Raw genomic sequence first — 412,530 nt, forward strand, 5'->3', positions numbered from 1 at the left:
AAAGGAATTATAAATGAGAATCAGGTTGTGTGCAATCGCTTCTACGGCTTCAAGTGAATCAGGTTTGCAAATCTCTTTCGCATGAACGACAGCATGGATGTTCTCCCCCGACGACGACCTTCCCCGCCGATTACTCGAAAACTTTTCATTTCGCTTTGCATAATTTACAATTTATTATTTTGCGTAATTTATTGTACGTGCCGCAATTTATGCATAAAATGTTGAACACAACGCTTCATTAATCAGAGTCCGAGCTTTCCCACAGTCCCAAGTCGCTGCGAGCTACACCGGAAAAAATGTTAAAAACCAATACCTGCCACTAAAATGCGTTAAATTGTAAAATTAAAAAGTTATCCACAGATTAACCACTCCATTTAATCAAAGTGGCTAGCAGAATAAATTACTAGATTCCACTTGTAGTAAATTATAATAATAAAAAACGTCCATATTTTAAAGTTATTTCAAAAATTTGTATATGAATTACAATCATCGGAAGATAAATCTTTATGGTTTTATCTGTTAATGAACAATTTTTTAAGTCTTTATTATAACTTAGATTTTTAGTTAAAACATGATTATGTTCTTACTTTTATATAAAAATATATATATACTCTCATTGAAGTAATTTCAAATATTTTTAAATATATTTTTATAATTACTACGTAAGGAAGTAAGGTAAGTTTAAAATTGGCAGATATAGCAGCTTCCGGGAAACCGAAAAGCCGTTTCATCTGCTATATCTTTGCAAATAACATTGTGTTCTATTTTTAAGCCTCCCTGCCCCAAAATATTCTTGCTCCATTCTTCCCCATTACACATTTTACGAGTATATCCTCTGTGTACACGCTGCCATTTCCTCCGCCGAGCAGCTCTCTGAAATACTAATTAAGCTTAATGTAATGCACATATGCGATAAGTCGGCGGGGTTAGCCTATCCGAGATTATAACGACTGCGGACTCCGACTGGCCTCCCTGGCAGCACAATATATTTATATTGTATTTAGGTGGCTTGTCAGCCGGTGATTGATGTGGCAGCGGCTGCTGGCTTTGGCTTTTCTGCCATATTCGGCGCACAAAGCCGGGTTCCAATCCAATCCGAGACTCTGGCGGTGATAAATTGTTGCCCAAACAATGCGTATGACTTTTCAAAATAAATTCATAAACTTGTAGTTGGAGAACGGAGCCTGTTTTCTATGTGAGCTCATTGTCTGGGTTGGGCATAATATCGCATCGTATCGGATGTTGAAGATTACTTACAGACGAGAACGACCAAGTGAATCAATGTGGACATTGCGTCAGTTGATCTGTTAACCGCTTAAATTTGTGTGTGTGATTAAAAAATGTTTATTACTTTTATGGCCTACCATTACTCATTACCAAAATAATTTTTTCGGGGAAGTGAGTTAGATTGTGAATAATAACTATCGAGAATTTCCTTGTGAATCATTTCATGTTTCGCTTTTGAGTTACCAACTGGATTATTCATCAAAATCAAATTTTTTACGTTGGACCCATAGAAAACTTGAGGTCATGTAAGGCAACTTTTAAAAAGATTTTATTCGAATAACCCCAAAACAAGATTGTAAATATTCCGGGGTGTTGCAAAAATATAATCCAACCAAGTTTCAAGCAAATGATTATACACGTTTGATCGGAGATTGTTTGGAAGAGATTTCTTGACGTTTTGGACTAACGCAATATTACTCATTAGAATGCACCAAACGTCTGAAGTTTTCAAGATAACAAATATTATTATGTTTTTTTTTATTTTGTAAAACTTACTGATTTCAATACATGTGCGCGTCATAAATATTTTATTATAATTCTGGCCAAGAATATTAATAACTGCCCGCAGAATTTTCTCATCGAAACCCAGCTCAGAAAATATCTTGACATTTGCTTTTATAAATATTCATTAGACTAATTTATGAAGACTTGTTAATACTTCTTACAGATTTTGAATGTGACCCGGAGAGATTATGGATTTTAAATGAGCGCACAATGGGTCATCTTTCAATTCCACTCGTAAGTATTTCATAAATGGGCAAATGCTATCTGGCTGCCGCCTGTATCTTATGCTGATTCGATTCCATTTACCCGCGGACCCAGGCATTTCCACCACGACCCTCATCATAACTTTCGAGCCCTGGCTTATTGTGCTCGCTCGTTTGTTTGTTTTCACAAAATTAAATGCAAACAGGCGAGCTCGCAGACAACTTTGTGTGGCAGGCGCCCCATATGTGCGCTGCGATGCGATCGAATGTCAAGAAGTTGTATTGCTCTGCGTTGGTTCCCGAACTAAAAGCCAAATAAACAAATGGGCGGCATTGAAAAATGAATAGAGCTCGAAGAGATTTCGGAACGGCTGTTGTGGCGCAGCGAAGGCGAATTGAGCAGAAGAACAAAGGCCGGGAGACCAGAAAGAACCCGCGCGTAATTCAATTAGGTGCAAAGCATTTTAAGAGCTTTCGGCCAGAACCGAGATCCCAAATGATTTCCGTTGGTCGCCTGCCAGAGTGCCCCAAAGAACTGCTTCTTTCGGCGGTCTACCGCCCTCAAAGGCGAGCTGACTTTCATCTATTAAAATATACAAATTGCTTTAGGTGGATGTGGGTGGGTGTGGGTTGGCAGGCGGTGGGCGGTGGGCGTGCGGAGTGGAGCGTGGGGCTGAAGGGCGTTGCCTCTTGTCGCCCTTGTCACTTCACACGGTCTGATGCACAGGACGAGGGGTGGCAGTGGGAGGGAGTGGGAGGCAGTGGGGTGACACTGGGGTGGCAATGGGGTGGCTGTCCCATGCGCGTTCGTCTTTGACATTTTTAAATTGATTTTTTCGCCGCTGGCTCCATCGACAAAAGCCACATCAGCTCAGGTGTATCCGTTCACACGCCACCTAATTAGTTTTGCTGTCGGGTAGGATAGTGGTTGGTGGGGGGAGGGTTGGGGAGGGTCTTAGGAAGGCGGTCGGGGATGGTTAAATTGGCTTAATCATCGGGCATTTTTCATTTACAAAATAATTGCATCTAATTCGAGGCGCGTGTAATTAAAAGTTTCTTCAACAGCAAATGACTTTTTCATTGATCAATTCGACACACTGCACAGAAAAAAAAAATAATTATTGCTAGATATTTACAGACTCCGCTTGTACATTAAACTAATCTTATGAAAACTTGCTGGACTATTAAAAACGATAAATACAAAATGTGAAAAAAAAATTCTCCTTAATTTTTACTTATTTTAATCTTTTAATTCTCATAAATTTGTTTCATTTACAAACCATATTAGAATCATGGTTTTCCCAAAAAAAATTTTTATAATCTCAATAACTAATTCATCGCTAGGTCATAAAAATATTTTACCGTGTGCAATTCGGTTCGAGTTGGAGTCATTGGGGACTGGGTGTGACCATCGGCAGGGCGCTGTCTACAAATTGCAAATTGATTTTTATCGATTTCCCATAATCAGAATTATTATGGAGAACGCAAAATATCACTCGGCTCGTTATTGCTCACGTCTCGAGTTGCGGCAAGTCTCTTGTCTCGAATTGAAAGTTGATTTTACAATTTGATAAGCGTGCGCAAATTACACGAGAGACCTGCCCCGGGCCTCGGATCCCCCAGGCCCCTAGCCCCTTCCCCTCGGACATTGATGTGTTGGCATACGCCTATAAATTTGTTGATTATCAGTCTTTTTTTAATGAATTTGGAGGGGCCGCGCCCCGTTCGAGTTGTGGAATACCGAATGCCTCTTGCCGCATGTACACATGTACTTGCACTCCCATATGCAACAATGTATAGTGATATATCTTTCCTGATGGGCCCAGACACGCACGCGACCAGTTAAGGCCGCATTCGTAGGAGATAGACAAGTCGGGCTGGGCGGAGCTTTATGTGCAGTTTGCATGTGAAGACCCCATGGGGATGGTTAGAGAGTGGTGGAGCGGGGAGGAGGTGCTGTCCCTGCCCCGAATAAAGATATAGCCATAAAGCACCCGGCCTAGAATCGTTGGAGTTGCTAAAGGATCTTGGCATTTGGCTAAAAGCAACTACAAGGTGGTAGATAATTGGAAAGGTCCCTAGACCTTTCGGACATAAAATATCTAATGTTCAAATATTTATGACGAACATTTGTGAAAATAGCATATCTTAACAATGAAACATTTTTCATTTTAATTTATACTGTTTTGTTAATCTTTATTTCCCTTATAAAATATAATTATTTGAATATCTATAAAAAATATAATTAAAACTAACATAAGATTACAAACATGTTTATTTATATTATGAAATATAATTATTGGGATGATTGGTTAGCATAGGTAACATTTAAAAACACTTATCCTTAAAATCTTATTTTCTGTTAATAAGATAGCCATTTGTCTTAAAAATCTCTTATCTGTATTTATATTAAAAATTAACCAAAGATTACAAAAAAATTTGTATATCGCAAGTTGCTGCCACGGACTCCACCTATTCTGGTGAAAACTAAGTGGAAATCCGTGGATGCCTTTCACTTGGCATAGTAATCATTAGCAAACTCAAGTTTTAGAGCCTGTGAGCTTAATTTCCTACATCTTTTGAGACGGGTCACGTTTCCCCACAGGTCGTTAGCCCCCTTTGAGGCCTTTGCCCCTCCTGCCCACCAACTGCCAGGGGCCTTGTCCTTTGTTCAGTCGATCGCATTGATAGCATCGGGTTCGGGTTCCCCTCCACAGTAGTCCGGCTTACTTCCTCTTCGGTGCACTGAGCCCGGCTCGTAGGACCACATTAGTTGGCCTTTTTTCGCTTCCACTTCCACTTCCATGAGTGAAGTGACAACCCCTTGCCGCGAGTTCGAGTTTAAGTCCCTTCTAATTGCTTGCGTAACCTGAGGCGAAGCGAGGGTCTCTCGGGTAAAAAACGTTCATATTTCAAAATCGTGCTCAATAAATATTTTCGTTGGTCCCGAGCAAATATTCGCATAAGTACAAAGAAATAAAACACAAACGTGCCGGGGCCTCAGACATTTGGCAAAAAGATTTCCACAGAAACGAGCGATTCCTGTGCGAATCGAATGGGACTTTGGTCGTGTTTCGTGCCCAGAAATGAATGCATGCCACTTACGAGCAGAGTTTGTCGCCATTCATTTCATTTCATTTCATTTGAGCTGAGCTGAGTGGCGTGGTGGTGGGGCATGTGGAGGTGGAAAGGGTTGAGGCTGAGTTCAGCGCGACAGGAAACGCAACTTCAACTTCAACTTGGCCCGAAAGAGGCGCCACGATGCATGATTGAGCATGATTGAGGGGCCTCGCTTTTAGTCTGCGAATTGCACAACTGTCGGGGCATATCTAAGTACATGCATGTGCTATATCTGCAAAAGCAGGCGAACCCCTGTAACTCAAACCCTCACACGACTGGAGTAAAATTGAGCAGGTAGCAGTCATGGGGATCGAAAAAAAGTTCAGCTCTTACTTTTAAGATGTACTATATTTTATTAAACTTTGAAAACATAAATAAAATATTTATTTCAACCAACATGCATTTTAAATTATTCGTGGTCAATCTTCTTGAATCTTAAATCATTTTGATTCCTTGTGTACAAAACAGAAATTAAAATAGTTTCGTTATAATACAGGACTTGCATTATTTATTTAAATTGTGCCTTTCAAAAGATTTAAGTGATCAAATAAAATATATTTTTAGAGTTTTGATTACTTAAATCAGTTGATTTCATTTGTACATATAGGGTGCTAAAAAAAATACCTCACAGCTCGATAACATAATGTCTTAATATACTCTTCAATTGGTTACTCACAAGAAACACCAATTATTTATTTATTTTGGCATTTTAGGTGTGAGTTAGAGAGCTGAATTCGTCGAATTAATTTTCCATTCCTTTAAGTTATTTAAAATTCGATTAAGGTTAGTTCTCTTTAGGGAAGTCCGACTGTGCAGTGTGTGCGCTTCTGTTTGCAACTCTCAGTGGTGCCCATGAATGACTTCGTTTATTTTCAACACGTTACTCAAACAATGTTTTTGGTTTATTTAAATTTCTTTCTTATGGCGAGCAACAAGGAAAGCCATGCAAATGCCGCCCGCTTGTATAAGTTTGGCCCACCCCCTGCCCATCCCCTGCGATCGCCTCCTCCATTGAGGAAGCCCGCGCGTTGGGTAAACATTTGAATTTTACATTAAAGGCGGCGCAAAACATTCGCATTTTTTCCCGTTTTTCCCTCTCTCATTATTTAAACAAAACGGCGGCACTGTGCAGAGCAAACAATTGGCATTCGCCCGTTGCCGTTGCCCCACACAAGCCCGTGTTTACTTTTTAAAGCGCCAATGCCGAGGGGGTGGGTGGCCCAAAAGCGGATGCACATCCAGCAGATAAAGATACAAAAACGCAATGAAGTTGGCGGTTTTCGGATGCGGACTCCGGTTCGAATTCGCATTGGGGTCTGCATCGGGTTCAAACTGTGTGCTGTGTGCCAAATGCAAACAGAAATTCAAATTTTAAAACTTTTTGCGTGTGTGCGGCTTGGCAAACAGGAACCTTAACTTTAACTTTGCCGTTATGCCAGACGGACAGAATGGAATTTTATTTGCCCACGGTATCGGGGCAAACAAGCCGGAGTCGAAAGGTTCAGCCCTTTTCTTGTCTTTTGTCAGAGGGACATTTGCAAACAGAAGGCGAATGGGATTGAGTTTCTAAACCAAGTTCGATTTGGTTGACTTCGGGGCGGTGAATGGGCGTCGCCTCAGCGCGGCAGCTGATTCTGATTTGTATCTAATTGTATGCAAACAGAATCACATATGCGGGCGTTTTGTTCGATTTTCCCCATTCAATTTTATGCATGAAGTTGATGGATTACTTATAACTGCCTCTTGGGACTTCTGGCGGGGTTGATTGCCAACCGAGGCGGAAGAATAGCAGATTGTATGGGACAAGCGTAATGACCGCAGGGAGTCTTTTTTACGGTATCGATAAATCGAAACTCGAAAACATATAATTACAGATGCCTGAACTTACTTGAGCTCAGAATTATCGGAAATCAGATAAGTTTATAAAAGGCATATCTTGCAGATGAACAATACAAAAACAAGAAAAGAAAGCTAACTTCGGGCGGAGCCGAAGTTGATATACCCTTGCAGAATACTCTATAAATTATATTCTCCAAAATTATTCATATGATGCATTCTTAATACTCATAAAAAATCCGAACTTCCTAACTTTAACAACAACAAAGTTATGGCATTTCCAATCGTTCAGTTATATGGCAGCTATAGGATATGTGCCGATCTTTGAAATTTGGTAGGTCGGATTGATTGCCAAATATAAAACCCATAGAAAATCCCAACTTTCTAACTTTACAAACACCAAAGTTTGGCATTTCCGATCAATCAGTTATATGGCAGTATAGGATATAGTCGGCCGATCCTTATGAAATTTGGTAGGTCGGATTGATTGGCTAAATATAAAACCCGTAGAAAATCCCAACTTCCTAACTTTACAAACACGAAAGTTATGGCATTTCGATCAATCAGTTATATGGCAGCTATAGATATAGTCGGCCGATCCCGGCCGTTCCGACTTATATACTGCGTGCAAAGGAAAGAAGGGTTGCAAGTTTCAATCCGATAGCTTTAAAACTGAGAGACTAGTTTGTAAACAGACAGACGGACAGACGGACAGACAGACGGACAGACGGACAGACGGACAGACGGACATGGCTATATCAACTCGAGGTGATCCTGATCAAGAATATATATACTTTATAGGGTCGGAGATGTCTCCTTCACTGCGTTGCACACTTTTGACCAAAATTATAATACCCTCTGCAAGGGTATAAAAATTACACTATGTTAATGTTCACTTGATTCATAATCAGAATAATGCCTAAAATTTTTCAAATGTGGTTTCAAATATAAATTTTCAATTAACTACAATTATTATTACCATTAATTATTAAAAATGATTAATAAATGATTATAAATCAACATTAAAGTAAATTAAGGAAAAAACAAAATTCTATTGCGTTTTAAAAGAATCCAAGTTTATTTATGATAAATAGTAATCAAAGTTTTAATTAAAAAACTATATTGTGTTTTAATTTACTTTAATTTAGATATAAAATTTATTTATCATTGTTTCGATTTTTACTAAGACTTTTTTATTTTGAGAAATAATTGAAGAGCCCTGCTGATTTATTCTTTTTTAAGAGTCTTAACTATGTCGGTACGATCCGACTTATATATAATCTGCAATAGAAAGACAACCTTTCGGAAATGTCTACTTGCAAACTTTTGACTGAAATTATAATACCCTCTGCCAGGGTATACAAATATGAATTGGTTAAGTACACAGCCTAGTTAAAAAATAACGTATAACGTTTACACGAATAAATTGGGTTCACTTACTGACTATACCTAAAGTGACAACCTAATGATATCTAACTTAACAACAATTCATTATTTATTGCATTATTATTCTAAGGAGCTGAACACAACTTATCGGCATAAAATACGTGGCCTTAAATAAACAACAGCCACTTTCATAACGAACTTAATGGCATTGTAATAGAGAATTCTGACCTCAGTAGCCTCCCGTAATTGGCCATTTTAAAACCGATAATACATACCACTCCCTGACCACTGACCCCCCACCGCACCACAGGGCACAATAGACTTTTTGTTTATAACTATAAGGCTGAATATTCTGTGGCTTAGTCACAGGTAATCAGGCCATTTATTATCCAAGCCCCTTCATGTATATAATTACAGCCGCGATGCCTCTCAATTATAAGCCCACTATGCCTCCGTTGCGCCAGCACCCCCACTCGGCTATTTTTGCATTATTTATCAGATCGACCCGGCTGACTTTTATATTTGCTATAATTTGCACCATCATTTCGAGTAACTTTCGTCGATTCCCCGCTCGCCCGCGTATACAACTTAAATGAGTTTCTATTTTAACGGGCGCATGAAAATTACAGGGGCCGCCAGGAGCTTGTAATTAAGCGCCGTTCTGTCCAGGACACGTCAATCAGCCAGTCATTCCATCGAGGGTGAGCTGGCAGGAGAGTCCGCAGCCGTCCCGATTCCCAGGCTCTGGGGTTGCCACTGGGGTTGGCGTTGGATTAGCGCTTACGTGGCCATTCGGCAGGGGCACCAATTCCCAAACGAGGTCATTAAGCAATTTAATATTTTAAGAAACTGATAATAATCGAACCGCACCACGGCGAAGTGGACCCGACTCAGGTAGGCCGATGTCAGCTTTTGGCCTTACTTTTCTGTATCATTCGAGCACTCTGCCGCTTGCTTTTGGAAGCTTTGCGGTTAGGCCCTGCACTTAGACAAAAAATGTATATCCGCGGTGCTGCATAAATCTCTTTTAAGCTAATTTCAGACGATAGTACATACGAAAAGCTTGGAATTTATTGATAACCTTTTCTGATGACAAAACACAATTTGCTTTTAGTGAATTCCTTCGTTCCATTTCGAAATTTATGATACAATAAATGGGTTTTATTGGATGGGTGTATATTTTTGTTTTTATAAAAAATATCACTTTTGCTGAATTTGAAAAGTTTTTAAAATACTAACCAAACGCGTGTCGTTTATATATTAAGTTTATTTCCGGAAATGTTTTTCGATACATTCAATAATCATTATTTAATTGCTTGTTTTTGTGCGAAACAAATCGCGAAAATCATTTAACACCTAAACAGACTTTTACCGGACCTTTGTAAATGATTATGTTAGCGCAATATAAACAAAAATATGTATACATGAGTAATGTGATGAGTAACGTAGATCAGAATTCGATACTCACTTTCGAAAAGCCGGAACTCTCTCTGTCTATATAATAAATAATTTGCGTTATTCAAGTTTAATTTCCCTTATTAATTAAACCATCTATACATTTACAATTTTATTTATAGGGTATTGTTTAAAGTTTGGGGTTTTCTCAGAGTGTACTTACCCACTTTGGGATTGGGTTACGCGCTCGGTAGCACGAAGCGCTCAGAGTTAAAGTGAATTTTTGTATGACATTTGCACGAAATATTAAGGTGTAATGGGTATTAAGCTGCAAACACGGAGTGGAAAGCTGACAACGCTCCGACCGCAACTAGACGGCAGAAATACAAGCGGACAAACGTACAAGTGCGGCTTAGTGACACGTCTCTGTCTTTGCCAGGGGCGTGGAAGGGGGCAGTTCGGGGGAAAGTGGTGTCAGCTCATCGCAGGTGGGAGGGGGGACGTGTAATCTTACACGCACCAAATAGCAAAGTCATATCCATCTGCCAGCAAGCCCCAGCCTCAGATGTGTCTCCATTTCCAGCCCCAGACCTCGACGATAAGATGAGTTTTGGAATGGGTTTCTGTCCGGCTTTAGGGCATGTGTAGCGCTCGTTGGGGTTGGATGAAAATAAATGAAATATATAATACATTGTAAAATTAAAAAAAAATTCTTAGATCCAAAACCTATAGGAAAGTTTGTGAAATAAAACCTAAGTAATTTTGGTGTTATTGAAAACAACTATCCTTTCCTGAAATGGTATATAGAAGGTAGATATTTCCGTTGATCTACAAACAATTTTGAAAGTCAAAGAATTGGATTTTTGTCCAATTAAACTGAAACTGATCACATGATATAATTCTTGAACTATCGTTTCAAAACGGAAACCATTTCATCTTATCTGTCTTATCTTATTTGATGAAGTTGATTTGAAAAGTTGTAATATAAGTCCCAAAGTTATCCTTAATGTAGCTGATATGGCAGGTGAACATAACGAAAGTCCTTGTTTTTAATCTTTCTAATCTACTACTTAACGTAATCCTGCGATGTTACACAATTTGAAATAAGACTCTTTATCATGGGTATTTATAAGACACCTAGAGTTCACAGTTCGCAGAATGATGAAATGCAGATCTATCAGTTTTCAGTACTCTTCTGCATTATGTCTCCAGTCCGGATCTTCTGCGAGGGATTTCTCAGAGGTGTTCTCTAGTTATCTCGGGATATCTCACCTTTTGCAGCCCGCACTTTGGGAACAATAAGATCGAACCCTAATCAGCTCATTAGACACAGAGCTCGAGTCGCACTTTCCGCTGCGCAATCTACGGATTTCGATCTCGGCGAAGGAAGGCCTTCAAAGGGCCGCTGGTACCTGGATTTCCACGGGCTTAATTCGTTTTATTTGTTTTCCTGCTCGGACGTTTCCCATTTCCATTTCTTATTTCCATGACAATGCCACTCTGTGACCTCAAAGTGTTTGTCACTCGCAAGACACAGAAAACCCGGGCGGGCCGTCCAAATGGACAAAAACGGACGGACAGTAAACAACAAATAGTAATGGCAACACAACATGTGTGTGCTGTGGCATATGCAAGTGGCAGTACCTGTGGGCATGTGTGCCCGTGGTGGTAATTAAAGACAACAACAGTCAACCTGTAATTTTATTTTTATGCGCCAAGACTAAAGCCGGGGCGGGACTCACACAGGCGACCAACACATGCCCAATTGTTCTGTTCTCCCTTGATACTTTTCTCCTTGGACTTAATTACACGGATTAAATATTATACGGCTTTAATGCCCCCTGGCAGTAGGCAACCATAGCCAAGCCCAAGGCATTAAAACCAACAACTGTCTCTATCAGCCTCTCTGACTATACACATTGAAAAAAAAAGAGTAAAGGCCCCGAATGTAGTTTACTATTTAAAATTGGGACGAAAAACAAGAGTACCAATTACATTTCTTTGGTGGTATAAATTATTGGGAGATAGAACAATAATCTTGAGCCCTCCTTGATAATAATTTGTATATTATTTTTAACTCACGGATAAATGGTTGCTTACATTTTTAATTGCATGGTTTTGTTAAAATACTTTTTTTAAATTTTCATTTAAACTCAGTAACGGTAAAAAAATCAATATTCTGAGCGTGCTCTAAAAAAACTTACAAGTGTTGTTTTCAGAACAACCTATTTTCATTTGGCTAGAGTTTTTTAATGAGCAATTCTTAAAAAAAACCATTGGCCATTACAAAAATATTTCATAGGGCGAAAGATTATATTTATTTTCAACCTTTAAAATACAATTATATACTTTTTAAAATCAGTATGTGAAGACAGTCTACAACTTTTTTCAGTGTGTATCTCAGAGTCAGCTGGTTGCCTGCGTCAGCGTTATCTGCCGCCAATAGGCGCAAATTGCAGTTTTATAATGATCCGCCCCCGTCCAAAAACTGGCTAAGTAAACCTCATATTTGGCTCTGAGACATGCTGTCTTAATTGCTCGTTGGTTACAATTTTATTTCGTTTTATGTAGTTTTCATTGTACGGCGTTTTAAATTCGCCATTTTGTATGTTGGCAACTAGTACTGTAAGGAAGCTGCCGCTTCAAACTGTGTTTTGGCCATGCCAAAAACGTCTTTCGGGTAATTGTCTCTCGATTTGGTCGTGAAGTTGAGGTGAAAATTGTCTGGTTGGCGGAGAGCATTCGTGGCCGCCTATATGGCATGTTGTTCATGGTACAATCGCGTCGCATTGCCGCCCATTTGTCGTGTTTGCTTTCAGATAAGGCGCCAAATTCGTATAATTAGAGGCGTCATATGTTGTCGCGAATTGCATTAGCAATGGTTGAAGAAATGTTTTGTGGTCGAGTGTGAACGACTAGGCTAGTACTCTTCATCTTTTGGAATCGGCTTTAATTAAGGAGGGAGAAACCATTTAATTGTGAATATAATAACAACTATTTTAACGACATACAAGTTATAATCTTAACTTAAATATCATACAACCAGTTTAAAGTCACGCAAATATCAATTGGTATTGTAAATTACACACAATGAAATTGCTTTATCAAAGCTGAAATAAATGGCTAGCATTAAATATCTCTTGGTTGTAACATTATATGCAATTAAGTAAATTCCAGACCTTATTAATTCGTAATCTTATAAGTGTTTTCGAACAACTAGTTCAGTTTGACTTTTTAAAGCAATGTTGGAGAGTTAGGCACTCCCCAAAAACTTGAGCGACACCCATTTCCCTGTATGGTATCATACTTAAGAAATGAATCCGACGATTTCCAACCAATTTTAATGACTTGCACTCCGCAGACACGAAAAAATCGGATTATTATGAGTGTACACACACTGAGGGGTATAAACGAGGGGCGGACAGGGACGGAGACAGTCCCAATCAATGCCCGTGAACATACTCAGGCGTGATTATTTATGGGCATAATTAAACAAACATTTAGAGAGCGGGCTCCAGTCGTATCTGAGCGAGGAACCCACTCGACCAGCCGCCCACTCATGAATATGGAGAATGAAGGGCCTCCATCAGCGTATTTTTGGCATTTAATTGAAGTTCATTAATCAAAAATACGAAGCTAACGATTGGACTGAAGAATCGTTGGCCATTTCTAATGATTCGAGGGGGAGGCATGACATTTCGCTACTCTACTCCCACCCACAGGCAATCAAAGTTTTTCCATGCCATTTTCGTTGCCCCTGGTTTTTGGTTTTCTCTCTGCCTCGCTCCTTGGCTTTTCCACGTTTCGGCCTTATCGCTTTATAACAATCATTAGCTGTGAGCCTTATTTATGCCATTATTATGGCAACTTCTCTGTCCGCCTCAGTGTTTCTGTTTGAGTTTGTGCTGCTTTTTTTTCGGCCTCAAATATCAAGTCATTCGGCGCAAGTCGAGCCTCATTTAGTTCTGGCTTGCCATTTGTATCTCAACTTTTCCCAACACAATACATAATTTTGTTTGTTTATGGCAGGCCGTTTCGCCGAAGTTATTTTTCTGTTTCTGAAATTGAGGAAACACGTATATGTTGTGTTTGTTAATTGCTCAGCTTGTAATTTCAAGATTTTCCGCATTTCAAATGCCACAATGAGTACAAAGAAATAAACACAATAAAATTTGATATTAACGTGGTTATATAGTATTTCTGGTTTTCTTTGTTTGAACTATTGCCTATTCTATTTTTAGATGAGTTTTGAAAGTGGTTTGGTTTAGCATTTAATATCATGCTGTTTACGTTTCTATTTTATGATGATATGTTTCGGCATCAGAATGGACTTTTATTGGTTTTCAAAACGAAATTGTTTACGATCGGATGGCAAGGTTGTTTTGTTTCCATTTCAAATTTCTTAGAGGCGACTTTAATATTACCTAATACCAGGTTTCTGACTGTGAGACGGTGTAGGATTCAAGTTTGATACATATCAATCAGATCGTATGGCTGGTATGATATGAGAAATTACCTGAACAAATTTCCAACTTATCAAAATAATAAGACAAGTTACAACAGTAGTATCACAGTGAAGCCAGGCATATATTTTTGGAATTTGGTTAAAAAAGTAACAGGTATTTGTTAGACATTCCTATTTTTTATTCCTAGTTGCCTTACGTAATTAGTATTTACGTATTTTAACACATTTTAGGTAATTATTCCTACATATTAGGTCATTTTATCATTATAATTTTGACTAGGAACTTACTTCTCAGCCAGTAAGGACACAGAATCTACTTTCCATAAAATAAATCCCAAAAGGGCACTGCCCAAGATTCTTTTTCATTACTGATAAGGCAGTTTAAGTCCAACCTGTTTCCCAGTTTTATCTAAATTTCTTTAATGTTTTCTTTAACGTCAATCCTCCGCACCGTCCACAGGGCCCCTCTTCCCTCGGCTTCCCCACCCCAGCCGAGTTTTATCAATTCAAAAACTCACTTTGTCGACTCCGCCCTTCTCGACTACATGTCAATCCCGCTCCAGTCCCCCATCTTCAGTCCCCGTTGGGCCTTTACCCGCCTGCTGTCCATTAATGTTCGAGCGGGAAAAGTTGGGCAGGGGAAGCACTTTTGGGGTAGAACGACCTCCAACTGCGAGACCATTCAATGCACTCGCTTGATTATCAGCCTGGTATAATCAGAGCCGCAGAACGACATCATCGCCACCACACTGTAATGGTTGCCCCCGACTCGACTCAGTTTGAAGTTCTTGGAAACATGTTTTTGCACTTACATACAAGACCATCGCCCCGCAACGAAACTGAGCGATTGTCAAATGAAATTAGCTGCATCCACGTTGCATAGACAAGGCCATCAGCCCATTGCCTCCACGTCTGATTGTTCGAGGCTGAGATGGGATGTCGGATTTCATTGGTTTTATGGCCCTGCTCGAACTATCTGAAACATTTTCCCATCATCCTCGGCCGGCGTATTGGCATCCGCAGCACGTGTCATCAATGTGGAGGCGTTCTGGTCTGGGGATACTTCTTGTCGCCGTTCAGATAAAATTAATTGCAAATAAATGCGAAAACTCCTCCACGGCCGCAAACTGCTGACCGAATCCCACTCGCCAGCTTCGGATACTCTTTCGCATCCGCAAGATGCCCGCGGCCAGATAAAATTGCCGCTCAACATGGGAAGCAGAAGCATCAGGCGTCGCACCATAAATAGAGATGGATCCGAACATGAGCACACATAAAAAGGTTTCTGTGCCGTGGATGGGGGAAGGGGTGGGGGAAAGGGTACCGAAGAACTGGCAAACATTTATTTGAAGCGTCAAACTCGTTTGTCTTATCAGATTATATACCCACATTTAGAATTTAACTTCTTTTAGATACTCTTTCGACTGAGGAGGTGCAGCATGAACAGTATTTTTAGCTTTAAGTAAACAAAATAAAACGATAAAGATTTTACACGTAGCGGCATTGCACAAATAATAAAAAAGAAAAAACTTTTTCATTATAGGGAAATAAAAACATTTTGTTAATACAATTCCGGCTGCTTTTGATCATTAGTTCCCTTAACTGTTATGTTGTTTGCCATTTGACCTCAATTTATTAAAATTGTTATTTTTATTATTATTTGTTTTTTCTTTTTTAATTACTTTTTCATAGGCACATTAGATAAATATATACACAAATTATATTAAAAAACCCTCAAGAAAAACAAATTTTATTTTCAATATTTTAATATTTAAATCTGTTCGTAATTCGAAGAGCTTATTTAAAGTTAAAAGAGAAAAGTTTTTACTTGTATTCCTTAGCCTTAGGAGATAAATTTTAGTACACTTTTCCACTCTATAAAGTTTTGTTAATCTGTTGTTCTTTTGTTAATACTCATAATTAAAGTAGACTTGTTTTATAAGATATTTTATGAAGTATCTGCCAGAGTATTCTAACTTCGCCCTCGTGACTTAGCCGTTTTTTGCCTTGTATCTTTTTATACCCTTGCAGAGGGTATTATAATTTTGGTCAAAAGTGTGCAACGCAGTGAAGGAGACATCTCCGACCCTATAAAGTATATATATTCTTGATCAGGATCACCTCCTGAGTTGATATAGCCATGTCCGTCTGTCCGTCTGTCCGTCTGTCCGTCTGTCTGTCCGTCTGTCTGTCCGTCTGTCTGTCCGTCTGTCTGTTTCTACGCGAACTAGTCTCTCAGTTTTAAAGATATCGAATTGAAACTTTGCACACACCCTTCTTTCCTTTGCACGCAGTATATAGTCGGAACGGCCGGGATCGGCCGACTATATCCTATCGCTGCCATATAACTGAACGATCGGAAATGCCATAACTTTGGTGTTTGTAAAGTTAGGAAGTTGGGATTTTCTATGGGTTTTGTATTTGGCTAATCAATCCGACATGCCGAATTTCATAAGGATCGGCCGACTATATCCTATAGCTTCCATATAACTGATTGATCGGAAATGCCATAACTTTGGTGTTTGTAAAGTTAGAATGTTGGGATTTTCTATGGGTTTTATATTTGGCTAATCAATCCGACATGCCGAATTTCATAAGGATCGGCCGACTATATCCTATAGCTGCCATATAACTGATTTATCGGAAATGCCATAACTTTGGTGTTTGTAAAGTTAGGAAGTTGGCATTTTCTATGGGTGTTATATTTGGCCAGCCAATCCGACCTACCAAATTTCATAAGGATCGGCCGACTATATCCTATAGCTGCCATATAACTGAACGATTGGAAATGTCATAACTTTGGTGTTTTTAAAGTTAGGAAGTTGGGTTTTTATGAGTATTAAGAATGCATCATATGAATAATTTTGAGAATATAATTTACAGAGTATTTGGCAGTTATCACTTGCTCCGCCCGGTTAGTTTCCTTTCTTGTTTTGCTTACAGTTGCACGACAACAACGTCGACGATGACACGACAAGCTGCGCTGACGATGTCGTAGTTTTGGTTGTTTTTATAGTTGTTGCCAAGCTGGTCGGCTGTTGTTGTAGCGAGCCAGCGGTGTTAGTCATGCGCCTAACTTGGCCCAGAGGAGCGGAGATGGGGGGAGAGGGGGGTACCCGACCGGCCATTCATTGCAGCCAGTCCACACTATAAATATATATGTGAGGCCCCGGCGATTCCCCTCGGATGGCCCACAAATCGAGCGGCCCATTCATACAGGTAGCCAGCAACGTCTCCGTCATCGTTGCTTTTGTTGGAGTCATTATCATTTTGTCGTCATCGGCGACGTCGGCGCAAATGAAACATAAAGCGAAACGCCCCTTAATAGCCAGCCGGCCGGCCTTATGCGTATCTCTCGGATACAGATACAGATACAGATACGGGTGGGGGAACGGGAACGGGAACGGGAACGGACGCACAGATACTTTTACATGGGCTCGACAGCGCACCGCAACCGTAACCGTATCTGTGTTTGTTTTTTAGCACAAGATATTTATTTTTTATTTGCCTTTCCTTCTCGTGTCGGATTTTATTTCTGTTTGCACTGCGGCAAAAGCCAGAGCAAAACCGCAACTGCGAACTGGCAACTGCGCTAACGTAATCTTCTCTAGCTACAGATATGGCCCAGAAGTCGGCCCATAAGTTGCGTTATTTGTATTTGCCTCTGGTATCCGTAGCTGTTTCGGTATCGGTATCTGAATCTTTAGCTGTTTCTGTATCTGTATCTGTATCTGTGTCTGTTTCTGTGGCTGCGTATCCGTATCTGGCTGCGTGACATTTGTGCCAGTTTTTTTTCGGTGCTTGCACAACAGCGAGTGCGAGTATCTGCATCCGTCAGATGCAGCTGACTGCGACTAATCCAAGACACAATTCGGTGGCGTTTCTGCCTCTCTGTCTATTCCCCCATTCCATTCGGAACCCTGGCGATTTAATTAAAACGAATTGCATATTGTTTACGCCTGGCGTTATAATTTAATTAATAAGCCTTAATTAAAACCTAATTAGGTTTTAATTGTGCTGTGTTGCATGTGGCAAAGACATTCCGCCCACTCCTCCTTTGCTCCGTACGAAACATGTTTCGTAACAGCGATCCTGGCCGGGCTTTTTGTGGCGTTATTTATGATGCCTCAGCCCCCGGTTTCCTTGATACTCTGGGGGTTGTTCCGAGGTCTGGCATTGATAATAAATTGTATTATTGGATTTGCTTGTTGCCTTTTGTGCCGGCACGACGAGGCCAAGAGATGGAGGGCGACATTTGGTCAGGACTCATCGGGCCAGACCCTTCGGTCTTCAGTGGGCGTTGAAGCCCGTCATTGGGTTTTGGGGGTGACCTTCCCTTTCGCCGTTTCCCTTTCCCCAATGCTCGACGCACTGCCAATCAGACGACCATAAGTGCTGTTTGCTGTCCACACACTAATTGATTAATATTGGCGGCATAAATTAAATATTGATGTCGTCTGGTGGGGGATAGAACGCATTTAAGCGCGGCTTCCATTGTTCCAATGTCGCAAATTTGTGGTTCTGTAAATTAATGGAAAGCATACATTTTCTTGATCTGTTTGTAGAATTTCAAATTAAGGACTATATTTTATTGTGGTGATCTGGATAATTAATTAGCCAAAGCACTTCCATTTGCGTATAATATGATTTAACTTTTATTTTAATATAATAATAACCAAAAACTTTATTAGTTGATAAATTTAAAAATCATCCTACATTGATGTGATTTTATCCAATGGATCTATTCAAAATGTAAAAATCATTCTAATGAATACACCCATTGGATAAAATCAAATCAATGTAGAATGATTTTTAAATGTATCTACTTATAAAGTTTTTGTTTTTTAAAAATGAAACGCTAATTAGTAATTCCACATTCCTAAGAAGCATTCATCGATCTGCACAAAATGTTTTACGTCGAAACCCGTTTCGCACTGAATAAAAATGTATTTAATTGCTGTCATACATTGCTGTCTGACAAAATTAATTAGCAGAACCACATAATAACTTCCTTTCTAGTTTTAGCTTATCTAACATTTTGATATATTATAAAATTATACAAGTTTCCAAAAGTTTAAAAGTGAGTTCAAATCTTAGTAGCCACACTGCAAATATTTTAGATTTTCACCAATGAATACACATTTGAACAATGCAACTTAAATTACTAATTGGACATTCCTGAAAAGCGTTAATTGACAGAGCCATTAACAACTGATCTTTTGTTGTCTGCGGTCTAAACAATTTGTTACTTCGACAATGCAGCAGCAGTTTAACTACAAAACTCAGTTTAGAATTGCTTGAACCTAAATCAATCCATTGTTCGCTTCATTAATTTCCGCTCCTCTTAAGAGAGCCCATATATTTTTAAGGGATTACTCCGACGTAACGGCCAGAACTCAACTTAGCGGAAGCTTGGGATTGTCTCCGATTTTCATCGTTGGCTCTAGTTTCTACCACTCTTTTTCCAGCACCTCGCCGCAAAGAAGTGGAGCAAATAACTGAAGAGAATCGGTTGAAAAAGCCGGCAGATTGAGCTGCTTATAGAGCAGTTATGAGCTAAGCGATTCAACTGGGTTACATTAATTAGCCAGTGCCCGGCTCTGAAACCAATTTTCGGGCGAGAATTCAACTGCATGCGGCTTTTATTGCTTTCGTTCTGATGTGGCGACCCCAAACAATGTAATTCCATCATTTATACCAATTTCGCCCATTTATCCGCAAACAGTTTGCAAAAAAGAAGCGGCGGCGGCAACAATGGACAGAGTCTGATCTGGGCTTGGTTCGGAAATCGCCTCTGTCTGCCTCTGGTTGTGGATGCGGCTCGCAGTGCTAACAGCTTGGCTACTTTCTAGCCAAATATAGAGTTTTGCAAATTAAAAAAAATCAATTAAATACCAACCGAAGCGAAAAAAGCTTAGGAAAATAAATATATCAAAGAGGATAATAAGCAGGTATAATAAATCATGGTCTGATTATGGACAATGTCTGTTGTTGCGATTTACTTTCAAATAAGCGAATGTAAATATAGTATAAAAGAGGGGGAGGTTTGTTTCAAACTGGTGCCCCTAAAAAAGATACGATTTTAAAAATTTGAATTTTTTAGCTATTCTATCTGTAAATTTAGCTAATTTAAAAAAAATTTCTTATCTGTCAATTGGCAATCTCAATATGGCTGTGGATTGCCAATTTATTCTATCTGGGAATGGATATGGGTTTGGGTATGGGTATGGGTATGGGTATGGTTTGAGTTCGGGTATGGATGCATTGTGTGCAGCTCGTTTCCTCTGCCTGTCCCGCAATTGCTGTTGCTTTTTTGTTGCTGTTGCATTTTATGCGAACGTGCGTTACGTTCTGCTTACAAAACGGATTAAAAGGTTACACAAGAGCGTGCAGCAGCCGTCAATTCAACCAGCCGAGGAGTCTGAGTCTGAGTCTGCGTCCGAGTCGGAGTTGGAGTCTGACTCTGAGTTCGAATCGGGCACGAATGCCATATCCATACCATAGATGCAGCCATAGTCATATGGCCATAGCCAGCACTTGGGCCAAACACTTGGGGGAAATATACACTTTAGATTCGAATTGGTTATATTAAGAAAACTTATTTTTACAGAGGTCTTATTAACAAATAGTTTCCCCAAAGCGCACGCATCCGGTGAACATCACAATTTATAAAAGATTTATTTATTATTATTTATTTATTTAACATAAAATCGAACAACAATATTTCTTTGTTTAGTTTATTTCATCTTCATATGAACAGGATGAGTATCGCAAATTATAGTGAGGACCATAAATTGATCTTAAAGACAATCTTAGTCTTAACTGCAAAATGAATATATTTTAGAAACACTTTTTGTCTGTTTTCGGTGTAGATTTCCCTAACTTTTCTTTGGGTGTGCAAACAACATAGACTACTTTTTAATCTCTCTTTTTCGATTTAGGCTCTTTTTCCCCAGTGTATTCATAGCCGTGGCCTGCCACATACACGGATAGACACAAATGCAGTCTCTTTATTTGCAGGCAGTCTGCGACCGGAGCTGCCTCGTCTCTTCTTTGGCACGCACATGTTGGTCACGTTATCCACTTGGTTGGCAAGAAGGGGGTTAAGGGGGTCTTTTCGGTGGGAAACTGGCAGGGGGAGGTGGAGGGGGAGGGGGGAAGCAGACTGCCGGGAACGACACTTCAGTTGTGGCTTGCGGTTTCTTATCTGTCACGACATTGCTCTAGTTGCCGCAGCCGACGTTAGCAATTTCTTTATGACACACTCCTAGCCGAACTTCAGTTCCCCAGCGCCAGCAAGCCCTGAATAAAAAATAATCATAATAAAAACAGCGCATTAAAAACACGCAATGACCAAGTGAAATCCATTAAGACCGACTGCAGTCTGTGCATCTCCGGCTGCATAATTAATTTATTTTACAGCCAGCTTCCAGCTGCATCCCCATCCTCCGAGCCAAAGGTCAATTAAGTGTTTTGTACAGCAATTAGTCCGCACCCAGCTCTCAGAATTCCTCGAGTGCTTTCCTCATCTTCATCTTCAGGGCTTTTCCTTTTCCTCGTCGCTTTTTATTTACTTTTATTTCCGAGCGATTACGCGTATTGACATTGCTCTCGGCGCTTGGCTTTGGTTGCCACATTTAATTGATAATTCCTGTACGTTTCTGTGCCGGTGCAGATAAAGAAAATGGGCTCGCCGCCCAGAGCCACCCCTTCCACTTGGCGTTATTTATTTATAGTTTATGGTCGCTGCCCTAGGCGTTCTCTGATAGATTTAGCAACAAAACACTCGAAATTGTTTCGTTCTTATCGCTCACGTCATATATTTCCACGTGAAGAGGATTATGGGTTTGGAACATGCAATCTGCGGACTCTGCCATTAACCGATGACTCCGGGCGAAGGAGAGCCCGCTTTCAGGTCCCACTGACCAGGTCATCTTCAGTTGCTCCTTTCATTTCTGTACCCATCGTATCTCTAAGGCTTTTAAACTGCATCTGCTGTCATACTTTTTACTGCGGAGTCCAAAAGTGTCATATGAAATGGTGTACAAGAATTCTAATGTAATATTGCATTTATGTCACCTTTCTAAATGGATTATTGATTATGAATTAAGTCATTCATTTTTTTTGGGTCACCTTGAGGTCTTAAGCACATTGTGTTTTATTCTATTTAAACAGATACCTAAGAGAGACCCAACATATACGTTCCGAAACCCAAGAGACTGTTTTAAAAACATATTTAGTTTGGCTTCTTTTTAGGACTTAAGGCTACTATTTATGAAATTGTCGGCCATTTGTGGTTCCATCGCCATTATATTAATTCCATATATTGTGTGAAACTTCAACTGGTTTCTCTTCGGCTTATACGTGAAGATATTTTTCCATCTGCTTGTCGTCTGCATATCTCACAAATACCCAGCGATTGGAATCTGTTCGTGTTCTGTCCGCAGACTCAAGGTGTAAACTTCCTTAGCATTTTTGGTCATTTCTCAGTGGACTGACACTAAGCTCTGGAGCATCTTGGGGCCATCAATTACGTTGGTGGGGGCAGCACGAACACGCGACTCGGATTCCTCCGGCCTGGCGGTTTAATTTTCACTCGCTGGAGGGCTTAAGAGGAGACGCGAAGATGACCTCCGACCCCAGATTTCCTCAGGCCAATTGTTGCCACACTTTGGCCTTGGCAGCCCACACACACCGAGATACTCGCTTAGGCAGCGCCATGCACAAATAATTTATGTGCTACTTAATTTTGATGAAATAATTCCTATAGATATAACAACACTTAATTTCGCACATTAAATGTGCCATAATATCGGGCCAGGGGTCGCGGGGGGACCCCTCAATGGCTTGTCATTCATCAGCAGTGCGCAGGCAAATGAAAATGAGAGGAAAAAATACAAAAAAATAAGGGAAAAAACGAAACCAAAGGAAGAACAGAAAACACCCAGAATTTAATGGTTCATGCAAAAAGCTCATCGCACACTGGGGCGATGGCAAGCATTTCCATATATATGTACCGACAGCAACGACCAGATAAATACAGCTTCTTTTATTTTAAATTTAAGAGGATTTGTTTCAATTGTTTTCAATTATGGGTAAGATTTTTTCATCTGAACGTGGACTGTAAAATAGATTATCATATAAAGAAGGTATCTTAAACGATTGGCAATGGAATTCGTTCATACATTTTTTGAAATTTTTTACAGCTTATTGAACAGTATTATGAATTAGAAGAAAAATAAATAGTATTTGACCTATTTTCAATACTGTATATACCGTTTAAATAAAGATTAAAAATAAAATATTGCCCTTCTTCTGGAAAATCATTATCCCGTTTGGTAAATTCGTACACACATGATGTGAAATTTTTTCGATTAACAATGTTTGGTTTCACACATTGGCGTAAATAGTGATCTAACTGAGGCATAAACCAAGCATAAATACAATATAGCTTGCTATAATTTATTTCATTGAAGCAGACTGTTCTTTAAGCAATATAAGACAACTCGTCGGATGTGCGGCTTTTATAATAAATGTGAATTTTACAAAATTATGCGTGTAACTAAAATGTGGCATGCAGGCAGCCACAGATGCAGATACAGATACAAAATCGTGTATATCAGCTGCTTTATGTTTTAAATATCTTCATTGTGTGTGCATAACGAATGTGCTGGGCCTGATTTCGAGCCCGGAGCTTATGGACCCTGGGAATGGCTATGGCTATGGGTATGGCTATGACTGAGTGTGAGACTGAGGCTGAGTGGACTGGAGTGGAACCGAGTGGAGGGTTCGGGTATGCCAAGTGGAAATAAAGTAATTTAAATATGATGGCAGCACAAAGGGGCCGCAGCTTTGAATAACTGCAATCGCTGACAAGGACTCTTGCACAATGGGCGCAATTGTTGAGGAATCGCCGAGGAAGTCTGCGGACGGGTCACGGCTGATTGAATGCGAGTGCCGGGTGCCCGGGAGCTCAAGTGAGCCGGAAAATCAGGTAGTTTTCACACGAAGCGTTTCCAGGTAGCGAAAATCGCAAAAGGAGACTATGTCGCGCGTATCTGTCGGACACACAGATATAAATATATAGAGAGAGATACGCAGATGCGATAGCGGCTTTGTCTCGAGCTTAGGCTGCATTATCAATCACCTGTGTCTCCGCCAGGTAGTTGCAGCTGGAAATAAAAACGAAACCCAAACGAGGCCTGGCATTTTATACATCTCTTTCTGTCTCGTCTCGGAAACCTTTGTGGTAAATCTGCCGCGACTACTGCCTTGTTTTCGTTTCGGCCGTCTCTTTAAATGACTTTGTCTGCGGCATTTTTATGGCTTTTGAAAATTACGGATGAAAAACTTTTGACCAAAACACACACACACACGGCCACAGCCAGCAGAAGGAATAAAACAACTGTCGAAAATGTTTGAAATTGTTTTTCATGGCGAGCCATCAGCGGCGAGCGATTAAAGTATCTTGCAGATACTCGTTCGTACGGGCATGCAGACGTGTGATAAATACATCCGCATTACCCGTAAGTATCTGCCAGATACACACTGGGAATTGAGCAACGTTCACAGGAGGAGGGTGGAAATAAGTTCGGATGCCAGGAGCTGCGGACCCCAAATGGATAACTTCGCCAGGGCCAATCATTTACTTGGCGTGACTAATTGCCCTGCTAAAATCGAACAATGCCGGGATACTGAAAGGAATAGCTGCAAAAACGCTGCTGGATAAAGTGCCTGCCAGATACAATAGAACAGTCCGCAGAGCAGCGGAAACATAAATGACAAAAGATGAATGACTCCAGCGCTCTGGCGCTGCTTTCCCCCACATTTTCGCCCTTCGGAGTCCGAGGCCAAAGTCAAAGGCTAATGACAAATTAAGCGCAGTGCAATTAAGACAGTCGGAGCCCAAGAAAGCATCCACTAACCCTGCTGACTGTTTTCTGGACATGTATCTGTTTCTGCATCGTACAGACAAGAAAACCAAAGGGTTAGAGCATAAACATTTTATAATTTTATAACTGTTTGATAAAACAGGAATCTACTATTTCTAATTTAAAGTAATATATAATTAAAGTAATAAATATTGTATAATATATTTTATGTAGCGAAAAACCTTTGATCATTGCAGTTTCCAATTTATATAAAAATTTTAAATTGTGGTAGTAGTAGTAAAACAATTGGTAAGAAACTTAAATATATTACAAAATAGAGTGTGTAAAGATCACAAAGATGGTTATAATTTTGTGATTTTTAATTAACCAAGAAATAAATAGTTATAAATTATAGTAAATAATAAAAAGAATATTTTGAACGTTTCGATTTTATGTTGCTCACAACTTCTAATCAGTGGAGAAAAATATGAAATAGTTTTGAAATTCGTGGCAGTAGCTTATATTAAAAATCACATTAGAACTGCCGAAACCTTGTATATTTAACAATAAACTAAAAAACAAAAGCCAAATCAAGAATATCCCCATGATTAAATCTCGGGTATTCACAGGTGTAACGGATTGTGAGATTATTTTTCGGCCAGTGTGTTCCTGTATTTGCGACTATGAATGGGTGTGTCCGCGTCGTCTACAAGGCGATTCTGTAGGGGAATTTATTTTCGCACGCATTTGTCGCAGATGGGGCTCCCAAAGACAGACGGACATACGGACAGACGGACAGACATGCCGCTGCCCACGTTCCTGTCTCGTCGGAGACGCGGCTGCTTGGCTATCAGCAGCGAAGATGAAATGAAATTGTGCTAAACTACAAACGAGATCTGCCCGTGTGGGCCGTCGTTTTCAGTTCAGCCAGATAGCACGGATAGCCGTACCACAGTCCGTACCGTACTGTACCGCCCACACACTGCCCGCTTTCTTTGTCCGGCTTTTGGCTCTTTGGCCCGCGGCAGTCGCAACATTTCGGACAGGCATTACCATTCGCCAGTCGCCGGTCGCCGCCGCCACAAATCATTTTCAAGTGCCAAAAGCCAGAAACAGAGACAAAAACAAAGCACGACCAGGCGAAAACAGAAAGCCGGGCCGAAACCCCCCAGTGAGCATTAGAACGCAAAAGCTGCAAGGCGCACGCAATGTTCTGCCGGATAAAGAATATCCGCAGATACTTTTGGCCCCCCGAAAAGAATCGGAGAACATGTGAAAAGGTTAAGCATGTAAAAAATGTTGGAATGAAAGATCGGTTTTTTTGGGGGAGTGGGTTGAGCTCCCTAGACTCGCACTCATGGGAAAAACAACTATTTTTTCCTTTTGAAAACTTTGTAGATATCAAACATCTATTTAATTTGATGAAAAAACCATTCAGTTTCATTCATTTATACAAAAAATTACCTTATTTATTATGATTCAGCAATTTCACGGTTCAGCTAATGCGGATTAATTGAAACTGTTAATACTGCAGTAAAAACAGCCAACTAGAAGAAGAACTCTATTAAATCAACGATAAATAAATGAAAATAAACTGAAAAGGCCATCATTTGATTGCTACAAATAAAACTAAATTTATCTTTAAAAGGTTTTAAATGTCTCTGATCAATTAAAATCTCAATGACATGTGCAATCCGTTTTGCGATAAATAAAAATTGCTCAAATTGCCTGTCCATTGGAATCAAATGAAACGCTTTTAGTGCGCACTATTCAAAATCAATAAGTGCTGAAAAGCCAAAGCAATCCTCCCTCAGCCCCCCTTCACCCATGAATTAGGCTTTGGTCAGGTGGTTTTACAAAATACTTTCAAAATATTTGCATTTATGCATACATATCGTAAAACAAAAATTGTATAATTTTACATTTAAATGCGCTTAAGCCAGCTTTTAATGAAATGTAAGCTTTTGATTTGGGGCTGAATTGGGGTTTGGGATCGGATTCCGATTTCGATTCGGGTTCGGAATTGGATTTCACCTTCGGCATGCGTGCGAGACCTTCCAAAACTGCGGCAAGGCAAAAATCGAACGCAAATGATTTATAATTAAATATTTTATGATTATTAAGAAAGAAACCAAGGGAAAAAACAAAAGAGCCGAGCAATTAGCAGAAAATAAACGAAACGTTGCAGAAAATTTATGCTCAGCATAAAATTAATGAATTTGCCTTTTCAGCGGTTTTGCGCCTTGATTTTCGGATTCGTTTTTGTTTTTATTTTTGAGGCTCAATTATAAAACATTTTCAGTTTATAATTAAGAAGGTCTTTGCGCCGCGTGGCCAATAAAAATGATCAACAAAATGCAACAAAGTTGTTAATTTCATTTAGTGCGCATTAAAAGTAAATATAAATGTATTTAATACAATCGTGGTACAAATGCATGCACAACGAGTAATGGCCGTTGAGAGGGATTCCACTTCCTTTCTTCCTTTCCTTTCCCCCTTCAAAATGTCGCACAAGTCTGAAAATTAATGAAACACAGCAGGCAAGAAAATAATGATCTCAGTTCAGTCGAGTTCGTTTCATTAGTTTTCCACAGCAATTACCTTCGTCATGCTCAAACAATTTACAAAATACAAATCAGAAAAAACCGCTTTAAAACTAGAGAAATAAGTTAAATTTGGGCTGCAAACTTAACTAAGTATACCCTTGCAAAACAAACTGATTAATAGTTTAATAAAAACACATCGTGTAGGGTTGGTTAGTTATTTAATTATACGATGCTAGTCTTTTAACCAATTACAAACAAAAACTGGCTTTTAATTATATAGTGACAACAAGCCGAAAATTTAAATTCGTTGAATTGTGACAAAATCTAACTAATATATTTATTATATCTAAATATTACTTTCTTTCTATTGTGATCAAGAATTTCCCATAAGTCATATATGCACTGAATTAAACTTATTATTTGGGGTCTTACTAACATGAAACTCCCTCCCAATGAGTAGGACAATCGTTATAAAATAAATAAAGATCCAAATTAAATTATTATTTGGTGTCTTGCAAATATGAAATATAGGGTATTTCAAAAAACCTATCAAAAAGTATGACAATCATAATTCAGATCAACGTAAGCGACACACATGTTTGCGGACAGATACGAATAAAGAAAACTCTGACTCCGAGTTGAAAATGGTTGGGGCCATTGGAAGTGGACCTCTGCGATATGTGTATTTGTCTGGCAAAAGTTTTTTTCCCGCTTTGGTATTTGTGTTTGTGTGTTGATTTTGAAATTTGTATTCAAGCGTTAATTGGCTTTGCTCATTAGCGGGTTTTCTTTAATGCTATTAACTTTATTTGCTGTTTATTTTATTAGTAATGCGGCATTGTATTTCCTGCGGCCTAAGGTCGGCCAGCGACTAATGCGATTGTTATGCCCGCAGTGTATATCGCATGATTGATAAGTACGGCTGTCCAAATCCGAGCTGACTGCCCAAAGACTCTGGCCCAAGTGTCCAGAATTTCAAGTGGAGAGCGAACCAAGGTGCCCGCATTAGTCACAGGCCAAAAAAATCGAATTGTGTCAACACCACTGAAATCATCACTCGAAAAAGGCGAAATCAGAGTGGGCTACTTTCCATTTCGTGGATTTTGTGCGCCATAAAAAGGCCTTTCGATAGCACAAATTGACAAGAGCCGCCGAGCAGTCGGTCAACCTTCGGTCGGCTTCAATTGCCGCTTTCAATTAGAATCAATCAACTGTCAAATGCATATTGAGCAACATTTTGGGTGAATGCTAGCTAGACCTTTCTATTTCAATCATCTGCGGGGTGATTTCGGTCAGGGAATCGCAATCGACTTCAACCTTGGGCACTGAGTTGAAAAATGAAAAGCAGCAGAGGCACAAGTGTATTTCGCATTGATTGATTTATGCGTCCACTTCTAGATTACAATTTAGTAGTAAAAACTCACTAGAATAAGAAATATTTTACCAAAATTAAATTTATGGCTGACGAATATGATATTCATTCCTCATCCATTTATTATGATCTACATTTTGTTACTTAAGTGTTCAGTATTTAAATCTCTTCCCGAAATTCTTAAAATTCTTAAAACTTAATTAAAGATAAGTAAATAAATATTTTTAGAGCACGTATTTATTTATATTGCATTGAGATTTTATTGAAAAATATGAAGTTATGGAAATTAAGATAGTAAAATATATACTACTATTATACTATCATCATTTCAAAAACTCCATAGCAAAGAAGTGGAGTTATTTATTTAAATTTTTCAATAAAATGTTATGAATCGATCAGAATTCTATGACAAATAACATGCAACAATTTTTCTGTGTGCAAACTATTTAATTACGGGGGCCACCTTCCCTGAAAACTATCTGAAGATTTGTCATTCAACCAGGCGGCATTCATCGGATGCAAAGCTGCTCTTCCTGCCCAGAAATGCGAGATGTGAGATGTGAGTTGGAAAATCGGGGCCCAAGACGTTGTTTTTGTTGCAGTTGCATGTCGAAAGTAATAATTTTATATATGGCACGACAAACACACTTATCGGCGACATGCGTGTTTCCCTCCCCCCAACTCACTTCACCCCCCTCTCCATGGTGAGCGGATGTTCAAGTGTGTGTGTGTTCCTTTTGAAGTGCACAGCATGTTAAATTCGTAAAATTCATTAAGATTCCGTTGCCGATGCCAACCAACGACTGGCAACAACAGCAACACCAACAACAAAAACGACAACGACAACAGCAACGGCAACGCTGCTGATGTCGAAAAGTGCCAAGAGCAGAGCCAACAAGCGGCAACCAAACGACCCACAAGACAGAGATGCCAGCAGCAACATCAGCAGCGGCAAAAAGTACACTGAGAAAAATTGGGAAAATTTCAGGGAAGTATTGAAGTATTGTTGATTACTTGTAGATCTAGTTGCCAAACATCTATGAAGTATTAATACGTTATTGTAACAAAACTCCACAAAACTATAAAAATTAAATTTTATTTTTATTAACAAAAATAATTCAACAGAAATTCAACAGAAATAAATAAATGTTTAATATAATAAAAACGGACTTGTTATCAAGGCAATTTCCGATAGATAATATTGACTTGTACTTATTGTCTTTTTCATTGTTAACAAAACATAATATATCAATCTATTAAAAGGCTCATAATAATTTGAAAACTTTCTAACTTAGTTGCTGCATTTTGGTGTTATATTTGTTCAGTGTTTGTTTGCTTTTGTTGCTGCTTGATGGTCGTGCTTCGTAAAAAGCATTTGAAACAAACTCAATTATGCCCGGTGCAGTGCACACAACCAACAACCATCAGCCGACATCCAGCATCCAACTACGGAGGAGTCTTCCCCATGACACCCCGGTCCACTTCGGTCTCGTCTTGCACTTCACGTGGAAGCACGCGGCTGGAAATCTCTGAATTAAATGTAACGTCTGTCTGCCCGAGTGTGACTGTGACTAAAATGCGGTCACATTGTTTGCCATCTGCCCTGCACCACACCCCCACCCTTCCCGGCCCCCCGGCCCCAGGGAACTGGAAACTTTGCCGGCCCGCATGTGTCACACTATTTTGCATTTAACGAAACCTTAAACCGACTCACTTTGAGACCGAGGCTTCCCTTCCCGCAACCCTTGAGCAAACGAAGAGTTTGCTCATCTCATCTCAACTCCCCAATGAGCAGCGGTCCACTCCACTGAGAGCTCATTATACACTGACAAACCAGTTGTTGAGATTGAGAAATTAAAAGGTTTTTAAATTTAGTCGATGATATCAATATATTATGGCTCTGATCCTGTTTTACTCTGTTGATTAGTGGCTATTAATTATGAAAACTTAAAATTTAAAAGAACTAAGATGTTCTCAGAAATATCTTAGGAAAAAGTCTTAATGACTTCTGTTTATTACCAAATTTATTAATTTGACCACGGAACTTATCATGGGTAATTAACCTATTATTTTACGAACTACAATTACCAGAACGGCGGGGTATTTACACCGCCAACGGGGTATTTACACCTGCCTTTTTATGTGCGTTCCAGACATCATCAAGTCTCTTGATTTAATTTACAGAAATACATATTTTTATTTTTATTTTTATTTTAACAAAATTAAATTAAGTATACAATACTAAATCTAATGAATTTATATGAGTACTAGCTAACGGGGCCTTCTGATACACGAAAGGATTTAACAAACAATTACATACCTTCTTTAGATTTCCCAATATCCTGCCTTTCACAGCTGCCTTTGCAGGGAATTATCAATATTATCTTACATTATTCGATGGGCATTCAGCTCATATCAACCAGACGCTACATGAACGGAATTTACAATCGCTGTATTTAAGATCCGATTCCCCAGCAATTCCTTGGCCCAGACTTCAACTGCCTGCTCTGTAATTCCATTTGACATTCAATTTTACCTGCTAACAACCATTTCCTGGCTAAATCGGATTGGAAAGGAGTGAGAAGGCTGAGGAGGATGGCGATTCCCCAGTGATTTCTAGAGCATCTCATAAATTCGAATTTCTTTGATTTATAAAAATGAACAACGCCCCGAAAAAATACGAGAGGAAGCCTAATAAATATTCATGTTCGCAGCGACCGACAAGCTATTGATTAAAAAATAAAATTAAAGTTGCCGGCAGCAAAGAAGTCGGACTTCCAGGAGACTCGAAGCCCATTTCCAGCCGGGTGCTTTAATGGCTTTCAGGCCGGGAAACAAAGGAAAAGTATAGGGTTGAGTCGAGAAAACCCGGGCCAAGGTGAGAGGTGTGCCCATTGAGTCACTCGAACGGCGAGGGGTATGTTCTGCCATAAATTAAAAGTAATTAAAATATTAAAAGTCTTGCAGTCGGGCTTTCGCTTTATGACTTTAAATAAACATTGCCAAATATCCAACTCCCCCCGGTGGGCAACTATAGGCCCCTTATCAGCCCCTTGGGAAAATGTGTCATAAAAACAAAAAGTATAAAACTGGCGACTTAACTCGCTGCCTGATAAGCGCCGCCAGTGGGGCGCAGTTCAAATGAAATTTTAATGCAAATAGCTCAAGTGGTCAGTGATGCGGGGAGGGGGCGGGGGCGTGGTCGGGTGGTGGTCTGCTGGGAGCTGTGCTCCTGCATAAATCATTGGGCCTCCATTTCGTGACCCGAACCGAAGCTGCCGCCGGCCAGAAACTTTTGCTCGTGGAGCGGCGACCTTCGGCGGGAAGACTAGGTGTGCGCGGGGCGTTAGGGGGTTAAGCACGGAGTGCAGGGGCCTGAAACTAAGCCGCATTAATTTTCATTAAAAGGGCTTAAATGTCGCGCCAAAGTTACTTGCTTGTTTTATTTTTTAATTAGCGGCCAGCGACGGGAATCATGATTTATGGAAGGCACCAAAACGCGCAACAACAACTGCAGCCCAGAGCCATAGCTATAGTGAGTTAAGCACTTTAATTAATAAAACACTCAACAGAAAACAAATTGACTACTTGACTGGCAGCAACACAGAAATAAGCCAAACAAAAAACGGGCCTTAAAATGAAAAAAACAAAAACAAAAACGAAAACCTCAAGATGAGGGCACAATGGCTCTCCACAGTCTGAAGTGGACTTTTGCAATCTTTACGATGCCCACTAAATGATATTGACAAAAGTGTTCAAGTGGTAAGAAAAAACAAAACACCAACAATTATAACCGCTCAAGTGTCTGGTACAATCATCAGTCATGGCGCAAAATATGACAGGGGAACGGCTTTTATAGATTTCCCCAAATGCGATGCGTAATCGTCGGGATAGGGCTCCATTTCGGGCGGTTCTTTCGGCTCCATGTGCCTGTTTCTGTATAAATTATGGCAGCTGGCAAATTATCAGGTCCACCGGCATCTGTTGGGCAGTAAACAATTACGATTATTGCCATGAGACTGCGGAGTGTCAAAACTTCTCCCGAATCACTTTATTGGGGCCCCAAACTTGCACATATAGGGACCTTCGGAATTCAGAATTCCGAATCAGGCGGTTGTTGGGCTGTTCCCCGCGGAAGTGCTAAAAGTAGAGCTCTCCAAGTCGAGTAGCACTCTAGATTAAGTGTTCTCGCCAGAAAATACCCAACGCAATTTTATTTGGCATTGTGAAACTTTGATTGCGGTCCATTAGCCAAAATAACTTTATCGGTCTGTTAACTTTGGATGTTTATTTTTAATTTATCATAGGATTGTCAGGTCAATTCCTTATTAAAAATAAATATATTACCAAGTGTCTGCCAGAAGGCAGATCAGCATCATTATCGTTAAAAGCGCAAACTTAATCTATATCAAACAATTACGATTTTAAATTACAGTAAATCGCTACTGTTTTACTGGAACGATAAACATGGAACATAAACACTCAAAAGAATGCATATTCTATCATAAAGCCGTTTAGAATTTACCACTGAATATTCTTAAACACTCAGTTATCATAAAATTTTATAATGGAGAGCCCTAAATGCGATTTACATTTCTGTTGCAGCGAGCAATTCGTAGATTTTACCCTATCCATTATAAAACGGCGCTCATCCTAAGACAATTTTTGAGATATAGTAATTCCTTGAAAAAGTTTATTGTGTGATTTCCAAATAGTGTGGGAATTCAGTTACCACAGATGAAACCATAAGGCGTTACATTGTGCCATGGATTGCCCCACCTCAAGTGGCCAACAGTTTTTCGGCCCACGTCTTCCAATCAATCCCAAGCTGTGACGTGCCGAATAATCGAATAAAAGTTAGGTTTAAAGTTAAGGCTCCAGTTGCCAGACAACCAAGGGAATGGGAAAGGGATCGGGAGGGGAACACTTGACCAGTTATCAGCGTCATAAATCCCTAAACAATCCACTTGAAATTGAAATGCCGCAAACGAATGCGACCAAATCGAAACCGAAATGATGTCGCTCGTAAGTAAAATAAATGAGTTAAAAAGCCCACAAAACGAAAAACAGCGATAAGCGGCTCGAAATACTTCGCTTTTACTAGGCACAATAATAAATGAGGTGGGGCGGGAACGGGGGGCGGAACAAGTTCCTCTGCTTAATCACACTTAAGCGCAATTGCGGCTTTTGACCGATATTACGAACCACTCAACTAAGTCGCCATTCACCTAGACGGCTGCGTCAGCAGGTCGAGATAGTAACGATTACATACCCTGTCTGTAAAAAATTTTAGGGTGCTTTGGCACTTTACTAAAGACAAATCAAACTACAGATTTATTCTTTGTGTTTCCTTCTCGTCCCCAAATGCACATCTAACAATTAAATAAAAGTGTGCACAAGTTCTAAAGAATACATATGTCCAATCCAGACTCTTAAGATGCCCACGATCTCCAAGCTTCTTATATTTTAAGGTAACTTCATCATTCTTTTTACAAATTTAAAACGATTATTAATATTTTTGTAACTTTCATTCTGGATAATATAAGATTTAAAGTATGCTGCATTTACTACTAGATTAATCCATTTCATGTGAGGTTTATTTGTAGGGTATTTTATTAGCATTTAAAATCTTTAAGATAGGAACAAATTTTCTGGGGAAGTATTGATGTAGGTCATAAACCTTTCTATTGAATCAATGTCGATTTTGCACCAAATTTTCTTATGTATGTATAACCAGATATCCCTTTTCTTAGTTCTTAGTGATTATTTAGTAATTCAAATGAAACGTAGAACCAAAAAATGTCTGTGATTCCGAGTTCCTTGAATATCGATGAAAATATCCCCAGTATGGTTCTTAGGGGTATTAAACTTGTCGAAACCATAAAACTGCCTTTCAATCATGATTCTCATAGCTTTGTATTTATATTTCCCCCCTGAAATCAGCAATTAATTAAGATACTTTTCATTTGATAATTTCGACAGGCGGGCGAGGCGATTTTGAGAATGACGTTAGAGGAGGGGGGTTGGGCGGGAGGCTGATCAGGGTGGCGAATGCAGGGGCGTGGTCGGTTGGGGGTGTACCAGATTTTCGAGCTGACGGGGCTGACTTAATTGTATTTGCTTGTCCCACGTCAGATGGATTTGGGTTTTTTACTGTTTCACTTTGCCATTCGGCCTGGTCTGGTAATGCCTAGATTTATGGGGCTGCTCATGATCAGATTGTGCCCAGACTCGCCCCGTGTGGGCAGGGCTACGGCTAAATGCGTCTTATCGGAAAGAGCCCGGTGCTCGGGCACCCAAGAATGCCCCGCCTAATTTATGGACTCCGCATTTCTCCATTGCCTTTAATTAGTCAGAAATAAATATAATCGCTAGTCGAGCGAGATCTCAATCTGTCCGGCTGCAACAAAGTCGCCTGCAGCCGAGTTGCTGATCACGGCGATGATATCGCTATCGGTTCCAGTGCCCACAGTCCGTACCCAAGTTGGAAAATCGGACGGGGAATGGACAAGGGGACGGGGGGCCAGCCTTTGTGCTTAATCACCCGGCGGACGGTGGACCTTTGAAGTGGCCTTTGGGGCCGCCGTGGGTTAATTGCGGGCCGCTCATTGGGTGGCAAATCAATTAAGCAGCAACAACAAGCGGTCGCAATAACTGCGCCTCGTGGATATGACCATGCTGGTCGACAAGTGGAACCCCTCCCCAGTCCATCCAGTCCATCCAATCCATTCCAGGAATATCTTAAGTCCCCGGCTGAGGTGGTTATGCCAGCTCTTTCAACCTCCCGAATGGGAGCCAGAACCCATTTAGCACCATGGGAACTCGTTTTAATGCAAAATACCCGAGAAGCAGCTGATAATAAAATGGGGATCATAAAGCATTAAAATTAATATACTCTTTTTTTCACTGCCAAGTTGTTATGTTTTGGGCCACAAATTTATTACTTTCATGTGCTTCTAACAAAATGATTTTAACTGGAATGCTCTTATGACTTTATTAATAACACGTTGTATAGTTACGTTTTCTTAATTGTTATATAACAAATAAGTAGATTTATAAAGACATCCAAACGATATATTTTATTATATTCCCGCACTTTTGGCCTGTTTCGATATGATGTAAAAATAGTTGGATTATTAAAAAAAGGGAACCCCAAAGGTAGTAGAAAATGCCACCCTTAAAGTAAGTATCGAATCCAGCTCCATTACGCAGTCATCATTGGCAACTCAAAGTGAGCAAGCCAAAAAGTCCCGACTTCAGCGAAGACCACATTAAACGGCATTTATTAATGATTATTATTTTGCATACACTTAACCCTCTGGCTGCAAGTCTCTTTGGGTTTGCTCCGGACCCAGGCCCATTGGCCCACAATGTGAAACTGGCGCGCGCATAATGATTAGTTGAAAAGGTAGTAAAGCCAGAGACGAAAACAATGCCGGAATAAATGACGAAAACTTATTTTTGAAATTCAAATCGAAGCGCAGTCGAGGGACTTGGAGTCCGCCTCTGAGTCTGGGTCTGAGTGGATTTCTTTGTATGCCTGGGCACGCCGGCGACAACTGGGAAACTTAATTAAAACAAACGTTTGCGGGCCAAATTAGCATATCAAAAGACCCAAGTCAGCCAAGTCAGTCAAGTCATCCACTCAGTCAGCCCAGTCAAGGAAGGTGGCTCGGACTCTTGATATTTTTACGCCGTTTTGGTTCTGGCCGATTTGCATTATATATAGATTTATTTACGCTCGGCATGCGTAATTTGATTGCACTGGCTCCGTTTTGAGGCTGGGGCGGAAATTGCAATTAGTCGTTAGAAAAATGCCATAAATTAGATTACCAAGCGAAATGCGACGCAAACTTTGAGCCGATTATCGCCTGCGCATACAAAAATATAAGCTACAGCATATATAAATGTAATCGGGGGTTTGTATAACTCGAGGCGAACAATGAGGCCATAATTTAAGGCATAATGGCCAAAATCCGACTGGGCCTGGACCGCACCGGGTAATTCAGAAAACGTTTTTGTAATTTAATAAATTATTTATGTACTCGTTCATTTTCTGGCCAGGTCTCAGTTCAACGTATCATTTTTATGATTATATTATATTGTTTTTTTTTTTTTCTTCGCCGAGATAATGCAATGCCTAAAAATATTTTTATTTTCTTGTTTATTGGCATTCATTAGAGCTTGATTGTTGTGTGTGCGTACGAGTATGGATCGGATTCATTCATTTCGGAATTAAGTCTAAAATTTGTGTGTTTTCGCAGTTGCTCAAACCAGTTTGAATGGTACTGTGGGTGGGGAGAGGGGTTTCGGATCCGTTCAAGAACACAACAAAACAAAGCCCCTTTTTTATGCGAGGCGTGCTATAAAGGCAAACAATAAACTTGCCACATAAAGCATTCATAATTTAATTATATAGACCCCACAGACCCAGGCGCAGGCACAAAGGGGCTAATTCTTTAGAAAATATCAGTTTTAATTTGATGTAATAAGTTTCGAATGGAATATATATCCGAGCCAAAGAAACTTGCGTCTATGGCGGGTTAAACAATGACTCTGTAGAGACAGAATTCTTTTGTAGGATCGAGCAGCTTTTTAAGGTATGGTTAGTCGGAACAATGGGATAGTTGTGAGGCTAAAATTGCTATTTCGGGAAGCAGTATCAAGTAGTAGTATCAAAAGCGCGACTGCATGTACCGTGTCGACTCAGTACTACTATTAAATTCAATTAGCTGTAATAAAAATCTGCTATCGATTAAAAACACCTACATATGCCTAGATTAATAGCCGTGATTAAACGAGGTTCACCAACAACAACTTAATCACTTTTTCGGACTATAGACATTTTTACTGGCCCTGCCGGAAAATCGAATCGGAATTTTGTTGTTAAAGGCAGATCATTTAATTTTATTCGATTTGTAAATGACTATTTAAATTTCTGAGCCTGTTTCAATCTTTTTTTTTATACCATTAAAATATTGTAGCGATAAGAGGTCGATTTGTTTGTTATTAATGCTGTATTAACATATCAGGTTTTGTTCTTATTGTTTTTATTCATTGAACAATAGTCTTATGAAGTACTATTTTCCAATTCTAAACTAAACTTAAGTAACTAAATAATAAAAGTCTAGACTTGGGCTATTTTTGATAGGTGTTTACTTGCCTTTGACTCATTTAAAAGAAATGGATACTCTACAGTATCTGAAAAGCGAGATTCAGCTAACTTTGTTCAGCAAAAATTCTTAATCAGTTCTTCTTGAAGAATAAGCCATTAATGAAGTTCCCCAAATATCTAAACTTTAGAATTCTGTAAACTATGAAAACAATTCGAGATAGGGAACATCCGACAACAAACCCCGTGTCAGATGATCACCCCCAACTCAGCACGCGAATTTGAACTGTGATACGTGACTGGGGCCCGAGTTCGCCAGATAGTGTATCTGTATCTGGTGTTTCGGAGAACAAATCGCCTGCAATCGTGTCACAAGGTGCCGCTATCGCGGAATTCTTTAGCGGCCATCTTCGCATGTGGTCAGCAGCTCAGTCGCAGTCCCACCCATCGAGTCACGTCAATGACCACAGTAATTTCGATAGTGGTTCACGTGCCCTCTGGCTATCGGCCAGATAAGCTAAATCCAGCTGCGAAGAGCTTTCTTGCAGTGCAGGTAAATATTTGCTGATCAATTCATTCACTCCGCACATTTTTCGTGCGCGGAGCCGTGTGACGTGTGTGCTAATGCCGAGTTATTTATTAGTTTTCGGGGTGCCAAGTGCTGGTCAAACTCATTAGACGGGGCTCCAATATCTCGGGGAGTGCTGATTGAACGTCACGCGATTTTATTAACGCACTTAAGCGATCCCAACTGATCCAGAGACGTGAGCAATTTCGCTGATTTCGTGAAAGTCGGCAACAAGCGATACAATTTTACTGGGCAACGTTGTAAATAATTAAGCAAGCGTATTAATTGGCCCAAAATGAAATGAGAAATATTTGCATATTTACACAGAAATTCCATCAAAGCTGGGCAAAAACCGAACTAAGGCGCTGTGAAAAACACAAACATCAATATCAATGGTCTGGGGAATGGCGTAATATTTGTTCATTGCAAAACCAATTAACGATTTCAGGCAAATTGATATTAACGAGTTCTCGAAATAACAACTCAAATAAAAAATCCAAACGAAGGCAGCTATATGGATATGCCAAACTGGAAAATCACGAGACGAGACGGGATATCGAAGTCAGAGCCTGGAGGAGGCCAAGTCACGCAGGTCCACTATGTATAGCCATAAGCAAATACGAATCCGAATTCCAGCGACGCGGAGAAATAATGGAAACAAACGCCGTTAATAATAGCTAAAATGTTTTTAATTAAGTGCAAATGCCAGATTAACGATTACAAGAAAAACACGTTCCATTAAAGCCATCGCAGACACACACGAATAATGAATAATGACACATGGCCAGATTTGACACGAAATTGGCTTTAGCTATGTGTATATGGAACTGGAACTGGGGTCCCACTTGGAAGTGTGAGTTTTGCATTCGAGCGAAACGAACCGCAGTCCGGGAATCGTGACAAGATGATGCTAATCCGATAGCAATCGGAATCGCTCCCCGGATCGTGTTGTAATTGTTGACGCCAAACGAACTTGATTTGATTAACATTTCTTATTTTTCCAACGCTCCGCTTGCATCGAAAGAAATCGATCTGATCTTTTAACTGGAATATCGAGTTATAGAACAGCGCGGATAGATAGGTGATGATTAGCTGGAATTATATGCGGCTGATTTTTGTGTACCCATTCAATCAGCTAGAAATTAAGGCAAAAAGTCTAGCAATTTGTTCTTTTGTTACTAATTGTGTGGTGCTTATTGAGTAAAAAGCAAACCTACCAAACAAGTGTCAAAATGGCCTATGTTGTACAAATAAACTAACATTGGGCTTGGACAATTTTGATTGTAATATAAGGGCCAGTTAATTTTATATTTTTAAAAATAAAATTTTTCATATCATATTAATCATAAAAAAGATAAACTTGATCATTCTGATATTTAAGATTTCATATTGATCTTAAATTTGGAAAAATATGTAAAATCGATATTATTCAACAAATCATATTGATATTTTTAAATATTTGTTTATAGTTGTAATATTTCTTATTTTTCTTAATTTATCACTCAATTTTATATCTTTTTCTTTTTGGGTGAACATTGCGTATCTCTTGTTTTAAATTTGATGACAACTGCCAGCAGCATGTGCACTTTAAGTTTGCAAAGAATCAAGACCATATCAGTAATTAAAGTGTACAAATACACAAATTGTGAAACAACTCATCTTTTCTGTGAATACGAAGACATAAACTGCTATACGATATTTCCCACTTATAAAGAATACTTACTGGAAATTCTCGCATAGACACCTCGTTTCGAAGGAGGCTATAAAAAGCAGCAGTCAATGACTGAGAATTGCCATAAAAATTGTTGACATAAAATTTCTTGGATCTGAATTTATGCGCGAGCATCGAATATACGTATAAATCATGTTATAATAGCTGTCTTCAATAAATTAATTTCATTAAAAGCGGATTATCGAAGTGGGATGGGAAAGTTTGTGGAAACGGAGCGGAGAATTGGGGTCTCAAAATATCTGAGATGAGTCAGAAAAATATGGTTCACTTATTTGGGTTAGAGAAAGACCATACGGGGTTACCTGGCCACCATCTGTGGGCCTTTGTCCGGTCAATCAGCGATCGATTCAGCAGTGCTCCCTCTTTCCTTAATTACCAAAATCCGGCGCTGCGAAGCGTTACGCATTCGTCAGTCCCATCCGCATGAAAGAAATCTTAATTAACGCATAAACAATTAACGCGTATCTCATTATGTTCTGTTTGCCGGCAATCTATCTAACTTCTGTCTGTCTCTCCTCACCTTTCTTAGTCATTAAGGTGGCTTATTTCTTCAGACGCCGTCGTTATTACTATTTTTGATGGCCGGGAAACCATTCATAAATGATTAACGTTGCCAAAGTGCAATTAACACTGCAAACAAGGGCAGAGTCACGAGGAGGAAGAAGGTCTGCACACGGACCCCACAGATACTCTTGCCATACTCCATATTCCCTCGGCCGCTTTATCGAAATGATAATCAAAAACAACAAAAACTGAGACTTGATGTGGCCATAAAAGCCATATAATAATAATAATAACACTTGTGCCCACATGGTCCGCTGTCTGTGCGAGTGCGCTTAATTTTATTTCGTTTTCCCATTTTTTTACTATTCGAATTTGGCCATATAAACATTTTTGTGACGCGCGGTAATTACGCTGAAAAACTCATTTGACGGGTCGCCCATTCAGTCGCCGTGTAATAAATCTTTCGATGTGTATAATTTGGTGTGAGTGAGCCTGGCCAACGCACGGAAAATCGTATCTCGTAGATACAACCGATCAGGGTGCTCTTTTTGTATTTTTACACAGAGAGAATTCGTCGGAAGTTCGTTTACTTTCAAGCTATGTTATCAACATTGTTATAAACACTCTTTAACTTTTTTTAAATTGTAAATAATGTTAGCGTATACAATGTACTGTTACCGTAATAAGATTATAGAACCAAAAAAATGAATGCAGAAAAAATAAATTGTAAAATATACCAAACTCAATGTTAATTCTAGTTTTCAAAATAGTGCATTACTTTTGATTTCATTTGCTAAAGTTCTGAATGCAAAAATGATAAATTGGAAATATACCAAATTCAATGTTCATTCTAATTTTTAAATTATGACTTGAAAAATAATATTTTTTTTCAGCGTATTCTTCGCACAACAGGCGGATTGTGCGGAGTTTTTGGGATGCGGATTGGATCGGTTCGTCTCAGTTGGGATCTGCTGCTTTCCAGGTCTCTAAGCTGCCCGCAGGCAGTCGGAAAAAGGGAGCGGGGCCGCCCATTAAGTGGAATGCCTGGCCTGCAATCATTACTCATCCGAGGCTCTAGGGTTTCCTCGCATTCGACTATTGTCAATGGCAAAACAATGAACCGGCGGGCGGCAAACAAATGCAGCGCAGCTAGCGGGGGGCATAGAGCAGATAGCAGATAGCAGATACAGCTAGAGATACAGATACGGACACGGCACAGCCAGCAGATACAGATGCAAACTACAGACTACAAACTACACACATGTGAGAAAGTATCTCTAAGTATATGCCACAATTTATGGCTTCCTACACAGACACAACGTGGCCCCAAAAAAAGCAAATGTGTATATGACAAGTCATAAATGCCTCAACCTCATGGACGCAGTTACAGCAACATCAACAGAAACAGATACAGATACTTTTGTTGTTGCGGCGGCCATAAAAAGACACAAAAATCGACTGACACATCGCTCAATAAACATAAATTATAATTTATTTAACTTTTGCACTTTGTTTCATTTAATTCTCAATGCTCGTTTCCAATTCGAATGGGATTCATTTGTTTATTATTTTGTTTGCTTTGGTTTCGTCGGACTCATTTTGTTCGTCGAAAATTCAATGAAAAATTCAAGGAAAAAGATTTTCAGCTGGCTGGCTCATTAAAAGACGCGCCACGCACAAATATCTAAAATATTTTAATTATTTTCCACTCACACATATACTTTGGCTATATGCGATTTCGTGGGCTTAGCAGGTTATTCCGAATTATTTTTTAAAGCGATTTTAATTGCCTCGCCAGAGACCAATTGACGTCTGTTTCCGAGGGGGCATATTTTCGGGGGGCACAACTTGCCTCATCATCTGGGCCCGGATTATTGTGAAAAGCACTTCACTTTAGTGCTGAGTTCAGTCCGCTTCGCTTGAATTATGAGCCCGGGAAGTCCATATTTGAAACATGAGCCCCGTGAGTGCTGATAGTGTGGCACAAATACCTAGGGGTGGGGAAAAGTCAGCCGAAGGCTGCGGAACAATGACAAATACGTGAGCTGATATTTCATGCCTCTGGCAGGGACAATCTCTATGGAGGGGAATACCTACCTGATCACAATTACAAACCCCCTTTGCCAGCAAAACTCAGTTGACTTTATTCAAGTTGCTCAAATTAATATTCAATTAATTTGCATTTTTATTGTGTTCGGTTCAGTTGTTCTTTGGGGTTTTTTCTTACGCATGCAGCCCAGTAGTATTTATAATTCCTTTATATCCATAATATGCTACAAATTTATTCCGTTTCTACCGCTTTACATCGTTATATATACCAAATAATTATATTTATATGCTGTTGGTTTTTTTTACGATTCACAATTTGTTAGGGGTTCTAAATAATTTACATGAAAGTTGGTTGGCTTCAATCGGAACTGAAATGTTAAAGTCCATTAGAGACTATGTGAGTTGGTGGTGGTGTGCCTATAAAAAATACCATAATTAATGCAAATGTTCAGCTAGCGTAGTGTGCAAAAAAAACTTGTTAGTCATCTATGTATGTAGTTTTATTTTCATACATTATTCAAAGTACGATGCACAATAATTATGAATAAAACTACTATCACATTGAAATACACATATGTATGTATGATACATGCCTGGGAAACAATAATAATTGCTCATTAAATATCTACACACGCAAAGCAAAAATTGAAACAATTTAAGTCCGATCATAATGCCATAAAATTGTTCTCTAATTTAACAAATTCCTGACAGCATTCAGTGGGTCTGATTTGCCTGACTTTTGAGGGGTCGTTTGAACGAAGAAATATCGTTGTCTTGGCAGTTTGGGCAGATATATCCTATACTAACCATACTTAGAGGCGGTTCAAAATAGCAACGGAAATGCTGAGCGGAAAAAGAGGATTTTCAGTAAATTAATTGCTTAATTTGTTCACAGCAGAATCAACGATAATTCTTAGTTTCGCTCATAAATAGATTTATATCTGGTTAGCATTTTTCACGCTCGATAAGTTGTGCTAAATCAGCGCTTAAATCGCTGAAAACTGTTTTCGTTTCACATTCATAAGTAGTCCGATTTTTGTGTAATCACCAAATATCGGATGGATTACGTACATATTTCGGTACATTTAATTTAATTTGCTGATGGCCTAGATAGTGGTTACGCTGCGGCACAGGCGTAGTCGGTATGTATGCTATATAGATCGTCTATATCAATTTGTTTAGCTGGCTAATTTTCGCTTTATTTCGCTGGCTGATTTTGTTTGTTGTAAGTCACAATACGGTTGGCTAATGCAAGTTTATGTACTTAATGTAATTAAATATATATTTGTATTCGTATGTGTATGATGGCCGTACGAGTTTACCATCTATTTAGGTATGTTCGTGTCTTATGCTGAGACCCAGTTTCGAGTGGAGTTTAATTACCCAGCCCGACGCAGACACGTCTGAATTGCTTCTTCCTCTGAACCACATCCCCTTCCATATGTACACATCTTTATCTCCGCCCATTAAGACATTTGGCTTGCCATCTTGTGTATAATTTAAACTTGTTACATTGTTTTTCCAGTTGGTTTTACCTAATAGTTTTCCTAATGTTTCGCTTTTCATGCCTCGTATATGGCGCAAGGAAATGAGATGATTACAGTGCGTTTCAAAATGGTTAAAGGTTTTACATGATTACTAAATTTTAAATAAAGTTCTTTCTTATTACTGTGAAGGTATTTTAAGTTTTCTAATTCCAGTTTTAATATTAAATAGTTTTTACTTTCATAGTACTGAAAAACAATTATAATTTTGTAAGAAAATGAGGGAAGATGTTGTATTCTCAAATTTTAAATATGCATGTAATTAATTAATAAAAAACAAATACTGTTGAAAGTGCTCTTAGTGTTGTAGTAAATGTTTAATTTGAACAACTTGCGGGACTGTAAAGCTTCCATATAGCCTTGAAACGCACTGTATCCCAGCAGCGCTGCACTTAGGCAGCTGTAAGCGTTAATGCTTTTTAATTTTTTTTTGTGTAAGTGTTTTTTGTTGTTTATTTTTAGATATTTTTGCGCTAGCTAACTAGTTTTACACGTTGTCATGTTTGTTGTTTGCTTGGCCAAGTCTAAAGTTTGTAGTTCAAGTTGATTTTTGATGTGTTTCGTAGGCCTTTTGAAAGCTTTTTGACCTTCCCTCTCTATTGCTAGCTGTCTACTCTCTTGCCCAATTGAAAGGCGGCTAAGTGATTTGACTTTGGCTCAGCAATGACTTTGTTAACTACTTCTGGGCCAGCCAAAAGTTTTCACAATTACGCAAAGGCTGCCAGGTTTTAAGCGGGATTACTTGAATTCAAAACGCCCAAGCCGATTCCCACTATAATTAGGAATTAGAAATTAGAAATCAATGACAAATCGCTTTTGACATCATCTCGGCCGCTGACTCAGCGCAATTCAGCTAAAATCTACTAAGCTTGGGCGACAACAAAAAATACGAAATTCCCATTTGGTAAGCTTAATTATTTTTTAGTTTAGTAAGCTGTTTTTGGGCTTGGCATTTGCATATTTCCGCGCACATTAATACGTATAATTTTATTTTTTGACTCATAATATTCCGCAGACAGAGAGAAGTGGAGAGAGCGAGGTCAATTAAGTGCCATTAGTTTGCCTTTTTAATTAATAATTTAATTTTTAATTTATTTAAAGCCGCTGCTTAAATCCCGCTGTCTATCTGATTCCGCACCGCGCATTCATGCATATAAATTATGCTAATTAGTTACAGCTACCGCCTGACAATTTAATACATATATTTGCATTCGTTTTTATCTGATCTGTTATATTTTTTAATTAAAGCTTATTAAAACTGTCGCTCACGGTCCTCTCTCCTCGCGACTTATCATTTGGCATAAATATATATTTACTTTTATGCTTAATTTATGACTTTAGCAATCACCGCGTAAAATGGGCTGGGAAACGTGCATAATAATTACCGAAAGCCTAGAAAATATTTAAATGAATTTTCTGTATTTTTTCTCTCCTCTTTCCGTTGTGTTTTTTTTTTTTTGCACGCTAAAAATGTTTTAATTATGTCAGAAATGATGTAGCGCGCTTGGCAGCAGATTGAAGTTGACCCAAAAAAAAAAACGAGCAAAGCTAAGAGGCAGAAAAAAACGCGATGACGACAAAACCGGTTGCCCATGTCCGAAGTATCTGATGTCTGAAGTCTGGGAGTGGAGTCTCCTCCGACTCGTAAATATCGGCTTTATGACCAGCCTCAATGCGAGTGTCCTCCGCTTTTTTTCTTTTGTGGCTGCCACTTAGCCCCCTGCCACGCCCACCAGCCGCCCTCGCAGACAATGTTTGGTTAGACAGCTTCCGACGCTGTGTTTTTCTTGCCCCGTATTTTTATTTTTATATTTGACAACTGCCGACGCCGTTTCCACTTGGTTTTGTGTTACTCTTTTTATCCCCAGCGTGGACTATGTTTAATGCGCTTTGCGTCATTTCGTTTTGAACAGTTTTCGTTACTTTTGTGTGAGCACTCCCGACTTGAATTTAAAAATAACCAACTCTTGCATCTGGGTGTTTCTGTTTTTATCTGCCTTTTATTTGCATGTTTTCCTCCGCCGTTTTGGTTTTTGTTTTACTTGTTTTACTTTATTTTTTGTTTGCTTTGCCCGGCCATTATTGGGTTTATTTATCTGTTGATGACTTTTAAATGGCAGCTGTTCTCCACTCGACGGCAAAAAACAACGTCTAAATAAAGTCAATTAGAGGAGAAAACCTTTTAGTTGACCTATCCCGCCCTATAAGGCCTGCATTCAAGTCGAACTAAGCGATTAATCCAATATGGACGTTGAACTCGCATTCGACAGCAACGAATCATTTGAGTCACAAGACCTTTTTAGTCGAATTCAAAGTCAACTGTTTTTAAATTTCTAAATAACCATCGAATCAAACAAATTTTAAATAGTTGCTGTATAATTATTTTTTTTTCCAATCGGAATAGGGTCTTTCCAAATATTCTGACGAGGAGGAAATACCCTAACTAAATTTGTTTCACTTTAATTTCATAACCAATTAAAAACAAAAATATTTTTTTTATTAGCCAGTGATTAGTTTTGACTTTCGACTTGAATGAAATCGTAATGGTGAGACTTAGCGATAGGCGGTTTTTGATAACTACTACAGCCCATCCCTCCAAAGCTAATCCAAAAAGCTAACAACAACAGTCCTCGAACTAACCACTTGATCACTGAGCTCATTTCAGACCGGGCGAAAAATGCCGAATAAGCGAAAGCACTCAAGTACGCCACTCGAGCGACTGGACACTATCTGCGATGCCCACACATGGAACAGTAATCAAATCAGATGTGAATGCGAATATGAGAATATGCGAGTGGGGATTCAAAGTGCAGCCCCAGTCCGGCTTAGTAATGCCAGACGAGACGAGACGAGACGAGATGGGACGAGCTGAGACGAGCTGAGACGGGACGAGTGGCACCTGCCCATTGGGGGCAACGGGGCGGATGAGTGACGACAATGGCGATGACCTCGCACTCGAAATGGGGGCGGGCGGCTCAGAGGGGCAATCACTCACCCAGCCGCATGCAAATGGCCAGCAGCTGATAGTTGACTGCTCAAACGAAATGAAAACAAACAACCGACGCTGTCAGCTGGAGAAGCGATCTGAAGTATATTTTAATTACACTCGTGTGAATGCCGCCGGCGGCAATTGAAATATTTTTCCGTTCTAATCTACGACCAATTTAATATGAATTGAATAAATGAATAGATGGCCACCGTATCTGGGGAGACTTTGCCACCATTCAGGAAACGAGCGGTGCCTTGTTTAGATTTGGCGTCCAAACGAGATTGCTTTCTACGGCAAGTGGTGATAGATTGGCCTTATCCCAGCTAAACTACATTTTTGAGGTTTCTTTCAACAGAAATACAGGTTTTGATATTGTTCTGTTAAAAACGATAATGGATTCTAGGACGGAACTGTACATTTCCGGTTCTTATTTCAGTGATAAACTTTCAATTTTTTCTACTTTGGTTTAAAAAATTAAATAAATTCAAGATATCACAAAAATAATCTCCCAAAGAAACTGGATCGATTTTTTTGCTTGGCTATTTACCAGATATTTCTCAGACGTCACCACTGCCATCGGCCTATTCCTGCTATGGTTTCGTTGTGCTCCAGTTGGGTCTGTCGTCTTTCCTTGTTGAAACATAAGTGGATTCAAGTCCACTTGGGCGAAGAATCGGACTTGTTTGGATTTAGGGCAGTCCAAAGCGGTTGGGTTCGTGTCGGATGAGTCAGTTTTAGGTCCCCAACTGCGGATGTCGTTCGTTCCGGTTTTTGGTTGGAAACTCTTTTTGGGTTTAATTAATACGCTGATTGCCGCACTGAATCCTCAGCGGACTTGCCTTGCCTATGCATAAATTAATCAGTTATTTACTTCCTGGAACCAAGCAACTCCCATGGAGCCGTCTCCAATCGCTTCGGCGTGCAATCAATAATGGAAAGTACACATTTTCCCCAGGGACCTTGGGGCCGAGCTAAAACAATTTCAACCGATAACATCTCGCGTTTCCTGCCAGCTCAAACTTCCAGCTTTAAACCATTAGATTTTTCTTTGTATTCGTCTGCCAACAAAGGCATAATGTGGAGTCGTAAACACTGGTTTGTGGGGGGAAACCGGGGATAGATAAAGGCAAATGAATTATACCGTTTGAATGAATGAACTTGGGGTCTGGTGGTCGCTGGGAAATGAGTACAGTAAAGCCTAGAAAGTCTTCTGGAAATTAACTAGCCGAGAAACCCGCTTAAATTTATTGAAAACGTATTTAATCCACAATTAAAACAGGAACTTTAATAGCCTTTTAAAAAGCCGATATACATTGTTAATTAGAAGGTTCTTAATTGCGGAAAAAACTGTTAAAAGTTGGTGCTGGATAAATATAGTTTAGTTTATATTTCCCCTTAATTTCTTTGGGCTATAAAGTAGTTTCAAATTGCGTTTCCCCGTCATGAAAAGCAATAAAACGGACCTAAGCAGTTTTCGAAATTCGTCTCAGTTCAAAGGTTTTCAATTAGCGAGGGACCTCTGTGCGGCGACGTTGCCTCAACCCTAAGTCAGGTCTTCCATCAATGACAATAATCAATCACAGCTCACCGCAGATGAAAAAAAACCAAAAGCCGGAGCCAAATGACGGCCAAAGCAAAGCTGAAAATCAAATTAAGGCGAACAATAGGGGAGCCGCAGATGGGAAGTGTGAAAAGTTGCCACAAAAGCCGACGGCAAAAGGAACTTTTCTTCGCCGCAGCCAAATCACTTGAACTATGCTTTTCTCTCGCTCTCTAGCTTGAATTGAAAACACAATTTACTTAATTTTTTGCATATCTCGCTTCAAATTACGTTGCATAATTTTGAATAATTTTTATTCGTATTTTTTGTGTTGCTTTTTTCTGCTTTACTCTCCTTCTCTTCTTCATTCGGTAATAATTTTTGCTTTCATATTTTCATATTCTTTCAGTAAATGGTTTGTTATAACATTTTGTTGATTTTTTTTAATTAAATATGCGTATGTGTAATTTTTAGCAATTGTTGTTTTGGTTGGATGTTGTTGCCGTTGTTTTTGTTGTTGTTCTTGTAATTGTTATTATTGATGTTGTTGGTTTACACAGAGCGGTTGTTGTTGTTGTTTGTTGTTTCTTGTTGGTTGTTTAATTTAAATTAAATTAATTACTAAAATTATTTTATAACAAATATCACTACAATAGTTTGCATTTTTTTGTTGTTTGTTTTTGTATCGTTTATCAATTACTACCATTACTAAAAAAGAAAAAAAGATCGCTCGATTCCTCTTTTCTCACCTTCGGACAACAATTTTTCGTAGCAGCTAAACAGAATTTAATTTCATTTCTTAATATTTTGTAGAGTTAATTACTTTTGATTCTAAAAGCTTTGAGGGGGTGTGTATATATAGTACTATTTAAGGGGGGAGGATCTATTGGTTATTCCTTGAGGCGGCTATTTCATCGACGCGTACTTGGTAGGCGCCTGTCTCATGTGTTGCAAGTTGCATGTTGCTTCTGTTGCTGTTGCTTTTGCTACTGCTGCTGCTGCTGCTGTTGCCGTTGTCCTTGCTGCTGCATCACACGTTGTAGCAGGAGATCTGCGGCAGGTGCTGGAATGTGGGCGTGGCCGCCGAGCTGAACGGCACGAACGACGTCTGTCCAGCGGCAGCGGCGGCGGCTGCCAGGTTGAGCGAGGCGGCCGCCGCGTACGGATGCATCCGCTGGGACCGCAAGTACTGCCGGTACTTGCCGCTCAGTTTGTCCGTGGCCGTGGTTACCGCTCCCGTCGCCCCCGTGCCGCACACCGCCCCGCCCCCTCCTCCGCCCACCGACGCCGATCCACCCGTGGCCGCTCCGGAGGTGGGCGTGGCCGAGTAGAGGCGCATGGGATTGGTGTCAGGGCCGGCCTGATAATTGCTAGGAACTGTGGCCATCGGCGCGCGGTCCATCAGCATGGACGTCGCGTCCCAGGGCGGCGGAGGCAGGCAGTGTTGCTGTTGCTGGTGCTGTTGCACCTGCGACTGTTGCTGTTGCTGTTGCTGCTGTTGCAGCTTCCCCGAGGCGACCGCCGTCTGACCGTAGTTGCTGCCGGAGATCATGGCGTCCCGCTTGCCACTTCCGCCCCCAGCGCCACTGCCCTTGGCCGCGTAGTGGCCGTGGGGGTGCAGGATGTGGTGGGGCGTGAGGGCGGTGCGGGCGGCCAGCGCCGCGGCCAGCTGATCCCACTGACCGGCGGCCGCGGCGGCTATCGAGGCTTGGGCCTGGGCCTGTACCGCTGCCGCTGCCGCCGCCGAGTTGGCTGCGTGGCTCTGACTTTGGCTTTGACGTTGGCTTTGGTTGGTGCTGGCACGTTGCTGCTGTTGCTGCTGATGTTGTCGGCGTACATGCTCCAGACTAGACTGTTGCTGGGGACACATTCCTGCAAGAAAGATAATTTCAATTGATTAGGAGACATAAAAATATTGTGCAAATAAGGTTAGCTTAATCCCAGATAAACATGGTTTGAAATTGATAAACCTTTTATCAAATACTAGCAAGCCATCCCCCGCAGCTTAGCTTTCTAAGATCTGTCTTATGATCTGTCCAAAATTACTACCAGCATTTTGCAGCAAAATAGCATGTCAGAGCTGACGTCCTTTCTTATTTTATTAGTGTACGTAGTGTAGGTCTTATATCTGCAAAGTCAACTTTCTTTCTCGGTTTTATTTAATTTTATACTTCTAAATGACAAATTTTTCCTTCTTTGATTCCCGGTGTGGAAACTGAATTGAGTATTTTGATATAATAATGTTCAAAAAATAATCTTTTTTAAACCATTTTGTTTTGTTTCAAAACAAATTCGATGGATTTATTGTAAATTTTTAAATAAAATTCTGAACAGTTGAATGTTGTAATACTAGGGATGATTTAAAACCCTTTTTTTGGGTCACGTTTGAGCGAACCAATAAACCCATTAAAAGAAAACTATTGTCGAAACTAGCATTGTAAAACACTTTTGCTATGGGAGGCCACATTTTTATAGCAAAGGTTCTTTTTATTATATTTGCCAACTAACCTCAGGTAGCATTAAAGCAATAAAAACATTTTTTTTTAAAGAGGGTTAAACATTAAAATACGCAAATGTGTTTAAACAAAAAAAAATGGTATTTTCCCATGGGTAACCTGATATACTTCAGCCAATGTAAACGTATGACATACAAGGTTTTAATACTAGCTTTAAAACTAGCGAGTAAATCGTTCTGAAATAGACAGGCAAAACCGACGGAAATTGACTTTTTTTCAGAAATTCAGTTCAGATTTAAGGTAAACTAATTCAAAATTCCCCTACCAAAATTAGCTATTACCATGTTTACTATAATTTTTGTTTAGAATAATCAAATTGAAGAGTTTTGGGATGAAGTTAGAATAAATCCTGATTTAACGAATTCAAGCAGACTGACCATTTACTCTTGACTCTATAAGTTTAAAAACAGCTGTTCTTTATTATGATTTATAAATGAAAAATAAACAAAATCAGAAAAACTAACAGTAAGGCTAACAAAAATCAGAAAAACTAACAGTAAGGCTAACAAAAATTACCTAGAATTATTATGAGTCGCCAGGACAATTAAGTATATGTCTTAAAGAGTTCGTATATTTTAAGGGGGTAATGCTTTGACTTTTACTCTTATTTCAGCCATTACGATGTATCCAACAAGGCAAATGTCAATTTTAACAAGAGATTTCGATTGCAAATGACAAAATAAAAATCCCTAATCAGATGCTGCGAACAACCAACAATTTTAAGATATCAAATCATATCAAATTTGGTCAACCAATTTTTTCTGGACAATTTTCTACGAATATTTTGGTTCCGTGGGTGGTTTGATTTGTTTTTTGGAAACATTTTATTACTTATTAGGTCTCAAAAACTGGCATTGTAATATCCACACTCGTGGCACTATTTTTTATGTGCGTCCAAAAATGTTAACGTTTTTGAAAAAGCGCTTTCTTTTTTGACGGACAAAAATAAGTTTAGCCTTTAAGTTGTGACACATATTTGACATAACACATTTGAAAATCGGTCTGCTTTGAACGCATAATATCCGAAATTATGTTTTAAGGCCATAAATTGGACTATTCGAAGTATAGTGAACGAATTAGGGCCATTGAATTGGATTTGCGCAGTGGAAGAAATGGAAAGATGAAATTGAACGGGGACCACTTTTCAAAATCAAGCACTGTTACAACAGATACTAGTTAGACACATCCGCCTTATAGTTAGGATATATTTGTTAATTTCTAACTTGTCTTAAGATTCCTTTCATTTATACATTTTGGAATTTAAAATTCACTTCATTCTGTTGCAGAGGGAGGAACAAATACCGCGAGACACAATGAATGTTTCAACTTACCGATTTGCTGTTCCAGACTAGACCGTTGCTGGGGATAGTGGGCTTGCTGCGACATCTGCGACATTTGCTGGTGCTGCTGCCGCAGTTGTTGCTGCTGTTGCTGGTAACGTTGTTGCTGCTGCTGTTGCTGCTGCTGCTGTTGCTGGGCGTTGGTGGCCACCCGAGCTCCCCGCCGAGCGGCACTGCTGCTAGGCGCCGTGGCCACAGCCGTACCGCTTCCGCCCCCGCCCAGGGCCGCTCCACTGCTTAGTGAACTGCTGCTGACCGCCCTCGCCGTCGCGTGCATGTTGTTCACGAACGGACTGCGTCGCTGCGACTCCATCTTGCGGAAGTAGCACGGGTGGATCATCAGCAGCGGCTCCACTCTTTGGCCCGCCGGAGGCTTTGGCTGGTTGGGCAGCTCGTACTCCACGCTGCAGTCGACGTGGAGCGGGATGCTGTAGTCCTTTTGGGGCGAGGGAGCGGGCGCTGTGTTGCTGTTGTTGCTGCTGCTGGGCGTCTGTTGCTGCTGCTGCTGTTGCTGCTGCTGCTGTTGTTGCTGCTGCTGCTGTTGTTGTTGTCTGTTGTTGACAACATGGTACATGTGTTGCTGCTGCTGCTGGTGATGATGCTGCTGCTGCTGCTGCTGCGTCTGGCTGTGTTGCTGCTGCGCCTGGCTGTGCTGCTGTTGCTGCTGCAGGGCAGACAGAGCCGACATGCCGTGCGACAGGGACGACATGTCGTAGTTGGCATAACAGGCGGCCATCGTCATCGCTGTTTTATTTTTTATTGGCTCCTTTTAGCTTTTGCTCTCGTTTCGATAACACAGAATTCGCTTTTGGTTGCTTGTTTACTTTTGTTTTAGATTTTTAGCATTTTGCGGGCGTTATTTTCGCTTTCTTCACTTTCGAAAAAATTCACTTTTGTGGTTTTTATTGGCACTGGTAATCCAAAAAGAGCGGCTAACGGTAAATTGTCGCTGCAGGTAATCCGTGAGTGTGTGAGTGTGTGTTGGTTATTTCTTTTTCGATTTGTTTTTTTGTTTAATTTGAGATAGGAGGAACCTTAATCCATATGTGTTTGCTTTGCTTTGGAATTCGCTTTAACCCGTATAATATTTAGCTGCTGTTCGCGTGTTTAACTTTGTTTCGTTACGTTTATTGTATATATTTATTTAGCGTTTTAATCAGTCTTTGTTTGGTTTTACATAAATGCAGCGAACAGTTGGAGCTGCTGTGGGTGAGTGGTTTGGGGGAGGTGTGAGTGAACAATCCACGTGTGTTTTTCAGTCTTTTTGCCCGTTTTCGCTGGCCTAACTTAACCGTTGCTTTCCTCCTCTTGTCTCTCTTTTCTTTTCATTCGGTTCTGTTCTCGCGGGAGTGAGTTCGCGGAGTAGGAAACTTGTTAGTTCTATGCGCGATGCAATAGAACTGCCGAACGAACGTCACGTCTCGTCCACTCCGAAGAAAAACGCGATCTGACTCGGAAACGAGAAACTATTTGGCTAACGCTGCTGCCTATTTTTTCTCTGCCCAGCCTCTGCCGACGTTTGTGAGCGCAGCTGAGAGAGAGCGCGTTTGCTGAATACGGAGAGCGGGAGAGCGCGTAGGGGGTGAGAGAGCACACGAAAAACAGCTGTTTGCCAGACGCCTGTGTTTAGGCTTTGTTTTTGTTGTTTGTCTGGGCCGATTCGCTCACTTTTGATATCACAATTTGCCACAGTTGTTTCTGTTTTTGGTTTTTCAACAGCCTGTTCACTTTTCACGCGACAATAACTCTTAGTATCTCCCTATTACTGGAGTAATGTCTTTTGTAGCGCACTATATATCTTTGTTGTGTCCGCTCGATTCGGGCTCTTTGAAGCGACTGAACTGGCTGAAGAGGAAAAAGACGAGTTGGCCTCCAAGCCCGCAGTCGCCGCGCAGTGGCTGCGCTGCCGCCCTTCTGCCGACGCCTACCTGCTGTTCGGCACAGCTGATGTTCCGTGACGTATTCAGCACGCACACACTTTCAAAACGCGAGCGTAAGAGCCAATTGCATTCAATGGCAGCATATGGCCGCTCTCTCTGTTTGGCTGTGTGTTCGTGTGTGTGGTACACATTCAGCCATGTTACTACACGGCGGCCATCTTTACAACTGTTTGGGCGAGACAGAGAGCAAGAGAGAGTGAGAGAGCGAGAGACACTGAGCGCGCATTATTTTGTAATACTTTTTTGCCCTGCTTTAATTTTTTACGGCAAACGCTTTTTTGGGAGCAGCTTTATGGGCTCGTAAAAGCAGATGGGGCCTAAAGGGGTTAACAGCGAGTTGAGAGCTAATTGAGTCGCTCTTAAACTGGAAATAAAATAATTCCATCAACGGAACGTTAAATAGGTGGGGTTCTTTCAAGAAATACCCGGAAAAGGTTTAGTTTAAGTGTGTGAAGTAGATACCCAAATAGCTAATGCTTTTTAAATGCTTAAACTCAAACTATGTACATACAATCTCTGTAATGCATCCCAAAACACACCTAGTTCTAAATATAACAAAAATCCCCAAAAACCCCTAAGAACCTCCCCAATTTTTGAATACAAAAACCTAAACTGCGCACTGAGAGACTTTTCTGCAGCTAAAAAAAAGAATAACAAAAACTCAAACAGACAGCGATATTAAACATTTCTGCACTAAAAAGTGGGCAATTTAAGTCGGGAAAGGGCACTATCTCTCGCGCCCTCTCTCTCTCACACACACATTCCGAGAGCGAGAGCAAGCGAGAGAGAGAGCGGCAGAGGCAGACGGAATTACACACATTGTAATAAATAAGGAAGGTCGTTGCCATAGCAGCAGCCGCCGTTGGCGTCGTTTTTTTCCCCACTTATTGTTGTTGCTGCGGAAGAGCTCTCTCTCTCTATCTCTCTCTTTTGGGGCTCATTCAGCGGCTGCTGATAACGAATCAGCTGTTTAGTTATTTGGGGAGGTGTGTCCGTTTTTGTGTGTGTGCGTGAGTGACGACTGTCTGGCTGCTTCTCTTTTTTACTATTTTTTTTCCAAGCATATGTTTGTTGCCTAAGTTGTTGTTGCGGGGCTTGAAGTGCTGGTGTTATATTGCTATTGCTTTTGGTTCTGCTATTAAATGGTTTTCCACATCATGTTAGATGAAATACTAGTATTTTTATTGAATATATAAAGCTTTAAATCGACGATTTAAAAGATTTAAATTTATATAAATTATGATAAGTTTTAGTTTGAAAGTTTATAAAAATGATTAAACAGAAAAGAATTTCTTTGCTAACACGATGTAAGTTGTTTTTTTAATGATATTTCGAATCACTTTATTTTAACTGTTACGTAAAAAGTGACACAAGGTTTGATATGGTGCTGATTTTTTTTACTGTGCAGGTCTTATGATGTTGTCTCCTAATTTTGTTCCTGCGATATTGTTAATGAACCGCCGTTATTGCTATTGGTATTGCTGCTGATTTCGTTAGTGTTGTTGCCGTTAATTTAATACTGCTGCATTCATTTTAGCCCTTTTTTTGGGTCGTGCTTTCTGAAGATTTTTGATGTTAATGTTATGTTGGGTATTGCTCTTGGATTTCAAGTTGCTGCTGTTGCTGTTTTACTGATGTTGCTGCTAAGTTGTTGCACCTTTTAGGTTTATTATTGCTCTTGTGTGTGCTTATTTTGCTTTTTTGCTGCTGCCGTGATGTTGCTTGTGAACTTGATGTTGCTGCCGTGATGTTGCTGCTTGCGTGCCTAATGACGAGTCGGCCGCATTACAGTTTGATTACGGGGCCGCCAATTTGGAAATTACCAAACTGCTCGAATTAGATGAACTGAGCCCATGGCTCAACCGAACGGCAAAAGCAGAAGAACAAAAACAGGCAACAGGAAATTGGCCAAGAGTGGCACCAGCAACAACAACCACATCGACACAACTAGTAATTGTCTAGAAAATTTTGCGAAATTAGAAATTCTAGACAGAAAATGGTTTACCCAAGTGGGGTTGTTTAAGCTAAAACATAAAATAGACATATAAATACCTTAAAATACAGTCGTTTCGTAATTTTGTTCACATAATGGTACAAATTTCCGTTACTTTGAAACGCCCTCGGAGTTCTAAAGCCTTTTTTAAACCCTTGCAGAGGGTCTTATAGTTTGAGTCAAAAGTTTGCTATGCAGTATATATTCTGGATAAGCAACGCTAGACGAGTTGATATAGCCATGCCTGCCTGCTGGATTTGAAGCTACCTTTATGAAACGTTCCCAACAGTCTTCTTTACGTTGGAGGAAGTAGTTTCTCTTTTGTATTGTATATCCAACTCGTAATCGAAAAAGGACGCTTCCGATGTTGTAAATGAAAATCTAATTACATATCCTTACACGATAGAAACTACAGACCGCTTCTAAAAAATTAAAACATATTTAGCTATCAAAAGTTTTGAGAAAAATAGTATTATTATTAAAGTTAACAAAACAGTCTTAATTTTCCTTGACAACATTTGATATCAGAAAATATTATATCTCAAAAAAAAAAAAAAAATGCCTGAATGAGATATCGCAGATTCACGAAAACAGTTTGCTGGGCCTAAAATAGTATTCATAGTAGAGCTGGGGTTAAGATTAGGTGTCGTATTTCGGATGGAGTGAAATATATAATTTTGTACCATTTCCATTTAAATGTAGTTCTATGACAACATTCAGCTCTATATCGTTTGCCCCCTGGGTCATTCTTTTGATCTGTAGTTTTCGGATTTCTGGCATTCACTCATTAAATCGGTCCAGCCCACATTTCCTGTTCCTCTAATCTCTGTCATCGTCTCTTTTTTATTTTTCCTTTGTGTTATCGCTCTGCTCCTCGGCTTCCTTCGCTCCTTTTCTTCCCTTCTGGCATATCGAATTCATAACTCAACTGCAACTGCCTTTCTCTTGTTTAAGTCACAGTCCGCCCGATCTGTTGGCCTGTCCGCCTGGTACAGTGAAGCCCGGCGGAAACCTGTTTGCATTATTAAGTAACCGCTATGCCCGAGGAGGGTGTCCGAGTTCGACCGGTTGCGCTGCATGGCTTCTTCTCCAGAAGATTTTTATTCTGCCGTCGCTTCTATTCCCCGATGTCTGCACGAAACTTTCGTTTTTTATACCCGGTACCCGGTGGGGGTTAGAGGTATATTGTGTGCATCTTTAAAAACATATTTTTGCCGAGAAATTCATTTGTTTGAAATGGACTAAGTATCCATGCACAACCCATCCACACGAATACTATAAAACCTGTTCCTTTTTCTTTTACAATAACGCATAACATTTAATTTTAATTAGTTTTGCAACTATTGAATAAATGTAATGACTTTTGGATTAAAAATATTGAACATATTTTTACAAAAACTTTTAGAATACAGTTGCAGGGTATTAGGCACATATGTTAATTTAAAATCGGGAAGGTTATCTGCTGGGTTAAATAAAATATTATAATAATGCTGGCACAGTGTAGTTAAACTTATAAAGTCAATTAAAAACCTGTAAAAAAATACTCACAGTGAGTCAAGTCTTAAAAAAATTACTATTTCCACTTGGTTGGCATCAATCCAAGCTGCATTGCTATAAAAATATATAGTACTAAAAATTTATTTGACTGAATCTTGCAAGTAGACTACAAAAGACATATATGTATGTATTATAATTTAAAATCATCTTGTATGTAGGGTATCTCATGATCGAGCGGAGCAAACTTGCTAGTCTTTTTGTGTGTCCCCTCTTGTGCTGTTGCAGTTGGCCTGTCTGTTTGTCTGGCCCGCTTGTTAATTCGAAATAAAAACAGGAAAATTTACTTTACAATCTGTGCTAAAATCGTAAATTTTTAGCCCGGCTCAGGGGAGCGGCTGTTCCACGTCCAGTTTCGCAGGTAAGACGGGGCAGGCAGGCCGCGAGGAACGAGGAATGAGGTACGAGGTACGGCAAGGTAAAGGTAAGCTAATCCGCTTGGGCATGACAACGATGACTATTTGTTCTGGGCCCGGATCTCCTGCCTCCCGCCCCTCCCTCTGCCCGTTCTGTTTGCGGTTCCACGTATTCTCGTACTCTCGAATTCTCTGGCCGTGCCTAGTTGTTATCTTTTCTTATTTAATTTTTGGCTGCCATTGCCGGAGTGGCTTGCTGTCGCCGTCTAATCTCCCCGGCAATATCATCACGAACGCTGGATACCGGCTCACCGGCTCCTCAGCTCCTCAGCTTCTCGGTGCGAGAGCCTGGCCGTTGATTGATGCGTTTCCCATTCGGAATTTATGCCATGGACCATTTTGGGCAAGCGCTAAGCAATTCATTTTTTTCCAGTCGAGCGGTCCTTTCTCCCCGTCCCTCCACCACACTGCGCCGGACCACTCCAGGCCGTTTGAAGTTGCTAACTCAGCCACTTTCCCGTCAAAACTGGCTTTTTTTAAGCAGCTATCACATATAAAATCACCCAAAATCCGTACATCCTACATTTTATCTGGGGTGTCACGAAATTCATGATTTAAAATTAATCCGAACAACCCTTTAGAGTTTTCATGTGGTCATGTGTTTAAATTTTAGAAACAAGTTGTTGAAAACCTTTTATTTGGCTTAAATCGATTATTCAAATTGGAAAGACTTTCTGTGACACTGAGATTTGATTCTGGGTTGAAATTTTGTTGAAATTTATAATTTGTATTAACAAACCTTTATCTAAATTGACATTTACCTAAGAAAATTTGTTTTTAAAATAAATTATTGCCGCTTATTGACAAAAATAAAGTATTTTAATTTTTTGTTTTATCATTAAAAATTTGTATGGTTTTAAATCAACAAGAATGTTTTTTGGTTAGTTTTCTAAGGCTACGAAAATATGTATTTAAATATTACTTTGGAAATTAAACATTTGTTAATTGTATATAAAATTTAATAAATTCTTTTTCATGCTAACATTTTAAACATAGTTTAAAGGCCTTTATTATACGCGATAAGGTTTTAATCTATTTAAAACAGTATTAGAAGGATTACAACTGACTATTTAGTGACGATAAATTGACTATCAATATAATATTTTTGAGCACACATTTTTATACCCTTGCAGAGGGTATTATAATTTTGGTCAGAAGTTTGTAACGCAGTGAAGGAGACGTTTCCGACCCTATAAAGTATATATATTCTTGATCAGGATCAATAGGGGAGTCGATATAGCCATGTCCGTCTGTCCGTCTGTCCGTCCGTCCGTCTGTCCGTCTGTCCGTCTGTCCGTCTGTTTCAATACCGTTTGCGAGCTCAGTTTAAAAAGCGATCTGAAACTTTCCAGTCGTCCTAAAACAAGTGTACGCGGATCAAGTTTGAAAACCCCCCCGAACGAATTTTTAAAAACTAAACCCCCAAAAAAAAAAAAAAAAAAAAAAAAAAAAAAAAAAAAAAATTTTTAAATATAAAAAAAAAAAAAAAAAAAAAAATTTAAATAAAAAAAAAAATATTCTGTTTCATGCAAACATTTTAAACATAGTTTAAAGGCATTTATTTTAACCTATTTCAAACATTATAAGTAGGATTAAAACTGACTCATTAGTGACAATAAATTGACTATCAATATTATATTTTTGAGCACACAGTCTTTGGGATATGCTTGTTAGATGGTAGAAGTAAAAAAATATTTTTATAAAACATCCTTATAACTCACAATATTGAATTATAAGCCCACTATAGCTAGATTTCAGAAAGCTGCAAACTCTGTTCTGTTACCTGATTTATTGCACGTTTTCATAGATCACAAGGGGCATCACTGATCGCATCCCCTCCAGCTGCAATCAGCGGCTTGATCGAAGCGTGCGATACTCTGCCAGGAACAACAGGAACCACAGCAGCAGCAACATCTACCGCAGCAACATCTACCGCAGCCACAGATACAACAGCAACATCAGGAGCGTCTTGAGTCGCGGGCACGTTGCCCATGGACTTCGGATGGCGACGGCGTGCACGTCGAGTGAATCTAAATTGCTAAATACCTTTTTATGGTTACTGGCAGTCTCCACTGTACCGCTGCCCCTGCTGCGGAGCTTCAATTTAACATTTTAAAAATGTATCTTCGTATCGCCGGCTTTCGCAGAAGCGATCCATAGTTGCTTCATAATGTATTGTATACATTTTGATTTTCCCTGAAACCGAACTGGCCTCCTCATTCCTGTGATTCATCATGGAGCTGTTGCCGCTTTTGGTAGTTGCCTCTCTGGCATGTTTTTAATAGCCCTTCGGGAATTATTCATTTCCATTGTCTCGCTGCCGTCCAATTTCGATTGCCCATCCAGTTATCAACAATTTCAATTATTTTTCTCGTCTCCTTTTCCGTCGCTCGAAATTATGCAACTAATTGCCAGGAATTCGGAGCATTTGACTCCCAAAAAGATGCGTTCTCCTTCCTCATCTTCAGTTGTCCGTCAGCTGGCAAATGCATAATTAACTTGACCTTCGTTCGTCAGAAGGGATGGCCAAGAAATCAACCAGGAAGGGGGTTGGACCAAGGGTCGAGAAATTGCAGTTATACGACTCGGAATTTTATTATATTTTTTGTGTGTTACTGGGGAGCGACGATGGGTTTCTCTACTTCTCTGGTTCTACCGTTTATTTCTCATATTATGTTTTTTATTGGAAATGCTATTAAACGGATTCCGCTGAAAATACTTTTGACGAACTGGATCCCGGAATGTCGTTCAAGTTTGAGTTCAGAAAAACAAAACAAAATACTGCGAAACAAAAACCCATAGCAGGCCAACCACTTTGGCAAGCAATTATAGTTATGTCTCTGGGCATTTCAGGAATTCCACATATAAATACCATATATTCGATCCAGTTGCCTTTTTTGTGCAAGCGCAAAATGATCCTCAAATTTGTCGGCGGAGCTATAATTGTAGATCGTAATCACAGCCCTGTGCGAAAATAAGTGCCCTATAACGGTTTCGCTGATGGGTTTCAGTTGGAAAGTTTTTAACGATTTCAGGGAGTGGTTGGTAAGGTATATGCTTTGAATCACGATCAATATGAATCCGAGGAGAATGCATACATACAACTACATTTCTTACTTTTAAGACATATCGGTTTTGAGTTCCACTAGCCTTGATTTATGTGTGGACGGGATAAACAAAGCTAGAGTTCACCAATAGCATAACCTTTTAATATTTAAAGGACAAATTTTTTAATTAAAACTCAAAGGATATTTCACTAGTTATATAATTTTTCTAATACTTGATTGCTTGGCCTTATTTTTAAGACTTCGACTATTGATAATTTCATTTCCACATTAACTTTTTGATGATTTAAATCGACCGGGCGATGTCGATTTATAAGTTAGTGCAAACATAAGCAATAAGTCAATAGAAAATTCGAAACCTAGAATAAAAAATTTGCATTTAGGAATAGGGACAATAATAAATCGTGCTTTAAAATATATTACTAATCTCATTGTAGTAATTTAAATAGGTTAATGTTTGCGATATATTAAGAACACCAATTATTATTCAACCGGCCTACATCCGTTTCAATATTTCCATGTGACTACATTATGTGATAAGAATAATGAAGAAAGAATATTCCTGTTTTCTTAATCTTCGAAGTCCCCCTTCTGATATAGACTCCAAATAAATTCACGACAATAATTTTTTATGCCAGTCGTGATAAGACTGCAAAGCTCCTTTATCCTAGCCACTCCCCAAAAATAACAAAAAACCAAAAAGTGCACTCAAATCGCAAGTTGGCAAATTCAGAGCCCAGAGCGCCGCTCCCCTGTGAGTTAGGGCCACTTGCAGCGCATATATTTAAAATAATTTCCAAATAATAACAGATCCTCTCGAGAGGCTCCCCAGTCGGTTGGCGGTACTCACATAGTCTGGCAAGCATTTTACAAAAATTACGATATTCTATACGTCAAGGCGATAAAAAATGTCTAAAAGAAGAGAGAAAACTTCGACTTGGAAATGCCGCCGGCGGTAAATGAAGAAAAAACCATCAAAAGTGTATATCAAGACTTGCCTTATAAAGGAAATTCATCGATCCAATTAGTAAACAATTTATATGCAATTTGTTTGAGGCGAGGCTACGACGATGTTTTTTGCTCAGGATGGAAAAAGACTGAGGGACACCCTATCGGGATAAACTATCTATTGCATATAACAATAAGTCCATTACGAGAATGGTTTACTAAGTTTATGTTTACATTTATACACAATTTAATAATGAAATAAAATTGAATTAACATTGAAAGCATTGAATTAATGTAGGAAATATAAGAAATCTAAAATTGCAGTTTCCTTTTTAAAAATCATTTTTTTAATAATAAATTTCTTAAGAGGATTCACTGTTTCTCCTTTGCTTTGGTCCCTTTTCTTCCACTAGTGCGACAAATTTTTGAGACATTTAATACGCCCCAGCTCAAAGTTTTCCGGGTGAGCTGCATTTAACCAATTTGATTGCAGTTTCAAATTCCAGTTATTAACAACTGGAAAACGGAAGCGGGGAGGGGTTAGGGAGAGGGTGGTGGAGGCAGGTAGCTCCGTCACTCCGGTTGACATACATATGTATAGGGTTGTTTGGGTGCCCTTTCCCCTTGTTACTCTTCCATATTTAGTTGCGGCTGATGCGGGCGCAATATATTTAAGCAAATTGTTTTCGTTCTTATTTCGCTGCGATCTATTTATAAGGGTAGCACCTGCCGAATAAAGGCACACTCAGAAAAATATGTAGACTGATTTGGAAATCAGCTTGCCACTTTTCAAAAAGTAATTTTATATTTGGGCATTTGGATACTTTTTTGTATTGATAAGGTCATAAAATAAAATAATTAATATTTGATAAAAGTGTGATATTAATGATTATTGCGTATATAAATAGTCAACCACTGCTAAAAATTTGTATAGATTAACTAAACTTTAAATAAATTTAGTAAAAAGAAAAAGTGCTAGTCTAAAATTTATAATTTGTAAGCAAGTAACATGCAATTATAAAAAAAAAATTGCATTTAATGAATTAATGAATGAATTATTAAATTGTGTTCTCTGCTTAAAATATCTATTTTTTATACGAATAATGGTTTTGAAAATGGTGTACATGAAACCTACAATTTCTCTGCGTGCACACTCCAAAACAAACGTACAGAATTCTCTTTGCAGATGGTGCGCTCGTTTGGCCAAAGTATCCAAGGGATTAAGGCTGTGGATGAAATGTATCTGGCAGCGCTTGCGTTTTGCCTGGCACGCTATAATTTAGCATAAATTGTCCATGCTGTCGAGATTAATGTATCTAATGACCTGATTTGCTGATTTACAGTAATTTCCAGCTTATGCCTCGCCAGGAGAATTGCCGGCACACACTCACATGTTAGGACTCAACTTAGCCGCTACCTGCAGATACATTTTGTTTGCCGGCCGTTTTCCAGGAAGTGTTTGCCAGATACACGAAAGATACGACTGCGAATCGCTCGTCCCGCATCCGCATTTGAACCCGAGATGCCGAATCCACGAATCTCTGGGCTACAAGTATCTTCGATACCCACCGCTCTGCCCTCCTGCGGAAATGAATTTCCAGCCATTAATCATGCGGCCAATAGGATTTAGTCTAGCAAGCTCCACGGATGGCCAAGCACTTCTCCAGGGTTTTCTGGCCTAATGATGGGTAGCTAAAGGGATTGAGCACCAGGTCTCTGGGTCTTTGTGATGGAAAAATGGGAATTTCAGATTGGATTGTTGCTTACCCAGATTTAGTGCGGGTTTGCCACTAGCCTTTAGTGGGAAAGCTGTTGGAATTACGAAAGCAGAGGATGATTAAGAGATTCCCTGAATACTTACACAGTCACCTTAAGATGTATGAGTCATTAAAAATTGCGTTTAAAATTGGAAAATCGTAAAATACTATAATATGACACATATCTCTGTCTCATAAATGAGGTGTGCTTCATTTTTAAATTTGTATTTTAAATAACTTGACCCAAAGCTAACAGAACAGAGTCAAATATTGCAATCAGTATTAGGATATTGAAGTCGATAAATTTAAATAAAACAATAATAATAATAATTAATAACAAGTATTTCATCTTATACGTAATAGTGATAAATAAAAACATGGAAATAAATTTTTGTTTTCTCTTTTATAATTGGATTAAGACCTGCTTAACTTAAGCCTCTTAGAAAGTAAGTTGGTCATCTGAATAAGCATGAATCCATTTGATAAATTGTCAAAGGCAGGTTTATACCACCTTGAATGTGACGAAGTCTTCAAATTGGTTTTCTTTTATCATCTTTTAAGCACAGCCAAGGTATCAGCCATAATTTGGCGCTCAATCCGCGCGCTGCATTCGCATTCCCGCTGCACATTCAAGCGGCAAAGGGGTAAAAAAGGGGGCAGGGTCGAGGGGCTGAGATCTTTGCTAACAGAGACCCCAATCCCAAGTGAACCAAATCGAATCGAATCGCATCGAGTGGAAACGAAACGAATGGAAATCGAATGAAAATGGGAATAAAACTCATTGCATGGCCACTTGAGACGCCTTGAAATGCCTTTGACGGCTGTCGGTCGAGGCTGCTCTGATTCCATGCACTAAACAAAAATATATGCAAAAGAGCTGATAAATTTTTTATTTGTTTTTTCGTTTTTTAAGTATTCCTAATATAATCTACCAAATTGTTTCGGCTTCTATGCAAATTTCAGTATGATTCATTAATCAAATAATCATTAGCAAACATATGGTTGGCTTTAAAAGTAAAATAAAAATGACTATTAAAAATAAGTAGTTTTAGGCAGGTTAACCCTTCACCAGTTTCTTTAATCCATTCGCTAGTTATATCCAAAAAATTCATTTATAAGTCTTCGACTTGTAAATAAAAAAGGTTAAGTGTAAGACTAAAGTGTATTTGTCACTTTAAAGTCCTGCGGGCATGTTATTCCGTCCTTAAATAAATTCCGTTCGAACCCTTAGCTATTAAGAGGAATTGTTTGAGTACGATTGGGAAACTTTCAGTGTATCAGACACAATTTAATTCTATTTTTTATGTGCACCCCCGACTCTCTCCGTTACTTCCTGTTCTGATCCAATAACAAATCGATGGCAGCGATAATTTCCACACGCAGCTGCTGCCGCTGAGCTGCATCTATTTATCTTGCTACCCTTTCCCAGGTCCGATTCCCCCTGCCCATGAACATATATCTCTCTTTTTTCTTGCCATTTTTGTATTAAGCCCTTGAGTGCGATATTGCGGCTCAAGTGCGAATGCGGGGAAGCCTTGAGCTTTTCATTTTGCAAGCGGAAATAAAACATAAAAGTAACTCTTGGATGTTTAATGATAAAGTTTGCCCCTCCCCAACCCTCCCCAACCCTGCCAAAACCCCCTGCCCGTTTTCGAGTGTGTGTTTGGCATTGTTCATTAGTGCCACGCCCCTTGCCCTGTCGCCCTCGGGGCGATGGTTTTTGCGTTTTTGCACGCTCAGCGAAAAACAGGAATGAACAACAAAGAAAATAAGGAGCGAAAAACAAAACGGGAATTGTTGAAAGGGAAAAACGCATTAATTACGCTTTTTCAGCATAAAAAGCAGAAATCGAATCGAACGGATATGCCCGGGGTGGCTTGGGTATTATTTTTATTGCTGGGTTCCCAAAGGATTCTCTCAGGACATCCAGACCCGCATTTATCCATTCGGGCTGGTTTACCGCTTGATTATGCGCACTCCATGGATAATTTCTGGGCGGTTCCCAAAACTATCTCAGAAGTCCTCTGGCCAGCTGACACGCTCCATTAAAAAGGGATGGGGAAGGACGGACCGGAAGTGAATAAATGAAAGTCGACAGTTTCCAAATTAACCGATGCAATGACAAACGCCACGGCAACAAAAATCGACAAACAATCAAACACAAAATTGTCTAAAAAGAAATTGAAAGGGAACAAGTTGTAGATGGACGGGCCAACGCAGCCAAGCGATGGCTGAAAAAACAACCGCAAAGATACGAAAAGGACGACGTAGAAAAGATACAAAAAGAAAGGTAACACCTGCTGCTGAAATAATAGATAATCTTGCCCTTATCAAATATATATAGAGTATTATATTTAAGGATGTCTGTTGTACATTGCTGGCCGATATTGATGTACTTATTTTAATATGACAGTCCTATATACTACCATGAAAAGTCAGGACTAACTTTAAATAAAACGAATTTAGTTCATGCTTAAGTTAATGTATATATTTAAAAAAAAAACCTACAAATTAAAATAACTGATCTGGTAAGGCTAATACTTTTTTTTTTGAATAAGTGGATTTTTTTGAAAAAAACCATTAGATATTTTATCTTAAAAGCTCTTCAAAAACGATAGATATTTTTTAAAATATATTTTATAATCGTAATATGTATCGCTATAAATACTCTTGAGAATACTAGTATATAAGTTCCGCGAAGTCTTATTATATATTAAATATGATATGATTCATGTTTTCGTAAAGGCATCCTAAAAATATGTATACAAGAAACCAGAACTTACTAATCAGACTTACGTTTAATTAAAAATGGCTATAATTTGTTACAAAATGTAATGACATTTCAACAATAATCAATTTAGAAAACCATTAATGTTTACTTCCATACTTTCTTTGAAGCTTAGGAAATGAGGGAAACTTCGATTAAAGTGCTATTATTTTGGCCGCAGCTGTCTTACCGCAGAACTGCCGCTGCAACTGTCGCTAATTGCTCGACTGAGGACTGTGGACCCATGTCTGCGGGGTAAGAAGACGGCGGAGGGGGCGGGGGTAGGTTAAATATTGTTGCCAGGAAGTTGTTGAAAATCAAGCGAAACGAAATGACTTGGCCGGGACTGTCGTCCCACCCCGCAGCCGATTTCTATATCTCCGACTGCAGACCGCAGACCATCAGCAAAGGGCAGATTTAGGGGGAAACAGCGGGCGCGAGGGGTGATCAAACAGTTGCCCTGGGCGGTGAGGGGAGTTGCGAGACTCATTAGCATTTTTTGCTGGCGGTTGGCTTTTATTATATGCATGTTTTTTCCCTCGTTTCTCCTTTTTTATTGATAATTTATGCAGTCGCACTTGCGGGCTGTAAATCGTTTGATAACACGCAAAACTTGCCAACGAGAAGTGCCAAAAAATGTGCCTAGAAGGTTAGCATACACATGTTTGGGTTGACTATGTAAATGAAATGTGTTTCATTCAATATTTCTGTTTTAGTTTTACGATAGATTTTGTGCGATCATGTGTGGTTGGATGGCTTAGGCGTTGAGCCGAACACAACTTCCAAGCGAGCGAAGCAGGGAATATCGTTTTCTTATTTATTTGAGTGGTTGATCATAAAATATTTATTTATTCTGGGGTGGAAGATAAAAATCTCGCTTTTTATTTCAATTTTAATAACATTAATAGCCCCTAATTAAAAAAACTCAGATGTTTTGAGATTTTTATATTTCATCACTTTTATCTCATTATACTACGATATAATACAAAAATGTATCTTATCATTCCCACCACCGTCAGCGCAAATTCCTTAAATTTTAATTAAAAGCAACTAACTGAGATAACTGAGGGGTCACGCGGATGATCTCTATCTGATTTATTGACCATCTTTGTTTTTGCTTCTTGTCCTAAGCATTTTTTTTAAAGCCGGTCGAAATGGTCGTGGTGCAAAGCGAATATCTGTGAGATGCCATAAGAAGCTATCTATGCAACTATCCATCCATCCCATTATGCCCCGTTTATCACCTTGTTTTCCCCGTACCACCATGTATTGTTGTCCTTTCCCACCATTTCGCAAACTGCGTTTGCCTATTGTCTGTGCTGTTGCTTTTATTGTTATTGCCATCGTGTATTGTATTACCATATCTATTCGATCCCGTCACTACTTAAGTTCTATTGTGCGCCGCCTGGGTCACATGTGGGCCTCCCCTCTTTCCCTACACATAGAAAAATATGAAATATTTATAATTCATTTATAGCCTTGGCAGCATTACTATCTACAAAAATTCGAACATTAAAATAATTTAATAAAAATAAAAACAAATCTCCAACTACAAATTGAAGATACTTAAATGGTGTGTAATTGTAATTTATGAGTAATGTATAAAATATTTTATATAAAAACTAGGAATACTGCAAAAACTAAATAACAATAGATTTCAGAATAAACATTTGAATAAAATTTAAAAAACATAGGTAAACAACATAATTAAATATATTTTCATTACACAGTGTCTTAGTCTTAATAAAATATTTTTGGTTTGTGTGATTGTAATGATTATAGCATACCTATGAAGATCAAATGTATATTAATTTTTGTCTGAGTGCATCCTTGATATCCCTGTCCCACTTTCTTGGCCCCTTTGTGTTTGTTGTTTGTGTGAATGTGACAGAATGGACAGTGCCAGGGGCAAAAAGCAGGGGCAGTTGTAATATGTAGAGAATAAAGAACCAGCAGCGGAGCCGCAGCAACGGAAGCCTAAGAAATTGCGAAACATGTCACAGGCAAGCGGCGACGTCTGCTGGAAAGGGACCACAAAGAGATGCATCTCAGATAAATGAAGGCTGAAAGAGAAAGGAGTGGGGTATGGATGCACAAGCAAAAGTAAAAGGTTGCCGCGTGCAACTAAATTAAATACATCAAACAGTACCCCCATTTCCACTTTCTTCAGAAATACTTGATATTGTATATATAACCTTCTTAGGAAATAACATTTTATAGCAAAACATTTAAATTAAAAGTTATTTTAAAATCAAAGTTTAGTGTAGATTTAAAAACTTTTAAATATAAATTAATTTTTTTTCCGACTTGTTATCAACTTTTCCCTGGAAATATGCCTTGGTTTCAGATAATGATTAGCAGTAATTCGGCCCAACCTATATTCTTGCGATTAACTGAAACTAAAGCGGTTGGAAATAAAATTCGAGCCTGGTTGTGAAACATATAAATGAACCGATAGAAAACTTGCGGTAGAAGTTGGGAAAATAATTCCCCGCCTCCCCATTATTTCGACCCAGTGCTAGTTGTTCATTAAGTACTGGCCAACGCCCCTTTGGGCTTTTTGGGTGGCAACTGGCACGTGCCATAAATTCGGGTGTAAATGGAGCATGCCCAGAACTGTATCCTGTATCCAGGCCGGCTTTGGCGTTATCTTACAATAAATTGCTGTCTTAGTTTTGTGGGTGGAATGGAAACCAACCCTTGGCGCCTCCACTGCGAGCTTTGCCGCCCCCGCAGACCGCTCACCGCTCCCCGAAAAATTAATATTAATTTGGAGTGTGTATTATTATATTACACGGCAGCAGCGGCAAACGAAACTTTGACATGCCGTCCTGACGTCTTATTAAATATGCACGAAGCCAAATCAAAAGTTTTTAGTGAACGGAGGAGGGAAGCAAACCTGAATGGCCTGACAGTCTGCCTTCGTCTTCATCCCCTTGGGCTGGTTTTGTCGGCTTGGTGGGTTTGTTGGCTCTGCCTCCGCCTCTTGGTAATAAAAAGTAATTAAATTTCTGGCTTTGCCTTTCCGTTGCCATTGGCAATATGCATTTGCATTGCTGCAATTTCGGGACTTACATAAAACGGAAGCCAAACCTTGCGGGGAGAAGGGTACTCGTGGAAGCAATAATGGCACTAAGTTCAAAGCTGTTTTTTGGCAACGGACATTTATAATTACGGGATAAAATTTCCACAAGCCAAATCTTTTTGAGTGGGTGCCATTTAATGAACGCTTTTACTCGTAGGTGGAAAAATTCAAACCGCTTTTATTACATAAGCAGATGTTCAGTGCTTTTAATGAACAGGGATATTTTCCCAATTGAAAAAAAATATTTTTGCTATGCCATTGGGCCCTTCAACAAAATCAAAGATCAGATTTCAATAAGCTGCAAAACGGAATAGCATGCCAAACAAGATCAACATTAATAACTCATTAACCCACATATTACACTGCTGATAAGTCGATAACTTTGATAGCTAACCAAATTTTAAAGTACATAATTGGATTTTACCATTTCATTCAAAAACCCCCAAGGTATCGCGTTTTAATTAAAAACTGCCTACGAAAACTCATTTCTACATTAATGCCGAAAGTTGGGAATCTTGCCATGCCTTCCCCGATCAAAGTAAATTAGGCTTGGGCATCGCCTTTCTGCCGGCACGGACAGGAAATTGAAAATATTTGATTTTCGAAAATTCCCTACAAGAATTTCAATCGATAGGTCTTTGATCTGGGCTGCACCCGCGGCGCCTTCTCGTCCCTTCGCCCCTCCGCCCTTCCCTAATTCACCCCGTCGCCCATTCATCGCGATTTGTTTGAATCATTCATTAGACGCACCTAAGAAATTTCAGCCCGAGTCTCGCCCCGAATCGTGTTGCCTTTCATCTCCTGGCTGTTTGGCAAGAACAGCAGCGCGACTTGGCCATGCCCAAATGCTATCGTGCTAGCGTGCACTGAGAGAAACCAGAACCACTTTAGTTGCGCACAGCAATATTTACAAATATGTAATAGGAATTCTTATTTAATAAATATTTCTGATTACCAGACAGCAGCATGCAAACACAGAGATCTCGCAAACCATAAAAGAATATTGCAAAAAGCTGTTTGACTATGCAACAGATTTTGTTACAAGGCTGTTGAAACCGCTCCTCAATAGTCAGATTTAGTCATAATTATCTCTTATTTATTAAAATGTTCAAATAACTTACATAAATTTAAATATTCGTTTAAGGGAAATACACCATTTTACTTTATTGTATTTATTTTGGAATAATTATATATTATTTAAACTTTATTTTGTAATGTAAGTATATGTTAAGTACATAATATAGCAGATATAAAAAGAATTGATTAGTTACGTATTTTCAATTGCAAGAAATTCATTGACTCGGCGACAAATTTGATACTTTATATAAATGGAGGAAGCCCCATTTAATGATGACCAAAGCCACAGCAGTAATGCTATTTTTATACCCTTGCAGAGGGTATTATAATTTTGGTCAAAAGTGTGCAACGCAGTGAAGGAGACATCTCCGACCCTATAAAGTATATATATTCTTGATCAGGATCACCTCCTGAGTTGATATAGCCATGTCCGTCTGTCCGTCTGTCCGTCTGTCTGTCCGTCTGTCTGTCCGTCTGTCTGTTTCTACGCGAACTAGTCTCTCAGTTTTAAAGATATCGAATTGAAACTTTGCACACACCCTTCTTTCCTTTGCACGCAGTATATAAGTCGGAACGGCCGGGATCGGCCGACTATATCCTATAGCTGCCATATAACTGATTGATCGGAAATGCCATAACTCTGCTGTTTGTTAAGTTAGGAAGTTGGGACTCTCTATGGGTATTATATTTGGCCAATCAATCCGACGTACCAAATTTCATAAGGATCGGCCGACTATATCCTATAGCTGCTATATAACTGATTGATCGGAAATGCCATAACTTTGGTGTTTGTAAAGTTAGGAAGTTGGGATTTTCTATGGGTTTTTATATTTGGCCAATTAATCCGACCTACCAAATTTCATAAGGATCGGACAACTATATCTTATACCTGCCATATAACTGATTGATCGGAAATGCCATAACTTTAGTGTTTGTTAAGTTAGGAAGTTGGGATTTTCTATGGGTTTTATTTTTGCCCAATCAATCCGACATATCAAATTTCATTAGGATCGGCCGACTATATTCTATAGCTGCCATATACATAACTGAACGATTAGAAATGCCATAACTTTGGTGTTTTTAAAGTTAGGAAGTTGGGATTTTTTATGAGTATTAAAAATGCATCATATGAATAATTTTGGAGAATATAATTTGCAGAATATTCTGCAAGGGTATTTAAACTTCGGCTCCGCCCGAAGTTAGCTTTCCTTTCTTGTTTCCGTGTACTATCGTGCTATCATGCTGCCGTGCTCAGTGCTCTGGTGCCTAATTGCCATGGCATTCTGGGCGCAGCCTGAGCATCGGGATCTATACTTTTCGGGCACGGCAACGGGAGCCGAGAAGAGCCGAATTACGAAACGTTTGCCTCAAGGCAAGGCTCAGACAAGGTGTTTACACCGCATGAATCCATTCCGACTCCCCCTGGACATCTAGAAGCCGACCAGAACTACACTCGCAACTGAAACCGAATGAGAATGGCAATTACGTGAACGAAAGTTGGCCAAAGTCCCAGCACTATCCCCCTCCAAGCCCCCAGCCATTGGCAGGCGTTTAAAATATTTGAACAGACGGCAGACAATTGAACATGGCCCGGACAACATACAACATACGGACAAACGAACACGCGGACACTCACGGCCAGGACTTCCGGACGGACGGACAGGACAGGAAGCGGCGGGGGGCAGGTGCAACACACTCGGCAACAACTAGCGCTATGAAAACTGCAGTCAGACAGGCAGCACATAAAAATTTATAGAATATTTACGTGTGGCAGCAGCCTTTTACCTTTTCCTTTTAGCCATACCTTCGGCTCCTAGTTGGCCACGTTTGAGAGTTCGAGAGTGTGAGAGGGGCAGTTGCCAAAAAAGCGATCCACGTAAACTGCGAAATAAACGAACGGTGGCTTATTTAGGGAACTTTCGGGAGTCAGTGGATGTGACCTCTTAGGAAGTTGATTTTATCCTTGAGTTTCGTATAAAAGCATCTTTAATGCAAATGCTATGTTGGTATTAAACATAATAAGTCACTAATGACCGATTTTGCAGCGCCGTGTTAGCTTCTAGTTTGTTATCTGTAAGAGAAAAATAATATAAAGTATAATTGTTCGGATACACAAATTCATTTTCCATATATTAACTCAATGTCAAAACTTAAGATTACATTGAGAAATCGGCCGTATGTTCATCAATACTAGGACACTTAACTAAAATTCTTTGAATTGTATTGTTCAAACAAGTAAACATTTAAAATCATAGCAGGTATTTTTTTTTGAATAATATCAAATTAAAAAAACTAATTTAAATCATTTATAATAATTGATTTGAATCTTAGGCTTGTCCGGACTTCAACCATATTAAAAATCTGTGTAAAGATTGTTTTCGATTTCCGCCTTCCGTTCCAAAATTTAATTAAATGCAATTTTGCAGCATTCGCCTTAGATCTTTCATGCATGTGCGAAATTCCGCCCGGAAACTCTGCCTCTAATTAAGTGAATTCACTTCGGGAAGTTGTAATTTTATGCAGAATTGCCAAGAAATGCTGCTCTCCAGAACCCTCAAAAGATCGTGCAGAACTAAAACCAACCCCAGGCAGGCAAATAAATGGGAAAACCATCCGAGCTCACAGCAGGTGGCTGGCTGACGAGCTGACGAGCTGACTGACTGGAGAGTTCTCCCTCGGGCAGAACTTATCCGGAATTGAAGTTAAAAGTTATCTGTCTGGCAGAGCACCACCCTCCGTTCGCCTGAGTGGCTAAATTCATTTGGCAGCCAAATGCAAATTATTACAACTTACTTTTCTTTTTTATATATTTATCCGAGGGAGAAAGGGCTTGCCGGCTGGCTCTGAAAATTATTTACTCGAATGGAGGCGGAAATTCCGGCAGCCAAGCAGAAGTTCCGTTGCCGTCCGTTCGAAGGGTTGCTTTCGCCTCCAAGTTTTTGGGCCAACTTTTCACGTGCGAAGGGAAAGTTGTGGAAAAGGGCTCAACAACTTCGCCTTCCGTATGTAGTCGCTTATGATTTGCTTTTAGCAGCGTTCAAGATAGAGATATCGGGCCTGTTTCCTGTGCTCCGTGGAGACCCGTCTTATAAATCATGCAAAGGGGTTGGCAGTGGCGATAAGGAATCTCCCCGGTACCCCGATTTCTGTGAGTCTCGTGTGCATTTTCTCAGGCCCTCGCCCTCGCAATTGTCATGTAAATCAATGCAACTGGCGCGCATCGCTAACCAAAATCATTTCCATAGCCGCTCCGATCCGCCCCTCCACGTCACCTCACCCCGCCCATTTCTTTGCACTCTAAAGGAGATGGTTTTTCCTAGTTCCTTCGGAGGCCTGCATTTTGCGCTTAAATAAAACCAATTGAAGCGTAAATCTTTCACGTCGTTCCTGCAGCCGCCGATAACGAATCGAATAATGAGTGGGAGCGATTGATTGGGGTGGGTGGATTGAAGACCGGGGAGAAAATCGGGTGGACTGGGGCAAAGGTTGAGCTAAAAGGCGATAAAAGGGGAATGAGGGTAATGAGCTGGGGGAAAACGTGCCTGCGACACCAACACTGAGTAACACGTTTTCGGGCAAATGAGATTATTATTAGATTACTCTGTCGATATTGGCTTATCCTTAAGTGAATATTTCGCTTTGATATTCTGGGAAAAAATCATGCATATTTTATGTTAAATGTTTTTCACAGTTAATTGTTTTATTATATTTGGATAATATATGTTTTCAATTTCGAAATGTCTTTGATTTGTACATTCCCACTGAAATAAAGTAACAAAATATGTTAAATATTTATGGTACTGAGTAAGTCTTAAAAACAAAAAGCTAAGTTAAGCTAAAGTTTATCGCTTTATTTATTTGGGGTGTAAACAACAAGCTTTTAATTACGATATACAACTTAAAGTAATATAAAACACGTTTAATAAAGTTTTTTAACCGGCATGACTCCGGACTTAAAGTCAGCGTATTTATTATATGTATTATTTATTGCTGTAATTTAGCTAACAGTCTGTAGACAATTTTTTTGTTTTATTTCTTTTGATGCAAGAATTGTGTTCGAATTAAAGACTAAAATCTGAACTTTTAGTACTAGCTGCCAGGACAATCTTCTATCTAAATATTGGGATTGTCTTTAAAACAGGCCTTAATAACTGCCATGAACTGGGAATCCAGTTGTGTGGTGTAAATCGAAACCCGCACAAAAGTGACGGCAACAAAGCGTTCCTTTCCCCATCCAAGTTCGGCTCCAATTCCACTTATTACTGGGGGATCGGGAATTGAAAACGAGGCGACCTAAGTCCCCTGCGAAAGAGCATCGGAGTCGTCGTATTAATTTCCATGTGGTCGCCGTCTAGTTTTACGGCTTAGGCTTAATACGAATGCGTCGGCCTGTCCCTTCGATTTACCACTTCTCCGCCTACTCAGCCTGTCCGCTGGCGATGGCTTGTATTTCAATTAAATCGCTTCGAGAAAAAACGAAAAATAAACGAAACCTGAAACGCGGCACATTTTATTGATAGGCCTGCCGGGGCAACGTGCCAGACGTGTAATTGATGTGCGCGATTTAAGCGCAATTGATAAGCGGCCAGAGTGCGGACCTGAATCGGAGATCGGGCATGCATAAAACGAGCCAAGAGTTGGCCCGTTCCGGCCCTCCTGTTCGCACCATCCCTCTTCGCCGGGCTGTCCATTAAAAAGTCAGCAACTGTAGCTAATTAAAGCGACGTCTGAGCGGGCCGAGAGCAAAACTGGAATCAAATTCGGCGCATATCAAATTATGAACACAGCTGGCAGCAATTGCCGGCAGAGCGACAACCTGACGCTTATGGATTGGCCATCATCCAAGCACACACACCCGGACAGTGAACCCTCAAAAGGGCAGCCTAATTAGGTCCAAGGGTTCTAGCCGCCCGAGAAAGGTTGAAAAATAAAATCAAGAAAAAACAGTACAAATTTAGGGTCATAACGTCGGGTGGGTTTTACATTTAATGCCTGGATCATTTGAATGGGCTGTAAAAACCAGGGGCCGTAATCTACTTAAGTTTTATTTTAAGATCAAAAATGATTAAATTACAATTTTGTTGGGCTCAAAAATACTATAAGAATTAGGAATTGAAAAATCTTTATGGATTTTGTAAGTCGATTCTAAGGTATTGATTTTTTGGTTACACAATAATGCCACTGGCTCAATCTGGATCTTAACTTGGACTGCCTATAGTACAGAAATAATTTAAAGCAGTTTTGAAATAAATAAAGAATTACATACAGTTTGACTAGCAGTATCCATATATTTTGCTTAAGTTTAATCTGACTGGCATTAAAATAATTTCGTACTTATTTTCAATTACCACTAAGCTTGCACTGATGGGTGTTTACTGTACTTTGATAAATAAAAGTAGTTAATATTAACGGGACGCACCATATGCGTTGTTGGTAAAATAAATAATAACCTCCAGGGAATCATCATCAGCGGGGCGCTTCTCACTCGACCCTGCATTCTCCATCTTTTCGAATTGTGTCATTTCCGCTTTTTGCCTAATTTCGAAGCATTTCCGTTTAATTACAAAATTCGCTTAGAATCATAATAAATGTGGAAAGGGTCAGTGAGCGAGTGGTCTGTCTGCCATTCTACCTACCCGAGTTCATCTAATACATTTCCATACGCACGTATTTGTTTAGTAAATTCTGTTTTCCTAGGAACATAGCTACGAAGACCCTCTGTTTTCCAACCCACTTGAATGGACTTCGTGTGCTCTTATCGATGTTTGTCTAGTTTATGTGCCGCGTTCATGTTGTTTTTGGTCTTCTTTCCCGAGTTTTGTTTGCCTGCAACACGTAGGGCCAAGATAGGAAGAAGAGCGGAGGAGGAAGACGTCAAGCTGAGCTCAAAAAAAGAAAATGCGACATGACCACGACTCGAATTTCGTTAGACAACCGACAACCACCGTGGTGCAAGATTCATGGATCTGAGGAGCTTTAAAGGGAACGAAGTATCGAAAACGATATGGTAATAGTAATCCGAGTGAGGGATGATATATGACCTGGGAGTTTGATTGTACATTGTAGCGAGGGCGAAAATGGAAAGTGAGTAGGTCGATGGGACAGCTGCGGGCGGATAAGCAGGTTGGGAAATGCTGAACACGAAATTGCAGGATTGTGTGACAGGGACCTTAAGTGAAATGCAAACAAAGTGCCACTAATAGGAAAAAGGTGTCCAAATTTCATTGCAACTTGACAGCCGAACTGATGTACTGAATTTTATTAAGCTAACAAAGTTTTAATTGCAACTTTTTTGGTATATATTTATTAATTTAATTATAACCAGCAACAACTTATAATACAAATTGAGATGAATTTTGCAAAAGTGACTTGCTGCGATTGGAAATGTTTGAGAAAATCATTTATTATTTATATTGTCCCTAATTCATTACAACTTGATAGGCGAGTTTGACGTAAAGACTGCATTGGTTTGAGTTGGAACTAATGAACAGCTAATGAACAATGGAAAACAAATTTAAACCTAGTAATATTCAGATGAATTTTGCAGACATAAGAATAGATTTGCAAATGTGGTTGATTCTTCCCAAATTCATTCGCAAATATGCGACTAAATCATTTAAATTAAAATAGCATATGTATATTAAAAACATATCTGAATAGGCCTGCATTTTAATTTAAGTTCCAAACACATTATCCAAGAAATTATAATAGCTAGAAATTTAAAACGAAATTTTAAATATTTTCCTCATAGTTGGTTTATCAATTACTTTTAATACGAGAAATTCTTCAAAGATAAAATCGATTTAAGGTCAAAAGAACCCGTGTTGGTCAGAAACATTCCTAAAGCACTCCTTTAATGGTCACTAAACTAAGCCAAAACTGTGCAGCCAACTAAATGTGGCGAGCACCATTACGGATCTTATCTGCAGGCCCTTGGCAAAAACATGAAACATTCCCGAGTGCTCTTATCGCGCTCCTTGGCTCCACAACTTTGGCCATTCCACTGTGCAGCAAATGAAAAGTTTTCGGGGGATGAAAGGGGCGGAAAACCCAGGGGAAGGGGTCGGAAAACTTCCAGCAAGGCAAATGCCTAATAGACATTAGTCCAAAAACCAGCTGATTGCTGACTTGTTCGGGTCTGGCTTCTTACAATGCTGTTATACTCTTCCTTATATTTTCACTTATAAACAGTTAATCTTTGTACAAATAATTTAAATTCAAAATGTGTTTTGAAATAACAGCATGTAGGCGTGCCCTTCATCTATTTCTGTGGGATACACACGCTTAGTTAAAGAGCTATCGACATGAAACTTATTTTTTGCACCGACGGAAAAGTTTCCAAGGGCTTAGTACGTGCGCAGATCCACGGGGGAGATTAGGGGGTTCAACCCACCCACTCGGATGAAGAGTTATATGCTAAAGAGTATTCTATAAATTATTAGTTTCAAAACTAATAAAGATGAAAACTTTTTTAAAATCATGGGAACACTGGAACAGAATTTTTGTATTCTTAATACAAAAAGCTATTGCATGAAAGATTTTAACTTTTGAAACAAAAAATTAACCAATTGGCGGACCTTTAACCTTTTTTTAATAAGGAAGGTTGTTACTGGTTATAGTTGATGCAATATCTTCTATTTTGAATAAAAAATTAAATTAAATTTTAATCGTCTTTAAATATTAAATAGCTTCTAGCTTCGCTTGAGGCTTTCACCGAAATCATTTTCAACATTTTTTCAGAGTATTTCTAAGTTAAAAAAATATTTTTTATGAAACTAGTTTTAATTGTCTACTAAAATTTGCGAAAAAAATGCAGATAATAATCAGCTAAAAAAATATATATTTCCAAGCTACTTGATTTATTCAAGAAAACCAACCTGAGTAAAATATGGGTTATTAAAAAACATTTAAGCAATGGAGTTTAATCAAGTTTCACTTGGAACTTGAAGGGTATTTAAGTGCTCGACAGACAGATAATACTTTCTATTGAGGCGGAGCCGTGGTGTTCCTAGTGTTGCATTACAAGTGGAAATTTTCAGAGTTGCAGCAATTTAGTTTAATTTCTTTTCGGCTGCCGCACGCCTGAAACATAACGAGCGTGGTTAATTGTAGGCATATACATAGGGCCGATGTCGCTATCCTGACAAGAGGGAGGCACGTAAGGTCTGTCCCTTGGGCGACCTCCCAACCCCTCCCCAGGATTCCCTCCCATCCACATCCCCCACCCCGCCCTTGTTGTTGCTGTGGTGGCGGCCCGCGTTTTGTTCCAGACTGTGGCAAATGTGTCATTAGGCATGTTTCATGACCCTTTGTCATGCACAAATAATTATAATTTAATACACTTGCCGGCCGGTTGTCGAACCAAGAGGGGCAAGCCACCAAGGGAGGGATGAAAGCAAGTAGAGTGAGTTGAGATATTAGGGAAAATTCTTAAATACTCCTAGTCTGACAACTGTAATCTCAGTAATTTGCTAGTTAAATAATAGAGAATGGATTGATTTCCTAATAATAGCTACAAGCAAAAACAAAAAGCAATCTTTGCGTACACTAAATAATGGTTTTTCTTTTGATTGTTTTACATTTTATATTTAATTTTTCATTTGAATAACTTTAAAGGTATTAATTTAATATGCAAGTTTTTCATACTCGATTTTACAGCATTTATGTAAATATTATTTAGTTTCTTTCATTTTTTTAATTCAGTGTATGTGATTTAACTAAGATACTGTTAAAAATCAAAACTTAAAATTCTATGATATGATGATTAAATGGGTTTTTATGTAGGACAACGTTGAATTAGAAAGTTGAAAAAAATCATTCGATGCTCGGTATAAAAAGCGGAAGGCGAATGAAAACTTATCAGATTTGATTCCATAATTCTCTGCCGAGTAGCCCAGCTTCGGCGAACAGATTCCGTGATAATCCGGCCAGCACAGAGATTGTCCCCTTTGAATGCTGCCTCTTCCCGGACTTTCCCCGCCGCATTTCGATGCTGTCGCAGTGTGTTTTACTTTACTTTGTGCCACATAATTGCCAACAATTTGCTGGAGTTGCCAGCCACGAGTGCTCCGCCAGGCAATTACGAAGGCGCAGGATGTGTTTTAGTGTCGCCCTGCCCCCTGAAATGCGAGGTGCCCCACTTCAGGCCCCTCGACAAGCCGCCCATCTTGTCGCATCTAATTTGCACAGCTCGCGGCTTAATATGAAAAGTTTGTCTTGGCTAATTTGCTTTATGGCATTTTAATTGTATTTGCCCAGTCTGGGAAACTGCTGACTGCTGACTGCCGACTGACTACTGATTGCCGAGCTGGTTGCTGAAAATTTAATGAGCTTATGAATTTCAAATGGATGTTTGCCCCTCAGTGCACCTGAATGGAGCGGGGGACACGGATGGCTTTCCTTGGGAGATAGTTCCGCGCCTTTGTTGCCGATAACCGCATTAGGCAATTACCGATAATGTAGGAAAGTAATTGAACGCCTCATCGCATGTGTGCGGATGTCTGGCCCCCATCGAAGTTTGCGTCTGCTCGTGTGTTCGCCGGCTGAGAACACAAATGAGCACAGCAGGGCTCGCAGAGTGCAGATATAATTCTTATAAACAGACAACAACAGCGGCCCTTGTCGACAGTTGGCAATCATCATCGTCAACCAACTATGCAAACATAAACAAGAGCCAGGGTGAAAGGCCCGAGTTGTCGAAGCTTACAATACCCTGGGGTTTCTTCCCCAGAAATCCTTGATGAGACCTAATAGATATGAAGAAAGAACAGTCAGAGTATATATAATTGAATATTTCTGCTTGTATTTTTCCTAAATAAGCTATTGCTCTAAATAACTAGAGATTTTTGCTTGCAGAATGTACAACACAATAAAGCATCGTTCTATTTAGTCGCCTAAAGTATTTATTTTTGAAAATCTAAACGTTAGTATTTGGGCTTTGTGTTTAGGCCATTTTGTAATATGTTTTGCAGTTCCCTTTATGGGAAAACCAGTTTAAATTTTTATAGTCTCCCATAAAAAGAGAAAATAATATTGATTTACCCTAAAGTAAAATAGAAGGCTGGCATTCAATTATACCCTAATCACAATTAATTATTATATTAACATATAATCGAATTTCTATGGAAATAAATAAATATTTAACGTTAAATAAATCTAATATACTCATATAACAAAATACAATAAATAGGTATTTAATCGAGATCGCTCGAATTCCGGTCTACTACAGTATTCGATGCCATTGACTTAGTTTGCCATGCTTCGACCTCCTCACATACTCCCATTGGGAAAGAGGAAGATAGAGAACATGTCAATATTGGCAACAAAGCATTGTCATTAATGAAACCAAATAAAAACATTAAATGTTAGCTGGCATGACAGAAAAGTACACACGAAATATACAAAACTGTGTTCGGAATTTTGTGTATTTGTAGACACACGCAGTCGTACTATTTATTATGTGGGTCTGTATTTGCCTGGAAAAGTTGTTTCACAAATAAATAAGCTCTTCGAAATGGAAACATTCGCTCCATTGCCCATAAATATTTGTTACCGCTTATGTTTATTCAAATGGTTCGGATTGCAGCCTGATAGATTATTCTGAGAGGTGGAGGAGATGGGTCGGGGTTACTGGATTGGTTTCATGGGTGCACTAACTAGTCAGTCATTCGTTATAATTTAAAACTTATATAATTGTGTATGGTATTTTAAGGGACAGTTGCATATAAGACCTTTTTTTAATAATAAAAGTAGAATCGTTTATTTGGAAAGATTTCAAATCTGTAAGAACAATTATTAGGAGAAATACTTTCCTTAGGTCACTCTATGTAAAATGTAATACAAAATGCATGTCATCTTAAAAAAAATAGATTTCGATAGAAGAGACAATATATTTATTCTCTTTGTTTTATTTTAATAGTTGACCGGATTTTTGAAAGACAGATTATGTATTTATTAATTAAAAACGATTGTAAAACCGAATATAAATGCAGAACTTTAATCGTGACATCATCAAATTATCCATCTCCAAATTATGTACACATATTGACATTAAAAAGTCGAACTGTAAACCCCATACTCATTCCCAATACCCACAATTTATCAGAATGTTTACGTTATTCGCTAATTATAACTTTTACTCATTGACATCACTTAACAAATGTATGTTTTCAACCTGCTGTTGACTTCAGAGCATTTACTCCGATTCTTTTTATTGGAAATGTTCCATTTTTAGCGAGCATCGGCGTTGAAGATTTCGTAAAGGAAAATTGTACCCTGTATCCCACGGATCCGGTTTTATAGAAAACAGCTAAGGATCCTCCATGCGGTTCAGAAAAAACTTGTCGTATTTCACCTTCGACCTGCGAATTTCCATCAGCATCCTCGATCACCGATTCCTGTCGAAAAGCCGATCCATCTGGATGACTAATCTGCAGCTGGTATCCTCCACCGATGGCTGGTGTTAAGTCAAATAGATTAAGACACAGGACGAAAACCCACTGGGAATTGTCACTTTTTAAATTAAACATTAATGATGCCCTCGAGACTCACCACTGATATTATTCTGGAAGACATGATGTTGTACTAACTGCCACCAAATTGCAACTAGCCAAGAGAAGTGCAAAAACTCGGAATATTCGACAATAAGAAGCTGGCCAAACTTGTTTTGGATGCAAAATAATAATTATTTCAGACAAAAAGTGGCAAAACCACATTAGAACAAACAATCCAGGTGGGTGACTTGAAGCTTTAATAACTCTTGCGATTGTGAACTACGTATGTCTATAGATTTTTAAATTTAACAACAGTGATTACTCTTCACAATGAAACACAGGGTGTTTTTATATCCAAATGGTTAACTATAACGGTTGAAAACAAAAATGAGTAATTAATTACACATATATCGTTTACAGAGAAGGAAAGAACCCTGTTATAATTACAGAATTTATGTTTTAAAATTAGTTTTAAATGATCGCTTAATACTATTTTTCGGGGAGTAATTCTTAAGTAGAGTTTAAATTAAGTCAAGCTAAAAAGCATTATATATTTTATAAGATCTTTGCTTTATATAATTAAATGCCTACTTCAAGTTCAAATATATTTATTTCGTCAAAATGTATTTATTTCTCCCAGCATCACATTAAAATCTTGTGTGACAAGCTCAAGTGATCAAGTTATCTTTATTATCAGAAGTAATAAACTAATAACGCGGAGAAAGACGGGTTTTGTGCGAATGGGTTTGGGTGTGTCTGCTGCGCATCATATGGTAAAGACACTTGTGACTTAATTTAATATATATATCACAGCATTAATTAAACAAGTTGATTGCACTAGTCGGCAGAAGTCTCCTCTTGGCCCTAAAAATATATATCTTATTAATTGTTTTGACAGCCTGAAAGTGTTGAGTGGAAAAGAGGGCTTTTGTGTTTGCTGGAGACCGATTGAAGTGAATTCTGTGAACGGCCCCTTTGATTTCTCGACTTGGCTTGGAGCCCCCAGCCTGTCTTCCCTTCTATCTTATCGAAGTCTGGCACAGGCACACACAGTCACCTGTTCGACGTCTGTTTTTCCCCTTTTAGCGGCATGTGTCTGCCTATCACTTACCACCTCAATTTTCCCGAAAAACCAAATGCATCTAATAAATAGGCGCACAATTAACAAGTTCCTCGTGATTTATGCCTGGGATGGTTCTGGGTTGTTGGTTGGGTTGGGTTTGGTGTTCGTCGTTCGCCGTTCGGGACTGGGATTTTATGGGCACCCCGACCGTGCTGTGGAACAATGCAGGAGATAATTTTTTACGAGCCACTCGCCGGGCTGCTATATGTCCGACCGCCATATGTTCGGGATGGGAATGGGAATAGGAATGGGAATTCGACAGGGAAAGGCAGGTAGTCCGTGGACATAAGACCCTTTCCACGGGCCGCGTGTGCAATTAAACGATTTCGGGAAGGGCGTTGGGCATGCGCTCAGCCTTGACAGGGAATCTCATTAAAGCAGGAAAGTCAATAGCTCTGAGATCCACGGACTCCGAGAAAGGGGTTGTCTTCAGGGAAATTCAATTTTATTTCGCCTACCATAAAGTTGTGTCTTTGCGTCCGAGCGCCTTATTGATTATTTAATTTCCTGGCAGGCGAAAGGAAAATTTCATGTTGAATTCGTGATATTACTTTGAAATGTACAAAGAAAGCAAATAAAATAAAATATAATATAAAAATATCTTAATTATAAAATGTATAAAAATGCTCGAAGTGTATTAATTTTTTGAGAAATATAAAGAAATTTCCCAAGCAAAGTTGAATATAATTGAACATTATTAAAAATGTGATAGGAATTTATTGATTGCTTTATTTTAGAATTTCCTTTTTACAGGACGAATATTTTCTTTGTGCAGTGGGGAAGTTTCCTCGTGCCATCTGAGACAGTTGTCCAGGCAAAAGTTTTCTAATTGCTCCGCCTGCAAGTTTTCCCTCATAATTTCCAAGCTGCGGCGGCGATTGAACAAAGCAATATTTGCCCAAGTAATTTTCGGTTCAGAAAACTTTTCACGTTCCTGCTCGAAAGTCGAGCTGAGATGGCAGAAAATGTTGCGCCAGAAAATGATTTCCCAGCCACGTACTACGGCACGTTGCCAACTTTAATCTCTCGGGCTGATTCCGTTCCACTCGGCTCCACTTCCACTTCCACCTGCCCCTCACTAATTTTCGCTTAAAAGCGGAATTTATGTGAGCTCAGCAGTTTCGCTCCTAATACGAAATCAAATAGAACTTTTCTCGCAAAGGCTGGCCTAGCTGAAATAAATGTATTTTCGCGAGGAGGAGCGAAAAGGAGGCATGAAAATCGTTTTGTTTGCCGGGCTCATCTTGATTTATGGTCAGGGGAAGTTCGCACATTGGAGATGCCATTATTTTGCGTATTTATACAAATGCTTCCCACACACACTCACATATGTACGTGCCTCACCATAAATCAATAACTGAAATTTACACGCATATTTTGTGTTACGTGCTGGTTGGAAATTTATTAGATAAAGCTTTTCCAGCAAGGGGGGCGAAAAAACTTTCCCCAATGGAAACTTGAATCTGTCGAATCATCGGTGCAATTCATTTTTCTTCATTAGACGTAATCCGGGGTTTCTACGGGTCATCTTTGGGGAGCAGAAAAAGTCACTTAATTGCTGCGTAGCTTCCCCACTCCTCCTTTGACATTTGTTCGATCTGAAACATTTGATCATCTCGCAGGAATGGAATCCTTAGAAGTCCCACGTCAAGGCAAATAATTTATGCGGTTGCTTCTCGGAATGTATAAAATGAGGCTGTGGATGCGATGACATGCCAAGAGATCTCGAAGGGAGAAGATATATCTACGTATATACTGCATTCAGAAAAGTCGAGACAATTGCACTTGAGCGGCACTCAGTCGAAAGAGAAACCCTAGAGCAACAGAAACAACATCTACATCAGCGGGCCATTTGACACCCAACGAATTTTTAATTAAGGCCTTGCAAAGGGAAAACTGCTTTAGTGGAAGCCTATGTTAATTTGGTGGAACTGGCAATAAGACTTCCACTATAACACATAAAATGAGATAGAGAGGATTGCGGAGTATACGCTTTTTGGATCTTAGGTCGCCTGAAATGGATTAAACTAACTCATCGTTAGCGATTAAGCCAAAAGATTAAATTATTTTTGTCACTTCGGTCTAAGGTTAATTGAAAAATTTGGTTATTAAGCAATAAACATTTTGTAGTTTAATGTAGCATTGAAAAAATAATTTGAAAAAATTGTTATAAATGTGTGGTCGCCCTTGAGTGGTTTCATTATAACTGGCCAATTTTGTTTAATGACATTAATTCGGATCGGAGATCGGAATCGGAAAAAACATTTACTTACTAACAAAAAGCAAAGTGAAAGCATTCTGAAAAGGCACGATTTAGCAGTATTGATAAGTATAAGTATATTACACTGACATAATTCAATAAATGTGAAATTAATGTTAAAGTAAATAAAGTCATTTTAAAGTTTAGGCAAAATGGTAGTAGATATATTTCTCCTTTCATTACCCACATGAATACTTTTAAATTATTACAAAATAAAGTATGTACATTTTGTTGAATTGCGTTCAATTGTTTATCTGTTAGAGTAAATATCTGTTCCGAAGGACTGACTGTTACCTAAACTTCCATATATCTTACACACCCGTCCCATGAAACATGGCCGGGTGCAGGAAATTTAGCTATGGCATAGACAGATACATATGCCAGATCCGCCAAAGTGAGAGCGGGAGATATATGGGCCTCAACTTATGCCGCAGCTCTAGAATGCCCATAAAAATTGTCCGCATTGTTGTTGCCGCTGCAGTTGAAGGAAGCAAAAACAACAACATCAGCAGCAGCAGCAGCGAAAAAAGAGGCATATAAACAACAATGTCATCAACATAATTGTATGTCAAGTGAGCAGGCAGCAAGAAACACGTTGAAATGGGTCCAGGGGCGGATATGAGGAATATTTTATAGGGGCTATAAAAATGTTCTCGAATTTGTAAGATTTTCTGTAATTATTATAATTAGAAATGGTATAAAACACGAAATTTCAGATTGTTTTTTTTAATCTATGATCAAACATATAAAACTGATAGAGTGCTTTTTGGCTTTACAGACTACTTATATAGATATATTAGATCCCCAAAAAAACACAAAGATCCGCCACTGAACCAAGGGCAGGGGCTTTAGATAGGGAATTGAAGGGGCCGAGAAGTAAAAAAGAAAGGGTCGGGTAAAAAAGCGATGCCAGGAACCACTCGAACTCGAGACCATGACGAGACAATGCAATCAAAGGAGCCAGCAGCAGTCGCGGAATTATCAGGAGTGGCGGTCGGGGAGCAGTGGTATCCCCAGCGATAGACAGTCGGAAGGGCATTGAATGAATGAATGACGCGTCGTGCATATGCAATATTAAGCTATCGCAAGACAATAGGGGCGTGGCTGGAAGAAGGGGTAGATGCTTGCTTGCCCTTGCTGATAAACACACTCCTTGATAAATTAAAGCGCTTTTACTTACAGTAAGTAAAAACGGAAACTATAAGCTTATGTGTAAAATGCAATGAACTTAAAAACATTTAACCTCAAATACTTAATTCTAATGCTTATTTCTTTTTCTGCGTAAATTATACAATTTTATTAGTTATATATATTAGATTAGTAGATATATTTAATATATTTTGTAAACCTTTTTCCCATATACTGAACATAGGACATGTAGTATTCGTGGTGTATTATTGTCCTTTCCCTTTGTAGGGTTATCTTCTCCGAGTGCGGCTCATATCGGATCATATGTACAATGTGCGGCTTAGACGATGCGGGTCGTCCGATGACAAAAACACGGATTTAGCTGCTGCTGCACCTAGCATTTAGTACTTTGCCATTCACGTCAGCGGCATCATCAGGCGGCAGCCTCATCATTGTCGTCTCCAGCCCCTCCCCGCCCCTCCAGTCCCCTGCTATCCTCCTCCTCAACCGCCCATTCCACCACCTCCCCCTCGACGTCATCGTCATCAGCAGCAGCAGTCGCCGTTGTTGGTTTGTGTGTCATTGAAATGAAACGCCGGGCGACGCCTCTTGAGCGGAATTATTATTACCACTTATGTAGTCGCCATCGCCAGCAGAAGCAGCACAAACTGGCATTGTTTTCCCACTGCGAGGCTTGGTTTGTTTGCTTTTTCTTTTTTTCTCGCTCTCCTTCCATCTGTGCACTGAAAAAATGGCAAAGTTGGTCTGCATTTCCTTTATTTCCTTTTTTAAAATTGTTCCTGCCTTGCAGACATTTTTCTTTTTAAAATGTTATGATTTTAAATACAAAAGTTTATCTGCATTTTATTGTACTTTCTTTTCAAATCTGCTGCTGCTTATTAAAATGTTATGAATTAAACACTTGTTTCACATTTATAACATTTTTTTCCCCTGTATATGCAACATTGTGTGCCGACTACACTCATTTCCACATGAATGCATCGGCGGCAGCAGAGGTCGGAGGGGTTTCATGTGTGGCATACCACACGAAACTGTAGACCCATCTCCATGCCCATTCCCGATCCAAGCCCAACAAAAGCGAGTCGCCATAAACCGCAAGTCGTTAAAAAAAATTGTTTGAAAATTGTAGCAGCAGCAAATACTTGTAAATAGATGATGATGATGATTCTGCTGCGGATGCGGATGAGGATGCAGATGAAGGTGGAGACCCGTGCTCCAGATGCAACACCGAATAGAACATATGGACACTGCGAAGTCTCCCAAGAGTGTAATTTGGATATTGCCTTTGGGAGTAGCTCTCTCTCGAAGGGAAACATTTCCCAGTAATACTTAATTTCAAATTAAAATAGCAGAAGTCAAGCCATTAATATTAAATCAATAAAAAAAAGAGTGTTTGGAAAAAGCAACCTATGTTCTCTACTCACCAATGAATTATTAATTTCATTAATGTAAAGCAAGCTAAAATCAATCTCAAGTTCAAAAAATTTACAGTGTTGCGATTCTAATTTTAGGATTCAAATTGGGAAGCCATGAATATTTTTGACTGTGATTTGGTTAAAAAAAAGTCTGAGCTGTCACGTACATAGCCCATCAATCAAAGCGCTGTAGATTTTGGATCTTGCTCGCTTTCTACCTAGAATCAGTCCATTTTTTACATTTTCAGAGATACCAAACACACATCCGCCAGTAGCTATTTTCAGCATTGAATTCTCGGTGATTTCTCTTCGATTGCCACTCGAGGAGAATGGCAAGTGGCTGTCAATCGCTGCTCTATATAAGGTCTCACATATGCCTACATAGCATCCGCAGAATGCCCCTAATGTCCACTTACCAGCAGCCTACTTAAATACATGCCGTGCATACGAAAATGGCAAAGAATCAGACGCGGACACAGACACCGGCTTAGACAGAAGCCGCACATAGATAGGCCTAGAATAAGCGAAAAAAGGAAATACACGTAAAGAAATGGTCAGATAACAAGTGAAAGAAAATCGAAATCGAAAGAAAAATCACTTAAAGAGACAATTTTAAATAGAACAAAAAGATGGCGATTTCAACAAAAAAAAAAAACGATTCATCTTTTTATACATTTATTTTATTTCTTATCCTATATTATATTTTTTCATAGTGACTAATGCTGAGCACAATATTTTCCTTAAGCTCGTTAAACAATGCGTTAGATTAAGCAATCCCCATTTTAAAACCACATATCTTAAAATCAGGTAGAAATTTACATTTTGTTCAGATCTTTGTTAAAAAACACTAAAAAGTGTCAAGACAAGATAAGGATTATTCTTTCTTTTTTTAAATCATCACTTACTTTAAATTTTAATGAAACCTATTTCCACTTACTCCATTTAATGCATACATATTTTCTACTGTCAATGGGAACATGTTACACATGATGTTCCGATTATTTGTTACTTGGCTGCCTTTTCAAATGAATTATATCGTCTGAACAGACCTCCAATTAAAATCCAATAAATAGCATATAATTAGGGAATTTAATAAATTGACCGAAAATAATTAAAAATCAATACGAGGCTTTATATTTTTCCGTGTGCGAGCACTCATTAAATGCCAAGAACATGCGACACAGACAGCGGAACTGGGACGGGAACTTTGACGGGAGAACAATAAGCCTGCAGATTGTGAGTAAATACGGGTGGAGGAGGGGGGTCGATGGGTCGATGTCTTAGAGTGGGCCCCACGTAAATGTTCAGAATTGTTCAGGACTGAGGGGCTGCGTCGCGCGTCCATCGACCCATTTCAAATTCAAAATGCAATTGCCGGTCATGCGAACTTTAATTACACAACTGCGCAATGGCCAACTAACGACAACCAGGCCCACTATGCGTGGTCATCTGTCTCCAATCCGATCTACTTAGAGATGGCAGTCATTGGAGGATATATCGTCATTACGATATCGCTCCAAATTGGATATTTTTGTATCATATAATGTTTAGACGCTTGTAATATATTTAAGGCTCTTGATAGTCATATAAAAAATCATCAAAACTGAATAGAGATGGAATTAGTCTTAAAAATCCTTTCAAATGTTCACATATATTTTATTTTTAGACGCATACACAGAGCTAAAAATAATAATTGTAAAAAGGTTTGGAATTATTAGATTTTTATTATTTCTATTATTATTGTGATATATTCATAAACAATTATCTTTTGTTACTATAAAGTAAATCTTATATTATTGTATTATCGATATTTGTTCCATCTCTTGATCCAATCATAGTACAATATGTTCCGCCCCCTCCGCCGATCCTTCTACGCCCCTGACCATCTGGACTCGTGGGCTGGCTAAATGTTGCTCATTAAAGTAAATTACAATTGCTGTTTCGGCGTTTTTCCTGTCTTCGTTTGCATGTCGCATGTGGGCGTGGCACGTATTTTTCCAGGGGGAGGGGTCGACTGGAGCGGGGTTGTGTGTAATTAATTTTGATTAACGGTTTCTGCTCCGGCGAAAACTTTTAACTTAACTGGAAAGCAAATTACACGAGCATTTCGGTGCGTTACATTTTCCTTTTGGCCCGTCTGAAGTTTCGTGGGCGGGGAGAAATGAATAGTTGGCTGCTGGGATTTGGTGGTTAATGTTAAATGAAAGGTTACCTGTAAGGGTTGTCAGCCATGATGACGGGCAGGGGGTGATAAGTTGCCAGGGGCTGTAACCCAAGCTTAAGATTCCGGAGTTTAAATGGGGGAGGAAGTCAAGTTGGAAACTTTGCAACTCGATGAGTGTGGATGTTGTTTCGAGGGAAATAATCAAAGGTTCCTTAGTGGATTTCCAGATTGGAGCAGATGTACATATATGAATAACTCTTTCGCTTTATATTATAAAACAGGTTATCACCTACCCGGTTTATTTACTCAAATTAAAATCTGTACCTATGATTTTAAAATACCCCTTTAATAATAAAAAAGCACTTGATATGATATACAACATTTTTCTAATACTTTTAAAAGTTATTATCAACTTAATTGTATTTAAATCATTTGAAGAGTATTCTTAATTATAGTTATTTTAATAAGAAAAAATTAAGTGGGTCACAAATCAGTTATTAAATTTGGTACAGTGAAAAGATTTTTATAATGGAACCGAAAACTTAAACTGTTAATTTTGTGAATTATTTTATTAATTACAAGGTGTAAGCTCTTTCAAAAAAGTTTCTGTTAAACTATAAGTATGTATATTAGTATTAAGCTGCATGAAGTAAGAAGTTATTAATACTTTAGATGTTTTATTAATCTGAATGAAAACGGAGTATAATTTTTTGCCAACATACATATTTTTTAATTCACCCCAAACAAACCATAACTGATTAGCTGGTGTATGGCCCTGGCAACAATGCATTGGTTAATCAATACACCCATGCAGATTGCACTGCCATCATATCTCTAAAATATAGCACAGCTGGACCCACAGTAAGCCCCCAGCTACCGCTCCCTCAATCCCTCTTTTTTAAGCTTGCACAGTCGGCGGAAGAAGGAAAAATATACAGAAAATAATGATTGCCTACTTCGGTGTCATAAATTAAAATCTAACAAAATAAATCAATAAAGATTAAATCTTACGTGAGGCACACACTTTGAAGTGCTCGTAGTTTGGAGGCATAATCCAGCTTGCCTTGTCTGCCCCGTATCTGTGTGCCTCTATCTGTATCTGTCTGCCGGCATCTGTATCCGAGCCCGTATCTGCATCTGTATCTGTATCTGGGGCCTCCTCCGCCGAGGAAAACGTGTGTCTGCATATGAAAGCGCCGCCATGTGTCGCCCTCCTCTGTGTGTCTTTGTCAGCCCTCGGAAACTACTTAAGAATTTAGGTCTCTGCGCTGTCGCCTCGCATTTCGAATGCTGAATAGGTATTTAAATTTCATACAAATTCTATGGGCAATGTCTGAGGGGTTCTGCGTCTTTTGTAGGCCTGCAGAAAAAGCAGTTCAGCAATGCAAAAAGGCCGCTCAATTCAGTCAGCCGGAAAGAAGCTTAAACCCCCGTCCCCTCTTTTCGACATCCGCCGACTGTTTTTTAGGCTCCAGCAGGAAGAACAACAAAAATCGCTCGGATACATTCACATATATTGATAAAGAATGCATGCGCTTTAATAATACGCAAAATAATAATGCGAGTAATAAAAAAGCTGCCGTGCAGCAACAACAATGCAAATGAAACAATCAACTTTGGGCCACACAATGGAGGTTTTAGAAAAAACAGGGAATCTCTTTTTTAGTGTTATGTGAGTAGACCCATTGTGTGTTCTGGCTGAGCATGACATAACTCAGCTTTCGACGCGGATCATCCGCAGCGGTGTGTAAGCTTAAACTCGTCCATGATTTTGAGGCGATATCAATGGGTGGTCGTGTTCCCGGGATGAATGCCTGAGTAGACGGATGGGATGGTTGCAACGTGCGGATAAAACATTGCCCAGAGGTTGTTCGGCTCTTAGATCGGGTCCCCTTGGATAAGAATTAATCGATAAAGATGTTTTGTTACTCAGAATGGCAGCAATAACGTGTCTGTTGGTATGCACTTAATACCTTAAGCATTTGTTTACCTAAAAAAGGCAGACGGGTAGAAAGGGGTCATACTGCGTTGCAAACTTTTGACTAAAATTGTAATAACCTCTGCAAGTGAATAAAAATATTATATATATTTATGAAAAAATTCTGAATTGTGAAAGAAGCACATCATTTCTTGGAAAGACATTTTATAAATAATAGCGTTCAATTTTAAAAAGCTTCTGTTGTATTTAGTTCCCTGCAAGCAAACTATACTACTGCATTTTATTATTGCGTTCATATATCAAAATGATTAAGCAGGTGCTGGTATATTTTTATTAGTAACTTATCAAAAAGACTGGACTTCTTAAAGATTAATTTCTGTTGACTCATTCCTTTGGGTTTGGGTTTATGATACTGCGATTGTGGCCCAGCCGTATTTCTGTTTCATCATAAAAACTGAATAGAAACCATTCAGATTCATTCCTAAGCGCGCACACCCACAAATTCTAGACTATGGTCTTCGCTTTGTATTTATTTTTTTTAATTTACAACCACCAATCGATCCTTTGCACAGTCATTATCATCGTGACCAACAGTCCGGGAATTCAACAATCCACGGGCTTCATTCAGCCACGACTGAACAGATAAACGATAAACGAAAACGGTGCCCGAACACTTATTATTAATAAGTGCACATTAATGTTTGCTTGATTAAGCGCTCAATCAAATGAAATTCTATACGCATGACGGTCCGACCGAAAAAGTGGAGGAATATGCAGGAAAAGGAGCGTAGTGAACAATGCACAATGGGCGAGAAAGAGGTTTTCGAAATCCAGTCGCTGTCCTTGCACACGGAACAATCCCCACTAATTCCGATGCCTCATTTCGAGTAAACATAATTTATAACATGTGATGCCAGTCCGTTCTATGGGTTTCTTCTGCCCCGCTTTTTGTGCGCCTGCTGTTCTGGTTTCGTTTTCCTTTCGCGCCCATCAATCATAATAATACTCCAGTGCACACACATCAAAGGAGGAATCTCTGTCTGCGATTCATTTTCGGCACTTGAACGTCCGCGTCTGTATCTTTTGCTGCTGTAGACGTGCACTACAAAAAATTATATTTTAAGTCTTGTCAAAGGATACACAGTCAGCAACGTAATTCATTACAAGTGATCATCACAAAATCATTTAGCTTAGAAAAATATGAAAAATAAGAAATGCAAAAGACGTAGTGTATTTTAATATTGTTTCCTTAAAATACAGATTTTCTATAAATAAAAACATTCATTTTCGTTTGAAAAAGTTTAATTGCCATCAATAGTTAAATGCCACAAAAAACATATTTTTGGTCTTCTTAAATAATTATCTTTGACCAATGTATTTCATTTAAAATGATTACAACAGTATTATGTCATTATGGCATTCCATCTTTTTTTTTTAATATTAAAAATAGTATTTAATTGTATAATATTTTATAAAATGCTTGGGATACATTTTTCAATTAATTAAGAAAGTGCAGTTAAAGGTAACCCTTCCTTCAACTTAGCCATACCCATGATCAAATTAACTAGATCTGTTAATCAAAACTCCACTCATCCAGAAATATAAGAAATCTAACTGTAGAAAATCACTTGAGATACTTTTTCCCGTGTAGTCGATTCTGTATCTCCCTCGATTTTCAGCGGAAGTGCCCCGGCGACGAAGAGCTGCAGGCTGCACCTTGCAATAATGTCCGCCCCTCCGTCGTCGTCGTCACTTTAATTGTTTGCACAGCAGCCGAGTTTCGTAGGGATCTGGTTTTTATCTGGCCCGACACACATTTACCGTTTTGTTGCCCCGGCCATTGTTCGTCCACAAGGACTCCGGCATCGTGTGAATTTCTTAGGATCCCGAGAAGAGGGTTCCACGTTTATTTGCAATTTTTTGCATTCAGCCGAGAGTTCAGGATGTTTGCACCTTTTCACAGTTAGGATAAACGGATGGATGGATGGATGGATGGCTGGATGGATGTATCTTTGTGAGTGTGTGTCTGCTATAAGGTATCTGGTTGCTTAATGACAGGTTGACAGACGCGACCTTCCCCTGGAATCATTAATGCGCCATACGAAAGCAATTTAATATATGCACTTCGCCCCGGAGGAACAACCCCTAATGGAAGGGCAGTGGAACGGAGGGAAACCCTTTAGAAAATTGCTCACAGTCGAGTGTCTCCAAAATGTAAATGCAAATACAACGAGTACAAAAGTATCTCAAGTATTAAGCATTTCACGACTTGAGTACGAGTTGAATTTTAATGCGGCCTTCTCAAGAGGCGCACACAAAAAATAAAAAAGAAGAAAAGAAGCTCAAGTGCCCAAGGAATCGGAATCGGAATCTGAATTGAAAAATGCTGAACAACAAGCAATATAAAAAGCAATTGCTATAAATCAAATAAATCATGGGAAGCTTACCAGAAGAGTGGAGCGTATTTGCACATGCTGGGAATGACTTCGAGACTTCTCGAGAGCCAAGATCACAGAGAACTCCACTTAGCCAGGTCTGATATCAGCTGGCATTTGAACCCGCTCGAAAGCCGAATTAAGACAGACTTCCAATCGAATGCAGCGCACAACGGATCGCATAAATTTCGAGATCACATCAATATAATTAAATGGAATATTGCGCCACTCAAATGGGGGTATTAACAAACATGTTTCGTTCTTATTTATCTGCCAGCCTCGACCACTCAGATTTATGGTCGGCATTTGCGAGACCTGCATACTAATTAGTTCGATTACAAATTGTCGTAAAACGATTCAAAGCATCTCGCAAATGCTAATTTCCACATGCCTCTGCTGCTGCTGCTAAATGTTTTCTGTAATGAACAAAGATTTAATTGCTAACAAAAATACAACGATGATTACTAAGCGATTGGCCATCTATTTTAACTAACTAATTAAACTGCCAACATAATTCTAGATTTAATGTTTGAAATATTCAGACCACTTAAATTTTATTATAATCTTATTATTTCACTACAAGATTGCAAATTCCAACTTCCCATGTAGTGAAACTGTAGTGAAATCTAATGTAATGGTTTGTTATTTTAGTATTCATTTTTGTGTTGAAGATTTTCAAAATAAAATACTATTGTTAAGATACAATTTGAATTCTGTTCCCTGAAGTTGTTTTTTATATTTTTGAGCAACTGAATTTTGGTTTTAAATAGTGATAGTATTATTATTATTAAGTATTACTATTATTATTTATTATTGCTTAAAATAGCTTTTACAATTTATATATTCATGTTTTAATAAAATGGGCCGTAAGTAATTAAATTACTGATTGAAAGGCTTAAAAAAGAAAGGGATAAATTAAAAATACCTTCCCCTTCCTACCAAAATTACATTGAATACAGATTTATCGGAGTTCCTATTCAAAAAAGTTGAATGAAGAGAATTACATTTAATGTGCAGAATTTCAATTAGACCTAATTCTATTAAAGATTTTTCTCATGCTCAAAACCATTTTTGACTTTCCATCGTAGATGAAAATCGATAAACATAATTTGAATATTCAAATACAAGCACATATGTATGTACATAGGTGCCCGTGAACAACTGCCTTTTATAACCATGAATGAAAGCAATTGTTGGAATTCCCCAGAAGTATTCACAATACTAGGAAGCCTCGGTTCCATTTGATTCAAAAGAAATGCAAATTTCGCTTTGTGTGTTATTCAATTTGAAGAGTAAAAAAGCAGGCAGCCAAGAAGCAGCTCTGCATTTAATGAATTATCCAGAAAATGCAAATGCCAAATGGACCGCCGCCGTCTGAAGCTGAATTGGAAGATGACTGCGAGGATTTAGCAGGCTGGATCTGGATGCCTGCCAGGCGGATTTGGAAACCGAGGCTATATGTTGAATGCTGAATACTGGTGCTGATGCTGCCTGCAATTGTTTGTGTTTACTTAAGCGCTCGCTCAGCTCCTTTGTGCCCTTTTCAATGTTGCACGTTCAGGTCTGACGGGGCCTTGGCCCGAGTTTTATGCCTCCGACTGGGCCAGCTCTGGGTTTTTGAATTTTTTCTGGTTCTGGCTCTGGCTCTGGATCTGGTCCCTGCCTAGACGAGTTCGAGGCCTGCGACTCCAGTCGAGGGTGGGTAGAGGGACGAGGGGCGGCAGGCAGCGCAGCGCACTTAATCATATTCGATACAGATAAGCTTCAGTGCCGGTACGTGCATAGAATTTAAGCATACATAATAATCATCGACATGCTCAAGGAGAGGACGTCGAGTTGCGTGGCCAGGGGTAAGGAACTTACCCATCCGAATTACACTGAAAGAAAATATTGGGGAAAGGGAGTCTCTTCGTGCAAAAATTAGGAAATATTAGTTCTCACTTAAACTGTAATATTTGTTCAGAACTATTTTCAATTACTTTGCACTCTTTTTTAAATTACAAAAAAATAGATATTCAAATTATTCTCCCGCGGATTAAAACAAAACGATTAACACATTAAAAGGTTTGTCGGCAGAGTTTTGTTTTTAAGCTTTAGTTTAAAACGAACGAAAATAACTGGCAATGGAATTCTATTTATTCGGTCGATTGAAAATATTGTAATTAACAATTTTGCGGCTTTCGTGGTTGGCATCCTAAAAAAGGGCGTTCAAATAATTTATTTATTAGTAAGTATATAATAGCGTAGTGCAATTTAGTGTCAGCCACTCAGCTAAAATCTATTAATATTTAAATATTCAAAAAATATGATTTCGTTGTGTTGATATCTGCTTTGAAATTTGTTATAAAAAGTATTGCTCGCTAATCGGCATACAAAATGTTAATAGTTATGCAGTCCTTAAACCACATTCACTTACAACATTACTTGCAGGCCTAATTTTCATAAAATTGTTATTTTTTTTTAATTTAACATTTTCCTCAGTGCAAACTTAGTGAAAACACAAACGTGTAGCTAGAAAAGCCGTATCGTAAAGCAAACAAAGACGAGAAAGAAGCCAGGGAGACAGATAGCAGGCGAGTAACCAGGGACAGTTTCGAGAACATGCCCAAAAGACTGGGGATCAGAAACCCCGACCCAGAGCAAACCATTTATAATTTCGTACTATTATTATTCTTTACGAAAGGCAACCCTGTCTGTCCCCCCTCCCCTCCCCTCCCTGACCATGCCCCTAACCAGTTGTTAGGCAGCTTTTAAGTTCAAATTATGTGCCGTATACCGTTTCCATAGTGCGGTTAAAAATTTGAACTTGGCTGCCTGAAACGCTGGTCCGACCCCTTGCTGCGGTTAGTTACCCGGCACAGCCATTGGAGCATCCCATCCAGCTGAAGCCAGAGCCCAGCCTAATCCGCAAAACCGCAGTCGAAAAGTATCTTTGTATCTGCAAGATTTGCGCCATTTGATCTTTGGCTGGCGGCATGGCATCTCTTGTTTTTGCCTCGTTTTTTGCTTTGTACAATTTTTATTTTTCATATTTTTTCATGCCCCTGCCGACTTGTTTGGGCTTTTGTCTCGGGTTTCGAGCATATGCCGTCCAGTTGCTGCAGATGGCACGGGAGTTTAATCAGTCAATGGATGTAGTTGGGAGAAGCGAGGTTGAGGAGGGGAACTAAGTAGCAGTGGCTCCAGACTGCGATTAACTCTGGGCCCAGATCAATTAACAGCACGTTAAAGTAACTAACGATCCCGGTTTTAAGGTAGCCAGAAGTTTCTTTAGGTTTGATTGGAAACGAGGTTTTCCAGCAGACTGTTAAAGTAAAGGTAAATCAAAAAAAAAATTAAATAAAAAGATACGATGTGATTAGGGAAAAGACTAAGGACTAGTTTCTTAAAATGTAGTGAGTTCTTATATTTTCTGGAAATTCTTTATGTGCAAGTGGTACTGAGGTTAAGAGATCCACATTTTATGGTAAAAATACAATATTGAAATGAAGTTGTTTTCTACTCTTGAGTTTTCATTGCATAATATCTACAAAATGAGTATTTTCTTGTTAAAAAAAAAATAATTAAAATACAATTTTTCATACCACTTATTCTTGTGTGTTTCAACAAAGCAAAAAAAACATGATTTAATAAGGGTAATACTGCGATGTCATGGCAAAAGTTTCCCATGAGTTCTTACCTCATTATCGAATTTCAATTACTTGCATATTTTGACAAAATAAATTGGATACCTAGAAAACGATCGTCAAGGCAACTAAGTCGCCCATTAAACAAAACAAGTAATAATGATGTAGCTGGGTGTCTCGACCATAAAATACTTGGGCCTCCGTAGAAATAATGTTTGGGGATGGATGAGACGAATATTTAAAAAGCCCGTGAGCAAAAGTGTTTTCATACATTTGTAGATACCGTTCAGAACTTGCGAAGGTTAAATCTATGACTAAGCATCAAAATACCCTTCGCCCTTTACCAGTACGAGGTATACAAATCCCTTTGACCCAGGCATCTGCTGAAATCCAATTAACTAGAACTATTTATATGGGCAACGGAAGTGCGAGGCGCTGGGAGATAAACAAGGGCGCAGATTAAGGAACATCCGCACCAAAATCGGAGAAGTTGGGCTTACAGTAAGCCTGCCAGAATCAAAAATATTAAAAGTAAAATCAATGAAATGCGAAATATCAAAAGCGGAATGTAAATAGCAGAGGGTGACATTGACAAAGGGGTGGTGGAGGGGTGTTTGGCAAGCGCTTAATTGGCATTAAGCACGTTAAGACGAGCGGGGAATCCCCGGTCCTGTGGGGTGGTAAGTGCTGTCAGATTCAGCCAAGCGTTGGCCATTGTAATTAGGATGACGCCGAACGGGGAATTTAAATCCTTGTGACTGAGTCTGACTCAGGCTGCCCTTCTTTCGGGCGGCCCAGCCATGTCCTGGCTATTTATTTAGGCACGTTGTGTGAGCCTGAGTCCTGAGTCCTGAGCCCCGAGCCTCGAGCCTTTAGCCTTGAGCCGTGTGGCAGGAAAGCCTTTAATGCCCTCGGTAAACAACTGAGCGATTTACGCACACAAATGCTGGCCGGAACTCGCCCATTCCATCCCACATCACTGAGAGAAAAAATATGTAGCAAATAAGGAAATTTTTTTACACTAAATTGCTATCAATATGCAATACTATATATGATGTGTTACTATTATTAGGCTCAAAAAAAGGTATCCATAATAGGTAAAACATAAATCTATCCAGATTAGGTTATAATTTATATGGATAATCGTTAGATTCAAACCAATTTTGGTTGGTGAATAATGTTGTTTAAAGACCATCATCGCATATTAAAGTTTCTTTTTATCCCAATTTTATGAGTTGACTGAATATAATTCATAACAAGAGAGAACGCTATAGTCGGGTGCCCCGACTATCAGATACCCGTTACTCAGCTAAAGGGAGTGCGAGGGAGATGGAGATAGAAACTTTGATCACGCATAACTTTTTAACGAATGGTCCGATTTGAAAATTTTCTTCTACATTTCGATAGGTATTGATAAACACAATAAAACTGCATTTTTACTTTTCCGAAATATTTAAATTTTTAAAATCGTATATAAGCGATTGTGGGCGTTAAAGGGGGCGTGGCACCATTTTGAAACAAACTTGCGCTGCGTAGGAACTTCTGAAATCTACATGCAAAATGCCAATCTTCTAGCTTTTATAGTTTCCGAGATCTCAGCGTTCATACGGACAGACAGACAGACGGACAGACGGACAGACGGAGAGACGGACAGACGGACAGACGGACATGGCTAAATCGACTCGGCTAGTGATCCTGATCAAGAATATATATACTTTATAGGGTCGGAAACGCTTCCTTCTAGCTGTTACATACTTTTGCACGAATACAATATACCCTTTTACTCTACGAGTAACGGGTATAATAATAAAATTCGTAATAGATTTCAAATGTCCAATTGTCATCTGCAGATGGTAAGGGAATATGTCACCCTCTTATTGAGATTTCAAACCCTAACTTTAATTTTATTACTCTGCTGCCATTTGGAAGGAATATTCCTCGGTGTAAGGGGTCCTTTTTCAAGGCACTTCCCCGGCTGCTCCTGTCACGTTGCATGCCAACAGAGTTGCTTAGATGCTGTTGTTATTATTATTGCAATTATTATAATTGCGCACACACAGGAATCGACAGTTGGACGGGATCCTGCCAGAGTCCTGCCCACACACACTCGCAGTGTCACACATAAATTGCACGCAGAACGGGCCGAAGAAAAGGGAGCCAGAAAATAAAAACTAATTCACTTCTTGTGCTTCACAGTGCGCTCGTTTCCTGTCCTGTCGTCAGCAGATTTGCATAACTTTTTCCAATTTCAAAGCTCAAGCTGTGGCCAGGGCATACGTATGCTATATATATGTGCATATCTATATGTAAAGCCGCACCACGGCGCTCATCCTTCGGCCATCTCCGGTTACAGGCGTCGTCATCGTGGCGCTGACGTTACCCAGGCTGCTTCTTATTTACGTCAATTGCTTGCGCATTCGCTTAGCCATTATTCAGATACACTCAGCGGCTGTAGGACACAGTAGTTCTATTTTGATAACACTCAAGTGCTTGGTCAATTGTTAAGACTTCGAATTATTGGCGAACTATCAAAATCAGACGCCTACACCTCATTGCGATCTGACAAAGTTTGACTATTTGTGTTGCCTCTAAAAATTAAATCGAACCCTTTCATTTGATTATTAGATGTTATTGCAGTTTATAAAAAAAGTTATTAAAAAAATTTGATTGAACATGAAAATCGATTTTCGATAAGATATTTGCGGTTAGGGGAGGAAATATGTAAAAAGATATGTAATCATTATGCAAAATTTTATGAAAATCTTATTTTAAAGGAATACATTATTCAAATTTAAGAAGCACAACAAAATGAGCTTAACTCATTCTAATATTGTAATTTTGAGTTTTTATATTTGGCTGTCAGGTTTTTCTTTCTGTACGAATCTACGTGGATAAAAGTTTGAGGGGATAGAGAGTAGGAGTGGAAGCCCACCAGGAGGATGGGCCACTGGATGCGAGAGTTTTCCTACTGCGTGGGCATTAGGTGTCAATTTTCAGTGGGAGCGAAATGCTCGGAAAATCGCTGAAATTTGCCTGGCAGCCGACTCAATGGAATGAATGAAAATGAAGGGGGATGGGATGAAAGGTTGGCCAAGGGGAAACCTCTGAATTTCACTGGGGTCTACTTGTATTACCAATTTGATAGCAACACTTGAAGTTTGGCCCCACGTGCAAATGAAAGTGCACAAGTTAATAGCTTTCCTTGCAGTGCAAATTAATTAGAGGAAAGGCTTTCTATTCTCTTATTAGTGACTAAATGAGCAATTACAGAGTTATTGATTAACCCAACCATTCTTTCATAGATATAATGAGACTTTAATTAAGATTGGTTAGGTGATTATATAACAAAAGTATTCATTTCTTTACCTTTTTTGGATCGTTTGTGAAGGCCTTATTGAAAGTTACACCAGAATTTTAATGAAATTCAAATAATATATTTCCACTTAATATAAAGCTTGGAATAATTCTATACAAATAATTGTTATTTTGTCTTGCAAATTATATGCAAAATATGAAAAACAATTTTTTTAAAACGAAGTTTTTTTTATATTTTGTTTAATTTTTAAGATATAATTTTTAATAATACATGTTTTTATTCATTTCTTTTATTTTATTCGTTTGAACTTTACTTTGGTGATTTAGTTATAAGGAAACATTTTTGCCTTCACTTAAAACTTGACTTTTGCCTAATTTAAAACATGTACACACACACGGGTATTGCCCGAAAGGCACAGGGAATTGATTCGATATGTACCCAGACATATATTTAATTTCAACATCAAAGCCTTTTAAATCTTCGGCTCAGATTTTAATGCCCATTGATAAAGTATAATTTAAAGTGCAGCCGTCATGAGGTAACCCTCCTTCCAATCTCCTCCAAAGGATCATCCCCTGCAAGAAGCCTTATCCAGTCGCCACGGGCAATCTCCCATTCGTGACCAATCAATAGTTCAATCCCAATCACGAAGAGCCAGCAGAAACTTCATCAGGCAAGTCATAAAATTTAATTAGAAAAGCATTTCTCCAGCGAGAGTGACTCGAAGTTGGAATACAAATACAAAAATCTCTTTTATTGTTTTATGGCTGTGCAAAGAGGAACCAATAAAATGAACGACGGCTGGACCTGAGGAGGGATCTCCTATAAATGGACAGGGCTCTCGAGTTCGAGGGTAGACAAGAGCCGGCCAACTCGTCGGGAAACAATTTAGGCGGCAGCAGGTGCGAATGAAAAGGACTCTGTTAAGGCGACGCCAATGTCTTGGAGCGGGAAAATCAATCGTGCAGCAAAATCAAAGAAAATGTATATGGCCGATGTGCACTGTGCAAAAGTTATGGGCTTAATTCAATAACGGTATAAATAGTATTTTAAAAATCCCAATTGGCTCAAAATATCTCACATAAGATTTGTTTCTTTATTTCATATTTTTTGCAATACTAGATTTACATTCCAATTAAGAAGTTGTGCATATTAATGCAAATCAAAAATCATAAACCTTCGACTAAAACTAATTCATTGCATCTTTAAATTTAAATTAATTTGAATGTGCTCTCTCAACTTACAAGCGTTATTCATTTTTAGTTCAGTACATTCAGTATGCTTTTTTTTCAAGAGATTTATTTTAGATTTTTAAAACACATTTTCACCGTGCACGTACACAAAAATTCGTTTTTATTTTCCTTTCTTCTCAGAGTTTTTTATTTAACAGCAAATTTGCGCAACGCGTTGAAACGTGGGCGTGTCACCGCCCCCCGCCGAAAACGCGTTTATCAAAGTCAGTTCCCGAGGGTGGATTCACCGCTAAGGATAGGGGAGGGGGCGGAGGTGGAGGCGGGGCGTGGCAGGTCCTGGCATCGTTACCGTTAGACTGCGGCTCCTGCTGTCGCTCCTAATGTGATACGCATCAATTTATGAAATTTGAAATATTATGACTGATTTTGCGCGTCTCAAATGCGGCTTTTATGTGGGTTCGGATTCAGGTTCGGGCTCGGCTTGGGTCCTAATCTGGCCAACAGGTCAGGATGTGTGACACAGAGGGGTTGTCTGCAGGACGACCAGCTTAGATGGAAATACTCACAGCCCGAACATCACTATCCCATCTCCCTGGGTAAATTGAAGTAGCTGCGACAATAACAAAGGGCCGGCAATGAAGCGACGTTTCTATTTTTATGACAACGCCAAACAAAAGCGGCGATTAAAAGGACGAGGGACGGAGATCTGATCGGGCAGGGTTGATTGACTGGACGGCAAAACCAGATCAGATGGAATTAATATATTTTTTATTCATATATATATTTACTTACAAACATGTATTTTTATTAAATAATTCGCAGGAATCTGCTTGGTGAAGAAGATAGTTTGTTTGTTTGTCTAAATAAACGTCGAGCTGCAATTGACTTGAACAATTTAGTAATACGCAGTTACAAAAATAAAAGGGGTTTTGCAGGACACTAACATAAATTATTAGATTGCTACAACTTTTTAAACACTTGCAGAGGGTATCATCATTTTGTTCAGTTTTACCAGGAGACTCGAAATCCTTCTGCCCGTTTGATTGTTTCAAAGCAATTTACTTGCCCAAATTTAAAGCTTGGGATTTCAAACTTTTGCAATCGTCCTATTTTATTGGAAATAATTAGTAATAATTAATTTAAATAAATTATAGCTTCGTTCTTTATAGAACACGCCAAACAGTGTCTTTTTAAAGTCATTAATCCAAATGCGAAAATTCTATATTATTTTCATGTGAAAATTCGATCCATCGGCTGGAATTTACGACCACTTACCCGAAATCGTGTTTAAAACAAAATGGCAAACCCTTATTTGTATAATAAAGTTATGTTCTGTGCCATAACTTTAAAGCCTATTTTATTTATTCTTGAAGCCCACATGCCAAAAAACCCAACTAACTGCAACAGAAACAAGAAAGGAAAGTTAACTTCGGGCGGAGCCGAAGTTGAAATACCCTTGCAGAATATTCTGTGAATTATATTCTCCAAAATTATTCATATGATGCATTCTTAACACTCATAAAAATCCCAACTTCCTAACTTTAAAAACACCAAAGTTATGGCATTTCCAATCGTTCAGTTATATGGCAGCTATAGGATATAGTCGGCCGATCCTTATGAAATTTGATAGGTCGGATTGATTGGCCAAAAATAAAACCCATAGAAAATCCTTCCTAACTTAACAAACACCAAAGTTATGGCATTTCCGATAAATCAGTTATTTGGCAGCTATTGGATATAGTCGGCCGATCCTTATGAAATTTGGTAGGTCGGATTGATTGGCCAAATATAAAACCCATAGGAAATCCCAGTTTCCTAACTTTACAAACACCAAAGTTATGGCATTTCCGATCGTTCAGTTATATGGCAGCTATAGGATATAGTCGGCCGATCCCAGCCGTTCCGATTTATATACTGCGTGCAAAGGAAAGAAGGGTGTGTGCAAAGTTTCAATTCGATATCTTTAAAACTGAGAGACTAGTTCGCGTAGAAACAGACAGACGGACAGACGGACATGCTTATATCAACTCAGGAGGTGATCCTGATCAAGAATATATATACTTTATAGGGTCGGAGATGTCTCCTTCACTGCGTTGCACACTTTTGACCAAAATGATAATACCCTCTGTTATAAAAAGACTTTTGGGAATGTTTAGCAAATTAGCAAAATTTAACGTTTTTTTTTTGGGATAGCGTGTAATTTCCATTTAATAATTACAAATTTGAAGAACCGAAAAAACAATTTTCTCTCAAAATAACCGTTTTATATTTCCTTCTAATAAAGTTAGAAACTCTGCAAATCAGGTAAAAAACGAATTATTTTTTCAAAATCGTGTTTCTGGAACACCGTAAGATTAACTTCGGCCAGCCGAAATTGTAATACCCTTGCAAACATTTAAAAATAGAAAAAAACGGATAGTTTCACAGCCTTTAACAATTATTCATATAGAAGCTATAAGATATAGACGTCCGATCGGCAAGCACTTTTACCCTTATCAATGTATGCGTAAATAAGTAAGACTAGGAAAAATTGATGTCAATAGCTGTCAATGTCAAATTTGAACCGATTACACCCTATTATTCCTATGAAAGCTACTGGATATAGACGTCTGATCGGTACGATCATTTACTCTGATCAAGGTATGCATAAAAAAATAAGATTTGGAAAGATATATGTCAATAGCTTATATACTGCTCGATATATCCTGAAAAGTATTAAATTGTTTCTATGGGACCTATAGGATATAGACGTCTGATCGGCACGCGCTTTTACTCTGATTAAGGTATGCATAAAAAATTCGATTTGGAAAGATTCGTGTCAATAGCTTATGTATATACTGAGTGAAATATCTTCCATTCTGGCAAGTTTTATTGTTCCTATGGGAGCTATAGGATATAGACAGCAGATCGGGGCGGTTTTCAAACTTAATCTTTGAAGCTGAGTTCGCAAACGGTATTGAAACAGACGGACAGACGGACGGACAGACGCACAGACGGACATGGCTATATCGACTCTCCTATTGATCCTGATCAAGAATATATATACTTTATGGGGTCGGAAATGTCTTCTTCACTGCTTTACAAACTTCTGAAATACCTGCCGTGATCTCTTAACCGTTTTAGGCCGTCTAGGTGTTTAAAGATCCCGCTTGGCCGGCACGTTAAACCCAAAGGTGGTCACACTGCCTGGACCTGAAAGTTGCGCCCCGCTCCCCCACGTCCACCACAGAAATGAGCAGGAAACGCTCCTCACGACCGAAATCATATCCTCAAGACTGCCAGCGTTGCCCCCTCAAGATCCACCCCATCCCGGCGTTGCCAGCCTCCCCATCCCGGCGCTGCCATTTCACTGCTATGTAAGTATAATTGTGCGACACCTAGCGGATTTTCCAAGTATTAGCGACTCTTACATGAATTATCTACAGTGTTGTATTTACCAGCTTTTGTCATTCAACATTTTATCTCAGTCGTTATTTATTTTGAATAAATTACAATCGCAGATGATAAACAAAAATACTAATTGATACTAAGGCATACCAGTTTCAAACATGTTATGGTCTGCCAAAAATAAAGAAAATAAACCTATATAAAATCAAAACATACCAAACGACCGCGTACCTGGGTTAGAGAGGAGCAACAGATGCCGATACTAGGGATGGCCTGGGAATGGAGAACTGGTTCCGGAGTCGTGCTGGTTCGTGGCGGAACTAGTAGAATAGTGGGCTCAAGATAGTTTTAAATTTCGGAAAACTCTCTCTCGAGAAGCAATTGAGCCGACTTACAAGAAGGGCAACTAAAGGGCAAATCAGAACCATCTAGAAGCTGAGAAAAAGTAGTCGTGTCTCTGGGAACAAAATTCCAAAGTGAGAGTGCAAGTTTTAGATAAAAAAAATATAAATTAAAGTGCTTTTGTGTTCGCAGCTTCCGGCGCCAAATTCGAAATCTGGGAGTCTGCGAGGAAAGGAATTAAACTGGGAGAAAACTATTGGAAATTCGATTATCACCGCCCACATCTGGGTGGTGCCAGGTTTTTTTATTTTAAGTTTAGTTTTAAAGTTAATAAAACCACAAAATAATCCACAATAACCACCCACTACAAACTACAAATCTACTTCTACATAAATTAAAATACTCATGTAACCCTATATATATATTATTTATTCATTTATTTATACTTATAACTATTTATTCATGTGTGATGTAATCGTCCCTGTGGTACCCAGGTTAGGAAATTGTGAAGTTAAATGAATGTTATTTATAAGCATTTTGTGAATTAAAGTGGAAAAGAAAATGAGCGAGTAGAGTGTTAACAATGGGGTGAGGTGACGCATAACAGACCCAGTAGCCAGTATCAGGGAGTTGCTTAAAAGATGCAGCGGCTCAAGGAAGGGGGGGTATATTCCGCGGCCATCAACAGCAGGTCCGCAGTCCTTGTTTCCTTTCGTTTTTGAAGTTGTCATCAAGTCTGAAGAAAATAAATTATTACTGTGTGCCGACAAATCCAACTATCGCGGTCATACTCACGCTTGAGAAATCCGATTGCTAGCCGGAATCCGATGGTTGGATCACCGAAAATAAGTCGAGACATAACAAACAAAATAAAAAAATGTTATTAACTATTTTGAAGCAGTGAAATAAGGAATATTTTTTTGCATTTAAAGGTAAACATCAGCAAAAAATATTGTTCTGAGCTCAAATGAAACCGCCAATGTACTGTCATAACCTGTTTAGCTATTCAACTGCATTGGGAATCAAAATTATGATTCTTGGTATATTCTCCGCGTAAAGCTGGATTTTTGCTGAGCTGCGGTCACACTATTTCCAAACAGCTGTTGCCGCTGACTAATAACTTCGTTAAACAAAACTTCTAAACAATATTTAACTATATTTAAAGGCAATGCACGGCCGCGTGAAAGTAAGGACTACCGAGGAGGAGCGTGAGCGGAAGAAGAAGGAGCAGGCCCTGAAAGTCCGGGCCTATCGGGCCGCCATGGGAAGGATCCAAAAGAAACGCGAAGCGGGGGAGTTGGACAACGAAATGCTCACCCTGACGGTTCAGATTCTGCAGCGAAATCCGGATGTGAGTACGCTGTGGAACATTCGTAGGGAGTGCGTTCTGGAGAAGCTGTCCAAACTGAAGGATGAGGAGGAACGATCCCAGCAGGAAGTGGAGGAGAAACCCACTGAAGAAGGGCCACTGGAGGATGAACCCCAAGAAAAGGAGCCCCTCGCCGATGACAAGGCCCATTCCATATTCACCTGCGAACTAGACCTCACGGAGCAGTGCCTGATGGTCAATCCCAAGTCCTACAACGCCTGGCACCATCGCTGCTGGACCCTAGAGCAGAATCCCCGGGCGGATTGGCAGCGGGAGCTGCAGCTGTGTAACAAATACCTCAAGTTCGACGAGCGCAACTTCCACACCTGGGACTACAGGCGCTATGTGACCGAAAAGGCCTCGGTGCCCGCGGCCCAGGAACTGGACTTTTGCACCGAGAAGATCAAGGTCAACTTCTCCAACTACTCCAGTTGGCACCATCGGAGTCTGCTGCTCCCAGAACTCTATCCAAACGAGCAGAAAACCCGGCCCATGAGTGAGGAGAAACTGCAGCAGGAACTGGAGATGGTTCTGACGGCTGCCTTCACGGATCCCAACGACAGCAGTGCTTGGTTCTATCAGCGATGGTTACTGGGCAGTGGCGCCCAGCTGGACCGGGCTCCCAGGATAGCTGCCTTTCGACTGGAGTCCCACGGAGCAGTCCTCGCTCTAGATAAACCCTACCCAGATCTTAAGCAACTCAAAACTGAACTGGTCGGTGGAGAGCAAAAGGTTCTATTACAATCCTGGCTGCCAGTGGACTGCTCTGGAACCAGTTGGAAATGCCAGCAAACATTCGATTACCAAAGAAACACTACCTACACCCTTAAACTTTCCGAACAGGAGGTGAATCTCTTACCACTTCCTGGTAACGAAGATGGAGCATTTTACTTTGCGCCACCACATGCTGTTGCCAGTTGCAGCAAGGAACTCCTGGCAGAACTGCAAACGCAGCTGCAATCCTGCCTAGAACTGCTGGAATTCGAGCCCGATAGCAAGTGGACTTTACTAACCAGTGCCCTCCTAATGCGTGCCATCGATGCTTCAGCCAATCACCAAAAAAGTTTAGAACACTTGGCCAAACTGGAGAAGGTGGATGCTTTAAGGGAGGGATACTACAAAGATCTTGCAGCCAGATGGACTTTGGAGTTGGAGCTCGCCAAGTGGCCTCAAGCTGATGGATTTCCCAGGGACTTTGCGTTGCCGCAGGATGTTATCCTGGCATCGCTGCCTTATAAACAATACTTTATCATTGCCGATGAGTTGAAATTGTCCTCAAAACTCAAGGAGACACTGGGCGATTTAGTGCCGAAAACCTTTAAAAACTTAAAGGTGCAGAATGATTTGTAGACTACACTAAGCGGGCTTTGAGGTTTCATTTGAATGGGTTTCCATTTGCTAAACTTTATTTCCCGGTCGATCCTTGGTGAGCCTTTTACAGGATTGGGTATCCTGAGAAAAATTTTGAATTATACAACAAATTAATAAATTAGCAAATATTCCTATTTATACATACATTGATTTGTATGGACAGACAAGTTTTGTATATACATAAAATAACCATTATTACGCTTTATGAAATATATCAAAATATACAAATGAAAAATATTCCCAAAAAAAATATTATTTCCAAGTTTTCATACATATAAAATCAAAACTAGTGTGCATACGCTTTTAAGACACACATACAATTTAATTGCATCTGTCGCTGTCAGCCCATGTTATAAATGGGAAAACCATCAATACGTCGACATGCAACCACTGGCTACTTTAAGCGGTCCCTGAATCTGCCACATAGCCGAGGCATTCTTTGACATGGCTGCTGTGCAGCGGTGTTGCTGTTGCCACCGATGTCGCCTTCTGTGTGCAACGAGGCGCTGCGAGATTTGCGGTTTTTTGGTGGCTCTCGTGGTTATATAAATTATGCAAGACCCTGGAGATGGAGATGCTCAGCGACGGTATGACGTCGGCGACGCGAGGAGCTCAGCGCGCGTCCACAACATTGGCAGCCGCATGTCATTACGTGCTGCATCTGCACAAAAGCAACTCACTAAGAAAAAAGTTTTCGGGCAGTTTGAAATCGTGAATAATCATTTACTTTATAAAATCTCCCAGATCATGACTTTCCAAAACCCTATAACTATTATTCGATGCACAAAGAAAGACAGTACCGAAAAATTTTATCAGTGGCAGCATAAATATATTAGTAAATTCAAGTAGATATTTGGGCAGTAGGTTCTTAAGAGGTTTGTCGGAGAAAAAGCTGAAATAGGTACTAAAATATGTATTTTTTTATGTATTAAAAGATTGAAGAATTCCAGTGTGACTTTGAGATAAGTGTCAGTAAAAATTGGTTTAATTAGCTTTAAAACATGAACATAAAATTAACCTTACCTAGGTATTATTTATTATTTTACGAAATTACCTGCGACTTTGAAATCAGGACTATCAGCCGAAGCAAAAAAAAAATTGCACACTAGCTTTTGGTTGCTATAATACTATAATACTTTATCAGTGGCAGTGTCATCAGATATGGCAGTGTTAAAACTTTCGTTATTGTGATGTGCGTTTATATAAATATAGTTTACCTGCTTTATGTTAGATAAAATTTTTTCGCCTAAAAAAAGTTCATAATAGTTTTGTTAGGTGCACCGAGCAGAAGCAGGAGGTGGAGTGGCCGGTGGAAGGACATCCAAGACGGAGTAGCGTTTGACAGGCGTGTGAAAGGCCGCCAGACGTGCCTGGGGCGGTGCTCCTACGAAATGTCATTCCCACTTGGGTGTTAATACACGGCTGCAGCCCCTGGAGCGGTGAGGGGGGGGAAACGTTGGTGCAGCTGTCACCTGGCAGGCCACACTGGCACACATGTCGTATGCGCAATGTTTGTGCATGGGAATTTAATGGAGCCGGGATGATACATCCTGCTGCATATCATATTAACATTAGCAAACGCCTTGGCATTCAAATTTCCGCCTCACTCAGCTGGCACCACCTCCGATGCTATTCCCCCTCTGCTGCACCCGAATGGCAGCATAATCTTAATTATGCCAATGCCATTTCTTGCAAATATTTTGCGTCGACTCTCGGGCTCCGTTCCGGAAAACGTGACTCTGACAAGAAGCCGCTCATTAAAATGTTTGGGCCAATTATTAAGTCAATTGCACAGCCCAAAGGGACGAGGACGTAGAGGGGGTTGTAGCTGCTACTGCAACTGCATCTTATCTGAACGCACAGAGTCGCAAACTTAATTAATGCGACAAGTCAATGAGAAAGGTCAGGAAACAAGGAGGCGGAAAAGCGGGGAGCGATAGATGAACGTCAAGATGCAATCGCAGGGGTGTCCTAATTTATGGTTTGCTGTTAAATACCGGATTCTTGTGTGGCACAAGTTCCTTATTTAGTTTCTTAAATTTATAATTGTATATAAGTTTCACTTTGTCGCGGTTACCTAACAAAAATGAGGAGAGGGAGTTAATTCCTTCACATTTTGTCAAATGTTGAGTAATGTAATTAATTAAAATGATAAACGATTTGATTATGATAAGCTTAGGTTACGGTGAAGTGCTAAATAAACAACAGATATATTGACAGCAAATAAAGTTTCAAATTTAGTTTCATTAGTTTTTTTTACCCAACTCAATTTCATGTTTTGTTCATTTTTGTAGGCAATTGTGCTGTAAATGGTTTATAAAGAAATTTTCCTAAATCTATTTATGACTGTTTTGCCTTTGTGTTTGCTAAATTGCTTCTACACACACTTTTATATACAGTCAAAGGGAAATTATTACACTATTAATTTACCCCTAAAAACAGAAGATGATTCCGATCTAAAAGTAGACTTTTTGCCATTAAATAAATAATATATTGTTGAGAGCACAGGATCCCTTTATGTTACTGCAGTTAATTTTCAGCAGAAATTGCATTTTGCAGCCAAAGATTGGAAATCAAAGTCCGGCACTTGTTACACATATTATTTGTGCTACCACCAGGGTATTTCAGGCCTCGAAGCCCCTTAATAGCAAGCTTTCACTCAACTGAAATTGACTTGAAATTTGTATTTGTTTACCGAATTTCGGTCTTTGCCCTACGTAACCAAATTTGGCAAACTTTGCCACATATCTTCGAGGAAGTCATGTGAGTCGCTCCTCCTTCCCCCTGCACTCATAATTTATATGCTTTTCCATGGCACTTTCCTCTCCCAGTTTTGCTGCTAAATTATGTTTATATATTGCCTGAATTTCCTATACTTTGCTGCGTCCCTCCCTTGACTAGACAAACCGAAAATGCCCTTTAGTCCAGACAATGCAAACAATACACATGTTTTAATGGTAGACAGTTTTTAGACGTGATAATGCAAGTGGAAAATCAGAAAAATATATAGTTGTTGCCATGCCAGTCACCAGCAGCAGACATTGCAGTAGGGAAAACAAAGGATTCCAATGCGAAGAAAGGCTACTATAAATACACTTGAAAAAACTCGATTTATGTAACCATTAACATTAGTCAGCGATCAATTTAAAATATAAAATATTTAAGAAATATTTCACGATAAAAAGTCATTTAATTCGCTAGGCACAATACTTCTGAAGAGTTAAAAATATGTATAAATACATTTGAGCAGTGCAGTTGTAAGGTCCCTGACCAACCCATAACCATATGCAACATAATAACTTTCGACTGCCTGCTCTCCTCATTGGAACGAATAGGATAGGATATGATGCTATATAGAAGAGGGGCACGGAATGATATATGTCTGCAGCTGTCACATAATGTTAACTTGAGGGATCTGTCTCGGCAGTCCTGCATGCATGAAAAACTCATTACGAGCAGCTGCAGCTGCGGTCACCCGAGTTTCCCGTCCAATTTTCCCACCAACACTTCCCGGCCGAGCACTTGATCCTTAAATAAGTTGCGGCAAATTGGCTTGCCGTCGGCCAATTGAATATCCGCATCGATTGGGTTTGGGGCGCCTCCGCCTGCACTTTTAATTGCATAACACATAGTTTCACGCTTCTTGCTTACACTTCACTTCACTGCCGAACAACTTGGCAGGGCGAAAGTTCACTTTAACAAGTGAACAACTTTCAATGGGCAATTAAAAGGGCATACAAACCGGGGACAACAACAGGCGTCGTGGTGAGGGTGATGGGTAATGGGAGAGGAGTATGGCGTGAGGGTAGGGTCTAGAACGTCACCAGCGAGAAGTCACCGGAAATGTTAACAAAATGCATAGCAGCACAGATTCTGCTAAAGTTTTCGGCCCGAAAGGCAATTAAAGTTTTGGCAGAGACACAACAGAAAAACAAGTTGTGCACATAAAAAAATATTTTTGTTTTTAAGGATCAATCTTATAAACTCTAATTTAAAGAAATCAAAAATCGGTCGCAAAAATAGCACAGTAAAAAATGTACTTACATGTAAACATCATAAGGAACTTTCTATTATAGCAACCTTTGCACAAAGAACTTTTTTTGATTCCATAGTTTCATTATAATCGAAAATGATTAAAAACGAAAAGCACAATGTTTAAAAAAGAATAAGAAACAGGAAAAAATGAGCACGATGATTTACATTATTGTATGTTATGTTTAATTAAAATAGTTGCTTATTAAAACGTATTATTATTAGTTCTATGTAAGCAACTTATTTAAAACAAGAGAGAACGCTATAGTCGAGTGCCCCGACTATCAGATACCCGTTACTCAGGTAAAGGGAGTGCGAGGGAGATGGAGATAGAAACTTTGATCACGCATAACTTTTTAACGAATGGTCCGATTTGAAAAATTTCTTCTACATTTCGATAGGTATTGATAAACACAATAAAACTGCATTTTTACTTTTCCGAAATATTTAAATTTTTAAAATCGTATATAAGCGATTGTGGGCGTTAAAGGGGGCGTGGCACCTTTTTGAAACAAACTTGCGCTGCGTAGGAACTCCTAGAATCTGCATGCAAAATGCCAATCTTCTAGCTTTTATAGTTTCCGAGATCTCAGCGTTCATACGGACAGACAGACAGACAGACAGACAGACAGACAGACAGACAGACAGACAGACAGACGGACAGACGGACATGGCTATATCGACTCGGCTAGTGACCCTGATCAAGAATATATATACTTTATAGGGTCGGAAACGCTTCCTTCTAGCTGTTACATACTTTTGCACGAATACAATATACCCTTTTACTCTACGAGTAACGGGTATAATAACGAGGTTCAGATTAGTACACAGTAATATACACATTTACTGTATTGGTATTCTCTTACTTAAGAACTATACTAGTTTTCTTTTCAGCCTTTCCAAATTAAACTTTTTAATATTTTACTAATGAAGAAAAGTAAGTTTTGTTCCTGTGTTAAGGAGAATGGTGACTTCAGTATCCTTGACTTCTGTTCTGCCAGTTGACGCAGCTCCGGCCATAAATGTTAGCCCCAAAATATAGCAAAATCTGGCGGTTGCGGATCTGCAATTAAATTTTATTACATGCCACAAGGCGATTCCAAAAACGGCAGCCTCCGTTATATATTAACCATCACAAAGCATTATGGTTCGAGCTCTTACCAAAAATAAGTTATTAAAATTCGAGCCTTAATTCAACCGGAATATGGCGCCGTCAAAGTCTGCCGCCAATGACGACACCACACACGCATGCACAGAAGGGCGGGGGTGGGGCATATAAATTGCATATTTATGCACTATAAACATTAATTTACTTGCCATTTAGCTAGGCGCGCAGTTAATTGAAAACAACAATATCCGAGGCATTGCAGCAGAAGCAGCAGCAACACCAAATGCCCACTTTCAGCCCCCTGCAGCCCCTCTCTCGCACAATTTAGCCATAATGCAACAGCAGCAGCCAAAGCAAACAACTTTAAATTATGCAAAGAATAGGAAAACGCAGCGTACAAAAATTGCAGCCATTATTAAATTTGCGTGAGCGTCGGGGAGATGGGAAAAAAGCGAAAAAAAAATACGAAATGCAAAGGGGTTTTAAGCAGGGAAGTAATGCCAAATTTAATTGCAATTAATGTGCAGTAAAGCGGAAGTGCCATAGAAGCGGGTCGGCCATTGCTGAACGGGCTGGCACTTCCGGTTGGCGCCATGTTGGAGCACGCTCCTGGCGAATGAAGGGAGGGGGTTAGAGGAAAACCGAGTGGGTTAGCCCGATATTCGTGGTAACCCTTAAAAGCAAGCTAGAATACTTTCCTCGATGTAACCCCAGAGATTACACTAATTGGGTTAACACTCAAAAGTTTGTCATGAGTTTTACAGCAGGTGCACATTTAATCCTTAAACTTAGGTGGATATTTAGAGTTCTGAGTTGACAAGACACATTTGGTGAGCTAGACACATTTAATAATATATTTTTTATAAGAAAACGATTAAAGGAAATAATATGATACAGTGAATTATCTCGCGATCGTTTAGAAACTATAGTTATCATATATGATAACCAATAAGACATAAAATAATATTTAACAAGAAAGGAAAGCTAACTTCGGGCGGAGCCGAAGTTGATATACCCTTGCAGAATACTCTGTAAATTATATTCTCCAAAATTATTCATATGATGCATTCTTAATACTCATAAAAAATCCCAACTTCCAAACTTTAAAAACACCAAAGTACACCGATCCTTATGAAATTTTATAGGTCGGATTGATTGGCCAAAAATAAAACCCATAGAAAATCCCAACTTCCTAACTTAACAAACACCAAAGTTATGGCATTTCCGATCAATCAGTTATATGGCAGCTATAGGATATAGCCGTTCCGACATATATACTGCGTGCAAAGGAAAGAAGGGTGTGTGCAAAGTTTGAATTCGATATCTTTAAAACTGAGAGACTAGTTTGCGTAGAAACAGACAGACGGACAGACGGACAGACAGACGGACAGACGGACAGACGGACATGGCTATATCAACTCAGGAGGTGATCCTGATCAAGAATATATATACTTTATAGGGTCGGAGATGTCTCCTTCACTGCGTTGCACACTTTTGACCAAAATTATAATACCCCCTGCAAGGGTATAAAAACATATTTTTAACGGCTTGTCGTATTCAAATTTTATTCATAAAAAAATAATATGAATAAGCCCATAAGTTAAGTCTTAATTTAAGAAAATGGTGTTACAAAAATAAGAGCGCAATATGAATTTTGGTCTTAGTATCTATGTATCTAGCATGTAGATGCATCCATTATCAAGGATGTATAACATATCCTTCAACCTGGTGCAAGAATATAATATAATTTTTACTCTTCTACACCAGCAGTTTTTTGTTTTATTTTTCGGTTATTCTATAATTGGTGGGCATGCTAAAATATAAAAACTGTTAATTGATTATTTAAAAATAAGTCCTAGCTATTCGCGCCAGGGTAATAAAATAAATAAATTAAATATTAAAAAAATATAATGTAAAACTGTTTAGGTTTTACTGAAATAAAAACAAAATGATACCTTAACAAGAGCTGTGCTGCAGCTTCACAAGGACGAAAATTAGATATTTTTGATCAACGTAGGAGAAGCCAATATACCCGAAATCCTGGATTATCCCAATGGGCCTGGCGGAAACGGATGCTCGGAGTAAGAAATCAAGTTTAAATTGTCCCTCTGCCGTTTTGCAACATCGTTCTGACCGCGTGACACCCAAATGCAGAGGAAAAATGGGAGTGCATGTTACATGGTTGCTTTTACCTGGCGCCGTCGCGAAATTCAATTACTCGTGCACCATAAACCGATTAACTTATATAAATATTTATATCGCTGAAATGCAGTCGGTCGCCAATGGCTTTATGGGTCGCAGCACCCCCGTTCGATGGACGGTGGCGGTGGGCGGGGGGCGTGGCCTATCTGTGGGTGTGTCCCTGCATATGCAAACAGTTTTCCAGCGACTCGATGGGGTCGTCGGTCATTCAGAGAAATGGAGCTGCGGCGGCAATAATTTCATTTGCATTTGCATTTGTTGCCGTTTATGGTCCACTCAAGTGATGTCAGTTTCCACTTTCCCACTTTCACCCGCCCTGCGGTTCACTTTCCAAGTGTTTAATGATAACACGCTAGGTGTCATTTACAGGCAAGTGCACTTGGGGCCAGGACATAACTGAACAGAGCAGAAACAGAATCAGAAACAGAAACAGCAGCAGACAGAGTCCGGAAGGCATATCATTACAATGTGTGGGCCGTTCCAGTTGCAGTTCGGTTCAGACGTACATCAGGAGAAAATGCCTTGCAAAGTCGCAATACATTTCAAAATATTTCACAATTTATAGACATTTCCAGTTCTAAATTTCCTGAGGAATCCTTTGTCACAAAGCACCTGGTATATAGTTCAGCGATTTAAAACAGTGGAGGATTCAGGTAGAGGCTGTGGAGGTCACAACGAAAATCGTGAAGTAGGATAACTTTCCAAAGATTCAAGTTTTTCGCTGTGCAGTTGAAAGGTTGTAGGTTGTAGGTGGCAAGTGGCAACTACTTGTCTCCATAAATAGTTGCTAAACAGCAATGGGCCCGTGTAAGTGGCTGATGAGAGTGGGCCCCCGATGGCTGCACTCACAGCCTCAGGCGATTTGAGGGGCCAGGACGAGGGACAGTGTCAGTCAAGGGTTAATCTCGAGTTAAGTGATGCACTCGAGCTGCACTGGTGTCTGATTAATTGAGTCACGCAGGCCGACGCAGCTCAAGGCAAACTTTGATTGCCCCGGGCTTGGGTTTATTTGGGGTCGAGTTATGAGTTCCACGGCATGTGGTGTGTTATGTGGTGTAAATTAATCGCATGACTTAAGCAGACACTCAAGCATTCCCTGCATGTCTAATGGGTATTTGGTTAACATCAATGATGCATAAGCCTGTTTAACAGTTATGACGGCATAGACCACTAATCTGTCCATTGCTGTTTGACTGAGACCAGTATTCAGATGGTTAGATTAATTGACTTGTATATGGTTTAACTGTGGTAAGAGATACTTACTTATGCACAGTTTCAATGTATATATATGAAACTGCTTACTTAAAATAATATTCAACGCACAGGCAAATGCAGCTACACAACACGATTCAAATTTGTGTTCATATTTAACAAAATAATACAAAAGCTTATAACAGGTTTCAGCATTTTGTGAGTGATACAATCTTCGAGTCTCAGTAGCTTTAAAAGTTATGGTTGCAATGCTTATGAATCTTAACAAATAAATCACAAACATGAAGTGTGGAAAGGGAACTCCTACATTTCAACACGCTTAAATATCCTAATGCAACATTTTCGAATTTCAATTACTCTCTCGTCATACAAACATTCACCGATAAATTATTCAGCACAATTCAGGATGTGTTGGTTAACCCAACCGAATTTGAGAACCTCATGAAAAATTCAATTCATCAGCTTTGTATATTTAAATTTCCTCAACATGCTCAAATTGTGAAGGCAGTTCAGTCATCACCCGACACATTTGGTGAATTTTGAACCGTTCGTCACCTTGAATGCTGTGGCCCGAACTCCACACTCTAAATTTTCCCTACAGACCCCAACTGCGTCCGTGCTTCACCTGCAGATTTCGCAGCAGTCGCTGCAGCTGCTCCCTTGCCTCGTAGAGTCGTCTTTGTCTGACCAGCTGCTGAGTCACCAGGCGGCGCTGCAGGTGCACCAGTTGCTGCCGGATCCACACATGATCCGCCTGCAGACGCCGCATCTTCGCCCGCAAATCCTCATCCTGACCCACCTTCTTCGATACGACGCCTTCGTCCCCGGGCTCATCCACACCAAAATCCAGTTCCATATCTATGATGGCAACGGCTTTTGAGTGCGCATCCATTGTGCAACGGCTCCGACTTATGGTCCTACATTGAAAAAAATACAAAGTAAACTAGGTCATTTTTGGTTTCCATATAAAGGCGTATAAAGTTTAACAATATGATCTGGTGGTTTTTAAAAAAGAGGTTCATATACAGCAGTCAGTTGAAAAATGGGGCCCACATGGAGCTAATTCAATTTTTAGAGTATGAAACAATATCGAAATAAAAGGAAAAATGTCAAGTTAGGACAGACCAAGGCAAACAATAAGCAAACAAAATAAAAAGTTACATTTGAGATAGGAAAATACGATTATCCTCTCCAACATGTTCTAAATTATTAAGACCAAATATAACCAATTATTCTTAACAAAAATATTCTTTACAATTTATAAGAAATTAGGAACTCGTTGCACTTCCTGAAAATAAACATTTCTGGTACTCATTAAATTTGCCTGCCATGGATGCTATCATTGTACCCATTTTTTACAATGTGCAAGTCTGGTGGGGACAGAATCGGAAACTTGAAATAATTTATGCGTGCCAACTGGGTGGCAAACTTCCATCTAATCGCTTAATTCCGTGTTGCAAAAACTTTGGGCCCAGTTCTCGGCATTACACTCTGGAAACGTATATGCAGAAGATTTGCCCAGCGAGTGAGTGCAACTTTTTCTAGTTGATTGACTAAAAATTGAACATTCTCTCCGTATTTGGTTAAGACGTTTTATATTTTTTTCCAGCTAATGCCCTCGATTGGTTGTGAGCAATACTCAGTGATGCGTTGGTAAAATTTGCAAATCGTTTGGGCTAGTGGAAATGCGGCGAACGGGGTGTTCCAGCTACTTGAGGTGGCACAGACCGAAATTGCTTTTCCGCTCTGGGTCAGCCGAGCGGAAAAATGTCTGCCCTGCTGACGCTGCCAGCGAAGTTCGATTTCGCACTATCGATTGATTTGGTATTCATTGGGTTGCGCTCGCTTGCCACAACTTTAAACGCTACATGTCGCCGCAACTTAGTGCCTCTGTTTCCTTTGTTCAAATTGCTCTGCACCCAGTCGACCCAGTTGCATTTCTGGTTCTTTTTCGGAACAAACGCAGCTCTGTTCGAAATGCGAATTGGAAGCTCACTGCTCACCGGAAAAATTTACGGTTTTCTAGAGTCCAGATTAAAAGAAAGCGAAGGCTACTGATAGTCCGAAAATTTAGTATTCATGCAGAATTTTATGGTTGGTTTAATTCTTTACTCGAATGTATTAAGCAAAAAATTATTTAAAATTCAATGAAATTAAATTATAACCTCTGTTTTAAGTTTCAAAACTTTCCGATTATTTTAACGTATTTAATACCTAAAATTAAAGGGCTATTAATATCAATCAATTCGCGCAGTGTGTCCCGCATGGCAAAGCAATTTGCTACAACTCCGCCATGACTGTGATGCTAATGATCGAGCCAACTCATCTGGAGACAAGGCCAAAGGCGTTTGTCAAAAGAATGTCAACTGGGCGGGCTGGCTGGTGAAAATTGGAGCAGTTTTCACTTTCAGTTTTATTCGGCTCACCAGACTGCAAAGCAGGCCAACAGAGTCGACATATAATGCTCGGAAAACGCCTCAGTAGCGGTGTTGTGGCTGCCAGCCGTGCGTATGCGTAATATTCGAGAAATGTCTCGCATTTCCTTCCAACCGAAATGTTCGACAAGCTGTCTATTTGCTAGGGTGTTTGCGTGCGGATTTGAATGCTTGTTTTCTATTTGTGGTACAGCACTTGGGGCTACTTGAGGATATTACGCAAACGACATGTTGCCAAGACGAAAGATAAAACAGAATTTTTTTATGTCCGCCTGGCTTAGTGGGGATTGCCCTGATGATGATTGCAGAAAACAAAGTTTTTCGCAGTGCTTACCTCTAGACTTTGAGTTTTGAGCTGGAAAAATGTGGAGTCTCCGATCAAAATAAAACGAAAAATAAAGGGAGACTGTAGAAGCAATGCCTACTGCGCAGGCTGACAGGCTAATTAAAAATCTAAGTGTAAGCCACTATCCCTCTCCATTTCCATTTCCATATCCATCTCTATCTCTGGCTGTCTCTGAGCCGCTGTTGATATTCTGTTTGCCGGCATTGGCAACTTAATTATTTCAGCGGCACGTCGGCAGCGACTGGCGCTTAAGCCAAGTCTCCCGACAGCTGCAAAAGCGTAAAAGAGGCGAAGAAAAAGTAGAAATAGAAAACGAATATAAACAACGCTTGCAGCATGCAACGTCAGTGAAGAAAAAAACAACAGCTGCTGTTGAGAATCTGTGCTGAAAGATAAAGTTGCCTGGCAAAAGGATTTAACTGCACAACTGGCGAAAGACACAGTTCGAGAAAAAATAAGCGACGACTCTATATCTGTGTGTGTGTGACCCCATTAGCACCAGCCGACTTCTGCCACGCCCAGTTACCCTCCACCGCCTCACATAGTATTACACCCCACCGAAAGTCGAAAAAAATCCACTTGCGGCTTTATTCATGGACTTGATTCATTAGTAGACATTCACATGCGAGCATTCCCAATTACTTGCAGCGAAGATTGAAATATCTCCTTTTTCGAGTTTTAAATATAAATATTTGTTCAATTATGGTTTGGTTAATTATTTAGTTAAGAAAAATTTGTTTTTTTCGCAGTAATCACTTTTTATTTATAATAATTTTGGATGAACATAAAACATAGAACTCTATAAGTACCATCTGACAACAACATTTAATTTTGATTTTTATTAATTTGTATTATTTATTATTGTTATTCTTGCATAATTCAGAGTAACGATTCTTTAAAACTCGTATATACAATTGTAAACTTAATTAAATATTTTTGATTTTGTTAGGACTAAAATAATATGCTAAAAGATTTATAATAATCATGGCAGACAAAGATCGTGGGTCGTCACAGAGTCGTTAAAACTTCAGACCAAATTATAAATGATAATCAATCGAAATGTTAATAATAGCTTAAAAAATTCAACTAAGGCAAAAGGTAAATCTTAAGCTAAGATACCCTGTCAATTACCAACTACCTGTTCTCAGAAACTGCGGTAAATTTTATTTCCGGAACACATCTGTTTGTATTTCTCGAGTATTTCATTTTCCTGAAGTTATATCTGCGCTGACTCTTTTTCAATGACTTTGGCAGCTTTGACAGGGCAAAACTAATTAATTTTCGGCAGCTAACTCAAAACGGCAAGAGGCGCAATAAAAAAACGGCAAAAAAGGCAACAGAATCGGCACAATTAACGCCTTCAACTTTAATTGCGTTTTAATGTGCATCAGGCCACAGAGCGCAGCCTGTTTGGATGGTTTCTCGGTGGGTGGTTGGGTGGTTTGGTGGGTGGCTAAGTGCACGGCTCGAATCCGAACGGGTGGGGTGGTTCAACGTGCTCTGTCAACCGCAGGCGGTGGCTCAAAAGCGTAACAAGCATTTTGCCGCGCCTCAGCAACATGGCAGTCGTCCTGCACTCACACGCCCAGGCTCACAAAGGAGCGGAGACAAACGCACACGTGAATTCGTCCTGTGACTATGGACTATGTACTATGGGACTATGGTACTATGGCACTGTGCCACTATAGACCATGGGATGCTCTTGTGAGTGTGGTCGTGCCTGTGCCTGAGTGCCTGCCTCAAAAGCGGCTTAACAGACACACACGGACCCACATGTACCTACAACGCAGCATGCACTCGAAGAAATGAATGGCCTTTAAGATAAATAAATATTTAATCGTATGTGATTGCTCTTATTATCTTTGTACTATACGCCAGCGTGTTATGATATCTTTGAGGTTTTTTGTTGAAATCAGCTTAAATTTAATCCTTGCATAGAACCTACAGTAGTCTATTCTATATGTATTCGACACCAATAACCAAAGGGTTTATGGAGTGTATAAGCATATTTTGACTTGCAAATTGGCAATCAAAGGGTAATAAATTAGCAAATAAATCTTGAAGCTACTATTTGCAAGTAAACTCTATTTAATGTTGAGTACATTATATCTTTTGTTTGCATCAATATGTAGTACTTTATTTGTGTATTTAATGCGGCATATCTTGTTTTTTTTAAGGCCTTGCCAAAAGCGATGGAAGAATTTATATTTTTCTTAAGTGCAGTGGTGGAATACAAGTCCGGACATGGGAGCGGTCGCGGATCCAAAACCATGCGCCTCCGTCTGGGCCAACTATTTACATGGCACCCATTATGTCCGGACTTGTAGCTGCGTCTTTTGTGTTGTCGCCGGCTCCATTTCCCTTTTCCTATCGCTCGTCCTAAGTGACGTGATTTAAATTTTTATGCCCTTTGAAATTTTCGTCGCCGCTTATCGCTGCGTGGATGTGGCCATCTCAGGCCCCGCCTGGTCCTCCTTTGCCTTCTCCTCTGCGGATCTGCTTCCGGCGCACACGGGACAAATCACGTAATCTGGCCTTAGTGGGTCAAGCAGCAGAAGCGGCAGTAAACTGTGAACCGTAGCCGTACTGTAGCAGCCCGCACGCAGAGATACAAAGGTACTTGGACACGGGGGACAAGTACAAGTAAATAGACATAAAGATACACGACATGAAAGCCACTGTCAACGTGGAGTCAGTTCCTGGTAATGTCAAGTGTGGTACGACTTGCGGACTAGCACAATTCCCGAGCACATCAAATAACGGAAGGGTGCTCTCATGTCGAGAGCCCCGACCTAAAAATACACTCTAATATAAATCGGCTTTGAAAAGCGTAAAACAGCATCAAGCTTTTCTGTGCACAAAAAACTGGGACATTTGTATTTGAAAGCAATATCAAGTAATGTAATACAAAATTTCTTTTGAAATTTATTTTCGTGCAACGTTTTCCAAAACAGTTAAAAGGCGGAAAAGAATGTTGTTACTTCAAAAGCTAACCTTATGTTTTTGCGGAGCTTAAATTTGAACATTCGTTTTGATTAAAATCTTTTGTTTAGGACCTATTGAATGAAGATCATGGGACCAAATTCTCTTCAAAGTGAACTCCCGTTTTTCATATACTAAATTAAATAGCTTACTTCCATGACAACAAATAGTGCAATACATTCCTTTATTTCCCATTATACAGATTGTCTCAATAATAGAAATGCGTCCTTCATAGGTACGGTTTGCTGAATAGGAACTGATTTTTCAGTTGATATAATTCCCCGTGCTTGTCATTCTTTCACCTTGTTATGTTTCTGCAAAAAGCTGGTTACAAAAGCCAGTTAGTGACTCTACTGTGCGGTTGTGACAGGTGATGTTATTAGTTTTGGCTTTTCATAGACTTTGAAGTGCATAGTTGTGGTTTCCTTTGACAAAGCAAAAAAACGCCAATTACCCGCATAAATAACATGTAATTTATTGTCAATTAGGATCAAAATAGCTTTTAATGAAAATGAAAAATTGTAAGAAAGCTTAGCGTAAAGTGTTTTTCTGGTGTGCCATTATTGGCTGAATAATCGCAGGGGTAAATATTGTACCACAAATACTATACAACCAGGGGTATCATTAAAATATATTTACACCAAATTTCAACCCAAAATCACATTTCGATTTTAAATCAACCAACCATTAGGCTTTTCTATAACTAAGCATATTACTTCCGAAACGAATAAAATATTTTAGGATGTTTTCATCAACAAACGTGTTATATTTTAATTTAAATGCTATTTATCATTATTTTCCATGCGGGTATAATTTTTGGTTCAATTTTCAGTGCCAGCAAGATTTAATAAAATTGATGCATACCTACCTGCATAAGGACATATAGCTCATATGCCTCGTTACTACTTGCCACGGTCAAGGGCTGGCCCTCACGGCATACATTAAATGTAAATCGAGTTCCCGTTAAATGATTAATCCCTTCGGTTTCCGGAAGACAAACATCATTATCGTCGTTAAGTAACGGCTGTCACGTCCGCTTGGGGCCTCGAACAGACCAACAAACCAGGTAAGAGCAAACAGCGACGAGCCGCTTGTTCTCGAGGGCCACTGAGTGGGGCCAGACAGGTGCAAAGTGCAAAGGACGACTGATTGAACTCCGAGGACAACGCCTCTTCACTCGCCAATCGCCCATCGCCAAGGACGGCGAGCGCCTTCAATTTGAAGTGTTTAAAATGGTTCGCCATCATCAGCGGCTGTCAATAAGCGCATTAAAACATTTTGCAGTTCGCATGCTCGTTGACGGCTGATGGCGACGACACGCGGCATTCAGGGAGCTGTGGAAAGCGGAAAACTGGGAGACTGCAGGCGCAGAGCTGCTGCACTAACGAGTCCCATTGATTTTCCCCCGCCGGAAAAGCGGTGGCACGCAAAAGAAAGCGAGGAGCAGAGATGGGGAGATGTGCGCACGATGCGTATGAGTAATGGGAAAATTCTTAATGGGCGAAGAAAATTGGTTGGGCATAAACAATGAGATTCCTGCGACCGGAGAGAATGATAATGAGTTCGCTGAGTACGGACTACCGGAAAGGGGAAGGAATGATACCAACGTGGCAGTAGGTGAGCCATGCACACTAAATATTCTATTACAAAATTTCAAATTTTTATATTTTATCCAATACGCAACGCATACGAAATTATTTGAACATTTTTTAAGAACCTTATTAAATATTTCAGCATGTTAAAGTCGAGGAAAGAATATTTATTTAAATATCAATTTTAAAAATAATAAAATACTTTAAATTCGTGTTCATTTAAATGTCATTCTTTTATATAAATTGTCTTTTAATACTTATACCTTAGAACACTAACCTAATATTATAAACTATTTCTTCCCGACATTGTATTATTATAATTGTAATGTTTGCAACCTTGAATATCGAGGATGAATAACATTTAATATATTTAATAACACTTTCAATACGATTTTAATTAACCACCAAGCCGCCCCGCAGATTTTTATATCCTCTTTTGTCAGTTGCTTGCTGGCGTCTCGCCGGAGTCTCATTAATGCAATACTTTCATTACGCAATCAATAAATTATGATTCATATTAATGCCATTTCAGAGCACTTATTGCAGCTCCTTGCATTCTTTGTGCCGCTTACTCGTAGTTTTAATCTTTTTTATGCAGTATTTAATCAGTAATTTCCAGCGAACTCATCCATTCGGTACGCAATTATAGTGATTTCTCTGCCTTCTTTATTTAATTGTTTAATTTTCCTTTAATTTCCGTACATTTCTCTCGTTTTAATCGGGTCCTCTGTTGACCCAAAATCTCGGATACTGTGCAGAAGAAAAATTGTGCGTTATTCGAATGGGCTTATATCGGGATGGGTTGGGCCCCGAGTCATTTTCATAAAAATAAAAGATAATGGGACGATTCGCGGAAGGTCTTTTCAGGTGAAGTATACGCCCCCGATTAACCCAGGGGCATTTTTCGTAATTAAGTGAACTGCTAATTGTACACGAAGTTGAGAGGTTCGACTCTCGGTCGCCTTCTGGATTAAAAAGCAGGTCAACTGTTTGTTGCCAAATGTTAAGCACTTAATAATATAAAATTATACGTATAATATACAGAGATTTTCAATTACTTTTACTTGCCACTTTCTTTTTTTTATACCCTTGCAGAGGGTAATTTCGGTTAAAAGTTGGCAAAGCATTGACGGAGACATTTCCGACCCTATAAAGTATATATATTCTTGATCAGATTCACCAGAAGCGTCGATCTAGCCATGTCCGTCTGTCCGTCCGTCCGTTTCTACGCAAACTAGTCCCTCAGTTTTAAAGCTATCTGCTTGAAACTTTTCCAAAAGTTGTCTTTCTCTTGCAGGTAGTATATAAGTCGGAACGAGTCAGATCGGGCGACTATATCATATAGCTCCGATAGGAACAATCGGAAACAAATTCCAAAAATTATAACTTTGTTGTTTTTAATTATTTTTTTGTTGTTCGTACGGATATTTAAATATTATGGAATTACTGTTTTAATTAAATTAAAATCGGAAAACAATATCATATAGCTGCCATAGAAACGATGGAAAAATGCAGCGCAAAATCGACAAAACAATGAAGATTGTTTTTAGTAATATAGGCATTGAAATCGAAATGTAGTAGATATGTAACAACTGCAATGGTATATAAACTTCGGTTCAAATATTTTAGTTTGCAATAAAATAAATATTTATAATGTTTATTTCGAAATTTAAGATAATCATAAAAGTCATTTCATAAAAATAGAAAAATAGTCAAAACATATGCATAAATAAATTTACCTCACCAATTAAAATTTATAGAAAAGGATATCCCTTTTTGTTGCGACTATTAAAATTGTTCTGCCAAACTGTTCGCTATCCACAATATGCAGTCAGTGAAAGCTTTAAAAAAAAAACACACAAAAACCGAACACACCAACACCTGAAAACAAGGCTCGGTAAGAAAACCGATTTGCATTCAAATGAGTTTTAAAACTCTTTGGCAACTTTAGTACGCCTCGCGAATAAATAATTGCAAATATAAAGAGCTGATTAGGATATTATTAAATAGGTATCTATACACTTTCAGCTTAAACTTAAAGACTTTATTTATGCGAATAAAGGCCCCAGCAAATTACAATCGAAACATATAGTAGGTACTTCATTTTAATAGTTTTCTTTTCCTACATCACAAGTATGTCAGCTACTATCACCCAGCATTTTTGCTGAACAGTGTAATATTTTATTTGAAATGCGCTTCTGCTGTTTGTGCCGGCTATTTGTCCTCCCCGCCAATATATCATTTGGAGAGCTGCCGAAAAAAAGACACTGACATAACGACAAATTTGCTTGCTATTTATGCGGCGGGCAAACAGCGGAGGCCATCGGACATCGGGTGCCACGAACCCATTGGATCCAAAGTAGGTAAACATATTTAACATACACATGTAGCCCGTGTGTTTATAAAAACATATATGCAAATTGTCATGGCTCGCCTTTGGCCCTGTGCGCACTCGCTTGAACAATTCGCGTTATTTATAATGGACAATTCTCATGTTGTTGTTTATAATTTATTTATGCAAATTTTCAGCTGGACAAGCCACCGCAGTGCGGCTGAAAAACTATTGGGGAGGTGACTGGAGGTGGCGCTGTGTAAATAGTTATTGCCAGCAAAATCAAAACTAAAGCAATTTTCAAATATAATTAATTGCAATTGACCCGATTTGTAATTTATTTATTTAATCCACGCATATTCGAGGGGGAGCAGATAAAAAAATGTATTAATATTCATTTACACGTGCGCAAACTTCGGCATTAAAATGCCATTTTTGGGGCTTCACTTGCTCTCTAATGGCAGCTCTGAGCCCCCAAGCTGGGCTAATTAAACATTTTACTTGACAAAGGACCGATTTCTCGACAGCCTCCAATGGCGTGGATATAATTAGTACGAACTATTCGAGAGGGAATGCAAACGGGCGCATTGAAAGCCCTTTGAATGGCCAATTCCCTGTGGAGCATTCGAAGAGATTTCCTCGAATTCGGGGATTTCACAAGCATGCCAATGTTGGAGCCGGCACTCGAAGCGGGTTGCCATAGATAATCAGCTCATTAGTATTAAAGCCCATGTAAACGGAGTGTGAGCCAATGCTTTAAACAAAACCCCAACCGAGAACAACACAACTTAATGCATATTATATATGTTATGGTTTCACCTACTCCACACACATGTTACATGTAACTGACTGTTCGCTCATCTGCGGTATGTATGATTTAGCAGCTCGACGCTCGCCACTTGGCCACAACTCACTTAGTGCCTGGCCCTGCCACAAATGGCCATAATATTCAAGCATCACCAGGCAGGAGCAGGTGGGGAGGGGCTGCCAGTGGTGGTTAAGGCGAATTTATTGCAGGCCCATCCTCATTCCTATTCCCACATCCACACCCATACCCATACCCATCCGAAGCCAACTGGGTGACTGGGATAGAAGGGCCTTTGTGTTGAAACAAACCTGACACAGACCAACCCAATCAGCAGACTTTAAGAGTTGGCCACAATTTCCGCAACATTTGATTGGCATGAGCACTCACAGAAAAGAGGCGAAATCGTGATACTAACTTCTTCCTCTTACAAATAAAAAATTATTAAATTCAGATCTGGAAAACTTTTACGGAGTAAGTTCTCACCCGCAAATTAAAAGCAAAGAAACGAAAAGCAACATAAAATATTGTGCTTTTACTTTATTTAAAAATTACAAAAAATGAAGCTTTGTCGGTTCTCGCTCACCAAAACGGTAACGTTACAAATCACAATCATATTTTTAATATTTTATTACAAAAAAGAGAATGTAAATAAAAGAATTATGATTTAAATGATTATAAGATAGACCTCCAACTTTACAATAAAACATATATTTTCATTCAAGGTTTTAAGGTTTCCAAACATTGTAAACATTTTTTTGTTTAGTGCGGTAAGTAAGAAAGGAAAGAGTAGGGTACACTATTTTAAATTCGCCATAAAGCATTCGCACCTTTAATCAATTTTCGGGCCCTTTCTGAGAAGTACACTCGAAATCAGATACAGTCGGCAGCAGAAACCGGCGACTGGGCAAAAAAGGGAACGGGGAAGGGGCACGGGTGCGGAAATCTGGCCACCCGCAATACTCTGGAGTGTGTCATAAAATGCCAAAACAAATATAAATTTTCACACAATTCAATTTATATGCCCGCAGCACCAGCTCGAGCACCGAGAAAGGATGCTGGATTCAGGATACGGTTTCAAGAGCCGGCTGTATCGACAGCTCCAAAGTAGTCCCGAGCCGTTTGGGGGATCCTTTTGCCCGTGCTCCTGGCAGCTCCTTCTGCCATCTTCTGCCAGCCATTGTCTACTCATTTTACCACTTGATTGTGTTTGCACAACATTTCGGAAAGCGTCGCGGCATCGGCATCGGCATCGACATTGGCATTTTGCGCTGCAACCCGCCAACAAACCCAAAATAAAACAAAATGCCAAGCCGTGAAAATTTGAAATGCAAAGGCGTTCTTTGGAGCAAACATTTAACGGCGTCTGCTTGACATAAGAAGCGTTATAAAACTGGATTTAAGATAATGTAAACATAATAAAAATTGTTATTTGAAAATATTTGTAGTTTCTATAGGTATAAAATAAGAATTATTACAGAGATGCATTTTTTAATAACATTTTATCAATATATTTTTAAGTTTTCAAACTTATATTTTAAATCTTTAAATTATAATAGTATATTAATTTATATAATTGAGAATTATTAATTAACTTAATTTTATATCAATTCCACTTAAACCATTTTTTGTGTAAAACCACGGTTGTTGTTTTTGTTTTGGTTTTTGATGATCTTATTTCAAAACTTCTTCAGCATAATGGTGTTTTAACTTTGCCAATTGTTTATTTAATTATAAAAATAAATTGTTAACCTTTTTAGGTTTGGATTTGAATAATATTTTGACAAGCACTGTCAGCCGCATCCAGAAACGTACATAAATACCGAAGCATGTGGTGTCTGGCGAAAAATGAACACAAGTTCAATCAAAGCTTTTGCTTTGCCAGTAAATCAAATAAAGAAAAATGCACATAAGAACAAAGTTAGCAACAAGAGCAGCAAAACACAGCAGACCAGAAACTCTTTATGAACTGCTTGGCCTGGAGTCGAATCAAAATAGAACCAAGAAAAATACTTGCCGACACCCGAGAGTTGTTTGCGAGCTGAATGCCATTCAGAAAATCAGAATAAAAGCAACAGCCAGAATATCCTTTATTTTAAATTCGCATTGATCAATGTATAAGCAATTCTGAATTAACCCAAATTGCAGGCTTGCCCTAGGTGTTGCCTTTATTAAGGGGTACTTTTCACAGAAATTTATTTCGTATAATTGCTTGGCCAACAATCCTTTGGGATCAAGAACAGCAATTGGATCCTCATCCTTTGTTGTGTCAAGTAATCATTGATACGCATTTTCAAGTAAATATAAAATATACGAAATTTTCTGTGAGCTTTTCTCTTGCTGCTGATGATAAACTACGAGCAAAGTCAAGAGTTTTAATTAAATTTGCATACAAAATTTCTGCAGCAGTCGCATCAAAAGTTATGGCAACTGCACGGCTCCAGTTGTTTAAATTAAATCAGAATGCACTGCCATTTGGCCAGCTTAACTGTCCAGGTGCGACAGACGGGCGGAAGGATCGCTCATATGACGGCCATAAAAGGCAACGGCTCAGAACATTGCGTATACGCAGCGTGCCGTGCGCCCTATTTAAACTGTTTTTAATGACGGCGCAGGTCGTTGAGAAGTGAGTCACTGACTGAGTAAATAAGCAACCGACAATCAAACAGAGCACGATCCAGACATACAAGTATAGTGCATATATCCTCCGCGGGTGGCGAAAAGGTTTGTCCTTTCAATTTCCAGCCTCGTCGGAGCTTTATTTTTTAATGGCTTCTGCTAGTGCCTTGGTTAAGCATCCATTGAGTCATTGTATCTACCTTGTAATATGAAAATCGCTTTGGCAAAACTTCTTGATTGTTGCATGCACTTGATGCCCTTTCCGTTTTCGAGTATTTATTCTTGTGCAAAACACTTTGTAGATTAAATAAAACAAATGGAAAGATGTATAATAATATTTTATTACAATACATTTTACATTCGTAGCCACTTTTGAAATAAGTTAAAGTTTCATACTTTCATAAAAACAATACCGAGCGACCGTTTTTTTTTTACAAAAATAAATCTCTTATTTTTAAAACTTAAAATAAAACACTTCCCATACTTAGCTTAAATATTATTAATTTAGCATTCGCTTTGTTTTCATCTAATCACAACGTGTTTTTTATAAAATATTTTGTTGGAGAAAATATAGAGAGAAGGATTTTTAGACGATCATGGCATCTGGGGCATTTATTTAATTATTAATTATAAGCTTTAATTTTTAATTAGGTGGTAACTACAAGACAGGATTACTGATATTTTATGCATATAACTTTTGCATTGTGAGATAATTGGTTTTTAAAATGTTCTAATAAATTGCTGCTTATGTTGCAAGACATAGCACAATAAAAGGTATCTTTGTTATGTAAATAAATTAAGTTCTTAATATTGCTTCACCTTGAGTCAAAGGCAAGTGAAATATGCACTGACAGTTTACGCTCACTTGATTGACGAGGGTATGCAAAATCCTTTTGTTGGCTTAAGTTTCTCCGTCTGCCATTTCTCCTTTTGTTTTGTGATGCCAATAAAACATGCATTTCACTTTCAGCTCAACCGTTGGCAAACAATGACAGAAGGTGGTACCCTGAGAAAGGGGAGACGTATCACAAAAACATCCTTCCCATCGCAACGCGAGGATCCTTTGTGCAGTGTGCACTCAATTATTTGGTCGTTACTTGTTTCTTATTACCTTTTGCCTACCGACACTACGAAACATAATAACTGCTGCACGGAGAATTGAGAGGAGAAGGCTTTGTTTGTCCGGCAATACAATTGAGTTGCGGAATGCTGGAAATAAATGCGAATTTAATATGCAAAGGAATCGAATGGAACCAGGTCCAAGATTGCTCAAAGGATATCAGTTGAAGATTACTCGGCAAGCGATTGGACTGAACCATAAATAAAACGATTATGAATGAGGTAAGAAGTTATAGGCGAACAAATTCTTCCAAATAAAATTATCTAAATTGGAATAAAATTCTTTTCGATTTATGACCAATTTGCTGTATAATAATTTGTCTTGAAAACGAATATATTGGCACATAGATTTTAGTACACGTCAATCTCACCTTTAAACTTGAATTTTGTAAATTTGCTTTGCCCTGATGTACAAATTCAATACAATTTTCTCATTTCCGTGATAACCTTAAGGAAGCTGGTAAGCTGATAAATAGAATTTAAATTAAAATTTTGTTCGTCCTTTGGAGCTTTTTGAGAACTTGAGACACTTCTTACAATATACAATTTCAATTTAAGAACATGTTTTCTAGATTTATATGCTTTTAAAATCATTAGATGGAGTCTATTTATTTTATTAAATCAAATTAAAAAAACTTTTATTTATCATTTATTTTGAAAAAAAGGCAAACCTTAAATTGATATTGATATCGAATCGTTAACGAGTCAGTTGGAACTCGGCTCCACTCTTTGGTGCTCCACATCAATTTCAGCGTTTGGCTGCCCGCAAGCCACGTTATAATTTTGGTATGAATTTTCAACAAGAAGAAATTCTAATACAAAAAACAGACCAAACAACATTAAATTAATTGCAAATAAAGATTTTTCTTGAATTTAGACACACATTTTAGTTCACCATGAAGGCGAATATGCGGACCAAAAGGTATTAAACGCAGTTTTAAACAAGAGAGAACGCTATAGTCGAGTGCCTCGACTATTAGATACCCGTTACTCAGCTAAACAACTTAATATAAATATGCCTTCTTGTATGTTTTTCGCCGCTCGAATTAGCACCTTGGCCAGCGGTTCCAAAGTCATCCGTTAGATGGCGCTACGGGCCATGAAAGGCGGAAATGTAGGCGCTAGCCAGGCTTAAACGTTTAATGGGGTTTTGGGCGTTAGAGTGGGCGTGGCAAACTTTTATTAGGCCAATCGATAGGTATTGACGAAACAAATACATATCAATTAAAATTTTCATAATAGCGTCTATACTGTGGCCACAGCTTGCGGCTTGTGGGCGTCAGAGGGGGCGTGGCACCATTTTGAAACAAACTTGCGCTGCGTAGGAACTCCTAAAATCTACATGCTTTTATAGTTTCCGAGATCTCAGCGTTCATACGGACAGACAGACAGACAGACGGACAGACAGACGGACAGACGGACATGGCTAGATCGACTCGGCTAGTGATCCTGAACAAGAATATATATACTTTATAGGGTCGGAAACGCTTCCTTCTAGCTGTTACATACTTTTGCACGAATACAATATACCCTTTTACTCTATGAGTAACGGGTATAAGAAGTTGTTATAAAGATTTTCGCCAAGGAAAACATAACATTCTTTTGATGAAAAAACTCAACTACAAAACCATATATAGTTTCCTACTGTTTGTTGTTGTTCAATGATCAAAAAGAACAATGCCATCATTGTGTTAGTTATCAATAAACTTTCTACTATTATTTGTTTGAGGTTTGCAGATATCATGTCTTTAGTGTTATATTGCTTAAATAAAATAAGTCCTTCGAATTACGTAAGTAGATATTTATGTCTTGTGAAGCCTTAAAAATCATAGCTTCTAAGTGTGAAATTAGCAAATACTGGTTTTAACTGCCTGTTGATTTCAAACGGTTAACAGAGGTCCTTTACAGAAAGCTGAGAACAGCCATCCGACATCCCTGTTCCAATTTCACATTATGCTTCGTGTCCTTCCCCTATTGAAAATGGGGAAACGGAACAAAATGAATAAATCTGGCACTCGAAGGGGATGTTTTGGCGAACTGAAACGAAGCAGATGTAAAACTACATGAGACGATTTGGAATGGATTCGTTGGGGAAGGCTGGAGTTCAGGAATTCGGAATTCGTAGGGATGAAACGGACAAAACGCGAAGGACGAAACATCGTGAAACAGAAGGGGTGGAACCATCTGAATTAAAATGGTCCATTTGGCATAGGCACACTGCGAATCGCGAAATGCTCCGGTTTCAGTTTGAAATTTGCATGGCACAGCGGCGGTCATCGAGCGGGAAAAGAAGCGGGCGAATTCGAAATCCTTAAATACATTTTTGTCATTTCGCGGGCGGGTGTTTGAATGCACTCCAGTGAATCTCCAGACTCAGTTTATGATTCTGAATCTGATTCATCGACGGCAGCCGGTCTTTATTTGCGCGAATGTGTGCCAAGCGGGATGTGGGCGTGACCGCCCCCATCGATAAAGTGAAGTGTTGCGGAGTGGAGTGCAAGTATGGCTCCCATTTGTGAAATCCTGTGAGCTACGACTGTGAGTGCAATGTGTCTTTTATAAATCAAGGAAAATCACATTTTAAATTGCTGCGCATTAGAACGGATACAGATACAAAGGCAGGGCCACAAGGAGGCAGCCAGGCAAGATCGAAAGTCAAACGGCGTCAAACGCTGATTGCGTCGTCCTCTATCCACGAAACGTGAAAAATGAAAAAAGAACGAAGGGGAACGTGAAGGATTTGACTGATGTGAATGGAGTGAAAGATGTGACCTGGCCCAAACCTCCTCAATCCCCACTCCCCCTGCCCTATCCACCCCTAGAAGGTGGCACGTGCTATTGTTTGGCCCCCATCTATTTCAATTTGATTATATTGATGAGCATATGATGTAATATATGGAAACGTAATCTGATTAGAGGCAGACTTAGACGCACACCTTCGTTCGGCTCAGAAATCGTGCTATCCCGTAGACTTTAAAACTCATTAATGTGCAAAGACGCCAATCCACCAGGACTTTGGTATCATTAGAATGGCATAAGGCGAAATACAGAGCAGTGGGAAGCAGAGCCTAGCATTAATGCCTTTAAATCAATAAGATGTTGAGACAGGTGACAGACTTGGGCAAGATATTGGATAGCTGTTCTAAAAAAAACTCAAGAATCAACGAAAAACGAAAAAGGATTTTACGCTTGGCAACGCAAAACAATTCAACAAAAATATCACATATCTCGACAGTAGAATAACGTTTATTAATTGAGGGGAGCAAAGCTGAGATATCATCAACTGTATTTCTCCAGGATTTATGATAGAAGATAAAAACAGATTTAGTTCAGATTAAATGACAGCGAACCATTTTGTTTATAAGTGGATTATAATTTAAGAATTTAAGAAGGGCAAACAATGTTTAAATACAAAAAAAAAATCTTTATTATAACTAGAACAATGCAAACAATGTTTAATTACAATGTATGTCCGTCATTCTGTTTGAAAATCGATATTATAACAATAACTATAACTAAAACTAGAACTAGAACTAGAACTAGAACCATAAATATTGTAAATATAACTATACCTATGGGATGGCCATAAAAAACATGTATACTTCATTTTTGGCCACTTCATCTTCGGCTCCAAAGCTTGTTATACAAAATGTTGTGGGTAGGAATAAGATGAAGATAACAGATCTATTCAAAAATAAAGTCCCTATGGATTTTTTCTGATAAAGCCTCCCAAAAGACTTTATACTTTTAAGTAAATAACAGATATGCACTCTTTCAGTTATAATAACAGCTGTATAAATCATATCAATCTGGACACATTTTTGAAATAGGTTTACAATGATTAAGGTGGCATTCATCTTATATAAACCGAAAATACACTTGGGCATCCCAAGCACAAAAATAAGTTCAAGAGGAGAAAATAATCTGTGTTTTGGTACTCTTAGTAGAAGAGTAATCTTTCACAGTAAACTCCTACTGTCCATGAGTGAATTAGGAAAATCTCGGCAGCTAATGGACCGTATTTCACGCTCGAAAAATAAATATCAATTTGTTGCTTAGCGCCCCTAATTACACTTTTGTCCACATCGGTAGACATCCTTCTAATCGCCCCATATTATGAAGTGCAGTAATGCATTAGGATATCCCATTTTTTTTGCTATTGGGGCTCTTCGATTTGCCAGCTCCGAGCCGAATAAATGGGGATCTGGCATTCGTTTGGAGGAGTCGACACAGTTTTGTGGGCAAAACGACTTTTTGGCCAACAAAAAATAACGAACAAGCCATTAAAAATTTGCCAAACTCAGCAGAAGTGGAGGAAGCAGAACTAATGGAGAGTGGAATGGAAAAAGGAGGAGCAACGGGACCATGCAATTCATTAATTTATTGACTTATAATCAAGCCAGCCCAAAACTTATGCCCAGAGGCAGAGTCGGATAAATATCCATTTATCACATAAATAGAACGCTAACAGCAGTGAATCCTTGGTGTTTTCTGCATTTCCTCTGGCCGAGCTTATATTTTTGCCTTTCTAGTCTGGCTGCTGCGGTTGGCTTTGCCAAATAAAGCAAGAAACAAGTTAAAACATACGTTCTCTGCGGTCTGACTCTGTGAAATAAAAACAAAAAAGAAAGACAGTCACGTCCGTACCACTACAACCCCTTCCCCTGGAGGAAATGCGGTATGCAAATTCAACCGAGAAGACTTCATAAAAGCAATGCAAATAATTAAATAACAGAGCCAGAGCAAACAGTACGAAGCAGGAGCAGAATGACATGCTACTTGAGCTGGCGAAACTTGGATTAACTAGCTGCGAGAGAAATAAATACGAAATCCGAAAGCAAATCCCCAACCAATCCAAGTTCCAGCCCAGGTGCGACAACGACTGATGCCCTCGCCCAACAAAATGTCCTGGCGGGAAAAGGAGCGCTGCGCAGGAGCCGAAGGAGGTGGACGCGGGGCAGGCATCCTGGCCGGGAGAAGTCCGGGAACTGCCAGCATACTGTTGGCATTTCTGGCAGCTGTCAGCTTTCGTGGCATGCGAGCGCGTAAGTGTAAACTTCTTTTACTTAGGGTGATGCGAGAATCCGGCGTGCACTTCTGCACACCGATTCCACCGCAAATTCGCCAAGGTGATGGCAAAAAGCATTGTAACAGAATTAATAAATAATATATTTTATTCTAAGTAATGATTTTAGTTGAGTCAAGTATATATATGCTTTTTTATATATAACTTAATATTTTATGTGCCTTTATTAGAGTAAATGTCTCTAATATTTTATATTGTTAAAATATTTAAATATCATTTTAAAATTTCAAACACCTACTATTTTTTTCACATTTTTAAGGATGAGAAACAGACAGAAATTAATCGATCAAAATTTGGTTAAAATTTGTTTAGACATTATATGTTCATTATAGCCGAATTTGTTTGCACATAATCCATTCCTATCGAGTTTCAAACTAAAAGATTTCTGTTTCACCTCTCATGTTTGGATTGTCATTAGTGTCTTAGGATTTTTCGGTCATAAATTGCATTTGTTTTGCATATTATTTAAGATTACAAATATTTTTGCTGCATTAATTTCCTCGCATTTTTTCTGAAGTCTCAACTCCAAAAAAATTTAATTAAAATGTTAATTGTTTTAATATTGTGCTGGTTACAATTGAGCTACAATTGGCATCAAGGTATTATTATATATCTCAGGATACAGAGTATATTACCATATGACCGCATAAGATCTTAAATGATTTCGATTATAGCCTAGCTAAGTTTTTAAAGACAAGGACAACGTATTTAAGTGGAGTCCCAAATATTTTAAGAGATACAACTTTTTTTATACCCTTGCAGAGGGTATTATAATTTTGGTCAAAAGTGTGCAACGCAGTGAAGGAGACATCTCCGACCCTATAAAGTATATATATTCTTGATCAGGATCACCTCCTGAGTTGATATAGTCATGTCCGTCTGTCCGTCTGTCCGTCTGTCTGTTTCTACGCGAACTAGTCTCTCAGTTTTAAAGATATCGAATTCAAACTTTGCACACACCCTTCTTTCCTTTGCACGCAGTATATAAGTCGGAACGGCCGGGATCGGCCGACTATATACTATAGCTGCCATATAACTGATTAATCGGAAATGCCATAACTCTGCTGTTTGTTAAGTTAGGAAGTTGGGACTTTCTATGGGTTTTATATTTGGCCAATCAGTACGACGTACCAAATTTCATAAGGATCGGCCGACTATATCCTATAGCTGCTATATAACTGATTGATCGGAAATGCCATAACTTTGGTGTTTGTTAAGTTAGAAAGTTGGGATTTTCTATGGGTCTTATTTTTGGCCAATTAATCCGACCTACCAAATTTCATAAGGACTGGCCGACTATATCTTATAGCTGCCATATAACTGATTGATCGGGAATGCCATAACTTTGGTGTTTGTTAAGTTAGGAAGTTGGGACTTTATATGGGTTTTATTTTTGCCCAACCAAGCAGACATATCAAATTTCAAAGGGATCGGCCGACTATATTCTATAGCTGCCATATAACTGAACGATTGGAAATGCCATAACTTTGGTGTTTTTAAAGTTAGGAAGTTGGGATTTTTTATGAGTATTAAGAATGCATCATATGAATAATAACATAATGAATAATTTTGGAGAATATAATTTGCAGAATATTCTGCAAGGGTATTTCAACTTCGGCTCCGCCCGAAGTTAGCTTTCCTTTCTTGTTTAAATATGAATTTACCTTTTAGTATTCGATATAATACAAATTTTATTAATGCCAGATTTTACAGATGAGTTTTTGGTACTTATCTACCTAAATGTTGCGATAAAAAAATGGCTATAAGGGAAATCAGATTGTTCAAATTTTCGTATCAAACACAACTTCATAAGCCCCGTTTACACTGTAACATTTCCAATCCCACCTCCGTACCACCCACCGTAAGCCACCCAATCCCGTAACCAACTACCCAGCAATCTCTTGATCCCTTTGGCATACGAGTCCGCGGGAAAATCGCTTCCAGGAACGCCCCAGAGACCTTGTGTTTACCATGCGAGTCTGCCCCAGAACCCGAATCCCTGCGCCCTAACCAAGTTTTTGGCTACGTGCTCCGGTCTTTTCCGTACTGTTTTGTCCTGTTGAGTTGAGTTCCATGTTTCATGTGCCCTACTGTTCTGTTTGGCGCTAAGCTTTTGTTTTGCATGCATAGTTAATTCAATTTCGCACATTTTTGTGCAAGTGTCGAGTGAAGCGTTTGCCAAATTTAATTTACATGATGAGATTTGCTTGGCTGCATTGTCGTTGGCAACTCGTTGGCACGATTTTTATAAGCTTGTCGAGTTAATTTAATCGTGCAGTGCAAATTTTCATTTAGTCGAGCGCACACACGCGCTTCTATGATTGTCAGACACCTGTCACCCGAAAGGAAATCTCCCTTTTCGGTGCCAGAAACTCATTACGCATACGCAACGTGTGAAGATTTCGACTTTGCCCTGGCTTGATATTTGCTTTCGTTTTTCGAGTAGTTTATGAAAATGCCTGGCATATTTTCTAGCCCAGCCTAATTGGAGCGGGCCTGCTAACAGTCTCTGTTTCTGAATCTCGAGTTGATTAAATTCTGTGCGTGCGGAGGGTGTGTGAAAGTGGTTGGTGGGCGGGATGTCTGTTCAACAGGTCGGATGCGTGATGTGATTGTTCGCCCCTGCGAAATTAGAATCGGTTCGAGCTGCCCGTGCATATTGCCTTCATCAAATGGCCTAATTGATAGTTGGGTATAAGTACAGGTTTTCCCGTAATTTCAGAGCCATTTTCTCAGAGTAAGATTGAATAAATTATGTGATCTTTCCACTTCAACATGAGTGAACTTTTGGCTTAAATTGATTTCACTTCTCTGGTAAGCCTTTAATATTCAAGGCATACTTATTTATTTATGCACTGTTCTAGACATTAATTCGCCAAATATTTGCTGACAAAACTTTGTCTGGGGGGCTTTTTCAAGGCGCTTTAAGCTGTTGTGGCCGAATAATCGCCAAATAATATTTATCATCTTGTTTTTGTGCTTATCTCCCTGCTGCTGCTGCCAGATCTAATCAATCTCAGTGGAACCGCTGGCAGTGCCAAGGCAATATCATTAACAACACATGACCCCATCTCCATGTCCGCACCCATATGTGATGTAATTAAATTGGTCACCAGCAAAAACGCGCAGAGCCACAGACAAACTGGAAGTGGGCGAAATTTGGGGAAAAACAATGGGTCAAAGCGAGAACAGAAATAAGTAGACACTCAAATAACACTTAAGCCATCAATCAGCGCACTAGCCAAGGTCAAAGGCAGTGCCACGCCCAAGTCCAACTCTGTTAATTATGCCACGACCATGGACCGCATACAAAACAGCAGCGGGGCGAATTCAACTATGTTTTATATAAGAGATACAAGTATTTACCATAGAACGGCTCCCAAGACAAATGGCGGTCAAATGTCACGTTTAATTTATTTATGGCCAAAACACATAACCGGTGGAGGGGGTCAGGAGAAAAAATAGGAATCCCGGCGATGGGCGTGGCCGAAGGCACAAGGACCGAGCCTTAATTAAATAACTGCGCTAAGTGGAGCCAAAGAGTTGGCGTCGCTAATACAGCCATTAGCCGAATTCGTTGAGAGGTCATAAATTTCACGGTCCAACATAGGAATCACAAAATAATTCCCGAACTCTGTAGTCCCTTAAATAAATTCCAACTTACTCAATTTGGAGGCAAGACGATACTCCAGACTAATAAATAGCTTCTGGCGGTAATTAATTAACTCTGGATTGTCGCAATGGCCAAGTTCTATGTTTTCATATGCGAGCAATATGTTTTTCATAAAAGTTTCCTTTATTAACATTTATGGCTTGGGAATGGCTTTAAAATAATTAGAAGCATATGAATTATTGTCCCTCTTTATTTATTCTATTTCAAATCAGCAATTAGATTTTATCAAAAAAACATTTTATTAAAATTTTATAACACTTTGCTGATTTTCTTATTAAGACATTTGTATTTATTTGATGTAGGAATTTCATAAGAAATAATTAATAATTATTTCTAATTAATTTTGTTAATTAAAAGTTTCAATACAATTATAACATAAAACGCTGCTGTTGCCCATTTTGATAGTTATATAGCACCCACTTATTTCGTATATTTACTCGGAAAATAAATTGGGCTTTGGACAAGTGGTTTTACCAGCTACGATATATATTTGTCCTTAATGGACACACACGAGGATGTTTGGGCCACGTTTTCGCATGAAGTCCGTAATGAGCCCTCGACAGCAACATTAAGCCTAACATAACCGCCCCGCGGTGAACATTGTTATGTATTTGTTTATTCATGTGTGTAAATTATGAGCAATAACAACGGCAGTCACATCAATGCGAAAGACAACAATCGTCAATCAGGCGACACGAAAGCAAAAGGCTGTGAAAAACCAGGGGAGAGGAAACGCTTTAAAGCAATCGAAGGCAGTCGAGTGCTAAATGGGCGTGTCCTCCTGCCACGCCCACCGCCTATCAGCCACTCCCCCTCGCGCCTTCGCTTAAGCCGAGTAATTGCTGTGTGCGAGACCAGAATGCCTCAAAAAGTCGAACTCGACCCCCTGTCGTCAAAGTGAGCGATACGTCGCGTTGCCATTTGGCTTTAACAAAAAACAAGAAATAGGGCTTGGAGTGAACTAAACATATTGATTGGTATGCGACAATTAAATGCCCTGAAGAAGCACATTATTAGCCAAGTGTGTCATGTTAATGTATATAAAATATTTAAATTACCAGAAATTCAAATATTGTAGTACAAAATAAATAAATCAAATCTGAATTGGAATCATATTAAACATAAATAATTAAATAACCTAGGGCTATGATAACACTTAAAACGAAAACCAAATAATAATTTCACATGGAAAAGATTTAATTATTATCAAATTAATATTTTTATAAAAGGAAATTAGGGTGGTAAAAACAAATTTTACCCTCACCGTTTAATGTGCTAGATACAAAAATATTTTATTGTTTTGGCGCTCTGCAATGTTCTCCAAGTTTCCATAAAAATTGGTTATACGACACGCAATATCAGTTGGAATAAAGTATTTTATCATAGGAACCAGTTAGTATGAGTGGTGAGCTTTAAAGTCAAATCACGGTGCAAAAACGCATTTTGTGAGAGTGGCCCTCAAAGTCTTCTTACAAATGTGTTGAAATACCCAAGCAGCTCTTTCTTGCGTCCTCTGAAAATGTTTGTAGAGGATAAGTTTTAGAAGCGCAATGCAAGCATACAACTAAATATAATATCTTAAGGCCTACATTAAGGGGATAGGAAAATAAAACTTAAAGAATATCAAGAAATAAAGCAAACTTAACAAAAGTAATCAATAAGAAAAATCCTTTTAATAATTGACTTTTTCCAAAAATATCTACAATTAGATTTTTCTCTTTAATAAAATCTATTTAAATTCAAAGAATTTAACCACTAGGTTTTGCTGACTATTTAGTTAGGATAGTATGCCGTCATCAATCCATCACAGGACCAAACCCTCGTCAGACATCAGCTGTTATCGGGACACCTTGGGCCAAGCTCATGGCCGAGTCTATGGGACCTCTCGAAGTGAAAGGGTAACCACAACAAAACGTGCAACCATTGATAAAATGTGCGACGGCTGCTGATGTAGGTCGGATCCGTGCGAGGGGCTAGGAGATGGGTACGGGGAATGCAGGAGCAGGAATTTATGATTCCATTTTTACTTCTCTGCTCGTTCTTGCAAACTGCCTCCGGCCATGTGAAGAGTTTCTTTGGGGAATGCGGGCGGGGAAACCTGTGCGGGGCAATGCAAATGGTTGCGGCTTGTGAATTTCTCTCGCAACAATGAGAAATGCCTCAACACGGCCGGAACCCCTGGCCGGGCGTCATTGGCCTAAGCCCCCCGCTGCTCCACCACGCCACTGCCAACGCCCATGTTAACAGTCTATACACGGACGAAAATCAGATGGTCCACTTTGCAAATGCGAGTTTTAGTTTTCAACTAAATAAGACTGCGGAAGTCTATTTAATTCGTTAAATAAGAAAGTATAACAATAATAAGGTATTGAAAAGGTTCGTAATACTTCTTTGTAAAACAAATATTTTGTTTACAATATTCTGGCAAAGAATGGTTAGTAATGAATGTGATCTCGAGAGGTTTTTGTAAAATTGTCAGAACATGGTAATTATCTCAAGTTTACCTTATAAAATCCACTTAGTTAAACACAATTTCAAGTAATTTCAATAAATATTTCCTTTGTTTCTGGATGGATCTCGATGGTATTTTCTCGCTGTGTATCTTTTGAGTGTGTGTGACAACCATTTGATAAGTTCGATTATGAATGTTTTCAGCATGGAGCTACAAAGGCGGGGTAGTTGCTAATACTTGCTGAATGCTGCGAACCAATAAATGACAAGTTATGCCCTCTAATTAATGCGCTTCAACATGCGACAAGCGTGTGCGGCTTCTGGCCGAATGATTCTGGCCGGGTCTAATGAGCGTCTCTTCTGGGCCTTGACCAGCACGGCATTCGGCTTAATTTCGCACATAAATACCAATGGCCCACAGCACCCCGGGCGCCAAGGAAACCGGGGGAGAAAGCTCATACGGAGCCAGTTTTTGTGGCCACATCATGGCCGGTCCGGCGTTTCATTTTTCAACTGTCAGACTACCACAAAGCCAGTGACACTTTTGACTCCCCCGCTGGAGATGTTGCAGAAGGGGTTATCTGGGGACGCCTCGGGCGTGAATACATACATGGAAATTAAAATGACATTAGGTCAGGCGAGCGTAAAAAGCCAGAGGTTCCATTATTTTTTTGAGATTTAATTTTATGAAAGAAATCGTTTCATTTTATCTTTAACGGACACTGGCTCCGGGGCACCAATGAGAAACCTTTAAATGGTATCATAAATCAAGGGCGATTATAATCTTAACAAATGACTGACGACGTCAGCTCAGTGACACCTAACTAAACACTAACTAAAATTAACTGACAATATTTTTAAGACTGATCGGTAAAAAGAAAAAAAAACACACATTAACTAAGGGCCGTTTTCTCGTCTAAATGTCCACCTATAATAAGGTTTTAAACTTATTTTAAGCTTTAAACTTTACTGTTAGCCAGAAAACATTTGAAAGCCCTTGCTAATGTTAGTTTTAAATAAAAGTAACAAAATTACTTTTTAAAAAGCTTCCGCAGATTATTTAAAAATAACACTTTCTAAAAGTTTGCAAAATGTAATGATTTTGTAAGATGCATGGATTATATCGTTTGGAAACTGAAAAACCATTGCGACACTGCTAGAATTAAAACCAAATTTCGCCGGGCTTAACATTTCACGAATTACGCTTGGACATTCAACACGATTTGCAAAAAATTGTGTTATAATATGAATGCCTCAAGCAGTTCAAGCAGAACGCATCCCCTTAATATTTTGTTGAACAAAATGTCAAAGTTGTGACTTAAAGTTCACTTATTGGTTCCCACCATGATCTAGTTCCTAATTCTGCATAACCATATCTTTGTAAAAAAATTTAAGATGAATATGATTTATTAATAATATAAATATAAATTACCAAGAAACCCAACTGGATTTTATGAAAATTTCACTCTTAACAATATTAAACTTATGTTAATGCGAATCGAATAACACTTGTTTTAAACTGGTTCATTTAGAGTTCGGCAACCCTGGAAAATAATTGTAAGGAGCTTGTCAAGCTGTCACATTTTTAGTAAGTTCATGGATATTATACTGAGGATTTTCGCGATCTTTCATTCTGCCTGAGATATATCCACTACGTTGATTTGAGAGGAATGAGGCAAAGGATGGAGGTTTCCCAATTGGTAAAGAACCAGTGCCCCCTACTCCTCTCGCTTGAGAAGAGCAGGTTGAAGAGCGCAGGGCAGGCGGAATGCAGCCCGCTAGTCCCCTTCTCCTTCCTCCCCGTCCACTTCCCTGTCCTGCGGGAACTGCGCACCCTGTCCATCGGCAACATCTCCCAAGCAGCTCTGGAGGAGCTCTTCATAAACTGTCGACGACTGGAGACCTTGGTTCTGACCGACAAGATGGCGCCCAGCAACATCTACGACATTCGGAACATAGGTCTCTGCAAGATGCTGAAGGCGCTGCTGCTGCCATTGGAAATCGGTACTCCGCTGGCCATCTGTCACCTGGGGAACCTCACCCACCTCACTCTTCAGCGCCAGAAGCTCTGGCCGGGAATGGACTGGCTGCCCACCGTGCAGGCCATCATACAGGCCAAGCGGTTCGACCTCCAAGGACTTAGCTTCGATGGCTCCTGGCTGGTGGCCCCTTTGAATCTGTCCCAGCTCCAGCTGGCCCAGTGCACTGCTCTCACGGAGCTGAGACTGAGCAACTGCAAGCTGGACGAAGTGGGCGGTCCGCCGTTGCCCTTCTGCTGCCAGACAGTCAGCTTCCGGAGATGCACCCTGATCAAGCTTCACAGCTACATAAAGACCCATCCGCTGTTGAAGGAGCTGGAGCTGTTCGACTGTCGCGTGATGTGGGAGGCCGACCTGCTGCGGCGCATCGTGAGCCTAAGGAGGCGCCAGCCAGTTCTCGGACCACTCCTGCTCACCTTCAGCCAGTCGACGCAGCTGAGATCGGAGTACACGAAGTGGACCAAGCAGCATCTGGAGGCATTCAGCCAGTGGCTGCTGATGAAGGAACTGGAGCCACAGGAAGCGAATACCTGGAACCAGCCAATCGGTACGGTTTCCATGAGGTTCTCCTCAACCATCAACTATCTGCCCAATCTCAGGCTTCCGGAGGAGACCATTCCTAATGCTGCTTTTATAGTCACGAAGTTGGGTCTTTTGTAATTGGATTTGAAGTTTGAAGAACTTTGCACGTATAGGAAAACTAATTCGTTTGTATTTTCTTCATATTATTACATCAGTTCCAAACGAATTAATTTTAACGGAATTTAAAAGAAAGTATTGATATGAAACGGTTACCTTTTAAAAATTGATTTTAAGTCAGGCATGAATTAAACTCAAAACGAGTAGTTCCACTTATTCATTTAGAGAATATTTTAAAATGATATCCTAATTTTAATGTGTCCGCTTCGACATCTTTTAAAAAACACACAGAGTAAGACTTGCTAATCAACTAGTCAAGAGTACGAGGATTTAAGTAAAAGAATGTATCTCTCGAACAAGAATTTGGTTTTTATCAAATTTTAAGATGAAGTATTATAGACAAGTGTGAAATTAGAACTGAGATACAATTTAACATACAAATTTTAAACTACAAATATCTGTATTTAATAAACTCTCTTGCAAATCTGTGACCTCAAGTCTATCAAATTTATAAAAATTTTAGTCAGAAAAATAAGTTAATAAAATTGTGCTTTTATAATGAATTTGTAGAATTTAATTTTGAAATTCTTGCGGAAAACACTTAAGGCCCATCCCAGCACCGAAAAGCCATTGTACGCACCCACGATTTAATTAATACAAATCCCACGTAAATTCCTTCAGCCGACAGATGCCCCCATTCACTTCAAGTGGCACCCACCATATAGAACATATCAAATCTAACCTTCCATATTTGCTTTAGGATCGCCATTTTTCCGGTTGGACGAGTTTTTGTTTATCAGAGAACTCATAAATAACGAAAAAGTTGCCAAAAACAAGGAGTAAAGTGAAATTTATGTGTACCGCATGTAATTAATAATAAAAGAAATCGGGCAAACGAATTAAATGGTTCTGTGTGTGTTTAACTTGCTTGTTAGCCTGTCCAGAACGGCGCTTAATTAGACCAGCTTCCCCTGTGCACACATGCCATGAACCACCGGCCTGGCCATTTTCCCGAACTTTATGTTTGAGCCAACTTAATGGGGTCCGAGCAGCAGTGCACCAGCTAATCAGGTTAACCAATCCCAAAAGCAATGTTAACCAGTTGTAATTGGGTGTTACCCGTACGGGGGTCATTGGACAGGTTGGCAGGAGGACAGGTGATGGCACAAAGCAAAGATATCGTAAATGGAATTAACTGAGCTGGGGACCGTTCGAGAATGCCTTGGTCTTGTAGAGGGTATATCTGCCAATAATACTATACACTTTGCCTAGTGGCAGAGAATCGTTTCTGAAATAGTTTTGGCCTAAGTACATAATTAATAAACTAAATTAGTTTATTACTCAATTATGCGTTAAATTTAATAGACTATTTTAAAAACATTTTTTGTTTCCTAACATGTTATTTAAATATATTTCACATTGTGTTCACAGGGACCAGGGAACGAAAATATCTCTTATTTTCGTTCTTTCATTAAAACTATAATACTTTTCGTATATCACTAAAATTTTGAGAACAAATTAGCAATGTTCTTATTTCCAATGGGTATTTAAATATTGTAAAAGTTATTCAAACACTTTTTATAAAGTTTAAAAATAGCTGTTATTGTCTGGTCAAAAATATTAAATTCAAATAAATGTAACTCAAAAATTTTTATTATCAAAGCACAAATTCAACACCTTTCAGTATTAAATTAGAAACTTACATCCATGGGCTTGCACACAATTGGTATTTTTTATCTTTTGTTGCTCGATAAATGTTAAAGAAAATTTAAAAAAGTTCGTTGAATATGTACATTTTTTCACAAATTTATTTTTGAAAATAGTAATAAATTGAACTGCTTGACTCGTTCATATTATAATACAATTTTTGGCAAATCGTGTTGAATGTCCAAACCTAATCCGTGAAATGTTAAGCCCGGCAACATTTGGTTTTAATTCCTGCAGTGTCGCAATGGTTGTTCAGTTTCCAAACGATATAATCCATGCATCATCTCATGGCGGCAGTCCGATTAGACACGAGCCCCCTCCGACTGGTTTTGGCCTTTTTCAACTTTGCACTCGAATGAATACGAAATTCACGCGAAATTCCCTGACAGAACCGAACCCACGACAAAGATAAAGTTTCCACCAGCGAGCAGGCCCCATGCCGCAATTCCCCCACTTGAATTATTATGTTATAGCTGCCGTTCTGGGTCGGGGGCGTTTCATGTTCCGTGTTCGGCGTTCTGTGCCCCAAACCCGAAAAGTTTGCACCAATCATTGCTCAACCATTTGAGTAGAAATTTTAAATTTATTGCCCTAACAATGCGACAGCAAACAATAACATTAACAAAGTAATAATTCAAGACCCTTTAAATGATTTCAATTATTTGCCCAAAATGTGTGACAAGCGCCGGGAAGGATGGGCAGTCAGAGTGGTAATGCAAAACTCAAAAACCGAAATCAGTTTATGTGGTTTACTGAACAGTTACACTAATTACCGCACAACAAAACCATTGTAGCTCTCATTTATCGGTGTTGTTTTTGCACTTGTTGTACTTCAATTTGTAGTCGGTTTCTGTTTTTATAAACTTTTGTGTGCAAATAGTTTTTAATTACATAGATATGCTGGCAGCAAGAATCACAATTGAAAATCTAACGAGGGAATAAAGTTTAAAGCAGATGGATTTTCATTTCAGTCAGTTCTGGAACTTTTACACAATTACTACACAGGAATGAAAAGAAAAAAATAAACATTTTCCTGCTCTTCAATAAAATTCAAATAAGAAATAACTGCAATTGGCAATAAATATATTTAATATCTAAGCTTGATAGAGGTCTCAAAAGTATTATAATAAAATTAGTCAAGTAAGTTTTTATTGAGATATAAATTCTTAATTACTTGTTGATTCATTGCTAGCATGGACTTCAAATATTTTATTTCCAAGGAACACATAAATACGTTTTTTTTAATCACTTGGAATCGACTAAATGTATCCATTATTTTTAAATTAATTAATTAATTTGTATAATATTTAAACAACTCACAAGGTACCACGCCAGCAAAAAAAATCTAAAGTAATAATAATATTGTTATTTTTTAAAGAAAACTAGCTTGAATGGAAAATGGTATTAAAAAAAGAATTCCTCCTTAATTATAAAGAGTAAATATGTTTGAATAATTAGCTTTTTGTTATTAAATCTTGCTACAAATAAATTACTGAGAGGCTATGTTATTTATATCTGCTGGCAAAAAGCAGGAGCCGAACTTAACCGGCATTAGAGTCAGAAGTTTATACCAAAATGTTCTATTGGTTAACCTTCCCTTGCATTTCAAAATACTTACGGTAGGTAATTATTTACATATAATTCTAAATAATTCTAGTCTGTCGTATGACATGTAAACATGTAAAAATGGTTATAGTATCTATTCACGTATTATAACTATGCAACAAATATTAAAAAATAAGAAACATTTCGAATGAAATTTTATAACAAAATTTTATAATAATCAAGTTTAAAACTGCGTCAAATCCTGTTTGTGCAGTAGTAGACGGCATCAGAACTTTTGCAGAAAAATTAAGTTGTTTAAAGCCAACAACATCAGCTACTTAGGCATTGCAACTGCCTGCAGCTGGGCAACGCAACTTGAGAGTGGAAAGTGGAAAACTATTTCAGCAAATTGTTCTCGAGCGAAGCATTTAATAAAAATGTAGAATTGAGAAACTCTACTGTAGTCCCCGGCCCCACAGATTGCTGACTTTATGTCCGCTCTGTGTGGGCATTTGCCATAATATTATTTACATAATAAATACTTAGTTGTTATTTGTTGTGCTGCGCGTAAATTTGCCGCCCGAGGCGAGACGGCGGAACGGGGAGGCGATGCCCGAAAGTGGGCACTGCCACCGCCGGTGGGCGGATGTGGGTGGGGTACTTGGGTGAATGTCCTTAGCCCACACTGAATGTATAATGTGGGCGGCATGACTCTGTAATTTCAGGCCCATCTGCGGGATTTCATGCTCTAATAAAATTGCAATGTGGCCGCGAGCTTAGAGCTTGATTGGATCAGAATAAGGACGAGGAACAGTGACCAGTCTGCCAGGACTGTCATTGTGCTGTAAGAATTCCAAGGGAAAGTCAAGTCGTTACATTGAACAGTCAAAAGATCTTAATAAATATTGCTAAAAGATATCATATTTTTATTTGTAACAAAATAAAGATATAAATCGGTATCGATATAATCTTTCAATTTATAGAATTTTGTATGTGTATAAATTATTATATTAAGTTTAGTTCCGATTTAAAATATACATATATCAAGTAAAAACTATATCCCAGCCTCTGCAAATTTATCAAGTTATTGAAAATCTGCAATTCTGCGTTTCATATTTTATATTCGATTTATTTTTTATAGGTATTTATTTCTTCTGTATTTATCTAATATATCTAACATTCAATTATTTTAACCAAACTAAAGGAAAATGAAATGAAAACTTTTGGATATTGTCAGTAATTACATTATTACAAGCAAAACTATTTTTATACCCTTGCAGAGGGTATTATAATTTTGGTCAAAAGTGTGCAACGCAGTGAAGGAGACATCTCCGACCCTATAAAGTATATATATTCTTGATCAGGATCACCTCCTGAGTTGATATAGCCATGTCCGTCTGTCCGTCTGTCCGTCTGTCTGTTTCTACGCAAGCTAGTCTCTCAGTTTTAAAGCTATCAAGTTAAAACTTTGCACACAGCCTTCTTTCCTTTGCACGCAGTATATATGTCGGAACGGCCGGGATCGGCCGACTATATCCTATAGCTGCCATATAACTGATTGATCGGAAATGCCATAACTTTGGTGTTTGTAAAGTTAGGAAGTTGGAATTTTCTATGGGTTTTATATTTGGCCAATCAATCCGACCTACCAAATTTCATAAGGATCGGCCGACTATATCTTATCGCTGCCATATAACTGATTGATCGGAAATGCCATAACTTTGGTGTTTGTAAAGTTAGGAAGTTGGGATTTTCTATGGGTTTTATTTTTGGCCAATCAATCCGACCTACCAAAGTTCATAAGGATCGGCCGACTATATCTTATAGCTGCCATATAACTGAACGATTGGAAATGCTATAACTTTGGTGTTTTTAAAGTTAGGAAGTTGGGATTTTTTATGAGTATTAAGAATGCATCATATGAATAATTTTGGAGAATATAATTTACAGAGTATTCTGCAAGGGTATATCAACTTCGGCTCCGCCCGAAGTTAGCTTTCCTTTCTTGTTAAACATATTTTTTTCCATAACACAAGCTTTAAACTGAGCTAATAGACTTCTAATTTTTAAATTGGTCCTATGATTTTCAAATACTTATTGCTAATCAGCATCATAACTCTTTGTTTCGCACGAGGAAAAATGTGATATATTATGTTCTTGGTTCGATCACTGTACATTACAACGACTAAAACTACCATTGTTTTTTATACTGCTCGAGAGATACTTCTCCAGGACCTAGGACCACAACCATCAATAGACCTCCTACCACCGATAGAGTGTGGAAGCAGTTGTACTTGAGCAGGTCCCTCGTGTCTCCATCGGTCAACCACCAGGCATTCGTGGTCACATTCCACATGGTCAGAATAAGCGATAGACACAGGGCAGCCAGTCGAGTGCGATATCCCATTACGATGGACGACATCAGGATTAGTCCAAAACCGTTCAAGGCCATGGCAGCAACTGTGAAATACTGCTGGAACAGGGTCAGATACATGAGGGCCAGCAGGATCCTTCCGGTGAGCTGCATCAATTGCTGGGATCGCTGGCCCACAAGGAAAGGCAATCCAGCTCCTGCCCCGTAGATCCGGCTGGCAACAGCCTCCTTGTTTTCCACATGGAGGAGTAGTAGGCCTCCAAGGAGCGAGCAATTGCGTAGCATCAGGTGCAGTCGAAGTGGCACTTCATATATGTGAGCCTGAGGCAAAGAATTGGAAAAGGGAGTTTAAAAAATCATATATTTTTTCGGTTAGTACAGGGTGCGATATATTTTATGTTGGTATAACTAAAAAAGGAAAAAAGGAATTTTCAAATTTTAGGAATTTGAGCCCTTTACAATTTATGTAGACAACTTAAAATTACAAAACCGACATATTTTAATAATTCTGTGTTATAATATATAAAGCGTTATTTTGTGTAAAATGATTAATAATGTTTTGAAGAATATTTTGCATATTTATACAACCATAAAAAGTAATAGAAAATATGTAACATATAATAGAAAATTATCTTCAGAAGCAAGAAAAAACAATTTTTAAAAATTTAAATTTTAAGAAGTTTCATTTTAAGGAGTTATTCCTTGGTGGAGGTAACGACTAGAACTTACCTGAAGCAGCACCAGGCCGGCCAGCAGGGTGACCGCGAAATTAGTAAACAGGTGCAGCAGGACCAAACCACAGCCGACCAACTGACCCACCAGGTTCAGAAGGACTATCGCCACCGCAATTTCGGCGGAGCAGTTGTGGTGGTCCTGGAGGATGGCCTGCTGTTCCACCCACTGGAACCACATGCGCAGGGCGTCCTCGAAGAAGGTGGCCACCAGGCAGGAGCGGGCTACCGAGGGCAGGAAGGGGCGGCAGCGGTGTGCGACCTCCTCTCCCAGATCCTCCGCCTTTTGTAGCCAGCGGATACCCGCCTGGGTCACAGCCATGCCCTGAGATTTCTGCACCGCAAACTCCACTTACAAGCAAAGTGATTTCTCTCGGCGTCCCAGGCTGACAGTCGTGGCAGTGGTAACAAACGGCCAGTGCCAGTCTGAATAATCGTTCCGGTCTGTCTCGAGTCGGTGGCACATCCTGAAAAGATTGCTCTGTTGCGAGGAGTGCAAAGTGGCCCTCTTCTGGGCACAGCTGTCGTTTTGGAAATTGTATTTTGTAATGTATTCCTGTCATATTACTTTATTTTTGTGTTATTAGAAAGCCCCAAAGGTCTTTTAGTCAAGGGATTTTGTTTGTACATTTTTCATAAAAACTAAGGTGAGATTATCGTATTTAAAGTGCCGCCAAACTATTCATCCGAGAAGGTGTTGCGCACATTTTATCCATTTTAATTTCGATTGCCAAACAATTTTTTATGTTTTTATTATTTGCACTTGCGATAACAAAACAAGCCAAAGAATTATCTTTATACTGAATTAAAGTTACTAAAAGGCAATGATATTTTTGAGTTTTTATAGGAAAATTATAAATTTAGTTGCTTAGTCTTATTTAAGATTACGTATTTACCAAATTGCGTATGATGACTATATTTTTATAATTGTGAATTATGTTCGACATGATTAATGACTACAAAAAATGTAGATGGCACTATTGCCCATTATTATTATTATTAGTAGAACAAATTATAAAATCCCCATTAACTTTAATTAAAAAAAAGTCCAACTTTTAATTTCGGCGACTGGTTTTATCTTACAATTTGATTAGATTGTTTCGACCATTAAAGTTTTACACATCTAGCTATAAAATATCAAATATTCAAATCATTCATTCCCTTTTAATGCGAATACCATTTTTAATTTATTTTATAAACCCATTTCAGTTTTTCATAATTTACTTTTTGATTATTACCGCCTGAGCACCATTCCCCAGTGCCCAGACAATAGCATCTGGTGTGACAAAATACAAATTCACACAAAATTATTCCACATCAATTGCGAGATGGTTTTCCGCCACGAAAAAAATAAATCCACCGTCCGTACAACCCCCCAAACACTTGACCTGAAATGCAACCGAACCAAATGCCCTAAGCAAATAAATTGGAATTTTCCATGATAAATGCAATATGCTACTGCAAAATTTATAAAATTTCTAAAATACATATTTCGCAATTTGTCAATTAATACACAAAAAGCTTTAGCTAATGCGCTCAATTCTATGGTGGGAGGAAAACAAACAGTTTTTCGCTAGTTTAAATGCAACATAATTTACCCTGTGCTATGGCTTGGGATGCACCATAATTCAATAAAATTACTTACTTTGCGGTAAATTAAGAAAACGATTTGAAAAAAATAAAGTCAAAATATTATAAAAATGTTGATTAAAATTAGATAAGCAATGCTTAAATCCCACATTTAGCTTGCCATTTGACAATTAACTCTTAAGATGCATATCCCGATCGGAAAGGGTAGTCCATGCATCGCATTTCCTCGTAAACTTTTTGCAACCCTCAACTGGCAGCTGCGTTTCGTTTGTTTGTCAGTTTGACAGAAGCCCGAAATAATTATTTGTGCAGTGAAAACTTCGATAAGGTTCTCAACTGATGTGCTGCCCATCATTCTTGACCTATTTTGCAGCGCTGGCAGCCACGGCCACCCCGATGGAGAACGCATCGCTAATTACTCCGCCGGCGACGGGGACAAGCACTATGGCGGTGGGGTCGGGCTCAACAGGATCTCCTCTCCTGATGCTAGGCGACGGCCTGCAGGAGCAGGAGGACACCACGGTGCTGGATTCTTGGAGCGACAGGCCCGACACGGCGACGCTAACAAAGGGCTTCTCGATTCCCACGTATTTGCCGCCGTTTCCCGAGTTCATCCCCGCCGACTTGCCGCACCTGCAGCAGAATGCCTCCTTCGGAGTCGTGCATTCTGCAGACATCACCCCATCCGGCAGTGCCACGCCATCCAACGAGCAATCCCGTCTGCACGCCTACGACAGCGAACAAAAGGCCCAGCAGTTGCGACGCGAAAAGGAGCTGGCCAAGGAGCGGGAGCTTCTGCCCCGTCGCCAGCTCAGCCTGCCCCCGCTGAATGCCACCGTCCAAGCTGGCCAGCACGCCTATCTGCCCTGCAAGGTGAGTGATGGCGATGAGTGAAGGGGGACAATGGGGAGCCATCCAGTTGAGTGGCGTAATTGAAAGCGCCGAGTGAGCAGGCCACGGTGCGGAGAATACGCTTTCCGTTGCGAAACTGAAATGATTTCAAAAGTTTGCAAGCAATTTAATCATTCGATTTAGTGGACAGGTATAGATAGAAGCCGTGTTAAACAAGCATTGGTGGGAAATGGGATCATTGCAAAGCCCTTTATTCGGCTTTAACTATGCCAAATTATCTTTGATGTAGATTGCATTTAGTTCGAGAAATCAACAAATTATAATAAGTTGGCTAAATTTCCATTATATTATAAGTTCAATCAAAAAGTTGAAAAACATTGAGGGGTAACCTTAAAATAGCTATGTCCGTCTATGTCTGCCCATTTCTGGCTTAGCTGGACAATTGAAAAAATAGTTGACACAAAAAACATTTTATTTTAAAAAAAATATACGAATATACTCCGAGATAAAGTCTTTTTTCTACTGTTCCAGAAACACCATTTAATTTTTGTTAAAAGCGGCCAACCATATCATATAAATATAAATATCTGCCACGCAAACTTAAAATTCATCATGAAAGATTGCTTATGATTTCCCATTTCCCCCTGCAGCTCAACCAGCACTCCGGAAAACCGCTCTCCTGGGTGCGTTTGCGAGATGAACATATCATTGCGGTGGATCATACAACCTTCATCAACGATGCCCGCTTTGCATCGCTGCTCCAGTCGTCCACAACGACGACAGTGGTATCAGGGGCTGCCCTTCCAACTTCAAAGACCACCTCGGTTGCCCCGGGAAACGGCTCCACCCATGGTGGTCCGGAAGTTCCGGAGAGGGGCAACGGCAGCAGCCTCAGCTGGACGCTGCAAATAAAGTACGTGAAGCTGGAGGACGCCGGCTGGTACGAGTGCCAGCTGGCAACGGAGCCCAAAATGAGCGCCAAGGTGCAGCTGTTTGTGATAAGTAAGTGAAAGCACTGCTAACCGACAAATTGTCCTACACAGAAACCAAAAAAAGATATTAAAAATAATTTAAATAATATCATATCATATTGATATTTATTTAATATATACATTTTCAAACAGGCTACTCCTCGCCTTTTCCCTCTGGAAACAAAAGAACGTGGTTAATTCCCTGCTGTCTATGCAATTTGTTTATCCTAATAACTATTATTTATATATGTTAATTTAAAATTTAAATATTTGTAATGATTGATTTGCCTTTACTTACGAATGACTTTAATTTGGTCTTATCTGATCCAAAGCTCTTCAAATTAATCATCAGATCATAAAAACAAATTAAATTGTACTCTCTGTGTAGACAGGAACCTTAAATAATTAACATTTCGTGGAGTAGTTACGCTTCCTTCGTTGGCATCAGAACCATGCTAGATAAGTTACGAATCTCTTGTCAAGAACGGAAATTAGTTTTAAAATATTGTTTAAAGATGTTTAATACATTTTAAGATATTTTTATTTTTCGGTCAAGAATAGTCAAAAATACTGTCTAATATTAGACTATTAGACAATGAGAAATTTAAGATGTTAGGCTTAGTCTGCGTTAAGTCAAAGTTTCTTAAACCACTCTTTTACGGACTTTCCGTTGTCAGTAATGTTTAAATAAAATATGGACTTTTTAAAGTAACCTGTTTTCGGTGCCGTTGTGTACTAACTGTTTATCCCACCCACAGCACCCCGAACCGAGCTAATTGGCGATCGACAGCGCTTTGTGAAGGCCGGCAGCAAGGTGGAGCTCCACTGCATCGTACGAGGCACCTTGGAGGCCCCCAAATACATTTTCTGGTACCGTGGCGACCAACAAGTCACTGCCGAAAATGAGGCCAGCGGTGCCCAGAGCGGGTGGTACACGCAAATCGACCGGAATATCTTCGGCAGCACCGAGCATAATCGGAACACGGTGAGCGGATTTGGGCAGAACTAGAATTCTTAAGATGATTTCTCACGGATATCGATTTACAGATTGGTTCACTGGTCATTCCCCTTGTGCGCAAGATTCACTCCGGCAACTATACGTGTGAGCCGGAAAACAGTGCGGCAGTTTCCATGCAATTGCACGTCCTGAGCGGTAGGTGACGCAAATTTGATACAGCTTAACACTCAAAAACTGAGAACGAGTTCTGTCTCGAAAGCAGGGTTCGTAAATATTTTTTATTTTAAATATAAAGATTTAAAAATATCTCCCAACATTAATCAGTCAATGATGATCCCAAGAAGAAAATATTTTAGATAGTCATTTCAGAGCTTGCGGTTTATTTAGATTCTTGTCCATAAGAATAGCTAAATAAAATGCTAGGTCATCCTTTCTGAAAAATTCTCGGTTGCCCCTTGACCCACCATATTTCCTATGATTAATAACGAAAAATTTATAATTTTATATTATATATAAAAATTAAGCAGTTACGATATCAAAACATAGTCATTACTACGTCTTGCTTATTGAGTATGTTTTACTTCAAAGCCTTAAATAATGAATATTTTACGAACCCTTTAAAGAGGCATATGTATATAAAGTCAACAAGTAGTTTAATATTTCTCATTTCAGGGGAATACTCCGCCTCTGCCATAAAGTCGACAGCTGCTGGCCTCCATAGATTGGGTCACGGCTACAGCAGTCTTCACCAGTGGTTAATCTTCCTCCTGGTGGCCCTGAACAAAACATGAGTGTTCTAAACAAAATACCTTCACGGAGAGCGCTGGAATTATCATCCAATCGGGGTGTATCGTCTAAGACATTAGTTTAATTTCTAGGTAAATTGCACTCACACTCAAAAGATTGCCATTGCTAATTCCGCTGACACTTCTTAAAGTCTAAGCCCAACTTTCCGAATATAAACAGCATTTTTATACAAATTCTAGACTTAACGTTGTTTTCCTTTTCTCTAGCAATTAGGTCTAGTTCATTAAGAATTACACTAAGCATCTAATTCCGAGTAACAAACATTTATTTGTTATTTGCGTAAATAAAGCCTGAGGCGTCTTATGTAAAGTGTGACTATTCCTATTTATTGTGTGATATGTTATTTTGATTAATTAAGAGGTTGCGAACAATTTAATAAGTTAAAAGTCGTTTACATAGTTACAATACAACACAATACTAACACTATGTAATAAACAAGAAAGGAAGCAAACTTCGGCAAGCCGAAGTTTATTTACCTTTGCAGCTTTTCCAAATCAACTATGTCTATATGTCTACATATATTACTAAAAACTATGAAGCTATGTCGATTTTGCGCTTCATTTGGCCATCGTTTCTATGGCAGCTATATGATATTGTTGTCCGATTTTAATTTAATTCAAACCGTAATTCCATAATATTTAAATATTACCAAATCCCAAAGAACAAACAAAAAAATTAAAAACAACAAAGTTATTTTTTTTTTAAATTTATTTTCCCGATTGTTTGTATGGGAGCTATATAATATAGTCGCCTGATCTGGCTCGTTCCGACTTATGTATAAACTACCTGCAATAGAAGGACAACTTTTGGGAAAGTTTCAAGCAGATAGCTTTAAAACTGAGGGACTAGTTTGCGTAGAAACGGACGGACTTACAAACGGAAGGACGGACAGACGGACAGATGGACGGACGGGCGGGCAGTCGGACATGGCTAGATCGACACTCCTGGCGATGCTGATCAAGAATATATATACTTCATAGGGTCGTTAATGTCATCAATGCATTGCAAACTTTTGAAATTATAATATCCTCTGCAAGGGTATAAAAAGAAAGTAAGCAATCTTGGGCAAGTCGATGTTCATATACCCTTGTCAAAATAAATTACTCTGTAAATCAATTATATTAATAAGTATATGTTTAAAAACAATGATGCAGCTGTATGATATTGCTTAAAACTACTATACCTTGGTGTATGTTTTGAAATATTAATATTTTTTTTTTCGTTTATATTGGTTTTATGGGAGCTGCATTAAAAAGTCGTCCGATCTGGACCGTTCTAACCTGCAATAGAAGAAGGAAGTTTCATCCATAAAGCTTTAATACTGACAGGTCGAGTTTCCGCAGAAACGTACAGATGAACGGACGGAAAGACGGATATGGCTAGATCGGCCGATCAAGAAGATTTATTTTTCATAAAGTCGTAAATGTCTCCTTTATTGCATTGCAAACTGAAATGGAGCATTCTCCTTAAAATTTATATTTGTTTACAGCATGCATCAATTTCATTTATTACGTCGCTATGAATTTTTATTTACATTTATTACGGCCCTGCTACTGCTTTGAAAAGAGGGCCTCTAAGTTCCCGCCTAATGCTCTTACGCCTACCATCGTCCAAGCTTAGGATCTTAACCCTAGCCTTCACTTATTTAAATTGAATTCACCTCCTGACAATCCTACCCCTCTGTTAATTTTTGTAGGTTTAAAAATGCAAATACAAAAACCTTTCATAACTCAAGAAAAGGTGGAGGCGGAGGAAAGCATCCACTAAGCCGGCACGCAAATAAAAAAGCAAAGAAAAAGAGGAACGAAGAAAAACTACCATTGTCTTGGCCATTGTTTTGCCTTGGCCATTGTTTTATGTCCTGGCCAACTATAATTTTGTGCGATTTTTCTGATTGCCCGCGCACTTTACGCTGCTCATTTATCAAACCACCACTGACCAGAGAAGAGAGCCCTGGCAACCGTGGCCAAGATGTGGCGAAAGTTTTATGGCCAAGTTTGAATTTCCCCGCTAAAAGTTGGCCCACATTTTCAGCTTCGCACACCTAGGTCCTATGCTTCATGCCTTGCTCCTTCGGCCACTCAACAGACAATTTACAACTGGACAGATGGCGCGAGAAGGGGGAACTTGAGGGCCTTCGGAATGGAGAAGGGCCACGGAGACTGGGCTAATCACTTTTTGATTTATTCGCCTTAGTCGCCGCAACCTGAAACTTTTGCCACAGTTCATATTTTTCTTTTCGCTCTGCGGCTGTCCCGCAGATTTCCTGCAGTTTTCCCTGTTGCTTTTGCGGTGTGGCCACCGCCAGCTGGAGGATATTGACAGCAGCAGATCGAAAAGCGCGGGGGATTAGCTCTGGCGAATATTGAAAAATTCCGCGGCTGGCAATCCGAGTGCCTTGCAGGCAACTGTCAACAATTTCTTAAAGTTCATTCCGCTCAGCCAACTGATTATGGCCCAATCCCCCTGGCGGTTGGAGCTGTATCAAAGAGATTGGCGCATTTTAATAATTCACATGGCAAACTGTTGAAAAATAAATTTCGTCCGCGCACTCCACGCCGAAACACATTTCCCTCGGAGGCGCTTTAAGGACACCCACGCCTTTATATCGGCAATTCACCTTGCCGGCAGGCAAAGGCTCTTGATTTTGGGTCCTTGCCTCGCTGATTTCTGTTTGCAGCAAGTGGTTAAAGTTTGCCGGTTGACTTTTAAATTACCTTGTGGGCGGCCGCCATTCAGAAGGTATTGAAACTTGGCCTGCAACTCTCCGGCCTCGTCTACATGAAAGGAAATGCGTGGGACATCACTAAAAAATAATTATAACCATTGACACTGGCATATAAATATTGGCCCAACAGCCATATAATACTAAGCCTATTAACTTTTTGGCATATCCCATTAAACCAAAGGTGTAGTTGTGTTTTTAAAAAAAAAAAAGTTACCATAATTTCTCATAAGAACTATTTTAATACATATATTTTAAAAGCCAAAAATAATCATGTTTTTAAAAAAAATTTTGTTTTTGCTCAGAAATAATGATGGTTTTAATTTTTATTTATTACCCTGAAAATAACTAATATTTGTAAGCGAAAACTAATAAAAATAATCTTTTTTTTTGTGAGCAATACAAAATATTATTATTACACAATAGTGCTCAATGTCCTGATGCAGACATTGCGGAATTATGACAATATTCAAACCCTTTTACAAAATTAAATATTTTGGTCAGAAAATAGTCGTAATTCTTTTTTTCGCTGACACTGACAATTATTTGTAATTTTTTGTATTAATAATATAAAATAATAACAAATTTATCATTACTGATCTATTTATGTAGACATAATAAAATCAAAAGTAAAATATTTTTATTTATATCCATATATATTGCTTATGGTCTCAGATTCGAATTTATTAATTTTACCGACGGTATTAGAAGTAGAAAGCCTAATCAGCACCTCCTTTAAGTTTTTAATATTTAATATTTTAAATACATTTGCTTACCTCAGGGCAAACTTTTTAAAGTGCAGGGACAAAAATTCACTTTTTTAGGCATCTGGCTTATCTGGCAATTCTGGCGTTATTCTTGTCAAAGCAGAAATTGAAGTAATTTAGTAAGATTCCCCAGAATGCCAGCTAAATTGGAAAATAATAAGCACAAATATTTGCGAAATAAAAACGAACACAACCCAAGCCAAATCTTTTTGTTTTAGTGTGAGCAGAATTCACCAAAGGCATTCTTCAACTTTTTCCGCAATTATTAGTACTGCGCAAACTTTGATTTAAATTTCTAAGCCGGCCGCCTTGCCAGTGGCAGCGGCCAATAACACGTCAGCCGCTTGACTTGCCCTTTGCCAGCCTCATGAAAAATGTATTTAGGTAGGTCAATTTTCGACCTGTTGATGTCTGGGAACAGATTATGCTTAGGTGAGTTGTGCGCACGACCGTTTTCTGAAACTTAAAATTTCCCTCGGCGGGAAGTTTGAAACTGTTCCCAACAAACAGCTGATTTCCGTAAATTGCAAGCCAAAATGTAGTCATACCTTTTTTTTATTTCTCAAAAAGTTATTTATTGCTTGGATTTTTCGATTTTGCAAATTTCAAAGGAAACTAAGTAAACTTGTGCATTTTTGAAGCACTGCAAATCTTATTTAAAATAGTTTGTTTCTATTTTATTTCTTTATGACGACTCAGTAAGTCAGATAAATGTATATCCCCCTACAAGTTCAGATAAGTACTTTCATTTTTGTTTTTCTAATAATTAACTTTTATTTTTCATAAATATGCACAATTGTGTTGCTGAATTTGTTTGCATTTTGATATAATATATATAATTGTAATATTTAAACCTAATCGCGCTTAAAGTGAAACTAAACGACAATTTTTGCATTTCTTTTTACAGAAGTTATTCATACATCGATTGCATATTTTTGTTTTATTATTTTTCAATATTTATTTAAAAAATACTTTTGCTTATTAAAAATAAATCGCGTCTTACAAATTAGAATTTAGTGTCGATTTGAAATACTTGGAATGCACAAAAATAATTTGACACCTTGGTCGGTTGGTTTTCCAAATAACTTTTTTTATCATAAAGAGTTCATACAAATAACATCCAGTAAATGGGTGTGCATGTTTTTGTTATTTTAAAGCCATTCGGTTTTCGTTTAGTAAAATCTTATTTGATTTAAATTGGTACTTTCTCTAAGCATATTTAATTAACAACTTTTACTTGCTTTTTGTTATGCTTTTGTTGCAATCAAAATGTTTTTAAAAAGGTTGCATTAATTCAAAATATATTTGTGAACTTTTAAATATTTTATTACTCTTTCGTTCGTGGTTTGTAAATATATAGCTTTAATAATTGAATAATTGGACCATTTGTTTTAACGTTGTTGTGGCTTAGAGTTCTCTAAAGAATACAGTACATATATATTAACGTTTTTTGTTCCGCACGATTCCCAGGTAAATATATGTATATCTAAACTAACTCTGCTCATTTACACTGTTTTTAACCATTAATTGTATGCTGTAATCTGATGTAACTAATTGTTAATCATAGGGTTTAATGTTAAATGTTTAAAACGCTTTACAAATGTGGCTCGCCTCGCTTTCGTTGCCCTGTCTAGGCTCGTTATAGTTTTGTATATATAAACATAGGTATATATAGACTATAATGATATACACTGACAATTCTCACTAATTGAATTTAGTTAACATTTTCTGTGTGGCAATTAACTCGGAAACGCGATAACTATGGAGTGTTATTGCCTTGCTTAGCAAATTCGTTAGGTATGTTTGTTTCTATCGTAATCTGGTATATATAACTTGATCTATATATCTATGTGTGTATTTTGTAGAGCTAACGTAACAACTTGGCCCCAATATATTGAAGTATAAGCTTTGTGGGTTCTGTATGTAGTGGGTCTGTATGTACATAGCATTTAGCAACGATCTCTCCTCCTTCTTAGTGCACCGCATCTATATCTCGCTGGGCCCGCGATATCTTCAGCTTGTCCTTGGGCGTGTTATCCTCTCCCGACTCCAAAGCAAACATCTTCATCTTCTCCTTGAACGAAAGCTTTTCGGGCACCGCATCTCCAGCGCGTTGTTGCTGTTGCTGCTGTTGCTTCTCCGCCAGGCGACGCGTGCGAGGATCTCTGTAAGAGTGGGTTAAATTATTTAGTAAAAAGTTTATTGGTCTACGCTTGGTAGTTTTCATACCTATACACCTCTTGCGCTCCAATGACGCCGGGAGTCGACTGCACTGAGGTATTCCAGAGGGCAGTATCGGGAGTAGCTGGCATCGATGGCAGCATGGAGGCATCCAGATTATGCTGCAGATACTGAACAATAAAAAGTATATATTTATAAAATGTGATAAAGAACATGGAAATTAAAATGTTTTGCGGTAAAACCGGAATCAAGTTGTGTAATCCAGAGACGGCCAGAAAAAAAAAATTGAATCATATTGACAACAAAGATAACAACACTTTTCATGTAGTAAAGAAAATAAGAAATTATATACCAATAAATAAAATATTAAACAGATTCCACTTACACTGGTATCTTCTCTGATAGTGTCCAAATCCTGATGCTCCATACCGAAGTTGTCCATGATGTATTGCTGCTGCAGCTGGCTATTTCCGCCTACAAAGTTATTTTCTTCGTCGTGGAAGCTCACCCGCTTGTTGTCCCTTTGCATTAACGGCGGCGGCGGAGGTGGTGTGCCCAATCCTCCAACCATTCCTGTTCCCGTAGCCGAAACATAGGCGGCATTGAGTTCCATGGCGCTAAGCGGTGATCCCTGCATGGTGTTGTTGTTCAAGCTGCCACTCAGATTGTTGTTATTATTGGTTTGGGTGTTCAGTAGCGAAGCCTTTTTAATCTCCACGGCAGCTGCTGCCTGATTGCTAGTGGCTGTTTTGAGTAGACCCATTGATGAGGTCGCGTTTCCAGTGCTTCCCCGCAGTTTTTGCTGTGACATTATCAAGTAAGAACTATTTCTCTCCGGTGGCGGCGGTGGAGGAACTACAGCATCCAAGGTCTCGTTGTTATTATCCTTATCGAGCATCGTTAGCTGGTTGAGCTCTTTCGCCAGGTTCGATATGGGATGTTCCGTATGCAGATGTCTCTCATCCGCGAAACTGGCGGATTTCTGCGATTTCGATGGCGACGAGGGGGCTCCACTGGGCCCAACTCCTCCCTCGGAATATCGATTATGCTTAAGTATGCTCTTCGGCTGCTGGGTGTTGCTGCTCATCGGTTGTGTAGTGGGTGCTGCTGGCTGTGGAGCCGGCACCGAGTCCACCGGACTGCTGCTCTCCGTAATCTCCGCCAGCTTGATCTCCGTCTGGCGGTAACTGGTGATTGGTGTTTGTATGGCACTGACCTGGCCGCTACCAGCTAACCGGAACAGCTCCTGCACGTTCTCCTTGTCATACTGCTGCTCCTGGTCCTGCTCCTCCTGCTCTTGCAACTCCTGTGCTCTTCGCTCGAAATCTCGCTCTAAGATCAGGGTTTTCAGTTGCTCTTCTTGCATGGGAGAACGCGAGATGATCTGGGAGAGCTCCGAGATCTGCTGCTCTCGCCATTGCCGAATGTGTTCCCGTCGCATTTCCAGATCCTTTTCGCGCTCCTCTCTTTCCCAAGGATTGGTCCCGCTGTGAAGAGGACGGTTGCTTGCTTGGTTTGCGGGCACGTAGCTGCCCTTTGGGGGGTCCAAAGTACTGGCTACATAATTCATACCCGGAGCAATCTGTTGCGTGGCCTTAAATAGAGGATGGGTGGCGGTGGGCGGCAATGGAGGCTTGTCCTCCGCCAGAATTGGTTGTCCGAGATATCGCTGCTGTTGCTGCTGCGGTTTGGGCGCTGTACTTGGTGGAGCGTTTGGTTTATTGGGAGACTGTAGGCTGCCCAGGGGTTTCGGGGGCAGGGCTATAAAATTAGGTGACTGTTGCTGCTGCTGTTGCAATTGTTGCTGCTGAAGCTCGTAAAGCGTGGTTGGGTCATGGAGCTGACTGCGTCTATACTCCAGGCTGCCATTCTGATAGCCACCTGTAAAATCGTTGACATTTTGCATGCTCTGGCTGCTGCTCATAACGGGTTGCTGCTGTGGTTGCTGCTGCTGCAGAGGCAGCTGTTGCTGTTGTTGCTGCTGGTGGTGGTACATGTTGCTGATATTGGGCATCGATGGAGCCATCATCTGCTGCATTCGCAGGGTGTGCTGGAAGTTCTGCTGGCTCTTGGTGCGATTGTTCAAGGTGAGCTGGTGCTGGGACTGCTGGCCATTGAGATTGCTGCTGCTGAGTGCGAACTGTTGCTGCTGTTGTTGCTGCTGCTGTTGCTGGAGTTGCTGCTGCGCGGACTGCTGGCTGTGGTAATAGGCAGAGACTGGTCGAGTGGGAGGCAGATTAGCATTGGCCTGCAGATGTTGCTGCTGCTGGTAGGGCGATGGCTGTTGCTGTTGCTGCTGTGATTGTTGCTGCGGTGCAAGCGGGGAATTGCCATTGTAAGCGTTCATGGCGGCATGTGTGGCGATCGGCGGTCTAAAATAAAAGCAATTAATGTTAATAAGAGCATTCAATTCAGGGGTGTCGAGTTGCTGTTGGTGTGAAACAAAAACTTCGTCGCTTACACTAATTAACCAAAACGTGTCGAGTGCTTCGAAAACATTTGTTTTCTCCCCCTTTATTCTCCTGAACAAGTGACTTGTGACTTTATTGCAAAGGTGCGTGCCTCTGTACAGCAGCAACATTAAAAAGGAACGACAGTAGCTAATTACTCACGTACCTGGCAGATTTCTACAAGTTCATATTCTTTTTTAATGGGTATGAAGCCATAAAGTAATTTCTTTAAACGCAATGTCACCCTAGAAGTACACACAGGAGAGATAGGAAAAATGTAAGCTTACTATCCACATTTTTGTGGCCATTCTCAAACACTTCACCTGGCACCAACAACACGACCTCGAGCAACACCCCTAAGAACAACCTCGAAATCGTTGTAAATAATTAATAGGGTGTGCTTGTTTGGTTTCCTTTGTGAAGTGTGAGTTTTTGATAGCCTTTGAACTTAAACCTAAATTCGACTGTGTTTAATTGTAAGCTGATATATTATTTATCTTAATAAACATTACCCTATCATTTTGGTTATCACGGTCGACGATTAAAAATTCGCGCGTTAAATAGATAAAATAAAATATTCGTGCAAGTGAATTATTTTTTTCTTTTATCTGAATGTCATTACATCTGAATCATTTCTCATTTCTCTACGAATTTTAAACGAATTGTGTTACAGGAGATTTATGTGACACTCCCGAAAACATTCAACTGTGTTCTCTGTAGTCACATGTAATGATTTCCTGCTGTAGAAAACAAAACCCATCAAAAACACAACAATAACCGTAGCAAACCAAACAATTCCAGCGAGAACGGTTTTAGTGGTCAGCTGAACACAACTGAATTTCAAATGACATTTTAAAGTGGATATATATGCATTACCAAAATAAACACACAGCAGCGGTCAAAACACTAGCCAAAAAAAATTAAAATGGTTTTACAGAAAATATTATGTTAATAAAGTAGACAAATTTCAATTTTTTTATGCAGTCATGTAGTTTTTGGGATGAAATGTTTTTTTTTAATAATCCTTCCATAGGCCCACATATGTGTAATCAATAAATTACCTCTCGTTCAGAATCGGTTGGCTTTGATTTTGTGCCCGATACACACTGAGATTCTGATAGAATCCCTGCTCGTTGCCGTTGCCATTTCCATTTGCATTGTTGTGGCTGCCATTTGGCTGACCCAGCAATCCGGCCCCTCCGACTCCTCCTGCTCCGCCGATTCCCCCCATTCCTGATGTATTGTTATGCAAACTGTGCGTGCTGCGTGACTTGGAATTGGCCAGGGCTGAATGGAAAACGAGATGCATACGAGGAAGAGAAAAATGAATTAGTCTCTGGCTTACAAGTCGATTGGATTGTGCTCCGATTACGGGGATAAGAGGGAAGGATGGGGGTGTGCAGTTCACTTACATATGGTACCCGATCCCGTGTGGTGATGCAGAGCTGGCACCGATTTGCTGTTGGGCAGGTGTGCAGCTAAGGGATTGATGATGCTACTATTGTTGCTATTGCCTATGGTGTTGTTGTGGCTGTTGTTCAGATGTTGGCTGAGACTGAGGCTATGATTCGGATGACTATTGGCTATCAGTGGACCCAGGGATTTAGTCGACTCGGCGCCGCCCATCCGCGTCAGATCGCGTTCGGACATACGTCGATTACCTGTGGTTATCAGGTTTTTAGGTTGCCAGGAACATCATCATCATCATCATCGACGTCAGCGATTTGAGTGCATATTTTGGGAATTAAGAGTTGGTGGTGGAATTAAGGTTGATTGGTGCGCATAGAGGGGGAGAAAAATAGATGGACAGTTTGACATTTTAGTATGTTTCCTTTCAGTGTGGAAATGCAAAATGTGTTTAGTTTATTATTAATATATGCATTCAAAATCTAATTACACAACTACAATAGAGGCAACGAAGGAATTAAGCCGAGTGATGAAACTATAAAATTATATTTAAAAACATAAATATTCACAAAAAGCGCAATTGAAAATCTTTTGTCGACGCTCGTGTTTATTACATATTAATATTTAATTCAAAAGTCAAGGAGAAAAGTTCAACCATTGTAACGAAAACGCAGCAGGAAAATATAAAATTAAATATGAAGCACATACGTAAGTGGATGCAGAGAGAGCACAAAATTAATATACAAAAACGGTACCAAATTCCGTTAAAGTTGAAAAAAGGAGTTAGCAATTCAATTAAATAGATTTGATTTCTTTAGTCTCGATTGGGGTAATTGTTTAACCGTTTTTAGATCTAAGGCTTCAAAAGAAAAATCAATTTATATGGATTTTTTTTTTAAATTATTGTATTGAAATCCATATTAATTGATTTCCCTTCGCTTCTTTGAAGCGCCCGATTTAAAAATGGTTAAACGATTATCCTTCGATCCAAGAAAAAAAGGTATTGGAGCTAGGAGTTCTCACAAACATTGAGGACCGGTTTCTCGTGCTAATAGTAAGCCAAAAGTTGGTCCTAAATCGGCATACTATACGTTTTCTCCGTTTAAAACATACTACTAGCTCATCATTAAGACGAGAAAACGGGCTTATAAAACGATTGAAAAAGGTTTGTCGATTTAGGTAACTCAATCAGCTATGATAACAAACAAACAATCATACAGTTGAACAAAAATCTAAACGAATAAGCTAGACAAATTATATTTGTAATAGAAGGCAAAATCAAAAGCTAATAATTATAACAACGAGGGGAACAACATGAACCTCGGTGCATCTGGGTTGGGTTGTCATCTGTGTGTCGGACACACCGTTGCTGATGTTGGTCTTGTTGAGCTGGGCAATGGCATTTTGACACAGTGCCCCCCGCCGCCCACAACATTTGCATCTCCCTCATCATCATTATTGCCACCCTGAGTGGAATGGCCACGACTATCGAGCACATCGCAATGAGCAGCACAACAGCTGGATGAGGATTCACCAGCCGAGGAACAGGACTCGACTTCGCTGCAGCTGCAGGAGTAGCAATCATCAGTGGCATCCCCACAATTTGGACAGCTCTTTGAATTCCGCATGCTGCTGCTGCTGCTTCGCCTAGTGTTGCTGGTGTGGCTCTGCTTGTTGGTGGTGTTGCTACTACTGGCCAGGGACAACAGCAATTTGGCCGTGGAGGGCGGTGAAGCAGGCGCCCGAGGGCGTGGCTGCTTGTGACAGTGGTGATGATGATGATGGCGAGGATGTGAGCTTGACTTAGCCTTGAGTTGCACATGCTTTTGCTGTTTGTTGCGCTTCAGTTGCCGCACACTGTGAGCCTGGCGATTGCTGCACATGACACTCCGGCGGCAGTGTGCATATCGGGATAATTCCGGCTTATGTTTGGTCTGCTCCGCCTCATCGTCCTGGCAACTGTCGTAGCATTTAAAGGTGGCAACTACCTGCGGTTGCTGCTGTTTCCCTGGATGTTGCTCTTGTTCGGGGGCCTTGCCACGACAATGACCGCAGCAGGGACAATCGCAGCTGGTTCTATCGCCGGACTTTTCCGCTTCATCGTAGTCCTTGCCAGCGCTGCCGTACATACTCCACTCCTTCAGCTGCTTAAGGATTTGGCCCTGCTCCGCCTGCGAAAGTTTTGCACATTGCTTGCTGCCAGGATCATTCAAGGCCGACGTGGATCGGGACTTATTAATGCTAGGCGGGAAGTTTTTGTTGGCATTGAAGTAGTCCGCCATTTCACGAACCTTGCCCTGACCCAGGGGCAACAAAAAGCGGGGACTGAGGTTGACCTGGCTACTGGCCCTTCGGCTGTTTGCTTGTATAGTGGTGCTGGGGATGAGTTTGGTTTTTGAGGTGGTGCTGGCACAATATCGATTGCTTGTATTTACAGTAGGAGAACGGGGTGAGGAACTTTCGATTTCACACAGACTAGGAACTTGGATGCTGACAATTGGGGCAGTTGTAGCGACTCCTGACCTTTTGTGCGAGCGCTGGGTATTGAGTTGCCGCTGACAGGGCGGCTGGTTCTGCCGGAGCAGCGGCATGCGCTCGATGGATTCGCTTGATGAACGCTGGCTATTGGACCCAGAGCCTCCTGAACTAAAACCATCCGCGGAGCAATTTGTTGCGCGTTTGCTATTTAACTCTCTGCGTATCTTCTGTATTAGGGGAATCCGTTCGGATTGCTCTGCCATCAGGGATTCCGTGGAGGAGGCACTGGCTGCAAAGTGACTGATGGCGTCGTGCGTATGGTATTTCCTGTCGATTCCAGTGGCTCCAGGCTCAGCTTCTTCTGTTTGCTCCAGATCAAAACTGACTGTTTTTCGATATCCCGCTGCAGGATTTCTTTTCACAGTTGACGAACAACTGGTGGAGGACATGCATGGTCGCTGTTGCTGCTGCTTCTCCTCCTCTTCGTCATCTATAAAAGGAATCTGGTCTGAGTGAGCCATGGAAGCTATACCCTCTTCATTTAGTGGCTGATGGGCATCACTGTAGGCTGCAAAGTTCCCAAACGATTCCTGCGAGTCCTTGGCCGGCTCATCCTGGTACTCCTCGATGTAGATAGAAGGTGGTGGAGTTTTTCTCAGCGGTCTCATAGAACTAAAGTGGGTGACAGATGGAGCCAACGGTGGAGGGTGATAGTAGCCCACCTGATCGTTCCCTAAATACAAACTGCTGGCGGATCTTGCAATGGGTCGCGTGTCCCTGTACCTCGGATCGATATGCAACTGGTGACCCAGGGCACACAGTTCCTCCTGCAAACATGAGGCACTTAGACGTCTTACAGGAGGCGAGGAAGCCCGCATGCAGGCAAAAGATTCACGACGACTCCTGTTGAGGCTATCGTCTGAGATCGAGTTGTTGTAGTATCGAGCCTGCTGTTGAAACGAGGAGTGACGACGCTGCTGGCCAGGATTCAGGTGCTGGAGAAAGTTGCTTGGGGAAGCTTCTAGCGATTCGAGTGGAGCAGCATGGGGGATGGGTTGGTTACTTGGTTAGCTTACACAACGTGAGTACGGTATAGTAGAGTAGTGGGTGAGTATCTTGGATGATTGAGTGAGTTGAGTGTTCTTAGCGTCCTACCCAGCACCTGGAGTCGCTCTAATGTGTGTGTGTTGTATTGATATGTATGTGTCTAATAGTGGACTCCGTTGGGAGCTACTCACCACGCTGGATGACTGGGCTAGGCTGCTGCAGCAGCGTCGCCAGCCCGTGGTATATGGCTCCCTGTTTGGCCACCTCCAAACTGACCACTGGACCCGTCCGCACAAGGTAGTCCGCAGCCCTAGAGCAGAAATTCGAGAATAAGCCCAGATCTTAAATAAATTCAATCAATATTTATACCTCTCTTGGGTGATCCCAATCAGACTCTGGCCATCTACGCGCAGCAGCTGATCGCCAGCTTGCAGGCGTCCGTCCGCGTCTGCCGCTCCGCCAGGAACCACACTCTTGATATAGATGCCCAGTTTCTCCTGGCCAGCTCCCTTGGCTGCCACGATGGATAAGCCCATGCCGTTGCTGTTCTTGTGCAGCTTGATTAGCTGCAACTCCGGCTGGGGAAGCTTGTTCGACATGGCACTGGAACTGCGGGCCTGCAATGGATTACGTTGATCATTAACAAAGATCCTAAGATACAAATAGTGCCCCGACTGACTCACATTAAACTGATGCATATAGACCGTCCAGAGACCAATCGAGGTGGGCTGGGCCGCCAGTCGGCACATGCCCTGCTGCTGGAGGGGATTGAGGAAGTCGACGAGACCCGTGGGGATGCCTCTCACAACATCGCAGCTAAAACCATCGTCGGGTAGCAACAGCGCCAAGTGCAGCTCGGGCGACTCCTCCAACCGGACCTCCCGTCCATCGGCGCGGGTCAGCTCGTCGGCCACGGACTCCGCCATTCTTATAGCCGTATCCACTAAGTTGCGGGGCAGCTTCTCCTGCTGCAGCAACGCAGCCATCTGCAAGGAGTTCAAACGGAAGCAGGAGCAGGCCAATTGTTGAATTTCCTCTACAGAGGATTTGGGTGCCTGCAAGAACTGAGCGCACTGATTGATCTTGGCCAGGTGGCAGTCCGCCGCCAATTCTAGTCCTTGGCGTTCTGCCCACAGCTCTAGCAACTGGAGTCGCTCCGTCATCACTTTGCCCCAATCAGCTGTACACATGTGAGAGTTTGCCACAATCTGGTAAAAGGGAAACATCGAATTTAGTGTATTAGAAATGGAGTAGATTGGAAAACAGTGATGCTAACATAATAACCATTTTTTTAGTTAAAAAAACTAACTTTATATTCATTATACACTTTTTTTCTAATTCCTTTAATACTTTATTAAAGAAAAACATATAAAATTAAATGAACTTCCTTTTATAACAAATTAACCAAAGCACCTGCATTGGGATATATCAGTTTTTCTGTGGAAATCTTGTTAGCACCACTGATTAATAACTCTTGGCCATTTGTAGGCCGCTCACCGTATTGAAACATATGACATTGATGTAATGAAACAGCTGGGAGAACAACTGGATAGTTAGGGCTGCATTTACGCGACAGCGTCGAAGAAGAGCCATCGCCGATCCCAACACTGTCAGAACGAGACCCGCCGCGGAATCGTGATCAATGTTCTCGGAAAGAAACTGGTTGAGGGTTTGCGAGAGTTCCAGCCGGAAGCAGTTGACAAGGTTGCGAAACGCAGTCTGCACGGCCTCGGCCAAAACCTCTTGAGCCTGAACGCTAAAAGCGCTGATGTGGCGATCTGATTTAAGGAAGTGCAGGAACTCCGAGCTGTTGGCCATCCAAAAGGCTAGGATTCGAGGATCCGTGTACTGCTCTTGGACCACGCTGTAAACCAGATTGGCCACGTGGTGCAGGAACATGGTGAGCTTGTGGGCACGCTCCGTGGGTTGCAGCTCCGGGCGATAGTGGGTTGAGGCTCGATATCTGTGGATGAATTAAATGTTGTTTAATCCGCCTGCATTAAATAACCCTGTAACCCCATTTGTATCTATTGATTTTCACGCCCGTCAAATGTCAAAGTTCCCTTTTTCCCAAATGGTTGGTGTGTTTCCGTTTCCCGTTCCTACTGTTTCAGCTTGGCCACTTCCCTTTTCCCCATATCCTGCTGTCAGAACACATTAATATTAATAGCTCACAAATTGGGTCAGCAGCCAAGATAAATCATCATAATTGATAATGAATTGATGATACTGGCTCCTGCTTCGAAAGCTGCCGTTGAAGGAGCATGAGGACGAGAAACTACTGCCCTCTGAACATGTCGATCCACTTTATGTCTGGACATTTGTCAGCTGGTGTAAGCTGGTCTCCGTCCGTCTGCAATTTGTTCGTGTCCATGGGGTCTTGCTTAATGAAGTTCTGATTTGGAATTGAAATATAAATGGATTCATCGAAGGACAGATTGCTTTTGAAATCTGACACAGTAAACCAATGGCATTGAGGGACGAGTGAAGACAAGTTTTCTTCCTCATCTATCTCTACATAAGTAAAAGTTATGATACTTGTACATAAATAAAAGTAGTCTGATGACTTATAAAACCACTAAGTTATTTAGTCGTACTGAAGGGATTTATAAACGGATTACAAATTGTATTAAAGGTTTATCTTGTTTTTCCTAATTGCTTTGACAACATTTATATTTAATCTGGGACGAAATATAATAACGTAAAACATGTTAAAGATCAAAAGTAATTTAAATTTCAATTTAATCTAATTATCTGATCAGCATATATTTAATTCTGAAAACAAACAAATACATTCATCATTAAATAGTAGATAATTCTTACTTTGCAGAATCTGTATCAAACGACTTATTATATTCAAAAAGCTTTTCATGATTAAGTTTATGGCACACTAAAACATTCAAACAACAATTAAAGCCAAACAAGCGCACGCACAGAGTTTCACCATGCTCTTCCCCATATTCAAATGTCCCCCCATAATGAATTACCCACCTGGCACACAGGTAAAGTGAGTAGACGGGTGCCAGCTTAAAGTGCGGAACGTTCACATCCAGCTCACTGATAATGTGACGCAGAAAGAGTTCCTGGTGAGTTTCGGGGAACTCTAGGACAGCCGGCAGAATGGGTTCCTGACCCTGGGCATCGCCGGAACCGCTGCCACCTCCGCCCAAAAGACCAGAGCCGGCCATTTTGGGAGACCTATTATCGAAGAGGGTTAATTTATTAGTAAATCACAGTACAACAAAAAGATACAACAATTTTAGAATATGAAAAGCAGATATTGAAAAGGCCAAATTATAAATTTGCACAAGTCAAAAGCGCACACAAAATATCAAACAAAATTAAACGTTAATCAGACAGTGAATGTATACAATTATGCATATTTTGATTGCTTTGTGGTTATGTGTATGAAAATTGTGTTGGTTTTCCTGTTTATTTTGAAGATAGATTAATGATTTTAAGGTATGCAGATGGATCGAAATCGAATCTTACCGATCTTGGCTGTTGGAACCACCCGATTTCATGCTGGAAATTGACTTGGTCTCGTTCTCCAGATTACCCTCCAGGCTTTGACCATCGTAGTTGTTAGAATTGACCACCTGTTCCTGTCCAGCCTTACTATCCACCACGTCTCTCAGAGTGCTGCTCAGAGGATGATCACTAGAGTTATTATTGTTATTGTGATATGCACTGGATTGATTTGATTGCTGGTGTTGGTCGTAGTCGCTTTTGTGGGTCTACAAAATTAAAACAATTTGAAAAATAGTAGATAAAATAATAATAATGTATTTTAATTAAATTCTCACCGAACTCAAGGCTCCATCCTCATCGTTCCATGATCCTGGGGATGTGGGCGAGCGGCTGCCATTGTCCATGTGGTGTTTGCATCGTTGTGTCGACGGATGGTGGTGTTCAGGTGAGGGTGTGGGTTTGTGGAAATTGTTTTGCATATTTGTTGGGTAATTTTTTCGGTTTGGTGAGTGCATGAGATTAATGTTTTACACAAACAATAAAAACAAACAACACGTAACGAAACATAAACGAACAGCACAATAAGGCGTGTAAATAAAACAAAAAATACATAAATATGAATAAATGCGCAGAATACAAAAGAAAACACCCTCGAATTAATTTCAAACATTTTTAAATGTCTCGCCTAAGGTAAATTACTTTTTTTTAAATTTACACCTGCTGGTAACTAGGTATGCAAATTCAAGTCGTATATTGGCTTGGCTATTCATAAAGAGAATACGTAAGTCTGGCCTTCAGTCAGGTAAGTGGGGTTGGCCATTCAGAATGGCAAATGGGGGAAATATTCTGTTTGCTGAATTTCGCAGAAAGATAACTTCTTAACTTGTTGTAATTGCTTTTTATTTATGCAGCTTTAATAAGATTAAAATTCGTGATTTAAAATAATTGCTTTGTTTTAAATGCGGGATTCTAAGTGTTCGGCCTTTTAATAGGTTTGTGTTAAAAAATATATAAACTCAAATTAAATGTATACACTACGCTAGATCGGATTCAATAGGGATTTAATTTTTAAAAAAATACAAACTAAAACAATCGCATAACAGCAGCTGACAAAGCATTTGGCAGAAAAAGCGCTAGCGTAGCACAAATAAATTCACTAAAACCCGGATAATAAATTTCTGCCGGCTTACTCACCTTTCGTAGAGGCATGCTGAGTCCAGTTGGGATTGCGACAGAGCCAGATTATAGCGTCCATCCGTGGGTGAATCGAGGAATCGGTACGAGGCCACGCGTCCAAACATTACAACCGAGCCGTTCTGTGGATGGCAAAAAAGAAGCACATATGAATTAATTATATTAGCAGTCCGATGTGGCGAGGGTTAGGGTTAATGTGTTAAAAACCGTTTAAGTGGTTTTATAATTGAAATTAAGTGTGGCTACTATTTCAATATTTACACCGCGAAGGAAGAGTGAAGCACACTGACTGACAGATTCTGGACCACTGCGTCAGTGGTTGAACAATTTTTGGGGCGTTTTGAAATCTAAACTAGCAAACATAGACGCCCCTCTCTGGGGGGAGATTCAAAGGGAGATTTTTGTTAATTTTGTTGTTTTTTCTATTTATCTCTTTTTACGCTTGTTTGTGCTTCCCTCTAATGCTGATTAGCTTGATGAACAAATCTTTGACAAACACAGCCCCAAGAGAGCATTCGATTTACATTACTTTTTGTTCAGGTTCATCGAACCGCAGCCAACCCCAATTTGCCAATGGAAAAATAAAAAAAACCAATGACAGAAAATGAAAAATTTTTAATTTTGTTTGTTAAGCTTCGAAAATAAAATTCTTTTTTCCATGAAAATACCCCAAAGACAGTTTGAGGTTATTGCCGAGCTGGGAGCTTATCTCTGCTTCAGTATGATACAGAAGATACATGGAAAATCAAGTGTTTTTTTGTTTATTTGCTTTAAATTTATCAAGCGGAAAGTCAACAACAGAGAAAAAAGGCACAAACGACTCTGCCAATTTCCTTTCTTTTTCATGGCATTCCCTCTGACTTTTCCGCTAATGCGTGAGAACGCCGAAAGCCAATTTGATTCATTTCCCCAGTTGTTGTAGTTGCCGCTGCGTTTTCCGTTGTGTGTCGAAAAGTTGTCAAAACAAATGATAAATCAAAGCTTGCGGGATGTATACACCCTAGCACAATGGTATCTGTGTTTTTATTGTCTTTCCAACTCAAACTGAAAGCTGATATTGAACTTGAAGTGCAATTGAAAATTCGAGCTCTTACGGCTCGAGTTCGGTATCGTGTGTTTTTAAATTCAATTAAATTTATCACATGGATCTTTTTACACGCAGAACAAGTAAATTTAGAATATATTTGGAATATACTTGGAATTACTACTAAATTCAATACAAATTTCACTAAGTTATGCTCCCAGTCTACCCTTTAAATGCTTGTGACTGCTTAAAGTTTGAGCCAATCTCAATGCTCATTTATCTTCGAAAGTTGTCCCTATAAACGCTTGATTAATACAGGACGATTATAGGCTTGGACATTCTCAGACAGTTGGAAACAAAAAGTCCCACAAGTGTAAGGAAAGAGACAAATAACAGACGAATGGAACTTGGCAGCTTTTAAAACCCTTTAAACTTCAACCGGGTCAAGGTCGATGGTAAAACTTTTCTTCGCAACATTGCCTGCTGCCGTCAAATTAGGCATACGCCTCGGGTGACGAACACGAAAATTCAACTAATTAGACCGAATTATTCGCAATTAGTTAATGAAAGACATAGATAGAAGGTCACCCTTAAAACATGACATATGTATACTGGGGAGGAATCTGATCTGATAAAAGCACAAACATGTAAGTTTAAAATTTCGTAATAAAATAATGTTTATATAAAACGAACGCATTTTAATGCACATAAATAACAATCGAACCCGAAAATTTCAATACACATTTTCGACCCTAAAAAGTATATATATTATTATTATATAATCTGACCATCTATCGCCCCAACCGACGTTTCTACCCAAACTAGTTCCTCAGTTTTAAAGCTATTTTGATAATACTAGCAAAAAGTCTTTTTCTTGTCGCAGGTAAAATAATAGTCGGAACCGGCTCGATAGGCTTACTATATCATATAGCTCCCATAAGAACACTCGGGATATAAAATTATAACTTCGTTGTTTGTTAACATAAATCCTTATACTTCGATATATACTCATAACTAAGGATTTTAGAATAGCGGTTTTACTTTATATCATATATATCTATATCATAAAGCTTCTATACGTATGATCGAAAAATTTATCGGATAATCGACATAGCTTAATATGTGTTTTAAGCATTAAATATAATATATGAAATATTTATTTTTGTAACAGCTTAAAGGGTATATAAAATTTTGACTTTTTAAAATCATATATTAAATTTTTAATACAATTTTAGGTAATTAATTATAGTTTGTATACCCTAGAAGATAGTATTGTAACGTAGTCGGAAGTTTGCAAAACAATATAGGAGACATTTTCGACCATACACCATTCAGGTGGCGCCATCCGCTGAACAAATGACTTCTATGACATAGCTGCCATAGAAAAATCAGAAAATAAATCGTAATCCGAGATAAAATAGTTTCTCGCAACAAAATATCTTTTGTGATAAATACACTAGTTTAGTTTTAATTCTCTACTTCGAATTATTTCTGGGAGAAAAACTTTACTGGATCTGTATATTTTTCTTTGAGTCTATATTTATATATCGATGCTTTATACCACCCGTCGGCAGATTTCAACTTACATGCAGAATGGTCGGCTGACTGATGTGGTGGCCGTTGACAAAGGTCAGGGCATCGGTGTGCAGAGGGGTCACCGTACAAACGCCCTCCAGCAACGAAATAAGGCAATGCCTCGGCTGGATCGAGGGTCCAAAGAGCTGCAGGCAATTAGTATTCGCCGATCCCACCTCCACGGGGTCGCTACCCAACTTGATCCGCCGACCACCATCGCCGCTGTGCGTCACTTCCACTAGGACGGGACCCTCGCGATCGCCGGATATGTGGTTGGCCCCATTAGCGGTCCCCAGTGGTTTTTTCTTTCGTCTTCGGGGCTGTGAGTCCGCTGGGCGGCGCCGCACATGGAACATGATAGAGCCTGAAAAATAAATAAAGGAAAAATATATGAGTTAAAATATAAGTTGAGATCATAGGTAAATTTACTCGTTATGTTCATGGTTTAAAACTGTATACAAATATTCACGGGGCTAATAAACGAACAGAACAAAAAATTAAATGCAGCCGCAGCTTTTTTAGCCGCCTTTTGTCTTTTGTGTCTCGTTGGGAAGTGCAGTTTAGGCTGTGATGCAAAATTTTAAATCTCTGCCACTCAACTGATGATTGGCTTGACAGTCGAGGCAAAATTTATTGGTATACGTTTAATTGGTTAGGAATAATTTATTTCATTTTAATTAACCATTTTTCGGATATCATATTTTAATATATTTATCTTAATATAAAATAAATATAATTTTTAAATAACAAAATGTATTTAATGATAATGTTTTGATTATAGGATAAAACTAGTAATTCAGGCTTTAATTTATTTGTACTGTTTAACCCATTCTATAATAGAAAAGAAAATTTTATAATTACAATTACTATTTAGATTTATTTTATCCTACTTCGACTCACATTAAAGTTTCGGAAAGTGAACCCTTGATAATGAATAATGAATATACTATATAACTATTCCATATCTAATATTGTTTCCACAACTGTGGAAACCTCCAAACGCTCTCTGCAATCGCATGGCTTCAGCTCGCGTCGGAAGTAACAAAAGCAAAATAGAAATCCAGAAAACGAAATCCAATTCGGGCTGCATCATCAATTTCAGTCTCGATATTAGATGTACATTTTGAGAGCTAGCGAAAAACAATCCACTATTCTGGCAAGGAATCCAGCGAAGGATATGTGTACAATGTTCATATATACAAATACTTTGCCTGCAGCTAGCTGAATAACCAAACGACTGACTGACGGCCAGACAGTTCACTGACAAGCGGAATCTTGTAGTTACATTCCGTAACTTTTCATAGACGACAACCCAAGAAAAAATCAGCAGAGTACACTATTACACAATATATTGATGTAATATGCTCTCAAATACTTTGGGGTAAATTTAATAATCCAGTTAAAGAACATATTTATTTTTTTAAAAATAAATATAATTTACAACGAGATGGGAACCTCATTTTTGCAATTCACTTCGACTATAGTTTTCAGATTTCTCACCACACTCCCATGTTGACTGATGCTGCCGTTGTTTATTGTACAGAATGCTTAACGAAGCATGCAAAATGTGATGGCAGTTACAGCACCACCTCCTACCCGTATTCCGACCTCCCCCAATTTTACCTCCCTAGTTTTGGGGCAAATTGCAGCAGATGATGGCAAGATGCAAACAAGACTTGGCATGTGCCAAAGGCATTTCGGCAATGCAGGCTAAATAAGGCATGACGTGGGCGTGGCATGTGCAACTTATAAGGAAAGAAGGGAGCGGTTCACGGAATATGGCAATGGGATGAAAACTCCAGGGAAATCTAGCTACGCTTTCAATTTGATATAAAAAAATATAACAAAAAACAAGAGAGAACGCTATAGTCGGGTGCCCCGACTATCAGATACCCGTTACTCAGGTAAAGGGAGTGCGAGGGAGATGGAGATAGAAACTTTGATCACGCATAACTTCTTAACGAATGGTCCGATTTGAAAAATTTCTTCTACATTTCGATAGGTATTGATAAACACAATAAACTGCATTTTTACTTTTCCGAAATATTTAAATTTTTAAAATCGTATATAAGCGATTGTGGGCGTTAAAGGGGGCGTGGCACCATTTTGAAACAAACTTGCGCTGCGTAGGAACTTCTAAAATCTACATGCAAAATGCCAATCTTCTAGCTTTTATAGTTTCCGAGATCTCAGCGTTCATACGGACAGACAGACGGACAGACAGACGGACAGACAGACGGACAGACAGACGGACAGACAGACGGACAGACGGACATGGCTATATCGACTCGTCTAGTGACCCTGATCAAGAATATATATACTTTATAGGGTCGGAAACGCTTCCTTCTAGCTGTTACATACTTTTCCACGAATACAATATACCCTTTTACTCTACGAGTAACGGGTATAATAACGACAAAACAGAAGTTCAAACAACAAATTCCAGAACAACAACTGGTAAAGGAACAACATAGAACTAAATGAATTGTATTTCTATTGTGTAATACCTTCTTTGCGGCGTTGTTTGAACAGACTTATTATTAATATATGGATTACACACATGGCTTAAAGGTCCGGACTTCGTTTTTGCCTTGTTTTGTTGCCGTTGAAGAAAACTTTACCGACAACTTTCTGGGCGCTCAAAGAATAATCAACTCAAAAATGTGGGGTGCCACCAACAGAACGCAAACAAAAAGGCAGCAAAAGCTTAAGGAAAAGTAGCCAAAAACATGAACACGCTTCATATACTTTATGTCGAGAGAGCCTTGAATGGGATGACTGAATAATCTCCCTGTTTGGATTGCAACTTGTTTAGAGTTGAGCCGAGGGATAGTTTGGCGAGTCGTGTGGCTTGATAGCAAGTCAGGCGATGAAGTTGATCAGGGATTATAAAGGGGTTGACTATTATTACGGAAGCTTAATTTTTGCCTTGGAATTAATAGCATAATTTGATTTATAAAATTTGATTTATAAAATGTATAATTTGATTTTTAAATGTTAGTAATTATTATTTTATCACGTTTGTTTTAAATTTTTTAATAATCATTGTATTAATATGTAATTAGCTTTCCGGGTCAAGGATTTGAATGTTGGGCTCCTCAGGTCATTTAGCCTAATGCATCTCAATTCAGTCGCTTATTTTTTTATTCATTTTTTCCTATACTTAATCCACCTGTCTAATCTACCTCAAAAGGTTTTATTAAGATTTTCTTCAATTTGTTCAACACATGTTTACGAATTTGTATTAAATTATTAGTAGAAGGCTAAGTACTACAGCTATTTTGATTAAACATTGCAAAGTCTTCTTTCTGTTGCAGGTAGTATTCGTCCGAGCAGGACGGATCGGCTTACTATATCATATTGCTTTCATCTTTGTTATTTCTTAAAATACAATTAAATTTATTAATTTCAGCTCGTCGAAGTTTTCTTTTTTTCTAGTCTGTCTTAGGATAGCTCCTTATATTGTTTAGTTACTTTTTTCAGTGTAATTATTCTTAATTTCAAAATATATTTTGTAATTTCACCATTAAATTTTACTGTTTAAACTTGACGACATAAGTACTTAAATCAATTTTTTTTACCTGTAAATCAACATGAACAAGAAAGGAAAGCAAACTTCGGGCGGAGCCGAAGTTAATATACCCTTGCAGAATATTCTGTAAATTATATTCTCCAAAATTATTTATATGATGCATTCTTAATACTCATAAAAAAACCCAACTTCCCAACTTTAAAAACACCAAAGTTATGGCATTTCCAATCGTTCAGTTATATGGCAGCTATAAGATATAGTCGGCCGATCTTTATGAAATTTGGTAGGTCGGATTGATTGGCGAAAAATTAAACCCATAGATAATCCCAACTTTCTAACTTTACAAACACCAAAGTTATGGCATTTCCGATCAATCAGTTATTTGGCGGCTATAGGATATAGTCGCCCGATCCTTATGAAATTTGGTAGGTCAGACTGATTGGCCAAAAATAAAACCCACAGAAAATCAGAACTTCCTAACTTTAAAAACACCAAAGTTATGGCATTTCCGATCGTTCAGTTATATGACAGCTATATGATATAGTGGCCCGATACGGCTCGTTCCGACTTATATACTACTTGCAATAGAAAGACAACTTTTGGGAAAGTTTCAAGCAGATAGCTTCAAAACTGAGGGACTAGTTTGCGTAGAAACGGACGGACGGACAGACGGACAGACGGACAGACGGACGGACATGGCTAGATCGACTCTCCTGGTGATGCTGATCAAGAATATATATACTTTATAGGGTCGGAAATGTCTCCTTCACTGCGTTGCAAACTTTTGACTGAAATTATAATACCCTCTGCAAGGGTATAAAAATTTCTTTCCTAACTGGCATTGACAACTCCAAATAACCGTGTTCACCAGACCATATAATTTATGACTTAGCCGTGCAGGGCATACAATTGTAAATCAATCACTAAATGGACAAGTTCGACACTGGTAGACAGGTTTCTCGGTTGGCAATTCAAGTGGTGCCCCTCATTGGGCATGCATGTAGAAACAGGACTTTAGTTCCGCTCCCATCAACACAAATAAAAAAAGGACCCAAGTTAAAGGCAGTGCTTACAGGTCAAGGTTGAAGTTCAATCTAAGGAATTATCATTTAACGTCAATTTTTTCTTACATTTTACCTAACAACACTTTTATTGTTTTTAATAATTAATTTTAAAGTAAATAAATAAAATGAATTTATTTTACACTAGTAGAAACAAATTTTTTGAAGTGCGCTTGTGCCTTTAATTTTAGCAAGCGAACGAAAGCAAACAACATTTTGTCCTTGGCAGTTGACATTTGGGAAGCAGAAACGAGGGGCACATTGATAAAGTGCAGTGCCAAACGGATGCCAGAAAAATCATTTTAATTGTTCCTACTTGGTCAACAGCTTGGCCGGAGCAAAAGGTGGAACCACCCACTCACCACTGGCACCATTGTTGACACAAGAAAACGAGCAAATTGCAAAAGCCATCAAAGAGAGGAGGTGAGGGAATGGCCTGTGGGTGGATGGGTGGTTAGGGCTCGGACGAACGAGCCATGAAATTGATTCGGCCAACAAAGTGCCAGGATCATGTGTGAAGCCTCCAACTGTCCTTGTGTGTGGCTGTATGCACGTGCATAAGTGCGAATAAATTGGCAACAGAGCACAAAGGACGGAAAGTAAGGGGGCATTGTGCAGAGGGAAAAAACAATGCAGGGAAATTGCATAACGAGTTGAGTGACTCGGGCAGAATCCACGCCCGGATGGTTAGCCCCAGCGCCTGCCCGTTAGGTAATCCACAAAACTGTGGATCCCTGTGTGCCACGAAAAGAGGAAACTGGGGCCACCAAGCGTTGGACGCATTAATTTTTATTAGCGCAGCTTGTGCTTTAATGGCCGAAGCGATTAGAATGAAGGAAGTCGGTAGCGGGAGAGCACCATTCGAGTTGGTTAGAAAGGCATTTTGCAGACATAAATCAGAAACTTGTCCTTACTGGACTTGGGTCACACCCTCATCAGAGTAAAACCAGTCAGGAATCTAGTGAAAGGTTTCTTTAATCGCAGTTTAAGTATAGGGTTACTAAATAGGGCTAATTTTTTAAAACATTTTAAATAAATAAATGACCCATAAAAAATAAAATATTTTATATGTTTATTTATATATAATCCAAAATCCAGAAACTAAACAGTATATTTAAAATTTAAGTAAAGTTTTCTGCAGTATCACTTATAGAGTATTCAATATTCCTATCTATTTTATTACGCTGTTTTTAATTAGTCGAACAAGAAACTTTTGCTTCAAACTTGGAAGCAGAGCATGCCCGAAAGTGAATAAAGCACGCCCAAGAATTTAATTAAAAGTGTAATAATAAAAACCAAAGATATATATTTAAAAAAATAAACTTTTCAACGCTCCCTTCAACTAATGTTGGCGATGCAGAGTGGAAAAAGCGCTCTTTTGTTTGGCCTAATTGACTGAGATTGATTTTACCAGCAGTAGCAGCAGCAGCCTGAGCTCTCAAATTAGCCAAATTAGTCGTAAAACGTGGCGGCATTGACTCTGGAAACCGAAGAAACCGATGGGCCCACATCCTCGCCCAGGCACGTCCACATAGAAAACTCCAGCCACCGAACCGCACTTTCAACCACACCGTCTTTCTTTTTCCTTGCCACGAATGGGTGACAGGAGGGAGCTTTTCACGTTGTGCAAATTAAAACAATGAAAATTTAATGAGCCAAGTTTTCCTCTCATGCAAGAAGTTTTCCTCCTTTGACCAGAAACGGACGCCTGCAGTGGACAGGCGGCACGGAGCATAGTTTAATCCTCGTGTAAGCCTCAACAAACATTATATAAACTTCACTCGACTGACGGTCATTTTGCGACAAATATTATTGGAATTTGTTTCCTTCGTGCAGGAGGCTTCCAACGCATTGCTTTGCTCTGATGGGTCAATTAAAACAAAGTTTAAGATTGAACTTTGGTTGAAAAGCCTAATTATATTAACAAGTTTGTTAATTTATATCTTGTATCATTTATAAAAGTGCAGACAATAATTATTTATCAATGTAAATATCCCTTTAAATAATTTATAAAAGGCTTTTGGGTGAAAATTTTATTTTTAAGTTATCTAGTTTAATTATATAGACAAATATTGAAGTATTTTTCAAGAAAATTGCTCCACTTTTTGAATCTTTATCAACGCTACAAACAATTTCTTAACTTTCTAAGATGTCCAGGAGAAAAAGTAATTGTAATCGATGCACAAAACCAAATAATCTATTGACGTCTCCTCCTACACATTTAACTCCATATCCCCCTTCAACAATCTGTTTTCGTTTTCCACGGCAGTCACCGTTCTAGTCAAGTGCTGCCCAAGGCGGCTATCAACATTTTTGCTAGACAATTTGGCAACAGAAACAATAAAAATATAATTGCCACACTCAAGCAAAAGCGTGGTGTCTTCCCTTTTACCAAAGTCTAAGAAAGCGAGGAAGATAAAATAGGAAAGGGAAGGAGTACAAGAATGAAATCACAACGACTAGTGGGCAGGGAAAAAGAGATTGTGAAAAGTCGAGAGATGGAAATGGGGGTTACAAGTGAGAGGAACTGATATCTTGATTGGATTTTGCAGAATGTCCGTGACTGCAAGTGAGTGGTTCTCTTACTCATTGTAAATGCTTTTCTTGCAAAGGGACATTCCGAGGGTATAATCTAAGTTCTCAAACCTCTTGTTATTATAAATGACTTTTGTTTTGTATTACCGACGCTACTCTTTTAATGTGTAGTTCAATCTTTAAATATATTTAAAATGAAAAAAATTATCAGATTGATTGGTATAAATTCCAATAATAGTTGGAGATTTAAGCTACTTGAAAATCGCTTGAAAAGTAAAATAATAAATAATTTTACACTGCTGAACCTTAAATTATTACTGTTTTTAAAGGGTAAACAAGAATCGAGTTGTCCCTTTGCCCCTTTGACATTAACTGCTTTTTCGGCTTTATACGCTACGATAAATTGGATGTCCTGTGCGCCATTGATGACGACAGACAAGACAGGACAATGTGTCCTTTTGTGCCGTGCAGCCGCGTCCTTTTCCCGACCATTGAAATTAATTCCCACAATGACCAACACACACATCGGACCGCGGGGAAAAAAGCGTTTAGCTTTTGTAAATAACTCCTGAAATTTATCGATTTTTGTCTGTTTGTTTTGGCCGGGTCCTCAGGACCTGAGCAACCGCTATGGAGCCCGACATTTTTTCTTTTAGAAATGCATATATTTTTTATTAAACCTTCACAGGTTCCTAAAAAAAATTAAATTTTTTCATGGCTTGTGAATAGCTTTTGGCCTGGATCATCCTTAGCCCTTATAAAAAGGACTGAACGAAAAAGCCAGCTACGTGTGAAAATTCAATTTGCGCGCTTGGTAATGCGGCACAAAGTATAAATTGAAATCAAAGAACGGCAGACAGCGAAAAAAACGAAATTAAATGAATTGCCACCAAATTGAAAGGAGAGAGCTCACACGCACACACAACACGACACTTCGGATTAACCGCAAACACGACGCGAAACGGAAAATAATCGGAAAAAAGCACAGATTAAATTAATTTTTCTCAATAATATTTTTTTTAACAAACTAACCGTATGGGCACGGCGGATGTAGGGCCTGGGTGGGAGCTGCCAGGCGCCGGGCGCCCACAACAATGCGTTGACAGCGCGCAAGGATAACTGAGAGCACACTGAGCGTATGAGCAATGCCGCAAAGGCAAAGTCCTTCGCTGACTAGCTCACTGTCGGACTGGGTGCGTGAATGAATGAATAAGACACGAAAAAATCCAGTAAGAACGCCAAAGCTTTTCGACTCAGAAATACCCCTTGATTTTACATAGATTTCGTGAAGTTTAAACAAAATTGACAAAGACAAGATCTTAAAAACAGTTACTTTTAAATATGAAATAGTAAGTTTTAAAATTTTTAGAAAAAAAAATTATGATCAATAAAAATTAATTGTAAACGTTAAATACCCCAAGAAAAAAAAAATGTTTTTGTGCAGTTCAACTCAAAATGACATTATTCCTATTGTTTTATTCTTTTACTGGGGGAATTAAAATTATTTTTTAGGAAATACATAAAAACTCATATGAGTCCTTTATATCCTTTTTCTACGAGGTACAACTACAAACACACACCCTAAAGCGCCCATAAAGCAAGCAGAGTAAATTATGACTGTGTGTGTGAGTGAGTGGTGTATAAAACAACATTTAGTTTACAATGTTTTCAACGGGTGTGCGATGTATGTGTGCCTGTGAGTGGGTGAGTAAGTGTTTGAGCTTGGCGCTTGGTATTGGTATGTGCCCAAGTGCGTTTTGCTCTTTGGTCCTTTGCATGACACACCAACACCAACACCAGCACGGCAGCAGTGGACGTAGTAGCAGAAGCAACTTTGCCATACAGGATACAAAATGAGGAAGGAACCTTTGGATTTCCATCCAGCAGCGAATTGCGGCCAGACCAACCAAATGGATACACTGGAGCTCTGAAGAGCCGGACTGAAAAACCGGACAAGGTCGAGGTTCGCGGTCCGATTCAGTTGGGTGCGATAAGCTGATTTGAATGGCGAAGCTCAAGAGCTTTGTGCGAATGCACTGAGTCATCCAAAATGTATTTAAATTTAAATACAATTTAGCACAGGCAGTGGTGCGGTGCTCTTTTGGTTAATGGAATTGTAACAATAATAAAAGTACAATAAATTCTCGAAAAAATGTCCAGGTTCAATGGTACTCAATAATAGATACAATTAATTTAAAGTAATTTGTAATACGAAATAAATACAAGAACAACGATTATCCCTTAAAATAAATTATAAAATTAGTTTTAATATTCTGTAAAAATGATTAAAGTGAACTAAAACTTTTAAGATTTTTAAAATGTTTGTATTTATTTTTTTTTTAGTACTTTTGCGTTTTAAAAGGCAATTTAATTTTTTTTTTCAATATTAAACAAAATAATACTAAAATAGTCAGCAATGTTCCCATCTTCAAAATACCTATCGAATTACAAAAGCAAAACAGAAATAATGGGCTTTTAGCGAGTAAACCACAAACGCCTGTCAATCATTTCCCTCTCAGTTCCACTTTTATTTCCATACGCATTACCACACAAATCCACTCCATCAATCGGGGCCCCAACATCATCTCTCTCGCCGCTTTCTTCTTATTGAGGCAATCAATATGCCCAACCGACTCACACCAGGAACAAAAAAAAACAAGTATAAGACAAAGGATATATGTGTGCCTGTGAGCACATAAAAACATAAGATATTCTTGAAGCTACTTTTCAGCTAACGAGCATCGCGCAGTCAACGTCTTTATTGTTGCCCAACTTACGACTTCTTTGCCTTTACTTTCCATGGCTTTGAGGTTAACTTGAGTTCATTTTTACTTTAAATGCATGCTTGCCAGGAAAATGGGGAATAACTGCACTTCTCGTCCTTAAATCCGAAATGCAACTTTAAGCTTAAAACTTTAACCAAAGCAATATTTTTGAAAATTATAAAGAGTTTACGACTATTCATTAAATATGACTTTAATGTATGTCTAAATCATAATAGCATTATTAAAAAACGGCATTAAATTATTGTTGGCTGAAATACTTATTTTTTTAGTTTTTTCAGTTAATTTTGTGTTGTTTGATATAAGTTAAATTAAAAATGAAATTAGCTAATATTTTTTTATGATTTTTGTAATACCGATATCTTACATTTTTGGACTATCAGGAAAGATATGAAGGTTTTTTTTAATGGTTAATTAGTTCAAACATTTAATTATTTAATTGCTTCAAATGTAAATTGGTAATAACTAAATAATTTTGAATTTAAGCCGTAAAACGAGATTGCTTTATATCTAAATAATCTAGTTCTCGAATTCTCCTTAACGGACAATGTTTTCTAGTTTTCTTATATATTTAATATGCGGCTCCCTATAAAGTAAGGAAGCCTGTTCCAAAAATTCCGAACTACAATCGCGAACGATCGTCGAGCGGGGGTAATATCATTGGTGTCAGCAGCAATGTCCTCACTATACGTTCATTGAACATTTTTGCTCCCCAAGACAAGGAAGACTGAGTGACGGAATCTACACTCACCTCATGCAAAAATGGCTAGTACCAGTTGGGAATTACATGCGCACCTAGAGCAAAAACTCAGCAATGCAAATGTCTAACGATCGCGAATATGAATTGCAAGGGATTGCGGGATAATAACAGGTTTCCTGAGGTTTCAGGTTTTTGGCATATATGGGGTAAAATGAGGTGCAACCCTTATCGCTGTGAGATTTATGACAGCGATTAGTTAAGGAATTCACATACTCCTAAATCAGTTATGATGGCATGCAGGCGACTAGCAGGGAACGTGGCCGGGCACACTCAAATTAATATTATTAATTTCCGTTTTGGCATCGTTTTGGGATCCTAATCCGCTCTGACTCATAAATAAATAGGCAATTTCCTTTTAGTGAGAAACCGCCGAGAAACGGCCAAAGTAAAATCTCGACTCTGAATAATTCAATTGGAGAATGGAATGCGAAATACATATTTATCCTGGCAAGGAGCCAACATTTCTCTCTTTAAGGGCTGTGACATGTGTCTCTGCTCCTGACTGCTGCCTTTGTCTCTGGTATTCGAGGGTCTTGGGAGCTCACTAGCATTTTCCGTTCACATTGTGACAATTTCGTTTAGTCATCTTTGGAACTGACTGACTGACTAACTGCCAACATGTGGGCAAACGGCAAACGGCAGGCGGAAAGTGAAAAGTATGGCGAAGCAATTGAGGGGCGGCATCATGTAAATGATGAAGATTACTGCTTCAGGCTGTCGATTTCTGTTGTTGATTGATTCTGTCGGCTACGCTTAAACTATGAGTAAAATTGAAAACGTCAACAGATATATGTGAAATCAATCTGGGTATGGAGACGAGAATTATTTATTGAAGATAGCTTTTTATTCCTGCCAGAAATATTATAAATCTAAATCAATCAAATTTAAAAGCCATATTTAAGTAACTTTAAAAATATCGCTGTACTTTATTTATACTTTCACACAAGAATTAAAGACAAATATATAGAAATTCCCTTATGAAATTTAGTTTCCAGTTTGATAAAAAAAAAGCCGGAAAAGCAATAAAACAAAATACGAACAAATTTTTAACCCAATTTCCAGTGACGTTTCCCCAAAGTCTAAACGCATTTCAGCCCATCCGCCCGAGTGGGAGGGAAAGGACAACAACCAGGACCAGATGACCTTCTGGCTCGCAGTATCTGGCGGCGTTCGCTTCAAAAATAAACTGCACTTCTCAAGCTTCGGTCCAAAACGTAGAGCATGTGGCGTGAAATAAAGTCGACAGCTCCCTAGTTGCCAGAAAGGTTCAGGCAGCAAATTATGCTCTGCATTTTGCAAACTTTATGAGGCAGCTTTAGAGAAAGATGGAGAAATAGGGGGGAAATATAGTGGGTGGCCGTGACAGCGGGCGGGGAACAATTATTTATGAGCAGCCACGGACCAAAGTCTACGAAGAAGCCTTTTTGAGCTTCATTAGGTTTGACCTTTTCTAACCGAGATTGTTTTACTGCGTCCTTTCCCAAATGATTATTGTTGCTGTCGACATTTCTTTTATTGGAAAAACAAATGTAGCGTTAATTTTGTGCCGAATGAAAAGGAAATGTCATCAGTACAATCGGAGTATGGTCAATGTCCTGCTTTGTCCCCATGAATAAAATATGCATTCGCACGAAAATTTCAATCCATTTGGCTGTAATAGAGACATTAGATATTCCAGAAATTAATAATCGGTTGGGTGATATCTCGTACATGTCGTTATGAGAACTCATTTAGGCTAGAAGTTCCCTCTTGTACTTCCCCAATTTAGTGACGTCAATAATACTGCAGAAAACAAAAACAAATTTATTTACGAAACCTGTAAAATATTAACTCAATTCTAAAAATGATGTTTATCAAAATAATTTTCTCGAATCGTAAACACGTTGAATTACATATTTGAACGTCTAGGGAATTGATTTACATGTAAATCAGACGTTTCGGTTAGAGGTAAAATTATTTATTTGCTATTGCTAACATTTGAATTGTAATAATCATATTGAAGTTGCCTATAGAATTGTGACCCGATGGATAGATCAAATTAAAGTTTATGCCTGGTTAAGGATTTAATTGAATTAATTGAGGAATATCCAGTTCATTTCAGCGTTTATTTAGCGAAAGCTTGAATTTGTGTAATGTTTAAGACATTACTAATGAACATGTTGTTTCGTGTTATTAAACTGTATAATTTTAATAAAATTTCGGTTCTTTTTAAATTGGAATACTACTTTATTAATATATAAGAAATAGATAAGAAAAACGAAATCACTTTAACGGTTATAAACATATACGCATTCAAATAGACAAATACATTTATATGCTCCAAGTGTATAATTATGGAATAATTACAAATAGGAAAATATAAGTTTAATGGATATCGTGCTTTATTTTATTTTTTTACTTGGTACAATTTTTTAAAACATCATTGTTATCGGATTTAAGCTTTAAATGCCAAACACAGTCAATCAGACAATGAAAATGCATGCTTTCTGAGAGCCGAAAAATTGCCAGCTTAATTTACACGACCAAAATCCAGAGACCGCAACCGCTTAATAACTCACAATGACCAAACACGAAAATCGAAAAAGTTGTGACAAAAGTATTTAGAAAATGCTGCCGAAAAAAGTTCAAGGAAAACTTCTGGCAACGGATTCCATAGCACACTTTTCGGGGCACTCAGAGGCTACTCGACTGGCTTACCAACGCTTATTAACGGTGGGGTAAAAATATAAATTAATAGGTGGACACCGCTGGAAAAACTCACGTCTTATGCCCCAATCCATCATTTTGTAGTCTTTTTCCGGACTTTTCTTGGTTGACGATTCTACTATTAAGTGGATGACATAGACTCCTCCTCCACAACAGACGAAAATCACTTTGCTGGTACACAGCAGATTCAATTGAACGGCTTCTAATTTTGACAATTTTCTGTATGCATGGTGGGCGGTGGAGGAGGAGGCGCGACAGCACCCAACGATGGGCGCCCAGCCTTCATCCTTCCATCGTTTTATCTTCAGGAAAAACTGTTGCCGCCGTCGCTGTTTGCCGGTGAACTTTTCTCGCCTGCCTCAAATACAACTGCGATGTATCGCGGTTTTCCCGAAAGCGCCGCGTCGTGCTTTTCCGAGCAGCATTACTTCATGACTGAACCTGACACTGAATGTGAACCTAATGCCTCCGCTGTTGCCCCAAACACAATGCGGAAAATACGGAATTCGGCTTTTCGTCGGAAAACTCTGTCGGCCATCGGCATCGCATACGGTTTGAGTGTGTCCAGAGAGAATAAAAGATATGATGAACAGAAAACGACCAACTTTTTTTTAATATTCGAAATATATAACGGTGCATTATATTATGATCCATATCGGTTTCAAGCTAGTATAAATATTACAATTTTCCGAAAAATTCCATCTAAATAAAGAAATGTTTGACTAAGTTTAATTTCTTCAGCAAAACGGATATAGTTCTTTGAATAACATGGCAAAAAGTGTATCCTTAAGTACAATGAAGTTTGTTGGATATAAATTTGTACTTTTATAATATTTTTTTACTTTTTCTTCTTGAATTGGTTTTTAAGTGTACGTTTATCTGTGTGAGTCGTACGGAGAAGTGTGAAGTGTACGGCGTAGATAACAGACAATGGGGATGTGTGTTTGTGGGGAATCCCCCATCACGCCCCACCTTCCTCTCTTGACTCACCACCTTTAGCACTTGAACCGGCGGTACATCGACATTGCTAAGGACACTGACAACGCTCGCAAAAACAACAATAACATGGATCAACAACAGAAGCGACCACGGGTAACCACAGTCAAACTTATTTAACCGTAACTCATCTTTGGTGTATAAAAAAAAATATTAAAAAAAAATTGTAATTGTAATTGTAATTTATAGGTAATATAAAATTACAATAAATAATAGACTTAAATACTATTGTAATAACCGTCTCATAAATTTACAAAAAATTATTAGCAGTGAAATTATTATTTATAATAAGCATATCTGACTGATTTTCGAGTTTGGTCAAAAAGAATGAATTGGTTTGTCCTATAGCATTATTTGCTTTTTTTCAAATATAGTTTCACGATCATAAATGTATTACAACAGGGGACATTATACTAAAAAAAAATTAAAAATGTATATATTCATAGAATTATAATTGTTTTTAAAATGCGTTGTGTTTCACTGTACTTCACATTTTTAAAGAAAGCACATTCGCTTTTCTTATTGGTAAACGTTCAAGTGACCAAGAGTGCGAGATTGCGGGAAATAGTCGGGTCGCTATTCCTGTTGCTGACCCACCAGGTGGGCGACGATGCGGCCGCAAAAGGTACGCCCATTATCCTTGACAGGACGAACGCTCCGAAGAGAAATTGACGCACGCCAGAGACACCAAAACAAATCGAAAAGGGTGGAATGGGTTAAGTCACTCTGCGTGGAACTCCCCACAGACACGCAACGAAACAGTTTGAAGTTTATATCCTACAACCCGAAAGTGAGCAATACAAATTTGATAAACACAAACATTCGCATTAAAAAAGACCAAAGAGACAAAAATGTCAAAATTCTTTGAATAATTTTATTATATGTTTTTAAGATGCTCAAAAACATGTATAAATAAAAATATGTGCTAAGTTATAATAAATCTAAAATTTGGTCAACTTTTTTGAAATAGCGATGACCATATTTAAATTGATTATATTACCTTTGATAAAAATTTCAACTAAAAATATTAAGTACCTAGTAACGGGATAACTTTTTTGCTGCATTTATATTTATTACCCATTGTGCAACAGAAACCCAGACAAACCAAAAAGGAAATTAAATGAAAAGCGAAGCCCAAATCGACGTAAGCCAAGCACAAAGGATACCCAAGAGCGAATGAGACAGAATAATACTAGAGAGAGAGTCGTGAAGTTGCTCTCTTTCTGCTATAAATATTGAATATATATTAAGAGAAAAACGTATTACCCGAAAAGAGAAAACCCAACGTCAACAAGCAATTTAACATTTATCTGATAAAAAAACGAAAATAAACAATTTCAGACAAGTGCAAATCTTTCAGCATGATAGTGAAGAAAATTCAGAAGAATGAAGGTTTGTGCATTCAGTTTTATCGTTGGTTGTGTTTTCCTTATCTTAAAAAACAATGTAGTACCTAAAAAGTGCATTAGAAAACATCTCTATTTATAGATAAGATCTAAAAAATTACTCTATCCTTATTGCCTTGACAAAATATTTTGACCCAAATTGATTTCTAAATAATACGATAAGCCATGATGAACAATTCACCTGCTTTTTAAGTAAACATTCGCTTCGGTACACTGACACACAAAAGTAGGCAAGAAGAAAAAACAGAAAGACAATTAGCAATATACGCGCGGACCTCGCACTATGGGAAAACTTACTACTTTTTTGTGGCATTTAATAAAAAATTAAAAACAAAGCAAAGTTAATTGGTTTTGTTTTTTGAAAGTCATTAAGAAACACATGCCTGGATCCATTCTTATTAACAGAAATTGTAGTTTTGCGTTTTTTCCAATAAACCAAAAAGCTAACTCTTTTTTTCAACACTCGTTTTTAATTTTAGGGGAAAAATTGAATATTTTACTATGTATATTAAAAAAATAAAAAGTGCGCCTAATACTATACGCATTTTGACAAAAACGAAATACTCTACAAAATTAAAATAGAAGAATAGAATAGAATTGAAGATACTTTGCAGCTCTTTTATTTAGATATAACTTTTATAAAATTAAGGAGTAATGCAAGGTAAATAAATAATTCAATAAAAAAAACCCTTTTTTTCGAAAAATGTATGAAAACACTATGTATTAAAACACTCTTATTTTAACGAGTTTTAAAATATTAGTTTTGACCAAAAGAAGTGCATATTTTTCCCATGGTGTGAGACAACAATGTAAGTAAAGTGCGGTCGCAATTTACATTTTACACCTTTAGAATGGCTCAGGGGACTTTAAGAAGAGGAAGCGTTGCCAGTGTCATTATTATGAGAGGTTCGGGTCGGGTCAAATTGTGGGTCGTCGCTATGCTGAGAAAAATGATTACTGGACTTCTTCTGTCGGTTTCAGTTATATTTTCAATGATTTTAGATTAATATTATTAAGTTTTATCATAATTTTTGTGAAATTATTACTGCTATAAATAATATGTAATGGCTATAAGAAATGCCTATCTTTTTATTTTCTCTATTTAGAGTATTTATGTGTACATTTCTTCGTCTTTCCAATATTAAATCTTGATCACCGAGAATCTTTATTGACGCGAATTCTTTAAAGCGAGTATTTTATATCGTAACGACGTATGTATTTATAGTACCAGCTCGTAAAATATTTGAGTTGAAAGTGACTTTTGTTGATACATATATTTGAACGTGTTATTTCAATCTTGAGTAAATATACCCGCAAAAAAAAAAAACTCGCTTCTTCCCCAAATATTCAATATTCTTTATGCTTTCTATTCTTTGAAGTACTTTGCCTTATGTTTTCCTTCTTACATAAAATGAACAATTTCACTAAAAAGAAAATAATTAGTAATTTTTATGACTTTGTCACAGACAAAATCTGACTTGAGCTAACACATAACTCAAATTCTAAAAGTTTGACTACCAAAAATCAAAACAAATTAAAATGGAATCATTTGGATTAAACTTCTAGATATTTATTCATGAATTTTATTTGTGGAAGCTAACACACAACTGCAGGTAAATGTTCTAAAACACATATCCACCCCTTTAGTCCTTTGATGATTGTCATTGCTAAAAGGGTTTATGAATATGCTAAGAATTTGGGTCTAGGATTGTGAACAAGCATTTAACTTCAAAGAATGTAGAAAATGAAATAGCAAAGTAACGGCAAATGCACACTTTGGCAAGAAATTGTTAGAGGCACGGCAGACGGATAAATAAAAAAAAAAACATTTTTTTGGCCGATATTTTTTAAATCAAAAAATGTAAACAAGTTGAATCAGCAACTTACGTAATTTGTCATAAAAATCGTCTTTCATGTTTAGTGGACTTAAATTTTTTTTTTTGCTCAAGCTTCTTAATTCAGGTCACGTATTTATGTACTTCAGTTGCAAAACATTTAGATTAGTTTAATTAAAGTTTAATGCCCGTTTTTCGAGCTTATTGTAAGTTGGAATCCTTCTGTGTAAATTCAAATAATAATTTAAATCACTTTCAAAAGAAAAAAAACCGCAGCCGTAAAAATTCCGTCACGACGATAAGAAATGCTAAATGACTACTGAGCCAAGTCGATACTCCTGCGAAAATATGAAATAACTAAATAGCAACAGTCGACATGTTTTGTTGTTGTTCTTGCCCTTCTTGTTGCTGTCAGTGAGTCTGATGTTGAGTGAGTGAGCGAGCATAATTATTGATAAAACAAAACTAATATAAGCCTGCTAAGAACATTGCGGGAATATTTATGAATGAAGTGGCAATCCCCCCACAAAGGAAAATTGATTTAAAATGGTTGGAAATCAGGCAATATACAAAGCACTCACCTCGCGACGTTGGATGGTTCATGAGTATCGATAGCGGGCACTCGTCATCGTCAAGTATATATTCAGTTCCATCGCTGTTGACCTACATTTGGTATAGAGTAGTATTAGAATGCGTTATGAGTATGCAGAAGATATAGAGCTTTTTAGAGGTATCAATTATGGATCTTATCAAATTCGTTTATCCTTTACTAACTGACTGTATACACCCAAGAAATAAACGTATATTGGAAGGATAAAAGTAAATTTAGGAAAATCTTGTATGGATAAAAATAATAAATAAGATACAACAATGTTACGGTACAAAATCAAATCAAAATTATTTATAAATGTAAATGGAAAAATAAATTGGTAAAGGTAAACTTGAGCTACAACTATAAATCGCTCCACATCAATCCCTTTTACTTATTTTACTCATCACACCTGAACCAGGCAATAATGCAGGGGATCGGCCTTCTCCAGTCCGTATTTTGTGAGCATTTCTCGGACAACCGCCTGCGCACAGTCGCGAATTGAGAGCAGCAGCGTCTTGTAGGGCACATCTTGGCACAGGCTCTCGCCGTAAATCTTTAGCGTTCCACCGGTATCCGGACCACCATCCCTAGAACGAAACTGTTGCAGCTTCTTCTCGAGCTTCTGTTGACGCCGACGACGCATCACGGCCTCCGGGTTTGAGATCGATCGTGTGAACGAAGTTTCCGGAAGTTCCGTGTACAGTTTTCCGGCCACGGCATCGCTGCCATCACCGCCGCTTCCTCCAGCATTGCCATTCATGTGAGCTGATCCCGAGGATCCACCAATACCATTGCCCAACCCCAAATGACTGCCATTGGAGGTGGGCGGATCGGAGCTAAGCTTGGCCATCTTCTCCTTTTTCTTCTGCTCCTTTTTCTCGCGCTTCGAGAGTTTTCGCTTGAAGTTAAGATCTGTTTGTTCGATGGGCTACAGATAGTAGTCAAAAGGTTAGTTTTGATTGGATCAGTTGCTAAGCGATAAGTACTCACAGTGGTCTTCTGGTCTATATTCTTAAGCAGGAATCGACCCTCGCGATCGTCGATGTGCCAATTGAGCTGCACCAGCAGCGGCTTCTCGTCGGCATTCAGTCTGCGCTCCTCACCATTGGCATGTACTTCGTAAAGGGCGTAATTGGGCACGGATAGCATCCGCATATCGGGACGGAATTTCTCAATGAGTGTGTCTAAGGGAGATATGTGAATGAGTTCAGTTTTTAATTTACAAAATTTAGAATTGATTTTTTAAGGTTAATAAGAATGTGTAAGTTATTTTGACAGAACGCGCGAAAATAAAAAAGAAAACTTAAAGACCAAATAGGTCCAGACGTTTTCGAGTTAAAAGGTATTTGTTTATTTACATTTTATTGATTTATTTATGAATATGTTCATTACAATTTGTAGAGATACTCTTTAAAAAGAATGCGAATGCTACTACCAATTTTTATCATAACTTTACCTATGACATCTGTGACGGTGGCATCGGAAGCCACGCGAATGCATTTGGTGGCCACTTTCTGGCCAGCATCTTGGAAGTAGAAGCGCATAACGCCATGGAAGAGCAGGTTCTGCGGTTAAAGTTATTACATTTTAATGAGTTCTTTATTTATTGACCAGCTGACTTACCTCGTCTGGCTCGGAGAGCGCAAACAAATCCAATCGATTGGCATTCCATTGCTGTATCACTGAACGAACTGCCTCGCGATCCAACATCTTCTTATCATGTGACATACTGTACAGGTTTTATTCGGGGTGGGGAAATTCTCGTCTCAGTTCTGGAAAAATTGGTCGTGTTGTGACTCCAGTGCGACGTCGTTTATGTTTTGTTTTGTTGGGGCTTTGACTGTCTGTAAACAACAAAGCGTACATTTTTGATAAAATTAGATTCTGGGTTTACAACTTCCATGAAAGCATCGTAAACGTAGGCGGAATTCGAAGCGAAAACTAAAAAGTTGGTGCAGATGTGGCGATCATTAAATTTTCGTTGCCAAATGTAAACACCGATGGATCAAAAACGGAGGAAAACTACTATTAAATATACGTCTTTGCACCTATAAAGTCTGATGTGGAAATCAAAATAAAATAAATCATGAATGACTGAACTTCGAGCTACATTTTATAAACAGGCAGTTTTACAACATTTGTTTTTACAACATATGGTTGAATATAATTGTTTCTGCTTTCATTAAATATTTAGAATAATAGATTGATTTTTAAAGTTTTATAATTGAACGAATGTTCGTTTTAAATCTAAATATATATTCTCCTTTTAATGTAAAATAGTACTAAATAATCTCTTATAAAAAATTATCATTAGCTTTCTCATGCGTTCTCGCAACATTCAGGGGTAATAAATGAAAAAGACCTTCTTGATTTATGATCGGTTGGGTTAACATTTCCGGAGAGTGGGCAATGATGGGTTTTCCTGGCACATGTCATCTACCACAAAAGTATATGACAATCAGCCGGCTCCTCTACAAGCCAATTAAAAGTTCCCTTACATGATCATATCTAACCAGAAATTCCCACACCAACTCTCTGCGCTCAGCGACCCTAAACAAATAACTTCATCAAAGCAGAAAATTTCAGTGCATTTGTACAAATAACCTCAAGACGTTATTTAGGGCGTGTTTCTCTGTTCGTTTGTGACTGGTGGAAGAAAACCTTCAGAGTTCAGCAAAGTTATTTCGAAGTGAAGTGATGTCAAAGAGCGGAACTATGCCTGAACTAAACTATTCCAACCCTCCTTTCCTCTTGGAGTTCTTTAAACTTTTTCACTTGTATCTGTTGGCATTATTTTTCCCCCGAGTTCTGTTGGTTGTTCTGTTTTTTGTTCCGTCTTATATAGGCAGTTTAATAACCGTCAGCGGTTCTGCTTGGGGGAACACGTCGTTGTGCACAGAAACTAGTCGATTTACAGACCAGTCGTTCTATAAGGAGGGTTCGAGGTGGAGGGGATGTGATGGTAACCGTTTATGCAAAGCTATTTTCACAATTTCCGCGAGGGCGTGCGTTGTTAGTAGAAATGTATTTCGAAAGGTTTCTTTAACCCGGGCTTTTAGAGTTATTATCAAGGTGTGGAAGTAGAGAAGTCCTCGCTGCATTCAAACGTGACCAAAAAATAGTTTCGTCAAAGTGCTTGGGTATTTTCGTCGTCCGTTTCCGAAATTGTGTTTCAATGGTTGCCAAGGCATGTACTTGTTTTCAGGGTTGATTGAACAATAAAGGGCAGGGGGATGCGTTGATAAATGAATTTTATTTGGACGAAATTGGATGCGGTTTTTGAATTATTTTTGGTAAGAAGTGCTTATATTTTAACTTACATTGTACTAAATACAAATATTTTACACAATAATTTCGTTAGATCTGTTTTGTGTATAATTATTTCCAAATTTTCTATGTTCTTTTGAAGGTTCAGTATATTCAGGTGTAATGCACTTTTCAGCCATATTTCTTTAAATGGTCTCTTAACATTATGGTTTATTTCTCAATCGTTAATCAACTATTATTACATGTATAATGTAATGCTAAAGCTTGTCAAAATTCTTAACAAGTTAAATGATGGACAAACGGAACAAACAATCCGTTCCAACTGAAAAGCAAACAAAAATATTTAAATTGCTTCCACAAAAAAGTGGGGTGGCGATTCCAACCACGGGAACTGAGACAAGCTCTGTAATTGGTGAGCAACATTATTAAAAAGACATAAAGGTGACATTTGATGTTGTTGTTGTTGTTGCCTTACTGCTGCTTTGGGAAAAGAAATGCGCCGGAAAAGATCGCGAGAGGCGAGATAATAAAACGAATTAAAAACGAGCCGGAAAACCGCAGCCAAATAAAAGTGTCGCTTGGTGGCTAAAAAAGAAACAAACGTAAAGAAGGCTATAAGAGAAGTACCGTAATAAAAGGCGCATAAGCAAAAACAAAGCCCATTGACAGAAGAAGAGGTGAATGTACGAAGACAACAAAATACAATACCCAGATACATTTACATTTACAGATGCAGGAACGGTTGAGGTTGAAATAATAATTTATACATTTTTTATCATTCATATAACTTAATAATTTTTTAATAATAATTTGTAATAAATTTTTATTAATGATAACATACTATACAACAATTCTTCGATTTTCCTTCTGATCTAAATATTTGGTTTCGCTTCTTTATAAATTTATTGAATCTAAACTATTACTTAAGTTTCCAGGAAATTGAAAATATTTTAAAAAGTCTGTTACAGTATGTTTAAATTACCCATTTTGGAAAAGTTGTAAATTTTGTAATGAGATTAATATTGATTAGAACTTCGTAACGATCGTGCCGGCTAATAAATTTGCGATTTCATATTGTTCAATGGATTCATATACCTGAGCCACAAATGATAACAGTAAGGATTTTTAAGAAATTGGAAAGCACTATTCTTATACTACAATATTATATGTTTGTATTATTGCAATGCTATCAATTTAGCCGCATCTGTAAATTTTTAGATATAGATGCAAAGTTTCTGTGAAGCTTTAAACCTCACGAAGTGGGTCTGGGACATGTAAAATTGTTGCTGGCCTAGGCATAACTAAAAGTTTTTTCCCTCTAGCTGTGTTTTTTTTTGTGCAGCTGTTGTCGCTTTGGCACCTGCAGCTCGGCAATAGACTCACCTCACATGACTTACCCCGCCCCGTTGACACCCCCTTTTCAGCATCTAGACTCAATGTTTGCAAAACTTGTTGCCGGTTGCAGTTTCTGTTCAAAGTGTGTGTGGCAGTGTTTCTTTTTTATTTCAATTAATTTTGGGGTCAGTGGGTTTGTAAAACAAACGGAAACAGCCAGAGGCTGCAAAAAAATGTAAATACAGACGATGTGGGGAAATTACTAATCTGCAGTTCCCTGGAGGAAACACTTGATATGGAATCTACACAGAGAAACTAAATTAACTATATTTGGAAATTTTTCTATATTTAAATCCATTTGTTATTTTAAAAATCGTATATTAAAAATTAAATACTCTCATTATATTGTTATGTTGTAGTATTGGAAAATCCCAACAAAATAATTTAAAGAAAATAATCAAGACTATTGGCACTTTTTATGGGCAACTTTCTGCCGAGGGTTTGGATGCCGTATCGAAATAAAACTTTCCCAAGCCCATTGCATGCTGATACATGTAAATTCTCTAATTCGAGTCAAAGTTTCCTTGCGTCAAAAACATATTACCAAATTTTGATTATGATCATTTCACGATGGTAACTAAATTTAGCCATTACACTTCAACTTACTCAAAACAAACCATAAACACTACATACAAAAATATTTGTGTAGTTTGTCTTTCAGTCGATTGCTTTTTGAGAGCCCTTTTTTACCGGTTTCTTTGATCTGCTTTTCTGTGGCTTCCTCTTTTTCTTTTTTGTCTTCGTTAGACACTTTAAGCCAATGACACTTTTAACAGACACAAGTCTGAAATATATAAAAATAAATATATTCTAGGGCATTGTAGAGCATTTAAGAAAAAACCAGAAAGGAAGTTAGGTTAGGCAATATTTTAAATCCTTGCAAATACACCGAAAATTGATTTGTGAATTTGGGCATATAATTTCTGCGAAATAATGTCAATTTCTTGCCTTGATGTAGCGCAAAATAGTTAAAACTTTTGCCCATGCATACATATATAAAAAAAATTGGAAGTCCGTATTACTTTTGAAGTTGTATTAACAATTTGTAAAACGCAATTTAACAGTTCACCATTTCACTAATAGTTTCTGATGAAAGTTATTTATTACATTTTTTGTTCACATATTTTCTATTTGTTACTGTTTAATCAGGTAACTGTTATTGGCAAGATTATTGTTAACCTCTCGTCAAAGACTTTGCAGCACGAAAATAAATATCAAAATAATTTTCCCTGAGAGCGAAAATGAAAACAATAAACCGGCAAATGGCTTCAAAAGGCATATCAACGTGGTTATTGACTCTTTTTTTCTGTGTTGCTGTTTCTGTGTCTGTTATTGTTATTATTTGTTTAACTTTTTTATTTGCGTTCGCCTTTGGGCTTGTTGACCACCAAAATAAGCAGGAAGCGGGTGATGAGTCCAAAGAAGTTAAAAAATACATACACATGTAAAGGTAAAAAAAAAGCAAACAAATCGCCGGTATATGAGTCAAGTATGTTAAAGCTGAATTTCTTTGCTGTTGGGCCACGCTTAATTGGTTAATGGAATTGGGTTGAGCGAAATTTTTAATGAACCCTGAATTGTTGCTAGCCGAACTGTAGTGGGGGATCGCTAGGCCGTGAGTGTAGGTGTATAACAAAGGGAAGAAACTAGAGGAAGTTCCTAGCGAAACTAAAGACGGGGTGACTAATTCTTGAAAGTTTTGAAATCAAACCATGATCTCTAACAATTGTTGAAATTTAAATTTTAAAGTTAAAGTTTAAAGTTTTTTAAAAGTGCATACAATATTGATCATTTTTTATACCCTTGCAGAGGGTATTATAATTTTGGTCAAAAGTGTGCAACGCAGTGAAGGAGACGTCTCCGACCCTATAAAGTATATATATTCTTGATCAGGATCACCTCCTGAGTTGATATAGCCATGTCCGTCTGTCCGTCTGTCCGTCTGTCTGTCCGTCTGTCCGTCTGTCTGTTTCTACGCAAACTAGTCTCTCAGTTTTAAAGCTATCGAATTGAAACTTTGCACACACCCTTCTTTCCTTTGCACGCAGTATATAAGTCGGAACGGCCGGGATCGGCCGACTATATCCTATAGCTGCCATATAACTGATTGATCGGAAATGCCATAACTTTCGTGTTTGTAAAGTTAGGAAGTTGAGATTTTCTATGGGTTTTATATTTGGCCAATCAATCCGACTCACCAAATTTCATAAGGATCGGCCGACTATATCCTATAGCTGCCATATAACTGATTGATCGGAAATGCCATAACTTTCGTGTTTGTAAAGTTAGGAAGTTGAGATTTTCTATGGGTTTTATATTTGGCCAATCAATCCGACCTACCAAATTTCATAAGGATCGGCCGACTATATCCTATAGCTGCCATATAACTGATTGATCGGAAATGCCATAACTTTCGTGTTTGTAAAGTTAGGAAGTTGGGATTTTCTATGGGTTTTATATTTGGCCAATCAATCCGACCTACCAAATTTCATAAGGATCGGCCGACTATATCCTATAGCTGCCATATAACTGATTGATCGGAAATGCCATAACATTCGTGTTTGTAAAGTTAGGAAGTTGGGATTTTTTATGAGTATTAAGAATGCATTATATGAATAATTTTGGAGAATATAATTTACAGAGTATTCTGCAAGGGTATATCAACTTCGGCTCCGCCCGAAGTTAGCTTTCCTTTCTTGTTTATTGTTGAATTATTAGAAAAATATTTTGTGAAATCTTGTTTCAGTGTTATTAGTTGACCTGAATTATGAGTTATTTTATGCATCTTCTATTTATTTCAGTTAGTTCATAAATTTCAAAGCACTTTTGGATTTAAAAGCTAATAATACCCATTTCAAAATATCTCATTTGAGTTTTAATGAAATGCCGAGGCAGTCAAGATAAACTCAAAGATAAGGCAGATCAAAATAAGTCTATAAATATTTATAATCAGTCAATAACCTGTTGCCTGATAAACGAAACCGTTCAAAAGAAGAATAACGTGGGACAAACCAAAACAAATATTTGTCCCAATATGGACAAACTCTATTAATTAAAACACTGCGACTAAGCGGATGCCTCAAGTGAACGCTATAAAAATAAAGCTAAAAACGACGACATCAATATCAATCCTAATAGGTTAAATATAAGAAGAAGCGACAAATAAACCACAACAAGTGAAAGTTGATTAATATCTTCCGTTTATGGTTAAGCGTTTTCTTTTCCACAATTTCTATTGATTTTTTTCGTCTCACATTTTCTGTCTACATGTGTAGATGTTGCAAATATTTATTTCTTGTAATTAGCACAACGAGCACGCAACAAATCTTGAAATGCATGCAAATATAATTTTAATGAAGGGAAGAGGGGGAACATCTCCATATATGTGAATTTTTGCATGCGCGCATAATTAATTTATTTATTGATTAATATTTATGGATTTCGTGTATACGTTTTTTCTTATTCATACTATGGGTAACGAAAGTACTTTGTACTCAGATGTAGGTCATAGTTTTCGAAACTTAACTAGCCAATGTTGCTTTGAATATTAATTTTTAATATTCTAATAAACTATATAAATTACGAAAATATTGATTTTTTAAATTTAAATTCCAACACATACGAAGTACTAACATCACTGAATGTAAAGCTTAAGAATATAGTTTAAATCTGTTTTTCAAATGATCCCTGCTTTTAATAGCTTAAATTCTTAGTTAATGAATATGTATAAATTTAAGAATGCTCATAATTACTTCTTGGCTGAAAAGTTTTCAATTAACTGAAATCGAGTTGATGTATTCTCGATACCTCAAGGAAATTTTATTGAAACTCGTTCAACTTTTTCTAATTTTATGGGTCCCAGGTAGCATCTAGCCTGGACACTTCAGTTAAGTGCATACCCTCGTGGTCTATTGCATATTTTCAAATACGAATCCGGGCACACCCTCCGGCTCGAAAATATATGGGAAATTAACTAATTAAGTATTCTCGGATCATCGTGTGGGGTGCGGCAGCGCAGACCATGGAATATCTGGCATGCATAATTATGATCTAGTATGTGTATATATGTATACATATATGTATATGGTGAATGCAGTTGAAGGAATTTTACCTTACGATGACATCAAAACATTTTTAAATCAAAACCAATTGAAGGAGATATTGCCCAGGTAGATTTTTATTTACCCGAGAAAACCAGTTGTTCTTTTTCGGTGAAATCAATTTTTTAGTACCAACAATAAAAACCAAACCCTATTTGAAATTTCTTTTAAAAACTTATTTTAATCATGATCGGTTTCACCTCTACATATTTGTAAATTTACCTTACCAATAACTGCAAAAAAAATTTCACTAGTTTTGTTCTATATTTCTCAAAAATCTAAATAATTACCCATAGCTTTTATAACATAATAAAGCTTCACTTGGCCGCATTGGGGTTAAAATTTTCTCTGCATAAACTGCTTACGCAACACCGAGCTTAAATATGCAGTAATATAGATTTTATGATTATACAAAATGGCTTGGTCAAATGAAAACAATCAAAAAGAGAAATCATCTCCAGCCTGCGTAATTAAAAAGTGTGAAATGTTGTTGAATGGGAGAAAAGTTTTCTGCCCGCTAGTCAGGTGAGGTCCAAAACCATCCGGTTTTACCTAGTATCGTTCACACTAAGCCACCGCTCATGCAATGGCCATAAGAAACCCAAATATAATTGCAACCGACGGCATAAACAGTTAAGATGACGCACTCGAGCTGTTGACTTGCCGCAAGTGTAGTTATATCTGATGTTGCCATTTTGCATGCTGCTGAGTTGTTGTGACTGCTGGTGCCTAATTAGGCCAGGAAGTAATTAACCGGTTAAAAGACGCGACTGCCTGAGCTTTGTTTAATGCATCTGAAATACACAGTCGCCTACAGTGCGCGTCAAAAGTTGACAGCAGGAATATTATAAAATGAATATTATGTTAACAGGAAAAATAATAAAGATTTCTTTGGAGTATTTACATTCAATTATCTCTATTGATTTTTTGAAACGTACTCTTCTTCCATTTGTATATATATTTATATTTATAAATGTGTATTTTTATTGTTTTATTTTATTTGACTTGCATATAACATTTTATTGAGGGAGAACCTAACATAATTAAAACAAAACACTAAAGCAACCACACTTTGATTTTTATATACTAATTAATCAAATTTAAAAAAAATAATATTGGGATAATATATATAGAATAATAAAGAATGGCCTCTTCTGTCGGAAATGTTGATATTATTAATATTACCTTACGTTACACTGTCTGAGAATTTTCAAACGCACTGTAGAGAGTTATTCCCTAACAAGAAATAAGTCAGCTTTAGGTGCATATTTAATGTGGGAAAATTATGCCGGGGCGGAACTTGTTGGTCGCTTTGAAGTCGTTGATTGCCAGCATCTGAGAAGCAGCTAAAGTAGCAGCAGTTGCGGTTGCTAAATGATCGCGTACTTACTTCTAATGGCAAAAACTGTTTCTGAGCGATACAAAGACATACATATCTCAGGGTGTACTTCTTGGAAATTTAAAACTTTCACTTGGCTGACTGAACAACGCCCATAAAAGATAAACACAATATAAGGGAGAGACAAACATAAACTACGAAAGACACGACTTTAAGAGAGAACGATAAAGACGCGGACAACGGCGACAATTGGCAATATAATTTCAATTAAAGTGGAAAACGTCAAATGTCGTGAAAGGAATAAAAAAGTGAAGAGTGTAATGGTTTAACAATGTTTCCCGACCTTTTATCGTTGAGGTATAAATATTTAAAAAGTATATTCATGATCGAAAGAATGTAATAATATATCACAATGAACAATAAAGGGACTTTATTTTATATATAAAATGATCAATGAATCTACGTTTTCACTGTCTTCCTTAATACAAGTGCCACACAGAAGAGAAGTTTTGCGAGCTGCTAGTACTAGTCTTGTAAATAAAATTAGAGTGTGGGTTTCTAATAAGTAAAAAAAAAAATAAAATTTATCGTTGACTATATGTTCTCAAAAGACACGCTTCTCCACATCTTTTTCGCAGAGTTTCATTCATTGAATACCATATAAACATCAATCCAGTCTGTATTCAATTTCGCCCATAAATAATTCTCATCGATGCAGTTTCAGTTATGAATGCTAAAATCCAGCCAAACCAAATTTCCCAACCGTCTGACAGTTGCCGAGTTTCTTGCGAATCTTAATTAAATGCCATGAGCAATTTGTTTGCCGTTCGCTTGGCAAATCACCAACAGACGCACGCCGTCATGTCACTCATAAATGCAGATATATTGTGGAAGAAAATCGGGACACACGGGGGCACGGGGAAGACATTCCTAATCGCAACCGGTTGGATGTATGGAATGCTGCATGGATTCGCCCGATTGGCATGTTTATTCATTATTCGTTGTCCATTGCGCAGGCGCAGCTGTCAACTTCCAGCGATTGCAATTCACTTATCTGAGTTTGGGCAACTAATGTACGGCCCATTATGATTTTTTCTCTCCACGAACACTCCCTTTTTTTAACTTTTATTCCACATTTTCTTGAAACTTTGACCTTCAATTAACACTAAATTTACTTTTGTGAGCCGTAAATATCGATACGCGCCTTTAAAAATAGATTTAAAGAGAAAAGGTTTATATTTTGGGCACTCGGAAAAATAGGAAAATTAGTTCTAAAATCCATTTTGCTTAATTTGGCCACCATTAAGCTTGTTCATTAATTCCATTCCAGATTTTAATCCTGATAAGCACAGTAAAAGATTAGGTATGTTAATTTCATAAAATAAAGGGTAACATTTTTATATAAAAAATCTGATTTAACAAATTCCAACATGGGTCATGTAAATTTATTAATATTTATATTTTTGCTGATATAACTATTAATAATTTTTCTTCTTTGGTATACAAGTAGTTGACTTCAAATTAGTTGACCAAAATGTTCTCCAAAGTTTTAAGATTTTAACTTTGTCCTTACATATACGATCACATTAAACTTGATTGAAACAGAGGTGTTTAAGTACTGCCATGTTCCACTGGAATGCCCTGGCAAAACATCAAAATTCGTGCCAACTTTCGACTATTACACGAAATGATTCAAGACAAGTTAGGTTGTGAAGACAACTAGACTGTGCATAAATTGCACATCTGCTAATGGCGTCCCATAAAATCTTCTGGCAAGATCTAACATCTTTGTAATTACCGGCAACAGCAAACGAAAAATCAGTAACAAAGGTAGTAGGGCGGTTAATTTGCAGCTGTTAAAACAGGGAAAAGACAAGGCCAAAATGCAGCCGCTAGGTGAAAAACCAAAACAAATAGCTGGTAATCAGCTGTCGCGGCTCAGAGACTCGAAGACAGACAAAATAATTAGTTTCAATGAGGCGGTACTTGAAAAAACAGAGAGTGAAGCATTTTAAAGAAAACTCTAAGATATTCAGACGGACATATACAGACAATCGTAGACACATTAAGGCACCATTATGCATTCATTTGTGTGCGCAATGAGACAGTCGAAGATGTCTGAGAGGCAGAAGGGTCTATTCTGCACAAATGTTAAAGGGAATTCGGCAAATCACCAACAAAAGGCGCTGACAAAACTGAAACATTACCGAATTCCGCATAATCTTGGGCTGCAAAAATTCAACTAGCAGAATGCCTCGACCCAGGAATACCACTGAAGTTACGTTTTTTGATAACTCATCAGTTACATCTACATAATTTTATTTATTTTGTTCAAATAATTTACTTAACTTGTTTAAATTATTTAATTAAATACAAATCCTAATACTAATTAGTTTATTGAATGATATTTTGGAAGCCAAATATTCAAAACTTATGCAAACATAGATTTGATTAATTTATCTAATATTTCTCAAAGTTTTGGATTTATTTAACTTTTTTGTTTTTAAGCATGGCTAGAATCTTGCAAGGGCCTACATTTATAAACACTCATAAATATGATATCCCCAAATAATCCGCTTAAACATTACGTACCCTTCTTCTAAGTTACCCTAAAAAAAGTATCCCTAAAACCGAATACTTTGCCAAACTTGTTGCCAAGCGCATTCCTATGATATTTCTTGGTGTATTTACGTCAGGGGTGGAATTGTATTGCATCAACACTCCACATATATCACACGGCGGTTTCGAGAGCATTCCCATAGAGACAAAAGAAGCGGCTAACAGTCCAGACCAGGTAACAAAATCAAGATCATGCAAAGCAGGTAGCTAGCTAAAGGCAACACACGCACACGTTCAAAATGACTAAGCCTCAAAAAAATATAAAAAAGGATCGAATAATACACAGATAAAAATTGGTATCTACATTTAAGACATTACATTTTAAAAGCCATTGGCAAAGCGTGGTTGTTAATTATCGTTTGCATTAAAATATGGTGAGCATTGGTGTTTAACAATATTTATTTTCTTTTTTTTAAGTACCTCACATAAATAATACAATTTTTTTATGGCCAGTTTTCTTATAATATTAAAATCAATGTTTTATTTACTTTGTATCACATACAAATTTAAAATACTTTTAGTTAGAGCAATCAATACTTTGCATATTATTCCTCTTATATGAGTTTTTAATCTGTTTAAATTGAGTTAATTTTTGACTGTGTATTCACCAGGGGAGAGAGTTGTGCACTGGCGCACAACGTGGTTGGAAAAACAGTTTTTCCCTTACAAGTTATCAATTGACAATTCCTGGGTCAGGGTTCATTCAAGCCGCAAGGGAAAGGTAGAAAAAGTACAGTCATCTCTTGAAGGACTGCCCTTTTGTTGTACCTTTATGTACCTACTCCTGTTTGTCGCACTTCTGTCCATCAATGGCAAGGGCCGCTTGTCAATCAGCGGCGGGTTGGAAAAAAAATTCAGGAGAATGAAACTCCTTCGGCTAGAAAGGAAAGTCAACGAGTTTTCTGGGATGTAGGCAAAATGTTCTCCTTTGTATTCCACCCATGTTTCCATGTCTGGCTTTTATGCGATCGTATATTTGGTTTTTTGGCTTGACTGCTCTGTTAATCCCCATGGCAGTCGGTCCAGAAAATGCAGATTACTATGGCGTACACGTTTACATTAGACCAACTGACAATTGACATGTACTAGGGGAATTTCGAGATGGATAGTCCCTACACTGAAGAACGCCGGAATTACAAATATTTCACTGCACGCAATAAGAAAGCAGGGTGGCAGCATTTATGCTATTGAAACATATATTGCCTTTATTGAAACATACCGATGAATTTGTTTGTGTTATAAGCTCATTACGAAGTAATGATACTCTTAGAAGAACACGATCTTAAAAGTAGTAAAGAAGCCGAATTTTATATAACCTTGCAGTTATTACAAAACAACTACATTTCGATTTCTATGCCTAAATTACTAAAAACAATGAAGCTACAATAAGTGTTTTGACAATGGAAAAAATGCCATATATCAAGTTTTTATACGATAAAAAGAAAATTTGCAGTGTTTTTCATTTTTAAAATTTAATTATGATTATGTTGGTATCTTAGAGATGATTTATGAACACAAAAAATAATTTCTTTAGTTAACTTTCTTAAAAATAAATAAAAACAAATAACATTCAGTTTTCATACTGTAAGGAAAGTGTTTTGACAAAAATTTAAAGTGTTCTTATTTTGTAAAGAGTAGCATGTTAATATTTTGTATGGTAACCTTTGCCAGCGCAAACTTCCTCCAATCGCGATTTCATCGAATATATGAATTTTTCCATTTTCTGCGGATGGCAGTTTTTATAGTGCCAATAAATTCCATACACCAATTGAATACCCTCAACAGATTATCTGAATAGGCAATATGTTGTTTGTCTCTACATCTTGTGAAGTGCAGAAAAGCTTCAAGATTTTTTTTTCTGGTTGACTAACTAGAGTTTATTGTCTTGTGTAATTTTAACCGCGTGTAAAATGTGCGGGAAGATGTGCAACGAGACCCGCAGCTACCGATGGGAAATTTCTATGTCCAATTGTCCAGGGCGGTGATCAGCGGGATATGCGCACTCAAACTGATATAAAAACTTTCTCACATGAAACCGCGCGCATAAAAAATGCAAACAAAGTGGAACAATATTCGCGTAGACACACACACACATTAGCAGTCAAGTCTGATCGGTTTACGACAATAACTCACTCACTCGAAAAAAAAACCAAACAGAAAAAGAGCATACTACAGAAATGGCAGCAAAAAGCACACAAAACAAAAATAAAATCACGGTCAGGCGGCAGAAGAAAACGAGTTTCTTAGCCGATCGAGCGAGTGAGCTATAGCCCACTATTGCGATAGTGAGTGACTGGCGCAGCATTCGATTTGCGAAACGGGTTTGCGCACGTTTAAGCTTTAAAGGGCGGAAATTGGCCTACGGCCCGAACAGTGGGCGTGGCACTGACCCGCACACAACCGGGTAAGTTCTTAGTTTCTTAGTTCAATGACTATTAAATTTATACAAGGATCAATAGTTACAAATGTACTAATTATGAAATAAGATTCGTATTGCTAAAAAAAATCAAGTTACTCAAACACATTTTTGGGCTTTAAAATGGTATAATTTCTTTTCTCTTTACGTTTACAATTATTATATTTATTTATCATTCAATTAAGTAAACTATACAACTATATTTAATATAATGAAATACCACTGAGTAAATTAAAAAATATCCGATCCGCATGACAGGTTTTTATTTTGTTTCTGTTTGCAAGGCTCATTTAGAATATGATATTTATGGTTTCCTATGAATTATTATTAGCAAATCCACACGAGCTTTGTTTATGCATACCATCCAGCTATAGAACGATTAAACAAAAATAACTCGAAAACAGCTGCACGGACAAAAGCTCGGATTTCCAGCTAAAACTCCCCCAAAAAGGCAGAACATAATAAACTACAATTTTGTGCAAAACGAATTCGGCGGGCAGAACCACAAAAGTATCGGTGGAGCGCTGAAAGCAAAAGTAAACAAAAGGCGGAGAAGAGGGCGGTGATCATGCAAACACAAAGCCAAAGCCAAAAATAAACATTTTGCATTTGAGAATCAAGAAACGCAAAAGAGTCCAATTACGCGCCAAGCGGCGATTGAGGAATTGCCAAATAGGCGCAAAAATAAAAGATTGGAGAAGTAAGAGTGCGATAGTGCGGAGATTGTGAGACCATTGGTGCGTTAAATTGCAGCAGGAAACTTAAAATACAGAATAACCAATACACTAACTTGTCTAAAGAGGAGATGTCCATATCCCACAAAAAATATGTTAAGCTGCTTAAATATATTTAGAAATTCTTCTAGCTGGTTTTAATTATTTAAAGTAGTTTGCATTATAAGCAATATTAATTAAAATTCTCAAAGGTAGATGCATATTTTTTCAAAATGTTTCATTCTTTATATCTAGTATATATTTTAAGTTCCCAATATAAACCACGGAATAATTACCTTTTTGCGCCATTATTCTGTAAACTTTTTTAATTGTAATTTTTTTTTCTGTGCATCTAAAATTTTTTAGTGATTGATTAAAGTTGCTATAGTTAAAGGCAAAATAATTGGCAGTGACACCTAACTGTTGACCAACGTATGTACATACATATGTACATACAGAACGCCTTAGAGCTTATCTACTGTTCTGGCTTTTAACTGTTACGTACTTCTGATAATGTTTCTGTTCCTCTTGATGGGTCAATTTTATGTGCCTACCTTAAAACTAACTTGATAACCCCAATCTAGTTTGCTCTAAATATACATGCGTTCACAATACGAATGAAAACAATTATTGTTTTTTTTTTAAGTTTCAAAAACCTTTTTTTTTGTAATAGAATAATAATTTAATTTATTAATATATTAATTTCTTTTTCATTCAAATACATTTTATGATAAGAAACAATACAAATATAATTGTAATAATTATTTCAGTAAATTAACAAAATAATTAACAAGCACATTACCCATGATCAAATTGTTAAGACAATTTTGACAGAGCGCAAATAAAATGTTTAAGATAAAATAATTTAAGTCCTTTTAATCCTTCCTTTTTATTAAAAACAGAAATGTCCTTAAGGACTGAATATCTTTCTAAGCCATACAGGGCATTCGGCTGGTCTTCACTCCTTGATCTACATCAATTTCACTAATTCTTTTATCGGCTGCCCAATATTTTATTTGATTTGGTACGCTGTTTGGATTGAGACTCTATGCTGTGGCGTAATTAGATTATCTTCCACCTGTGTAGCCACACACATATGTATGCTCCTATGGATCTGTGTTCGTGGGCCAGTTTCTCTTTCTTTTTCAGTGTGCATGGGCGTTAGTGGATCGCCGTCCTACATTTGAATTCACCCCGCACTTGTTTTCATTTTTGGTATTTATTCACCTTATTTATTTAGCTTTATGTATTGGCTTAGTGTACTTTCTGGGAAGTGGTAATTTTAATTTTTTCTTCGCCTTCCTTATCAGCTGCTGTCAATGCAATTGCATTGTGTCACTGTTTGTGGGGCAATACAATTTCGGTTTATCTTTTTTCGTCTCTTTTTGGGGCAACATAACCCGCGATAAGGTAATTGGAATTTGGAACGTGCCCATTGATAATATTTCAGGTAACACTGTTTACAACCTCTGCCACTTCCCCGCCAAATCTTACTCATTCAAACTCCGAATAAGTGAAAAATAAACCAAAATAAAATAAACTCATGAGTCATGCGAAAAACAAGAGAAGTACAAAGTTCAGCTGCACAAAATTGCAGTCGCATGCAGTGAGGTGTGCGAAAAAAGGCGAAAATGGAGCTGGGCGAGAATGAGAAACAGAGGAACAGGCTTGTGGAGGTACAGTGAACAATAGCTTTAAAGACAACTTTAATTTCTGAATCCGCGACATGGCCAATCATTAAGAACAACATTTGAACGATTAAAATAAGAATTATTTCTTCCCCTTTAAAAAAAACCTAATTCCAAAAGGGCTTTCCGGCTTTCGCTTCTAGTTATTAAAAAAAACATTATTTATTATTATTTATTAAAACCAAAAAAATCGTTATAAAGCTTTACAAATGCCCTAGTGACTTGTCTACGTTTTCTAAGAAAATTTTTATTTAGCCGATTATACATTTAAACCGATATAAATTATAAAAGAAAAACCATTTATCGTAACAACGAAATCTAAAATAAAAAAATGCGTCTATATTTCAGATATCATAATGTGAAAAAAAAATATCTTTTTATTAATAAAAAGGAAACATAAATTCTAAGTTCTAGTTTGGGGAGCCTCACGGTATTGGGTATCAGTGTTTCTCCAATTGTTGTTGTTCTCTGGCGGTGGGCAAGACAACAACAGTACAATGACCGAAAGTTTGCCATGCAAAAAATGAGAGAGGGAGTGGAAAAACAGAATTGTAAGCCGCAACAAAAAAAATCGTAGTAGAAAAGTAAGCATGTAAGCTTCTACTACTAAAAACCTGTTAGTCAGAGCAGAGTACTAAAAATTCCGATCTTCCAGTGGCTCTCTCCACTGGAGATTTTTCTGCTGCTTGGTTTTATGCGCAGGTTTCTCTTCCTCTCTCTCTGGTCGCAGGTATAACTGTTTGAGCAAGCGGGAGGGAGCACCAAACTCCAGTGGAGACTTCTCGCAAACGAAACAAACGATCAAAATGAACACTCTGATAACGTATGAAGGTGAGCAACAAAATAAAAAATACCACCACAAAAAACAACAACAATAGAAATGTCGACGCACCCTTTTCTTTTTCTTGCAAAGAAAGAAGAGAATAGAGAAGAAGCGCAAAACCACATCCCGCTGGAAGCGTCTCTTTGCCCCTGTTGGGGAGAGTGGGACAGAGAGAGCTTAAAGAGGAGCGGGTGGCGTTGGAGTGTGTGTGTGAGGGAAAACAAAGCAGACGTCGTTGGAATGCCGTTGTTATTTTTGTTGTTGCTAAGCCGGACACGGCAATTGTTGCTTTTGTAGTTCAGAGAGGGTAGCAAAATTCATAAATATCAAGAGAATCAATTTTCTATACCTCTTTCTTTGTCGCCCGTGTAATCCAATTTATCCTGTTTTGTAATCCAGGTGAAAAGCAGAGTGAACAGCTTTTTCTCGTTATTTGCGTATTTTGCACTGCACTTTGGGGCCGCTAATTAAATTAAGCCAGCAATTAAATATTGGTTAACTTTGTCGTTGTGTTGGTAGTTGCTGTTTAACTTGTTGTTGCACATTTCGCGTCGCGGCGGCTGCGCAGTCGGCGTCGAAAGAGAGCCAAGTGCGTAAGGCAATACGAATATTATGGAGAAATCGCCAAATGGGTGAAATAAAAACAAAAAGCACTTTTCACAGGCCGCGATTTCGATGCAAAGCGATCACAACAACACGTCACTTACGATCTCCGCACTTGTTGCAATTTTTCTGGGAAACTCGGCGATCGGAGAGCTCATGAAACGCGAGCGACGCGCGCCTTCAACATTTTTCAGCAGTGTGACCAACACCTTAGAGGTGAAGAAACGGCGATGCCATCAATCGATGTTTTGAAAATATTCGTGACATCGATGTTTGACAGATAATCATCGATAACTCTTGCGCACGTTAACGTTCCACTCCAGTTCTTGCGCACTCTGTTATTTTAATGTTTGCTAATCTGGCGAAATATATAAAGTACAAATTAAGGAAATTAAGAAAAAATTCCAATACCCCGTCTACATTTTTCAGCAGTGTGCTTACATGCCATCAATATTTTCAAAACATTGGTAATATCGATGCTTTGCAGGTAATAGCGTTGATGTCTACGCTAATGGTTGGCTCCCCCACTAATGATGCTCATTTTGGTGTTTCTCTACCTCTAGAAAGTGTTGAGAGAAGAGAGTAGCCTGCGGAGTAAGTCCCCGCTTACTGTGGTGAACTGTTATCTACGGGACCATAGAGTTTTACAATAGCATAGAGTAATAATGTATAGAGGCGTCATTTGCTCTGCCTGCGCTCTCGAGTGACATTTCCAGTGATGCCACCTAGGCGAAACCCGGAAAAAAAGAGAGTTTTTCATTTGTTCGAATCGAACTTGAATCCATGGTGAGTTTCTGCAGCTGTACTGGTTGCTCTCATAGCGGTTTTTTTGGCTTATGGGGAATGCGGCCGAGCGACCGAAATGGCCTTATGAATGTTTACAAATATGTTGTTATTGTTTTCCTTTGATGGGCCTGAATTCAATGTCCACACGGGGCTGAATTCAACGTCCACATGGGACTGAATTCAACGTCCACATTTCAGTTTGCTTTGAATTTGATTTCACTAGAAAGGCAACAAGTGGGACGGAATTAAATTCCTTATGGGAGTAAATTTATATATTTGTAGGAACTAATTTTAACATTGGGCCAGGAATAATTATAATATTTTACATTTGAATAAGAACACCTTAATTAAATTAAATATTAATTTATATGTTCATTTAAATTTTTTTAATTAGTTTTTATACCCTTGCAGAGGGTATTATAATTTTGGTCAGAAGTTTGTAACGCAGTGAAGGAGACGTTTCCGACCCTATAAGGTATATAATTTTGATCAGGATCAACAGGGGAGTCGATATAGTCATGTCCGTCTGTCCGTCTGTCCGTCTGTTTCAATACCGTTTGCGAGCTCAGTTTAAAAGCTAGCGATCTGAAACTTTTACAGACGTCCTTAAATATGTACGTGTACGCAGATTAAGTTTAAAAATCGCCCCGATCGGACGTCTATATCCTATAGCTCCCATAGGAACAATCGGATATACCTTGCAAGAATTGATGATATTTCGCGAGGTGTAAAAACTATTGACATGCAGAGGTACGGGCAGAGCAAATGATACCTCTATATATGTACATAGATTTATAGATTTTTCACCACCCCTAACATGTGCGAACCACAAACAATTGTATCGGGAGTTCTCGCACCAATCCTTAGGAATATGTAAATTACATTTATGTTAGAGCTTTTGCCAAACTAACTTTTTTTTTTTATTATTACCCTGTAAAAGTTCACTTTATATTCTATCGATATTTTTGCAGGACCAAAATCGCCCACACTGGAAAGCCTAAGTGACTTTTACAAACAAGTAATAAAAGGGAACATGAGGGAACCCGCCTGCAGAGAGCCCAGGGTGGAGAATATAGATTTGGCCAGCTGGGGCGAACTTTTATATGCCTCCGATTAAGATATAGCCCTCTCTTTCTTCAACTCCCTGCAGAGTAGCGCAGATGTTAGTACTCGTCTAATGATAACTCTGGAGCGATTGGCCGATAAATTAAAACAGGAGTCAGTCCGTCTGTACAAAATGGACATTCGTGGAGTAAGTGCCCCCAAGAAGTTTGCCGTAGAATCTGCGCCCACCTTCTTCGTACTGCAAGGAGCCCAAAAGCATAATCCACTACGATGCAAGTATGAACTTGGCATATGGAAAATGCTGAGATTCGTCTCCGAAAATTCCAGCCAGGAGCTGAATTACTACAACCGTCAGGGACAACAGAGGCTCCATGCCAGCTTGCCATATGAAGGATTAAATTTAAATTCCGAAAAATTTAAAACAAATTTTTAAATGAAACTGTTGTGTATGGAAATTGTATGGTTTTGCTGTGATATGTAATTGTATAAATTATTATTAATAGAATAATATCATGAAGAAACCAAATGGATAATGTCTTTTATTTGCATTAGTATGTACATATATATTTTAGGATCGTCATAGCAAATGGGATTTGGTTTTATTCTCTGGGATAAAGTCATTAATTTGTATTAAAATTAATCATAAAGGACAACGAAATTGAGATATTTTGACCCAAACCTTCCTATGGCAGCTATAGTCGTTCGATCCGCGGTATAAACTGGGCGAGAAAATATCAAAGACACCGAAATTTAAACTAAGCATATAAAGCAATTAATGCAAATTTTCCAGAACTCAAAACTAAAAAATTTGTTGCGGTAGGTACTGGCTTGACGCGGAGAAATGTCGAGAAATTTCGAGTCCAACAACAAACAAGCACCCTCTCTTAATTTAGCTTGCTCTGCTCTCCCTTGCTCCCATTGCTGCAGCAGCATGCTATCTCTCTCATTTCTCGACGCTTCGAGAGAGTACGACTCGAATGTTCGCGAAGAGAGCGCTGGCGTATAAATAGGGCCGCTCGCCGCTCTTAACGCCAATTTAATTCAAACAAGCAAAGGGAAAACATCGCTAAGCAAAAGTTGAGCAAACCAAAACAAACGCAGCTGATAAAGCTAAACTAAACTGCAACCAATTGCAAATTGAAAGTGAATTAAGTACAAGTATCTACTGAAGCTGTTATTACTGAAAACAAGAACAAGCTGAAAACCCCAAGTTACCATTTACCCATTACCAAGTAAGGAGCAAACACACACAATGCCAGCTATTGGAATCGATTTGGGCACCACGTACTCCTGCGTGGGCGTCTACCAACATGGCAAGGTGGAGATCATTGCCAACGACCAGGGCAACCGCACCACCCCGTCCTACGTGGCCTTCACAGACTCGGAGCGCCTCATCGGCGATCCCGCAAAGAACCAGGTGGCCATGAATCCCAGGAACACGGTTTTCGACGCCAAACGTCTCATCGGGCGCAAGTACGATGACCCTAAAATCGTCGAGGACATGAAGCACTGGCCCTTCAAGGTGGTCAGCGACGGCGGGAAGCCCAAGATCGGTGTGGAGTTCAAGGGCGAGGCCAAGCGGTTCGCCCCCGAGGAAATCAGCTCGATGGTGCTGACCAAGATGAAAGAGACAGCGGAGGCATATCTTGGCGAGAGCATCACGGACGCCGTGATCACAGTCCCTGCCTACTTCAACGACTCCCAGCGCCAGGCCACTAAAGACGCCGGCCACATTGCCGGCCTGAACGTGCTCCGCATCATTAATGAGCCAACGGCCGCGGCACTGGCCTACGGACTGGACAAAAACCTCAAGGGGGAGCGCAACGTACTCATCTTTGACCTGGGCGGTGGCACCTTCGACGTCTCCATCCTGACCATCGACGAGGGATCGCTGTTCGAGGTGCGCTCCACTGCCGGAGACACCCATTTGGGCGGGGAGGATTTTGACAACCGGCTAGTCACCCACCTCGCTGAGGAGTTCAAGCGCAAGTTTAAGAAGGACCTGCGCTCCAACCCGCGCGCCCTACGACGCCTGAGGACGGCGGCCGAGCGAGCCAAGCGCACGCTCTCTTCCAGCACGGAGGCAACCATTGAGATCGACGCCGTGTTCGAAGGCCACGACTTCTACACCAAGGTGAGCCGGGCCAGGTTCGAGGAGCTGTGCGCAGACCTTTTCCGCAACACCCTGCAGCCCGTGGAGAAGGCCCTTAACGACGCCAGAATGGATAAGGGCCAGATCCACGACATCGTGCTGGTAGGCGGATCCACGCGCATTCCCAAGGTGCAGAGCCTGCTTCAGGAGTTCTTCCACGGCAAGAGCCTCAACCTATCCATTAACCCGGACGAGGCGGTAGCCTACGGAGCGGCGGTTCAGGCAGCAATCCTCAGCGGAGATCAGAGCGGCAAGATCCAGGACGTGCTGCTGGTGGACGTGGCACCGCTCTCACTCGGAATAGAGACCGCTGGCGGGGTGATGACCAAGCTAATCGAGCGCAACTGCCGCATCCCGTGCAAGCAGACCAAGACGTTCTCGACGTACTCGGACAACCAGCCTGGAGTCTCCATTCAGGTGTTCGAGGGAGAACGGGCGATGACCAAGGACAACAATGCACTGGGCACCTTTGATCTGTCCGGCATTCCACCAGCGCCAAGAGGCGTGCCCCAGATAGAGGTGACCTTCGACATGGACGCCAATGGAATCCTGAACGTCGCAGCCAAGGAGATGAGCACGGGCAAGGCCAAGAACATCACCATCAAGAACGACAAGGGACGCCTTTCGCAGTCCGAGATTGACCGCATGGTGAACGAGGCTGAGAAGTACGCCGATGAAGACGAGAAACAGCGCCAGCGCATAACCTCTCGAAATGCCCTGGAGAGTTACGTCTTCAACGTTAAGCAGGCGGTGGAGCAGGCAGCCGCTGGCAAACTAGACGAGGCCGACAAGAGCTCTGTCCTAGAAAAGTGCAACGAAATTATCCGGTGGCTGGACAGCAACACCACCGCTGAGAAGGAGGAGTTCGATCACAAACTGGAGGAGCTCACCCGCCACTGTTCCCCAATCATGACAAAGATGCATCAGCAGGCAGCGAGCGCGGGAGCAGCTGGCGGACCAGGTGCCAACTGCAGCCAGCAGGCCGGAGGTTTCGGCAGCTACTCTGGACCCACGGTCGAGGAGGTCGACTAAAGCCAAAGAAATTAATATTTGTTCATTAATAGGTTTATTTATAATTTAATTTATGTTTTTGAGACTGATCAAAATGTTTTTATTTAATGTTATAAATGGAAATCATAGTATTAATAGAAAACCCCAGTCTTAAGTTAGCCAATTTGTTGCATAGCAATATGAGAAATAAATTATTTTTAAATTTAAAAAATCTTGTATTTTAATTAGGATTTCAATATTTTCATAAACTTTTAAATGAAAGAATTGTTTATTTATCGGTGCGATCAAATCAACGACTTAATCGTTATACTTTCACAGAAAGGACCGACTAATTGAAAATAAATAGACTAATGAATAATCGATAGATTATTGGACCATTGGATTTATAAGTCCCTTTTCAAAAGGTAAAACAATATTGCACCCAGTATGAAAATCCAGTTTAGAAAAATTTTCTTTATGAAATTTATTAAGCTGGATTAAAACGGTTTACTGAAAGCATCTTAAACAGGGGAAAAAGATAATTATGCAATATAACAATTAGCTGTGGTCGTAATCTTAGTGGCGCTTGCGCGGATGCGACGCGGAAGAAGTGGATGAGTATGCGTTGGAGCTGGAGTGATGTGTGCTGCGCGACTTGGAGCGGGATCTTGTGCGGTGTCGTTTCCGTCCACTGCTGCTGCTGCCGTGTTCGTAGCTGCGGCTACTGCTTTGTCGCGAGGAGCGGTGGTAGCTGCTACTGCCGCCCTCATCCTCGCCGGAGTGGCTCGAGTCCCCATGTCGTCGCTGCCTTTGGCGATGACCACCACTACTGCTGCCACCACTAAAGTGGCTGCGGCGCTGGCGATGACCCCGATCCCGATCCCGATCCCTTTCTCTGTCGCGATCGCGACGCTCATATTTGCTGCGGCTGCTGCCGTGACTACGGTGTCCATGACGGCCGACTCGCTTGTTGCGACTGCTGGACGTCTTGGATCCGCTGGAACTGCTGCTGCTGTCGTCGCTTTCACTGCTCGAGCTGCTCCCACTACTCGTGCTACTAGAGGAGGAGGTGGACGAGTGCCGACGCTTGCTTTTCGACTTGCGCGACGATTTGTTGGCCTTTTGAAGCGCCTTGTCCGCCGCACTTAGCATGCTGGCTACAGACTCTGGCATCTGTAGCAGATTGGTGGCCGGATTTGGAACGGGCTTCAGCTTTGGGGGACCTGTGCTGCTGGTCATTGTGTTCAGTGGAGCCACAGAGGCAGCTGCCACCACTTGTTGGACGTAGCTCTGCGACTGATGCTTGCCGTCCTTATTGTCGCTGAAGCGAGTGGTGCGCTCTTTCCGGCTGGGTCGTTTGCCTGATTAGAGAAAATTATTAGTTCAGTTTTAATAATACTTATAAGCTCCACAAACCATTGAACTGCAGCAGCTTTTCATGGGTTGGTTGACTGGCCAAATCGCCGGCCGGTTCCGGTTTGGCCAGCGGGCGACGATGCTCGCTAGCACCGGCGTCGGAGCGCTCCAGCTCCCGCTTGCGATGTCGCTGCAGAGTTTGCTCATCTAGCTGCTCTTGTTTGACCACTCGATCTTCAATGTCGTCAATGACTCGCTCGAAGGATCGTTTGCTGCGCCGTATGCGAGCCTTAAAGGAAAGGATATTTCAATACTATAATTTTCAGTACCATAATTCAAAAATTAATGTAAATGATTTATTTTATTATTATTTATTTATTATTTTCTTTAATAAAGAATATTGTTATGTTGATATTTTTATTTATCGTTTGCTGCGCAGTATTAAAAAAATAATTTAATTTACAACGATGGTTACATCAATACACTACGGGTTAAATTCTTTAATTGAATAAAAATAGATTTATCCATTTCGTTTAAGAATATTAAATATTATTAAGAACATAGCTCCAAATTTGCACTCGATTTTTGATTATTTTTAAAAAACTATTTCTCGGATTTTAGTTTCAATACCAACCTTCAACTCCTCCGCGCTTATATGAACGCTTTTGTCGCCATCCTTTCCAGCATCCGCTTGGCGCTCGCCATCTCCGTCATTCTCATCCTCTTCGCTTTCGCTGGAAGAATCGCCATAGGCAGCTAAACCTATAATTCAAATCAGTCAAGTGCTAATTGTTGCTACCAGGCTTTAATGTAGATTGGGCGCAGTTTTTGAAATATTTTGATTTGATTTTCGATATTTTTTTTGTAGAAGTTTTTACGGAAAAGGGTAGGGAAAGGGAAGAGAAATGGCGGAGAAACGAACTAGAAAGACCAAACTGCGCCAAGGGTTTGGAAAACAATTTGGCCTTGGCTTAAAGTTACATTAAGCATAGGAAGTTACAACTTTTCCAGAGGAATATCCAATATTATTCATATTTTTATGTTGTCATAAGGATTCGGGGTATAGAAAGAGAGGATCAAGCATAACTCAGACTACCTCTAAACAAAAATTGTGCAAAGGAAACTTACGTACTAAACTAGAATTTGGTTACTTACCCAAGTTGCCGGTAATGGAGGACAAGGCGCTTTTGCGAATCACTTGGGCTGATGACGCTTTTGATTTACACATACATACATATATATATAGTTATATATTATATATTACGATTAAAAAATTCAGCAAGTGATTTCATTGGTTTGTGTGGTGTTTGATATCAGTTCATTATGGGGATTCAAAGATTAGCAAAGACATAAGATTAAAAGAAGTGGAAACGCGCTCGCCGAAAGTTCGAATGCAATCGCTTGGCCGAAACATCCGGTCATCAAAGCTAGGATCGGATAGCGAGAGTCCGCGATATATCCGCGCCATCTTACGTTCTATAACTACTTACACACACACACACACGCGAACGCTGGAAGAGATCGGTTTGGGGTAAACTTAAATGTAATGCATAATGTACCTTTAGCACGGTGTGCTTTCAAAGTCTCGCCTGCAATGGCTGCAATCTCTTCGTTTGTGGTTTCCAGCAGGATTTCGGTTAGTGTCCGACGAACCACAAGCATCTACAGATGGGTGGTATTGGGTGTTCATAGATTGTTTGCAATTATGGATTTGGATGTGCCGCCGGTAACCAGGGAATGAAACTCTAGTGAAGAGTGAACGAACTGCAGAGCAGCCAATGTCGCCGGAATTCCGCAGTTCCTTCTCCTCTGAGACTCACTCTATTTCATCGCCTGGCTGAGCAAACATCCGGGTCAAATGGTGATGCCTACCAGATCCGCCAGTCTTTCTTCGTAGTTTTTACCATTGACATCGTTTTCAATTGCCGCTGTTACTTGCTCCGCCGCCTCCCGCTTTCCGGTTTCGGTGGGGCCTCGTTGGTCTTCCTCCCGTTCGTCGCTGCTGCTGATATCGCCGTCTTTACTTATTAATTCATTACCTATTTGCTGATCCTTCAATTCTCCAAGCGTCTCCTCCCCAGGCAAGCCAATGGAATCTTCGCTGTCGCTAGCCTGAATTTCAAGGGAATGTTTAATAGACAGTCTGCACTTCTATCTGCAGTCTGCACTACTGTCTGTCTCATTTCAAGTTTGGGTTTTTGTTTCGCCTACAATTTCAGTTTAGTTCTGTCCCGTTTGGGTTATTGTTTAACCAATTGGGGTGAGATGTGTGCAACACTTTCGGCACTTTTCGGTCCGTATTAAGAGTCTGTTAACCCTGCAAGCCCCGACCTTACTTACCACGTTCGCGATGTTCAATAGATTAACAGGTGTTGTTAGTGTTTTGCTTGATACTTGCTTAACATGATTGACCTCATCATCTGTCGTACCAATAGAGGGCTGCTGGCGCTCCAGCTGCCGCTGCTTTTCGCGCTCCATTTTCTCCAGGCCCTCTCTGAAATGTTTAAAAATTCATTATCGATGAAATCTAAGAATCTTTTTAAATTAAATTATTTCAAATTGAAAAATACAGTTGATTTAGGGTTCTCGACTTAATATTCGAAAGAAATACAGGGTAATGTATAAATTTAAAAAAATAAAAAAGCGTGTTTAAATAGAAATAAAACTATGCCCGCTACTCAAAATTGTATTTTGATATCATTTGAATACTATATGAAATTTACATTTTTACTAGCGCCTTTAAGGTCGGCTAGATAGATCACTTCCAGGCAGGTTGGGGCACTCACCTTATCCAAGCTGGCAACATTTTGCGTTTGTTTGCATCGATCTCACTGCTGGCACTGCCACTTCCGCTTTCCTGCTGCGTCTGCGGTGGCTGTTGATGCTGCTGCTGCTGTATGTGTGGTGGTGGGTGATGCGAATGTGGCTGATGTGCTTGTGGATGGTGAGGATGCGTTGGCTGCTGCTGCGGTGCCTGCAACTGCAACTGCAGCTGTTGCTGCGGCTCATTTGGATTGCTGACGTTGAGCTTGAGCAGCGAGGGTATATGCGCCGTGGGATTGCCCGTGGATTTGCCGGGCAGCGTGTGCCAGTTGTTCCATGCCTGCTTACCCAGCGTGGCAGCTGCAAAGGGGGAGCCGGGTACGGTTATCGACCTTGTTAGATAACTCAGATTTCCACTCACCCGCTCCGCTGGAGGCCTCTACGGCCTGGGCAGGGGCCTCGCTGACCGCCATCCATTGGGATTGCGTAACAACTGGAGCCGGCGGTGGAGGTGTGTCTGCGCCATGTCCCCGTTCATGCTCGTCGTCCATGTCCATGTCCGCCTCTCCGTGCTCCTCGAGGATTGGATGGCACGCCCTGACTACACTGGGCAGCGGCATCGGCTGCGTCTGGTTGTGGTACTCCCGCACATTACCGATGATGGGCGGTGGAGGAGCCACGGGCATGGCGACCGGGGAAGCGTCTCGCATGTGGATCCACTGCTGGGCGAGCTGCGCCCAATCGATGCCGGCGCCACCCTGCATGGCGAGCGGAAGACCAGCGGCCACGAGGGGGGTCACCATGCCCTGACCTCCACCCGGGGGCAGGGGAAAGTGTGTGGGTGGCGGCGGGGGTTGTCCCAGGAACTGATTATGGTTGAGCCCGTGGACAAGTCCGTGTCCGTGGACGTGGGCGTGCTTGTTGTAGCCCATGTCGGCGTTGCCATTTCCTCCGGGAAACATCTCTGCCCAGAGCTTGGAATATTTGCTAAGTCTTCCTTGTTTTTTAGGTTTTTTAAACGAGATGAATTTTCCTGGGCTTCTACGCCATTTTCTCGCTCGGCCCGTTTTTTCATTCGCCTCGAAACGCCGACAACGTGTGGCGCACTGTGACATTTTTTAGGGTATTTTTGCAAATACTGTTATTTTTTCAAAATTTATATATATGGTCAGTAGAATTATTAAAAAAAATAAAATACAAAAATATAAATGAAAAAAATGTCATAGTTTTGTTTTATGCAATAACCATGCCACATTTTATGAAAGCTTTGTTAAATACTCCACAGCTTTTATTTAATTCCACTTGTCAATCATATAAAACCCCCATATATGGATATACTCAATTATCTATAAAAACAAAGAAATTAAAAACCTAAGTGATTTTTATTATGCCATAGACCGGATAAGTAGAAGAAAATTAAATTAAGTTACTATAAAAGTAGAAGATTAGGATAGTTCAATGTTAAAATCTTATAAAACTGGGTCAGTATGAAAAGATTTACCCCTCGACTCCCATAGGTGGTATTTATATATATACTTTATAAAGCCAGAAATATATTCTTTACTTTATAAACAACTTTAAACCACTATAATAAAAATGTATTTTTTAATAAACGACCATATTTATTTAAAGTAATATAAGTTGAATAATAATGAAGTTTTGTCGATTTTCCTATTCAAACAACTTTAAACAGCAATAATAAATATGTATTATTTAATAAACGACGATAAACAAAGTTATGTCGATTATCCAATACATTTTTCGATGCTTCCTATGGCAGATATATTTTTATACCCTTGCAGAGGGTATTATAATTTCAGTCAAAAGTTTGCAACGCAGTGAAGGAGACATTTCCGACCCTATAAAGTATATATATTCTTGATCAGCATCACCAGGAGAGTCGATCTAGCCATGTCCGTCTGTCCGTCCGTCTGTCCGTCTGTCCGTCCGTTTCTACGCAAACTAGTCCCTCAGTTTTAAAGCTATCTGCTTGAAACTTTCCCAAAAGTTGTCTTTCTATTGCAGGTAGTATATAAGTCGGAACGAGCCGGATCGGGCCACTATATCATATAGCTGCAATATAACTGAACGATCGGAAATGCCATAACTTTGGTGTTTTTAAAGTTAGGAAGTTGGGATTTTCTATGGGTTTTATTTTAGGCTAATCAATCCGACCTACCAAATTTCATAAGGATCGGACGACTATATCCTATAGCCGCCATATAACTGATTGATCGGAAATGCCATAGCTTTGGTGTTTGCTTAGTTAGGAAGTTGGGATTTTCTATGGGTTTTATTTTTGGCCAATCAATCCAACCTACCAAATTTCATAAGGATCGGCCGACTATATCTTATGGCTGCCATATAACTGAACGATTGGAAATGGTGTTTTTAAAGTTAGGAAGTTGGGATTTTTTATGAGTATTAAGAACGCATCATATGAATAACCGATCCGGTCTTGGAGAATATAATTTACAGAATATTCTGCAAGGGTATATCAACTTCGGCTCCGCCCGAAGTTAGCTTTCTTTCTTGTTTTTTAATTGAACTCTTTTTAAACTGACGTATATCATCTTTATATTGATATAACTCATAACAGTTGACAAATAATGAATTTATGTCGATTTTTCTATTAATTTTCCTATGACAGTATCAAATAAAGTCCTCTGATTTTAATTAAAATAAAATCAAATTTTTGAAAATGTAAAAAATTAAATACTTCACAGTAAAAAATGAAAAACGACTTATCTCGGTTTAATTGCAAATAAATATTGCTAGATCAACTCACCAGGTGGTTCTGATCAAAAATAGATGTACCTTAAGATCGGAAACGTCTCCTTTTCTGCGTTAAAACTAAAATTATAATACCCTTCGCAGGGGCAAAAATTAAAATACAATTTTTAACAAGTAATCTATATATATTTATTTCATACTCATATATAGGAAAACACTGCGGACAAGTCAAATTGGTGGCCGCGCCAGCGAGAAGTTTAATATAAATCTCTCACAGTGCCGGCGCGGCGGGTTTCAATTAACAGTCTACGTCCAAAGCTTTAACATACGAAATGCAACACCAGCAGTTTAAAATATATACCTCTTATTGTATACACTATTGAGACAGTTAATGCAAGCTTATAATACAATTATCAGTGGGTAAAACTTAATTGCATCTATAGACAAACACGTGCTTCCGCCAACGATTTTGTACAGGCTGTTAAATGCATATATGTGTAACCGATATGCACTTGTTTGGTGTCTCGGCTGCTGTTTGGTATCCGGTAGTAAGATAAAGCCCTGTGCGTTACCAACTTAAATTAAATCGTTAGAAAACTAAACAAGTTTTGAATGCAGGTTGCAACTACTTCGACATCGAGTCCTCCGCGCCTCACAGTTTATTGGCAGTAAGGGTAAGGGGCGGAGAAACAGCGCCCGAAATGGATTTGTGGTCCGCACGCTCCTGATCCGAGAGCCAGGCCATCTGCAAAAAATATATATTAATATTGACAAGAGCTGGATTTAATACACGTTTTAACGCCCACCTTCTGCTTGTGCTGCTGAGCAGCGGAGTAGCACCTGTCCAGCACCATCTTTTCGGTAAGCAGCCCATCCTCGGAGGCATAGACTGCCGCTTGCCAGGAAACGCCCAGCTTGGAGATTTCTCGACCCGACATTCCATCGCACAAAGCGGCCATCTTCGAACACGTCTGTCCGTAGTCAAAGGTGTCTAGGTTGAAACGCCTAAAATTTGTTTTAAAAATAATTGCATATTGAATATAACTGGTTCCGCTTGCCACTTCTCAATTTTGCGGTCATAGGGACCATATTTAACAGCAAGCAATGAAGAAAAAAGAGCTTATACATACTTGGCACCCGCAGCGGCCGGCTGCAGCACATATTTATCGAAATAGAGTCGCAAGAGGCGCTCGCGTTCTTCTAGGCCAGGCAGAGTAAACTCCACCATCTCGTCCAGACGATCGTTGATGGCGTAGTCAAACTGTTCAGGTGTGTTGGAGGCCAACACGAGCATAAACTTTGGGTTCTGCTCGGAAGTGCGGTACAGGAAGGCGTTCAGAGCGGAACGCAGATCCTCCGAGATCTTCTCCGAGGAGCGCTTACGCAGGAAAGCGTCAGCTTCGTCCACGAACAGCAGCAGTCCGCGGCGAGAGGTGTGCGACCAGTCAAACACCTTGTGGATGGCCGTCACGCCCTCCTTACCCATGGGCGCCACATCGCCACCGGTCATAATGGCGAAGTCCATGCCAGAGTGCTCGGCCAGCTTCTTGGCGAACATGGTCTTGCCCGTTCCGGGTGGACCGTGCATCAGCACGTTCCTATACATGCCCCGGTTGATACGGGTGTTCTTCGTGGCAATGGCAATGTCGCGTAGACGTTCCTCCAGCTTCGGGTTTAGCACCACGCCTTGGAGGGCATCGGCCGGTTTGGCCCGCAGCCTCTTCAGGTAATTGAGCGGGTTCTTCAGGGCATCCAGGAAGGCGAAACGCGACGTCTCCCCCACCAGCGTGGGCTTGCCAATGCGCGCTTCCACATATCGAGAAACCACACCGGTGGCGCCCTTGGCCGTGTACACGCCCAGAGCAAGGAGCGAGAGTCCTCCGGCGGCGGTCAGCACCTTGTCCCAGTCGGTAAGCATGGCCTCCGCGCCGGCGCCAATGACAGTGCCAGCGGTTCTATGGTTCAGGAATAGGAAATCAATTATTATGTTCATGTTAATTTACTATCTAACTAACTTGATGCCCTCCAGGACAGTGGTGCGATGCTCCTGCGCTTTGAGTCGGATCTTCTCCAGATTGATGTCCCTGTTCTCGCGATCCACGCGTGCCTTGGCCCGCAGTTCGTGCTCCAGGAGCTTAAGCCGGTTCTTCTCCTTCATCTCGATCTCGTGCTCGATGGTCTGGCGGCGCATGGCCTCCTGGCGCTGGACGCTCTCCTCCTGCTTGCGCAGATTGTCTTCCTGGACACGCTGCTGCTGCTGCAGTTGGTCTTCATAGCGCTTACGGGACAGCTGATCCTGGTACTGGGCTCGCTGCTGCTGCTGCTTGGTCTCCTCGATGAGTGTCTTGCGGCGCTCCTCGTGGTCTATGCGCTTCTGCTCGACTTTGGCCTGCTCGATATGGGCCTCGTACTCCTTGACCTTGGTGTTGTACTCCGTCTGCCGGGTGGCCTCCTGCATCTTCGATAACTCGAGGGCCTCCCGGGCGTGTTCTGCGCGAGATTAACATGGGTCATGGACATGGACTCTAACTCGCAGACTCACACGCACGCTGCGATAGCATGGCGCATGTCGGTTACGCAATTGGCTGATGAAATTTTCCGCTTACTTGAACGTTCCAGGGTCTTGGCCGCATCCGCCGCCCGTTCCAGAGCCGAAGAATCGAAGCGGTACGCCTCCATGGCTTTACGCTCCGCCCGGCTCAGCTGAGCGTCCCCAGACTTGTCGCCGGCCGTCCTGCCCTCCGGATCGGCTCCTCCTCCATCCGGAAAACCAGCCGACTGTTCTGGCTGCGGCTGCTGGCGGTTTCTGCCCAAAAGCCACGACATGGTGCTGCTACTTTGGCGTGCGCTGATCGCGCGGTTCACTCAGTGTTTGGGACAAAAAAACAGTTTAGAAAATATTACGAAATTTTGACAGCTTTTGCTTTTACATCCAACAACGTGATTCTCAACTAATGTGGCCAGATTCAGTAAAACGATAACGGGCGAATGTCGGATTGATTATTAGGTTTTGGGCGTTGCCAGAAAGTTGCGCCGGGTAAAACTCACCACACCAGCTGTTCGCGGTGAACAAGAATTGTAAACAATTAAGATTTGCCATTTGTTTGATTTCCTTGCGTTTTTAGCTGCATAGGCGAGCCCACCATGTTCGAACGTAATCAGAAAACCATCTTCGTGCTGGACCACACACGGTACTTCAGCATTGCCAGCGAGGAGTATATCTCTATGGATTTCCTCAAGGGGAAGCCCTCGGTAGACGGCGGAGGACCAGGAGCGGCTACAAATGCAGGAGGAGGCGGCGGTGGATCCCAGTTCAGCAAGAGCCTGTGGACGTGCGCCTGCGAGTCCTCCATTGAGTACTGCCGCGTGGTCTGGGACCTCTTTCCGGGCAAGAAGCACGTGCGCTTCATCGTTTCGGACACGGCGGCGCACATCGTGAATACCTGGAGTCCCAGCACGCAGAACATGTCACACGTAATGAACGCCATGGTAATGGTGGGCGTGCCGTCGCGCAACATGCCCCAATCCTCGGACTACTCGGTTATCCACGGCTTGAGGGCAGCCATCGAGGCTCTGGCCGAGCCCACGGATGAGCAAATGGCAGCGGTTGCTGACTTTGGCCCCGAAGATCTGACCCGCATTCCCAACAAGGGCCGTGTCATCTGCATTACCTCGGCGCGGGACAACACAAGCATGAAGAGCCTGGAGGACATCTTCAACACGGTTCTGGTGCAGCAAAACGCCCTAGCAGCGCCGCCTGCTAAAAAGGGCCTGTCCATCGACCACTGCCACTTGGTCATTCTTAACATTGTGCCTCTGGGCGTCGAATCGCTGGTCACCAATCGCAGTTTGCTCAAAATCTCACCGCTCCTGGACGTCGAGATCCACACGGTTAGCGCCCCGGACATCTCGTACAAGTTGACGCATCTGATCCTAAACCACTATGACCTGGCCAGCACCACGGTGACCAATATACCCATGAAGGAGGAGCAGAACGCCAATTCCAGCGCAAACTATGACGTGGAAATCCTGCACAGCCGGCGAGCCCACTCCATTACTTGTGGCCCGGACTTCAGCCTGCCCACGAGCATCAAGCAGGGTGCCACGTACGAGACTGTGACGCTAAAGTGGTGTACGCCGCGCGGTTGCGGCTCGGCGGATCTGCAGCCCTGCCTGGGTCAGTTCCTAGTGACTCCTGTGGACGTGACCTCGCGACCAAGTTCCTGCCTGATCAATTTCCTGCTCAACGGGCGCTCGGTTTTGCTGGAGATGCCACGCAAGACCGGCTCCAAGGCCACCAGCCACATGTTGTCTGCCCGCGGTGGAGAAATCTTTGTCCACTCGCTGTGCATCACGCGCTCCTGCATGGATGAGGCGCCAGCGATCGCCGATGGCCCAGGTGGCCGCGTCTCGGACTACCGCACCGCTGAGCTCGGCCAGCTGATCAAGATGTCGCGCATGGTGCCATTAAAAGTTAAGGATCCGGCTGCTCCCAATATGGCGCGTCGATTACCACGGTACTTTCCCCTAACCACCAGCTCCTCGATACTATTCCACCTGCAGCGGCAGATCAGTTGGCTGCCGCACTTCCTGCACCTGTTGGTCAAGGAGGACATGGACAAGCAGGAGGAGGTGCGTTGCCAGCAACACATTCACGAGCTATACAAAAGCGCATCGCGCGGCGATGTTCTGCCCTTCACCCATACCAATGGAGCGAGGTAGGTATTAAGCCTGAATAATGAATGAATGTAATAAGTTAAGAATTAGTTTAATACTGATTTGTATTACTTGTTTCCATTTTGTTTAAGGCTAAAGCTCTCTAAGGCCAAGGATCAGTATCGGTTGCTGTATAGGGAGCTGGAGCAACTTATCCAACTGAACGCCACCACAATGCACCACAAGAATCTGCTGGAGAGCCTGCAGAGCTTGCGCGCAGCCTACGGCGATGCGCCGCTCAAGTCGGAATCGGGCGCCAGCCTTCTACGCTCCTACACGGAATCCCCGCTTTCACCTGAGCGCCTAGAACCCCTCAGCAGCGGCAGTGCCAGTGGCAGCAGCAACTCCAATAGCCTGCTTAAGGCTAGCAAGCGCCGCATGTCTAGTTGTGGGCAAAGGTAGGCCGGTCTTTATTGAATAAACCTATACTAATCATTGTATTATCGCCAGATCCCTGCTCGATATCATCTCCTCTGCAGAGCGAAGTCAGTCCAACAAGCGCTTGGATTTTTCGGGTCGTCTTTGCACTCCACTGGGTCAGGTGGCCAAACTGTACCCGGACTTTGGCAACAAGGAGAAGGATCCACTAACGACGGGCGCCAGTATTACGCCCAACGTCAAGGAGGAGTCAATACGCAGTTAAGAAAAGAGATCCGTATCTAAATTACGCATTTTGACCAAACCAGACATATTTATAGAAAACAACTTTCTGTTATATTTTCCTTAAGGAAGACTTAATTTTAAAATAATTGAATGTTGCAATTAAGTATTTTTCTGTGAGCTTCTGCTTTTATTTGGCCTATGGCTGAAAAAACATAACTATTTGTGGAGAAACCATTATTCCCTAAAGTAAGCTGCTTCAAAATGAATGATTCAAACTGTACGTTTAACTTAAGAAATTATTTACTTCTGTTCAATATCAGTCTTTTATAACTGTTTTTGATCTTTCACACCGATATCGATCATAATACATTTTTGAATTTAAGAAATATTTACTGAGTACTTGATAACACAGATTTACATAGTAAGCTTTTACCAATGAAACGAATATAAATAAAATATGGCGTGCATTTCCTGCATTTAATATAAGTTGCCTATCTCGGCTTAATTAGTATTTTATTTTAAATGCAAACATTTCTTGAACAATGCCTATCAAGGTTTCTTTTTTCTATTTGTTTCGTTCAAAAACATTTGTCTTCATTTGTAATTTTCTCAGATGAATTTAGAGTATACTTCCAAAATTATCTGGTAATCTAAGACAATGACCAACAATTCCACTGTGAGGAAGGTGATGCAAGTATCCGAGGAGGCGGCACCAGCTGTGCACAGTAAGCTCCGACCTCTTCTGTGTTCATTATAATAATGAAGCTCCTTTGTTTTTTGTCAAGTTCCTATATTGGTGGGCAATGAAAAGTTTGTGCTTACACAGCAGGACATTCGACGAGTGGAGGACATCCGGATGTTAACATACAATCGCCTGGCGCCCAATGGGCAGTTTTATCCCGTGGATTTGTCTTTAACAGCTCTGGAGCCCTACTCCCTGCCCACCACCTCGATTTTCTGCACCCTTGACGATCTTATCGCCCGGTCCTTGACAAAAAGAGTCAAGTTGGATCTGAACAAGGACCCCGGTGAGAATGAGAAGCTCTCGACCAAAGCTCCATGCCCGATCCTGCAGCAAATCCCCTGCCGGACAGTTGCCAGTGTTTCCACTCAACTGGGCTGGTCCAAGATAAAAGCGGAATCGGATCCCGTTTTTCCACTGCGGTACAGCTCTGGCACCTCCACTTGCGGGTTGATGTCGACCACACAAACCCAGACTAGTTCTATCAAAACTCAACCAAGTTTAAGTCCTAGGCCAAATCCGATAGGGAAGAAGGAGTCGCCAGGACTCGTGAGTTGCCAAACTCAGACTAGTCCCAGTCAAACTTCGATTGTGAAGAAGGAGCCAAAGAACTCGACTTGCCAAACGCAACCCATTACAACCTCTACGGGCTGCAATACCTCAGCGAGCCACCTTATGGGAAAGATCACCACCGAGTCATATGTATCGGATGTAAGTGAATATACATCGGAGGAGGAGACCACTCATCCCTGTCCGCGCTGCAAATCGCAACAAACTTGCACAGAACACGACCTGATAGTGCAGCAACAACGTCCACTTCTGACCCCCAGATGTCCGTTGGAGCAGCCTTGCACATCGCGTCAAATACACTTTGATTTCTGTTCTCAAGAAGGGAAATCCTGTACCCAGCAAATGAACAAGCTCCAAAAACAGGAGGATCAGGGCTTTTATAGGACAGTTCCATTGAGTAGATCTCTTTATAAACAAACTCTCAGCAAAGCTCCAGACTCCAAGCCAAGAAAAACACTAACATACGACTTGAAAGGTCCTATCGAGATAAATCCTAACTACGAGGAACTGGTGCGGGAGCACAGTAAGAAGGATTCAGCACACGCCAACAAACAGTTGTGATGTTACACTTAACTATTTTCTTCTCTATTACTTTTTATATTTATAACATTTACTTCCCCTATTATTTGTATAACATTGCAAATAGTATTACAATTTGTATGATAAGGAAAACTGCGCGAATCGATGCAAACATAATAGATTTCAGTTTTAAAAAATTTTACGGTCAATAATATAAATAACCAAAAACGTGAGGTTATAAAAATATAATATATTTTACATTTTTTCTACATTTAAAAAACTTTTATACTTAACTATTAGTTTACTTACACAGATAAGCAGAAAGCTATGTCTAAATTTAATTTAAGGCCTTCAGAGCCGAACTTTTAATGAGTCGCTTCTTTTTGGGCGGCGCTTCCTGCTCAGCGTCCTTTTGAATCTTCTGCTTTTTGGGCTTCAGGCTTGACTTCTCCTGCGGCTGCTTGGCATTGAAGTACCGCTTGGGCTGTTGATGCTCCCGCTGTTCCCGCTTTAGCTCCTCTGGGGTGGAAATGCGTAGGTAGAAATCTTTAAGAAGCATTTTGAAATCCTCGAGCAGCGTTTCTTTAAGAACTTGGACTTTGCCGTTTTCGCAGGGACTGCAGGCCTGCAGCTCGGTGACCTTGAAGGGTTTTGGTGCGAAATCCGTGGGCGGCCGCCACACAATAGCCAGTTCCTTGCCGCCGTGAGGATTATAAAAGAAGGCAGCAAAGTCGGAGTAGGCAGACTATTAAGATGGAAATAAAGCTCATGAAAATTTCCGAATATATTTAATTATTTTAATTTCTTACCCTCAGTTGTCCCACAATCCTGGCCATACGATCTGCACCGGCTGGAGGCAAATGGAAGTTTGGCTGGCTAAAGGATACGAATGGGGATCCCAGATCATAGCTCAGAGAATTGGGCACCAGATCTGGCTTGAGTTGTATAACCAAGTCGTAACCCTCATTAGAACCTCGGAACAATTGTGCCGGCCGCACGAATCTCAGATCCTTTGACATCAGGCTGGTCTCGATAATTTGGAGACCATGGCGGGCCAGTCGCGTCACATGTCCCAGTACCCGTTGGCTGGGTGATTGATCCGAGGTCCAAAGGCGTCCGGCGTGCTGAATGTCGTAGGAAGTGGCCAAAGCGAGGGGGGGATAACTTTGTCGGTCGCTGCGGTAGCTGTGCTCCAGATCCGCTACTTGTTGTTCTAAATTAAATAGGTGTTTGATACTGATTATCGGATTTTCTTGGACTGGTAAATAAAGACTTACCCTGCCAGCTGTTGTTAAAGTTGAGGAGAAAGAGTTCGCCAGTGAAGTCGCTGTGGGCGAGCAGTTGCAGGAACCGAATGAAGCCAGTTTGGGGCGCCGCTATGGCTTGTGGCGCATTTCGCTGCTGGAAAAGATGAGCCACCAGCAGCTCGGTGGCCATCTCAGGCCACAGACCATCGTCCAGCAGTTGGGTGGCAAGCCAACGCTTGGCCAACATCACAGTGGGCCCGAAAGCAGAGAGGGACTGATGGAGTGAGTGCAATGCGCCGCTCACTTTGGGTAGTATGTAGTGATGGCGTTCTAAAGTGCGACTTGCTGGGTTATCTACGTATGTGGTTACGCCACGTTCAGTAACCTCTTGCTTGAGCAAAGCCAGCTCCTTGCTGTGGGCCAGCTCAATGAGAAAGCAAAAGCCCTGCTTTAGTACCAGAAGACCTTCGGCGGACATTACCCATTGAAGGCGGCACTGCGCCTCAAGCTTTTCGCCAATCTCAATAAGAAAGGCCGTTTTAAGGGCACGCAGTGCAGTCAGTTCGTTGGGCCACTTGCCGCTCTGGCCCAGCTGGATAACCACCCTCTGCACATGGCTGGCCAGAATGTGTTTGCCTGCCACACGTGCTTGTGGCAGCACTGGCTGGGGTTCGCAGTAGCGGAATATGGGTGATGTGCCTGATATAGAGACGATCTCCAGCGGCAGACCATTCAGCCCATGTAGTTGTCGTGCCAATTCATCATAGCAGCGGATGACGTGTGGACTGAGTGCCTCCGCATCTGTGTCCTGATCCAGTATCAGCTTGGTCTTCAGTTTGTTGACCTTGAACCAGGGAGACAGGCGGTAGACCTGGTCCAACTCAGCGCCGATGAATTGCACATCCTTGCCCTCCAGTTGTAGGTGATGCTCCAGCAAGTGAAGCACAATCTGACGAACAATTTGTCGCTTCTTGGCTGGGGAGTCCTGGGCGGTTCCCCAAACGACAGCTTCGGTGATGCTGCCATCCTGAAAGCGCCGAAGGTTTGACCTTTCTCCCCAGAACCGACGGAACTCTGCAGCTCCCTCTGGATCCTCGTTGGTCGCGGGTCCTTTATTTAACACCTCGTAGGCGTGATCTGGCTGGAGTATTAAACCCAGTTGAATGTACTTTCCAATGCTTGGAGCCTTATTTTCCACTAGCCAAGCGGTAGTTGCCGTTTCTAGGGGAATAATGGATTGTACACGCTCGGCGAGTCCCTTTTTAAGAAGCCTAAAATATGGATTTTAAGTTTAATGGTTTATAAGAATCCCAGCGTCAACTCACTCTGTCAGCAATTGAAGCAGCTGGGGATAGCCATATTTGGCATAATCATACTTGAATTTAGGCTGGGAATGCAGCATAAGCATCTGATTCACACACGAATAATTGGTAATCCTAAGCAAAAAGAAAAGTGTTAATTTTTAAAGAAATTATAGATAAGGCTTAGGGTTGTCCTTACTTCAAGATATTATCCACACGGCTGTACAGTGGACACTTCTGCATGAAGATGAGCGGGAAACTGTTTAGCTTCATGTCATTAAGCAGATCCACGGCTAGTTTGGCCTCCTCTCGAACTCTTTGGTAAAGGGAGAGCGGAACATTCGCACAGAAATTGAGTTGGCCTGTAAAGTCCATGAAGCAGACGTCATAGTGCGAAGCCAACTTTGTCAGTTCTTCTGTCTGAATTGAAGCTGGAGCCAGGCTGATGCCTTTGGTCCAATCTGTGTTGGCCAGTTGGTTCCAAACCGTGCGAGCCACCTGATAACTACTGCTCGACTGGTGCAGGATGCGCTGCGAGTTCAGGTAGACAATGTAGGCGGCTAGGATGTGGCTGCCAAAGCCGCTATAGCCTATGCACAATTCCCTTTGACGCAGCCATACTTTGAGAAGCAGAAGACCGTCCTGGAAGTTGCGCCTGCCTTTAAAGGCCTTTTCCAAATGTGCCTGGTTCTCGGCCAAAGTAAGATCGAACAGTACGTTGGCGTTGTAGTGCTGGGTGGAGGGTAGTGGCTCCTCCTCGTCCCACTCGTCACCATAGAACGAGGGGCGAATATTGTTGTTCCAGGGCACAAATCGACCAGGCTTGAAGCTGCTAAGGGGAGCAGTGATAAACAGGCGCACCTGCAGATGCTTGGTCACTTGCTTGGCTACTGGGGTCAACTCGAGTACAGGCTTTAGCGGATTGTTCGCGAGGTAGTTAAATTTGAACTGATCGTTGGCGTAATTTGGCGACTCCTGCATCCTTTCCGTGACGTAGGTGAGGTAAAGAGCTCGCTTTTGGTCATATCGAAGGTTAAGGTAATCTTCTTTGTGCAGGGATTCCTTCGGCATCTCTAGAGCCACATCCACCACAATCTTGGGACCCAGCAGGGTTCCCGTAGCGGCGGCTCCAATCAGATAGGGTTCCTTTGTGGGTTTGGAAAAAACGAATCCGGATGGTTTTTGTTGCAGATTTAAAGGCACCTCCAGGTTAGTTCGCTCCATCAACCCATCTTTCAACTGTTGGGTGAAGACCGTGAAGGATTCCAGCCAGCTGTCGATAAACTCCATGTACTTGGTTTTTAGCTGCAGCTCCTCCAGCATTTCCTTGACTTGCAGCTTGAAGAGGTTGGAGTGAAAGAGGTTCTGGGTATCGCGCAGCTCCTTCATCTCCTCCAGAGTAGGTGGCTTTACATTTTTGGTCTCGTTCTTCTGCTTGAACTTGTTGTTCTTTGGCTTGGTAGTGACCTGGATTGGGTTCTTCTTGGCGGGTGTGGGTTCCGGTTCATCGAAGCCATCGTCGCTGCTGGGAGTGGACTGCTCCAGGTGGAGGTGATCCACGGCAGATGAATCCTCCTGGGAATCCGCTCGATCGGCTTTCTTTGATGTTTTTTTCGGTATCCGATCCTGTATCGTTTAAATATTAGGCCAAATACTCTCTCCTTCCCAATCTACGTTCGCTTACCGACTTTCCTGGTTTCCTTTTAGCTTTCAACATCATTATTGTTACGTACAAATCCTATTTAAATTATAATTTATTTATTATCTGGAGAGAGAACACAATCGCACGTGTTGCAACTGCGATATTAAACTATTCGGTATTTGAAATGCCATTGAAACATGGTCACCCTTGAACAGGCAGTTTCGTTTTTTAGGAATAAATCAGTCGCGAAAACAAACTGTAAAAATCGAACGTAATTACAATTAAAAGATTAAAAAATAGGTAATACACTAAGACAATACTTATAAACAACAACTATTTGGCTTAATAGAAAGCTGTGAAATGTCGTGCTGATTTTTGCAGTGCCATTTGTAAGTGTCTTTATGGAGAATTTTTGTCTACTGCAAGAAATATCAAATGAATTAAGCAAAAATTTGCCCTCTAAATTAAATATATAACATTTGAAAAGTTAAAACAAAAGTGCATTATTCAGATAAAGTTTAAGTGTAGATAAACAAAGTTGCCGGCTAATTGGCTACGACGTGCAGCGGTATTTTGATTGGTATTTTTCTTTTATAATTAATGAAAAGTAACGAGCAATCAGGTTTTTTTGCAGCATATTACATTTTATAACTATTTACAAAAGAAAAGCAAGTAAGAAATGGTAATATAATTAACTAATTTGGGTTTGGTCAGTATTCAGTATTAAAATACACTTGCAGTATTACCTCCTTTTACCAACACGGTCTCCCATCGTCTCAGTCCATGTCGAGTGTGTGTGTGTGTGCAGGCAAGAGAAAAAATCGCACCATTTTTCTCGTGCCCTCTTGCGTGCTTTTTTGGTCTTTCGAGGACAGTTTCGTTGGTTATTAAACAAACATAAGCCTAGCTAAATATGTAAAAAGTAGTGAATTAGGTAGTAATCGAGAAAGCGACGAGCGCACAGCTGCAAATCGAGTGCAAATTTTAATTCGGTCCGAACGAGTGTAACTGTGTCTGTGCGTGCGTGCGTGTGAGTGTATGGGTGAAAAAATGAGGCGTAGTGAAAATGCGTGCAAAACTGTATAAAAGGTAAATCGTCAGAATCGATTTGGCTAATTAATTAAGCCTAAAAGTTGTTCCTTTGCGTACAAATCAGCACAAAACAAACAGTGATGCGTTGGCAGAAAGGCAGCCCATTGAAAAAATATGGCCAAAAGTCGAGTAGTTACACCCTCACTGCCTCTTACTCCCACTGTCGCTCTCTCTACCTCTCTTTTTGGCCATCGCCGCTTTGACTCTTTTTGCATCGAATAACAAAACGTGAAAATTTATAAAAATAAACGAAACCACGTACGAAAATATTTACTTCGACCTTGCGCCCCAGAGATTTTTCCAACATTTTATTTGGAGCGGGGGCAAGGCAACCAATTCGCCTAATTCCAATCCATTTCAAGATTATCATTAATTACCCTTGAGGAAAATGTAACTTAATTTTGTATAACAAAATTATTAAAAGTGGAAAGCCGGAGGTCAATAATAACACTCCAAAAATTAAATGAAAATCAATGAGCAAAAGCAAATTTAGTTAGCGCTCTCGACCCTGCTTAGTGTGACCAGTCTGCGCGCGCACAGCCAAAACATACCAAAAAATACCGCAATACTTTTACAGTATATAGTCTATTGAATAAACTTTATTTGCTACACAGAAAAAAATTGTTCCAATAGAATTTACAAACAGAACCCATTTAAACTTAACGTGTAACCATAGAAAAAAAGTAAATAATGTTAATACTTCTAAAAAATTAACACGTTTATTGCGAAGCGGTGGAACTTCATCTCGGTTTTATAGCAAGCTCTAAAATCCATATAAGTTAAACATTATTTACAACATATCAAAACAATATGAAGATTGTAAAAGTATCTTTTTTACCTACCCATTTAAATTTGACATCGAGATGATATTTTATTTCTGTTCAGCATGATTAAACGTCATTTCCTTCTTTTACAGATTGCTATGATTTCAAGGCGCTGGAGCCCTGTGCTATAAGTGTTTAAGTGTGCAACTGACCGGTTAAATTGTCCATAGCTGAAATTTAACTACACCTCAACAGCAGAAACACTTTTGCCTAAAATGTCAGCCGAGACTGAGAAAAACATAGCAACAAACTGAATGAATACAATTCGGTGTTCAGATTTGTTGTCACACAAATTGTTGGATAAAATGTGCAAAAGTGTGTTTGTCAAATTGTTTAGCCAAAATTATTTGTTTACCTAGTTATTCAGCGTAGCACGAGACTGTTTTTCCTTTACATCTCACAACACACTTGGCTAATTTGCACCGGAACATAAAGCTGAGCCCGAAACTCGATCAATCGTCCAGCAGCAACGGTTTAGCAATAGGAATTAAATAATTCTACCACAGATAGCCCGCCTTTTGACATTTGTACACAGCTACACAGCACACACACCAACACAAAAATCACATAAAAAACTAAAAACTAAAAAAAATATAGCAACAAAGCTGAAAATTCAAGGAGATGCTGCTCAAAATTCATACTTAATGTCAAACAAGAACGACGATCCCACAGAAACAACAACAACAGCTAGAGCAGGAAAAAGAACAACAGGAATAACAGTAAGCTAGCGAAGACCGAGCCGGGAGCGAATGAGACGAGCTCATTACTTACACACACCTGACGTGTCGTCCAGCCAGCTGTAAACGAGTGGGAGAGAGCACAAGAGAGAGCGGCGGATCTCCCGTTACCGCATGCGCGACATGCGCGGACGCTAAGTGACTGTGAGTGAGTGCGCGGGTGCCAGTGCGTGCGAGTGTGCGTGAACACTCACGCGCTGAGAGGATAATTCGCTCAATTCGCACGCATCCCACAGATCCTTCAGATCCTCCAGTTTGTGCAGCGAACAGAAATCGCATTTCGGATCAAAACAATCGCCAGACAGTAACCACAACAACAGCAGCAGCGGCAGCCGATATAAATTCATTATCAAAATTCACGGAAAAGGCGATCGAGTTTTGAGTCAAAATTCAATCGAGATTAGCTAGGCGAAATGCAGCGACGTGAACGGCAAGCAAGGTGAGTTATGATTGCCCAAACTCAAATTCCTTTGCCACTTCAATAAATGCCGCCCGATTTCTTAAAGGGGTTAAACCGTTCATACATTTTTTGTCTAAATAACCAAAAATTAATGGCTCTTCTAGTGATAGTTATACCCGTTACTCGTAGAGTAAAAGGGTATATTGTATTCGTGCAAAAGTATGTAACAGCTAGAAGGAAGCGTTTCCGACCCTATAAAGTATATATATTCTTGATCAGGGTCACTAGCCGAGTCGATATAGCCATGTCCGTCTGTCCGTCTGTCTGTCCGTCTGTCTGTCCGTCTGTCTGTCCGTCCGTATGAACGCTGAGATCTCGGAAACTATAAAAGCTAGAAGATTGGCATTTTGCATGTAGATTTTAGGAGTTCCTACGCAGCGCAAGTTTGTTTCAAACTGGTGCCACGCCCCTTTAACGCCCACAATCGCTTATATACGATTTTAAAAATTTAAATATTTCGGAAAAGTAAAAATGCAGTTTTATTGTGTTTATCAATACCTATCGAAATGTAGAAGAAATTTTTCAAATCGGACCATTCGTTAAAAAGTTATGCGTGATCAAAGTTTATAAAATCCATCTCCCTCGCACTCCCTTTACCTGCGTAACGGGTATCTGATAGTCGGGGCACCCGACTATAGCGTTCTCTCTTGTTTTTTATAAACTGTATATACATGTATACTTTTCTTTGCTCCATATAATAACATTGTAAACAATGAATTAACATTTTTTTTGGCAAATGGCTAGTTTTAACTGTGTGTAAGTGCCGGTAACCCCTTGAGTGGTCATTGAAATGGTGCCTTTCTACAGCAACGAAACCCAATTCTTAGCAATAAACTCCTAATAGAAATCAAAGCAAAACAAAACATGCACGCTGGTTTTGGGTCTTGCTTGGAAATCTGCGGCCTCGGTACGTCCCAAACCTATTGTATTTCAAACTCGACATCCCGGTTTCAAGCAACACTTAAAATTGTGCGTAGAAATGATCGGCTTATGACTATTTTTAAAATTTTGCATTGATAAACGCTAAGAAAACCACACTCTTAAGCAACGGAAGTGTAGGTTGTTCCCATAAATTTTCCCATAAGCGTATTGTAGCTCTTTGCTATCAGGCGTAGAAACAGATGGATATTTTGATAGCGATAAGATTATAATTATGATAGAGAATGAATGTTTGCGAGCGTTTAGCACTAAAAAGTGTTATTATTTTTGAAGTTATAAATCTATTTAAATCAAGATATTCCAATTAACTCAACCAATAATCTTGAATTCTTTAACGCAATAGGAAACAGAGACCATTTGAGATAAATTAAAAATTTCTTAAGTTATTCGGTTTTACCAGCGATCTGTAATGAATTCTTTACTGAATGTGACAGACAACAAATTTCCAAAAAGCAGATTTATTTTAATTTCCCAACAAATACTGTACATTGCCAAAAGTTCAACCATCAGTTGAGTTTCGTTTTTGTTGCTGGCTTTTTGTTCGCCAAAAGATTTTATTTTTAGCAAAGAGATGTTGCTATTTAAACTTGTATGTTTGATTTTATTTTATTTTCGCAAGTGTTTTGGCTGCTTTTGGTTTATGGCGTCTGCTTCTTCTCGCCTCTGGCACGCCAGCCAAATTAAGAAGAAGAGCCATGGGAAGGGGGTGAATGAAACGGTTTCCAATCCAATACATAATACCCACAGATGTGGGTGCATAATAGATGCCCTCGGTGTTTGGGTAAGGAAGCGGGAAACGAAGTGCACACAACTCACGCACATTATAAATATTTTATAGGCATTTTAGTTGATCGGCCTCCTTGAGTCAGGCCGACGGAAGGCACCTTCTTCGCCTTGAATGTGGGTCCAATATTGTCGTGGCTGATGGTTTTCCTCGTGTTCGCCTATTGACATTTCTAGGTTTTTGTTGCTCCCAAGTCTTGCAGTGTCTGTGTCTCTGTATGTTTGTGTTTTATAGTTCTTTATACGCACATTTCTTTTTCATTGGGCCGTCGTTCATATGTTTGCTGTCTGCATTTTCGGGTCTTCCAGCTATATTTACTCACTCAAAGCACTTGTTTGCTCGTCGCCCATCGCGATGCGTATGAGACAGGCGACTTTTGGGCGCAGTTTATCGGGTTTTCATTATTTGACCTCGGGGAATCTTACATATAAGGTAGGATAAAGTGGGAGCCATTGCAAGAAACCTTGCTGAGCCAGAGCCTAAGACGTTTTCATTTCCAAACGTTTCCCTTTACAAACACGGATTAACCTAGGAAATTTGTCTCAAGTAAAAGGGGAATTAAAAATGTTTGCTGACCCGCATAAATTAATGTAGGTTAAGTAATAACTGATGATTGAGCCTTTTCTCTTCCATGTTTATCCAACAAAAAGTTAGAAATAGCAAAACTGAAATCATGTTACAACATTTATTTTACACGCCACTGCCAGTACATAATAAAAGAAAACGGAAAGCAACTAACCAAACTAACGTAATTTTGTTGCTAGCCAACGAACAAACTTACTCACACACGTCTACATATTCACATTTCCACACATTTTAGATGGAGACAGCGAATGTAGCGTAAAACAAACTTTTTGTATTACTTTTTATTATTTAATAGCCAAGCTGTTATGGAAACAGGAATGGTGGAGGGGCGACGGGGATAACCTAAATTTTCAGTTAGAAACGAGAACAACAAGCAGTATAACGTAGGCCACGGCAGTGCTGCCACCTGCCACCCTTTGAGGGGGCATTACAGTTGGGCTTCCTTAACCAGAACTGGAATTTTAAACTTCGTTGATGTAATATCAATATTTCTTCAAAAAATAAATTATATCGTTATGATTTGCTATGATTTTTTTTTTCTAAATTCTGAATTCTCTGAAAATCTTTATTTTGTATGTTTAACAGTCTACCATTAAAAAAAATAATCTATGTGATCTAGACAATATTTAAAAAGGTTCCAAATTATGTTTTTTTTTTAAATTTGTTTTAACCATTTTTTCTATTTATTCATTTTTCACGTTGATTTGAGAGTCTTAGTTAGGGAAGCTGTACTGCATAGAATCCGGAGAGAAAGAACCTCAAAAAGAAAGCCAAGTTGCGTGCGGCGAAAAGTAGCTCCAATAATAATACAAGAAAACGCTGATGAAAAGCGAACGAAAGCGAGAGGACAAAGGTGGGGGATGGACTGGGTGACCAGTGAGTAGCAGCTGTGGTTCCACATAAAAACAAGAAAAAAATGCGGATTTAGCAAAAATAATGTGAATGTAAATGCGAACCACAACGAAATAAAAAGCAAAGCGCAAGTGACCCATCAAACACTGGCACACACACCACTCAATACTTACCGGTGACGTCATTAGGCTGTTGTCGACTGTCAATCGCTGGCTTTCCTTTTATTTTTGTTGCTCCACAAGTGAGTAAGTAAATGGCTGAGACTGCGTGGGGGTGTTTCTCCCTATGGGAGCCGCAGAAAAGCCGAAAGCGACTAACATATTGCTGACAATAAAGAAGAAAACCTAATACCCCACAACCAATGATTCCAAAGTTAACCGCTTTGCAGGAAAAACTAGTTCTTTCTTAGGTCAAATTCTCGCAAATTTATGTTGTTTTCATTACTCGAAACTCGTGTATTATGAATGTTGTCATAATTTGTATCACAAATTTTTTAACAAATTCAATTGGAGAAATATTCCTAAAAATAAATTAATTTCAAATCAAGTAACAGAAATTCCTATTCTAAACATTTTATGAAATATTGCGTAAATTCTACTAAAACTTCATGTTAAATATTAAAATAAATTAAAAACTCACACTTCTACACATTTTAAACATGTAAACTAGAGACAATTTCCTTAAAAGTTGGTATATATTAAATACAGAGTGATAAGAAATAAGGGAGAAAATTGATGCGCTTAGAGAAATGCAATTTTTCACTTCACAATTTTCCTCTACCTCAGCTGCATGCTGAAAAAGTACAAATTAAATGAATGGAAAAGGGCCAACGTCAGCAAAAAGCAAGGAAACAAAAAAAAACCAACAGTGTGAAAATTTCATCTAATTAAATTAGATGCTCGAGTCCCATAAAGGGAAAAAGCCAAATGGAAGGGGAGTGCGCGTGGGTGAAAGTAAAAGCCTGCCAAACAAATCGATGGGATTTCACATACAAACAGCTGACACAAAGCTTTGACGGAGCTTCCTTTTTTCTGTCAATTTTTATTTTCACACACGTTTGCGGTTGGATTATTTCAAGCCTTCGGCAATGAATTATGAGGTACTTCTGTCGAATGGTCAGGAACCGAAATCGGGAATGAGGTTTTTTAAAATTAGGACAAAAATGGGAAATGTAAGATATGTGACTTAAAATACGACATTATTGTGTTCTAGTTGAAAACTTTATGTACCATTTTTATACCCTCGCAGAGGGTATTATAATTTCAGTCAAAAGTTTGCAACGCAGTAAAGAAGACATTTCCGACCCTATAAAGTATATATATTCTTGATCACCAGGAAAGTCGATCTAGCCATGTCCGTCCGTCCGTTTCTACGCAAACTAGTCCCTTAGTTCTAGGGCTATCTGCTTAAAACTGCTTTCCCAAAAGTTGTCTTTCTATTGCAGGTAGTATACAAGTCGGAACGAGCCAGATCAGGCGACTATATCATAAAGAAAAGAAAATTATAACTTTGATGTTTTTAATTATTTTTTTTTCTTTCGGATTTGGTAATATTAAAATATTATGGAATTACGGGTTTAATTAAATTAAACTCGGACAACAAAATCATATAGCTGCCATAAAAACGATGGCAAAATGCAGCGCGAATTCAACATAGCTTCATTGTTTTTAATAATATATGCATAGAAATCGAAATGTATTCGATTTGTAATAACTGCAAGGGTATCGGATTGGCGAAGTTTGCTTCCTTTCTTGTTTTAATTTAAATTAAATGTTAGAACTTTAAAACTATAGGTCTTTGTAAATATATGCTTTAAGTTCAAATTAAAACGCAAGTAGCTCATACTATGGGCAGCGTTTTTTAACCAAACGCAACCATCAAAATTCTTGTCGATTTTCTCACTTCAACACTCGAAATTTCAAGAGCATCAGCACTATGAGGAAAATGAAAAGGGACAAGTGCTGTTCAACTAACTCGGCTGGCTTAAGTTCGCTTTTATCTTTTATCTTGCCACCCCCTAAAGTTCCCTCTTCACCGCTCTATTTGCGTTAATTTTTCATCTTTGTCTTTATCGTAGAGTCGTGGAATTCCTTAAGTGGAGGAAAAAGCGGACAAACAGATTAGACGTGGCTTTGGATAGGAGCCTAACAAGTTGCTCAGGTCAAGTCTGGTTTTTGTTTGAGTTCCTTTTGTTTCCACCACACTCATTGCGTTCTTTTCTGCGATTTTTACCGGGTATTTGTTTCAGGAGTAGACGAATGAGGTAGACCCTTTGTACGCGTTGTGCGATATGGTATATTGTACTCGGGGAAAAGTATAGAATGAATGTAATGACGAAGGTGGGGCGAAAACGTTGGTTTGAAACTGAGTTTCTTACCGATTTACATACATCAAGTTTAAATATGTTTGAGTCGGTTTCGAAACCATTTCCTCAACCATGCCAATAAGTAAAAACGTCAATAGCTGAAATATGATTCAGCGGAATACGGGTTAATATCTCTCTTGAAATATGTTTATTCTTTAGTGATTGCTCAAGCTGAGGCGACATAAAATGGTGTTTCAAATGGATTTCAGTCATTTTTAATATACCGAATGAGTCGGCTTTGAACCCTTTCCCCTATCTCTCTGTCCTTCTCCTTCGTCTCAAGATTGTCTGTCGCGTATTTCTTCTTCTTTATGCTCTTGCCTACTGATAATTAAATAGCAACTGGTTTTTCCTTGTGCCATTGATTTGGTTCTTGGTTCGCCTCTTGTGTTTTCACTCATAATTGTTTTTAATTTTTAAAAACAAATAAATGTCGCTGGAACAGCAAACATAAATTACATTTTAATTAATTAATTGCTGGGCACCAAAGAAAACCAATAGCAACAGTAGCACACATACATATGTACACACTATAGATTCTACAGTCATCTTTCCCAGCTATCCGCCATCTCTGTCGCGCCTCTGCAATTGAGGTCAAATGCGTAGTCGCATATCAACTGCAGCAACCTCTGAGGGAGACAGAGAATCCGAGAGTAGGAGCTCAATAACCCCAAAGTCCAAGATGTTGCTCGAGTTTTTTTTTGCCGTTTCTTTACTTCGATAATTACACCAACCGAATGCACACATCTTGTGTAGCAGGCTATATCGTTAAAAAAAATAATTCGATTGAAGGTTAAATCACTTCGGACGCTAAACTAAATATTTAATCATTTAATTATGACCAAAGTCGGTATCGGTATTGACGCATTGATAGTGTGTACCGTGAACGGGAACGCTTCAATTTAATTTGTTCAACCCCTACCAGACGAAAACGGGAAATAAAGCAAATCACTGAAAAAATACAAATTGATAAATTTTTTGATTGTGATTCATTGAAATTTTTTAAAAATTGAATTTTAAATTTGTGATATTAAACAATATTTAGCCCACTGTGCTCAATCCATGGGCTTTTCTGTTAACAGACACTGTTACGGCAGCAGGCATACAGCTGTCTCGCTTATCGCCGTTTATGCATGGCACGACGGCATGAGTCACTCCCTCACTCACACTGCCTCCCTCTGCTCTACCGCCACCCTCTTGCCTATTCTCATGGACAGCAACTTCACAGTTGCGACTGCGCTTTAAAGAAATCCCCATTTAGTCAAAGCCGGAGATCGGAGGCCTCTCTTTGCCGGCTTGGTTTGGTTCACTTGTTCAGCTTCTCGTTCTTGGTGCTCCATTCTCCACCTCATTTGTGTGTGTGTTTGACAGGTGCGTTTTGTTTGTGTAACGAGTTTGCTTGCGATAGTTTCGGCCTCTGACGCATGGAAAGCTACTTGTCTCTGTCGCTCGTCATTATCAGTTTGTCGTTTGCTCTCGCACATTAGTGTTGTTGTTGTTTCTCTCTCCTACATTGACAAGAACAACAAAATTAAGCGGCAGCGGCATGAACAATAATTACATACTAATACAAACTGCTCATTTGCCGCATTTTCACACGCTCACAAGTGTTTTCACCTCGTTCTCTTTCGCTTCTCTCGCCTGCACAGAAAAAAATCGGATAAATAAAAATTTTAAGTTCGCAGGTTTATGTTCCCTTAAATATACTTTTTAATACCGTGGATAATGTGTTTTCCAATGCCAGGTCGGCTTTCGGCCCATGCGAGTAAAATTGTGTAATGAATTAGAGTCAATTTATGTTATTAAGTTGTTTTAATATAATTAATATAATGATAAATATTTGAAAAACAATTTGATGGTATATTCAAAAATGTTATTTTAAATGTTGAGCATACCTAACATTTTGGTAACAGTTTAATTTTTATTAAACATTAAATTTTCTTTCTGTGTATAAGGTTCTCTCTCGCTCTTTTCCTTTCTCTCCTGCTGCCTTTGCCATCATGTGTTCTTTGTCCGGAGCTCACTTGATTTTCGATCGCTTGGCGCGGCAGTTGTCATTCCGTCTTCTCCGCCGAATTTGTATTTTCGCAACGCAACTCTCTCGCAAATCTCGCGGAGCAGTATCTGTGAGAATTCGTGGTGTGTAGAACGGCGTTAATCGCTTTATCGCTGTGACGTTAAATAATTTGTGTTTGCTCCAGTTTCCTTTTGAAATGATTCTGAATGCAGCCACGTTTTTACACTCTTGTTGCGCTTCGTTTAAGTGTGTGTGTGTGTGTCAAAAGTTGGAGAACCAAATAAATAAACGGCCTGGAACATAACAGGAAAGAGTTGTGGCTGTCAAACTGTTTCTAAACACCTCTCTTATCTGTATCTCTATCTTTTTTGACAGTCTGCCACAACTGGAAAATATCTTTCCGCTCTCAGCTGAGTGTGTGTGTATCTTTTAGTTTTTGAGTCAGCTGTCTGTGCTTTATTTTTCCATCTTCTGCACAACTTTAACGAGTTTGGTTTTTCCCTTTCCTGTTGTTTTTTTTTAAGTACTATTCTTAGCTCGCTCGCACTTTTCTTCATTTAGCTGCACACTTTGTTTACTGTTGCTGTTGCTTTTGTTGCTGTTTCGAGCTGCCTGTTTGTACACCGGCAACATAAACTGGTTTTTCGAGTTATTTATGACTTTTTTCCACAATTTATTTTGCCTGCCTTTTTGGTATCTGTATCTGCTGCCTCCTCTATCTCTTTCGCACTCGCACTCGTACTCCTTTGTCTTTCAGACTTTTGACCTGCAAAAGAAAAGTAACAAAAAAAGAAGTGTTTAAAAGCAGTTTGTTGGGGGCGCTTGGGTCTCCGGCTTTGGTTTTAATTTCGTAATGTGGCGAAAGTTGAGCGGATTTCTCGCATATTGCAGCATATTTTCTGATCTTTCGCTCTCTTCCACTCATTCTCCCCTGCTCAATCGTACACACGCACACAAAAACAAAGCGCAGCGGATATTTCAAATTAAAAACATTTTCCAGTTGGGATTTAATAATAGTATGCGAAGAGCAAACATAAAATTGTTTTTATAATAATACTAAAATGTGTGAGTGCAAAAAAAAAGAAAGCGGAATAGTGATTAAAAAAAAGGTTGCAAAACGGAAATAAAATAAATTTTTATTTGTTGATTTTAAACCCATCCAGATGTGCAATAAATGTGCTAAAATTGTGTAAAATCCAAGCCATGCAGCTATTTAAACAATTATAATAAAGGCAGCAAGAAAACACGTTCTGAAACACAACATCATTAAACAACAACAACACGTACAACAACGAAGAGTGAACGGCCGAAGAGTCAACAACAGCTGCTCACAGTTTTACAACCACTGGGCGTCGACGATCCCCCGCGACGCTCTTCCTCTTCCACTTTCGCGGGATTCCATGCATGCGGCCCTACTCGCTTCTCGCTCCCACTGAAAGCACCGTTCCTCGGAGTTCGCCGGGTTAGTTTTCATATTTTCATCGTTTTATTGTCGAATTTTTCTTGCTGCGGCTGGCAAACTACTTGTCTACTTGTGTTTAACACATGTTAAAGGCCCCGATCCGAATAAAGCAAACTAGAAGGGTTGTTGGAACTCTCTAAGATAAGCTGTGGCACTGCGACCAGAATCGTGTTCATCAAAAGGAATTACCCTGGAAATGGACATATAATTTTAAAAAGTAACCAGTGTTTTGTCCAGATAGTAAGAGTTTTGCTTCTTTGGTTTTTTTTTGGTTTTACTTCTTTTTAATAATGTTGATAAAGGCTGGTAAAAATTTTAAGGTGCACATCCTTTTATAAATTGCTTAAAACCAATATTAGTTTATGTTGAATCTAATTCAATTTCTAATCTTTTTAGTCATAAAAAAATTCGAAAGACACTAGGTTATTTGACGGAGTTATAAATGGATTTCACCGCCGAAAAAAATTTTTTTTTTATTACTCCGAAGAATATTTTTGGCTGTCATTTTATATCATAGATTTCTTTTAATTCTTTAGTAAACTTATAAAATGTAAAATTGTCATTTCATAAGTAAATATAAACATCTTATGAAAAAATTCCTATTTTTGTTTTATTTAGTATCTCCCGGATTCAAAAAAAAATTATTTTAGAAAAACCGCATTTTAAGATTTTAATGTCTGGCGGCTTAATGACATAGACCCTTTTAAATCATGTATTTCGCAGATCGATTTGAATTTAAGGGACTGTGTTCTAGACATATGTAATTCCTCTGTACGCACTCGAACTTATCAAGTTGACTATTATGCAGGGCCACATAGTATTGAATTTTCCTGGCCTTCAGTTTGGCAATCGACTGACAGACATGCCGATTAAAGATAAATAAGAAAAAGCGTAAAAATGCAATTGCTCAAATTGCATTGGCCGCGACATTGAACTCAGCCAGAAGCTGCAAACATTGCAACAAAAACACAAAGAAAAAACCAAGGAGACGAAACTTCTGTTGGCAACGCAAACGCACGTGAGGTTTTTCAATGTCGGAAAGCCACGCCCCCGCCAGTTCCCTAACGCCCACTCATGACGGAAGGAAGGAATCAAGCGTAAATTACGGCAAAGCGGGAGGTGGTTGAAGGTGAAGGAGACTTGCACGGATTGGGGTTCTTTTGGGGTCACTCTTACCCCTTCTAAACGATCCGATAGGTTGGGCCATTCAGGAAGAAAACACTAGAAAGCAAACTACCACTATACCTCCCATACGGCTGTGGTCAGAGTAATAGACCTGAAAAATCAAATTTGATTTTACAATATTGGTTTACAGTATTACATTTCAAAACTCAGTTGCTATAAAACTTACCAACTTAAGAATCAAAAAGTATTTTTTTAAGGTATGTTTTTAAAAAAGTTAATTGACTGGAATTGTGTTTGGCCACCAGAAAAAAAGATATTGTGGTGGTATAATTAAGCTCGATGAATGTGAAATACAACCTCTGTTTGATTCACATATTACTCATTAATTTGGAAAGTCCAAGATTACCGCACCTATAAGAGGAGAACTTTTGTGCTTGTATCCCAACCGCATCAGCAATGTTGGCATGGAGGGCATTTTGCTGCACAGATATGTTCGATTGGAATTGACCTCTGTAGAACCCATTTGCAAAGCTTTTGACTTTTGCACGTGTCCGAGCTGAGGCTACACTAATTAAAGCCTCCGCCACAGACGCACACAGGTACACAACACAGATGGCCCAGAAACAGGATTTTCGTGAGGAGGGGGGATTGGATTTCATATTCAATGTTAATCTAACATGCAAAGGTCAATCGGCCATTGAGGCGCCCCATACAGACACACAAGTGCACACACACACATAGTACAGACATTGTGCACTTTTCAGTTAGAGGCTGTGGCGTTGATAGACTACGTCGTCAATGGAATTGTTGTCTCTGCCTCCGCCGCTGGAAGTGGGCTGAGGGACGTGCAGGCCCAGCCCCAAATCTGACGGTACAGTGGGTTATTTCGAGAAATAAGGGTTGAGAAAATGTTAATTTTTAGAATTTAAAATCCATAAATAGATTAAAAAGGTACCAAAAGTTTGGTAAAAAAAATTCATAAACAGTATCTTCGAATACAAATTTCTTGTGTGCATTGTTAGTTAAAGAGTCAAAATTGTTTACTGATCATGTTTGAGTAATTGAAGTCACAAGAATTATTGAGTTATAATGTACTAGCTTAAAAACAGTCCTATTTAATAGTTAATTGCTAATACTAATCAATTTTGTTTGAATTGGGCAGATTCGGGCTATGGAATTATTTAATTACATGATGCCACCCACTGTGCAACGTGCAGTGGCGCTTGCATCTCTCTCTTTCTCTGTCTCCCCTTTTCTGGATGTCCTCCCACTTTGTATCCCACTCTCTTTTTACACACTTGCCACTCGTTCATTTCGACTCGCCTATTGTCTGACGTAGCTGCTAATCAAGGCGCGCTTATCTTGCCAACTAGTGTGTGTTTGAGTTCTCGAGTGTTTCGTTGTGTGTGCAAGGCTCTCTCGCTCTCTCCGCTTATCAGCCTTGATAGGTCAGTTGGTGTGATGTGCGGGGTAGAAGGCAGGAGAGGCATGAAAGAGTGTTTGTGTGTTCATTTATGTTATGCGAATCAAAATGCTGTCATTGTAGTAGTTTTTGTTGTACTTTACAGTACCGCTTTTGCCTTTCAAAACGTCAAATGCCATTGGAAATGGATATTGACACGTTACGTTATGTCGTTATGCTGGGCGTTATAGCAATTCAATTACGTTTCAATTACCAACAACACCACCGCAGCAGTAACAGCAATCACATTAATAATCACAAGCAAAAACGTAGCTGGAGCATATCGCCAATTGAGCCAATTTATCTACACTATTGGCACTTTTATTCGTCGTTGTATGCAGTTTAAAATTACATACGTTTTCATGTATAAATTAAAGCAAAATGTGATTTGAAAATATAAGGTATTTAAACTAGCACATATGAGTCATGAGATATAGATATTTATTTTGAGATATAGACATGGACACGGTTTTATTTAAAATAATTCCTTTTGACTTAGTATTTCAAAAAATTGATTTTGGTATTTTTGGCTTCTGTAAATAAAATTGCCATAAAAATCCACATATTTCTATGATAAAAGATTTCATGGGCTTTGAAAAATACGAATTACAAAAATTGAGAATGGTAGTCGAATATTTGATTGGTTTTAATTAAATATACTAATATATATATATATAAATATATTAAAGAGTATCCCTGCTGATGTCTAAATTGCTTGGTAAGCCTTTTCAATTGATTTGCATAATTGAAATTCAATTGCTCGTGCTGGCAATTATAATGAAATTGTTTGTTTATATAAATAGAAATTACAGCAACAAATCAATTGTAAGCCTTTGGAAGAGAAAAGGAGAGAAAAAAACAAGTGCTGCATAGCGTCACACAAATCTCCAGCTGATAAGTCCCCTCCACAAACACACACAAAGTAACAAGTATAGACACCCTCACTTATCACTCGATTTCCTTTATCATTTGTTTATTTTTAAGCGCCCATTTGCTTTCTTTGATTGCTTATGTAATTTCCTTCCCCCCAAATTTTTCGGTCACCCACGGGTTTTTTTGGGGCTTCTTGTATAAGTGGTTTTTCTGGGCTTTAATTGAATTTGCAATTATGCGTGTTAGTCACAGTTTAGGAGCCACTGAGTCACCTTGATTTCCAATCAATATTCCGTCGAATTAGGCGAAATTCTTTGCGGTTTCATCTTGCTCTTTCTCGACTAGGTACACAGAAAAAACATTCATTAAATTTTGATTTTATGATTAATAATAGAACATTTTGCTGTTGGTGACAAAGGACAAGGACTCTCATTAAACGAACTTTTACAAATTTTCCAATTCGATTTGAAAATGTGGTATCTCGACCAAAATTATAAGTAAAATTATTTCATAAATATTTTCTTTTCTGTGTCGCTATTGTTGTTGTCACTAATGTTGTGGGATTCTAATTGGGATTTTCCGCTGTTTGCGGTTTCTGCTATTGCCGTCATCAGCGCAGGTTCTCTGTGTTTTCTGTTCCCTGTGCTATTTCTCTTCCCTTCCCGCCCTTTTTTCTTTGAGTCGGATTTGTGTTCAATTTACACTTGATTTATTTATGAGCCACACACTGATACAGATAACAGTGCCCCACACACACTCATTTGGGGGTGTAGGTGAGTGAGTTTGGTCAACCCACCTTGTGCATAATTTTATTTTTAGCTCTTGGCTTATTTTTAATTATTGATTTGTTTTTCTATAAGGCCAAACGGAGCAATAACTGTTTTTCCAAAATTTACTTTCCTTTAAACGGGTTGGAAGAAAAACATTTGGTTTTGCAAAAAATTATAATTTGTTTTAAGGCCAAAGTTATGTCATACCCTTTATCATGAAAAAATGTGAACGTTCGGGTCAAATTTAAGAGAATAACGACGAAAATCGTTGTTTATTTTTCGATTTTATTGCTTGTTTTTAAATTGCCATAAAACGTTCAGTGTACATGGGTCGTCGTGTTAATTCGATGAAAATGTAATTCTTAATAAGGGTCCAAAAGTAAAGAAATAAATATGCCAACATACATTTTGGAAAAAATATGTTCTATTTATATGTTCTATATATTGTATATTTCATCATTTAATTTGTTCACATACATACACATAATCGAATGCTTATTGAGCTGTGCTTATTAACCCCTTCCCATCAAGGAAACCTCTTTGCAAAACCCCAGCTGCGATTTCCAGCCGAGAGCCTTTTTCTCACATTCTGATTCATGAAAAAATAAAGGTAATCTTAAGAACAACCGGCAGCGACAAAATGGGAACCCGTTTCCAGACCAGGCCACAGGCAGTGGCAAGAAGCAGAAGGCGTAGAAAGCCAAGAAACCGACCCCAAAAGTAATGAAAACAAAAAAAGAAAACATTACGCGGAGAGCAACCAAATAAAAATGGGTTTAAGTGGGGAGCCAGATATACCGAAGAAGTGGAGACAAACGGCGATCGATCGATGGACATTCAGCCATTTATACGTTAATACCCGTTCATATGTACACAGAAACACACACTTCAGTGTGTATGAACCAGTTTTGCCCCCAGGATATTAAGCCATAAAACAGTCAAAGCAATAACAAGAAAATCATGAAAAATGAGACTTGCCGAGGCTACAAATACCCTAGAAAAGCTAACCAACTAGAAATACCCGACTAATTAGTTTTTGACGGATGAGAGACGTTTTGATTTCATTTCGTTGATAAAATGTACGTATAAAGAGCTTTGCATCTCGTTTATACATTTTAGTCTGAGATGCATATGTAACTTATAAAATGTTAACCCCATGAAATTACCATTTATTCTTGATCAGCAAATACAGTCAATTAAGTATAGACTTGTCTTTCGGTTTATAGACCACACGTATCTTTAAAACTAAAATAGCTAGTAACACAAAGGATTTTAATTTGATATCGCTTATTTAAATTACCGTTTATTTTACTAAATAAAATTAAACTTTTTTGCACTTCTAGGGTGCATGCTATGTGCGGGAATTGAATTTGGAATTAAATTTGCCTGCAAGTGTCCAGTGGCTCTGTTATGTGGCAAAGAGCTAAGAGCGAAGAAGGAACTTGTAATCGAAGTCGAACTCGAACTTGTTTCTGATTCATTTCGTCGCCTGCTCAAACCCCTTTGGCTCTTGCCTACAGCAATTTACTCTTTAATTGTTATCGGTTTTTAGTCTTTGTGATTTTTTTAACATACCCGCTTAACGGTACAATTATAGGTTGAGTGTATGTTGTTATTGCCTCTCTTTTGACATGGCAAAGAAACTTGTGGGCAGATAAGATTTTCCGACTCCCGTTCGCAGCTGGCAAATAATCGACAACTGGCAGACTGATATTAGATGAAAGTAGAAATTATGGCAACGGGAATGGAGGAGGGGGCAGATGAAAAGGTGGTCATGGAACGAGTGGGAATACCCAATAATTTCCTGTTAATCGTCTTGGGTGGAGCGGGAACCAAAACTGAGAGTCTCTTTTCCATCAGATAACCAATTAAATATTGCTATGAACAACAGCATAATGCTTAAATAGAATTGACTATATGCAATTTTTGCCATTTGGTATATTAACTTAAAGATTAGTTGTGCAAAGTTAGACTGATTGATGGCTGCAAACTTGAAAACTAAATTCTGTCATTTACGCTGCCGACGCGGCATAAGATAAAAAATTTCTGTTTTCGAAATAATAAAAGTTGGATTATCCAAATAACTAGAGTATAATTGAATGGAATATAGACAACGACCTATTGAAAATTACTGAATGCTTGCATTGAAGTTAAAAAATAGAAGCTTGCAATTAGGTGTTAAAAGATATTGCCTTTCTTTATAATAAAGTATGCTTTATCTTGAAAAGTTTATTATATTTTAATTTACTTTTTGTCTCTTTTGTCTAATTGGACTAATTCTTTCTTTTTTCCCATGATTAATTTGCTCGTTGTAAAACATCCCCGCAAGATATACATTTACAGAAGGCAACGTAACCCTTAACCCAATTAAGCAACTACTGTAAAGCTGTAATACCGATTAACCCCGACGACATTGAACTAAATTTTGCAACAATGGAAAGCATGAGAACATAAAAGATCTTTCAGTGGCCACACCCATCCAGAACTGCAACAAAGCAAAGCCTTTTGTCTTAATCAAACATATTTCCCTTGTCTGGCCATGAGTCACTCCACTACAATCCAATTCACTCGGCTCGACTCAACTTCCCCTTGAATAGTTACGGCTGAGCGAGCTCTCCGGACATGTGGCCATAACCAGCAGCTAGTTCTCTATTCCCTTTTGCAAGTCCTATAGTTGAAGAGAAACTCACCTGGCCTACACAACTCGAATCGAATCGATTTTTGTTGTGTGTGCTGTTCCACTTAAAAATGCAGAAAGTTTCTGTGTCATTGTCCTGGGTCTTTTTTGACGGGACAAGAATAAAAACTTATTTATGGAATTGTAGTAACGCCCACATACAAATGACAATTTTTGTTTTGAAGGAAAGGTTTTTGAACTTTACTATTTTCGTTTGTAAATAGTTTAGGTCCGTATACCCGGGGCATTTTGGTCTTTCAAAATTAAATGTTGCGCAAATATATATCCCTACAAACGTATATCAAGGAGGAAGAGTACGTACTTTAATAGCTAATCTAGATCGAAAATTAAATCATTTTTCAATTTGTTGCATTTAAGTAGCTTGACATTTAATGCTGGGTACACTGGAACTTTATTGACCTATATTTAATGGAATCGACTTTTCTTAAGAGAGTTAAATCCTATATCAGGTGGTTGTTGCTCCCCATTTCCAGACCAGTGAATTGTTTATTTTATTGCAATCAACTTGTTACTAATCGATTTCCGTTCCCTTTTTTTGCAGTGGCGGTGGCCCACAAACGACAACTGCCGGTCCATCCGCTGGTAATGTGGCAAATGCCACCACAGCCCTAGCCGGTGGTAAAAGCTCAAGCAATAACATGTATTCCACCCGCCAATCTGTAAGCACCACAACCGGTGTACTTATGGTCGGACCAAATTTTCGTGTCGGTAAAAAAATTGGCTGTGGTAATTTTGGCGAGTTGCGTTTAGGTAAGTACAAAACAAATTTTTGAAGTTCACTATCAATCAATTTTAATGTTAAATAATCATTTGTTTATGATGTGTTCAATGTTTTTCTTTCATTTTATATATAATTTAACTTGCCTAGCTTGAATTTTAAGTCTTATAAGTTTTATTGGGTAATCATTAATCAACTCTTGATGACATACAAATAAAGACGCCGATGCTGATATTTATAAGAGATCAAAATTATAGGCTGGAAATTACTTATTAATCTTTTGGGCTATATTCTGACATTTACCTATGTTTGTTTTTATATTTTTAAATTCGTTGGGTTGAGCGAGAAATGCACCTTTTTATTTATAGAAGCTGGTTGTTTAGTTGTAAAGGGCATCTTATTTTTTGGCAGATCTAGCATTTGTTACTGATCACAAAGTTTGTCCAACGTTTAATCGTTTCTTTCGAGTGAAAACATAATGATATAAAGAATCAATTATTAAAAATTTGTATACCCTTGCAGAGGGTATTATAATTTCAGTCAAAAGTTTGCAACGCAGTGAAGGAGACATTTCCGACCCTATAAAGTATATATATTCTTGATCAGCATCACCAGGAGAGTCGATCTAGCCATGTCCGCCTGTCCGTCCGTCTGTCCATCCGTCCGTTTCTACGCAAACTAGTCCCTCAGTTTTAAAGCTATCTGCTTGAAACTTTCCCAAAAGTTGTCTTTCTATTGCAGGTAGTATATAAGTCGGAACGAGCCGGATCGGGCGACTATATCATGAAGCTGTCATATACCTGAACGATCGGAAAAGCCATAACTTTGGTGTTTTTAAAGTTAGGAAGTTGTGACTTTTTATGAGTATTAAGAATGCATCAAATGAATCATTTTGGAGAATATAATTTACAGAATATTCTGCAAGGGTATATCAACATCGGCTCCGCCCGAAGTTAGCTTTTCTTTCCTGTTGATAAAAGATTTCTCCTTAATGTTTATGATTCAAAGCCAGACTTTGTAACTCCCGCCACCCCTTTAACCTTTTCCCTTCCCTAATTTTTGCCTGTTGGCATGCAAATAATGTCGCGTTCGGGGCTTTTGGTGTTCCCTTTTTTTTTCGTTGGCCACTTCCTTTTGGCGGGCATTCCTTACCAGGTCTGTTAACCACAATGGGAACAGTTCCCCGCTCCTTTTCACTACGAAAGTGCACAATACAACAAAATGCCATTCCATTCCGCCATCTGTTTTCTTGGCATCGTCGTTGTCGTCATTTTTGCTTTGTTTGCTAAATGCGCTTTTATAAGTTGTTTTATACAGGTCCCGCGCCACTCTTGCCGTTGTGTTTTTTTTTTGGGCCTGCCACTTCCTTTTGTGCATTTGTTGTCACATCGCCAACAGGTAGTACTATGTATATAGTCTAGCTAATTCTCAGCCGGCGGTGATAGTTCCTGCAAAACTGTAATTATCGCGCCCTCTCTTTCTCAGCCCCTCAGTCCGTCTCTTTTACAGCCCCCTCTGTCTGTCTCTTTCAGCCGGTCTGAGCCGTGCTTTTTCTTTGTTCCACCTCAGCATCTCGAGATTTTTTGTTGCATTTGTTTTGTTGGGGTTTTTGCATGACTCATTTAACAAAAGCGTTGACAAAAAACAAAAACCATTATTACGGAAAAGCAGTATTTAATTGGCTCATTTGTATTGCCTTTTCAGATTATGATAATCATAAAGTTTGACAAACACTGCTTGGATCTCATCGGTTTGGTTCAATTAAAATAAATTTATTTTTTATGACGTCGCACAGTCTATTTCATTTCGCTTATGATATCATTTTTATTAATTGTGGTCTATAAATACCCTTTGCTAAGTATATGTTTGTTGATTCTGTTTCGGTTTGTTATTAAATCAGATTAGTGCTGACGTTCAGATAAAAGTAAAATGTTTCGCCTTGTACTTTTTGGGAATTTTCTTAAAATGAAATCAAAATGACATAATTTGACTTTTGGTTTTTAGCAAAGGCCTCTTTGTGTTTTCCCATTTCAAAACAGAAGAATACCAGTATATTATAGAAACAGCTGGGAAACCAGAACGTTGACCAACCTAAATACTTTTCCGCCTCTTTTCTTAGCTCGTTTTTATGGGCACTTTGCGTGGGCGTTTCTCGTTTAATTTGGGAATTTTCGTTTTATTTTTGTTTAGCGCAGCACGCCCTTTATTAAATTTATTTTCTCTCCGTTGTTTTTTTTGTTTCTATGAGCGGTTTTATTGTTTATAGCGCGAAACTTGTTTTTGACGAATCTTTTGAGGTTTGTTTTCCATTTTATGCGGTTTTTGAACTGCAATTAATATTCTACATTGCGTTAGGTCACGGTATTTGTTCATTTACTCATCGGTTGTGATTTTGGTCTTGTAGCCTCGTGGTTTTAGTAATCATGAACAAAATCCTAAAAATGGTAAATCCCACAGTGAATTTGAATATAATAGAACAGAATGAACCTACTTTAAAGTTGTACATCTGCAGTCAGACGAAATTGAACATTCTTTTCGAACAGACCAGAAATTTTTCCATTGTAGACAAAAAATTTAAGATCAACAAATTAGTGCTAGTTTAGCCTTTTTCTTTTGCTCGCTTTAATGCCGAAGTGTTCTAAGAAATCAGCAGTGCTTTCAGGGGGCCTGGTGGGCAAAGGGCATTGGTTGGCGGTATTTTCTAGCATGTAATCAAAATCATGCGGCTTCCTATCGCCATGTTTGTATCTATTTGTGTGCGACGACTCTATCACCGCTATAATGTTGTGTCTGTTGATAAGCAGCGTCTGTCTCAACTACCCACCCACCCAGCTAACTCATAAGCCCAACCCAAGCCACCCACACATTCTTGGTGGGTTCTCTCACCGCATTTCTCATGACATAATTTCGCACATGAGCGCACTGTACGTCGTTGACATATTCTCTCAGCTTCTGTCTGCGTCTCCGTTCTGTCGTCATATCTAAAATGCAATTCACAAATTATATTCGGCCTTGTTCTCTATTACACTTCCGATAGATTTTCTTGAATTCCACACCATAACTCGTGTTATGGATAAAGGCATCCAAAAGATCTTAAATGTTAATTTGTAGGATAAGTAAAATTAAGTTATGCCCATAACATTGTAAACGTTATTTAAAAAAATGCCAACTTTATACTGAAGTTTGGTTAAAGAAGATTTCTTTGGCACCCATTTTAAAATGTATTTAAAATGTATTTAATTAAATTGTTTGAAAAATATTAAAATCGGTATCGTTTTAAAATTATTGAAGTGGTCGAGAACAAGGAAAGAAATATTGCAGGTTTCTTATTATTATAATTCTTTCCATTTGGCTAGGTCGTCGAATGTGTTGCTTTGGTGTTGGTGGTGTCGGAGGGCGTAATGGGCGTGGCACTGCTGATAACAGTGGGGCAGGTAAACACGTTGAATGCATGCGATTCGCGATAGTCTTGAGCATGTAAAAGCACTTGTGTGTACGAGACTCTTCCTTTTCTTTTTTGAACTTTTGGTGTTGCCCTTTGGTACTATTATTATTTGTTTTATGATTGCATTTGAGACATTTAACATTTAACTAATCCGGATTCCTCTTCTTTTGCAGGCAAAAATCTTTACAACAATGAACATGTAGCAATAAAAATGGAGCCTATGAAGTCAAAGGCTCCGCAACTACACTTAGAGTATAGGTTTTATAAACTATTAGGATCACATGGTATGTAAACTATCAATTTATTACTCTGCAGTCCGTCCTACGATCCAACCCTTAACCTTTTTCCGAAGCTGTTGTCCCACCAAACACTAACTAATCAACTAACTAACCAATGTCCAAAGACCTCTGCACGGGAGAGAATTCAAATAGCTCTGAAGAAGTACAGATTGTACTCATTTTCAATATTTACCCATGCCGGTCGCTTTATATCCTTGTCACTCCCTATCTATATACTATACCCATCTCTATCTATTACTAACCTTAAACTACTGAAAGTAAAAAAGTTTTGCACCGTTACCACCACTTGAATAGTTTCATATGTAAACGAATATATTTATAATTTTTGTATAACACTTCTGGTACCTCGCAAGTGCTAGAAGCATTGCGAAAAAAGAATACGACGAACAGAAAAACATGAATAGATTTTCTCAAGCATATTTTCGGAGGTCGGTCGGTGCGTGAAGTGAAATTTGAAAAATATTAAATGAATGAAATACGAAAACTGTATAAACACGTCTTGTATATTGTAAGTCTGTAGTGGAACAGCTCAGGCTGCAACTACAATTACTTGTATACCCGCTAATGTAAAACAGCTCGAAAATCACTTTACAGCCTATTTAAATCTCTATATATGTATATTTCCTACTATATATATCGATTTCTAAACTATTACCAGACTTTTGATTAATTCTTGTTTTTTTTTCGTTTGAAAATCCTTTGTTTTCCATTGCTTATTCTTATTTGTTGTTTATATGAATATATTGCTCTCTGTTTCCCTCCATTATTCATCAACTACTACAAAAATAACTACACCAAAACCCAAAATGTTCGCCATAAATTATAAAACAAAAACACCGCTAAATTGAAATTTAAACCCGAAACCGATCATCATGCGCTGCTCTCTTTCTATCTATATATTTCTCCCCGTGTCTGCTGCAATCTACCACAACATTACAACCAACTCGAAACTGAACTGAATTGAACCAACCATCAAACAACCAACTACAATCAATTGTTGCATAATACATTTTTATGCCATGTTGCTATAATAATGAACCAACCCCTCACTCACCATCCCCACCACCATATTGGATCCCGAATCGGAATTGGAATTGGATTCTGTCTGTATCTGACCGAAACGAAACGCAACATCGAAATCAATATCAAAATGCAGCCGATAACGCCCCAGATGGCATACCACGCATTTATCATTTGGGCACATGCGGTGGCCGTTACAATGCCATGGTTTTAGAGTTATTGGGATTATCATTAGAAGATCTCTTCAATATTTGCGCCCGTAAATTTTCACTTAAGACTGTATTGATGATAGCGAAACAACTTGTAAGTGTGGCTTTCTCCAAGAACGAAAAAAAAAATCAACACCAAAAGGTGTTTTTGGCGAAAGTAAAGCGGGTTTCACTTGATTAAAAGAAATACATTAGTTTCATTATAGCATTAGATTAAAATTCCGATGCTCAAACAACCAGCATTCTTCTTTATATTTTTCTATTTTACACCTATTATCCAGCAAATATTGCATATTAAATCGATCTGTTTAACAGTTATATCTTGTGAAATCCGCCAGCATCTCGTCCATAAACCGATTTTGTAATTTCTAATTTATATTTTGAATCAAAGTGTCTCAACGGCTTTAATAAAGGTTATCTTTTTGTTTTCTTGGTTTAGTATGTTTTAGTATTCACGCAATGAACGTTAGCCAAGTTTTTAGTTTACTGTAGATATGTTGAAAAAGTAGTAGAAGTAATAATACTTTTTTTTTGTTGCAACTTCCAATATCGTATAACGGATCTGCAAAAAAACTTTTATAACCACCAAAAGTAATACCCCGAAAGCATGTAAACAAAGCGTCGCATATAGAATTTGATAAAAGGTATACAATAAACACTTTTTGTACATAAAACAATCTGAAATCTTCTTCTTTGGTATTTTCAAGTAAAAACAACTGAAATAAAGCCATTTAAACAGTTTCGTTGTTAAACTTGCTAATACTTTACTTCACTTATGTTTTCATTTATTAAACTTATTTTGGCATACGCTCTATTCTTTCATTGATAAAAAAAGTGAAATGTATATAATTAACCAAAATTACTAACACAGTTGCAAAAGATCTACCGAATCCGCTGTCGGAGTTCAGAAAATCCCAAGAACCTGTTATACACACCACACACACAACCACCTTCAAAGACTACTTTAGTGTTAAGATTAGTTGTAAGCACACACAAAACTGTTATAACCGCGTTTAAGTTTCTACTGGTTAGGTCAAATGAGGTTCGGAAGAGGAGGATGAGTTGGTAGGTGAGTTCCCATCTCCAGGTTGGTCGTCCAGCAGGCTTTTCCTTGTGTATATGCTTCGAGAATCTCTATTTTTGTTGTTCTTGTTGTGTTTAGCACAGTTGCCGATTATGTATTAATATTTTCACTCGATCTCTGTCGAATTAAAGGTGGTAATATCGTAAGACGCGCTACACTAACCTCCAAAACATGAGCCGTAACTTCATCGCTCTCTACACATCACTCTCCCACTCTATATTTCTCCTTTTTGTTGTGCCCGACCCGTCAAATCAATAAAAATGCAGCTTAAAAACAAAAAGTTATATATTAAAAAAAATGTTTTCTATTTTGTAAATCTTATCTTTCTTTCTTCTCTCTCCCATCTCTCTTTATCTCTTGGTCACGAATTTTTGCATAAATACAACAAAAACAACAACAACAAATCGAACAACCAAAAAACTTTTGTGCGCTGTCCAACACTCGAATAAATAATAAACACTCGCTCGCTTCCTCCAAAAAAAATTCCATGTCAACCCAACCAACCAACTGAAAAAAAATCGACCAATCAATCAATCGATCGATCAATCGATAGCAGAGGGTGTACCAGAAGTATATTACTTCGGCCCCTGCGGCAAATACAATGCTCTTGTTATGGAGTTGCTTGGTCCATCACTCGAAGATTTATTCGATATTTGCGGCAGACGTTTCACTTTGAAGAGCGTACTTCTGATAGCTATACAATTAGTAAGTACAACCACAACAAAATCCACCAAAAACAAAGAAAACAACGCAGCGAAAACCACAGAAACCTGCAATCAGTAAAGTTTCCTTAAGCACGCGCATACTTCTGCACATAATCACATTCACAACACTGGTAGCCGAGGCCAAAATTAACCAACACTAGTACTAAGATCAAGATCGAAACACTTTTTGTTCGTTTTGCGTGTGAGTGGTTGGGGTGTGTATATGTTTTTATTAGGGTTGCTTGGTTCATAATTATATTATACTTTTAACTCTTACTATTTATTATATTTTCATTACTAACAAACAAAAAAAACCAATAGGTCGCTGCCTTTCTATCTCGACTCTCTCCGACTCACTTTTTAGTCATTATCGTAGACGCCTGGTTAAGGTTTAATTTATACATAAGTTTTAAGTTTTGTTTTGTAAATTCATTAAGAGGCATAATTCACTTCAAATGCTTCTCTACCGAAATAGTTTTTAAATATCAGATACGAATACAGCGAAACCAAAAACAAACGTTCATTGTAATTAAATTAAATTTGCATGCACACATCAATTTGTAGTTTAATTTAGATATTTATTAGTTTTTTAAATTTATAATTTATCAGCGAAAACAATAGATAAATAAATAATGCCGTTGCCATCAAAAACGAAAAAATTTACAGCAAAAACATAAACAGCTAGTTGAGACACTACAGAAAAAATTAAAAATTATTAACATGTAAGCCAATTAAAAAAAAGAGCATTCCATAGGTTTTAAAATAACCATAACTTTGAATAAACTAACATATTTTCCTTATATATCCCAAACAATTTAAAATTTAGCTCCACCGGATCGAATATGTTCATAGTCGGCACTTAATATATAGGGATGTGAAACCAGAGAACTTTCTCATTGGCAGAACGTCAACAAAACGTGAAAAAATTATACATATAATTGGTAAGTCAGTTGTTTTATTTAATCCTTAACATAGACTAACTTTGGTTTTCAACAGATTTCGGTTTGGCCAAAGAATACATTGATTTAGATACAAATAGACATATACCATATCGGGAGCATAAGTCCCTAACTGGAACGGCACGTTATATGTCAATCAATACGCATATGGGGCGTGAGCAGTCGCGACGCGACGATCTGGAGGCATTGGGTCATATGTTTATGTATTTCTTAAGAGGTTCACTGCCGTGGCAAGGCCTGAAGGCTGATACACTCAAGGAGAGATATCAAAAAATCGGTGATACGAAACGAGCAACGCCCATCGAGGTAACTATACGACAGTATATACCTAAAATCTTTTCGACCATGGTAATCCTTTAACTAACGTTTTGTTATTTTCTTGTAGGTGCTTTGCGATGGACATCCGGAAGAGTTTGCGACATATTTGCGTTACGTACGGCGGTTAGATTTTTTCGAAACTCCCGACTATGATTTTCTGCGAAGACTGTTTCAAGACTTATTCGATCGTAAGGGATACACTGACGAGGGCGAGTTCGACTGGACAGGGAAGACAATGGTGAGTTATCGTTTTTTCGACTTCATATTACACTATTTAAGACACCTAAAGAACACTTAACACAACGAAAACTCCGCCGAATTCTGAAACTTAACCCTAATCTAATTCATAGGAGACATAGAGAAATGCAAGCCATTAGATATTTAACAATATGATATCCATACCAGTTACATATCCCGATAGCACTCTTAAGTTAATTATCATGTAACTCTTAAACCATTTCTAATGATGGGAAGCATCAGGCATGACAAAAGGAACTCAATTGACAGAGCCATATTACTAGCACCACTGACGCCATCACCCCAAAACCACTGTGAATGATCTGAATTAACCCAAATGAATGCAAGCCCCTTGGGATCGTAAGTTGGTATGACGACCTAATTAACCAAGCTCTAACATGGCTGGATCCTCGTTGTAGCGCCATAGTTTGCCCGCCACTCGCCGCTGCTGCAGGGGCTCAACTTGTTCTGAAGTTTGATTCATGTTGCCAACGGCATATGTTAAATCTTTCTGCCTTCAATGACTTGACTGAAATATATATTTTTATAAAGTATCCCACCCACTGGCAAGTTAGGATCTTAAATTAAAGAGCATTAAAATCAGTAAAAACCCAAACACAACTCCGAACAAATGCAAAGTGTTTTAATCTCTTAAACTTCCCTCTAAATGTTTTGGAATTGATATTGAAGACTTTCTGTGTTTTGATTTTAAGACCAAGGAACAGCTGGACCAAATGAAGGTCATTAAGAATGCACCGCCATCGCATTTGGCCAAAAATAAGTCTGACAAGGTACAGAAAAGAAACAGAAATGAGGAAATGTATATTTAAAATCAAAATTGAAATCATTGTTGCATAGCTAAGTATAACGCTCGATCGCTCACTCAGTGTTGGTAAATGCTTGTTCTCAGTGTGTAAGCTCGTTGCTTTAAGTGGTTAAGCTAGCGTATGTTAAGTACAAAATTAATGACTAACTTAAGCAACCAATTGATGCCATTTTTAACAGCACTTTTCTTCTCTCCTTGATCTCTTTTCTCTTTTTTCGGTTGTCAACACCGTTTCATGTGCGTGTAACTCTCTGTGTGTTTTTAAAACAAAACTACTGCTTCATCTATATATAAACATGTTATCGAATTAAAAAAATGCATTTACATCACTGACATATAACAGTCAACGCCCGTCGGATCTCTGCAAACTGGCCATGAAGTCATCATTTCACCAAATAAAGATCGTCATAATGTTACGGCTAAGGTAAAGTATACAATATGCAATGATTTACTATCTCAGACCGAAAAGGAAAACAATTTGTTCTCTCTATCACTGACAAAATTAAACTCGATTATTTTTTAATAATGTCTATAAGATAAAAACAGTTATCCTCGTTTCAACTTAGCTTTAGCAAACTTTGTTATCCTTGGTTACTCAGTTTTTTACTTCTAACATTCGTTCTTAACTGCTCTTCTTTCTCTACTTATGCTCAACGCTTTTGTTTTGATCCTACTCTTCTCCCCTCCTCACAACATTTAATATGTAAAAAACTATAGGACGTTTCTTATTTTGATTTTGATGACGAAGTTGATAATGAGAATGAAGAATATATAATACTTCAGGTTAGACGTTGTAGGCTTGAAAAATATCTCTGTACTGGTTAGTGTGAATTAAAGTGCTCTTTTACTCTATATATGTACATACACTTGATTCTGGTTCTAGACTACATTGCTAGGTTTACGGATGACTTATTCTTTCGGTTCCTTAGCTTTCGTTAATTAAAGCTATGCTAGGATACAACTAAGATATTTATTAAATCGATTTTTATTGACGGCCTTACATGAGGCTGAATATTCCCAAGCTACTTGTGGAGAAGCTCGACTAACCTAGTTTTAAAATTGCTTGAATCAATCGGTGAACGGGACTTGTAGACTAAATCAATCTAACTTGGTCTAATATGCGCTCTTAATTGTGGCCTTGGTTAATTAAATGAATTTTTTTGGCTTTAATTGTCTATTGTATGAATTAAACCTTTTTTTTGGTTGTATTTTTTGCACACTCTTGACTTGCTTTAGTTTTATTTAGACTCACACACTCCCTAAATTGAACACACTCGCATATAATATTAAAGCTGTATCTGTCTCTTTGTTGTACAAAACAAAACAAAAAATTACAAATCAAATTTAAATTAATTATTGATAAATTTGCATACATCCGTTTCCAACAATTGCCCGCTCGCTCGCAAAACCGAACTGAACTGTACCCAATCGAAAACAAAAAAATAATCAAAACCAACTGTCCAAATCCTTCACTACCACCACCACCACCATAACCCGCCCAACCACAGACAAATGCCAAAGGAGGTGTTGCTGCGTGGCCTGATGTGCCAAAGCCTGGGGCAACACTGGGCAATCTAACGCCGGCCGATCGGCATGGTTCAGTGCAGGTAAGTTCGCTGCGACAACCGGCCAGTGTTGTACAACTGTTTTTTCTTTTCCTTCCGTTTCCGTTCCGTTTTATTTCTGTTTTGTCGCTCGCTCGCCCGCTCAGTCTTCAGTCTGTAATTGTACATACATTAAAAAAAACTTAGCAATCCAACTCCTGGTCAAGACATAGCATAAATATAAATACTTTGTAATCGCCTCATTATTTTATTGAACTCTTGTTCGATTGTGATTTTGTACATAATTGCCTAAATATATTTCCTACAATTATTACAACGAAACATTATCTATCGCAGACTGTTATATTTTTGGCCTTTTCAATTCTAATGTTTTCACTTGATTTACTCTACATTAGCTCAACAAGGTACTGAACAATAATTTCTTCTCCCAACGTGTGTTATTCCCACTCCTCTCCACTATAGTTCATTCCACTTCCGTTCAGTTTGATTTTGTTTCTTCAACACGTTTTATTCGTTTTCTTCTTGGGGATTTTTTTTTCTCGGATCTTCCTATTATTTTTTTGAACCTAGAGTTTTCCTCGATAAGAGTGGAACTGATTGATACTTGAGGATCCTAAAATAAAACTGCATGAGAGACGAAGAAGAAACGTAGGCTCTCTTTTTGTGCACGGTACTAAATGCATGTTTCAGCTGTGCATTAACCAACACTGGTCTAGCCATAACTGTACTTGACTGCATGCCACACATGACATTATACTACTCTAGAAAAGCATGGATCACATACCACACTTTCGCAGTCGTAGAATAAGTAGAGTAATTATTTTAAGAACTCAGCTGGAGGAACCTCATTTCTCATAAAGCGACATAATTGGCATGCCCTTACGATTCGGAGAGTCTCTTCTGATGTATCGAATCAAATTCGAATCCCAAACACAACTTATTACAGAGATTGCCTGAAGATTCGAGCTCGGATGATGATAGCCCCTTTGATGCTTACTATGAGAAAAGCGATCCGGAAGACGACCCTAAGAAATAAGACACCACACCAAAGACCTACCAACACTACTACTTTACTTCCTAATACCACGGCTTCTACTAAAATTTAATCGACATTCTCCTTCGACAAAACCTAAAACGGGTTTCCTTTTCTTTTATTTTCGTTTTCCAACACTTGCGCGAGGTATTTTCTATATTAATTTGTCTGTCATCCGGTCTTTATTTCTGTCGTGCGTGTCTTGTACCTGTCCAACATCAATATATATATATATGTTTGTGTGTGATCTGAAAACGAGTCCTGACGATCCAGGCAATCTCCGTATTAGGTTGAGGAAGAGAGCTACATACATATTTATTCAAACCAATGTATATAGAACAGGCTCTGGCTTAAACATTGCAGACCGAAATTATAAATTTTTCATTCGTTGTCTACTCAATTTTGTAGTGATACCGAAATAGTCCTTGTTGTGTATAACAGTTTCGTTCTGTGTGTTGTCTGTAATTTCAATTGATAGTTTTTTTGTCGACTGTATTTCAACTGGTTCATTTTTGATTAGTGAAATAAATAAAGCGGTGTAAATCGTTAAATAATGTTTAATCACTACTTACTGTATATACTCGTACTATATGTTTAGTACAAAAGTTAATGGCGAGTGGAGACTAATAATACAATGTTATCCATTTTTTTCTCTGTTCTGTGTTGTTCCTTTGCAGGTTGTGAGTTCGACGAACGGCGAACTAAATCCGGACGACCCCACGGCCGGACACTCAAACACGCCCATCACACAGCAGCCGGAAGTCGAAGTGGTCGATGAAACAAAGTATGTGTTACCCAGGCGATCAATTAATCGGTATATCGATATGTAGCCTAACATTTAGACGTGTTGCGGGATAGGCTGAATAATGTATAGACTAAATTATGAAAAAATAAATTTTGGTGGATACGCCGATAATAAAAACGAACTGGCAGTTTAACAGGCACGGATAAAGATTATGATATGCAAAAGTTAGCTTAATTTGTCTTGATATTTGTCCTTTAAATAAAAATACTTTTAATAATTGCGCTTTAATGGAATCAGAATCATTTACTTTCGAGTATATTAAATATAAATTGCTTTAAAAAGTGATCACTCGATTATGTTCTCCACTCGTAAAAGATAAAGCTTAATTATTGAAATAAAAAATTGTCATAGATAGAAATTAGAATATATCAAACACACATTATTTTTTGTGTGTTTGATATGTAGATTTTTTTATTTTTAGCTTAGATAAAAACGCAAAAACCGCCAATGCCGGATAGATATATCGATACATTGATTAACAGATCCACTAGATAAATAGTGAATTTTTTGCTTTGTCGTTTTAATGCGCAACTTCCGTTTTCCGTTCTCTTTTTCTCTCTCTCCCCCGACCACTCCACTGCCACTGCCTCTGCCTACGTCTCCCCCTCTGAATCCGTATCCGAATCCGTATCCGTATCCGTCTCATTTCTGTCCCTTGGTTAACTGTCTCCAGTGGTTCCTTATATTCCAGATGTTGTTGTTTCTTTAAACGAAAGAAGAAGAAATCGACGCGCCAAAAATGACTAGACGGTGTACAATGTAGTCCAGAACGCGAGGCAGTCACCCTGCTGCGCGCCACTTCACATTCAAACTCACGGGATAGCGTATTGAATAATCCGAGTCAGGATTATATCCAGCAGGCAACGTCGCAGCACACGTTGCGTTATCCTCCATCCGCGTCGATGCTGACGCCAACACCAACTACAAACACACCGACACTTCCGTTGTAATTTATATAAATATAAAGCCAGATGCAAAATGCAAAAAGCAACAAAAAAATATTAAATCAAACAAAACGAAACCCAACAACAAAACAAAAAGAAAAACAAAAGAACCCGTAAACATTAAATACACTAAAAAACAGTAAAAACAAACAAAATGAAACCAATTTTGATTAATTATTGTAATGATTGTATTTTATTATTATTTTTATTATTTACCAATTTTGCGTTTATTATATAAATTATTATAATTATTAATTATATTATTAATTAATGCTATTATAAATAAAAAGAAAACAAAATTCAAACGTAATTCAAGCCGACTAGACACGACACTGCAATTCAAGCAAAGAATCACTCACAATCTAGGCAGCTCCTCCCGTCGGTGTCTTGTGAAAGGAATCGGAAAGAAAGCTCCCCAATACCACTACCAATACCAATACCCCTCAGAACCCAATTGCTCTTAACTGAAGGAAACTTAAACACACAAAAACCACTTAAAGCATATTTATATATTATATACATCTATTAAAAGAGACGAAAACAAAACTAGTGCAGCATCATTTAATGAGAGAAAGAAAACATATTTATACGCAACCAACAACAACTTGTAAATTATAATGAATGAAAAAAGAAAGCGAAAATAAACATCATTTTTTAAAACTATTCAAACTTAATAAATGTATGCAGCTATATGAAATCATCTAATACCATAATACGTGTACCATTGTCAGACAAATAGCAAACCAATAAAAAAGGTAAAATGTTGTATTCTGAACACTATTCATTAAATACTCCATTAATGGGCTTCATAATTTTTCTACGATTATTCGTCGTCCTTTATGGATATCAAACAAAATGGATAAATGTCCAAATTTGTGACATTTGGTAAGCAGATTAAGCTGTGCTTCCAGTTTTAACCACATAAGGAAGAAAAAATACCCTTAACTCTACAATGGTACATTCACGTTTTGTGAAAAATTAACATCAGGCGGACGTTAGTGGCTTATCAATGGCTGATAACGATTTTAACTTAACTTTAACCTCATTAAATATCTTCGGTGTAAATGGAAAGACTAGTATCTCAAGATTATCCACCACACAAAATTATTACAGACACTTTTAAGAAGTTATATCTGTTTGCTTATATCTGTTATACTGTCTTGTAAAAATCAAATATTTATTTGCTTTCCCCTAATGAATGTCACAGTTTAGAAATGTTCTAATCAATACTGTAAATCTATTGTTGTTAAAAGTCATCTCTGCAAAACAAACTTTGTTGATTTTACCAATAAAGATGATTGCTATTTGTTTGACAATGACTCTATGTATGCAGCTATATGATGTCTCAGATATACAGTGTACTTGTATGAATCGCCACTCAGCGTAGGCAGCTTGGTTTAGATCTGTTTTGAATGCACTTTTCTAATGCTAATATGTACATATATACACAAAAGTATTTTGATATATATACACGTCTATGTATCGGATAAATCAAAAAGTAGAAATCCCTTTTGGTAGTCAAATTAATTTGGAGCATTTATTTTTTGGATCGTTTCTTAGGTAATTTTTCGTTTATAATGTGCGAAGTTAGTGGAATAAATTTGTTAGGGAACTCCCAAAGTTTCCGCACAGATCTATTACCTGATAGGTAAATACTAATGTACTGAGCCATTTCTTTGATATTACGTGATATGAGCACTAAACTACTAAGAAAGTTGCCTGCAGCTATTCTTCCCACTTCTCCCTTCCCAAACACACATCTCCGACTCTGAACGAATTTGTTTTCCTCTACACTCCTCCATGAAACGTGAAAAGTAATGCTAAAATGAATAAATCGTATGGAATATATATTTTAAACAAATTTTTTATACTTATTACAAATATACATATTACAAGAAAAAAAACAAAAATAGCATTAACTATACAAGAACAAGGCAAATTTATCGTGTTTTTTTGCAATCTTGCTAGCATATAAAACCAGGAAAAAAACCTTAAAAAACAGCAAATCAAATTTCAAATTTTACATGAATAACATTGCATATAAAATAACCCCAAATTTCCTGTATAGTTAAAAAACTCATTTGTATTATATATAAAATATTAAAGATACACAAACAAATTACGCTAAAATTGATATTTCTATGACGAAAAAGGAATCCGAAAACCAACAAAACCGCACTAGTTTATATAAAGTAAAATATAACAAATTATACATACATAATGTACTTTAAATGTTGATAAACAAAAACACAAAATAACCCATGCATTGATGATTTATATATTCAAGAAAGGAAATTTACATATTTGCGACACAAAAAGAGCAGAGCGGAGCAGATCGAAGATAACAAAAATAAAGCGTTTAATGGTTGGCAAGCAAGCAGTGCACGCAGGCCTTTTGCTATTTGCAGGTATAGCAGTTAACATTGTTAACTGCGGCAAAGCAGTTTTAAAACAAAAGTAAATCGAACAAATTTAATTCTAATAGATCGAAAGAATAACGCGTGTGAAGAAGTCCCAGAAATATTTTCCAACTGGTGTGTTGTAGGCATTATATCGGTTACAAGCGCGAAACAACAATAACAACAGAAATATTGTGTAAAAATGATTTATTATTAATGTATAAGAATAACAACAACAAAAAATGATAACATTAAACGATGTAAGCAAACCAAGGAGAAAAACAACAAAAGAACAAAAAAATATGAAAATAAAAAAAACAAGAAAAAATTGAAACCAAAATAAATGAGAAATTATTGAAAAAAAATGTGTTTTAACCATACATGGAACGCTACTTAGGCTAATTAATGGAAATATTTATTGTTAAATAAATTATGACAAATTAATAGGCTTTGCAGAAAAAACAAAAGAATTAGACCAATTACGGTGCGGTTGATTTTACTAATTGATAGATCATGTGTCTCTAACAGACGCCTCACGATCTGACCACGCTCCCATCTGAACTTACTTGCTCATTTCACAAGCACGAGTGAACTGCAGGCGCCTTGTTTCACGTCATTGGATTTGCACACTGTTTTGACGTAGGCAATGTTGCCGTTATAACAGTTATTTTACAGTTTCTACCTATTAGCAATAGAAAAAACCACGTCGAAATTCCAATCTATTACTCCACCCATTTCAACTAGGAACTCGGCGGTTTAGAAATTTATATCTCGAAAACGTTTGTAAAGCTTAGTGGTTTTGACTATCTATGCTTATATTTAGATAGACAATTACTGAAAATACCGTACGTATTTTCAGAAGTTAGTCGAATTAATTCTCCCTTGAACAGATTTATATTATAGCTCAAATTGGTATTCCCCAGCGAATTTTCTATTGAAAAGTGTAAACGGTTTAATATCTGGAAAACTTAATCGACTTTATTAATTCATTTAAGTTTAGTTCATATCTTTCTTTTATTTGTTATTCTATAATTTTGTTTAACAGGAAGTTGTGGCAACTCTGGATAAGGCTAATACCGAAAACCGTTAGTAATTTGTATTACTACTACTTAGTCGGGACGCAAACCACAGCTGTGAGAACAGAGAGCTTTTGCTTCCGGCCACAAATTGGAGGCAAAGTAAAAGTCGCGATCCCACATCTTGGCTAAGGTCAGGCGCCTTTTAATGCTGGCCAAAGTGAACGGATGCAATTACTCAATTGCTCTGGCCTTTGTGCATTGTATCAGTGCTGTGTATATGTATGAACGCCTTATGCTGGGCCCGAAGAAAATTAGCGCTATTGCCAAACGAACAGCGGTACACAGGTGAACGCTCGCGAGTGGGAGAGCGAGCTTTAGGAGCGGTTTCTTACCTGCTTAACCTGCTGCTCACGTCTGGTCTTCGTTAGTGGGAGCAGTGGAGCACTGGGAGCAGCGGCAAGAGCGTGAAGCCCGCGCAAGATATTCAAGCGAACTGCCAAGTCCCGACTCCGTCAGTCTGCGAGGCCGCCTCAAGCGTTCAACACCTGTGCGCAGTTAAAAAAATATAGAAACCCAACCCAACGCAACGCAAACCAATCCAATCCAAACCAACCAGTACTACCAATTAGCAGGCTCTTAACTCAACCGAAGTGAATGAAAAGTGGCTGAAAAAAGGGAAACTCAAGCGGTATGCAAGTGCAGAACCCAGCCCAACCAGATGAGCCCAACCCACAACCCAGCCGATTGAGATTCCAAACGCAACACATGCTGCTGGAACCGTTTTAGCCAAGAGAGTTGTTTTATTTTGGCCACAAGTGGGCAGAGAGGAGGCGAGCTGCCGAGTGTGGAGTGTGTAGCTGGTTCGAGAGATCACTGGAAAACCAAACAAACCGAAGCCAAATCGAAACAAAACAAAAACGCCAGCGAACAACATGAATCAAACGCAAGTGAATAATTTTCTAAAGTGCTTCCTGCAAATCGATGAGCCCGCCAGCCGCTGGGCATCACGTCAAGATGGGGAGGATCACGACGATCACGATCACGACCACGACCACGATGAGGAGGATGAAGATGTGAGTGGGGTGCTGGTGGCCAAGGTCACCGCCATGGTGGTGCTTTTCTGCGCCAGCACCATCTGCGGTTCTATTCCCTTCCTGCTGAACCGCTGCTACCGCTGGACGGAGAACCAGACGAATGCCCGATCCGCGATTGTTGTGAAGTGCCTGCTGTACTTTGGAGGCGGTGTCCTGCTAGCCACCACCTTCCTCCATCTGCTGCCCGAAGTGCAGGAGGTGGTCGAGGAGCTACAGGAGTGCGGCATAATCGGGGAGCTCACTTTTCCGCTGGCAGAGCTGCTCATGTGCTGTGGTTTCTTCCTCATGTACTTCATCGAGGAGGCCATGCACACGTATGTCCACCACCACCAGAAGGACGAGGCGGGTGCCGCCTTCGAGCGGGGTCACAGCATCCGGAATAGCCACCTGCTGAAACCCACCGAGGGCACCACACCCACTGCACCACCGGCGCCTTTGCAAGGGACCGCCGAACTCGGAACACTCTCGGTGCAGAATCTCCTGCAGAGCGATCTGGAGCAGCAGAAGTTCGCCTCCTCCAAGCCACAGCACCAGACGAATGGTCACGGTCACAGTCATGGTCACGGACATGGCCACAGCCACCTTCCAGTGATCGCGGATGACGCCTCCGCCGGCGACATGCTGGCATCCTCGCTGCGCGGACTCTTCATCGTGTCCGCCCTGTCGCTGCACGAGCTCTTCGAGGGCATGGCCATTGGCCTGGAGAGCTCCGCCAGTTCCGTGTGGTTCATGTTCGGCGCCGTGTCCGCCCACAAACTGGTTCTGGCCTTCTGCGTGGGCGTCGAGCTGATCGTGGCCCGCACCAGGATGACGCTGGCTATCGTCTATGTGCTGACCTTCGCCGTGGTCAGTCCGCTGGGCATCGGCATCGGAATCCTGATCAACCATGGCCAGGAGACGACCGGACCGAGTCTGGTGTCGGCCATTCTGCAGGGATTCGCCTGCGGCACGCTCATCTACGTGGTGTTCTTCGAGATCCTCTCGAAGAATCGCTCCGGTCTGCGCGCCTATTTGGCCCTCTTCGTTGGCTTCCTCGTCATGTTTGGCCTGCAGCAGTTGAGTGAGTATTCTTATTAACTTTAGATTGCTACCGAAATGCCACATACTGAAATCCGCCAGGGAAAATCTTTCATAATGATCGGTTTTTATTTGATTTTGTTTAGTAATTTTTAAACGAGAAAGACCAGAGCTTGTGAACATTCATGACAGAATAATTAAAATAAAAAAGCTGGGACCATAATGGTTGATAGAGTGCAAATGATAATTAATCATTTCTTGTAAGATTATCATATTATAATTCCGCACAGAAAGACTTTAAGTAATATTTTAAATCGAAAATGAATCACTAAAAAAAACCATTATTTTTTATCGTTATTTTTTATCCTTAAAAAAGAAAAAGGAACATTAATATTACCTTTTGGTCCCGGCGAAATACATTTAATTTTCTCTGTTCGCGGAAAATTTTACTTTTTTTCACCAGAATCACGTTCGTGTTTGTCTCTCAATATTAAAATTTACTTTCCTGGATAATTAGTGTCAAATTAACAGTAGGTATATGCAAATACTAGGCAAACTTCATTTACATGTATATACTTATTACATTTTCAGACCCTTTGAAATCAGACACTTTTGCCTGTTAGGTTAGTGCATTCACTGATAATTTGTTTAGGCTTAGGGATAATTAGTCGTCGGGCTGTCAGATGAGATTCTTTAACCGGAATCGATTCGGGTGAATTGGGAACAGGTTCTATATGACTGATCCGCTGGAAGCTGCGTGGTTGACCTTGTAAGAGACCTTGCTGCGGTTGATTTTGCATACCGACATATAAATCTGTTTGTCTGTGTACCTAGCAAACAGGTGAAATAAAAATCCCGTCCCTGCCATGAAGTCATCGCGAAAATCTGGGGCTTGTCCATTCGAAAAAGTACCGTAAAAACCACAAATTAATTTGGAGAGATGAGCAGGGGATTTATTTCAGAAAAGAAATGTTTACGCCACCAATATGTGATTAACCGAAAGTCGGATAAGTAAATATATGGGCAAGATAAGGACGGCCAAAACGCTCGTAAATCATGGCTTAGATCGGGGTGATTGAAATGCGTTCCAATGGTAACGACTTCTGCTTCTATTACGAAAAGAGTTTAGCAATCGGCGGGAAACCGTGTGTAAATAACAATGAGGAAATAGGGTCAACCAGATAAGGATTGGCTTACTTTTCAGTTTAGAGTGTTTTACCTCAGATTAACGCCAGTTAATTGTGTTACTAACTGTGTACCATTCTTTCGTTTGCAGCTTCCGGTGATGGACATGGACACAGCCACAGTCACAGCAGCTGCTCATCGTCCAGCCACACAGACGATCACCATGAGACTGAGACCAGGTCGGGCTCGGGCCACGCCCACGACCATGAGCACGACCACGATCACCCGCCACACCACAACCACGCCGAGGAGCTGGCCACGGTCCACAACTACGAGCAGCAGCTGCAGATCCTGCGGCAGGTGACCCAAAAACTGCTCGAAGCACACCCCAAGAAGGACGCCTAGATTGTAGACTGCCCAGCAGAACTTTGATCTAATTATTGTATATGTATTTATGTAGACATAAACTGTAAAAATAGTGAAAGTAAAACCAATTTATATTTAACAATTTTATTTTAATGTTTTGCCGTTTGTGGGTGTGTTTATTTTATGTAACATTTTTATGGTAAATCGTTTTCTGTATTGTTGTTCTTGCTCCAAAATATTTGCTGCTGTTAAGTGCTGTTTTTTATGTATTTGCTGGTGTCTTAATCTGAAATCTGATATGTGTTGTGATAGTCGAGTTTATAGTTTAGATCGTTGTCCCTACATTTATGCTTTCACATTTTTCATTTTCGACTCCATTGTTTTTGTCAGACATTTATATTTTGGACTTGTTTTTAATAAACATTGGTCGAAGGGTGTTGTTGGGCCTATGTCCTATTTTTATTATACCCTTGCAGAGGGTATTATAATTTTGGTCAAAAGTGTGCAACGCAGTGAAGGAGGCATCTCCGACCCTATAAAGTATATATATTCTTGATCAGGATCACCTCCTGAGTTGATATAGCCATGTCCGTCTGTCCGTCTGTCCGTCTGTCTGTCCGTCTGTCTGTCCGTCTGTCTGTCCGTCTGTCTGTTTCTACGCGAACTAGTCTCTCAGTTTTAAAGATATCGAGTTGAAACTTTGCACACAGCCTTCTTTCTTTTGCACGCAGTATATAAGTCGGAACGGCCGGGATCGGCCGACTATATCCTATAGCTGCCATATAACTGATTGATCGGAAATGCCATAACTTTGGTGTTTGTAAAGTTAGGAAGTTGGAATTTTCTATGGGTTTTATATTTGGCCAATGAATCCGACCTACCAAATTTCATAAGGATCGGCCGACTATATCCTATAGCCGCCATATAACTGATTGATCGGAAATGCCATAACATTGGTGTTTGTAAATTTAGAAAGTTGGGATTTTCTATGGGTTTTATTTTTGGCCAATTAATCCGACCTACCAAATTTCAAAAGGATCGGCCGACTATATCTTATAGCTGCCATATAACTGAACGATTGGAAATGTCATAACTTTGGTGTTCTTAAAGTTAGGAAGTTGGGACTTTTTATGAGTAATAAGAATGCATCATATGAATAATTTTGGAGAATATAATTTACAGAATATTCTGCAAGGGTATATCAACTTCGGCACCGCCCGAAGTTAGCTTTCCTTTCTTGTTTTTTCTTTATTGTAACATTTAGTTTTTAAGGCCTTTAGTAATCTTGGTACATATGTTACGGTCATGAATTGTGTAGATTCTGGACATTTTGTTCTTGTTCAATTTTTGGGTGTCTTTTTATTAATGTTTTTATTAAATGGTTTTGAAAGTCGTTGTCTTTTAAAATCAGTCTTATTTCTTCTTTGGTTTCTTTATTAAATATTTGGTCATAAACGGTTAATCATTCGTCCTGATGCTGTTGGTTTTTTGCCACTTTAGTTATAAATGTTTCCATGTCTATGAACCATTGAGTCCAAATATGACAACCTTCCAACGACCTCCTGTTCCAATTTTAACTATTATTCTGGCCACACTTTTTAAATCGTTAAAATTTTGTTAACGCGGCGTTTGACGATAGGGATACCAAAGAGGTGAAATCTATTGAAGTCAATCTATATTATTTGGAATTTACTCAAATTAATAAGTTAATTAATAAATTCTCTTATCTCAGAGCACACTAATAACATGTTAGAAAGTTCGATAATAATAAGTTACCTTTTAAATGTTTTTTTAATTAGGAAAATTGTAAAAATTGGGGTATATAAAAAGTATAAGTATATTAACCTTCATTAAAGCTTAAATCCAGTTTGTTCAGGTTTGACTGGACTTGTTTGTGGAAGTAGTACAACTATAAGAATAGTATAAATGAGATAAAAAGTTATAAAGAAATATAAAAAGATCTGTACTTATTTTTAATAAATCAAGATTTAAAAAAATTTTTACAAATTTAAAGGTTAAGAAATATGCACATGATTAGTAAAATTACTCCCCAAAACTTGATTATATTTATTCTGGATTGCCAGTTAGATTGGATGTCTCAGTAATTTAACTACGCTTCCAAGATCCAGAACAAGCTGTTTAAACGTGTTGCAAACATATTTCTGGCATTTCAAACTGGGTTGAATTCTGAAGTTTAATTGCTTTCACGAATTTTTTTAGAATACCCACCATAAAGCGGAATACGTGCCTGGGCATAAAGTTCCCCCATCAGATTGCAGGCAGGCCCCGTTTGAAGAGCAATATTGATTCTCGTCATTGTGAAATTTCAGCACGATATCTCAGCAGTAGTTTGCGAATCGTAAAGTGCGGTGGACTTATGAACGAGGCCTTGTTGCCAGGTCTGTGTTCATCATGTGATCGTCTGGTTTTGTCGCATAGCCACAATAAATACAATTTGCAGCTGATAACTTTGGTGCTTGCGTACATTTTTAACACGATATCTTCACAAAACGCGCAGACCGGTTTCGAGTTGGCCCCGCTGCTCTTTCCCACCGATCCACTATCTCTCTGTTTTGTGATAACTGAGATAACCGAATGCTCTCCGTTCGAGCCAAACTGGCAGCCAGCCCAACATCAGGCCCCCCACCGATCCCCAACGGCCGGATTGCAGCGGAAATTAGCGCGTCAAGTGTCAAGTGTGAATTTGCCAGGCGGTAAACATACCGGACAGCAGATGAAAACATCTCAGTGGCTTAATTAGCGCCATCGGGTGATCTTATTTTCATCTGCTGTCACCGATGCCGATCCCGATGATGCTGATGATACTGATACTGATAGACCCCGACCCCGAAAACCATGCCACCTGTCTGCTTCCAACGGATCTCCCCTTATCGGGCCACCATCCAATCCGTCGCTATCCGTCTCTATATGTTATCAAGACTATCTCAGGGGAGTGCACACACCTTAAATTGTTGCAGAGCGTGGGGCTAAAGGCTTAACAACAAACGGAACAGGTAATCTCTAATATGCTTGCCTGATAGGCAATATTATCACTTGAACCCAAGCTCTTGAACCAAATATACTAGAGGAACGTTCGCAGTAAATAATGTTAAACAGTGGTATGCGATAGCCAAAACAAAAGATGTATACATAAAATAAAAAAATAAAATGTTTTGATTGAGGTTCTGATAACCGGTAATGGGTAAACGTAATTTCCGAATTAGAAGGAGAATTAAAGACTTATGGTCTCATTTCTTATTAGTTGATGACTAGGGCTAACGAATGATTTTAAGCTATAAAGATTACGTTTTATAACCAGGTCGGAATGGCTTATTTTTGTTCTTAATTTCTGAAGATGTATGTCTATGGGTAAAAAATTACCTAGAACATTTTTATACTTTCTACAAATTAAAAAAGAATAACGGTTGTCTCAGCCCAAAAGTATGTGCCTTTAATTTTATAAAAAACAATTGAACGCACACTTCGGGAATATCCATAACATAAAATATGGAAATAAAATATGAATTCGTCGAGTTTACTAATCAATAAGAAATGTATATTCTGGCAGTCAGCTTTAACACATTTTTCCGAAAATGTAAAATAAAACTTCAATATTTGTGATAAAAGTTTATTATTTGCAGCTTTTTTGATGCTTTTTTCAAATAATTGAATTTATATATTAATTTGTAGTTAATTTTATGACATTAATAACGTGGCAGATACAATATTTTTGTTCGTTTTCAAGCGGGGCTGCTACATAACGTCTTTGGGAATTCGGGTGGGGTTCTTAACAATTATAACGTATCTAGTTCGGCATAAATACGGTTTTAGTTATCTAATACACATTAACACTGATCCTTTAGCATTGGCCAATAAATACAACTTCATCTGGATTCTAGAATTAATTGAATTCTTTGCTATGTATGCTCAACTAATTTAACTTTTAACCAATTTGCTAAATAATTTATTTAGTTTACGTAGAATTTCGGTACTAAATTTATGTACAAATTAGGTGGCCTATGAGCTGATTCAAACGTCCAGCTCTAACTATATAAATATTGCAAGCCAAATGCAGCAGGGACTGGACTACACACAGTTCGGTTAAACAAAACTAACGTAAGTAGATATATTAAAACACAGTCTTATTTATGTATAAAGAAATCAAATGGGTAGAATCAAATAACAGGAGCAGGCAGGCAGGCAAGCAAGGTACGAAAGGTACGCATAGGATATGTGTGGTGTTCACTCGATCCAGCTTTATCATTAGGCCTCTGCTGGGGTCACAGAATGTGTGGGCAAGAATCTCGGGGACTGCTGGAGGGGCTGCTGCTTCCAGGGACGCCGCTTCAGTTGCGTCTGTTGCGAACCAGTCAATCTGGAAGTAGTTAGGAGAGGGAGTTAGACCCTTGGTTCCACTAGCTCTGACCGACTTCACTTACCGGTTGTATTTGGATAGCTTACGCCGCTTCATCGGCGGCACTCCGTCCACGTCCAGGCGTGGGCCTACGAAGCCAAAGTTGCCCACTGTTCCCGCGAGGGGAGCTGAAACAAGGGAGGAACAGGAAATAACTAATGCTAAGTAAACTCTTCATGCTGAGAGCCTTACAGTGCTTTCGTTTGTTGTTTCGGTGCACTTGATTGATGGGCAGTTGTGCAGCACTGGATCCGCTCTCCAGGTGGGACTGGTGTCGGCGGATGCTGCAGTTGCGTCCTCGACAACCCTTCAACTGAGCCAGAGCATCGTGCATGTGAGATCTCTCTCCAGGCGTTAGACTTGCTGCGCGATTTGTAGTTTCGAAGCGGTCTACACAAGAAATATAATAATACAATATTATTTTGATCTAAATTTAAAAATTGTATTTTATATTATTTTTAACTTAAAGTGTTCTTTGTAAATTGTCCTTGCACACATTTTACCATAATATGTTTTTTTCAAGTATATTTTTTAGTTGGGGATCTTACCAATGGTCAGGTTGTAGAAGGTTATGAGGCCAGTGGTAAACTCGCAGTACAGAAAGTCGTGAGTGGCGTTGATAGTCCTTAGGCAGGAGTAGGTATTATTGTTGGCATTCATGCAGAAGCAAAAAGGACTGTCGTTCCAGAGGGGAGCAGTGCGCCAGTGCTGGTTGTCGTGCGAGAAGCAGTTCATCTTCTCGGACAGGCACTCCTTCTCCAGGCGGGCTTTCTTGATGCGCTTACGTTCCTTCTTGCGCTGTCGCTCCTCTTTCAGTTTTCTGCGCGCCTCGCGGGCCATTTCCTTAGAGTCAGCGTGGCTGGATACGAGGTTAGACGTTAGATATTGTTTAATTATACAATTTAAACGGATTTTTCTTACCTCTCGCCCACGTCAGGTTCGCAGTAGCACTCGGCTCGCGGGGCAAAGCGATGCGTCTGCGACTGTTCCATGGGATCAAATACGTTGGCATTCCCATACCCTCCGAAAACCTCCTTCTGGCCGACGACGCTTGTCCTTGGCGTGCTGCTTATGTCGGTGAAGTAGCTCATGTTAAACTCCGGACCGACTCCACTTTCCAGAGTGGGGTCATTGCGCCTGCGATTTTCGATTCTTCGACTAGCGGCCAACGCCTGCTTGTTGCTCTCCCTCAGTTGCTTCTTCATCTCCTTCAGCTTGGCAATCTTGTCCTTCAGAAGCTTGATCAGCATATCGATTTGGTTTCGGGAGGTGCGCCACGACTTCTCGTCGTCGTAGATCACATTGGAGCAGTTCACCTTTCCTGTGGCCGCATCCACAAAACAGCGATGACCGCCTGTCTTCGGATTCTTTTCGCCTCCCTCAAAGGAATTAATGGTGGAGTTGGAGCCTTGCAGCTCGTGCTCGTTAAACTTATGCTCCAGGGTCTCCAGTGTGGTCTGTATCTGCTGGATGACCTGTGCAATCGTCTCGTTGCTACTTCCACTCAAATCTCGCTTGCTGCGATGCGTGCGTTCAGCTAGTTGATCCACTACCAGGTGGAGACCCAGCAGCTCTTCCATTTCGGGGGTTATTTCTGTGTGATACACCTCCCGCTTGTTTCGCCGCCGGCCTTGACCATTATGAGTCCGCTTGCTTACGCGGTGCAATCCGGCGGATGGGGCACGGATCTTGGTGTAGACCACTCCATCGGGGGTGAAGCAGGCGCAGTTGCGTTGGTATTGCTTTCGGGGCATCGTAGCCAACTGGTGCTCTAGTTGAAGCTGGAATTAATTCGAATAATTAATTGAATTCCAGCTAAACAATATATTAACATGAGAACCTCACAAGGTAGGTACTTACATGGAACTTGCACTTGTGCTTGCGCCAACGGCCCTCCTCGTTCACGCACTTCCACTTCTGTCCGGGCAGGCAGTTTTTAAGAAGAGCCGGATCGGAGCACTCCGAATTGAGGCGCATCATCTTGGTTATGTATGGTGCCAGGGGAAGGTCGTTGTTGTGGTGGAACTCCTGGTCAATCGGCTCCTCGTCGCCCTCCTCAACGGCAGCATCTTCGAGATCGTCCTCTTCAAGAGCAGCTGCCGAACTATCCATGGCACCGTCACCCTCTGCATCATCCTCTTCGTTGTCTGTTTCTATGTCTTCATCCGCATCCTCTTGCTGCTGGGTGGTTGAGCTCATCAGATTGGCGGCGGTGATGCTGCTGGAAATGGTGGTGGTACTCTCCCCTCCACCGCCTAGAAAATCTTCAAGCAGCGAACTGTTTACCAGCTTCATGTTTCGCCGCTCGGCTTGAAGACGGGCCCGTGACTCTGCTATCTGCTCAGCCGTCTCCCTGCGGCCGGAACTTTCGATGAGAAAGCTATCCGGCCAGTTGTCCCGCACAGCGCGGTTCCTGCTCAACAGCAGGGGCAGTATGCTGCGCCCGTCCATGTGCTGCGGCGTTGGCACGCCACCCATGTCCAGGAAAGTAGGTGCCAGGTCCACATTCAGGACGATCTCATTGACCCTGTGGTGAAAAATATCATAAGTTCAAAGAGCACTTTACACTCAAATTACTTACACCTTGGAGGCCTGAATACCTGGACCGCGGATGAGGAACGGCACTCGCACATCGAACTCAAAGGGAAAGCTCTTTCCCTTGATTAGGCCAAACTGGCCCAAATGATAGCCGTGGTCCGAGGTATACACAATGTACGTGTTGTCCAGCTCGCCCAGTTCCTTTAGCTCGTTGTAGACCCGCTCCACGGCCACGTCGACACTTTGGAGGGTCTGCAGGCGCTTCGTCATCAGCAGATTGGTGAACCGCTTGTGCACGGGCTGCATGGGGTCTGTGACCCTCAGGATCCACTGTTTGTCCGGATTCGGGGCATGATCGTACGATGGAGTGCTGAGTGATAAGCATGGCATTATAAGGTGGTGTTAAAATATATGCAGCGTATATACTTACTGGTGAGTGGTCACATTGAAGAACAGATGACTATACTGCGGCGCTGAATCCTCCGGACCGTGCGGTGCCGGGAAACTCATGGTAAGCAGGACTGGCTTTCGCTGGTTCTGCTGCTTCGAGGACCGCAGGAAGGCGATCGAGTCGTTGGCTATCAGATCTGGATAGTAGTCCTTGGCGTAGTCGAAACCGTGCTTTATCTTCTGCCCGTTCAGGTTGATGCTGTAATTGTAGTACTTGGAGTTCATAATCAGCCCGCCCCACTCCCGCCAGCCAGGTGGGATGTAGGAGCCGTTGTACTTGTTCAGATACTTTCCAAAGTACCCAGTGCGGTAGCCGGCATTCGAGAGATACGTGGCATAGGATCGCGTCTCGTGAGTGGCCTGCCACTGGGGACTGGAGCAGTTGTCGTTGTTGGTGAACACCATGTGGTTGTGCACATACATCCCGGTGAGCAGCGAGGACCTCGCCGGACAGCACATGGGCGTGGTGGTGTAGGCGTGACGGAATTCGGCCCCACCATCTTTAAGGAGACGCAGAGTGCGTGGCATGAAGTTCAGCGATCCCAACTCCACGTCCTGGTCATCGGTCAGGATGAGGATTATGTTCGGTCGTCGTTCGCGGGCCGAGTTGGAATCCCGCGAGAATCTCTTCGCCGAGTGGCTGCGCTTGTGGGAGTGCGATCCTTGCTCCTTGCTGAGCACATGGAGCACAAACAGGAGGAGTATCAGGCCGGCAATGGCCAGGCGTAAGCTGGAGAGCTGCATCGTCGTTTTGGGTGAAGGGGAGACCGCAGCAGTGCTTCAAAACCCAGACGCTGATTCGGCGCCTCAGAAGCTGCGCTCAAAACACCAGCAAATCGCCCAGAAACTGCGTCATGGCTTTGTGACCTGCAAAGAAGATGATTAAGCGTTTAACCTCTTTATAGCTTTATGGGTGGAGTATTTGCTTAGCCACAGAGTGGAAATAATTTAGCTTGGCTCAGTGTTCTTCTCCTCGTTTCATGCCAACTCAACCGTCTTTTTGGGCCTGATTTCGGCTGCCTGTTTTGCAGCTGCCTGCGCTTTGCAGCTGCTTTGCCTGCCTCGAAATTTCATGCACCAGTTGACCTCGACGGTGCCTCGACTCGAGTGCCCTTGCCACCAAATATTTGCCAAGATTGTTTGGCCAAGAGCGGCGAAGAAGCGACAAATCAGAGCGATGCACATTTTGTCCACTTATCAGCAAATGTCGGCTACTGTCAGCCCGTTTTTACCACCCACCGACCGCCTGGTTTCCGGTGAAGTGTATTTGCGTCCTTGCTGAAATTTATGTGCCACTTGCCGTTAAGTGAAAACTGCATTCGCAGTGCATTTTCCCTTATCCTCTGCCAAATCCACGTAAATTTCCTTGTGCGGTTTATGCCCGTTTGGCATTGAGCTGTCAGCCCTACCCAAACCAAGCTACCACCCACTCAACCTGCACATCCCAAGGAAGGAATTGGGGGGCATTAAAGAGGTTTACTGGGGCCTTTTAAGTGTGATTTATATGGTCGCAGTGCCACTGTTTGTTGCATTGTAATTGCCACCCAGGTAACTTGGCCACTTCTTCAAGAGTCGAACACCGTGGAAGCTCCAGTAAGTGAAGACCTTCTGCATTCGGCAGGGCACTTAACGCTTTGACTCGACCTTGATGTGTGCTAAGCGATTCGACAACAAAAGAAGTGTGATCGCTCTTCGAGCGCATCTCAGCTTACGAGGTTGAACTTTAAAATGTATTGTGGGCTCTCTGGAAATGGTTAAAGTAAGTGCTCTCTGCGCTTCTTAAGCATTAAAGTGCATTACTGCTCTTCTCTAAATAACTTCAATACATTTAAATAATTCACTAAGTTTATATGGCTTTTTATCCAAACTCTGCTCTTAAATCCCAAGCTGCCCTGCCCAGTCTGCAATTTCCCAATACAAACCCAGTCACAGTTCAACTGTTGCATAACCGCAATAACTTCCTGCAAAAAGTTTTGGGAGTGGAGTTTGAATTTGACATGCCCAGACAAAAACTGTAGTTAAATATGCAACACAAATAATGGCAAAAATAAAAAAACTGGCAGCAACGAGACGATTCAGGTTGCAGCAGAAATAGCTGATAGATGGAGATGCCCAACATCCGGCGGTGGATGCAAGATGAATTGGTATATGGATGCTGGGTGGATGGATGGATGGCTAGGAGCCAACTCAATGAGCCACTTGAACGCGGCACAATAGAGAAAGCCTCCCACTCTTGCGCCTTGCAATCGCAAATGCAATATTTTGCCAGGCATTTTTATTTATTTATGCTCAATTATGCTACGTTCTTCCCTCTCCAATCGCAATCGAAATGTAGCAGAATTGCCGTAGCAATTGAGCAGAATAAAAAGAAGGAAAGCCAACTGAAGTGCATCCATTGTGAAAGCAGCTGGAAACCCTCAGCCACTTGACTGACGAAACTTCCTTGTTTCTCTCCAAGGCTGTTTTCGGATGGTTTGATGGCTGGACCAACTGCAGCCCCAAGACCAAACCGAGAGCCCGACTGGGAACAAGTTTGGGCCAGGCATGACCCAACAGCCCCGGCCCTATAAAAGGAAACATGTTTCTTGGCGAACAGACCCGACCAAAAAGCCCGATTCTGGCTCTTTTTGTGCGGCATCTTCCTGTCGCCTTCTGACAGACGTCACGCATGCTCAGATGGCATCGGGGTTTGGAGTAGGAGGCAGGGGCAGCGGCAGGGGCAGGGAGCGGGCGGCCAGCCGGCCTGGACCACAGTGAACGTGTTCCCAACTTGGCAACACCAGCAAACTTGTCTCACCAAACTCAGCCGAAGGAGCCAAGAGATTGGCGGCTTGCAGGGAGGATGAAAGCCAACACGATTTCCTGATTCATTCATGAATTTCATGACTTTGGTTTTGTGTCCTTCTGCTTTGCCCCCCGATTCCTCAGACTCTGCCACTTCATCAACTCTCCCTGCCTCGATGCCCGGCATCTTGAGACTAAAATCGTGCCTGTTGCTAGGTGATCATAAAATTTTATTACCCACATTTTACATTTTTCCTCAAAGGTTACATAGTTTTCGCTTTTCAGTTTTTTAAAGTCTGTTCTTAACTTTTAAAATATATTTATGTCGTCTGTGATGGTGAGTTATAAGTTATAACTAAGAACAGAACACATGGCAAACAAAATTAAAACTAATTTAATTGTTTACTTATGATAAGATAACATAACTCGTATAGATTAAAAAATAAGGATTTTGTGGTTTATAAAAAAAGTCGAAATTAGCGGATAAATAGTCGTATGTTTTTTTTGTTGATTACCTAATGGTGATGAAATGTTGTAAATTGACACCCAATTTGCATTTATACTACGCCAGATTTTTAAAGTTGTGACTCGGCAAGTCGAGTGCAATAAAATTAATTAATTCTCAAGTCTCGCTAAGACGTGACAATCCAATTGCATATCAAATGGTGTGATGTTTCTTATCCAGCGAACAAAATGATTACACAGCAGATACAGAAGTTGAACAGGAAAACCAGACTGAGCAGAAAAGGGAAAGCCGGCAGATATCTTTCCAGATAGGACGGGGAAGCATTCAATTAAGTGTATATATATATCTGAGTTAGCTAGGAGTCGAAGTCCAGTCGAGAGTGCGGATACAGTAGATGCAGGCTCCCGAGTCTTATGAATATGCAAAGACAGTGATGTTGACTAATCTGACGGCCAGGCACAAATTATAAATTCCGCGTTATCAGTGCTGGATCGCATGGCGTTGCCGAGTTCCTGACAGTTCTGCTGCGGATCGGACTCATTAGCCGCCATGTCAACGACTCAAGTGGGCCAAAGTCGGGGAGCAGGGAGTCCGAAGCGTGGAGCGTGGAGTCCGGAGACCCGGGTCTGCAAATGTGGAGCACCGGCTGCGTAGGCTGAGAGCCCCTGCCAAGTCCAACTTTGCGCTTAATTATGCAATTAACAAGGCAGCCAGGCGACTAGGGATTGGGTCTGACATGTGACCAGTTGATGCCTTCGCCGAGTCAATTTAACGCTTAACTAACTATTTAAAAGCTAACCCATGCTCGGCTGTGGCGAATGCAGCTCCAACTCCCACTCGCATCCGAGTATCAGAGTATCAGAGTGCAGCGTCTTCGTTACTTGCGGTTGGCGGCTTTTCCAGTTCGATTTATGCATATTTAATGGGACCCCAAAAGCTAAACCGAAACACGCCCACACTCTATTTTCGGAACCAAGTTGGCTAAAGAACATGTGGCAAGTGTCACTTGGGGGGCGTGGCAGGGGTCGACCTGTGGTAAGCCAATTTGCGTTTGGCTCACTCAACTCAGAAAACCCAAACATGTTGTGACAGTTTTGTAATGGACTTGAAATATTTAAGCTTACTTCAGCCTGACACTTTAGAGTGTTTTGGGGGCATTTATAAAACATGCATTAAGAGGAATCAACTGGAAAAGTCGAGGAGTTTATTATTCCAAATGGATGAAGTGCTGCTTTCCGCCCTGATCACTCAGCATTTTAATTTCCTCCTCGGTCAGAGAATTATGAAATAATACATTAAAATAACACTGTCTCGAATGAATACAAAACTCGAGGAAGACGAGACAATGTGCGAAAAAAGAGCACAATGTGAGAGACTTTGAGGCACGTTCCGAAGTCGGTCAGACGACAAGTGTTAGACGAGGAAGCCGAAAAAATAAACAGAATATGCGAAAGATCCCAGCGGATCGGAGTGGGTTGTGAACGATTTGTTAATGGGAATAAAAAACCGTCGTGAGTGAGTGTTTGTAGCGGAACATATTTAAATTGTGTTCCGCCATCACAATAATAAAATTCAATGGCAACAAATTGTATGCGAAATGGCTGCAAATAAATCTTTCTGTTTTTAGCGTGTCTGCTGTCATTTTGTCAGAATTATAACAGGGAGAGCGACCAGCCAAGTGTCGAGATTCACGTGGTTCACTGCCAAGAGGGCAATGGCCTGGGAGGGGCTCCGTTTTAAAGGTTTCAATTGACTCGATCGCCGCGCCGCATTACCAAATGAATATTTATTCCTTTTTAATAAAGTAGCAGCCAAATTTGTATTTTATGCAAGCATATGTCCGCGGTTATTTTGTAATGGAATCTCTTGCAATTTGTTTTACACACTTCTCAGTAATTTATTTTGCAGCTGCTGGCAAAAACTCATAAAAACCAGAATTTATGCAATTAACTCAATTACAAGTTATGGTCAGAAGGCCTGAACCACTCGGCTTCAGCAATTCCAAATTGCTTGCAAAGGTTAAAACTTAAAAGCAATTGAACAAACCAAGTTATATCTAGCATTATTAGGAACATTGCTGGTAGAAAAAATATCCTACAATTGGTCTATTAAAGCTGTCACACAACGTCCTGCCCCATCATAAATAATTTTGAAGGTGCACCGGACTAAAGCAACTCCTGTTGTTGTGGCATAAACAAATCAAATCAAATTGTGACCCACTTAGCCATTTTCCACTGCAACACACACTGCCGGCAAAAAGTCAGCTAACGGCAGCAAAAAGTGTCCTCCACTTCACCCTACCGAATTGGTCTCGGTCTGTGGTAGTTTTTTAGGGCTCTGCGAAAGAAAATTGTTGCCTGACATTTGCATATAACAGATACCCTTGCGGGTGGCCTGAACGCAGAAGTACTCTGTTTTCCCCAATGTGCTTTAATTTTCTTGGAAATCGATTTTAGCTACTTTGCCCAAGACAATTATACATAATTTGCCTTTCTTATCGCGAAAGTTTATTATCAGTTCATAGACCCACACATACCGAATTTCCCCAAAAACTATTCCCCGCCCCTCTTTAGAATTTGTGCAAATTAAACAAACAATAAAAGCTTCGCCCCTCCCGCTCACAATTGTTTTAATCTTCCCAGATATCATTGCCGTCAAGGTCTGGCCCCAAACCGAGTCGCACCGAAAATAGAAATTCTAGCGAAAATGTTAAACATTCTCTTGACATATCAGAAGAATGCTGTCTTGTCGTCACCGCTGCTCGGGATTCAATCCGCAAATAGTTGCTGCAGAAAGGCCTCCAGGCCACCAGCCAATTCGGAGCTGATGACACACAAACGGCGAATAATTAAAATAATAATACTGCGGGGAAGGAAAAAGCCGCTCACCTTGGACCAAATGGACAGTGGTCAAAAACACTCAAAATATGAGGGCTGTGGGCAGGCGATAAATCATAACCGACAACTGGGCGGGTCGAGGGCGTGGGGCAAGGCTCTGGTCTGGCTCGGATTCGCTTTCAGAGAATCGTCTTTCAAGAATGTGAATCATAAAAAAAAGCAGGATAGAAGCGAGCGATGATGAAGACGACGGCTGACTCAGTGGACTTCAACTGGGGCTCAGCTTTCAGCGCCGGGCGTCAAACGGAAGCCGCATTAGTTGCACACTCTCGAAGGCTCAAGCTGGAAGGTGCTCCACCTTATATATGTAGATATATATGTATATATATACATTGGATCAGGTTGTATGCTTGCGGAGACACGAGTCCGCTGAGAACGGATTTCGATTTCGACGGAATTAATCAGGTTGCAGACAAAGAAAGAGGACGAGGAATGCATCAGGGGTTGTTTGATTGAAGAAATTATTTCTGTTCACACTGCGATCATTTCTAATCAAACACCAGAGAACATTCCTTCTCCGAAAATTCACACTCCAAGTAATAATAATTAAATTTAAAATACTTTTCTCGCAAATTTTGTTTCTGTTTACAAGAACAAATTATATATGTACATACATGCCTGCTGGAAAGCTTTGTTAGTTTATTGCTTTCTCACAGAATTCCTTTAAATTCGAAATATAAATTCTGAAAGTTTGCCAAAATTCATCAACGAAAATTAATGTAACCTTGCCATATGTCATGTACGCCTCGTTGCCATCGCTGCAGTATTAAAATGTGATATTATACTCTTTTTGATATACCCGAACGTTATAAAATTTGAAATTCGGAAAGATGTTAGGGTAATAATTACACGGCTGTGCATACCAACAAAATTGTTGTTTTTCATCTCACCTATAAAAAGATATTTCCGCCAGTGAAAACTAGCAGCTGCAACAAGTCTTTGTGAAATTGATGTTGACTTATAAGACACGCAAGTGTCAACAAACATTTTTGCAACTGTCAGAAATTGTGAAAGGCGAAAAGTGCAAAGTAAAATTTACAGATTGGTTTTTGTGTCTTTCTAAATGCGCTTTGGAAATAGAGGACACATTACTAAGTAGCTAAATGCGGTTACGCTCTAAGCAAGGAGATTTATATATAGACGCCAGATACTCGTAATCACTAGTAAGACGCCATGGAATCAACAGCCGAAATAGCTCAGTTGGGAGAGCGTTAGACTGAAGATCTAAAGGTCCCCGGTTCAATCCCGGGTTTCGGCAATATCATCATTTTTTGCGATATTTTATTTGTAAATACTACAGATGTACACTAACCAAACAACATATGTTGTATTGTTAGTGATAAGTATTATAAATATTCATAGAATTAAACGCTATTAGCTTACACAATGAAATGTTGTTTATCAAAATATTTAAATCATTTTAAATGTATTATTATAATTTTTAAATGTAATTGAATTAAATTAATAATTACAACTTCTGACACGAAATTCCATAGTTCAAACACCCTCTACTCGATATCTCTTTTTGTTAAATACAAAGGTTTGGCAGCCGTTATCCTTTTTAAAGAAAATCTAAACAGTTTTCCTATTAACTTTGAAATTTGGAAACTTTGGAGCCACCCCACCATGTGTTTCCGTGGTGTAGTGGTTATCACATCCGCCTAACACGCGGAAGGCCCCCGGTTCAATCCCGGGCGGAAACAAGAATAGGAAATATTATTTTTTTGAAAATATTATTTTTTTATTTTTATTCACCCCATGCATTTTATGAAAGTCATCAAAGTGCGCTTTATCAAAAGCCGAAATAGCTCAGTTGGGAGAGCGTTAGACTGAAGATCTAAAGGTCCCCGGTTCAATCCCGGGTTTCGGCAAAATCACTTTTTTGCAGCACTATATTTATAACGAGGACGGAAGCTAACTTCGGCAAGCCGAAGTTTTAATACCCTTGCAGACTTTGACGAAATTGCTAAAAGTGAAAAAGTAGCGAAAGGAATAAGGTATACATAAGTAAACTAGATTTGCATCGTTTCAAGTCAATTGCTTTTATACTGCAAAAATGTCATATACAAAAGGGATACTTTCGCAGAATTTAACAATTTTTCCTATCTCCTTTAAGATATAGACTTCCGAGCGGCAAGCGCTTTTACCCTAATCAAGATATGCGTAAATAAATAAGAATTGGAAAATGTTATGTTAGTAGCTTACACACTGCGCGAAATATTCTGATAATCATCAAATTTGGACCGATTTCACCCTATTGTTCCTATGGGAGCTATAGGATATAGACGTCCGATCGGCAAGCGCTTTTACCCTGATCAAGGTATGCGTAAATAAATAAGACTTGGAAAAATGTATGTCAATAGCTTATACACTGCGCGAAATATTCTAAAAAACATGAAATTTTGACCGATTTCACCGTATTGTTCCTATGGGAGCTATAGGATATAGACGTCCGATCAGCACGCGCTTTTACCTTGATGAAGGAATGCATAAAAAAATACGATTTGAAAAAATGTACAGCAATAGCTTTTACACATCGCGAAATATTCTGAAAAACATCAAATTTGGACCGATTTTACCCTATTGTTCCTATGGGAGCTATAGGATATAGACGTCCGATCGTCACGCGCTTTTACCCTGATCAAGGTACGCATAAAAAAATAAGATTTGGAAAGATTTATGTCAATAGCTTTTACACTGCGCGAAATATCCTAAAAATCATTAAATTTTAACCGATTTTACCCTATTGTTCCTATGGGAGCTATAGGGTATAGACGTCCGATCGCCACGCGCTTTTACCCTGATTAAGGTATGCATAAAAAAATACGATTTGTAAAGATTAATGTCAATAGCTTTTACACTGCGCGAAATATCATAAATTCTTGCAAGATATATCCAATTGTTCCTATGGGAGCTATAGGATATAGACGTCCGATCGGGGCGATTTTCAAACTTGATCTGCGTACACATGTTTTAGGACGATTGTGAAAGTTTCAGATCGCTAGCTTTTAAACTGAGCTCGCAAACGGTATTGAAACAGACGGACAGACGGACAGACGGACAGACGGACAGACGGACATGGCTATATCGACTCCCCTATTGATCCTGATCAAGAATATATATACTTTATGGGGTCGGAAACGTCTCCTTCACTGCGTTACAAACTTCTGACCAAAATTATAATACCCTCTGCAAGGGTATAAAAAGAAGAATTTATATTACATTTTGACTAAACCAAATTGTTCTTGGGAAAGCTTAACTTCATAATTTAAATAAACATAAGCGAAGTAAATTAGTGGTTACATTAAAACTTCCAAATTTATTTCTGATAAATACAAAATTAATTTTATTTTTAAAAATGATAGCTATGTTTGACTTCCATTTGTTATCCTTTTTTTTAATCTTTCAAAAACTTAAAAAAATAGAAAGCGTTTAAACCACCCCAACACGTGTTTCCGTGGTGTAGTGGTTATCACATCCGCCTAACACGCGGAAGGCCCCCGGTTCAATCCCGGGCGGAAACATAAAATTAATTGTTACTTTTTTGTATATTTAATATTCTTATTGTATAAAAGATATAAAATCGGTCTTGACGAATACTTAAAATATCTCAACTGTAATTAATGACATTTCTGTTAATTTTGAATAATTTGAGGATAAAGAATTTGTGGTAACAAGAAAATACAAAAAAAAAACTGAGTTTAGTGTCACTTTTTCGTCCTCTTTCGTGTTCCCAAAATTAAATTAAAAATCCGAAGATCAGTAAAATGCCTACATCCTCGACCTGGCCGCGGACCTACCTCAACTGGAAGCGGGTGCTGTTCCTCTCGCTAAAGTGCGTCTACTTCATGCTGGTGGTGAAGTTCAGCCAGAAGAGCCTGGAGATGTCCGTCAAGAGCCGCCTGGCCCAGAGGCAGAGGCAAAGACTGCTTGAGGGACCGCAGAGCGGAGGAGAAGCACTCACTTGATGGTCACATGACGATTCCTATTTGTCCCATTTGGAAAAGCGGAGAAGCCGATGAATAAACGACAGTTGGAAAATGTCTGTGCGCTGTCTTAATACGTTTTTATTAGCCAAGAGATTCGCGTCGGGCTGACGGCCAGAGTAATTAGACTCCATTAGTGGGCTGGCAGACGTCGCCGCGTTTCTCCCGAAGGCAGTACTACAGAAATTTATGCAAAGTGCTCACGAGCCATGTGCCACTCCAGATCTATCTCCATCTACAGCCATGCCCATATCCGTAGCCACATGTTGGCGCTCATAATTTGTACGCCATTAGACAACTTTGTGCATAAACTCATTAAAATGTACTTGAATCCCTCGAAACGAAATGGAGATGGCACTGCTGATGTGGCTGAATCTGGAGCTGCGATGGCGTCGCGTTTGGCTAATTTGTCGAGCAGCGTCAAATGACAAGGAACAAGTAACAGTCTGCCTCCCCAGTTCCCACCACTCCACTTCCCCTCCAGATCCCATGGACATGTGGCGCAATTTGACAGTTTGAGGCGCAACAAGATAGATTGGCTCGCAAAGATGCTGGGCTGGCCGGATTGAAGTGGAGTGTGGATGGTGTGGATGGAAATGGCAATGTCAGTGCAGACATTACGCAATTCGAGACAAGTCAAGCAAACACTCGAGTGTGGTTCGCCTCTGGGATGATTATGATTATGAGCTCGATGAGTTTGTCGCTGTCTTGCTCTCTTGAATTTTCCTGCCAAACATAATGAAGACGCTAGACAGACGCTGGGGAGTCGTCACGCATTACTTGGCTGCGTCCACCCAGACAATAGATACATAGTTTGGAAAGTGTCTAAGCAGGGTCTTAATTTAAGACCTTGTACAACTACCACTACTACCTTACCTTATTAGTACTTCAGAAAGAAACAATACTTAAGTTATCTTTAGCAGTTAAAAAACATCGTATAACACCAAAAAAAATTCGAGAAATGAAGACATTGTACTTGCATTTATACTCCCTATTCTTAATCCAAATAGTGTTAAGAAAGTTTGAATTGTAAATGTAAGTTCAAAATGTAGTCTATTACTTTTTTTGTGAAAATTCGATTTAAGGCTTTAACGAAAAAACAACACGTTTTAAACTAAAAAACAAGAGAGAACGCTATAGTCGGGTGCCCCGACTATCAGATACCCGTTACTCAGGTAAAGGGAGTGCGAGGGAGATGGAGATAGAAACTTTGATCACGTATAACTTTTTAACGAATGGTCCGATTTGAAAAATTTCTTCTACATTTCGATAGGTATTGATAAACACAATAAAACTGCATTTTTACTTTTCCGAAATATTTAAATTTTTAAAATCGTATATAAGCGATTGTGGGCGTTAAAGGGGGCGTGGCACCTTTTTGAAACAAACTTGCGCTGCGTAGGAACTCCTAAAATCTACATGCAAAATGCCAATCTTCTAGCTTTTATAGTTTCCGAGATCTCAGCGTTCATACGGACAGACAGACAGACAGACAGACAGACGGACAGACAGACGGACAGACGGACATGGCTAGATCGACTCGGCTAGTGATCCTGAACAAGAATATATATACTTTATAGGGTCGGAAACGCTTCCTTCTAGCTGTTACATACTTTTGCACGAATACAATATACCCTTTTACTCTACGAGTAACGGGTATAACAAGAAAGGAAAGCTAACTTCGGGCGGAGCCGAAGTTGATATACCCTTGCAGAATATTCTGTAAATTATATTCTCCAAAATTATTTATATGATGCATTCTTAATACTCATAAAAAATCCCAACTTCCTTTAAAAACACCAAAGTTATGTCATTTCCAATCGTTCAGTTATATGGCAGCTATAGGATATAGTCGGCCGATCCTTATGAAATTTGGTAAGTCAGACTGATTAGCCAAAAATAAAACCCATAGAACTTCCTAACTTGCTAACTTGAAAAACACCAAAGTTATGGCATTTCCGATCGTTCAGTTATATGGCAGCTATATGATATAGTAGCCCGATCCGGCTCGTTCCGACTTATATACTACCTGCAATAGAAAGACAACTTTTGGGAAAGTTTCAAGCAGATAGCTTTAAAACTGAGGGACTAGTTTGCGTAGAAACGGACGGACGGACAGACGGACGGACAGACGGACATGGCTTGATCGACTCTCCTGGTGATGCTGATCAAGAATATATATACTTTATAGGGTCGGAAATGTCTCCTTCACTGCGTTGCAAACTTTTGACTGAAATTATAATACCCTCTGCAAGGGTATAATAAACAAAACTAATGACCTTATTAGGTAAACAACGTTTTTAAAGATAGTTTAAAAACAAGAAAGGAAAGCTAACTTCGGGCGGAGCCGAAGTTGATATACCCTTGCAGAATACTCTGTAAATTATATTCTCCAAAATTATTCATATGATGCATTCTTAATACTCATAAAAAATCCGAACTTCCTAACTTTAACAACAACAAAGTTATGGCATTTCCAATCGTTCAGTTATATGGCAGCTATAGGATATAGTCGGCCGATCCTTATGAAATTTGATAGGTCGGATTGATTGGCCAAAAATAAAATCCATAGAAAATCCCAACTTCCTAACTTTACAAACACCAAAGTTATGGCATTTCCGATCAATCAGTTATATGGCAGCTATAGGATATAGTCGGCCGATCCTTATGAAATTTGGTGGGTCGGATTGATTGGCCAAATATAAAACCCATAGAAAATCTTAACTTTCTAACTTTACAAACACCAAAGTTATGGCATTTCCGATCAATCAGTTATATGGCAGCTATAGGATATAGTCGGCCGATCCTTATGAAATTTGGTAGGTCGGATTATTGGCCAAATATAAAACCCATAGAAAATCCAAACTTTCTAACTTTACAAACACCAAAGTTATGGCATTTCCGATCAATCAGTTATATGGCACATATAGGATATAGTCGGCCGATCCTTATGAAATTTGGTAGGTCGGATTGATTGGCCAAATATAAAACCCATAGAAAATCCCAACTTCCTAACTTTACAAACACGAAAGTTATGGCATTTCCGATCAATCAGTTATATGGCAGCTATAGGATATAGTCGGCCGATCCCGGCCGTTCCGACTTATATACTGCGTGCAAAGGAAAGAAGGGTGTGTGCAAAGTTTCAATTCGATAGCTTTAAAACTGAGAGACTAGTTTGCGTAGAAACAGACAGACGGACAGACGGACAGACAGACGGACAGACGGACAGACGGACAGACGGACATGGCTATATCAACTCAGGAGGTGATCCTGATCAAGAATATATATACTTTATAGGGTCGGAGATGTCTCCTTCACTGCGTTGCACACTTTTGACCAAAATTATAATACCCTCTGCAAGGGTATAACAATAAATCGAATGTTAGATGAAACCTATTTTTAGTCCACCAGAGGTTGTCGATCACCTAAAAAGTCCCCTTATGTTGTCTAATTGTGAATCACAGCCAAGGCCAAGCGCCCAATTAAATCGAATCGAGTGGAATTGGTGAAGACACATGTATCTATATACTGATTACAATGTCATTTGCTTATCAGCTAGTTATCATTATCGGCAAGTTCGGACCACCTTTGTCCGATTTAAACACGATTGTGGGCTTCTTTTGGGCCCCACTCACGAACGAGCTACCAAACGAAACATTTCGACTTTTAAAGAATGAGTGGAATGCAAACCACTTCGGTGGCGGCAGGTCCCGTTCCACAGAAGGAGACCATCATCCTTGCCACCGTAGGACCGCCGGAGCCTCCAAAACCCGCAGTTACCGTTAATAACAATGGATACTTTTCCCGAGTCAAGAAGGGAAACAGTGTAGTTAGTGGAGGTGAGAAAATGAGGATACCGCAACGGCAAATATCTTTATAAACGCTTTTCCCTTTAGTTTTCTTTTTACTCGTCTATGGCGGAATGGATCTGGCCTCAAGCTTGGGCTGGAATCACACCTTCAACGTTTTCTTATTCACGGAGTATTCGTACTGTTGGTTCATAGGTGTCATCATTGGAGCTTTTGCCACCATTCTCACCATGTCATATCTGCCCAAGCAAGTCTACTATGTAAGTAAGGGTACACATTTAATTTCTTAGGTCGATATAAAACTAGACCTAGATATGAGACAAAAAAACTAATTAAAATCCGTATTTGCATTATTAAGATTTATGTTTCATCATTCTTGGTAATTCTTTCGGTTTTACAAATATGTAATGTATAAATGCGATGGTATAAACATCATCCAAATTAATGAAGATTCTGTTCTTTCTGAGATAGTTTCTTTAAAAAAACATGAATATAATTTTTTAATGTTGTTTTCTAATTCCATATTTTGCAGGTCCTAGGAGCTTTGTTGCAGCTAACTGGCTCTATTATCTTCACCGCTGCTCCTGGGGACTACGCATCTTGTTTGGCCGCCCGCTACTTGGCCGGCTTGGGCATTGGCCTGCTTACGGTGCCCTTCCTCATCCACAACGCCGAGGTGGCGGGTACCAACTTTCGCGGCGTGAGCGCCGGTCTGGAGCAGTGCGCCCTGGCCTTGGGAATCGAAGTCCAGGTGATCTACATCACGGAGTGGTCTTCGATAGTAGGAGCTGAACCCAACTTGATACACGGCATCATCGGGATTGTGCTCTCCTTGTTGGGCCTGGGGCTGTCTGCCCTGTCGGTTGAGTCACCGATCTTCTACCTACGTCGAAACCAGGAAACCATGGCGCGCCAGTGCCAGGAGAAGCTACTGGCCAATTGCCCCAATTGCGTCAGTAAGGCCCTCGACGAGGCCAGGCTCTACGTGGCGGAGAGCGACAGCCGGAGCCTGGGCGAGGAGCTGGTGGCCTCCGTGGGACCCTTTCTGAAGCTGCTCTTCTTCCGCTGCTTCGTCGCGTTCTCCTTCTCCCTGCCGCTGACCATGTCGATTATCTCGAGCACCGCAGTGGCAGAGGGTTCCTCTAGCGGTTGGCCATTGTATGTGTTTATCACACTGCGTCTGGTCGGCACCGGAGTAGCTCTTTGCTTCCTGGACACATTGGGTCGCAAAGCGGTTTCCCTGGTGGGTCTGGCCTGCATGGCCGGACTTATGCTGGGCCTGGCAATTTTGTATTCCGACCCGCTCAATATAATCGCCTGGAAACCCATGGTCCAGGCCTGCAATATCGGAATGGCACTCCAGGCATTCGCCGGACTCTTTGTCTGCAGCTCGTCCGTCTACATGGGCGAAGCCTTTCCCATGCGGGTCAAAGCTTCTCTGGTCGGACTGATCGTCATCATAGAGCAGCTCATCCATGTCATCGTAATCGCCTGCGTAAGCTTTGTGTCCAGTGAGGACATCTACTTCCCGTACTTTCTGTCCGCGAGCATAACCATGCTGCTCGGCGTGATTTTCTTTGCCGTCTCCTTGCCGGAGACGAAGAGAATGACGCTGCGACAGGCTGGCCACCGCTTCCAGAGGTGGTATGATCTGAGCTTCTACTAGACGTTACGATGCGGACTGGAAAACTCATTATACTTGTTCAAGTTTTCGTTTGTTTATTTGTTAGTATAGGTTAATAAAATCATATGGTAATCAGCTCATAAGTGGAAACAAAAATAGAACCGTCCAGTGCGAAAATAAATATTCAAATTACTTGAAATAATTAATGTGGAATGATGACAGCATAGTCAGTTTTAATTGCCTCCCTAAATAAAAGATTGTTCAATAATATTGCTTATGTTTGAAAACCCCCTTTTATTGGGCGAAACATTACTGTAGTACTGACTCTACTTTAATTTAGTTTTTCCATGGAAATGACTAATGAATGTGCCATGTGCCTATTTGTGGTAAATAGAATTGGTTTTTGTATCTCTAATAGCGTGTCGTAAAAATAATAAAATAATGCAATTTTGTAAATTTCCTACAACAAAAAAAGTTTTATCGATCCTCATTGAGGCTTACTTTCCCACTTAAAAGCGGCCTGAGACGTTATCTAAAAGCTTAAAAACTATGGCATTAATCCCCTCTTTGGTAATATTACTTACACGACGATTGCTTCTTGAGCTCTGTGTAGTTCTTACTTGTCCATCAAGTCGTGCGGATCGAACAAAGTTATTTTCACAGAAAGGAGGGAATATTCTTTCAAGGAAGGAAGGAAAATGACAATCACTTATGTTACGGCTGGTCCGGATGGCGATCAACCAAATACTTTTACTACAAAGGAACGCGAAGGAAGATATATCCGTAAAACACCTCCGAAGCAGCCACCGATGCAAACGGTTAATTTAACTGTCGGCAATCCTAGTTCCGTGCGCCACTTCAACAAGCAACTTAACGTTGCCTGTGCTGGTGGGTGGATAAAACGAAGTTCATCCAGTTTTGAAGCAGTTACTCATTCGTTTATCTTCGCTTGCCAGTGTTCTTTCTTTTTGTCTATGGCGGCATGGACTTCGCCCACAGTGCTGGCTGGAATCAGACCTTGAACACCTCCGCCACTCAGGTGTTCAAGTGCAGTTGGTTTATAGGTGTCCTAGCTGGAGCTGCCATCGCCTCGCTGGCCATGACCTTTCTGCCGAAGTTGCCCTTCTATGTAATAGAGAAGTACACCTTTTCGATCGCTAGCTTTTATTGCTTTCCCTGTAGGTCCTCGGAGGTCTGATGCAACTCACGGGATCCATTATTTTCACCTGTGCCCCCTTCGACTACGGACTTCTTATGGCCGCGCGTTATGTGGCCGGTGCGGGAATTGGACTGATCACTGTTCCGTTTCTCATCCACAGCGCTGAGGTGGCGTCGGACAACTATCGCGGGGTCAGCGCATCAATGGAGCAGTGTGGCCTGGCTCTGGGCATCGCAATTCAGGTTAATGCTCAACAGAGGAAGTTAATCTTACAGCTCATAGAACATGGAAATAAATCCCCTAGGTTATTTACGACACGCAGTGGGTGGATGACAAGGAAGCATCCGTCAACGAGGTTCATGGAATCATAGGAATTGTCTTTTCCATTCTCGGTCTAGGAATGACAGCTCTCTCGATTGAGTCGCCCATCTTTCACCTGCGTCGCAACCAGGAGGAGAAGGCCCGCGAATGTCACCAAAAACTATTGGGTAGCTTCAACAGTTCGGTGGACCAGTCATTCGAGGAGGTCAGTCGCTACGTGGCGGAGAGTCGGAATAGGAGCTTTTGTCAGGAACTTTGGAGCTCAGTGGTGCCCTTTATTAAGCTGCTCCTCTACCGCGGCTTTGTCGCCTTTTCCTTTTCCCTACCCCTTTCCGCATCCCTGATCTCGAGCACTCTGATGACCAAGGGCTATATATCCTGTTGGCCAGTGACGGTTTGGGGACTGGTCCGTTTGCTCGGAGCTCTGGTCGCCCAGGGATTCTTGGACAGGATGGGCCGGAAGCTCATCTCGCTCGTGGGACTGCTCTGCATGGCCATCCTGATGCTCTGCATGGCCGTCTCCTACGCAAGTCCGGCGAACGTGCTCCTCACCTACTACATGAACCAAGTGTGGAAGCTGGGAGTAGCTTTCCAGGCCTTTGCCGGACTCTTCGTGTGCAGCTCATCCGTCTATCTGGGCGAGGCATTTCCCATGAGAGTTAAGCCCTTCCTCGTGGGATATATTGTGGGCTTCGAGCAGACGGTCCACATCATTAACATTGTTGGCTATAACCGGGGCTCCGATAATTTCTTTTACCATTACTATTTGTGTGTGGGAATAATACTATTGGTTGGAGTGATTTTCTTCGGAATTGTCATTCCAGAAACAAAGAAAATTACTCTGCGAGAGGCTAACAGGCGGTTCCAGCGATTGCACAATATTAAATTATTTTAGAAAAATAAAATAAAGAGAATAACAAAATTGTAATTGCAAGGGATGGCGTTTTATTTACCCATTATTTCATTCTAATTTGGCTTACACAGTTAAACTTTAAAGAATTGCCTAGATTTGATTAATAAATCGGATAATTACATATCCAAATGTGTGTATATTCTTTTTATAAATAAAAACAAGAATAAACTTACAGTCAAAACATAATTGATTATAAATTTCAAGTTCTTTCCCGATAAGAAAGAAGAGCATATAGATACAATTTATCTTATCCGCAACATGTTAGCTTTGACATTTGTTAATCAAATCAATATCAACTGATAACATTTTTCCCATTAATTCGAGCACGTCATCCGCTTATCCGTTGTCAATTAGCTTTTCTGAAGGCCTCTTGTTTTTTGGGGGTATACCCCATAAACGATGGGTCATGCTCGCGGAACTTTGTACCCCTTAGCCGATCAATTTACCAAAGTTAGCTAGGATACCACAAATAAGTGAGTAACACTGGACCCCATGGCCCTTGAATGTTTCTGTGACATTATCACGACTTATGGGGGCTTACTTTAAATGAATCACAACAAGCGGCAGGCCTACCGTAAAAAGGAAAACGCGAGTATCTACCAGCTGATAAAATATATCAATTATCAGATATCTTTTTTTGCTGATAGCTACTACTTACGCTGAAATATTTTATAAAAGCTCGCTCAGTCTGCCACTGGCCACTAAAACGAACGAATCGATCCTGAGAGTCAAGAAGTATTCAGCCCGCTTTCTGGTTATATAAGGAAGAAATATGACGACCACATATGTCACCAGGGGCCCAGTGCCCGTCCAGCAAACCACCTACATCACCACTGGTCCCCAGCAAATAAGCACAACATATGTCACCACTGGACGGCAACCGCCACCACCACCACCTCCACAAGCCACGGTGGTGGTCACCGCTCCAAACAACAGACGCTGGGCCACCGCCGCCCAAACGCAATCTGGAACAGCAGGTGAGATTTGCATAAGCCTAAAATCAATCTAATGTTCACAGAAGTCTCTACAATTTAAATAATGTTTTGGAGTAATTACTCGAATTGGGGCACTACAATAACTCATATCGACATAATTAGTAAGAAGTTTGCAACTTAGTAAAGGACACATTTTTAAAGTATTTGTCTTCATGATCAGGGTCATCAGCGTGTCCGATTCTACAGAAACTTGTTTCTTAGCTTCAATACTTTTTGGGTTAAGCTTTTCCAAATCTTTTTTTCTATATATAGTAATTTCATCCGATTTTAGAAATTATATTTTAATTATATAAAAAATCTGTATAATTTTATAAAAAGCAACGCATATCTAAATATATTTAAAAGCGAAATTACCGTATATTAGCTAGCTTCCATAATAGAAAGAGTCATAATAAGTCATAAATATCTATATCATAAAAAGGGTATATCGAGTACGGTTTAGCTTCCTTTTATTTGTTATTGTTTATTTAACAATGATTTTATTAATCCCACAACTTTTCCGTCAACAGCCACGCTTCTTTTCGTGTACGCCGGAATGGACATGGCCCAAAGCCTGGGCTGGAACTTGTCCCCCAATTATGTCAATTATTTCAGCACCCTTGAGTTCCAGTACAGTTGGTTTATTGGCGTCATCATCGGAACTGTGGTGGCGGCCATAACCGCATCCTTCCTGCCCAAAATAGTCTTTTATGTAAGTGACAGTTCAGAGATCAATAAAGATTCCCGGGCTAATATCAATCTTTCTCCCCAGGGTCTTGGTGGTGTAATGAACCTTATTGACGCCATTATTTTTGTGAGTGCTCCCTACCAGTACGAGTCAATCCTGGCCGCCCGCTATGTGGGCGGTGTGGGCATCGGCCTGATCACCGTACCATTCCTCATCCACAGCGCCGAGATCGCTTCGAGTACGAACCGAGGAACTTGCTGCGCCCTGGAACAGTACGGCCTGGCACTGGGCGTGGCCATTCAAGTGATTTACGATTCGCAGTGGACGCAGAACTTAGGCATGACCATCAACCGGGTGCACGGAATCTTCGGCATTGTCTTCGCGGCCATTTCGCTTGGCAGCTTAGCCATGACGATCGATTCGCCGATCTTCTACATCCGCCAGAACCAGGAGCAGAAGGCGCGAGCCAGTGTGAAGCAGCTGATGGGTGCTTTTTGGACCCGGGAGGGGGGAGAGGTGGCCTACGACGAGGCCAAGCTGTACGTGGTGGAGGGCAGCAGCCAGGGAGTGGGTGAGCAGCTGAAGGAGTCCATGATGCCCTTTCTGAAGCTGCTGTTCTTCCGCTGCTTCGTGGCCTTCACCTTCTCAATGCCGCTGTCGATTTCAATGGAGTGGACCACGTACTTCGTGGAGGGATCCACATACTCCTGGCCCACAATCATATTCGGCATACTTCGTCTGATCGGAGCACTGATCACCTTCGCCGTGTTGGACACCGTGGGCCGGAAGTTCGTCTCGCTGCTTGGACTCATGTGCATGGCCGGACTGATGCTGGGCATGGCCGGAGTCTACGGGGACTACGCGCACGTAGCCGACCCCTACTTCATGTGGCAGGTGTGCCGCCTGGGCATGGCCTTTCAGTTCTTCGCCGGACTCTTCATCTGCAGCTCATCCGTCTATCTGGGCGAGGCCTTCCCGATGCGCGTAAAGCCCTTCCTGATCGGCCTGATAGTGTGTCTGGAGCAGGTGATCCACATCATTGTGATCATCACGTTCGCCACCACCCCCGAGTTCTATTACACCTACTTCGTGGCCGTGGGCATTATCATGGTAATAGGTCTGGTGGCCTTTGCTGTCCTGATGCCGGAGACTCGTGGTTTGACCCTAAGACAGGCGGGCGAACGATTCCGACGGGTGCACGACGTCATGGCCTACTAAGTGGCTTCTATTTCATTTCTGTAATCGCTAGTCCAATAAAATGCTGCCCAATAATATAATGACAATTCATCTTTTAAGACATACCTAACAAACAAAATGGGAAAATAATGTTTGCCTTTAAAGTTCGTGAAAAAGTAAATATTATTCGTCACTCATACAGTACAAACTTTTAATATAATCTGCAAAGTTGTGTGCTTACATTTGTAATTGTAAATGTTGTTTCCACTTTAATTGTTTGCAAATTGGAAAATTAAAAAAACATAAAGTTACTAATTCTCAAAAAAACACACATTTAATAGTTTTTTTTGCTGAGCTTGCGACTTGATTTCCGCATGGATAAAAAATGCAGTCGGCAGCTGCTTCGCAATTCTTCTCCGACTTTTATGCATATTTATGTCTTCTCAAATTTTGAATGCGGTTTATTCCCCTCTCTGCGAGCCACTGGAGACTATTTTTATATGCCCTGCGGCTAGCAGAGTTTATTTTGAACTTTATTATGGGCTAATTTATGTCTCCGCCGGCTTCTGCCCGGTCCTAATCCCCACATGTGTATGCCTTCATTTGCTCCATTTCTGACACTTTGATGGCGCTTTGGTGGTGTTCGCTCGGATGCCAAACATGTTTGTTTAGGCGGTTTATGCGTTTTTAATGCACTTCTATGGATAAAATTTGTTTCATGCCCAATTAAACATTTTGCCGAAAGCAGCAGCTGCTGCGATCTGATACGCGGGGTAATTTGGATTCTTGGAATAAGTATGCTTGTGAGCAATGTATTTAGCAGTTAAAACATAAGTTGATGACTACATCATTTAAGTAGTCAACAATTTGATTAAAAAGCCGATGCCGGACTGAAGAGTAGCAACCTTGCATTGCCCAGGAACGAAAGTCAAGCACTTACAGCCAGAGCCACAAAGGCCCATCAAGACAACAATACGGCGAATTATATGAATTACAATTCAAATGATCTTACAAGTAACACATTGACAACAGGGATGCCGAGCTGGAGGAAGAGCAACGAGGCACAGGCCCATTACAGCGCACAAAAATGCGCATAAAAATTGCATTAAAATGCCATCCAAGACTGGGGCCTAATGAAGGAATGGCAATAAAGGACAATTGCCAGCAGCAGCATGTTCCGCGATTGCTGGGAAAAAGCTGCCGATGCCCTTAAATAGACGAAGCTGGCCAAGATGGATGCTCGGTGCCCAATCGCATCGACAGGCGGCCAAATGCGTGCAAAAATGTTGCCACGTCTCTCGAGTGGCTTTCTCGACTCGGCGATTTCCCAGGCACCAAAGTGAATTAAATGCAGACGCGTGATTTTGCACATTAATTACGCGCCACCCTTGGTTTTCCTGGGGTGAGAGTTCAAACCACATTCGGTGCATCGATTTGCGCCGCTTCAGGGGCAGCGAACCGAAAGGAACTCAATGGCTAAGGCAGCTGTATCCAACCAAGTGCGAAGAAACGAATTTTATGGACCGCAGCTTTGGCTAATTACCTGCTCAAAGGTGGATTACGTAATTTCATTTCAGGGACGCATTTGAAAGCTAACAATAAAACTAGATATTTGGGCTTTGATTAAAATAGATTTTAGAGCGAACAACTTACCTTAGCTTTTGATATATAAGACTTGCTCTTAGTCCAGTATTCACTGCAAAAGAGAAATGAAATGATTAACACCTTGGCAAAGAAAGCAAATAAGGTAGTAAGGAAAGCAGGACAGCTGGAAATCCTTAATCAAGCAGCGTTATCATTTATTCATCTCAATTAAAACAGACCCTCTTCCCCACTCAAGCTGGTGACACTTTCAAGAAGCCAACTGCAAAGACTCTTGCGAACTTTCTGCTCATTTACAACTGACACATTTGCACCTGCTTCACAGCGAAATGAGCGGAGTGATTGATAGTTGGCCCGTGGAATGAGTGACGAGTCCGTGACCCGGACCAGGAGTTTTCCTTAGCCGGGCAAATTTCCATCTGTCAGCTGTCAGTTTTGAATGGCGGCAGGCAGGCGGTGAACTTGGCATTTTAATTGAGTGCACAAAACTCATGGAAATGACTGCAGTGCCAGCGTGTATGCGAATTAATAGGATTTCAGTTGATGGGGTGAAGGAGTTGAAGTGGCTTTCCAGTCTGGGGGTAGGGTATTGCCACTTCGTTTTGTTTCTCCGAGTCGCTTCCGAGCTAAGGCCAGCTTGTTTGGCTTTTATTGAACAAACAGCTGCCGCTTTACTGACTTTAGGTGAGCGGTTGTTTTCTCGAGTTTACGACTCCGCTGCCACGCTGCGTATGCGCAATGCATGCCGACCCCCTTGAAAGTCACCTTTTAACCCAGTTTGGCCTGTCGGTTGTTAGTTTTCTGTGTTATCACTAACACCTTTCTGAAAGTGTTCTCTTGACATGCGAGCACCAAAAACTACAACTGTGCTTTTTCCGGTAACTTTTCGCCAAGGCAACCTTGAACGAATTAACAAAATCAAATTAAACATAAGCCGATTGAACTGAAACTGCACCCATTGCGTATACGCAGCGTTCGCAAATAGGAAGGCAAACAAAGTGCGACTGAAGTGAATGGTCTTCCCTCCTCGGCGTGTTTGCCCGTCTATTTGGCCCGCGTATTTACGGACATATTTACATACAAGGCAGGCAAACAGAATGAAAGGGAAAAACATAAACTGTTTTGATTGCAGGTAAACAAACCGACCGACCGACTGACTAACTGGCTGGCTGGCCGAGGAAGCAGCCAACTCGTCGTTATTGATTGCTGTCCATTTATCATGCCGCTTGTTTATCAACCGACCAGAACTTTTGATAAGCGCCCGGAACCCGCTTCACACCCCCAAACTTCCTACATGGGAGTCATTGATCTTGGGCTTGGTACTCGCGACTTGACACTTTACGCCGGACTATTGCGCATTTCCCCTGGAGACACACTCAAATAAAAGCATATTAGTTAAAATTTGTCAGCAGTCAGTTGTTTTCATAAATTTTAAGGACAAGAATTATGAATCATGTTGTTTTCTGAATGGCTTGGCATGATTTTCAGACTTCTCTGGGTATTATATTTTGAACAAAACTCTGTTGAATCATTTCAAATATTTTATCATTTTAAATATACATTTTTCTCAGTGCAGATACAGCTTGGCGAACAGGTAGTTGCATTCCGATGATTTCATGGAGCAAAATTAACAATGCAAATAGACAATCAATTGGAATGGCACTCAACAATGTTTTTGGATACGCTTCATTGAATTTCAGAGGGAAGTAGGAATAAAAGTTACGCACCAATTACCACTGGTTGAAAGTATACGAGAAAGCATTCCACCTGTATGAACATTATTTATTTATTACATATAAATAATACATGTCTAGGCCAGTAATCTTTAGCGCATAGCTTCTGAGGCATCCAACATTTTATAGACATTAACATGCGCCATTAATAAGCGTTATTTCAATTACAGCCCACCACAAATCAGCGGTCATAAATCGAATAAAAAAGTGGATTTATGGCAAAAATATGTCATATCGGGCAATAACCAATGCCACAAGCAAACTGACAACTATTTACATCAAATAAATAGAAACACGCAGAATTATGAAATAAACGCCCTCGGCCAGAATTGAGGTTTGATTGAGTTCGAAATGGCGCATGCAAATCACAATTAGCTATTCTATTATTGCCAATGCTGTTTTATGATTATAGCTGTAAGATTTTCCATTGCCTTCGTTGAGCGACTGTTAATTGATTGTCGCGCAGGGCATTGTAAACGAATCAATTATTCAGCATTTTAGCAATTGATTGAGGGTTCTGGACAGAGAGATTATTTATAGATATTGTCGCACGCGGTTTATAATTGAATTTGTTCGTGGTCCTTTTTCTGTGCCTGTCAGTTGTCGTTAATTTCCCCGGTAAAATGCACAAAGGTGTGAGCCACAGAAAGGCCAAAGGGCATTAAACATGTTTAGGCCGAAAGGGCTTTTGGGTCGGCTCATTTCTTATCTTCTTCTCTGCCACGGACTTTGACAAAACGATGGCCATAACATTCATAGGAAACAATGCGCATTCACTATGCGAATGATATATTTTTGTCAATTCGTCAATGTAGGAATTTGGATGAGGAATTTGGGTTGGCTCTGAACGGAAATGCCACAATGGAGTGGTTCCTTACATCGAACAATTGGTTCACGAGAATTCCCTTGCAAAGGTTTCGACAAAACAATATCCACAGTTGCCAGTTGGCTTCTCACCAAACTACCTGATAAATCGCACTCGCATATGTTGACAGCAATACAAATTGCTTTAGCAAAATACACTTGAAATTCTTGGAAATATTTTCAATTAGCACTCGCCAGCAATATGGGGAATTATTAAATAACTCTGAAGTCTGGTAAATATGAACAAATTAATCATAAGCAATAATATATCTATAAGCAATGAATCATTAATCATATGCCACAGTAGTTTCAAGATCATTAAGCACAAGATACTACTTTTCAGTCAAAGATATATTCCATTCCAACCCAAAACAGGCCTTAAATTTATACTTTTCTTTTGATTTTTATGCAAGCACAAATAATAATAAATAACATTTTAACACTCAGAAAGAAAAAGTTTTAATCGAGTTTGTTTCATCCACATAAATGAGGGAATGTTTTGGTCCGTGTTTGTTTTGTGAAAAACCACATGTGAATTTCCATTATTAATTTGTTTTTCTGATAAACAATCACGAACTTTTATTGATGTTATAAATGTGATTCCTAGTGCCCCATCGTTTGTTTATATGGTGCAAAACCGAAACCGAAAATGTGCAATGCGGGATGGTTTTAGTGCTGAGTTAGCCTTTGGATCAGGTATCCAAAATGTTTTCAGTAGACCGATAGATTATTGAAAACACAGGATGAACCATTTTATTTTGTGGAAAATTTAATTGTTGAAAATATCAATGATGTTTATTATAATTGTTGTTCTATTAATATATTTGTTATATTTATTAATGATCAAACCTAATAACGCATATTAGTTTCAAGAGTTAATAATTGCTTTAAATACAGTTATTAAAATTTTTCCCCATAAATATTGATAAAAAAATTTTGCAGTTTCCGGCAATTCGTATATTAAATGTTACTAAACATGTAACACAAACAGTAAAACGTTGTATTTGGTGTAGCCGAACACCATGGGAACAAAATGTCAAACAATGACTGTAATATTTATTTTTCTTAGGGTATTAGAGCAACCCGCCTAGAATTGAAAGGTAATTTACTTGTTTTGTTTCCTTTCTTTTGTTTGTCGCTGTTCTTTCTGCTAGACCTCCCTATTTTCATTGCCCACTTCATCCTGGCCTGGACTAGAAGTCTAAGTCTGGGAATGGGACTGGGTAGGTTTGCTCTCATTTTGCCTTTTTTCACGCCTATTATGTGTTGTTTGTGGTTGTTGCTGTTGGTTTTATTTTTCACATATTTACTATAGGTTTGTGTATATATTTCTTTTTGGTTTAAATGTTGTCAGACAGGATTTTCCACTTTAATGCAGTCGACGTCGCTGCTTTTTGGCGCGTTTTTGCCGCACAGCTCATCATGGATCATGCCCCCTTTTTCCACCGCCTTCTCGTCACCCTTAAGTTCAGCCTGCGTGCACTCCGATGCCACAATCCTTCCTGCAGCTGCTGCCGCCGTGGCCACCATTCAGGTTAATGCAGTCTTTATTCATGCCATATTTCTAAGCGCATTATGTGCTGCGAGCCTTGCTCATAATATTAGCAAAAATTATGTTAATCCCTTTGGGCTGGGTAATCCTTTCTGCCCGTCCTTACGGCCGAGCTTTACTAGTTCCGCTGCGAACGGAAGGCGCGTTAAATTATTTTAATAGCCGCTTACAATTACCAGCCCAACCCCCTCGGCCCAGTGTAATGTTCTTAATGTTCGACGCGACTTGCTGCCTTTTACTGGCGTTTTAAAACGCGCCTTGCGGCCAGAGATCTCGAGTCATAAACAAGGGCTGCAAGCCGATAAGTTCATGGTGCGGCTCATCTAAAAGAGGAAAGCTAAAAATAAATAAAGTACCTTCGAAGACTTTGAGTTAAAGAAACAGGAACCCAAAGAAATGCGTACTATTTTTTAAATAAAAAGTAGTGAATTCTTTAAAAATGCCTATAATAAAATGCACTTTTGATAGAATTGATAAAAGTTTGAGTTTTCTTAATTATTTTTTATATAATACTTTCGATACAATTTATTTTCGATATAATTTTTACATTAAATAAGCAGAGTAAACATAAATTTAAAATGATTTTTCACTTTAATTTGAGTGAAAGTTTGGCTTTGGATTTAAGGTGGCTAAATTCCTAAAGTCTAGTCTAGTTTCACGCTCTGTTTGAGTGCCTGCACCACCGATCTTCGACCACCGCTCCTATCTCTAATAGTTTCTTAAACATTTCAATAAAAATTCATTTAATTCCCAATTAACCCCAGATAGTACGAGTTCGCCACCCATTGTCCTTATCAGTTCTCAGAGGGACAAAGAAAAATTGAAATTGATGTCCGGCTACATGTGTTAATTTACACTTACTTATAGAGTGACATGCATAACCAGCTGCTCCATTGGGCGTTTAATTTTCCATTCATAGAGCGACTGGGAAAATGCAAATTGAGGCGTTTAAAATCGCGCACAAATCGCGCGCCGCAATTAAACGGCGCCCCAAAACGCGTGCCCCATGGAGCCCGCCTCCCGGTCGGTTTTATGGCTGTATTTTATGCGAGCCATGTCTGGCCTGGTATCAGCCCATATAGGCATAGTTTGCGGCTAATGACTCCGCATCGTGATCGGGACTCGGAGGGGATGCAAATGGGAGTCGGGGACGCCTTGTCCACTCATTAAGTGGTGTTGGTCAACCAGTTCCGAGGACAGAATGATGGATTGCCGGCCAGCTGAATAGCTCAGCCCCCAATCGCTCATTCAGCCGGCCATTCATTCATCCATTCGGCTTGGCCTGTCGACGTATCGTATCGAGCGGGCCGAAACCGAAACCTGATTGCGGTAAAAGGCCAAATTGGACCGTTCTCGTTGCCCTGGTCGATGCCTCGGGGCCAGCGTTAGTCATCGTCATCAGCCTTATCCCGCGGCTGACCGAATTAAAGCTCTGGGATTGCGTGGAGCGGGCAAACCAGTTTCCGCCTGGCCGCCACTCCAACTCCGACTCCAAAAAGGCCAGAGAAATTGCCTCAGTCAAAACAATTAGACTGACGGACCAGGCTCGCGACTTTAACTTGTTGCCGCCGCGTATAAAAGTTTGTGTCTAATTAAATGCTTGGTCTGGCTGCCTGCGGAAAGTACGAGGGGCTCCAAGATACCAAAACAAAAATGAAATACCCTTAAAAAATAAATAAATATGTTTATTTAAGGACTTTCAATTGCTAAAATTAAAATTGATTCATTGTGTACGTCGAAATTATTATATAATCCATTTAAGTAGAACTACATTATTTTCCTTCCCCATTTTTTATAATTTTGTGAAATTCCCTACTTACTAGCTCTTAAATCCCGTAACAATTTTGCAAACTTTTGGTTAGTTATCTAATCTATGGATATATATATTTGTTACGACTATTATCCTAAGGTAAATATTTTTCTATGCTAACTGAGAACAAACGATTTTAGAAAAAGTATTTACCACTTATCCTCAGGGTCAACTTAGAAAATTCCCACTATTAGCTGCAACTCGGTAAATATTGAGGGTTGATTTACGCATTTTATTTCATTTTCCCTAACATTAAGTCAATGTTCCCGGTCCCAATGACGGGGCACATCGGGCAAACAACAATTAACATAAATTGCTTACGCGATGCGGCCCATTGAGTGCGGACAAGGGGTTAAGGGGTCACAGTTGCCGCCCGTCAATCATTCGAGCAAACGAACTGCGGCACTTGAATGGCCGAGCGGAAAGGGTTTCCCATTTCCACGGCTGCCAGTTGCCGTTTGCTTTTTTTACGGCTCCAGCGGAAACCTCGGATTGCACCTGTCGCAAGGCGGCGGTAGGTGTGATAAGCATCTCATCCCAACAAAAGATTAACACGCCGGGGCGGGACAAAGAGCAGGGCCCGGTCAGCTGGACAGGTCTCCGATTAGAGACGCCCTGGCGGCAGAGCCTCAAACGACCTGCCTGCGCAAATATGCACTGTTAAAAATAATGTCTAATGGAAAACATTTTTCGGTTATTATTCATACATTTGTTTGTGTCAGTAATACATTTTTACGAACGTAAGGGGACAATTATTATATCACAAATAAATATTCTTAATGGGAAGAGATGTGAGGAGTCTTTTCTCACCCGAAATAATATTCTTCAATTCAGAACTCATGTTTTTCCACAGTGTACGTTTAGATGAACAGGAAACCGACGGAGACGAGACCTTGACGACCCCTAGGTAGGTTGTATTGCTGGCAGTTAGGTAGTTGCCACAAGGGGCAACACCTTTGGGTTGACAGATCGAATTACTGAAGGAGCACCTAAGGAAGCTGCCAAGTGTCGAGCTAAAGTGGGTCACATTACCAATGCCAAACGATCAAATCCAAGGCATACTTTCACTACCAAATGATGCGGAAGTGCCAAAGAATCCGTAGAACAACAACATTCATCAGGATGGAACGCTTAATGGGTTCATAAAAAGCAATATCGCATGATTCGTTTGGAACAGCCGATCAGCCCGTAAAAATTATTTCAAGTTATGATCAATAAAAAACCTTTTAAGTTGCCAACGAGAACAATGACTCCTAGGAAAGATTTGCCGATGTTGCACTTTAAGTTGGCAATTTAACGATCGCAGCGATTTTGTGGGCATGCAAAACATCCATAAAATGCAGTTCTTCTTACCTCCAACTGTATGTTTTTCACTTCAGTTAATTGTATATATAACACACTACAAAACACGATTGCGATTAAGTTAACTTGAGTGGTGTCTACCTATTTTTTGATCACTTCACCTTCTATTAATAGTTTACGTCGTTCCAAGTGTTTCAAATTAGATGATAAGGCCGGTAATTGGTTGTACAATCGCGATCGAATTAACTTCCTCTTTAAACTGACTAACCGAAGATAGGTCAAACCGATCCGCGGAGTTCAATAAAACTGGAACCGAAAAACTCAGCGATAAGCCGGCGACACCAACGCACCGCAGTTAATGAATGAAGGGTCCGACCCGGTAAATCACTCTATTGGATCCCACGAACATCCGTACTGCCCACGAGACTATGTTCAACAGTTTGCCATGCACTTTTCGAATTAATTATTATTTACGTGGGCACTCAATTTGATTTGCAACTGGGGTTTTCCGAACTTTTGGCGCACTTTTGCCCACGTGAGATGTTTTTTTACTGAACGTGGATATTTTATTGTATATCAGGATTCCTCTATAACGACGGCTTCTGAAGTGCGCAATTTCCAAATACTTTCGGCGAGCGAGCGTCCGCAACCATTCCCGTCCGATCGAAAATAAAAACAAACATAGACCGGATTCCACGCGCGTCCGAACAGCTGGCGATTTTTATTTGAAAAACCCAACAACAAAATGCGGGTGTTGCTTTTATAGTTTGTTTGTCAGTGTGGTCGCGACGCAAAAAGGAAAAATACTCTTCCTGCTAGTAACATACATGGTATTTTTTTATGACATGTGGTAAGTCAATTGTCTATTTAACAGAGCTCTGTTAAACATAAAATGGCGGGTTGTTTAAATTTAAATTAAATGATAAGGTTTGGTGATATTGCAATAAATTCTTACCCAAAGGCAACTTTCATCGTATTGTTTATCCTTAAACATAAAAAGTAGCGATACTTGTATAAACTATTTTCTCACAGACCGTTTTATTCTATTTATTATATTAAGCCTGACATATTCCCGCCCTGCGTATATATTTGTATACACATCTTTTTTATCAAATCAAAACGCCCATTATTTTTTGTTAGTTTTTGTTACTCATGCTTTAAAACTGTTCAGAATGTCTAAATAAACTATTCACTCCATTGTATAGTCTTCTAAAAATTCCCAAAATAAATAACACGATATTCGTTCAGTTTATGTATTTATTGTAAAGGTGGATTATATTTCAAAAATATGTTAAGACTATGACTTGTAGGTTGATCGGTAAGCAAAGAGAACGCAATAGTAATCTCTTCTCAGATCTAAAATTGCTTTTTGTGGATATTATTACATTGTATTGGGTAAAAGAAAGTTCATGCAAATGATGTAGGTGGGCGGGCTATAGTCGGGGCTTAAGATGTTTCGCCCTTCTAGTCAAAACATGGAAAACAAAAACGCACACGCGACATTTTCGCCACATTTCGGAGGCAACAACACCAATGGAGACGAAAGAGTTGGGTAAAAGTATTTTATGTAAATTAAAAACTAATAAACGCAAATTAAAAGTTAAGTAAATAGATGTGGCAATCGAACATACCACTGAGAGGCGAGACAGAGGGAGACCGGAACGGATCGGAGCGGACCAGACCAAGGACCACTATCCACTATCCAGCGTTGGGCGCAAGTCAACGTTGGAAGATGCACAGCAAATCCATGAAATGATAACGACTGGGGCGCGAAGGCCTCGAAATACGCGGTTCCCTGGGCGATATAGTGTCTGGGGTGCGATCCAAAGAAGGCGACAACAATGAGTGTGGGTCTGTCCAAGCAAATCCTAATTCCGACCGTAAGGCGGATGCCGAAGAAGGGGCGAGGCTCGAAGAGATGTGTCCGAGTCCGAAACTGTTCGCTCTAGTCCTGTCCAAGGGCAACTCACGTGTTCCTCCTCCTCCTCCACACATCCGTTAACCTTAAAACGACCAAAGCTCACACACAAAATCCTTCAACAATGCGAAATTCCTGTCTCCTCCTCCGAGGTGCGAGTTAGCCGTGGGACACTGCATCCCACGTTGTCCTAGCGAAGGGCTCAGAACAATCCTAAATCCAAATCCATTCCTGATCACCATCTCATAAACATACTCATATTTATAAGATCTCTAGACATGTCCTGCCTCCTCTAAATTCAATCCAAATTTATCCAATCCACGCCAAAATCAACATCAAAATATCCTCCTCCTCCTCTTCCATTAATCCTCATCCTCCAAATCCTCCTCATCCTCATCACTCTCCAAACATAAACGCGCAAAATGGGGAAGAGAAGAAAATAAAAATTAAAGTATTAATAGTTTGTTGATCAATGTGGTTGACATTGCGTTTTGTGTTCGGGTTTCTGTTTCTCTCATTATAGACATATTTATTCTGTATCGATGTTTCTTGTTTTCGTTAAGGTAGATTCTAATAAATAATGCTTGGTAAATATGCAGCCAAAATTGAGTTTATATTATAAATTTTGTGTTCAGGGGCAGAGCAAAGGCTCAAAATAAAACAAAAGCAAATCAAGGAATGGTCAAGGGTTGCAGCCTATAAAATTCCCTGGTTTACAATTGCCATTTTCGAACTGTTTTTGTCAAATTATGCCCTGCGAATTGTAATTTAAGAGAACTTCTCTGCTTCTCAGAACGTGTTATACATTTGGAAAAGCAAGTTGTGTTTGAAATTAGTTGTCTTCGATGAGAATTCGGAACTTGACTGATCAAACTTGAATGGTTCGCTGATGGCTTGGATAGTCAAATTTACAAAGTGGCATATATGGGGGTCTTGAACATATATTGTATGTGGTTTCTTAATTTAGCTTGCTTTTCCTAACGTTTCCTGCTCGTAGAAATATTATAGATTAATGGATAATGCTTGGTAGTGTTTAATAATTAGAGCGTGAGCGAGACCTGGAATAAGATTGACGTCGAACTGGGGAGTAAGTGGGTGTGCCCCGACGGCGCGGCCTTGACGAGAAAGAGCGCGAGCGCGATCTGTACGGAGGGATTTATAAAATAAATATTGGAAGACAACGCTTTGCAGCAGTGAATAACTTACCTGTCGCGGTAGTCGCGGCCTCCCCCACCACCACCACCACCGCCGCTGCCGCCACCACCTCCTCCGCTGCCTCCTCCGCCACCACTGCGGTCGTTGTCGCCGCTATCCTCGCGCACCCGAATGTAGGCAACCTCGCCCTGTAGAGAAAAAGAATTATACATTTTTGTAATTTAATTAAAATATCTATTTTAAAAACTTAAAAAATAAGAACAGACAACAACCAATGATTAAACTAAAAATTCTTTTAAGTTTAACCAATTTTTTAGTGATTACAATCTTGGTCTGGCATATAAAGCATATGGCTAAATATATATAATATTATTTAAATACATAATATTTTGGTAATTAAAGAAGTAATCTTGTGTATGGCATTCAATTGATATAGCTTCTAATGTTGATAAGATTCTTAAAATGTATCACTCGGATACTTTTAGTATTGAGAAAATAGTTGCAAACATTTTCGTGCCGGACATAAGTATATTCGTGGGTGAAACTTAAATATTTCTAAGGGTGAATAGCAATTTAAGGAATACATTCATCAGGCTTGATAGAATCACGAATAAATAATTCAAACTGGAATAATGTATGATGGTCAAATTAAATGCATGGGTAAATTCCCTACCTAAATATTCGAATAAATCTGAATGTTTAATTATGAATTTAATTACCTCATGCGAACGGAAGCGCGAGTCGTCAAGCTTTTTGATAGCGTACTTCATGTCCTCGTGGCGCAGGAACTCTACCACGCCGGATCCATCCTTGTAGGTGTCGGCGAAGCAGACGTCGCCGGCCTCACGCATGTGATCCTTGAGATCCTGCCACGATCCGGAGGCGGGCAGCCCGGTGACCATGACGCGGTACTGCGAGCGCTTGGCCGGCGGTCCACGACCGCCCATGCGTCCGCCACCATCCCGGCTGCGGTCGTTGCGGTTGCCGCCTCGGTAGCTGCCCGGTCCACCGCCCCGCGGGAACTCTACCCGCAGTCGGTACCCGTCGTAGTCGTAGCCATCGCGCGCCTTCACCGCATCATCAGCATCGCTGATTTTGGCGCCAATCGCAAGGAGAAGGGCAACCGAGGGCAAAGGGGAAAGAATATGGGTGAGCTCGATTTTGTTGGGTGTCGCCTCCAGCCAGCTGGTCTGTGTGTATTCGCGTTACTCACCGCGCATCTTCGAACTCAACAAAAGCAAATGGCGGCCCACGCCGATTCTTCAGGTCGACAAACGTAACTTTGCCGAACTTGTGGAATAGATCCTGGATGTCCTTTGTGCGGATATCCGGCGGAAGGTTGCCCACGTAGATGCGGCACTCGTTGCGCGAACCCATTTTTTCCAGTTTAAATCAGACGATTGCTTTTCCTTGCTTGCTGAAATTCTCGCTCGTTTTTTACAGAACTTTTTCTGTCACGCTCACAAAGACAAATGGCCGACGCAGTATAACCGTTGTAGCGACTTCGAGAAATCCCTTTCCCGTTTAGATGAGCGTTCTATAACTATCGATAGCATTAGTGGTGGGAGAGCGTCGAATTTGCAAGTATCAATGGTTATTAAGTAACTAGTTGCAAGTTATAGGATTATATGGTTGTAAGAGCAGTCATTTAAAGATAATAAAAATTGGCTTTTTGCGATAATAAAATGTCTCCCAATTAGAGCACTCCAATTTCTTGCCATTTTCTTTTTATAAAAGGTTTTGCAGTTATCCTTCGTTCCCACAAGTTTTGTATTTTCTTGTTTTTTATCTTATTAATTGTACTTTATTGAAGGGGTCTTATTCTGAAAGACATAATAGACATTTAAAAAATATATGATCTATAATATCAGGGTCGAAAAAAACTCTTTATTTGGTTTTAAGGAATTGCTTATCTAGATGGGCTATAAAATATGTCATTATTTAACATAAGTTTCGAGTTCCACTGGTTTGCAATAATTATGCGCATTTTTTTCGTTTAGTTTCACAAATGTGAAATTGGTTTTAAAAATGTAAATGTTACAATAAACTATTTACTGTATTTGTTATGTCATTTCAATTAAATAATACAGTTCCTTAATCATCAGCAGTTAAATTAGGTAACGTAAAGGGGTATTAACTCGTATAGTTTCTTGCCTAGGTAAGATAAGAAATAACCAAAAATGAAATATCTATGTTCGCATTTAGGTACATGTCTCAAGATCTCAATAAATTATTAATATTAAAAAAATTGCATCAACTCAAAACTTAAAAATAAATAAAACAAATGTGTGGGCCCTTAAGACATCCGCGATAGTCATATAACCGATAGTTTTTTTGTTATCGACATTCACTCCGAGCTGTGCTGTATTTGCATGTGTCACCTCTAGCAGTGAGCGTCGTTCGACAGAAAAAAAACAACAAATATTTTGCATGTGCAATAAACCAAACGTAAATAGCATTTCGGAAATCACAGAACCACCGGAAAATGGCTGCGGCCGGGAGTAACGTCCGATGCATCAACTACCACGACCTGTGCCGCATCTGCACGGACAGCAGCGACCACAAGACGAACATCTTCTCGCCCGAGGGACGCGCCAAGAACCTTAGCCACAAGATCCTCGAGTGCCTCTCGCTGCAGGTTGATATCCTGAACCAAATACCAATTCTTTTTGGATTAATAACCCTCTTCCCTTACAGATTGATGAAAAAGATCGCCTGCCCAAGGTAGTCTGCGCCCAGTGCGTGCATCAGGTGGAGCAGATCCACGGACTCCGCGCCACCTGCCGCAACTCACAAACCATGCTTAGCAACTGCCTTAACATTCGTCCGGCGCCGAGCACCGACAGGCTGTACATCCGGGATGCGGTGGACGAGTCAGGGAAGAGTCTCAGCGTGGCGCAAGGGGCGCCAGCTCCTTCCGGAGCTCAGCAGTCCGGCAATCTCTTGAACAGCATCATCCAGGCGGTGGGAATGCAGCCCCAGCAGCAGTACACCATCACAGTGGACAACGGGATTCAACAGCAGCACCACCAAGCTTCGCCTGAAGTGCAAATCAAAAGCGAGAGACAGACGTGAGTAGTAAATTCCTCCCATTAAGGCTTCCTCTCACACATTTCTTATATTTTTCCGCTTAGAGTGTTAGAGGAATTTATCCGCCTCAAGCCGGACATTAAGATAACGCCGCTAGGGAAAAAAGAGGCCAATATCACCGCCAAACCTCAGCAGCCACCTCCTCTGCAGCCGCAGTCAGTGACTACAGTAAACACTCACCAGTTGCAGTTACAGCCGCAGATGGGCGACCAACTGCAGCCTCTGTGGCAGCAGATTCAGCAATTGCAACTGCAGCAGCAGCTTCAACAACTTACCAACCAACTGCAGGCTACCACTCAGTACTCCGCTGCTCAGGAAGATGCCAATTCTGGCGACAGCAAGAAACCTAAATTTAACTTTGTGCTCTCTTCGCCGGCAGCGCCACAATTCACCACCTCGCTGCCACAGTTCGGTGGCAGTCATCCTCAGATCCAGCTGCAGTTGATGCCCGGAGGAGGAGCGGGGACGAATACTGCGGCAGCACCGGCCCAGACGCAGTTTAATGCCGCTGCCCTGCTCTCCAGCCTAGCGACCCCGCAGACTACCCCCAATCTGCTTTCACCGAACAAGTGTTTCCTGCCCATCACGATTCGCGACGAAAATTCGGACCAGCAGATCGTGGCCCACATAGACACAAAGAATCTAGTCCTGCCCACCACCTACCAGGTGCAAATGAAGCTGCAGCCTCAGCTGGCCACCGCCGACGGCCAGCCCATTATGCAGCTGACTCCCACCTCTATTCCGGCTACACTGCAACTAACACCGCAGACTCTGGGCAATCCGGGCAGCAGCTTTCAGGGCACAGCCACTGCGGTGGCCCAAAACCAATTTCTGGCGCCGCAGCCGCCGCAGCCTCCTCAGCCTTTTCAACCGCAACAACAGCTTACTCAACTCCCCAACACGGCCCAGGTAACCTCCCAGCAAATCATCCGATCTCCCCAGTCCAACACCACAAATCCGCAGTTGGTGATAAGAAATGTGACCAACGCCCAGGCGACTCCCACCACGCCCACGAGCACTAAAGAACCGCCCGCTTTTAAAACACCGTCGCCAAGGCAAAAGCAAATGCCATCGCCGAAGAGCAAAACTCCAGTGGTCTCACCCTCAGGAGGAGTTAATAACCAACCCACCAATGAGTTCAAACGGCTAATGACCCAGGCAAAGCAGCCACCGCAGGTGAAGCAAAATCAGCCCCCAGCAGCCGCTGCAACTGCCCCCCAGATATCAACATCGACCAATCAGGCTGCCATGCAGCGTCTTTCCTCGAACACAACCATTACCAAAGTAGTAGCCAAGCAGCCCGTTTCGGTGCCACCTCCGGCTCAAGCGTCCTCTCCCGCCAAGTTGCCCATGTTGAACAAACAAAATATTACCATCAGTCGAATCTCCATGCAGACTACGCCAAAGCCGCATATAAAGCCTCCCACGACGACGCCTATTTTTCCCCCTGCTCCCCAGCCCATTCCTTTACCCGTTCCTGCACTTAACCAAGCCCAGCCACCTCCGCTGGCGGCGCAACATAAGAAGATCGTGCGCAAGCCACCCGAGAATCCAGAGCCCGCGGGACAGAAGGCAAAACCAGCTCGGCCTCCGCAACAAATTCTTCCCTTACCAAATCAGGAAGGGCAGAATGCGACCCCTAACGCCAACGAAGCGTTTTTGCCGACTCCGAGTCCTGCCCTTATTTGTCCCACCTGCAATCGCGAGTTTAAGAAGAAAGAACATCTTACTCAGCATGTTAAGCTGCACGCGGGTCTGCGACCTTTCAAATGCTCGGAGGACGGCTGCGACAAGACCTTCAGCCGCAAAGAGCATCTGTCCCGTCACTTGATCTCCCACTCAGGCCAAAAGATGTACACTTGCGAGGTCTGCAGGAAGCCCTTTTCGCGGAAGGACAACCTCAACAAGCACAAGCGGTTAGTATTTATTACGTTAAATTCTATAAAGAAGTCTTCAAATGTCATTACGTTAATCTGGTTTTTATTTTTTTTAACATCAAACATCCTTTTCCATAAACAGGATTCACACGCAGCCGGCTAACGAAAGTCTTTACTCATGCGATGTTTGCAACAAAAATTTCGCCACCAAACTTCACTACGAGAAACATAGGGAAATGCACAAGAAAACGCGACCAGAAAATGCGGCTCCGGCAGCCAATGCTCCTGCCCCAGTAACATCTGCCCCTTCTCAAGTGCGTAGCAATGGTCCCAACAAGGTGAGTAGTAAATGTGGCTTAAATTTGCAAACACTAACTTGCCCTATTTTTCCCAAGGGTGTTTATGAAATTAAACAGCGCACTTCTCAGCAGCAACAGCAGCAGACTCAGACACAAACACAGGCGCAGCCGGCACAGATCATGCATGTGGTGACCACGCAAGACCTGGCCGGTAACACAATAACGATCACCCAAGCGCCCGACTCCAATATGCCGACATCTTTGGCCAACTTCGTGCAGTTGGGCTTTCCCCAGTTCCAGAACCCCAGCGCACCAGCAGCCAAGTAAATAGAGAAGTAGACTCCCTGTTTTATCACACCTTATCTCATGTCCTAGTCCGCGGTCTATTCCATCACCTGATCGCCAGTTCCTTGTTACTTTTAGTTTATGTTTAGCTACATTTTTCTTTGTGCAATATTATTTTTTAAAAATTCGAATTCCTTAATTTATTTTAGTTTACGTCTGTGTTATTCTGTATTTATTCAGTAATTCGAAGCAGTTATATTAGAAAAGACTCCTAATGTGTGTGTAAAGTTTCCTACGAAAAGGCATTGTAAATATTTGTGTATCTATATATGTATGTACAAGCTGAAACAAATTAATGGTAAATACCTTTTTTGGGTGAAAAGAATGATTCCATTGCAAAAATAAATATAATGTATAATTTATGGCAAAAAGTATGTTTTGTGTATTTCGTTTGGTATTGCATTGGAGCCTTCATTTTTGGCGCTATAAAGCAGATGGCAGGCTGGCTGGCCCCAATGTTTACGTGATAATTTTTGGTAAGGCTCGCCCGCTGAAAGTATCAATATCAGACGGTTAATCCAATGGCAGCCAGATTTCTGAAAATCTGCCGAATAGCTCGTAATTATAACTCTACCATGCGAACAAACGAAAAACAAATGCAAGCACGTTTTCAGTCGATTTCCGAGTCCAAATTTGATAGCATTAAAGAAAACCAATTCCGATGAATTTTTCTATTTACGCATTTAATTAAGGAAATGCACTTGTCAAGGCGATTTTTAATACTTGGCGTGGTATGTGTGTGTAGGTATTACATGAAAAGCTTACAATTATGTTCAAAATCTAAATGGAAGACTTTAGCAAGCACAGAAACTCAACGTGTTTAATACATAGAATTCTTTGGCCTAACAGTTTACAAGTACTATCAACTACAAACATAAAACCAAACAGAATCTGCGAGAAGTGCCAATAAGCAGTACCAGAGTAACGTCAGAGGATAGTTCCAAAAACCAGGTGCGTTTTATGGGACTGACACTCAAATAGGTAACAAGTGTGTTAATTTGTAGTTCTTAATCAAATCAAAGCGATATCAGCTAGTAAAATCAGTTCAATCACTGGGCAAGATAAAGTGCTTAAGAACTAACAAAAAGCACACATTATAATTCTAAATATTTTGTAAGATCAATTAGATCAGCAAACTCATTTTAAAACCAATTAAATTTTTCATATAATTTAATCTGCTCCAAATTAAATAAATATGGATTTAATACTGTTTAAAACCCAGGTCCATTTTGAAAGGGAACGCTATTTAAAGCAAGGACTTGTGTGGTGTCTTAGTATAACAAAGTTAAACGCATTAACAAACGAGGAAAAAGAAAAAGCATGTCGCTACTACAGCAAAATAATGTAGATGGGGTGCCAAATTCAACAATCTAATTAGAACTACAGGTGAGGGGATTAAATAGTGCAGTGTTAGGACCAATGGTGCCCCTCCACCGAACTTTAAAGAAGCGATTGAAGAAATCATTGAATAGGTAAAATTGAGGGACTACCTTGGGGTTCTTAGGGATAATTTGGGGGTTATCTCCCTATCAGTTGTAGGCCAGGGCAAACTGATTGACCTTCTGCACATCGCCCCACACCTGTATAGCCAGGATGTCGGATAGGGAAAATAGGGTCTCGTACTCGGTTATGAAATTATGGCCCGCATCCCTGCCCTGGTAGACTCGCATCGTAGAATTTTCGTAGTCGAAGGCGAACTCAAGACAAAACGAGGTTTCTGTGGATGAAAGTTGGAGTTCCTCATCAATCTCGTTCATTATGCGGGCAAAGCTCTGGTTCATATTGGGGTTCTTATCGCTAGCTCCTGTACCGTCAAAGATGTTCAGATACTTCTCCTGGTGCAGGCTGCTCCACTCGCCGTTCCTTTTGTAGTTCTCGATAATCGTTTGCGTTGGTATCACCACCTTAAAGTGATACGTGATGTTGTCCGTGCAATTCGTACTGTTGACAAAGTTCACCGAGAATCTGTAGAGGATAAAAAAGCAATTACATGAAGCAAATCTATTGTTGATATCCCACTTAGGTGCTAATGACTTACATAGCTACACTCTCAAACGACTTAACCTTCCTGCTTTTATAAAGGGCTTGTATGGCATTGTAAACCAATATGTCACTATACATTTTTGTATGAAGACGATAAGCAGCTTTCAGTGACGCGTTAAAAATTCGTTTAACAAGCATCTAATGATTATGGTCAACACGCTTAACGATCCAATTTCCACTATTTGTCACAACCCAAAGGTATTAAACCACAACCAAATCTTGTTTTCAAAAAAATATTCGGTTTTGTTAAATGATTTAAGAAAATATAGTTTTTTCTTAAATCTGAAAAAAACATATTTCTATAAGGCTACAAAAATGACCCGATGTCGAAGTAATAATTATGATGCAATTAATGATGGGATATAATAATAAAATGCCAATTTCAAAAATATATTTGAATATTTAATAAATTCAATCATTGCCCAAGAATACTCTATTCAAGAAACACAATTTACAAATCTTTTTAATGGGCGAAGCTATTATTAGAACAAAAGTTAAATGTTGGTGCTGAAGATCGCTTTAATATAAAAGCCCTTTGAATATGTTCATGGTTTATCCTTAATAACAAATTTTTTAATTTTCTTGTGTGTGTGCCTATGCATTTTAAGGAACGTATAATTTATCACACAATCGTGCTAATGACGTCGAGAGTTTGAATGTTTGAGCCCTCATGCTTAGTCATCATAATGGTTTCTATGGCACATGGCAGTTTAGCAAGTTTTTTTTTGGTAGACCGGAGCTCCCAGACGTAGTGAGTAGGCGCGAAAACGTGCCAAGCATTTAAGGAATGCATTTGGGATTTTTGACGATTGCCCATCGTATTTTTCTTTGTAAAATATACATTAGTCACTTTCTTTAGCTTCACCCTTATCTTAGAACAAGCACTACAAGTATCCAAAAGAAAAGTAGCCTCTTACGACATATTTCAGAAGCTATTACTTATATCTTATCGATCTTAACAACAGATAACAAATCGAAGGTCTTCAGTTATCAAATATGTCTTGTTGCCGCACCTGGAACCCGGATTCTAAAGAAATGTAACGGAAGGTTCTGATTTATTAGGCTCATTCAACTATTTATAAGCTGATTGACGATCTTCTCACCTACCAGCATATACATAAATATGATTTATGTTATTCTTGTTCTCCCTTTCATCTTAACTATTTGTTATGCCTTTTGTTGTTTTCTTCGTTGCCGGCATTTTAAGCGCGTGTATGGTTTAATTTAATTGTGGTGATGTCATAAGGCGTGGGGAATTGATACAGAAAAACCAGACTACTACGTATGATAAAGATTGCTTTATTGTCTTCTATCATCGCCTTAACAAATCATAAACTCATAATTGGCCTTTAAAATTAGAAAAAAAGAGCTTGGAGACCACCATAAACTTAATAGATTATTTGTATGTTTCATGTGTGCGCCGTAAATCGTTCGCGAATTTCGTCTAATCGGGTCACATAGTCAAACATTTTTAGGGCACTTAAATTTCTGCACGCAAAGAAAGAGCCACTTTAGTTGGCAGGAAGCAGCTAATCGATTTTCTTCAAGTTCTTAAAGCTATTAGAATCCCAGGAAATTTATTGGGGACTTACTGCTGGGGATTCTCGAGCAAGGAGCCGCTAATGGACATCCTGGTGACTCGGTCTGAGGCATTAGCATTGCTGGGCAGAACGGCCAGGAACTTTACATCAGCCATCTTCTGTTTAAATTATTCCGCTTTTGTTTCGGTTTTATTTTTAGGCGGGTATGTAATTGGAAATTATATTCGGTGCTAAGACTTTGCTGTGGCCAGTTGCCAACGGTTACAATAACTTCAATAACAGGCGAGGTAGCTAGCTCTTCACCGACCTGGTCAATACTGTTAGGGCTTAACCAAAAACGTGGCTATTTTAAGGGAACTCGAAGAGGATTTAAGCCCAAAGACGTCACGGGTAAAGTACGTTCGAGTACATATTTGTTCAGCTTTTTTAATTAAAGACGCGTTGCCCTGTTCCGTCCGGTTTCGCGCGTGATTGAAAACTGAGAAGGAATACTTCTGGGGGAGCCGGAGAGCCGGTCGACACGCAGCTAAGTGATCCCACACCTGTTTGTAAAGAGATTCGGACCCCAAAGAGAACCGAGCAAGGTCGCGGTGTGACCAGCCTAGCGACTTGAATTTGAAAACGTGGCGCTCCCCGCCGATAAATTAGTACTGCTATCGATGCCTGGCCAGCCAGTTGGCTATCGCTGTTCCCCCATCTCTACGGCCACCTAACGCTAACAATTCAGACAAACGAAATCAAAATCGCAAGAGAAGAACTTCGTTTAGTTAATTAAAGTCCGCTCGAACACAGTTGAATTGCAGCAAAATGAAGACGTGGTACATGGTGGTCGTGGTCTGTTTCCTGGCAGGATTGGCCCAAACGTCGCTGGCCCTGAAAGAAGAGGACTGCGAAGGTATGTGGTTGGCCACGTAAGTGGTTGAGATGTTCTGGAACAGATTTTCACCGGGCTCCACTCTTCGGTTTTTTAGTTTGCGTCAAGACGGTGAGGCGCTTCGCAGACTCGCTTGAAGATTCCACAAAGAAGGACTACAAACTGATCGAGACCGAATTCAAGAAGTTCTGCAAGGCGCAAAAGAACAAGGAGCACAGATTCGTGAGTAGCCGGCAAACAAGTGCCGCCCCCTCTCTTCTCTTCTTGGAGAAAAATGATACACGTATGCGTTATTTCACGTAGTGCTATTACCTTGGAGGCCTGGAAGAATCTGCCACGGGCATTCTGAACGAGTTAAGCAAACCCCTGAGTTGGTCCATGCCAGCTGAGAAGATTTGTGAGAAGCTGAAGAAGAAGGACGCGCAAATCTGCGATCTTCGATATGGTAAATATAATGCCCCGTCGGTCTGTGAGGGGGAAGTATCAAAGAAGATGTGACTAGAAGCCAATCTGAACCTAGCTAGGAAAGTCACTCTTTATCAAAACGAAACCTTTTTCGTATCCTTCTGATAAGTAATTGATGTACAATTAAGAAAAATTTTTCAAATAACAGGCTGAAGCGAAGAATTACTAGCCCTGGGGTTATCCTACCGCTAACCAATGATTTTAAAATTTGTTCAACTATTAAAAAACAAATTTATATATATAATCATTTGAAATTGAAGTGCTAGAATATTTATATAGCTTCCCAATGAATTTTGAAATTCGTTCAACAACTTAATATAGTTTAATAATTTAATACCCAATTAACAATTATTAAATAGCGACTTAACATGTGTGATAAATTGATATGTAAAATCATAAGATTGCTTATCATATCACATATTGATTATTGAATTGATTAGGAATGCTGGACTTATTCCGCATGTATATTCTAATATTTTTCCCCATAATTGCCCTCGTCCGAAATACTCCCATGAACATTTCTTAATCGGCATGTCTTTTGCAGAGAAACAAATCGATCTGAACAGCGTGGACCTGAAGAAGCTGAAGGTGCGCGACCTGAAGAAAATCCTCAACGACTGGGACGAGAGCTGTGACGGCTGCCTGGAGAAGGGCGACTTCATCAAGCGCATCGAGGAGCTGAAGCCGAAGTACTCGCATGGCGAGCTGTAGAGCTCGATCTGGAGTTAGTTACTCGTGTAGTTACATGGAACACGCCCACTTAGCTAAAACAACAACCACATGAAACGCCCCCTACACATCCATATTTTTAGTTAATTTACAATTTTGATAGACTTTGAGAGAATTGAATATAACTATATATACCTAAAGAAAAAACATATATTTTGAAATAAAAAACAACAAACACACAAGACCTCGTGCTCTCAAACGGTTGATAAATAAACAGTTTGTTTTTATTTTCCACGTGTTAATCTTTTTCGGTTCTTGATCTCCTCATTCACAATTACAAGTATTACGTACAAATTACAACAGAAATTCACAAAATATCTGGATTAAAGTTTTATTTAAATGTTAAATACATAATTCCATTATTGCCGCGGGCCGCGTAAATTCGATGTGAGCGAAGGGCTGGCTCGCTTAAACTAAATTAACATTATTAGTTAGACTAAAAACGAACATAAGAAGCTAGGATGATGGTGTGTGGGTGTGAAAGTCTGCTTCTAGAATGCATTTTTTGATGAAAATTTTTACTTTCGCTCCTTAGCGCCGGTACGGCTGTTTGTTGTAGCGCCCGCGCTCGTTTTCCTCGGTCAGATTTGCATACTCGCTGTACACCACGCACCAGCAATAGGTGAGAACCGCTGAAAGAACACGGGAGAACATGGGTTAAGTCAGCTGCGCGCAAAAGTGTGCTATAGTTTTAAAATTTACATCCAAATGTCATGTAGAAGATGTAAGTTTATACAGGTTATACCCGTCAATCGTAAAGTAAAGGTATTTGTTAATAAGTATTTAATTAAGAGAAACACGAGTTTTCGACGTTATAAAGTATACATATTCTTGATCACAAGTCAATCTAGCCGCCCGCTTGTTCGTATAAACGTAGAAATCGAGGGAACTATAATAGTGGGTACTTAGCGTGCTGATTTGACTGAGGCTTACACATCCTAAGTTTTTTTTCAAGAATTGTTCACGCCCACTAAACATCCCACCAATCGAAATATCCCGTAGAAAAATATACTTTTTATAACTTTTTATGAATTTAAGTTAAGAATACGGGAGCTGATCAAGAAGTTAAGTGGTCACAATTAATTTATCCACATTCTAAATTCTCCTACAATTAGTTTTGAAATTAAAAGAATTCTTCTTCAATTCGAATTCAATAAGCTTCTGTAAAAATCGGAAATGTTGTCTTATCAACTGTTGTCTTATTACTGATCAAATGGTAAAAAACGTCATTTATAACAGCAAAACTACTAAGAGAACGTAACACGGTACGTTTAGCACTAATTGCTATTCAAATTTCGTAACAGCTCATGAAGCTAGAATAATATTACATAACCTTTCCATTTTCGCTTAATGATTGTCGTATAGTTTGGTTGTAAAAGCTAAAAAATGGTGGTTTAGCACCCTCACATTAAATTAAAGTGCTCCCGAAACTTGGCAGTTGTACAAATGGCCCAAGCCAGCCACTTTGCGCCTCATTTGCTTGCACCACCCTGCAATCCCCTCCTGTTCCGCCTTTAAAAACTCCCGCCTTGGGGCGCCGGCAATTTCTGCTTTCAGCACACGGGCAATCAACGCATGATAAATGCGTCTATAAATTAAAAACGGCTCGCAATAACCGCCATCCGGTGCTAAAAACCGCACATGGAGAAGTCGCATAGCCCCCCATTTCCACCGCCCATGGAGGAGTGCACTTACCGCAGCAAATTAGGCCGAAGATCAGCCAGAGGACGCCCGTCAGCACATAGCCGTCGATGAAGAAGACGACGCCCGTGTAGATCACGGAGATCAGCAGACCGATCGCAATCATAATGCCCAGCACCACCCAGGGTACCATCAGGTATTGGTTCCGCTGCGAAAAATTCAGATTAATGTCTGGAATTAATAGTAATAGTCCGACATACCTTTAGAACACCCACAATCATGAGCAGCGATATCAAAATCGTCATACACAAATTGACGACGAGTATTATCTTTACGATATCATTAGGGATAACGTCGAAGATTATCGTCTTAAAGTGAACCCGCGTCGTAAAGATCACCACGATGGTAATGATCGACAGGACGATTGCCAGGATGCCCGATATGACGGAGCCATTTCGGGTCGATTGGCACAGGCAGCAGGAATTAAGTAGGGGCTTCGGCATTTTGGCAACTTCTTATTAGATTTACCAACTGGAAATAAGAAAAAATAGATGGAGGTAATTTAAAGGATTTCTTTTTATTTTAAGAACTCAAGAAACATTCTTTTTTTGTTTGTACTTAAATATACACTTCACATGCAAGGGTTAACAACTTCGGCTTTGTCTCTAGTTGTACATTTAATTGATCCGGAATTTGGCATGTGTTTGTACTGAAATGGTGTTATGAAAAAATAAATATTTTTAAGTTATCTTAAATGTTGCTGTAGAAGGAGAAGGGGAAACTTGTCGACGCAATCATGGGAATATGATAATGGGACTGAAAATTTTGGATCGGAACCACGCCAGTAAATTCCCGAATCTTTTAGATTGTGAAAAAAAATTCTCGGAAATGCTTCGATAATTTGTTGAATAATTGTGATTTGATTTTTGTTTCTCAACAGCTTAAAGCATGTTGCCGTATTCAGGCGGAAATGTTCAGGGCTCTCTAACTTCTACACCTTGACCGCTATGGCAATTGGAAAAGTGAAACATACAAAGTCGAACACAAGTTCCCACAATATGACCAGTTGTGACGTCAAGCAGACGAATAAAAATGTTTATAAAACAAATGTGCTTTAAAAATAGAAGGAACGAAGAAAACAATAGACTGAAAGCGTGAAATATGCGCGGGAACGTAAGATTTATATTTAGCAAAGCTCTAAGTTAGATCAACAAATCGAATGAGTAATCACCCGTATTTTAACTGCAGGGATGTGAGCTGGCAGTAGATGGCCAATTCAGCGTTATTACAGTTTGGATTTGGGAAAGTTGATATCATCCGCGCATGCGCATGCGCACACGATCGGCTAACACACGTGTCTACATCTATGCATCTGTGGGCTGCACCCATAAAAAATAGCGCCACCGGGCATTGTCATTAAATTAATCAAACGCTTAACGTGCTTCGGTCCCGGCTGCGGATTGATGTGGCGCATGTCGGCACTTGCAAATGCCGCTGCAGCTGGTTTGCATCCATTGGATGCAGGCGCTTGTATGTCCATGAGATATATCTCATGCTTACATGTGGCTCGCGGCGGTCTTGATGAGATAATAACACGCCAAAATGTCTTGTCTTACATGGAAACACTCTGAATCATTATAGAAAGACTAAGCGGGCTGCCTGGGAAATGCCTTTGGCACACAGAAAAAGTTCAACCAGCAGATACATTTACAGATACTATTTGTAGGCAAAACCCATTTCCGCTGAGTTCACACCTTCACTCAGAAAGCAAACTACAAACAGCGAAAAGACGTGAAGAATCTGGGCAGCAGAAGTGCTACACAAATTGCGCAATTATCAGAGGCGACGGCAAGGGGAGCGTGCCAAAGACCACATGGCATTCTACTCTGTAAGGCAGTTCAAACTTTTTATAGTTTCGTCACTGATAAACCGGGCATATGGCGCATTAACTTGCCGTTTTTCACGCGTTTCGCACGAGTTTTACTCAGGCGATATGTTTATAAACGGAGATTTAAACGGCCACAGACCCCAGAAAGCATTTGGCTGGCTTCTATACTCTGCCATCTTGGATTACTTTCTGCAGACATAGATATGCGATATGTTTTGACCTGGTTAGCAGAACAAAGTAAAGGCACTCGAGATCTCGAATGGCAATTAGGGTCAGAGGAGACTGGGTAATATCAGGGGAATGGGCCTGGGAACCCGATATAGAAGCTATCAGCCCACTCAGTTGCTTAATGGCGTCAATATTCGCATGAACTCATCTAATGGTGACGCTAACTTCCGCCTGTCTCACTCAAAGTGGAATTACTATATGGGCGTGATCCACAGATCGCGGAGTCAAGTTCAAGCCATGGCGTGGGCGACTCTTTCCGAGGAATTCATGCCTCCACTTGACGTAGGCTTGGAGCTGGAAAGTGCTCGAGACTTGACAAGTGCAACTGGCCGCAGTTGTCATTGCACTCTGTAGGTTGATGGAGTTGCTTTGGGGCTGAGTGTGACGGAGTGGGAGTAAGAGTGGTTGGATGCTGCTAAATGTGAAAGGTAAAGTTTGTCAACAAACAAATGGGTGAGAACAGTGAAAGCTCTTTTCCAAACCTGAATATTTTCATAGAATACATTAATAAATTATTAATAACATTAATTTGCTAATTAAAAAAATCGAATTAGAATGAGAGTTAAAGAAAAAGTAGTTTTTAAATGTATTTAAATGCTTTAAAACGGTGCAACATTTTTAAAAAGCTAACAAAAACTGAATTTTGATTAATTAATTAATAAGAAATTGTATAATAACACCAAGTTCTCGACATTACATTTAATAATTGATTTAATTATTAAAGAATTTTTAGCTTGATTTCTTTAAAATTGAAGATTCCCAAGAGCTCGTAAAAATGTTCATACAAATAATACAATGACATAAATGATGAATAATAAAATAAATACTTGATTCCATTGTTTCTCACAAATGGCTTTCAAATTACAAAAATTTTGTTGAGAATAATGAAGCAAACTGGAAAAACTAATTGGAACCCAATAATACATATTTAAAAAAAAAAGTTTAACAAAAGTACTACAAATTATAAATTCAATAACACAATTTTACATTTATCATAAGCCATTAATCAACTGCTGACCCATTTGCCTAGGCCAGCGAAGTGAAAATATTGTCCATATAAATCAAGTCAATTGCTTTTGGCTTATGCTCATGAAAAATTGGTTCAGTCCACAAGCAAAGTCTGGCTGGCAATTGTTATTTTCGTGTGCAATGAGCGCGTGTCCAGGTTTTGTATCTGACAACGGCGATATTGTTTTCGGCATTTATCTGCTGTTGTAGGCCGCAAGCGGATCCAAAGCCAATTATTCTCGGCTTTGCTGTTGTGTTGACTTTATCGCGATTCGAACTTTTGTGACCCTGCTACCCGCTGAACCCCACCAAGCACCAAGTCATTCAACAATTAGTTTGCGCTTCAACGCGTAATTAAGTTTGACATTTTTCTGAGCTACTTTTTGCGCCGAGCACAATTGATACCGAAGACACAAAGCGTTCTGTATCTGCGATGTGGCTGGAAATTGCTCAATCTCCGACAGAAAGTGGGAGCCCGCTTGAGTGGCCGAGTCAGGTTTTTATTTTTTTCGGTCCATTCGAAACCGGTAGAAATCGTTCTTCCAAATTTGACAAGTCCCAAGCACGCGGCATTTTTGGTTTTTTTTTTTATTTATCGGATCACTGCTATTCCAGCTCCCACTTGACTTTTGTCTTCGATTTTTGTCAAATTGCCTTTTTGCTGCGCAGCGAACTTTCAATCACTCGACTTGCCTTATAAATCAATTAAACTCGTTGCAGCTGCAAACTCAATTGCAGCCTTTGAAGTTTTATTTCGCCGACGCAGCCAGTTTGAGATTTTGTAATTACTAGTGGCAGCGGCGCCTTTTAGATGCAAGATACAAATGTGCGCATCCACAAGACACTTTTCGATTCGGCTCCACGTTCTGCTTCTGTCAACGCTATTCAGGGTCAGGGAGGCGCCGACATTGAACGCGTTCAAAAAGTCAATTCTCGAGGATCTTTCGGATTTTCGGCATTCATTTTCCCAGCCAAGCGAAAGTTAACTCATAAAGAGATCGCCCATCAAAATGATTCATTTAAAAGGCGACCGAATAGAAAAATAAAAACACGAAATGCTTATAAATAGCTCGCAAGGTCGTGAGCATTCAACTGGGAGATCTAGAAATATAGAAAATCAACAAAGCCAAAAAAGTTTTGGAACAGCTCTCACAATCTTCGAACAGTGGCATCTGGGGTCAACAGTGGGGTTCGTCCCCGCACTTTTTTTTGCACCTGTTGGCCAAGATTTCGGCGCCACTGTTCCTCTCATTTAACGTAGGTGTGCGAGCTTCGTCGTTTATTCTCTGCCTTAATGTGTTTTTGTGTGCCATGTTTTTTTTGTTCCATATGTATATAAATTCTGACGTTATCTTTTGCCTTGTAAATTGAGTAACCTTCACATTGTTCATTTTTCACTGTTTTTTAACAGATGCGCGTCACTGAACTCTATCAAATTTTATACCGGGATCGTCTTCATTTTCCCTATTAATTACTTCCCAAGAGGAGTGGCCACTTTAAATTCATTGCTCGATTCCTTCATTTGGGTTTGAATGTGATTTTTATGGTTCGCAACTGAGGCGAATAGCCAAAATGTGGCTCAATTGAAACGTATGCCAGTCGCATTACGTATACGCCCCCGCACGGGACTCCGGTTTCGATGGCCTACTTATCCCTAACCCCGCCACCTGTTCAACTTGAGATCTCCCAAAAAAGCCCGAAGAAGGCTTGCAGGTTGTCGGCGATCGCAGACTTTCAATGTCAGTTCGCAATTCTGACATCACCCAGTGCATCGCCTATATAGTCTCGTCGTCTATATAATCGCTGAAAACAGACTGTTTTGTTTTCAATCTGCCAATATTTCTCGACTAATTGGGTCAGCGATCACAAAATGCAAACAAACAGTGGCATTATTTTCCAATAATTAATATGCTGCGGTTTTCAACTCTACCGCCTTGCTGGCGCTCAGAAAAGTATCAGTCTGAAGTTCAGCGATCATTTGAATATTGAAATTGTTGGTGTGCCAGCAGCGACAGCTAAATGAAATTGAATATATTTTGTATAAATAAGCACACACAACCGCAAGGCAGACGAGCAAGCTCGCCTCAAGTCGGGGACTGGCTGTAGATAGGTCTCTGGCTACTGGGGCTACTGCGGCTACTGGGACCACCGCCTCGTCCCTTCCCGAGAAACACTTCTGTTCGATCACATATATGCATATCCACCTCCGGGGGCCAGCTGCTCGCCTGTTATTTCAATTTCGAGGCGATCGTTTATCACTCGATTTGCATGCGACGGCGATCGATTGATCTCCCGATCCGATCCGCCCAATCGGCTGCCAACAGCCTGCATTTCACCGCTGATAATGTCAGTTTCTTGGCACCTAGCCAAATTCACTTACACTTTCTTTTTGTTTTTTTTTTCTCTTTATTTCGACTCGACGGCAGACTGCAGTGCGCGGGCAGGGAAATCGATTTGATTTGGACTCGCAACTAATTAGTATTTGATGTTTATGCTTCCCAGTGCGATTCGATTCGAGGCGATTTCGGTCCGACTTGCGCGCGATTTCGATGTGAGTGCGGCGGGTTTCACGAGGCGACTGAAAACGCGGGCTGCTGCCGCCTAGAGAGACGGCCCCCGATCGCGATTTTGCTCTCGTCTGCGAGCGTTTGTTGACTTTTCCGCTCGTTCTGGCTGGCTGAAAAGTTCTCAAACTTAGGCGCTGTTTTTAGTTAAGACAGCTTTTGCGTGGCTGGCGAAGAGCTTTCTCCGACAGCAGAAACCAGTTAGGCGATTGGCGTTCCGGCATGAAGTTATCAAACACTTGGTCAAACAATGGTGGGGCGATCGGTTACAATGCCTTGCACTAGCCAAGACAAACAAATCAGTGGACGTTCTCATTACCTGGGCCCGACATCCGCGTCTCCCGGGCTGGAGCAGCTCGAGATGTTAGCCTCAGATACCTCGGCACGCCATGGCCCCGTCTGCCTTTTTTGGCCATGTATCGGCTTCTGCACTGAGCCAAATGTCACCTAAAATAGGGCATCGTTTGGAAATTTAATTTATTAGAGTTATTTTGGTGGTACAAAATATGCAGCTCAAAATTACCTTAGGCTTTTGTAAGACTTAACAAATTACTCGCATTTTTACATTTTTGTAACATTGAAAATAAAATGGTAAACGACAAAAATTTATTTAAGAATGTCTAACTTTTACTGTCTTTAAATATTTAAGGAAGTAAAAGTCTTTTTCTTTCATTTTCACCAAAGGTGTCACATTTACATTACTATTTTAAAGAAATTTAAAATTGGATCCAGAGATAATTTCCGTATAATTATATTTGATTTTACTTTCAAATCTTACAGCACTACAGGATAAAATAAAAAAAATCAGGAAAGGATTTTGAAACCAAAAGATTTTGACACCCTAACATTTTGGTGCATTTTCGAATTTATTTTACTACACATTAAAAGGTAAATCAATTTTAATATTCCTTTAACGTTGAGTCTCACAAAAACTTTTCAAGGAAAAGTACTTTGTGTTTCTCAGTGTTCCAGCCGACCGTTAGTGGCCATCTCATCTGTAAAAGGTAAATGCTAGCATTCGACTTATTGGCAACTAGGCGAGAGTTTTGTGGGCCAGTCCATGGCGTGCAGCTACTTTCATATTTATCAAATCATTCCAAGTAACCTTTGTTTATTTCGCCATTTCTATCTGTCTCCTATTGTATGCAAATTTTTTCAGCAATCGGGTTGCTGGTTAAGGCAAGCTTTAATCGGGTCAGTGAATCTGGATAGTGGTTTTCCAGCGACCCATTAATACTCAAGGAAGTGCGATTTAAGGTTTATATTTAACAATCTTTGACTATACTTATGGGGTTGATCTGAGGTTATCCGATTATCAATCTTTGTATCTCTCTCTTCGGCGCCCATTTCTCTGATCATAACTATAAAAGGGTATCATTAGTTTCAGTTAATATCGGCACGAATCGACTGTCATTGTGTGCCATAATCTATATATATATTTTCGTCAAACACAATAATGCATAATCGAGGCTGCTCCAATAATTTTTTTCTGGCGGCTGCATATTATGTTTTATTTGAAAATTTATATATATACATTACAGTAAATAATTTAGTCAGGTAGGTGAAGAAATAAAAGTACTTATTTATCGCACAGCAGCACTGCAATTGAACGAGAACGAAAACCGGAACCGAATCGCAATTTAAATCAAAGTCCTTGGGTGGCACCTATTTAAGTATTGCTATTGCTATGTCGCGTGCTGTACAGCCCGGTAATATCAATGTGTTGTAGCGTTGAAATGTATGCTTGTCTGTTGCTTCGTGTACAATTAAACCATGTGGTCGACTATCCTAGGTCCTGGGGCGAATCGGGGTCTTGGCTGACGAACGACTGACTATATGCCTAAACTGCCTGGATTTGCATTCGGATTCGAAGATCCTGGCAAAACCAGTGGGTTTGGGTTGACTATTTGCTTGGGCCGGCGGCAGCGGCGTCCTCCTTTTTTTTCTGCTTCTCCCGCATCAATTCTGCGTCCCTGGGAAATAAGCGATATATGAATTTGGGTGTTCCTTCTGGATACTTATAACGTTAGATAGAGACTCACCTGGCCTTCCTCTGCTCCACGGTGAGGTTATCCGTGCGCTTTCCCTTGGTGGAGTCCGCCAGTTTCTTCTGGTTCTTCTGGCGTGCCAGGTCGCGTTGGTTGCCGCCTGCAAGGTTGAGCGGTTTTTAATTAGTTAATACGTGTCACCTGCTTAGTGGCGCGTGCTGGGTGATCTACATAATCTGTTGACTAGCCGAGCAGAGAGGTTAGAGGCGCTCACATGTCCTACCGCCGCCCATCGATTTTGCCTGCTCTATATCGGTAAAACCGATGAGGTGGGACTAATCAGCATCTTAGATGCATTTCCAAGGTCTCGAAGATTGCTTTACAGGGGCATTTCCGCCATTTCCTTGTTGTTTCGATGATAAGATACCAATCCACATATTTTATGCATAGCGGACCAACAAAATGGCTCCATGATGCCCACACTTACGTGTCATTTTTAACGCTCGTTCTGGTTTCTGTGCTGAATATAGCTACAATTTGGACCCAATTTTGTTTACAAACTTGGGAAATTCAGCCGCTTAATGTTGTGAATTTTTAAGTTTGAGTAAATCTTGCTTCTTTGCTTAGACGAAGTTGATTTGTTTTTATTGGAATCGGAGATGTGTCAAAAATAGTGAAATAGCACTAGCGCGTCGTGCATGAAAATGTCTTAGCGCGTGGCTCTTTATGGGCAGCACTGGCGAGCTCAAAGTGAGTAGATTTAGTATTTTTGGGCAGTTGAACATTTTCGCGGGCACTTGTTTTTTTTAAATTTTAAAATTATATATTGCCTAGAGTGGATCAGTGCTGCGACCACAGCAAGTATTACTATTTATTTGTTAAGATAATTCAAAAAAATATTGGAAGAACTTTAATGGTTTTACAATATAGTTATATTTTGGAATATTAGGATATATAGGAAAAAAAGGCCGCCAATATGCATGGGTTTTAAATGAAATTCAAGAAGCACTTAAAATTTAGGCATAGGTCTTATATAAATTTGTCTCCTGAGTTTCTTCCAAAACTGGAACTGTATCTCCCTTCAAGATCTTCGAAAATACACTTGCATGTCATGTCGTCATACTCCTTTCTTAAAACCCACATTTCCACAGTGCTCAGAAGAACAAACTTAGTGTGGGCGCTCTGAATAATAAACAAAACTATAAATGAGGTCAACATTTTGGTCTACAAATTACCTCTTTTGGATAATTTTTCGACCAAAGTCCTATGGCAGACAGATAGGCCTTAATAAGCATTCGCCACGTCCAGAACATTTGCGAGTCGCCAAGTTTTGGTATCGGAGGTACAATCACTTGATTAATTTTAAAATCAGCATGGCTTACATCATTAGAGTCCCCCATAATCGAATACTTTACAGATCTGAATAAATTTTGAAAGAAACTAAAAATGAATCTGAGAACCATAAAGACGGAAATATCATTACGATCTAAGCATTGACGGCTGAAATTTTGATGTATATTTCATGTGAAAGATTCTTGCCTGATTTAATTTCAAATACAAATACTAGTTCTCCGTCGACTCAGTTTGATAGATTGGAGGCACGGATTCTTGAACGATAATGATTTCTGATCTGTTCCTGCCCAATATTGCTTATAAAGTTTTAAGAAAAAGTTTCCTTTTTAATCCAGTTTTTACCAATTAATATTAATATCCCCTTTAGCTAAAAATCTTCCTGGCCTCCACTTTCATCCAAATCATCTACCTTATTAAATAAAGACAAAACTAAGATACATCATTCACAAAAATACTTGTGTAGTTTAATAATTAATCTGCGGATATACAATAACATTAACACCTAAATGCGTGGTAGTTGCTTCTCTCCGGGGCTTCTCAGCGGAGGCTAATACTAGGGCTAGGATGCGGATAATGGATGCGGCTAATGGGCGATGGGACGGACGGGAGTGGAAATGGGAGCGGGACTATCTGCGCAGGCAGGGCTCGCAGGTGCCCGGCAGGACGAACGAGGGATGGCACTCCGGGCACTTGGCGTTCTCGCCGAACCACTTGGCGCGCTGCTCTGGAATCTTCAGCTGGAACGAGTTGTACAGATCCCCATTGCTGAAGCCGGAGGCCGCCGCTCCTCCTCCGGGCCCGTAGCCCGTGCGCCCGATGGTTTCCAGGGGAAAGGCGTACTCCGGGATGAGCAGTTGCTTGCGCAGGTGGCTTATGTCCGTGGAGCTGGCCACCACGTCGGAGCGGCGCTGGGCCTGTTCCGGCTGCAGCTTCTCCTCATCCTTGGGCTTGATGGATCTCGAGATGGCCAGTCGGTGGGTGGTGCTGGACTGCTGAGCAGGCGAGGATATCTGCACGGGCTTCTTCTGCTGGCTACCAATATCGTTCAACCGGGTGTTGAATATGTCCTGCTTGCTGGTGACCCCGTAGTCTCCTGTGGTCTCGGGATATTCGCGACCATCCACGCCAATGGGTGGGTCCAACTTGGGCGGCTCAAGGCCGTTCGAGGGCACTTTCCACTCGTAGTAAATGGGCGGCCCCTGGGTGGTGGCTATATCGTGGGGCACAAAGTCCACGAACGGCGGCAGCAAATCGTTGAAGGGCATCTGTGCCGCCGCCGCTGGTGGTGCTGCAGTGCTGGTGGGCGTGGCCAGACGGAAGCTCTGAGCCGGAGCTGGAGTCCGATTGTCGGTCCGTGGCGGAATAGCCACGGTGCTTACCGTGGTGGGCAGTGTGGCGAAGGAGAAGGGCACGCCGGCCAAGGTCGTCGGTCGGCTCACGGGCCTTGGGGTGGTGCTGCTGACCTCCGAGCGACTGGGCCCCGGACTGAAAGGAGCCGCCGTGGATGTGCGAAGCGTGGAGGAGATTGCCCCATTCTGGGTCTGCGGCTCCTCCAGGTTGTAGATGGGGTACACAAAGGGCGGCTCGTAGATCTTCGAGGGGGGCTTGACGAACTTGGTCAACTTGGTGCTGGACTGCTTCGTGCCACGGAATGGCGACTCCGCAGAGTTGAAGTCCGCCGAGGTGTTGTACCGCGTGCTGTGGCTGGTTCCCAGATCGTCCGTGTCCTGCTCCAAAGCCTGGAAAATGGGACGCCGATTGTGCAAGGCCTCTGTGCGCTTGGTGGTCACCACTGGTCTCCTAGTGGTGGTGGTTGTGGTGGTGGTGGTGCCGCGGGTGGTGGTCGTGGCTCGAGTGGTGGTTGTGGCTCGAGTGGTGGTTGTGGCTCGGGTCGTGGCTGTTGCTCGAGTGGTGGTGGCTATCTTGGGCTTGGGAGTGCTGCTGGGCAATTCGATTTGAGGCTCATAAGCCGGCGGCAGGATCGTCCTACTGGGCGGTGGAATGCGCCAGCGCGTCTGCGATACCTGGGGATCCAGCTTGCCCGCACCCGCACCCTTGAAGGATTCGTCGCGTATCTGATTCTGGTTCGAAGTCAGCTGCTGCAAATATTTACATATTTATTTATATTTTAATATGTTAATACTAATTTATTCAATTTTCACAATGTAGTTCGATTTTAAACTTCAAAACATAAATCATTAGCTCTAAAAAGTCACCTTGTATTGGCTTCTAAAGGACTCTCCTGAATAGTCGGGTGCATAAGGACGGTCCAGAAGGTCGGGTCTCGGAGTCCGCAGACTGTTTTCCTCGTCGTTCACAAAGGGCTTGTCCCGCTGACCTGTGGAAGTCTTTATTGTGATATCCTGTTTGAATTGGTGTTATCTGAGTACAAACCAATTAAGAGATTGGCGGCGTAGTTGCTCTCCGCCTTGGAACAGTTCACCATGTACCAGTGGTCGCAGATGAGCATCCGCTGCTGGAAGAGGGTGGTGTTGGGACACGTGTAGCTGAACTGGCGCCCCAGGCCATCGCACATGTGGTACATTTGGCAGCCCGTCTCCACGTCCGCATAGTAGCCTGCAGGACGACCGGCGCAGGAGAAGGACGTCTTCTGCATCAGCTGCGAGGCAGGATTCGCTGCCTGGATGGCATTCTGCGCCTGCAGATAGTAGGGAATAGTAACCAAGTTTCAAATATATATTTCAATGAGTTTTACGGTTTATAATCAATTAAAATTAATCAAATAGGTTTTTAATGAGTATATGAACCGAGCCAAAATTCAAGTTAAAGACTAATATCGTATTGATACAAATTTCCTGGATTTATATACAGTGTTTACTAAACATGCAAATTATTCTAAGCATATAATCACATAAATGTGCACCGAGAATAATGGGTTTTTTTCTTCATACCCAATAAAAATTTAAACTATTAATAATGGTGTTTCATAAAATCATAAACCTTTATGATGCATTTATTTTATTAGCTATTATTGCACCCTATTGTTTCTGAATTTAATTCGTGCTGTATAGTGCCCACTTGCAAAAGGTATTAAGTTGGTACTGCATACAAAAGGGAGATTCATGATTTCATAGACTTTTTGGAATGCTGGGAAAATAATTTTCACGGACTTGGCGGAAGCTTCTGCACATGTTCACACATACTCCGAGTAGATCCAGTGGCAGATTTCGATAAGTCATTGGGCTATAATTTGCGGCTGCCGACGTGAAATTTTTTCATTATAATTAAACGCGGCATAGAGAAACAGCCATTTCCACAAAAACCGACTAAAAATAAAGTTGACATTTCACACAGCAGCACAGGTCGACTGTTGCAAGAAGCCGTGGCACCATGTGCCAAGTTATGACATCGCGTCAATTCATCACTTCTGGGCCCAAGTCGGGGTAGCTTCCAACCTGTGGCTCATAGTCCCAGCTCCCAGCTCCCAGCTTCCATCTCCCAGCCCGAAGCCCAAAACGTAAAACTTAAGTCTTAGTGCAATCACACATGCTGGGCACGAGTACTCGCTGATATTGATCTCCGCGTCATTTGTTTCGCTACTCCAAAAGTCTTGGGTCTGAGAAAGCCCCTTCGAAGGTAGCCAATTACAGATTATGCTCGGCATCCTAATCTCCCCAGTGGATCTTACAGATGTGATTTCCTTTCACTCTGACAAAGCAAACAATCACTTGATGCCACTTCTGATTAAATGTTGCATGGCTTAAGAATTATTTTTAAGAGTGAGAATTCATTACTGTAATTTTCATTTATAAAGTGGAATAAATCGTTGTGTTATAGAAGAAATTAAAATATAACCAACGTATGACCTCGAGTAATTCAATAACACTACAATTATTGTTTAATAGGTCGATAGCAAAACCAACATATATAAATATTATAAATAAAACTCTTCTTACACTATTCCACTAAATGTACAATCTTCAGAAAAATAAAGCAGAAATGCAGTTTTTTTTAAATCTGATTTATAAAAAGGGAAAATCAAATTGTTTTACGAAACTAGTTTCTGATTGCCATTTAATAGTATTCTATTAAAATGACAATAAACTACACCTCGTCATTTAATATAACTAATTGCAAACAGATTTTGGGGTTTCGTGTTCTCCTTTTATCCTCTTTCACAATTTACGACCAATTTTTTTCAAAAGATTTCCGAGCGATGGAGTCTCAATTTAGAACACAGTCCATAACTTTATTTTTTTGAAAAATTTTGGTATTTTTACTTAAATTAGCTCCTTTTGAGGTCATGTGATTGTCCCTGACTAGAAGCTTGTAAAATTAAATGGAGCTTTCCCTTATTTGGTTGGCTTAACGACACAAATTACTGGATTTGCGGGGCATTAATCTGGATTGCAATCAGCCCAAATACGACAGGGAAGTACTTAAGGAACGAAGATTGTGCAATCCCAAAGACACAAGCCAAGTCCCAGATGCGGTTTCAATTTCACGACTCTGTTTGTGTTTTTTATTTCGGGTAATTTGCCATAATTTGAAACGCTCTTCAATTTCATTTCAGGCATATTTACGGGCCGCTCTAAACACACATTCTGCGCCCAGTTGCCCACTCGTCCGTTACATAACAGCCTCAGCTTCATCCTCTCGACTTGGGTTTCGTTTTAATTTCTTGTATGCAAATAGCGAAAACAATCAACACACTATTCTCCCCGTTGTTCGGGGCTGCCGGTGTGTGTTCCATTTCTGCAAAAGTGTCAGACGAGTTGGAAAAAAAGGTCACTTGGTCAGCCGAGTCTTTTGTTTTTAATATACCTCGAGACCTTTGCTTGGCTGAATCATGTGTGCCGGGGTGTGTGTGAATTGTGGATGCACTCGCACACATAGAATAAATTAAAAATGAAACAAAGCGTAAAGAGCGCAAAATTACAACATTTTCCGCCGTTGCTCAAAAAGTGTCTTGGGAAGCACTGCGGTGGCAAAGACGGCCAAAATGTCGGTGGAGCACCGGCTGATCTCCGCAGGGGATTTATGGCAGAATGAAACCCCTGGGCTAACTCGCTGCTGCCAATTTAAACTCTCATAAGCAGCCTGTTCTAAATAATGCTATAGCTTTCCGACAGTATCACATAACAAGCTTTAATTGGATGTATTTAATCGCATTTTAAATATTTTGTTCACCGCAATCATTGGCCTCGCTTCACACTTAAACGAACACACATAACTACTCAATTTCGTTCAATTTTTACAACCCATTAAAAATTAATCTTGCGCATGAAGTTGTTTAAATTTAAATAACAATATTTAAGAATAGTGACGCGCAACTACTTATTTAGTTTTACTTATCAAGCTATTAATTGCAGAAATTGTTAGATTGTTGTTATTGTCTTAATTTATAATCATTTTATAAGCTCAAATAAAATGTAGTATTTAAATCGTTACTAAAAAGTTGTTTTCTCAATTTTGCTTTTGATTAAGTTAGGAATTAGTTATTACTTTCGTGTCACACCACTGACCAGTGGACCAGTGATCACGTTTCGAATAATGATAATCACAGTCTTAAACGGATTACCATTTCTGGAGATGGTTTCATTGTTGCGGGACAGGTGAAAATTATTGTAAATTATATTTATCTAAATATGTTTCTGAATGCCCACTTAGTTGGAGCTTCATTAGCATTGATCGTACAAGTGCTTACGATATTTTAGCAATTAATTATTGCAATCTTCGGAAGGAAGATAATAAGCACCTTCGAAGCACAACAAATACGGCGTTTAAATATTTATACAATTCCGCGATTTGCATTTCAATGCTCTCTCACGTGCACAATCGGCGTCGGAATCTCCGCCGGCATACCTTTCGAATTCCCCGATTATCCAGCCCCCGGCTAAGGGTAGATGTCAGACTTACCTCACTGGCCAAAAATATCGCTGAGCAGAACAAAGCCAGGGCCAAAAGTCGCGAATGCGTTGGGATAATTTGCGCCAACATTTCGCCGATTGTTCTCTCTGGGGAATGTCGTCGGGGAATTTGGGAGGGGGTTTCGATGGAGAGCTTAAAACTGAAAGTTATTAATAAGTTATTGAATGAACGCTGGACAATTGATGGGAAAGTGCAGACAGGCCCTAAGTTGGCGCTAATTGCCTTATACAATAGCTCGCATCTTAACAGCCATTCCATTCCATCCACCCATAGCATAATAATTCCAGCCATACGTCTTTTGTGCCCAGCCTTTGCGTAACCGAAACATTGATTACCTTAGTAATAACTTTCCCAAAAATATCTCCCCATAGGTGCTTATGGGCGATAATGATGTGTTTTGTTGTCACTGACTAATTTTCTTCGTTTCCATCCGTTTGTTCGATTCAACGCCTTCCTAATGAATTGTAATTTGAAAAACATTAACTTCTGTAGTTGGTGCCGCTGTATTGGCTGACAGAATTTGCAACGCTGCCGCTGGCTGGCTCTTCCCCTGCCACGACCTCCACCTACAATTCGATTCTGCGACCTTGCCACTTGCCACTCCACTCCTCGCGCAAAAAAGTGGGCATCTGTGGACAACTAGTCACACCGATAAAACTGTCAGTCGCAGTCGCAAACAAAGCTCCAAAATGGAAAATGCACTTTATGACCATTTATAGTATCCAAATTGGTCGAAATTGAGTTGTCCAGCAAAGGCTCTTAACTTTATGAATATCCGCTTGGGTCAAGAGCGTGTTTAGTACGTTTACGAGGGTATTTACAAATGCCTGGTATGGCAAAAAGTTATCTGCCTAGAACAAATTTGGCTAGTTTCAACACTTCTAGTCTTGCCTCGCAGTATCGGTAGATCGAATGTCTCTTAAGATTTTTATTTAATTTTGTCGATATTTACTAACAGCTTCATCACTTGGTTGACACAAATAAACAAAAAAAGATAATGTCAGAGAGATAAAGTCAAAAATGTGCACTTTGCTGCCAACTTTGTTACTTGAACTTGAATTTTTAGAAGTAAAAAAAATATTAGCATTTTAAAGCTTTGAAGCTGGTAGTTACATTTCTTGTTTCCCTCTTTGTCTACCAACCAAAAATAAAAAATGTTGAAATGAATTTTGAAATCCAAGGTTAATCTAATTTTGTATATTATTGATGATAGAGAAATGCTTTTTGAGAAATAAGTTTACATTGGCAATAATCGACCAAATGAATGTTTTTAAGGTAGTTTTTTTTCGATAGGAAGACATGCATACGGTCATAAATGCCCAAAAACTATGGTAATAGGCTAGTAAGTATCTGATTTCATGGAATTTCATTGTAATGCTAGATGATGGGCTTAGATTGACAGATAGATTAATATCAAACAAAAAGAACCGTCCTTGTAAATTTGAATTCAATTGTAATTTTAATGCAATAATTACTTTTGAATGGGCAATCAACTTGACAAATTAAAAAGCATTAAATGAACTACTAGCAATAGATAAATTCTTTCCATTAGGATATGGTCGTCCATTTAAACTACCATTTAAGCGCACTTTTTGCAATTAACTTTACAGGTAATTGAAATCTTTTCAAAGGCATAAATGCTCGGCCATATTACGGCAACGTCGTCGTGTAATTTATTAGGTTAGCAAGTCTGTACATCATCTCGTAGAGCTCCAAAGTTCAATTGCCCAATAAAATCTCATACTTTTCAGCTAACGAGATCATCTGTCTCAATGCTAACCGCAACATTTGTGGCAAGTTGTGGCCAGCAGCCATTCGAGCCAAGTGCGTGTGGCAGCAGCAGAGCATCACCAAAAAAAAAGCAACGCGAATAATGCCGAACTGGCATCTAGTTTGGCGGTTTTTCCTTGTCTTGACCTTTTTGACAACGGAAAATATTTACCGCTTTATCCTCCTCGGGTTGAACTCGTGATGCTGGTTGCAGTTTTATTTCTTGGCTGCTTTTTTTCGTAAGTTGCCTTGTGGCCAGCAAGGCGAAGCCTATTTGACATTTTTGCCAGCCATTTCCACTAAAAGAGCATTGCGAATCTAACTCGAAGATGCTCAAGAGCCGCAACGGCAACGGCAAATAATAGCGGCCGAAACAACAGCAGATACAGCAACAATTATGCCAATTAGCTGGCATTACAGGTTGATTACGGCAGGGCCAGGCCGTAGTTGGCCCAGCCATAGTTGGCATTCTTCTAATTGTTTTCCCTCGGACCCGGACCCGAGCCCGGACCCCCTACTGGATGGATGCGGAGGAAGCTATTGAGATGCAAGCCGATCGGCGGGCTCACCTTCGCCCGCGTCGTCGTTGACGGAGTCTTAAATTGTACAAACTAATTGTCGCCGTAGGTGGTGTGCTAAAATATATTCCATATGGTCGCGGACCTCTTCACACAGTGCGAGGTGATTCAGTGCGATGTGATCTTTGCAAAGATCAAATGTCAGAGACAGCAGCCGAGTTGCATCGGGCTGCATCAATTGCAGTGGCTCCAAACAAAGTCAAGAGCACTCGCACACCGCCGCACCAAATTGGTTCGCATAAATTATTTGATATACTATAGGCATGCCATCAAATCAACACTCTAGCACTCTGTTTCACAGTCCTTTCGGATGGATCGCGCCTACAAGTAACTTTGGATCTCGTAAGTGAGGGTTTAGAGTTCGCCGGATCGAGACAACCGCTTCGTTCGAAGACGCGCTTTCAACTGAAGCCTCCGAGTGCACCCAGCTCGGTTTAAGATTCACATTAGGCCGCCCGCTACAGCCAAAGTCTCGTCTAGAGAAGAGCCAAGCCGAGCTTCGTCATCGCCGCACAGTGGGCGACATGGACGCCCACGTGCGTGAGAGAAAATTCTGTTAATTTGTAAAGAAATCTATGCAAATACGTACTTTCGAATGCGGCCAAATAAGCTTAAGAATTGGACAAGAAGCTTTAGGTCTTAAGTCCCCATAAAACCATAATATTAATGTGTATTACGACCTTGTTGACACACACCACTGTGCCAAATCAAAAGAATTAAAGCCATAATATTCAACTTTGACAAATCTTCGCGTTCACTTAACGAAGTTCAGTAGAGTTCTGAAACCCTATGTACTTAATTTAAAAATCGCAGTGGATTTAGATCTTGGGTCCCATAAAAGCCATTCCACTATGCCATGTCTTCTCGGCTAGTTAACATAGCTTAAATTTTAAAGTTTTAAATCCGGATTCGTCTTAGAACTTAGGCCCCAAATAAAGCTAGAATATTAAAATACCTTTTTAGATATTTGTTATATATGAATAATTTCGAAGATTTGAACTCGTAGTGGCTTCAGCCTTAATGTACATTTACCTTTCAATCCAGGTGCCACATACCACTGTGCCAAATCTTCTCGGCCAGTTAACGAAGTTCAGTCGGGTTTTTTTTTAAGACCCAGCCAGCAAAGCGTTAACATTGCAGCTTCATTTTCATTTTCAGCTTGATTCTCAGTTTCAATTTACCGTTAACAGCTTCGTTTTCGTTTTCATTGCACGTTATTAGCATTTGCAATGCCACCGTTTAGGGAAACCCTTCACCCACTGGTGTTTATTTGTCTAATTTATTGGAACGTTTACGTTACTTGGTAGTGGTGCTGGCACTTTGGCAGATGGGTATGCCGAAGCCGGAGCCGAAGCAGGCAGAAGTGGGCTAAATAGAGCAATCGAGCGGGCCAAGAGATCTGAGCCAGATTGGGCGGCATATTGCGAAAGCATTTTCCCCATCTCAGATTCGCTGGATGTCTGCTGGCTGGGTCTTTTGGCGGCATCATTGTCAGATTTCTGGCGGCTGGGTTTTGTAAGCGAAGATTTCCATTTTCCATTTTCATCTTCGTTTTCGATTCAAGTCGTTTATTTACTCCTCAAAGCCCTTTTGTCGTGAAGCCAAAAAGACGAGAATCGCCAACGGTTTGGCGCACTCAGGTTTTCATCGCAGTCGTGTGTTGCCTCATTGAGTTGCCAGGTTTTCTATTCGCTGGGCGTTGCGTTCCACCCATCCCCATTTTACCATTTTCAATTTTTCGTGACGGACCTGGGAGGAAGTCAAAGTCGAAGTCGAAGTCGAAAGTGTCGAGAGTCAATCGATAGTTTATTTTTGTCGTATTTTGTTTGCTGCTGTCAAAAATAAAGAAAATAACATGTAAAACGCTGTGTATGCACGTTGTAACCCGGAATTTAGATAGTTATCTCCTGGCTATCTAGGGCTCGCCTAAGTGGACTGAGCACTCGGTCCATCCTGGACCCCCGGCTTCTGCTCCTGGCTCTTCATGTCCAGCGAATGCTGCTGGAAGTCCGCCAGGATGCGGCTCTCGGGGATGTCCGTCTCCACGCGGCTGCCCACGATGTCTATCTCACTATCCTTCTTATCAAAGAAAATGTCAATAATAATGCGCACGCCTGTGGTAAAGATAAATAGAATTGATCTATGAATTGATTTGAACAATTAATTTGCCTTCGCGCTTTTCGTGTGAATGTTCTTATTGTTTTTAAGGAATATTAAAAGTTAAATATATTTAATATAAAGCAAAAAAAAGATATATTTCTTAAAAACACATTTATGACAAATAAATCAGGAAATTTTAATTTATTTTAGAGTATTAAAAACCGACTACCAATACGATACTAATAAGCTACTTTACGATAAACTATTTATATTCATGGAATTTGAATGAAAAAACCGTAAATTGATATATGTAAGCTAGCAGATAATATCTAAGATTTAAATTTGAGAAGAATGTTAACAAAGCTGAAAGAGTTCTTTACTGAATATTAATATTCATTTAAGTTGTAGTCTAAGATTCATTAGATTCACTTACCCTGATTTGTGCGTCGAATGGTGGTTTTGCTCTGGTAGGTGTTTTCCACCTCGTTGTTGTTAGCCGGATTCTCATGGCGCATCGAGCACTGGCCGTCTCTGGTGTTAAAGTGATTGGTTAGTGGAAAACAAAAGCACCTCGGACTGAACCCTCACCCTCCGTTAAGGGCGCCCTTCTCCCTCTCCTCCTCCAACGACATGTTGCAGCAGCTGCTCTCGTAATCGCGATCCGCCACCTCGTCCTCCTCCGACCTTGAGCTGGTGCCGAAGTAAATGGACTTGGCGTGCTCCAGTTCCTGGTTCTTCTGCGTGGCGAAGTTGTACAGGTTGATCATGTCGCGCACGCGGATGGGAGTGTCCTTCCGCTTGCGAGTCCCTGTCTGCGGTGGAGTGGTCTGGAGCTGGGATGGCGATGGGAGCTGAGTCTGCTCCTGATCCCGCTCGGCTTCCGGACTCTTGGTGGCGCCATAGGTGAGGCTGCTGCATTCCTCCTCAACGGTGTTCATGGCGATTGCGCTAATGGTTCCTATCTCTCCCTAAATCAAATATAATCACTGAAAAAGGCCTCGAACGTTTCTTGTGGAATTCAAGACTTCCGATTTTTGTTGTTGTTCGAAAAATTCCTTCAACCTTTGTGTCTGTGGGAAAGTAATAACTAACTCTGAATTCGTTTCTGACAATGTCAACTGAATATGACCTTTACATCATGGAGATCTTTGGATCGTGTGTGTGTGCTTCATGTGGGTCTGCCAGCAATTCGTTAGCAATTACAGTAACGAAATGTAAATGTAATTCATCTTCGAGCTGCCGAAGACGAATCGATGGAGGGCGACCTTCAGTGCGGCAATCGAAAACCGAATTCGATCGATCGCATGATTGATCCCACAGAGGGGGCAGTGATTGAGGAAGGTTCGGTGATTAGTGAAATTTGAGCCACACGCTGAATGCCAATGGTATTGTCTTAGAGCGGATTTAATGCAAGTTTTTTACTCACATTTTCCCCGTTTCTTACGGGTGTGAGTGTGTGCATGTGTGTGAGTTATTAATATTTTGAAATGGGGTGAGCAATGACTTGCCGTTGCCACAGAAGCAGCATCATCGTACCAGCATCATCAATCGGTAGCTCGATAGCGGCCAGCTGGAGGTCCATTTGACACACCATCCAAAATAAAAAATCCGATTTTAAGGTCAATCAATAGCCAGCGACACTTGAAGATTGGCTCGAACACATCTCGAGATTCGCAATCAGCGGTGATGGTTCGGGCAAGGTCTGCGGCCCGGGAATGCACGGCTCTGATTAAGATTGTAAACAAAGGAAGGCAATTCAGCACCATCTTCTCTGCTGACAAACACAAACAAGTCTGACAAGAGTAATTTGGTCCAAAACGGTACAATAGTTATTTTATTTGTTATGATTTGATTTTTTAACAAATAATGATTCATTGCAATTTTAATTTGACCTTTAAAAGAAGCTTTTTAAGGATGATATACAATTTTTCAACTCCTTTTTAAAATACTTTATGGCGTACCAGCGTGCAGTCTAATTTAACAAACTAAACGATTCTAAGAATTCGACGAATGTTTAGTAAAAAAGTTGAGATGAATCCCCTTTTAATAAATCTTGAAATTCATGTTCACTTCAACATTCTAACTTTAAATTCAAAATTCTTTATTTTTTCAGGCACACAATTAAATTGGGTAATAAATCTCCGCAGATTATGATTCTCCAACTATGTTTTGTTCCCAACAAATAATTTAGTCACATTGGCAACATTTTTAATAATAACAAAAGTTTCGTAACACAGAGGTTGGCCCAACATTGTGACTAATGGCGGCTTGATGGGGTGATAATGCATTGTAGAACTGCCAAAATTAATTTGAGCTCGGTGTGGGAGTTCTGGCTCCCGTGATCGACATTCTTTGACTTTTAATTCTTACATATCACGAACTTGGAATTCGGCTCTGCTCTGCTCATTTGTGCAATTAGCCGCGATGTCAAAGGGGTTCACTCCAGTCATGGCAAAAGAACAGTGAGAAGGTGTGGGACCCACAGCAGAATTCACACAACAAAAGTACGTATGTACATAGGTGTGTCATCATCATCATCTCGGGCTGTGATTCCATTGAAGGTCGATGAGCCACAAACAACATTTGTTTCTGCCATTTATGCTCACTGAATCTTTCGCTCTTTCTCTTGGCTTGAAAGCCCCCTGCTCTCCGCCCACTCGTGGGCTACACATGTTTAATTGCCAAATTGGTGCAATTCCACATAATTCATGCCGATAGTTGGAGTCGCCACTCAGTCAGTTCTCCCCTCGCAGAGCTGATTGCTTGGCAAGGTCCCCGCATTCAGTTCCAGTGAAGAGCTTTACGACTTGGCCAATAAAGGCAGCTCGTGGGGGGAGATTCACACGTTTATTAAGCGGCATGATCTGCTCCGGCAGAGTCGTGTTGCGAATTGAAATCGAAAGTGGAGCGGCTAAGCACACATAATTGATAACGGCGAGTCTTATGGAAATTATTGCGCATACGCACTGTGACTTCGAAAAGAGTGCTAAGAGGTAAGGCAAACACCTCTGCCACCGACGGCTGAAGAAGTAGCTCGAAATGTAGCCGCATCCGGTCGCAGGCAAAGTGGCAATTTCGGCTGCGAGCTGCTACAAATTTGTCAAACCAACAATGCAGCAAGGTCACTGGTTGAGCGATGATCACGTTCGCGTCCGGCGTGCGGTCAGCTCTGCCATATCATTGACCTTAAGTGACGAACATGAAGAGCAATGAATAAGCCGAGATTATCACCTTTGCCAGCATTTTATTGCACTTACACAGGCAGCCGCCAAAAACGGATTTGAAGTTCAATTGCAGGCATTTGTGATGCTCCAGCTTCTTAGGCCCCACTCTCCAAATCGATCTCCATCTCGATCTGCCGCGGACCTACCAAGACGCCCATGGCACAATGTACAACACGACTATTAAAGGTCAAGCTCCAAAGCCAGCAGTGCAAACGACAACAACGGCAACACAAAGATGAATCCAAAAAAGAAAAAAAAAACGTTAAGTAAATCAAAGTAAACAAACGGCGCACTTTGTTAATTGTTGAATTTATTTCTATTTCAGTTCGAGTTTCTCTTGCTTTTGTGACTGCAATCTATTAGAAAATGATCTCAAAGATGCGTCAATCGAAAGACTCAAGACACGAACTGGCCACAAAACAATAAAATGACCATAACGGCGGAGTTAACAAGCAATATATATTTGAATAGTCATACACCCTAGCCGGGGAGGTTATTGGGGGGCTTATTGACACTTCGGCTGCCTCTTCAAATTTCCTAAACAGAGCATCGGATATTTGTGGGCCAACTGCCATTCACTTGCTGCCTCGACTTCTTCTGTGAGGGGTTGTTCTGAAATGCCAAAAAGGTAGCATACACGTTCATTGTTTCCCATTGCTGCTGGCAGGCGCGACCTTCACTTGGCAATGGAGCAATGGAGGAGCAGCTCCTAGCCTCAGGTTGCCCGGAGGGCATTCAGCAAACCCAAGTCAAGTGCGCGGCAGCCTCTTCAACAATGAAGCCATCAGATCGACAAATATCTTCAATGTGAATTTGGTTCAACGGTTCAATTGTATCGCACATAGGAACTGGTGTGAGTGATTAATTGGTTTGCTTTCGAGGCTCAAAACACACACTGGATATGTTGTGTTTGGTCTTGGGATAATTCGAATGAGTACGGCTGCAGAATAAATCATTTAATATATAGCGTAAACAAGGCAGCCCACATTGGATTGCTTACTATTCAAGTTGAGTTTGGGGCGCTCCCGCTTCGCCGGATGATTATGCTTTTGTACTCCGTGTTAGTCTTCAAATCTGCGCCCCAGCATCTGATGAATGCTTTCCATTATCTATAAAGCCAGGAAAATATGATTGTTAGGTGTCAATCAAAACTTTGTGTGCCGCGTGTGTGTGCCACGTTGTCGTTGTCAATTAAAGGCAGTAAAGTCTCCAATTAAGTTTGGAGATGGTAATGGCTTGCGGTTGAATGGCAATTGCTCCATGGAAAACTGAGATTTACTATTGTTACACCTTGGAAAACCAAGTGCTTACAGATTGGGAAGACGCGAGTCGCCTATTTACAATACGATTTGTATTATATGGGTTCCTAAATACCATAACCCTATTACCCATTACCTAACGCTGAAAAGCTTTTACCCAGAGAAAACACAATTTACACGGTAATTTGACTCTTTCTTGTCAGTTAAATCTGACAATTGACAGGATGGAAACATTACTTGGCATTTTAGTAAAATGCTATCGTAACATCATCTCTAAATCAAAATGTTTAAAGAATGTTAAAATTTAAATACAGAAAACTTTTTGCTTGACTAAAACTACTTTCGAAGAAATTAGTCAGCCATTGAAAATTAGAAAAACTTAAAACTACATATAAGCAACTAAATTAGAAAAACAAGAAAACATTTTATTTTGTGGTATACTTTTGAGATGACTCTTTCAAAGTCTTTTTTGTGGCATACTTTTGGTCAAAAAATAGAAAACGTTAAGCAAGGTTTGATTTATATTTCTTACTTGTTATGCAGAAAAACCGAAGTTAAAATTCCTAAGCCCTTATTTGTTTACTCCTTATCAGTTATAAGTATTGCAAGCCATCTTGCCACACCACTGAGTCGACGGCGTCTTCGCAGACGACACCCTGTAGACTTATGGATTCTCGGCCGTGATAGACATGGGCATCTCCTATAACCACCATCCTGATAAACTTATGACCTGCTATGACCACAGCTGATGAATGGAGCACTCGCTACCCGCTTTTTGGGATCTTTAGAATTCATTTGACAATACAAACAAGGTCCATCATTGAGTGGCGTGTTTAACAAATATATAACAAAACAAGAAAGGAAAGTTAACTTCGGGCGGAGCCGAAGTTGATATACCCTTGCAGAATACTCTGTAAATTATATTCTCCAAAATTATTCATATGATGCATTCTTAATACTCTTAAAAAATCCCAACTTCCTAACATTAAAAACACCAAAGTTGTGGCATTTTCAATCGTTCAGTTATATGGCAGCTATAGGATATAGTCGGGCAATCCTTATGAAATGGTAGGTCGGATTGATTGGCCAAAAATAAAACCCATAGAAAATCCCAACTTCCTAACTTTACAAACACCAAAGTTATGGCTTTTCCGATCGTTCAGTTATATGGCAGCTATATGATATAGTCGCCCGATACGGCTCGTTCCGACTTATATACTACCTGCTATAGAAAGACAACTTTTGGGAAAGTTTCAAGCAGATGGCTTTAAAACTGAGGGACTAGTTTGCGTAGAAACGGACGGACGGACAGACGGACGGACAGACGGACGGACAGACGGACATGGCTAGATCGACTTTCCTGGTGATGCTGATCAAGAATATATATACTTTATAGGGTCGGAAATGTCTCCTTCACTGCGTTGCAAACTTTTGACTGAAATTATAATACCCTCTGCAAGGGTATAAAAAAGGTTATAAAATTGATGTCTTAATCAGACATGAGGTAATAAGCCTGGTGTTCCGTTTTTATTTAAATGAAGTAACAAGCTTCTTTACCTTTGACCCGAATCTAAAAGTTCGATTTTTAAATATTTTGAGTTATGAAAACTGGAGTTAAGGATGTTTAACTATTCTATATTCCTAACAAAAGAACCTATAATCACAATACACACCCGAAAATACAAAAAATAAACTACAATTAAAAGACATCTAAATAATTCGATTATTTTCTAGATTTATTTCGCTCTGATTGTTTTGGATAGGCGCGCTTTACATGCACTCGGGGATTTTTTATAAATTGAAATTGTATTAAATGTTTTTATTTAGCTGGCAGATTATCTACATTTTTAAGTTTTTTTTCGGATACATAATCATCGAATTTTAAGCGGTAATTTCGATAGCTTTTTTTTATTGCCAGTTACCAATAGTCGGCTATTATCATACAAGTAGTACAGACTACAGTATTGCCTGCCGAATTGCAAACTTTGTATACCATCGAAGTATACTTTGTAAGGTAATTGTTTAATTTATAAGTAAATGTTTTTATGCGGGCGACTAGAAATTCCAAGAAAACTTTAAACATACAATACAATATGTGTATACGGATATTTATATATCCGCTTACGGATTAATTTAATTACTTGCTAAACGATAGGAATCATGAAAATTACTTTATCTTGCATTACTTATTAGATCTAAAGTTCAATTAAATATGGATACAAGCATCTGTTATTCACTTAAATGCTACTTAAGCACTCTTAAACGCAACTATTTAGGCATTTATTCCTTACTCTGTTCACGAGTGTAACTGAAATGTAACTAAAGTTTGGCGCAACAGATCGAAGCCAATTGGATGGATCGTATTATGCTAAAATGATAAGTTTAAGTTAGAGAAATCTTTGGTTGTAACTACAACTGAAATTGAATGTGGAAGCTAAACTCCATCTACCCATGATTGCTTAGGATCAACAGGGTTTCGCTTCCTAACTTTGTGCTGGTTAAGGTTGCAGTACCCATTCCCAATTCCCTGGAAGTTTGGATACGGCTATTACGGCTGTTGTGGATTTGTTAATGGGCAAATCTAGTGTCACATACAATACAATGTATCTATAAATTATCACAGTAAAATAAATATAAATCTTCTCGGATGCTGCTGCTGCTGTTCTCTGAGAATCAACCAAGGAGTGGGTGGACGAATGGCGTGCGCTGGCTATATCCATTCGTAGCTGGTTCAGATTATGGAAGATACGATAGTCATAGTCCACATTTTGGCAAAACTGTTGAACGGTTCCCTTCCTCGCTTCCTCTCGCCGATCTCTGCCTTACTGGCTCACTGGTTCAGCAGCGTGTTGGTCACCTCGGAGAAGGAGAGCAGCGGACTGCCATCGGCATACGCCCCCCCGGCGGTGGGCGGGGCATAGGCCAGCGCCGTGTGCGCCGTAATGTTCGCCGGATAGAGCAGCTGATGATGCGAATGGTGTTGCGTGTGGTGGTGCTGCTGCTGGTATATTACATGCTGCTGCTGCTGCAGGGACTGTTGCTGCTGCAGTTGCTGCAGCGACTGCTGCTGCTTGGATGACTTGCGCCCCATGCTGACGCCGCCTCCGCCCACCTCCTCGGCGCAGATCACCAGTGGAGCGGACACAATGGCCAGTTGCTGGTAGGGTATGTCGGCGGCCGGTCCTGATCCTGCCGAAGCCGATCCGTTGAGCAGGCTGCTCACCGCCGGAAGAGCCGTGGGCGAGCGGGACAACGCGGATGGCGGCGGCGGCGGTGATCCTGATCCGACTCCCACCAGCTGATGGTGCAGCGGATAGCCAGCCAGCGATTGCTGCTGCTGCTGCTGCGACTGTTGCTGATGGGTGGTGAGTATGATCTAGGGAGGATCGTTATGGTTAGTAGTCAGGCGAGAGAGCACTGGAGTGGGTTTCTATTGCTATCAGTAGGTGAGTGGTTGTGGGAGAGTACATAGAGTGCGGGTGCTTCATTACTGGTGCAATCTATCCGCCTTCTAGCGGTGGCCGTGGTGCAGGTGATGCGACTGGGCCGGAACATGGCCACCGCCGCCAGCCGACGGGTGGTGCGGGTGCGGATGCGGATGATGGTACGTGAAGTACTGCGAGTACTGCGTGTAGGAGGCGGGCGACCATACCTCGCTGCCGTGCTGATGCGCCGTCTCATGGTGATGGTGATGGTGGTGGTGATGATGCGAGTGCGGATGCGGGTGGGCGTGATGATGTTGCGTCTGCTGCTGTTGCTGTTGTTGGTGGCAGCTGGGTGGGTGCACCGCCTGCGGATCTGTGCCCGTGCTGGTGAGTGAGCTGCTGGAGGCGCTAACATTGGAACCAACTCCTCGCTGCGACTGCTGAAGCTGCTGTTGCTGCTGCTGCTGTTGTTGCTGCTGGGGCGATGTTGTGTGCGAGGAGGCGGAGTACAGGCCGGAGTCGTCGTGCTGCATCTGGTAGCTCTCCGGCGTACTGGCGCTCGCCGACTTCCCCGGCAACTCCTTTGTCCCGTTCCACTTGGCCGCCGTTGCAGGTTCGTGCTCGTTGTTGTTATTGCTGGCCCCGGGATAGCCCAGTCCGTTGGTCAGGGGCGTGGATCGCTGCGGGGAGCCGGGATTCCCAGTACCACTTCGCCCACCCTGAAGACTGTTCAGCGGTACCCCGCTCGAGTGCGTGGTGCCCCACATCAGCACCGTCTGCCGCTCGTAGGGGTCCTGGCTCGCAGCTGCCGCAGCCGCTGTTGCGGCCAGCTCCACTTTGGGCGTGGCACTGCCAACTCCGTTCGGCGTGGCGCCGCCCACTGGCGAGGGTCCGTCCGAGGAGCAGGATATCACCTCCATGACCTGGGGTGAAGACTTCGGCGTCTTTAGCGGAATTTGCTATAAGGGAAAATAGGAAATCGGATTAATAATTATTGGTGGAATGGGTATAGCTTTAATACAACATATGAAGGCTTTTATATTAAAAAACAAGTTAAAAGAAATGATAAACCTTTTAACCTTAAAGTCGGACCTGGGTCCAAACCTGTTCATGACTCTACTCACCTGTGGCGTGGATGTTGGACTCCCGTAGCCGCTGCTGTAGCCACTGTAGTACTTGCCCGTCTCCTGCCACTTTTCGTCCGCCTTGGAGGCGATGGCGTATCCGTCGTAGGAGAGGAATCCGTTCGCCACGTACGCCGAGGCCGGCGCTCCGGAGTGCGGGTAGTCCGTGTAGTAGCCACCGACGGCGCCCTGCAGCCGGTACTGATGGAAGAGGTTCTCACTGACCGGGTAGAAGGCGTTGGCCGGCATGGAGCTGCCCATGTAGAGGTTGTCCGCGGCACTGGCATACGGCGAGGTCGTGTACATGGGGTTCAGGTTGGAGTAGGCGGCGGCAACCGCAGCGGCCGGATCGGGCAAGTACTCCACGGCCACGGCCGGAGCAGGGGATCCCACTGGGCCACCCAAAGGTGAGGTTTGCTGCGACTGCTGCTGATTCTGCTGCTGCTGCAGCTTGCGTTTACTGCGGCACGTGGAGAGGAAGTCGCGCAACTGCGTCTTATACCGGCGATTAGGACGCGTCGGCGTCACCGGAGGAGGCAGAGCATGGGCCGTGGGAGAGGTGCTCGGCGGCACCACCAGCTGGTCCGCCTCGGAGAAGTAGGTGGACGCCAGGCCCGTGTCCAGATAGCTGACTTTGAAGTCCATGGTGCGCTTGCCCAGCAAATCGTGGCCCTCCTCGTCCATCAACTGGCGGTGCGTGCAGATCACAAAGTCCGGCTTGGAATTCTTGTACACCAGGCGCGAGCTCGTCTGTAGCCACTGCCACTCGCCGTCTTTCTTCTGGTAGCGATAGGCAATCATGCCGGAGGCTCCCGTCTTCAGAACTGGAGGAAATCAAAATGAGAAGGTAAGTTAGATTTTCGTGCTCTGAATGAGATAAGTACCTATACCATGAAACATATTAAAAACTAAAACTTCCTTATTTTGTGTGCATTTTCTGGTGTTTTAAACGTTTTGTTTTAATATTGCTTTTGGGTTTTATTCCCTTGCAGAGGCTATTATAATTTCGGTCAAAATGTTGCAACGCAGTGAAGGAGAAATCTCCGACAATACATATATTCCTGTATCACCAGGAGATTCGATCTAGCCATGTCCGTCAGTCCGTTTTACGCCAGCTAGTCTCTCAATATAAAAGATATATGGTTGCAACTTTCCCAAACGTCTTCTTTCAATTACAACTTATAATAGGAAAAACAAAATAATTTATACACCGAGATAAAATCATTTTCATCGATTTGTGAATATTTGAATGTTTAATTTGTGTAACAACTGCAAAGGTAAACTGTTTAGCTTGTCTCTCTTTTTGTTGAAATATTTATTTGTAGAATTGAAAAAAAGCTATTATTTCTTTAAAAAAAATAATAGTTGAAGTATATTGGTTTTTGGGGTTGCAAATAATTCGGCGTACACATTAATTAAATAATCCATTTTAACTCTGAAATTAAGATTAAAACTAAGTTTAGCTCGACGGTAATACTTACGCTCCTGATGGGCGCTGGCAACGTAGGCGAGGTCGTCGTAGTGCACCAGGTCGTAGCCGCCCATGTTGACCAGCTCGGCGTCCGCGTAGCCCAGGATGTGCTTGCCGCGCTGGTCCATGGAGACCAGCGAGAAGTCGAGCTTGTGCTTGGACTTGAACATGTTCTCCTTGTGCGGGATCTCCAGCAGGCTGGGCGGGCCGAAGGGCGTGCAGTAGGCGAAGAGGGCCAGCGGCGGCTCCTCCGTCTTGCGGTTCTGGCCGTGCAGGACCTTGATGCGGCCGCGGATGTCCAGGCGCAGGAATCCGCTTGTGTTGTCCAGCAGGCAGCGGAAGCGGACGGTGAAGCTGCGCTCCAGGTAGAGCGCCTTGTCCGGCGCCAAAGTCTCCGCCAGCTGCATGCTGGACATGTCGGCGGGCAGGAAGCTGTTCCACAGCAGCTGGCGCTGCAGCTCCTCGCGGTCCTCCGAGTGGACCAGTTCGTACACCGACTGGTGGACGATGTCCGACTGCGGGATGGAATATATTGGTCAGGGGTCAGTCACCTGGGAATTCTCATTGATTTCGCTCTCACTCTCTCTCCCTTTCGCCCTTTCTCGCTCTCTTTCGCCCGGGGATTTCGGGGCGTATAAATCAAAATGCGCGCAAATTGAAAATGCGCCCCATGTTGGCCACAAATTGAGACATAAATTCTGCACGCGCCAGGAGCAGGAAGGCTGGCCTGACGGGGATACAAGGGATTCTCCCCACTCCGCCTTGCTGCGAACACCAAAAGCAAACAAACCCAACTGATTTTCTCGATGGTGAAGTCGAGCGGCAAGGCAGCAGCAGCTACGCTTTTAATTGAGCTGCCAAACGGGGCGTGGCAAGTGCCGCTTTACACATTTACAACTACATTTATAAAAAAAGAAAGAAAACAACAGCTCGGGCGGATGCTAACTACAATTTCAATTTCCATTCGACAATAAAGTAGGAAAAACTACAATGAAGGTGTACCCCAAACATGCTGCCGAAGGAAGCCGAATTCAAATCGGAGTGCCCGCTTCGGAATCAATCTGGCCACGCCCCGCTACTGCAGCTGGGACTCTGGAGGAGATTCCCAGCGATTGCGCAATCTGATTTTAATTTATGATCTGTCAAACCCGCGAATCGATTCGGGTCCATACCCTTTAAGCGTGGCCAGCTCAGACATCTTTGCCGGGGCCCAAGATCTTAAATTGTGACTTTGGATTTGGGTCAGGGTATACTAAAATCAGGTTAATCAACTTTTATCCAGATTAGCTCTGCATCCTGCGAGATTACTTGTTTGGATTTTGCACCAAAGCTTTTTGTTTCTTCGGTGGCTTCCGCATGCCAAAGTTTAACCAGATATGTATAAATATCCTTTTAATAATTTTGTTTTCAGAAATCAATCCGTGTATTTTTTGGGTCACGTGGAACTGAAGTTAGTTTCGTTCCCAATAACATTTAGCTAAGAGTGTTTAGAAAACACAAATATTTGTTACAATTTTTTCTTATTTCATTTAGTACCTCATGTTCACCTGTACAGAATTTAGATAGTTGTAGCTCTTGTCTATTTTTCGGACCGCTTCCGCCTGTCAGAGATTGACCCAAAAAGCAGATACTCAGGGGTATGTACAAACCGTCGGCAATTAAAATCAATCAAAAACGGAGCGAAAGAGAGCAGCAGAGGAGCTAGAAGCTGGTGGCACTTACCTGATGAAAACCCAAATAGCTCTCGATGCTGTGCGTGGCAAAGAAGACTTCGCCTTCGCATGTCAGTATCATTAGAAATCCATTTAGGGCCTGCAAAGAAATTCGAAAAGAAAGGTAGACGGGTCAAAATTAATTCAAAACTATGAATTAAATGTTTGTTTCTTTTCTGGTTGATGTTGATGTGCTGCAGAGACAAGTGGATAGATCAAAAAATCAATGGTTGGATGAATGAATCTTTGAGATGGGATGGGATGGGTTGGCAAAGGTGTAATTACAGTAGCTGCCTTGGGTCGTCATATTTGGTGAATGAAATGTTATTGATCATGGCCGGAGGTGCTTCAATGCACTGAAAGAAAATAGGCTAACAAGGTAGAGCTGACTAAACATTAACTAACCCTTCGCTGTTAATAGCAATCCGGATATAATAATTTTATAGCTTTGACTATAGTATTTAAACATAAAAAATATATTTGAAGTAAATTAAGCTAAACAATATTATTTTTAGTTAATTTTTGTCGCTGATTAATAAATAATAGAATAATAAATGTAATTTTATTATAATTGTTATTAAGTTTATGTATATTAATATAATAATTAAATCTTAATGCAAGAAATAACATTAATTCAGTCAGTAAGTGGTTATGTATTTTATCTACTGCAATTAAATAAATCTACGCTTTTAGGATAATAGTAAAATGTTTAGTGAAATTATTCTCAGCGTTCTTCCATTGACCCGTACTGGTTACACCCCTTTGAATGAACTCCGGCTCAATCGCATCAGGAGCGACTGGGGAGACAACCACGATGGCGGCGCTTAGTGGCGGACAAAGCGTAATCATCGCTTAAGCGGCTTATTTCATCCAAGCCACAGGTCGCTATGCACAAGATACGGGCATGTATATCCCCCAGTCTGATCCCAGTCGGATCTGGAGTTCCACATCAAACACAACCAGGAAATGGCTTGCAATTAAATCAATGAGTTTCAACTGAGCAGAGCGAGAAAGAGAGTACGGGGTGGCGGGGGAAAGGCGGTAGATTTTGGTGTAATTGCAGGTTTCCATTCCAGTTCCCTCCCCTCAAATCCCCAGATGAGCCATTGTCATTATCTATTCGGATATGCGCCGCCAAAGACTCAACGCTGCTAACAAGAAAATAAAATGTGAAGTAAAGACGGCAACAAAATCATGCAAAAGTTTTTAATACTTTTCATTGTTTTGTTTATTATTTGGCGCATTATTGTTTTTGATTGCATTTTAAAGTCGGGTTTTATGGACTGTTAATGGCGGCGACGCATGCGATTCCCGGCCGATCTCAACTGGAACTAACGGTACGCCGGCAATCCGTCGAGCAACGTGTGAAGTGAAAATGAGAAGGAAAACTGAAACCGGCCGCTCCGAAAGACAAATTTGCCAATGCTCCATTAGTGCCTCCGTGGCGGTGCGGTCGTAATTAATATAACCGAACCGAAAACAACACCGCTGAACACACAACACACAAATACGGCGCGTAATTAATACGGGCGTATTTAAATATCAATTTGCAGCCACCACATAGAGCGGCATCGAAAGGAAGTCTCCCCGATTTTAGCCGGAGAAAAATGTGCGCGATTGCTGCTAATTACAGAGCAGCGAGCGCAGGATTGGCCAGAGAGGAGCTGATCGGGCCAGAGATCGGCCGAACAGCGGGTAACCAACTCCTTGCGAGAGTTGGCATTAGCCGACATAAATGCTAAGTGGCGTCATCATTTAAAACGCATCAACAGCCCGCAAGGATATGGTGCTGCCATGCTGCCATATGCTGGGCTGCATGGATTGTCATCAGGCCACGCGGACTGGTCTTGCATCAATAATCGTCATAAAGATCTCCCCAACGGTAGCCAGTAATCGATGGAGACGTGGTTATATTATACTTACGTATACTCTATTTGGATGAAGTGAATAGCAAGTGGGGGTGGATTGTCTTAAATGTAAAGTGGTAGATTATGTTGAGCTGCAAACTCGTAAATGTATATGGGGTTTATATGGGGCATAATTAAAAAACCACTAAAAAAATAGGTATTTACATCAGCCACCATTTGTGACTCTTTAAACGAGTATGCTAGATTTGTAAAGCAAAAATGGTTTATATAAATGGTTGCCTATCTATACTTAAAGATACATGCATTATGTTTACCCATGTCTCTAAAACTATTTAGGACCTTCTATTTGTAGCTAAACATATTTTTTCTTTAAGCCCTAGTTTACTTTCCCTTTGTTTACTTTAAGTGTTAATATATTCATACAGACATATAATAATATGGCAATAAAGAGTATATAAATTTTCGTGTTTCCCCTGTAAGTCCTGTTCACTTGAAATTTATTTTCTTTTTTTCTACAGTTTTTTGCTGTTCTCTTTTCATTTCTTGCGGCATTTTACCTTTTTATACGACCAAGAAAGATTTCTCCCCACAGTCTAATTGTTTCTCTGCCCCATCCCTTTCCCACCTGATGGCATATCGGGCCTCTCTGTCGCTCCAGCAGCTACAATTTAGACAAGCTCGTCTGCGGCGTCTTCTAATGCGATTTTAATAATACCCGCCCGTCTTTATACAATAGTGGGGGCATGGGGATGGAGAGGCTGTGCCTGGGTATATTCAGTGTGTGTGTGGGTAAATCTTGCATTTCAGTTGTGAGATTTGATAAGTTGGCGGCGATTATTTTACCATTTCCTAGGCAGATGCAGGAAAGACTTGAGGGGGGCGTGTTGGGTGGTGGGGGGAGGAGGAGCCTTTCTAGTTTGGCCAATTTGCCCATGCTCGTCTAGATAATTGCTTAATAAAGCCCACCCCCAGCGGCGGCAGACCCTCGCCTAGTGGCTCGCCAGTTAATATCTTTCGCGGATCTGCCACCAAAAACTGTTGCATGGAAAGTTGAGTTCATATCATGTTGGCGAGCAAAGTGTTGAAAGTGTTTTACTTTCAGTGAAAACGGAAGACAATTAAATGCTGCGCCAGTGTGTGTACGAGTATGTGTGTGCTAGCCCTCAACTAAGCTGCGTGACAAAATGCCATTTTCTAATGATAATATGTGACCCATAATAAACAGGAACAGCCACAGCAACAGCTGCAGCAAAAAGTAAAACTTCACGGGCAACAGGTAACAAATACCCGAGGTATTAAAACTAAATATGCACACCTCACGGCGGCCACCGTGCCACAGGACTTTTCCCGCTGCCAGGACCTCTGTGAGACAGACTAAAAATATGCACGGAAATGCACAATTGTGCAGTTTTGAGCTCGACAATTAGCTGCAGTCAGGAAAAGGGTGGTGCAGCCGAGCGTTTTTTGGCTCGCATTCAAATTCGCCACTCGCCCGCGGGCCACCCTGCGTATACGTAATGCAGCCAAACACGAAACTGCAATGTGCATTGCCCCATTTGTGCCACAGAGAGTGTAAGAGTGTGTTTGTGTGTGTGTCAGTGGTGCATACCGCACTTGGGCGGGTGGTTAGTTTGGACTTTGACATTGAATTGTGTGTGTGGATTGCAGCCAAAAAAAGCGGCATGTGCAAAAAGGAGGTTGTTGTTGCCGCTGCAAGTGCATGTTGCACAATTGCGTGTGTCTGTCTCGGGCGGAATGGGGTAGGGAAGTAGGGGAGGTCCACGGTTGGTGGGTCAGAAGGCAGTGTCAGCTGTGGCAGCACCACTCGCCCGGTGGCCGCCTGCTCCAATGCCCGGTGAGCTATGTGCGCATTAAATTAAACTGTCATGACTGTGACAAGTGCATATGTTGGCGCCTCGGACACTGCAACAAACAAATACTGAGGCACATGCACTTTTAATTCAGCAAAAACATGCAACTGCCCCAAGGCGCGGACTGCAACGGCGACGGGGGAGTGCTGTGCGACAATTTAATTGGTGTATTTTGGCACATAAACTTGAAATGCATAATTTTTTATATGTGCTCCAGTTCGGTGCAGCTGTTTCGCTTCAACATGATAACTGCTAATTAATTGTAGAGAAATCGTTAAATATTTGGACTTGAAAAATAGCGAATTAATTTGGATTCAGCTTTGTTGTGTTGCTAGTAGGCAGATTAATTGAATGGGGCTTTTTATGGTTTTAAGAGAATACAGAACAAAATGTAAATACATAAAAACTTCTAGCTACATAAATATTAAGAAATAGAATGTATAAATATAATTAGTTATCTACATTTCTGGCCATGTAAATAATCCTGTGAAGCCATATTATATTACTCCCGTAAATTAATCAGTTTTTCCGGTTAGTGCATAGGCAATTTTCAATTAGGTTAATCAATTCGAGCACTTATTAATTGCAGACAATTACAAATGATGGAATCGAAGCGGGGAAGTGGAATATTACACACCCCCACCACCGTCCGATTGCGTGCCCAGTATTTATCAATGGAAACTCTCTCGGCTAACAAGACGCTGATTGATTATGTCCCTTCACTCCCCCCCCACTACATAAATACGCCACGTATCCTGGCCAATGAAGCTATCAAACAACCACTGATGAAGACAAATCGAGGCAATTGAGAGGAGTTGATGGGGTTTGTGCGCTGGACTCGGCACTCCGGACTCCGGACTCTCAACTCACCTGGAGGAACATATCACCATCCAACAGGCCGTGCTCGAAGGCGCCCAGCTCTCGTGTCCTGTAGCCGTCGTGTGCGTGTATGTGGGGCAGGACTCCGTTCTCCTCCTTTTCCTTATGCATAACAACTGCAAGTCGAGAAAGAGAGAGATACTTTTTACAAACTGAGGCATTTTTGGATATTTTATTAACCATAAATATTTGATATTCACTCAAAAGAACTGAATAAAGTTGAGGAAATTGCCTGCCCATAAATAATCCACTCAATTGTTTTACAAACCCACCTTCAGCGAGGAGAGGGACTGGCATAACCATAGTAACTTCATAAAAATCCAATATATCATAGATATATATTGTGATGGGTATGTGTGTCTGCCTCAACTCTCCGAAAATACTCGTACAATAAATATTTACGGCTTTGGCAAAGTACTAAAAATTGTTTATGGTGTCATTGTAATATTTTATGAGAACTTTCGCCCCCTTGGCCCCCACCACCAATCCAATCCTTGAACTAACCACCCTTAGGCCCAACCAGGACGCCATTTTGCCTTGGAAAATTTCATTTTATTTTTCTCCTCCCATCACTTTTGTTTATTTATTTCTTGGCGGTGGAGTTTTATTTTGTGGGAGCCGAGCGGGTTTTTATAATAAATTTGTCACAAAAATTGATTTATGTGCGATAAACGATAAAAGAAATGGAACTTCATATATTTTCACAATATTAGTAAAAGGTTTTCGAGGTACGGAGAGGGTGGTTAAGAGTGTTGTCCTGGCCAAAAATTATGCCACGCCAGCTGATGTCATAAATTATGATTTTTATCAACGCAAATGGGAAAAATAAAAAATGTTAAAGAGAAATAAAACAGTAGCTAAAATAAAAACAAAGGCAGAGTTAATTTACGCATGGCAAGCCTCGAGGAAAAGTCCCCCCGCTTCCACCCAAATGCAACCCCTAAGCACGGGGAAAACTCTCGGAGTTTGGCTTCAATTTCAATTAGCAGGTTAGCATTCCAACCCCAACTCCCGACCGCTTTTCCTGGCCAAGCTGACCGCAAACTGGAGCTCCTTGTCGCCTCGCTTTAATCTCGGCCTTTTCGACCTTTTTATCAAATTAACAAAAGTGACTCGCTCCCACTCGGTCTCTGCCCAACAGCGAAAGATTGTTCATTTTAGCGAAAGTGCGATAAAACAAATAGTTGCCTCTGGCTTTTGGCCTCTGGCCACTCCCCTCCTCCCCCGAAAAGCTCCACTCGCCTAATGTGGCCCAAACAAATTGCATCATGTGCGTGTAATCCTGGCGTGATCCTTTACAGCCACTTGGCCTAGGACGCGGCCGTAATTATTCATAATTTAATTAGGCTCAGTTTACATTCGTCGCCGCTTTTTTATTATTTCTGGTGGTATATTTTAATTTTTTGTACGTGCATAAACCCATTTAATTAATTTCTGCCGGGGAGAGATTTGGGTTGGGTTTTGTACGGGGTTTCGGGTTACAAAATCTGACCGGTGCCTTTATTGCACTAACATTGTATTATTACATGGCGAATAAACCAAATTTACGACAAATTCTCCGCATTTTCCGCTGCTATTTTCCCCCATTTTCTCTGCTGGCGCTTCCATCTTTACGGACCCACCCCCGTACGCTCGTTAAACGGACGACGGTGGATGAAAATCTTGGGCTGCGAACGACCGGAAAAGCGCAAAATCTCGGCTACAGGGTGGGGCAGGGCACAAACTCTCCGCAGCGCTCGATGATGTACATACATAAAAATGGCGGCGACGACGACGACCACGATGGAAAACCCCACCCAAGTGGCCAAAGAGAAAAGCCAGACAGAGAGAAAAACCAATGTGAAAACAAGTTGGGAAAAGGCACAGGAAAAGCGTGCGCAGCGAACGAAGAAGACCCGAAAGATACTCGCCCTAATGACGTTGCACTGACGGCACCTCCAACTCTGGGCCATTTTCCTTGCTTTTCCCGCTTTTCCCCGTTTTCCTAAGGTGGCGTCAATTATGCTGGCGCTGGCGATGGCGATGGAGCTGGAACTGGGCGTGTCCCGAGTCGGTGGCACGGCTTGGCGCAGAATAATAAATAAAGTTTAAATTTTCTGACATTTTGGCAAACATTTTCCGTGCCGACAGAAGCAAATATGTCATGGAAATGTCAAACTCATCAGCGGATTTGATTGGAAAACTGACAGCGCCCCAGCGGCGGGAATATATCCGTATACCCGGAGCATCAGCAGCGGCACCGCCAGCAACCATTGGCAGGTGTCAGGAGTGACAGCGCTTTTGGAGGCGCCACACCACCGTTGTGGGTCAAACAAAGGAAAGGTTAGTTGGCCCGATACAAGAATTTAGCTTGCAGGCGCCCTGGGAGTGTGAACTATTGTCGGTTTAGAGGAATATTAAATAGGAACCGATAAAAGAGCTGTCAGACTAGGTAGACTAACACAAAGATGGACATATATAACAAATATATTTGATGCTCGCAACAGATTTTATTTAATTTTTTGAAATTAATTAGGGAAATACTCAAAATAAGATAGTAAAAAACTTTATAGTCCGATACAAAACACTCAGTTAACAATTATAAAGTTATCATCTAATTTATTTATTAGTTTACGGGTTCATTAAGTCGTGTTAATTATAATTAATTTCCTTTGGCATTTATTTGAGCATTTTTTTTATGAGAATCATTTGCTTTACTATATAAGAGAACTTTTTAAAAAGGGTAACATAATACCCTTTATTTTTGTGTGAATTTTCAAATAGTAAGTGAGCTGATGGTCATGTTTTAAATGAAATAATGTCAAATTCTCCTGAGGCTGAAATTCCACTTTAAATTTATCTTTAAGTATATATTCATAGATCTTTGTGAGATCTCTAGCCTTGTTTTAGACACTTCAAGGAGTAGCACTTTTATAGTTGGTTAAACCTAACATACTCAAATTGGTTCTGTCTGCGGAAGTTTATATCAAGGTTTCAAGTTTCTGGCCAGGAGTATTTTCCAATTCAACGCTGTGTGCAATTACAGAGGGAAAGAGAGGCAGTTCAAGCCTATTCTACAATTTTAAAGCAGCTGAATCGTTTATTGGACTTTAAATTGAACTAGGCCTTTAGACATTGTATCTTTTTCCCCGGAGGTGAGGAGAAACTAGAGGGGGTGTCGACCTACGTAAGTCACGCAATGTCGTCTCCTGCCGCCCCCAACCAATGCATACAAGCTATGTGTCCGTAAAGACCCACTTGTGCGGCTATATAGAATCAGCTGAGCATTGGCCGGCGTGACAATGCGACGCCTTTGAGTAAAAACAACCGCACCAGCAATACCGAATCCAACAAAAACAACACCTTCATGGAGCTGGTAGGCAAGTGCATCGCCATCGCCATAGCCATCGCCTGACTGATTGCATGTCCGCCTGCGACCCATTCATTGTCTGGTTTTGAGCCGAGCCGGCAACGGAGGGTTAAGGGGGCCTAGGAAGGCCTTAACTGGAGCAACGCACGAAAGTCATGTTACAATGTACAAAAAATTGGCCAAATGCCGCTGGAACTGGCTTCACTATGTTTATAGGTTAAGAACTGAGCCTTGGCCTCATCCCATCCCCCCTGTCTAGTACAGACTTTTTAACCCAATTGGAAGCAACTGCCTGAGGCAATTTTGATAATAACATAAATGGCTTGCTGGCGGAGAAAGCAGTAGAGAGAGGGGCGAGGACAGGCTGACCAAGTGACCTTGTCGTGGCCAGTAATCGGTGGGTGACTTGCAGGCCGCCCATCTCAGGTGTCCCATGTTTCAGGTGCAACGTCTTCGCCGCAGATTCATTCATAATGTGCTCAGCAGGTTTCCACAGCTCTGCCACTTCCCACGAACCCCCGAGAACCAGTTAAAAGACCGCCGAAGGCCAAGTCAAAAGTAATGGCGACATGATTCGCCAGTAAATCTATTCAAAGAAATGTAGACTAGAAATGCTTGGGAGCGAGATATAATAAGCAAAAATATAATAATAATGTTACAATTTTGGCAGATGGCAAATTTGTAGCGAATTCAAGGATAAGCTGGTTTTATTGAACAGGCTACAAAAATGGTACTTAGTATTCGCAAAAATATTTTTATCCAAAATTTCAAACATTTCAAACAACACATGGTTTGTAAACGTTTAGAAATTCATATATTCATGTATCTCGAATTGTTTTTGCAGTGCATCTTATAGTCGTGTGTGGGAACTCGTTGGATTGGCGAAATGCCAATGCAAATGCAAATGCGTTCCCATCTCAAGTTACCAAATCTTTGAGGTAGCTGCTCAAATGGGTAGCAGAGCACTTGTCGGTTCTTGGGAACTAATTTGCTTATGGGCCGCTTTTTACTGCCATTTTTAATGGCATTAGTTCGCCATGGGGGGGTTGAATAGCTGGGGAAAGCTGCGTTTACAGCTTAGCGTGCTGCGTACAGAAAATAGAATAGAATGAATAATAATCGTTAAAACAGAAACTATCAATATCAAAAGGGTCATAACAACTAATGTTTCAGCAATTGTTCCTACCTCTCCCTTTGCCACTTAATTACGCAACTCATCAATTAGGCAGACGTCGAACTCGGAACAGGAGCTTCGGCATCGCGAGCATTAAAAATGTAGAAATTGCGCGTCTTAACAATTATGGCCAGAAGCCGAAAGGTGGCCGTGGCAATTATGGACAGTTGCCCCTGCCAGACCAGTCCACCCCCCCGCTTTCGGACCAAGACAATGGCCCATTAGCAGCGCGCTTTAATTATTTAGCTCGCCTCGAAACCAAACCCAGAGATAGTGGAAAAAGCGCACAGAAAGGTACGAAAATACCACAGAGAAAGAACTACTAAATCATCGGGGGTGGGGGCGATTGGGCTGAGGGGCGTGGTCCCAACTAGTACAACAAATGCAAAAACGAAACTCTGCTTTTCCCGGTATAGAGAACATTTCCAGTTCGGTTTTTGCTCGTCCGTTTTCCGTATTGTTTTCGGTTTCGTGAAGCAGAGGTTTTTTGCGCAAGTCAGGGTCAAGCAACTACAGATGGGATCCCGCACCCCCAAATAGATATATAAAATATATATATATGTATTGTCTGGAGGATACATGGCAAACTTTCCTATCGGAGAGGCAGCATCCTCCCTCCTTCCGGCTGACTTCTAATCAATTCTAATCGTCTTGAGTGCTTCCGCTGGTAATCCATGAGCGGCACACGTCGCATTCGGATCCCCGGGCCCAAAAACCGAACCCATTCCCAGGCCAGGGGTTCGGAGGCAAACAAACACTAATTGTAAATTAAATGATCCCGATAATATCCGAGAACATCTATCTGGGCAAACAAACGAAACCCCTGGAAGGACATAAACATCGAGGGCTGGGGCAGGGGCCACTCACCGGGGCACACGCCGCAACGGTTCTGGTCCATTAACCCGTCGTCGTCGTAGTCGTCGTCGTTGTGCATGGAGTGTCCTGCGAGGTTCCCCGGCAGTCCTTTCGGGGGATGCCATTGGCGAAGGAAACTAATGTTTATATTGACTTTTCACAATGCACAAAGCGGCACGTGGCGGACGGTTGTTCCTTTTTTTGTGTCCTCTAAGCCAACAGTTTGCCAGTGCAATTAACGCTGAACTACGCTTGACCGCTAATTGTCAAAATATTTACTGAAGTTCTGGTACCTTTTCTCTATCATTCCTCGATTTCGCCACGTGGGCTGCATTGGATGGGGCAGGATCTGTGTAGCGGCCTCGGAGGCCCTTTAATTCTGCACTTAAACCTCATTTAAACTGTCATGCCACACATGCCGCTCCATCCCCGCTGGACTTTGCCAATTTTATCGCAATGAAAGCGAATGAAGCAATTAAATATTTTCTTTATTTTCATTTTTTCGTGTTGGTCATTAAAACAAACGCGAAATGCCAACGAACTCAGACGGACGAATCGTTAATCAAGCCATCAAGGCCCGAGAGTTTATTGCATTTGTTTTAATTAATTTAAATTATACAAATATGTTGACCCCTCTCCTCCCGACGAGTGCTGTTCAACTACCCCTAGGTCAAGCCACACATTGGACCCGAGAAAGCCTAAAGCACCCCTGAGAGAAGTAGATACATATGCTAGTTCCTCCAGCTCCGGGCTTTGCTATGTCTGTTCCCGACTGACTAAAATGCAGACAACATCAAAAGCACTGCGGAAAATATATAAGCCTTTAGGCAAGGTTTCTACACTTTATGGCAAGTTAAAAGTAGGCTTAAAACGTTTGTAAAGAGACAAAAAACGGGGTTAAGAAGAATAGTTTAGGGTTTTAAATATGAAAGTCTTTGCAAGATTTTAAAGATTTAAATTTTGTAAAAGTGTTGGCTTGGTTTTAAAATCTTTAACTAAATTAAGGAGTGCAAATTGAGTTTCCATTGTCCAAAAAATGATACTTTAATTTCTATTTCCCAGTCAGTTTTGGAGAAACAAAGTGAAATGCATATTTTCCCAATTTTCCCCTGTGTTTGTTAGCCCCTCGCTACTTTTTTCTAGACCGCCCCACGCTGCTGGCTGCTTCCTTCCTGTTCCTTAATCCGTCAACAGCACGTGCGTGTGTTTGTCTGTCGCTCCTTCGCTTTTCGGGAGGAGAGGACCTCCTGGCGCGGCGTTGAAATTAGTTTTGAATCATTTATGAGTCATGTTTAGGGTCTGGGCCACGGTCTGACCAACCAAACCCAGAACGGGGAGTTCCTCAGACCGGGCATAATCGATTTAATAGGCCGAAATCGTTACGCGCCGTATGGCGAGGGTGTTTTCCCCCATCTCCCCCACTAAAGGACTAGCACTCACCTTGAAAATAACTTTTGGTTCTTAAATAACTAACGGACAGCCTTAGAATGCTCAGTCGATCCAGTTTGCTCAAGATGTTCTGCTCGAAGGGCAGCAGCGAGGCCAAAAGATCCAGCTCGGCGTTGAGGCGCTCCCGATGCCGCTTTGATGGATTGCTCTTTGTGACGCCATCCTTGGGCGGCGGCTTCAGGCTGGGGGTGAAATGAGTGAAAGGGAAATTAAAAACAATTTTCATGCATAAATGGAAAGTGGCTCCCTAAATAGAACGGCCCGAGGCCTCGACCGCGTCAGCTGGCGACGGCAACGCCGACGGCGGCGGTGGCGTGAACTTGAAAAGGTCAAAATTATTAATTGCACTTATCAGTTACCCGAAACTATATAATAGCCGGACCATGGACCTCAATCCTCCCCCAGATGGACAGCGGCTCTCAAGGATTACGACTATAAAACAGACACTCAATCTAGGGTGGGTTGGTTCGATTAGCTATGCCCACTTGGTCCGCTGATTAGTCGATCTAAATGGAGTGTGTGAATTGCACCAGCGATCCCCTAACTTTGTTTTGCGCAATTGCGTGATAGGTATCGCTTTTAATGACCAACGCATTTTTCCTGTTTTAAATCGCATTTTCTGTTAATGTGAGAAATTATGCCATTAACTTTTCTATTCAATCGTTATAAAAACAAACTCTAATTTTAAAAAATATAAATATATAAAAACTTTTAGTAAATACGTTGCCATCTTGGCTAGAAAATAAAGGCAGCTTTGAAATAATATATTTAATAATAAAAATAGGGCGTTTTTGAAGAACTAAAGAAAGACTTGACTAAACAAATAATTAAGTCAGCTCTCATAGTCCATCTAAGTAATCGATCGGATTTTCATACGTATTATGCATTACATTTTTTTTGTTTCGAGTCCCAGTCTCGATTCAGAAAGTTAATCGCCCCATTACCGGCTCCACCTCTAACAGTTTCCATGAATCAAATCATAAACGGGGATATGCACAGATACAGGCAGAAATCAGAAGTCGGACCGCAATCTGAAACCACTCCAATTAAATGTCATAAAATGTTCGAGGACCCTGGCGAAACCAACCCGGAGCCGAGTCAAAAATGCCATTGTAAAGCCAAATGCAGTATCCGATGTTATGGGGTTGTGAGGGATAGGAGCCGCGGAGCTCATAAATGCAAAATCCGTTTATGAGGGGACACGAGGAACGGGGAATCGGGAATGAGTGGTGGCAATCTGGATTAGCTCGTGGTTGGACGCGGACTCAAAAGCTTTGCCGCTAATTCATCATTATCTGTGGCCATAAGCGGATAATCGGAACGGTTCTGTCGGATTGTCTTTATAAGCTGCATTCTCTTTGGCTTCCCTCCGTCTTTTCCCTCGTTGTGTGTGCTGTGTTCTTTTTTTAATCATATTTTGTCTCATCATTTTCATTGACATTATTACAAAGTTAATTGCCGCAATTAAATATAATTATTGTTGTAATTTATGAGACGACCCCCTCCATGGCCGATCCAACCCTTTCCCCTCTCCGCTTGCGTGGCTTTTTTGTTAATGTTTGAAATTTTTTAGATGTTTTGTTTGCCGTTTCAGTTTTTGTGCGAGTTGTTTTATTTAGAAAACTTTTTGCTCGGATGCACACACAAAGCACACACACACGAGACGGGTAAAAAGGACGTGGACTGTTGCAGGATATTGTCGCGTTAAGTTAATTGGCTGCCGGACCTCGTCCTGTGCATTTTTTTTCGCTGCTGCAGGTTCCCGGGTAATTGTCAGTGGCATGTCCGTTTGATGTCACAAAACTGGACGACATGTTGCCTCAAATTGTCGCCGGCCGGATAATCCACCCAGTTGCTATCGGAGCAATCCCAATCCCAGTTCCATTATCGTGCCACCAAGGTGTTGTCCTGCAGGAGGAATGCCAACTTGTCGCCCTGCAGCCGAGGATAAGGGGATCGCAGATAGGAATTCCTCCAAGACCCAAAGGATTCCAGTGGCTGGCTACACAAATCGACGCTAAATGTGGGACACTTTGGACCGGAGAGCTCTCATCAAACGAATCAAACGAAAGAACGCATTTAATGAAATAGCCAATTACGAAGAAATTTGAAAATGATCAGTGTCTGGCAAAAAAGGATAAACGAGCGATCGCGAACTTATAGCTGGATCTCGGGGGATGATTATATTGATGAACGAAACCGTTAGACGCATCGGAATGCACTCGAGGACGCCAGTCAAGGCTGCGAATTAGCAAACAGAATCGACATAGAAATAATTTCCAGCCAGGCCAAATTGAGGCCCCTGCCAAATTGGGGGCAATGCGGTGTATTATTTTTTGCCGTTGTGCCCCTCTCGCTCTCAGTTTGCGGCATAAAATGTATAATTTTCTTATTATCTATAGCGAGGCAGAGAAAAAGAAGCCAAATGGCAAGGGCAAAGGACCGGCGGCAGGACTGGCGGGCGGCAAGTACTGGGAATAAAATTAATTCCATAAACAACTTTCCAAAAAGTAAAGAACTTTCGGTGGTGGCGGAAGAAAGGTGAAAGGTGGCACAACCTTTTGTCTGGGGCCATAAAAACGTCAAGCAAGAGAAACACAGAGAGGATTTAGAGAGGAATCCTAGCCAACAAAGGATATCTGTAGCGTGTATGTGTGTGTGCTCCGCGTTCCTTACAAACTTTCAGCCCCAAAAAGCCATTTTTATTTTCCTTCAGCGTCGTCGTCGCCGTCGTCCTTTCCATACATTTTCCCCATGTATTACTTTTCGCCATTTTCGTTGCTTCCCTGCTTTGCCACCCATCCCACCCATTCGGCATTCTTCTTCACATTTCTTCTTTCCTTTTCCCATTATGAAATGAATTGCTTTTAAAGAAATTACAATGCGGACGACTTTTGGGATTGGGGTTTCGTTGTCGGGATCGGAGGGAGGAGCTCAGGGATTGCGGACCGTTGCTGTGTGAGTGTGTCTCGACTGGGTTGACACAAATTGCAAGGTCCAAGGCTGTCGTCTCGCCCACCGCTCACCGCCCAAAGCACGCCAAAGCAAAGTCCAGAGATCTTACAAATAAGATATAAGCCCTAAATCCCGACGCACCACGCCCGCTGTTGTCGCGAGCAGTACAGATATTGGAAAACATAGAAGTATAGACATTATGCTTAAACGAGCAAACAAAATAATTAAACTAATTAAAAGCATTTAAGCTATAAATACAAAAGCAATTTATTTAGATACTGGTGTTTATAAGTCTTTTTTGAGCAAATTCGGTTGTTTACAAGTTGAAAGATCTCGTAAAAGAGTAGTAGTATTGGGCCCTATAATAAAGTTATAAATAAATTTAGTAACGATTTAGTAATAGGAACGATGTTTATTGAATAATGTAATTGGCTTAACTGATGAATAAATTATTCGTACTCATTTTTTAATTTGCCTATTATCATCGATAATATTTAATAAAACTATTTTAATAGCTTAACCATTTACTGACGTAGGCTAATCAGAAATATAAGTAAATCAAGCGGTCATAAATGTACTCTTTAATAACGTAGAAAACCCAAGACGGAAACCTACATATTTCTGCGAAAAGTACTCCAATACCTTCACATGAACTTAATATTTCTTTGTGTGTGTATGGAGAGAAAAACTGTTTTAATTTGCAAAGTTGGCAAATAACCGAAAACTTTCTTTTCAAATAAACTCCTATTTGCAAGTGTCGATTGCTGCTTAATGCCCACTGCGACCCCTCGACCCTAGCTTGGATTTGCATACGCCAGTGCTAAGCCGGCACCCCCGCTTCAAACCGCTTCCTCGTGCCTTTGTGATGTGTTTATAAACAAATGACACGCAATCCTTTGGGGGGCACGTGAGTTCATGGCATCCAGCTCAGCTGTCTACGCCTTCAGTTCACTTCTTCGCCGGGCTTGCATGCAAATCATTACGCATACGCAGCGTGTTCAGCAGGCTTTTGCTACCGCTATTGTTGTTGTTATTGTTGCTGTTGTTGTCGATCATAACACGCTCGATTTGGCGCCAAAATCGCAGCAAACCGTTAGTAGCAAGCCCACACACACTCACGCAGACCAGACCAGACACTCATTCATTCATCGGCTGGCTCTCTTGACTTTGGCCTATGCGTGTTGGCCGAGAGCTGCGTGCCGCCATTGCACCTGATAGATGTGCCCCCTTGCCACTGAAAGTGCCACAACCCTTTCCACACCCGCAAAACGCCAAGTAGCGTGTCCAAAACCTAAAATTCTAAACAACGCCAGCTGATTGTGGGTCATCACAGCTCACTTTTACTGCAACTAATTTGATTTTGCATACTTTTAAACAGCCACCCACTTGTTGATGCCGAACATCCACTCGCCGGCCTTAAAAAATGCAAAAACATATCGGGCTGTCAGCATGGTATTTTTCGAAAATGTCACAATTAATTGAATTTACATTTCTGCATATAAAAATGTCAAAACAAAGCGGGGCCAGTTAAAGCGAGGCTCGAATTTAAGCGCCATTTAGGGAAGCTGTCAACGGCGGAACATGCTACTATGCTACCGTGCTGCGACATTGGTCCAGTCACTTAGCCCGATCCGCCGGCCGAGTCCGAATCCGCTCACAAAGGGAACCTCCTAATCTATGGACCACTTAATGGATCTGCGCCAAATTCACGCATAAATTTTAAGGCTCAGCATCCCAAAGCTGTTAAAATTAACGAGGAGCGCGAACAGGAAGAAAGAGCGCGAGAGGAGCTTCGCAGCTTGGCCAACTCATTAATTTTGTCAACCCGAAAGCGAGAAAAGTGAATCGCCAGGCAGTAGCTGAAACCAAAAGCGACTACAAAACGATCGCGCAACTCTGTCAAGATAACAAGGCGGCGGGGAGAGGAGAAAGAAGTGGATCGGAGTTGGAGAAACTGGAGTCAGTATACACAGAAAATAAAAATAATAAGAAATTGTATCAAAAGGGGGTTTTTCCACTGGTTTTAATAAACTTATAAGCTTATTAGATATGATCGTTTAAAAATCGATATTATTTTTTTAGTTATAGTTATATAGTTATAGTTATATAGTTATATCCATATTATTAAATGTATTTTTTATTGGTAGAGGTATCTTCTTTTTTTGCTTTAGAAAAATCTTACAAAAATTAAATTTACCATTACAAGAGTATGAAAAGGTTTTTAGGATGGTCAACTAGATATGAGATCATATATGGTCATTATCATAATTTTATATTATATTAATATTTGTCAACAATATGATTATCATTGAAACAAATGTTAAGTGTAAGCAATATGTAACTTTAATTCTATGTTTAATTTGAGGCTATCAAATCTAATTATAGGAAAGCGAACTTCTTAACTCTAGAAACCTTTCCGATTTATTTCGGCTTGATCCATTTATTCTAAGTGTATCTGACGAAGGATTCCAATGAGAATCTCGGCAGAATCGGTCCCAGGCTCAGGTTCACGGCCCGCGCTAATCGTCAGAGGGGCGAAACACTTCTTGAATGGACTGTGAACCGAATTAAGTTGTTAAACGCATTATTTGCATATTTCGAATGCGGTGATGCCACATTAAGATGCCACAAGCAGTACATCTTCCATGCCCCTCGCGACTCATTTGCATATTAATTGTACAAACAGAGGCGGAGGAATGTTCGTTCCGTTCGCTTAATGAAGTGATAAATGTTATCGATAGCTTTTGAGAGGCCGACAATCGCGTTTGATCTATGGCCAGCGACAGTTTTCCCATCGCAAAAGTTTTGCGCTGCCGATTCAATTTATGATCTACCGAGCTAAAAGCAATTTGTATCCACCAGATACATTCTTGCAGTGAGTACATAAAACTACGGTCATAACGGCCAAAGTGAGTGTGCTGCCGTTTTTAGTTTTATGATTACCCTTGTCAAGCTCGCCTTCCTTAGTTCGTATACTTATTGTAGATGTTCTATGGGGCGGCAAAAGTTCAGCACAAGAATAACGTCAACTGTGCCAGCCGGGGGAACTGAAACTACAAGAACAACAGTAACAACAACAACAGCTAAACTGTGGCAAAGGCAACTCATTTATTTTATCGATTAAACATTTTTGCGATTCGCGCAGCGGAATCTCTTTTGGTCTCTCACTAAAAGGAGCCCCAAAGCCAGGCCATGTGGGCTTTGGGAAAAAATGTATCTACTACTGACACACACACACACACACACAAAGGCAGCTAATACACACAGATACAAAACACACATACACACATTCATTCGGGGGCGACATCAAAGCGCCGGGCAAAGGCAACTTTGAAAACCTTTTGACAGCTGCGAACGCCAAAAAGGAAGGCGGCAAGGGATGTGGGCGGGTGGAAGGGAGTGGGAGTGGTAGTGGGCGAATTAGGAACAGAAGAAGGAGAATACAGAAGAAGAAGGCGAAGGGGGCGGGTTCCACCCTGCCTTCTACGGTGGGCGCGGCCTTTGGATTTAGTGGGGCGCAGGATTGGGCCAAGAATGGGAAAAAGGGGCTACTGTGTGCTAATGATGCGCATTTGGCATTTTGGCCTTAATCATTTATCATTTGACCGACCCGTATAATTATTAAAATTTGTATCTGATTTCGATTTTTCACCCGCAGCCAATTGAATAAATGAAATTTAATCAGTAAATAAATGAGCTACATCTTTATTAAAAAATTGAGCTGTCGGACTGGACTGGAGTCTTGATTATAGAAATCTATTTTCTTGTTGGGTTTTGAATATTAAGAAATTATAAGAAAGCACATTTATCAATGCCACACTTTCACCTAGTTATTAAAATACACGACACAATATTTAAGTTTACTAAGCTGTAATGACCTCTAAGATATACATTTCCTCTGCATTAAAGCAGATTCGTTTCCATCTTTCATACTAGTCGCATGATCAACTTTAAAGTGAATACGTAAATACCTTAACTTTAAATAAACAATTATATTTATTTAAATAAAAATTTACAGTTCAAACTTCAAAGTTACAGTATTTCTTAAAGGCATGAATATGAATTATGTCCCAACTACAATATTAATTATAGTCAAAACAAGATTTCAATAATGCTTTGGTATGATATAACAAATGTGCTGTATCTTACTTTTTTAGCAATATTATCCATGTAAAAAAAAAATTTAAGACTATTGTGTTAATTTGTTTTATTATGGCAGCATAATAAAGCTAACATTCAGGTAATCATTTTCGTTACAAAGAAGTTTTTGTTCAGCCCCATTCTCGATAATAGAAAGCCTTTTGTAAGCTCACTGGCAGAGCTAAACGATCCCTTTGGCCAGGGCATTGAAAAGGGAGAAAGGTAACTAAAAGTATCACCTGCCGGGCAGATACCACCTCCTCACCGACTGCAGCACTGGCCCAAAGTAACCCCCACTCCGCCGCTCCCGGCCAGCCCCTTGGGCGCTCCACTTCAGCGCACACTCGAAAAAGCAGAAAAACAAAAAATGCAGAGGGCAACAGTGCGTCCTGGTTGTGGTCCTGGTGCTAGAGTCCTATTCCTGCTGCTGGAACTTTTACTGCCAGCCGCACTTCGGTGGTGGATTTTAATGGAACGCTTTGGGTTAATTCAGAATTCTTTTGTTTTGCTTTCGCTGACTAACCTGGGCTAGGCTCGGGGTTGGCCAAATGCAGGTGGTCAGCCGGGTTCGCAGTGGCTTATGGATTAGTGGTGGCCCGTGTACGGACTAACCCGACGGGTCGACAGTTCACTGACACCGAACCGATCCCTGGCCGGAGATCCTGATCCGCTGGCCAGACAGAAAGTCTGACAAATCGATGGCTTTAGGCCATCTAATTCGCTTGTAAGGCCGAAAGCGCTTCAACACCTTCCGACATGACTGATGCGGGACCTCAGCCCCATAAATGGCAACAAAGTAGCTGCCCCAAATGAGACAGCCATAGGCAGAAAGAGACACTCGTACTCGTTTAATGGCTGATACCGGAGTACCCCTTTCTCCTGGCCAAATCTCAGGCCCCACCGCCGCCCAGCTTGGCATATGGAGCAGCACTATTTAGGCTTCGATACGCTGCATTACGCAATGGTGTTAATTACTAACACACGGACACCAGGCAGCCGGCGAGTGGGAGTGGAACAAGGAGAGGTATACCGTAGATATAGATACTTAGATACACACACTCGCAGACGGATAATCGCCGGCAAGCAACTGAAGCGAACTGGCAGTGGAAAAACGGTTAACCAAAGACGGTAGCAAAAGCATTTAAAGCCATTTTTCCACGACGTCCCCAATGGAAAATCGTCCATAAAAAAATCAACATTTTCTAATGAATCGGTAGGGAGTGAGAAAAGTAGACCCATCTTTAAGGAGTTTTAACTTTAGTTTAAAAGGATATCCCCCGGCATATGTCATTCAACCCACATACATATATCTACCGATCTCAGACACCCCCCATTCCACAGTAATTAACTAAATAGAATAACCCGCCAGTCGGTCTTTCAGACGAGATACTTTTAACCCCATGTGAACTGGCTTTTGTGAGGAGGGCGCAGGCGCAACTAATGAGCAACCCACCACCATGGGCCATGTGGTGTCTCCCCCACCCACCCAGCCATCGCCCGCCGGCTGGTCAGTCCGTTTGACCAACATTAAATTGAGCTGCGACTTCCAAATTTATGTGCGCCATGTGAAAGAGGTCCTGGCCATATGGTCGCTGGAGAGGGACTCTGAAAGCCGTGCTCCGACTGAACCGGCAAAAACATATGTCGCAGTGGGCTGCGGTTTTCCATTGACCGATCTCCTGGCATGTGGGAATACAACAATTCATATACTCCGAAATGTAATTCATCAAAAATTTCACAAATTTGCTACAGAGGGAAATGGGAAATAAGTATAGTGGGGTTGCACGTTCAGTTACAAGGATGGTAATTAACTTTTGACGTTGGCAAAGGGAATCTATTCCTTGTCGAAGATCTCAATAGCAATCCAATTTTACATTCAGCACAGTTAATATATGAACATAAAAAATGGATATCTTCCAATCTAATTTATTATGAATTTATAAATAAATTAGGTTAAATGGTTATGGGTAGGTTTCAGTATTACATTTTTATACCCGTTACTCGTAGAGTAAAAGGGTATATTGTATTCGTGCAAAAGTATGTAACAGCTAGAAGGAAGCGTTTCCGACCCTATAAAGTATATATATTCTTGATCAGGGTCACTAGCCGAGTCGATATAGCCATGTCCGTCTGTCCGTCTGTCTGTCTGTCCGTCTGTCCGTCTGTCTGTCCGTCTGTCTGTCCGTCCGTATGAACGCTGAGATCTCGGAAACTATAAAAGCTAGAAGATTGGCATTTTGCATGTAGATTTTAGGAGTTCCTACGCAGCGCAAGTTTGTTTCAAACTGGTGCCACGCCCCCTTTAACGCCCACAATCGCTTATATACGATTTTAAAAATTTAAATATTTCGGAAAAGTAAAAATGCAGTTTTATTGTATTTATCAATACCTATCGAAATGTAGAAAAAAATTTTCAAATCGGACCATTCGTTAAAAAGTTATGCGTGATCAAAGTTTCTATCTCCATCTCCCTCGCACTCCCTTTACCTAAGTAACGGGTATCTGATAGTCGGGGCACCCGACTATAGCGTTCTCTCTTGTTAAAATTAATAATGTGTGAATACATTTACGGATATAAATGTTTTAAGGTAAAGTACGCATGGACAAAACTTTAACTTTTATTAAGTATTTCCTTCGACTTTGCTTTAAACTCCGAAATCAAATTCTTCAACCCCCCACTTTTATCCAACAAGTTTTGCAACTCAATCCAACTGCATAAAATACGAGCGCTTGAACTTTAAACCGCTCAAAGGCTCCAGCTACTGCAACACCAACAATTGCAACTGAAACATGGCTAATTACAATTGCACAACAACTGCAAAGGAGCATTGTAAAGGATACCAGCTGCAGCAATCAATAACATGGATACCCTCACACACCTGCACTTAGTTGCAACAAAAATAAAAGCTTACATAGAGAGCATAAACAACAAGCTGATAATCAATAAACCAAAAGCAGGACTGATATATCCATAACAACCAACAAGTGGAACCCAACAGCGCGGGGCAAAGCGTTTTGGAGGGTTAAGTTGGTGGAATGGTTTTGGGGTTAGGGGCTGTATAGAACTTTAACTACTTGTGGTAATGGCCAACAACTCTCAGAAACGGATGCAATGGCTTCCAATTAAACCGTGCACTGAAGTGATTGCATTTAGAGGCAAAGGAAAACGGAAAGAAAGTAAAATACCGCGAATTCCAAGACTATTGAGATAAAATTAACAAAACAAATATTAAGGTAGAAGGAAATAAGGAGGCAATAAATGTTAAGAAAAGCATTTTAAAATAGTATGTGTTAAATTATACCAGGTTTTAATTTGGTTTAATTCAAATTTATGGATGCACTGCAGTCTTAAGGACTAATAAAAAAAAATTGTATCAAAACTTGCAAATGTTTTTTTATTTTGGAAACTAGACAAACGAACATATTCAATTTAAAAATGTCATATTTTTCCATAAATATAAAACAAAATAAAGATTTATTTTATTTTTCTATATTTATTCAATTATTATTAAATTTTCGAACTAGTTATTTCCTCCCAAAAACTTTATAGTGCTGAAAATTGCTCGAATTCAATTGAATAGATAAGTTCCCAATAAAATACTTGCACGCAAGGCGCGAACTTGGCCAAATGTTATGAACAAATGCACCGCCAGCCTATGCGTCGTATGCGTAATATTTGCAAGGAGCTAGGAGTGAGGGGCATGTATCAAAAGGCAGCTGTTCCCTGCCACTTATGAGCTCAATTAAATTGTTGTAAAAAAGAACAGAGCAGTGCTGGCTTCAAGCTAAGGAGAGCACTTTTTGATCAGTTCATTAAAAACATTAAAAATGAAAACTATGATCGAGGAGGGGTCCCGCGCGGCGCAGAACCCTAAAAAGAGTGAGGCTCTCGACCTGCCACTCGAATAATTGCAGGTGTGCATTGCAGCAGGGAGAGGCAAGGTGACAATTTTGCGTCAGTCGAGCGAGTCAGAGTCGGTGTCAGCTTCGAGGCAGGCCCACAGCCAGGGTCCACGGGGTGGCACTTTGAAGGCCCAGGCATTTTTTCTGTTTCGCCAACTGCAGTAAAGCATAATTGTTTTTTTTATTCCTTATCAAGCCACAAAGAACAGCGAATTACGCGACTGCCTGTCGATGGTGAAACGTATTAAGTGGAAGTTTTACGGCACAACTAGGAACTTAAGTTAAAAGCGAACTTTGCGCGTAAAGGGAAATAAACTTATTCCAAGGGAACCTAATAAATAAGAAACATGGAATTGCCCAAAGGAACACTGGGCTTATTACGGTTTTATATAACTAAATAATAAAGATAATAACGTTAATTATTTTTTTTATCCCAAGCACATTTTAAATTCAAGAGTATTTCAAAGTTCCTTAGGGGATATTTAAAATATGAGGCAATTCCTTCATAATAGCCAATCTTATAAATACGTCTTTAAAAAAATATATATTTTTATTCTCAGAATACTTCATGTAAGCTTCCAAATATGTTTTCAAAATGAAAGACTCCTCAAATGTACCAATATAAGAAATTATAAAACTCAAGGGTATACATTTTTAATTTTCCAATTTAAATAATCCTATCCAACATAAAGGTGCTATTTACAATAATTTTTCAAGAGTTTTCCTGTTAAAGTTTTTACAATACAATTATACATCATTGGTTAGCCATATTAGGCGAACCTTATTTTTGAAAGCAGTTTAGATCCCCAGCTGGATTGTTAATTTATGACTAACTAATTTAAGGTACTAAAGCTAATCGGACAAACAGAATACATTAGATAATAAGACTCTTATGGCCTATCCGTATAGAGCCATGTTGTTGTACTAAATAGCTCCTGATTCTTCGCTATTTCCACGATAATGGTTTCAGTCTTGAGCTCCCTGTTCCTCGCCACATTCAAGGCTAAGGCGCTGAAGCTGATCAGTGACTCTTGATTATGGGGGTCGCAACATTAGCGATCGGTGGTCCGCACCCGGCGGGTGGGCGTGGTCGGAGCTGCAGTGCGCACCAGCTCGCTTTCTGCATATTTACCGACGCTGCTCATGATAATGCGTGAGTTCTCATATATTTATATTGAAAACATTATTCTTTGTGCTGATGCAGCAGCTAAGTACACAAAATTATCAGAAATTATGTGCACCTTGGGACAGGCAGATTCCGATCTCCCCCAGCGAACAGCCGGAGGGGCCGCCGCTGCCGTCATCATGACCATCATCATCATCATCATCTCCATCAACTGTTTGGCTACTGTAATTTCACGGTAACCTGCCCCGACATGCATAATGCAAATCAATTTGAGACTTAGGCCGGCACAGGGGATTCGCCCCTTCCAAGGGCCAAGTCAAAAGTCAATGGCGAAGGCGATTTGTCAACAAATGCCCAGCGGATCATTAATAATCGAATGGTTGGATTTAAGACCAGTAGCTACGGAGATTGATGGAGCCCACGGACGAAACGTCAGCGGGTGGCGCCACAAGGTGGCAAGTTGGCAAGTGGGTAAGTGGCAAGTGCAGCCAATCGCAGCCACTCACGCGCATTGATTGAAATCTTTCAGTAATAACAGAGCACCCAACCCGCTCCCCAAACATTCCGCCTCCCGCTGCGCATTTATATCTGAATTGGTATCGGTATCGGGTATCTGTATCTCGGGATTGGACTGGATCTGGGACTTGAACTGTACTGGAAACTGAGAACTGCGAACTGGGAACTGGGAACTGGGACTCACCTCTTGCCGTTGCGTCGCCTTCGCTTGGTGGCGTAGACGGTGCCCAGCTGGCTCATTGCTAGGGCGGAGTTCGTTATGGTCGCCGTCGTGAATGATTTTTACTCTTATTATTTTTCGTATCAATTTTTCGTTGTCTTCTGCCTTCTGCTTGTCTGTCGTACTGCAGGTTGATTCTCTTCGTTTTGTATTTTTTTTGTAATTGGTTTTTATTTATTGATTTGGCTTGCTCTGGGTACACTCTCACACACAGACTCGCACACAGACAGCCAGAAGCTGAGTGCGATCAGATCCGTAGAGATGCTGCTGCGGGTTTTCGGTTTCGGAGTTGTAGCCACGCGTAAATTTCGTTTTTTCTTCTTTGTATTTATTTTTAATTATCATCACGCTTACATTTTGTTTGCTTTTTCATTTCTCGCGCTTCTTTTTTTTTATTGCACTGTAGTTTCAGTTGGCTGGAGCTGTATGAGTGATTTTATGCGAAACTGTGATTCAGCAATTGAGAAAGGCTGGGAATTGTGATTGCAAAGTAATTATTTTATTTATTCGATTGTGGGCTGTACGAATTTTTAAAAACTATAAATTTGATTGGGCCTATTACATTTATTCATTAATTGGCCTAAACAAGAAAAACATTTTGGATGAAAATAGGTTTTAGCAAATTTAAAATGTACCTATCATGGTGATTAGATTATTTTGATAAAACGCATTTAAGCGATAACACATTTTAAAACGTTTATATGCATTTCAATAGAAACGCATATTTTTGTATTTTGTATTTGTATTTTTTGTATAATATTCTGCAATTTAAATAGTTTGATTGTCTATCAATCTTAAACACTTCTTTCTTCCACTTTAATCTTAAGTTTTTTATGTTAAAGGAATACAAAATATAGAGTATTAGCCCGAGTATACAATTTGTATGATCTACCGAATAATCGTTAGTTAAGTACCTACATAATTTTAAACATTTGTGGGGGAGAGACTGAGATAGAAAAACAATGTTTCGGTATGAAAGGTATTCCTGTTAACTAAATACACCTAGCAGGTTAAGAGACACTTTTTTCAAAAAAAAGGAAATCTCTTTATGATTGATTATAATTATAATAGTTCGTTAATCAATAGAATGAAAACCTTATTTAAAATGGTCGGAAAAATATTATAAATTGTTCAATTTATACCTTTTTAAAGTTTTAGCACACCAAGTTTAAAATTTTTTAAACATCAACATGAACAAAACGTTACTGTTCAGTGTAGTTTTAATTTTAGTTCTTATTTGGACTCTAACTTTCGAAACCTAACTGTTTACATTCCGTTAAAAAGTTGATATTACAAACATCATACAATTTCAAATAATCCAAACTACTCCTTTCCTGTTTAAAACCTAATGTATCTAATACTGATGAAAATAAAACGGATTAAAATACGAGTCCTTTAATGCAATTTTATTTACACTTGGTTTTTAAAATATTTGAAATTGTATTTAATGTCATATTTATTGCAAGAAAAATATGGTAAACTTTCAGAGTCGCCAAATAATGCGTAATAAAGGATCAATATAATTTACAAAGTTTATTGGCAATTTGTAAAGTAAAATGTTGTACTGAATTCGCATTACTAAAGTCAAAAAGAGAGCACTAATGATTAATTTAATTTGATTCAACTGTTTTATTTATGGGTTCTTGTGTTAGGGAAATTTCGCCAATCCTTTCTCAATTGCTTTTAAACTGGGTTGGATGTTTTATATTTTTGTTTTGATTCGGGCAGCTGCAATTTAGCAGGTTATTGTTTTGGTTCTTTCGTGGCAACACTTTTGCTTTTCACTTGCACTTTTGCAGTTGCTGTTGTTGGTGTTGTGGCTGGTGGGCTCTGGTTTATCAATGGGCGATGTTTGCGATGGCGAATGCGATGACGACGCATGCAACAGAGGAAATCAAAATCGGCACGGAACCAAAAGCGCTAACGCAAGAACGGCACGCAAATCATTTACGGCACGATCGACGTCGACGCTGGCAGAGGCGCCGGCAGAGGAGCAAGCAGAGGCGAGTTGTCAAAGTGACATTTGTCTGGCACGCACACAACCGCATACACATGTGGGAGCGTGGGTGTTTGGTGGATAAGAGTGAATGACCGCCGGCAGTCTGCACTTGCACACGTGACTCTGCTCTGCTGCTCTTTGAAATTCCTAAATAGAACTATCCAGTTACAGGGTATCGCGTGATGCGTTTCGCTTTCGCCGCTATTGTTGTTTTTTCACTTTTTGGGGGGCACTCACGCACACACACACGCACCCACCTTTAGCGGGATCTGGCGACGGCGGAACAACCGTTAGGAGGGAGCAGCGACTGCACGCGAGCGCCAGAAACGAGTGAATGAGCGAATGAATAACAGTGCCAAAAAAACGGACTGGGACAGACGGAACGCAGGCATTTGAAACGAAACACACGGGCGGAGGAGACTGCAGCGCGCTCTCTCACTCGCACGCACTCAAGGGGGGCGGGGGCTCTCTCTTTCTCTTTCAAACCCGATTCTGCTGCGCTGCGGCCACGTAACCGCTTTGAGATTCCAACAAGAACTGAGCTGGCGCCGTGAAACGATAGGAAAAACCAGTCCTGGCGGAACGCGCTGGCACAGGAACACGGGCGTGTGTGTTTTGGCCACTTCCAGTCGTCCTGGCAACAAACGATCGCCAAGCGACGCGGCCGCGTGGGAGCGAGATGGAGCGAACGATGTTCCACTTCCAGATATTCCGACGTCGCCATACGTGTGACTGGAAGGGAGCAACCAACCAAGGAAGTCTTGGAAGCATTGCGGCTATCTCATTCGCACCCGCTCTTTCCGCTCAATCCAGTGAGTGGGCGTGTTCGCACTCACACAGCCAAGTAGAGTCGACTCTTTCCAGCGCACTGTTTGTGGAAATTCGGGGCACATCGCTCATCTCTTAATTAATTAGGCGGTAATTAAGAGCTATCAGTGCTATCGCTCAATGGCATCTCACTGTATCGCCTCTCCTTCCATTTCGAACTTATCTGAGCCGGATTTTCTTCGTTTTTCCACTAAAATGCAAATTTTATTTGGTGTGACCAAAGCCATTAAGGCCATAAACATGAGCACTCACTTCGCGCTTATCGCAAATGATTTATTCACATGTGCCACTTGACAACCGCAAAGAACAAGGAGTACGAAATGCACACCGCAGCCCAGAGCCAGAAATCATATTCGTATACCTAGACGGGCAAAATGTCCGTGCCCAAGAACCCGATTGGATACACAAAGCCCCTATGCCATAGGCCATGTCCATATGCTACGTCCGCCTTTGACCGCATGTCACAGATGTTGATGCTTCAGGTTGCTTCCACTTCTCATAGGTACAGTGGTCGCTCTTAAGCCATACTTATGTACTATTTTATGGTAGCATATACATTACATTTTGTTAGTCAATTAAAAATAAATATTCTCTTTTAATTAGACCATAAAATTCGTCAACATAAAACATTACCTGATTTCTTCCCAAAACACGAATCTTGAATTTAAAACTTGTAAATTTTGTATCCTGATAAAACATTTTTTAAGTATGAACACAATTAATAAATAAAAATGGTTCAATAGATTTTTTTACCCCTTATAGCTGATTTTTTCTTACGCTAGTAATTTATGAAGAATAATAAGGTTTTATCATCTCAAAGTCATAAATTGGATCATTTAGCCCTACTTTTTATTAAAATTCTCTCGTATTACCAAAGAAAATAAATTACGAGATTTACGAGTCCGGATTTTAGTTACTAATATCTGTGCAAGGCAAAATATAATGCATTAGCTGAAATATAATATTTATTTATTCATTATATTTATTTTTAAGTTGCAAACAGTTTCTAAAAATCGAACATGCCGTATACGTACTTTTAAAACTAACAGCTAAAACATTTTGAATTCCCCAAAACTCTGGAAAAGTATTTATTTTTCGAATGATCACTGTATAGAGCCTTCACTCTACGGATGTTTTTTTTTGTATTGTGACGTCAGCCATGGACGGAATGGCTGGCCTGACACTGTCAATTACATTGCGTGCAACTATTCAATGGGAAGTCGAAAGGCAGAAGAACCGAATGTTTATCTAGCCAGGAGTCTCTTGCAGTCTTCGGTCCCACTCAAATCCCGCTGAGTAAACTTAGGACAATGGCAAGAACAAAGACAACAGCAGGATCAGAAGAAGAGGCATCGCATAGAATGAGCAAAACAGAAGGCAGCGCATGTCAATCGCTGGCACTAATAAGTGAGTCGAGTGGAGTGAAGCAAAAAGGGCTTGCAACCAGTTTGGTCTGTTGCCACCTTCCCCAGCTCTTCCCCTTTCTCAGCTTGCAGCTTATCAATTTACGCTTCGACTTCGTAAGAGATGTATGAAGTGCAGGTGCTTCTCCCCACCTCGCCTCCTTCGTCTTATTTTGTTTACTGAACTGCCTCCTCGTCGTCCTTATCGCTTGAAAGTACAGTGTACACTCGATAAATAGCTTTAATTTGATTCAATACTTGTAAATACTGGGCAAAACACAATCTTATGTCACGTATTAAATATGACGTTTCGGGTTCTTGCTGTTAATACGAGCTAAAAGAAATCTTTAAGATCTTAGTTGACCAACACCCTGATAAATAAATTCATTTATTCAATCGGTACCAACAACTGATAAGATATAGCTATGTCCCAATAAACATCGATATTCAACTTTTGAAAAACATTTAAGACAGTTATTTTTAACCATAAGTAGAAATAGTGCAACTGAGTCATTCTAATCATGGCCCTAATTTAGGACATTTTCAACGTAGATCTTATTTATTACATTTTAAATTTAAATACATATTTTCAAGTCATTACTGTACTTTTTTTATTTTACTGCTGAAGTTTGCTGTTGACTGCTCGCTCATCAATTTCGCGATGTCGTTGCTGGCCAGATGAGGACTTATGAATGTGTTTTGCGTATATTTTCTCCGCGAGCCTTAATGCGACTTACCACTCTTAGCCCACACTCCTCAATCACCCCTCGGTTTGCCTAATTTCGTAACAAGTTTCTTATTAACTCGTTTTTTTTGCTCGTTGGCTTTGGTCAGCAGCTGCCTGGTCACATCAATGTCACTGCTGATCACATCTAGACAAGCACTCTATATAGATCTATATAATTTGCCAATTAAGTAGGGGATAACCTCCCTGATATCATACCGACAACATTAGCAGGGCACAAAAGCCGCAAAACGAAAAAAAAGAACAGAACAGAAACAAATGTTTTTTGTGGTACTCCGCCGCTAACCAGAGGAAAGGGTCATATAAAATTCCACAGAAAGAAGGGAATACCATAATGCATTTCCCCATAATGTTTACTCCGATCCATTGGCGGCGCCAATTAAATATAATTATTCTATGTACATAAACAACAGCGGTGAGCTTAAAACAAGGCAAAGCCATAAAGAGTAAATGTAAACAAAGTGCAATCTGTGCATACCCTTTTTGATGGTGTATTAGACTGTGAAAGAGTTATGATAAGTATGGGTAAATGTTATTTTCCCCAGCTTAATATTTATAGAAATAAAAATATGCGAGAATTTAACTTAATTGAGAAAGTGGACCTTTGAAGGGTCCTTTTTTTGATATTCGTATTTTTCGGAATATCGTTATTGGTATTCGTTAATAAGATACAAATTAAAAATGGGATAATCTTTTCCTGTTTCCAATTGCGGTTAAACTTAAATGTGTTAATTTTCATCATTTAAAGGGGTAGGCTTAACTTAAAGTTATAAGCTTACCCATTTTTAATTTGTTTCAAAAGAACTTCTAGTAATAAACATCATATTTCATATTAAACAGGGTTTTGAAGCTTATAAATATATGATATAACATACTGTCAAATGGAAACCAATATGAAAGGTAATAACTATAAACCGTTTCAACAGGGTATTCCGAATCGAACCTATCCATGGTTGCCCTGCCAAAACAATCAGCGCCAGGGGCTATAAAACAATGTTTACCTTTTAGAAAAATGCAACTGACCAACCAATTCCCGTCACTCGATTCCCAACCCACCACTCCACCCACCGCCCGATAAGTAGCCGCAATTATAATTGCCGTTTGTGGCAGCCCAAAAATGGCTGCCTTTGTCCAAGCAGAAAACACTCGTACACACAATGAACATGACAAACACACGGGCAGCAACAACTACAGCCACAACGGCCGGACAAAAATGTCATTTTAGACAGAACACAGAACGCAGTACACGAAACAACAAAAAAAGACGGAAAAAAATGCAAACAATGGCCGCCAGCAGCAGCAGCGGCTATAACAACCCGCGATCAATTGCGCGAGATAAGTGGACAACGCCGCCACCACCGCAGCACCACCACAAACACCACCTCAACCACCAGCACTGCACCACTTTGGGAAGGGCGACCAACCCAAACGGCTCAAACTGCCCAACCTCCCTACCACCACCCACCACCCCTTTTGTGCCCTTGCATTGCTGACATATTTCAGATTGAGTTTCCTCCCACACCCTTTCTCGAAAGCGGTTTCTTGCTGGAATCGGTGTGTTTGGCCTTAGAACTTCTATTGAATACTAGACCAGGGCGAGGGCTTGCTTTATGATGCCATGGCTACTTTTCATAGGCTATGATAAACAATCAAACTAAATACTAACTCTTGAATACTTAGCTCATAGATAAGGTATAATATGTACCATTAAACTTCAATAACTCCAACAATCTATCAACAACTTCTATAACTCATCTACCACCAAAAAGTTTATGAAGCTTAGAAGACTACTAGTTACAGGACTGGATGAACCGTTATTTAATACGCTGCATTCCCAATTAAACTAGATGGGCTTATACAAAATGTAAAAGTATAGAAGTACGATACTCAAAATCATTTTTTTTTTTTTTAAATTTGTTGTACCCTTTTAAAATATGTTGAGAAATCAATTACACTAATAAAATTCTGTATAAATTTGTTCCTAAAGTGCCTTTGATATATTATAGGCGTATAGGTTACATCACTAGATAAAATTAAATAATCAGCATAATTTAATAAAAGAACGGTTTTTGTGCTGAAATAAAATGGTTCCTACGTTAATCGAACTGAATCACTATAAGGTTTTCTGTTCATAAAAACAGTTCCTTAAAATGCAAACTCTCTGAAAAATATCTTGCTTATATGCGTTTTTTATTCTATATAACTATGTGAATGCAAAAGTTGCCGATTATATATTATGATTTATTTTTATATCATTATTTAGTTAGTTGTCATTTGAGGTACATTTGTTATTTTCTGTGTCCATACACTTCCTCTGACGCTTTTAAAGGGTAAACACTTTCAGTGTTTCTCCGGCTGGGGGATTGTTTCAATAGATACTCATGTGTGGCTTTTGTTAATAATATGTGCTTTATGCCCATTTTCGTGTCATGTATTTGAAGCTTTCATTATGGCTAATGCCAAAGCTGTGTTACCAATGGTGACCCAACTTTGGCTTATCGATTCGCCTGGTTCCTATCCCGACTGTCTAATTATGCGAATGTCAATCTTTGTCGGCATTTTAAGGCCTTTCCGATTGCTCGGCCGCGATTTCCTCTGTGAATGCCACAAGAGACCAAACAATTTTTGATTTATGAAGCGATGCGGCTAACGGATACGAGACGAGTCGCAGTTCAGTTCAGTTCAGTTTCGGTTGCGAGGAGCCAGGGCCGCAATGGTATGGTATGGTCAAGCGGTATCTGAAACAGTTAATCGGCTGCAAAATTAATAAATCCGTTGAGTTTAATAGAGTTCAAAAAGCAAGAACGCACAGCGCAAAGCGAAAGGCATCGCCTGCTAGCTGGTCAGTGCCAGATACGCAAGTCCCGGCCGAACTCGGATCTGTGCCTTCGACTCCGTTCGGAGCTGCCTTTGGGGTCAACGCCGCCAAGATGTTCCCAGAAAGATCAGCAAATGAAGATCTCAATGGGCAGGCCGAGCTGGCCCGGCTGGCTGCTCCTCGTCTAGGCAATGCGCTCAAATAAATTCAATCTAAATTGTAAGTTTGTTTAGCTGGAGGAGCGGGCCGAGTCGAGGGATCGGGCGGAAAGGCATAGGCAGTGCAATAACAATAATAATAATAATGCAGCCAAAAGAAAGAGAGATGTTCGCAGGCCGAACAAGCCAAATTAATCGACCAAACTCGTCTTGGAACTTGGGACTTCAGACTGCACTGCGAAGCGCCTCTTTTGAGGCCTCTTGCACAAACAGCAAGCACAACTTTTGCTATTTTCGGGGCGCAAATAAGATTGATCTTTTGTAACTTCCATGCTGCTTTTCGAACGCTTCCCCACCCTTCTCCCTCCTCCCTCGCCCCCCTCCCCCAGCATCCAGCAGCGGTAATTTGTTATCGCGATGATTTATGAACCATTGGAGACTGCGACTCGAGCAGTTTAGTGGGTGTTTACACAAGCCACGTCCAGACAAGGAGAAAGAAAGGAAGGGAGCGGAGTGCAGCTCGATTCTAATACTCCAGACCGCCCCAAGGCTAATCCAAACACTAGATGGCGCTGCCTGCTCCTTGATGGATTTGTTGCACAAAAATGTTCAAGCGAAAGAAAGCCTTACATAAGTGCATCGACTCAAAAGTAACCCGTGGTTTGAACAGTAATAAGTTTAAGTCTTCTGTGGCTCGGATAAAGACATTTAGTTTGAAAATTTGCTATCTATTTTAAAACCTAATCTAAAGTAATGAAAAGCATTTTTGAAATAACTTGATCATACATACACAAAATTGAGATTGAGTGGTTTTTAAATGAATCTAAGATAGAGTAATATATGGTCCGTTGCTGGGTGGATATACTTGTGGCTATTCCTTTGCTTTACTTATACCAACTAAATTATAAGTTATAAGTTTTTCCATTACAATACTAAATATACCCCTTTGCTCAAGAAGTACAGAGTACAGAGCGAAATCCCCTATTCAATTCGAAGCCAATACTTAAGAACCACAGTCAGGGTCCAGAGAGTGCGATGTGAATCGCTTGGCACGTTTCCGCATTTTCCTGGCTCTGAATTGTGCAGCCAACATATTTATCCTCCGCCCTGCCTTACCTGCCCTGCCCTGCATCCTGATCAATGGCAGCAGCCGCAGGGCCACAAAATGATATTGTAGCTCTATATTATGGAAGTATTTAAGGTTCTAAACGATTCAATCGCTGGCTCTGCAAACACTGAGAGAAGTATCTCGACAAGAGTGGCCGCGCGATCACTTCCGTTGGGGATCGTTTCTTTCGGTGCAGTGTAAGCTGTGATGTCTAAATAGCCACGGAGGGTACACGTTTTTATTAATGCTCGAGCTGGGCTAATACAAATTGTCTGGGCCCGGAAAACAAGTCGAGAGCAGGCGTGGGCGATAATTGAGAATTTATTCGATGCGTTCTGGGGCGACGTTTATTGGGCCTAAGTATTCTGCTTCCTGTTCGAGGCCACAATGGAATCTCTCCTGGCCCTCGGCTACCTGTCGCGCCTGCGTGGCACCCATTAATCAGGCCGAAAAATACGTATTCAATAAACTGCTCTTAATGATAACCCAAGTTCTGTAATCTGTTTTAGGAGGACCCCGAATTGTCATCAAAATTGCCGCTGACTGAAAACACCAGCAGCCAAAGCGTTGTGGGTAATGGCTCTAAATAACAATGATTAAGTCGCCAAAGGATCGCGGGATCGGAGGCAGCCCATTCGATTCGATTCGATCCCATCCCATCCCATCCCAACCCATCCGATCCCAGTGACTTGGGAGTGTGAGTCAAGCTCCGCCGGCGGCAGATCGTCGCGGCTGCGTCGCGCGAAACTCGAGATCGTATCGGGAACGCTCCACAACGCATCGCCTCACATCGCCGAGATCCTCGAAAGGGGCGCTGGGAGAGCAGAAACCTGTTGACATTGATATTGCCATTGATATTGGTTTGGTATGGGTAATGGTATTGATATTGGTATCGCTATTGCTTCTCCCCTCCTCGAAAAATACGTATATAGCCCCAGTTTTCGTCTCGGGTGCAGGTGCGTAGTCTGATCGGGGGCAGCTACCGATCAGATATGTGTTTTATAAAGGTGGGATCTCAGGAAGATCCATTGGTATGCTTACTTTAAATTATTGACCCCTAATTAGCTGCTTAGTTCAACGAGAGCTTCATTGGGGTATAATTATGATTATTTCAACAAGAGTGAAGTCGAGAAAAGGGTTAGGAATCGATTGGTGTTGATGATCTTGGTAAAAATGTTTAAAAGGTAATATAATAAATAAAAGGTAAAAGATACTACAAACGCAATAAACTAACATCAAATTATGATTAAATTAGTATTCATTTATTTCATACTTCAAATATGGTAAACTATAAAAAGATTCCAGCCCATAACTTACATATATTTACAATAGTTTTGATTCCAAATGAAGTAATAAATCTACTGTCCACTTTGAATACCCATTGCCTACAGCTCAGATAAAATTTGAGTGACGATTGGTTAACATATATAATGAGCTCTTCAATTAATCAATAAAATTATCTAACAAGAAGTTGGTTTTAGATTTTAGTTTTTCTGGTCTTTTTGTTAGTAGATTTTAATCAACTATAAAGAAACCTAGAAAAAAACATTTTTATTTTATTAGCAATATTTATCAATTGGGAGATTATTTGTAGACTCGATGCGAAGGCTTATCTTCCTACCTATCAGGAAATGGATTAACCCCCAAACTACGCCACTGGCTTCTTGGACTCCCGATTTGAGGCCATGGCACACGTCTAGCATAAGTCAGGGGCGAGTGCCTCGGCTTGCCGCAAGTGGACTTCACCTGACAGAGGCCGAGGTTCTCACGTTGCGAGGGAGTAGGTAACCCGATGACTTGTGCATTCTTTTACGGCTAATTTAACCGATTAGCAAGTTGTCCCCCGAGCATTGAATTTTGAGTTGGACTTTTGCGGTTTGCCTGTCGCCCGCTGTCAGCCACTACATGGTTTCAGTTTTGGCTCGAATCGGATCGGTTCGGTTTGGTTTAATTTGCTTTGGCTTGGCTGGGTGCGAAGTAACCGATATATATTGGACGCCCACACACGTTGTCATTTGTGAGTGGCAGAGGTGGGGGAGCATACACACACGTGATTCACGTTCAAGCGGGGTTGGCTGAAATGCAAAATAGCTGACAAATGGCAAATTGCGAGCGGTTCTAAAATGGTCGTGGGGTGCATGGATGTCGGACGGGGGTGCAGACTGGGTGGTTGGTTGCCTTGATGATGGCCATTAGCCGGCGATTTGAATGCCCCTAATCATGGGGTCTGTTAGCCAGCGTCTGTCACGCCTTTTTGGCGCCCACAATCGGTCAAAGAAAACCGTTTAGGCAAAAAACGAGAAGCGCACGAAAAAAACATTGGAACGGGAATAGAGAGAGAAAAGCACATCCAAATGACTGCAATTTTTCAACGCTTAAAAATCACATTAATTAGCGTTCATGTTTTGTGCACTTCAAATTGCGAGCGGCAGCTCGAAAAAAAAAATAAAAGCTCCATATGAATTATAAATTATAAATTTATTCTCACTCCAATTATCAACAAAGTTAAACATACGCCTAGTTGCACTTTCAGCAATAAATAATTGCGCCAAGAAACAGAGGAAAAAAATTATATTAAAACACAACTTAAAATGCAAATTCTGCATGCAAGCAGGGGCGTACTACGACTTCTTTCACTCCTCCCTGGTCATCTCATTACTGTTGAAAGCCAAAAGAAATAAGTATTTTTAACTCGCTTAATTGCCATTTGAGCCGGAGGGGAAATGAATGAGGAGTTGGCAGGGGTGGTCAGTCGGCGAAAGAAAATGTTTTGCATTTTTAATTGCCAAGTCAAGAAAATGATAGCCCGATAAGCTCTGGCCAGCTGCCCAATCGCTCTGATTTTTCCCTGAAGAAATTCACACTACAATATAAGGTCTAACGAATAACACGGATGAATTTGATTATGTGATTTATAAAGAATTTATTAAGTGTGGTACAGTCAAACTTCCAAGACACCTATGAATAAAAAATAATTTCAATAAAACTTACACCAAATTAAAATTAATCTCTTCAACAGAAGAAATATTAATTTCTCGACTAAATCTTCTTACAAAAATTTGATATATTTAATTCAGACACATCATTTCAGGATTGTTTTTTTAAAGATATTCAGGATACAGCCTTAAAAAAGGATTTTGGACAAATAGTAGAATGGCAAGAAATCTCCTACCGCGTTGAATTCGTATATTTTTCCGATTTTAGTTTAAGTTTTCAGCAAGTTCTGGTTTTGTTATACTTACCGAACTATAATAATTTTATGTAAAAATTTGTAACGCAGTAAGGAATATATTTTAGCCCATATAATTGTCAAGATTATCAGCTGAGTCGATCTAGGAATGACCGTTTGTCAGTTTTTACGCACACAATTCTCCCAGTTTTAAAGCTATATGTCTGAAAATTTATCAACCTTTTATTTTAGAGAAATTACATTTTCATAAAAAAAATCGGCAGGTATTTTTTTAAGGTTGCGGAAATACGGTTAGGTTATAGCTGCATTTGAACCATAGTCGAAATAATCGGAAAATCGTCATAACTTGGATGTTTTTATACCCTTGCAGAGGGTATTATAATTTTGGTCAGAAGTTTGTAACGCAGTGAAGGAGACGTTTCCGACCCTATAAAGTATATATATTCTTGATCAGGATCAATAGGGGAGTCGATATAGCCATGTCCGTCTGTCCGTCTGTCCGTCCGTCCGTCTGTCCGTCTGTCCGTCTGTTTCAATACCGTTTGCGAGCTCAGTTTAAAAGCTAGCGATCTGAAACTTTCACAGTCGTCCTAAAACAAGTGTACGCAGATCAAGTTTGAAAACCGCCCCGATCGGATGTCTATATCCTATAGCTCCCATAGGAACAATCGGATATAACTTGCAAGAATGGAAGATATTTCGCGTAGTGTAAAAGCTATTGACATAAATCTTTCCAAATCTTATTTTTTTATGCGTACCTTGATCAGAGTAAAAGCGCGTGACGATCGGACGTCTATATCCTATAGCTCCCATAGGAACAAAAGGGTAAAATCGGTTAAAATTTAATGATTTTTAGGATATTTCACGCAGTATACAAGCTATTGACATGAATCTTTCCAAATCCTATTTTTTATGCATACATTGACCAAGGTGAAAGCACGTGCCGATCGGACGTCTATATCCTATAGCTCCCATAGGAACAATAGGGTGAAATCGGTCCAAATTTGATGATTATCAGAATATTTCGCGCAGTGTGTAAGCTACTAACATAAAATTTTCCAATTCTTATTTATTTACGCATATCTTGATTAGGGTAAAAGCGCTTGCCGCTCGGAAGTCTATATCTTAAAGGAGATAGGAAAAATTGTTAAAGGCTGCGAAAGTATCCCTTTTTTTCTATTTGTATATGACATTTTTGCAGTATAAAAGCAATTGACTTGAAACGATGCAAATCTAGTTTACTTATGTATACCTTATTCCTTTCGCTACTTTTTCACTTTTAGCAATTTCGTCAAAGTCTGCAAGGGTATTAAAACTTCGGCTTGCCGAAGTTAGCTTCCGTCCTCGTTTTAAATACAACCAATATATATAATATTAATATAAGATGTTTCTCTGTATTTTATGGCTGCCTATTGGTCGATTTAAAATATTTAATTTCGAAATAATATCTAATCAATAAGTAAGCACCATTTTTAACTTTAGTGTTTGAGCACGGCTTATACATTTTACTTAGATTAAGATCTTGTTTTTACTATCAAACTCTGCGTTTTAAGGAATGTACGAACAGGGTGGTAGTTTGGATAAGGCAAGGGAACCCCATGGTCTACAATTAGTCGGAGCGCTTTAAGACAGCTTAATGGTTTGATTATCAAGTCAACCCTGCCATTCACCCTTAGACAAGCTTCTTTATGCATATCCCATTCAAATGATAATGCCGCGTCGGAGGCATCGGAGCTGGCTAGGCGCTAAGCTCGATCTTATCGCAATGCAAATTCTGAAAGCATAACTCAGCTAATCATAAGAGGCCATGTCGAAATTTAACAAGCTCTCCGAGGAGAAGGCCCCTCCCGCTCCCTGCCCCTTGGTAACCCTGCCCTCGGGCAGACAGCAGACGGCATGCGTGCCGGGTTATGCTAATGCCGATCTCAGATCCCCCTGCCCCCTTTCACACACCCACCCCTCGGCTGGGAAATGCGAATTAAGCCCGGCCCGAACTGGGGCTAAAAATGCAATTCAACGAAGAAATTAATTTAAAAAGCGTTGCAATAAGAGCAAGCAACAAAAAGAAATTAAATAAAATGTGTAATAATGGAGAGAGACCCCGTTGGGACCACTTCCCCCTCCGCACCTGTCTGCTGGCTGTTCCCTCCTCGGCGCAATTCATAAATCATTTCAGAAATTATGACTTTATTTTTAAACTTTTCCCTTCTTCTTCTTTCATTTGCACATTTTATACGAAAATTATTGGCTGGCAGTGAAGTGTTAGCAAGATAGGGAGTGCCCGAAACTTCAGGTGGGTCTCCTTGTAAAAAGTTTATAAAATTGTATATTTTTTATTACGTTTTAATTGTCTAGCATAGTAGAAGGAAACAAAATAAAATGTGAGACTAATATCCAAGTTTTCTCATTATAAATGCAAATGCAAAATTCATGTTTAGTGAAAATAAAAATTATACTACAAGCATTTTAACGATTTTATAAGCCCACTGAGGGTGGGAGTGGAGGTTCCGAAACAACCCTGTCACATTTCTTTTAGGTCCCTCCCCCACTCTCAGCCCAATCAATAAAGCCATTAACTAAACTATTACCAAAAGTATCACGCAAATTTCCAATTGATCCATAAAACAGTCTGTTGACCAACAATCGTAAACAAATTAAATTAATTAAAATGAAATATTATGTGTCCAATCCGAAGAACAAAAAGTCCCAGAGCATGGTTCAGTGAGTTCTGCGAACTGACAAATACTCGAAATTACTAAATCAATTAGTCGCGTCCCTTATGTATTCAAATTAGCTGGCCCACCCTCGCAGTTATATTTTATAGGCTATTTTAAAAAGTTTTCTTCCTTAAATCTTTAAAGCCGATCCCAACCATTTTTGGGAAACCATAAAAGGTCAAATATGTTTATTTGTGCCGAAACAATTATAATGACTTCAGAAATAAATTAACAATGTTACGGGTTGAAAGTAAGAATGTTGTCACTGTAATACAGAAAGACAAAATTGTTACTCAAATCGAATACGTATTTCATCAATTTTAATCGTTTTAAAACAATTCAATGTTCAAAACAGAATCAGTCTGTACTTTACAGTGTCACAATTTAATTTTATCCAATAGGTAAAAATCTGAGTCTCAACAAATTAAATATTAAGCTTTAGGCACATAATGTAAGTATGGTTTTGTGACATTAAAATATAGCTCCATCTTAAAATCCTTGTGTGTCATCTGTCACCCCTTCTTTGTCCTATCTCCCTTTCTTTTGTCTCCGTTTTTGTCCAGGTAACACGAGCAATTTGCGCTGCATTAACCTGCAAGAACCCAGTGTTTTACAGTCGCATTTCCTTATCAAGATGCAGGGCTTTCTGCCCCCAATTCCCGTAACAGCCCTAAGTTAAGTTCTGGCTCCCCTTTGACGTGTTTAAATGTGTTTACACTCATTGTGCATTTGTGGGGGAGCGAGAGCAGTTGTACAAACTAGAATAATTAATAACTGGGGACCAGCACCAGCACAGGTACTAGCACTGGCACTGTTGATGTGCAATTGCAATTGTTACCTTTGTTCCATTCTTCGGTGTTGACTGCACTTTGCGAGGCGTTGAAGTCGAATTGTTTTGGTCCACTCAACTCGCGTGAGTGAGAGAGTTTCACTCAACTTCCAGTGCTTGGAACAAAATGGGAACTGGAACCACGCCATGTTGTTCCCAGAGTTGCCACGCTCTCACTCACTCGCTCACACTCATAAAAACAGCGACTTTGTGGGCGGAGCCTAGGTTTTTCCCTTTGAGCCCATATAACGTTCGACTTTTTTACCCGAAAAAAGTGAAGCCAACAATTTGTTGTTGCTGTTTAATTACCCGACAATTAAGCGGCCGCCACAGTTCTTCATAATTCAGACACAATTAGTAAATAATTAAAGTTGACAATTGTCGCACACAATTGTTAATCTTCATCATCAGGCCGCGTTTGGTGCGTTTTTCGCTTTTTGCTTCTCGTTTGGGCCTAAGTACACGTCATAACATTAAATAACATTTCATTTTGGAACCGTACTTTTAACAAGTTCATGAAAACTTTTAACTATTTGGAAAAGACACGCATAGTAAAAGATGCAGACATTGGGTGATTTTTTTTCGTTTCTGTCATGGGAATGTCGATTGGTAGCGGAATGATTTTTTTAAATCACAGGAGAATAAAAAAAAGGTCGAACTTTCAAATAGCAAATCATTTCCTGTTAATTTTATCAAAAGAAGTTTGGGTCGATAAATAATAATAATGCAAAAAAGAGGTCATCATAAAGTATGTTTATTGTAAAGATTAGAAATGGGTAAAGAAAATGTATGATTAATGAACAATAATAATTATAAGTATTATTATGACACCGTAAACTATTTATAATTACTATAATGAAGCAAATTGTTGCCTTGGTAAAAACACTGGGGTTGTTCCAGTTGTTAATTTATATATTTTTATATGAAAATCGCAATCAGAGCTAGCAATTCGCTTACATACATATATGTACATTGGTTAGCCTTATTCGATATTATTACATTCGATAGTTAGAATGTGCATTTTTAGTTTTATTTTATTTGATGAACTTATATGAAATACTCATCGAATCTAGTTTAAGCCCAATTGGGGTTTCTCTAATTTATCTATCGTTTGTATATTTTAGCGACCTGAGATTTGGAGTAAATTTAAATTTTTACAGCCTTGTAGGTTTGGACAAAAAGATGTAAGATGTGAAATAAAATACTTTAAAAACAGTAAATATCAGAACAAAATGTTAAATATTTATATAAAATATATGTTATTTACACTATATTTTGTATTTAGTTTGACACAAATGTTCGATACTTATTCAAAATGTGCCAACATACTCCTTTTTTAACGTGTAATTTGCATTACATTTCCAGGTCATTTCTTATCTTACCATGCTAAGTATTTTCATAAAGCAATCCCTAATCCAATTTGGCTTTTCGCGAATTTTATGACGGTTTTTCTTCCTCAGCTGTCGCTCGTCAGCTGCTCTAATTTGCATTTTGCATTATATAAACAACCAGTCCAAGAACAAATTAAGCAAAAAAAACAATTGCTTATACGACATTCGCGTGTTTGGCCCTCCAAAGTTTTCCACTTCCATTATTTTTCGTTGCCAAAAAGAAGCCGCCGCCGCCATGCAGACGATGGCGCTGATGCCAAGTCAGCCCGAACCCAAAACTCACACTCGAAAACGGCTTGGAGTATGTATGATGGATTACAGCAATAATTAATTGCAATTAGCCAACGCCTGACTTGGCCAATCTTACTCAACAGTTGCCTTAATTATCCAGTGGTGGTGCTCCATTTAAGAGTAAGAGGCTGGGATAAGAAAGTGGAACAGAAATATTTAAAACTATAAGGATTGATTTGCATTGATTAGAGAGAATTTTTTTTACTTACTTAAAAATATACAACCATTGAAACTGATCAATATAAGGAAAAATTCATATTAAATTTAAAACAACCAAAAAGGAAATTAAAAACACCATGCTAAAATCATTACGAGGTATACTTGAATTGGTATTTTTTGTTTTGAGGATATTTGTTTAAGTAATTAAATACCAAACCTAAAAGAAGAAGTTCCATATTATAGTTGTTCACAAGGTTATCAATAGGGTTAACCTTTTAAAAATTCAACTAATAGACTTTAAGAGGTATTTAAAAATATCTATTAATTTGTACATATTTAAAAGGTTATATATTCTATTATATTGCCTGCGAGAGTATTTCAGTGGTCGTCATAGGCCTTCATCCTAAATTGGTGTATTAATCCGGTTTTTTGCTATAGTTGCCACTTGAGCCAGTCAAAAAAATAGCTAATGAAATTTGTCTGCCGCTTGGGATAGGTGGGTATGGAGAGATGGCACTAATGAAAACTGGGCATGAACATGTTGCCGCCAACTCATTTAAATTAGTTATGTAAATAGCATAATTATTAATTAAACGGCAGCCATAGCCACATTAATGTTTATTAATAAGCCTCTGATTAGGTTTTAGCACAGACTGGCGCCACTGGATGGGCATTTCATGAGGAACTTGTACAAGTTTCAAAGCGGAATTATAGGAATTAATGAGCTCAGTTTGAGTGACAAGGCAGCTGACTTATTCTCCCTCTTTTTGACTGCGGCAGCGGAAACCGCAGAACATTGACGGCCAGATCCTATACGAAAACCCCCATAGGACCTCAATTTCGGTGTGGATAATTACACAGAAAATTCGACTCCAAACCAATCATAATTTTCAATTTTTATTTCGCTTCGTTTCGTTTCCTTTTCCTTTACCGAAATTGACCAGAACCCGGTTAATCCCCTACTTAGAAAGAGACAGAGTTGAAGACCCTTTTACAAAGATAGAAAATAACTCGCACTGCCCACTTTGGTGAACGCCTCTGAAAGCCCCCTCCCCCCCGCACTTATATAACTTTGTGCCGGTTGTCTGTAATTTTCTTGTTGAGAGATTTTCTATGTGAAGGTTGTGCGGCGCTATCAAACACAAAAAAACAACAGCCTTACAATGGCAAAAATAATTTGCAGTTATGTGTTTATATAGCTCTGACATTGAGTCGACTGGCGACTACCGACTGCCGATTGGAGGGGAGCACTTAACTTTTGACAATCGCCGACAGCGAAATTGACAGCGTACAGGAGTTGCAATCGCAGGAACTTTCGAGTGGGCCGCGTTCGGGCTTTGCTTCGCGCTATTTTGCACACTAAAAGGTGCTAATTGAACTGAAATCGATTGATTATTCACTCGGTATACGTACACTGCCCATTTGGATCGGTGGGAAAGGTGATGGTGATGGTGATGGTGACGGTGATGGCAAGGAGGAGGGTATGCCGGGAACGCCTTCGCTGACCGACTCCGCGCCATTAAATCGCGACTGTCACTTTAGACCAACTTGATGACACGCACATGGAACCCAGCAGGCCAAGTCGCTTGCCAGACATATCGATAACTGACTGACAGGGCCGTCGAGCGGGGGGGGTTGGCGTCCAGGGGGAGGGGGGTCGAGGCAGAAGGCAGAAGGCAAAGGCAGCCCGCAGAGGCGCATAAATTGTCCGCTGCCGCCAAGTGACGTCAGGTCAGTCAGCAGTTGCAGTAGGTGCAAGGATTGCGTGCAAAAATGCACTTCTGTCTCCCATCCCTCGACCCCCTCCCTCCGTTGTCCTTGTCCGAGCCTCTCGTCGCATCAAAATGCAAATAAAGCATTTCAAATGCCCACAGATAGGGACAGTGCCTGCCAGGAGCAAAACAAGGTAAAAGGGTTATTCCCAGGGCTTAAGGATCAACAGATTTGGAATTTCAGTTTGAAACAATCTTTATATTTACTTGAAAAGGTCTCTTCTTAGGGAAACTCAATAAGTCTAAAATTTATATTTAAAACTTTCACGTTAATAGCTTTCAAACCCAGTCAGTAAATGGCAAAGATATACGGATCCCATAAATTTAATGGTCTGATTGAAATCGTAAAATGGACGCACTTATTGTGGAGAAAAGGGCAAATTTTTTTAAAAACATGGATAATAAGTTTCTCCGAAAGAATTTTTGCAACTGAAAGATATATACTATAAACATTGATGTCGATCCATGCTATTTATAAGTCTTCTTTGCTGAGTCAAAAAATTGTTTTAAAAAGTTATAATTTTATTTGGAGTGTGTTCTAACGAAAGGACTTTTTTGAAAAGACTTTTAAGTCTCTTACATTATTCCAGGGTATTTAGAATCCCGATCGAACAAATACAGTACACATCAAAGCATTAAAATTGACCTGAGTGGGAAGAAACTGTCTTATAACGGTTTTAAAACCTTTCTTAACTCTCCTTAAATCGTTTCTTCAAAACATGAACAAAACAAGGAAAAGATGCATCAATTTGGTATCAATTTTGTTTGTGAAAACAATTTTGCTTTTACTTTTTACAGCGAGCGATTTCAGATTTCAGCCGATCCTTCAGGGTTATTTCTGCTGCAAATTATAGCGAACTCTGGCTTGGGGTCTTCGGAATGATCCTCTGGCCCCAACAACAGAAAAAAGTTGAACTAAAGTTTACCATTAAATTCTCATTTAGGCTGTCAATCATTTGCGCTAATTTTTGTTGGCGGCTTCAATCCAAACGAAGCCCTCGTTCCTGAACTCCCTGCCGCTCTGTATCTCCCCCCTGCTGTCGATTGCTTCCAATGAAGATTAATTTAGTTTTGAAAGGCATAAGAGCTGGATTTAACTGGAATTTCAGCATCGCTTTTGTTTTCCTTTGGCGCAGGAACTAAGCAACGGTTTCGATGGCGATGTCGATACCGATAGTGGGACCCCAATACTCCCTCCAAACTCCTTCACACTTGATGTGTCCTGGCGATTAGCACAATTTGCCTGAAACGCTTTACACTTGTTCCTTGGTCCCCAATCCCTCCAGAATCGCCGGACATGAGTTGAGGTCAGCTGGCGGGCTATGTCGATGGTAATCTGAGCCTGCGTCGTCGTGATGAGCATGCAAATTCCCCTTCGGGCTTTTGTTTTGGGGTAATTTGTTAACAAGCCACGAAAAAAGGGGTCAGCGAGGGGGATTGCTGTCCAGATCTTCGATCTAGGGCGAGATAATGTTGAGGCTAATAAATTATATCTTCAAATTTCAATAGTCAAGGGAGAAAAAGCTTGATAGTTTATTTACTCATTAGATCTTATGTTTAAGCTAACAAACAAATTTAAAAAGGGTTACAATCTAAGTAGTATTTGTATACATTTTTTTAATAACATTTCTTTATATGATCGGTTTGACTGCAATGAAAATTGGCAGGCTAAGTATATATATATAAAATATATTTGCTATAGCTAAAAAGTCTTGAGCTACTAACATTTTTTTATTTAAGTAAAATGTTCAAAATATTTAATGTTTGTTACCTACTACATTTCTGTTTCAAGCTGAAAAAAAACCCATTAACTTAAAATGCATATCTACGAGAGGCTTATCGATTTCAATCATTAAATAATAATATAATATATTATTATATCTTCAAAATAAACTAACATATAACCACCGCTAAGAATGCATATATATTATCTGTACTAAATATATGTTCCAATATTTTGCAATAAAATCTATAATTTATGTTTTTAACTTTAACACTTCTCAAATCCGATTTAGCTCTTTGTAGTACGCCATTTTCCATAGACCCTATAAAACTCGATCATGAAGATCCCCATAATTGCTCCCCAAACAAAAACAGACGATGGCTGGAGCGGGGGGCACGAGCTGCGGGGACCAATCAGCAGTGGAAAGAGCGGAGGCTGGGGCAGCAGCATCGGCAGCCGTCGAAGCATCAATCAAATCAATTATTATCGACAATGGAGACTTCGTGGAAATTATAGGCGGTTGGGGCAGAAAGCGGAATCGGGTCGAGATGGAGATGGAGATGGGAATGGAAATGGATGCGGAGTTGAAGTTGGAGATGAAGTTGAAGTTGCAGTTTGACGGAGCCGCGTCTCAACCGTTGGCCGCCATTAATAAGCATCTTTGGCGGCGCATTTGTTATTTGATTGGTAAATTGAGATGCCAAAGCAAAGATAATGTCCCGCCCGGTCTAAGCCTCTCGGTCCCAGACGAATGTAAATGGCTCCAGTAGGTAGCCAAGATGGCGGTCGATCGAGCGGCTGCGGCACGAACGGATCGGTCCAAACGCCAGACGGCTAACAATGCCAAATTACAGGGGAAACATCTGCCACATCGGCTGAAAGAGGCCCCCCAGGCTGAACTTTTGCAATCCCCAGCCAGGGCTGCAAGAAACATTCAACTTGCCATCAGTTCTGCAAATCCTCTTTTAAAATAAGTCTTCCTGCCTATGCTTGTAATGTCATAAGCCAAAAACAGCCATCACATTTATTAAATTTGCAGTCCTTAACTCACCGTTTTTCCCTAACACGAGAAATAATAAAATGTTGCAGTCCTCATAAGAATTCAACACTAATCAAAACCGTAATAAGCTATACAATTGATGATCCTTTAAAAGCGGCTAGACACATAAAATCTTAAATTTTAAATCTTAAATATTTGTATATCGAATTGGGGCTTTAAATACGTTTTACTTAGCAAAGGGAAATAAGCTTATAACATTAGAGAGACAGTTGCTCTAATATCAAATAAATTTCCTATTATCTTTAAAAATTGTAACTAGAGACCCAACCATATTAGTTTTTAATTAATATTAGGCGGTATTGACCGAAATCCTTTTTTATACTCTTTCAGAGGGTATTATAATTTCAGACAAAAGTTTCTTGTTTTCCAATATGATTGAGCCCTTGCTTTGACCTGAGCTAACACCTCAAAATTCTCGATGAGATGTGGTGGATGCGGGAGGAAAGCCTGTCGCTTTTGAGGAACTGGGCAAATGTCGCGGCAAATCCAAACAAACAATTCATCAAAAGCGGCGACAATTAAGCAATGAAGTGAAATGAAATTCAAATGAAAAAAATGTATAAGCGCCAGTCTTTTGAATGGGGGCGGTGCCAGCGGAGGGAGGTGGCAGGGTGGAGGGGAGAGGGGGGAGAAGGAGAAGGGGGCTGGGGAGGTGAGCGATTATGGAAGAAAGAAGCCGCCGACGCTTGATGAGCTTCGCCGCTGCAACTGCGGAAAGATAAATTGCCTCGCTGATGTAGGCAAATGCACAGCGATCGCTCGGATCGCCGTATCGCTCAGATGCTCTGGCTCACAACAGGCGGCGACATAAATCATTGTGATTGACAGCTGCTGACCATGATAGTGGATCTTGGTGGATGGTGGAGGAGTGGAGTGGAGTGGAGGCGACATGCACTACTACCACCACTCCTGCGGCTGCCCGCAACTTAGCTCATTTAAATTCCATTTCAATTGGCCGAAAAAAATAAGCAATAATAAAGCGAAAACATTTCACGCGCTAATTACGGGGTGCCATCGAAAGACGAGGACTGGACACAGATCAATCATATGGGTATCTCCGCGGTAATTGAAACAAATGCGCAGCTGAGCACTGAAATTATTTCATCAAAACTGAGCCCCACGAAAATTAGCGGGAGTATTGGGCCGAAAGCTTGATCGACTGCAAGATTACTTTAATTTAGTTTGCACTTGCTAATATCCGCTGTTTACTTGATTGAACATTTCAAAAGGCAATTAACAAGCCATAACTAACATTTTTGTTTGTTTTGAATATTATTTGTTTTATTTTTAAGTTAAAGAATAAAGAATATGAATTACTCTATCATTCCATTTCGTTATGTGTTTTTTTTGTGCTGTGATATACATTTCTAAGGGATTTGATTTCGTTTGGTGTTGGAATCTTTTAAGATCGATAGCCGCCAAGGCCCAGTAAGAAAGTCCAATACACCCTGGCAATCAAATTAATGGGCACAACACTTTAAAGATCAGGAGCAGCTCTAAAGTTGCGGGAGGCACAGGCTCTCCAGAGGGCAAAACACGCACACACTCGCTCCCGCCAGTACGTTTAAGCCCGAATGAGTAAATTGTGAATAATTTCGTGTTGTCTCATCAATATAAATAAAATATTTATTAACAATTTGTTAAGAGCTATAAATCGCACTCAGCAGCAGCTTTCGGCCGATGCGAAAGCCAAAAACAACGAGCCGAAAAACCCGGAGGGATGTCAGGGCTCCCCCAGTGTTTGGGTTCAGACTGGAGCGTTTTGCGAAAAGTCCCAGAGTCTCTCACCAGGATCGGGATCTGTTGGGGATCTGTGGGATCGGTGGGGACCTGTGCACATCTGCGGGGGACCGCCTGTGGTGCGGGCGGCGACGGCGGCAGGCTGGGCATATTAATTGTACGCTTGTACAGCAAGCGGCGATTGCGTCCAGGTCGAGCCCAGTGCCACAGATCGGCCAGATCGTACAGATCGTACAGATCGTCCATATCGGCCCCTCCCCTCCCACTCCAAAGCCATAGCTCTGCTGTTGGTGTCTGGCCAAATTGCTGCTATTTATGTTGGTAACTACCGTATAAACTTTGCAACAACAACACATGCACACCCCGGCACACACAGTCGCATTCGCTGCGGACTGCACACGAGACATCGGTGGAACACGGCAAACGCTGAAATCAATATGTTCGCTAATAAATTGTCCCACAATATTCATTAAATTAAAAAGTAACGAAAAGTGT

The 412,530-nt window shown here is 40.2% G+C and overlaps 31 protein-coding genes, 2 long non-coding RNA genes, 5 other non-coding genes and 1 pseudogene across 76 annotated transcripts; 19 read left to right on the forward strand and 20 right to left on the reverse strand.

The window, feature by feature from the left end:
- Positions 1 to 50,021: 50,021 nt before the first annotated feature.
- LOC108047508 (centrosomal and chromosomal factor) lies at positions 50,022 to 54,726 on the reverse strand. The gene is made up of 2 exons (XM_017127706.2): positions 52,871 to 54,726; positions 50,022 to 50,895 (listed from the first exon to the last, which is right to left on the reverse strand). The coding sequence occupies exons 1-2, from the start codon at positions 53,619 to 53,621 to the stop codon at positions 50,054 to 50,056; spliced, it is 1,593 nt and encodes a 530-aa protein (XP_016983195.1). The 5' UTR covers positions 53,622 to 54,726; the 3' UTR covers positions 50,022 to 50,053.
- Positions 54,727 to 82,649: 27,923 nt separating this feature from the next.
- Positions 82,650 to 83,055, reverse strand: LOC108051299. The gene is made up of 2 exons (XM_017133357.2): positions 83,032 to 83,055; positions 82,650 to 82,979 (listed from the first exon to the last, which is right to left on the reverse strand). Exons 1-2 carry the CDS (start codon positions 83,053 to 83,055, stop codon positions 82,650 to 82,652), a joined length of 354 nt encoding a protein of 117 aa, XP_016988846.2.
- Positions 83,056 to 108,414: 25,359 nt separating this feature from the next.
- On the forward strand, positions 108,415 to 110,314 carry LOC108041987 (geranylgeranyl transferase type-2 subunit alpha). Its single transcript, XM_017120073.2, has one exon. The coding sequence runs from the start codon at positions 108,491 to 108,493 to the stop codon at positions 110,039 to 110,041; it is 1,551 nt and encodes a 516-aa protein (XP_016975562.2). The 5' UTR covers positions 108,415 to 108,490; the 3' UTR covers positions 110,042 to 110,314.
- Positions 110,315 to 119,065: 8,751 nt separating this feature from the next.
- LOC108041985 lies at positions 119,066 to 121,463 on the reverse strand. Its single transcript, XM_017120072.2, has 2 exons — positions 121,386 to 121,463; positions 119,066 to 119,533 (listed from the first exon to the last, which is right to left on the reverse strand). The coding sequence occupies exon 2, from the start codon at positions 119,506 to 119,508 to the stop codon at positions 119,212 to 119,214; it is 297 nt and encodes a 98-aa protein (XP_016975561.2). The 5' UTR covers positions 119,509 to 119,533; positions 121,386 to 121,463; the 3' UTR covers positions 119,066 to 119,211.
- Positions 121,464 to 135,133: 13,670 nt separating this feature from the next.
- Positions 135,134 to 158,442, forward strand: LOC108047576. Of its 2 annotated transcripts, XM_017127816.2 has the most exons (7): positions 135,134 to 135,384; positions 137,379 to 137,891; positions 155,055 to 155,554; positions 156,184 to 156,535; positions 157,263 to 157,489; positions 157,552 to 157,657; positions 158,135 to 158,442. In XM_017127816.2, the coding sequence occupies exons 2-7, from the start codon at positions 137,732 to 137,734 to the stop codon at positions 158,251 to 158,253; spliced, it is 1,464 nt and encodes a 487-aa protein (XP_016983305.2). In that variant the 5' UTR covers positions 135,134 to 135,384; positions 137,379 to 137,731; the 3' UTR covers positions 158,254 to 158,442. The 2 variants fall into 2 exon arrangements, with proteins under 2 accessions (XP_016983305.2, XP_044312891.1); XM_044456956.1 differs by lacking the exon at positions 135,134 to 135,384 and having other exon boundaries at positions 137,344 to 137,891.
- Positions 145,627 to 147,297, forward strand: LOC108047577. The gene has a single exon (XM_017127817.2). It carries the CDS (start codon positions 145,727 to 145,729, stop codon positions 146,753 to 146,755), a length of 1,029 nt encoding a protein of 342 aa, XP_016983306.2. The 5' UTR covers positions 145,627 to 145,726; the 3' UTR covers positions 146,756 to 147,297.
- On the reverse strand, positions 152,106 to 153,598 carry LOC108047578 (surfeit locus protein 4 homolog). The gene is made up of 2 exons (XM_017127819.2): positions 153,090 to 153,598; positions 152,106 to 152,681 (listed from the first exon to the last, which is right to left on the reverse strand). The coding sequence occupies exons 1-2, from the start codon at positions 153,411 to 153,413 to the stop codon at positions 152,178 to 152,180; spliced, it is 828 nt and encodes a 275-aa protein (XP_016983308.2). The 5' UTR covers positions 153,414 to 153,598; the 3' UTR covers positions 152,106 to 152,177.
- Positions 158,443 to 163,069: 4,627 nt separating the features above from the next.
- On the reverse strand, positions 163,070 to 215,954 carry LOC108047574 (afadin). 6 transcript variants are annotated; one of them, XM_044457410.1, is made up of 21 exons: positions 215,862 to 215,918; positions 215,504 to 215,617; positions 198,418 to 198,638; positions 198,251 to 198,359; positions 197,785 to 197,978; positions 197,204 to 197,722; positions 196,784 to 196,865; positions 178,600 to 178,952; positions 175,990 to 176,111; positions 175,131 to 175,185; positions 174,817 to 175,061; positions 174,316 to 174,522; positions 172,822 to 173,287; positions 172,008 to 172,532; positions 171,694 to 171,941; positions 171,516 to 171,634; positions 167,805 to 168,053; positions 167,454 to 167,679; positions 164,328 to 166,314; positions 163,991 to 164,112; positions 163,070 to 163,926 (listed from the first exon to the last, which is right to left on the reverse strand). In XM_044457410.1, the coding sequence occupies exons 3-21, from the start codon at positions 198,520 to 198,522 to the stop codon at positions 163,734 to 163,736; spliced, it is 6,126 nt and encodes a 2,041-aa protein (XP_044313345.1). In that variant the 5' UTR covers positions 198,523 to 198,638; positions 215,504 to 215,617; positions 215,862 to 215,918; the 3' UTR covers positions 163,070 to 163,733. The 6 variants fall into 6 exon arrangements, with proteins under 6 accessions (XP_044313345.1, XP_044313344.1, XP_044313346.1 ...); XM_044457409.1 differs by having other exon boundaries at positions 215,504 to 215,954; XM_044457411.1 differs by lacking the exon at positions 167,805 to 168,053 and having other exon boundaries at positions 215,504 to 215,954.
- Positions 189,104 to 189,227, reverse strand: LOC123037328. Its single transcript, XR_006417448.1, has one exon. It is a non-coding gene; the product is annotated as a U4atac minor spliceosomal RNA (small nuclear RNA).
- On the forward strand, positions 214,275 to 218,002 carry LOC123037236 (annotated as a pseudogene).
- Positions 218,003 to 218,630: 628 nt separating this feature from the next.
- LOC108052519 (major heat shock 70 kDa protein Ba-like) lies at positions 218,631 to 220,982 on the forward strand. The gene has a single exon (XM_017134922.2). It carries the CDS (start codon positions 218,861 to 218,863, stop codon positions 220,790 to 220,792), a length of 1,932 nt encoding a protein of 643 aa, XP_016990411.2. The 5' UTR covers positions 218,631 to 218,860; the 3' UTR covers positions 220,793 to 220,982.
- Positions 220,983 to 221,219: 237 nt separating this feature from the next.
- Positions 221,220 to 225,952, reverse strand: LOC108052517 (arginine/serine-rich protein PNISR). Its single transcript, XM_017134921.2, has 9 exons — positions 225,291 to 225,952; positions 224,893 to 225,229; positions 224,447 to 224,600; positions 223,979 to 224,218; positions 223,666 to 223,768; positions 223,262 to 223,318; positions 222,741 to 222,868; positions 222,167 to 222,395; positions 221,220 to 222,111 (listed from the first exon to the last, which is right to left on the reverse strand). Exons 1-9 carry the CDS (start codon positions 225,829 to 225,831, stop codon positions 221,327 to 221,329), a joined length of 2,574 nt encoding a protein of 857 aa, XP_016990410.2. The 5' UTR covers positions 225,832 to 225,952; the 3' UTR covers positions 221,220 to 221,326.
- A 1,814-nt stretch (positions 225,953 to 227,766) lies between these two features.
- Positions 227,767 to 230,578, reverse strand: LOC108052512 (ATPase family AAA domain-containing protein 3A homolog). The gene is made up of 5 exons (XM_017134905.2): positions 230,209 to 230,578; positions 229,618 to 230,092; positions 228,733 to 229,557; positions 228,409 to 228,607; positions 227,767 to 228,347 (listed from the first exon to the last, which is right to left on the reverse strand). Exons 1-5 carry the CDS (start codon positions 230,426 to 230,428, stop codon positions 228,255 to 228,257), a joined length of 1,812 nt encoding a protein of 603 aa, XP_016990394.2. The 5' UTR covers positions 230,429 to 230,578; the 3' UTR covers positions 227,767 to 228,254.
- A 67-nt stretch (positions 230,579 to 230,645) lies between these two features.
- On the forward strand, positions 230,646 to 233,407 carry LOC108052511 (protein asunder). Its single transcript, XM_017134904.2, has 3 exons — positions 230,646 to 232,320; positions 232,411 to 232,716; positions 232,769 to 233,407. Exons 1-3 carry the CDS (start codon positions 230,747 to 230,749, stop codon positions 232,959 to 232,961), a joined length of 2,073 nt encoding a protein of 690 aa, XP_016990393.2. The 5' UTR covers positions 230,646 to 230,746; the 3' UTR covers positions 232,962 to 233,407.
- Positions 233,408 to 233,498: 91 nt separating this feature from the next.
- Positions 233,499 to 235,005, forward strand: LOC108052516. The gene is made up of 2 exons (XM_017134920.2): positions 233,499 to 233,646; positions 233,707 to 235,005. The coding sequence occupies exons 1-2, from the start codon at positions 233,580 to 233,582 to the stop codon at positions 234,792 to 234,794; spliced, it is 1,155 nt and encodes a 384-aa protein (XP_016990409.2). The 5' UTR covers positions 233,499 to 233,579; the 3' UTR covers positions 234,795 to 235,005.
- LOC108052510 (nucleolar protein 6) lies at positions 234,983 to 239,126 on the reverse strand. The gene is made up of 6 exons (XM_017134903.2): positions 238,985 to 239,126; positions 237,500 to 238,926; positions 237,325 to 237,435; positions 236,030 to 237,270; positions 235,562 to 235,965; positions 234,983 to 235,497 (listed from the first exon to the last, which is right to left on the reverse strand). Exons 1-6 carry the CDS (start codon positions 239,018 to 239,020, stop codon positions 235,090 to 235,092), a joined length of 3,627 nt encoding a protein of 1,208 aa, XP_016990392.2. The 5' UTR covers positions 239,021 to 239,126; the 3' UTR covers positions 234,983 to 235,089.
- A 10,475-nt stretch (positions 239,127 to 249,601) lies between these two features.
- On the forward strand, positions 249,602 to 272,933 carry LOC108052513 (casein kinase I). Of its 23 annotated transcripts, XM_017134915.2 has the most exons (13): positions 249,602 to 249,719; positions 250,761 to 251,059; positions 258,529 to 258,737; positions 262,324 to 262,434; positions 263,606 to 263,772; positions 266,293 to 266,407; positions 266,463 to 266,731; positions 266,811 to 266,981; positions 267,694 to 267,771; positions 268,150 to 268,230; positions 269,315 to 269,413; positions 271,082 to 271,188; positions 271,883 to 272,933. In XM_017134915.2, exons 3-13 carry the CDS (start codon positions 258,626 to 258,628, stop codon positions 271,950 to 271,952), a joined length of 1,380 nt encoding a protein of 459 aa, XP_016990404.1. In that variant the 5' UTR covers positions 249,602 to 249,719; positions 250,761 to 251,059; positions 258,529 to 258,625; the 3' UTR covers positions 271,953 to 272,933. The 23 variants fall into 23 exon arrangements, 22 of the variants coding, with proteins under 22 accessions (XP_016990404.1, XP_044312795.1, XP_044312799.1 ...); XM_044456860.1 differs by lacking the exons at positions 249,602 to 249,719; positions 250,761 to 251,059 and adding an exon at positions 258,219 to 258,280; XM_044456864.1 differs by lacking the exons at positions 249,602 to 249,719; positions 250,761 to 251,059 and adding an exon at positions 258,219 to 258,280 and having other exon boundaries at positions 271,901 to 272,933.
- Positions 272,934 to 275,613: 2,680 nt separating this feature from the next.
- LOC108052526 (zinc transporter ZIP1) lies at positions 275,614 to 279,315 on the forward strand. The gene is made up of 2 exons (XM_017134930.2): positions 275,614 to 277,725; positions 278,959 to 279,315. The coding sequence occupies exons 1-2, from the start codon at positions 276,504 to 276,506 to the stop codon at positions 279,210 to 279,212; spliced, it is 1,476 nt and encodes a 491-aa protein (XP_016990419.2). The 5' UTR covers positions 275,614 to 276,503; the 3' UTR covers positions 279,213 to 279,315.
- Positions 279,316 to 282,783: 3,468 nt separating this feature from the next.
- Positions 282,784 to 316,976, reverse strand: LOC108052521 (extracellular sulfatase SULF-1 homolog). The gene is made up of 10 exons (XM_017134924.2): positions 316,290 to 316,976; positions 309,029 to 309,071; positions 286,556 to 287,442; positions 286,169 to 286,495; positions 285,448 to 286,114; positions 284,509 to 285,368; positions 284,136 to 284,446; positions 283,780 to 283,977; positions 283,613 to 283,715; positions 282,784 to 283,548 (listed from the first exon to the last, which is right to left on the reverse strand). The coding sequence occupies exons 3-10, from the start codon at positions 287,317 to 287,319 to the stop codon at positions 283,437 to 283,439; spliced, it is 3,342 nt and encodes a 1,113-aa protein (XP_016990413.2). The 5' UTR covers positions 287,320 to 287,442; positions 309,029 to 309,071; positions 316,290 to 316,976; the 3' UTR covers positions 282,784 to 283,436.
- Positions 293,908 to 293,980, forward strand: Trnaf-gaa. The gene has a single exon. It is a non-coding gene; the product is annotated as a tRNA-Phe (tRNA).
- Trnav-aac lies at positions 294,353 to 294,425 on the forward strand. Its single transcript has one exon. It is a non-coding gene; the product is annotated as a tRNA-Val (tRNA).
- On the forward strand, positions 294,521 to 294,593 carry Trnaf-gaa. Its single transcript has one exon. It is a non-coding gene; the product is annotated as a tRNA-Phe (tRNA).
- On the forward strand, positions 296,174 to 296,246 carry Trnav-aac. Its single transcript has one exon. It is a non-coding gene; the product is annotated as a tRNA-Val (tRNA).
- Positions 296,429 to 296,728, forward strand: LOC108052525. Its single transcript, XM_017134929.2, has one exon. It carries the CDS (start codon positions 296,490 to 296,492, stop codon positions 296,688 to 296,690), a length of 201 nt encoding a protein of 66 aa, XP_016990418.2. The 5' UTR covers positions 296,429 to 296,489; the 3' UTR covers positions 296,691 to 296,728.
- LOC108052524 (major facilitator-type transporter ecdD) lies at positions 300,288 to 302,538 on the forward strand. The gene is made up of 3 exons (XM_017134928.2): positions 300,288 to 300,550; positions 300,608 to 300,780; positions 301,053 to 302,538. Exons 1-3 carry the CDS (start codon positions 300,385 to 300,387, stop codon positions 302,184 to 302,186), a joined length of 1,473 nt encoding a protein of 490 aa, XP_016990417.2. The 5' UTR covers positions 300,288 to 300,384; the 3' UTR covers positions 302,187 to 302,538.
- LOC108052523 (probable polyol transporter 6) lies at positions 302,732 to 304,558 on the forward strand. The gene is made up of 4 exons (XM_017134927.2): positions 302,732 to 303,032; positions 303,101 to 303,273; positions 303,327 to 303,545; positions 303,608 to 304,558. The coding sequence occupies exons 1-4, from the start codon at positions 302,843 to 302,845 to the stop codon at positions 304,517 to 304,519; spliced, it is 1,494 nt and encodes a 497-aa protein (XP_016990416.2). The 5' UTR covers positions 302,732 to 302,842; the 3' UTR covers positions 304,520 to 304,558.
- Positions 305,240 to 307,476, forward strand: LOC108041460 (D-xylose-proton symporter-like 1). The gene is made up of 3 exons (XM_017119394.2): positions 305,240 to 305,514; positions 306,042 to 306,223; positions 306,284 to 307,476. Exons 1-3 carry the CDS (start codon positions 305,310 to 305,312, stop codon positions 307,415 to 307,417), a joined length of 1,521 nt encoding a protein of 506 aa, XP_016974883.2. The 5' UTR covers positions 305,240 to 305,309; the 3' UTR covers positions 307,418 to 307,476.
- A 505-nt stretch (positions 316,977 to 317,481) lies between the features above and the next one.
- On the reverse strand, positions 317,482 to 318,242 carry LOC108039746. The gene is made up of 2 exons (XR_001769031.2): positions 317,870 to 318,242; positions 317,482 to 317,817 (listed from the first exon to the last, which is right to left on the reverse strand). It is a non-coding gene; the product is annotated as an uncharacterized LOC108039746 (long non-coding RNA).
- Positions 318,243 to 318,658: 416 nt separating this feature from the next.
- On the reverse strand, positions 318,659 to 320,812 carry LOC108039745 (serine/arginine-rich splicing factor 1B). Its single transcript, XM_017116832.2, has 4 exons — positions 320,525 to 320,812; positions 320,031 to 320,400; positions 319,363 to 319,499; positions 318,659 to 319,298 (listed from the first exon to the last, which is right to left on the reverse strand). Exons 1-4 carry the CDS (start codon positions 320,686 to 320,688, stop codon positions 319,190 to 319,192), a joined length of 780 nt encoding a protein of 259 aa, XP_016972321.1. The 5' UTR covers positions 320,689 to 320,812; the 3' UTR covers positions 318,659 to 319,189.
- An 881-nt stretch (positions 320,813 to 321,693) lies between these two features.
- On the forward strand, positions 321,694 to 324,904 carry LOC108039739 (transcription factor Sp2). The gene is made up of 5 exons (XM_017116826.2): positions 321,694 to 321,949; positions 322,009 to 322,382; positions 322,446 to 324,317; positions 324,421 to 324,616; positions 324,674 to 324,904. The coding sequence occupies exons 1-5, from the start codon at positions 321,797 to 321,799 to the stop codon at positions 324,902 to 324,904; spliced, it is 2,826 nt and encodes a 941-aa protein (XP_016972315.2). The 5' UTR covers positions 321,694 to 321,796.
- A 57-nt stretch (positions 324,905 to 324,961) lies between these two features.
- LOC108039740 lies at positions 324,962 to 329,076 on the reverse strand. Of its 4 annotated transcripts, none has more exons than XM_044457414.1 (3): positions 326,961 to 327,185; positions 326,413 to 326,887; positions 324,962 to 325,412 (listed from the first exon to the last, which is right to left on the reverse strand). In XM_044457414.1, exons 1-2 carry the CDS (start codon positions 327,101 to 327,103, stop codon positions 326,452 to 326,454), a joined length of 579 nt encoding a protein of 192 aa, XP_044313349.1. In that variant the 5' UTR covers positions 327,104 to 327,185; the 3' UTR covers positions 324,962 to 325,412; positions 326,413 to 326,451. The 4 variants fall into 4 exon arrangements, with proteins under 4 accessions (XP_044313349.1, XP_016972317.1, XP_044313351.1 ...); XM_017116828.2 differs by lacking the exons at positions 324,962 to 325,412; positions 326,961 to 327,185 and adding an exon at positions 328,558 to 329,076 and having other exon boundaries at positions 325,585 to 326,639; positions 326,733 to 326,887; XM_044457416.1 differs by lacking the exon at positions 324,962 to 325,412 and having other exon boundaries at positions 325,585 to 326,639; positions 326,733 to 326,887; positions 326,961 to 327,190.
- Positions 327,467 to 328,199, reverse strand: LOC123037317. Its single transcript, XR_006417437.1, has 2 exons — positions 328,069 to 328,199; positions 327,467 to 327,992 (listed from the first exon to the last, which is right to left on the reverse strand). It is a non-coding gene; the product is annotated as an uncharacterized LOC123037317 (long non-coding RNA).
- Positions 329,077 to 329,191: 115 nt separating the features above from the next.
- LOC108039741 (mesencephalic astrocyte-derived neurotrophic factor homolog) lies at positions 329,192 to 330,801 on the forward strand. The gene is made up of 4 exons (XM_017116829.2): positions 329,192 to 329,401; positions 329,478 to 329,602; positions 329,684 to 329,825; positions 330,390 to 330,801. The coding sequence occupies exons 1-4, from the start codon at positions 329,314 to 329,316 to the stop codon at positions 330,554 to 330,556; spliced, it is 522 nt and encodes a 173-aa protein (XP_016972318.1). The 5' UTR covers positions 329,192 to 329,313; the 3' UTR covers positions 330,557 to 330,801.
- On the reverse strand, positions 330,761 to 337,983 carry LOC108039742. Its single transcript, XM_017116830.2, has 4 exons — positions 337,720 to 337,983; positions 332,476 to 332,746; positions 332,270 to 332,423; positions 330,761 to 331,206 (listed from the first exon to the last, which is right to left on the reverse strand). Exons 2-4 carry the CDS (start codon positions 332,716 to 332,718, stop codon positions 331,106 to 331,108), a joined length of 498 nt encoding a protein of 165 aa, XP_016972319.2. The 5' UTR covers positions 332,719 to 332,746; positions 337,720 to 337,983; the 3' UTR covers positions 330,761 to 331,105.
- Positions 337,984 to 339,382: 1,399 nt separating this feature from the next.
- LOC108039744 (putative SERF-like protein) lies at positions 339,383 to 340,577 on the reverse strand. The gene is made up of 3 exons (XM_017116831.2): positions 340,379 to 340,577; positions 339,946 to 340,051; positions 339,383 to 339,876 (listed from the first exon to the last, which is right to left on the reverse strand). The coding sequence occupies exons 1-3, from the start codon at positions 340,383 to 340,385 to the stop codon at positions 339,807 to 339,809; spliced, it is 183 nt and encodes a 60-aa protein (XP_016972320.1). The 5' UTR covers positions 340,386 to 340,577; the 3' UTR covers positions 339,383 to 339,806.
- Positions 340,578 to 340,805: 228 nt separating this feature from the next.
- LOC108039738 lies at positions 340,806 to 341,415 on the reverse strand. Its single transcript, XM_044457222.1, has 3 exons — positions 341,375 to 341,415; positions 341,127 to 341,310; positions 340,806 to 341,073 (listed from the first exon to the last, which is right to left on the reverse strand). Exons 1-3 carry the CDS (start codon positions 341,413 to 341,415, stop codon positions 340,921 to 340,923), a joined length of 378 nt encoding a protein of 125 aa, XP_044313157.1. The 3' UTR covers positions 340,806 to 340,920.
- Positions 341,416 to 341,679: 264 nt separating this feature from the next.
- Positions 341,680 to 349,871, reverse strand: LOC108039747 (mucin-5AC). 3 transcript variants are annotated; one of them, XM_044457233.1, is made up of 5 exons: positions 349,476 to 349,871; positions 347,125 to 347,268; positions 343,639 to 343,903; positions 343,461 to 343,582; positions 341,680 to 343,343 (listed from the first exon to the last, which is right to left on the reverse strand). In XM_044457233.1, exons 2-5 carry the CDS (start codon positions 347,203 to 347,205, stop codon positions 341,871 to 341,873), a joined length of 1,941 nt encoding a protein of 646 aa, XP_044313168.1. In that variant the 5' UTR covers positions 347,206 to 347,268; positions 349,476 to 349,871; the 3' UTR covers positions 341,680 to 341,870. The 3 variants fall into 3 exon arrangements, with proteins under 3 accessions (XP_044313168.1, XP_044313169.1, XP_044313167.1); XM_044457234.1 differs by having other exon boundaries at positions 341,680 to 343,340; positions 347,125 to 347,275; XM_044457232.1 differs by having other exon boundaries at positions 347,125 to 347,275.
- A 1,398-nt stretch (positions 349,872 to 351,269) lies between these two features.
- On the reverse strand, positions 351,270 to 352,680 carry LOC108047827. The gene is made up of 3 exons (XM_017128186.2): positions 352,173 to 352,680; positions 352,018 to 352,115; positions 351,270 to 351,598 (listed from the first exon to the last, which is right to left on the reverse strand). Exons 1-3 carry the CDS (start codon positions 352,520 to 352,522, stop codon positions 351,411 to 351,413), a joined length of 636 nt encoding a protein of 211 aa, XP_016983675.2. The 5' UTR covers positions 352,523 to 352,680; the 3' UTR covers positions 351,270 to 351,410.
- A 5,142-nt stretch (positions 352,681 to 357,822) lies between these two features.
- LOC108043155 (single-minded homolog 2) lies at positions 357,823 to 390,550 on the reverse strand. Of its 6 annotated transcripts, none has more exons than XM_044457162.1 (9): positions 390,361 to 390,550; positions 388,069 to 388,526; positions 375,236 to 375,426; positions 368,409 to 368,533; positions 363,810 to 363,899; positions 362,098 to 362,602; positions 360,617 to 361,440; positions 359,720 to 360,451; positions 357,823 to 359,443 (listed from the first exon to the last, which is right to left on the reverse strand). In XM_044457162.1, exons 2-9 carry the CDS (start codon positions 388,122 to 388,124, stop codon positions 358,898 to 358,900), a joined length of 3,069 nt encoding a protein of 1,022 aa, XP_044313097.1. In that variant the 5' UTR covers positions 388,125 to 388,526; positions 390,361 to 390,550; the 3' UTR covers positions 357,823 to 358,897. The 6 variants fall into 6 exon arrangements, with proteins under 6 accessions (XP_044313097.1, XP_044313100.1, XP_044313098.1 ...); XM_044457165.1 differs by having other exon boundaries at positions 390,341 to 390,550; XM_044457163.1 differs by having other exon boundaries at positions 388,069 to 388,574; positions 390,341 to 390,550.
- Positions 390,551 to 412,530: the final 21,980 nt, after the last annotated feature.

This window comes from Drosophila rhopaloa, unplaced genomic scaffold (genome assembly GCF_018152115.1).
Source record: "Drosophila rhopaloa isolate 14029-0021.01 unplaced genomic scaffold, ASM1815211v1 contig_155, whole genome shotgun sequence".
Lineage (NCBI taxonomy): Eukaryota > Metazoa > Arthropoda > Insecta > Diptera > Drosophilidae > Drosophila > Drosophila rhopaloa.

What these genes read in the sequence shown, in the direction of transcription:
- LOC108047508 (XM_017127706.2), bottom strand. Translation starts at nt 53,621, where the DNA reads ATGACGATGGCCGCCTGTTATGCCAACTACGACATGTCGTCCCTGTCG. An exon ending in TAGTCTGGAACAGCAAATCG is followed by an intron (nt 50,896 to 52,870) that starts GTAAGTTGAAAC and finishes TCTTTCTTGCAG; the next exon opens with GAATGTGTCCCCAGCAACAG.
- LOC108051299 (XM_017133357.2), bottom strand. Translation starts at nt 83,055, where the DNA reads ATGTCTTCCAGAATAATATCAGTG. An exon ending in CTTCCAGAATAATATCAGTG is followed by an intron (nt 82,980 to 83,031) that starts GTGAGTCTCGAG and finishes GACAATTCCCAG; the next exon opens with TGGGTTTTCGTCCTGTGTCT.
- LOC108041987 (XM_017120073.2), top strand. Translation starts at nt 108,491, where the DNA reads ATGCACGGCCGCGTGAAAGTAAGGACTACCGAGGAGGAGCGTGAGCGG.
- LOC108041985 (XM_017120072.2), bottom strand. Translation starts at nt 119,508, where the DNA reads ATGGATGCGCACTCAAAAGCCGTTGCCATCATAGATATGGAACTGGAT.
- LOC108047576 (XM_017127816.2), top strand. Translation starts at nt 137,732, where the DNA reads ATGCCCTCGCCCAACAAAATGTCCTGGCGGGAAAAGGAGCGCTGCGCA. An exon ending in CCGAGCATAATCGGAACACG is followed by an intron (nt 157,490 to 157,551) that starts GTGAGCGGATTT and finishes ATCGATTTACAG; the next exon opens with ATTGGTTCACTGGTCATTCC. An exon ending in GCAATTGCACGTCCTGAGCG is followed by an intron (nt 157,658 to 158,134) that starts GTAGGTGACGCA and finishes TTCTCATTTCAG; the next exon opens with GGGAATACTCCGCCTCTGCC.
- LOC108047577 (XM_017127817.2), top strand. Translation starts at nt 145,727, where the DNA reads ATGAGGCAAAGGATGGAGGTTTCCCAATTGGTAAAGAACCAGTGCCCC.
- LOC108047578 (XM_017127819.2), bottom strand. Translation starts at nt 153,413, where the DNA reads ATGGCTGTGACCCAGGCGGGTATCCGCTGGCTACAAAAGGCGGAGGAT. An exon ending in CCGGCCTGGTGCTGCTTCAG is followed by an intron (nt 152,682 to 153,089) that starts GTAAGTTCTAGT and finishes TCTTTGCCTCAG; the next exon opens with GCTCACATATATGAAGTGCC.
- LOC108047574 (XM_044457409.1), bottom strand. Translation starts at nt 198,522, where the DNA reads ATGTCACATGATAAGAAGATGTTGGATCGCGAGGCAGTTCGTTCAGTG. An exon ending in CACCGTCACAGATGTCATAG is followed by an intron (nt 197,979 to 198,250) that starts GTAAAGTTATGA and finishes TATCTCCCTTAG; the next exon opens with ACACACTCATTGAGAAATTC. An exon ending in ATGTCATATGTTTCAATACG is followed by an intron (nt 172,533 to 172,821) that starts GTGAGCGGCCTA and finishes CCCTTTTACCAG; the next exon opens with ATTGTGGCAAACTCTCACAT.
- LOC108052519 (XM_017134922.2), top strand. Translation starts at nt 218,861, where the DNA reads ATGCCAGCTATTGGAATCGATTTGGGCACCACGTACTCCTGCGTGGGC.
- LOC108052517 (XM_017134921.2), bottom strand. Translation starts at nt 225,831, where the DNA reads ATGTTTCCCGGAGGAAATGGCAACGCCGACATGGGCTACAACAAGCAC. An exon ending in ATGTTGCCAGCTTGGATAAG is followed by an intron (nt 224,601 to 224,892) that starts GTGAGTGCCCCA and finishes TAAACATTTCAG; the next exon opens with AGAGGGCCTGGAGAAAATGG. An exon ending in GAAAGCACACCGTGCTAAAG is followed by an intron (nt 223,319 to 223,665) that starts GTACATTATGCA and finishes GTAAATCAAAAG; the next exon opens with CGTCATCAGCCCAAGTGATT.
- LOC108052512 (XM_017134905.2), bottom strand. Translation starts at nt 230,428, where the DNA reads ATGTCGTGGCTTTTGGGCAGAAACCGCCAGCAGCCGCAGCCAGAACAG. An exon ending in CAAGACCCTGGAACGTTCAA is followed by an intron (nt 230,093 to 230,208) that starts GTAAGCGGAAAA and finishes AATCTCGCGCAG; the next exon opens with AACACGCCCGGGAGGCCCTC. An exon ending in ACTGTCCTGGAGGGCATCAA is followed by an intron (nt 229,558 to 229,617) that starts GTTAGTTAGATA and finishes CCTGAACCATAG; the next exon opens with AACCGCTGGCACTGTCATTG.
- LOC108052511 (XM_017134904.2), top strand. Translation starts at nt 230,747, where the DNA reads ATGTTCGAACGTAATCAGAAAACCATCTTCGTGCTGGACCACACACGG. An exon ending in ACCCATACCAATGGAGCGAG is followed by an intron (nt 232,321 to 232,410) that starts GTAGGTATTAAG and finishes ATTTTGTTTAAG; the next exon opens with GCTAAAGCTCTCTAAGGCCA. An exon ending in ATGTCTAGTTGTGGGCAAAG is followed by an intron (nt 232,717 to 232,768) that starts GTAGGCCGGTCT and finishes TATTATCGCCAG; the next exon opens with ATCCCTGCTCGATATCATCT.
- LOC108052516 (XM_017134920.2), top strand. Translation starts at nt 233,580, where the DNA reads ATGACCAACAATTCCACTGTGAGGAAGGTGATGCAAGTATCCGAGGAG. An exon ending in GGCGGCACCAGCTGTGCACA is followed by an intron (nt 233,647 to 233,706) that starts GTAAGCTCCGAC and finishes TTTTTTGTCAAG; the next exon opens with TTCCTATATTGGTGGGCAAT.
- LOC108052510 (XM_017134903.2), bottom strand. Translation starts at nt 239,020, where the DNA reads ATGATGTTGAAAGCTAAAAGGAAACCAGGAAAGTCG. An exon ending in CGTGTGGATAATATCTTGAA is followed by an intron (nt 237,436 to 237,499) that starts GTAAGGACAACC and finishes CTTTTTGCTTAG; the next exon opens with GATTACCAATTATTCGTGTG. An exon ending in CTTTAACAACAGCTGGCAGG is followed by an intron (nt 235,966 to 236,029) that starts GTAAGTCTTTAT and finishes TATTTAATTTAG; the next exon opens with AACAACAAGTAGCGGATCTG.
- LOC108052513 (XM_044456860.1), top strand. Translation starts at nt 258,234, where the DNA reads ATGTTGCGCAAATATATATCCCTACAAACGTATATCAAGGAGGAAGA. An exon ending in TTTTGGCGAGTTGCGTTTAG is followed by an intron (nt 258,738 to 262,323) that starts GTAAGTACAAAA and finishes CTTCTTTTGCAG; the next exon opens with GCAAAAATCTTTACAACAAT. An exon ending in GAAGTGGTCGATGAAACAAA is followed by an intron (nt 271,189 to 271,882) that starts GTATGTGTTACC and finishes AACTGTCTCCAG; the next exon opens with TGGTTCCTTATATTCCAGAT.
- LOC108052526 (XM_017134930.2), top strand. Translation starts at nt 276,504, where the DNA reads ATGAATCAAACGCAAGTGAATAATTTTCTAAAGTGCTTCCTGCAAATC. An exon ending in GTTTGGCCTGCAGCAGTTGA is followed by an intron (nt 277,726 to 278,958) that starts GTGAGTATTCTT and finishes TTTCGTTTGCAG; the next exon opens with CTTCCGGTGATGGACATGGA.
- LOC108052521 (XM_017134924.2), bottom strand. Translation starts at nt 287,319, where the DNA reads ATGCAGCTCTCCAGCTTACGCCTGGCCATTGCCGGCCTGATACTCCTC. An exon ending in GAACCTGACGTGGGCGAGAG is followed by an intron (nt 284,447 to 284,508) that starts GTAAGAAAAATC and finishes CCTCGTATCCAG; the next exon opens with CCACGCTGACTCTAAGGAAA. An exon ending in AAGCTATCCAAATACAACCG is followed by an intron (nt 283,549 to 283,612) that starts GTAAGTGAAGTC and finishes AACTACTTCCAG; the next exon opens with ATTGACTGGTTCGCAACAGA.
- LOC108052525 (XM_017134929.2), top strand. Translation starts at nt 296,490, where the DNA reads ATGCCTACATCCTCGACCTGGCCGCGGACCTACCTCAACTGGAAGCGG.
- LOC108052524 (XM_017134928.2), top strand. Translation starts at nt 300,385, where the DNA reads ATGAGTGGAATGCAAACCACTTCGGTGGCGGCAGGTCCCGTTCCACAG. An exon ending in AAACAGTGTAGTTAGTGGAG is followed by an intron (nt 300,551 to 300,607) that starts GTGAGAAAATGA and finishes TTTTCCCTTTAG; the next exon opens with TTTTCTTTTTACTCGTCTAT. An exon ending in TGCCCAAGCAAGTCTACTAT is followed by an intron (nt 300,781 to 301,052) that starts GTAAGTAAGGGT and finishes CATATTTTGCAG; the next exon opens with GTCCTAGGAGCTTTGTTGCA.
- LOC108052523 (XM_017134927.2), top strand. Translation starts at nt 302,843, where the DNA reads ATGACAATCACTTATGTTACGGCTGGTCCGGATGGCGATCAACCAAAT. An exon ending in ACTTAACGTTGCCTGTGCTG is followed by an intron (nt 303,033 to 303,100) that starts GTGGGTGGATAA and finishes TTCGCTTGCCAG; the next exon opens with TGTTCTTTCTTTTTGTCTAT. An exon ending in TGCCGAAGTTGCCCTTCTAT is followed by an intron (nt 303,274 to 303,326) that starts GTAATAGAGAAG and finishes CTTTCCCTGTAG; the next exon opens with GTCCTCGGAGGTCTGATGCA.
- LOC108041460 (XM_017119394.2), top strand. Translation starts at nt 305,310, where the DNA reads ATGACGACCACATATGTCACCAGGGGCCCAGTGCCCGTCCAGCAAACC. An exon ending in AACGCAATCTGGAACAGCAG is followed by an intron (nt 305,515 to 306,041) that starts GTGAGATTTGCA and finishes TTCCGTCAACAG; the next exon opens with CCACGCTTCTTTTCGTGTAC. An exon ending in TGCCCAAAATAGTCTTTTAT is followed by an intron (nt 306,224 to 306,283) that starts GTAAGTGACAGT and finishes CTTTCTCCCCAG; the next exon opens with GGTCTTGGTGGTGTAATGAA.
- LOC108039745 (XM_017116832.2), bottom strand. Translation starts at nt 320,688, where the DNA reads ATGGGTTCGCGCAACGAGTGCCGCATCTACGTGGGCAACCTTCCGCCG. An exon ending in GTTGAGTTCGAAGATGCGCG is followed by an intron (nt 320,401 to 320,524) that starts GTGAGTAACGCG and finishes CGCCAAAATCAG; the next exon opens with CGATGCTGATGATGCGGTGA. An exon ending in CGCGCTTCCGTTCGCATGAG is followed by an intron (nt 319,500 to 320,030) that starts GTAATTAAATTC and finishes TTTTCTCTACAG; the next exon opens with GGCGAGGTTGCCTACATTCG.
- LOC108039739 (XM_017116826.2), top strand. Translation starts at nt 321,797, where the DNA reads ATGGCTGCGGCCGGGAGTAACGTCCGATGCATCAACTACCACGACCTG. An exon ending in TCGAGTGCCTCTCGCTGCAG is followed by an intron (nt 321,950 to 322,008) that starts GTTGATATCCTG and finishes CTTCCCTTACAG; the next exon opens with ATTGATGAAAAAGATCGCCT. An exon ending in GTAGCAATGGTCCCAACAAG is followed by an intron (nt 324,617 to 324,673) that starts GTGAGTAGTAAA and finishes ATTTTTCCCAAG; the next exon opens with GGTGTTTATGAAATTAAACA.
- LOC108039740 (XM_044457414.1), bottom strand. Translation starts at nt 327,103, where the DNA reads ATGCTTGTTAAACGAATTTTTAACGCGTCACTGAAAGCTGCTTATCGT. An exon ending in TCGTTTGAGAGTGTAGCTAT is followed by an intron (nt 326,888 to 326,960) that starts GTAAGTCATTAG and finishes TATCCTCTACAG; the next exon opens with ATTCTCGGTGAACTTTGTCA.
- LOC108039741 (XM_017116829.2), top strand. Translation starts at nt 329,314, where the DNA reads ATGAAGACGTGGTACATGGTGGTCGTGGTCTGTTTCCTGGCAGGATTG. An exon ending in GAAAGAAGAGGACTGCGAAG is followed by an intron (nt 329,402 to 329,477) that starts GTATGTGGTTGG and finishes TCGGTTTTTTAG; the next exon opens with TTTGCGTCAAGACGGTGAGG. An exon ending in AGAACAAGGAGCACAGATTC is followed by an intron (nt 329,603 to 329,683) that starts GTGAGTAGCCGG and finishes TATTTCACGTAG; the next exon opens with TGCTATTACCTTGGAGGCCT.
- LOC108039742 (XM_017116830.2), bottom strand. Translation starts at nt 332,718, where the DNA reads ATGCCGAAGCCCCTACTTAATTCCTGCTGCCTGTGCCAATCGACCCGA. An exon ending in TGATTGTGGGTGTTCTAAAG is followed by an intron (nt 332,424 to 332,475) that starts GTATGTCGGACT and finishes AATTTTTCGCAG; the next exon opens with CGGAACCAATACCTGATGGT. An exon ending in CTTCGGCCTAATTTGCTGCG is followed by an intron (nt 331,207 to 332,269) that starts GTAAGTGCACTC and finishes GTGTTCTTTCAG; the next exon opens with CGGTTCTCACCTATTGCTGG.
- LOC108039744 (XM_017116831.2), bottom strand. An exon ending in GTGGAGCAGAGGAAGGCCAG is followed by an intron (nt 339,877 to 339,945) that starts GTGAGTCTCTAT and finishes CTTATTTCCCAG; the next exon opens with GGACGCAGAATTGATGCGGG.
- LOC108039738 (XM_044457222.1), bottom strand. Translation starts at nt 341,415, where the DNA reads ATGAAATATACATCAAAATTTCAGCCGTCAATGCTTAGATC. An exon ending in CAGCCGTCAATGCTTAGATC is followed by an intron (nt 341,311 to 341,374) that starts GTAATGATATTT and finishes AAATTTATTCAG; the next exon opens with ATCTGTAAAGTATTCGATTA. An exon ending in CGAAAAATTATCCAAAAGAG is followed by an intron (nt 341,074 to 341,126) that starts GTAATTTGTAGA and finishes TTTATTATTCAG; the next exon opens with AGCGCCCACACTAAGTTTGT.
- LOC108039747 (XM_044457233.1), bottom strand. Translation starts at nt 347,205, where the DNA reads ATGTTGGCGCAAATTATCCCAACGCATTCGCGACTTTTGGCCCTGGCT. An exon ending in CGATATTTTTGGCCAGTGAG is followed by an intron (nt 343,904 to 347,124) that starts GTAAGTCTGACA and finishes TACTATCTGCAG; the next exon opens with GCGCAGAATGCCATCCAGGC. An exon ending in CGCCGCCAATCTCTTAATTG is followed by an intron (nt 343,583 to 343,638) that starts GTTTGTACTCAG and finishes AGACTTCCACAG; the next exon opens with GTCAGCGGGACAAGCCCTTT.
- LOC108047827 (XM_017128186.2), bottom strand. Translation starts at nt 352,522, where the DNA reads ATGAACACCGTTGAGGAGGAATGCAGCAGCCTCACCTATGGCGCCACC. An exon ending in AAGGGCGCCCTTAACGGAGG is followed by an intron (nt 352,116 to 352,172) that starts GTGAGGGTTCAG and finishes CTTTAACACCAG; the next exon opens with AGACGGCCAGTGCTCGATGC. An exon ending in CATTCGACGCACAAATCAGG is followed by an intron (nt 351,599 to 352,017) that starts GTAAGTGAATCT and finishes TCTTTACCACAG; the next exon opens with GCGTGCGCATTATTATTGAC.
- LOC108043155 (XM_044457162.1), bottom strand. Translation starts at nt 388,124, where the DNA reads ATGAGCCAGCTGGGCACCGTCTACGCCACCAAGCGAAGGCGACGCAAC. An exon ending in GCTATTTGGGTTTTCATCAG is followed by an intron (nt 362,603 to 363,809) that starts GTAAGTGCCACC and finishes TCCATCCCGCAG; the next exon opens with TCGGACATCGTCCACCAGTC. An exon ending in GTCCAACATCCACGCCACAG is followed by an intron (nt 360,452 to 360,616) that starts GTGAGTAGAGTC and finishes TTTCCCTTATAG; the next exon opens with CAAATTCCGCTAAAGACGCC.